We start from the raw sequence: 533,842 nt of genomic DNA on the forward strand, positions 1-533,842 counted from the left end.
GATGTCATCGTATATTCCAAGACGTATGAGGACCACCTGAAACACCTGGCGGAAGTGTTCGAAGCTCTGGCAAGCTACGGCCTAAAGGTGAAACCCTCCAAGTGTCACCTCCTGAAACCAAAGGTGCAGTACCTGGGACACGTGGTGAGCGCTGATGGAGTGGCTCCCGACCCTGATAAGATCACCACAATTAAGGAATGGCCAAGTCCCTCCAGTGTAAAGGAAGTGTGGCAGTTCCTCGGGTTGGTAGGCTATTACCGCAGATTCATCCCCGGTTTCACCAAAAAGGCAGCTCCTATGCAGGACCTCCTGATAGGCCAGTCCCGGAAGGCCAAGAACCAGAAGCCACCCTTCAGATGGGAGAAGTTAGAAGAAGAGTACTTCCGCCAGCTGAAGATGGCCCTCACGGGGGATGAAATCCTGGCGTACCCTGATTACAGCCAGCCCTTTATCCTCTACACCGACGCAAGTAACATCGGGCTAGGAGCCGTGCTGTCCCAGATCCAGCAGGGGAAAGAACGAGTAATCGCTTACGCCAGCCGAAAACTGCGACCCACCGAAAGAAACCCTGAGAATTACAGCTCATTTAAGCTAGAGTTCCTGGCAGTGGTGTGGGCAGTCACCGAACGCTTTAAGCACTACCTCGCTTCTTCCCGGTTCACCGTGTACACGGATAACAACCCGTTGACACACCTGGACACGGCAAGACTCGGTGCCCTAGAGCAGAGATGGATGGCCCGTCTGTGCAACTACGAGTTCACAATCAAATACCGGGCAGGACGCTCCAATACCAACGCGGACGCCCTGTCCAGGATGCCAAACCTACCGGACGTAGGAGAAGATCCAGAGGGACTGGAAGAAGTCGAACTCCCCGCGTTCCACCGTCATGGGACTATCCAGTATTCCCATCGGGTAAGGAGTAAGCAAGCCGCTACGTTTAACCCCTTGCCTCACTACAACTGGGAGGAAACGCAAGACAGTGACCCTGCCGTCCGGCTGGTGAAGGAGATGCTGACTCGGCCAGAGGCTCGCCTTGACCCAGACGCTCCGGAGGAAGCCAAGCAACTGTGGGCTGAGAAGAGTCGACTGTTCCTTTACAAGGGGAAGTTGTGCCGCAGAATGGTTAACTCCCGGACGCATGAACTAATCTGGCAAGTAGTGGTGCCACGGAGAGACGCAGCCATGGTGATGGAAGCATACCACGACGGGGCTGGACACTTCGGATGGAAGAAGCTGGAGTTCCTGCTGCGTGGGCGGTTCCACTGGGTAGGCATGAGGGGAACCATCGAGAGGTGGTGCAGAGACTGTGGCCCGTGCAACCTAAGAAGGAAGGACCGTGCCAGCCAGAAGACTCCCCTGCAGTCCATCGTCACCCGGCAGCCATTGGAACTGGTAGCCTTGGATCATGTAAAACTGACCCCAAGCAGAAGTGGCTACGTCTACGCGTTAACCATTGTGGATCATTACTCCCGGTTCTTGGTTGTCGTCCCCGTTAAGGACTTAACGGCTCAAACAGCAGCTAGAGCCTTCCAGCAGCACTTCTGCCGTCCACACGGGTACCCGGACCAAGTGCTGACGGACCAGGGACCTGCCTTTGAAGCGGAGGTCTTCCAGGAATTCTGCAATCTGTATGGCTGCCGGAAGATAAGGACGACACCCTATCATCCGCAAACTAATGGACTTTGTGAGAAAATGAACCAGGTGGTAATGGATCTCCTGAAAACGTTGCCCCTGGAAGAACGCAGTCTGTGGCCTGAGAAGCTGCCTGATCTGGTGGACCTATACAACCACATCCCGGTAGGTTCCACCAACTGTACCCCGGCTTACCTAATGAGGGCGAGACCTGGTAAGTTACCTGTTGACCTGGAAATGGGAGTCCTGACACCCGAGGACACTTCACCAGAAGCAGACTGGGACACAGCGAGGCAGCAGCAGTACCGGAAAGTACAGGAGAGCGTGGAGCGAAGTCTCTGTCAGGCTAGGGAAAGACAAGAGAAAACTTACAACCAGTATGCTCCTGCTGTTCCCCTGGTACCCGGAGAGCAGGTCTTGAAGAGGAAAAGACGGCTCCACAAGTTGGACGACCAGTGGGAGAAGGACCCGTACACCGTACTGCCCTCAAGCCACGAGAACCCGAAAGTCTGTACCATCAGTAAAGACGGAGGGGAGACCATAGCCATTGTATCCCGGAATCACCTGAAGAAGTGTCCTGAACAGCTACGGAACCCTGAAGAGGAACAAGAAGACCATCGACCCGTAGAGGAAAGGGAAGATATGGTTAGTACTGTGCTCGGAGACTTCCCTCAGTCCTGGACTCAAGTCAATGGTGCAGTTGTGGTACCCGTCCTCACGTTCCTCCAACCAGCATCCCAAGTGCCTACGGAGCAACAGGTAGAGCTGGAAGAGCAGCCGGTCCAGGAGGCAGAAGACTCCACACAAGCAGAACAGGAGGATCAACCCTCTGCTTATAGTGAGCCTGCCGTACCCCTAGTGAGCCAAAGAGCCGGTAGACAGCTGCCCAGTTTACCCTTGACAGCTCCTACACCCTGTAGTTCAGGGCCAGACAGTCAACTCCGTAGGTCCACTAGGGCCACTAGAGGCCAGTTACCCGCACGTTGGAGGATTTGAAGTGTTTAAATTGTTTTATTTGTGGTCACCTGTCTGTTACTTGTAAATAATTATGTGTTTCTAGTTATTTTTAGGAGTCCTTGGTGGATTTACCGGGAATCCTTGTACAATTGGTTGGAGCGTAACCCAGGAATGGACTAAAGACTGTTAAGGACTCGGGGCAGGACAGACCACTACCTGGTTACGTCTCCCTGTTTTGGTGAAATGGACACCTTTGTTTTCTTCAAAGACTGCACCCGGTTGCGGACACGCCGTAACCATCTTTATGTGTTTTTCTTATTGTATTATTATTGTTTATACCTTGTTATGTTTTTCTAAAAATATGTTTAGTCCCGGAGTACTAAATTTCACTAGGGGGGAATGTGGCACCCCAGGGGTCTGGTTTCCACAGTAACAGCAATGTTATGTCTGAGAGCAGGTGGGAGGTCTCTTGGTCAGGGATCCTGTGCATGCCACACCTCCTGCCCAGTCCTGGGAGGGGAAGAACTTCCCCTATATAAACCTGGGGCTGAGGCAGGGTTAGTGAGTAGAGAAGAAGTAGAGACAGAGAAGCAGATATAGGAAAAGAACATCAGGAGCTCTGTGGGAGCAGTGCTACAAGGAGTCAGGGGCTGGCAGCTGCAGAGCTCGCCCTGACTGAGAAGTTATCACCGGACCCGGAGTCCGAGGCTGTGGGGACTAACTCCTATCCAACAGCAGAAACCGACCGGCAGGGGATTGCAGGTCCTCTGGCCCAGAAACCCGAAGGCATGGTCACACGCGTGGGACCAGCACCGCCGTTGTGGAGCGGAAGCTACTAAAAGGCCCCGAGTCACCGGCCATACGGGTGAGCACCACACGGTACACTCAGGGACGTGGGCTACTTATACCCGCCTCTAGCAAGGTAGCCAGAAGAGTATCGTTAGTTTGGGAGGCCTACAACTCCGCCTGGCCAGGGGAGATCCCATCTGCTCAAGGACTGACCAGGCCCCAATCGCTAGCCAGTACTCCGGGAGGGTCTATCTTTGTCACCAGTAAAGACCCTGAACTACACCGTACCGTCTCCGAGTGGTTCCTGCTACCCCCATCATCCACGTCGGCTGCCCTGAGGCCATACCCCTCCCGTTGGGGGTTATACTATCACGCTGCATAATCCTACCACCGGCCTCAGCGGTCTGCCCTGCAGCAGCAGCTCCTTAGCTGTACTCAACGGGTGGCGTAGTCGTGCAACATCTACCGCTAATACAGCGCCACTCAGTCTGACTCCCTGGGCACGGACCGGATCACCGCCACGAGACTACAACCCTCAAAAGATCCGGCTCCGGGTAAGCTCCCGCGTGCGCAACGCAGCGCGACACAGGCCCAGGGGCGCGTCATGTGCATATATGTAGTGGTGTACCGCCAATGGCAGCAGGCCACACAACTGCTATGGGACCCGTGAGCCGCACCTCACTGGACCCTGCTTCCGCCTGTTAGCACCCGCACTGCTCAAGCGCTCTCCCACATAGAATAATGGGAATGGAAACGTCTTCTGATGCTCCCTCGTCCATCATCATTGCGCTGACAGCCGGCGGGGGGGCCCAGTGAGAGCAATGATGATAGAGAAGGGAGCGTCAGAAGACGTTTCCATTACCATCATTCTTACTTGACGTATGATGTCATTAAAGGGCGCTCGCTGCTCTGAGATGTCCGGCACTTCACACTGCACGCTGAGGGGACTGGAGCTTCGGCTGAAACCAGGAGAGGTGAATATTGTATTTATTTGACCGATGGCCTTAATACAGTTTGAGGACTGCATTATACTGCATGGAGGACCAGGGGGGTGCATTATACTGCATGGAGGACGAGGGGGGTGCATTATACTGTATGGAGGACAATGGGGAGTGCAGTATACTGTATGGAGGACTATGGGGAGTGCAGTATACTGTATGGAGCAGGGCTTCGGAGCCCATTTTGGTGGAGTCAAAGTAGGTATAAAATGGACCAACTCAGACTCCTAAAATATATAATAAATTGGGTACAGTAGTTCAATGCAGTTTGTGGGGAATATTTTTTTCATAAGAATTTGGGAAAGTTATGAAATGTCCTATAAATGTCTGTCCTATTCCTGATCTAAGGGTCTAGACTTTTAGCTGAGATGAATCTGTGTTACAGTAAATTTATCACTTAAACATGAGCCATGTATGAAAGAGTCGGAGTCGTGGAGTCGGAGTTGGAGTCAGTGTCATGGAAATTGAGGAGTCAGAGTCGGCTTACCGACTCCACAGCCCTGGTATGGAGGACTATAGGGAATGCCGTATACTGTATGGAGGACCATGGTGAGTGTCTTATACTGTGTGGAGGACCATGGCGAGTGCATTATACTGAGTGGAGGGCCATGGTGAGTGCATTATACTGAGTGGAGGACCATGGTGAGTCCATAATACTGTATGGAGGATCATGGCGAGTTCATTATACTGTACGGAGAATCATGGCAAGTGCCTTATACTGTATGGGGGACCATGGTGAGTGCATTATACTCTGTGGAGTGGGGAGAGGTGTGGGGCCATTATATTGTATGTAGGCCCATTATACTGCATGAAGGGCTGTGTGGGGGTCACAGTTAGGGGATCATACTGTGTTGGGGTCACCATACTCTGCCTTGGGAGTTGAGGTGGGGTACAATAGGGTCATTATACTGTGAATGTGGAGGAATTCACCATGGGGGTATCGTATTTGGGGGGAACTTTTGTTGGCATCACACTTTATGGGGCAATGAAAAAGGAATCTAGGACTTCAGCAGGTGGAAAACTACTATGTAAAGGCTGGAAAGTTGTGAGATCTGCTCTTCTGTGACCCCGACAATTATTTACTTTTTTTGGGGGGGGGGGGGCAATTAGAACTTCTGCTATGGGGCCCCCATGATTCCTATGTACGCCCCTGGTCAGGGACCTATGTAAGTATCTGTTCAATAAAGGTATTGCAATATAATAGGTTGCTGTAGATGATGATGGATCACTTTTCATAGAATCCATGTATTGTGAATTATCCATTAAACCTATTAGTATTAAAACCTAACCAAAGGACAATTTAGCAGGGACCAGAGTACCTCCTCCCAGCCATATTTCTCTCACCAATTTTTCTTGTCATTGATGGGGCTTTCTACTAATATCCATGGAACAATTACTCCCATTTAGCTCCTGATACCCCATTGTTCCTCAAGGAATTTCTATAATATTCTTTATCACCCTTCTTGCACAACCTGCTCTCCTGATACTCATGTTGCATTAGCTACAGGATAAGGCTGTATCACAAATTCATTTTACTCATCTGTTTACTCTCCTTTCTTAAAGGGGTTGTCCGGTCAAAAGTGATAAGTCTGTAGTCACTCTGTGTGACTGCAGACTTATGAATCCCCCAGCGCAGGCACAGTCAAGTAACAAACTGACCCACTCCCCCCCCCCCCAACAACACCACAGTCTCGGAATGCAGCAATTAGATTGGTTGCTGTGCATAAATCCACTTATCTCTCACACTAATTTTGATCAATTATGATTGATCAATTATTGCCAATAAAATTTTGTGGAACTATTCATAGTTATTAATATGTGCATTGTTAGAGTATGGAAGGGGTTAATCTCTTCAGGCCTGTCAGATTTCATAGGCTGTGGAAATTTTCATAGAACACACTGAGACAAAGACTTGCTGAGGGGCTTGACTAAACTGGGTATTCTGGTATTTGCTATCATGTAGGAAATGCCTAAATGTATGTACGATATGCCTATATTCATGAAGGGCATGAATAAATGGACACTTCAGATTCTCAAACACCTTGAGAAAGCTGACCACAAAACGCGCATCAGGGTTGGAATAGTCGTCATCTTTTGGTGACATTATGTCTCAGCTATGTGGGTGATTTATTTTTAAACTATTGATTTTGGATGCGCTTGCACTTTATTTCTTTGTCTATATATCTATCTACTTCATACATTACTGTTACCTGTTGATTGGAAATATATTGTACCCCATTAATTGCCTCCATTTGTACACTAAATTATATATACAAATTGTCTCTTCAGAGAGGAAGAGGACTAGAACTCTATAACGCCACCTGTTGGAAGCAGAAATCTTACAAGTCACTATCGACCCTTTAACGAGCCTTGCAATATGACTTGGGATAAAAGCCAAATCATTATCTCAATTTGCAGACACGGTGTTTCGGGGTATTGCCCCTCGTCAGTGCAAAGTATGAGATCTGATCTGGCTAGGTGAGAGGCTCTGGACTGAGGTCTAAGGGGTAATGTTATCTTTGTAGAGAGTAACACTCTTCACAAGGAGAAACGTTATCCCTTATTCTAAATTATGTATTTTTGCTGTGACCACCATTCCATTTGTTTTTAATTTATTTTATATTCAATCATCACCAATTGTATTTTTTGTCTTTATATGATTTAATAAACATAATTTATATTACTTTAGGCTCATATCTATTTTATGGGTATTTAAAAAAAAATCTGTTCTGCTTTAGTAGGTTATTTAATGTCTTCAGGCCTGCCAAATTTCATAGGGTGTTGTAATTGTCATGAGAACACGCTGAGACAAAGACTTGCTGAGGGGCATGACTAAACTGGGTGTTTTGCTATTTTCTATCATGTAAGAAACGCCTAAATGTATGCACGGTATGCCTATATTCATGAAGGGTGTAAATAAATAGACACTTCAGATTTTCTTTGGAAATCATAGGCTTGTGTATATAAAAGCCAAAACGGTTGGCCCATTCAGGGCCGCCATCAGGGCATTACTGCCCTTACTGCTGTATGGGGCACGGTGAATAGACTGGGTTCAGGCCCCTACTGTTGTGCTTCTGCTCACTGAGCCCCGGGGTTTCAGCCACCAGCGGTGCACATCTCGGCGCAGGGAACCTTGGAGCGCTCACGGCCATCAAAACTGAAAGGCCATGCAGCTCCAAGGGAGTACCTCCGTCTCTTCTGTGACGTCCTGGTGATGGCACACAAACGATGACGTCACTGCGTACGCGTGCCAGGATGCCAGTCCAGAAGTGGACTGCTTGAGAGGTAAGTATATAAACCTTTTTTTAAAAAATAGGATTAATTTAAATGTTCTTGGGGGACAGAAAATGACAAATTGGGAGTGGGGGATGGGGAGAGTAAATGACGAATTGGGAGTGGAGGAGTGGGGAGAGCAAATGACAAATTGGGGTGGGGAGAGGACATGATGAATTGGGAGTGGGGAGAGCAAATGATGAATTGAGGGTGGGGTACAGCAAATGAATTCAGGGAGGGGGACGGGGACAGCAAATGATCAATAGAAGGTGGGGGGTGAGGAGAGCAAATGATGACTTGAGGGTGGAGGAGGAGAGCAAATGATAATGAATTGAGGGTGGGGGACAGCAAATGATGTATAGAAGGTGAGGTGGGAGAGAGAGAGGACATAACATAATGAATTTGAGAGGAAGGGTGCATGTAAATATAATGAATCGGGAAAGCATGACTGGTAATGAATTGGGGAAAAAAAGTACAGGTTCTAAAATATATATTTATTGGGAGGGGAAAGTGGCTATTTATAGTTAGTGAAGGCGTAGTAGTGGATTACAATTTATATTTGGAATGTTGGGTTGCATAATAAGTAATTATATATTAATGGTGGGTGCATGTCTGTGTTCAGCTATGTAGTGTAGAAGTTGGGGCATGTGCTCTGTAAGCTGCTCTAGGTAACTGTGTTATTTTATGCAGAGACGAGTCCTGGCTGGAAGAAGTGATGGTGGTCTGCGCTGGATGAAAAAAAGTGAAGATGAAGGACTTCAACTAGAGACATCACCGGTGAGTCAGTGTGTTATCTGTACACTTACACTATACACTGTATACTATGTACAGAGATCTTGTGTATAATGTCACCGGTGATCACAGTATTACCTGTACACTATATGCTATATACAGAGCTCCTGTGTATAATGTCACCGGTGATCCCTGTATTACCTGTATGCTGACACTATACACAGAGCTCCTGTGTATAATGTCACTGGTGATCACTATATTACCTGTACACTGACACTATATACAGAACTCCTGTGTATAATGTCACTGGTGATCACTGTATTACCTGTACACTTTCACTATACACTGTATACTATATATAGAGATCCTGTGTATAATGTCACCGGTGATCACAGTATTACCTGTACACTATATGCTATATACAGAGCTCCTGTGTATAATGTCACCGGTGATCACTATATTACCTGTACATACAAGAGGGGTGTATCCAGCACCAGATCCGAAGAAAATAATCTTAAAAACAACCATTTATTGAAAAAATGTTAAAAGGAATTGTCTTGTATCTATTTTGCCCTGCTGCCCACACAGGCTTCCAGGGAGTATGCGCATTCAGCGGGTGAGCTGGATAAAACTTACTTGTACACTATACACTATATACAGAGCTCCTGTGTGTAATGTCACTGGTGATCTTTGTATTACCTGTACACTATACACTATATATAGAGCTCCTGTGTATAATATCACTGGTGATCCTTGTATTACCTGTACACTGACACTATATACAGATCTCCTGTTTATAATGTCACTGGTGATCATTGTATTACCTGTACAATTACACTATACACTGTATACTATGAACAGAGCTTGTGTGTATAATGGCACTTATGGTAATATTAGTACTGTGTTTTGTTTTGGTCTGGTCACGGTGTGGCGGTATTTGTTCCTTGTATGTGGTATTATTCGGTCACTATGTGGTGGTAATATGTGATCTCGTCATGGTGTGGTGGTATTTGTTCCTTGTATGTGGTATTATTCGGTCACTATGTGGTGGTAATATGTGGTCCAGCTATGTTGTGTGTGTTTAATAGGTTAGAGTAGAGTAAGGCCCTGCCAAAAGAGTCTACCTTGTCGTGGTAGTGGCTTAAAAAATCTTTTGGCGAAAACAAAAGCTGATGGCTATATATGATATGGTGTTCGATGGGAACTGTTAATCTGTGATTGGTGAGGACGTGGTGCAGAAGTGGAGTTTTTCCAAGAGTGGGCGGTGGGACTGTGGAAGGCTCAAGGGGTGGAGGCAGAGCTGGAGTGAAACCTGGGCACAGTCTCAAGGGGGCCCGAAAATTTTTCCACTATGAGGCCCTGAAATTCCTGGTGGCAGCCCTGGGCCCACTTACAAATCCCTTATTTTAGATCTTCCATAGATCACCATACAATCTACTGAAACATTATGAAAATGTAAAAAGGTTCTGGAATTAAATGACCCTCCTTATCTGCCGCCAAATGTGATATAAATTTTTTTGGGGGCCTGACATAATGTTGTTAAGGAACTAGGGCAACATATACAGTTATTTTTTTTAATGGATAATGTTGTATGGAGTAGTAATAATAATAATCTTTTTATTTATATAGCGCCAACATATTCCGCAGCGCTTTACAATTCAGACAATTTATGGGCACTGTCCCCATTGGGGCTCACAATCTAGATTCCCTATCAGTATGTCTTTGGAGTGTAGGAGGAAACCGGAGAACCCGGAGGAAACCCACACAAAGACGGGGAGAACATACAAACTCCTAGTGTAGTTGATGCTATACCTTTCTATCGTCTTGCAGTATCCTGATGTACAGTAGCCAAATTGAGGCCAAACAGTGTGCCCTTTGGGGATAATGTGACTCTATGAACTCTTTTTGTACACTGGGGGCTTTCTGGGCGGACATGCTAAATGTGCGTCACGAATGATGTGAATATAGTCCAATGCTAAGGAAACTATAGCCATATCATGTGTAAGCAATGTTAGATACAATAGTATCATCCGGCTCACCCATAATATTACCATACCACAAGTTCATACATAAACATAACCTTGCCTGTATATTTTTCTATGCGAAAACAATTATTCAATCAAAACAGTTTTCTTTTTAAGCGCTTGGCAATCACTTTACAATTATTTGGTATATGGACTAATATAGTAAAATATTCAGAAATGAAGGGATTCGTTTCTGCAACTGGAAAATGAGGCAAAACCTTTCAGGCATTCAAATGTAGGTTACAGTCATTATCTCCAGCCACTTGCTGCATAATATTCATATTGTCTGCATGCATTAATCTTGATTTACTATATCAAGGCAAAAGAGAAAAAAATTGTATTTTTCATGTCGAAATTTCCATCTCATTGTCGTCTTTTGCCCCTTTTCTCACATTGCACCCTCTTCAAAGTGCGGTGATTGGAGCGGCTCCCCCAGGTTTCCAAGGCAGCCTTAATTGACAAGCATGCATGAACGAAGAGACTGTTCCACTCATTAGAATCACATCATCCATGGTGGACATGGTTAGAAGATTAGAACAGGAGAGTACGGAAGTTGCAGGTGCGAGAGGTCTGAGGTGTTGGGAGGGGAAGTTATATTTTAGCAGGGGGAAGCTATTCTTTCCAAAGCTTTTATAGGCCATATTGTCAATGAAATGGGAAAAGAGCACATATGACATTTTTGGTGCATTGCCTTCTGTTCTCTCTGTTATCTTTCTTGTGCAGAGTTACATGCAGTGCCAGCTTTGTGCCCTTCCTGGCACGACGCCACTTATTCACATAGGCCAATGCAGTGTCTAATTCATTGTCCTAATAACCTCCACCCCCTCCTACATGTGACGAGCACTAGGCGCTAATGACCCCCCTCCTCCTTTTTCTTTGTCGCTCCGACAGATTCATTGCTAAAGAGACCTTCACAGAACAGAGCTAAATATATCCAAGGAGACCTACAGAAGAACATTGTATGTATACAGTATGCCACAGATCATCGCTTCCTTTCTTGTAAAAAGAAACACACCTCCGCTATTATTCCATGGCTGCTAGTACTGCAGAGCATCACTCAGAGCCATCAATCTGCAGGGCTTCCATGTTTTTAGCTGACCTGTATGGCTCATGGCTTATGTTTCAATGCAGCGATATGCTTCCATATGCCCTCCCACAATGTAGAGAGTCCCCCTCTCAAAACCCCATCCTGCTTTGGAAGCCCAGACCATATTTATTCTCCATCAAGGGCCATAAAGTTGATTGACCAGAAAGTAATCCTAATATATGGCCAATTAAATGAACAGTTTTTCCATGTTTAAAGAAAATCTGTCAACATAGAATGACTGTTCAAACCATGTACAGGTACCCTTGGTGTAGCCAAACATTTAGAGGGACTTTGTTAGCACAGAATGATTGTTCATACCAAGTACAGGAGCTCGGTGCACCATTAACGTGGCCAAATAATTAAATGCACCTTCACACCTGCTTGTTTTCCATCTATCTCCGTCCTTCTCTGGCTCTATGAAACAAGAGCTGTCAATCAAAGAAGGGGTAAGGGTGGACATAGAGGTAAAACAAGAAGGTGGGAAGGTGCACTTAAATGTTTGGCCATTCCACGATGCACCGAGCACCTGTACTTGGTTTGAACAGTCATTCTGTGCTGACAGAGTCCCTTTAAGTGCAGCTTCTCACTTACTTGTTGTCCCTCTTTCTTTACACGCCTCTTCTTTGATTAGCTTCAAAGAGCCAGAGAAGGGCAGAGATAGATGGAAAATTAGTTGGTGGGGGTGCACTTAAATGTTTGGGCCCACCAAGTGCGTGTACTTGGTTTGAACAGTCATTCTGTGCTGACAGAGTCCCTTTAAGCATACCGCTGCCAGTTCTGAGTATCATGTAGATCCCACCCCAATATTAATTTTGTACATTTAACAGCTTGACCTGCGGAGCATCCCTACCATGCTGTCCATTAGCAGATTTCTGCTTTACACTATATGTGATTCCTGTGGTTATGTGACATACGTATATAATCCCATGATAGCACACACCTCAACATGGGGCTGTATATTGACTTTGCAAGTGAAAACAGTTTTAGCCTTTAAGTGCTAATAGATGTGCAGAATATGTAACCTGCTGTGCAATGAGGAATGTGCATTTGTAGAAATACTAATGAGAATGGTTTGGGTTACTTACACTTTGCGTACAATACCTGAAACTGCTAATAGGTGCTATTCCATTTTTGGGATACTGAGAGGTTTTAGAATATTTGTCTGAAATTTGGTACTAGATGTATATTGCATTTCCTTCCGGCTCACAGTGCCATCTGTATTGTTCACTTATTAATGGATGACAGATTTTAAGAGAGAATCGCACCCTAGTTTTACAGGTATCGCCTAATTTTACACACCGCCAGGCAGCTGAGCATCTCCAGTGCTATAATGGGAAATTTCCACTGTGCATTACTCTCCTACTTTCTTAATAGAGTATAGACTTTTAAAATGACATTATTCTGCAGAAACTTATTTTACTGAGCTGTATCCAGAAGAAAGAATGAAGAAAGCAAATCTATTTAACACCACTCTCCACGACTGGCTAAAGAGCGGGTTAACTGTTTTATTTGCCATCATTTATACGGATGGGCAAAGCTGGGTACTATGAGTGGATTGATCAGCGGAGGATCGAGTTCAAGTGAAGTTTCATTCAATTTGTGGTTTCATGCGAATTTTAACACTTTGCCATTTGATTTGTGATTTAGGACCATCAAATAGTAAAAAAAAAACAACTAATACTAACCTCACCACTCACCTCTCTGGCACAGTGACCAGGTCAGAAGTCCTAGTCTAGATGAAGATGCGGCTCGTGACACCAGAAAGAAGAAGACCGGACGGTTAGTAGCAAGCAGTGAGAAATGGGGCGGTCGGAAAAGTGAGCGATGAGGTGAGTATTATTTTTTTTGTTGTTTTTTACACCTTACAATTATTATGCTCTGGGTTCTCGAAAGACCACAGAGAAAAATAAGGAAGATTCAGTTTTGGGAAAATTCGGCAAAGCTGGCAAATTTGAATTCCACCTGATTCGCTCATCGCTAGTGGGTACCACAACTATGTCTGCTATATCGTCTGAATGAGCGGTTTAATATGCATGCAGTAGCAGCATAGTTACTGGGGAAGCTGCCAGGACACGTACTCCAGGTCTTTGGTACAGGAGGTTACCGGCTAGCTACTTGCACTTCAAGAATAATCAAATATTAGTTGATTAGTCTCATGTTTTAGCCTGCTAGTCTGAAACATGCCTGCTCCAGTTTAGTAAATCCATCACCTACATCCTTTCATATAATCTGCTGCCAGATATGCCTAAAAAGACACAAGTCCATCAAAATTAACATTTTTTATATTTTGCAATTCAGTGCTGAGAAAGTAGATCCAAGATCCTAGTCAATTGAAAAAAACTAATATATACATATGACAAAATAAGGATGGTTGGATAATTCTGGGATCAAAAGAAATAGCCCCAATACCCTTAGTCTTTAACCCTGGTACAGTTTTAAGTGTTGTTCTTTTTGTCATTTAGACTTTTGACAGCATTCGAGAGTGTGACGACTTTTACTGTAAAGAACCCTTTCATGTACTGATATGAAAGTGAAGCACTTCTTGTCCTCTGTGTGTAAATTATGTAAAGATGGATACTATTAACCTACATAGAACAGAGCATTTTACAAAGCGTTATAATAAGATTGTATAGAAAATAGATGGTTCCTCTCCTTATTAAAGGCATGTAATATTTTAGAAAAGGGATGGAGAGCGCCAAACTAAATCTTTGGGCTTGGTAGCCTTGCTTGTATCTGCATAGAGTAGGCTTACAGAAGGCTATTGCACGCAGCCTGGTTAGCTCATACCTAGTCATTTAGATGTCATTTAGGGTCATCTCTCCAACCACAAACCCATGGTTAAAAGAACACAGGTCGGGCTGCCTATTACTTCAGTAAGGATTGCCCTCAGGATGATAATCAGACAAGGACCATCCATGAACTGAGGGGAGACTTTGCGTCAGACAGCACCGTTTCCTAAATATAGGTAGCAGCATTTTGGTAAATCATTCCCTTTGCTTGCAGTAATTCTTGGATTGCCCTAGCAGGAGTGAGCTTCGACACAGAGATGATGAGGGGATATTAGAATGCTTTTCATGAGGTGATATATTTATTATTCATCCCAGACCAATGTACACAGACAATATCTGATGTTTTGGCCAAATAGGATATTGTCAAGGTTATCTGTAATGGGCGACACTGGTGCGACAAGTGTGACACCACGCGGATAGTCCCGCACTCACCCTTATCACACCAGTCCGTCCATTACAAATAACCTTGACAAAGGCCTAATCGGCCAAAACGTTGGATATATGGGCTGCACGGTGGCTCAGTGGTTAGCACTGCAGCCTTGCAGCGCTGGGGTTCTGGGTTCAGATCCCACCAGGGACAACATCTGCAAGGAGTTTGTATGTTCTCCCTGTGTTTGCATGGGTTTCCTCCCACACTCCAAAGACATACTGATAGGGAATCTAGATTATGAGCCCCAATGGCGACAGTGATGATAATGTATGTAAAGTGCTGTGGAATATGTTGGCGCTATATAAAAAGAAAGATTATTATTATTATATTGTCTGTATATATTGGTCGGGAACGAATAATAAATATATCACCCTATGAAAGCATTCTATTATCTCCTCGTCATCTCTGTGCCGAAGTTATCTCTGTATATCTCTGATGTATGTTCTCTTCTGGACACGAATAATTTACAGCAGTGCAGACCATTTTCTACATAGGAGTGAGCAGTACTCAGCCACCACCAATCTCTAATTTCAGAGACTGGCACAAGTAAAGGTGGCTGCAAGCAGCAGTTGCTGATGGTACTTGCATGTAATATCCTGGGAACAGCATAGGGCCATGGCCTGCACAATTGGGCTGCAAGTAGTAAAATCAATATTGTCTTCTAGTGCTCAAGAGTGGTTTTGAAGATTTAAAGCACAACTCCAGTATTGTTTTTTTATTATTTCAGTGCTGGAGTGGTGCTAGTAACACAAGATCCCTGCACTTAATATTATACTCACCACCCACCATCTTCAGCTATTCCCAGTGCCATATTGTGACCCCAACTTTTGAGTGGCTGGAAGTCCGAAGTAACGCCTCAAACTCACAATGCAAATCTATCAGTGCCAGAACAAGGCTCTTAAAGTCTTGTATTAAAAAGTGACTTCCGGCCTGCTCCAGTGTCACAAACTACCAGAGCAGTGCAGATCAAAGATGAAGATGGCAACAGGTAATTATGAGAGTAGGGGCAGGGACCTTACCTTAGTAGCCCCACTGTGGTGCTTTAAAAATGGTATTGAAGAGTTGGACTTAACACCAAACTAATATGTCCCCCTAACCAATAGTTGAGAAGTAGCAACCTTTATTTTCCCATCTCAGGTAACAGAGACTATAGAATTGTCCTTATGTGCCAGTGAGACATTTTACCAAGCTGTGGTGCATTTTCCCTTGGGCATCCATGGCATAATTTACACACTGCTCACTTGCGGGTATATATAAAAACTTATGCAGAATGTTCTGGCTGCTATTAATAACAATAAAACGAAGTATAGTTTGCATTGTATCTGTTTTAGTAGCACCTTTCTCTGCAAAAGTGGCAGAGAGCCATAATTCCTCTCTCCAGGAAGAGATAAGAAGATGCTAATATCCTCTTCCTGACTGCCTGCCACCCAGATTGTACTCTGCTCCCCCTTCCCTGCAGTGATAAGGCGTAATAAAGAGGTTACCAGAACAATGTCTTCTTACTAAGAGGTTTATCTAGCTGCTCTCACTTGCAGGAAGAATCATGTTAACCTCTATTCCACTCTCTCCATATCTGCCTCTCTCATTTCTGTCTTGATGTACTTTTTATGTATCCTCCATCCTTATCTCTACCCCACACCTATCCCTACTCCCCCCATTATGTCTATCCTCTGATCTTTATGTCTATCTGCTGATATCTTTCATTATCTCCCACCTGTCTCTTGCTTTCTCCCGGCCCTGCTCTTATTCTCTCTCCTCACCACCCATCCTTTCTCCTCCGCTCCCAGTGAAGGATTCCCAATGTCTAGTTTAATTTATTTGGAAATGAAATTCCTTATTGATTCTGCATTTAGAAGAACAAATCACAAGACTGCTGGCGGTGACTGGAATAACTCCAACGTACTGGGGACTGCTCAGTGCCAAGAAAGAGTTAACTTTTTTTCAACTCTGTTCAATCCCACCAAAACTCAATGCTCCGTAGACTGTAAGCTCTGTTGACTCTTCATCATCGCCAAGTGCGCAATCATCCCAGAAGTCTCATTTCATATCTACACGTGGCTGTCTATTCTCTTCACCTTATTTCAGATGCCTCAATAATTCTCTATGTGTCTGTCAGCAGCTGTCCATCTCCAGCTAGATGTTTGCCAGACAAGAGACGTGTGTCTGTGAGCAATGCTCTCTCAGTCTGTCGGGGATGTCTATCTTTCTCCATGGCAGCTACAGTCTGGATGCCTGCTAGGAAATGTCTTCATCTATCCCTCTCTCACAACTGAGCTGATGTCCATTTTCCTTCTCTTGGTCATTATCTTCTCCATCTGTCAGTCAGGAGCTGTCCCAGCCTCAGTCTATCTCTTTTCTCCCAGTAGCTGTCCAAGGTGCTGAACTCCCAGTAATGAAGCACCAGTGGAGGACGCTCAGCAGGGAAAAGCTCTCAGAGCTGCTAATATATCAAGGGAATGATTTCATCTGTCAAAGAAAGGGCAAATCCTGCTGTGTGTGAACAGCTATGGAGGGTAAGGGGGGATAACAAAAAAACTGTACATCTAATGTATCAACAGTTAACAATTTGTTGGATATTGAAAGATGTGATTTAAAGAAGCCCTCCCACAAATATATTTTTTCATTAAATCTGTTGTAGGGATTCACGCTCTCAGGTAGGCATTAGGTAGCATTCACACAGGTCCAAAACAGGTGCAGTTTTATTGCTTTCATAAAACTCCAAGGGATTCAAAACCAAAAACAGCCTCTTCTGTTCCTAAAGGTATAACAGGAAATCAACAGTTCACTTAGCAGGGCACATATGTCAGTGCAGCTCACCCGAACAGATTACAGTCCTTTCTCCAAGAGCAACCTTCATACTCAGAAGAGGTACTGTCCTACCAGTCTCAGTATCCCCTTCAGCCTGAGCTCCAGCAGCTTCCAGTGCCAAACAGAAGTGTTCAACTCCGGGCACAGTTCACACTGATCAGGCTGCAGCTTCCACATGATTCTCTCCAGCTCCAACACACAGGCTGTTAAGCTTTCCTAGCTGACCCATGCAGTCTCCATTCAGAGAGAGACTCAGAACGTCTTTCAGCTATTTCTCACATCTTGGCTGGTAACTCACCAGCAGCACACCTACTGAACACAGACCATGGTTCTAGTAAAAAGCTAGTCAGGTGTATCTGATCAAATACTGCAGAGCTAGGACTTAACCCTATCGTACCTGGTTCTGCTACACTGTGTATATATGCATGCTTTGTAGTGTGAGTGTGTTAATATACTCACCTACCACCGCTTTCTCCAGGATCTAGCGCTGTTCTCCTTTTCTCAGTGACATCACCGTAATTGCGACTGCCAACTAGCCACTTCACTCTATGCCCTATGTGTGAGCCGTAAGTCTGTTTTATAATGTAAGCCAATGGTGCCTTGTTCTGATGCTCCATAGACTTACATTGTAAAAGCCACTACCGGGTCATGCAGAGTGCTCGGTAGAGTCTCCAGAGCGGTGATGTCACTGCGGAGAAGAATGGCTATGGATCCCGGAGAGAGCAGCGGTAGGTGGGTATATTAATACACTCACGCTACATTACTTGCACATATGTACACATTTAATGAACAGAATATTAATAGGACTGCTTCTTTAATATAAACACATCAGATTTTGACTCTTTTCAGCTTTAAATCCACAGAGAAACTAATAGGCATTTTCTTTTCAGGTAGTTAAAAAACTTGTTGGACCTGTCTCTGCACTGGATGCATTACTTGTCTTAGGTTATCAGAATTGGAGACATATTAATATTGCGACAATTAGCTAATTTTCTGCAACATCTTTTAAGAATTCAAACTTACAGGGATCAATAGGCTGAACAGATATATTCTCCCTTTAAATGAAAATTCTAGGGGGAAAAAGGACCTCTAAAGGGGTTGTCCGGTCCCCTGATAAAAATCTGGAGTCACTTTATGTGACTGCAGACCTCTGAATCCGTACAGCGTGCAGACCGCATGCTGTCAGGAATCTCTGGTGTTGCAGGTGAGAGTGGGCAGTCATGTAACCGTAAGTATGTGATTTGTCATGTACCGACTAGACATGCTCAGCCTTATTCAATACAAGTGAATGACTGAGGCCAAGCACGCCTAGTCGGTATGTGGCCGGAAATATGCAAATGACATAACCACTTGCTCTCACCGAGAATGCCGGAGTATCCTGACAGTGTTTGGTGCACACACTGTAAGGATTTAGAAGTCCGCAGTCAGAAAGAGTGACTGCATGACTGCTGATTGCTATTAGAAGGGCCGGGACAATCCCTCTAAGTATCTGATAAAACATCTCATAATGACAACCTCTGTTTATATATCCCATTAGTGCATATAGATGTCAGAAGGGAACCCATAAAGGCATTACACACACCTTCAGGGGAAATGCATAGTCAGACAAGTGCTTGCTAGGCGAAAGAGAAGTTGATCTCTGTGCCAGCTTATATTTGGAAAGGTTGTGAGTTGGAGAAAGACCTTTTGCTAAACACTTAATACCATGTATTTTGGACCTTATACCAAAAGTGATAGTCTTGTACAATGCTGCAATCTTTTGAAGTGCTGCTGTAAAAAGCCAGTGCATCAAAAAAAGTCCCTTAAACAGCAGCCAAAAACATTATATCTGATTGTTAAGGGTTTAAAGGAAGAATAAATAGAGTATCTTAGGGAATGTGTAGATTATGTCTTTTTAAGGCAGATTCCACCCCAAAACCGCTTGAAAAAGCACCAACTAAACACTCAAAAGAATATAAAAATGACTTGCTGTTCATATGCTCAGTCTGTTGAACGTTGTTGAACTGCAATAGGATTCCAAAGACACCGAGCAGTTAAAAGAAGTGAGCGGACCGCTCTTCATGTGTTGTCCATTCTGAAAACGCTCTATACTTTATAATAGAAGTCAATGGGAAGACTTAAAGGCTACCTGACATATGGCAGCCAGCTTTTTGAGCATTTGTCCTGGCATTTGCTTGAAAAACCGCTAGCAATGCCTTAATTTTTGAACGGAATTAAAACTTCAAAAAAGATATCAAAAAATGCTTGAAAATAGGCATCAGGAAAAAAACGCGACAATGTTTCCTGAAGTGTCTTCCTCTTGAAAAAAACGGTGGGTTTGCCTGTGTGGAAAAATGTTATGATCACATACCCTTACTGCAGTGAATGTAGCCTATTGTTACCTGCAAGCTACCATTGAAGGCTACAAGAAAGCCACCGCGCCAGCCTCACACAATAAACATGATAGATGTCTGGTGTACCATCAATTATTTCATTGACTAAATGGAAGTGTTCACTGGACCCTAAAATCTACAACGTTATCAGCTATTCAGACACAGCATCTAATGGACACATAAAGAAAGGCAGAGCCCAAGTTATCCAGTGGCACCATAGACAACTGATTAATCTTCCTTTCTGTTACACTGGCCTGCTATCTGTACACCATGTTTACCTACCTCGGGTAATGACTTCAGCAAAATACCTTACTGAGCAAATAAAGTAGCTCTAAGGGTAGGATCACACCAACGTATGTTCCCTCATCTGAGAGAATCTCGCCGATTATATCAATCACACTCTGATCAAACTCTGATCAGAGTGTGATCATAGTGTGCTCCGATTCTCTCGGATGAGGAGAAGATGGAAAAAAATGTCTCCATCTTCTCCATTGTGTCAGTCTGTGAAAATTGGACTGCTCTCTGATTTTATCCGATTTTTTTCCACGGACTCATTGACTTGCACGGCCGAGTGCGATCGAAAATAGGATTACATTTGGACTGACTCTCCTGAAAAAATCAGATATGCGCACGGCCCCATAGAATAGTATTGGTCCAAGTGCGTTCCGAAGTTTTGTCGGATCATAGACATGGATGGTGGTCATAGACATAAGAGTACTAAAATAAGCAGTATCTACCACAGCTCTGCAAATACGTCTCAATTGTAAATTATTACCATTATGATATATAGACTGCAGTTCGAAGATGAACTAAAGCTACACTTTGGGTAGATGTTGGACGAATGTTCGTTTGTATCCCTCCTGCCCTCTTTATACACATGCATGCTGGGCTTGGCCGATCATGCATGCTCTCTAAATGGGGAAAGAGGAGTAAGTTTAACTCCCTGGGAACCAAAGCTTCGGACATAATGAAATCCAACTGTTCGATCTTTCTCTTCTCCGTCTCCAGGGACCAGAGGAAAGTAAGGGCATCTTCATACACATTAGATAGCTAGCTGCCCCCTTGCCAATATTGACAATTTCAGTTGACTTCCTGCCATTGTGCATGGTTAGAAGATAAGCAACATTATTAAGAAGCACAATACAATCAGCGTCTCTATGGTCTCAAATGGCTGCTCCCAGAGAACAATAGATTCACTATAGATACAATAGAATTGAAAACATTGTTGCATGCATCATCAATAAATGTACAAATAAATGAAGGCACTGGTAGCTAAAGGTCTGCCCAGCTAATAATTCTGCTTGTGACTGAAGTGGCTCATAAGAGCAGGTAGCCTGGCGAGGTGGTTGTATGGTATGTTATTTGGATGGATCAGCCTCTGGGGACATTCACATTCCACTGCACTGCATTACAAAGAATTGGCTGCTCTGCTGATCTTGTATTGAGCTGTTAACATGTATTGAATTCACTAATGAGGACAAATGTCAGCACTGAGTGGAACCGAGCTATGTGGGACTGTGTCCCTGCTGAAATACAACATCATCCATTATCACCCATGGTATAAATGCATTAATGCTTCCTGGTATGGAATTAAATACCTCGCCAATTCCAGCAAGAAAGGTCTAAATAAAAGGGATAGATAAATCATGGTGCCAATTATACAGCTTAGGTCATTTAGGGCACATCCTCCACTCATGCACTACCGATATATAAAGCATGGATTTATTCTTTTGACGGTAAGACCGAAAGGTCCTTGTTTATCCATTGTAAAACTGCTACTGCTCTGTTCACAAGAGTGTCATGATGTCCAGATCGAATTCTGTCGAAATACTTGTGAATCTTGACAGACCTTATTGATGGGGTCCATCAAGTTTCTGTTGGGGTTTCAATATTTTACATGGCAAGAATAATGTATAAAAAAGCCACAAAGAACCACCTTAAAGAGGTTGTCCACAACTTTTACATTGATGGAGTATCCTTAAGATAGGTCACCAATGTCTGATTGTCCGGGGTCCGACACTTGGCATCCCCGCCAATCAGCTGTTATCGGTGTATTGGTGAGCTGGTTGTCTACTTGTAGTGTCCTGGGCTTGGTAGTGCACATCCGACTGCTATTCAAATCAATAGGAGGTGGATGTGTAGTACCCTGCGGAAGCCACTACAAGTTAGACAGCCAGCACCGCAAGTAAGTACTTCCGGCTGGAGGCCACCACCGACAACGATAACAGCTGATCAGTGGGGATGCTGGGTGTTAGACCCCGGCCAATCAGACATTGATGACCTATCCTTAGGATAGGTCATCAATGTAAGAGTAGTGGACAACCTCTTCAATGTTAATGTTCAAGGTGTTGTCCAACCTTCGGGTACAAGTCTGCAGTCACTCTATGCGACTGCAGACTTGTGAATCTGGAGGATTCACCAGTCCTGGTGCTGGGAGCAGGCAGTCATATAATAGCTAGTATACGATTTGCATACTTCCAGTCATAATCCGACTAGACGTGTCCAGCCTCTCTTAATACAGTTGCATTGTGCAAGGCGGTGCATGTCTAGTCAGCATGTGACACATGTAAGCAAATCACATACTTGCAGTCATGCTCCCAGCGCCGGCACCTGAGAATCCTCACATTGTACAAAATGTGATTTCACAGCTCCCCTGCTCCTCCTCCCTTCACAGTGACCTTTGCACACACTCATTAGATATTTCAACACATAAGATAAGGCTGCTAATGTACAGTACATGTGAATTTCTTGAAACACAAGTATGAGTCTAGAAAAGCACCAGTATAAAAATTGCAATATTTCTGATTTTTATTTTTAGTGCAGATTGTGAAAAGAAAGAAAAAAACATTTCCATTTTTTTTTAAATACATGGAAGACAAAAACCTGATGTAAACTGTAGGTAATTTTCTGCTGACCAGTTCTGCTGCCTTCAGAGCTGAATATCTACTTGTTCAGAGTCTGCACGCAGCTTGTGATTTGCATTCATTAGTCTAGTGTAGGCTTTACATTAGGCTCCATGTATTAATCTGATGTGCGATGAGCTAATTGTTCCACTTCATTAAAGGAGTTCACCTGTACTTTAATTGTTGACTGTTTCCAGTAGTAACCAGTCTTGAATTGACTGTACACTGTATGAATCAACCAAGCAAACACCATAAATCCAGTGCGGACCTGAGATTTCGGACCACATCAGTACACTTAGCATAAAAGATGGAGAGTGAGGCAGCACATCCAGTGAAATGAACTTCTGTTAACCCATGCCAGGTGTCAGCTCCAGTGAGTTTTTCTCAAGCATGACAACAAAGCAGCAGTAACCAGTAGCTATACCTGTGCTAACAATCAGTAGTTCCATCTTCATTGTGTCATTAAGGCCACGGCCCCACTATCAGTATTCGGTCAGTATTTTTTCTCAGGAGTGGGAGACAACACCAGGAGTGGGTGATAAATGCAGAATTGGTGACTTGTTTCTATTATACCTTTTCTCTGATTATTCCTCACCTGGTTTTGGCTCCCACTCCTGAGAAAAAATACTGACCGAATACTGACCAAATACTGATAGTGGGGCCGTGGCCTTAGCAGAAACAAAGGAAGAGGGTCAAACACAGCAATCAACATTTTATGTGTCATATATCATCAATATTGTGCAAAACAATTCAAGTGTCATTATATATAACAATATGTGACAAGGATATAGTCACCCAACAAATGTACAATTCAGAAGTGTGTTCAAACCCGCTAGTGACTCTATTCATGAAAAATAATATTACATGGTCAGTGATGTCATTCTATAAAATGACTCCAGACTAGTGTTGAGCGAGTATGTTCTGTCCGAGTATGCTCGGGCCGAGCTCCGAGTATTTACAGCTGCTCGGTGATAAGGTTAAATCTCTCCCGTGTGCATGATTTGCAACTGTTTGACAGCTTTATTACATGTGAGGAATGTGTAAGAAATAGACATTCCTCACATGTAATAAAGTTGCAAATCATGCACACGGGAGCGATTCAACCATATCACCGAGCAGCTGTAAATACTCGAAGCTCGGCCCGAGCATACTCGGCGAAAGGGTTAATAGAACATACTCGCTCAACACTACTCCAGACTGATCATTCATGGTGTCCACAGCGTCCTCACAATGGCGAATGTCCATCAGTGTTATCTATCCTCAGTTACTGCGAAGCAAAAAAGGGAAAAGAAGACCAAGCATCAACCTGCTGGGGAATTTCCCATCCATCATATCATTAGTGTATGCAAAAGACCAACAAATAAACATAAGGCTCCGTTCCCATGATGACTATTTGGTGAGATTTTGATAGTGCAGATTTTCTGTACCTATTAACTAAATTAGATGACTTGTGTTTTTTTAGTGCATTTTTTACATGTTTTTATTATGTTTTTGACACTGCATTTTTTTGTATCTTCTTGATATGTCATGTTTTAAATAAAGCGGCTTTGATTTGGATATTTCCTGGTATTTAGCTTTGCCAAAACTTTATTAATACTGTCATGCGCGGATTAAATGCGTTTTGATGTATTTCAGCTGTGTTGATGAACTAAAATTTAATGGTGGATTTTCAGCATTTTATACAACTGTATGGGAAAAATCTGCATATAAAACTAAGCGTACCCGCAAGAGAAACTGACATGTGTATGGGAAACATACTCCTCAGGCCAGTTTATGCAAAGTAAAAAAAAGCACAGTGGACATGAGATTTCTATAGATCCCATCCACTTTGCTGGAACTGTTAAACGCTGCGTTTTTGACATTGTACAAATACACTGTGTCAAAAACTCACCAAAAACTCGCAGCCTAAGGCCGGTTTCACACGTTTGTATATTTCACACGGACCGGCTCCTGGGAATCAATGTACAGTTAGCGCTGGTTCCCAAGTGCCGGGTGCTGAACGCTGCCCTCATCATCGTTCCCTGCCGGCGCTGCGATCAGCACCAGCAGGGACAATGATGAGGGCAGTAGTAGTCTGCTCCCGCTGTGTCCCTGTGTAAAAATAAGATTAAAATAATAAAATCCTTATACTCACCTGTCCTAGGTGTCCCCCGCTGTAATCCCCTGACCGCTGATGCCGAGGAGCTGGGGAGAATGAGCCGCTGCAGCGAGCAGCTCCGGAGCTGCGCTCAGTGAGTGACAGGACACTGCTTGCTGTGCGCAGCTCCAGGGCTGGCTCGCTGCAGTGGCTCATTTTCCCCGGCTCCTCTGCTGATTGGTCGCATGGAATACAGCGGGGGACACCTAGAAGAGGTGAGTATATGGATTTTGTATTTTAATTTTATTTTTACACAGGAACACAGCAGGAGCAGACACTACTACCCTCATCATTGTCCCTGCTGGTGCTGATCACAGCGTTCGCAAGGAACAATGATGAGGGCAGAGTTCAGCACCCAGCGCTTGGGAATAGTGCTAACTGTATGCTGATTCCCAGGGGCCGGTCCGTGTCACACTCATGACACATGCATGTCATCTGTGTGTCTTCAGCGTGAGACACTTTTGCGGACCGTGTATCTGCAAAAAAAAGGACATGTCAGCATGTGGAGAACACGGACACACAATCTGTGGAAACACAGTCACATATGCACAGACCCATAGATATGAATCGGTCTGCGTGTGTCAGTGTCTCCGGTACGTGTGGAAACTGTCACCACTTGTACTGGAAACACGGACAGGTGAAAAAGCCCTAAAAGTTTAATTTTACTGGATGTGCTGCCTCATTCTCCATATGGCCTCTTTCACACGTCCTGATATTTCCGGTACTGGAAAAACAGTACCGGAGTTGTCCGTGTGCACCTGTGTGCCGCGTCAGAATCACGCGTCCAGGCGCCTGGTAATCAGCTCTACAATTCGCGCTATTCCCAAGCGCTGGGTGCTGCAGGCATCTGTCATCATTGTCTCAGGCCGGCGCTGCGATCAGCGCGAGCAAGTGACGTCGAGAGTAGTAGTCTGCTCCCGCTGTCACGCCGAGAACATGCCCTCACCCATCATTGATGGAAAAATAAAAACATTCAGAAAATGACGACACAAAACTAGTCCTGAAGAATTCCAACTACTAAATATATATAAATATATATATATATATATATATATATATATATATATATATACACACACACACAGTACAGACCAAAAGTTTAGACACACCTTCTCATTTAAAGATTTTTCTGTATTTTCATGACTATGAAAATTGTACATTCACACTGAAGGCATCAAAACTATGAATTAACACATGTGGAATTATATACTTAACAAAAAAGTGTGAAACAACTGAAAATATGTCTTATATTCTAGGTTCTTCGAAGTAGCCACCTTTTGCTTTGATGACTGCTTTGCACACTCTTGGCATTCTCTTGATGAGCTTCAAGAGGTAGTAACCGGAAATGGTTTTCACTTCACAGGTGTGCCCTGTCAGGTTTAATAAGTGGGATTTCTTGCCTTATAAATGGGGTTGGGACCATCAGTTGTGTTGTGCAGAAGTCTGGTGGCTGCACAGCTGATAGTCCTACTGAATAGACTGTTAGCTGCTTTTTTCTTGCCATAATACAAATTCTAAGTAAAGAAAAATGAGTGGCCATCATTACTTTAAAAATAAAGGTCAGTCAGTGCGAAAAATTGGGAAAACTTTGAAAGTGTCCCCAAGTGCAGTTGCAAAAACCATCAAGCACTACAAAGAAACTGGCTCACATGAGGACCGCCCCAGGAAAGGAAGACCAAGAGTCACCTCTGCTTCTGAGGATAAGTTTATCTGAGTCACCAGCCTCAGAAATCGCAGGTTAACAGCAGCTCAGATTAGAGACCAGGTCAATGCCACACAGAGTTCTAGCAGCAGACACATCTCTACAACAACTGTTAAGAGGAGACTTTGTGCAGCAGGCCTTCATGGTAAAATAGCTGCTAGGAAACCACTGCTAAGGACATGCAACAAGCAGAAGAGACTTGTTTGGGCTAAAGAACACAAGGAATGGACATTAGACCAGTGGAAATCTGTGCTTTGGTCTGAGGAGTCCAAATTTGAGATCTTTGGTTCCAACCACCGTGTCTTTGTGCGACGCAGAAAAGGTGAACGGATGGACTCTACATGCCTGGTTCCCACCGTGAAGCATGGAGGAGGAGGTGTGATGGTGTGGGGGTGCTTTGCTGGTGACACTGTTGGGGATTTATTCAAAATTGAAGGCATACTGAACCAGCATGGCTACCACAGCATCTTGCAGCGGCATGCTTTTCCATCCGGTTTGCGTTTAGTTGGACCATCATTTATTTTTCAACAGGACAATGACCCCAAATACACCTCCAGGCTGTGTAAGGGCTATTTGACCAAGTGGGAGAGTGATGGGGTGCTACACCAGATGACCTGGCCTCCACAGTCACCAGACCTGAACCCAATCGAGATGGTTTGGGGTGGGCTGGACCGCTGAGTGAAGGCAAAGGGGCCAACAAGTGCTGAGCATCTCTGTGAACTCCTTCAAGATTGTTGGAAGACCATTTCCGGTGACTACCTCTTGAAGCTCATCAAGAGAATGCCAAGAGTGTGCAAAGCAGTCATCAAAGCAAAAGGTGGCTACTTTGATGAACCTAGAATATAAGACATATTTTCAGTTGTTTCACACTTTTTTGTTAAGTATATAATTCCACATGTGTTAATTCATAGTTTTGATGCCTTCAGTGTGAATGTACAATTTTCATAGTCATGAAAATACAGAAAAATCTTTAAGTGAGAAGGTGTGTCCAAACTTTTGGTCTGTACTGTGTATGTATATATATATATATATATATATATATATATATATATATATATATATATATATATATATATATATATATATATATATATATATATATATATATATATATATAAAAACAAGTACAAGTATGACAGAAATTGTCCTGGAAACATGATTGTCCAGGCTGCTACCATTACGCCGTGCATAAAAACAAAACCCAAAGAACTATGGTGGAATGGCTTTTTTTCACAATTTCGCCCCAATTGAGTTTTTCCCTGTTTTTTCTGTACATAATATGGTGTCATTCAAAACTGCAACTTGTCCCACAAAAATATGTCTTCATACAGCTCTGTAGATGCAAGAATAAGAAAGTTATGGATCTTGGAAGAAGAGGAGGATAAAAAAAAAGCAGAAAAAAAATGACCAAATTGGAAAGTGGTTCCATTAGAGGCACATTAGTTTGGCAGCAGGACTGTGAGGAGCAGGGCTGTGACGAGCCTGTGAGGTGTGTGGGGCAGGTGAGGAGCAGGACGGCGACGAGCCGGTGAGGAGCAGGACGGCGACGAGCCGGTGAGGAGCAGGACGGCGACGAGCCGGTGAGGAGCAGGACGGCGACGAGCCGGTGAGGAGCAGGACGGCGACGAGCCGGTGAGGAGGAGGACGGCGACGAGCCGGTGAGGAGGAGGACGGCGACGAGCCGGTGAGGAGGAGGACGGCGACGAGCCGGTGAGGAGCAGGACGGCGACGAGCCGGTGAGGAGCAGGACGGCGACGAGCCGGTGAGGAGCAGGACGGCGACGAGCCGGTGAGGAGCAGGACGGCGACGAGCCGGTGAGGAGCAGGACGGCGACGAGCCGGTGAGGTGTGCGGGGCAGGTGAGGAGCAGGGTTGTGACAAGCCAGTGAGGTGTGCGGGGCAGGTGAGGAGCAGGACTGTGACGAGCCTGTGAGGTGTGCGGGGCAGGTGAGGAGCAGGGCTGCGACGAGCCTGTGAGGTGTGTGGGGCAGGTGAGGAGCAGGGCTGTGACGAGCCTGTGAGGTGTGCGGGGCAGGTGAGGAGCAGAGCTGTGACGAGCCTGTGAGGTGTGCGGAGCAGGTGAGGAGCAGGACTGTGACGAGCCTGTGAGGTGTGCGGGGCAGGTGAGGAGCAGGGCTGTGACGAGCCTGTGAGGTGTGCGGGGCAGGTGAGGAGCAGGGCTGTGACGAGCCTGTGAGGTGCGTGGGGCAGGTGAGGAGCCTGTGAGGTGTGCGGGGCAGGTGAGGAGCAGGGCTGTCATGAGCCTGTGAGGTGTGCGGGGCAGGTGAGGAGCAGGGCTGTGACGAGCCTGTGAGGTGTGCGGGGCAGGTGAGGAGCAGGGCTGTGACGAGCCTGTGAGGTGCGTGGGGCAGGTGACGAGCCTGTGAGGTGTGTGGGGCAGGTGAGGAGCAGGGCTGTCATGAGCCTGTGAGGTGTGCGGGGCAGGTGAGGAGCAGGGCTGTCATGAGCCTGTGAGGTGTGCGGGGCAGGTGAGGAGCAGGGCTGTCATGAGCCTGTGAGGTGTGCGGGGCAGGTCAGGAGCAGGGCTGTGACGAGCCTGTGAGGTGTGCGGGGCAGGTGAGGAGCAGGGCTGTGACGAGTGTGAGGTGTGCGGGGCAGGTGAGGAGCAGGGCTGTGACGAGCCTGTGAGGTGTGCGGGGCAGGTGAGGAGCAGGGCTGTCAAGAGCCTGTGAGGTGTGCGGGGCAGGTGAGGAGCAGGGCTGTGACGAGCCTGTGAGGTGTGCGGGGCAGGTGAGGAGCAGGGCTGTGACGAGCCTGTGAGGTGTGCGGGGCAGGTGAGGAGCAGGGCTGTGACGAGCCTGTGAGGTGTGCGGGGCAGGTGAGGAGCAGGGCTGTGACGAGCCTGTGAGGTGTGCGGGGCAGGTGAGGAGCAGGGCTGTGACGAGCCTGTGAGGTGTGCGGGGCAGGTGAGGAGCAGGGCTGTGACGAGCCTGTGAGGTGTGCGGGGCAGGTGAGGAGCAGGGCTGTGACGAGCCTGTGAGGTGTGCGGGGCAGGTGAGGAGCAGGGCTGTGACGAGCCTGTGAGGTGCGTGGGGCAGGTGAGGAGCAGGGCTGTGACGAGCCTGTGAGGTGCGTGGGGCAGGTGAGGAGCAGGGCTGTGACGAGCCTGTGAGGTGCGTGGGGCAGGTGAGGAGCAGGGCTGTGACGAGCCTGTGAGGTGCGCGGGGCAGGTGAGGAGCAGGGCTGTGACGAGCCTGTGAGGTGTGCGGGGCAGGTGAGGAGCAGGATTGTGACGAGCCTGTGAGGTGTGCGGGGCAGGTGAGGAGCAGGGTTGTGACGAGCCTGTGAGGTGCGTGGGGCAGGTGAGGAGCAGGGCTGTGACGAGCCTGTGAGGTGTGCGGGGCAGGTGAGGAGCAGGGCGGTGACGAGCCGGTGAGGTGTGCGGGGCAGGTGAGGAGCAGGACGGTGACGAGCCGGTGAGGAGCAGGACGGTGACGAGCCGGTGAGGAGCAGGACGGTGACGAGCCGGTGAGGAGCAGGACGGTGACGAGCCGGTGAGGAGCAGGACGGTGACGAGCCGGTGAGGAGCAGGACGGTGACGAGCCGGTGAGGAGCAGGACGGTGACGAGCCGGTGAGGAGCAGGACGGTGACGAGCCGGTGAGGAGCAGGACGGTGACGAGCCGGTGAGGAGCAGGACGGTGACGAGCCGGTGAGGAGCAGGACGGTGACGAGCCGGTGAGGTGTGCGGGGCAGGTGAGGAGCAGGGTTGTGACAAGCCAGTGAGGTGTGCGGGGCAGGTGAGGAGCAGGGCTGTGACGAGCCTGTGAGGTGTGCGGGGCAGGTGAGGAGCAGGGCTGCGACGAGCCTGTGAGGTGTGTGGGGCAGGTGAGGAGCAGGGCTGTGACGAGCCTGTGAGGTGTGCGGGGCAGGTGAGGAGCAGGGCTGTGACGAGCCTGTGAGGTGTGCGGAGCAGGTGAGGAGCAGGACTGTGATGAGCCTGTGAGGTGTGTGGGGCAGGTGAGGAGCAGGGCTGTGACGAGCCTGTGAGGTGTGCGGGGCAGGTGAGGAGCAGGGCTGTGACGAGCCTGTGAGGTGCGTGGGGCAGGTGAGGAGCCTGTGAGGTGTGCGGGGCAGGTGAGGAGCAGGGCTGTCATGAGCCTGTGAGGTGTGCGGGGCAGGTGAGGAGCAGGGCTGTGACGAGCCTGTGAGGTGTGCGGGGCAGGTGAGGAGCAGGGCTGTCACGAGCCTGTGAGGTGCGTGGGGCAGGTGACGAGCCTGTGAGGTGCGTGGGGCAGGTAACGAGCCTGTGAGGTGTGTGGGGCAGGTGAGGAGCAGGGCTGTCATGAGCCTGTGAGGTGTGCGGGGCAGGTGAGGAGCAGGGCTGTCATGAGCCTGTGAGGTGTGCGGGGCAGGTGAGGAGCAGGGCTGTCATGAGCCTGTGAGGTGTGCGGGGCAGGTGAGGAGCAGGGCTGTGACGAGCCTGTGAGGTGTGCGGGGCAGGTGAGGAGCAGGGCTGTGACGAGTGTGAGGTGTGCGGGGCAGGTGAGGAGCAGGGCTGTGACGAGCCTGTGAGGTGTGCGGGGCAGGTGAGGAGCAGGGCTGTGACGAGCCTGTGAGGTGTGCGGGGCAGGTGAGGAGCAGGGCTGTGACGAGCCTGTGAGGTGTGCGGGGCAGGTGAGGAGCAGGGCTGTCATGAGCCTGTGAGGTGTGCGGGGCAGGTGAGGAGCAGGGCTGTGATGAGCCTGTGAGGTGCGTGGGGCAGGTGAGGAGCAGGGCTGTGACGAGCCTGTGAAGTGTGTGAGGCAGGTGAGGAGCAGGGCTGTGACGAGCCTGTGAGGTGCGTGGGGCAGGTGAGGAGCAGGGCTGTGACGAGCCTGTGAGGTGTGCGGGGCAGGTGAGGAGCAGGATTGTGACGAGCCTGTGAGGTGCGTGGGGCAGGTGAGGAGCAGGGCTGTGACGAGCCTGTGAGGTGCGTGGGGCAGGTGAGGAGCAGGGCTGTGACGAGCCTGTGAGATGCGTGGGGCAGGTGAGGAGCCAGGGCTGTGACGAGCCTGTGAGATGCGTGGGGCAGGTGAGGAGCAGGGCTGTGACGAGCCTGTGAGGTGCGTGGGGCAGGTGAGGAGCAGGGCTGTGACGAGCCTGTGAGGTGCGTGGGGCAGGTGAGGAGCAGGGCTGTGACGAGCCTGTGAGGTGCGTGGGGCAGGTGAGGAGCAGGGCTGTGACGAGCCTGTGAGGTGCGTGGGGCAGGTGAGGAGCAGGGCTGTGACGAGCCTGTGAGGTGCGTGGGGCAGGTGAGGAGCAGGGCTGTGACGAGCCTGTGAGGTGCGTGGGGCAGGTGAGGAGCAGGGCTGTGACGAGCCTGTGAGGTGCGTGGGGCAGGTGAGCAGCAGGGCTGTGACGAGCCTGTGAGGTGCGTGGGGCAGGTGAGCAGCAGGGCTGTGACGAGCCTGTGAGGTGCGTGGGGCAGGTGAGGAGCAGGGCTGTGACGAGCCTGTGAGGTGCGTGGGGCAGGTGAGGAGCAGGGCTGTGACGAGCCTGTGAGGTGCGTGGGGCAGGTGAGGAGCAGGGCTGTGACGAGCCTGTGAGGTGCGCGGGGCAGGTAAGGAGCAGGGCTGTGACGAGCCTGTGAGGTGCGCGGGGCAGGTGAGGAGCAGGGCTGTGACGAGCCTGTGAGGTGCGTGGGGCAGGTGAGGAGCAGGGCTGTGACGAGCCTGTGAGGTGTGCGGGGCAGGTGAGGAGCAGGGCTGTGACGAGCCTGTGAGGTGTGCGGGGCAGGTGAGGAGCAGGGCTGTGACGAGCCTGTGAGGTGTGCGGGGCAGGTGAGGAGCAGGGCTGTGACGAGCCTGTGAGGTGCGTGGGGCAGGTGAGGAGCAGGGCTGTGACGAGCCTGTGAGGTGCGTGGGGCAGGTGAGGAGCAGGGCTGTGACGAGCCTGTGAGGTGCGTGGGGCAGGTGAGGAGCAGGGCTGTGACGAGCCTGTGAGGTGCGTGGGGCAGGTGAGGAGCAGGGCTGTGACGAGCCTGTGAGGTGCGTGGGGCAGGTGAGGAGCAGGGCTGTGACGAGCCTGTGAGGTGTGCGGGGCAGGTGAGGAGCAGGGCTGTGACGAGCCTGTGAGGTGTGCGGGGCAGGTGAGGAGCAGGGCTGTGACGAGCCTGTGAGGTGCGTGGGGCAGGTGAGGAGCAGGGCTGTGACGAGCCTGTGAGGTGCGTGGGGCAGGTGAGGAGCAGGGCTGTGACGAGCCTGTGAGGTGCGCGGGGCAGGTGAGGAGCAGGGCTGTGACGAGCCTGTGAGGTGTGCGGGGCAGGTGAGGAGCAGGGCTGTGACGAGCCTGTGAGGTGTGCGGGGCAGGTGAGGAGCAGGGCTGTGACGAGCCTGTGAGGTGCGTGGGGCAGGTGAGGAGCAGGGCTGTGACGAGCCTGTGAGGTGCGCGGGGCAGGTGAGGAGCAGGGCTGTGACGAGCCTGTGAGGTGCGTGGGGCAGGTGAGGAGCAGGGCTGTGACGAGCCTGTGAGGTGCGTGGGGCAGGTGAGGAGCAGGGCTGTGACGAGCCTGTGAGGTGCGTGGGGCAGGTGAGGAGCAGGGCTGTGACGAGCCTGTGAGGTGCGCGGGGCAGGTGAGGAGCAGGGCTGTGACGAGCCTGTGAGGTGCGTGGGGCAGGTGAGGAGCAGGGCTGTGACGAGCCTGTGAGGTGCGTGGGGCAGTTGAGGAGCAGGGCTGTGACGAGCCTGTGAGGTGCGTGGGGCAGTTGAGGAGCAGGGCTGTGACGAGCCTGTGAGGTGCGTGGGGCAGGTGAGGAGCAGGGCTGTGACGAGCCTGTGAGGTGCGTGGGGCAGGTGAGGAGCAGGGCTGTGACGAGCCTGTGAGGTGCGTGGGGCAGGTGAGGAGCAGGGCTGTGACGAGCCTGTGAGGTGCGTGGGGCAGGTGAGGAGCAGGGCTGTGACGAGCCTGTGAGGTGCGTGGGGCAGGTGAGGAGCAGGGCTGTGACGAGCCTGTGAGGTGCGTGGGGCAGGTGAGGAGCAGGGCTGTGACGAGCCTGTGAGGTGCGTGGGGCAGGTGAGGAGCAGGGCTGTGACGAGCCTGTGAGGTGCGTGGGGCAGGTGAGGAGCAGGGCTGTGACGAGCCTGTGAGGTGCGCGGGGCAGGTGAGGAGCAGGGCTGTGACGAGCCTGTGAGGTGCGTGGGGCAGGTGAGGAGCAGGGCTGTGACGAGCCTGTGAGGTGTGCGGGGCAGGTGAGGAGCAGGGCTGTGACGAGCCTGTGAGGTGCGTGGGGCAGGTGAGGAGCAGGGCTGTGACGAGCCTGTGAGGTGTGCGGGGCAGGTGAGGAGCAGGGCTGTGACGAGCCTGTGAGGTGTGCGGGGCAGGTGAGGAGCAGGGCTGTGACGAGCCTGTGAGGTGCGTGGGGCAGGTGAGGAGCAGGGCTGTGACGAGCCTGTGAGGTGCGTGGGGCAGGTGAGGAGCAGGGCTGTGACGAGCCTGTGAGGTGTGCGGGGCAGGTGAGGAGCAGGGCTGTGACGAGCCTGTGAGGTGTGCGGGGCAGGTGAGGAGCAGGGCTGTGACGAGCCTGTGAGGTGTGCGGGGCAGGTGAGGAGCAGGGCTGTGACGAGCCTGTGAGGTGCGTGGGGCAGGTGAGGAGCCAGGGCTGTGACGAGCCTGTGAGGTGCGTGGGGCAGGTGAGGAGCAGGGCTGTGACGAGCCTGTGAGGTGCGTGGGGCAGGTGAGGAGCAGGGCTGTGACGAGCCTGTGAGGTGCGTGGGGCAGGTGAGGAGCAGGGCTGTGACGAGCCTGTGAGGTGCGTGGGGCAGGTGAGGAGCAGGGCTGTGACGAGCCTGTGAGGTGCGTGGGGCAGGTGAGGAGCAGGGCTGTGACGAGCCTGTGAGGTGCGTGGGGCAGGTGAGGAGCAGGGCTGTGACGAGCCTGTGAGGTGCGTGGGGCAGGTGAGGAGCAGGGCTGTGACGAGCCTGTGAGGTGCGTGGGGCAGGTGAGGAGCAGGGCTGTGACGAGCCTGTGAGGTGCGTGGGGCAGGTGAGGAGCAGGGCTGTGACGAGCCTGTGAGGTGCGTGGGGCAGGTGAGGAGCAGGGCTGTGACGAGCCTGTGAGGTGCGTGGGGCAGGTGAGGAGCAGGGCTGTGACGAGCCTGTGAGGTGCGTGGGGCAGGTGAGGAGCAGGGCTGTGACGAGCCTGTGAGGTGCGTGGGGCAGGTGAGGAGCAGGGCTGTGACGAGCCTGTGAGGTGCGCGGGGCAGGTGAGGAGCAGGGCTGTGACGAGCCTGTGAGGTGCGCGGGGCAGGTGAGGAGCAGGGCTGTGACGAGCCTGTGAGGTGCGTGGGGCAGGTGAGGAGCAGGGCTGTGACGAGCCTGTGAGGTGCGTGGGGCAGGTGAGGAGCAGGGCTGTGACGAGCCTGTGAGGTGCGTGGGGCAGGTGAGGAGCAGGGCTGTGACGAGCCTGTGAGGTGCGTGGGGCAGGTGAGGAGCAGGGCTGTGACGAGCCTGTGAGGTGCGTGGGGCAGGTGAGGAGCAGGGCTGTGACGAGCCTGTGAGGTGCGTGGGGCAGGTGAGGAGCAGGGCTGTGACGAGCCTGTGAGGTGCGTGGGGCAGGTGAGGAGCAGGGCTGTGACGAGCCTGTGAGGTGCGTGGGGCAGGTGAGGAGCAGGGCTGTGACGAGCCTGTGAGGTGTGCGGGGCAGGTGAGGAGCAGGGCTGTGACGAGCCTGTGAGGTGCGTGGGGCAGGTGAGGAGCAGGGCTGTGACGAGCCTGTGAGGTGTGCGGGGCAGGTGAGGAGCAGGGCTGTGACGAGCCTGTGAGGTGTGCGGGGCAGGTGAGGAGCAGGGCTGTGACGAGCCTGTGAGGTGTGCGGGGCAGGTGAGGAGCAGGGCTGTGACGAGCCTGTGAGGTGCGTGGGGCAGGTGAGGAGCAGGGCTGTGACGAGCCTGTGAGGTGCGTGGGGCAGGTGAGGAGCAGGGCTGTGACGAGCCTGTGAGGTGCGTGGGGCAGGTGAGGAGCAGGGCTGTGACGAGCCTGTGAGGTGCGCGGGGCAGGTGAGGAGCAGGGCTGTGACGAGCCTGTGAGGTGTGCGGGGCAGGTGAGGAGCAGGGCTGTGACGAGCCTGTGAGGTGTGCGGGGCAGGTGAGGAGCAGGGCTGTGACGAGCCTGTGAGGTGCGTGGGGCAGGTGAGGAGCAGGGCTGTGACGAGCCTGTGAGGTGCGCGGGGCAGGTGAGGAGCAGGGCTGTGACGAGCCTGTGAGGTGTGCGGGGCAGGTGAGGAGCAGGGCTGTGACGAGCCTGTGAGGTGTGCGGGGCAGGTGAGGAGCAGGGCTGTGACGAGCCTGTGAGGTGTGCGGGGCAGGTGAGGAGCAGGGCTGTGACGAGCCTGTGAGGTGTGCGGGGCAGGTGAGGAGCAGGGCTGTGACGAGCCTGTGAGGTGTGCGGGGCAGGTGAGGAGCAGGGCTGTGACGAGCCTGTGAGGTGCGTGGGGCAGGTGAGGAGCAGGGCTGTGACGAGCCTGTGAGGTGCGTGGGGCAGGTGAGGAGCAGGGCTGTGACGAGCCTGTGAGGTGCGTGGGGCAGGTGAGGAGCAGGGCTGTGACGAGCCTGTGAGGTGCGTGGGGCAGGTGAGGAGCAGGGCTGTGACGAGCCTGTGAGGTGCGCGGGGCAGGTGAGGAGCAGGGCTGTGACGAGCCTGTGAGGTGCGTGGGGCAGGTGAGGAGCAGGGCTGTGACGAGCCTGTGAGGTGTGCGGGGCAGGTGAGGAGCAGGGCTGTGACGAGCCTGTGAGGTGCGTGGGGCAGGTGAGGAGCAGGGCTGTGACGAGCCTGTGAGGTGTGTGGGGCAGGTGAGGAGCAGGGCTGTGACGAGCCTGTGAGGTGCGTGGGGCAGGTGAGGAGCAGGGCTGTGACGAGCCTGTGAGGTGCGTGGGGCAGGTGAGGAGCAGGGCTGTGACGAGCCTGTGAGGTGTGCGGGGCAGGTGAGGAGCAGGGCTGTGACGAGCCTGTGAGGTGTGCGGGGCAGGTGAGGAGCAGGGCTGTGACGAGCCTGTGAGGTGCGCGGGGCAGGTGAGGAGCAGGGCTGTGACGAGCCTGTGAGGTGCGCGGGGCAGGTGAGGAGCAGGGCTGTGACGAGCCTGTGAGGTGCGTGGGGCAGGTGAGGAGCAGGGCTGTGACGAGCCTGTGAGGTGCGTGGGGCAGGTGAGGAGCAGGGCTGTGACGAGCCTGTGAGGTGCGTGGGGCAGGTGAGGAGCAGGGCTGTGACGAGCCTGTGAGGTGCGCGGGGCAGGTGAGGAGCAGGGCTGTGACGAGCCTGTGAGGTGCGTGGGGCAGGTGAGGAGCAGGGCTGTGACGAGCCTGTGAGGTGCGTGGGGCAGGTGAGGAGCAGGGCTGTGACGAGCCTGTGAGGTGCGTGGGGCAGGTGAGGAGCAGGGCTGTGACGAGCCTGTGAGGTGCGTGGGGCAGGTGAGGAGCAGGGCTGTGACGAGCCTGTGAGGTGCGTGGGGCAGGTGAGGAGCAGGGCTGTGACGAGCCTGTGAGGTGCGTGGGGCAGGTGAGGAGCAGGGCTGTGACGAGCCTGTGAGGTGCGTGGGGCAGGTGAGGAGCAGGGCTGTGACGAGCCTGTGAGGTGCGTGGGGCAGGTGAGGAGCAGGGCTGTGACGAGCCTGTGAGGTGCGTGGGGCAGGTGAGGAGCAGGGCTGTGACGAGCCTGTGAGGTGCGCGGGGCAGGTGAGGAGCAGGGCTGTGACGAGCCTGTGAGGTGCGCGGGGCAGGTGAGGAGCAGGGCTGTGACGAGCCTGTGAGGTGCGTGGGGCAGGTGAGGAGCAGGGCTGTGACGAGCCTGTGAGGTGCGTGGGGCAGGTGAGGAGCAGGGCTGTGACGAGCCTGTGAGGTGCGTGGGGCAGGTGAGGAGCAGGGCTGTGACGAGCCTGTGAGGTGCGTGGGGCAGGTGAGGAGCAGGGCTGTGACGAGCCTGTGAGGTGCGTGGGGCAGGTGAGGAGCAGGGCTGTGACGAGCCTGTGAGGTGCGTGGGGCAGGTGAGGAGCAGGGCTGTGACGAGCCTGTGAGGTGCGTGGGGCAGGTGAGGAGCAGGGCTGTGACGAGCCTGTGAGGTGCGTGGGGCAGGTGAGGAGCAGGGCTGTGACGAGCCTGTGAGGTGTGCGGGGCAGGTGAGGAGCAGGGCTGTGACGAGCCTGTGAGGTGCGTGGGGCAGGTGAGGAGCAGGGCTGTGACGAGCCTGTGAGGTGTGCGGGGCAGGTGAGGAGCAGGGCTGTGACGAGCCTGTGAGGTGTGCGGGGCAGGTGAGGAGCAGGGCTGTGACGAGCCTGTGAGGTGTGCGGGGCAGGTGAGGAGCAGGGCTGTGACGAGCCTGTGAGGTGCGTGGGGCAGGTGAGGAGCAGGGCTGTGACGAGCCTGTGAGGTGCGTGGGGCAGGTGAGGAGCAGGGCTGTGACGAGCCTGTGAGGTGCGTGGGGCAGGTGAGGAGCAGGGCTGTGACGAGCCTGTGAGGTGCGTGGGGCAGGTGAGGAGCAGGGCTGTGACGAGCCTGTGAGGTGTGCGGGGCAGGTGAGGAGCAGGGCTGTGACGAGCCTGTGAGGTGTGCGGGGCAGGTGAGGAGCAGGGCTGTGACGAGCCTGTGAGGTGCGTGGGGCAGGTGAGGAGCAGGGCTGTGACGAGCCTGTGAGGTGCGTGGGGCAGGTGAGGAGCAGGGCTGTGACGAGCCTGTGAGGTGTGCGGGGCAGGTGAGGAGCAGGGCTGTGACGAGCCTGTGAGGTGTGCGGGGCAGGTGAGGAGCAGGGCTGTGACGAGCCTGTGAGGTGCGTGGGGCAGGTGAGGAGCAGGGCTGTGACGAGCCTGTGAGGTGCGTGGGGCAGGTGAGGAGCAGGGCTGTGACGAGCCTGTGAGGTGCGCGGGGCAGGTGAGGAGCAGGGCTGTGACGAGCCTGTGAGGTGTGCGGGGCAGGTGAGGAGCAGGGCTGTGACGAGCCTGTGAGGTGCGTGGGGCAGGTGAGGAGCAGGGCTGTGACGAGCCTGTGAGGTGTGCGGGGCAGGTGAGGAGCAGGGCTGTGACGAGCCTGTGAGGTGCGTGGGGCAGGTGAGGAGCAGGGCTGTGACGAGCCTGTGAGGTGCGTGGGGCAGGTGAGGAGCAGGGCTGTGACGAGCCTGTGAGGTGCGTGGGGCAGGTGAGGAGCAGGGCTGTGACGAGCCTGTGAGGTGCGTGGGGCAGGTGAGGAGCAGGGCTGTGACGAGCCTGTGAGGTGCGTGGGGCAGGTGAGGAGCAGGGCTGTGACGAGCCTGTGAGGTGCGTGGGGCAGGTGAGGAGCAGGGCTGTGACGAGCCTGTGAGGTGTGCGGGGCAGGTGAGGAGCAGGGCTGTGACGAGCCTGTGAGGTGCGTGGGGCAGGTGAGGAGCAGGGCTGTGACGAGCCTGTGAGGTGCGTGGGGCAGGTGAGGAGCAGGGCTGTGACGAGCCTGTGAGGTGCGCGGGGCAGGTGAGGAGCAGGGCTGTGACGAGCCTGTGAGGTGTGCGGGGCAGGTGAGGAGCAGGGCTGTGACGAGCCTGTGAGGTGCGCGGGGCAGGTGAGGAGCAGGGCTGTGACGAGCCTGTGAGGTGCGTGGGGCAGGTGAGGAGCAGGGCTGTGACGAGCCTGTGAGGTGCGCGGGGCAGGTGAGGAGCAGGGCTGTGACGAGCCTGTGAGGTGCGTGGGGCAGGTGAGGAGCAGGGCTGTGACGAGCCTGTGAGGTGCGTGGGGCAGGTGAGGAGCAGGGCTGTGACGAGCCTGTGAGGTGCGTGGGGCAGGTGAGGAGCAGGGCTGTGACGAGCCTGTGAGGTGCGCGGGGCAGGTGAGGAGCAGGGCTGTGACGAGCCTGTGAGGTGCGTGGGGCAGGTGAGGAGCAGGGCTGTGACGAGCCTGTGAGGTGCGTGGGGCAGGTGAGGAGCAGGGCTGTGACGAGCCTGTGAGGTGCGTGGGGCAGGTGAGGAGCAGGGCTGTGACGAGCCTGTGAGGTGCGTGGGGCAGGTGAGGAGCAGGGCTGTGACGAGCCTGTGAGGTGCGTGGGGCAGGTGAGGAGCAGGGCTGTGACGAGCCTGTGAGGTGCGTGGGGCAGGTGAGGAGCAGGGCTGTGACGAGCCTGTGAGGTGCGTGGGGCAGGTGAGGAGCAGGGCTGTGACGAGCCTGTGAGGTGCGTGGGGCAGGTGAGGAGCAGGGCTGTGACGAGCCTGTGAGGTGCGTGGGGCAGGTGAGGAGCAGGGCTGTGACGAGCCTGTGAGGTGCGTGGGGCAGGTGAGGAGCAGGGCTGTGACGAGCCTGTGAGGTGCGCGGGGCAGGTGAGGAGCAGGGCTGTGACGAGCCTGTGAGGTGCGCGGGGCAGGTGAGGAGCAGGGCTGTGACGAGCCTGTGAGGTGCGCGGGGCAGGTGAGGAGCAGGGCTGTGACGAGCCTGTGAGGTGCGTGGGGCAGGTGAGGAGCAGGGCTGTGACGAGCCTGTGAGGTGCGTGGGGCAGGTGAGGAGCAGGGCTGTGACGAGCCTGTGAGGTGCGTGGGGCAGGTGAGGAGCAGGGCTGTGACGAGCCTGTGAGGTGCGTGGGGCAGGTGAGGAGCAGGGCTGTGACGAGCCTGTGAGGTGCGTGGGGCAGGTGAGGAGCAGGGCTGTGACGAGCCTGTGAGGTGCGTGGGGCAGGTGAGGAGCAGGGCTGTGACGAGCCTGTGAGGTGCGTGGGGCAGGTGAGGAGCAGGGCTGTGACGAGCCTGTGAGGTGCGTGGGGCAGGTGAGGAGCAGGGCTGTGACGAGCCTGTGAGGTGCGCGGGGCAGGTGAGGAGCAGGGCTGTGACGAGCCTGTGAGGTGCGTGGGGCAGGTGAGGAGCAGGGCTGTGACGAGCCTGTGAGGTGTGCGGGGCAGGTGAGGAGCAGGGCTGTGACGAGCCTGTGAGGTGTGCGGGGCAGGTGAGGAGCAGGGCTGTGACGAGCCTGTGAGGTGTGCGGGGCAGGTGAGGAGCAGGGCTGTGACGAGCCTGTGAGGTGCGTGGGGCAGGTGAGGAGCAGGGCTGTGACGAGCCTGTGAGGTGCGTGGGGCAGGTGAGGAGCAGGGCTGTGACGAGCCTGTGAGGTGCGTGGGGCAGGTGAGGAGCAGGGCTGTGACGAGCCTGTGAGGTGCGTGGGGCAGGTGAGGAGCAGGGCTGTGACGAGCCTGTGAGGTGTGCGGGGCAGGTGAGGAGCAGGGCTGTGACGAGCCTGTGAGGTGTGCGGGGCAGGTGAGGAGCAGGGCTGTGACGAGCCTGTGAGGTGCGTGGGGCAGGTGAGGAGCAGGGCTGTGACGAGCCTGTGAGGTGCGTGGGGCAGGTGAGGAGCAGGGCTGTGACGAGCCTGTGAGGTGTGCGGGGCAGGTGAGGAGCAGGGCTGTGACGAGCCTGTGAGGTGTGCGGGGCAGGTGAGGAGCAGGGCTGTGACGAGCCTGTGAGGTGTGCGGGGCAGGTGAGGAGCAGGGCTGTGACGAGCCTGTGAGGTGTGCGGGGCAGGTGAGGAGCAGGGCTGTGACGAGCCTGTGAGGTGTGCGGGGCAGGTGAGGAGCAGGGCTGTGACGAGCCTGTGAGGTGCGTGGGGCAGGTGAGGAGCAGGGCTGTGACGAGCCTGTGAGGTGCGTGGGGCAGGTGAGGAGCAGGGCTGTGACGAGCCTGTGAGGTGCGTGGGGCAGGTGAGGAGCAGGGCTGTGACGAGCCTGTGAGGTGCGTGGGGCAGGTGAGGAGCAGGGCTGTGACGAGCCTGTGAGGTGCGTGGGGCAGGTGAGGAGCAGGGCTGTGACGAGCCTGTGAGGTGCGTGGGGCAGGTGAGGAGCAGGGCTGTGACGAGCCTGTGAGGTGCGTGGGGCAGGTGAGGAGCAGGGCTGTGACGAGCCTGTGAGGTGCGTGGGGCAGGTGAGGAGCAGGGCTGCTCAGCATCACTTCCAAGAAGCAAAGTTCCAGCTGCCTGTGCTTCTCCCTGTGGGGTCCAGGCACCAAGACGCCTCACTTATGGGCGGATAACCGGCTCTCTATAAGGCGCATTTCAGGATTTGCGGTCTCTTTAAACGCTGATTTTTTTTTTCAGTACTTAATTTGATCCCTCCGCCTGCGTCACATCACAGCACCAGCGTATCCCTCCGCAGCGATCGCATCCTGCAGTGGGAGAGCGGCCGGAGCCCCCCGGGTGACAGCACCATGGGAGCCTGGGGACTGAGCCTGGGGGTCCTGCACTGCCTGGGGGTCTACATTCATCTGAGCGTTGGAGACAAGCACAGCACAGCTGATGGTATTATTACTGATGGCTCTGCATTGTGGGGAGGGGGCTTTGAGTTTTGGGGGTCCCTTCTGTATGTGACCGAGTTATACATAATGTGAATGAAGGTTACTGATAAGGGGTGACATCTGCAGCACAGCACATGGGGTTTCCTACTCTGTAGGGCTGTGATTATAGGGGCTCTAGGTGGGTTTTGTGGGGGTCCTCGTTATAAATGGCTCATGTTAATTGAGTAATGCTCATATTTCCAGTTTAGAAGTGTTCTGTATAGTGCTGGAATAGGGATTGATGTGGGATCTGTAGGAGATATATGGCTGACTGTAATCTTAGGGGGCGGTATAGGGTTAATGGATGAATGTTGCTATTCTCTTGCCACATCAAATTGCATTTTGTTTTTAAAGGGGATGTTTTTGTTAAAGTAGCAATTGTGTTTGGGGAATGCGGTGGGGCGGCTGGCATCTGGGGTTTTGGAGATGTTATCCTTGTAGTAGTATCATATCCAATGTTAGGCATCGTAGTCATTTGGGGATTATTTGGTGGCCCAAATTGGGGCAGAACTAGGTGTAGTCAGGGCTGTGTGTTCGGGAGATGAATATTTTGGATTACCCTGGTATAACTCTTATTATAATTTTTAATACACTGACCCCCATCCTGTAGTGACCACATTATTCTGTATTCTGTAAATGCCAGCGCTGTGCCCTGTTAGGTCACACAATGGGATTATTGATTTATAAACCCCGAAGTTTGGCACATTGCTCGGAATATTTTACAGTGATTGGCAGCAGCGGCTTGATCTGACACTGACATGGATAACTGGTCAATATTTGCTCTGCTCCTACCATCATACAAATGAGACCTGGCAAATCAGGCTGCTGTATCGCTACAATGTGCGGCAACGTGTGGGCACAGGGCTCTGGTAGCATTGGCACAGAGGCATGTAGTGGGCATTAGTGCGGTGACACAGTGCCCAGGGACTGATCCTCACAGTGCTAAAGAGATTGGCAGATCACATTTTACTGTGAAGAATGGTGGTGACTGGCAGTGGCAGTGATAGATGCCTCCTCGGTAATGAGGACAATCATACTTGTATTGGTATTGTAGTTTGGGGTGAGGAAGATTAATACTGCCGGTGTGGGGAAAGTGTGGAGACCCATACTGATTGTGGGGGAGATTGTGCTGGGATATTGGGATGGAAGTGGTCTTGATTTCAGGACTGGCATTTACAAATGTTATCTATCTATTTATCTCTCCATCTTGCCATGTATTTATCTCATCTCTTGTTTATTCCTCCATTGATCTTGCATACGTCATGTTTATCTATTTTCAGTTGGTCTGTTATCTACATCTTCATTCGTATTTTCTTCTTTGTGTTTATTCGTCTGTCAAGGATATTTTTCTGTCTAACACTTGTCTATTCTTCTCTTGTCTTTCTCATATCGATCTATTTATTTATCTATCTATCTTTTTATCTTTCCTTCTGTTTTTCTATCTCATGTCTAACCTTCTGTTACATATCATTGCCCATTTTTTTCTTGCTTGCTTTTCTATCTGTCTCATTCTTTTTTTCCTTTGCTCTTTCTCTTTTCTTTTTTTATCTCTCAATCGATCACATCTGTCCTACTAATCTCACACTATCTATCTATCTATCTATCTATCTATCTATCTATCTATCTATCTGTCTCTTATTTCTATCTTTTGTCTATCTTTCTGTTGATCTTATATGGTATTACTTTTTTAGTTTATATTTCTTTCATCTTCCTCCATCTATTAGTCTTGATAATCTCACATCTATCCATCTAGAAAATAAAGCAGCACCAATATAGTGGTTGGTGTAAGTCCACCAGTTTTAACCTCAAAAAGGCATTTAGTAGATAATCCACAAAACGTAGGCAGCAGTCCAAGCATTTCAAATGTAAAAAATAGTAGTGGTTTATTGGCCCATTTGAATAATTGTCCATTAAGAGCCAATAAACCACTACTTTTTTGCATCTGAACTGTTTGAACTGCTGCCTACGTTTTGTGGATTATCTATCTATCCATCTATCCATCTATCCATCTATCTATCTATCTATCCATCTATCTATCTATCTATCTATCTGTCTATCTACTGTATCTATCTATCCATCTATCTATCTATGTCTATTTATCTATCTAATCTATTTTGGGGCTTATCTATTAAATGTTAATCATTATGTCAATGTATGTCTCTATGGTCTTAAAGGTAACCACTGGCATTACTTATCGTATCGTTGGCATTTACATGTGTGGTCCATCTGTCTTTAAAGCTATCCCATGTCTATCTATCTATCTATCTATCTATCTATCTATCTATCTATCCCATGTCTATTCATCTTATATATAAATCTTTCTGCCTATTTATCGTTCTACACATAAGCTCTTGAGTTGCTATGCGCTACATAAGTGCAAATGGATTACTGCACGCCATTGCAATTTGCATGAAGTGACTGTGGGTGTAATTGAAGCAATTGTGCAGAAGATAAAAATTGTAAGAGAAGGGGGGGTTACATTTTATCCATGTAGGCAAGGAGATGATAACACACACACAGTATATATATATATCTCCCATGTTTTCATTCAATTATTAGGATTTCAGCAGAGGTAACATATAGACAAGCACATTTCTGTATCATGTATACATGCAAAGATAGTGCCGACAGAATGCTATTAAAATGTACGTCTTAGAGAGTAACCATCGCTTTAGTTTTTCTTTTATCAATCAATAGTACACATGAATATAAGCATCTTTGTAATATATCTTATCAGATGAATCTGTTTCTTTCTCCTACTGGACTGATTTTTCATGCTCAATTCATGGGTAAAATCTCTATTCAGTTAAGATTTTCACATTACTGAGATAGGAGATGATAGTTGGTGCTTTTAAAATTCTATAGAGGGAGAAACTAGAGGAAGACACAAGTTTTATCAAATGACAGTTACAGTTTTCCATAGAACTCTGTGAGCACCAACTGTCATCTGCAATCTCAGTACTGGGAACGTCTGTATTCACTGAAGACAGATTTTACCAGAGAATTGAGTATTTTGAGAATTAATAATGAGTCCAGGAGGAGAAAGAAGCAGATTTCTCTCATAATATATTACAAAGTTTCTTATTTTCACATGTTTTATTGGTTTATGACGATTACTCCTTAGATACAGGCATATAATGTTTTCTGATTTAGTGAAGTTCTGTTCTATAGTGGGATTACTACTTTTGCATATCCAAGGCATTGTACAGTCTGTGATCCGCTCACAGAACTGACATATAACTGTTGATCACCTGTATTCTGCGGATGGATCCCTGCATGTTTCTTATAAAAAATCCTGTACTAGTGATTTGATAAAATTTAAAGAGACTCCTAACCAGAGCATCACCTAAGATTGGCGTTAGATATGGTTGCTTTAAACTGAGATTAACTGGTAATTGGAAAGTTAGAATAGTTGTATCTCATATTTAGTAAGAGGTTGGGTCTTTAGTAACATATAAAGGGTTAATAATAATGGCTACTTTATCAACACGCTCTCTGGGATGATATAGTAAATGGTAAAGGGGCTTGTTACCAGGATAGAGTGTTTTCATGTGGGGCATCTGATCCCTTTTGGAGTTTGGGCAAAGTGGGGCCATATTACTTGATCCACGACTCCAAAGAAGTCATCTGCTTTTTTCGGGGCTCTGAAAAATGTCACATGTTCACTTTCACTTAGTAGCTAGAAGGGAAATCAACTGAAGAAAGGGCATTCACTACAACTCTGTTGGGACATCCAACACTTAAAGGGAATGTATCGGCAAAAATAAACCTATTGCTCATATCACAATCTGTATTTAAGATTTTTTTTTTTTAGAAATCTTGCAGTTTCACACTGGCGCCTAGGACGATTTTAGACTCTTATTTCCTGTTCTTTTAGGAAGACTTTTCAAACGTCCTTGCCTTCACAGGCAGGATTACAATGACCGGTAAGGAAGGGTCACATCACTTTTTCTCCCTACATTGAATCTCTCCATCGGGGCTGACGTCCGAACCCCCACAGAACAGGACTCAGGCTTATCCACTAATGGAGCCATTGATGATAGTGATGTAGAAGGAGTCACAGTGTGCTCTGTCGTACATCACGTTCGGCCATATATGCCTAGTTGAGGTGGGTAGCATGACATAGTCCACTACGTCTCGGTGCCCCCCTCCCATAGGTGTTTAGGGCTGAAAAAGATGTACGACAGAGCACACTGTGACTCCTTCTGCATCGCTATTATCAATGCTCCATCAGTGGATAAGCCTGAGTCCTGTTCTGTGGGGGCTCAGACTTGAGCCCCGACGGAGACACTAAACGTACGGCAAAACATGATGTGAACATTGCCCAAGACCTCTGTACAAAACTGATAAAACTGGATCCACCAATCACAATAGGCGATGTCACAGCTGACCCTGCTCCCCGTCCCATCACAATGATCTTTGCACACGCTCATTAGATGCTTTAATATAAAATATAGGGTCTGAGTCAGTTTGTTGCTGCTAATGTACATGTGAATTTCCTGGAAGAACTGGTAGTGTGAGTCTAGATTAGCCACAGTGGCCAGTGGCAACATTTCATGGTTTCTCATATTTGTTTTATACATATTGTAATATGAAAAATAAAAAAAATGTTTAAATTCATATAACATTAACATTTCACCTGATTTATGCAGAACGGTTATTTTCTGATGACATTTTCCCTTTAAAACGGGTTACCCACTTTGGATGAAAACATTATCAGACCATCATCTATTATTGCTGGGGAAGGTGTCCGGTTAGTCCTAAGCATTAGTACGTGCCGTCCATGTAATGCTCAGATTCACTAGAGCTAGATAGCCGTCCTTGCAGAAGCCTTCTCAGGAAACATGGAGATTTATCAAGGCAATTATATCTATTTTCTAGTGTAAAAGCCGTGCAAAAATTGGCTCTCAGCAAATACTTCATGTTTATGAAGCTCCAACACCTATGACAAAATTTTATTCATCGTAAAATGTTTGTATAATTTATTATTATTAAGAGAGACCTCCTTCTGTAGCTGGCGTTGTTCAGTAGCGTACACTGCGTGCACTTTGGGGGGGATTACAGCGTGTAAATAATTTTTTGGGGGGCTTTTTGTTTTTCTCTCTCCCTCTTAATTAATAGAGGAATATCCTGAGTAATAGGTCGCCCTCTGTGATTTCTATATGCTCCCAATAGGATATTTGGAATGGGGCATTGTTATCATGGAGGGTCATTCCTATACTTTCTGGTTTAGGGATTGGCTCCATTCTTGTATCTGTCCTTTTATAAATCTGCTCATACACTTTATATATCAGTCAATTGAACTCTTCTGTATGCCAGATCTGTCGGCACTTTTAGCCAATAGCTCATGGCGTAGGATGATTTTTAACTTAGCCGGAGATGTTCCTGCTGTAAGTAATGGGCAGGCCCAGTGTCAGTAATGTCTGGGCACCGCATGGGTAAATGATGAGAGCCCCCTGCACTATAGATTTCTCAGGTCTATAGTACATATTTATTGGGTCCATTGGGCAGGGGACAGATCACTTATTGGTCTTATGCATTTACATTGATGTGACACAAGGGGCACTACGTGGAGAACAAGGTTTGCCCATCACTATCTCATGAAACGATCTCTTTCATTTTAGAATAAAGCGTTATCATATCTGGTAATTGTATAGTAGCGGGTGGATGATGGACCACCAGAGCCACCTTATGCGTCTGGGCCTCTGATAGCATTATCCTCTGTACTGCACTAATGGTGGTCCTGCGTATGGGTACTGATGTAGAACAGACCTCATTGTGGTCTATGGAGACTTGAGCATTGTTGCGGCCAATTGATGTAGACAATCTATTGGACAATAACCATAAAATATGATCACGAAATACTACAGTTATGTCATCATTGGCTGCAGTGATCTTGTGCTCTCGTCCTTTACATTGCATTAATGCTTGCATTGGTAATAGACATCCCATTTTCCAGTTTAATAATGTCACTTTTTGCTGACTAGGATCTATCATGATGATGTGTAACATCGGGCTTTAATTTGCTGTATATGCTGAAAGCTTAAGAAAATACAGCGATAATGAAATATTCCCTAATTGCCTATTTTCCTAAAACCATATTCAACAGATAATTAAGCTTGAAGTGTCCTTCTGAAGTGAAAATGTTTTCTAAAAGGGCAATCTTTTGAGGAATGTATTGATGTGTTCGTTAGAGGATGTCGATCAGTGGAATATGAGGATCTATCGGCCTAGTTGGCAAATGTGGCCTTCATAGTGTATAACACTCTACATATCTACGAGAGTTCTGCATTACAGACATGCTATAGCTGTATATTATACCTGATTCTGGGGTACTAGGTTCATGGTGGTCCATGCAGAGTCTACTCTACAGAGTTAAACCCTTTAAAGGGAATTTGTCGGTAGCATCTACCCTCCTAAGCCGTCTGTATGGTCATGTAGGTCATCAACTATTGATAAAGAGGTTCTCTCCTATCCAACAATATGGGAGCATGCCACTGGTCCTTTGCTTTCTTCACTTTGCACTTTAATACTCCGATATTACATGGATTGTCCAATGAAAACAAGATATCATCTATCCTCAAGATGGAAAACTTAGTGACCGTTGGGGTCTGAACACTGGGGCCTGCACCGATCGGCCGAACACAGAATTCTGTTTCAATATGGAGTAGCATTTCGGATGCCCGACTGCCTCTCCATTCATTCTTTATGGGATTGCCGGAAAAAGCCGGGCACAGCAGTTCGCATGGAGCTGTAGCAGAGAATGTGCACTGCTTCTTCATCCTAATGGGTATAGAATGCCCCCTTCTGGTGATCAGTGCAGGTCCCAGAGGTCGGTCCTCCACGATCAACAAGTTATCAACATGGATAGGTATAACTTGTTTTCACTGTACAACCCCTTTAAAGTACAAGGGGTAAAGATGCATTGAACAGTCTTGGCCTTACAGTGGCTTTGTCAGGTCTCATATTCACCCTTACTTAGGGCACTATAGATTAGGGAGGCTATGCTGAGCTTGGGATATAAAGGAGAAAGGTCTTGGCATAGGTCGATACATGGTGTAATGGTGGATCTATAATAAATCATTTGGTTTTAGGATGATACTGTTCAATATTTTTTACTTTTCATTGCTGTTATCTGGAAAGGAGAATTCAGATTTTTTTGGCATTTTGCACCAGAACACAAGTTCATGTGACTGAGATCCAGTGCTGTCTGAATATTGTTGGCTTGGATAGAAGAGGGTGGCAATGCTGAGCTTGGGATATAAAGCTTTTTAGGATTTGTTTCATTATTTCCATGGTTATAGATTTGAGGATTTGTAGGGAAAGCCTGGCCTATATGATTAGAAAGGTTACGGTTGGCACTGCGGGTGGTTGGTGTTGCTCAGGATGAATCTGTCAGCACGTCATATTCAGAGGTGTCACAATTTACAAGATGACCAACAGCCTATAGAAGCTAAAAAATCTAGCATGAAACACAAAAGTATCACATCACAAGAAGGGGAGTGGAGGGGAAGGGGAGATGGGTCTCTGTAGCATAACCGAGTAGGTGGATGAATAAATCTCAAAGCAAATGGAGCCCATAGTAATCAGGATTATGTATGACCGGGCTGATAGAGAGTCAATGCTAGATGATAATCTCTAAATTGTTACAATGACTTCAAAATGAAGGGATTATAAAGAAGCTTTTAGCCTGTGTAACTGACTGGGCTTTTCATAGGGGCTATGGATTTATTGCTACAGCAACATCAATTCTACCTAATAAGGATGGTGATCCAACTATATGGAGCAATTGATGCTGGACCCTTTAAAAGTGTACCTGTCCATTCAGGTGGCTGTTCATAATAATCTGTCATGTGTACATGAGGAATAACACTAATTCCCGCCATTCTATGACTTGTATCCTGCATTTTTCTTCTTTACATTCTCTGTCTCTAATTTTCTGAGATGGTAGGCAGAGTCTGCTCTGATGTCTGTAATACACAGCACAGCCAGGGATGGGCTTCTGCTGTTCTTTTCCTGTTGCACACAGAAGCAGCAGCACTGAAGGCATTATACAACAGTACTGAGCTGTGTGGATGTGAATCCAGCACTGAAGTAATATAGAAACTGCAGCATAATCTGCCTGTTATTGCTTGGTCTTTTGTGGTATGTGGATACAGAGCTTTTTGAAAAGGTTCAATCCAAAAAATGCTTTAAAAACCCTTTAAAGACTTTCTATTGATTTAAAACCACTTTGCTGCTCATACAAACCTTTCAGCATATTTCTCCCTGTTCAGATTTTGAAAAACTCCTGGTGGGAGAAAAGAACATAGTAACATAGTTTTTAAGGTTGAAGGAAGACTAGGTCCATCTAGTTCAACCCATAGCCTAACATGTTGATCCAGAGGAAGGCAAAAAAAAACATGTGGCAAACACTAAGCTCCACATTGGGGAAAAAAATTCCTTCCTGACTCCATATGACAATCAGACTAGTTCCCTGGATCAACGCCCTGTCAAGGAATCTAGTATATATAACCTGTAATATTATACTTTTCAAGAAAGGCATCCATGCCCTTCTTACATTTTAGTAGTGAATCGCTCATTACAACATCATGCGGCAAAGAGTTCCATAGTCTCACTGCTCTTACAGTAAAGAATCCGCGTCTGTGATTATGATTAAACCTTCTTTCCTCCAGATGTAGAAGATGCCCCCTTGTCTCCATCTCAGAGTAAAAAGATCAGTAGAAAGGTCTTTGTACTGTCCCCTCATTTACTTGTACATAGTAATAAGATCATCCCTAAGGCTGCGTGCACACGATGCGTTTTTCATGCGTTTATGCTGCGGAATTTCCGCAGCGGAAACGCATCAAAAACGCATGGTAATCCGCACCCCATGGTCCCCAATGGCATTCCGCAATGTCAATGCACATGCTGCGGATTTTTCCGCAGCGTTTCTGCAGCGCAAATAAATCCGCAGCATGTTCATTAATTTTGCGGAAGCGCAGCGGAAGCGCCGCCATTGACTTGCATTGAGACGCATAGAATCCGTGTCTGTACATTTGTACAAGCGGATTCTATGCGTCTCTATGTGTGGATGGTACCCAGTTCTGGAGGAGAGAAGACTCTCATCCAGACCTGGGTACCATTGTACCTGTAAAAAAAGAATAAAATAACAAATAAAGTTTATATTCACCTGTCCGGCGGCCCCTGCAGCGCTTCTCCTTCCAGGACCTGAGATGACGTCGCGGTCATGTGACCGCAGGCTGTCTCGCGAGATGCCGGCAAAGCGGAAGAAGCCAGGACGAGCGCGACAGCACACACGGCGGGGGATCGGGGGTAAGTATAGCTTTATTTTTTTATTTTTACGGTCACACTATATAAATCCATGCCGTTTGCATGGATTTATACAGTGTGACCTAGTTGTCAAGCACTTTCCAAGTGATGCTATCGCCTGGAAAGTGCTTGTCAGTCCGCATGCGGAAACACATGTGTTAACGCATGTGGGTACGCATGTGAATCCGCATGTATTCCACAAGTATTCTGCAGGAAAAATGCATGCACAATCAGCATGCGTTTTTTCTGCCAGGGAGATGCAGAAATGCTGCAGAAATTTTCTGCTTCATTTCTGCATCGTGGGCACATAGCCTTAGGCTATGTGCCCACGTTGCATTTATGAAGCAGAAAATTTCTGCTGCATAAATGCAAGTCCTCTCCCGGAAAAACGCATGCGGAATTCCGCATGCGTTTATCGCGCATTTTTCGCGCGTTTATCACGCGTTTTCCACATGCGGAATTGCCTTGCGTTTTTTATGCATTGGACAAAGGCAATTCCGCTTGCGGAAACGCAAAATTAAATGACATGCTGCGGATTTTTGAACGCGGCATAAACGCTGCGGAAAAATCCGCAGCATGTGCATAGAAGTTGCGGAATCCCATTGGGGACCATGGGGTGCGGATATACATGCGTTTTTCAAGCGTTTACGCTGCGGAAATTCCGCAGCATATACGCTTGAAAAATGCTACGTGGGCACACAGCCTTAGCCTTCGTTTTTCCAAAGTAAATAACCCCAAGTGTAATAACCTGTCTTGGTATTGCAGACCCCACCCCCCAGTCCTCTAATAACCTTGGTCGCTCTTCTCTGCACCCGCTCTAGTTCAGCTCTGTCTTTCTTATACACCGGAGACCAGAACTGTACACAGTATTCTAAGTGTGGTAGCACTAGACACTTGTATAGAGGTAAAATGATGTTCTCCTCATGAGCATCTATGCTTCTTTTAATGCATCCCATTATTTTATTTGCCTTTGCAGCAGCTGCCTGACACTGGTCACCAAACGTGAGCTTGTCATCCACCAATACACCCAGGTCTTTTTCAGTGACAGTTTTGCCCAGTGTTTTACAATTAAGCATATAATTATACATTTTATTTCCTCTGCCCAAGTGCGTTACCTTACATTTATCCCCATTAAAGCTCATTTGCCATTTATCAGCCCAAGCTTCTAGTTTACATAGATCTTCCTGTAATATAATTGTAATTGTCCTCCTCTGTATAGATTACCCTGAAGAGTTTAGTGTCATCTGAAAATATTGAAATATTACTCTGTATGCCCCCTACAAGGTCATTAATAAATATGTTAAAAAGAAGGGGGCCCAATACTGACCCCTGTGGCACCCCACTGTTAACTGAGACCCAGTCTGAGTATGTTCAATTAATAACCACCCTTTGTTTCCGATCACTGAGCCAGTTCTTAACCCACATACATATATTTTCCCCTATCCCCATTGTTCTCATTTTATGTATTAACCTTTTGAGTGGAACCGTATCAAAAGCTTTTGAAAAGTCCATATACACAACAACCACTGCATTTCCTTGGTCCAGTCCGGAACTTGCCTCATAAAAGCTGATCAGATTAGTTTGACAGGAACAGTGCCTCGTAAACCCATGTTGATATTGGGTCATGAGGTTATTCTTCTTCAGATACTCTATTATAGCATCTCTTAGGAAACCCTCCAGGATTTTACCCACAGTAGAGGTTAAGCTTACCGGCCTATAATTTCCAAGTTCGGCTTTTGTCCCATTTTTTAATATTGGCACCACATTTGCTATACGCCAGTCCTGTGGTACAGACCCTATTATTATGGAATCTTTAAAGATTAAAAATAATGGTCTATCTATGACGTTACTTAATTCCTGCAGTACTCGCGGGTGTATCCCATCCGAGCTCGGGGATTTGTCATCTTTAGTAATTTTTAGACGCCGCCGTACTTCCTGCTGGGTTAAGCAAGTGACATTTAATGGAGAATTTTTGTTATCACTGATCATGTTTTCTGTCATGCGATTTTCTTGTGTAAATACTGTTGAAAAAAAATCATTTAGCATATTGGCTTTTTCCTCATGCTCATCCACCATTTCACCCAGACTATTTTTAAGGGGGCCAACACTATCATTTTTTAGTTTTTTACTATTTATATAGTTAAAGAATATTTTGGGATTATTTTTACTTTCTCTGGCAATGAGTCTCTCTTTCTCAATCTTTGCTGCCTTGATTTGGTTTTTACAGAATTTATTTAATTTATTTAATTTTCTGTATTTATTTAATGCCTCATCACTACCTACTTGCTTTAGTTCTCTAAATGCTTTCTTTTTGTCACTTATTGCTCCCCCTACAGCTCTATTTAGCCATAGTGGTTTCCTCCTATTTCTATCATGTTTATTCCCATAGGGTATATATTGTGCACAGGTCCTATTCAGGATGCTAATAAATGTCTCCCATTTGCTTTTTGTAGTTTTATGTCTCAGGATATCGTCCCAGTTTATTGCACTAAGAAAGTGCATGTCACTTCTTTGATTAGGCGCCTGATGAAATCTGCTCTAAACTAAGGCACTGTCCAATCAGAAGGGTGAAAAAAAAACTCCAAACCTCTTCCAAAACCACTTTAGGAAATAAAAATGCCTCAAAGAAGAAGATCACGTCACGAAAACTCTGTGTGCACTTTTCATTATTGTGTGTTCACACTGAGTTTTCTTGCTGAGTTTTTGGAGCATACTGAGTGGAAACTCTTACGTTTTTGAAGAGGATTTTGGAGAGTTTCTGCTCAGTTTCTACTGCAAAAACTCAGCACAGAAAGGGTGTGTTCACACTGAGTCGTTAGGTTTAGTGATGAGCAGGCATGTTCTGTTAACCCTTTCGGCGAGCATGCTCGGGTGCCTGCCAAGTATCTTCGGCATGCTGGAATGTTATGTTTGAGTCACTCCGTGCGCATGATTTGCGACTGTTTGACAGCTTTAATATATGTGAGGAATGCATGTTTCTTAGGCATTCCTCAGATGTCTTAAAGCTGTCAAACAGTCGCAAATCATATGCACGGAGTGACTTAAACATAACATGCAAGCACGCTGAAGATACTCGGAAAACACCCGAGCGTAAATCTCGAGTAACGAACATGCTCGCTCATCACTAGTTAGGTTACTTCTCTTCCTTCACCTCTCCTTAGAGTTTAATAGGCTGTGTAACCTGACACCTCACTGTGCTGGTTGTCTGTCTTGCTGACTGATTCACGCTGTTCTTCAGAGTGAATGGTGATTTCCAGGGTAGGGAGTGGCTCATAAATGGAGAAAGAAGCAGACTTCTCTGATTACCTTTTCTTATATTCGCTTGTACTATTGATTTATGCTAAATTTATTGAAATGACAGTGACAACGTAAAGGGAACCTATCAGCTAATACATTCTGCCTGATCTACAGGCAGCATGTTTCAGGCGCTGGCTGCATGATTTCAGCCAGGTTTGTTGGACTCTGAAACACTGCATCATTTCAGAGAAAAACATAATTTAAAAGCCACTGGTGACCGAGGAGACTAGTTGGACAGACTGGTCACTGGCAGCTTCTTCCCACCCGCTCTTCTTGAATGACAGGTCTTTTCCTGCGTAAGTGTATGTAGAGAGACCTGTCACTCCAGGGGAGCGGACAGGGAGGAGCCATCGGGGACCCACCTCTCAGACTAGTCTCCTGTGCGGCTCGGTCCCCGCCTGCTATAAAGTATGTTTTTATCTGAAATGCTGCAGCGTTTCAGAGTCAAACACCTGGCTGAGATCATACAGACAGTGTCTAATACTGGATCAGGCAGCATGTATCAGCTGTCAGGTTCCCTTTAAATTCACTGGTATGCTAGTGACGTGGTGAAGCAAGTTTGCGGAGTAAAACCAAAGTATCAATCTGGTTAAAGTGCATCTGTCATCTTATTAAATCTTTCACAAGATTTGATGACCATTTGTGGGCGCACTTGCACCCTCTAAAGCTCACTTCATTAGTAAATCATTAGTATCATTTCATAGTTGTGAAACTAGGCGGACTGTTTGGAAACGTTCCCCGTAAATAACTCTCCTTGCACTCACACCAGCTTGGTGACATGTTGGTGTTATTTGAATACTGTGTATATACTTAAACACAGCTGAACGAGTGTTAAAAGTCTGTAAAAACCCAAAGGTAGTCTGGAACGCAGCCATAAACCGTCTTTGAAAATGCAAAAAACAGCATTTACCTACAAGACCCAGTAGCTTCTAGTTTCTGCTCTGTTGGCCCATTTAATTGCTGCAAAAGTGGTCAGATCACATCACCAGTTTACTGTATAGCGATCCTAATGTAATCTTTAAAAGCCCTTTTCCATGGTGTCGACTTAGAAATGATGAATGAGGTAGAAATATTTCTGTTGCACTTGGCTGTGCATAAATGATACGTTTCTGGATAAGGCTAGTAGGTTCACATACTGTCAGTTTATGTGTGATGTCCAACGGACTGTAGATGATCTAACAGTGATCTCCTGACAGTAGATAAGGGAAGGATCAGACGCTGCTGGGATCTATATAATGACCAGTGATCTCCTGACAGTAGACAAGGGAAGGATCAGACGCTGCTGGGATCTATATAATGTCCAGTGATTCCCTGACTGTAGATTATCAGGACAGGATCAGATGCTGCTGGGATCTATATAATATCCAGTGATTCCCTGACTGTAGATTATCAGGACTGGATCAGATGCTGCTGGCCGTCCAGCCAAACTGAGCAATCGTGGGAGAAGAGCCTTGGTGAGAGAGGTAAAGAAGAACCCCAAGATCACTGTGGCTGAGCTCCAGAAATGCAGTAGGGAGATGGGAGAAAGTTCCACAAAGTCAACTATCACTGCAGCCCTCCACCAGTCGGGCCTTCATGGCAGAGTGGCCCGACACGGAAGCCTCTCCTCAGTGCAAGACATATGAAAGCCTGCATAGAGTTTGCTCAAAAACACATTACGGACTCCCAGACTATGAGAAATAAGATTCTCTGGTCTGATGAGACGAAGATAGAACTTTTTGGTGATAATTCTAAGCGGTATGTGTGGAGAAAACCAGGCACTGCTCATCATCTGCCCAATACAATCCCAACAGTGAAACATAGTGATGGCAGCATCATTGTATAGGGGTGTTTTTCAGCTGCAGGGACAGGACGACTGGTTGCAATTGAAGGAAACATGAATGCGGCCAAGTACAGAGATATACTGGATAAAAACCTCTTCCAGAGTGCTCTGGACCTCAGACTTGGCCGAAGGTTCACCTTCCAACAAGACAATGACCCTAAGCACACAGCTAAAATAACAAAGGAGTGGCTTCTGAACAACTCTGTGACCATTCTTGACTGGCCCAGCCAGAGCCCTGACCTAAACCCAATTGAGCATCTCTGGAGAGACCTGAAAATGGCTGTCCACCAACGTTCACCATCCAACCTGACGGAACTGGAGAGGATCTGCAAGGAAGAATGGCAGAGGATCCCCAAATCCAGGTGTGAAAAACTTGCTGCATCATTCCCAAGAAGACTCATGGCTGTACTAGCGCAAAAGGGTGCTTCTACTCAATACTGAGCAAAGGGTCTGAACACTTATGACCATGTGATATTTCAGTTTTTCTTTTTTAATAAATTTGCAAAAATTTCTACATTTCTGTTTTTTTTCAGTCAAGATGGGGTGCAGAGTGTACTTTAATGAGAACAAAAATGAACATTTTAGAATTTACCAAATGGCTGTGTGGCGCCCTGCTGTGCATTGGTGCCACAGAGCCTTGAGGGGTGCATGGACGGATTCCTCCACAAGAGGCCCTCACAGCATACACACACCTCCACCTTCCACCTCAGACCACCAGAGGGAGCCCGGATAGGGATATAAATCGGGAAGGTGGAGCTAGGCAGTTCGGTTCCTGCAGTAGATGAGCCTGAGAGAGGTAAGCCTGCAGTGGAGCTCAGTCTAGAGAACAGTTTTCCTCAGGGGACAGAGGTAGTTCCAGTCCCTCTAGAGAGAGTTCAGACTCAAAAAGCTCTGTTAGTGAGCCCAAGGCGTGCCGACGCCATAAGAGCGGTGAAGAGTAGCGAGGCCTTCTGCCAGAGTGAAGCCTAGTGAGGGCCCCGAGCGGCCGAAGGCAAGTGGAGTAGCGAGCTACATAGGGGGCAGAGGAGCTTAACCAGCTCACCCCACAAGCATCTACCGGACACCGGGTCCGCATCTGCAGGGATCCCTAAGAACCAGCAGAAACTAACAGAACCCCTGGCGAACTATATGTCCCAGGAACACCAAAAGCTGACTAATATACCAGGGTCAGGAGTCACTGAGGCCCAAGAAACCAGGGAGTGTAATCTCCATCAGAAGGCCCTACCACCAGGTCAGCCGGTGCAAGACAGAGACCAAGTTAGGCCTAGCTCCAGGCAGGTCATAAACTTATCAGGAAAAGGCAAGAAACAGGAGGCCCCACACCCGCTCACTGGGGAGAGTCCTGAAATGCACCCTTCACCCTACAGTGCCCTGGATCGTGCCTGAAACACCACCAGTAAAGGTACTGAAGTGAACTGTCGTGTGTGTGCCTATTCTTCCTCCGACCCAGCTGGGTCCCCTCTGTCCTGCATCCCTTTTCCTACGCTGCCCTGAGGCCCTGCTCCACCTGTGGGGAGCCGCTCCACCTGTGGGGAGCCGCACCATCTAAGCTGCCTGATCACCGGCCTCAGAGGACTGTAGCAGCGCTGGTGATCCTCACCAGACACCACGGGTGGCGTCAAGAACTCTTTCCTATCCCATATACCTTTTCCCCATTCCTCCTTTATCCCCCTTTTTAAGAGTGACCCCAGGGTACGGGCCCAGGAGCCGGCCACCGCGGCATCCCCCAGCACCGTCAACTAGGCCCGGGCGCCGAGTCGCCCCCACCCCCTGGGCGCGTCAGCTGCAATGAAACAAAGAGTGAAACATTTAAAGGAGTCTGAATACTTTCTGTACCCACTGTATATAATGGCCAGTGATCTCTTGACTGTAGATTATCGGGACAGGATCAGATACTGCTGGTATCTATATAATATCCAGTGATCTCCTGACTGTAGATTATCAGGACAGGATCAGACAGTGCTGGGATCTATATAATGTGCTGCAATCTCTTGACTGTAGATTATTAGGACAGGATCAGACACTGCTGGGATCTATATAATGTCCGTGATCTCCTGACTGTAGATTATCAGGACAGGATCAGACAGTGCTGGGATCTATATAATGTGCTGCAATCTCTTGACTGTAGATTATTAGGACAGGATCAGACACTGCTGGGATCTATATAATGTCTAGTGATCTCCTGACTGTAGATTATCAGGACAGGATCAGACAGTGTTGGGATCTATATAATGTGCTGCAATCTCTTGACTGTAGATTATTAGGACAGGATCAGACACTGCTGGGATCTATATAATGTGCTGCAATCTCTTGACTGTAGATTATTAGGACATGATCAGACAGTACTGGATTTCAATATAATGTCCAGTGATCTCCTGATTTGCTATATTTCAGGAAAGGATCAGACATTGCTGGGTTTTTGTATAATGTCCAATGATTTTCTGAATACGGATTATCAGTACAGGATCAGACACTGCTGATTTCTTTATGAAGTCCAATGATTTCCTGACTGTAGATTATCTAGACATGATCAGACAGTATTGCATTTTTATATACTTCCCAGTGATCTCCAGACTGCAGGTTATCAGGAGACAGGATCAGACACGGCTGGGTTCTGCATAATGTCCTGTGATCTTCTGACTGTAGTTTATCAGGACAGATCAGACACTGCTGGATTTCTGTCTAATGTCCTATGATTTATTAAGTACAAATTATCAGGACAGAATTAGAAAACGCTGTATTTTTTCTTAATTATCTCTAAGGATCATGCAGATTATTGCACATGATATGACAGTGCAGGTTTTCTATATATAATGTCCAGTAATCTGACTGCAGACACTGATGAGGATCTATGTAGTGTGAGTGAAAGTGATCTCCTGGCTACAGATTATCAGGACAGGATCAGACCGTGCTGATGTCTATGGAATCTCCAGTGATCTCCTGACCACAGATTATTAGGACTGGATGAGACAGTACAAGGTTTCTGTATAATGTGACATAAGTGATCCCCTGGTTATTACAGGATAGGATCAGACCGTGCCGGATTTCTATATAATATAATATGACTCGTCTTCTGATTGTCTCCAACATGTAGCTGGTCTGGACAGGCTAAGACTCTGTTTAGGGTGCCATAATATTGGATGCTAGTGGGTTAATAGGAGAAAACCGAACAGCCTATCTACATCGGATCTGCGCTCATAATCAGATGCCTGTATGGGCTCCTGTAATGCTGCCAGCATGTTAATCAGACCCTCTGTGGGGTTTGCGTTTATTGTGCGAAGGATCTGCCTCTGCCGGGAGAAGTAGACACTCCGTGTACTGAAAATCCCCTATTAATATTTTATTACCGTGAATCTGCAACTGTGTACAGACAATGGGCAGGCAGGTGGGGGAAAGGAGAGGATCTAGGTGGGGGAATCATTTGCACAATATACAAGCTGTGCATCCTCAATGACATCTCTGGATAAAAATTGAAAATTGTATATACAGACTACCTGAGCTGAGCGTGTAAGTTTAACACAAAGGCTTGTTGTCTGTAGAGGATGTAATGTGATATAAAGGAGTAAGTGACACATCTGGGTGAGCAGGTAACCAAATAAGAATTTGTGAAAGGTAAGGACAAGTGTCCTTCAACATCTAGAGGCTGCAATGCAATATTGTAATTAACAAATTAGCAATATATATGTTTTAGCCATGTCAGGTCATCATGCTGTCATCTAGTTCACCATAGTGGGAGTTACAAATGCCAGAGGTAAATGATGATCTTTTTTCCTTTTCTTGGAACCTAGCAAGACCATACCGTATGCACTGACCTACGTCAAGTAGGCAACCCTATTCCATCAGTGTTCGCCATTAATATTGTCACCCCATTAACAGAGCCATCAGGGGGCCCCCTCAACAATGCTGTTGTAGTGCCGTCTGTTAACATTGCCATTTAAATGCCCCACTACCAATTATTATTATTATTATTTATTATTATATCTCCATTTATTCCATGGCACTTTACATGTGCAAAGGGATATACATAACAAAAACAATACAATAATGTTGGACAATAGAAGTTACTGACTGGTACAGGAGGAGAGAGGACCCTGCCCGCAAGGTCTCACAATCTACAAGGGATGGGTGAGGATACAGTAGGTGAGGGTAGAGCTGGTCATGCAGTGGTATGGTGGAGCGAGGGTTACTGCAGGTTGTAGGCTTGTCGAAAGAGGTGGGTCTTCAGGTTCCTTTTGAAGGTTTCCACGGTAGGTGAGAGTCTGATGTGTTGGGGTAGAGAGTTCCAGAGTAGGGGGGCTGCACGGTAGAAATAGTGTATGCGATTGTGGGAAGAGGAGATAAGATGGGAGTAGAGAAGGAGATCTTGTGAGGATCGGAGGTTGCGTGCAGGTATGTACCGGGAGACTAGGTCACAGATGTATGGATGATACAGGTTGTGGATGCCTTTGTATGCTGTGGTTAGGGTTTTGAACTTGAGTCTCTGGGCAATGGGAAGTCAGTGAAAGGGAATGACAGAGAGGAGAAGCCGGGGAATAGTGAGGGGACAGGTGGATTAGTCGGGCAATAGAGTTTAGGATAGATTGGAGGGGTGCGAGAGGGTTAGAAGGGAGGCCGCAGAGCAGGAGGTTTCAGTAATTGAGCGGGAGATGATAAGGGCATGGACTAGGGTTTTTGCAGAGTCTTTGCTGAGGAATGTGCAGATCTGGGAAATATTTTTGAGTTGGAGTCGGCAGGAAGTGGAAAGGGCTTGGATATGTGGTTTGAAGGAGAGATCACAGTCCAGGGTTACCCCGAGGCAGCGAGCTTGCGGGACTGGGGAGAGTGAGCAGCCATTTTAATACTACCACCCCATTAACAGTACCACCCCATTAACAGAGCCATCAGGGAGCTCCCCGCAATAGTGCCATTGTAGTGCCTTCCATTCACATTGCCATTTAAATGCCCACTATCTTCCAGATTAACCTGGACACATAGCTGGGATATATATTCATTAAAAGCTTGGCAAATTACGTAACAGCTAAGATTTGCTTAGTTTCAAATTCCTGTCTTCTGCCCCTTCCAAGGCTACCATATTAAGCTTCAATCATTTGGTGATATAAGTCCTAGAACACAGATAATCTTGTTTAAAGGGAACCTGTCACTCCAATCATTCTACCCAAACTACGGGCAGCATGAGTCAGAGCTGGGATTGTAGCCAGGTATGTTTCACTGTGAAACATTCCGACATTTCAGAGAAATCTTTGTTTGAAGAGCCGGCCAGGGACCATAGGGAAAGACGAGAGGGGTGCAATGCGGTTCCCAGCCGGACTCTTCCCGCCTCGCTCCAACTGAGTGACAGGTCTTCCTCGTGTGTACATATAGGCTCAAACCTGTCAGTTACCTGGAGTAGGGTTGAGAGAATCCTGTCGGGGACTGGACTGTATCTGGCTTACCTTGTCCCTATGGTCCCCAGCTGGCTTTACAAACTATGCTTTCTCTGAAATGCTGGGCTAGCAGGTTCCCTCTAATATAGAGACCACACATTGCATTATATGGCTCCTTTAGCATAATAAAAAAACAACAACTTTTTTTGCTGGAATTGAGATATACTGTGATGCAATTTTGTAGAGTACATCCCTAAAGACAATGAGGCTTACAAGGAAGAAGCAGTGTCAGGATGGTGTGTAAATTTGAAGGTGACAATTTGTCCTGATTCCAATCCCTGGTTAATATTTTAACATACAATATGCAATAAATAGGACTGTGTTTTCTCAAAGGTTTGTTCAATTTATTTTTGGCATATCTCGTCTGTATTGTGTTTTCTTTCTTTGCCAATGCTATAGTAGATGAGTCCATGTAATGATTAGATGCAGTTACACATTTTCCTTGCTTGCCTATTTTATTTGTGATTGCTATGTGCAGACTTTACATTATATCTCTATAAGACTCCGCTTTATACTGCTCTTCTGTTTGCAAGTGCTGACAGGGAGAAACTTGTTACAAGCAGGAGTCAGAGGAGACTGCTTGTTCTGCATCACATGGAATACACAGACTGCAGTGTGTCAGCAGATAGCAGTTCTATGTCCCTGATCTGTCTCTGCTATTGTCAAGCCTGTGGTAAAGTAAATATAGTCTGCATTAGGGTATGATATAGGAGGGAAAGAAGGAATCAGCTCGGCAAACAGAGTGTGGGAGGTCTCTCCTTTTTCAGTATTGGGGTTATGGGTTTGAATCTAGGGCAACAACTGCATTTAGTGTGTGGGTTAGCTCCCATTTTCCCAAAAACTGGCAACCAATCAAATCATATCTAGTATGGAGGTGTAGAGAATTTAGTGAGCTCCATTGGGGACAGAGACTGATATCACTGGTGGCAGCTCCTGTAAAGAACTGCAGAGTATGTAATTGTTATTTGAACAACAGGAAATAAATAAAAAGAACTAATAACAATAATACAAAATATCAGTGTAAACGTATGTACTAAATAACAGCCATATCTATGGTAGTACCTTCTAAAGTTCCCCTATCTGTTATCATGTGCGATGACATCTATTTTATAGACATAACCAATATTTAATAATAATGATAATAATTAATACATGTTAATTATGTGCAGAAAGATGCGTACTGAGAACCAGCTGTTGTCACCAAGCTGGAATTCTCCTTAGCTTTAGTGTTTCCTAGCTGTGTTGGTTTTTTCCCTATGCTCTATAAAGCAGGCATTGGTCCGACCAGCACAGGGGAGAAGTCATCCCCCATTATAAATCTCTCTCTCCTGACATTAAAACCTTCCAAGCATGTCCCACAACCTATACCTGCAGCTCACATTACAGTGAAATCTATGAGACTGTCAGCATGTAATGGGAGCTGAGGAAGGGCATGTATACCCTCTGATGGGCACCAATCTGCCATGCCTCAATTGTGCCTTACACGCTTAACCTCTTTTCTCCCTGGATTTTCAATCTACTATTGCAACAAATATATACACTACCGTTCAAAAGTTTGGGGTCACCGAGACAATTTTGTGTTTTCCATGAAAACTCATACTTTTATTTATCAAATGAGTTGCAAAATGATTAGAAAATATAGTCCAGACATTGACATTAGAAATAATGAATTTTATTAGAAAGAATAATTTTCTCCTTCAAACTTTGCTTTCATCAAAGAATGCTACATTTGCAGCAATTCCAGCATTGCAGACCTTTGGCATTTAAGCTGTTAATTTGCTGAGGTAATCTTGAGAAATTTCCCCCCATGCTTCAAGTTGGATTGGCTTGATGGGCACTTTTTGAGTACCATACGGTCAAGCTACTCCCACAACATCTCAATGGGGTTGAGATCTGGTGACTGCGCTGGCCACTCCATTACAGATAGAATACCAGCTGCCTGCTTCTTCCCTAAATAGTTCATGCATAATTTGGAGGTGTGCTTTGGGTCATTGTCCTGTTGTAGGATGAAATTGGCTCCAATCAAGCGCTGTCCATAGGGTATGGCATGGCGTTGCAAAATGGAGTGATATCCTTCCTTATTCAAAATCCCATTTACCTTGTACAAATCTCCCACGTTACCAGCACCAAAGCAAACCCAGCCCATCACATTACCTCCACCATGCTTGACAGATGACGTCAGGCACTCTTCCAGCATCTTTTCAGTTGTTCTGCATCTCACAAATGTTCTTCTGTGTGATCCAAACACCTCAAACTTTGATTCGTCTGTCCATAAAACTTTTTTCCAATCCTCCTCTGTCCAATGTCTGTGTTCTTTTGCCCATATTAATCTTTTCCTTTTATTAGCCAGTCTCAGATATGGCTTTTTCTTTGCCACTTTGCCCTGAAGGCCAGCATCCCGGAGTCACCTCTTCACTGTAGACGTTGACACTGGCGTTTTGCGTGTACTATTTAATGAAGCTGCCAGTCAATTTCTCAAACTAGAGACTCTAATGTCCTTGTCTTGTTGCTCAGTTGTGCAGCCGGGCCTCCCACTTCTCTTTCTACTCTGGTTAGAGCCTGTTTGTGCTCTCCTCTGAAGAGAGTAGTACACACCGTTGTAGGAAATCTTCAGTTTCTTGGCAATTTCTCGCATGGAATAGCCTTCATTTCTAAGAGCAAGAATAGACTGTCGAGTTTCACATGAAAGTTTTCTTTTTCTGGCCATTTTGAGAGTTTCATAGAACAAACAAATGTAATGCTCCAGATTCTCAACTAGCTCAAAGCAAGGTAAATTTTATAGCTTCTCAAATCAGCCAAACCATTTTGAGAGTTTCATAGAACAAACAAATGTAATGCTCCAGATTCTCAACTAGCTCAAAGCAAGGTAAATTTTATAGCTTCTCAAATCAGCCAAACCATTTTCAGCTGGGCTAACATACTTGTGCAAGGGTTTTCTTGGGTTTTCTAAACATCCATTAGCCTTCTTACACAGTTAGCAAACACAATGTACCATTAAAACACTGGAGTGGTGGTTGTTGGAAATGGGCCTCTATACACCTATGTAGATATTGCAATAAAAACAAGACGTTTGCAACTAGAATAGTCATTTACCACATTAACAATGTATAGAGTGTATTTCTGATTCATTTAATGTCAGCTTGATTGAAAAAAAATGTGCTTTTCTTTCAAAAATAATGAAATTTCTAAATGACCCCAAACTTTTGAACGGTAGTGTATATATATATATATATAATATATATACACAAAATTATCAGAAAAATCATTGATTATTTATCTTTTAATAATTATAGCAATTTTGTTCTAGTATACTAGATAAAATGCCCCATCACTCCCCCCAATAAAGAATCAAGAACCATATATTTGACATAGCCACTCTATGAGTAATTCTACTTTGTTTAAAGCGAACCTGTTTCAGGTGACTTCAAAATACTTTCATTGTTTTACCATCGGTTTTGTCCAGTAGATGCTTCTTCTGTAATTTTCATTTGTCTCTGAGCTAGTGGGGGAGACTAGCTACTATGACGTCTTCCACACACACACAGAAATATGAGGGATTCCTGCTCTTATATCTTTAAAGGCTTAATCCCACAATAGCTTTTTTTTCCAAAGCACATTTTCTGCATGACTGTATAGTTCCTGTTCAACATAAGACCTGCTAAAACTACTTTAGACCTGCTAAAACTACATTTCCCAGCAGCACACTGCTTCTTCTCAGTGCTGCAGGTCCCTCCCTCTATTCACCTGTGTGTTATCTGTTCGAGAAAGATAGATTTCTACATGTGCATTTTTTATTTCCATGGATGAGAAGACTATTGATAGTTTTTAATGTAGTGACAGCGACCCACTTTTAGACCAATCATAATACAAGGGCTATTGTAAAACATAATGTTGATTTTATTAAGATTGCGAGCCCCAATGGGGACAGTGATGCTGATATCCGTAAAACATATTAATGAGTAAAATAAATAAATATTGTGAGGTCTCAATTAGGTCTGAAGGTATGTTCATCAGGGGCAGATTAGCTGCGGATTTTACTGGTGATAAGTCCTGTGTGTTACAGTAGCAGCGAAGAGGATGAGATTTTACCTAATCTCATCCACTCACTCCAAAAAAAAATCAATGCAAAATAAGCATGAAAAATGACTTCTGGTTCAGATTTTAAATTCCCAGCATGTCAATTTATGTTGCCAACCTGTGATTTCACCCCTTTCATGATTAGTGTTACACATGTGGATTTTGCTGCTGACTCGCTGCTCATGAAAAGTGGTGAAATCAGCATTTAAAATTAGATGTAGTTGCAAATCTCACAACTCTATTCACAAAAGATATTTTTTCTATTGCAATCATGTGCTGTGTGGCGTTCCTTGTGACTTCCCGAATGCAAGAGAAAAGTGATATAGTATGGCTAAGTTCACACGACCATATAAAAAAATTCAACCCCCCCCCCCCCCCAAAAAAAAATGGCCGATGTTCCATCGGTATTGTCATTGGTACGCCATTTGTTTTTATTCTCCTCATTCATTGAGAAAGTGCGCGGTGGATACTGGGCCGTGACCCGCGGGGAAACCCCGCCCATAGCCCATCAATCAGGGGGGAACACATCACTGGGTCACACCTGGGTGAATGCAGAACTTGATATGACATCAGTGGATGCCGGAGCCGGCTGTATCCACATGATGCCTGATAGCGCTGCTCACAGGCAAGACTCACAACAGATGGTAATTACATTTTCCACCATTTAAATACATTCGGGCATTTTTGGTACCTCATCTGAGAGCAGCATGATGTAGAAAAGAGACCCTGATTACGATGATGTGTCCATTTACTGGGTGCAGCAGTTGTGATACGGAAAGCTGATCTGCTCACACCCGATTAGCAGCTCTCTGTGTCCACTGTATATTGACAGTAATCTGCTATTCAGTGCTGGGGGCATGGTTGGACCACTTGGCACACGGGAGCTAGTCTAGCAGCGATAATCTCCATTGTATTGAAGCAACAGCACACAGCCTAATTAGTGACACTTTACTGAAATCAGTGTCTCAGTCCCTACCTGTTGCTGTCATCAATTTACTTAGCAATAGCACGCCAACAGATTCTCTAAGAATTGTATAATATCTTTAAGGAGCTATCTATCCAGGAAGAATATATAAAAATGCCAATTTCCTCTGTTCTGTTTCCACTACACCCCTAGCACACTCTCTGCTCCAGATATGACTTATCAACCAGACATGTGAGCGCTGCAACCAATCATTGGCTGCAGTGGTCACATGTCCACATTGAAAGTAGTGGAGAAGAAGAAAAATAAATAAATGTCATACTCACTTTAACACTCGAGAAAGTTTCTGAATATCTTTTCCTGGCTAAACGAACACTTTAATTATTAATGGGGTGGTCGGTGAAACTGATTTTTTTTAAATCATACTGACCCTTTCCGATCCTCCACGGCTCCTGTTCTGATGTTCACCTGCTTCCTGCTGGTCTTTGCCCACCCAGCCATTGACTGGTTGAGCCAGGTCACCTCTGTGGCTAGTGATTAGCTAGGCTAGCATTCCTGTCAGAAACAGAACCAGAAAACAAAGACTTGCATGGACCCAGTCAGCACTGGAATGGGAGAAAATATTCTCTCCAATGCCTCTTTCACACATTCAGTATTTGGTGAGTTTTTTACCTCAGTATGTGTAAGCCAAAACCAGGAGTGGGTGATAAATACAGAAGTGGTGACGTGTTTCTATTATACTTTTCCTCTGATTGTTACACTCCTGGTTTTGGTTTACAAATACTGTGGTAAAAAACTGACCAAATACTGATAGTGTGAACGTGGCCAAACGCTGTTTTAAGGCTTAATCAAATATTTTAGACTTTGATGTCCACAAATCAGCCCAGATGACGGCTTCCCTTTAAATTGGCAAAGCATAATCCTTAACCAGTATAACCATTTATATCCTTAGTTGGGGTTAATTTCATAGATCCTTGAAGGAATAATAATGGATTATAGAAGACAGACATGTGAATGAAAGAATCATTATTGTGTAACTCGTGCTCACATCCAGAGCACCTTGTGTCTATAGTCTTGTCACTGGTCTGTCCTCAATAAAAAAAAAATCAATTCGGCGGTGAGAACAAGGCAGTTTCTAGACAATCTGACTCTTAATGAAAACATGAAAATGTCACTTAAAGGATAAGTTGACCTTTATAGATTTTTTAAAAATAAAATAGCAAGATAAACCCAAAGAGTAGCTTCAAACTACAAGACCCTTTATCACACGTTCCATTTGGTTGGATACGGATCCGAGCAGTCTCCTGTATGTGACGATCGTCATCGGTGATAAGTAGATTTTGTGCACTCCTTATAAGACGGTGGAGGTCTAGGACCCTGTCGTCATTTTGTGACATCCTCACTACTATAACACGCTGTGCACAGTAATGATTTCTGATACACTTTGTTCTGCCTTTTCATCTTTCTCCTCTGAGTGTGTAATTTATTCCTTTTCCATCTGCTTGGCACCTTTTCACCCGGTGCCGAGCAGACTACCTTTTCTCCCGGTGCCGAGCAGACTGCCTTTTCACCCGGTGCCGAGCAGACTGCCTTTTCACCCGGTGCCGAGCAGACTGCCTTTTCACCCGGTGCCGAGCAGACTGCCTTTTCACCCGGTGCCGAGCAGACTACCTTTTCACCCGGTGCCGGGCTCACTACCTTTTCACCCGGTGCCGGGCTCACTACCTTTTCACCCACTGCCGGGCTCACTACCTTTTCACCTGCTGCCGGGCTCACTACCTTTTCACTCGGTACCGAGTACACTACCTTTTCACCATTAACGTACCCGCATCACTGAAGAGGTGGTGGTTCCCGCCAATAGTCTTATACTTACTCGTAGCCGTCTTTAATTCCAATAATTCAGGGTTAATAAAATAAAGAGCTAAAACAAATATAACAAAAATGTATTAGGAGCCTATCAGGAGCATATCAGTGGATAGAATAGACTAATGATAGCTATCTGTCCTTAGTGGGGGGCAAGGGTATAGTAGATTTCAGCACAGTTAAGAGTTAATTTGGAATGGTAAGTCCAGGCTGTCTCTATAAAATACTCACATCTGGGCGCTGCAAGCTAATTAGACAGCTAAATATTAATTAGCAGGCTATTAAGGAGACGCTGCAACCTAATGAACTTGTGATGGCTCATTTGCGGAGCACTGATAGGAGGGTTATCAGACTCACGTTCCTGTAGGGGGTTCTCCATCACTCATGGGGGGATTCATTAGAAGGTGGCTTGAAGATAATGCCCTAACATGGGGTCATAACTGGTGAACACTGGGTGACAGAACAAAATTTCAGAAACAGGCTCTTATCCTGATGCAAGTCATGCTGGCAGTGAAGCGCAAGAAGCTTGTCTCATTATGTCTGTCTCAACCTTTATTCCTCATTCTTTTCTTTTCTGTCTCTTCCTTTTTCCTGCCTGTGTGACCATCATCAATCATTCCCCATCCACCTCCCTCCATGTCTGTTGCTCTTGGGTATATAGACAATGTTGATCTCTTATTAATGTGTGAGGATTTCGGTATTATGTTAATTACTTACCAGTGACTGAGACCCTGCATGTGGCACAAAAAATCCATCTCCCATAAGGGCAGCATTGGCTCCAAGCTCCATTATGGCACATTTAGTCAGTGTAATGATGTTTTAGCTCTTTTCCCAGATTCTGTCTAATATGTTTATCCTCCAACTTGTTTTTGCTTCCCATATATAGCTCCTAAGAGTCTATTTTATTTCTATTTTTTATTATAGTTTCTAAAATTCTTGAGGGTTCAGAATTAATCTAGATAAAAATTACTGACCTTTTTTAATAGGCTTATATTTTAATGTAATTGATTTCATTACTTATATTGTAGGAGGTGTGAAAATGCACACTGAGAAAGTCTGTGCAGGTTCTAGTGAGTTATCCTCAACGTCAGGCTGTGGGGCTGTTCACATGTTGGTGTTACTTGTAGATCATGTGTCCGTGGAGACGTCCATTTTTTTAAGGACAACACAGATAAAAAGTACCAATACAAGTCTATGGGTCTGTGACAATCACTGACAGCACATGGATGGCATCAAACAGCACATGCATTGCGATGAACAGGAGAAGCTTTGTAATGTATTATCCATACGTGAAAATCACTGATGAAACACTGATGGTAAAAACTGACACACAGACCAAATACTGATGAGACTTGGACCCAGAAAACTGATGACACACAAACTATTTTTTTGCATATGTGAAAGATGTGTGAATGATGCCTTATAGATATTGAGCACGGACCCACCCTTCCACAGGACCAACAAAGCCTAGGTTGCCTTAGTCCCAACAATGGAGCCCATAATGATTTGCCTACGCTGAGGCATAATTTTTTTTCTGGGGGCCATTTTTGACAAATCTTGATTGTCCAGGCATATAATATTGATGACCAATCTTTAGGATATGTCATCAATATCAGATTTCTGGGGGTCCAACACATGGCACCCTCACATATAAGCTGCTGTTATCTCTGTCATGGCCAGATGTATACACTGAATGAAGCTGATCTCTGGATAGCTCATGAATATTACATGCCCAGACAACCCCATTAATTACACCCCAAATCTTAGAGTCTGATTCCAGATCCATAAGGCAGCTTCATGACTTATGATTAGCTCTGTAGCCTTGGAGCACTAGGGACTTAAGCAGAATCCAACCTAAAGTTGACCATACACATTAGTTGGCTATCAGCCTTGTTTGGCCGACAGCCATCTCAGCTGGCTCTCCCATACACAGGATCGATCTTTCGGCCGAGCGCTTTTGTGTTTTCTATGAAAAAGCCACCGGCTGAAACGTTGACTGACAGCTTATCTCCGGCTGAACAATGCAATCGGCAGTCCGAAATTGGACATGCCCGATTGACATCTCCTCCGACCATCAGTCTGCCGGTACCCCCCTACACATTAGACCATTGATCAAACCCGTCCATATCGGTGGGTTCGTCCGACATTAATCTACCATAACATAAATAACGGCATCTTCATATTGAATACTCATCTTTCTTCTAATTTTTCATTACGTTTTCTGGTGTGTTTTTATTGGACACTGATGGCATAAGATGGCACAGATGGCATAAGAAGTCAAAAGAACTAATGTTGCACATTTTGTGCTTCTTATGAGAATGTGCGCATGTCTTTTTTTCTTATTCCTATAAATAACACACACCAGTTTTCTGTGTCTGAGATCACTTAATACTCAGAGAATTTACAGTTTCAGATTCAGATTTCATTAGTCTGTATGTACAAAATGTGCTGTGCCATAGGATCAAATTGTCCTCTTCTTCTGTCCATTATAATGTCAGTGATTCCATAGTTTGCAATGCACTTGGCCAATACATGAACCCCCGATTTCCTTCTAAATGCATCTGTCCTGACCTTGGGCTGTTTTCAGATGTCCCTCATTGCATTCATTAACATTTTACTCTATTCTCTATGTTTTGTTGGAATGTACATTGGTAAAAACATTTATTCACCAGAATACATGATACTGGCCACTGGGTTTATTCACAAATAGCCGACTCTGTCAGAACAAAATGACTGTTTAAACCAAGCAAAGACGCTTGGTGCACTCTTGAGATTTATGGAAACATGTAGGTGGAAAGGTGCTATCACGAGTTTACCACGACAGAGAGGGACCAGAAACCTGCTGCGTCTGATTTCACATACTCCTGCACTTCGCCTTCCTATTAAACGTTGAATGCTTCTGTTAGTGGTGCAGGGGTTAATCTGTTCAGCTTGGAGTTTCTGAAGCTTCCCAGCTTGGATGCTCTCAGCTGTTCAGTATTAGCCACTCCCTTCTCCTATATATACTGGCCCCTGGCAATCTGGATTGCCAGTATTAAGTCTTGTACTGCCTGGTCTGGAGTGGAGGAGTCGGTTGTTGGTAGAGGTGTTTTTGGAGTGTTTATCTTTGACTGTTGCTAGGTGTTTCGGCTGTGTGCAAATCCTCATGCTCTCCTATTTAGTTTCCCTTACTTTTCTCCTATGTGCTTCCCACTGTTGTCTGTGAGTGCCTATTTGTATAATTGGTATTTTCATTTATCCCTGTACGTCATTCCTTGTTTGTCTGGTTTGTGTATACGCATACACTATTCCTCCCCACTGGCTTTAAATTACATTTCTCCGTCCTCCTTCAGTCTAATTACTTGGTCTCCCTTTTGTATTTCTCCTTCCCTTGTTCTTGTGTTATATCGCTTTCTTCATCGCTCCTTTTTCTTATTCCATCCCTTCCTTTCATGAGCAGTCCCTCTCAGTAATAGGTTGTGAAGTCCCTGCATGGACCCGCTTCTGTCTCTGTTCTCCTGTCACATTGTTTTTTTCCTCTAAATCTCCCTGGATATGTAATTCCGTAGCTGTCTCTTCCAATCTTCCGGCTGCTGCTCTGAGGTGCGCTCTCCCCTCTCCTTCACCTTCCTTCTTTCTCTTTTCTCCTGTCTACCTTCCTTAATCTCCCCTCTGCCTTGCTAACCTTTACCGCTTCCCCCTTACTTCATCTTCTTCTCCATCTGCCTCACAATGCCTTCACCCTCAACCTCTGCCATTCTCTTCTGCTCATTACCTTTTTTTATGGCTTGTTTGCTGTTTTTGTCAAGCTTTCCTTTGCCTGTCTTGATGCATTATAGTAATATTCTAAAACTCCTTCAGGTTTCCCATTTCTATGTTTTTTTTCATTTACTATTAAGGTAGATTTCCATCTTTTCCCTTTTCATGACGCATTGCACTTCTATCAGGGACACACTGGCACAAAAATAGGGCGGGCAAACAATCACACGAGTTTTTATTCGGCTGTACATCAATGGGCACTGGCTAGCTCAAGTTATTAAAAGGACTAAAAGCTCATTGCCGCTGCAGACTCTACTTCAGCCTTGACTGAGAGCCTGGACGAGACCTTTACTACAAACCTTCACTACCCGCCATAACCCTCCCGGCAAGTGTCAATGCAATGTAACATTGTGGAGACAAGAAACAGATTCGTCTTGGAAAACATTGCATACATATAGAGCTCCAAGGCCATGAACCCTTGGATCTACAGGGAGCATATACATAGGTAAAATAACTGAGCACTAGATCTAATAGTTGCTGTTATTATGAGTGTGGTGGTGGGGGAGGAGAGCAGTATTCTTTACTTGTATAAATATATATCTATATAGATATCTATCTATCTATATCTATCTATCTATCTATATATTATATATATTATATATGTGTATATATAGATATATATTTATATATGCTTAAAAACCATGACTTAGTCCTAGTCCTCAAGTGCTCAATACTCAACCTTGACTAATCCCCTGGGATGGGGGGAGGCCCCTGCGGCAGCTAGTCATCTTAAAACCTTACACAGAATAGTGAGGAAGAGGAGAAGTGGATTTGGTTCCTGGGTCACAGAGAAAAGATTTTGTTACACGCACGCCGCTAGGTTCAGATAGGGTCAAGACAGGTTACATGAATTCTTTGGAGTCCTGGGGGAACCGTTACTCAGGGCGACCATAGACCATGTGCTGCAGCTTCTCTCAGGCACACAGGGGTATTGACCCTCAGGCACAGACACGTAGGTTGTTTCACTTGCTGACCAGACACACTTGACAAGAGTCCTCATAAACGGTAGAACAATAGCATTTAATAAGAAGCCTCACGGCCAGTTCAAGTTAAGTCTTATGAGCAACAGGCTCCAGTGACAAACAGTACAGTTTCCTTAGCAGCACAGCAGTTCACAGTCTTCCCAGTAGTACAGGACAGCACAGTTCTAATGCAAAGGCACATTAATGAACACAGCATTCTTTACAGCACAGTGAGATGGAGGAGGGGGGGGGGATTTGCTGAGGGAAATGATCCCTCTGACACCATTTCTTCCAGTCCTTATCTTTCTACCTGACAATACTCTGCACTGCTAGTTCAGGAAATATACCTGACCTGTGCTTAGCTTCACTCCTGACTTGAATCCTTTTCACTTGCAGGGGCGCTTCTGTGAGATACAGAACACACACACCACCTTTCTCTTGGGCTCCAGCCAGACAGTAAACAACTTCCCCACAATCCCCCTGGGGCTTTGCTAAAACACTCCTCTACTCCTGTGACTGTGTTAACCCCTCTAGTTGCTGGATGCTTCTGGAGCACAACACTTCCTGTCTCGTGCTTGTGTTATTTCTGATAGTTGCTGGATGGTTTTAAAGCAACAGCACTACTTCTGCATGTCATACTCTGCAACAGCACTACTTCTGCATGTCACACTCTGCAACAGCACTACTTCTGCATGTCACAATTTCTTTTATATATTTCTCCATTTTACTTGTAGTATAACATAGGATCAAATGTAAGGATGAGATCAATCAAGGATGCGCAGGAGTACTTTTATTATCTTTGAGCATTTTCTATGTTTTGTGCTACTCTAATGGTGGTGCTGCAGGGGAATTGAACACTTGTTATTGCGTCCTTATCCAGTTATAGCTGATCATTAGGGGTCGTCCTGCAATATGTTTATCATCAAAGAAGCCATCGAACAAATAAGGATGGTCCAAAGTGGACAACCCCTTTAGGGCAGGGAAGGATAAAGTACAGCACGCTTCAGAGCTGGCTATAGACATCAGATTTAAAGCAAGTTTGCAAATATTTGCAGCCATGTAGAAGCAAAAAGCGTTATATACATCTCTTAAATAAGTCTATTAATCTATATTTTGTACTATAAACTTGTATGGGGTGATGTTAAAGCTTGCAAAGGTATGCTCGCACTTAACTCTGCCTACAGGCCCATGTAGACGGGCTGATAATTGGGGAATGAGTGTTCATAGGAAGTCTCGTTCTCCATTATCAGCCTGTATAAACAGACTCGCAATCATCTGATGAACCAGCAAAACGTTTTACTTTCATTGGGTGTGGTGATTTTTATGCTTGATTAACAATCGTGGTTATCGGCAGCACATTGCCCGGTGTAAACAGGTGATGTGCTGCTGATATATGAAGACTGGATGATTGTATTAGCTATCATTCTGTCTCCATCATTTCTCATCAGCTGGTGTAAATGAGCGCCAGACAAATTTAATATCAGTAGTCATTAATGGCTTGGACCATTAGAGTACTCATTGTTCTCGGCAGCACATCTGTTACGTCTGTGAGAGGCCGTAGGCTCAAAATTACTACCTCTTACAGACGCAAGCCACTCCGTCTGCCAGATTCCAGAGGAACACCGGCCTTCACCGTTTAATCTCTGTACACGGATCTGGATTTAAAACGGGGTCCACTAGATTACTTCCATGGAATAGCTGCTATCCGGCGGAGCGAACCAAAGGCAAGAGAATAGTCGGGTAGCCAGTTCATTATTAGGAGGTCCAAGTAGGGACAAAATCATAAAAAATGAGAATAGTCAAAAAGCAAGCTGAGCTCAAAAGTCAGGACTGTCCAGAATATAACTTGTTGTTGACAGCAGGATTTCAGCATCTTAAATAGCTTGCAGCCCCACACAAACCACACAGTAGTTAACTCTATGTGTCCCAGTATGGATGGGACTGCAAGTCCGTGAGAATACAAAAGTAGAACTGACAACCTGTGTCATCTGCAACGAGAGTGTGGCGCCGCCTTGCGACAGAAGCAGACGCAGTAAGGGCAGGCACCAGTACAGATGTCACAATATCATTTTACAAAGACAGGACGATGTGCTGCCGAGAACGATAATTCATAAGCGAGCTTAAAATGAATTTCCCCAGATCACAGAGCATTTTGCACATTTGTCTGGAGAATGGCAGCACTTTCTCGTTAGGTTGATTATTAGGAAACGAGCGTAACTGCATCCTAGCAAATTGCCTGGATAGGATTTGAACCTAGGACCTCCGAATTGCAAGATGACAGTGTTTTACCTTCTTTCCATTACAAGCACTTTCTGTAAACTCTGTCCCCCCTATTCTTTACCTTAACCTTTTCCCTATATGCTGCAAACCATTAATCTGCCGCTGTCCCTCTACTTGGGATATGGCAGGGCATAATGTTTGATCTGTTGCTTTACTGCTCTGCAGACAGTTACACTTTGGTCTCCATCACTCCCGCTCTCTCCGTATCGCTCTCTCCATCTATCGCTCTCTCCATCCATCGCTCTCCCCCTTCTCCCCATGCTGCAGGCTGTTCCCCCTCTGCATGTATCAGCTTTTTACTGCTCTGTTGACAGATGGTGCGCTGCGGCCCTTGAAGGGAAGCTAAATACTACAGCTAAGGAGCCAGAGACAGGGGGGAATAACAGAGGGGAGAGGAGAAAATGGGAGGAAGGAGAAAGAAGGATGTGATGGAAGAAAGGTGGGAACAGGTGAATAGGAAAATGGGGGGGATTAAGACCAATATGCTTTATGGCTGACCGTTGTGGATAAACAGCATCATCCATATAATGATGAAATCAATACATTCTGGGCAAATCTGACAATAACACATTGTTATAGCAAACCGAATTGCTATTAGCATGCCATCTATTCATGCATGGGGACCCTGTGCTTACCATGAATGCGGTAGGGCAGGGTGGTGCGCAGCAGCAAATGTAAAATTAGTACAGCCGTAATGATATGCTTCTTGCAGCAGAAACACTTATACAGTTTGGACACAAATGCTACAGCAGCTAGAAGTGACTTACTAAAGATAAAAAGTGGCCATTAAGGTTTATAGTGAATCTTGTTGTGTCCCTTGCCTATAGCCGGCGGCAGTCATAACATTTTATGTTGCATTAATAGAAATGATCCAGTGTTGTTGGTCAGTCTATGATCATATTAAATTAGCAGATGCTACCGTTTCATATACAACCAGTATGTTTAATGGGCCTCAGAGTGAATTATCTTTCATGGCTCTCCAAATATATGTTAGAATTCTGTATGTTCAGCCGCAGCTCCCATAATAAACGCGGACATCGAAGAGAGATCTGAGAAGCCGTCAGACACCTCTGAACCTTTTATCTCTGGGGCTAACAATAGGATAAGGCAGGAAAATCCAACCGTGGTGTTGTTTCCTATTTTGATCAATGTTTCGAGGTTCAGCCCAATTTTCATGAGACTGACTGATGTTGCTGAAATTCTGAGATTCTGCCAACAGACATCTAATGTCTACACTGTCAATATCTTATTGTAATATTATGGTCACATGCAACATTAAATAATTTATATTCAGTAATTATATATATATAATATGGAGTATATATAAAATATTGTAGCAAGACAGCTACTGCATTGTGCAGCAGATACAAATACCTTGCGTGGAAAACTTGGATTAGGCTGGTTCCTGTAATGGGGAGAGGAGTGCGCTCCCACTCGATCTGGACAATCTTTAGCTCATTATGCTCATTTGGAGCTGACTGAGATAAGATGTGATTTATTTCACACTGGGATACCCATTTTGCGGAGCACAGGCATTGCCAGTCTGTGTGAGTGAAGACTGCCAAGGACCAGCTGTGTTGGTGGTGCTGGGCAGTAAGGATGCTGCACTGTTAATGGCCCGACGGCCTGGGTTGTCTTTTTTTTTTCACTGATGTAAATTGCTTTCCCTTGTATGAAAAAAATCAAGCTGGTAAAGGATAGTTTTAAACAAAAATCCACTTCTCTGTGTTGGAATAAAAAATCTTTGTCCGCTGAGCATCTAAGCCAGGAGATGGCGACCCTTGAGTAAATCTACCGCCAAGTTGTTACTATCAACAAAGTCCTGAAAACTGCTAGCATAGTTCTATTAGAGTCTGCATTAAAAAATGACCCTCATCTTTACCTAGTGCCAAACCTGTTCCCAGTGACTCCTGTTCATTCACATCTCTAGATAGATCTGGCTTTTCCATTTGTGGTCATCCCATGAGAGTATATACCATTGAGATATATTTTTTGGATGTTATGACCCTATGGCTTTAGTTGACCCCCATCTACATTCACATTATGAGATGTGACCTTGAACAGGGTTTCCCCTTCTTAGCACAAACTCTAATTGAAGTGAATTGTCATTTCACCCATTTCTCCTAGCCCAAAACACATTTTGTGCAAATTGAGATTTTGGTTTTAATCCTAAAACATGTGACAAGACTCGTTAGAGAGTCGATATTGAATTTTAGGATTGCTACTTGCTGTAGGTGGCACTAGAGTCCTCTTCCTCTCTGAAGAGACAATTTGCAAATAACCCAGAGTAGCATTGCAGCTTAAGTCTCCTCACCTCGGATCCCGGTCAGACTCCTCTCACCCATCCAAACTACAGTAGATCTCACACTTTGCACTGACAAGATGCCCAGAAACACAGTGTCTGCAAATTGAGATTTTGCTTTTGGCTTTAATCCTGGAGAGACATTTTCCTATAAGGAAGGACTCAGTATTATCTGTCCCATAAGCAGGACACCCTTACAATCCGCACCAGTTTCCTATTATACACTATAATCAGCATTGGCTAGGAGTAGGCTGTCATTTTTTGGCTGTACCTGTTTTGGTAATAACCTTTGTACACTGAATGTGTCCTCAACTGTTGTATATAAATTAGATACTCTACTTGTATATCTACAGATACTTGAGTATTAGGTAAAGTAAACTGCTTGTTGTACCTCATCTATGGAGATTTTAGCTTCTGACTTTAGTCTTTTATTAACATTATGTGGAGGTGTACTGTGACCTATGTTATTTAACTGGTTGAAGGCATTGCTGCCATTTTTTTTTTCATATTTCAGCTTTATTCACGGAAATCCCACAAGATGTTAGTGCACACCCTGGAGAAGATGTGGAGATGGCATGTTCCTTCCGTGGCAGTGGCGACATCCCGTACTCACTGGAAATCCAGTGGTGGTATATCCGCACCCACAAGGACTGGGCAAACAAGGAAACATGGGCTGACAGCCAGGTAAAGCAGAATTATTATAAATGATGGAAGGGCATATTCGGGGATGGTCTTAGGCTGAATGGTGCCCTGTGCTTTTTGGTTTCCTTACCCCATTGTTTTTTAATTTGGTTTCCCCAAAACACGTGTGAACACCAGGGTTGTGGAGTCGGAGTCGGTGTCCATTTTGGTGGAGGTCGGAGTTAGAGTCAGTATAAAATGACTGACTCCAACTCCTAAAATGTATAATAAATTGGGTACAGTAGTGCAATTCAGAACTAGCCAAAAGTCAGAAGTAACGGTCACAAGTAGGGATGAGCGGACCCGTGGAAGTTTGGGTTCTGGTAGCCAACTAAACTTTAGTCCAAAGTTCATTTTGGATACCAAAACTGTACCTGAACTTGAACCTGAACCTGAACCCCTTTGAAATCATGGGGACACGAAATTTGGAGCTGGAAAATCTCTCTTTCTCTCACTCCCGGACTGTAAAATGGACTTCCAGGAGAAGTCATGTTCAGAGTTCAGCACAGGACACTAGGTGTCTGATGTGAATCCCGAACTTTAAACTTTAGGTTTGCTCATCTCTAGTCACAAGCTTTCAATGTAAGTCTATGAGAGCCAGAACGAAATTATCATAGACTTGGTTTGATAAGTGACCTCCAGGTCACCAGCAAACACTGACTCGATCCGGCAGGTCACAATATGCTGGAGACCGACCAGGGCTGTGGAGTCGGAGTCGTAGTCGGTTTCCATTTTGGTGGAGTCGAAACTGGAGTTGGAGTCTATAAAATGGACCGACTCTGACTCCTAAAATATATAATAAATTGGGTACAGTAGTACAATGCAGGATGTGTTGTAAATGTTTCCATAACAATTTGGGAAAGTTATGAAATGTCCTATAAATATCTGTTCTGTTCCTGATCTAAGGATCTCGGCTTTAGTTGAGATGAATCTGTGCTGCACTTTATGTACACGCTCAGTAGTGGAGGCAGTGCTGTGGAGTCGGAGTCATGAGTCAGGGAAATTGAGGAGTCGGAGTCGGTGGTTTGGCTTACTGACTCCTTAGCCCTGGTGAGCAGATGGGTATCATTTATATGGTAGGAAAATTAATTTAGACTTCCTTCAAAGTTTTTTCCTGCCATTTCTAAAAACTGCTTTGAAATGTGTGTTGTTGTTTTTTTCTACAAGCATTTTTGGGTGGTATTTTTTGGTCTCACAACATTTGACTAGATTTTTTTTCTGCTGTTTTTTTCCTTTAGTAAAATCTATATACAGGTGCTTCTCACTAAATTAGAATATCATCAAAAAGTTAATTTATTTGAGTTCTTCAGTACAAAAAGTGAAACTCATATTATATAGAGTCATTACAGAGTGATCTATTTCAAGTGTTTATTTCTATTAATGTTGATGATTATGGCTTACAGACAATGAAAACACAAAAGTCATTATCTCAGTAAATTAGAATACTTTATAACAACAGCTTGAAAAATGTTTTTAAAATCTGAAATGTTGTCCTACTGAAATGTATGTTCAGTAAATGCACTCAATACTTGGGCGGGGCTCCTTTTGCACTAATTACTGCATCAATGCGGCGTGGCATGGAGGCGATCAGCCTGTGGCACTGCTGAGGTGTTATGGAAGCCAAGATTGCTTTGATAGCAGCCTTCAGCTTGTTGGGTCTGATGTCTCTCATCTTCCTCTTGACAATACCCCATAGATTCTCTATGGGGTTAAGGTCAGGCGAGTTTGCTGGCCAATCAAGCACAGTGATACTGTTGTTTATAAACCAGGCATTGGTACTTTTGGCAGTGTGGACAGGTGCCAAGTCCTGTGGAGAATAAAATTTCCATCTCCAAAAAACTTGTTAGTAGAGGGAAGCATGAAGTGCTCTAAAATTCCCTGGTAGATGGCTGCGCTGACTTTGGTCTTGATAAAACACAGTGGACCTACACCAGCAGATGACATGGCTCCCCAAGCCATCACTGATTGTGGAAACTTCACACTAGACCTCAAGCAGCTTGGATTGTGTGCCTCTCCACTCTTCCTCCAGACTCTGGGACCTTGATTTCCAAATGAAAATTGGAACTCTGGGACCTTGTGGAGTGTATCAATGACTGCCTTCTGGACATCTGTCAAGTCAGCAGTCTTCCCCATGATTGTGGAGCCTACTGAAACAGACTAAGAGACCTTTTTAAACACTTAAGAAGCCTTTGCAGGTGTTTTTTGTTAATTATTCCAATTTACTGAGATAATGACTTTTGTGTTTTCATTGTCTGTAAGCCATAATCATCAACATTAACAGAAATAAAGCCTTGAAATAGATCACTCTGTTTGTAATGACTCTATATAATATATGAGTTTCACTTTTTGTATTGAAGAACTGAAATAAATTAACTTTTTGAAGATATTCTAATTTAGTGAGATGCACCTGTACATAAACATCTGAAAAAAATGCAACCAAAGAATGCAGTGATCCCCCCCCCCCCCAAAAAAAAACACATTTGAGACAAAAGCGCCATCAAATTGTTTATAATGAGTTTCATTATTGTCTGTAGACTAACATGTAATGTATGGGCACAGCATTTTTTGCACCAAAAAAAGTGTCAAAAATCCCAACAAAAGCAACACGAGAAATGGCTTTTTTGAAGAAAAAAAATGTAAAAATCCAGTAAAAAATTCTATCTCCTTTTTGCTGGAAAATGAAGGTGGTTTTCCTTTGGGATCCGCATCTATGTTGAGTACAGGTGTTCCCCAATCCTGTGTCATGTGATGAGGTGCTCACCCTGCATGCGGGCAGAGAATTAGTGTTGAGCAAGCCACTCATGTGCGCACCTCTCACCATTCAGTTCTATGGGAATTTCCATGATGTGACACATTAATAGCATATATGCATTAAACCCATTATGGTTATTCTCTGCAAAACTAGCATTCTTCCATATTTGCTTAGTTTCATTTAGGCGCATTTAGCACCTCTGCCACCTTGGTGCCCATTTGCCATTTACTGCCTTTTTAGTATTCTTCTGTCACAGAAGAGTAATAATGTGGCAATGAATGAAAATTGGGCAAAAAATGGTGCTAGAAGGACACCAAAGGGGCAATGAATGGATATTGGACATAAAGGGGCCACTAACTAGAATGGAACTAAATAGGCAATAGATTTCAAATGGGCACTATGCCTATTTTCCATTTATAGCCCCATAGATGCCCTCATATAACTACTGACCTGCTACCTACTTACCTGGAAAAATGCCCACTACTCTGCCTCTCTGCTCACTTGCTGCAGGGTATTTGCAGAAGAAGAAGATAGAGAAATGCTCATAATTCCATCACTTTGTGCTGACTATAGCAATATCTAGTCGTCATCAAGACAGGAAGACACAAAACTAGGGGTCAGTGGCGAAAATGAGTGGCAGCAGTGGGGCAGCCACGATTCGCTGTCGCCCCCCTACTGCACCTACTGCAGTCTGGTGGCTGGCGCACTGTGTGATCAAACAGGTCGCACATAGCTAAGGCCGGTCACTGACATCGTGACTGAAATCCCGAAAAAATATCACGTTCTATTCAGTCTCTGAACTGAACAAACCAGTTGTAGAAAGGCACTTTATAAAAATTAATAATTTAGAGAATTCTCCTTGCAAAACTAAAACGTTTCTGCCTTGGTTGGCATCCAGCTTGCCTTTATTTGAAAGGATGTCTATATAAAGAGCTGCTCCATATTCTGGATCCTACAATATCTTGAACTAACACCTTGAGCTGGTTTACTATTTCACTTATAATGAATATGACTGCAGTGAGCAAAGATCAGAAAAACACTACCTGGGATATTAGATCTCAGTTTAAGAGGGCACATATACTATATATATATTCTTAAAATATTCATTTTTTATTGTTAATTCATATAAAATTCGAAAAATTAAAAATAAGCAAGGATTATCCAGTTGTAGCATCCAGATTTCATGCAGATGTTTAAATAGGAATATATACAGTAAATGACTGAAAAAATGCACAAATGTAAATCTCAGCGCAGAAATATCAATAATGTTGAAAGTAAATTGCTCAATGCAGAACTATATATGGTAATAAAATAACGTGCAAGTGCCTACGCACCCAAAGAAGGTTCTGCGTCTAGAGTTAATTTCCTTCAGTAATTCGCATTGCGATAGATAACATAATCTATTTAAAGTGCCACGTGTTACTACTTACAGCCATAAAGTATGGAGTCTACACATATCAGGGCTACCACACTGACAACGCCATTTTGCCACGCTTCTTCCAGTCCTCTAGACGCAGAACCTTCTTTGGGTACATAGGAACTTGCACTTTATTTTATTACCATATATAGTTCTGCATTGAGCACTTGAGCTTTACTTTCATCACCACTGATACTTCTGCACTGAGATTTATGTTTGTGCATTTTTTCAGTAATTTACTATATATATATTCATACTTAAACATCTGTATGATATCTGGATGCTACAACTGGGTAAACCTTGCTTGTTTTTAATTTTTCAAATTTTATATGAATTGACAATAAAGAATGAACATTTTAATAATATATATACCATATGTGAGAAAAGTAGGTAAAATACTAGCCTGTTTTTTTTTTTTAGGACAAGTCCAAGCATTCAAGGGCCTCTGTCCAGGAAAAAACCTACAAAGGAAACACAGTCCTACAGCAGCACTGTATGATGACATGTTCTAATAATGTGCTATCAATTTTTGTGATGAGAAAACCTTTTTAACAATGTCAGACAAGGGAAATAGTAACTGTCATTCATATAATGTTAGGTCTCTTTCACACGTCCAGATATTTCCGTTACTGGAAAAACTAGTACCAGAGATATCTGTGTCCTTGTGCACCTGTGTGGCACACGTGTGGCAATCGTGTGACATAAATGTGCCTCATCAGGAGCACACGTACCGGCGCCTGGAAATTAGCGGTACAGTTAGTGCTGGTCCCAAGTGCCGGGTGCTTAACGCTGCCTCATCATTGTCCTCTGCCGTCACTGCGATCAGCACCAGCTGCGATCAGTGTTGAGAGTAGTAGTCTGCTCCTGCTGTCTCTAACTGTAAAAATAAGAATAAAATAAAAAATAAAATAAAAAAATCAATAAACTCACCTGTCCTAAAATAAAAAAATCAATAAACTCACCTGTAATCCATGCTACCTCTCACGCCAAGTAGCCGGGGAGAATGCACCGTTCCAGCGAGCGGTGTCCTGTCACTCACTGAGCTCGCTCGCTGGAGCAAGTCATTCTCCCTGGCTCCTCTGCGTGAGCGGTCAGGCGGATTATAGCAGGGGACATCTTTGGACAAGTGAGTATATGGATTTTTTTATTTTATTCTTATTTTTACAGTTGGACACAGCGGGCGCAGACAACTACTCTCAACATTGTCCCCTGCTGGTGCTGATCGCAGCGTCGGCAGGGGATAATGATGAGGGCAGCGTTCAGCACCTGGCGCTTGGGAACAGCGCTAATTGTACCGCTGATTCCCAGGCGCCGGTACGTGTCACACGGATGACACACAGATATCATCCGTGTGTCATTAGTTTGCATATGTGTGGGAAATGTTGCGGCCCATGCTGCGAGAAAAAAACGGACATGTCAGCGTGCTTTGCCCATGGACACACGGTCCATGGAAACACACTGAAATGTGCACAGAGCCATTCATTTGAAATGGTCTGCGTGTGTCAGTGTCTCCAGTACATGTGGAAACTGTCACCACTCGTACCGGAGACACTGACGTGTGAAAGAGCCCTTAGGTGGGATAGCAGAGAAACAACAGAACAATGTGTAAGGTTTCATTCAGATGTCCCCTTTTTTGTGTATGAGAAAAAAACTGACACTTTTTTATCAGTGTGCTGGATCCAATTTTCATCTATTTTTGGTTCATATGTCCGTTTTTAGCATTAGTGTGTCATTCATTTTTCTTGTATGCAAAATAAAAAAAAAAAAAGTTCAAAGCTTCGCCTACCTATTAAACAGTAAAAAATGGACTTTACTCGGGTGTCACGCATGTCATCCGAGTGATATCTGTTTTTTTCATGAACTACATGAACTTGAAATTGGCGAGATCTTTTCACAAATTGGATAAAAAGTTTACTTGTTTCCATTTATATTTTTGCTGATTTATTGGTCTGTGAAAAAAGAACACAGATAGAACATGTACATGAAACACGGATATTTGAATGAGGCCTAACTATGCATAAAAGGGGTTGTCCGGTCTTAAGCTACAAGTCTGCAATCACTCTATGTAACTTCAGACATGTGAATCTTCTTATTGTGAGGATTCTCCGGTGCCGGGAGTTCAGCGGTTATGTGACCACAAGTATGCAATTTCCATACTTATGGCTAACTTCCAACTAGACTGTATCCGGCCTCACTTGATACACTTGCATTGAGTGAGGCCATGCCCATCTAGTCGGCATGTAACTTCATGCATACAAATCACTTTCTTGCGTTCACTTGCCCGCTGCTATCGTCGACGGTACCGGAGAATCCTCACAGTGCACAGTGCGCGCGATGTGAGGACTCACAAGTCTTTAGTCACATAATGACTGCAGACTTGTTGCCTAAGGCCAGCTGTAATCGAAAGGTTAACTGCATTTGTAATCTGCTTAGTCCTAGTGGTTCCTCCACTGAAAAAAATACCTGAAAATATGGACAAAGCCTAAAAAGCTGGAGCTTCTGAATTGCACCATTTTGCTGATATTCTTCATAGAGATATATGAATGAATTTACAACTGGGCGTTACTTTTCCACTTATCAGTACTGTGTGGCCCTATCCAATCAGTATTAATCGTAGAATACTATGTAGGGACACACCCTGTTGCAAGGAGAATGAGATCCCCTAATCCGGGAGGAACAAACTAGGAGAGGCACAAAGCAGAGCTCATCAAAAAGATGCTCAAAAATTACGGCAAATCTAAGCTAAATAGCCAGATAATAATACCGTCTTAGTTACGATATGCATCTGAAAATTAAAAAAAATAGTAAACTCCAATTGATTATGGGGTATGCTCTCAAAGCCACAGCTTCACTGTTGATGTCCCTTTAATGACTAAGCGATAAATATTAATTTTCTAATCTTCTTACAGCTCGGCTCCCTCTCCCTCCCCTGACTCTAACAATCTTTCCTTGTAGCCATGTGCTTGGATAAGAGGCAGTAATGCTAAAAATGTTCTGGGGATTTTAATGAGGGCTGTTGTCTGAGCAGAGTCCAGACACAATTCATTAACACAAACTGCAATTAATCTGAGAAGGATCGAGCATCAGAAGATGACAAGCCAGTATGAGCTGGTCACGGAGTGCTTTCCGATGCTCGCTGCGGACAGATCGCTCAACCTTAGCACTTTTTATGTTCTTTTTAATGATGGCTATGCTACATTGTATTAGGTCACAGTTCATCATTTGGTTTGCAAACTGATTCTTTAGAGCCTGAGCAATCATTTCATTTTCTATATAAACATCAAAAGCCCCCCATTCTTATTTGCATAGGAGAGGGCATATTCTCCTGGGTGGGCTCTCCGTTAATTTACCTGAAATGTGCATGGAAACTGCTGGGGATCAAACATCATTAGTATAGAGTGCGAGACTTCTGACGGGTCATCTGGGAGCTGCTCGCTCATTATAGTGGTTCTCCATCCTGGGCATCTTGCCCGAATAAAGGGTACAAGGCGCTGTGTACTGAAGTAAAAATGCCATTGAATATCTGGTGACAGATACGACAGATACTCTTTAAGTTGCTTGTTTTGCTTTTAGTTAATTGTCGCGTAAAGTTACAGTAGGATGTTGGGTGATCAATCTTTTAACCTAGCGTGTCTCGGCTGAAACCTGAAAACAGAGGTTGACTAGTCCTGGCTGTGCTGCCCCTTCCTCGATTCATGCTCATGGGGGTCCAAGAAACTGACATTTGTAGAGGACATGGTCATGATAATAGATAATATTTCATGCTAATGATTACCCATTTTTTAACCCTAAATATCCCTTATTTTATAAGTCAAGGAAAGGGAAACCAGCGGCTTTACCTCCCATGTAAAGACCCTGCCATAAATCTACGTATATCTCAGGTTCCTCTTCGAAATCTTGTGACAGTCTAGACATTTTCGATCAGAATAGATTTACTGCTTCTTTGCTAATACCTTGCTCACGTTGTAGCATACACCCCTTGGGTGTGACAGCCGCATACAGGTACATTTTTTGGCAACAGTTTTTTGCTTTCCATGCCCTGTGGGCATTATTCGAAAATACTGGAACTGGTAATGTCAAGTATTTTAACTAAAATGAATCGGGCAGTGTAGTGTTAGAAATACCGACTCAATGTCAATGCCGACGGAGCATGGTTTAGAGCGCTGAGTGGTAAGGGCAGGCTGCCAAGGTTTGTTGTAGTAAATGAGTCACAACTAGAAAGAATAGTGGTGAAAGCCGACTAGAGATTTGCTGTTTTTTTTTCCATTTTCTTGTTTTTTTTTTTCAATACATGTAAAAGATGAAAACTGGTATTCTTAGGCTGCTCCAGTGCTTTAGCCCTCTCAGGTGATGCCTAACCAAAATGTTACACCCTTTTGGATATGATAAGGTTTTCGCTTCTTACAGTGCTTGCCATTTAAAGTGGATGGCGCTACGGAGGCATTACTAGCAAACATGCGCTCATTCACCTCTCCCGTCGGCATGGTCTTTGGCTGCATGTGGCTGCCGCACCGTGGGACCCTACCTTCACAGATGCCGCAAAGCTCATCATATTGAGACAGATGGTGACAACGCCATCCTCTGTCATTCCCAAATGGATCTTTATGCAGGTAATGAACACATAGATTAGTCAGCAATGAAAGGGATGTTCTCATCGTCTTCTGCAGGAGCGCACTGCTTTTCTGCTTGCTGAAGGGCTGTACACTCCTACTTGACTGACAGTTTGGACCAGCGGCATCTTCAAGCCACTGGCCAGAACTGTGCTCTCTCCAGTGCTTATATAAAGCAGTCTTGTCTCTGCAGCAGCTGAGGAGCGCAGTGAATCATAGAATCATAGAATGGTAGAGTTGGAAGGGACCTCCTGGGTCATCTGGTCCAACCCCCTGCTCAAAGCAGGATTCACTAGATCATCTCAGACAGATGTCTGTCCAGCCTCTGTTTGAAGACGTCCATTGAAGGGGAACTCACCACCTCTCGTGGCAGCCTGTTCCACTCATTAATCACCCTAACTGTCAAAAAGTTTTTTCTAATATCTAATCTGTGTCTCCTCCCATTTAGTTTCATCCCATTGCTTCTAGTCTTTCCTTGTGCAAATGAGAATAAAGATGATCCTTCTACAATGTGACAGCCCTTGACATATTTGTAGACAGCTATTAAGTCTCCTCTCAGTCTTCTTTTTTGCAAGCTAAACATTCCCAAATCCTGCAACCGTTCCTCATAGGACATGGTTTGCAGACCAGTCACCATTCTGGTTGCTCTTCTCTGAACTTGCTTCAGTTTGTCTATGTCTTTTTTAAAATGTGGTGCCCAAAACTGTACACAGTATTCCAGATGAGGTCTGACTAAAGAGGAGTAAAGACCGATAATGACTTCACGTGATCTAGACTGTATGCTTCTGTTAATACATCCCAGAATTGTATTTGCCTTTTTTGCTGCTGCATCACACTGTTGACTCATGTTCAGTCTATGATCTATTAGTATACCTAAGTCTTTTTCACATGTACTGTTGCTTAGCTCTATTCCTCCCATTCTGTATATGCTTTTTTCATTTTTCTTGCCCAGATGTAGTACTTTGCATTTTTCCCTGTTAAAAACCATTCTGTTGGTTGCTGCCCACTGCTCCAGTTTATTTAGGTCTTTTTGAATCCTCTCTCTCTCTTCTCTAGTATTAGCTATCCCTCCTAGCTTTGTGTCATCAGCAAATTTAATCAGTTTACCCTCAATTCCTTCATCTAAATCATTGATAAAGATGTTGAACAATACAGGTCCCAGGACGGAGCCCTGTGGTACCCCACTTGAGACATTCATCCAGCTGGATGTGAAGCCATTTACAACCACCCTTTGAGTCCGATCACTAAGCCAGTTATGAATCCACCTAACAGTTGCCTGGTCCATTGCATACTTGGTCATTTTTTCAATAAGGATGATGTGAGATACTTTGTCAAATGACAAAGTATCAGTGACATTGAAGCTGGCTGAGATCTGGAGCAAATTATGCTCCAATGATCCGGCAAACTTCAAAGCAGAGCTTACAAACTCAATAGAAAACAGCTTGTAAGCACTGTATATGCTCATCCCCCCTTATTAGATTGCAGCAGTGGCTGGTAACCTAGGCAACCAGCAATCAACAATAGAATTTAAAACAGAATTCTTGAGAACACAGAGGATTTTTAATAACAAGTATATTGCAAAGTTGAGTGTTGTTACCCATTAAAATGCAACCTTGGTTAACTGGGAACTATAGTGTTTTAGTAATCAAAAGTGTATATTGATTCCACATGTTAAAAGAAGTATATATATTTTATATATATATTATTAAAGGGGTTGTCCTGGACTTTTACATTGTTGGCCTATCCTTGGAATAGGCCATCATTATCTGATCAGTGGAGATGCGATACCCGGCACCCCATCGATTAGCTATTCCTGATGTTGGTGGTGGCTCAGTTGCGGAGCTGCATAGCACAGCTCTGTCAATTGTATAGTGCCCATGGGTACTGCACATCCACCCCCTATTCAAATCAATAGGCGTAGTTGTACAGAACATGGCTGTGACCACTATACAGTTCACAAAGCTGGGCGTCTCTGCAACTGAGAACAGGGAATAGCCGTAGCTGGCCTATGGAACAGCGGATCGTCGGGAATGCCGGGTGTCCCACCCCCAATGATCAGATACTGATGACCTATCCTAGGGGGATAGACCATCAATGTAAAAGTCCCAGACAACCCCATTAAGGGAGTTAAAGTTATTCCTTTCTTTGGTCAAAACAGGTCTTAACAATAATCTGATCTCTTAGCAATCAGCTGTAGTCGATGGCGACAACTGCCAGTAAGTGTTAGGCTAAGTTCACACATTCAAGATTTGTTAAGTGCGATGTATTACCGTCTTTTTCATCTAGCCCAGACCAGCATAATAATGTCTTCCAGCCACGACTTGTCTGCAGAGTTTACAACACAATTAACTTGTCACATTTTCAGCACCGTCCTCCTCTATTCCCACTGTGCAAACTCCTCATCCTACTGTCACCCCAATGCTGAGCTGCTGCCGGCCGTATTTGTCTGCATTACTGCACCTGCTGTGTAGCACAGAAACAATAACAGTACTCCTTTTAGTGCCCCACATAGTAATATTGCCCATTACTTTCCCCCTTGCATAATATAATGTCCTCTTTTGTACCCTTTAGATTGTAAAATTATCCCCAAGAAAATATTAATACATTTTATGGGTACCCTAAAAAGTGCCCACATTTTGCCCCTAGAAATGAAACATGCCTCCATTGGGCTCTCTAGATGGTAACATTGCTCCCTAGAAAACATTAATGCCTTCTGTGAGTGCATTAGTATGTAATAATTCCTCCTGTGTTTCCCCTTTGATGGTTAGAAAACACTGAGTGTCCCTATAATGTAATAATGTCTCTTTAAGTGTCCTCTTAAAATTTTAAAATTTAATAACGTTCCCTTAGTCCCCCACCTAAAGTAATAATGGTCCCTGAGTTCCATCATATATAGTAATAATGTCTTCACACAGTATGATCCCCACAGAGTATGATAGCTCCTCAGCAATCCCTACAGAGTATGATGGACCCTCAGTAGTCCCCACGCAGTATGATGGCCACTCAATAGTCCCCATACAGTAAGATGGACCCTCGGAAGTCTTCCCACATTATAATGGCCCCCACAGTAGTCCCCTCAGTAGTCAACACACAGTATGATGGCCCCCACAGTATGATGGCCACACAGTAGTCCCCGCACAGCATGATGCGCCCCCTTAATAGTCCACACACAGTATGATGTCCCCTCAGTTGTCCTCACACAAAATTATGGTCCCCCAGTAGTTCCCATACAGTAGTTTGGCCTCCAGAGTAGACCGCTCAGTAGTCTCCACACAATATGAAAGTCCCCACACAATATGATGGCCCCCACAGTATGATGGTTCCTCAGTAGTCCCTACACAGTATGATGGTCCCTCAATAGACCCCACACATTATGATGTTTCTCAGAAGTCAAACAGTATAACAGCACACGCGGCGGGATCGGGGGTAAGTATAGCTTTATTTTTTTATTTTTACGGTCACACTATATAAATCCATGCCTTTTGCATGGATTTATACAGTGTGACCTAGTTGTCAAGCACTTTCCAAGTGATGCTATCGCCTGGAAAATACTTGTCAGTCCGCATGCAGAAACACATGCGTTAACGCATGTGAATCTGCATGTGAATCCGCATGTATTCCGCATGTATTCTGCAGGAAAAACGCATGCACAATCTGCATGCGTTTTTTCTGCCAGGGACATGCAGAAATGCTGCAGAAATTTTCTGCTTCATTTCTGCATCTTGGGCACATAGCCTTAAACTGAATTTTTTCAGCAGAAACTTGCCAAATCCTCCTTCTTATAATCTCAGATCTCTAAGTCTTGAGGACTTTATGGGTTGCTACATGTGTACAAGATCAGAATCACTGTTAGCATATATATGCGGCGCCAGAACCACAATCAGTACAAGTATGCAGCACCAAGCTTAGTACAGCAATCATTTTTAATGTCAGGCAGCCCCATATACCGTATAATTGTATTGGTTGAACCTACAATTCCCAGTATATCCTTAAAGAAGTATGCCTTTCAAAATGTCTACCCTCTTACTATATTGGAATAATCATATTACAGTGGGGAATAAAAGTATTTAGTCAGCCACCAATTGTGCAAGTTCTCCCACTTAAAAAGATGAGAGAGGCCTGTAATTGACATCATAGGTAGACCTCAACTATGAGAGACAAAATGAGAAAACAAATCCTGAAAATCACATTGTCTGATTTGGAAAGAAATTTTTATCAAATTTTGGTGGAAAATAAGTATTTGGTCAATTACAAACAAGCAAGATTTCTGGCTCTCATAGACCTGTAACTTCTTCTTTAAGAGGCAACTCTGTCCTCCACTCATTACCTGTAGTACTGGCACCTGTTTGAACTTTATATCAGTATAAAAGACACCTGTCCGCAACCTCAAACAGTCACACTCCAAGCTCCACTATGGTGAAGACCAAAGAGCTGTCGAAGGACACCAGAAACAAAATTGTAGCCCTGCACCAGGCTAGGAAGACTGAATCTGCAATAGGCTAGCAGCTTGGTGTGAAGAAATCAACTGTGGGAGCAATAATTAGAAAATGGAAGACATACAAGACCACTGATAATCTCCCTCGATCTGGGGCTCCACACAAGATCTCACCCCGTGGGGTCAAAATGATCTCAAGAACAGAGAGCAAAAAATCCCAGAACCACACGGGGGACCTAGTAAATGACCTGCAGAGAGCTGGGACCAACGTTACACAGGCTACCATCAGTAACACACTACGCCGCCAGGGACTCAGATCCTGCAGTGCCAGATGTGTCCCCCTGCCCGGGCCCGTCTGAAGTTAGCTGGAGAGCATTTGGATGATCCAGAAGAGTATTGGGAGAATGTCATATAGTCAGATGAAACCAAAGTAGAACTGTTTGGTAGAAACTCAACTCGTCATGTTTGAAGGAGAAAGAATGCTGAGTTGCATCCAAAGAACATCATACAGTTAGGTCCATATATATTTGGACAGAGACAACATTTTTCTAATTTTGGTTCTAGACATTACCACAATGAATTTTAAACAAAACAATTCAGATGCAGTTGAAGTTCAGACTTTCAGCTTTCATTTGAGAGAATCCACATTTAAATTGGATGAAGGATTTAGGAGTTTGAGCTCCTTAACATGTGCCACCCTGTTTTTAAAGGGACCAAAAGTAATTGGACAGATTAAATAATTGTAAATAAAATGTTCTTTTCAAGTACTTGGTTGAAAACCCTTTGTTGGCAATGACTGCCTGAAGTCTTGAACTCATGGACATCACCAGACGCTGTGTTTCCTCCTTTTTGATGCTCTGCCAGGCCTTCACTGCGGTGGTTTTCAGTTGCTGTTTGTTTGTGGGCCTTTCTGTCTGAAGTTTAGTCTTTAACAAGTGAAATGCATGCTCAATTGGGTTGAGATCAGGTGACTGACTTGGCCATTCAAGAATATTCCACTTCTTTGCTTTAATAAACTCCTGGGTTGCTTTGGCTTTATGTTTTGGGTCATTGTCCATCTGTAGTATGAAACGACGACCAATCAGTTTGGCTGCATTTGGCTGGATCTGAGCACACAGTATGGCTCTGAATACATCAGAATTCATTCGGCTGCTTCTGTCCTGTGCCACATCATCAATAAACACTAGTGACCCGGTGCCACTGGCAGCCATGCATGCCCAAGCCATCACACTGCCTCCGCTGTGTTTTACAGATGCTCTGGTATGCTTTGGATCATGAGCTGTACCACGCCTTCGCCATACTTTTCTCTTTCCATCATTCTGGTAGAGGTTGATCTTGGTTTCATCTGTCCAAAGAATGTTCTTCCAGAACTGTGCTGGCTTTTTTAGATGTTTTTTAGCAAAGTCCAGTCCTAGCCTTTTTCTTCTTGATGCTTATGAGTGGCTTGCATCGTGCAGTGAACCCTCTGTAGTTACTTTCATGCAGTCTTCTCTTTATGGTAGATTTGGATAATGACACGCCTACTTCCTGGAGAATCTTGTTCACTTGGTTGGCTGTTGTGAAGGGGTTTCTCTTCACCATGGAGATTATTCTGCGATCATCCACCACTGTTGTCTTCCGTGGGCGCCCAGGTCTTTTTGCATTGATGAGTTCACCAGTGCTTTCTTTCTTTCTCAGGATGTTGTAGCAATTTCTCGGATGGGTTTTTTCTGTTTTTGCAGCTTAAGGATGGCTTGTTTCACCTGCATGGAGAGCTCCTTTGACCGCATGTTTACTTCACAGCAAAACCTTCCAAATGCAAGCACCACACCTCAAATCAACTCCGGGCCTTTTATCTGCTTAATTGAGAATGACATAACGAAGGGATTGCCCACACCTGTCCATGAAATAGCCTTGGAGTCAATTGTCCAATTACTTTTGGTCCCTTTAAAAACAGGGTGGCATATGTTAAGGACCTGAAACTCCTAAACCCTTCATGCAATTTTAATATGGATACCCTCAAATGAAAGCTGAATGTCTGAACTTCAACTGCATCTGAATTGTTTTGTTTAAAATTCATTGTGGTAATGTCTAGAACCAAAATTAGAAAAATGTTGTCTCTGTCCAAATATATATGGACCTAACTGTACCTACTGTGAAGCATGGGAGTGGCAACATCATGCTTTGGGGCTGTTTCTCTGCCAAGGGACCAGGACGGCTGATCCGTGTACATGAAAGAATGAATGGGGCCATGTATTGTGAGATTTTGAGTGCAAACCTCCTTCCATCAGCAAGGGCATTGACGATGAAAGGTGGCTGGGTCTTTCAGCATGACAATGATCACAAGCACACCACCAGGGCAACGAAGGAGTGGCTTCGTAAGAAGCATTTCAAGGTCCATAGGTCTGCCTATGATGTCAATTACAGGCCTCTCTCATCTTTTTAAGTGGGAGAACTTGCACAATTGGTGGCTGACTAAATACTTTTTTCCCCACTGTATATGACACTGTATACTTACAGTTTCTCATTTAGCCTTCTACCCACTTAATTTTTCTGTTTTTCATTAGGTTTATGACATAATGTGATTAAAAACTGATTAGCTGAATCTTCTAAGCTCTATGTAGAAACAGAAGGTCAATTTTCCCTGTATGACTCATAAGTCACAGCAAAAGTTAATGGCAGCGGGGAAGGGTGGAACAGCTGGGTCAGGATTTGAAGAGAGGAGTGATTTTTGAAGAGACAAGATACTTCCTGTTTCTACATAGAGCAGAGAAAAGAGAAGAATTAGCTGGGTACAAAGGAAAAGGTATGGAGATGCTGGGATTTGTTGTTATCAGCCATCATCAGACTATGAACCATACAGGAACCATAGCACTAATGAGACGCAGGCAGTATCACAAATAAATATGTACATTCAGTTACTTGTACTGTAGGTGACATCTTCTCTGATTCAAGTCTTTCCCATCCATTTTATACGCATGTAGTACAGACGCCATGATGAGGCTTCATGCCCAGAGTTTGTTTCTGCAGACTTTCCCTTTCTCCGTCTCCGGCAGCACTTCCCGACATGGTGCCCTTAGAAATAAAAGTATCATCATACTGCCCCATAAATATAAATATCCCCCATACTGCGATCCTCAATAAAAAATTGCCCCTCACTGTGCTTCCTGCACAAAATATGCCTTTCACCCTGCCCCTCTCCATAGATTCTCCCCATACTACCCCTCTCCATAATGTCCCCAACTCACTGCACATCTCCATAATTTCCCCCACACTGCCCTTCTCCATAATGCCCCCTCCATACTGCCCCTCTCTGTAATGTCCCCTACACACTGAGCCTCTCCATAATATCTCCCCATACTACCCCTCTCCATTGTATCTCCCCCACACTGCCTCTCCATAATATCCCCCTCACAACCCCTCTTTATAATATCTCCCTCACACTGCCACTCTCCATAATGTCAAACCCACACACTGCCCCTTTCCATAATGTCTCCCCAAACTTCACCTTTCCATAATATCTCCCCCAAACTGCCTCTCTGCATAAAGTCCCCCCCACTAACACTATACTATGCCTCCTTTCACTATCCACCCCCTAATTGCAACATAATGTCTCCAGTGCCCCATAATGTCCTTCATGATGTCCCCCATTGCCCAATAATGATCCCCATTGCTCCATAATGTCCACCATAGTGTCCCCCATTATTATTATTACTATTATTATAGCGTCATTTATTCCATAGCACTTTACATGTGAAAAGGGGTATACATAAAAAAACAATTACAATAATCATGAACAATACAAGTCACTGATGAGTACCGGAGGAGAGAGGACCCTGCCCGTGAAGGTTCACAGTCTACAAGGGATGGGTGAGGATACAGTAGGTGAGGGTAGAGCTGGCCATGCAGGGTATAGTGGAACAAGGGTTACTGCAGGCTGTATGCTTGTCTGAAAAGGTAGGTCTTCAGGTTTCTATTGAAGGTTTCCACGATCCCCTTTGCCCCATAATGGTCCCCATAGCGTCGCCCATTGCTCTATAATGTCCCCTGGAAAGTAACGCCAAGCACAAAACAAACACATTTCATCCTATGCTGTACAGGCCTGTTGTAAACAGTCTTATATCTCCCGGCCGCTCCATGGAAAGTAAAACATGAGATAGTTACTGTTAGGGTCCGCACCCATGATGCGTTTTTCAAGCGTTTATGCTGCGGAATTTTTGCAGCGTAAACGCTTGGGGAACGCTTGGTAATCCTTCCCCCATGGTCCCCAATGAAATTCTGCACTTTCAATGCCCATGCTGTGGAATTTTCCGCAGCGTTTTTGATGCGCTCAAAAATCCGCAGCATGTCCATTATTTGTACGTTTACGCATGCGGAATTGCCATCTACAATGCATTCGAAAACGCATGGCAATTCCGCATGTGCAAAACGCGTGAAAAACGCGTGTCAAAATCCGCACGCGTTTTCCCAGGCAAGGAGATGCAGAAATGAAGAGGAAATTTTCTGCTTCATTTCTGCATCATGGGCACATAGCCTTAAAGCGATCTGTGTAATGCCGGTCAGGGTGGGCCCTTCTGGAGAGAGAGATAATCTGTTTAACCTTTTCTGACTATAAGATAAGGCTTTTTAAAAAGGGAGACCCCCTCTATTAACTCAGATTTCACTAATGAGGTATATAAAATTTGGAAATTAGACAGACTCTTTAAAGAAGTCAAAAGTGCCCAGTGTTGACTTTTATTTTATTACCACTGTTCTTCTGATTATATTGCTTTTTTCTTTTTTAAATCCTCCACACGGTTCCAGAGATAATTTAGTGCACCCAATATGGTAATTTGTATATTCTTAACCAAGTGGGCGTCATTCATAGGATATATATGCAGAACAGCCTGAAGACTCCTCCTCCATTGAATCTTCCAAGCTTCGCCCCCTTGGAAGACCATAAAAATTTACACATCGTGAGCACTAAATAAAAAGGACCATATATCTGGAGCTGTTGGTGGATTTAAGAAAAACAACAAAAAAAAGGAATACTCCGGAGAAGTGGGAATAAAAGCAAAAACTGGCCCCTTCTGACCTGGTGACAAGTCCTCCTTAAGCAGCAGCATGGCAGCCACTTATTTACTCATTTTCGATTGAACTTGACATGCTTGACGCTGCTCAGCCATAATATCTATATGTGCCTGATTGAAGTGGACTGAAGGCATCTTGTTTTACTGCTTGGGACTGTCCCTTTAAACCATATGAGGCAGGTATTGGAGAGTGTGGTGTGTATGTACGGTGACTGCTAATATATGGCATATTCCTCAAATAAGCACCCACTCACACTGAAATTGACTCAGAGCCAGTCTATGGTATAAGATCCTATTTCTCAAAGAGATTACACAGCTTTAGAATAAAAATATGGAAGACAAGGAGAAAAATGTGAAGAAACGAGACTTATTGTAAATTACAGTTATATGAAAAAGTTTGGGCACCCCTATTAATCTTAAGCTTAATGTTTTATAAAAATTGGTGTTGTTGCAACAGCTATTTCAGTTTGATATATGTAATAACTGTTGGACACAGTAATGTTTCTGCCTTGAAATGAGGTTTATTGTACTAACAGAAAATGTGCAATCTGCATTCAAACAAAATTTGACAGGTGCATAAGTATGGGCACCCTTATCATTTTCTTGTTTTAAATACTCCTACCTACTTTTTACTGACTTACTAAAGCACTTTTTTTGGTTTTGTAACCTCATTGAGCTTTGAACTTCATAGCCAGGTGTATGCAATCATGAGAAAAGCTACTTAAAGTGGCCACTTGCAAGTTGTTCTCCTGTTTGAATCTCCTCTGAAGAGTGGCATCATGGGCTCCTCAAAACAACTGACAAATGATCTGAAAACAAAAATTATTCAACATAGTTGTTCAGGGGAAGGATACAAAAAGCTGTCTCAGCGATTTAACCTGTCAGTTTCCACTGTGAGGAACATAGTAAGGAAATGGAAGAACACAGGGACAGTTCTTGTTAAGGCCAGAAGTGGCAGGCCAAGAAAAACATCAGAAAGGCAGAGAAGAAGAATGGTGAGATCAGTCAAGGACAATCCTCAGACCACCTCCAGAGAGCTGCAGCATCAACTTGCTGCAGATGGTGTCACTGTGCATCGGTCAACTATACAACGCACTTTGCACAAGGAGAAGCTGTATGGGAGAGTGATGCGAAAGAAGCCGTTTCTGCAAGCACGCCACAAATAGAGTCGGCTGAGGTATGCAAAAGCACATTTGGAGAAGCCAATTTCTTTTTGGAAGAAGGTCCTGTGGACTGATGAAACCAAGATTGAGTTGTTTGGTCATACAAAAAGGCGTTATGCATGGTGTCAAAAAAACACAGCGTTCCAAGAAAAACACTTGCTACCCACAGTAAAATTTGGTGGAGGTTCCATCATGCTTTGGGGCTGTGTGGCCAATGCCGGCACCGGGAATCTTGTTAAAGTTGAGGGACGCATGGATTCCACTCAGTATCAGCAGATTCTTAACAATAATGTTCAAGAATCAGTGACAAAGTTGAAGTTAAGCAGAGGATGGATCTTTCAGCAAAACAATGATCCAAAACACCGCTCCAAATCTACTCAGGCATTCATGCAGAGGAACAATTACAATGTTCTGGAATGGCCATCCCAGTCCCCAGACCTGAATATCATTGAACATCTGTGGGATCATTTGAAGAGGGCTGTCCATGCTCGGCGACCATCAAACTTAACTGAACTGAAATTGTTTTGTAAAGAGGAATGGTCAAAAATACCTTCATCCAGGATCCAGGAACTCATTAAAAGCTACAGGAAGCGACTAGAGGCTGTTATTTTTGCAAAAGGAGGATCTACTAAATATTAATGTCACTTTTCTGGTGAGGTGCCCATACTTATGCACCTGTCAAATTTTGTTTGAATGCAGATTGCACGTTTTCTGTTAGTACAATAAACCTCATTTCAAGGCAGAAACATTACTGTGTCCAACAGTTATTACATATATCAAACTGAAATAGCTGTTGCAAAAACACCAATTTTTATAAAACATTAAGCTTAAGATTAATAGGGGTGCCCAAACTTTTTCATATAACTGTATATTCTATCTGGAAGCTTGGAGAAGACAATGCTGCAGAATTATAAATAGTGTCTTATATCTACTTTATTGTGGATGGATGAGAAATTGATTTAATATATAATATTGTATATCCACTAAAATCCTTCATTAAATGGGTTGTCTCATTAATCATGTGTTTTCAGGAGCATACTGCTCCCCCTGCCTCCTGATTGCTGGGGAACTGTGTGCTTCTGATGATTGACAATATGACCAGTGAAAGGGACATGGTGTTGGCCAGAACTGTGTGCTCTTCAATGCTGTAAGCAGAGGCAGGGTCGCCTCCGCAGCATGGGAGGAGAACAGTGGCACTGAAGTTTGCTGGGTCCATCTAGCTGTAAAGAAAAGAGCTTGTAAAAGCTGTGCCCCTTGCCTAGGAAACAGGCCTCTGATAGACTGCAGAGGTGGAACATAAGCTAGGCAACGAGTTTAAACTATAAAATTAGAATTCCCACCGTTATTGAGAATGAAGAGGATTAGCGCTCACCTCTCCCACCTCTTTCCACAATGACTTTTGCCCAGACTACAGCATGCTCAAATAAAACTTCTATAGAAACAAATATGCTTCGATTCAGACAATTGTAGCTAAAAACCTTGTAAAAAAAAGGAAGTAAAAGTCCAATATTAGGCTTAGTAGCCATTGCGAAAATTGCCAATTTTTTGTTTAAAATAAATAGTGCAGTGGTGCACACAGAGAGAGAAGGGCTCCTGTGCAAGAACAGCATATGGGTCCTTTGCAGTCCAATAGTTCTTCAATGACAGAAGTTCCCTGCTGCTTTGAAGATAGAAATGGACCCCCTTACCTCTTGGGCCTTTGTGCAGCTGCACATGTTGCACCAGTGATATGTCCACCCCTGAAATAGTGATATGAAAAATAAAAAAAAAAAAAAAAAATACATATACTATAAAAAAAACTGTTTGAAATAGAGGACTTTCTGAGGACACATTACATTGATTTTATTAGGAATAATGTATCGCTTTATTTTGCCAGTGGTGGACCTGCAGGAGTATTGAATACTTGCTGCTGGATTCCACTAGAAATTACATCTGATTGCTGAAAAATATTACGATTTGAGAGTCCTCAGTGGTTGATACCTTTTAATGGCTAACTGAAAAGATGGTAACAAATTGCAAGCTTTCGAGACTACTCAGGTCTCTTCATCAGGCTAGTATACCACAAAATCTGAAGAGTCACATATTTATACACAACAAGACACAGAAATAATGCAATAGATGAGACAAGTGATGTAAAGCAGTACTATTAGTATGGGAGAGGGATAAACAGTTCTAGGTGTAAATATTGAAACAGTTCATAGATAAGGAGTGTGAAAGTTTTATTGTCCTGTGATTGAGGTCAGGTCCATGATTGTGATGCCCCCACATGGTCTGAGGAGCACATTCCTTAGTTGATATAGACTATATCAATTGCCCTTCAACCAATTGGTAGTGTACTACGCAACTTCTTTGTGGGAGCGGCCGTGTTTTGATTGTCCAGTGTCAGAGGAGAAAAAGCAAACGCCTGCAGAGAAGTGCAGTGGTACACGCCCAGTTGGTTGAAAGGAAAATATGCACTATTATTAAAGGGGGCATAACTTTGGAAAAGAGGGGCACAGAAAATTAAGAAAAAATGTTCAAGAATCAGTGGAAAAGCGTCATTCAGAGGAGGTACTGTATTTTTCGGACTATAAGATGCACTTTTTTCCAATTTGGGAGGAAGATGGGATGTGTCTTATAGTCAGAATGTAGCTTACCTGGGGGGGCGTTGCGGCGGAGCGGGGTCACAGGAGGCAGGTTCACCACCCAAGGAAGCTAGTGGTGGCAGGAGTGGGGCGATGCTGCGGGCCCTGGGTTGGGAGGATGGGGGTGTCCCGGTGGAGTACGGCAGGAGCCATTGATCTTCTGGTGGTGGGCTTCAGGAAAATGTCAGCGGTCCGAGGCAGGAGCGGAGTCCCTGCTCTGCACATCTATCTCCTTGTGGTGGGCTTCAGGAAAATGGCCGCCGGTGTTGACGCATGTGCAGATTGAGATCTCTGCTCAGTGATGAGCCGAGATCTCTGCTCCTGCCTCGCTCGGCCGACATTTTCCTGAAGCCCACCGCGGGGAGATCAATGGCTCCTGCCACCAGCTTCCTTCAGCGGCGACCCTGCCTCCTGTGACCTCGCTCCACCACCACCGCCCCTTGGTAAGTTAAATTCGGACTACAAGACAGACCACTATTTTCACATAATTTTTTTCCCTATTTTACTCCTCTAAATTTGGGGTGCGTCTTATGGTCAGTGGTGTCTTATAGTCCGACAAATACAGTACTCAGTTTAAATTAAAAATTTCAAGAGAAAGGTTGTCTTTAAAGAGTTAGGACTTTGTAGTAAAATGTGTCAGTAACAAATGTTTCAGCATGTATGATAGGTGTATACATTTTGTAGAAATACTCTCAAACCAACATCTAGAGTACTTATTTGGCCAGTGGGTTTTGCTACAATTGGACTCATTTTCCGTGTCATATGTAGGTCCATGCAGGAAAGTATAGGAAATCAAGGGCGGACATACCGTCGATGCAACCGGGGCCCGAAGGGTCAGGGGGGCCCTTGCCAGGCGCCTTATATTGAGGGCAATCTAGCCTGCTTCTCGGAGCCCGAGGCTCCGGAGGGCCCATGGCCAGATTGCCCTCTCATGGGAGCGATCCCTCCAGTTCGGCTCCTGACAGGAGGAAAATGGCAGCGGAGCTGGAGGGATCCGTCCTCTGCTTCCTCCTTGACACAGGCTCGCGCGGCTTGATGACGTCATCATGCAGCTCGCGCCTGGGTCAGAGAGAAAGTTGCCAGCAACAAGGATGCTGCAGGTGAACGAGCAGAGAGGTAAGTTGCTTTTTTTTTTTTTACTGATACACTGGGGAGAGGAACAGGAGAATGAGGGGAGGTGGGGGACAACAATGTTGGGGATGGGGAGAGCAATGGTGGGGATGGGGAGAGCAATGATGGGGATGGGGACGATGGGGAGAGCAATGATGGGGATGGTGGGGATGAGGAGAGCAATTATGGGGATGGTGGGGATGAGGAGAGCAATTATGGGGATGGTGGGGATGGGGAGAGCAATAATGAGGATGGTGGGGATGGGGAGAGCAATAATGAGGATGGTGGGGATGGGGAGAGCAATGGTGAGGATGGGGAGAGCAATGATGAGGATGGTGGGGATGTGGAGAGCAATGACGAGGATTGCTGGTAGAGAGGAATGATGGGGGAGCTGGGAGAGAGCAATGATGGGGGTGCTGGGAGAGAGCAATGATGGGGGGGCTGGGAGAGAGCAATGATGGGAGTGCTGGGAGAGAGTAATGATGGGGGTGCTGAGAGAGAGTAATGATGGGGGTGCTGGGAGAGAGTAATGATGGGGGTGCTGGGAGAGAGCAATGATGGGGGTGCTGGGAGAGAGCAATGATGGGGGTTTCACTTTGCTTGTACTGTAAAGCCTTGTATATTTTCCGTGTGCACATAGCCTTACAGTTAATTGCGGAGAGTCACAGAGACTGAATAATTTGTATTATTGGCCGGTGGAGATTATAGTTAATGGGGGGCACAGTGTTGGTTATCACTTTATATTTTGATTACTAAGTGGCTAATAGTATATTAATGGGGGGGGGGTACATATCGGTAGTCAGGGGCGCAGTGTGGGGGAGACACGTGTATATATTCAATATATGTGACCTTGTTATTTTTAGGGCTGCACTGATCATCGTGACAAGACGAGTCGTGGCTGGGAGATGTTGACATGAAGGTCTGACCAGATGGAGAAGAAACAGCAGAAACCGACTTTGATTAGATGAGATGTCAGCAGTAAGTGCCTGGATGTAAATATTATTCTGTATCTGCACTGTGTGACTTGGAGTGATAATGTTACATGTGAAATCCCTTATGTTGCATTCTCACATTTGTTTGAAATGTCCGCGTGCTCCCAGATTTTTCATTGGATGGTCCACGGACTCGTAGAGTTTTATAGATCCATTCACACATCCATGAAAATCACGGATCTGAGAATGAGATCTGTGAGGGTCAGAGAATGTCCTGTTGTGATCCGATTTTGAGGATCAGAATAGGACATGCTCAATGCATCTGTAAAAGCGGGCGGCACACCGACACTGTACACGGATACAGGAATGTAGCCTTATTATGTATAGTACAGTCCCTTAGTATATAGTGCACTCATTTATGTATAGCACAGTCCCTTAGTATATAGTGTACTCACTTATTATGTATAGCACAGTCCCTTAGTATATAGTGTACTCACTTATTGTATAGCGCCATCCTTAGTTATATAGTTTCATCTTTTATTATGTATAATACCGTCCTTTTACGTACCATTATCGCTAGTTATATATGGTGCCGTCTCTTATTCTATAGCTTCCTCTGCTGTTATGTACAGTGCTGTCCCTTACATAGCATATTCTTGTTATTTTTATCAGTCACAGCGCCCTCTCTTTATTACATAGTCGTCTCTTTTTAGATATAAAATGGCTGCTGATGGAGCAGCCGGTGACCAGAAGACCAGTCTGTCAGCTCCTCCATCAGAAAAGAAGCTTTCCCTTGCTCCATCAGCTGATTGCATTGCATTATATATCTAACAAGAGAGGATGGTATGTAATAAAGACCGGGAGCTATAGATAATCCATTATGTAACGTTATGTAAAAAAGGTGCTGTACATAACAAAAGAGGGCACTGTGTAATAAGGGACTGCAATGTACATATCAAAGGAGGCTATGTAAGAGGTATATATGTGTGTGTTGCTATATATACACATCTGTAGCTTTGCTGCCATAAAAGGTGGGGGGCCGGCCCAGACACATTTCTTGCACAGGGGCCCCAAGCAGTCAGTGTCTGCCCCTGTAGGAAATAGTATCCTGAACAGTATAACTAACCTTTAGGATTTCACTGGATATGGTCACAACCGTTAGAAAGCCAAGGAAAAAATCGCTAATATAAATGTTCTTTTAGCAACAAATTTAGAGATTCTATGTAAGTAGTAATTAGATATTGGAGATATTGAGATGAATGCAGATAAGCTCAGCCGTGGTTGATAAGTGCTTTGTAACGTTTGTTCATCTGCCTAGTGACCTTTAATGTGCGCTGATGCTGTGTGCGTTGCTATATATATATATATATATATATATATATATATATATATATATATATATATATATATATATATATATATATATATATATATATATATATATATATATATATATATATATATATTATACACTGCTCAAAAAAATAAAGGGAACGCTTGCTTAAACAATAGAATATAACTCCAAGTAAATCAAACTTCTGTGAAATCAAACTGTCCACTTAGGAAGCAACACTGATTGACAATCAATTTCACATGCTGTTGTGCAAATGGAATAGACAATAGATGGAAATTATTAGCAATTATCAAGGCACCCTCAATAAAGGTGTGGTTCTGCAGGTGGGGACCACAGACCACATCTCAGTACCAATGTTTTCTGGCTGATGTTTTGGTTACTTTTGAATGTTGGTTGTGCTTTCACGCTCGCGGTAGCATGAGACGGACTCTACAATTCACAGAAGTTGCTCAGGTAGTGCAGCTCATCCAGGATGGCACATCAATGCGAGCTGTGGCAAGAAGGTTTGCTGTGTTTGTTAGCGTAGTGTCCAGAGGCTGGAGACGCTACCAGGAGACAGGTCAGTACACCAGGAGACGTGGAGGGGGCCGTAGGAGGGCAGCAACCCAGCAGCAGGACCGCTACCTCCACCTTTGTGCAAGGAGAAACAGGAGGAGCACTGCCAGAACCCTGCAAAATGACCTCCAGCAGGCCACAAATGTGCATGTGTCTGCACAAATGGTTAGAAACAGACTCCATGAGGGTGGTATGAGGGCCCAACGTCCACAGATGGGGGTTGTGCTCACAGCCCAACACCGTGCAGGACGCTTGGCATTTGCCACAGAACACTAGGATTGGCAAAGTCGCCACTGGCGCCCTGTGCTCTTCACAGATGAAAGCAGGTTCACATTGAGCACATGTGACAGACGTGACAGAGTCTGGAGACGCCGTGGAGAGCGATCTGCTGCCCGCAAAATCCTTCAGCATGACCGGTTTGGCAGTGGGTCAGTAATGGTGTGGGGTGGCATTTCTTTGGAGGGCCGCACAGCCCTCCATGTGCTTGCCGGAGGTAGCCTGACTGCCATTAGGTACCGAGATGAGATCCTCAGACCCCTTGTGAGACCATATGGTGGTGCGGTTGGCCCTGGGTTCCTCCTAATGCAGGACAATGCCAGACCTCATGTGACTGGAGTGTGTCAGCAGTTCCTGCAAGATGAAGGCATTGAGGCTATGGACTGGCCCGCCCGTTCCCCAGACCTGAATCCGATTGAGCACATCTGGAACATCATGTCTCGCTCCATCCACCAACGTCACGTTGCACCACAGACTGTCCAGGAGTTGGCGGATGCTTTAGTCGAGGTCTGGGAGGAGATCCCACAGGAGACCATCCGCAACCTCATCAGGAGCATGCCCAGGCGTTGTGGGGAGGTCATACAGGCACGTGGAGGCCACACACAATACTGAGCCTCATTTTGACTTGTTTTAAGGACATTACATCAAAGTTGGATCAGCCTGTAGTGTGTTTTTCCACTTTAATTTTGGGGGTGATTCCAAATCCAGGCCTCCATTGGTTAATAAATTTGATTTCCATTGATTATTTTTGTGTGATTTTCTTGTCAGCACATTCAACTTTGTACAGAACAAAGTATTATTTGAGTGTTTCCTTTATTTTTTTGAGCAGTGTGTGTGTATGTATATATATATATACATATATATATATATGTATATATATACACAGACGTGAGAATCTACTGCAAAACATTTCTCTTGTACTGTGATTTTGCTTATGTACATCGTATAGCACTTAGAGGTAGAACTTGAAGCTCCTAGGCCCCAATTCATCACGGACCATGTTCTATTTATGATACTTGCATACCCTTATAAAGACAAAGGGACCTTTGGGCGTGCAACAATTATCTGTTCATCCCCAATAGATTAGCCTCAGATGACCCTTTAAAAAATAGGGTTAGACTGAAAGTGTATTAGGTCATATGTTGGAGACAGCAGCTGCTCATGGTGGTCAATTACATACTCTTGTTCATTTAGGCTGTTTTAGGGGTGTAATGCTTACATGTGTCTATATAACAAGCCCAAATGAATGTATCTATGTAATGACACAACTAACCCCTCTGACCTAAGTCCCTATAATTAATGACTAAATTGTAATTTCCACTCTTATGGGGCTATGCAGGAGTCTCAAAAACCGTGTGGAGACCTGAACCCTCATAGGGTTGGTTTTAGGACCATAATATGGGGTATATTTACTAGCTTTGATCCCTGTGGATCCAGTCCTGATCACTCCGATGCTTTGCGTTGGATCAGGAATTGATGACATCCTATTCTTTGGTCACCAAATTGGTGATGTGACTGGAACGGAACGTAATCAACTCCAGTCTTGATAAATTTTCCTCTATTGCCAGCTGAAAGGACAGCCATGTACAGCTTCCCTGTGGTATTAGATTTCTTCAGTGCTGTGAGCTATAGCAGGGAATTAGGGTGCCAGTGGTAAAGTATATGACTTCTTATTGACATTGCTTTATCTAACCTAATTTATTAATTTTATCTTGCAGGTAAAATCTCTATCGGGGACTCCGGAGAAAGGCGCCACTAAGATAAGTGTGAGTGTCAGACATAAAAAGGACAATTTGCTTTACATGTAGTAATTAACTTAGAATATAATTACCGTATATTCCGGCGTATAAGACGACTTTTGAAGACTGAAAAATCTTCTGTCTAGTCTGGGGTCGTCTTATACGCCGGTAATGCTTTTGAACTTTCAGAAATTGACATGCGGGGATACTCTGGGGGTGCTAATAAGCTGCCGTGGCCGTATCCCTGCCATGTCGGAGTTAATATAAGGTGGAGGGAGTTAAAATACGGCGGCGGTAGGTCCAGACAGTCAGCGCTTCTGTGCTGAAACTGACACATCGCTGCGTATTCCCAGCTCCGGACACAGCGCAGGGCTTCTGTGCCGACAGCTTTCACTTGTCACAGAAGCGCTGCGCTGTGTCCGGAGCAGGGAAGTTCGCATCGCTTCTGTGACAATATATGAAAAGCCAGCAATTCAGCAGCGGCATAAGCCGGCACCCGACAATTTAGAATAGAAAGAATAGAGCTTCACACATAGATTAGATAGATAGAAACATGTCAGTCACATATATATGAAGTACAGTGACAGTGTTGGTTACTGTACTTGTCATTTAGTGTAAAGGATTTATTAAAACAAATATTAGTGTTTTCATGCACTGTCTCTTTAAAAAAGCCGGCCGGCAATTCAGCATCTGTACCCGACAATTTATAACAGACAGAATAGAGCATCACACATAGATTAGATAGATAGAAACATGTCAGTCACATATATATGAAGTACAGTGACAGGGTTGGTTACTGTACTTGTCATCTAGTGTTAAAATAACGGATTTATTTAAAAAAAAATTGGCGTGGGGTTCCCCGTAATTTTAGTCTCTAGCGGAGGTGAAGCAGACAGCTGGGGCAGATGTTTGAAGCCTGGGAAGGGGGTAATACCCACGGAGCTCCCCAGGCTACTAATATCAGCCCCCAGCTGAATGCCTAGCCTTTACTAGCTATTAAAATGGGGGATCCCAAAAAAATGACGTGGGGTCCCCCCTATTTTAATAGCTAGCAAAGGCTAGGCAGACAGCTGGAGGCTGATATTAATAGCCCAGGAAGGGAGCCATGAATATTGGCCCCCTCCCAGGCTAGAAACACCAGCCGTCAGCCGCCCCAGAAATGGCGCATCCATAGGATGCGCCAATTCTGGCACTTAGTCTCGCTCTTCCACGCTGCCCTGGTGCGGTGGCAGGGGGTAATAGGGCTGGGGTTGATGTCAGCTTATAATGCCAGCTGACATCAAGCCCAGGTTAGTAATGGAGAGGCGTCTATAAGACACCCCCATTACTAACCCCATAGTCAAAGTTAAAAGAAAACACAAACACCCAGAATAAAGTCCTTTAATTGAAATAAAGACACAATTCTTTATTGTTCTAAATTAAACCATACCATCACGCCCATTCCAGCTGAAGCCAACGATCTCCTGCAATAAAAGTAAAATAATAAAGCAACCTCATCCTTACCTCTCCATGGTTCCCAGGACGGGTCCAGCTCTGCTACATCGAGATGACAGGCTGGACCGCAGCAGAAAGCTGCCATCCAGCCTGTCATCCCGCAGACACTGAGAAGCGCAGGCATGCTTGCGCTCCTCAGTGTCTCGCTGTGACGGCATCCAGATGAGCCGACAATGAACTCAGCTCACCTCCTGGACGTCCGTCACTGACAGCGTGGGAAACTTCTACTGCGCATGCGGGGAGCAGGAGAATTCTCCCACGCTGTCAGTGACGTGCATGAGGTGAGCCGAGTTCATTGTCGGCTCATCTGGATGCCGTCACAGTCAGACACTGAGGAGCACAAGCATGCCTGCGCTTCTCAGTGTCTGCGGGATGACAGGCTGGATGGCAGCGTTCTGCTGCGGTGCAGCCTGTCATCTCGATGTAGCAGAGCTGGACCGGTCCTGGGAACCATGGAGAGGTAAGGATGAGGTTGCTTTATTATTTTACTTTTATTGCAGGAGATCGTTGGCTTCAGCTGGAATGGGCGTGACGGTAAGTATGGTTTAATTTAGAACATTAAAAAATTGTGTGTTTATTTCAATTAAAGGACTTTATTCTGGGTGTTGTGTTTTTTTTAATTACTTTACTAGAAATTCATGGCGGTCATGTCTAATATTGGCGTGACCCCATGAATTTCAGGCTTAGGGCCAGCTGATGATGCCAAGCTGGCCCTAACCCCTTTATTACCCAGTGAGCCACCGCAACAGGGCCCTGGATGAGTTGGGTACAGCGCCAGAAGATGGCGCTTCTATGAACGCGCCATTTTCTGGGGTGGCTGCGGACTGCAATTTGCAGCGGGGGGGGGGGGGGGGGTATTGGCAGAAAGCTTGGGTCTCCCTGCGCTGCAGATTCCAGCCCCCAGCTGCCTAGTTGTACCTGGCTGGACACAAAAATAGGGCGAAGCCCCACGTCTTTTTTTTTTAATTATTTCATGAAATAATTAAAAAAAAAAAGGGCTTCCCTATATTGTTGTGTCCGGCCAGGTACAAATAGGCAGCTGGTGGTTGGGGGCAGCCCGTTCCTGCCTGCTGTACCTGGCTGGACACAAATATAGTGCGAAGCCCACGTCAACATTTTTGGGAAAAATTAATAATAATTTAGGGACTGCATCTTTATTAACCCCTCAATTGTCATTTAGTGTTAAAATAAAGGATTTTTTAAAAAGAAAATTGGCGTGGGATCCCCCATCATTATAGTCTCTAGCGGAGGTTAAGCAGACAGCTGGGGCAGATGTTTGAAGTCTGGGAAGAGGGTAATACCCACGGAGCTTCCCAGGCTACTAATATCAGCCCCCAGCTGAATACCTAGCCTTTACTAGCTATTAGAATGGGGGACCCCCCCAAAAAATGACGTGGGGTCCCCCCTATTTTAATATGTTTATGAGTGACAGTTTTCCTGCTATATACCTGCATGTCATAAGAATTTAAATTAAAAAAGGACCATGTTAAATTCAAATCTGTTTTTTTTTTATTTTTACCGGTGTTTGGTATGCGTTGGAAAAGGGGTAGTCTTATACGGTGAATATATCCTAAACTCTATATTTTAACAGGAAAGTAGGGGGGTCGTCTTATACACCAGGTCGTCTTATACGCCGGAATATACGGTAATAAAGTATTATACAGCGGCAATCTTGTTCGTGGGCTGTGACTAGTGAAAGGGCTGAGCTGCAGTACCAGAGACAACTGATATACAAGAGTGGCGCTGTTTCTTTGTGGAAATACAATCCGATTTGCAGAAGATAAAGAGCACATTTGTGGTACTCAACCATTTCAATAATTTATTGTAGACACACCAGTAGTAATACGATGCATATGAAGGTACTTAAAGCTAGCTCAACGGCTGGCGAGCTGGCTTAATGTATCCACATGTGTGAAAGGCTAAGATAGGCCAGTATCTGTACGGGCATGCATGTATGCAGAGTCACAACGAAAGCTGGCCATACTTGTACCATAGTTGACAGCTGATTCCCTTATAAACATGAACTAGCTATTGAGTCCGTTCTACGCCCAGGTGGCGAGCATTTTTATTGGTATATAGTCTCCCATGCTGGTATGTGCTGCCCCCATCCTGGTATTTGTGCTCCCCAATCCTGTTCCTCCATCCTGTTATGTGCTGCCCTCATCCCTATCCTGGTATGCATGGCACCCCTCACCCCCAATCCCGGTATGCATGGCACCCCTCACCCCCAATCCTGGTATGCCTGGCTCCCCTCACCCCCAATCCTGGTATGCATGGAACGCTTCATCCCCAATCCTGGTATGCATGGAACCCCTCATCCCCAATCCTGGTATGCATGGCACCCCTCATCCCCAATCCTGGCATGCATGGTGCCCATCATTCTGGTATGCATGGCTCCCTCATACCCAATCCTGGTATGCATGGTACCCCTCATCCCTATCCTGGTATGCATGGCACCCCTCATCCCAAATCCTGGTATGCATGGTACCCCTCATCCCCAATCCTGATATGCATGGCACCCCTCATGCCCAATTCTGGTATGCATGGCACCCCTCATCCCCAATCCTGGTATGCATGGCACCCCTCATCCCCAATCCTGGTATGCATGGCACCCCTCATCCCCAATCCTGGTATGCGAGGTACCCCTCATCCCTAATCTTGGTATGCATGGTACCCCTCATCCCTAATCTTGGTATGCATGGCACCCCTCATCCCTAATCCTGGTTTGCATGGCACTCCTCATCCCCAATTCTGGTTTGCATGGCACTCCTCATCCCCAATCCTGGTATGCATGGCACTCCTCTTCCCCAATCCTGGTATGCATGGCACTCCTCATCCCCAATCCTGGTATGCATGGCACCCCTCATCCCCAATCCTGGTATGCATGGCACTCCTCATCCCCAATCCTGGTATGCATGGCACCCCTCATCCCCAATCCTGGTATGCATGGCACCCCTCATCCCCAATCCTGGTATGCATGGCACCCCTCATCCGCAATCCTGGTTTGCATGGCACCCCTCATCCCCAATCCTGGTTTGCATGGCACCCCTCATCCCCAATCCTGGTTTGCATGGCTCCCCTCATCCCCAATCCTGGTTTGCATGGCACCCCTCATCCCCCATCCTGGTTTGCATGGCACCCCATCTCTCATCCTGGTATGCATGGCACCCCTCATCCCCAATCCTGGTTTGCATGGCACCCCTCATCCCCAATCCTGGTTTGCATGGCACCCCTCATCCCCAATCCTGGTTTGCATGGCTCCCCTCATCCCCAATCCTGGTTTGCATGGCACCCCTCATCCCCAATCCTGGTTTGCATGGCACCCCATCTCTCATCCTGGTATGCATGGCACTCCTCATCCCTATCCTGGTATGCATGGTGCCCTGCATCCTTATCCTGGTATGTATGGTACCCCTCATCCTGGTATGCATGGCACTCCATCCCTTATCCTGGTATGCATGGTACCTGCATCCCTATTCTGGTATGTATGGTACCCCTCATCCTGGTATACATGGCACCCCTCATCCCAATTCTGGTATGTATGGCCTCCTCATCCCTCAATCCTGGTATGCATTGCACTCCATCCCTCATCCTGGTATGCATGATACCCCGCATTCCTATCCTGGTATGCATGGTAACCCTCATCCCTATTCTAGTATGCATGGCACCCCTCATCCTGGTATGCATGGCACCCCATCCCTTATCCTGGTATGCATGGTACCTGCATCCCTATTCTGGTATGTATGGTACCCCTCATCCTGGTATGTATGGCATCCCTCATCCTAATTCTGGTATGTGTGGCACCTCTCATCCCCTAATCCTGGTATGTGTGGCCTCTTCATCCCCCAATCCTGATATGCATGGCACCCAACCCCTCATCCTGGTATGCATGGCTCCCTCACCCCCAATCCTGGTATGTATGGCCCCTTCATCCCTATCCTGGTATACTTGGCACTCCTCATCCTCCAATCCTGGTATGCATGGCACCACATATTCCTATTCTGGTATGCATGGTACCCCTCATCCCTATTCTGGTATGCATGGTACCGCGCATTCCTATCCTGGTATGCATGGTACTCCTCATCCCCAATGCAGGTATGCATGGCACCCCTCATCCCCAATCCTAGTATGCATGGTACCCCTCACCCCCCAATCCTGGTATGCATGGTACCCCTCACCCCCCAATCCTGGTATGCATGGTACCCCTCATCCTTCAATCCTGGTATGCATGGTCCCTTCACCCCCCAATCCTGGTATGCGTGGCCCCCTCATCCCCCAATCCTGGTATGCGTGGCCCCCTCATCCCCCAATCCTGGTATGCGTGGCCCCCTCATCCCCCAATCCTGGTATGCGTGGCCCCCTCATCCCCCAATCTTGGTATGTGTGGCCCCCCTCATCCCCCAATCCTGGTGTGTGTGGCCTTCTCATCCCCCAATCCTGGTATGTGTGGCCTTCTCATCCCCCAATCCTGATATGTGTGGCCTTCTCATCCCCCAATCCTGATATGTGTGGCCTTCTCATCCCCCAATCCTGATATGTGTGGCCCCCTCGTCCCCCAATCCTGGTATGTGTGGCCCCCTCATCCCCCAATCCTGGTATGTGTGGCCCCCTCATCCCCCAATCCTGGTATGTGCGGCCCCCTCATCCCCCAATCCTGGTATGTGTGGCCCCCTCATCCCTTTCACGCTGCACACATACAAAAAAAAACACTCATACTCACCTTTCTTCCATGTGCTCCAGCGCCGTGGTGTCCTGTTCTGCCGGAGGCTGCTGGAGGACTGTGGCGCCGGAGTACGCGTGTGCCCATACCGTGATCTCCGGCGCCATACACACTCCTCTTACCTGTAACAGCACCATGCATTCTTCTGTCTGGAGCCAGACTGCGCAGGCGTGTCGCGCTTGAGCAGTCTATAGAGGCTTCAGACAGAGGGACGCTTGTAGCGTTATATTATAGAAGTGTGACTCAGCTGAAGGTCCATGGGCTTTCAAAGGGGAGAGTGGAGAAAGCAGCTACCAAACTGGTCCGGCAGCGACTTATCTTCTGAAGAACAAAAGGTCCAGATGTTAAAATTTAAACTGACTGAATTTAGGAAGCCCCCATACACGTTAGACTATCGGCCGATATTGGCGGGTTTAGGCAACTTTAGTCTAATAGTCTAATGCGGGCCTTAACTTTCACTCAGATGGCTCACATTAGATGCAAGAAAAACTATCTTTATTGAATTTTCAGCACAGTTACCTGGCCACATGGGGAGGCAGGAAATCTTCGTTGTAAGTGGCATGCCTCCTATACTGTAAAGCCGCCATACTTATTAGACTAATGTTGGCCCCACTTGCCATTATGACTTGTTCGGCCGTCGCTCTAATGTTTATGGAAGTGGATGATCGTATGGGGAGATATTGATTAGGCGTGACTGATTTTGGACTGCCGATCGCGCTGTTCTCACGGAGATAAGTCGCCAGCAGAGATTTTGTCATAATGAACACAGAGCTGTTGTATATGGGAATGATGGCCGAGATGGCTGTTGGCCGAACAAAAAAATAAGTCCCATTAGAAGACCTATGGTGAGCAGGATAGAAGCAAGATAGGTACAGTGAAAGAAAACTATGTACCAGACTAAAATGTAGTCCTCCCACCTTACATCTACTTCATGTTGCTACTGGTGTATCTACAATGAATCACTGCTGAATCACTGAACTGGGTGAGTGTCACAACTGCGTTCTTTTACTTCTGTGAACTCTATCAGTATGTTCTTTATTGCTGAGAACCTCCGAGCACATCCTACTACTACAAAGGGTGGAAAAAAGCATGGTACACCCCCTCAAGGTATAGTAATGAATTTACCTTCACTCGGTGTTCAATAAACACATATAGCCTTAGTCCGTCATAGTAAGGTGATTTTCCTCTTTTCCAATGTTTTACAATAAAGCCCCATTGGTCCTTTTCTCTACTGCCCATTCTTGGCCTTTTGCCCTCAAGCATCTTGAAGAACACTAATGGGGATCTAGCTTGTCCAGCAGGAGCAGAACATTAATTTGATTTACACTACTTTTCTTCCGGAAGGGGTAAGCTTTACATTTCACAGAATGGCAAATACCAGAAGCAGATCAATTTGGAAGGAAAGCTAATTAGCCGCAGAGATTTTTCTATTGATCTTGTTCTGTGGGGGAGAGAGAGCTGTACTTGGCAGGGATGGGAGAGTTCGACTGAAGTGTTGTCTCATTGGGGGAATATATAAATTCATTTAGAAGTTAGCATTAAGGAGGCTTAAGCAAACAAAACAACCAGAAGTGTGGGGATTTAAGATAGTTTTGTTATATATTCCCCTATCTTTAGGATTGTTCTGTTACTGTATTTTACTGTCCACATTTATAGGATTACACTATTGCCTATTTATAATTAGTGGATATTACGGACTATCATTGCACTTGGGGAGTGTGTGAAGACCCATAGTAGCTGATGCTAGTGGACTGATTATTGCAGATTTAGGCTACACATAGTGCAGAGACTGAAGACCACGATGGCACAATGGGACATCAGATGAAATTACTGTTCATGGAGTTTCGTTGTAACCTGCGACACAACTATTGCAAAAAAAAAAGGTTGGGTTTTTGGCACATGACTTTAACCCAAATGACTTTAATTTAAGTCTAGTGCAGCAGCATGCTGTTCTTTGCAGCCAAATTGCAGGTCTAAAATAGTCACGTTTTGGTCACATAATGTTTTATGTTTATAGGTCTCTGTAGCCCTAGATTTAGAGTTGTCTATAAAACAGTATTTATCAGCTATCCACAGTATAGAACCCAATAAACCCCAGAACCAGGGAAGGGCAAAATTCCCTTTAGAAATGGAACAGTAGTGAGTTGTCCCATAAACATGGTGGATCACCTTTCTGTAGGAGATGTGAAAAATGTATGTCTTGGCTTCTGTCCACTGGTACCCGCATAAATCATGAGAACATGTGTCTAAAAGTCCCCTCTGTGATTGGAGTGATAGTGAGCATGTGTGGCCATTCACTGAGGGGGACTTTAGGATCCCCGTTCTCATGACTGGTGGGGGTCCTAGTAGTCGGAACCCCAATCATAATACATACATTACCTTTGTTGTAGATAGGTGATCTATGATGCTTATGAGACAACCCCTTTAAGCCTTTTTGCTCAGCAATGTTGGGTTATCCTTCCGTTAGTAGACGTACATCCTAAAGAGCCTTTCTAGGATGCCCCGATAGATTGCTGGACTATATAATTATCATACCACTGTTTTTCTTTATCAATCTTTACCATAAGTCCCTGCACTCAGGGCAAGACTATTTTACAAATCATCCTAATTTTCCTGGTTCAAGAATAGAATACCAGGACTAACCTAAAGATTGACAAAGAGTAATACGAGGGCAGCCGACTCCTACCAGTGATTTATAAGTCACCACAACACCTATGGGCATTGTAATTGCTGCCATTAGTAGTTGCCATCCGGCATCTGTAACTTGGCTAAGATAATAGCTAAAGAGGATATTAAAAGGCATCTCAAGGACATATATTTCCAGGAAATGTTTTGTTTATAAGGGACTATGCTCCTTAAATAACGTTGTAGGTAAAAGATACCTTAATAACCTGAAATAAGAACGATGCTTTATACATTGTATTTGAGATAGTCAACGGGGGGTTTGAGATTGACCACTGGAGACTGCAGACAATTATCTCAACTGAAGAATAATGCATTAGATCCACTCTAGTGCACACTCTAATACACTCTAGGTGTGGATATCCAGAGTTATTTACTGTTCCATCGGAACATTTTTCGACATTAGCGTTTGTAGATTACTTTATTAGCTTTCAATTAACGGACTACAATAGGATACTGAAACATTGGTGACAGGTAAGGGTGCCTAATGTGGGGAGATGAGTTTCTACAGTCCTCCTGCCACATTACCCCTTCTCCAATGGCAAAGAAGATTAGGTGATGGTAGTTCTACATCTTTTACTTAATTTACCATTATTGGATGTGACAGGTGACCTTTACATGACTTTACCCATTAATTTGAAATTTAGCGATAACATGACCTCACAGTATGAGAGGGCCTAATTTACCAGATCCATTTAAAAAAATGTAACGCAAGGACGCAAATGTTTTCTGGACCTAATGCCACATTGTCAAAATGAACAAATCCCAAGGGCGACAATTAGGCTTGTTACCTTCTGAGATAGTTATGACATATCTAAAGTGTAGTTTTCAGTTCCACTTCTAAGACCCCCACCTATTGGAAAAAATGGGGGTCTCCTTCTCCCCCATTCACACTCAGCAAATAAGGGATCAAGTGTGCATGTCTCTTTCTCCATTGTAGTGTATGTTTCTGTAACCGCAAACTGTTTGGCTAAACCACAATAAAGATAACCACAATCATTCATGGTCACCTCTCCACAAGATCTTTTCCTTATTGGAGATCGCCACATGGTTGAGGAGACCCCCTATTCTGATGACATGGGAGAACGAAGATGGCCCAACATTGCATCTTTAGTATTAACCTGTCCCTTCTCCTGTACTACTCCACAAATATGTCTATAAAGGTTAGGGGCCTCACAGAATAGTATTGCGGGATGCAGAGTGTCTTCCACTTATCTGATGTCTATTGGAATTAGTCTTGACTTCTTGCCGACATGTTACATTAGGGAAATCGACTGATATTTAACCTTTCACCCCCATTTTCCTTGAGATATGCTGTGTCAGATGTGTAAGGCAGCAGCTAAATCACTAACAATGGAAAACTAACATGTCCTAGACGCAGTTGGAGTTAGCCATCATTAATCTCTATTCAGGTTGAGGTACTTCAAGCTCCATCTATATGTTTGCATGTACATTACGTCCTGAGGCATTAGGAGGAATATTCTTCTTGGATGACTTTGCTCATAACTTAAACTCTGTCCTTTCTACATAGGTGGTAAAGGTCTTTGGCAGCAACATTTCACACAAGCTGCGCTTGTCTCATGTGAAGATCTCAGATGAAGGAACCTATGAATGTCGTGTGCTGGATTACAGTGATGGAAAAGGAAGGCAACATCGTGTCAAGGCCTTCCTTCGTGTGGAAACAGAATTAGGCCGCCGCAGTTCGATCCCTCACCGCCAACAGGACACCAGCACTCACCGCCATTTCCAAGTTAAAGAGCTGAGAAAGCGAGCGGCAGAGCCCTGTGACCAGTGCCAGGTGTAGATGGACTGTGGGTACTTTTCCCAACCACCAATGTACAGAGGAGTGCATGAGAGGCTTCCCACCCTTCTCCATCTGAAAATTGATGTCTACTTGCAGTCAGGGAAGAACAATGACTTTCTCACTTTACCCCATCACGTGACTTATTTATTTTCTCGGAGAAGGGCATTTGAAGGTGCTCAGACTGTTATCCATGTGGACAAAAATGGAGCTTCTTCTGCCATTGTCCACCGATCATAACTCTGTGCCCTGCTATTTCATTACTCTGACTATACAAGATTTTGAGTTCACATAAACCATAGGCATTATGGGAAGTATAGTTCCCAGGATGCCTTTAGGTAGATGATCTCAAAATAGATTAAAATTGGGGTAAAAGTTAAAAAGCCTTATTCGAAAGGCCTCTCATTGACTGGTCTGCTTTGCAATGTAATATTTTACACAGCTCGCCAACATTCTGTGATGGTCAAATTGCTAATAATATCTAATCAAGTGTTTATTTTCCTGTTATTATTCAAGAATATAGATGCCAATAATGGCATCATTGCTCTTATTCTACATGTGTGGCATCACCATTGACTATCTCAAGTTTATTGCCTTTCATCAAAGAAGATGTGGCTCTAACAAGCTCACTTCAGCTCAGAAGTGATGTTCCAGTGCTGAAAATTTACCAAACAGCGATCTATGTAATTATCATACACATATAGTAACTTATTTGATGTTGAATTTCATTGATTATCTCTATTTTAGGACAATTTCATATTATCTACTAAAACATTGAATGCCAAGAAAGAGTGTTTGGTCTATACATCTTGTTTCTTGCTTCCACTTTTGCAGAGGCCCATATGGTAAAATTCTACTGTAGTTGAGTAGTATGTAGGACAACCTTCCCTGTTCTTCATGGGGACGTACTAAGGCAACTTGGACATGATCTGGATCATTCATGGACAGCTGAACTACAGATATACAACATACATGTGAATGTTGACCCTTTAATATGAGGTGTCTCTAAATTTTTATGTTTTGAGGATGACCCTGTGAAACCATGTAATAATTGGTTACCAGGCAAGTATAAAAAGATTTATAGCCTATTGAGGAACAAGGTGTTGATTTGTTATGTACTATAAGACCTTGGCAATTCACCGGTCTCACATTTGTTCTGAGCTCAGCTCTTGAAATCCCATTGAAAACCAGTTTGAGTGTAATCTTTGTAAATGTGATCAGCAATGCTTCTATACTGCGATAGAGCCCTATTTAAGCCTTATGTTCTTCTCCAGTTGAGCTTCACTTCTTGATTCAAGTTGGTCAGCTTCATGGAACTGCATCTCCAGCCACCGGCTATGTTATATTGTATGATGTCAATTCCCTTAGCCATGCCAACAGAATGTGGTTTGCAGCTATCATTAGTTAGGTTGAGGAACGACTATGGTATCAAATCTAGATTCCTTTTATCCTGGGAAGATTTATTTAAAGGGTCGTTTGGAGAGGCCTATGTGAATAACTACTCCATATAGTGTTCGATATTGGCGCACTCGTATGATTTTGACCATCTAGCTAAAACTCAGGATTATCAATTTCTAAAACAAGCAACTTCCCAATTTACTTCGTATAGTTATTAGGGTAACAGTGCATAATTTTAATATTTTCTTATTGTTCACAGCAGTGCTTACAAGCTCTTTTCTATGGAGCTTGTAAGAACTGCGCTGGGAATTGTTAACGTGCACTGTTGGCTCCCAATTCGGTCCAGCTTTAGAGTCCCTCCGCTTCTCTTGCAGATGCAAAGCTGCTTCTTATAGTAGCATTGTAATGCACACAGTTCGGGCCAAAACCACAATGACGTCACTGGTCCGAACTGAGAATTAAACAGGAGTGCCTGCCCACCCTAAAGCAAGAAGGTTGTGCACTCCTGAAGAAGGGTGAAACATCCTCTTCAAAAAAAAAAAGGCTTAGCCTTGAAAAGAGCTGCAAATGATTTTCTGGAGGCCAATGAGCAATACGGTTTATGACGGGCTTAGAGGGAATAACTGTTTAAAGAGAAGCTTTTTGGTTTTGTTTAATACAGGCTGTATAGATGTGCTACACAGATACCATTAATATGCTGCTGTAATTGGCACCATGGAGTCGATATACTATGTGGGTGCTTTAACTGCTGCTTCCATACCGTACCTGTGATTCAGGTTACACGTGGCAGGCCTCTCTATAAATGCCTTTTTGTTTAGGTGTGATTGTAAGATCATTCAGTATGGGAGAGGGCTGTCATGTTCTCCGCTCTGGAGATGGAAGCGGTTCTGGTTTAGGACAATGGCACCCTCCATACATGTGACGCCTCCCTGGATATAAATAAAGCTGATTGTTAGCCCAAGAGCCACTAGTTGAATTCTTTGTCTTTGTGGTCTTTATGCATGGCTTATGGATCTGAAGAGGAGATTGACAATGATTGTATAACTCCACTATTTTATTTTTATTACAAAATTGCTTTATAAATATTAAAAATAGACATTTCCTGAATACAACAGTGAAACACAAAGAAAAGATCCGTGATAATGGGAATTCTGGAGGTAATAAATTCATCTGCCCTAGTTAGATGCTATATAACACTGTAGAACGATCGCTTGCACTGTGGATGAGAATAGAACCCATATATTCACTTTGAACCACACCGCAATATGGCAATTAACATTAAGGATTTGATAGAGCTGAAGAACCTTTCGATCAGTTTGTTTTTGTGAAGCGACTGTCTGATCACAAAATGTTCTTGTACTGAGAATCATATATATGTGCATCTGCTAAGTACTGTGTAATGGCTGTGTCTGACCATGAAAGAACATGGTCTGATCATACCACAGCATCAGTCCCAGGGAGGAAACAAGAGGATACATTCGGGACAGCACAGGATTGCAGCTGGTGCTTTCTGTTAGGCAAAACATTTCCTTGCCTGTTATCACAGGCAGGAGTGTTTCTGCCACGTCTCCAGCACTCTGGCATAAATCAAGTCAGTGACATATGAGCTCAGCTGCAGCCAGAGCTCCTACCTTATGGACTTGATCTATGCTGAGCTCAGGGGACTGGATATGTGGCAAAAATACTCCTGTGATAAAACAGGCAGTGAAGTATGATACCTCACAAAAAGCAGCAGGTGAAAACCACTGACAGGTCATCGGTATACTCCCTTATTCTTCCTCCCCTGGCCAGGAATTGTGCTATGTGTCAAACACAGCCATTACACAGTACATACCAGGGACACATTTTTAAGATCATCTCAACCCAGGAACATTTAATGATGGCCATACAAATGAGCTGATCATCAGTTGAATATTCGTTCGGCCAAAAGCTCTCTCTCCTGACCCACCCCATACACATTAGCTCTCGGGTCGGGTCAGCTTTCATGAGTCTTCATCAGGGAAAGCCACTACCTGATTTATTTTATGTTCCCTACAACCAAAAGGACCAGGTAATGAAATTTTAACTGCCAATCCTTCTCTACCCCAACTTAATCTGTCAGGGAAGAGTTGGGAGGCCGCCCCAGTCACATCAGATGGTTGGTGGGTCCTGTCGACTTCCATTTAATGTGTATGATGCCTTTTGGAGACAAAAAAAGGATAGGAGTGCCCTTCAAAAAAATACCAAAAACGTGATGCAAAAAGGCCCTAACCTGAGTAGTCTACAGTTGGATCAGAGTAGTGAATTTGAAGATCAATTGATAGGATAGGATTCAATACTCGCAGTGCTGTCAGCAGACTCATCGATTGTTGAGAAGACCACTTCAACAATAGACCAAACTTTTGTTAGTCAATGAAGTCCATTAAATTTATATAATGGCTTCATACCTGTAAATGTGTGTAAAAAAAAACCCAAAACAGCAGTTTAATGACGGTGGGAGATGTAAAACCTCCAACCTCTCTGATCCATGTTCCTGCATATAGTAGGTGGTTGCTTAGGTCAGTTACACTCATTTCCATTCAGACTATCACATTATCATTTTGGCTACCTCCAAGTTTCTAATTAGAAATCTTTATATTCGATTATTTAGCTCAAACCGCCTCATATCATACATATCATATTACAATGAATTTATTGATGGCAGCAAGTCACAACAGATGATGTTTAAGAGTGAATAATACCATACTGCACTCCTCCCATGGGGAGAAGATTCCTGGTGCACTGTAAGAAATATATGCATCTTAACAAGTTAGGCACAGAATGGGTTAAAGCTTGAAGAATCCAGGCCCATCTGCTCATGGGAGCAAAGACTGTTAGATGGTGACATCTTTGCATCCATGGAGGACATTGAGAGGATGCCAAGACCGATCAGTTGCTGATCTTTGTTGGGACTGCCTACAGTCCTTGCAGTTTTTGGAGGAGGTTGCAGACATTCTGTGTGTATTCATCGTGTGGTTTGGTGGTCCAACACAGTGGAACAAGAGAGGAGTGGGGGACTTCTGGCGGGTTTTGCCACTGGCATAGATGCAACCAAACAATGTCTGGATCCAGCTGTGAAAGATTAAGTAATGTTCTGCATGGAACGATCAAAACAGAGAAGTGAGTCAGTGTCCAGCTTGTAGACAGATTGCATCTCATCATTGCAGGGTATGAAATAAAGCTCCTAAATCTACACCCCAATATGTACATGGATATATGTACATGCCAACCACTTGCACAGGTTGAGGAGGTCACCTGTGACCAACTGGCCGCTCACGTGTTAGAACACGATGATTTAGGTGGTGTTCTGCAAATGCAGTCCTCAAGAGCCACCAACAGATCATGTTTTGGGATTTCCTTAGTATTGCTCAGGTGATGGAATTATTGCCTGTGCAGGTGATGGAATTATCAACTGGGCAATACTAAGGAAATCCTGAAAACATGACCTGTTGGTGGCTCTGGGGACTGGAGTTGGGCAACAGTGACCTAAGGTATAAGGAAGCATTAATGACATAGTTGGCTGGGTACTATAGAGGGCGTTGAGTTCTCTGAGGCAAGGGTGTTCGACTGACAATTATAAAAGTTAAATTAATAAACAGACATTACAATAACACATCCATGTTTAAAGGAGTATGCCCCTCTCCAAGATCCTATTCTAATACGTAGTAGGTGTAATAATAATATTAGCAAATACCTCAAATTAGAAATGCAGTATAGTTCTTCTGATTTGCTGTGTCTCTTTCCTCATGTGCAGGCATTGCAGGACCTTAGGTATCCATGGTTACAACCACTAGTACCTAGCTAACTTGCCACTATATCAGTGGTTGTAACCATGGATACCTAAGGTCCTGCAATGCCTGCACATGAGGAAAGAGACATCAGAAAAACTATACTACATTTCTAATTCGAGGTATTTCCTAATATTATTACACCTACTACATACTGGGATAGGATCTTGGAGATGAGAATATCCCTTTAAGGGTAACCGGTGTCTCACCTGACTGCAGCCTCCTGGAGCAGCTTGGGCTGTCTGGCACTGAGGTAGAGCGTGCAGGAATCAATTACCTCCAACAAATCACTGTCACCTACAACAAAAATGCAGAAGGACAGATTAACTATGAAAACTGACTTTTACACTTTACACCTCGATAGATGGTATTGAAAATTGTTGAGATTAAAAAAGACCAGGCTAAGTGGAGTCCGCAGGATAGGTGATAGCTTGTTGACCATGGGGGTCTGACCGCAGAGACCCACCACGATCAGCAGAATGGGGAACTTTTATCCCAATTAGGATGGATCGGCAGTACATTTGCTCTACTGCCGCTCCGTTCTTTCCCCATGGCCCTGCCCAGCGCTGCGGGTGGCTTTTTCCAATAGCTGCATAAGGGATGAATGGCAAGGTGGTCAGGTATTCTATCTGCCGCTCCAGTCTGCATCAGGGATAAAAGTCCCTAGTTCTCACGATTGATGCAAGTCCCAGAGGTCAGATCTCCACCGATCACTAAGTCATCAACCTATCCAGCGGATTGGTGATTAAGAGGTTGTCTGCTGAAAACAAGTTAACAGAAAACTGATTTTAAGGGGGGCCTTATGGGAGTTAATTTCATACAGCAATCCTTGCTGTCTCAGGGTCTGTTTAGAAATTGCAATAGTAGCTCACATTCTGGAAGGGTTAAAGCTCCCATGCACAATAGACTAGTGCTGGTAAATGGTGATACATTAAGCAGACCGTGTTTATGTATGGGGACCCCCACAGATAAAGATCGGGCACGGCCGATTTTGGATTGCCGATCCTTTCGTTCTCTAGCAGATAAGTCGCCGCCAGATATGACTGGCAGCAGCTCTCTCATAGAGAACTCTGGAGCGCACAGCAGAGCCTACTTTCTATGGGACAGATGGCAGAACCATCATTTGGCCAACAGCGATGTAATGTGTATGGGGGGGATTTAGTCTATAAAAACCAGTCCCTGTGACAGAAACCTTCCCACTGCATGTAAGACGTCAAGGTAAACTGTTAGGGGTATTTCTAGACAGAACTGATTGCGGTTTCAAACAGAAATCAGCAGAATTGTGAATGCAGCTCTGGACTATAACATAGGCTGTAATTTACGATCAGTACAAGGCCATGTACTTACACATTTACCCAACTTTTTATGCAGAACTGTACAAACTCTCTCAGTTTTGCCATCAGTGACTCACCCAATGACAAATCTACACAGAGTGTTCCCAAACCATCCAATAACGCTTTCTGCAACTTGAAGCTGAGAGTGTGGCTGTATACTGGCCCAGCATGACAGCTGACAAGAGCCTGGGAGCGGAGAGATGTGAGGAAGGCAGGGAGGGCATCCTTACACACACGCTGCCGGATGAAGTCTTTGCACGATGCAGCAAGTGACACAAGCATCTGAAACACAGGAGACAGTCTGTAAGAGAGAAACGACAACTTCCAAGAATGTTCAGTGACCATGACAAAACATCTGGAAAGAGAAACAATGCTGTGAGCTGCGTACACTATATAGTAAGTGGGCGACAAGAAAGCCAGGTATACCTGAAAGGCCCGCAGCAGAACCAGCGGCTCATCCTGCAACAGTCTTTTCACAAGACATGGCCAGATTTTGTGGGCAAGCGGTAGGAGAACATTTTCCTGAGAATGAAGGGGTATTAAAGCCAGACGCAGAGTGTCCAGTGCCTGCAGAAAAAGATCTTCATTAAAAAGTATGCCTGCTTTCTGCACAAGCTCAGAAATGCCATACATTGGAGTCTAACAGCAGAAGAAATGTAGAAACACTTTTGGGGTTACGTTAGGCACTTTGGAGGTAGGGCAAATTATGCGCTATGTTTAATGCATGCAAATAAACGCAACATCCAAAGCTTTCCAAGATGGAGGCGGCTGCAACTTTTACTCTGCAGATGCTAAAAGCACTCAACAAAGGCGGAGATACAAGCAACAGAATCTGTGTCTACGCCAGTGCTGAACACATAGCAGCTGCGCAGCAAAGTAGGCGGAGATACAAGCAACAGAATCTGTGTCTACGCCAGTGCTGAACACATAGCAGCTGCGCAGCAAAGTAGGCGGAGATACAAGCAACAGAATCTGTGTCTACGCCAGTGCTGAACACATAGCGGCTGCGCAGCAAAGTAGGCGGAGATATAAGCAACAGAATCTGTGTCTACACCACTGCTGAACACATAGCGGCTGCGCAGCAACGTAGGTGGAGATGCAAGCAACAGAATCTGTGCGTACGCCAGTGCTAAACACATAGCGGCTGCGCAGCAACGTAGGTGGAGATACAAGCAGCAGAATCTGTGTCTACGCCAGTGCTGAACACATAGCGACTGCCCAGCAACGTAGGCGGAGATGCAAGCAACAGAATCTGTGTCTACACCACTGCTGAACACATAGCGGCTGCGCAGCAACGAAGGTGGAGATGCAAGCAACAGAATCTGTGCGTACGCCAGTGCTAAACACATAGCGGCTGCGCAGCAACGTAGGCGGAGATGCAAGCAACAGAATCTGTGTCTACACCAGTGCTAAACACATAGCGGCTGTGCAGTAACGTAAGCGGAGATACAAGCAACAGAATCTGTGTCTACACCAGTGCTGAACACACAGTGGCTTCGCAGCAAAGTAGGCAGAGATACAAGCAACAGAATCTGTGTCTACACCACTGCTGAACACATAGCGGCTGCGCAGCAACGTAGGCGGAGATGCAAGCAACAGAATCTGTGCGTACGTCAGTGCTAAACACATAGCGGCTGCGCAGCAACGTAGGCGGAGATACAAGCAACAGAATCTGTGCCTACGCCAGTGCTAAACACATAGCGGTTGTGCAGTAACGTAAGCGGAGATACAAGCAACAGAATCTGTGTCTACACCAGTGCTAAACATATAGTGGCTGCCCCGTAATGTAGGCGGAGATACAAGCAACAGAATCTGTGCCTACGCCAGTGCTAAACACATAGCGGCTGTGCAGTAACGTAAGCGGAGATACAAGCAACAGAATCTGTGCCTACGCCAGTGTTAAACACATAGTGGCTGCGCAGCAAAGTAGGCGGAGATACAAGCAACAGAATCTGTGCCTACGCCAGTGCTAAACACATAGTGGCTGCGCAGCAACGTAGGCAGAGATACAAGCAACAGAATCTGTGTCTACGCCAGTGCTAAACACATAGTGGCTGCGCAGCAAAGTAGGCGGAGATACAAGCAACAGAATCTGTGTCTACACCACTGCTAAACACATAGCGGCTGCGCAGCAACGCAGGCGGAGATACAAGCAACAGAATCTGTGCCTACGCCAGTGCTAAACACATAGCGGCTGCGCAGCAACGTAGGCGGAGATACAAGCAACAGAATCTGTGTCTACACCAGTGCTAAACACATAGCGGCTGTGCAGTAACGTAAGCAGAGATACAAGCAACAGAATCTGTGCCTACGCCAGTGCTAAACACATAGCGGCTGTGCAGTAACGTAAGCGGAGATACAAGCAACAGAATCTGTGCCTACGCCAGTGCTAAACACATAGTGGCTGCGCAGCAACGTAAGCGGAGATACAAGCAACAGAATCTGTGCCTACGCCTGTGCTAAACACATAGTGGCTGCGCAGCAAAGTAGGCGGAGATACAAGCAACAGAATCTGTGCCTACGCCAGTGCTAAACACATAGTGGCTGCGCAGCAAAGTAGGCAGAGATACAAGCAACAGAATCTGTGCCTACGCTAGTGCCAAACACACAGCGGCTGCGCAGCAACGTAGGTGGAGATACAAGCAACAGAATCTGTGCCTACGCCAGTGCTGAATACATAGCGGCTGGCAAGTAACGCAGGCGGAGATACAAGTACAGATCTTGTACCTATGCCAGTGCTGAACACATAATGGCTGCCCAGTAACGCAGGTGGAGATACAAGCACAGATCCTGTACCTACGCCAGTGCTGAACACACAGCGGCTGCGCAGCAACATAAGCGGAGATACAAGCACAGATCCTGTACCTACACCAGTGCTGAACACACAGCGGCTGCGCAGCAACGTAAGCGGAGATACAAGCAACAGAATCTGTGCATCTGCTTCCTTGCTGAACACTTTTAAACAGCTGCGCAGCAGAGGACGCAGCTGCCGCCAACTTGAAAATGTACGATAGATGCGGGTCCCACCACTGGTACCCGCATCCATCTCAATAATGCATCTTTGTCGATGTTCCGCTGTCAGTGGAGAGATGGGTGTGCACGAGCAGCTCTCTCCACTGACCTGTATGGAAACTGTGTTTATACCACAAATGTAGGAGATAAGATTTCCCCTTTGGGTATAGGAGGTTTTACAAATGCAATGCGACCAACAGCAGTTAGTAGTTTGCAAATACCCTGCACATGCATGGTTGCACCACATTTCCCATTGTCCTGCTTTGTATTTGCTGCTCCAATATTCTTCAGAAACATATTAAAATAGGTGTTCTGCACTTTGTGACTCCGGACTGCGAAATCATGCCTGTATTCGAACCGCGAGTGCATTTATGTGATTTGTATACTTTCCATCATGTGCTGGCTAGAGTCACAGAAGCTTTTCTCAATGGTCTATTGAGAGAATCGGCTCAGATTGTAGTTGGCACGTGACTACAAGAACGCAATACATACATATAGTCATGTAATAGCCCTCTCCCAGTACGGACGCAGGGGAATCGCGATAGTGTGTGCACACTGTCAAAGTTCAGCATAGAGTGACCGTGGCACAAAGTGACTGCAGACTTTTCTTTTCAGCCTAGAAAACCTCTTTAGGGAATGTTCACACAGGTTGTTTTTTTTTTTCAGGAGTTATGAAATCCACGAGGACTTCAAAAACCACAAATTCTGAGTGAAGAGTTGGAGTTTCTAATGCAAAAATAAGAACCAACTCAGTGTGAACATGCACTTAAGCCATTATTGGTTAAGTAATTTCCCTATTTCTAGACATCTTGCTGTTACTCGTGTATTTGTCCAAATGTCCTAATTTGTGTTACTGTACCTGTATGCGAAGTTGTGTGTCACTGTGCGACAAGAAGTGCGTGCATTTTTCTGCCACCTCTTTGGTGATCTGGACATGGATGGGCAATGATGGCTTCTGGTCATCCTTTTCTTCTTCAGAAGGGGGTAATACGTCTAAACCTGTAAAGGTAAAATAAAATTGTTTTTACAGAACACTAAATGACAGCTGTCAAAAACTCATTTTGGGCTGTTTATTGGCAACACTGGGATACATTTACATTTTCTAATCACCTGTATGAAAAATAGAGTCACACATCTATCATCTATAAAAAAAAAACACTTATTAAACAGATATAGATAGATATGTTAAATAAGAAAGACTTACTAGGTTCATAATACTGGCATGGTAATACCCATATAATGACGGGGATGTTACGACCCACCAGTGAACCATCCCAAAATGCGTTTCACTTGTCTGCTTCCTCAGGGGGAGAGAGATCTTAGTGTCTGCTTTGAGATATTTTGTGCTTGCTTCCTCCATCACTACAAACTGGCAATCACTATTTGCGGAACATTCTTCTTAGGATCATACCATCCTTTAACATCACTGCCAGCTAACAAGACAGTGCAAGCTCAATGATGCATGACATCCTAGGCATGCGCAGACTAGCCAACTACACTTTCCAAGATACAGGGTACTAGGATCACCACAGGGCATGTGAACTACAGATCCAGAAGAAGGTTAACTGTATCTGTGGCGCCCCTGAGGGTTCGGTCGCCACAAGGGGGATACTGCAGCCTGTCAGCAGGTGTAGTGTCTCCTCACCCAGGTAAGGAAGGTGCACTGGTCAGAACCCTGAACCTACATTCAACACTACATACTCCTGACCTATGGGAGGCAAGTATGCACCATAGTGCTGCCTCAGCAGGATCACAAGTGAGGGGAACCAAAAGTTAGGGGAACCATGTAGTGGGTGAAGGGTAGAACACAGTTTTAGTTTGCACGCATAGTTTCATATATAATAGCCAGCCATCTTAAGCACAAGGTTCTTTGATTGTGGTCTTCACAGCTGACAGTGGCCTTGTGTAGGAGCCTGCAGTGTGCTGAAGATGCACGGTCCTCATGCTCTGACCTTGACACGAGGAGCGGGTATGAGTTAACAGTGTCTCTATCCCGGTCAAGTTTCCTTGCTTAAGAAGGTCGGGAGCTATAGTGACAGCTCCACAAGCAAAAGGATCCCAGGGAGCACGGACGAAGCGGCGTACGCCACCTGTACTCTCCATTCTGGCCCAGCTAGAGGGACTCCTGCTGCAAGAGGGGTACCGGCCCCCGATATCTGACTTTGCCACTTCACGTCTCTGCCAGAGAAGCCCGGTAGGCTAAAGTGGATCCCGTCGGGTGATGGGCGGAGCTGAATTGCCGCCTTACCCTATATCTGTGCATAGTCCAGAGGGAGTCCAGAGGGAGACCCAGCCTTCGCACGCACAAGGACAGGAGAGGTTGAGAGGGACAGTTTAGGAACACTCAGAGGGTCCTGATCGATGTGCCTAAATTTCCTGGGTGCGCTGAGCCCTCGTCTCTGGTAGCCGCAGAGCGCCGTGAGGAGCAGGGAGAAGCCTTGCCACTGCTTACCAAAACCGTGAGTAAAGATGTGGAAGACTATCCTTAAGGCCTCCGGACTCTTATTATTACACCGCACCGCACAGCACCAGAACTTTCTCACTACTACTACCTCCTCCATCTGTCTCCTCTGCCCTGAGGCCCAGCTCCGCCTGTGGGGAGTTATACCATCGCCTGCTGCCACAACATCCAGCCTCAGAGGACTGCTAGCAGCGCATCACCAGATACCACAGGTGGCGTAGTCGATAAATACCACTCAACCCTGAAAGCCCTTACATCCTTTTTAATGTGACGGCCCTGGGCACGGAACGGGTCCAGGCCACGACTGCCTCCCCAACATCTGACCCGGCTCAGAGTACCCCATTTCCCAGGGAGGGCTGTGAGCGTCACATATCTATGCAGGAATGGGAATACTTGACTCTCCGATTTCAGTGCAACTACTACATATTACAGCGCCTAAAGTGCTAGTGTCAAATATCGGTGCAATAGTTAATAAAGGGCATATGAGGAAAAAAGTGCTAATACATGCTTAAGTGCTTCATGAAGACAATAACTGAACCCACATCATTCTGGCATCTGCCTGCAGCAGCAACTGGAGCGACTTCTGATTGCTGCTGTATAACCATTTAAACGCCTGTCAATCACAGACAGCGGCACTTAAATGGATGGGCTTGCCACTTGGCCCCAGTGAGAGGTAATAGGCTGCCTTGTTGGTCATCCTATAAAGCAAAGCTTGTGGCTGTGCTTCATAGGAGAATAGCAGTTGTAATTGCTGAAATCAAATGATTGCAGGTTAAAGTTCACTAACAGAACTAAAAAATTAAAATGAGAGAAAAAAAAATTGAGATGTATTCACAGTTTTAAAAAAATAAAATAAATAAATCTATGAAAGGTTTTTTTTGCATATTTGGGATGTTTGTATTCGTAAAAGTTCGATATATCAAAATATTAAATAATTTAAACTGCAGTTAAACACCAAAAAGAAAAAAAGAGAATTGAATCATGATAACTGACATTTGTTAGTCGCAGCACTTCCCTTAGAAAATGCAATTAAAAACTATCAAAACATCATAATTAGTTCAACATTACGTTAATAAAAATGGCAGCTTGGAGCACAAAAAAAACAAAACAAGCTCTCATATAGGTCTGTTGAAAGAAAAATAAAAAAAGCTATGGGTCTCAAAACAGAGACACAAACCAAATGTTATTTTTTAAATCATTAAATATACACACCGCCACAATGATAATGACCTGAAGAATCATATTGTCAAGTCATTTTTACCGCACCATGAACGCCATAAAAACAGAATTCAAAAAGCAATGCCGAAATTTAGGTTTTTCCTTCAGCATTTCACCCCACGTGGAAGTTTTTTCTTGTTTCTCAGTACATATTATATTATTGTGAAGTGAATTGTAATTTGGAATGATGCCACTCGTTCCCACAAAAGAAGAAGAGAAAAAAAAGCCCTCAGATAGCAGAGATTTGTAATTTTACTGTTTACTGCTAAAAGCTTAGGTTACTCTCCTAGGCAAGGAATGCAGCGCTTGCCAGCTCCTTCCTATAGAAGTTGTAAGCACTGCTCTGAAGCTGGCTGGGGCCATAGCTCGTCCGAGGCAGAAGCTGCCTTTTCTTGCAGTATTGAGCGAGCACAGTTCTTGCCAGCAGCAACACGGCAACACCGGCCAGCAGTGTGCAAGCCCCGATGCTGTTAGCAAGGGCAGCATTGCTGATCCGGCCAGCTTCTGAGCAGTGCTTACAGGCTGTCAATCAAGAAGAACGCAGAGAGGCAGGGGTGCTCTGGAAGAATGTGGAGAATAATACGTTCAGTGAATGGAATTTTAAACATACATCTTTTTCCAGGACTTGCTATATTTTTTCCCGAACTGCACTACAGTGTATATGTGTTTTTCCCATTGCCATGTACAGATGCTAGAAATGCAGTTTTCTTTAAAGACCGTCCTATTACTATATCTTTGAAAAAAAATTGGGTCTGCCATATCGCCTCTGCAGGGAAAGGGAAGAATTACCCAGTGCTCAAGGAAATTAGTTGACTGCAGAATTTTAGACTCTGTTCACATCATTGCAAAACTTTTCTGTACACGTTGGGAGTGGGACAATATCTCATCAGAAGGTTGAGATGTAACCCACTATATAGTAATAAAAAAAACGCAACAGGCATACTGCATGGCGATGATTTTTTTATCTGTATACCTTCAATTCTAAAAAATACAAGTTATGCCAATACATACTGGCCTGCTGTTTGCCAGCCAAGTCTATGGGGGCTGATGGGTTAATTGGAGGGCGTTTAATCGCACAAACTAGAACAGGATTTGTAAAAGGACTGTGAATCTCTAAATTACACAATATTCTTCTGCCCTTTTGGATCATAAATGTAGTTTATAGTCACCTGCAGCCTCCTCTTCTTCTCCGACATCTCCCCTTGCTACACGAAGTTGCTCCATATGATCCTGGAGGAACTGTGCCATCTCCTGTGCCATGCTCTTACCAGTCAGCTGGGGCTGGACAGATGTGTTGGTTACTGGTTGAGTTGTAACTTCGGGTAAAGGAAACCATTTACCTGTAAAGAACGTCAGAAGTAAAACTACTAAAGGCAAGTCTTTCCTGCTGGATGCGAGAATGTTTCTGTGAAGGTGATGGAGAGATATAGTAATGCACTATAATAGATGCGGTATGGCAACCCTGGCTGTCATTATAAGGGAACCACAACATTCCCCAATATCAAGAGCTACACAGAACATCCATTTGAATAAAAAAAACATATATTACAAGCACATTTGCATTTTACCTCCATTCACCACCATTGCAATCCATCATGGGAGGCCAGTTTCCTAGGCAAGGACTTGCAAGCTCTTAGCTATGGAGCTTGTAAAGCGCTGCTCTGACAGAAGTCGGATGGTTGAATCCAGCCAGTTTCAGTGCACTGCACACCTCCAATGATGCCGAGGCAAAGCTACCTCTCCTACCAGCATTGGAAAGCACACAATTTAGACCAGCTGCACAATGATGCCCCTGGATCGAATGATAATTCATGCTGGAGCACATTAGTAAGCAGGGAGACAGGGGTCCTCAAAACCCATCATGAAACAACCCCTTTAACCCTGTCCTGAGTATCAGACCTAAGATGTCATCTTATCTTCTCAGCTGTCACACCAAATATGCAACTTCCTTGTCTAGTCCAATGGCTTCCCTTATGGAGTTTCTTGCCCCAAGAGTGCTAAGGTCTCCTACAGTGTTTCTTGCCCAGTGCATTGTCTCTTCCTAGTGTGCTGCCAGCAGCGACAGACTTCTCCAATGTGTTTTTACCACAATCCATCCCTTTCTCGTTCCAAGATGTTTCCTTCTTCTAATATGTCCTCTCTAGTGCAGTGCCCTTCCCCAAACTCAGTACCACCTCATGCTCTTATTCTTTCACCATGCACTTTCTTAACCTAAAGCTGCGCCCCCTCATGCTCTGTTTCCTACCCCGCTGTTCTGTATTCAGCATATTTCTTCTCCAGCTACTACAAAGGCCACCATACAATCACCAATGTTATATTTGCACATACACATTGTTATGGACTGATAATGACAGATTGCATATGTTCCATATTCTATAGAAGTCTGAATATACATTCTATTACAATTGGATTGGTTAGTTACCTATTCTTGTGACGAGAGAATTGAGCACAGGAAAGAGGATTATGGCTCCTTCGTTCTGTGACTTGTCCAATGCTGGAAGCAGATCCTGAACCAGTTCATATAGCACAGGCAGGAGACTGGGTCCACAATTCTCCAACATAGCATGCAATACACGTGCAGCTCCCCCATGGCGACGTCTGAGACGGCGGAGACCAACAGAGACTTCACTGGCTAAATAATCTACATTGAGTTCAATCAGCTGGTTGATATTTTTGTATCCACATGCCTGGCTGACATTGCCCAAGGCCACCACTGCTGCCCCACTGACCATTAATGAAGGATCTCCAGCTTTTTCAAGAAGCGGGTAAAGAGTAGATATAAGAAGTAGACGGAAATTATAGCCAAGAGACTGGGCAAAGCAGGAAATGCCCTCCAATTGCAGACAAAGCTTCCAAGCATTAGCAGTCATGTCACCAATTGCTGGTTTTGTCGGACCCCCAACACGAAGCACTTCTAACCGATCCACTAAGTCATCTCTGTCCTGACAAGTAAGAAGTTGCCAGTTGGCAGGGTCTGTGTACTCTTCCAAAAGTGGACGGATAGCATCTAAGAGTTCATTGGCTTCCAGTGCCTGGCAACCTCCATAAAGTGCTTCAATATTGATCCCAGCTGCCCCTACTACTAACTGATTGAGGACAATCACTGCCGGCAGCCTCTGTGCTCGATACAGACCCAAAAAGTGGTCCGTTAATAAATAGAAATCTCCATAATAACCCAACAGCCGACAGACACTCTGAATAGAAGAAAGAATACGAGAGTCCCTAAAAAAGCGGAACGACTTCTGCTGCATCCCAGCATGTGCCACGTCTTGCTCCTGGAGAGATCCAACGGAGGAGGGAAGTCTTTCTTCCACCACCTTAATGGAGCATAAGTCTAACTCAAGAGTCTGTAGGAGAGCAAATGAAAGGCGCTGAAGGTGAGCAGGAGAGTGCAGAGTAATGTTAAGTCTGGGACCAAGAAGCTGCAGATATCCCTGAAGAAGTGTCAATGTGTGCAGCTTTCCTTGGTCATCCTGAGAACTCAGCAGCCTAGGAAGAGTTACAGCTAGTGAATGGAGGCTCTCTGACAGCACCTCTCCAAGAGTCCTAGAAGCTGGCCCTTCCTTCGAAACCTCCAGAAGGACCGCACGAGTCCTAGCCTTGACCTCAGGTCTATCATCACTCATATGACCTACTAGTATCCGCAAGAAGTTCCCTGCCGCCTCCTCTAATGAATTCCAGCAACGGGTATGCAAGTTATAAGCAGAGTCCACCAGAGTCAGGCGCACTCTCCAGTGAGGGTCGGCAGTGCAATGCTCTATGATTTTTTCTAGATGTATCAGTAATCGGCTAGCAGAGTGTTTCACCCAAGTCCTGTCTCTGTGCACCATGAGTTCTGCAACACGGCCAGACAACTCGGGGTACACGGGTTTCGTCTCTGCAACTTGCGCCAGGCTTTCATCTGACATTACCGTGCTAACTATCCCGCACCACAGCCGGAGTGAACCAGTTGTTATTCTGTATCCTTGCTTGGGGTCGCCACAGATTATCCTTGTTAATACTGTACACACTCCAGGGAGGAAGGAGGCAAACAGATCGCCCAGATGGATCTTCTGCTTGAGCTGTGGGACTAGCAATCTCTCCAAACAGTTCAATGCTTCCAGTCGGATCTCACGAGACTTTTCTAGTTCTGCAAACCGTAGCAGCAGAGTAATGGTAAACCCCATCTCAGGAAGCATGGATGGCTTGTAGAGCACACACAGTATTTCATCACGGGAGGATCGGAGAAGAGATTGTACTGCTAACACCACCGCCAGCTTCAGCTCCTCGGGCACTGGCTGATGTGGATCTGGAGGAAGACAGCTACACACCTCACTAAACATGTCCTTTAAGGAGACAGCGTTTTTCATATGAGTGATAGAGAGAATATACGCAATGCACTCAAGAACTGCCTGCACCAATCCAGGATTTTTTGGGCCAGTTGCTGTCTTAAGGGAGAATCGCAGAGGGAACAGAACATAGTCCAGAAGATGCTGAAGAGTGGAGACATCTGTAGTAGAAATCTGGGTTCTCAAGTTTTTGACATTTTGCACAGTCTGCTCCACTGTCAGTTTAACACAAAACGGACGAAGACTTTCAAAAGCGCTGTGTGAATATGTCTTGGACGCCATGACTGCCCTTCTGTCTTGTGCTTTAGGCTTGTTCCAAGCAAGTATGGGAATGCCTATAAGGGGCGAACACATAATTATATGCATGCAATGGAACACAAAATCCATTAATAATCTAATGAAATATTCCCCAACTTATATACCTTGTATCTGTAAATGCAATCCTCTCGACATATGCACATCTGTATAAATCACTTTCCTGTTCTGCGGGTTTGTTGCAATGTATGAATGCTGTTAAGTATACAAAAGATCTGTCAGCAGGATTTTGGACTCAACTAAAGATATGGCTAAAAGGGCACTTTGAAGCTGATTAAAATGATACTTTAAGAAATGCGCTTTGTCGTTCTTCAGCCATGGAAGTTTTATGCTAATGAGGCACACGTGTAGCGGGGCAGGACGTTGCACTTGGTCTTTTCCTGCCAGTTTGGAAATTACACGCCCCGGTTGCTTCTGGTCTATGACTGCTTTTAGTGACCTGCCTCCTCTGGTGATAAAATGACGCAGGCTGGGGGGGGGTGGGCATGCACTGCAAGTTCCAAATGACATGATTGAGCGGAGAAATAGATCCGTGCATGTGCCGCTCCTGGTAATGCCAAAGCCTGAGAAAAATTCCGACCAGAGGGAGAAAAAAAAAAAAAAAAAAAAAAAAAAAAAAAAAAAAAGAAAAAAAGCAGTGACCAGTTAGTCATAGACTGGAGGCAGATAATACCCAGGGGAGGACAAAGAGCAACGTCCTGCCCCACTGCACTTGTGCCTCATTAACAGAACATTTCCAGTGCCGATTCCAGAAGAACGACAAAATGGATTTCTTAAAAAAAAAAAAAAAAAAAAAATAGAATTAGACTTACCGATAATTCGGTTTCTAAGACCCTCCATGACAGCACACCTGGAGGTAGCCTCCCCATCCTAATTAGGGACAGGAAAACAAGAGGTTAAATAGCCCCTCCCCGCTGCAATCCCCAGTGTTTTCAAAGGACCACACAGTATGAATGCTTTAAATATTTATTAACACTAAGGATTTTTCCAATCAAATAAGGAAAGTGCGGGAATTACCCGTGCTGTCGTGGAGGGTCTTAGAAACCGAATTACCGGTAAGTCTAATTCTATTTTCTCCAATCCCCTCCACGACAGCACACCTGGAGTAATACCAAAGAATGAATTTTAGGGAGGGACAACAGCCTGAAGGACTTTCCTTCCAAATGCTAAGTCTCTATTAGATATTACATGTAGTCTATAATGTTTAGCAAAGGTATGGACAGACGACCATGTAGCTGCCCTGCAAATCTGCTCGATGGATGCACTAGCTTTTTCCGCCCAGGAGACCGACATAGCTCTAGTAGAATGAGCTTTCAAGGATTCCAGAGGAGGCAAATCTTGAACTATGTATGCTTCACAAATTGCTTTCTTAATCCAATTTGCTAGCGTATTTTTTGCAATTTTCTTTCCTTTATTTGAGCCTCCATATTGGATAAATAGGTTCTGATCCTTCCTCCAGGTTTCAGTCTCCCTCAAATAGCGGATTATAGTCCTTCTTACATCCAACGTATGTAATACTTCTTCCTTGCTATTTGATGGATTTTAAAAGGAATGACGGAAGAATTATGGGCTGAGGAAAATTAGACGACACTTTGGGTAGAAAAGAAGGATCCAACTGGAGGATGATCCTGTCCTCCAAAATACGACAATAAGGCTCTCTGATAGACAGGGCTTGGATTTCACTCACTCTTCTGGCTGTAGTCAGAGCTATAAGCAATGCCACTTTCCATGACAATTTGTCTATGTGTGCCTCCGCTATTGGCTCGAAAGGATGCATAGTTAGGCCTCCAAGAACTACGTTGAGATCCCAAGGTGGAACTATTTTAGCTCTTGTTGGATTAATCCGAGAAGCAGCTATCATGAACCTCTTAATTCATCTGTTTTGGGCCAAATCAGCATCAAAATAGGAACTTAAAGCCGAGACTTGGACCTTCAGTGTGTTTGGTCTTAATCCTTTAGACAGCCTGTCCTGTAGGAAATCCAATATTCTGGCTACGTCAGGCTGAAAAGGATCTAATGGACGAGGCTCATACCACAGCTTGAAAGCTTTCCAGATTTTTCCATAGATGGCATTCATGACCGTTTTTTTGCTTTTCTGCAGTGTATGGATCACCTGTACTGAGAAGCCTCTGGCTTTTAAGAGGGCGGTCTCAGAAGCCAAGCTGCTAGAGACAAATTCTGAGGGGCCGGATGGAAAATCGGGCCCTGATGCAGTAGATTGCGGATTCGAGGAAGCATCAATGGATCCTCCATTCTTAGACTTCTTAATGTTCCGAACCATGCTCTTTTTGGCCACATTGGAGCTATTAGGATAGTTTTGACCCCTTCCGACCTGATTTATTGTAAAGTCCTTGGTATTAACGGAATCGGGGGAAAAGCAAAAGCGAGCCCGACTTTGCAAGGGTGAGCGAATGCATCTACCCCTGTTGCTGAATCCTCGGGGTCCAAAGAGAAAAAGGCTCTTACTTTTGCGTTCTTCTGGTTTGCAAACAGGTCCACATCTAGGTATCCCCACTTTTGAACAATCATCTGAAATATCTTTGAGTTCAGACTCCACTCCCCTGGATGAATGTCTTTTCTGCTCAGAAGATCTGCATGATAGTTGACGGAGCCCCTCAGGTGCAGAGCCGATAAGGACAGTAGATGCTGCTCCGCCCAGTGGAAGATTCTTTCTGAGATCATCTGTAACCTCCTGTTTCTTGTACTTCCCTGATGTCTCAAGTGGGCTACAGTTGTCATATTGTCCGAGTAGACTCTGACATGCGACGCCTGAAGCAGAGAATTGGCTGCCCATAGGGTTTCTTCCATCGCTTTCAGTTCTCTTAAGTTCGAGGACTGCTCTGCTATTTCTTGCGACCAGACCCTTTGGAAGGCCACGTGGGAGACTACTGCTCCCCATCCCCTTTTGCTTGCGTCTGTTTTGACGGATAACAAGGGAAGTTGAATCCAAGCTGAACCTTTCTCCAGATTTCCTGGATAGAGCCACCAATTTAAAGATGCTTTCACCTTCTCTGGCAGATGAATTCTGTTGGAGAGGGAACGTGGAGAGCTGTCCCAACAGGAAAGGATGTAGTTTTGAAGGACCCTTGAATGTGCCTGAGCCCAAGATACCGCCTGAATAGATGAGGTCATGGACCTGAGGACGGACATGGCGAATCTTAATGACACTCCGCTGCGGTTCTTTAGTGCATAGACTTTCGACCTCAACTGAATCAGGTTCTCTTTTGCCAAAAAAAGAGGCTTGTTGCTGAGAATCCAGGAGAATTCCCAAGAAGGTCTTCCTGGTGGAGGGAATCAGATCTGACTTTTTGTAGTTTATCAACCATCCCAAAGATTCCAGGATCTGGAGGGTCATCTGAAGGTCTCTTTCCAAAATTGAAACCGAGGGAGCCATCACCAAAAAAAAATTGTCTAAATATGGGACGATGCAGATATTAAGTTTCCTTAGATAAGCTACTACCTCTGCCATGATCTTTGTAAATAGGCGGGGTGCTGACGAAATGCAGAAGGGGAGTACATTGAATTGAAAGTGAAGTACCTCTCGGTTCTGAGTTACAGCAAATCTGAGAAATTTTCTGTAATCTGGATGAATTGGCACGTGGTAGTAAGCCTCTTGCAGGTCTACTGTTGCCATGACAAAGCCTTTCCCAATCAATGGAATCGTAGACTTTATCGACTCCATCTTGAACATTCTGTATTTCACATATTGGTTGAGATGTTTCAGATTGAGGATTATCCTGTAAGAACCTGAGACCTTCCTTAGAAGAAACAACCGAGAATAGTGTCCCTCTCCTTGTTCCATGTGAGGCACTGGTGAAATGACTCCAGAGTTTTGAAGCTTCTGAAGACCTAACATTAGGAGCCTGTGTAATCCGCCCATCAAGGACAGGAAACCCTCAGGTTAAAAAGGGTGGCACCTCTCTCCCGCCTCAGTTTAGGTTTCCTGTCCTTACCTGCAGGATGAAGATGGTCTCTTGCCCCAGATGGAATCGACAGGGTGCTTGGAGCGGTGAAGTTTCCCACCCTAAGTCGGTCCTGGACCTCTGGAGACGCCACGGCAGGGCTCATTGGGGCACCTCCATGTGCGTTGCGGCAGGCGTGACATCCCCTCTCGTGGAGGTAGATGTCCGCCATGTGTGGAGCCGCATGCGGGCATCCTCCCCCCGCTATACTACGCAAGAGATCCGGCCCTGAGACGTGTTTCCGGTGCTTCGGGGACTCCACCAGAAATGGGCGGAGCTCACGCGCAACCAGGAAGCCACGTGCGAGCATGATGACACCGGAGCAGGAGTCCAGGGGCGTTCCACTGGTACTGCTAACAGTGGCGATTAGCCCACCAAGGGGGGGGGGGGGGGGGGGGGGTAAATTCCTTCCAAAGCCCCTAAAAAAAAAAAAAAAAAAAAAAGACCCACACAGGTACCAGGTATGGCCAGTATAAAAGGTTCCTGGCAACATACGGAGGTGCTTCCCAGCCCATTGTTTTTTGCCTTGGTAAACATGGGAGATACACAGGAGCAGCTATCACCTCAGCAAGAACAACTGCTGCAAGAGCAGCCCTCTGGGGAGCCCTCACAACTGGCAGTGCAATGACGTTCCCGGTCTGGGTCCAATCGTTCAGCTAGAAAGTTCACCGCAAAAAGCAGGAAACAAGGTCCGGTTGTTCGGCGTGATTCTCTGCCGATTAATATGGATTCTTCTGCTTCTACGGTACCAAATATTCCAAGGGGTAAGTGGAATCTTCGTGAAAGTTCTACGAATTCTTCTTCCTCCTTCTCTATCTATAACTTTCTTTCAGAGCAAGAAATGTTCATTTAAGTCTAAACATAAGGAATGTGCCCTATGCAGCAATCCGCTCCCTGATGCATATGTTAAGAAATTGTACCAACCTTGTATTGACAAGGTAATGGCGGAAGAAACCCGGGGTTTTCCTTAGGCCTAAAGACTTTAATTAGAGAAGAAATAGGCAAGGCTTTGCAAGGGAATTCTGAGTCCAGGCATGTTCCTCGGGACCCTCAGCCAGGCTCGGACTCTGATATCTCAAACATTTCTTCCTCCTCTCTCTCTTCCTCTGATAGCGAGTCAGATAGACAGTTTTTTCCTCTGCAGGAGGTTGATGCCTTGGTGAAAGCTGTCCGGACTACCATGGGCATTGTAGACACGAGACCAGAAAAATCTGTAGAGGATGTAATGTTTCGGGGATTAGGTCAGAAGAAGAAGAGATGTTTCCCCATAAATACAAAAGTCAAAGATCTCATTGATAGAGAGTGGCAAAAGCCAGACAGGAAGGGCAGCATTCCTCCCTCTTTCAAAAGGAGGTATCCATTTGACGATGCCGCATGTACCTCTTGGTCAAAAGCACCAAGGTTAGATGTTGCCATTGATAAGGCATCAAAAAAGTCTTCTCTCCCATTTGAAAACATGGGCGCATTAAGAGACCCCCTGGACAGACGAGCCAATACCTTCCTGAAAGGTGCATGTGAGACAGCTGCAGGAGCCCTGAAACCAGCAGTGGCAGCCACCTGCACATCCAGAGCCCTGATGGTTTGGCTGGAACAGCTAGACAATTAACTAAAGGAGGGTGTCTCCAGGAAGGAGATTATTCCTTCCCTTCCCCTGGTCCAGGGTGCAGCGGCCTTTCTTGCTGATGCGTCTGCGGACTCGGTTAGATTGGCCGCAAAATCATCAGCTCTATCAAATGCTGCTCGGCAAGCCCTATGGATTAACTGCTGGCCTGGAGATGTACAAACGAAGTCTAGAGTTTGTACAATTCCTTGCGAGGGGGAATATCTTTTCGGCCAGACCATGGACGAACTGTTGGAAAAAGCCGGAGATGCTAAGAAGGGATTTCCATCTGTACCTCTACCCTCTTTTAAGAAATCGTTTCGGAAAAAGAAATTTGTCCGAAGAAGTTTTTTCAGAGAACAAGAGAAATTCAAAGAAAGAGGTCGCAAAGGTAGAGGCCTACGCTTTGGTTCTTCTTCCAAAAATGAGCAGAAGCCAGGGAAATCACAATCGGCCCAGGTGGGAGGGAGATTGTCGTTATTTTTCACAGCTTGGGAACGTATTTCACATAATAATTGGATTTTGAGCCTGATTAGATTTGGTCTTAAATTTCAATTTTAAACTCTTCCTTACAGAAGATTCATGATTGTTCCCTCTAGTTCCTCCCCAGAGCGGCAGACTGCCCTCGTATCGGAAATTCAAGTCCTAATAAAGAAAAACGTCCTGATTGAGGTTCCGGATTCAGAAGAGGGTCACGGATTCTACTCCCCGCTCTTCCTGGTCCCCAAACCAGATGGGTGTCTCAGGAGAATCATAAATTTAAGATCTTTAAATAGCTTTCTTAAAATAGACACCTTTAAAATGGAATCCTTAAAAACGATAATAAAATTACTTTTTCCCCACTGTTATATGGTAGTTCTGGATCTTAAAGACACATATTACCATGTTCCCATTCATAAGGACTATCAAAAGTATTTCAGGGTGGCCATTGAAATAAGTGGGGTGGTTAAACACTTTCAGTATACTGCACTTCCCTTTGGGTTAGCTATAGCCCTGCAAATTTTTACCAAACTAGTGGCAGAGGTTATGGCCCATATAAGAGAAAAAGACATCTTAATAATCCCTTACCTTGATGATTTCCTGATAGTGGGGAACTCCTTTGTTCAATGCGAGGCCCACCTTCAGGTAACTATTTCTGTCCTGGAAGAACTAGGTTGGTTTCTAAATCTGGAAAAATCTAGATGGACTCCACTAAAAGCTCAGTTTCTAGGGGTCATTTTAGATTCTGAAAGACAGTTATGCTATTTATCAGAAGAAAAGATTGCAAAAATCGAGGGCTTAGTAAGACATTGTATGGATAGACCCTCTATGTCACTCCGTAAAGCCATGTCATTATTAGGGACCTTGACCTCGAGTTTTACCGCGGTGCATTGGTCCCAATTTCACTCAAGGGCACTTCAATGGGATATATTGTATAACGACTCAATCCTAGATGGACCTCTAGACCGGGAGTTTACCTTGGCCCCTCGCTCCTTACAATCCCTTCGCTGGTGGTTGGTACACACTAATCTTTCTAGGGGAGTGCCTTGGGAATGTAAACCTACTGCAGTCTTGACTACAGATTCAAGTGCTACTGGTTGGGGAGCTCATTTTGAAGGTAACTTAATTCAGGGGACCTGGTCATAAAAGGAGGTATGGTTTTCCTCAAATGTTAAGGAACTTTTGGCGGTTGACTATGCGTTCAATAAGTTCCTTGTACATTTTACAGGGCCAGGATGTCCGTATACTCTCAGACAATCAAGTTTCAGTAGCATATATAAATCATCAAGTGAGAACCCGTTCAAAAGACTTAATGAGAGTAGCAGACAGACTTCTTCAGAATGCAGAAAATCATTGTCTCTCCCTTTCTGCTGTTCATCTAAGAGGGAAAGAAAACGTCACAGCAGATTTTCTCAGCCATACTTCCATAAAAGAAGGAGAATGGTCCTTGAACCCTCAGATATTCTCCAGGATTGTGGCAATGTGGGGTCTTCCAACAGTGGACTTGTTTGCGACAAAATCCAATCGAAAGGTGACAACGTTTTGTTCCCTAAACCCCAGGGAAAGACCCCTGGCAGTGGACGCCTTCATGGTTCCCTGGGAGTTCCCTTTGGCGTATGTATTTCCTCCCATGATCCTGCTTCCGTCAGTCATAAGGAAGATCAGGGCAGACAAAGCCAGAATAATCCTCATATGCCCCTTTTGGCCCAAGAGACCGTGGTTCCCTTGCCTCCGGAAAATGTCCATATCAGACCCCTGGGTTCTTCCGGAGATTCCGGACCTTCTCACTCAGGGTCCGGTTTCCCATCCTCCAGCCTCAAATCTCCATTTAACGGCATGGAATTTGAAAGGGCGCTGTTAACCAGCAAAGGTTTCTCAATAAATGTAGTAAACACTCTCTTATGTAGCAGAAAACCCGTTACTACACGCATCTATGCTAGGACTTGGAGGAAGTCTCTGTCCTTTTCGAAATTTAAACCAGAGGATGAGCCCCCTATTGGGAAAATACTAGAATTTCTGCAGCGGGGTTTAGAACAGGGCCTTACCACTAGTACATTGAAAGTACAAGTTTCAGCTTTGGGAGCTTTGTTTTCTTCCGATATAGCGGCTAATTATTGGGTAGCACGGTTTATAAAAGCTTCTTTTAGGTGTAGACCTATTATTAAAACTAAATCCTCTACCTGGGATTTAAATCTAGTCCTAGATGCCTTGACTAACCCTCCCTTCGAGCCCCTAGATTCAGCCTCCCATAAAGTTATTCTTCTTAAAACAGGCCTGTTAGTTGCCCTGACTTCAGCCAGAAGAGTAAGTGACATACAGGCTCTTTCTATATCCCCACCATTTACTCAAATTCTGGATGATAGAATTGTATTAAAACCTGACCCAGCCTTTCTTCCAAAGTTAGCCACTCGGTTCCATAGGACTCAGGAGATTAATCTTCCAACTTTTTGTTTTCCCCCTAAAAATCAGAAAGAGGAGAAACTACACACATTGGATGTTAGGAGGTGCGTACTTAAATACCTGGAGGTTTCACACAGTTTTAGGAAAGATAGTTCCCTATTCATATGCCATCAGGGGGCTAGGAAAGGTTGTAAAGCTTCAAAATCTACGATTGCGAGGTGGATTAGAGAGGCCATCTCCCTCACCTACTCCTCAGGGGATAAGGAAGTACCGGAGGGGTTGAGGGCTCATTCCACCAGAGCAGTAGCAACCTCCTGGGCGGAGAAGACAGGGTTTTCCATCGAAGACATATGTAAGGCTACCTGGTCTTCTCCCTCCACCTTCTATAGGCATTATAGATTGGATTTGGGTGTCTCTTCTAATCTCACCTTTGGGAGAAGGGTGCTTCAAGCTGTGGTCCCTCCCTAGTCTCCTTTCGTCTCTGTAATTCTCTCGTGGTGCTGTCATGGGAGTACGAATAAAGCCTTAGTTACTTACCGGTAACAGGATTTTTCGGAACCCATGACAGCACCCTTATATTCCCTCCCTACACTGGTGGTTTTTTTTTTTTTCGCACTCCCGTAGAGTTAATTCCCTTTTTTGCACCCTCGGGGGGAAGTTAGTTAAAGTAATTGGCTTAAAATGAATTTGTTTTGTTGTTATTAACCTTGGCGGTCCTCTCATGCTCTGTTAACTAAACTGAGGTGGGAGAGAGGTGCCGCCCTTTTTAACCTGTAGGTTTCCTGTCCTTGATGGGAGGATCCTCTCTCTCGTGGTGCTGTCATGGGCTCCGAAAAATCCCGTTAGCGGTAAGGAACTAAGGCTTTCTGCTCCTACCTTCACCATGTCCAGTATCTTCCTGTCTGAAGATATCAGCTGCCATTGAGGAAGGAAGCTTGTAATTCTGCCTCCTACCTTCTTGGCGTCATTGTTTGTCCCGCCTGGAACCTTGAAAGATATTCCTTCCTCTTCCCCCTTTTGGGTAACTTCAGCAACCAGTTTTACCCTTGCCTCTGTACTGAAATGTTTGCTGCTGTTATTGAGGCGGGAGAAATGGTCTCTTTCTGAAACTTCTTGGGTTCTTTGGCTCTGGCAGAGACTTCTTCTTGTCGGATGCTTTCTCCAACAACTCGTCTAGGACCGCCCCAAACATATACTCTCCTTTAAATGGAATGGAACAAAGCTTAGATTTTGATGCGTTGTCCCCACTCCACATCTTCAACCACAGGGCTCTTCTCTTAGAATTCGATAATGCTGCTGATCCTGCCGCAATCTTGACCGACTCCGCTGAGGCATCAGCTAGGAATCCAGTGGCCTTCTGCAGCAAAGGAAGAGATGCTAGGAGGTCTTCTCTAGGAGTACCTTTCCAGAGATGTTCCTCTAGTTGTTGGAGCCAGAGGAACATGGAACGAGCTACACAAGTTGAAGCAACATTAGTCTTCAGTGAAGCGGCAGATGTTTCCCATGCCTTCCTTAGCAGACTGTCCATCTTCCTATCCATAGGATCTTTGAGCTGTGACGAGTCTTCAAAGGGAAGGGTTGTTTTCTTCGCAACCCTTGCCACCTGTACATCAACCTTCGGGACTTCCATCCAAAGCTTAGCCGCCTTTTCATCTAGAGGGAATCTATCCTTCATTTCTCCTGCCGTACTAAGCCTTTTCTCAGGTGACTCCCATTCATCCAAAATAAGACTGCGAATGTTGTCATGCATGGGGAACACTAACTTCTTTTTGGATTTCAGACCCCCAAACATTTCATCCTGAACTGTACGGGTTTCCTTCTCCTCTTCCAACTGCATCGTGTCTCTCACATGCGACAACAATTCCTCCATATTCTCGGACGAAAAGTAATATTTTCTAACTTCCTCTTGATCTTCACTTAGGACCCCTTCTTCCAGTTCCTCCATAGACTCTAACCATATATTTTCTCATTTTGGGGGGAGATGGACCTTCAGCTCTGGCTTGTGAAAAGGTCTGTGAGAAGGAGGCTAGGGAAGATTGCATTTCCTGCCGAACCATTCCCCTGACTTCTTCCATAAGGGAAGGCTGTTCTTCCTTCATAATGTTGTCAGAGCATTTCCGGCATAGGGGTTTCTTATGCCCTGAAGCAAGCTTTTTTCTACAGATGGCACATTTGCGAACTGTAGTGCTTTCTCCCACTCTCGGTGCAGAATCCTTGTCTCCCTAAATTAAAATAAAAAGAGGGAGATTTAAAATATATTTAGGATCCTGCTCAAAAGAGAGTGGGGAATAACCTAGGACCTAGTACTTACTGGGGCCGGGTTAGCGCTGGGCTCTGCAGACGCAGGCTTTGGAACAGCACCCTCCATAGTAGCAGAATATTCTGTCCTACCTTAATGGAGTCTTCTCATCTGGGTCTTTTGTAGGGGAGACCGAGATCCAGCGCCAAATTTTCACCTATCCGGTGAAAGGATCCTCATTTTCGGGGCAAACCGCGGCTTCTCCATTTGAATTTCCCGCCACGGCCCCCATGCGTTCCACGGTGGAATGCACCGGAAGTGATGTCCCGCAGGCCGAAAGCCTGACTTCCGGCACATCCTGCATGCGCGCCGGAACGCCGCCATGGAGGACAGAGGAGACTCCGGCCGGGGAGCTACAGGAGGCCCCCCAAGACCCTACTCTGCTTTACCCGCAGGCGAGTGAGGGGGTCCCGCTCTCAAGGAGACACGGGAGCTGCCAAGGAAGGAAGGCCGGAGGCGATCGCTCCCTGCAGCCCGGCAGGTAAACTTAATAGGGCCCTGCTTGCCGGCCGCAAGCACCCCAGGTAACCTCTTCATCCCATAGGGACAGGAAAACACTGGGGATTGTAGCGGGGAGGGGCTATTTAACCTCTTGTTTTCCTGTCCCTAATTAGGATGGGGAGGCTACCTCCAGGTGTGCTGTCGTGGAGGGGATTGGAGAAAAAAAAAGTATTATTTTAATCAGCTTCAAGGCGCCTTTAGAGCCATGCATTTAGTTAAGAGACCAAAATCCTGCAGACACGTTCTCTTCAAGGGGGCTGGCCAGACATAAAATTTTTATTGCCTATCCTTAGGACGTATCATCTGTATCAAATCAGTGGGGGTCCGATACCCTCACTGATCAGCCGTTAATAGCTTTGGTGGTGACTAAAAGTTAAATGGAGCTAGAACTGCACAGTCAATTTGATGTGTAGTAGCAGCTGCTGGGTACTGAAGATCAGGAGCTAAAAGATGAGCAAATAAATTTACAGGACCATGGCCCAGCGGCCAAAATCAGTGATCTGTGGCCACCAGATGGGAGCTCTGAGAATCTCCCCACACTTGCCAACATCCTCAGTGTCTTTTCTGAGTAGTAGGCCCGGCACTACGTCATGCTTGCGTCACGCTGTAACAACGATGTCGTGCCAGGCATAGAAATTAGAAAAGGCACCACGAATGCCAGCAGTTAGGAGGATATTCATAGGGCTCCAATCCGGTGGCCATGGAATAATGACATAGTGGCTGGACCAGGGCCCTGAAAATTACCGTAACTCGCTTATCTCCATCTGGAGCTGATCTGCAGTTCTCAGCGGTGACTGCAACACATGAAAAGGAGTTGTGCAGTCTGGGCAACGGAGCTAATAACAGGTGATCGAAGGGGAGGCCAGAAATGTTCTATTCCTTTAAGGAATCACGGTGATGTGTTATTATCTATTCCCATTTAATGCTACTTGCACAGTAGTTCCTGTAACTGCTATACACTTCAATGAAAACTGAACAGGCAGTGGTCAGCAATCGACAAATGAGGGACACTAGATCAAAATTCTTACGATAAATAAGGGACCCTGCGGTTTTGCCTTAAAGTGAATCTGTCACAATATTTCACACAAAAAAACTACATAAATTGTTAAATCGATCTCCTAGACTTGTTGATGCCGGTGTACTTACTTTGAGAATCTAGGTCAGGATGGCTGTATAATCCTTTTTGAAAGTTTCTCTGCCTAATAAAAAATAAGCATTTTTGCAAGTCCATTTTAATTTCAGGATTGTACTGCTGTTCTGATATGAATTTTCAAAGTAAGTACATCAGCCTCCTCCGGTTGATCAAATTATTTAATAATGTATGCAGTTTTTATTGGGAAATACGTGTTTTATATCCCTAAGATAGGAAAATCCCTTTAATATAAGACCTGGACTTCAACGGTCCTACTGGATCACATGCAGTATTGCGACTGCCTACACTTTTGTCTAATAACAATGTGTGATCACCAGGGCTTAAACACAAGGTGACTTTCCAGGGCATATAATATCATCTCTGGGATCTGTCTCACTTTCCCCAAAGAAAATAACATCTATAAAACATAATGAAGCACATTTACTAACGCTGGCATAGTAAGCGCAAGAGAATGGCATCAGTACCAGCTGCCAGCACAGTAAGTGATCCATTCAGATATGCTATGCAACAGTCTAAATATATTTAGCAGCTTATTAGCCTACCCTGGGAGCATAAAATTAAAATGAAAGACTAAATAATTCCACTGAGATACTAATACTTTTTCTTTCACACCCCAAGATGTATTACTCCATCACGGGGTGAGTGCAGGCTCAGCCGCTGAGCCTGCTCCACACATAGTTCTGGTTGTGTTATGCAACTAGCACCTGCCTCTGACAGCAGTATTTAGAGTTAACTCTAATTGCTCCTCTTTAACCACATAAATGTCGCTGACAGCACCATTTAAAAGGGAATCTGTCACCAGGTTTTTGCTATGTAATCTGAGAGCAGCATGATGTAGGGGCCGTGTTTTGCCATTTCAATAAAATCAGTATTTTATCGTGCCTCCTGGTCCAAACCCCCACAACCACCACTGATTAGCAGCCTTCTGTCAATATACAGTGTACACAAAAAGCAGCTAATCAGTGGTGTGGACGGGGTTATACTTGGCTCAATATTCTGAACACTGCTAGATCTGCAGCAGAGAAAACTGTGACTATCACAGCCAGGGCCGGCGTTAAGGCAGGGCAGACTAGGCATCTGCCTAGGGCCCCCACTCTTAGGGGCCCCCAGCGGCTACAGCAGGAGCTTCACTGATATTAGCATTATCAGTAAAGCTTCCAATGTAGAGACTGGTTGAGGACCTGTAGTGACATCACGATCATGTGACCATGATGTCACTGCAGGCCTTGTAGTCTGAGCTTCAGGACCTTTGGTGTTGCATTGAAAGATGAGCGTGCAGTGAAGGACAGGAGCAGCGACCACTGAACCTCCCCCATCAGAGTGATAGAAGCACTCATTGGCCAGTGCTCCTGTCCTCCTGCACGGAGCCTGAGGGGAGGGAGAGCCAGAGACCGGCACCTACCAAGCTGAGCTGCCAGATAAGTTCTCCTGTGTCCACCTGTGTGCTGTGCTGATCCTGCCAGCAATCCCAGCAGAGGAGGGGGCAGGGAGGTGTCTGCTGTGAGCAGGAGAAGCTGCAGCTCATAGTGAGGAACATCTTCATTCCTTTCAGCATAAAGCAGTGTGTGTATGTGAGGTGTGTGCTGTCTGTGAGAGATTTGTATGTGTTTAATAGAACATTTGTTGTCCTGTATACATGTGGGATTTTTGCTCACCGTTCTTGAGATCATTTTGACCCCACGGGGTGAGATCTTGTGTGGAGCCCCAGATCGAGGGAGATTATCAGTGGTCTTGTATGTCTTCCATTTTCTAATTATTGCTCCCACAGTTGATTTCTTCACACCAAGCTGCTAGCCTATTGCAGATTCAGTCTTCCTAGCCTGGTGCAGGGCTACAATTTTGTTTCTGGTGTCCTTCGACAGCTCTTTGGTCTTCACCATAGTGGAGCTTGGAGTGTGACTGTTTGAGATTGCAGACAGGTGTCTTTTATACTGATAACAAGTTCAAACAGGTGCCAGTACTACAGGTAATGAGTGGAGGACAGAGTTGCCTCTTAAAGAAGAAGTTACAGGTCTGTGAGAGCCAGAAATCTTGCTTGTTTGTAATTCACCAAATACTTATTTTCCACCAAAATTTGAAAAAAAAAAAATGCTTTCCAAATCAGACAATGTGATTTTCAGGATTTGTTTTCTCATTTTGTCTCTCATAGTTGAGGTCTACCTATGATGTCAATTACAGGCCTCTCTCATCTTTTTAAGTGGGAGAACTTGCACAATTCGTGGCTGACTAAATACTTTTTACCCCCACTGTACGTAGATAGTCGGGTACAGACACAGTGTGTGTGTGTGTGTGTGTGTGTGTGTGTGTGTGTGTGTGTGTGTGTGTGTGTGTGTGTGTGTGTGTGTGTGTGTGTGTGTGTGTGTGTGTTCCACATTTATAAATCTCGGCAGTGTGCCAATCATTCTTCCTCAGCCTGTGTAAAGAGTCCGGGAAACAAGCGTCGAACGACTTCAATAACGTCAATCAAGCTCACTAAACGACCTGAACTCAGTGCATGTAAATACAACCAAAATGTTTGCGTGTGATGATGCAGAGTGTCAGTATTTAGGGCCCCACATTAAACTTTTGCCTAGGGGCCCACTTTGCCTAAAACTGGCCCTGTTCACAGCTGCTGCGCCTGGTAAACTAAGTGATATGTCAATGGAATCAGGGTCTCAGTCCCTAAATCATGCTGCTGTCAGATTACATAGCATAACACTGCTGACAGATTCCCTTTAATTAGACCAATCCTGGCAGCACATACGTTTGAGAGCCCATGTCCACCTTGCTCCCTTCTGATGCAATTACTGGGTGCCAATGGATAGCCATGGCAGCTGGGGTATACTGAGAGCTCCCATCGCTGTTGGGCTTCATAGTAGACCATGATGTTTGCTATGCACTGCAGTATATAGTACAAAAGACCAAATGATAGTAGAGCAAAGTTCAATTAATGCCCTAAACATGCAACCCTCAAAACAATGGCAGAATTGCATCTCACTTATAATTTTTCTCTCTCTCCAGTTTTCAGAAAATTGTATGATAAAATGAATGGTGACAATCAAACAGACAACTTTTCCTGCAAAGAACAAGCCCTCATATGCCTATATTGATAGAAACATTAAACAAAAAATATGGCTCTTGAAAGAAGGGAAGGAAAATACAAAAATGATTGCTGGCTATCTGACCACTGGACCCGCCCCAATCAGCAAAGTGGGGCACTTTTACCCCTGTTAGGCCATGGCCGCACTATCAGTATTCGGTCAGTATTTTTTCTTAGGAGTGGGAGCCTAAACCAGGTGAGGAACAATCAGAGAAAAGGTATAATAGAGACAAGACACCAATTCTGCATTTATCACCTGCTCCTGGTGTTGTCTCCCACTCCTGAGAAAAAAATACTGACCAAATACTGATAGTGGGGCCGTGGCCTTAGAATGGAGCGGCAGTTGGAAATAGACAAGTACATCACATAGCGGATGAATGGAGCGGCAGGGTGCATGTGCGATCACCACCCTATTTATTCTCTATGATACTGTCGGAAACAGGCAGGTGCCTCGCATCGGCAATGAATGGCGCGGCGGTGCACGTGTATGATCACCACCCCATGCCAGTTGTGTCCCCCATGAGACTAATACAGTGGCTGGACAGCTGCACTGCCGCAGCATCCAGTCCATGGGGCTCACAAAGATAGAGGCATTGCTATGTTACCTGCAGGTTGGGGAGCATTCACACTGCTGTCTTCCATATAATGAGCACATGGGGGTCACTCACATTATCTTCCTATTACTGACTCCATACATTAATGTATTCATTCCGTGCTTTCCCACTAGTGTGTTCCCCCTAGCTGACGCACCTCATCCCTGGCAGAAGGACACACATTGTGCACTCCTCTATGGTCAGCTGAACACAACATGCTGGCACTCACCTAAGCCATGGTACAGTAGATAGGGCGGTTTCACATGTCGGAAGTGACGTCATAAAGTCGGCGCCGCGCTTCTGGTATAGAACGCAGTAGTCAAGGAAACGCGTCCCTTAATTTCGAGACACGTGACTCGCAGCGGGGTGAGAGGTCAGGCGGCCATCTTGAGCTGGGCCAGGGGGGTCCCCCAACGGATAGTCATGGCGTCATTTACCGAGCCTGCCCTGGAGAAGAAACTCTCGGAGTTGAGCAACTCGCAGCAGAGCGTGCAGACATTGTCTCTGTGGCTGATCCATCATCGGAAACATGCGGCCACCATAGTCACTGTGTGGCAGCGGGAGCTGAAGAGAGGTAACCATCTGTCCATGTGATCAGGCTCCTGGCATGGGAGCTGCAGAGGATGCGCCCACCAGGCACAGGGAGGTTCTACCCCGTGATCTGCGGCTCTTAGGGCATGCTGGGCATTGTAGTCTCAGAGCAGGTGCAGAGCAGGGTGATGACCTCCATTATCCACAAGTCACATGGGAGGATGATCGGCGTCAGGTTGTGATCTGCTGTGTGGTGACAGATTGTTACGTGCACTCAGGTACATCGCTGTGTACGGAGGTGGAGATGTTAGATACACTGAGGTACAATGGATCTATAGGTGGGGGAGGGGGCAGAGATCTTATAGGGTTAAAGCACCCTGTGTGTGTATATAATATATATGTATATGTGTGTGTGTGTCTGTTTGTGGATCTTCTGCTTGGGTGGTCAGTGACATCTCTCCCCCACATTTTGTAGGATTGCGTTCGGTGTCTGCGCAGGGGGGGGCTCTGGTGACGCACGGACAATCTATTTCCATGCACTATAACAGAACAAGTGATCTGCTGCATCAGTTATGAAGAAATGGAATAAGGGGGCGCTGAGCATTGTGGGGCTTGTCAGGATTTCGGTTTTAAAAACAGGAAAATACGTTTTATGTGCAGGAATTTTTTTTTGTCTTCAAAATAAGACACCGAACAGACCCCATAATAATAGTGCGGACCCCTCTGCTTCCCTTTTTCTATAACTGATGCAGCAGATGACTTATTCCCTTCGTGTGTGTAACCCTAATGCTGGAGCGCACGTGACCAGGGCCTGATCGGAGGAAGCCCGAGCTAGCGGGAAGCGGTCTCCACCTTTTCTGCTCCTCTTGCTCTGCCTGTTTTACACTGTATAATAAATACACATAAAATGTTAGTTAGTGCCACAGACTCTCTCCCTAGCTCTTCTCAGGGCGAATATATCTGTATGTGTATATTCATTCACACATCTGTGTGTTGTGGTCTGAGTATGGATCATGATGTACAGACTGACCGCAGGTCTTGTGATCGAATATGACAGCTTCATATATGTCTATGGCTGTGACGTTCAGGCCTAGAGACCTGCGGACAGCTCAAACTGTGACACACGGATGTGAGCGTGCAGCTTTATAGAAGCCAGGGAAACCTATAGCCGTCCGCCACATACTGTACATTTTTTTTAAATTAAATTTTTCACCATTTTCAGGAGCTCTGCTTGCTGTCAGTGTATATTAAAACATATTGTTTGCATCAGAGGCTGAATGCCGCCCATGGTCTGACAAAGCTACTGCGCTCAATACAAGCTGTGATCCTTATTAGTGTTGAGCGAGTATGTTCTATTAACCCTTTCGCCCAGTATGCTTGGGCCGAGCTCCGAGTATTTACAGCTGCTCGGTGATATGGTTGAATCGCTCCCGGTGTGCATGATTTGCAACTGTTTGACTGCTTTATTACATGTGAGGAATGTGTAAGAAATAGACATTCCTCACATGTAGTAAAACTGTCAAACAGTCACAAATCATGCACACGGGAGCGATTCAACCATATCACAGAGCAGCTGTAAATACTCGGAGCTCGGCCCAAGCATACTGGGCGAAAGGGTTAATAGAACATACTCGCTCAACACTAATCCTTATCAGTCACCGCTCCTGACCTGTCTGTTTAGTGCCCTCCTGAAAGTTTTTCTTCCTTTTTTTTTTTTTTAGATAGGTTGATAGGTGTTACCATTCCCCTTGTCAGAGGGGTGTGTCCATATGCAGACTTCTATGGGGACTGCTGATTGGACAGTGTCAGGGTGTGTAAGCACACACCCCCCATTTGGTAAGGCCACGTTCACACGTTCAATGTTTGGTCAGGATTTCACATATGTATGTGTAAGCCAAAACCAGCAGTGGGTGATGAATACAGAAGTGGTGATGTGTTCCTATTATACTTTTTCTCTGATTGATCCACTCCTAGCTTTGGCTTACACATACTGAGGTAAAAAACTGACCAAATACTGAGTGTGTGAACATTGCCTAACATTTGGGGTGCTTTCACATTGCATTCAAACACCCGTTCCTTAGTTCCGTCGGGGCTTGGGCCCAAATCCCCCGCAAAATGGGATTCGGACATATGCGCCGATGGGGCCATAGATTATAATGGTGTCGTGCATGCCTACTGAAGACGGACACCCAGATGCAGTCTATTACGTCTGGGTATCTGCCTCCACTAGGCGTGTACGCCTGAAAATGATGCACGACAGAGCTCACCATCACTCTGCAGGCACCATTATAGACTGTGGCCCCGTTGGCGCACATGTCCATATCACGTTTTGCAGAGGGTTCAAACACAAGCCCTGACAAGGCCACTGAACGGGTGTCTGCCCTACACGCAGTGTGAAAGCCCCCTTAGTCTTCAGTTTATAATTTTCTAGGAGGAATACCAGTGGAACAGCACAACGCAGTTCTAGAAGTTGTTCCTGAATTTTCAACAGTATAACCTGATAGGACCCCCAGCTGTGTTACTAATCCTGACTACAAGAGTGCTTGGCCCCCTTTTTTGGCAGAGAAATGGGCTGCACATGTGTGCTCACTCATCTGCTTCTATATCACCCTTGACTTTAAGGCTGGGTTCAGACTGCTTTTTTTCTGTCCATGTCCACCACAGAGAGCACTCTGAAAGATGCAAGTCAAAAAGTGCTCATGCACCAAGATCACCGCGTGCTTCAATCTTGTCCAATTTGCAGTTGTGACAGAGCTAGTTGGAAAAGGTAATTCTTATGTTTAAAGAGTAATTGTCATTTTAATATTTTTTTACATGAATCAATAGTACAGGTAAATTAAGAAACTTTGTAATATACACTGCTCAAAAAAATAAAGGGAACACTCAAATAACACATCCTAGATCTGAATGAATGAAATATTCTCATTGAATACTTTGTTCTGTACAAAGTTGAATGTGCTGACAACAAAATTACACAAAAATCATCAATGGAAATCAAATTTATTAACCAATGGAGGCCTGGATTTGAAGTCGCCCCCAAAATTAAAGTGGAAAAACACACTACAGGCTGATCCAACTTTGATGTAATGTCCTTAAAACAAGTCAAAATGAAGCTCATTATTGTGTGTGGCCTCCACGTGCCTGTATGACCTCCCCACAACGCCTGGGCATGCTCCTGATGAGGTTGCGGATGGTCTCCTGTGGGATCTCCTCCCAGACCTGGTCTAAAGCATCCGCCAACTCCTGGACAGTCTGCGGTGCAACGTGACGTTGGTGGATGGAGCGAGACATGATGTCCCAGATGTGCTCGATCGGATTCAGGTCTGGGGAACGGGCTGCCAGTCCATAGCTTCAGTGCCTTCATCTTGCATGAACTGCTGACACACTTCAGCCACATGAGGTCTAGCATTGTCCTGCATTAGGAGGAACCCAGGGCCAACCGCACCAGCATATGGTCTCACAAGGGGCCTGAGGATCTCATCTCGGTACCTAATGGCAGTCAGGCTAACTCTGGCGAGCACATGGAGGGCTGTGCGGCCCTCCAAAGAAATGCCACCCCACACCACTACTGACCCACTGCCAAACTGGTCATGCTGAAGGATGTTGCAGGCAGCAGATCGCTCTCCACGGCATCTCCAGACTCTGTCACGTCTGTCACATGTGCTCAGTGTGAACCTGCTTTCATCTGTGAAGAGCACAATCCTCTTATTCTGTGGCAAATGCCAAGCGTCCTGCGCGGTGTTGGGCTGTGAGCACAACCCCCATATGGGCCCTCATACCACCCTCATGGGGTCGGTTTCTAACTGTTGGTGCAGACACATGCACATTTGTGGCCTGCTGGAGGTCATTTTGCAAGGCACTGGCAGTGCTCCTCCTGTTCCTCCTTGCACAAAGGCGGGGGTAGCGGTCCTGCTGCTGGGTTGTTGCCCTTCTACGGCCCCCTCAACGTCTCCTGGTGTACGGGCCTGTCTCCTGGTGTACGGGCCTGTCTCCTGGTGTACGGGCCTGTCTCCTGGTGTACGGGCCTGTCTCCTGGTAGCGCCTCCAGCCTCTGGACACTACGCTGACAGACACAGCCAACCTTCTTGCCACAGCTTGCATTGATGTGCCATCCTGGATGAGCTGCACTACCTGAGCAACTTCTGTGGGTTGTAGAGTCCGTCTCATGCTACCATGAGTGTGAAAGCACAACCAACATGCAAAAGTGACGAAAACATCAGCCAGAAAGCATTGGTACTGAGATGTGGTCTGTGGTCCCCACCTGCAGAACCACTCCTTTATTGAGTGTGTCTTGATAATTGCCAATAATTTTCTATCTATTGTCTATTCCATTTGCACAACAGCATGTGAAATTGATTGTCAATCAGTGTTGCTTCCTAAGTGGACAGTTTGATTTCACAGAAGTTTGATTTACTTGGAGTTATATTCTGTTGTTTAAGTGTTCCCTTTATTTTTTTGAGCAGTGTATTTTATGAGAGAAATCTGCTTCGTTTTCCTGGACTGATCATTCTCTAAACTCTCAATTCACGGGTAAAATCTTTCTTCAGTGAATGCAGACTTTCCCATTACTGAGATCGGAGGTGGCAGTTGGTGCTCACAGAGTTGTATGGAGAACTTGCAGCAGAATGTCTGTGTGCCTCTAGTTCCTCCTCCTCTCTCCATTCGAGATGACAGTTGGTGCTCATACGATTCCATCTCAGTAATAAGAAAGTTTGTCTTAACGGAATACAGATTTCATCCGTGAATTTAGAGTGAAAAGTCAGTCCTGGCGCAGAAAGAAGCAGATTTTTCTATGATCTATTATAAAATTGCTTAAAGCGCCCCCGTAAGCAGGAATGTGGTCCGTAAACTACATACACTGTCAGGTGGGTGACATTGCACTGATTAAAATGATACCTTGATTGATGAAATCCGTCCTGTGGTTCTTGTGTAACCTTTACTTTCAGTTTGGAGATAATGATATGCTCGTGCTCCGGTGCGGCCTGTGGGGTGGGGGGCGCTCTATCTGGTGCTCTGTTTATATATTCATCTGTATGCTCTTTTGACAGCTCACTGTGCCTTCACTGACCTGCCTCCTATTTTACATAATGCATCTAGTAGTGTGGGGCTAGGTAAAATAGGAGGCAGGTCAGTGAAGGCACAGTGAGCTGTCATAAGAGCATACAGATGAATATGTAAGCAGAGCACCAGATAGAGCGCCGCCCCGAAGCACAAGCATATCATTATCTCCAAACTGAAAGTAAGTAAATATTACACATGAACCACAGCACGGATTTCATCAACCAATGTATCATATTGATCAGTGTAATGTCGCCCACCTGACAGTGTATGTGGTTTACTGAGCACAATCCTGCTGACAGGTGCGCTTTAAAGAGGTTGTCCACGACTTATACACTGATGTCCTATTCGTAGGACAGGGCATCAATGTCTGATCAGCTGGGGTCCGGCACCCAGCACCCCGGCCGATCAGCTGTTATCGGTGTTGTCCGGAAGTATTTACTTGCTGATCTTGGCCGTCTAGACATCAGTGTATAATAGTGGACAACTTCTTTAGGTTTTTGTGCGCTATTAATTTCTGAAGTAAAAATTAAAACCATGACTACTCTTTAAAGATGAGTAGAAAAATGGTAGACAGCAATTTACTTGCTATTTCTGTCTGCTTCTCTTCTTACTTTTCATTTATTTCTCATTACTAAGGGGACCGGCCACCTCTCCTAGCACCTGCGCTCTGCTCACAAGCTCTTTTCTATTGCTTTTGTAAAGCGGCCTCATAAAGCAGCATTGGCGAGTTAACCTTACATAGTGCCGCCAGCGGCTCCACAATGCCCCTTGTCTGAACTGTCAATCAAATAAGAGCCCACCTCAGAAATCCGGAAGGCTGGGGATTGGTGCTCCTCTAAACAAGCCACTTGAAAATAACCCTTTAATGATCGCTCCTGCACGCAGTCAGTCATGGCCATGATTTACAGATGTGACTGGTCTGAGAAGTGCAGCCATCGTCTGAGCAGGCCTAATGGGGAGCAACTGTCTGTCCATACTCGTGCCATGGCAGTGCTGGTGGCTGTGATCTACTGTAATCACAACCAACAAGCCATGTTCTTACTAAATGACAGCAGCTGAGATCTAGAGAGCCACCAGGATCTGATAGAGACCGTGTGTTGGGAAGCCGCATAACTGTAGTGTACACAGAATTCAGTTTACCTGCTGATTACCCCTGGAAATAGATGCATGAAGCCATATTTAGCACCGTCTCCATTTTCTCATGTTTAGTGACTGTTAGGCCATGTGCATACATTGAGTATTTGGTGAGGTTTTACCTCAGTATTTGTAAGCCAAAACCAGGAGTGGGTGATAAATGCAGAATTGGTGACTTGTTTCTATTATACTTTTCCTCTGATTGTTCCTCACCTGGTTTTGGCTTACAAATACTGAGGTAAAAAACTCACCAAATACTCAATGTGTGAACGTGGTCACAAGATGTTTGTGGACTGGTAATTGCTAATAAAAAAAAAAATTCCTGATCCGCCCTGGTGGCAGATATAGACTGGCGCTAGGTTACGACACATGTCGCTTGGCCAAAGATCGCTCTGTGCCCTGCCACATTGCAGAGTAATCAGGTGATTGGGGGGGCACTGCAACAATCAAGTCCCAAAAATGCACAGCCCATTGGATATTTTAACAACTTTCTTACTTGGTATCCAAGGATTCATAATGCGACCCCCGGCCCCCAGTCGCCTACATAAAGCTGCGATGTAGCACTGGCATTTAGCAGTCTTTGCCCGTGCAATGTGTGTTGTGGCCAAAGTCACCGTTTAGACCCAGCGTTTTAAGGCTTTTTATTCGCCAGACTATTAAAGGTTTAAGTTAAAGTAAATTCCATCAAATTTTTGAAAAGGGCAAAAAATAAAATCTTCGCCCAGTATGAACCATTGCAGATTTGCACCACAATGTGCACAACTTACAATTTGAGGCTTAGTACATCTGTCTGAGTTGTTTATACTCACAAGGGGTTAACTAAGGGTAAGGGGTCATAATGAAGGGTTTATTAGGGGCAGCTGGTTGGGGCCTCCAGTCCTTTGGAAGTGCATTGAGCTGTAGGTTGGATTGCTGCTAAAGGGGAAAAAAAAAAAACCTCTTTAAGGCTGTGTGCCCACTATGCATTTTTTAAGCGTTTCCGCAGCTGCAATTCCGCTGCAGAAACACTTAAAAAAACGCTTGGTAGAAGGTCTGCCATGTTCCCCAATGATAATCCGCATGTGCTGTGCACATGCTGCGGAAATTTCCGCTGCGGATTATCATTGCGGAAAAATCCACAGCACTACCAATTATTTTACGGAATCGCGTCGTTTTCGCTGCCATTGACTTGCATTGGAACGCATGTAATCCGCATCACTGCATCTGCAGATGCGGATACCATGCTTTTCAATGTGCGGATGGTACCCGGGTTTGGAGAAGAGAAGACTCTCCTCCGGACCCCGGTACCATAGTACCTGTAAAAAAAGAATAAAATAAAAAATATACACTATAATTACCTTCTGATGGCCCCCGGTGTCCTTAGCGATGCGTCCTGACTTGCTGGCAGCTCGCGATGGTCTAAAGATTACCTGCCATGACGTAATTTAGTCATGTGACGGGTCACACGACCGCTGATGTCGGTGGTCGCGTGACCCGTCACATGACTAAATGACGTCATGGCAGGTCCTTTTAGTCCACCGCGAGCTGCCGGCAAGCCAAGACGCAGGACACTGGGGGCCATCAGAAGGTAAGTATAATATTTATTTTTTACCATTCTTTTACGGTCACACTATATAAATCCATGCCGGTTGCATGGATTTATATAGTGTGACCAAGTTGTCAAGCACTTTCCAAGTGACGCTAAAATCGCTTGGAAAGCGCTTAACAACCCGCATGCGGAAATGCATGCAAAAACGCTTCACTTCCGCTTGTCCCTGGCAGGAAAAATGCATGTACAATCCGCATGCGTTTTTTTCTGCCAGGGAGATGCAGAAACAATCAGGAAAAATCCGGAGCATTACTGCATCGTGGGCACATAGCCTAATAAAAGCTTCAACTCCATTCACAAAAAAAACAAGTCCCCACTCAGGTCCATCATGTATTAACGGAAATATAGGGGGCTTCCATGTTACTGGTAGCACAAAGGGTCTGGAAAAACGAAATGTCTCCTCACCCTCCAAAAGAAATCCAGCGACTTCTGCGTTCCCAAATCCAAATGTTCCTCTCCCTTCTGAGCTCCAGTGTGTGCCTAAACCGTAGTCCACATGTTTGGCATTTCTGTAGTGATGAGAGCCTGCCTAATTTATGGGTGCATGTCTCCAGAAGCATGAGCTGGGCATAACGTACTGGTCACTACAACGTTTTGGTCACTACGACTTCAGTTTGCAATTTTTACTCGGCAACATCCACTGCTGCTTGTTTCTGGAAAACACCCATGGAGTCGAAATCGTCACTATACCTGTAGATAAATTCACAAAGGGGTATAATTTCCAAATTGGGGTCACATGAGGGGGATTCTGCTCTTTTAGCACGTAAAGGCTCTGTATATGGAGTCCGTATATTCTAGAAAAATCTATGCTCCGTCCCTCCCGAGTCTCACCGTGTGCCTAAGCAGTACACAGCCACATAGGGGGAATTTCTAAATTCAGCAGAAATTGCGGGACACATTTTTGTGCCATTTTTATCCATTTCCCAATGTGAAAATGTAAAATCTGGGGCGAAAACAAAATTTTGGTGTTAAAAATGTAATTATTTTTTTTCTTCACTGCCCAATGGTATAAAATGCTGTGACTCCCCTAGATGAATTCATTGAAAGGTGTAGTTTGGAAAATGGGGTCACTTATGGGGGTTCGGCTGATCTGGCACCTCAGGGGCTCTGCCAATGTGACATGGCACCTGCAAACCATTCCAGCAAAATCTGAACTCCAATATGGCGCTTCTTCCCTTCTGAGCTTTGCACTATGCCTCAAAACTAGTTTTTGACCACATATGGAGTATCTGTGTACTCAGGAGAAATTGCACAACAAATTTTGGGGTCTGTTTTCTCCTGTTACCCTTGTGAAAATGCAAAATTTGGGGCTAAAAAATATTCTTGCTGGAAAATGTGATTTATTTTTTTTTTCTCTCCACGGCTCAACGTTCTAAACTTTTGTGAAGCACCTGGGGGTTCAAGATGCTCACTACTCCTCTATACAAGTTCCTTGAGGGGTCTAGTTTCCAGAATGGAATCACTTGTGGTGGGTTTCCACTGTTTAGGCACACCAGCGACTCTCCAAATGCGACATGGCGTCCTCTATTTATGCCATCAAATTTTACATTCAAAGTCAAATGGTGCTCGTTCCCTTCTGAGCCCTGCTGCGCGCTCAAACAGTGTTTTTATCCCCACATATTGGGTATCGATATGCTCAGGAGAAATTGCACAACACAATTTGGGGTCCATTTTCTCCTGTTACCCTTGTGGAAGTAAAAAAAAAATGGCTCTAAAGTAAAATTTTTGTAAAAAGATAAAGTTAAATGTTTATTTTTTCCTTCCACATTTCATTAATTCCTGTGAAGCACCTGAAGGGTTAATAAACTTCTTGAATGTGGTTTTGAGCACCTTGAGGGGTGCAGTATTAGAATGGTGTCACTTTTGGGTATTTTCTGTCATACAGACCCCTCAAAGTCACTTCAAATGTGATGTGGCCCCTAAAAAAAAAAAAAAAAAAAAGTTTTACATTTTTTTTTATGTAAAAATGAGAAATCGCTGATCAACTTTTAACCCTTCTAACTTTGTAACAAAAAAAATTATTTCCAAATTTGTGCTGATGTAAAGTAGACATGTGGGAAATGTTATTTATTAACTCTTTTGTGTGACATAACTCTCTGATTTAAGGGCATGAAAATTCAAAGTTTGAAAATTTTCACAATCTGAATTTTTTTTCACAAATAAACATAAGTGATATCTAATAAATTTTGCCACAATCATGAAGTACAATATGTCACAAAAAACAGCCTCAGAATCAGGGGGATCCGTTGAAGCGTTCCAGAGTTATTACCTCATAAAGTGACAGTGGTCAGAATTGTAAAAATTAGCCCGGTCACGAAGGTGAAAACAGGCTTCGGGAGTAAAAGGGTTAAAGGTGTACCCTCCTTAATCACCGGTGGGGTTATGCATAGATGGACTGGGTTTAGTAGAGCTAGAGCCACACTTTATAAATGATGGTATATTTGGAGGGTACAAAGTCTGTGACATGCCTAACATGGCATAAGTATAGAGGTTTTCTTTACAAAATAAGCAGTTTTACTTCGGAAATGCATCCAACATGAGAGAAGCCAATGTCCTTCTATTTCTTCTATTACACGGGCATATACCGTATGTGCTATAAATTAATGTTGCCGTTTAGCGCCCATAATAAATCATTAATAGTGTGGTTTAGTTGGCGTAATTTGACCACGGTGAATAGCGTAACATGAGAGAAGGCGGCTGAAGAGCCCGCGGGACAGTAATGTCTACACCGCGCTGTCAGCTTTGTAGAATCTTATTGTCAGATCACAATCCCTAATTACACAGAAGTGCTGCTGTTTACATGCCGGGGAGGTAATTAATTTCTTCCACTGAGGAAATATCCGCTCATTAGATTTCTTTTAATAAATAGGCCATGTCTGGTAGAGTAAGAATAATGTAGGCTTCAGTGAGACATTCAGGTCTAGGCCTTGCACTCTCTGCCAGGAGCACGTGCTGCAGAATACAATATATTTGCGTTACATGCACCTCAGGGGGACCCTTGGACCCCACTATGTCCTTAGTGCATACAGAAGACCATGGCTGATTTACGATTTAGGAAGTTGATCTGCGTTCATTTCCCATGCAGTTATTGCGAATGCTCAATCTGAATTGGGACGAATATACTTTGATATTTTGGTTTGCGTTCTATTTGGCAGCACATCCCTGTTTATATGAGCAGATTTGCTACCGACTGTCAGTGACTTATGCTCACGTAAAAATACCCATCAACTTCATTCTGACAATCAATACCCTGTTTAAAAAGGACTTTTAAATTGATTTTCTGTATTTTTTGGACATAAATGCACCTATATCATGTGGTTCTTGGGGTCTGTGACTTCAGATTTTATGATACTTTTTATACAGGTTGGAATCAGAGCTAAAGGCTACCAAAATCAGAAACTACCGTATAAATTGGGGTCTCTTTTTGCTGTCATTCATAACTGCCCCGTATTCTGGATCCTTTTCACGTTTAAAACTAAAACCTGGACTACTTTGGGCTCATTCTGGTCACAGCTTATCTTTCCTAGAAGAAAAGGATCGGGAGTTGAAATTCAGTATGCTCTATCCTTTCTTCCCCTGGTATCATCTGACAGGATATATATATATATTATATATATTAATTAAATTATACTGCTCAAAAAAATAAAGGGAACACTTAAACAACAGAATGTAACTCCAAGTAAATCAAACTTCTGTGAAATCAAACTGTCCACTTAGGAAGCAACACTGATTGACAATCAATTTCACATGCTGTTGTGCAAATGGAATAGACAATAGATGGAAATTATTGGCAATTATCAAGACACCCTCAATAAAGGAGTGGTTCTGCAGGTGGGGACCACTGACCACATCTCAGTACCAATGCTTCCTGGCTGATGTTTTGGTCACTTTTGAATGTTGGTTATGCTTTCACACTCGTGGTAGCATGAGACGGACTCTACAACACACAGAAGTTGCTCAGGTAGTGCAGCTCATCCAGGACGGCACATCAATGCGAGCTGTGGCAAGAAGGTTTGCTGTGTCTGTCAGCGTCGTGTCCAGAGGCTGGAGGCGCTACCAGGAGACAGGCCAGTACACCAGGAGACGTGGAGGGGGCCATGGGAGGGCAACAACCCAGCAGCAGGACCGCTACCTCCGCCTTTGTGCAAGGAGGAACAGGAGGAGCACTGCCAGAGCCCTGCAAAATGACTTCCAGCAGGCCACAAATGTGCAGGTGTTTGCACAAACGGTTAGAAACCGACTTCATGAGAGTGGTATGAGGGCCCGACGTCCATAGCTAGGGGTTGTGCTCACAGCCCAACACCGTGCAGGACGCTTGGCATTTGCCACAGAACACCAGGATTGGCAAAGTCGCCACTGGCGCCCTGTGCTCTTCACAGATGAAAGCAGGTTCACACTGAGCACATGTGACAGAGTCTGGAGATGCCATGGAGAGCGATCTGCTGCCTGCAACATCATTCAGCATGACCGGTTTGGCAGTGGGTCAGTAATGGTGTGGGGTGGCATTTCTTTGGAGGGACACACAGCCCTCCATGTGCTCTCCAGAGGTATCTTGACTGCCATTAGGTACCGAGATGAGCTCCTCAGACCCCTTGTGAGACCATATGCTGGTGCGGTTGGCCCTGGGTTCCTCCTAATGCAGGACAATGCCAGACCTCATGTGGCTGGAGTGTGTCAGCAGTTCCTGCAAGATGAAGGCATTGAAGCTATGGACTGGCCCTCCCGTTCCCCAGACCTGAATCCGATTGAGCACATCTGGGACATCATTTCTCACTCCATCCACCAACGTCACTGTCACGACGACTGTCCAGGAGTTGGCGGATGCTTTAGTCCAGGTCTGGGAGGAGATCCCACAGGAGACCATCTGCAACCTCATCAGGAGCATGCCCAGGCGTTGTAGGGAGGTCATACAGGCACCTGGAAGCCACACACAATACTGAGCCTCATTTTGACTTGTTTTAAGGACATTACATCAAAGTTGGATCAGCCTGTAGTGTGTTTTTCCACTTTAATTTTGGGGGCGACTCCAAATCCAGGCCTCCATTGGTTAATAAATTTGATTTCCATTGATGATTTTTGTTGTCAGCTCATTCAACTTTGTACAGAACAAAGTATTCAATGAGAATATTTCATTCATTCAGACCTAGGATGTGTTATTTGAGTGTTCCCTTTATTTTTTTGAGCAGTGTATATAATATATATTTGTGGCAAGACAACTCACTCGGCTGCAGTCGGAAGTAGACACAGGAACAGTTTTGTCTGCAGGTTTATTATGTCAGCATAAAGCACTGCAGACTTAAGCAAAAATAAACTCCGCTTTGCTGGCATAAAGGTAAAGCAAGAGACAAATGGTAATACAGTCCATATGTGTGCGGGTTCGCCCTGCACCAATTTGCAGCACCTTCAACTCCTCTCTGAGCTGAAGTTACACAGCCTGGAGACTTGTCTCTCCAGACTCACCAACAACAGAAAAAAAATAGGACTGAGCATTTAAACTTGCTCAGCCCCACCCTGAGGGGAGGTAGTGTAAATGGCTTCCCACCCTCTTTGCCATTCACAAAAAACACACCCTTTAAGTGAGTTAACCCCCATCATATAACATGCTGGCAGAAAGTTTGTAGGTAGGAATTCTGAAGAGGGCATCAGTGTTAGCGTGTAACTTCCCGGGTCTATGCTGCATGTGAAAATTAAAGTCTTGGAGACCTAAGAACCACCTAGTTACCCGGGCATTCTTACCCTTCTTTTCCCTCAACCATCTCAAAGGGGTATGGTCTGGCACCAATTTAAACTTTCGGCCAAGTAGGTAATATCTTAGCGTGTCTATGGCCCATTTTATGGTTAAGCATTCTTTCTCCACAATGGTATAGTTTTTCTCGCAGGATGAGAGCTTCCGGCTCATATACAGGATGGGATTCTCTTCCCCATTTATCTTCTGCAACAGCACAGCTCCTAGGCCAACTTCTGAGGCGTCTGTCTGGATCACAAATTCTTTAGTAAAGTCTGGTGCGACCAGGACCGGCTGATTACACAGTGCCAGCTTCAGCTGCTGAAACGCCATTTCCATTTCAACTGACTATTTCACCATCGTTGATTTGGTGCCTGCCAGATGGTGCGGCAATCATGGCAAAATTTGGGATAAACCGCCGGTAATATCGCACGATTCCAAGAAATGCTGTCACCTGCTTCTTGGAGAGTGGTTGCAGCCCTTTCTGAATTGATTCGATTTTATTGACCTGTGGCTTAATTTCACTTCTCCCGACGACATAGCCTAAGTACTTCACCTCCTCCTTCCCAATGGCACATTTTCTCGGATTTATCATAAATCCCGCCTTCCTTAGAGCATGCAGAATCGCCTGTACCTTTGGCAGATGACTAGCCCTGTCTGGGCTAAAGACGACAATGTCATCAAGGTAGGCTGCGGCATACTTCTAATGTGGGCTGAGGATCCGATCCATGGCCCTCTGGAAGGTGACTGGGGCCCTCTGCAGTCCGAAAGGCATTCGGGTGTATTGGAAGCACCCATCAGGTGTTGAGAAAGCTGTTTTCTCCTTGGCCCTCTTTGACGTGGGGATCTGCCAGTAGCCCTTCGTGAAGTCGAGGGTGGTAATATACCTCGCAGGTCCAAGCCTCTCGATGAGTTCATTGACACGGAGCATCGGTTATGCGTCACACTTGGATACCTCATTCAGCTGGTGGTAGTCGTTACAAAATCTCCACTCCCCCGTCGGGCTTTGTCACGAGAACGATGGGACTCGACCATACGCTCTTTGATTCCTCTATCACCCCAAGGTCCAGCATCCTCTACACCTCGGATTAGATTACCTCACGGCGGGCTTCAGGAATCCTATAGGGTTTAAGGTTTACCCTAACATGCGCTTCCGCAAGCATGTCATGCTCGACCACCTGCGTACGATCCAGCAACTCCGAGAACAGGTCACGGTTTCATTGCAGCAGCTCTCTACATTGTTGCTTCTGTGCCGGCAGTAGTCTCTATCGTGACATCCTCAACTTTGGCTTTGGGACTGGCTCCCAAAGTTTCCCGATCTCGCCATGGTTTGAGCAATTTCACATGGTACACTAGGTGCGGCTTTCTTCGGCCAGGCTGGTGAACTTTGTAGTTCACTTCACTGAGTTTCTCCACCACCTCTTACGGGCCTTGCCACTTGGCCAGGAACTTGCTCTCGACAGTAGAAATAAACACCAGAACGCGATCCCCAGGCTGTGGAACTGCTTCAGCCTCTCTGATCGGTTATAGACCCTTACCTGGGCCTCTTGTGCCTGGAGGAGATGCGCCTTCACGATAGGCATCACTTTCACCATTCTCTCCTGCATCTGGGAAACATGTTCCATGATGCTCCGGTTGGGCGTAACCTCAGCTTCCCAGCTTTCCTTGGCAATATCCAGGAGCCCTCTCAGATGCGTCCATACAGTAGCTCAGACGGGGAGAAACCCGTTGAGGCTTGTGGGACCTCTCTTACCGAGAAGAGCAGGAACGTTTGTAGGTAGTCCCAGTTACGACCATCCTTGTCTACGACCTTTTTGAGCATTGCTTTTAAGGTTTTATTAAAGCGCTCCACCAGGCCGTCTGTCTACGGATAGTAAATGGAGGTTCGCAGCTGGGTAATCCTGAAGGACTTTACACAGCTCCTTCATTACCTTGCTCATGAATTGGGTTTCTTGGTCCACCCTGAGGGGAGATAGTGTGAATGGCTTCCCACCCTCTTTGCCATTCACAAAAAAACATACCCTTTAAGTGAGTTAACCCCCAGCATATAACATGCTGGCAGAAAGTTTCAGTTCACACAGGCTTGCAGCCGGAGTGACACATACCTCCCCTCGTAAATAACACCAGTGACTCTCTCACAATATATACAAACATACATACACACACACACCTCACAAAAAGTTAGGAATAATTGTCTTTCAGGTGAAATTTATGAAAAATGTAAAGAGTCCACGCTACTGTGATATTTTATCATGAACATAGAAGCATGCAATGGTGATTTCCTTATCTCAAACAATTTATTGAAATAAGCCAACAACAGTGGTGGTGGTGGGTATACCTTAACATAAAATGTCAACATCTCAATAACTTGTCATGTGGCCTTTAGCATCAATTACAGCTTGACAACGACGTCTCATTCTGTTGACAAGTGTAGTTATTGTCTGCTGAGGCATGGCATCCCACTCTTCCTGAAGGGTGGCCCTCAGGTCATTGAGGTTCTGGGGTAAAAATTTACGAGACTCAGCGGATCCCATAGGTTTTCTATGGGATTCATGTTTGGAGAAAGTGCAGGCCACTCCATTTGAGGTACTCCAGTCTCTAGCAGCTGTTCCCTAATGATGTGACATCGATGATCTGGAGCATTATCGTCAATGAAGATGAAATTAGGCCTGTGTTGTTCGTGCAGAGGCACAATGACTGGATTAATGATGCTATTCAAGTAGTAGGGGCTTGTCACTGTACCATTCACAAAGCGTAGGGTAGTTCTGCATTGACTTAGACACATCTGCCCACACTGTAACACCACCACCAATGGCTCATCTGGTGACAACAGTGGTGCTCTCCTTGATGTCTCCAATATCGTTGGCGGACATCATTTCTGCTCAGCGTGATTTAACTTTCATTAGTGAACAGTTCTTAGGCCCACTGGTCCCTCATACAGCGTAGATGCTTTCTGGCCCATGTAAGACGATGCCTGTGCCTGGTGGTGTGGTCAGGTACCCTTGTGGGTCGTATAGCACACGACAACGCTGATTTAAACGGTTTTGAATGGTCTGACGTGGCACTTCGGTGCCTCTCACCTCCCTTAAATGTGCATGAGGTTGTGTACCATTCATCATCCAGTTCACAATAAAGCCAGTCACCAGTATGGGATGTGGCCAAAGAACGTCCACTTCTATACCTTTGTGACTCTTCCAATCTCTCTGTATCTCTGTTGCAACTTGCTGATGACACTCTAAGCTTAGTGGCCACTTCCGTCTGAGAACATCTTGCTAGAAGTCTCGCAATGGCGAGGTACTGGTGATCAATTGTTAGGTGTCGTCTTAGTCTCATGATGTGATAATGTGAACAGTATAATGAGGAGGACTGTTTAATACCATTTCAAATTGAACCCTGAAATGTATTGGCCGATTCATGGATCAAACACCTGTTGTGAATTTTGCCATTAAGCTCCTTGTTAGAGAACAGCAGGTTGTGCAAAAAGCACTGTAAGGCTATGTGCCCATGATGCAGAAATGAAGCGGAAAATTTCTGCTTCATTTCTGCATGTGCTTGCCCGGAAAAACGCATGCGGAATTTGACACGCGTTTTTGAAGTGTTTTGCACATGTGGAATTTCCTTGCTTTTTCTAATGCATTGATAAGGCAATTCCGCATGCGTAAAAATACAAATAATGGACATGCTGCGGATTTTTGAGCGCATCAAAAACGCTGCTGAAAATTCCGCAGCATGGGCATTGAAAGTGCGGATTTACATTGGGCACCATGGGGGAAGGATTACCAAGCGTTTTACAAGCGTTTACGCTGCAAAGATTCCACAGCAAAAACGCTTGAAAAACGCATCATGGGCACGGACCCTTAGGCTATGTGCCCACGATGCAGAAATGCTGCAGATTTTTTCCGCTTCTCCCTGGCAGGAAAAACGCATGCGTTTTTTACATGTGTTTTTCCCGCCAGGTAGAAGCGTTTGTCAAGCGTTCTTCACATGCATTTCCGCATGCGGGTTATCAAGCGCTTTTCCAGGCGATTTTAGCATCACTTGGAAAAGTGCTTGACAACTTGTTCACACTATATAAATCCATGCAACCGGCATGGATTTATAGTAGTGTGACCAAGTTAGTTAAAAGAAAAAGAATAAGAATGGTGAAAAATAAATGTTATACTTACCTTCCGATGTCCTCCCGGTGTTTTCTCCGCTGCGTCCGGTGTCTTGGGCGGCTCGCGGTGGTGTGAAGGACCTGCGGTGACGTCATTGAGTCATGTGTCAGGTCACATAACTCAATGACGTCATGGCAGGTCCTTCACAACACCACGACCCATAGAGCAGACCAGACGGAGGGGAGAAAACACCGGGAGGACATCGGAAGGTAAGTATAAGCTTTATTTTTTATTTTAATTTCTTATTTTAACAGGTTCTATGGTACCTGGGTCTGGAGGAGAGTCTCACCTTCTCCAAACCCGGGTACCATCCGCACATTGAAACGCATTACCATCTGCATGTATACATACGGATTGTATGCATTTCAATGCAAGTCAATGGCGGCGATTACGCTGCGTGTGCGCAAAAATAATGGACATGCTGCGTATTTTTCCGCAATGATAATCCGCAGCGGAAATTTCCACAGCATGTGCACAGCACATGCGGATTATCATTGGGGACCATGGGGCACGTATTACCAAGCGGTTTTTAAGCGTTTTCGCTGCGGAAATTCCGCGGCAAAAACGCTTGAAAAACGCATAGTGGGCACTCAGCCTAACAATTAACAATTGGACGTGTGCAATCAAAAGTTTAGAGACTGTCACATTAGGTTCACCTGAAAAGGTTAGAGTGCATTTTAGGATCACCCTGAAATTCCACCCGAAAAGCCAAATATTCCTAAGTGTGTGTGTGTGTGTGTGTGTAATATGATATACATATATACATTTTTTTTGTAACTATTTCTCTTATTTTTAGTTCCACTAGGGGACTTAATCCTGTGATTGCTTGACTACAGATGCAATACTACTAGAAACATGAAAGTCACTTCTGTTCTGAAAAGTCCTAATCATTTCCAGGCAAACACTTGGATGGATGAATCCCATTACCATTCCTAAAGGCGTTTTGTCACGGAGCTTCCTGTACACTAGACTAACGTTCTCTAGACCTCTGCACAACAGAAGTTGAAGCCAGAGACCAAGTCTCGCCAACATCAATCCCTATGGCTCTCGCCAACATCAATCCCTATGGCTCTCGCCAACATCAATCCCTATGGCTCTCGCCAACATCAATCCCTATGGCTCTCGCCAACATCAATCCCTATGGCTCTCGCCAACATCAATCCCTATGGCTCTCGCCAACATCAGTCCCTATGGCTCTCGCCAACATCAGTCCCTATGGCTCTCGCCAACATCAATCCCTATGGCTCTCGCCAACATCAATCCCTATGGCTCTCGCCAACATCAGTCCCTATGGCTCTCGCCAACATCAGTCCCTATGGCTCTCGCCAACATCAGTCCCTATGGCTCTCGCCAACATCAGTCCCTATGGCTCTCGCCAACATCAGTCCCTATGGCTCTCGCCAACATCAATCCCTATGGCTCTCGCCAACATCAATCCCTATGGCTCTCGCCAACATCAATCCCTATGGCTCTCGCCAACATCAATCCCTATGGCTCTCGCCAACATCAATCCCTATGGCTCTCGCTATAAGCTCGCTCAGGAATGGCTTGCAGGTGTGAGGGACTTTTCTGGCCAAAAACATTGGTATGTAAATCTGCTCGGTTTTATAACTGGAGTTTTGAATAAGACATTTCTTTGCTCCACATAATGTAAAAACACTTGTTCACCTTTTATTTTGGATAAGATGGAAGTTAAAATTTAAGAGTTGTCCAGCTGATGGAAAAACCTTGTAAGGCTATGTTCATCATTTGGTCAGTATTTGTAAGCTAAAACCAGGAGTGGGTGATAAATACAGAAGTGGTGACGTGTTTCTATTATACTTACCTCGTAATAGGTTGACCTTTTCTGTTCTTTAGAGATCACATCTCAGCAGTCATCTCATTATGATCAGAATAAATATTAACACATAGATAAGCCATTCACAACAAATATCATGGCTCACCTCCTCCTCCTCCCTGTACAGTGACCTCTGCACAGGTCACAGAGCATGTCTAGAAAACTGTCATGTAGAAGTCCATTAACATCTGAAGTCTACAGGTCCAGGTATATGCTGTAATCGGCATATTGCTGAATGTTGTTACCAAAATTCAGAAATTATTGCAGCCACCATCATACTGTAAAGAAAATGGAGTAAAAGAAATCTACAATCAGGAAAGAACAGACAAGAAAACAGGAATATGTATCGCTATCTGGTTTTCATTATTAACGTGAATTTGTCACTAGTTTTTGCTACCTCATCAGATAGCAGCATGATGTAGGGGCAGAGACCCTTATTACAGAGATGTATCACTTACTGGGCTTTCATTTTGATAATATCACAGTTTAATCATCTGCAGATTTGCCAGTTCTCTGAATGCGGAGCTCTGTATAACCCTGCCCACACCACTGATTGGCAGCTGTCTGTGTACACTGTGCATAGGCAGAAAATGGCCAATCAGCGGTGGTGGCGGGATTATACAGAGCTCATGAATATGCTGGACTACATAGCAGCAGATTTACTAGTCCTCTACTGATAAAATCACTGTATTATTGACAGAAGATTATCAAAACTGCAACAAGTAGGCCAGTAAGTGACACATTGCTGGAATCAGGGTCTCTGCTGTTTTCAGATTAAGTGGCAAAATCCTGGTGACTGATTTGATTTAAAAATATTTTACTGTTGTGACAAAAAAATAAGTTCACCCTGTTTGAATGCCGAGGTTTTACATATTGGGACATAAATAAAAATAAAATTTGTTCCTTAGAAGGTCGCACAATTGGGTAAATACAACAAGATGTGACAAATTACATTGTCGTCAGAATGCAGAAGCAGGGTGTGAAAAGTTCTGCACATACTATGAACCAATTCCTGGTTGCAGGGCCGGTGTTAGACAACATGTGGCCCCGGGCAAAAATTATAAGTGGAGCCCTAAAGGCCAACACATTGCACCATCACACAGAAACATTTAGGGAGCATTTAAAGGAGTCTATTTCAGACCATTAAAGGAGCGCAGATGCTTGTGTACCGGCCTCTTTTCTGATCAGTGATCCTTTAACCCCTTCACGACGGGGCCAATTTCCGGTTTTCGTTCTCCTCCCCCCTCTTCCAAGAGCCATAACTTAGTTTTATTGTTCTGTCCATATATACATATGTGAGGGCTTGTTGTTTTGCAGTTGTATTTTTGAATGACAGCATTCATTTTACCACATAGTGTCCTGGAAAATGGGCAAAAAATTCCAAGGGGGGCGAAATTGTGAAATCCCCCCCCCCCCCCCCAAAAAAAAAAAAAAACACAATTCTGACATTATCTTTTTGGGAATTTGTTTTTTTTTGTTGTTTTTTACATTTTCAGGTAAAAATTACATCACAATATTATTCGACTCATCAGTACGATTACGGCAATACGAAACATGTCCAGTTCAGTCACAGTCACTGTTCACAACACATTGAGCGCTGTGGAATCACTTCCTGACACTTTATATAGAGATAAAAAAAATTAAAGTAGCTTCCATTTTCATTATTGTTACATAAATCAGTAGTGCACATGAAAATAAGCCACTTTGTAATATATCTTATTAAAGAAATCTGCTTCTTTCTCCTCCCTTTGTCTCTCAAAACTCTCAACTCATGGTTAAATCTGTGCTATCTGTATTCAGTGAATGCAGATTTTCCCATTACTGAGATGGTTTAAAAATTTTATGAAGAAAGGATCGGGGAGGAGTGAGAGGGAGACACAGACATTTCACTGCAAGTTCTCCTGAAACGTCAGTTACAGTTCTCCATAGAACTCTGCGAGCACCAACTGTCATCTCCAATCTCAGTAATGGGAAAATCTGCATTCACTGAAGACATATTTTTAGCAGTGAATTAATTAAGTATTTTGAGAATAACTGATCAGTTCAGGAGGAAAAAGAAGCTAATTTCTCTAATAAAGATACATTACATAGTTGCTTATATTCACATGTACTATTGATTCATGGCAAAAAATTACAGCCACAGTTACCCTGAAAAGCCAGATGCCGACTCTGGCTCTTTTTAAATGGTTTTAATCTATTTTTATAAAGTTATTATCAATGGGACCAAGGTGGGTTAAAAAGGAAAAATCTTGTACTCTCCAACCCAATTGGCCCTTGACTGCTGCAGCCCATACGTGGTCGCTGATCGACTGCAGCATTTACATACCACCCAAACAGTTTCCCCCGTTTGGACAAAATGTAAGGGTGCTGGTGGGCATAAAACTTAAAAACTGATCGGCATTCATTTAATAACCACTTTAGTCAAGCAGACCTCAATTGTCATGTGCACAGAATGATCGGCAGTGTGCGCAGAAACATCATTGGCAGCACATTGCTGATTACAAAGGACGATGTGCTGCCGAGATTGATGATTCAAAGAGTTTACAAGCTTCCTTCCTGATTTTTAATATTCTGCAGACAATTTGAATTGCCTGCAGATCGGTGGGGGACCCAGGTTCTGAGACCCTACCGGTCGCGAAATAGACCCCTGACCAGAGTAGAGATTCAATAGAGCTCAAAGGCTTCATAGCTGTGCTCTCCTGTCAGCCTAGCTGCGCACTTATGGACTCTATTGTGTGATCGTTGTGGGGGGGTCTCAGGATCTGAACTCCCTCTGATTTGCTGGTAATTTAAGTGCCTGCTAAAAATGAAAAATCAGGAAGAAAGTTTTAATTACATTTAAATATAATCAATAACAATAATTTTATTTATATAGCGCCAACATATTCCGCAGCACTGTACAATTAAGCGTGGGCATGTACAGAGAATAAAGAGAAAACAAAGTAACACAGTTCAATAGTTACAGGAGGAGCGATGGGCATGCTCGCAAGCTTACGATCTATAAGGAATTAGGGGAGACACATTATGTTACAAGTGCTTGTCATGTATAGCCATTATAATGAAATGATTCCAAATAATGCATGAGCCGGTCATCAGCCAGTATCTCTAAAATATAGCCAAATGTTATTGGGTGCATGGATGATGTGGAGACATGAATGGAAGGGACCAGATTCTGAGGACAATTTAAAGAGGGAACTTGAAGAGTTAGATTAGTGAAATGAGGTGATGGGCTTGTCTAAAGAGATGTGTTTTTAAAGCACGTGTAAAAATTTTGGTGCTAGGTATTAGTCGGCTCGTCTTGGGTAGTGCATTCCAGAAAACTTGTTCAGTACAAGAGAAGTCTTGGTGACGAAGGTGCGAGGTTTGGATTATGGAGGATGTTGGTCTAAGATCAGTTGCAGAATGGAGAGAATGGGTAGGGTGATAGATAGAGATGAGGGAGGAGATGTACAGCGTGCAGACTGTGGAGAGCTTTGTGGGTGAGAGCGATGAGTTCATATTGTACTGTGAAGTAGATGGGTAACCAGTGCAATGACTGGCAAAGAGTGGAGGCATCGGTGTAGCGGCTGGTAAGAAATACGACCCTGGCTGCTCCATTCAGGACAGATTGGAGAGGAGAAAGTTTGGTCAGTAGAGAGTTCAAATAGTCCAGATGAGAGTGAATAAGGGAGACAGAGTTTTTCCAGTTTCATAGGTGAGAAAAGTTTGGATTCTGGAGATTTTTTTTTAAGTTGCAGGTAACATGAGCGACTGGAGATAGGAAATAAAGGAAAGTTCTGTGTCAAATATTACCCAAGACAGCGAGCGTGCTGCTTGGGAGTCTAACCTGGACCTCCTCTCCGTTCTCCAGCCACAGTATTGCTGGAGAGAACATCTGATTCCTCACTTGCCATACTAGAGGCAGGAGGAGCACTCTCCCCTGCATTGGGACTGCAGCCCTCTCGGAGAAGCGGCAGGTCGCTACTCATGGCAGATGAGGAGCTCGTCCTGCTATGATTCCAACCTCGAAAACTTCACTGATAATACAGGACTAACATTATCAGTGCAGTTTCTGACATGTAAAAGATGGCATCCCTTTTGGGGACGGTGCCCTGGGCATTTGGACTCGAAATTTTTTGAAAATGACCTTCTAATCCTTTTTAGATACATGGGCAGCAATAATTGCTTCTCGAAAATCATTGCTCATGCCTTTATTTCAGGGTATTGTGTTGGCACACTCCTGAATACTCCAGACCAACACACTGCTAAAACTTCTGCTTTTATAGGGCTGGTCACACTTTCTGATAAACAATTAATCTTAGATATTTTATCAGTGGCACCTGGCTGCTACTTACCTTTTTAATTCCTATGGCGGCTGTAAGGGTGTACTTAATTTTACACATACTGCTTCTGTATTTTGGCCTAGTTTAATGATAATGTGGTGTAATTTTTCATGTGTTTTTGTTCGTCTGAGGTTGTATTTACCTAATTTTAAGACCTTCTGAAAACTAGATATTATTTTTTTTTATTTCCCAGAACATATCCTATCACAGAGGGTGTACTTAGTTTTTCTTATGACTGTAGGCTTTATATTACTGTACAGGGCCTCTACTTCTTAGTATGTCCCAATTTTCAAAGATCTATACAGTTATCATTCTGGCAAAATTATGCCATGCTCCATCACATGCTACATGTAATACTGTGTCCCGAGGATAATGCATAACTAATCACAAACCAATTTTACAAAAGTGGAGACCTAATTGGGCCCCATCTGCACATGCGTCTTGTGATGGAGAATAATGAATTTGTATGTCCGAGTATGGAATATGAGGCATAAAAAAGAACAGTACATGCTTGATGGCTGCCTATAGAAGTGACTAGCAGACATTTATGCATTTGGTCTACTTAAAGGGAATCGATCAGCAGGTTTTTGCCTCCCTCGTCTGAGAGCAGAGTAATGTAGGGGCAGAGACCCTGATTCCAGTGATGTGTCACTTACTGGTCTACTTGCTGTCATTTTGATAATCAGTGTTTTATCTGCTGCAGATCTAGCAGTTCTCTGAATGCTGAGCCTTGATAATCCCGCCCACACCACTGATTGGCTGCTTTCTGCCAATGTACATTGTACATAGAAAGCTGCCAATCCGTAGTAGGGGCAGGGTTATACAGAGCTCATAAATATGGAGGACTACATGGCAGGATGTTTACTAGTCATCCTGATGATAAAACAGTGATTTTATTAAAACTACAGTTAGCAGCCCAATAAGTGACACATCGCTGGAATCAGGCTCTGTCTCTACATTATGCGGCTCTTAGATTAGTTGACAAAAAGCCTGATGACTGATTTCCCTTTAATGGTCAACCTTTTTGCTGATGTATTATGGTGCGCTGACTTCTATGGGTTCTCAAGTCAGCGCTTGTACACTGCCCTATGTGCTTGGGGCCTGAACACTGTATTAGATCAGTGCGTGTCTTTACAAAAGTCCTTTTCAACCTAAGATGTTGCAATTGTACCACAGTTCTTGCTGTATATCTAAAAACCATGGGACTCTACTACAAATTGCTGCGGTACTGCATGTGATCTTTGTCACGTGGATCTTGGCTGTACCGCACAGCCACAATGTCTGGTGACCCTATGTTACTTTTGTGTAGAACAGTATTCTCTATGTGTGCACCATCACTACCCTCCCTCATACAAGTCCAGTAATCATTGCCGGGAAGCGATGCATTATAAAGTTTAACTGTGTCCCAGTTGCTTACATTTATTTTTTGGCAGCTTTTTAATACAATACAGAGCACATCATAATGGTCTCCTCGGGGTCAGGATTGGGAATAAAGCATTTCCTATTCATTGCACTCCTCCTATCTTCTTGTGAGAATGGGTGAATAAATCAGAACGCTTCGGGAATACTTTTTCTGTATCCGACATCCTGACCTTTCTTGATGAATGCGCAATAATCCTCAATACACTTACGTATTCAGTGACCGCTCAGGCGAGGAATGCGCCAAACAGTGCGTATTATATGTATGATCTTCAATACACATAATTTTTCATTCTAATGGCCCTTAATATCTCTCAGTTGGGTAATTTGCTGGAGGTTGCCTTGGTAATGCAATCGCTCCAATCATTCTGTAATGTTTGATGAATCAAGTACTATTCATGACACTTGGACTCTATCTCTGTAAATGGCTGTATCCGGCATAATCACAATACAAATGGAGAGCTAATCGCAGTCAAAGAGCTCCGATGCCTTTGAGAACGGAATTGCAATTTCAGCTCTAAAGTCTGAAAGACATGCGTGTTAAAGGGACACTATATCTTTTTCATAGATGAAGCTGGTTAGTCATAAAGCAAGAAGGGAAGTCACTTTGCTATAACAACCTTAGTTCTATTGTGCGTCGTTCTCCAGTTTTGTGCGTGGAGACAGTGATGGAAACAATGGGTGTTTGCCGTAGGTGTGTCGAGGGAAGTGTGCACGTGTGTGGATGTATACACATGGAAAAATACACTTTCTCCTAGTCTGCCCCACCAATATTCCAGAGATCTGTGCGGGCTCTTATTGCTGGCTTACAGACGGGGATCATCCTGCAGATCGCCCATTATCTAATGGAAACATCTGTTTGTGTGCCGCATCCATATAGATTTCCCACTACAGCACATAGACTACAATAATGAGTTATCCAGAGAAGGACTATTATTGCTCTGCACTAAAGGGAAAAATGCCGCCTTCCCTTTATGCAAGCGTTTCCAAAAATCTCATGTAGGGGGAGCTGCAACTGTAGCGTAAAATGCTAAATGGAAGTTTGGAGGATTTTAATGGAGTACACGTATATGGTGGGTGTTTGACTATTTTATAAGATTTTGTTTATTCAGTCACTTAACCCTTTATTTTCCAGCAAAGGCAAGTCGAAAGCTGACGTTCCTGTATTTGGCCAATGATGTCATTCAGAACAGTAAACGCAAGGGGCCGGAGTTCACACGCGAATTTGAGAATGTTCTGCTGGATGCCTTCTCTCATGTGTCCAGGTACGGAGTAACAATTCCTGTCGGGCTGGTTGTCTTAATTCCCTTACCAGTTGAGTACCCTCCCCACTATCAAGTCAACACCGCACTGTATTCCCATCTATTCACATGGATGGGGTTTGAGCTGCAATACCAGGCAAAACCAGATAATGTTGGATGGCAGCGTTTTGATTACTGCCAGGGTATTCTAGTGGGCAACATGTTCTTGTCTTCTTACTGACCAGTTGGGGTATTCGTGGTTTCTGGGACTGTCTTAACCCATTACTTGCCAAATTAGCAATTTTCATTTTTTGTATTTTTGGACCTAATTAGAAAATCTTAGTTGCTAGAAGCAAAAAATTAGGCGTTCCAAAAAAAGGACATTGGTAGATAATGGGTTAATAGCTCCTTTATTGAGAATCTGTCAGCTGGGTTTTTCTATTTAATTTCAGAGCTGCATGATTTAGGGGCAGAGACCTTGATTTCAGTGATGTCACTTAGGCTATATTCACACACGTTGTGTTTTGCTGCGTATTTGCTGCAGATTTTTATGTAAATTTTCAGCTGCGGCTGGCAGTACCAGCAAAGTCTATGAGAAACCAGAATTCACTGTTCCCACATGTTGCTTTTTGTTTGCTGCATATTTTCAGTGATTAGAAAAATGCTGAAAGAAGTGACATGCCACTTCTTTTAGCGTTTTTTCACCCATAGGAAGTAATGTGGGGATGAAAAAACACTGCAAAAACGCACCTGCGTATTTTGCTGTGTATTTGCAGCGTTTTTGATGGCAAAATAGAATGGGAGGTTTTTTTTGACAAAACTTTGTGTGCATTACCAAATAGAGACAGAAAGACGGTGAAAGAAATGCTGCAAAAACACAACAAAAAACGCAGCTAAATCTGTGTTTTTGACGCAGCTAATCTCCTGCCAGAGAAAAGTTATCAGCAAATTTCATGCAGATTTTGGTGCAGAAAACGTGCAAAAAAAACACAACGTGTGTGCACATATCCTGGGCTGCTTGTTGCAGTTTCAATACAATAAGTGTTTTATCAGCAGCAGATTAACACATGTTATGGATTCCTCCAATTCTGTGTAACCCGCCCCCACCACTGATTGACAGCTTTCTGTCTATGCACAGTGTACAGAGAAAGCAGCCAATCAGTGTTGTGGGCGGGGTTATACAGAGCTCAGCATTCAGAGACCTGCTAGAACTGCAGCAGAGAAAACAGTGAGCAGCCCAGTAAGTGACACAGCGCTGGAATCAAGGTCTAGGTCTTTACATCATGCTGCACTCCGATTTCATAGCAAAAACCTGGTGAAAGATTCCCTTTAAAAAGCACCTCTTAGACTTCCTGATTTATTGTGCCCGATTTATTGTGGCATTAGCTCCGACATCTGTCAAGTTTTTAATGTTTTGCTCCTTTTTTTGCATTATAGTTATCTTTCCATTTGTGCCTTTTTTTTTTTTAATAAAGTCTCATTTTTCCCATTTTTATTTATTTTTTAGCTCACTGTTATGGGCGTAGATTAGGTATTCCAAATGTTTTCACCTGATTCAACATTTTCCACTTTTCAGAATGTGCTACTGTCCCTCCTTTGTATGTCTGGAGGGGTTTCTCGTATCTCCTGAGGAACCAGAGGGGAGGCCGCAACACACAAGTTTAAATCACCCCCCTTTCGCCCCATTCAAAATAAAATAATAAAAAAAAAACCACACATACGAAATATGTGTATCACCGCGTTCAGAATCACCCGATCTATCAATATAAAAAAATAATTAATCCGATCGGTAAACGGCGTAACGAGAAAAAAATTCTAAACGCCAGAATTACGTTTTTTTGGTCTCCACAACATTGCAATAAAATGCAATAACGGGCGATCAAAACATCGGATCTACCCCAAAGTGGTATCAATAAAAACGTCAGCTCGGCGCACAAAAAATAAGCTCTTACTGGCCCCAGATCACAAAAATTGGAGACGCTATGGGTCTCGGAAAATGGCGCCTTTTTTTTAATTTATTTATTTATTTATTTTTAGCAAACTTTGGATTTTTTTTTCACCACTTAAATAAAATAGAACCTATATATGTTTGGTGTCTACGAACTCGTAATGACTTGGAGAATAATAATGGCAGGTCAGTTTTAGCATTCAATGAACATGGTAAAGAAAAATCCCCAAAAACAACTGTCGAATTGCACTTTTTTGCAATTTCACTACACTTTGAATTTTTTTCCCGTTTTCCAGTACACAATATGGTAAAACCAGTGATGTCATTCAAAAGTACAACTCATCCTGTAAAAAATAAGCCCTCACATGGCCATATTGACCATAAAAAAAAAGTTATGGCTCTGGGAACAAGGGGAGCAAAAAACAAAAACTGAAAAACCCCTTAACGACCGCCGTAACGCATTTCCACTGCAACAGTTAAGGGTACTTATTCCTCAGCGCCGTGAAAATGCGACGCTGAGGAATAAGGCTGTAGTGCCCCCCAGAGTCAAATATTCTCTGGGGTCTCAGCTACCGGGGGTAGCTGAGACCCCGGAGAATATAATCAGAGCCAGTTTTTCTGGTCCCCTATCACGTGAGTGATCACCGAATAGCGGCGATCACAAAAAAAATGTGTGCCATTCATTTCTCTCCTCTGACATGATATACATGTCAAAGGAAGGAGAAATGAATCCCCCCGGTAACTCAGCTGTCCTCCGATCTCCCCGATGGTCCCCTGCCTCCCCGGCATCTTCCGGTAAAAAAAAAAATGGCGGGCTCACGCGCAATGCGCCTGCCGAGATCTGCCCGGCAACAACGGGGAATTTTCCCTATTGGTTCATTTTGATCTCTGTGATAAACCATATCACAGTGATCAAAAAAAAAAAATCAAACCCCCTCTTGTACCCCCCTTAGGTAAATAAAAATTATAAAATAAAAAAATATATTTTTGGTTAGGGTTAGCCCAGGTTTAGGGCTAGGGTTAGCCCAGGTTTAGGGTTGGGATTTTTTTCAAAAGTAAAGAAAAAAAAAAATGATGATCCTATGGCGACTAGTGTTGAGCGCAAGTGCTCGCTACTTGAGTTTGCATCGGGTGCTCGGGTATGCACTGAGTATCGCGGGTGCTCGAGTCTCCGCCCCATATGCTTCACGGCCAAAAAATCCTCACGGGGATTGCCTGCCATGCACGAGCGATCCCTGTATGTTTTTTTTTGGGGTGTCTGACAACCATAAAATGCCAGTGATATCGAAGAAATTTTATTACGGTCATGAAGTACAATATGTCGTGAAAAAACAGTTTCGGAATCGGGGATCCATTGAAACGTTCCAGAGTAATTACCTCATAAAGTGACAGTGGTCAGAATTGTAAAAATTGGCCTGGTCATTAAGTACATAATTGGCTCCGTCCTTAAGGGGTTAAAGGAGTGTTAGCATTGATTGGTCAGTGTCTGTCTGAGCAGGGGCACACCCCCAACTGTTACCACACAGTTGTCAATTTATTCACATATTTCTAGGAGAGAAACGGCACAATGCTGATTATATAGGAATAGAACTATTATGTCATGATGAATACACCTATTTACTAATTCACTTAACCAGAACACACACACATACACATACAGGTGCATCTCACAAAATTAGAATATCATCAAAAAGTTAATTTATTTCAGTAATTCAGTACAAAAAGTGAAACTCATATATTTTATATAGAGTCATTACAAACAGAGTGATCTATTTCAAGTGTTTATTTCTGTTAATGTTGATGATTATGGCTTGCAGCCAATGAAAACACTAAAATAATTATCTCAGTAAATTAGAATAATTAACAAAAAAACACCTGCAAAGGCTTCCTAAGCATTTAAAAAGGTCTGTTAGTCTGTTTCAGTAGGCTCCACAATCATGGGGAAGACTGCTGACCAGACAGATGTCCAGAAGGCAGTCATTGACGCACTCCACAAGGTCCCAGAGTTCCAATTTTCATTTGGAAATCAAGGTCCCGGAGTCTGGAGGAAGAGTGGAGAGGCCACAATCCAAGCTGCTTGAGGTCTAGTGTGGAGTTTCCACAATCAGTGATGGTTTGGGGAGCCATGTCATCTGCTGGTGTAGGTCCACTGTGTTTTATCAAGACCAAAGTCAGCGCAGTCGTCTACCAGGAAATGTTAGAGCACTTCATGCTTCCCTCTGCCGACAAGCTTTTTGGAGATGGAAATTTCATTCTCCAGCAGGACTTGGCACCTGTCCACACTGCCAAAAGTACCAATACCTGGTTTAAAAACAACAGTATCACTGTGCTTGTTTGGCAGCAAACTCGCCTGACCTTAACCCCATAGAGAATCTATGGGGTATTGTCAAGAGGAAGATGAGACACCAGGCCCAACAATGCAGACGAGCTGAAGGCTGCTATCAAAGCAACCTGGGCTTCCATAACACCTCAGCAGTGCCACAGGCTGATCGCCTCCATGCCACGCCGCATTGATGCAGTAATTGATGCAAAAGGAGCCTCGACCAAGTATTGAGTGCATTTACTGAACATACATTTCAGTAGGCCAACATTTCGGATTTTAAAATCATTTTTCAAGCTGTTGCTATAAAGTATTCTAATTTACTGAGATAATGATTTTTGTGCTTTCATTGGCTGTATGCCATAATCAACAACATGAACAGAAATAAACACTTGAAATAGATCACTCTGTTTGTAATGACTCTATATAATATGAGTTTCACTTTTTGTATCGAAGAACTGAAATAAATTAACTTTTTGATATTCCAATTTTGTGAGATGCACCTGTGTATGTATGTATGTGTGTGTATATATATATATATATATATATATATATATATATATATATATATATATATATATATATATATATATATATATATATATATATACACATAATACACTGCCCACTTAGGAAGCAACACTGATTGACAATCAATTTCACAAGCTGTTGTGCAAATGGAATAGACAATAGATGGAAATTATTGGCAATTATCAAGACACTCTCAATAAAGGAGTGGTTCTGCAGGTGGGGACCACAGACCACATCTCAATACCAATGCTTTCTGGCTGATGTTTTGGTCACTTGAATGTTGGTTGTGCTTTCACACTCGTAGTAGCATGAGACGGACTCTACAACCCACAGAAGTTGCTCAGGTAGTGCAGCTCATCCAGGATGGCACATTAATGTGAGCTGTGGCAAGAAGGTTTTCTGTGTTTGTCAGCGTAGTGTCCAGAGGCTGGAGACGCTACCAGGAGACAGGCCAGTACACCAGGAGACGTGGAGGGGGCCGTAGGAGGGCAACAACCCAGCAGCAGGATCGCTACCTCCGCCTTTGTGCAAGGAGGAACAGGAGGAGCACTGCCAGAGCCCACCAAAATGACCTCCAGCAGGTCACAAATGTGCATGTGTCTGCATAAACGGTTAGAAACCGACTCCATGAGGGTGGCATGAGGGCCTGACGTCCACAGACGGGCGTTTTGCTCACAGCCCAACACCGTGCAGGACGCTTGGCATTTGCCACAGAACACCAGGATTGGCAAAGTCGCCACTGGTGCCCTGTGCTCTTCACAGATGAAAGCAGGTTCACACTGAGCACATGTGACAGACGTGACAGAGTCTGGAGACGCCGTGGAGAGCGATCTGCTGCCTGCAACATCCTTCAGCATGACCGGTTTGGCAGTGGGTCAGTAATGGTGTGGGGTGGCATTTCTTTGGAGGGCCGCACAGCCCTCCATGTGCTCGCCAGAGGTAGCCTGACTGCCATTAGGTACTGAGATGAGATCCTCAGACCCCTTGTGAGACCATATGCTGGTGTGGTTGGCCCTGGGTTCCTCCTAATGCAGGACAATGCCAGACCTCATGTGGCTGGAGTGTGTCAGCAGTTCATGCAAGATGAAGGCATTGAAGCTATGGACTGGCCCGCCCGTTCCCCAGACCTGAATCCGATGGAGCACATCTGGGACATCATGTCTCGCTCCATCCACCAACGTCACGTTGCACCACAGACTGTCCAGGAGTTGGCGGATGCTTTAGTCCAGGTCTGGGAGGAGATCCCACTGGAGACCATCCACAACCTCATCAGGAGCATGCCCAGGCGTTGTAGGGAGGTCATACAGGCACGTGGAGACCACACACAATACTGAGCCTCATTTTGACTTGTTTTAAGGACATTACATCAAAGTTGGATCACCCTGTAGTGCGTTTTTCCACTTTAATTTTGGGGGTGACTCCAAATCCAGACCTCCATTGGTTAATAAATTTGATTTCCATTGATGATTTTTGTGTGATTTTCTTGTCAGCACATTCAACTTTGTACAGAACAAATTGTTCAATGAGAATATTTCATTCATTCAGATCTAGGATGTGTTATTTGAGTGTTCCCTTTATTTTTTTGAGCAGTATGTGTGTGTATATATATATATATATATAAAGCGCAGCAGCACTCCATTATGGCCAAGATACATAAAGACAATAAAACCATTTAATTTTAACCGTGTTATTACTCAATAAGCTTTCCTTACAAAAAATGGAGGTTCTTAGCGCATAAATTGGCCAATTCATGTGTGCCCATCAACCGCTGCAAGGTGACCTCCCATCTGATGGGTACTACTCTGCCTACATGCCTCTCTTGGGCTACAAGCCTATAACTCTGGACAGAACATGTCACTTCTGGGCTAAAACACCTACAATTTAAATGGGCTGGTAGAATAGAATATACATCACCTGCTGGTTAAATGGGGGGGAGTGCAAGGTCAAACAGGAACTGCCTCCTGTTTGACCTTGCACTCCCCCCCCCCCCCCCCCATTTAACCAGCAGGTGATGTATATTCTATTCTACCAGCCCATTTAAATTGTAGGTGTTTTAGCCCAGAAGTGACATGTTCTGTCCAGAGTTATAGGCTTGTAGCCCAAGAGAGGCATGTAGGCAGAGTAGTACCCATCAGATGGGAGGTCACCTTGCAGCGGTTGATGGGCACACATGAATTGGCCAATTTATGCGCTAAGAACCTCCATTTTTTGTAAGTAAAGCTTATTGAGTAATAACACGGTTTAAATTAAATGGTTTTATTGTCTTTTTGTATCTTGGCCATAATGGAGTGCTGCTGCGCTTTCTTTTTATATATCTTATGCAGTTTCTGCAGCTTGCACCTGTTCACATTTGGGATGTGCTGGTCAGTTTTTTTGACATATATATATATATAATGTACAGATCAAAAGTTTGGGCACACCTTCTCATTTAAAGATTTTTCTGTATTTTCATGACTATGAAAATTGTACATTCACACTGAAGGCATCAAAACTATGAATTAACATATGTGGAATTATATACTTAACAAAAAAGTGTGAAACAACTAAAATATGTCTTATATTCTAGGTTCTTCACAGTAGCCACCTTTTGCTTTGATGACTGCTTTGCACACTCTTGGCATTGTCTTGATGAGCTTCAAGCGGTAGTCACCGGAAATGGTTTTCACTTCACAGGTGTGCCCTATCAGGTTTAATAAGTGGGATTTCTTGCCTTATAAATGGGGTTGGGACCATCAGTTGTGTTGTGCAGAAGTCAGGTGGATACACAGCTGATAGTCCTACTGAATAGACTGTTAGCTTCTTTTTTCTTGCCATAATACAAATTCTAAGTAAAGAAAAATGAGTGGCCATCATTGAAATGAAGGTCAGTCAGTGCAAAAAACTGGGAAAACTTTGAAAGTGTCCCCAAGTGCAGTTGCAAAAACCATCAAGCGCTACAAAGAAACTGGCTCACATGAGGACCGGCCCATGAAAGCGAGACCAAGAGTCACCTCTGCTTCTGAGGATAAGTTTATCCGAGTCACCAGCCTCAGAAATCGCAGGTTAACAGCAGCTCAGATTAGAGACCAGGTCAATGCCACACAGAGTTCTAGCAGCAGACACATTTCTTCAACAACTGTTAAGAGGAGACTTTGTGCAGCAGGCCTTCATGGTAAAATAGCTGCTAGGAAACCACTGCTAAGGACAGGCAACAAGCAGAAGAGACTTGTTTGGGCTAAAGAACACAAGGAATGGACATTAGACCAGTGGAAATCTGTGCTTTGGTTTAATGAGTCAAAATTTAAGATCTTTGGTTCCAACCACGGTGTCTTTGTGCGACGCAGAAAAGGTGAACGCATGGACTGTACATGCCTGGTTCCTACCGTGAAGCATGGAGGAGGAGGTGTGGGGATGCTTTGCTGGTGACACTGTTGGGGATTTATTCAAAATTGAAGGCATACTGAACTAGCATGGCTACCACAGCATCTTGCAGCGGCATGCTATTCCATCCGGTTTGCGTTTAGTTGGACCATTGTTTATTTTTCAACAGGACAATGACCCCAAACACACCTCCAGGCTGTGTAAGGGCTATTTGACCAAGAAGGAGAGTGATGGGGTGCTACGCCAGATGACCTGGCCTCCACAGTCACCAGACCTGAACCCAATTGAGATGGTTTGGGGTGAGCTGGACCGCAGAGTGAAGGCAAAAGGGCCAACAAGTGCTAAGCATCTCTCGGAACTCCTTCAAGATTGTTGGAAGACCATTTCCGGTGACTACCTCTTGAAGCTCATCAAGAGAATGCCAAGAGTCTGCAAAGCAGTCATCAAAGGAAAAGGTGGCTACTTTGAAGAACCTAGAATATAAGACATATTTTCAGTTGTTTCACACTTTTTTGTTAAGTATATAATTCAACATGTATTAATTCATAGTTTTGATGCCTTCAGTGTGAATGTACAATTTTCATAGTCATGAAAATGCAGAAAAATCTTTAAATGAGAAGGTGCGTCCAAACTTTTGGTCTGTACTGTATATATATACTGTACATATACACATACTGCTCAAAAAAATAAAGGGAACACTTAGACTACAGAATATAGGTAACTCCAAGTAAATCAAACTTTTGTGAAATCAAACTGTCCACTTAGGAAGCCACAATGGTCACAGAAATAACTTTAATCAGACAAAAGTAATAATAAATTAAAAATCTATGAAAATGAACAAATGAAAGTCAGACATTGCTTTTCAACCCTGCTTCCACAGAATTTAAAAAAAAATTAAACTCCTGAAATAGGCAAGATTCAAGACACCCTGTGTCAGATGCAGCAAAGCAGCCCCAGAACACAACAGAGCCTCCACCATGTTTCACAGTAGGGACAGTGTTCTTTTCTTGATATGCTTCATTTTTCCGTCTGTGAAAATAGAGCTGATGTGCCTTGCCAAAAACTTCCATGTTTGTCTCATCTGTCCATAGGACATTCTCCCAGAAGCTTTGTGGCTTGTCAGCATGTAGTTTGGCAAATTCCAGTCTGGCTTTTTTATGTTTTTTTTCAACAATTGTGTTCTCCTTGGTCGTCTTCCATGAAGTCCTCTTTGGATCAAACACCGACGGATGGTGCGATCTGACACTGCTGTTCCTTGAGCTTGAAGTTCACCTTTAATCTCTTTAGAAGTTATCCTGGGCTCTTTTGTTACCATTCGTATTATTCGTCTTTGATTTTTCATCAATTTTCCTCCTGCGGCCACGTCCAGGGAGGTTGGCTACAGTCCCATGCATCATAAATTTCTGAATAATATGTGCAACTGTAGTCACGGGAACATCAAGCTGTTTGCAGATGATCTTATAACCTTTACCTTTAACATGCTTGTCTATAATTTTCTTTCTAATCTCCTGAGACAACTCTTTCCTTTGCTTCCTCTGGTCCATGTTGAGTGTGGTACACACCATGTCACCAAACCTCACAGTGAGTATCTGTAGCCCTATATACATGCCCACTGACTGATTATAAGATTGTAGACACCTGTGATGCTAATTAGTGGGCACAACTTGATTTTACATGTCCCTTTTGTCACATTATTTTCAGCGGTACCATCATTTCTGTCCAGGCCTATTTCATGAGTTTAATTTTTTTTTTAATTCTGTGGAAGCAGGGTTGAAAAGCAATGTCTGACTTTCATTTGTTCATTTTCATAGATTTTTAATTTATTATTACTTTTGTCAGATTCAAGTTATTTCTGTCACCATTGTGTGTGTGTGTGTGTGTGTGTATATATATATATATATATATATATATATATATATATATATATATATATATATATATATATATATATATATATATATATATATATAATATAATATATAATACACACACACACACACACATAACCTCACTCACTGTCCACAGGCAACAGCTGACATTCTCCTCTAGTCTGCACAGCTACCTCTGCACAGGTCACAGGTCGTGCCCACAACACTCCCATTGGAATCAGTGAGTCTGTGTCACTGGTGTAAGGCGGCTTCCTGGGCTGCTGTTCACAGCTTAGTAAAGTAGCTGTTTTCAGTCATTTAAAGAAAATAAAATGTACTGTATATAATTTCATAAAATAAAATCATATGAATAATATTTTAGCATGGTTTTTTAATGATCAAAATGCAATGCAGTCGGTACACACATAACATAAATACGTAGGTTTCCCTCTACATTTTCTCTGCAGTGTATTTTGCACCTGACTGATGCTCTGGCTACTACTGAATGGCCAGGAAGGCTGCGCTAGACGGATAGCCATACGGTAGGGTCGAGGCTATTTGTTCTGTGATATTAAATTAGGTTTTTATGCTGGATTATGATGCAGCGATCACACACTTGGTATTGAGGCGGAAGTGTAAGATAATAGATTGCCAACAGCATTTGGCAGCAAACAACTTTCACATAAATCACTAGATCCAGGTTTCAGCAAGCAAGGCTCATATTCAAGGCCATATATCAGCTCAGCGGGAGCTTTCATCTTAAAGCTGATATATAAAAAAGGGGAAAAAACGTTAACACTTAAATTCTATCTGGATATTCACCTTCTTTGTGGCCTTCATACATCTTTTAGTTTACTAAATCCATTCCCGTCTTTCTATGTACCACATACATGCATGCAATATACTGTATATATGCATGCCTCCTTCACTCCTCACAGCCAGTCTTAAAGGGAATGTATCACTCATATATATTTCCTAATTAAAACTGCAGACTTTTTAGTTTATTTTCTGATTGAAAATTTATTTTCCGTTGTTAATTAGGGTTACATCAATATAAGGGGTCCAAAATGGTAATCTATTCCATATAAGATATCACTTTGAAATATACAGCTTATAAGGTGAATATTCCAAATTAATTATAAAATATCAGAGTTTATTAGTTAAGTAAAATACACTACAGACATACAAAAGCCAAAGGTACCTCACAACTTGTGGGACACATAATATGTTAGAAACAATTCTATTTTTATGTAATGTCCAGGTTACAATATTATGCTGATAACTAATATGCTAAAAGCAACATAAGTTCTTGCTACCATCAAACCAGCGGAGTTCTATTTATTCAGATAGGAATATTTAAACATGTTATCAGTAGAATTTATTATTACCTGTGTATAGGTCCTGTCCTGGGTCACATACCGTGTGTACTGCAGGTCCAGTGTCCCTCTGCCCCGACGCGCGTTTCACCCTGCTTCTTCAGGGGTGGCCTTCTAACCTGTGCTCAGAGCTGTGGACGGCAGTTCAAAGATTTGCTTTACAGCAGCTACATAAACATAAGAAGCTTCAGTAGAAAACAACTGCAATTTATATGACTAAATCAGAGGAATGCAGCTCTACGGTACATTATTGCAGATCTAAATGTGCTCCAGATAAATTTGTCAGGTGTGGCATGATTGAGAAGAAATTCTTCTAAACCTGGCATATGCCACTTCTACAGAACGTCTGGGCAGTTAAGCCTTGAGGACTAGTCATATACTTCTAGTGTTAATTGATGTCACGGCCAGCATGTGAAACTCCACCAGGCAGGACGTAAACTAAGCCAGAGTTGTCATACTAGGAGACTGACTAGTCCCCAATATAGCACCGCCCAGATGACCATTCAGAGCCACAATATAGCAACAGTGCCCCCAGTTAAGATATATATGATAGTTACAGGTTGTCCTTAAGGACATCCATTGTCAGCATGCTCTGGAACATATATATACTAAAGTCACAGTTCACGGAAAAGACGAGGTCAGATTAAAGGAGCAACAGGTCGCGCAATCAAAATTGGCTGTATTCTGCAGCATAATGAAAGAGAATGGGGCTGCCTTGTGATCTGCAAGGTACAATGACAGTCAAGTCTTAAAAAAAATCCAATTGGTTCTGATTTTCTTTTTTGCCACTTGCTTGTTGAAATCATAGTACTTTGCAGGTTGTGATGCGGCCACAATTATTTGTAGTATGCTGTAATGTAGCAGCAGCATACAGTGGTCTTTAGCCACTTGACCAGTGTTACTGCCAAAGTTGCCTTGTAGCCCCAGCCCTAAAATAGAGAGATCTTTTACTATAATCCTATAATGTGATGAGGTGACTGATAGTGACCTCTACAGAATGAGGGGTGTCATCCTAGTGTAAGGGTTTGCGGCCAATCTGAAATCGGGAAAGTTGGCAGGGTCAAGCACCTAACACCTGCATCGTGTCCCTAGGCATATGTTTCTCATATTGTATGGTGATTTTTTTTTTTTTAAGAATGGAATACCCAGGAGAGCTGTGCCAATATAATAAATGCAAAAACGTTTTTACTTTTAAGCTGGTCCTCTCCTGGTCCTGTTGGTGATCTTTAACCTGAGGCTTTGTATCTCTGTACAACAAGTATAAGTTGAAAATCGAGTAACAAAGCATTAAGTGGGTCTTTCAGCTCAGCAGACATCTGCTTTAGTAAATGCATGTATTCTTAGTAAATATCATTTCTAGAGAAGCGTTAGATTTCTACATTTTTGGTGGGATTAACCCCTTAAGTTTACATATTTTGATCATAGTCTGGATACACGTGGAATTTTTCTCCTGGTATTTATTGTTCTTTATATTTGTAATATTTTTCTTGCTCATTTTGGACACTGTATTTCTGTCCTTCCAGTGAAGCCGACGATGGCTGCCGGAAGCCCTTGGAGAGGCTGCTACACATCTGGCAGGAGCGTAGCGTCTACACCTCTGAATTCGTCCAGCAGCTCAGACTGGCAATCGATGGAGATGAGAGCCCCAGGGAACCTCCAGGTACATCGCCACTGAGGGACCCCATGTGACATTGGTCCTCCCTGCTTTTGAGACATGGATGTGAGCGGCACTGCTTTCTAAGGAGCACATCTTATTAACCCTCCTCGTATACAGGTGCCCGCATCACATTCATATTGATATCACATAGTCATCAAAGTGATTGCATCTCTGTTGTGCTATATATATGTATGTTTGTACACACAGTGGGGCAGATTTATCAAAATTGGTGTGAAAGAAAAATGGTATAGTTGCCCATAGCAACAAATCAGATTGCACTTCTCATTTTCAAAGGCGTTTTTGGAAATCAAAGCTGCGACCACCACTTCAAATACCTTCACCCCATTGTAATTTTTCAGTTAATCACTTATTATTAGCAACTTTATAAAGATATCTACTGGATTGTGGCCTCATATTCTCAAGTTGCTCTTTCATATGATCTATGATGGGCAGAAGTCATCCCTAGCGACTTCTACCCAATTGTGTAGTTGTAGCTACTACTAGAGGGTATGCTTGGTTTTCCTAGGCTATGCCTTTGTCAGATTCCACAGATCCAGGCTACCCATGTAGTGGGTATAATGAATCAACCTGTTAATTTATATGGTAGTGCTACCATTTGGTTTTGTAATTTGGGCAGGTTAGGCCATTTTGCACCCGGCTATGCTTAGGAATTGATTGAGAGTACTAGCCTGTCCCTAAACGATAAAACCTTTGTTTCTGCTTTCCCCTCTTCTATATGCCCTTTTACCCTAATCAGGCGTTAAAAAAAAGCTATTTGTAACGAATTACAGATGAACAAATCGGCTGGCAGGCCTCTGGTCCAGCGGCCAAGCCTCCACTCATTGACCACCGCACTCGCGTGACACAACAATGTCGCGTCAACCATTGGGTACAGCAGCACGGACATCGCTGGAATGGCGCCTCTGCGGGAGGTGAGTATACATTGTTTTTATTTTCTGTGTGACAGTGATTTGATTAAGCGGGAGTTGTCCTGTAGTGGACAACCCCTTTAAAGCCTCATTTGCCTATGAATTAAGACAGCAAGCTTTTTCAGTCAGGGAGTAACAGATTGCATCAGTAATGGCGGGGGTGACATTATCTTTCAGAGAGCAACATGACCATATAAATAAGAAGGTTGGATCCTTCTGCCAAATTTTTCCTTAATGATATTTTTCGCAGGAGACTGATCTTAAACCGCTGTGACACGCCATTTTATTGTGGATTTGGTAGTAACCTAAAGATCAAACGGCTTTGTTACATCAGGTTTTCCTTATCTTCAGTGTTTTGTACTTGGGAGGAAATTTCTTAGCAGACGTCTATTGTGATTAAGACCTGCTTACTCATAAATGATAATGAGAAGAACATCCTTCTCTTGGCCTCCCTCATACTATATTGTCCTCACAGACCGAATTCCTGGACATATAGCATGTGAACATTTATGGGAATAGAGGAGAACCTTGTGACCAGCTAGAAGTTCTGCGATTTATGAAGTAATCCTATTCTTGCAAGTCCATGTGCCTGACTTCATATAATAAGGCTGAAGGTTGCTTGCTTATATCAGCAATGTTCCTCTAAGATGTGGGATGTGCAATCTGGAGATCTGCAATGGGAAACTGATACAGAATCTGTTTTCTTTTTTTCTTGCTACTTTATATCAGGAGAGAACCACCATGTACGGTCCGCTTTTGCCACTTAGCCTGAACACCAAGCTTTGGAAATTGCCCGAAGTATGGTCACATACAGCCAGTTGGGATGAAAGCTTTGTGGCACTTGGGTTGGCAGCCGCTCTGGCATCATGGTGTCCAGCAGTTAAATGGTTTTCTTTTGTTATTGATTCCCATAATTACCGTTTTTAGCAGATGAGCAGATGTACTGGCTCTTTTCAGATGGCACGTGTTGTGATATATGGCCATTTGCCCGGCATCCTTTTTCTGTGTAGTCTATATAAATATCTCGGACTATATGTGATCATGTAGCTTACACAGATGGTTGACTTGTTTGAAGCACCCTACAGTTTGTTGCCTTGTGAAAGTAGGTCATGTACCTGGCATCTGTACCCCTTATGAAACTGCCAAAAATAATTTGGGCTTTTTGAAGTTTGTGTAAAAAGTTGCCCACTGAACCGATAATTAGCCAGGAGTAGAGTGTGACATGGTTACCCTGGGTCTACTTGCTGGTATGAGGCATTCCTTGAGATCATGGAAGTCTTTCTGCTCTGCTAGAAGATGGTTCAGAGAGGTGGCTTTCATTAAACTCATTGGTTTGTGTCATTCTATTTCGTCTTTCTGCTTCTTCGCCGGCTGCGTTCACTTTGGAGCTTGTCCGGGGACGTTGCTCATTTTAGAGTGAATTCATATCCTTTAGATGCCCATTGAATGTTCATGAGTTTGTCCTAGTAACATGGGCCATTCAGTTGTATTGTTTGCTTCAATGTCTAGATATAATTGTTAGCAGAGTCGCCAATTATAGAAGGACTCCTATATTAAAGCTTAATTAGATCCTCCATATAGGAACAGCGCTGGTTACACATGCAATATTAATAAACTCTATGTGGATCCGTAAAGCTACCGGTTGTCCCTTATAGTTCGCATTACTGTTGGCAGCACATCCTTGTATACGAGCCTTTGCTCTTTTCTCAGTTAATCGCACATATTTTTACATAGGGCAACAATTGGGAGTAGGCATTCCTACCAACGTTATTACTGCCAATCACTACTCTTAAAAGTGGTCTTTTACCAAGTGTTTGATTATGTGTAGTCTGCATTCTCATACCTGCCATTCATACTAGAGGATAGCTGGCTTTGACTAATGATTCTGATCACCTGTCTATATTGTGTATTGGGAAGTCCTAACATTACCCTGGTGGCAGCACAGGGTAAAAAGCATTGGGCATATTGAAGTTCAATATGCCTACTCCTTTATTTCCATAAGGCCCACTGCAGTTAGATATCTCTCCCCATTTCAAACACTTTTTTGGAATTGGAATGAATAGTTGTCAGCTCAGGTGTTGGGCATCTGAACACTGATACCCAGAGCCGAAGTGAGAATTTTATTTTTGTATTAATTTTTTTTATTGAGATGGGTAAGAAGTGGCATGCAGGGGTCTTTCCGTGACAAAGAAAACTTGGTTGGGAAATTTCCTCTTCAGAGAGGAAATGGATGAGAACTTTAGTGCCACTTATTGGGTGTAGAAATCCTAAAAGTCAATATCGACCTTTTAACGAGCCGAGCCTCATGACTTTGGGATAAGAACTAGAAGTTAGCCAAATCAGACCTCCTGCATTGCACTGATGAGGTGCAAACACTCTAGTACATGTCTCTGCAAACGGAGTGTCTGGTTTGGCTTTTTATGCTAAGTCATGTGGCGAGGCTGGTTAAAGGGCCAATATTGACTTTTAGGATTGCTACATCCAATAGGTGGCACTAGAGTTCTAGTACTCTTCCTCTCTGAAGAGGATATTTGCATATTTAATTTCCCAGAGGAGCATTCATGGCCTATAAGTCTCTTTATGTCGGCTTGGCATTCTCCACAAGGAGAAATGTTCCCTCTTATACCCAAAGATCCTTAAATCCTTAATAACATGTTGTATTTCATATCATCTGTGTGTGGGAATAGGAAGAATAAAATAAAATGTGGCGTACCCATGTGTTGTACATCGCTGTGTAATGGGTTAACAAACATGCCTCTGTCCAAGGCTCAATGTGCTGAGGATTTCCATTTTGTAGCAGCAGAAAAACTGTCTAATACCCTTTGTCAGAGATTAGTGAAGAAGGTTGCTCACCTCAATTAATTACAGTCCATTGTGTGCCTTCTCACTTTCCAACTTCCTGATCATCTCTCAGAAGTCAGCCACCTCCTCCAGAAGGCGACCCATTTATTGGCATTGTTCCTCTGCACATCGAGGCTGACATTATAAACCGTTCTATAAATTCCTCTGTATGCATAGACTATTTGTAATCCTCGCATTGTGTCTTCCCTCCGTCCATGACTTGCCGATTTCAGGCGCATGAATAAAATCACTGAAGGAATAAGAGGTCACACCGCCGCCGAGTTATGGTCGCCTCCAGGGAGTAAGGGGGAAGTATTACAAATGTGATCCTGTTATTGTGCTTTTTGATGCAAAATGAAGGATATTGAAAGCATAGCCTAAAACGTAGGGGTGCCATGAGAGAGAGCAACGGAAGTAGAAAGCTTTGTATTTTGTTCAGTAGCTGTGGCCACATTAATAAAATAGGAAATCTCTGTGGTTGTAGAAAACACACATTCCTACTAATTCTTAAAAAAGGAACGATTTGTAATGGCATAGGAAACTGGGAATCATAGAGGTTGAAAGAAGAAACAAGTCCATTGAGTTTAATCTATAACCTAACATGTTAATCCAAAGGAAAGCAAAAAACCCATGAGCCGGATGCTAATTGTCCCGTATTAGGGGAAATATGATATCCATATAATTATACAGATCTCTGTACTGTCCATTCATATATTTGTGCATTGTAATAAGAGCGCCCTTAAGCTTTTCGCTTTTTCAAAACTAAATAACCCTAAGTTTGATAACCTATCTGTACTGCAGTTCATAATTGTACATTTTGTTTCTTCAACTCAAATGCATGACCTTACATTTACCTACATTAAAATTCAGTTGCCATTTCTTGGCCCAAGAAACTGTTTCCCAAAAATTCAACTATAATATTAAATCATCCTCCTTTGTGTTAATTTGCTTGCAGAGTTTAGTATCCTCTTCAAATATTGAAGTTCTACTCAGTGTGTCCTCTACAAAGTCATTAATAGATATACTTAAAAGAGGGCCCAGTACTGACACCTATTGTATTCCACTGTTAACTGTGCCCCAATGAGAGGGATAAGAACTACTATTTCCTATAACTGAGCCAGTTGTTAACCCAATTACATATATTTTTCCCTAGTCCCATTGTTCTCATTTTATTTACTAAACGTGTGTGCCACTGTATCAAATGGCTTTGACCAGTCCATATACACAGCATTCCAACAACCTAACCCTGGTTCAGTCTGGACCTTACCTTCTCATAAAAAATGATCAGATTTGTATTACTGGACTGATTCTTCATAATCAACATTAATGTGGGTTTATGAAGTTGTGGGGTTTTCTTTTTTTTAGAAACTCCAGAATAGAGTCTCTCCAAAAATTTGCCCACAATTGAGATAAAAATCACTGGTCTAATGGTCCCAGTAAAATGAGCGCATTGCTTCGCACAATCCTGGACCATGGTCCTGGTCAGTAGTCTCTTGCCGTGGATAGGAGTTGGGCAATTTTTCTTACTTTCGGTGATCCCAGGCTTTGCTTTTGATCAGTCGAGCTGTCAGACATCATTTGTGTGGGGGCTACCAGTTTTGCTGGTGACAGCTCTGCCAGTAGGTGATAGGGTAGACTGGGAGCTGCGGGAGAGCACAAGCCAGCATCTCCCTTAATAGCCTGGCCTATCACAACCTGTATTGTCACAACATGGGCACTTTGTTTCCAACACTACAGCACAATCTCATTCTGCAGAGCTGCCATAAAAACGTGACTCTGCAAAATATAGCCCACCAATCACTGGTTTAAAAAGGCATATTGGTGGTCAATAAGGGGTGTAAACGATCTGTGTAATATACTGTATGTAGAGATTTTTGGATATAAAAATAAAAATTTTAGACTTTGTATAGCAAGTTGTAGAACAACGCTGAATAAGCGCTGGGGCAGATTTATGAAAATTGTCTAAAGTTTAAACTGGTCTTTGTTTCCCACAGCAGCCAATCACTGTGCAGCCTTCATTTTGCCATGGCAGTTTAAAAAATGGGAACCGAGCTTATGGGCAACAAAGCGCTTTTCTTTTTGACACTTTTAATCATTTATGCCCAGCGTTTAGGCAATGACTACTGCAGTGGCTGCTGTTATGAATTCTGAGTTGCCAAGACCTAAGGTTGTAATAGTTGGGAATAAAAAAGGAAAGTTATGTGGAGGTCTCCTTTAAGACCCGCATTTGCTCTGCAGTGTGTAATATCTGCTTGTTCTGCCAATTTATGACCCACACAGAAGTATTCCACCTCCCCCTTAGGATCTTTCTTTCCTGGACACATTGCTGGTCGGTGTGGGGGAGCTGTCTGACCACTATATGTCTCCTGTATTTGAATGTCCTAGCCAGGAATGCGCTATCATGACTAAATTTAGCAGCTAGTCACTGCCTCCCGCTCACACCCCCGCACCGCGGCTACGAGTACCAGCTGCTTGGACAACTGGTCTGACTTGAGCAACGTCCTGTGACCTCCATGTTCTCCGGTCACATACTGAGACCAGAATGGACCACAGCAGAGCAGTTCTCGCTGATGAGCGATATATTCCTGCCCGTGCTAATCTGTGGCCAGTGCCTGGGGGATAGACACGTTAATCCATGACTTTTTTATATGTTTCATGGAAACGGCGGCCTTGTTATACCGGTACCAAACTATGAGTCTTTTAATTTTTCCAGTCCTACTCCTAGCACAGTAGTGGATATGTGGATCCTGTGGACACCTTTTTCATGCATAGGGCTCGGTAACATGTAGGGAGATTTCAGATAATAATGATGAAAAGCGAGAAGTGGTAACTTCAAGAATGTCAATTTGGAGAGTCCTTTTTCTGGCATATTTCTTAGAATAGCCTATCATGGGGGTCCGACTCCCAGGACCCCTGCAAGTCAGCACATTAAAGAGGACCTGTCAGAAGGGACCAGTTTTTACTCTTAATTTAATTCTTCCTGCTGCTCTTCTGAGTATTCCTGTTTTGTTTTTGTTTTTTTAATATTTCCATAGATATTGATCTTTTTATATATTACTAATTTTGATGGTCTTTACTAAAGGGACATGGCTAATAATTCAAAATAGCCCTAAAGTTACACCCCCAGAGAATCCTGTGAGCCATACCCCTATGGTGAAGACTATAAAAATAGCACGAAAAGGCCATTATCTCTGGAACCGAATGGTGGATTTAAAAAATGTCTATTCGGGAGCAGCAGGAATAAAATAAGAGCAAAAATTGGCCACTTCTGACCTGCTGACAGGTCCTCTTTAAAGGGACTACAGCACTTTGCCTTCATTTTTCACATTGACACTGAAGAGCATGGGACAAGCGGCAGTACTAGTCACTAGCGCGCATAATGACTTGATGGTGCGCCTGTGAAGGGGAAAGTAGTTTTTCACTTCCATTACCCATAGTAGATTCAAGTTTCCTTAGCAAAGTGTAAAGCACCATTTCAGCGGTAGTTTATTGATACCACTCCAGCAATAAAATGTAAAACTAAGTTCCCTGCCCCTTGTATTATGCTTACCAGCCGCCGCCTTCATCTTTAATCGGCGCCGCTCCGGTCGATCTCCAGTAGTTTGTGACCTGCTGGATCACTCCAGTGTTTGCTGGGCAATCTAGAAGTCACTACTCAATGAAGAGAGCGAGGCTCTCATAGACTTACATTGGGGAGCTTGTGAATGTTACCTCTGACTTCTAGTCAGTCACATGTTGCAGTTACAAGATGGCCGCACGGGACCGGAGCTGCGCCGAGAAGAGCTGAAGACTGTGACTGGTTAGTAGAGATGAGTGAACCTGAACTTAAAAGGTCGGGGTTTGTATCGGACAGTTAGTGTCTGGTGTTGAATGTCAAACATGTACTTCGAGAGAGAGTCGTGTACCAGAACCCAAACTTTCACAGGTCCACTCATCCCTACTGGTGAGTATAAGACTAGAATCAGGAAATGTAGATTAGTGCCACCACATTCATTGCTGAGTTTAAAAAAAAAAAATGCTGTAATGTTGCTCTCACCTAGCCAAACCAAATCTCACACTTTGCACTGATGAGGGGTGATACCCCGAAACACCGTGCGTGCAAATTGAGATTCTGATTTGGCCTTTATCCTAAGACATGTGACAAGACCCATTAGAGGGTCGATATTGACTTTTAGGAATGCTGCTTCCAACAGGTGGCACTAGAGTCCTCTTCCTCTCTGAAAAGGCAGTTTGCATATTTCCCAGAGGATCATTGCAAGGCTAGAAAGTCTCCTCACCTTGGCAGGTCACTCTCTGCATGGAGAAATGTTACCCCTTGGATCCAGATTCAGGAGAATAACTGCATTTATAACAGGTAAAAGAAAATGCCAAATATTTATGGCAAGTGACAGGTCTGTTCTAAGAGCCGTGTGTACATTTCTTCTGGTAGGTCTCCTTTAAGTAGTCTGTGAAGTCAGTTGTCATTATAAAGACTTTAGTTTTCTTTTTTTCTCTACATTTTGAAATCGAGGTCTCTGAGGAAGTGCGCATTGTACTTTCTCGGATCTCCCACCTGCCTCCCCGATTCCTTCATTGCCCCTAGCATTCTGTATGCATTTCCCACTGACTTGAAAAGAAAGCTGATTAAAAAAGCTTTTTTGAATGAGGGTGCCTGAATATCATATGGGTAACTTTCTACAACTTCACCAATATAGAAAATGGTAATTCTCACCTAGGCGTCCACTTTAATCATTCACTTGTGTTTTTTGGAAAATGGGCAGGCCACTAACATTTGTGCCTAAATCCCTATTCAGATTGTAGCTGCACTTTGAGGAAAAAGTATATATCCTCGAATTTACACTGGTTTAATTTCTTCTGTCAGGTCCTATCCACAGGGCAAAAGAAATAAATGCGTTGGCAGGTAGTGTGTGTATAAAGGCAGTGACTCGGGGGTTAGTCACGCATTGTGTTCCCTGCCGCTATTTTATAGCTTGTATAATTAGCGGGCTCATCGTTCAGGTAGGCCTCTGTGATGGAGAGCGCGCGTCGGCGTCCTGCTGGTACGGAGAAGGCCGCTCGGCTCTGGGAAGCGTTTAGCAGCTGATCTTGCTCTGTCCCATAATGATGAGAGCAGAATGACTGCCGAGGAGATTAATGGGGGCTCCCTCTCTTTATTCCTGTAAATGAGCTTAAAGGTGTACAGGGAAATTAGCGTCTGAGAAGCCATTTCTTCTAGGAATCTCTTCATATTAGGAAGCATTTCACTGAGTTCTCCAGGGACGCAATAATGTGAATTTAATCTCCTCTAAAACTCGGGCCGCTGTCCATGATATCGTCCTGCTGAATGATTTTTTTTAATTATACTTTTGTATTGGGAAATTATTGTTTTAATAAAAGCTATAAAAAGTGAATGTGTAATTTGATATAAAAAATCCAATAGAAATAGCACAATAGCGTTGTATCCATACTTCACTGCAATAAGACAGCGCTCATGTCTACAAAAAGCGCACTAAACCTCGAGTATAGCACAAATGTACATAACATGTATAAGAAATAGGACAAGTCAGTTCTGTAGATGTCCGGTAATCCAGAATAAGGCTATGTGCCCACGATGCAGAAATGCTCCAGATTTTTCCTGAGCTTTTCTGCATCTCCCTGGCAGAAAACGCATGCGGATTGTACATGCGGATTGTACATGCGTTTTTCCTGCCAGGGACATGCGGATGTGAAGCGTTCTTCACATGCATTTCCGCATGCGGGTTGACAAGCGATTTTAGCATCACTTGGAAAGTGCTTGACAACTTGGTCACACTATATAAATCCATGCAACCGGCATGGATTTATATAGTGTGACCGAAAGAATGGTAAAAAATAAATCTATACTTGCCTTCCAATGGCACACGCAGTCTTTATTCTCTCCGTCCTGGCTTGCTGGCAGCTCGTGGTACACTGAAGGACCTGCCGTCACATGACTAAATGACGTAAGCGCAGGTCCTTCAGTCCACCGTGATCAGCCGGCAAGGAAAGACAAGCGCACCGCGAGCCATCAGAAGGTAACTATAATATAATATATATTTTTTTTATTTTATTCTTTTTTTTTACAGGTTCTATGGTACCCGGGTCCGGAGGAGAGTCTCCTGTCCTCCACACCCGGGTACCATACGCACATAGAAACGCTTGGATTCCGCATGTAAAGATGCAGTGATGCGGATGTCATGCGGTCCAAGCAAGTCAATGGCGGCGAAAACGCCGCGCTTCCACAAAATAATTGGTAGTGCTGCGTTTTTTTCCACAATGATAACCCGCAGCGGAAATTTCCGCAGCATGTGCACAGCACATGCGGATTATCATTGGGGAACATGGCAGGCCTTCTACCATGCGTTTTTTAAGTGTTTCTGCAGCGTTTTTGCCGCTGCGGAAACGCTTCAAAAACGCATAGTGGTCACACAGCCTAAACCCAGAATCCAGCACTATTAGATCTAGTAAAGATCTAGAGCAGGGGTGGGGAACCTCAGGCCCATGTGCCATTTACGGCCCGCAATTACCTTTTCTCCGGCCCCCAGGCAGATTCCTGAGGACCGCAGTACTTGGGCCAGCTGCTGTTTTAATGGCCACTGGCCTTTCCATTTCTTCTTGCTCTATGAACACACACACACTGTTCACTACAGAACCCTGATGCAATGAAAGATTACGTCCTGACACCAGTGTCAGCATCAAGATGTACTTTGTGGGTGGAGTTGGTGCACAATTTGTACGGCCCCCGAAGGATGGTATCAATATCCAAATTGCCCTTGGCCGTAAAAATATTCCCCACCCCTGTTCTAGAGAAACTGAAAACCTCCTATTAAGTGAGTGCCAATTGACCCTTAAGGTGTGTGTTTCATCAAAACTATGAATTAACACATGTGGAATTATATAGTTAACAAAAAAGTGTGAAGCAGCTGAAAATAGGTCTTATATTCTAGGTTCTTCAAAGTAGCCACCTTTTGCTTTGATGACTGCTTTGCACACTCTTGGCATTCTCTTGATGAGCTTCCACATGTGTTAATTCATAGTTTTGATGCCTTCTAATATGGGTATACAGGCGATAGAAATGTAAATCTATACTTACCTGTATGCCTCATATTAGAGGTCTGGTTGCTGTGAAATGTCTTTTTATTCAATCAAGTTTCTGATGGGTTTCAGTCCCGGGACTGGAAGAAATCCTGCCTCCTATGTAAATTGTAATCTTTCCCCCCTCCCCTGCATGTCATAGTGTCCGGATTTGGCTGTGGCAACTGCACATCACAGGGCACTGTAACATACAGGGGAGGGGGGAATCATTATAATTACCACAGGAGTTAGGGATTTCTTCCAGGCTCCGGCTCCACAGCATCAGAAACTTGACTGAATAAAAAGACATTTCATAGCAACCAGACCTCCCTTTAATTATTTTGGCTTGGCCTTCTCTGCACCCATTTCATTTATATCCTCCTTATATACTGGAGCCCAAAAGTGGAACAATCTACACATCTACATGAATCTGGAGTGTCTGATGAGTGTAGTGCGCTATCGCGTGCCATGCCAGTAATCTTAATCCAGTCAGGGACTGGAGTGGGGAAAGACACTTCTCGTCATAAATTGGGCGAGCTGTGGCATCCCCTGCCCCAGTTCCAGCCATTTTGGCAGAGCTGGGAGAAACTGGCATGAAAACACCAAAAGTAGCAAGATTTTAGTGTAACTCCAAGTTGTTCCTAAATTTTGTGACTTTTCAACGCTTTTACGCCAGAATTCTAGTGTGACAGCTTTGATGAATCTGCCCATGACTCTTGATTTTTTTTGATATTGGCAATAATGAGCCCAAATCGTCATACTGGGCCGAGTGTGTAGAACCGGATGGCTTCCACTTGTGTCACGACTTACCAGACAATTCCGCAGTCTCGGTGGCTATGTCAGTGTTGTATGCGTGTGAAAGTAATGATTGGTAATTATTCATTTGTATTTTCATGAGAAAATGTCAACATTGTGTTACTGTGAAAATAATGAGCAATTATTATTTCGCTGCACGTCTGGGGTAGTTTTCACACCGAGATGAAGCAGATGGAATGGGTTTACTGGATGCGGATACACTTGATGATAAATACTGTCAACTTCCTTTTACTCGGCTATTAAAGGGCCAAGAAAAGTGCCAGACTATCAAGCTTGTAAATATTACATGGGTATAGAAATTGTAAGAGTAGAGATCTAACCCACAACATAAAGCCCCCCCTAAAGACATTCCCCCAAAGAGTCCTGTGAGTCTCAACCCCTTGGTAAAGACCATTTAAAACTGGAAAATTTTGCGAACTAAATAAAAAAAAAAAAAAAAAAAAAGTCTCTTGAACCTTATTGGGGGATTTAAAAAATTAATAAGAACAGAACACTCAGAGGAGAAGTGAGAATAAAATGAGCGCAAAAACTGGCAACTTTTGACCTGGTGACAAATCCTCTAGCGATAGCAGGTTTCCTGATTTTATCTTCTCCCAAAACTACTGCTGGGGGAGAAAATGGCTAGAAGGTTGGAGGAGTGTTTAAACTAGGGATTGGGGAGAGGGTATTCATTTTATAGGTGGGGAAGATAGTGCAGATAGTGACCTGGGCACAAATAAAGAAATTGGGGGTGGGGTTAGAACAGTCAATAAAGTAAGAAGGAATAGAGGTACAGAGAGATACATAAAATGCATGTACACTAATGCCAGAAGCCTCACCAACAAAATGGAGGAACTAGAATTAATTTTGTTGGAAAATAATTATGACATGGTAGGGATATCTGAGACGTGGCTGGACGAGAGCCATGACTGGGCAGTTAATTTACAGGGCTATAGTCTGTTCAGAAATGACCGTACAAACAAGTGAGGGGGGGGGTGTTTATATGTAAAATCATCCTTAAAACCTGTCTTGCGGGAGGATATATGTGAATCTAATGAAAATGTAGAGTCCCTGTGGGTGGAGATAAGGGGAGGGGGAAAAAATAATAAATTACTGATAGGGGTTTGTTATAAGTCTCCAAAAATAATGGAAGTAGCAGAGAATATCCTCGTAAAGCAAATAGATGAAGCAGTGACTCAAGGAGAAATCATTATTATGGGAGACTTCAACTACCCTGAAATACATTGGGGGACAGAAACATGTAGTTCAAGCAAAGGAAATAGGTTTTTGACTACTATGAGAGACAATTACCTTTCACAACTGGTTCAGGACCCAACAAGAAGGGGGTTCACTGCTAGACCTAATATTAACCAACAGGCCAGACCGCATATCAAATATACGTGTTGGGGGTCACTTGGGTAAGGCTGTGTGCCCACTATGCGTTTTTTTAAGCGTTTCCGCAGACGCAATTCCGCTGCAGAAACGCTTAAAAAACGCTTGGTAGTTTTAATGATAGATTATCATTATCCCCAATGATAATCCGCATGTGCTGTGCACATGCTGCGGAAATTTCCGCTGCGGATTATCATTGCGGAAAAATCCACAGCACTACCAATTATTTTGCGGAAGTGCTGTGTTTTCGCCGCCATTGACTTGCATTGGACCGCATGGAATCCACATCACTGCATCTGTACATGCGGAATCCATGCGTTTCAATGTGCGGACGGTACCCGGGTGTGGAGGACAGGAAACTCCTCCGGACCCGGGTACCATAGAACCTGTAAAAAAATAAATAAATAAATAAAATAAAAAATATTATACTTACCTTCTGATGGCCCCTGGTGTCTTTGTCTCGGCTTGCCGGCAGCTCGCGGTGGACTCAAGGACCTGCGGTGACGTCATTTAGTCATGTGACGGGTCACGCGACCTCTGACGTCGGCAGGTCCTTTAGTCTACCGCGAGCTGCCGGCAAGCCAAGACATATCGAATAAAGACTCCGGGGGCCATCGGAAGGTAAGTATAATATAATTTTTTTATTTTTTACCATTGTTTCGGTCACACTATATAAATCGATGCCGTTTGCATGGATTTATATAGTGTAACCAAGTTGTCAAATACTTTCCAAGTAATGCTAAAATCGCTTGGAAAGCGCTTGACAACCCGCATGCGTTTTTTCTGCCAGGGAGATGCAGAAACGCTCAAGAGAAAATCCGGAGCATTTCTGCATCGTGGGCACATAGCCTAATAGTGATCACAAAATAATAAGTTTTCATGTATCCTTTAATAAGATATGTAGTAGAGGGGTTACAAGGATACTAAACTTCAGAAAGGCAAATTTCCAACACTTGAGAGGTGATCTTCGTGCAATAAAGTGGGACAATATCCTGAGACACAAAACTACACAAAGCAAATGGGAGACATTTATTAGCATCCTGAATAGGACCTGTGCACAATATATACCCTATGGGAATAAGCATGCTAGAAATAGGAGGAAACCACTATGGCTAAATAGAGCTGTAATGGGCGCAATAAGTGACAAAAAGAAAGCATTTAGGCTGCGTGCCCATGATGCATTTTTGCTGCAGAATTTCTGCTGCGGAAACGCTTTTAAAACGCATGGTAATACGTGCCCCATGGTCCCCAATGACAACCCGCATGTTCTGTGCCCATGCTGCGGATTTTTCCGCATCGGATTTTATATGCGGAAAAATCCGCAGCATGTCCATTATTTGTGCGTTTATGCATACGGTTTTGCCTACTCAATGCATTTGAAAAACGCTTCAAAAACGCGTGTTAAAATCCGCATGCGTTTTCACTGGCAAGGACATGCAGAAATGAAGCAGAAATTTTCCGCTTCAATTCTGCATCGTGGGCACATAGCCTTAGAGAACTAAAGCAAGTAGGTAGTGATGAGGTATTAAATACAGAAAATTAAATAAATTCTGTAAAAACCAAATCAAGGCAGCAAAGATTGAGGCAGAGAGAATCATTGCCCGAGAAAGTAAAAATAACCCCAAAATATTCTTTAACACCATAAATTATAATAAACTAATAAATGATAGTGTTGGCCCCCTTAAAACTAGTATGGGTGAAATGGTGGATGAGGATGAGGAAAAAGCCAATATGCTAAATGATTTTTTTTCAACAGTATTTACACAAGAAAATCGCATGACAGAAAACATGATTAGTGCTAACAAAAATTCTCCAGTAAATGTCACTTGCTTAACCCAGCAGGAAGTACGGCGGAGTCTAAAAATCACTAAAGTTGACAAATCCCCGGGCCCGGATGGGATACACCCGCGAGCACTGCAGGAATTAAGTAACGTCATAGACCATTATTTTTAATCTTTAAAGATTCCATAATAACAGGGTCTGTACCACAGGACTGGCGTATAGCAAATGTGGTGCCAATATTCAAAAAAGGGGACAAAAACTGAACTTGGAAATTATAGGCCGGTAAGCTTAACCTCTACTGTGGGTAAAATCCTGGAGGGTTTCCTAAGAGATGCTATACTAGAGTATCTGAAGAAGAATAACCTCATGACCCAATATCAACATGGGTTTACGAGGGACTGTTCCTGTCAAACTAATCTGATCAGTTTTTATGAGGAGGCAAGTTCTGGACTGGACCAGGGAAATGGAGTGGATGTTGTGTATATGGACTTTTCAAAAGCTTTTGATACGGTTCCACTCAAGGTTGATACATAAAATGAGAACAATGGGGATAGAGGAAAATATATGTATGTGGGTTAAGAATTGGCTCAGTGATAGGAAACAAAGGGTGGTTATTAATGGAAAACACTCAGACTGGGTCTCAGTTAACAGTGGGGCACCACAGGGGTCAGTATTGGGCCCCCTTCTTTTTAACATATTTATTAATGACCTTGTAGGGGGCATACAGAGTAGTATTTCAATATTTGCAGATGACACTAAACTCTGCAGGGTAATCAATACAAAGGAGGACAATTTTATATTACAGGAGGATCTATGTAAACTAGAAGCTTGGGCTGATAAATGGCAAATGAGCTTTAATGGGGATAAATGTAAGGTATTGCACTTGGGCAGAGGAATAAAATGTATAATTATATGCTTAATTGTAAAACACTGCGCAAAACTGTAACTGAAAAAGACCTGGGTGTATTGGTGGATGACAAGCTCACGTTTGGTTGCCAGTGTCAGGCAGCTGCTGCAAAGGCAAATAAAATAATGGGATGCATTAAAAGAGGCATAGATGCTCATGAGGAGAACATAATTTTACCTCTATACAAGTCATTAGTGCGACCCCTTTAGAATACTGTGTACAGTTCTGGTCTCCGGTGTATAAGAAAGACATAGCTGAACTAGAGCGGGTGCAGAGAAGAGCGACCAAGGTTATTAGAGGACTGGGGGGTCTGCAATACCAAGACAGGTTATTACACTTGGGGTTATTTACTGTGGAAAAAAGAAGGCTTAGGGGTGATCTTATTACTATGTACAAGTATATGAGGGGACAGTACAAAGACCTTTCTACTGATCTTTTTACTCTGAGGCCTGAGACGGGGACAAGGGGGCATCTTCTACGTCTGGAGGAAAGAAGGTTTAATCATAATCACAGACGGGGATTCTTTACTGTAAGAGCAGTGAGACTATGGAACTCTCTGCCGCATGATGTTGTAATGAGTGATTCACTATTAAAATGTAAGAAGGGCATGGATGCCTTTCTTGAAAAGTATAATATTACAGGTTATAAATACTAGATTCCTTGATAGGACGTTGATCTAGGGAACTAGTCTGATTGTCGTATGGAGTCGGGAAGGAATTTTTTTCCCCAATGTGGAGCTTAGTGTTTGCCACATGTTTTTTTTTGCCTTTCTCTGGATCAACATGTTGGGCTATGGGTTGAACTAGATGGACTTAGTTTTTAAGGTTGAAGGAAGACTATGTTACTGTGTTACTGATGGTCTCGAAAGTTCATCTTTACCCAAAAAGTGCCACCATGCCTATTGGCATTAACTGATGGGTGTCAATTATTTTGAGGTGTTCTGTAAATAATCTAAACCTATATATTTTGTGTGTATGGTCGTTTTTTGCTAAGTGTTATATCTTTGCGATTCTAAATATGTAGATTTATGTGTATATATACAATGCCTTGAAAAAGTATTCATACTCCATGAACTTTTCCACATTTTTTCATGTTACACCAACAAACTTAAATGTATTTTATTAGGATTTTATGTGATACACCAACACAAAGTTGCAAGTATTTGTTATGTTTAAAGGAAATGATGCATGTTTTTCTAAATATTATAATCCCTTGGCATCATGGCCATTTTCCATTTTTTTCGTATTCTTTTTTTCCTCCCCTTCTTCCAAGACCTGTACCTTTTTTATTCTTCCGTCTGGATAAGGGTGGTCTTTTAGAGATCTTTACTGTAGTTTGCGGCCACTGTCCTTATTTGATTTTATTATTTTTTTTTTAGTGGTGGAAGAGAAGGTGTCATTGAAACGAGGTTTCCAGCAAATCCAAGAGGAGGAAGATGATTATCCTGGAAGCTACTCCCCAAGGGACTCTACAGCTGGTCCTTTGCTGGTATGTCCTCACATCTCTGCCAGCACCCTGTAGTGGATATGCAGGTCGGGCTCGTTAACCCCGCTTGCTCCCATATGTAGCTGTCCACTCTGTCAGCAGAGACATTAGTATGTGTGCCAAGTGTTTCTCCGGCGGATGCCGTTGCTGGGCCGTACAAGGACATGCTCTCCTCTGCCCTAATTAGAAGGAAGTCTCACAATCCAGTTTCTACATTAGCGTTAAATGAAGAACAGTCAGATCTTCTCCCAGGTCATTGTGCTAGGTTACATCCTGATGTGTGCAGTAAGGCCGGGGGAACTCTGTGTATTTTAATGCCCTTTTTTTCAGATACTAAAATCTGGAGTTACAGAATAAGTACGACGTATACCTCCTTAATTCATCATCAGTTTTGGCTATGTAAAGTATAGGGCTTTAGAAAACAAGCAAGTGTACACTTTTGGCGACTTCTTATGTCCTTTTCAAGTCTATTAGGAGGGACTGTATTTGTTCCTCCTTCTCTCCAGCCCACAACTGGGACCCTTTTACACGGCAGATGCGGGGCTCTCAGAGTTTGCCCCCTACCCTAGTTACTATTCTGATCTGATTGGAATCTTATACATGTAAAAGGGTTCACATTGAGCAGCCCCTATAGGACTACATTCAGATTTGTGATCCTGGACGAAGAATGGTTACAGCACATTGTGTGATCATCTTTCAGTATCTGTGTATTTAACCTATACTACCGTAGGAATAGTCACTTTTGTTGTGTAGCCTTATTCAATACATGGCAATGGGATTGTGCATTAAATGGCACTGGAAAGTAATAGCTATTGAAGAGCTGATGCCATGGGCCTCATGTAAAATGTATAGTTATTCAGTACATTGCAGGTTGTCCCCCTGTCTTAGACTACCTTCTGAAGAGTAAGCGTAAGAGGTGGTTGATCTTAAAGGGTTGTCTGAAATCGTGATGCGATCCAGCTGCTGTCAAGAGAAATTATTGTGAATGGCAGCAATTTCCAGATAAGTGAATAGTTGCAGTGGGGCCTAAACCTTACCATGACAATTTATACCCAATAATAAGCAAAATATGTAAAGGGATTGTCAAAACAGAAATTATTGCTGACCTATATATAGTAGAAGTCATCAATATGTGACCTGACACCCGGCATCCCCACCGATCAGGTAAAAACCCTCCAGCAGCAACCGGATTTAAACATGAACGGAGCTTCTCTGCGCAGTTCCATTAATTAATGTGTTGCTGCCGCTGTGGGGTGCTGCAGTAGCAGCTGCCACACATTGGATGGAGCCGCGCTGACTAGTTCAACGTACTTGCATCCAGCATCCGCCAAAGTTGTTTTCATCTGAATGCATGTCGAACCCCTACTGATATATTGATGACCTATCCTACGATTAAGTTATTAATCTCTTCCTGGTCAACCCCTTAGACAACCCCTTTAATGAAACATTATTTTACTGGTCACTTATCTTATGGCTCTAATAACCCTATCATTGATTATTTGTTAGATTGCTTTGTTGTTTTTTTTTTATTTACTGACCACTACCATTAGTAAGTAGTAGACTGAGCAGGGCAGTAGGGTTATAGTATTATACTGTATACAGTATACTTTTATCTTTTTTACTTGCATTTTAATCTTTTTGGTTTCTTACCCATTTTTTTTTCCTTAATAGCCTGTCTAAATTATTATTCCTCCCTTCCTCTTGTGTATATACAACCTTCTATGCCCCACGTATGTGTATATTACATGGTTAAGATTTTAACTTACTGGATACAAGATCTTGATAATTTTCTGTTTAAACAAATCTTTTTCAGCCATTAGAGCCGGAGCCAATAATATAAATATGTATTTTGGCTCTTTTAGTTGGAATTCCTTGTGGTGTAAACAGTGTGAAGAGCCTTCTTAGTGCGCCGGCCGCGCAGACAGCCTGTCATGTTAGATGTTGCTTCATGTTGAGATAAAGCAGCGTGTCAGTGTAGGAGGACTGCTGTACTCCATCACTTCTGCCTCAAAGCCTGTCCTGCCTCTCACCATACACGGCTCCCAGATAAGCCTTGGGATTACTCTCATGGCTTGTCATAAAGACATTGTATACAGTATGCAGAAAATAGATTTGTAGGAAAGAATGGGGAGCCATGGAGTGATAGAAGTATGAAAGTTAGGAGAAATGAGCGTAGGCAGTGTTACTAGTGTGCATGGGCTGAGCTAGGTCACCTGCGGGCAGTGTCACCAGTGTGCAGGGACTGAGTTCTATCACCTGCGGGCAGTGTTACTAGTGTGCATGGGCTAAGCTAGGTCACCTGCGGCCTGTGTCACCAGTGCGCATGGGCTGAGCTAGGTCACCTGCGGGCAGTGTCACCAGTGTGCAGGGACTGAGTTCTATCACCTGCGGGCTGTGTTACTAGTGTGCATGGGCTAAGCTAGGTCACCTGCGGCCTGTGTCACCAGTGCGCATGGGCTGAGCTAGGTCACCTGCGGACTGTGTCACCAGTGTGCAGGGACTGAGCAAGGGCACCTACTGGCAGTGACACTAGTGTGCATGGGCTGAGCTATGTCACCTGCGGGCAGTGTGCATGAGATGAGCTAGGTTAGGAGAAATGAGCGTAGGCAGTGTTACTAGTGTGCATGGGCTGAGCTAGGTCACCTGCGGGCAGTGTCACCAGTGTGCATGGGCTGAGCTATGTCCCCTTCGGGCAGTGTCACCAGTGTGCAGAGACTGAGCTGTGTCACCTGCAGATATTGTCACAAGTTTTCAGGGGCTGCGCTAGGTCTCCTGCAGGCTTTGTCATTAATGTGCAGGGTCTGAGCTATGGCACCTGCGGGTAGTGTCACTAGTGTGCATGGGCTGAGCTATGTTGCCTATGGGCAGTGTCACTAGTGTGCGGAGGCTGAGCATGGTCAGCAAGACTAAACTGGTGGTTACCCTTTTTACTGGAGAACTGCTCATTTCTTAATGTAGTTATCATTGGTTCCTGGTGTCCTGAGTTCAAATTCAACCATGGGTAACATCATTTTTTTATTTTTTTTTTATGTTTCCCCCACGTTGAAGATACGGATAAATTAATTGACTCCTATGAAGTTGGCCCATGTACAACAGAAGATGTTTGGCTGACAGTAGTCCTCTGCCCCCTTCCACATTTGTCCACCCAGATTCCCTGAGCGCTGTACATGGCTATCTTCAGTAGAGATTGAATGGAGTAAATTTGCGCATTCTCAACTTCCACTCCATTTAGATGGGGATTTGCAGAGCCCAGCTCTCAAGATTGGTGGAGGTCTCAGCCATGTTGTTGGCCTCCAGTACAGAGAAGGATCAGACTGGTGGATTTTAACATGCCCAATGCTTTTGTCTTCAAGGGAGATAAGCCACCACCAGATTATTGTCTGGCAATAACTTGCGGAGACATTTACACTGCAAGATAATCGTGAATGAGAAAAATTATCATTTCACAATTATTTTGCCATGTGAAAATGGTTGCCGATCACCCGATGAGCGAGCAAAACGCTCATCTATCACATGAAAAAATGCACAGTGTAAAAGATCATTGTTCTCGGCAGTGCAACATCCTGTGTAAACAGGACTCCTACTGGGAAGAAGCATGGCAGTCTATGCGCACTTAGCAATCTAGTATAGATCGCTCACTTCACATGGTTTGCTTTGGACTGTCTGTGTAAACGGAAATCAAATTGGTAGCATGTGGTTAGCAGAGGTCAAATCCCACCAAGGACAATATCTGCAAGGAGTTTGTATGTTCTCCCCGTGTTTACGTGGGTTTCCTCTGGGTTCTCCAGTTTCCTCCCACACTCCAAAGATATACTGATAGGGAATCTAGATTGTGAGCCCCAATGGGAACAGTGCCGTTAATGTCTATATAGTGTTATGGGATTAATGGTGTTTATATATCAAAGTAAAAATAAATAATGTCTTAGTTGTCTGCCAACCTTACCAGCTGATATAGGGGCTCCCAGCCGTCCTCTGGTGGATACATAAATTACATGAAACTTTGTCCAAACAGAAGAACCTTTTGTATTGGCTTAGTACAGTCATTCTTGGCAAACAGATTCCCGGCGTAAAAACAGAAGTAGGATGCAGAAAGCGGTGACTGCATTGGTGGAAGATGGCACCGCCGGCCCCTTCTTCCACCAGTCAGTGAATGAGACAGCTGACTTGATGACGTCATGTCATCGCGTCATCTCAGCTGAGCTGTGCACTGGATGCAGGAGCAGAGGCACAGCGCTGGGGCAACGGCGAGGTGAGTATGTGGTGTTTTTTTTTTTCATGGCTATAGGGTTCAGTTGCTGGACATGGGGAGGCTATGGGGTTCAGTTGCTGGACATGGGGAGGCTATGGGGTTCAGTTGCTGGACATGGGGAGGCTATGGGGTTCAGTTGCTGGACATGGGGAGGCTATGGGGTTCAGTTGCTGGACATGGGGAGGCTATGGGGTTCAGTTGCTGGACATGGGGAGGCTATGGGGGTCAGTTGCAGGACACATGGGGAGGCTATGGGGGGGTCAGTTGCAGGACACACGGGAAGGCTATGGGGGTCAGTTGCAGGACACACGGGGAGGCTATGGGGGTCAGTTGCAGGACACACGGGGAGGCTATGGGGGTCAGTTGCCGGACACACGGGGAGGCTATGGGGGTCAGTTGCAGGACACACGGGGAGGCTATGGGGGTCAGTTGCAGGACACACGGGGAGGCTATGGGGGTCAGTTGCAGGACACACGGGGAGGCTATGGGGGGGTCAGTTGCAGGACACACGGGAAGGCTATGGGGGTCAGTTGGAGGACACACGGGGAGGCGATGGGGGTCAGTTTCGGGACACACGGGGAGGCGATGGGGGTCAGTTGCAGGACACACTGGGAGGCTATGGGGGTCAGTTGCAGGACACACGGGGAGGCTATGGGGGTCAGTTGCAGGACACACGGGGAGGCTATGGGGGTCAGTTGCAGGACACACGGGGAGGCTATGGGGGTCAGTTGCAGGACACACGGGGAGGCTATGGGGGTCAGTTGCAGGACACACGGGGAGGCTATGGGGGTCAGTTGCAGGACACACGGGGAGGCTATGGGGGTCAGTTGCAGGACACACGGGGAGGCTATGGGGGTCAGTTGCAGGACACACGGGGAGGCTATGGGGGTCAGTTGCCGGACACACGGGGAGGCTATGGGGGTCAGTTGCAGGACACACGGGGAGGCTATGGGGGTCAGTTGCAGGACACACGGGGAGGCTATGGGGGTCAGTTGCAGGACACACGGGGAGGCTATGGGGGGGTCAGTTGCAGGACACACGGGAAGGCTATGGGGGTCAGTTGGAGGACACACGGGGAGGCGATGGGGGTCAGTTTCGGGACACACGGGGAGGCGATGGGGGTCAGTTGCAGGACACACTGGGAGGCTATGGGGGTCAGTTGCAGGACACACGGGGAGGCTATGGGGGTCAGTTGCAGGACACACGGGGAGGCTATGGGGGTCAGTTGCAGGACACACGGGGAGGCTATGGGGGTCAGTTGCAGGACACACGGGGAGGCTATGGGGGTCAGTTGCAGGACACACGGGGAGGCTATGGGGGTCAGTTGCAGGACACACGGGGAGGCTATGGGGGTCAGTTGCAGGACACACGGGGAGGCTATGGGGGTCAGTTGCAGGACACACGGGGAGGCTATGGGGGTCAGTTGCAGGACACACGGGGAGGCTATGGGGGTCAGTTGCAGGACACACGGGGAGGCTATGGGGGTCAGTTGCAGGACACACGGGGAGGCTATGGGGGTCAGTTGCAGGACACACGGGGAGGCTATGGGGGTCTCCTGCTGGACACGGGGACGCTGTGTGGAGAATCTTACGGTATATAGGGGGTTGTGTGTTTATTCAAACGGTATATAGGGGGTTGTCTGCATACTTAATTCTGCTCAATATTAAGTGATACAATTAATATTAATATAAAGTAATTATAATTAATATGTTAATATTAATATTGAGCAGAGTTAATTTTAGCCTATTTGTTCGGTGCCAAAGCCTGGACTCTGGGCTAAATGAAAGAAAAGGGAAGACCTATCGCTCAGGTATAGAAAATGTCAAAGGGTGTGAAAACAGAAGGCAAACTTCCCCCAGAAGAACGTGGGAGGCGGGAGCGTTACTCCATAAAGCGAGAATCTAACACTTTAGTGGGAACTAAACAGATGGAGTTTATGGAGCAGGAATGGATTGAATAGAAGTTTGTAAGTGTGAATGGCAACAGTCATAAAGTAGGACTATGTTGGAGTGGCATTTGAGACATCAAATTGATGCAGGGGAATAATTCTGAGGATCTATAACATAGGCAGCAATGCTTTAATGATGATGCCAAATCCTGCAACAACCCCCAGTGACAGGCGGAATACGGCTTGCATCTACATAATAGTACACTTGGTTTTTGGAGGAGCCAAGTGTAGAATTTTGAAGAGACCTTTGAAAGCTTGTGGTATATAAAATACTTGCCATTTTATGTCGCTTTAAAGTGAACTATATATATACAGTCGCATATAAAAGTTTGGGCACCCACGGTCAGAATTGCTGTTATTGTGAACAGTTAAGCAAGTTGAAGATGAAATGATCTCTAAAAGGCCTAAAGTTAAAGATGACACATTTCCTTTGTATTTTAGGCACAAAAAAATTATATTGTCATCTTTTACATTTTGAAAAATTACAGAAAGGAAAATAGACAGATGCAAAAGTTTTGGCATCCTACATGGTTAGGACGTAGTAGCACCCCCTTTTGAAAGTATCACAGCTTGTAAATGCTTTTTGTAGCCAGACAAGAGTCTTTCAATTCTTGTTTGAGGGATTTTCATCCATTCTTCCTTGGACAATTCTTCCAGTTTTGTTAGATTCCTGGGCCGTCTTGCATGCACTGCTATTGTGAGGTCTAGCCACAGATTTTCAATGATGTTCAGATCAGGGCCCTGTGAGGGCCATTGTAAAACCTTCAGCTTGTGCCTTTTGAGGTAGTGTATTGTGGATTTTGACGTGTGTTTAGGATCATTATCCATTTGTAGAAGCCATCCTCTTTTCAACTTCAGATTTTTTATCGATGGTGTTATGTTTGCATCAAGAATTTTTTGAAATATCATTAAATCCATTCTTCCCTCTACCCTTGAAATGTTCCCTGTGCCATTGGCTGCAGCACAACCCCAAAGCATGATTGATCCACCCCCATGCTTACCTGAAATTCTGTACCCTTTTTTCTCCACACATACCTTTGATCGTTGCGGCCAAAGAGTTCTATTTTAACCTCATCGGTCCACAGGACTTGTTTCGAAAATAGGCTTGTTTAGATGTTCTTTTGCATACTTCTGATGCTGAATTTTATGATGAAGACGCAGGAGATGCTTTCTTCTGATGACTCTTCCATAAAGGCCATATTTGTGCAGGTGTCTCTGAACAGTAGAACAATGTACCACAACTCCAGAGTCTGCTACATCTTTCTGAAGGAATTTTGCAGCGAAGCGGGGGTTCTGATTTGCCTCTCTAGCGATACTACAAGTAGCTCTCACTGAAATTTTCCTTGGTCTTCCAGACCTTATCTTGATCTCCATTGTTCCTGTTAACTGCCATTTCTTAATTACATTTCGAACTGTGGAAAGGGCAACTTGAAAACCCTTTGCTATCATCTTACTGCCTTCTTCTGCCTTGTGGGCCTCCACCATTTTCAGAGTGCTAGGCAGCTGATTAGAAGAACCCATGGCTGCTGTTTTTTGGCACAAGGTTAGAGGAGGCTGGGTTTTTATAAAGCTGGGAAATTTGCATCACCTGTCCTTTCCTAATGATGATGGTGAACAAGTCATAACCCTAACAGGCTAATTAAGGTCTGAAATCTGGGTCAAAGTTATCAGAGCACACATCTCCAAGGGTGCCCAAACATTTGCAGCGGCCCATTTTCCTTTTTGTAATTTTTAAAAATAGTCATAGAATGAATATATTCAGTATTCTGTGTCGAGCATAGACATGTGACTACCTGAGCTGATGATGATTTGTGGGGTACATTGGGACTAATAAAGTAAGATTAATTACCTGTCAAACAGTGAAATAAAAATGACTACATGCTGCATTGAACACAAAGCAGCTGGGTCCTATTCTCCTCCTTTCTGTACTGACCCTGTAGACATCGCTGTATTGTTTTACAAGTCTCCATTCTTTTGTTAACTCCATTTTCTGCTTTTTACTATCATGTTGTGTATTTTATCCCTCAATCCCGAAAGTTAATGCTATCTATAAACTAGGATTACATGGCCGTGTTGTAGAACTGCTTCTGTTCAGATGCTTCATTTATGTCCATTATTTGATCATTTGGATTTTTCATCATGTGAACAATTGAATATAGGTATTTTGATGGGTTATTTAGTGACTAAACTGTCTGAAGTATGGGGCAACCAAAATGAAGCCGTTGGCGGAGTATTTTAGTGTGTTTTTGACCATGACAAATGATTATTTGGTCCAGGAAGCTTAACTCTAAAGGCTCTCTTGTTGACAAGTGATTAGTAGATCAGCTTCAAACGCGTTGGCATTAAAACACATACCTTATCAAATTCATGATTGCCGTGTTTTAAGGTAGACAATACAAGTATAAGTGTATTGAGCGAGGCTGTTCACGTCTAGTCGGAATGTGACCAGGAATATGAATATCGCAAAATCCCAGTCATATGGAGCTCGGTTTCGCTGCTGGCACTTGTGAATGCATGAGATGGGAGGATTCACAAGTTTGCAAGACTTTTTGTGATAAGCCTGAGCAAGCCCTATTACTGGTGTTTTCTATGCCAGTTTTAATGAATGCAAAGTTGGAGTAAGTTGCACCTGATTCAGGAAGGCGTGCATGCCTTTTAACAAGTTTCGATAGAAAGCTCCATGCAGTAAGCACTGTTTTTTTTAATCCTCATTAATAGACCCCCATAGATCACATGGTGTCTATCTGATCCACCTACTTGACCCCAGTGGCTGGACCTTATTTAGGCTAGGAATACACCTTGACAGTAAATGTGCTCACATTGTGGAACACGTACCATGAGTCACAGAGTGTTAAGGGATCCCAAAACCCAGAAGTTCAGACCCAACTTTTGTTAAAAAGTCGGATCCTTTAGGGGTACATTAGAGACCCTTCTGTCCACTTTTGTTGATGAGTGTTATTTAGAAAAATCATTAGTCTTAGGCTGTATGATCCTTTCTTGAATAAATAAGGCACCACCAGAATGGTGATTGGTTTTCTTTAATAATAACACCAACATATTCCAAAGTGCTGCACAATTGAGAAAAGACATGCACAAACAATATCAGACATTAGAGTAATGCATAATTCAACAATTCAAAGAAACATATGTGTGATGGCCATGCTCTCAAGAGCTTTAATCTATGAGGGAATAGGGGAGACACCAGGTAAAAAGTGCTTGTAGTGTGTGGTCCTGCTATCTTCAAGATAAATAAGGGTATTCATCTAAATCTGCAGAAACCACTTATCAGCCATTATCTATATACTTTTCAGGTGAAATGTGTACAAAGAGATGATAGAAGGCACCAGATTCTTCAGAAAATGGATAACAGGAGAACTGAGAACAATTAGGTTAGTGAGGCGATGTGATAAGCCTGTCTAAAGAGACATGTTTTTAGGACACACTTAAAACTGTGGATACTGGGAATTAACCATGTTGTTTGGAGTAGTGCATTCCAGAGAATGAGTCAGCACAAGAAAAGGCTTGGAGATGGAAGTGGAAGGTCCTGATTATGGAGGATGCTAGTCTGGTTTTAGAACATTAGCAGAACATACAGCACAGATAAGGTGGTAGACAAAGATGAGGGAGGGGCTGTAGGTTAGTACAGAACTGTGGATTTTTATGTTGTATGCTGTAGCAGATGGGCAACCAGTGCAAAGACTGGCACAGGCCGAAAGCATCAGTGTAGAGGCTGGACAGAAATATGAGCTTTGCTGCTGCATTTAGGATAGATTGGAGAGATGTGCAGCATCTGAAACAACGGATACTGGAAGCCTGTGCTAGCTTTTCTTCTGCGGTGTTGCTATCAGTGTGTCAAGAGTGGGAGAAGAGGGTTGCATTGACAATCCAACACAATGGGCAGCACTTTGAACACATTTTATAAGTGGCCATAAACTTGTAAATAACTCATTAAAGAATAAAGTTTCGTTAAAAACAAGCACACCATTGTTTTTCTTATGAAATTCTCAATAAGTTTGATGTGTCACATGACCCTCTTCCCATTGAAAAAAATAAAGTTGGATCCAAAATGGCCTACTTCAAAATGGCTGCCATGGTCACCACCCATCTGGAAAAGTTTTCCCCCTCCCATATACTAATGTGCCACAAACTGGAAGTTGATATCACAAACCATTCCCATTTAATTTAGGTGTATCCATATAAATGGCCCACCCTGTAGATAGCAGACCATTTCTGGTCAAGCAAGGTTTCAGTAATGATGTCATTGTTGAAAGCGGTGGGAGAGATACCTGAAGGTAGTTAAATGTCCCTTTCTATAAGCTAACCCTATGATTTTTCTCCCCATTGTTCCATAACCCAAGTTGCTGTTAAAAATGTTTACAATATACTGGAAAATGGAATTACTTAAAGTACTTGTTTCATTCATCTGAAATAACTGAAAGCTTTGCTCTTTAAACCTTAGATCTGAGCCATGGGTTTCTCGCACAAATCCAGGTTTCGCGGCACAAGCCCCCTGCCACCATTTCGCACATAAATACATGTGTACACATTTCGTAGTTCACACATTTGCTCTGCTGCTCCAGTAAATTTGCCAGGCGCCAATTAAAACTCCTGACAGAAATCTGTGTCAAACCGGTGATGTATTTTCAGTGTAAGGTTTCCCGTTTCATCTTAAATGTGTTTGTAGATGTGTTGGAAAAATTGCTTGTAGATGTAAAATTATAAAAAAAAAATGTAAATGATCCATGGTGGTGACAAAACGCAAGTTTTGCTGGAGATAAAATGGTTTTACTGCTTAAATAATACATCATGGCTGTGAGCGAGGGTGCATAGATCTCATTAGTGGCTCCGTTTCAGGCAGTGAATTTTAGCCAGATTTAAATGCAATTCATTTTAGTCTTTTTATGAATAATTTACGTAGTTTGGAAACTTGGATACATGCTTCCTTCTACATCTTTTATCCAGTGCGCATTTTTTGTCCCTTGTAGACTGAAGATCTCATTAAAGCTCTGCAGGATCTGGAGAATGCTGCTTCTGGAGATGCCACTGTTAGACAGAAGATTGCATCCCTTCCTCAGGAAGTTCAGGATGTATCTTTACTGGAAAAGATCACAGGTAAGACCATCTGTCTGGCTTGCAACTCCGGAAGCTTGGTGTCCGCTAGTGCTGCATGGGACTGTTGGGCAGACGTCTGGCCTCCGTGATGCCGGAGCATAGGGCCACGCTGCCAGCACTAACATGGATATAGCAATATAGTCTCTAGATCGGAGGTAAACAACTTGGTAAATTTGTCTCTGTACTTTTCAGATAAAGAGGCAGCAGAGCGTCTTTCCAAGACTGTAGATGAGGCCTGTCTCTTGCTGGCAGAGTATAATGGGCGACTGGCAGCAGAATTAGATGATCGAAGGCAGCTGGCGCGAATGCTAATGGAGTACACACAGAGTCAAAAAGAAGCTCTGAGCAACAAGGAGAAGAAGCTGGAGGTAAGGATGCCCCTGTGAGCTCTGCTTTTCACAGGGAAATGTGTCAGGGAATTGGTCAGGTTAGCCTATGTTCCATCTTGCTGTTTCCATCAGGGTTTTCGGTATTTTGAAGAACTCTATTATAAGACAATGGCCTTCATCAGGATTCAAGAGTATCCTGCATAGCTGGCATGGTTCCTTTTCGATGGAAGCCGTGTCGCTAACATTACAAAGCCTTCCAACATTTACAAGTTTTCATAATTACAATTACACTTTTAGTTGTTATTATCTATTACAATAACTAACGTTTTGACCTAGTGACATTGTAGTAAATTACATAACTAATAAGGGGCCGGATAATAAATGACTTCAAAAATGTAAGTTGCAGCAAAAAAAGAAGTGGTAGCAAGTGGTAAAAGCTTTTTATGGTACATTTTCAGCTATGCCAAACAAAAACAGACATCACCTCTTTTCAAGTACCATAATACTCCCAAGTTTGGTCTTTTTTTTAAATTCATTTTGTCTTTAGTATTCAGTTTTTCCTTTCTGTCTGAAAAATCATTGTATGCTTATCTTCAGTTAGGTCATGTGATCTTGGTCACCCTCTCAGTAACTATACTTCTTGTATAATGAGGTGACCTACTTTTCACCACACACTTTCTCCACAGGGAGTGTCAAACTTCTATCACTGTTACTGATGATGATTACACAGCTTCTGTCAGAGTCCTAATGTAGGAGATCACATTTTACTGTTTATTACTGTATACTTATAATCTATTAGTTTATTGTTGGGAAAAAATGAAGGAATAAGGGTGTCCTCTCAGCAGGCAGAGATGCATTTATAGCGGAGCATAAAGGAATGCAGTGCAGGACGAGAGCTAGGAATTAAGATGGCGTCTGAAGAGAAGAAAACAGGAAGCTGAGCTAAAGGGATGTAAATACACTATATATGAGGAGAGCAGAGTATGATAATTAGGGCTCTTTTCCATGTCAGTATCTCAGGTACATGTGGTGACAGTTTCCACACGTACTGGAGATTCTGACACACAAAGACCCATTCAAATTAATGGGTCTGCCCACATGTCAGTGTGTTTCCACGGATCGTGTGTCCATGGGCAAAACACGCTGACATGTCAGTTTTTTTACGCGCTGCTCGGTCCGCAAAACATCCCACACTGAAGACCTAAGGATGACCTGCATGTGTCATCCATGTGACACATACCAGCGCCTGCGAATCAGTGGTACAGTTCGGGTGCTGAACGCTGACCTCATCATTGTTTCCTGCTGGCACTGCGATCAGCACCAGCAGGGACAATGATGAGAGTACTAGTAGTCTGCTCCCGCAATGTCTAACTGTAAAAATAAGAATAAAATAAAAAAAACCTTATACTCACATGTCCTTAGTATCCCCCGCTGTAATCCATGCGGGAGAATGACTCCTGCAGCGAGCAGGCCCCGAAGCTGCGCAGAGTTCAGTGAGTGACAGGACACCGCTCACTGAGTTCAGCTACGGGGCTGCTCTCTGTAGGAGTCATTTTCCCCGGCTCATCGGCGTAATTGGTCGAGTTGGGAACAGCGCTAACTATACCGCTGATTCCCAGGCGCTGGTACGTATGCTCTTGATGTGGCACACTTTTGTCATACGTGTGCCACACAGGTGGACACGGACACAGATCTCTCCAGTACCGGAAATATCAGGACGTGTGAAAGAGCCCTTAGGTGGGGTGCATGGATAAAGAAGCACTTTGCTGTTTTTTTTTCAAGTATGAATGTTGTAGCTGATGTTTAACATTTAATATAAAATGTAGACATTTGTAAACTAATGACAGCATTGAATATGTAAATAAAACCCCAAAACCCCGAAACAACAAAGTGTATATGTCACAATCCAATGTGCTCAGTGTTTACATGGAGCTGAATGACTGTGAAGAACGTCGCCGGAACATCGCCTTGCCCAGGGGACGTTGCTCAGCGGAGTCTGAGACTTCAGTTCCCGGCAGACACATACCACATTTATTGAGATGACAAGTGGTGGGAAAGAAGAGGGAAGTGGGGTTTGTTTGTTCTGGTCTGACTAATAAACTAGGCATCACAGAGGACACTGTGTAGACCAAGGAGCCCAGCTAACCCTTCACTAACTTCTGATTGTGGATGTGGGGTTGTCACAGGCTTACCAAAAACTACAAGTTGATAAGAGACCTCTACTTTTTATGGCAGTGTCTAGAAAATTAATTCTGGAGTAGATGTTCTTTAAAGGGAATGTCACCTCCTTGGACATGCCTAAGCTATTAATATGGGAATACAGGTTCTAGAATCCTTAAAATAGTCATACTTGTATGCCTCATATCCGCAGTCTTGTTCTGCAGAAATCATCTTTTAATCCTGCGTTCTTCCAGGCTCTGGGGCGTGCGGTGTCTTAAAGGAATCTCGTCCTCCAGTCTTCATTTGCGCGCCTGTCGCCTCCCATCAGCGTCACAGGGCCGCGCCTGCGTCCTGCACTTGTGATATTCCACGTAACTTTTCCTCCATTCTATGGGCATTGGCTTATGGTTTCTTCTGTGCAGGTGCCGGCAATAAAATACAATTAATTATTTTATATTAATATTAATTATATCACTTAATATTCAGCAGAATTAAAGTATGCTGACATTTCCCTCTATGTCTGAGCCCCCACGCACACAGCCCCTGTATATACTGTAAGAGCCCACACACAGCCCCCTACATACAGTATGAGTACCCCTCGTAGCCTCTCTATATACAATATGAGCCCCCACATGGCACGCTAAATATATGCAAACATCCCATACACATATAAAAAAAAAACAGCACATCCTCACCTCATTCCCGTTCTCCCCGGCACAATTTCACATAGATACAGACCGTTCAGAAGAGGTGACAGATCCTCTTGAAGATGTTGGTCGACAACTATCACCCAAGGCTATTCCACACCTCCAAAGTATTGGGCATGTTGAAATCCAACATGGCCAATCCTCCCCATAACATCTGCCATCAGAGCAGATGTGGGCAAAATGAAAATCTGCATGTTTTGCCATTGTGTGTAATGAGTATGGTCACCTTTCTGGCCAGTCCTAGTCACTATTGCATCTCTCCCTTTTCTCCTTTGCACTGAGATCATTATCTAATCAGAGGTATTCATGTACAGTGAACTCCGCTTCACCTCACCCTCTCTCCATCTGCAGCCCTGCCAGGCACATGTGTTTTGGCAGCCGCACAGCCACAGCAGACGCGAGGTATTCCAACCTGTGTTTCATCCATCAGCATCTCACCTGGAATTCACTGCTGTCATAATAATCCTCCTGCTGGCATGAAAATCTCCGAACCTAAAAAATTCTCCCCATCGAATTAGCGACAGGACTATTTTTTACAAGCAAATATACAATTTCCGACAGTCAGATATTTCATTTTAGGATGTTTTTGAAGGTTATTTAAAGTTCAGATGAGTGGCTTCATTATCTGGTAAAGGTTAGGGGGATTTAGCGAGGATACATCATCACTAAATGTTCACACTTGGAAAGCTATGGCTTTCAGACACAAAATTGAGTGATTTTCAGGCATATCCCTTAGGCTGGCTTCCTACTTCTTAGTACCTGACGTGAGTTAGTCCCGAATGTATCCGTCTTTAGTGGAGTGAACATTCAGATCTTTTACACGTCAGTAATTTTCTAGCTGATATTATAAACTGAAAGCTTTATAGGGAACCTGGTCTTTTATCTTTTATTTAAAGAAGAACTTCCATCAAAGTTTTTATCCTCTTAATATATTGCAGTCATCATATTATATAGCACTGTGTACTTACAATTGCTCATTTTACCTTTCTACCCAGCTAATTGTTCTCTTTTCTCGCTCTTTGTAGAAATAGGAAGTCTCTTGTCCCTGCATGACTCATTCCCCTCCTCAACTTCTGACTCAGCTGCTTTGCTGACTTCCCTGCCATAGATTTTTGCAGTGACTCATAACTTGTACAGAGAAAATTGACCTCCTGTTTCTACATAGAGCTTAGACAGATTCAGTTTTTAATCACGTGATGTCATATACATAACATAGACAGAGATGAAAGAGAAGAATTAGCTGGGTAGAAAGGCAAAATGAGCAATTGTAAATATACATTGCTATATAATATGATGATTGCAATATATTAAGAGGTTAAACATTTTGATGGGAGTGCTTCTTTAATATCTAGTACTCTTCCCAGCTGATCACTGGGGGTCCAGATTCCAAAACTCACACCTATTGCTAAAAAAAGGAAAAAAATGCTTTGCAGCGCACAGCTTCACATGCAGAAGCGCTAAGCTCCTGCCTGATTCCACAGGCACAGCTGTGTACAGGCTCAATAGGACTTCCATCAGCCCATGCTCCACTCTGTGGACAGGATCACAGAGCTTCTATGGAGCTTCTTTGCTGCTCTGGTTGCGTTCATGCAGGCGCCTGGTGCCACTACTGAGCAGCACTTTGCAAAGCATTTTCTTTTCAGCAATTCGGTCAGAGTCTCCATTCCTGGACCCCCAGTGATCTGCTGCACATATTAGGAAGGGATCTAATAAAAAAAAAATGACAGGTACCATTTAAACTTTAGCAAAAAAAGGTTTATTTCTTTAGGCCCTTTAATATTATTATTATTATTATTATTATTTTTATATAGCGCCAACATATTCCGCAGCACTTTGTCTATACATGTTCTAGATTAATTGTAAAGACATTACAGAGTAACATTTCAATAGTTACAGGAGGAGAGAAAGGGCCCTGCTTACAATCTATAAGGAAATAGGAGGGGGGGACAATAGGTAACAAGTTCTTGTCTTGTCATGTATGGACCAGCCATTATTATAATAGGGCATTTCAAATAAGCTGCATGATCCAGTCATCAGCCAGTATCTAAGTACAGTTACCAAGTTCTATTGGGTGCATGGAGGATGTGGAGACAGATGAATAGAAGGGAACAGGGGAGAGTTTAGGGTAGTGGTGATAGGCCTGTCTAAAGAGCTGTGTTTTTAAAGCACGCTTAGAAAAAGTGCGGGCTTGGTATTAATCCGATCGTTCAGGTTAGTCCATTTCAGAAAACTGGTGCAGCACAAGAGAAGTCTTGGAGACGGAAGTGGAAAGTTCAAATTATGAAGGATGTTAGTCTTAGATCAGTTACAGAACAGAGAGCACAGGTAGGGTGGTAGACCGAAATGGGGGAGGAGATGTATGGTGGTGCAGAACTGTGGAGAGCTTTGTGGGTAAGAGCGATGAGTTTATATTGGATTCTGTAGTGGATGGGTAACCAGTGCAATGACTGGCACAAAGTGGAGGCTTCGGTGAAGCGGCTGGACAGAAATTCGACCCTGGCTGCCGCATTCAGTAAGGATTGGATATGAGAAAGTTTGGCAAGAGGGAGACTGATTAGTAGTTACATTAGTACAAACAAGAATGAATAAGAGTGAACACATAACAAAAAACAAAAGTGACTTAATCGGACTCTGATTTTTTTCTTTTAAATCTGCACTCTGCTCTGTGGGATTTGTAGAATCCGACTTACTGCTAGAGCCCCAACACTTGCAGAAATCAGATTTCTAAGAAAAAGGCAAGTGGCATGAGTCAGGTACATGGGGTGTGGAAAAACTCATATCGAAGAAAAAGTTTTCCAGCGGAGTGGTATCCAATTTCCAAAATTTATTATGCAGAAAATAAAATCTTCAATCCAAACAGGGAATTACATAGTGCTTAAACCAACATGTTTCGACAGATCTGTCGAAACATGTTGGTTTAAGCACTATGTAACTCCCTGTTTGGATTGAAGATTTTATTTTCTGCATAATAAATTTTGGAAATTGGATACCACTCCGCTGGAAAACATTCTTCTATGTTGATTACTGGTCACAGGACGGTGTCCGTGCCAGTGAGTATCTAACGGGACAGATTTATACTACTGGCTGGGGAGCTGCTTCACCTCCTTTTACAAAAAAAATCATATCCACCCAGATTTGAGAGTAGAACAACGTTATATTAATAATTCTTTGCATTTTCAACGCATGTTGGGAATTCTGCAAATCCTAGACCATGCCGTATATGTGTAAAATGTATGCAATAAGCAGCTCCCCCTAGTGGTGCCTGCAGGCAGCAGGAATTTAATCCTAAGTGGGACGGCATGGTTTAAAATATAATAACCACCTTTAGACGTTAGGCATTGGTGTGTTTAATTTTTATAACTTCTCCACAATTAGAAAAGAGTTGCCGACCCCTCCATCGTTCAAAATGTTACAGTATATTGTAGGAATATTTAAGGCATTCTGTAGTGTCAGACTAATATTTTAAGACAAGTGATCCTTTTAGGTGGAGGGAAAACGAATGTGATGTGTATAATTTTTTTTTCTCCTTCACTTTGATCACTCTGTCTGGTTTTCTGTCTGGTTTTCTGTTTCTGCAGGAATACAAGCAAAAGCTAGCTCGTGTAACGCAGGTACGAAAAGAGCTGAAGTCCCACATACAGAGTCTACCTGACCTCTCGCTTCTTCCTAATGTCACCGGGGGTCTTGCACCTCTTCCTTCCGCCGGTGATCTCTTCTCTACAGATTAAGACCAACTAACTCCTATTTTGGACACTCCTTTGTCCACCTAAGTCTTCAGTAGTCACCAGCCTAGGAGAAGGAGTGGAGAGCCCCAACATTCAGAGAGACTGGAACATTCTCCTTCATGTGTAAGACGCAATGAGTTCACTGCAGGCGCAGTCTTAGCTGTGTATTGGTAGAGGCCACCTAGACCCCTCATCTAACTGAGTCCCGTGTAGAATCTGCTGCTGACGGACGGAGCCAAGAAGACAGCTTGGGGTTCATCATCTCACCCTTGTGATACATATATATATTTTTTTTTAATAGAGACATGTTTACGGAGCGTGTGCACAGATTCTGCTTCTTTATCAGCTTTCTCTGGCAGCTTTATCTTACGTGATCCAGTGGAAAGATTGGGGGATGAATTTGTGTTCGGAGGCAGCATGGGTAGATATTCTGTAATTTGCTGCTAGACGGGAGCAATACACAATATAGCGCGTGTCATTTCAGAAATCATCGTGTCCTAATAATTGTGTGGAAAGTGTTTATTGCTAACTTTACCCTTAAATGATGTGCACGGTGGGTCGACTGTGATCTGTCCTTAAAGGAGCACCCCGGTGAAGTTTTTCTTATTTCTCCCTTTGCTAACAATGATGTGTGTATGTTTGATGTCTGCAGTAACATGCTCGCCCTTCACCGTCCTCTGCCGTTTACAGCAGCTCTCCTGTGGTCTGCACTGATGTCACATGACTGCAATTATAACTTACCAAATCACACAGTGTCTGCCGTGTAGAGTTACTTTCTCAATGCAAATCTGTATAGTCTTATTCTAAGTCTCTTTTTAAGGCCACGCTCAGTATTTGGTCAGTATTTTACATCAGTATGTGTAAGCCAAAGCTAGGAGTGGAGCAATCAGAGGAAAAGTATAGAAACACGTCACCACTTCTGTATTTATCACCCACTCCTGGTTTTGGCTTACACATACTGATGGAAAATACGGAACGTGTGACGTTTACTGCGCTCATTACACACATAATTGCTACCAAAGGCAGAAATACAGTTTTTCATTGGAGAATGGTCCTCGTTAAAGGACCAATCTGTAGAAAGAACATTAGCCCTAAAAATTTCACAAAATAGAATTATTTAAAAAACATAAGCTGCACTCACCAGCTGTGTTTAAAACTTTTTTTTTTCCCTGTGCATATGAATGCAACAAATACAGGTGTGGGGAGTCAGCAGGGTGGCACTCATATCTGGTGAGTGCCACTACATTTTCTACTGGAAAGTATTGCACAGTGTTCGTGCTATGCAGCATGGCACCATTGTTACTGTGGCGGTGGAGTGAGGCGGCAGCCATATGTGGGTGTTATACACCAGTGCCTGCTGCTTTTCCTATACCATTTATAAGGGACTATAGAGGAGTTTTTACAAAGGGTGTTGAATTTGCAAATGGCAGAAGTTTAGTTCACACTTCCAATAGAGCAATCCCCATCCTGCCCGGTGGCACATAGCTATGAAAGCTGCTGTATATTACTAAAAAACAGTGATCTGTACAGTCTCCATACAGCAGCTGTCATTTTCACTCGCAGCCTTAAACTATATGCCTCCAGCCTTGATGGGAACTGCTCTATTGGATGTTCAGACACAACTCCTGCGGGTTAATGGATTATTATCATGTATAGCATGCACTTAAAACTCTTTATATATATAATTTTAAGATTTTTTTTTTTTGAGGGCTATTGATTTTTCTAATAAAATAGTCATGATAGATCATCCTTAAAGGGGTTAGCCTATATTGCTTATGTATAATTTATGTTAATGATGATTAGATCTTGTATGCATTTTTTTTTTTAAAGTCGGGTGCTATTTTCTAGATTTCTGAAATCATGTGCCATCTGGCCCTCCCGTCCATAAGGTGATTGCAGATACAGGGGCATGTGACCAGAAATATCCTTCATGCCTCATCTGTAATAACACAGGAAACTAGCAGAAGAGGAGGCCAATGAGGCTAAATAACATGGCTGGTCATATGCCTCTGCATCTGCAGCCATAATGTGGGTTGAAGCGCTCTCTGTAGGGCACAGAAATGTAGAAAATGGTGCACAACGTTATAAAAAAAGTATATATTATTAAGTAGTATAAAATCATCATGACCATGCATTGAGCAATAGGGTGGCTAAGCCCTTTAAGAGGTTGTCCACTTTTGTGAAATATGTGCGTTTACTAGAAGAGACACATTAGATCATGCGGGTGGATCCTACTGATCTCGGTGAGATCCGCCAATAGCCTAATGTATATGACTGCCCTCCAGACTGTTACTTTGGTAATGGAAAAAAAATTAGGATTTCAACGTTCCTGATACTACTTTTGGTGGCAGCGTCCTGTCTCCTTCTTTTTCGTATTGAATAAACAGTAGGATTCCATACAAAGTTTTATTTTTAGCCATCAGAATGGAATGTACCGAGATATTGGGAAGTATGGACGCCCTTCATTATTTGGGACGCAGCTCTATACATTTAATAATAGCTGTCCCTGATATTGCAGCTCAGTCCCATTCACTTGAATGAGACTCAACGCAGTTGTAATACCAGGCACAACCACTACCATATGTATGGCACTGTGTTAGCGAAGGGGTGCAGCACTGAAAAGGATGCATCAGGCCAAAGTGAGGCGGCCCCTTTATCAGCTGCTTGGTAAGGATCCTGGGTGTCTGATCTTGATGTACTTAGACTAGACCCTCATTATCAAACTCCCATAAAAAACTTTTAAGTAGGTGGCGCTGTCTTTATGGGATTTTACAGAAAAACTAAGGTTAATAAAGTGGCTTGCATGGCTAGATCGTACAGAATGAGCCCATAGAGCATGGGGTTTTTACCTTCTTTTGGATCAGCATAGTAAGCTATAGGTTGAACTCTATGGATTTATGTCTACCTTCAACCTTACAAACTATGAAATGTTACCAAAGGAGAACTCCCCCATGTAAGTTCTATAGGCTGTGGTCTGGCCAAACCAATGTGAAGATGATCAGGCTGTGGACAAAGCGCAGTAAATTCAGAAGATTTAAAGAAAAGTCTTACAATATCGAAATAACTATCTGACTGTTTTTTGAGTGTTGATTCTCTTGCCTTTCACAATATGTGGTTTATCAGGCTTTGAAGAATATATGAATTTTGTACTTCAAGGGAATGTCATCAGAAAATGACCTATTGTTTTTAATCAGGTTTTTGCATTCAATGAATTATTATTTTTTTAATTTAGGCAATGTTTTGTGTTTTTTTTTCCCCCAAAATCTCAATCTATATTAAAAATAAAAATTCAAAATCTTGCAATTTTCACACTGGCCACTGGGGCCTATTTTAGACTCAAACTTTCTGTTCTTTCAGGAAACACATGCACATTAGCAGCACGTTTTTTTCTTAATAAAGAATGTGATATGAAAAAAATATATGAAAAATCTAAACCTGATTTAAATAATAGGTCCTGTTCTGACTACCCATTCCAATTATGCAAGATAATAATTTTACAAAGCTGACTTCTGATAATGTCATAGTGATGATGATAACCTGGAAAGTGTCAAATGTTGGGGTGGTAAATAAGTGACAAAGCCTCACATACTATATAACACGCCATGCACTGAAATATGGTTAAAGGCCTCAACCTTTTATAGATGCCAAGGGCTGATACTACTGGAGCTTTATGTAATGGTGCTATATGTTGTCCTCTGAAAAAACTCCCACTTTATAATAGTGCAAGATGGGAACACAACATTGACGCTGGAATCATCACAGGGAGATTTTTTTTTACCTTGTTTTTATTAAATAGGAGACATTTAGATACTTAAGTCTCTACTGGTTTATATATTGAGCACCAATAACACACATATTGGGTATTGCTTGCTGTAAGTGAATGTCCAAGATGTAATTTAGCAGTTCCTTATTCTTTTTTCGGACATGGAGCTCCCCATGCCATGCTTTGATTTAATAGCAGGCATGCTGGTTAAAAGGAACCTGACAACTGATACGTGCTGCCCGATCCACAGGAAACATTTGTCAGACACCAGCTGCACAAGTTCAGCCATATATGTTTAACTCTGAAACTCCTCAGCATTAGACATAGATAAGAGCTGCCGGGGACCGAGTCACACAAGACACTAGTTGGACAGGTGGGGTCCTCCCTGCCCGCTGCCCTTGAGTGATGGGTTTCTCCCTATATACACATGCGGGGAGAGACCTGTCCCACTAGGGCAACGGGTTGGGAGGAGCCACCAGGGACCCGCCTGTGTAACTAGCATCCTGTGCGTTTCGGACCCCACAGGATATTAAACATACATGCTTCCCTTGGATGGAGCAGCCTGTACCTTCTGTCAGGTTCCCTTTAACTGTAACCGCCACTAGATGGAGCTAGGTGCATACTGTTACATATTGAACTCCCTCTAGTGGCGGTTACAGGTAACCAGCAAGTTCTTACATCCCACACAGGTGATTTGTGTCTCATATATTTGGATTATTTTCCTAAAACAACACTTTGATATGATATTCACTTTATGGATATCGGCCAGGAATTATTCTGTCCAGTGCAAATACAATACATTAGTGTACACCGTAATAATAAAAATGATGCTATATTTTTTGGGTTTGTTAAATTGTTTTATTTGGTGAGGGTAACCATCCAGTTCCACCATAGATGTTCCCCATTTTATTGCCAGATAGGATGGCCAATCTATGAGCTCCACTTTCTTCACTTATTGTTGAGCACATGTATTAATAGAAGTCCTAATAATTGCTGAAAGGATTGGTCTCTGTTGTAAGACCTCTGTCCCATCAGTCAGGTGCCTGCATGCGTCATAGAATATTGCATATGAAAATCACATCATGCTTGCTTTAATTTGAAATCCAATGTCATGTTCAGAACAACCAGCGTGACACCGCTACACCCATTTACTGTTTGGAGAAGTCTAGCCAAAAGTCTTTATGGAAGAGTTCATTGTCGGAGTGGGGTGCCAAGGGTCCACTAGTAACATGAACTCCAGGGCCCCACTTTTCAGCTACATGCAAATAGGACTTCATCCTCATTCACAAATTTTCTATAGCAATAAACCAGGTAGATTGTTAAAGGAATAAGATGCTGCCTTTGTCTGTATATAGCGATTCAAGTATATTGTGCCAAATACTGCTCATATAAGAGGGTGGTGGCCCACTCCTTCACAGGGGCCCACCGGAGGATTCTCCTGTCGGCCAGTCCGAGCCTGGAAGAATTGCAGTCAAAAAGCCATACCTTCGACATGGAAACAAGACCAGCGGACTCAACCGTGCACAAAAACATAGGAACTGGGGTGCAGAAAATGGCAGCAGATGCTTTGGACTTGATGGGTCAAAATTTGAGAAAATTTGCTGTAACAAAAGGTTGTTTGTCTGCTAAAGGGCTGAGAACAGCACAATGACTGTCTGCAGGCAACAGTTAAGCATGGTGGACGTTCCCTGAAAGTTTGAGGCTGTAATTCAGCAAATCAAGTTGGGAATTTTGTCAGGATTAATAGTGCCCCAATGCTGAGAAATACAAGCAGAAACTTACCCATCATGATTGGCTCAAATTTTTTTCTGCAGCAGGTCGACTACCACAAACTATAAGCCAATATCCTCAACAAATATCTTCAGCGTAAAGAACAAGGAGTCCTGGAAGTGATGATATGGCCCCCCATAGAGCCCTGATCTCAACATCATCAAGTCTGTCTGGAATTACATGAATAGACAGAAGGATTTGCAAAAGTCTACATCCACAAAAGATCTGTGGTTTGTTCTCCAAGATGTTTGGAACAACCTCCCTGCCGAGTACCTTTAAAGGGAAACAGCAGGATCAGCCCTCCTAAGCCGTATATATGGACATGCAGGTTATAGGAAGCTGAATGAGGTGATGCTTTGATGTCTATATCCAATGTCTTATTCCAGAGAAATCCACGTTTTTCTTATAGGTAAATGAGCTGTTCAGGACTATGGGACGGACACTGATCTGCATGAGAATCTGTCTCCAGAGATTATTTTAAATAGAAGGAGGTGTTACCAGTGTGATGTGTAATGGTCGCTCTCTGCTATTAATCCACAAGTAACATTTAGATTAGTTTCTTAATGGGAATCTGTCAGTAGGATCAACCCTAAGCCGTCTATATGAGCATGTAGGTCATAGGAAGCTGAATAAAATGATACCTTGATACCTGCGATCCCATGTCTTATTCCAAAGCAATCCATGTTTTTCCTATATGTAAATGAGCTGTTCCAGGCTATGGGCTGGACCCTGATCTGCATGAGAATCTGTCCCCAGAGATTATATTATATGAAAAGGGCCGTTATCAGTGTGATGTGTAATGGTTACCAGTGTGATGTGTAATGGTTACCAGTGTGATGTGTAATGGTTACCAGTGTGATGTGTAATGGTTACCAGTGTGATGTGTAATGGTTACCAGTGTGATAAGTAATGGTTACCAGTGTGATGTGTAATGGTTACCAGTGTGATAAGTAATGGTTACCAGTGTGATGTGTAATGGTTACCAGTGTAATATGTAATGGTTACCAGTGTGATGTGTAATGGCTGCTCTCTGTTCCCCTGATCTCACTGCAGAGCTTTCTGTGATTATACCTGACACATCTGCAGGTTCCTCTCAGCTTCCATCTCACAGAAAGCTACAGGGTTCAATTGCAGTACAGCAGAGCTGTGAGAGCTGCAGCAAATGTGTTTGTAAGGAGACAAAGTTCAGTTCTACAGTTCTGTGTTAGTTACATGTCTCACACTGGTAATGCCCTATTTTACTTATAATAATCTCTGGAGGCAGATTCTCATGGAGATCAGATTTCGGCCCATAGTCCTGAACAGTTCACTTACATATTTCCAGAGAAATCCATGTTTTTCTTATAAGACATTGGATCGCAAATATGATGGTGTCATTTTATTCAGCTTCCTATGACCTACATGTCCATATAGATGGCTTAGGAGGGTTAATCCTACTGACAGATTCCCTTCAAAAACTTTGTGCAAGAATTGATACTTTGATGGAATTTTTAAAGGCAATGGTGGGTCACGGCAAATGTTGATGTGATTTACATTTTGATCATTCACTTTGCATTTTGTTAATTGACAAAAATAAATAATTAAAGGGAATCTGTCGCCAGGTTTTTGCCGTTTAATCTGAGAGCAGCAGAATATTAATGTAGTGACAGTGACCCTGATCCTAACAATGTGTCACTTAATGGGCTGCTTAGTACAGTTTTCAAAAAATCAGTAAACCTGCTACCATGTAGTCCATCACCGCCTCCCCACTGACTGGCAGCTTTCTGCTTATGCACAGTGTACACAGAAATCAGTAATGTGGATGGGATTATACCGAGCTCAGTACTCAAAGAACTGGTAGATCTGCAGCAGATAAAATAGTTTTTAATCAAAACTGCAGCAAGAAGCTCAGTAAGTGATTCTTTGTTGGAATCAGGGTCTTTGCCTTTACGTTATTCTGCTCTCAGATGGGGTAACAAAAACCTGGTGAAAGATTCCTTTCCTGTACATTTAATCAAAAACACACAGAATTTGTGAGCAGAAAATGGCCATCTTCTCACCATGTTACAGAGATTCTCCCTCCATAGCGTACAGTCACTATGGGGAGTCGCTGTGCGCGGTGTTCACACAAGCCTTGCATGAGTCTATGGCTGATCCCGCACCCTCACCCCGCAGTGTCCTTCATTCGGGGGCTCTGTCCTGCTTTTGCGCAGATGACGATGGCAGTGTAGTAACCTGAGTCCCCCCTGATAGCAGGTGCAGGGTCTGGCTACTAAAATCTGTATATGAGATTAAAATTGTCCACCCCCTCTTACCAAAAAATACACTGATTGACAATTTCACATGCTGTTGTGCAAACGGTATAGACCAGGGGTCCTCAAACTTTTTAAACAGGGGGCCAGTTCACGGTCCCTCAGACCATTGGAGGGCCGGAATATAGTTTTTTAAAAAAACTATGAACAAATTCCTATGCACACTGCACATATCTTATTTTGTAGTAAAAAAAAACAATACAGGAACAAATACAATATTTAAAATGAAGAACAAGTAAGGTTAAATCAACCGGTATTTCAATAGGTAGGTAACTGTACCCAATAGGCAGCATAGGTCCTCAATAGGCAGGTAAATGTCCCCAATAGGCAGCATAGGTCCTCAATAGGCAGGTAAATGTCCCCAATAGGCAGCATAGGTCCCCAATAGGCAGCATAGGTCCTCAATAGGCAGGTAAATATCCCCAATAGGCAGGTAAATGTCCCCAATAGGCAGGTAAATGTCCCCAATAGGCAGCATAGGTCCCCAATAGGCAGGTAAATGTCCCCAATAGGCAGGTAAATATCCCCAATAGGCAGCATAGGTCCTCAATGGGCATGTAAATGTTCCCAATAGGCAGGCTGTTTCCCCCTTATAATGCCCCATGCAGGCTGTTCCACCCCTTATAATGCCCCATGCAGGCTGTTCCACCCCTTATAATGCCCCATGCTGGATGCCACCCCCCATATAATGCCCCATGCAGCATGTCACCCCCCCCATATAATGCCCCATGCAGCATGTCACCCCGCCCATATAATGCCCCATGCAGCATGTCCCCCCCCTCATATTATGCCCCATGGAGCATGTCACCCCCCCATATTATGCCCCATGCAGGATGTCCCTATGCCCCATGCAGGATGTCCCTTTCCCCCCCATATAATGCCCCATGCAGGATGTCACCCCCCATATAATGCCCCATGCAGGATATCACTCCCCTGTCTTTATAATGCCCCATGCAGCATGTACCCCCCATATAATGCCCCATGCAGCATGTCACCTCCCCCATATTATACCCCTTGCAGGATGTCACCCCCCCACATAATGACCTATGCCTCCATACATTAAAAAAAAAAAAAAAAATCCAATACTCCCCTCACTTCTCACTTGCTGCCGCTGCTCTACTCTGGTCTGGACTCCAGCGTCGTCGTCCCGCTCTGCGCTGCCTGTGACGGCACTCGGGAGGGCGCGGTGTAAAGACGTCACCGCACCCTCTGACCTGAGATGTCACAGGAAGCGCAGAGCAGGAAGACAGCGGATCTGCTTAGGCACGGGGAGAGGTAAGTATCCGCCTGCCGGGGCCCTGAGCAAGCGGGGGAGAAGGGCGGGCGCTGACACCGCTCTCCTCTCCTCCGCCCATAGCCCGGCGGGCCGGATAAAAGTCCTCCGCGGGCCGCATGTGGCCCGCGGGCCGTAGTTTGAGGACCCCTGGTATAGACAATAGATAGAAATTATTGGCAATTATCAAGACACCCTCAATAAAGGAGTGGTTCTGCAGGTGGGGACCACAGACCACATCTCCGTACCAATGCTTTCTGGCTGATGTTTTGGTCACTTTTGAATGTTGGTTGTGCTTTCACACTCGTGGTAGCATGAGACAGACTCTACAACCCACAGAAGTTGCTCAGGTAGTGCCGCTCATCCAGGATGGCACATCAATGCGAGCTGTGGCAAGAAGGTTTGCTGCGTCTGTTGCCGTAGAGTCCAGAGGCTGGAGGCGCTACCAGGAGACAGGCCAGTACACCAGGAGACGTGGAGGGGGCCGTAGGAGGGCAACAACCCAGCCGCAGGACCGCTATCTCCGCCTTTGTGCAAGGAGAAACAGGAGGAGCACTGCCAGAGCTCACCAAAATGACCGCCAGCAGGCCACAAATGTGCATGTGTCTGCACAAACGATTAGAAACCGACTCCATGAGGGTGGTATGAGGGCCCAACATCCACAGATGGGGGTTGTGCTCAGAGTCCAACACCGTGCAGGATGCTTGGCATTTGCCACAGAACACCAGGATTGGCAAAGTCGCCACTGGCGCCCTGTGCTGTTCACAGATGAAAGCAGGTTCACACTGAGCACATGTGACAGACGTGACAAGAGTCTGGAGACGCCGTGGAGAGCGATCTGCTGCTTGCAACATCCTTCAGCATGACCGTTTTGGCAGTGGGTCAGTAATGGTATGGGGTGGCATTTCTTTGGAGGGCCGCACAGCCCTCCATGTGCTCGCCAGAGGTAGCCTGACTGCCATTAGGTACCGAGATGAGATCCTCAGACCCCTTGTGAGACCATATACTGGTGCGGTTGGCCCTGGGTTCCTCCTAATGCAGGACAATGCCAGACCTCATGTGGCTGGAGTGTGTCAGCAGTTCCTGCAAGATGAAGGCATTGAAGCTATGGACTGGCCCGCCCATTCCCCAGACCTGAAGCCGATTGAGCACATCTGGGACATCATGTCTCGCTCCATCCACCAACGTCACGTTGCACCACAGACTGTCCAGGAGTTGGCGGATGCTTTAGTCCAGGTCTGGGAGGAGATCCCACAGGAGACCATTCGCAACCTCATCAGGAGCATGCCCAGGCGTTGTAGGGAGGTCATACAGGCACGTGGAGGCCACACACAATACTGAGCCTCATTTTGACTTGTTTTAAGGACATTACATCAAAGTTGGATCAGCCTGTAGTGTGTTTTTCCACTTTAATTTTGGGGGTGACTCCAAATCCAGACCTCCATTGGTTAATAAATTTGATTTCCATTGATGATTTTTTGTGTGATTTTGTTATCAGCACATTCAACTTTGTACAGAACAAAGTATTCAATGAGAATATTTCATTCATTCAGATCTAGGATGTGTTATTTGAGTGTTCCCTTTATTTTTTTGAGCAGTGTATAATCTCACATCCTAGAATATATTTCCAGGACTTTGTTCTCAGGCCTTGGCCTTCACTGCTCGCCCCTACAGATGGGATTTGGGTCTGTGCCAGGAAAATCCTTTTTCTTTTAATGCACGAAGCAGCTGAGTAACCGGATAAACATGAGGGCATAATAGAAAACCTAAGGGAACTGGATCTTCTTCCACTTATGAGAACTGAGGCAAGTGGCCGTGTGTCCAGCTGAAAACATGACAAACAAGATAGTGTGACAGTAAAGTTGTGTCTGTAATAAAGGGAACCTGTCAGGTCCCAAGACTGTTTCCACCTGCGACTGATCGTGTTCCTTATTCTAATAAGGTGTTTCGTGTGCTTAAAGGGAATCTGTCACCAGGTTTTTGCCACCTCATCTGCGTGCATTATAATGAAGAGACAGAGACCATGATTCCAGTGGTGTGCCGCTTACTAGGCTGCTTGCTGTAGTTTTATAAATTCACAGTTTTAACAGCAGGAGATTATCACTAGAGGACAAGTTGGTAAGCCTGCTTCCAGGTAGCCATCCATATTCATTTATTTTGTACAACCCCACCACCACTGATTGGCAGCTTTCTGTCTATACACAGTGTACACAGACAACTGCCAATCTGTGGTGTGGGTGGGGTTATACAGAGCTCAGCATTCAGAGAACTGCTATATCTACAGCAGATAAAAAGGATAAAACTACTGTAACCAGCCCAGTAAGAGATACATAGCTGGAATCAGGGACTCTACCTCTACATCACATGGCTCTCTGTTGGGGCCCCAAAACTTGGTGACAGACTCTCTTGAATTAGGCTTCAGGCTTTTAAAAATGTACTTTAACTTTGTGGTGTTGCATATGCTAATGAGGCAGGACCAGCACTACTGGGCCACTCTTTCCCCGGACTAGTCCTGCTGGGATTCTCTGATTACTGCTCCCTGGGTGTGAATGACAGCCTGTATATACTCCCTATTATGGTACGCAGACTGTCAACCAAAACATGCCCGGAGAGGTGATTAGAGGATCCAAGTAGTGCAACATGGTTTTTGTTTTCGAGATATGTACCACATCTACCAGGTATTTATGGCATCCTGTGGATAAGCCACAAAATGCCCTTTAAAGATAGAACAGTTGAGAAGAACATCCTTTCTTGAGTTTTCTATGGAGGTACATTCTGAATCCCATACTCTGAATTGCTTTAATGTAGTACTTTGCCTAAAGACATTGGTTATGATCCAACTCCTTAACCTTTACCTACTGCTGTGGTCAACAATATAGAAAATTCTCAGTGTGGAGAATCAACATTTTCCTTTCGATAAGGAAAGTCCCAAAGAAGAAATTTGTTTCCTGGACCAAGAATACTACAGGCGCATCATTATACTTAAAATGCAAGTGAATTTACAAATACAAATGCAGGAGTGGATCCTAAACACAAAAAATAAAATGTAAGCATTGATATATCTTGTTTTTAATCCTACAGGGCAACACGATGGCTCAGTGGTTAGCACTGCAGCCTTGCAGCACTGGGATCCTGGGTTCAAATCCCACCATGGACAATGTCTGCAAGGAGTTTGTATGTTCTCCCCGTGTTTGTGCAGTTCCCTCCCACACTCCAAAGACATACTGATAGGGAATCTAGATTGTGAGCCCCAATGGGGACAGCAATGATTATGTAGAGCAATGTGAAGTATGTTGGCGCTATATAAAGATTATTATAACTTTTAGGTTTATACTGTGTAATAGTAATGGGCATTGACCCACTGCACCTCGGGTTGGGCTTATCCTGGAGGGGCATCACTAAGTGTCTACTGGGTATACACAAGAGCCTCTGGTTGTGAGGATAGGCTCGGCTACCGGTAGACACCAGGTACCACTCCAGGACAGACCCCGAGGCAGCAGCAGACCAAGGGTCAGGACTCGGGTCCTGTGGGAGAGACAAAAGCATAGTCAGACAGTCTGAGAACGGCGCAGGCAGCACAGGTTCAGAATTTGTAGCCGAGGTCACGAGCGGAGAGATCAACTTCAATGAGAAGATTAGCTAAGTCGATAACAGGTGAGACAAAATAAGAATACGCCAGGTGATAGGCTGGGGAAGCAGATCTCTGCAGGACAAAATAGATACAAATGTGCGCCTCCCTATGACTCACAAACAGGAGAGCTGGAAGAAAAGCACGAGGCAGCTCAAAGGGATGGTCAGGTACTGGGTGGAGCAGAGCGAAACATGGTTAGTGGGTCGGCGCTTAGAAGGTGTTCGAGTGGCCTGTGTAAAATACTGTAGTGCTGTGGTGTAACTAGAGTCTGATGGACCTCCCCCATCCTGAATAAATTATTATATATGCACCCTCCATCCTGATATACCAGGATGAGGGACATATATATGTCCCTTATCCTATGCCCCATCCTGGTATACGTCACCTATTCTGCCGCTATTCTTTAATGCATTTAAAAAAATAAACCATTATACTCACCCGGGGTCTACATAGAAGTCATGGGGACCCATAGCAGAAGTATAATGCACTCGCCATAGTCCTCCATAGAGTATAACGCACATCCCATATTCCTCCCTATAGTATAATGCACCCCCATAGTCCTCCATATGGTATAATGCATCCCATAGTCCTCCATATAATATAATGCACAGCCCATAGTCCTCCATATAGTATAATGCACTCCCCATAGTCATCCATATAGTATAATGCACTCCCCATAGTCCTCCATATAAAATAATGTACAGCACATAGTTATCCATGAAATATAATGCACCTCAAAGTCATCCATAAAGTATCAAGCACAGCTCATAGTTATTCATGCGATATAATGCCCAGCCCATAGTCCTCCATAAAGTAATATGCACAGCCTATAGTCATCCATATAGTAGTATATTGCACAGCTCATAGTCATCTTGTAGTATAATGCACAGCCCATAGTCATCCATGTAGTATAAAGCACAGCCCATAGTAATCCATGCAGTTTAAAGCACAACCCATAATCATCCATGTAATATAATGCAGTCCATAGTCATCCATGTAATCTAATGCACAGTCCATAGTCATCCATGTAATCTAATGCACAGTCCTCAGTCATCTTGTAGTATAATGCACAGCCAATAGTCATCCATGTAGTATAATGCACAGCCCATAGTCATCCATAAAGTATAATGCACAGCCCATAGTCATCTATGTAGTATAATGCACAACCCATAATCATCCATGTAATATAATATGCAGTCCATAGTTATCCATGTAATATAATGCACAGCCCATAGTCATCTTGTAGTATAATGCGCAGCCCATAGTCATCTATGAAGTATAATTCACAGCCCATAGTCATCTATATAGTATAATGCACAGCCCATAGTCATCCCTGTAGTATAATGCACAGCCCATAGTCATCCATGTAGTATAATGCACAGCCCATAATCATCCATGTAGTATAAATCATAGCCCATAATCATCCCTGAAGTATAATGCACAGCCCATAGTCATCCATGTAGTATAAATCATAGCCCATAGTCATCCCCAGGGCCGGCGTCAGCACCCGGCGCACCCGGGCAAATGCCGGGGCCCTGAGCAGGCAGAGGGGCCCACTGGCGGTCGCGCACCCCGCTGGGCTATGGGCGGAGGAGAGCGGTGTCAGCGCCCGCCCTTCTCCGCCGCTTGCTCAGGGCCCCGGCAGGCGGATACTTACCTCTCCCCGTGCCTCCGCAGATCAGCTGTCTTCCTGCTCTGCGCTCCCTGTGACGTCTCAGGTCAGAGGGCGCGGTGGCGTCTTTACACCGCGCCCTCCCCTGAGCCGTCACAGGGAGCGCTGAGCGGGAAGACGCCGACAACGCTGGAGTTCGGACCCGAGCAGCGGGCAGCAGGCAGCAGGCAGCAGGTAGCAGGTAGCAGGTGAGGAGAAGGGAGGTGAGTATTTGATTTTTTTTTTTAATGTATGGAGGCATGGGGCAGTATAAAGAGAAGGGCGGGGGGCATCCTGCATGGAGCATTATAAAGAGAGGGGGGGGGCATCCTGCATGGGGCATTATAAAGAGAGGGGGGGACATCCTGCATGGGGCATTATAAAGAGAGGGGGGACATCCTGCATGGGGCATTATAAAGAGAGGGGGGGACATCCTGCATGGGGCATTATAAAGAGGAGGGGTGACAGCCTGCATGGGGCATTATAAGGTGGGGAACAGCCTGATGGGGCATTATAAAGAGGGGGGGGGACATCCTGCATGGGGCATTATAAAGAGGAGGGGTGATATCCTGCATGGGGCATTATATAGAGGAGGGGTGACAGCCTGCATGGGGCATTATAAGGTGGGGAACATCCTGCATGGGGCATTATAAAGAGGAGGGGTGACAGCCTGTATGGGGCATTATGTGGGGGGTAACAGCCTGCATGGAGCATTATGTGGGGGGTAACAGCCTGCATGGAGCATTATAAGGGGGGGACAGCCTGTATGGGGCATTATATGGGGACCGGTATCCTGTATGGAGCGTTATATGGGGGCCAGTATTCCGTATGGGGGCCAGTATTCCGTATGGAGCCTTATATGGGGGCCAGTATTCCGTATGGAGCCTTATATGGGGGCCAGTATTCCGTATGGGGGCCAGTATTCCGTATGGAGCCTTATATGGGGGCCAGTATTCCGTATGGAGCCTTATATGGGGGCCAGTATTCCGCATGGAGCCTTATATGGGGGTCAGTATTCCACATGGAACCTTATATGGGGGTCAGTATTCCGCATGGAGCCTTATATGGGGGCCAGTATTCCATATGGAGCCTTATATGGGGGCCAGTATTCCGTATGGAGCCTTATATGGGGGCCAGTATTCCGTATGGAGCCTTATATGGGGGCCAGTATTCCGTATGGAGCCTTATATGGGGGCCAGTATTCCGTATGGAGCCTTATATGGAGGCCAGTATTCCGCATGGAGCCTTATATGGGGGTCAGTATTCCGCATGGAACCTTATATGGGGGTCAGTATTCCGCATGGAGCCTTATATGGGGGCCAGTATTCCGTATGGGGGCCAGTATTCCTTATGGGGCCTTATATGGGGGCCAGTATTCCGTATGAAGCGTTATATGGGGGCCAGTATTCCGTATGGAGCCTTATATGGGGGCCACTATTCTGTGTGGAGCGATTCACCGGTTTCTGAGCTATTGTGGAATTTACAGTAGATATCACTCATGTAATGTAAGAAGTGAAATCTTTGCATTGTACTATATATATATATATATATATATATATATATATATATTTCTCTGCGGTATCTCTGCATCATGAATCGTGGTATGTGTTAAAGGGGCCCACTGAGACTCTTTCGCCCGGGGCCCAGAAAAACCTGGAGCCGGCCCTGGTCATCCCTGTAGTATAATGCACAGCCCATAGTCATCCCTGTAGTATAATGCACAGCCCATAATCATCCATGTAGTATAATGCACAGCCCATAGTCATCCCTGTAGTATAATGCACAGCCCATAGCCATCCCTGTAGTATAATGCAGTCCATAATCATCCACGTAGTATAAATCATAGCCCATAGTCATCCCTGTAGTATAATGCACAGCCCATAGTCATCCCTGTAGTATAATGCACAGCCCATAGTCATCCCTGTAGTATAATGCACAGCCCATAGTCATCCCTGTAGTATAATGCACAGCCCATAGTCATCCCTGTAGTATAATGCACAGCCCATAGTCATCCCTGTAGTATAATGCACAGCCCATAGTCATCCCTGTAGTATAATGCACAGTCCATAATCATCCACGTAGTATAAATCATAGCCCATAGTCATCCCTGTAGTATAATGCACAGACCATAGTCATCCCTGTAGTATAATGCACAGTCCATAATCATCCACGTAGTATAAATCATAGCCCATAGTCATCCCTGTAGTATAATGCACAGCCCATAGTCATCCCTGTAGTATAATGCACAGCCCATAGTCATCCATGTAGTATAATGCACAGCCCATAGTCATCCCTGTAGTATAATGCACAGCCCATAGTCATCCCTGTAGTATAATGCACAGTCCATAATCATCCACGTAGTATAAATCATAGCCCATAGTCATCCCTGTAGTATAATGCACAGCCCATAGTCATCCATGTAGTATAATGCACAGCCCATAGTCATCCCTGTAGTATAATGCACAGTCCATAATCATCCACGTAGTATAAATCATAGCCCATAGTCATCCCTGTAGTATAATGCACAGCCCATAGTCATCCCTGTAGTATAATGCACAGCCCATAGTCATCCCTGTAGTATAATGCACAGTCCATAATCATCCACGTAGTATAAATCATAGCCCATAGTCATCCCTGTAGTATAATGCACAGACCATAGTCATCCCTGTAGTATAATGCACAGTCCATAATCATCCACGTAGTATAAATCATAGCCCATAGTCATCCCTGTAGTATAATGCACAGCCCATAGTCATCCCTGTAGTATAATGCACAGCCCATAGTCATCCATGTAGTATAATGCACAGCCCATAGTCATCCCTGTAGTATAATGCACAGCCCATAGTCATCCCTGTAGTATAATGCACAGTCCATAATCATCCACGTAGTATAAATCATAGCCCATAGTCATCCCTGTAGTATAATGCACAGCCCATAGTCATCCATGTAGTATAATGCACAGCCCATAGTCATCCCTGTAGTATAATGCACAGTCCATAATCATCCACGTAGTATAAATCATAGCCCATAGTCATCCCTGTAGTATAATGCACAGCCCATAGTCATCCCTGTAGTATAATGCACAGCCCATAGTCATCCCTGTAGTATAATGCACAGTCCATAATCATCCACGTAGTATAAATCATAGCCCATAGTCATCCCTGTAGTATAATGCACAGCCCATAGTCATCCATGTAGTATAATGCACAGCCCATAGTCATCCATGTAGTATAATGCACAGCCCATAGTCATCCCTGTAGTATAATGCACAGCCCATAGTCATCCCTGTAGTATAATGCACAGCCCATAGTCATCCCTGTAGTATAATGCACAGCCCATAGTCATCCCTGTAGTATAATGCACAGTCCATAGTCATCCCTGTAGTATAATGCACAGCCCATAGTCATCCCTGTAGTATAATGCACAGCCCATAGTCATCCCTGTAGTATAATGCACAGCCCATAGTCATCCCTGTAGTATAATGCACAGTCCATAGTCATCCCTGTAGTATAATGCACAGTCCATAGTCATCCCTGTAGTATAATGCACAGCCCATAATCATCCATGTAGTATAAATCATAGCCCATAGTCATCCCTGTAGTATAATGCGCAGCCCATAGTCATCTATGAAGTATAATTCACAGCCCATAGTCATCTATATAGTATAATGCACAGCCCATAGTCATCCCTGTAGTATAATGCACAGCCCATAGTCATCCCTGTAGTATAATGCACAGCCCATAGTCATCCCTGTAGTATAATGCACAGTCCATAGTCATCCCTGTAGTATAATGCACAGCCCATAGTCATCCCTGTAGTATAATGCACAGCCCATAGTCATCCCTGTAGTATAATGCACAGCCCATAGTCATCCCTGTAGTATAATGCACAGTCCATAGTCATCCCTGTAGTATAATGCACAGCCCATAATCATCCATGTAGTATAAATCATAGCCCATAGTCATCCCTGTAGTATAATGCACAGCCCATAGTCATCCCTGTAGTATAATGCACAGCCCATAGTCATCCCTGTAGTATAATGCAGTCCATAATCATCCACGTAGTATAAATCATAGCCCATAGTCATCCCTGTAGTATAATGCACAGCCCATAGTCATCCCTGTAGTATAATGCACAGCCCATAGTCATCCCTGTAGTATAATGCACAGCCCATAGTCATCCCTGTAGTATAATGCACAGCCCATAGTCATCCCTGTAGTATAATGCACAGCCCATAGTCATCCCTGTAGTATAATGCACAGCCCATAGTCATCCCTGTAGTATAATGCACAGTCCATAATCATCCACGTAGTATAAATCATAGCCCATAGTCATCCCTGTAGTATAATGCACAGACCATAGTCATCCCTGTAGTATAATGCACAGTCCATAATCATCCACGTAGTATAAATCATAGCCCATAGTCATCCCTGTAGTATAATGCACAGCCCATAGTCATCCCTGTAGTATAATGCACAGCCCATAGTCATCCATGTAGTATAATGCACAGCCCATAGTCATCCCTGTAGTATAATGCACAGCCCATAGTCATCCCTGTAGTATAATGCACAGTCCATAATCATCCACGTAGTATAAATCATAGCCCATAGTCATCCCTGTAGTATAATGCACAGCCCATAGTCATCCATGTAGTATAATGCACAGCCCATAGTCATCCCTGTAGTATAATGCACAGTCCATAATCATCCACGTAGTATAAATCATAGCCCATAGTCATCCCTGTAGTATAATGCACAGTCCATAATCATCCATGTAGTATAAATCATAGCCCATAGTCATCCCTGTAGTATAATGCACAGCCCATAGTCATCCCTGTAGTATAATGCACAGCCCATAGTCATCCCTGTAGTATAATGCACAGCCCATAGTCATCCCTGTAGTATAATGCACAGTCCATAATCATCCACGTAGTATAAATCATAGCCCATAGTCATCCCTGTAGTATAATGCACAGACCATAGTCATCCCTGTAGTATAATGCACAGCCCATAGTCATCCATGTAGTATAATGCACAGCCCATAGTCATCCCTGTAGTATAATGCACAGCCCATAGTCATCCCTGTAGTATAATGCACAGTCCATAATCATCCACGTAGTATAAATCATAGCCCATAGTCATCCCTGTAGTATAATGCACAGCCCATAGTCATCCATGTAGTATAATGCACAGCCCATAGTCATCCCTGTAGTATAATGCACAGTCCATAATCATCCACGTAGTATAAATCATAGCCCATAGTCATCCCTGTAGTATAATGCACAGCCCATAGTCATCCCTGTAGTATAATGCACAGCCCATAGTCATCCCTGTAGTATAATGCACAGTCCATAATCATCCACGTAGTATAAATCATAGCCCATAGTCATCCCTGTAGTATAATGCACAGCCCATAGTCATCCCTGTAGTATAATGCACAGTCCATAGTCATCCATGTAGTATAATGCACAGCCCATAGTCATCCCTGTAGTATAATGCACAGCCCATAGTCATCCCTGTAGTATAATGCACAGTCCATAATCATCCACGTAGTATAAATCATAGCCCATAGTCATCCCTGTAGTATAATGCACAGCCCATAGTCATCCATGTAGTATAATGCACAGCCCATAGTCATCCCTGTAGTATAATGCACAGCCCATAGTCATCCCTGTAGTATAATGCACAGCCCATAGTCATCCCTGTAGTATAATGCACAGCCCATAGTCATCCCTGTAGTATAATGCACAGTCCATAGTCATCCCTGTAGTATAATGCACAGCCCATAGTCATCCCTGTAGTATAATGCACAGCCCATAGTCATCCCTGTAGTATAATGCACAGCCCATAGTCATCCCTGTAGTATAATGCACAGTCCATAGTCATCCCTGTAGTATAATGCACAGTCCATAGTCATCCCTGTAGTATAATGCACAGCCCATAGTCATCCCTGTAGTATAATGCACAGCCCATAGTCATCCCTGTAGTATAATGCACAGCCCATAGTCATCCCTGTAATGTAATTCACAGCCCATAATCATCCATGTAGTATGAATCATAGCCCATAGTCATCCTTGTAGTATAATGAACAGTCCATAGTCATACATGTACTATAGTGACCAGCCTATAGTCATACATGTACAATAATGCACAGCCCAGTCATTAATGTACAATAATGCACAGCTCATAGTCATCCTTGTAGTATAATGAACAGTCCATAGTGATACATGTAGTATAATGCACAGCCCAGTCATTAATGTACAATAATGCACAGCTCATAGTCATCCATATAGTATAATGCACAGCCCATAGTCATCCATGTAGTATAATGCACAGCCCATAGTCATACATGTAGTATAATGCACAGTCCATAATCATCCACGTAGTATAAATCATAGCCCATAGTCATCCCTGTAGTATAATGCACAGCCCATAGTCATCCCTGTAGTATAATGCACAGCCCATAGTCATCCATGTAGTATAATGCACAGCCCATAGTCATCCCTGTAGTATAATGCACAGCCCATAGTCATCCCTGTAGTATAATGCACAGTCCATAATCATCCACGTAGTATAAATCATAGCCCATAGTCATCCCTGTAGTATAATGCACAGCCCATAGTCATCCATGTAGTATAATGCACAGCCCATAGTCATCCCTGTAGTATAATGCACAGTCCATAATCATCCACGTAGTATAAATCATAGCCCATAGTCATCCCTGTAGTATAATGCACAGCCCATAGTCATCCCTGTAGTATAATGCACAGCCCATAGTCATCCCTGTAGTATAATGCACAGTCCATAATCATCCACGTAGTATAAATCATAGCCCATAGTCATCCCTGTAGTATAATGCACAGCCCATAGTCATCCCTGTAGTATAATGCACAGTCCATAGTCATCCATGTAGTATAATGCACAGCCCATAGTCATCCCTGTAGTATAATGCACAGCCCATAGTCATCCCTGTAGTATAATGCACAGTCCATAATCATCCACGTAGTATAAATCATAGCCCATAGTCATCCCTGTAGTATAATGCACAGCCCATAGTCATCCATGTAGTATAATGCACAGCCCATAGTCATCCCTGTAGTATAATGCACAGCCCATAGTCATCCCTGTAGTATAATGCACAGCCCATAGTCATCCCTGTAGTATAATGCACAGCCCATAGTCATCCCTGTAGTATAATGCACAGTCCATAGTCATCCCTGTAGTATAATGCACAGCCCATAGTCATCCCTGTAGTATAATGCACAGCCCATAGTCATCCCTGTAGTATAATGCACAGCCCATAGTCATCCCTGTAGTATAATGCACAGTCCATAGTCATCCCTGTAGTATAATGCACAGTCCATAGTCATCCCTGTAGTATAATGCACAGCCCATAGTCATCCCTGTAGTATAATGCACAGCCCATAGTCATCCCTGTAGTATAATGCACAGCCCATAGTCATCCCTGTAATGTAATTCACAGCCCATAATCATCCATGTAGTATGAATCATAGCCCATAGTCATCCTTGTAGTATAATGAACAGTCCATAGTCATACATGTACTATAGTGACCAGCCTATAGTCATACATGTACAATAATGCACAGCCCAGTCATTAATGTACAATAATGCACAGCTCATAGTCATCCTTGTAGTATAATGAACAGTCCATAGTGATACATGTAGTATAATGCACAGCCCAGTCATTAATGTACAATAATGCACAGCTCATAGTCATCCATATAGTATAATGCACAGCCCATAGTCATCCATGTAGTATAATGCACAGCCCATAGTCATACATGTAGTATAATGCACAGCCCATAGTCATACATGTAGTATAATGCACAGTCCATAGTCATCCCTGTAGTATAATGCACAGCCCATAGTCATCCCTGTAGTATAATGCACAGCCCATAGTCATCCCTGTAGTATAATGCACAGCCCATAGTCATCCCTGTAGTATAATGCACAGTCCATAGTCATCCCTGTAGTATAATGCACAGCCCATAGTCATCCCTGTAGTATAATGCACAGCCCATAGTCATCCCTGTAGTATAATGCACAGCCCATAGTCATCCCTGTAGTATAATGCACAGTCCATAGTCATCCCTGTAGTATAATGCACAGTCCATAGTCATCCCTGTAGTATAATGCACAGCCCATAGTCATCCCTGTAGTATAATGCACAGCCCATAGTCATCCCTGTAGTATAATGCACAGCCCATAGTCATCCCTGTAATGTAATTCACAGCCCATAATCATCCATGTAGTATGAATCATAGCCCATAGTCATCCTTGTAGTATAATGAACAGTCCATAGTCATACATGTACTATAGTGACCAGCCTATAGTCATACATGTACAATAATGCACAGCCCAGTCATTAATGTACAATAATGCACAGCTCATAGTCATCCTTGTAGTATAATGAACAGTCCATAGTGATACATGTAGTATAATGCACAGCCCAGTCATTAATGTACAATAATGCACAGCTCATAGTCATCCATATAGTATAATGCACAGCCCATAGTCATCCACGTAGTATAAATCATAGCCCATAGTCATCCCTGTAGTATAATTCACAGCCCATAGTCATCCCTGTAGTATAATGCACAGCTCATAGTCATCCATATAGTATAATGCACAGCCCATAGTCATCCATGTAGTATAATGCACAGCCCATAGTCATACATGTAGTATAATGCACAGCCCATAGTCCTCCATAAAGTATAATGTACAGCCCATAGTCATTGATGTAGTAGTATGGCTACTTATTTTAAAAAAAGAATACTCTCTGCGGCCACGTGGCGTCTCCTTCTGACGGCGGCAGCTGACTTCATCGTGCAAGCGACGGGAGCACACAACCTCGCTTTTATGCGCCCTCGGTCACTAACATGCTGACGTCAGCTGCTGGCCACTGATTGGCAGGCAACATGTATTGCCAGGCACGGACCCGATGTGTCTGTGCGGTGCAATAAACTTCAGTTGGATGTGTGTCCAAGGACACACATACAGTTGAAGTTTCTGCTGGCATCAGTGGGCCCCTGACCCACCGGGCATGGTCGCAGCGGAGACTGCTGCGACCATGGTCGTTACGCCCCTGAAGTAGTATGCATAGGGGTTTAGACATAAATATTTGAAACAACACTATTAAGGAAGTTATAGCCCTAATCTGTGATTAGTATACACTGTGTGCACAATTATTAGGCAATTTGTATTTTTGATGATTACTTTTATTATTAAACAACTCCAGTGCTGTCGGTCAATCCAAAAAGGTTAATAAACCTGAAACCTGAATATTTAAGAAAGTTAAAGTGTGATTTCTTAGGAGAATAGCTATGTGTGCATTTATTATGCAACTAAATGAAAAACGTAAATTTCCCCATGTCAGTTTTTTATTTTCATCTGTTAAAGTGAGAATAATATCCAAAGAGCTCAAAATGTACAAAAATACATTTCTGAGATTAAAAAAAAAAAATATTCGAGACCAACATAGCTGCCCTTTTCTTCAATAATAGTCAAAAGTCTTCCATCCCAGGAATCTGTCAGTTTCTTAATATTAATTAAGATGAACTTTTTGGGTAGCACCAACCACAGCATCCCAGACTGTTCAGAGAGGTGTAGTAGACGGAGTGTAGGAATTCACACCAAATGACATTTGGAGATGCTTCAGATTGGATATGAAATGCTGACAATAAATCCTATGGTTACACCGCGGTAAGTACAGTATTACATTTTGGGTGAAGACCCTTCATCAGACGTATAGGCTATGTTCAATGCCTATAGGTTAAAGGGGTCCAGACTGCAGGTGGGATTCCCCCAACCCAAACAGGGACAACCAGGATCCAGCTGTATCAAGGCCTGTATTAGAGAACACACAATTCGGGCCAGAAACTCCACCATGCCTTTGGCCATCACTGTCAATCATAACAAGCAGGAAGCGGTGCACTCATGTTCAACAAGGTGAGACAAAGAATTTAAATCTTAAATAATCTACAGAAAATAAAACCAATATACCTACTGCATGCTAACGTAGGTGGAAAATTGGAATTTTATTATTAAACAATTTTAATTAATTATATACCGAGCTATAATCTATATGTCACATTGTGCAAACTACTTGCATTGAAGGGAATCTGTCAGTAGGATGAACCCTCCTAAGCTGTCTATATGGGCATGTAGGTCATAGGAAGCTGAATAAAATGATACCTTGATATCTGTGATCTGATGTCTTATTCCAGAGAAATCCATGTTTTTCTTATATGTAAATGAGCTGTTCAGGACTATGGGCCGGACACTGATCTGTATGAGAATCTGTCTCCAGAGATTATTATATATGAAAAGGGGGTAATTACCAGTGTGAGACATGTAACTAACACAAAACTGTAGAACTGAACTCTGTCTCATAAGAAACATGTTAGTAGCTGCAGCTCTCACAGCTCTGCTGTATTGCAACGGTATTGATACACTACGTGTCTGGGAGCTGGGAGGAACCTGTAGATGTGTCAGGTATAATCATACACAGCTCTGCAGTGAGATCAGGAGAACAGAGAGCGGCCATTACACATCACACTGGTAACAATTACACATTACACCGGTAATTCCCTCCTTTCATATATAATAATCTCTGGAGACAGATTCTCCGGCAGATCAGTGTCCGGCCCATAGCCTGGAACAGCTCATTTACATATAAGAAAAACTTGGATTTCTCTGAAATAAGACATCACATCGCAGATATCAAGGTATCATTTTATTCAGCTTCCTATGACCTGCATACCCATATAGACGCCTTAGGGTTGATTCTACTGACAGATTTCCTTTAAGAAACTAATCTAAATGTTATTTGTGGGTTCCCCAGATTACCCTCATTTCTGATAATGCATGTTAAACAACGCTTTGTAACCAGTACTATTACACTTGTGCGCCTACATGCTTGTTGTAATCACCAGCGTTCTTCAGGGAGGAATAACTAATCCGTGTTCTCTGTAAGATATGTAATACAGAAATGTAGGTGCCCAGGTCACCTGCGGAAGAATTTCTCATGCTTAATTTTAGTTCAAAGCCACTTCAGCAATCTGCTAGATGCTGCGGTTTAGGTTTTTATTTTACACCCCTGGCAAATGGCTGATATTGTCAGGGGAACTTCCAGGGTTATACATTTGCCCCGCTGCAGCTGTCAGTTGAGTTGCTGTAGTAATTCTGTGTAGTTTTTATTAGACGAGACTCCATGGGTCCCAGTTACTATGTGTCTCATAGTTTTCTTTACCTTTCATATTCCTGGGTTGTCTTCATCTCAGTCAGCACACTGGTATCCTAAGGTCGTTCAGGTCCAGCGAATATTATGTGCCACATATACATCCTTCCAATACCGAATGGAGTACAGACCAAGTGGAACACTGCCTCAAGCTGAAAATGGACCCTGTCTGGAGCATAGGAAGAGTAAGACGTCTTGTCCCGGCGTGAGGGGGCAGTCAAGATATTTAAGTGGTCTGGATTAATTCTGGGATTTGCATTTTGGGATCAGAGTTGTGGGTCTGGATTCATTTGAGGGTCTACCCTTTATGGATATTTTGGTGTCTGGCGTTGGAATTCATTTGAGGGTCAGGACTTGGGTCTGGGGTTTGTATTTTGGGGTCTGTCTATAGTGTCTAGCATTATTAGAGGGTCTAGTCTGAGACTGGACTTTATTTGGAGGTCTGGATATTTGTTTGCGTCTTGAGTCTAAATTGTGAGGTTTGGATTTAATATGTAATCTGTGGTCAGATTTTATTTGGGCATCTGGCTTAAGGGCCAAGATATTTTGGGGTCTGAATTTCAGTGTCTAAATTTTGGAGTCTAGAATTAAGTGAAACCTATTGTTAAAAAATTGCACATTAGAATGGCAGATCTGGTACGTATAGCAGTGTATTACGGAGGTATTTTCTCTTAGAATACGTCCTTGGCATGCAATGGAGAAGCCATCGTTTCTGTAACTAATAAACCCTTATACATATGTTGCAAACATAAATTTATAGGATGACCTTTTACTTTTGTCATAGGTGGTGTGGGGATCAAGTTTAACTTTTGCACCACGGCTCTTTAAGTTGTTTGTCCAATAGTGACCTGAAAGAATTGTGCAAACCAGACAAACCCTTTAACCCCAAAATGCTAATAAAATGACTAAAGAATATAACTTTTACAAAATATTTGTCTAACTTGCTTAACATGCAAAGTACTTTTGGCAAAAGAATTACGAGGACAAGGAATTTATGAAGGGAAGGGACTAATATGTTATTCCAGGTTCACCTAGGACCATCGAGTTATTAAGCAGCGCTAACCTTTAGTTGACTGGAGCTATTCTCTCAGTGACTCACCTGTATCCTGTTTTCACACAGAAGGTCACATCCCTTTTTTTACCTTCCTAAATCTTTAATTCACATGTATATTTTTCATTATGAACGTGTTCTGTGCTAAAAATTAATGTGATAAATGAGGTTGTTAGGAATCGAATCTAGCAATTACTAGCAATTCATCACAGCTCACAAAAATACTTAACTGTCGATAATACCATAAAAGAACAAAACACAAACATAAAAGAACAGGTAGTCAGCATATTTTGGCATTTTGAAATGAAGGGAGAACAGATAGATTGCACTAAATTAAAGGGTGTTACGCTCACGCCCGGAATGTTTGGCATGAGCGTGGTTAGTAGTCCCACTGGGCCACGAACCGAGGAGTGCCTGGAGGAGAGTGACTAGGGGCCTCGCCAGATCCGACCACGGCTTAATCGACTCCGTGGTCTGAGGAGGGACGAGGGAGGTGGCCCAGGTGCTACTCCAAGTCAGAACCCGGTCACAGTTGTTGACCCACAACGGGGAATGCAGGAACTGGCAGGCACGGCTGGTATACAGGAGCAAAGTCGCAGGTGCGGAGGACAGGCCGAGCGGAGCAGAGCCGCAGGTGCAGAAGACAGGCCGAGCGGAGCAGAGCCGCAGGTGCGGAGGACAGGCCGAGCGGAGCAGAGCCGCAGGTGCGGAGGACAGGACAGGGCTCTGTTCACATAGAACAGACAGGGAAACACAGGAAGATAGCTAGAACACAGGAGGTAGATACGGAGGGAGGGAAATGGGACAAGCAGAACCAGATACACACAAGGTACTTGCTATGAAGTAGCTAGTGGACACAAAACTCACAAACAGAAGTACAGAGACAACGAGTAGGAGTTAGGTACTGGTTCAGACACTGCAGGAAAAGGAAAGGATCGGACATAGAGACAAACAGGAAACGGGATAGGACACAGTTCAGACAGGAACGAGCCTGGGCATTCAGCCACCAGGGTGGCGGAAATAGACTAGAAGTCACAGATACAGGTAACGGGCCTGGGTACTCAGCCCCCAGGATGGCGGAAACAGACAAGATACAGGACAGGACCTGGCAACTCAGTTGCACAGAACACACTGAAAGAAAGTGTTTCTCAGGCACCTCCCACTGGGTGGAGGAGGTTTAAGTATCCAGTGACACACAGCAATAGGCTGGGGACGCATTAGGACTTCGCACACTGTAACTTTAAGAATCAGGAAGTGCCAGCGCCGCCGCCCTAAGCCAGTAGACAAGAGACATGCACACAGCAGGTAAAGGAGCATAGTGTGCAGCCTGGACTGGTAGGTAAGTTGGCGGTCTTGCATGGAGGGAGATGGTAAGCCCTGCCAGCACGCTGCCAGGGATGTTACAAAGGGATTGTCCACACTGGATAATCCCTGTGTTAAGAGTCCTTGATGAATAAATCAATCAGATTTAATAATTTGCAAGGAAACCTGGAAGCAAGAGTTCATTTCTACTACAGTGTCACCACAGGGAAACTGAAACGTTACATGGCACACATCCACGGGCAGTCACAGTCATGTACGGGCATACCTTGTGATCATGACACTGGCATATGCATTGAAGTAGTGCATGAACACCACTCACGTGCCATAGAGGGGGATTCTGCTTCCCACTCACTAGTCCACACACCATCGTAATAGGCTAAGCGCACCGCACAGATAATCCCCCACATCTACGCCACACTTTACACTGCCACCACTCGCTGTTTTACCAGGCCAGCGAGAGGCCTGCGCTTGGCAACACACTGGTACATATACACACCCAGCTTTCCCAAGTTTCTGAACAGTTCACTATTTGCACTGTGGCTTCAAGGTAACACAACCAAGCTACTTTTGCCCCTCAACATCATGGGTATGTTAGAGCAACAAGTGAAAAAGTTGTAAAATTTTTGATTCTATATACAAAAAGTAGTAAAGTGCTTAATAAAGGGTTACAAAAGGTGAAATAATAAAAATACATACATAGAAGCAAAAACAGTATGAAATAAAAAGGAATAAAATACAGATACAATTCATAAAATGTATCAGTGAGAGGTTCTGGCAGAGGAAAACACTGTGTGAAATACGGACATCTGCATTACTCGTTGCTTCTCCTGGGGTCTGACACGGATAATCTTTAGATGATGTTATAAAAGAGTCTTGCCAGACCCCTTACTTCTCCCTTCGGCGAGGTAAGAAGGGGACAGCTGATTAGATTTGATTATAATCCAGTTTTAGCCCTCATTTCTGCTGTGGACCATATTTTCCCCCAGAAACCTCCTACAAAAACAATATGGCTGTCATCTTACTGAACATCCTTCAAGTATTCTAAACATACTACAGATGAATATGATTTATCAATAATTCAGGGAGATTTTGCACTCCTGTGGGTTGCTAACTACCAAAATTTTTGCAATTTCACCCACAGATGCAAATCGTCTCCATGATCATGGATATATTCATGGATTATGTAAAACAATAAATATAATTAGAAAAAACCTTGAAATATTGTTTTACTGTATCTTGTCTGTGGAGTACAGACAAAGTGGCTCCAGAAGGTGAAAGCATTGACACCCTAGCGTTTAGCACCTATGTGCCAGTGGGGACATACAGGGATATATCTACTGTGCAAAATCGCTATCCAACATTGACAGCTTAATTACTCTGTGTACACACTCCATGTCTGCTCTTCATCAGATAACCTGCATCATTTACCAGTTCACAGCAGGAGAGGCTGGCAGTGATCCAGTGCCCCCAGCCTTTGATCTGTATAACTCATAACTCCACTTTTGACAGCCAAGATAAAGCTCCTGTTTTCACAGGACCCCATAAATGAGACGAGGCCAAAAGACTGTCCTTTTGGCTTCTTTCTACATATTGTTTATTCAACTGAATGGAAAAGTGTTGCAGACTGCTTTTTCCTATACAAAAGGGCCACTATGAAAGAAAAAAAAATAGTATACTCCAAGTTTCCCTTTTTTTTTTTAAATCCGAGATTCACCTACAGTACATTACGTTCACTGCTGGTTGTACACCTTATAAACACATAGGCCCGACAGTAGGCACAACTGCTGCTTGCACTTAGCCTTATCCATGTAATAGACAAAGGTCCCAAATACTCCCAAATATGGGACTCCTCACTATTTACACAAAATGCCATAATAGTATGTTTGCAAAAAAGGTTTCCCGAACCCAAACCATCCAATTATTGTCAGACAGCACTCAGATGCCATTCATGTGCGGTCCATTTTTCACAGACTGTTTGATAGGAGAATATTGAGAAACTGTCTTTTTTTCCTCCATATGAGACAAGCTGATGAAACTGAAAATAAAAACTTGATAAAAAAAATTATAAAATTCGGACTGTTTTTTTTAGCACGTGAGAAAAATCACAGACGTCTGAATGAGCCCTAAAAACATTATGCATCTCTCAGTGGTTAGACTTGACCCTGTGCACTACCGATGAGCACTGCTGACGCTTTGTGGCTGTGGAGGATTTATTCTGGATCAACATCAAGGTTTCTAATAAACAAGGCCGTCCAAAACGCGCGCTTGTGTTTTACAGGAGCCAAGCTTTCTGGTAGCATGCGCGTCCAAGTGGACTGCGTCCCAGACCTGGCTCATATTATCACACATCTTCCAGGAACACTATAGCTAGAAAGAGCAATCAAAAGGTCAGGACTAGTGAAAACAAGACACGAGAAGATTCCTTGTCACTTCTGTATAAATGATCTTTTAATGTCTGGATACAAAGTGTTATTTACAATATCATAGTAACAAATCTCCCCCCTTCAATATAAAACAGAATATTCATAGAGCTTACAGATTACAAAAAGCGGCAGGAGCTTTAGACACTATATTTCCTTAAAACGCTGGATATCCTGACTCCTAGGCCAAACACTTTATAATGCACAGTGCACGTCTCAAGATTCAGAGCCGAAGTGTATACTTGTAAATATGGCTCCTTACGTAATAGGTTTTCTCACATTATAGGACTGGTATGTAACATGTGCTGTTGGTGAGGATTAGTCTCCTCGATTGTAAGGCTACGGCATCCTTCACTTTGGAAGAGGAGCTATGATGATATTCTTATAACCTTTCACCCCTTGTAGGCGGTCACTTTCAAAATTCACCGCTAGCTTGCGAAGTCCAGAGAGCTGGGGAATGAGTTCCACCCGTACTTTGGCATCTTGCCCTGGATCTATAGGACAGTCTCTGTAACCATAAAATTAAAGGTTTGTTGCAATATAATGTGTTTACGTTTAAAGGGGTTGGTCATAATTAGAAAAAAAAATACATATACCTTATATATACACACACATATACAGTATTGTGCAAAAGTTTTAGGCAGGTGTGGAAAAAATACTAAGAATGCTTTAAAAAATAAAAAGTGTTCACTGATAAAAATAAACTCAAAGTGCAAAATGAATGAGCAGAAGAGAAACCTAAATCAAAATCAGCCTTTGCCTTTAAAACAGCATAAAAAGCATCAATTCTTCTAGGTACATTTGCACAAAATTGGGGATTTTGCAGGATTATAGCCAGGTGTATGAGTAAGAAATTATACCAAACAAGTGATAATGATCATCATTTTCATATCTAGTCTAGTTTGAAACAGTCATTACCTTATCAGAAACTGATGTGTTGGAGGCTTAAAGCTGAGTAAGGATATGAAACTGAGCACAAAATCAAGACACAAGGTAGTCAGAAGCGTAATGTCCATAATAGCAGACCACGCGGCCACTATGGGACCCATGAGTAGGGTGAAGGGTCTAGTAATGAATGGCACAGGCCCCCCACCCGACCTCTGGATTTTAATGGTATCTGCATGCTCAGTTGGAGATGGTGGAGGAGAGGGCTGACCGCTCCCTTTTCCGCCATTCATTTTGTGTGTGTGAGGCCCGATGCAGCATTTTACAGGCACTATGACGTCACTATATCACGCCTTCTGTGCAGAGCCTCAGTCCACACTGAAAAGCATTGGTGGAACGTGGCTAGGTAAGTAGTTTTTTTTAAATTATTTTGTTGGTCATTATTTGTGAAGGCTATGAGGGCCTCACAATGTGTATAAGGAGGCTGTGGCCCATCATACTGTGTGTAGGCAGCTTTGGAGCCGTCATACGGTGTATAGGTTACTGATCACAGAGGGACAATGGGGATATCATCCTGCATTTAATGAGTGTGTGAGGGCATTATGCTGTGGGGAGCTGTGGGACCATCATACTGCATATAGAGGATACGTGGGAGCATTATACTGTGTCAGAAAGCGCTGTTGGGCAATCATACTGTGGACTGGGGATGTTATGGAGCCAGCATTCCATGTGTAGGGGGGCTGTGGGGCCAGCATTCCATGTGTAGGGGGGCTGTGGGGCCAGCATTCCATGTGTAGGAGGGCTGTGGGGCCAGCATACCATGTATTTGGGGGTTGTAGGGCCATCATACCATGTAAAGCTGGGCTGTGGGACCTTCATACTGGAAACGAGGCCAAGCGACTCAACTATGCACAAAAACATAGGAGAAGGTGCAGAAAAATGAGAGAAGGTGCTCTGGAGTAATGAGTGAAAATATGAAATATTTGGCTGTAACAGAAGGCAGTTTGCCAAAGGGCTGGAGTGCAGTGTAATAATGAGTGCCTGCAGGCAACAGTGAAGTATGGTGAAGGTTCATTGTGACTTTGGGGCTTCATTTAAGCAAATGATGTAGGTGATTTGGTCAAGATTACTTTGCCCACACTTGCCTAAAACTATTGTTAGCGCGGTTAGTAATTGTAACTTACTCTCCCTCACTTAAAACTCAGCTCATGGACAAGAATAATGTAGCGTTTGAGAACTAAAGTTAAAGCTTTCGGGTATAAACAGGTGCAATCCCATGAAATAGTCAATGGCTAAGTGTTCTAGATTCAGATGCCACACACGTTGCCATGACCAAACGCTTTGCCATACTTACAGTTCCTTAACTACAGGTCCATCAGTCAGACCGGCTCCCTCCACAGTGAAGCTACATCCAACCAGGGGTTCTGATAAAGGATTCTTCATGGAAATCTCAGCCACCAGCTTCCTCTGTTGTTTGGGCTCCCCCAGTACCTGGTAAAATAATGGAGGGTCCGTTTAGTCGAGTTACTTTCAATTTTCAGTTTTGGCGAACTTTACTAATATACATTTTCCAGCAAGTTAAGCCTAAAAAAGCGTTTTTTTGTGACAATAATTTGGATGGCGGTAGGGTTTTTTTTTGGATGAAACCACTATGTGCATTTAGCTACAGGGATAGAGCAGCCAACTTAATCTCTGTGCTGAGTGAAGAAAGCCTAACTAGAATTTCAGCTGTAAATGGAAAGTTTGGGAATACTGTACAAAATAACGAGCGCAATGGTTATGATAGACAATCTGTATCCTTGAATCACAGCTTCACATCAGTGCCCCGCACATGCTTATTCAATGTGGCTATAACTCTTTATTAAGAGATCTTCCAAGATGTTGCTACATAGAAATAGGTTGTTGATAGACAGTCTCAATGATGTGACCCTTAATGTTAGACATGGGTAAGAGCTAAAAAACGCAGTATAACAGAATTATGTCACTCTTCTAAGACTAGAGGGATCTGCCAAATTCAGTCATCAGAACATCTGAAGCTGCTCAGTTCAGTCCCTGCAGAGCAAATCCACAGCTTGATTTGGGTCATTACACGGATTAGTGACGTCATGAACCAGCAGGAAATTCTGATCTATAATGTAAGAAACATGTGTAAACATATCCACTACAAAAACACACTGTACGTGTCCTCCTGGGGATCTGATCGAGAGTTTATCCAGAACATCCCACCCAAACCAATGGTTGGTAAATGCTCTATGTCAAGATGACCGCACAGTTGCAGCAGCTGAGTCTGCCTGGTCACAAACAGTATATATATTTTTTTTTTTTTTCAGTGTAGGAAGGCAGCTGTCAATTGCTGCCACCTTACTGTTTGTGACCAGGCAGACTCAGCTGCTGCACCTTGACACACACACACACATAGATTATATATATATATATATATATATATATATATATATATATATATATATATATATATATATATATATATATATATAAATATATATATATATATATATATACACACAGTACAGACCAAAACTTTGGACACACCTTCTCATTTAAAATTTTCCTGTATTTTCATGACTATGAAAATTGTACATTCACACTGAAGGCATCAAAACTATGAATTAACACATGTGGAATTATATACTTAACAAAAAAGTGTGAAACAACTGAAAATATGTCTTATATTCTAGGTTCTTCAAAGTAGCCACCTTTTGCTTTGATGACTGCTTTGCACACTCTTGGCATTCTCTTGATGAGCTTCAAGAGGTAGTCACCGGAAAAGGTCTTCCAACAATCTTGAAGGAGTTCCCAGAGATGCTTAGCACTTGTTGGCCCTTTTGCCTTCACTCTGCGGTCCAGCTCACCCCAAACCATCTCGATTGGCTTCAGGTCTGGTGACTGTGCAGGCCAGGTCATCTGGCGTAGCACCCCATAACTCTCCTTCTTGGTCAAATAGCCCTTACACAGCCTGGAGGTGTGTTTGCGGTCATTGTCCTGTTGAAAAATAAATGATGGTCCAACTAAACACAAACCGGAATAGCATGCCGATGCAAGATGCTGTGGTAGCCATGCTGGTTCAGTATGCCTTCAATTTTGAATAAATCCCCAACAGTGTCACCAGCAAAGCACCCCCACACCATCACACCTCCTCCTCCATGCTTCACGGTGGGAACCAGGCATGTAGAGTCCATCTGTTCACCTTTTCTGCGTCGCACAAAGACACGGTGGTTGGAACCAAAGATCTCAAATTTGGACTCATCAAACCAAAGCACAGATTTCCACTGGTCTAATGTCCATTCCTTGTGTTCTTTAGCTTAAACAAGTCTCTTCTGCTTGTTGCCTGTCCTTAGCAGTGGTTTCCTAGCAGCTATTTTACCATGAAGGCCTGCTGCACAAAGTCTCCTCTTAACAGTTGTTGAAGAGATGTGTCTGCTGCTAGAACTCTGTGTGGCATTGACCTGGTCTCTAATCTGAGCTGCTGTTAACCTGCGATTTCTGAGGCTGGTGACTCGGATAAACTTATCCTCAGAAGCAGAGGTGACTCTTGGTCTTCCTTTCCTGGGGCGGTCCTCATGTGAGCCAGTTTCTTTGTAGCGCTTGATGGTTTTTGCAACTGCACTTGGGGACACATTCAAAGTTTGCCCAATTTTTCGTACTGACTGACCTTCATTTCTTAAAGTAATGATGGCCACTTATTTTTCTATACATAGCTGCTTTTTTCTTGCCATAATACAAATTCTACAGTCTATTCAGTAGGACTATCAGCTGACTTCTGCACAACACAACTGATGGTCCCAACCCCATTTATAAGGCAAGAAATCCCACTTATTAAACCTGACAGGGCACACCTGTGAAGTGAAAACCATTTCCGGTGACTACCTCTTGAAGCTCAACAAGAGAATGCCAAGAGTGTGCAAAGCCGTCATCAAAGCAAAAGGTGGCTACTTTGAAGAACCTAGAATATAAGACTTATTTTCAGTTGTTTCACACTTTTTTGTTAAGTATATAATTCCACATGTGTTAATTCATAGTTTTGATGCCTTCAGTGTGAACGTACAATTTTCAAAGTCATGAAAAGACAGACAAATCTTTAAATGAGGTGTGTCCAAACTTTTGGTCTGTACTATATATATATATATATGAGATATATATATATATATATATATATATATATATATATGAAAAAATAGTAGAAACAGCACTCCAAAAAATAGATGATTTATTAGCTCAGCAAGAGCTGTGGCAACGTTTCGGCTAGATACAGCCTTTTTCTTTGCTTGAAAAAGGCTGTATCTAGCCGAAACATTGCCACAGCTCTTGCTGAGCTAATAAATCATCTATTTTTTGGAGTGCTGTTTCTACTATTTTTTTCATATGTAAGAAGGTTTGGTATTTACCTGGAGGACGGGCACCCACCTATTTACAATTTGTTTGCTTGTGCTGCATTTTTCCTTCTTTTATTCCATATATATATGGACTATTTAATTCCTAAGGCATCATAATTATTGTTTTGGCTCCTTTTGTGAAATCTATGTCAACTTGACAAAGTGATTTTGTATGGAAAGCCCAGAGTCTAACAAAAGGATCCCATGCTTGTTCAGTATTGCACCTGATAGCTTAGGCTGAGGTACTATACAGAAGAGGGAGATGTATTCATCTGTTCCTAGCCCAAATATCATCACCATTTTAATACATTTGTGATTATTGCACAGTGGATCTGTATATTATACAAGCCAGGAGATATTTCTCCACAATACTGTGCACACTATAGCTCTGCCCCATCCTCATTAGAACCATATCATCATTAGTGCCATCATTGTACCATCTTCAGACAATTGTTGTATCCTGGGACCATTTGGGCACCTTCCAAAAACTCTTTATTCACCTATTTAAAAAGCCTACAATACAGGACTAATGGTTCCATGTTGTGCTCTCTAGGCTATGGCTAGCAGGCAGCCCACCATTGTATAGTCAGTTCTCCTTCAGTATCAAACTGGTCAATGGTGAGTGTGAAACACATAAATTGAACTTGTCACATGAAAAGTGCAGGGTAATCTGCAGGTTAAAAGCGTTTTGAACCAGCCCGGCACCCGCACTTAGAAGCCTGCTGCCGAGAGGAAATTAAGTTCATTCTTCCCGGCAGCGTTCCGCTTTCAGTCATGGGGGTCTACACGTGTAGCCCGGTCCATTTCCACCTCAGGCACAGGAAGCAACGATTTTCCTTTAACTCCAATTCTGCTTTAAGCAGCATTCCCAAACTGTGATGACCTTGAAAAAGACCGATCCAAAGGTCGAAACGTTGGTTTATATCAAGGGCTTATGTCCTGTTTTGTGAAACAAGGGGCACATGTGATTAATAAAAAAAAAATTCTGCATATTTCATATACTGGAGTGCCGAAGTTTATCACAGGAAACATGGTTGGCTGTAACATCAGATGTTGCATCATTGTGCTGATGTGGTGGTCCTGGAGGTTAGAAATCCACCAAACATTGATGACCTATCCTGAGGATAGATCATCATTATTAAAGGTAAAGGAATTGTCTTGTTAAAAAATAGTTAACACCTACAGTATGGGCAGGGTAGTTGATAACTTATTGATTGTTGGGGGTCTGCTAAGGACCCACACTGATCAGCAGAGTGAGGAATCTTTATCCCCGTAACAAAATGGAATGTCACTTTGGATGCCCGACTGCTGCTCCATTCAGTCTCTATGGGGCTGTGATCAATAAGTTGTCACTTATCCTGTGGATAGAAGTGTAGAACAGAAAACCAAGGCACTCCATACTCCAAACAAAATTAGAAATTTTATGTAATATCAGCAGAATATCTGTGTAGAACAATGGGGCAACATTTTGGCTACATGACCTTGTTCATGACCACATAGGGAATATAGATGTGAGCAGATTGATCCAGATAGCTTGTTTTCACTGCACATTGCCTAACACCGTTAAGTCCCAGCGTACCCCATTTATTGCCTTTCTATGGCTTCCTGCCACCAATGATGACAGCTTCTCTCGTGAGTAGATACACTCTGGGTGGAATAAGCTCACACTATAAAAACTATGAGTTACGGAATGTTAATAATAATTCATAATGGATCTTAATATTCTTACCAGGCTGAGTGTATAAATCAACAATGATACATGTGCTTTATTTCATTCAGACTTACCCTCACTTTGACGTCAGGGTTCTTCACATAAATGTCTCTCACAGCAAGAAGAATATCATTATTAGAATTGTCATGGAGAAGAGCCACCACTTTGATCGTGTTGTCCTGGGTCAGACTGCTGCCATAATCCTCATAGAGAATCTTCAGAGGCACGGTATTATCTGACAGTAAAGAACATAAATAGTCAGTGAACCAATGTAAATGTATAAAATTAAGAAAAAAAACATATTTAAAAGGAATTATACAAGAACATCTTGACAATTACATAACAGCAGTAGCATTGCAAGGGTCTTAAAAGATATGGGGCATTGGTCTTCCCAAAAACCTATGGGCCCAATTACTCAACACCAGCATTGTCCACGCCAGTCTTGATGAAGGGGCATGCTGGAAAAATTAGTTACAAAAAAACCCACCAAAACTCTGAATGAGTTAGACTGCACTGCTTCACGTGAGAAACCCTCTTAAGATTTTAGTCTATGGTCTAGTCATTTTTATGTGTACTGTACATTATAGATGATGCGAGGAGGATCCCTGTGTCATGCACATGACATCAGCAGATAAGAACCATTAATTGTTGTCACGTGACTAGTGTTGAGCATTCCGATACTGAAATATCGGGTATCGGCCGATATTCGCGGTATAGGAATTCCGATACTTAATTCCGATACTTTTGCAGTATCGTATACCGGAATCGGAAGTTCCCATAATGCAATGAGCCATTTTCATTTTATTCAGCCAATGAGGATCCTAAGAAGTGTGGGCACATCCTGTTAGGCATGTAGGCATGTTAACTAATGGCATGGCTGTGATTGGCTGCTGAAATGATGTCATGATGCACTATAAAAGCCGCCGCCGCCATTTTGAGCTCACTCTGCTGTGAATTCAGTTAGGGATAGGACGCTGTTGTTCTGAGGGACAGTTTTAGCTACCTATTTGGTCTATTCTGCTTTACCCAAGCTACTTTATAAATCGCTGTGCCTTGCAGCACTAGTGCACAGTTCTCTGTGCTGTTCACCGCTTTCTGCAAGGTCTGTGTGTGTGAGTGCAGCTCACCCTGTAGTGTGTGCTTCAGCCACGTCTGGTTGTAGTGCACTTAGTGTGTGTCACTGCCTCATACATTGTCCTTTTTTGCCAATTCATAATTTTTCCTGATATCTCCTATTAGTGTGGTGGTTCCATCCGTATTCAGCTAAATTGGTTCCAAACACACTATATAGGAGTAGATAGAGAAATTTTTTTGGTCTTGCAGCGCTAGTGCACAGTGCTCTGCATCTGCACTGTTCACCGCTGTCTGCAAGGTCTGGTGTGTGAGTGCAGCTCACCCTGTAGTGTGTGCTTCAACCACGTCTGGTTATAGTGCGCTCAGTGTGTGTCACTGCCTCATACATTGTCCTTTTTTGCCAATTCATAATTTTTCCTGATTTCTCCTATTAGTGTGGTGGTTCCATCCGTATTCAGCTAAACTGGTTCCAAACACACTATATAGGAGTAGTTAGAGGAGCCTTTCTGCAGCATTGGGCCCTGCAGCCCCAGCCAGATTAGTATTAGCCTATTTTTTGTAGCCTCATCTATTGCATTGTAGGTTACCTTCCTACATTGTAATAGCTACAAAAAGTTTGTGATACTATCGCTATTACATCTTTAGGCACATCCAGTGTCTTTTTGTGACAAAAAAAACCTAAATAAAGTTCACCAAACACTCCACTTTACAGTTGTGTAGGCCACATTAGCGCATATTAAAGTCTAGTCCACACTTTATAAAATTAGTGTTTCTTATACCTGTTAGCAGCTGTTCAGGAATAAGCACACTAAGCCCTTAGTACTTTTCTGCCTATCTTTATCAGTCTACCAAGATGAAGAAGGCAGGGAGTAAGGCATGTGGTCGTGGGCGTGGAGTTTCTGCAGGGAGAGGACATGAGGATTCTGTGCCTGCAGGGAGAGGACGTGGGGATTCTGTGCCTGCTGCGGGCACCACTGACTCAGCATCCCCCAGTTTTACCAGGGAACAGTACTTTATGCGCAGCTTTGTAGGAGCTAGCCGTACCCCACTGCTTCGGGAGGACCAAATTGAAGCCGTTGTCGGATGGATGGCAGCTAACGCATCGACTTCAATTAGTTCCAGATCCTCTCAGGTCCTGAGCACTGAAGAGCACCCATCTGTCTCTTCACCACCTGCCAAATTGCCCAGGCAGTCAGAGAGCCCCTGGACAGGAGCCATCTCTACTTCTGTTCTCTGAATCTCTTGGCTTGGAAAGAGGGGGCCAGCCAAGCAGAATTCGAGAATTTGAAGAAGAGGTAGTATGCAGTGATGCGCAACCGTTTTGTCTCTCTGAATCTGAAGAGGCGGGTGGGCCAGTGCCTATGGTCAGCAGCACACCTCAGTACGCATTTGATGATGAGACTCAGGTGCCACTTTCTGGTGCGTACTGTGCTGTCGAGACTACCCAGGAGAAGCAGTTGTTTGAAGAGGGTGGTGTAGATGATGAGGTCCTTGACCCATCATGGCGTGAGGGACAGGAAGGTGGTGGGAGCAGCTCTGAGGAAGAGATTCCCCGATCAGCCCAAAAAGGAGGGAGAGGGAGGGGGCAGACTTGGTTGCCTGTAGCCTCCACTTCGGCACCCATTAGGAGCAAGGCTCTTCCAAAATCCAAAGCGGGCACTCCCAAGACTTGCAGTGCCTGGTCCTTTTTTGACACAGTTGCAGATGACATTTGCTTTGTCAAATGCAAGCTGTGTAATTAGAAGGTGAAAAGAGGGAAAAGTGTCAGCAACCTCAATACCACAAATATGTGGAAACATGTGCGGACCAAGCACGTGGTGGAGTTACAAAAACACACTGAAGACCTAGGCCAACCTACAGCGCCACCTGCCACCTCTTCAGCTCGTGTTGTAGCCTCTTCCTCCAGCTCACACACAGCTGGTTCGGCTTCCTCACAGAATCGCCATGGAAGAACCTCTGGCACTGTTGTACAGAGACACAGTGTAATTCCACCCACAGCACCACTTTCCCAGTCATCCTCACACTCCCAGGCCAGTCTACAGCCATCGTTAGCACAGGCATGGGAGAAAAGGCGCCCATACTCGGCAAACCACCCCCGAGCACAGGCTCTGAATGCTGGCATTGCTAAACTACTGGCCCTTGAAATGCTATCATTCAGGCTGGTGGAGACTGACACATTCCGTAACTTTATGGCATTGGCAGTCCCACAATACAACGTGCCCAGCCGTTTTTATTTCAGCAGGCAAGCCGTCCCTGCCCTGCAACATCATGTGGAGGGAAAAATTAAACATGCGCTACAAAACGCCGTCAGTAGCAAGGTCCACCTGACCACCGATGAGTGGACCAGTAAGCATGGACAGGGACGATACCTTTCCCTCACTGCCCATTGGGTAAATGTTGTGGAGCCGGGTACAGATCTTGAGAGTGGCGCTGTACGTGTTCTGCCAACTCCAAGGATTGCAGGAATCCAGTCTGTACACATTGACTCCTCCTCATACTCCAGTTCCTCTGAATCAGCGCTGCAGGAGCCGTCACGGTCTACCTCCACATCGACCCGTGAACGGTTACCTGTTATGGTGACCAATATGAGCACAGCCGTGGCCAAACGTCAACAGGCCGTATTAAAATTAATTTCTTTGGGGAATCGAAGCCACACAGCGCAGGAGCTCTGGAATGCCATCAAGCAGCAGAGCGACGTGTGGTTTGTGCCAGCGAATCTCCAGCCAGGCATGGTAGTGTGTGACAATGGCCGAAATCTGGTGGCAGCTCTGGGCCTAGGCAACCTCACTCACATCCCATGTCTGGCACATGTGCTCAACTTGGTCGTGCAGAGTTTTTTGAGGGACTATCCGGATCTTGATGCACTGCTTCACAAGGTCCGCATAGAGTGCGCTCACTTGCGGCGTTCCAGCAATGCAAGATCACGCATTGCAGCTCTGCAGCGCCGATTACGTCTTCCGGAACATCGCATCATATGTGACCTACCCACCAGGTGGAATTCAACGTTACATATGTTGGAGAGGTTGTGTGAGCAGCAGGCAGCAGTAATGGAGTACCAGCTGCAGCAGGCGCAAACAAGTCGCAGTGCGCTCCGTTCTCACTTCACCACCACTGAGTGGGCCTCTATGAAGGACATTTGCCACGTTTTGCGTGCCTTCGATTATTCCACGCGGATGGCGAGTGCAGATGATGCACTAGTCAGCATGACTATCCCCCTTATCTGCCTGCTTGAAAAAACACTGCAAGCACTAAGGGACGAGGTTTTGGAAGAGGTGGAGGATGAGGAGTCACAAATGCCATCTGCTTCTCTACAGTCTGCGCAACGTGGTTCCTCACAAAGGCCTAGGCAGGGGACACTTTGTGAGGAGGATGTGGAGGAGTCAATGGATGAGGAAGACATCTGTCCAGAGGAGGGAGGTACACAATGCTCTAGTAGTCAGTATCTAGAGTGAGGGTGGGGTGATGCAGAGCAGGCAGAGATCACGCCTCAAGCAGGGGACAGCGTTTCTTGGCCAGTTGGCAGTCTGCAGCACATGGTTGATTTCATGCTGCAGTGCCTGAGAAACGACCGCCGCATCGCCCACATTCTCAACACGGCTGATTATTGGGTGTCCACCCTCCTAGATCCTCGCTACCGGGACAACTTACAAAGCCTCATAACACCGTTGAACCGGGAGCGTAAAATGCGGGAGTACCAAGACGCACTGGTGCATTCCATCATGTTCTCCATTCCAACCGAGAGCAGTGCTTCTAGTGCTTTACAAAGCAGCTCAGTGAGTCGAGGCAGTGGAGGAAGCTCTGCACAAAGAGTGAGCAGAAGCAGCGCCTCAGCACAAGGCAAGACCAGTATGGCCGAAATGTGGCAAAGTTTTGTGTCCCCGCCGCCACAAATGTCTACACCATCACAGACAGCTCCAGTCAGCAGGAGGCAACGTTTCCGTCAGATGGTGACAGACTACATGTCTTGCTCTCTTAGTGTACTCCCAGACGGCTCTTCTCCCTTCAAGTTTTGGGTCTGTAAGCTGGATACATGGCCAGAGCTTAGTCAGTATGCATTGGAGGTGCTAGCTTGCCCTGCTGCTAGTGTATTATCGGAACGCGTCTTTAGTGCCGCAGGTGGTGTACTAACAGACCGTCGCATGCGACTATCCTCCGATAACGATGACCGGCTTACTTTTCTCAAAATGAACAAGGCCTGGATCTCTCATGAATTTGCCAGTCCTCTTCCAGAATAAATAATTGGTTGGCAACAGTATCCAGGTCTCCTGTTCTGTTCATGTTTCTACCACCTGAACTGTAATCCCTGAGCTCCAACACCGCCAGTTGGCGCTCGGAAGTGCCGTCTGCACAGTCAACACTTGCTGCCGTATCATTGGGGTTCAGTAACGTCAGCTGTTCCCCGGCTGTGCGGACGGCAATTTCTCCTGCTCTGTCCACATCCACTGTACTACTGATTTAAAACCTCCTCCAAATACACCTCTGGCTTCTCTGTTTTCAGTATTATCCCTGAGCTCCAACACCGCCAGTTGGCGCTCGGAAGTGCCGTCTGCACAGTCAACACTTGCTGCCATATTATTGGGGTTCAGTAACGTCAGTTGTTCCCCTGCTGTGCGGACGGCAATTTCTCCTGCTCTGTCCACATTCTCACTACTACAGATTTTAAAGTTGCTCCAATTACACCTCTGGCTCCTCTGTTTTCAGTATTATCCCTGAGCTCCAACACCGCCAGTTGGCGCTGGGAAGTGCCGTCTGCACAGTCAACACTTGCTGCCGTGTTATTGGGGTTCAGTAATGTCAGCTGTTCCCCTGCTGTGCGGACGGCAATTTCTCCTGCTCTGTCCACATCCACTGTACTACTGATTTAAAACCTCCTCCAAATACACCTCTGGCTCCTCTGTTTTCAGTATTATCCCTGAGCTCCAACACCGCCAGTTGGCGCTCGGAAGTGCCGTCTGCACAGTCAACACTTGCTGCCATGTTATTGGGGTTCAGTAACGTCAGCTGTTCCCCTGCTGTGCGGACGACAATTTCTCCTGCTCTGTCCACATTCTCACTACTACAGATTTTAAAGTTGCTCCAATTACACGTCTGGCTCCTCTGTTTTCAGTATTATCGCTGAGCTCCAACACCGCCAGTTGGCGCTCGGAAGTGCCGTCTGCACAGTCAACACTTGCTGCCGTGTTATTGGGGTTCAGTAACGTCAGCTGTTCCCCTGCTGTGCGGACGGCAATTTCTCCTGCTCTGTCCACATCCACTGTACTACTGATTTAAAACCTCCTCCAAATACACCTCTGGCTCCTCTGTTTTCAGTATTATCCCTGAGCTCCAACACCGCCAGTTGGCGCTCGGAAGTGCCGTCTGCACAGTCAACACTTGCTGCCATGTTATTGGGGTTCGGTAACGTCAGCTGTTCCCCTGCTGTGCGGACGGCAATTTCTCCTGCTCTGTCCACATTCTCACTACTACAGATTTTAAAGTTGCTCCAATTACACCTCTGGCTCCTCTGTTTTCAGTATTATCCCTGAGCTCCAACACCGCCAGTTGGCGCTCGGAAGTGCCGTCTGCACAGTCAACACTTGCTGCCGTGTTATTGGGGTTCAGTAACGTCAGCTGTTCCCCTGCTGTGCGGACGGCAATTTCTCCTGCTCTGTCCACATCCACTGTACTACTGATTTAAAACCTCCTCCAAATACACCTCTGGCTCCTCTGTTTTCAGTATTATCCCTGAGCTCCAACACCGCCAGTTGGCGCTCGGAAGTGCCGTCTGCACAGTCAACACTTGCTGCCATGTTATTGGGGTTCAGTAACGTCAGCTGTTCCCCTGCTGTGCGGACGACAATTTCTCCTGCTCTGTCCACATTCTCACTACTACAGATTTTAAAGTTGCTCCAATTACACCTCTGGCTCCTCTGTTTTCAGTATTATCCCTGAGCTCCAACACCGCCAGTTGGCGCTCGGAAGTGCCGTCTGCACAGTCAACACTTGCTGCCGTGTTATTGGGGGTTCAGTAACGTCAGCTGTTCCCCTGCTGTGCGGATGGCAATTTCTCCTGCTCTGTCCACATTCTCACTACTACAGATTTTAAAGTTGCTCCAATTACACCTCTGGCTCCTCTGTTTTCAGTATTATCCCTGAGCTCCAACACCGCCAGTTGGCGCTCGGAAGTGCCGTCTGCACAGTCAACACTTGCTGCCGTGTTATTGGGGTTCAGTAATGTCAGCTGTTCCCCTGCTGTGCGGACGGCAATTTCTCCTGCTCTGTTCACATCCACTGTACTACTGATTTAAAACCTCCTCCAAATACACCTCTGGCTCCTCTTTTTTCAGTATTATCCCTGAGCTCCAACACCGCCAGTTGGCGCTCGGAAGTGCCGTCTGCACAGTCAACACTTGCTGCCATGTTATTGGGGTTCAGTAACGTCAGCTGTTCCCCTGCTGTGCGGACGGCAATTTCTCCTGCTCTGTCCACATCCACTGTACTACTGATTTAAAACCTCCTCCAAATACACCTCTGGCTCCTCTGTTTTCAGTATTATCCCTGAGCTCCAACACCGCCAGTTGGCGCTCGGAAGTGCCGTCTGCACAGTCAACACTTGCTGCCATGTTATTGGGGTTCAGTAACGTCAGCTGTTCCCCTGCTGTGCGGACGACAATTTCTCCTGCTCTGTCCACATTCTCACTACTACAGATTTTAAAGTTGCTTCAATTACACCTCTGGCTCCTCTGTTTTCAGTATTATCCCTGAGCTCCAACACCGCCAGTTGGCGCTCAGAAGTGCCGTCTGCACAGTCAACACTTGCTGCCGTGTTATTGGGGTTCAGTAACGTCAGCTGTTCCCCTGCTGTGCGGACGGCAATTTCTCCTGCTCTGTCCACATTCTCACTACTACAGATTTTAAAGTTGCTCCAATTACACCTCTGGCTCCTCTGTTTTCAGTATTATCCCTGAGCTCCAACACCGCCAGTTGGCGCTCGGAAGTGCCGTCTGCACAGTCAATACTTGCTGCCGTGTTATTGGGGTTCAGTAACGTCAGCTGTTCCCCTGCTGTGCGGACGGCAATTTCTCCTGCTCTGTCCACATCCACTGTACTACTGATTTAAAACCTCCTCCAAATACACCTCTGGCTCCTCTGTTTTCAGTATTATCCCTGAGCTCCAACACCGCCAGTTGGCGCTCGGAAGTGCCGTCTGCACAGTCAACACTTGCTGCCATGTTATTGGGGTTCAGTAACGTCAGCTGTTCCCCTGCTGTGCGGACGGCAATTTCTCCTGCTCTGTCCACATCCACTGTACTACTGATTTAAAACCTCCTCCAAATACACCTCTGGCTCCTCTGTTTTCAGTATTATCCCTGAGCTCCAACACCGCCAGTTGGTGCTCGGAAGTGCCGTCTGCACAGTCAACACTTGCTGCCATGTTATTGGGGTTCGGTAACGTCAGCTGTTCCCCTGCTGTGCGGACGGCAATTTCTCCTGCTCTGTCCACATTCTCACTACTACAGATTTTAAAGTTGCTCCAATTACACCTCTGGCTCCTCTGTTTTCAGTATTATCCCTGAGCTCCAACACCGCCAGTTGGTGCTCGGAAGTGCCATCTGCACAGTCAACACTTGCTGCCATGTTATTGGGGTTCAGTTACGTCAGCTGTTCCCCTGCTGTGCGGACGGCAATTTCTCCTGCTCTGTCCACATCCACTGTACTACTGATTTAAAACCTCCTCCAAATACACCTCTGGCTCCTCTGTTTTCAGTATTATCCCTGAGCTCCAACACCGCCAGTTGGCGCTCGGAAGTGCCGTCTGCACAGTCAACACTTGCTGCCGTGTTATTGGGGTTCGGTAACGTCAGCTGTTCCCCTGCTGTGCGGACGGCAATTTCTCCTGCTTTGTCCACATCCACTGTACTACTGATTTAAAACCTCCTCCAAATACACCTCTGGCTCCTCTGTTTTTAGTATTTACCCTGGGCTCCAATACCGCTAGTTGCTGCTCAGAAGTGCTGTCTGCACAGTCAACGCTTGCTCCAGTGTTATTGGGGTTCAGTAACGTCAGCTGTTCCCCTGCTGTGTGTCCGGCAAATTCTCCTGCTTTGTCCACATCCACTGTACTACTGATTTAAAACTTGCTCCAGTTACACCTCTGGCTCCACTCTGTTTTTAGTATTTACCCTGGGTTCCAGCACCGCCAGCTGGTTCTCGGTAGTTCCATTTGCTCTTGTACCTTCTACTACCCATCCGGGTTCCAGTACCGTCAGCTGGTTCTCGGCAGTGCCTTTGGATTAGGTGCCTCCCTCTCGGTATCCAAGTTCCACCAAATTCTGCTGGTTCTTGGTAGTGCTTTCTGGCACAGGTACCTCCTGCTTAGTAACAGAGTTCCAGTACCGTCAGCTGGTCTTCGGCAGTTCCATTGGCTCTTGTACCTTCTGCTACCCATCCGGGTTCCAGTACCGTCAGCTGGTCCTCGGTAGTTCCATTTGCTCTTGTACCTTCTACTACCCATCCGGGTTCCAGTACCGTCAGCTGGTTCTCGGCAGTGTCTTTGGCACGGGTACTCCCTCCTGCCCAGCCTGGTTCCAGTACGCCAGCTGTTTCCGGGTAGTGTCAACGTCACTTTGCCTCCAATGCGTTGTCCTGTCGTGTTGCGGTCGGGTTAGCCGACTCTATGGTGCCTGCAGTTTAGGTGACTCCTATGTGGGCTGCGGGATCTGGCAATGAAGGCTGGTTCCATAGTGCCAATAGGACAAGCACCCCCTGTAGGAATGTGGGTTTTGGTAACTGCGGCCGGCTCGCGGCCTTGAACTTTTTTTTACATGGGTACCTTCTGCTACCCATCCGGGTTCCAGTACCGTCAGCTGGTTCTCGGCAGTGCCTTTGGATTAGGTGCCTCCTTCTCGGTATCCAAGTTCCACCAACGTCTGCTGGTCCTTGGTAGTGCTTTCTGGCACAGGTACCTCCTGCTTAGTAACCGAGTTCCAGTACCGTCAGCTGGTCTTCGGCAGTTCCATTGGCTCTTGTACCTTCAGCTACCCATCCGGGTTCCAGTACCGTCAGCTGGTCCTCGGTAGTTCCTCAGCTTTCTTGTACCTTCTGCTACATTTCCAAGTTCAAGCTTTTTGAAATGGTTCTGGGTAATCACTCTGGATCTCCCTGACGAGGACCCTGAAGACGAGGACCCTGAAGACCAACCCTAAGAAGACGAGGACCCCGAAGACGACGACCCTGAAGACGAGGACCCTGAAGACCACCCCGAAGAAGACGAGGACCCTGAAGACCACCCCGAAGAAGACGAGGACCCTGAAGACCACCCCAAAGAAGACGAGGACCCCGAAGACGAGGACCCAGAAGACCAACCCGAAGAAGACGAGGACCCCGAAGACGAGGACCCCCGAAGACGACGACCCTGAAGACCACCCCGAAGAAGACCAAGAAGATGACCCTGAAGAAGTTGACCAAGAGGACAAAGAAGAGAAGACAAGCACCAAGATACAGAAGAACAAGAGACAGAAAACCAAGAAGCAGAAATACAAGAAGCTGCAGAACAAAAAGCGGAAGAACATTAAGCATAAGACTAAAAATCAGAGCAAAAGATAATATCTAAATTATAAGCAGAAGATGACTAAGCAGTGTATGGGGGTGAGTCCGTTCCTCCTCGTGGTGCCCCTGGAAAAGACCTGCTGCTGCAGGCCAAACTGAAAGCGGACAAATCCTGTTGTAAATCTTTTGTGACGGGCAGAACGAAAGGTGTAATGTCCAACCTTTTATAGATAACAACTACAGGAATGCCTGTCACAAATAAGAATATGATGAAGAAGAAGAATATGAAGAAGATGAAGAAGTAGAATATGAAGAATGTAAAAAAAAAGAATAATACGAAGAAGGTGAAGAAGAAGAAGATGAAGAAGGTGAAGAAGAAGTGGATGAAAAAGATGCCGAGGATGATGAAGGAGAAAGTGTGGGAGAAGTAAAAAAGAAGGTGAAGAGCATGGAAGTAGTGAAACATAAATATCTGACAAAATATAAAAATACTTAACATAGTCAATATTTCCGTAACTCAGAACGTCTTAAAAAAAATATTAATTCCTGCTATTCCATTTGATTGGGCTAAACCTCTATGCCTTTATTGTCTCCCCCACCTCCCCCAATACATTCTACATTATTCTTAGTTGTTTTCCTTCATGTAGAATTAACCTACAAGGAAAGAAAGGGTTTATTTTCATTCCGATATTTGTGTCCCATTGACTTGCATTGGTTTCCGGTATCGGAATCGGCGATATCCGATACTTTTTCGGTATCGGTCCGATCCAATCCGATCCGATATTTCCCGATATCGGAAGGTATCGCTCAACACTACACGTGACTGATCTCTCGCTGTTCAGCCTACATTTTTTTTCCTTATCTAAGGAAATAGTGCCATCATATTCCGTAGCACTTTACAGACATCATCATCACTGTCCCCGTCGGGGCTCACACTCTAAATACCCTAGCAATAGGTCTTTGGACTGTGGAAGGAAACTGGAGTACTAGGAATAAACCCACGCAAACACAGAAGAACATACAAACTCTTTGCAAATAGCTACAAGAAGCAAAATGAACATAAACCCTGCTGTAAATAAATAAAAAACAAAAGTGCATTTAAATAAAATAGGATTCTTAGTAACACTGTTTTTGATCAAAAATAGTATGAAAGCTATCCCACCACAACAAGGTGAACCTGTTCAGAATAGTCATCCTCTGTCTAATATTAAAAACATTACCATGTGTCAAAGTTCACCTTCGTATGAATAAGGGCAGACAAAGGACCGGGTCCCGAACTGTGGACACCAGCCAAGGGAAGCTTTTTAAATGTATTATCCAGCTTCACCTTGTTGTGGTGGGATAGCTTTCATACTATTTTTGATCAAAAACAGTGTTACTAAGAACCCTATTTTATTTAAATGCACTTTTGCTTTTTATTTATTTACAGCAGGGTTTATATTCATTTTGCTTCTTGTAGGTTTTCCTGATTCCTGGCCATTGTGAAACATGTACTTATGTGCTGCATGTATACCAACTTAAACCAAGCTCAAATTGTGTTTTTCTTTGCAAATGTTGTTCTTGGTGGAATTTGAACCCAGGACCCCAGACCACAGTGCTAACCACTGAGCCACCATGCTTGACTTTTTTTTATTCTAGACACAACACAGAAATGATCGTCCACACATTTCAATATGAATGTGAAATAATGAGATCATAGCTGAATGTGAAGGAAAGGTCCAAGTCTAGAGGTGATTTGTTCCTCCAGTACAAAAAAAATCTTGAATGAATGATGGCGGCAGATAATCATATATTACATAATAGGGTTCGCTCTTCTGTAGATTTACAATCAATATGGATGCAGCCTTGCAGAACCCTTACTGCCAGAAAGTGATATAATACGACCACACGGCCCATTTATTATTACCACAGAGAATGTAAAACAGCAATGAGGAATGAGAAGTCAGAAAGGACAACAGAAAACTGAACTTCAGATACAAGATGCTCGGTGGACAAGGTTTCCTGATAAATTCAACATCACGCTTCCTCTAATGAATCCATAAAATGTGGAAAAAATAGAAATATATACCCAGTAAAGAAGGCTGGTGAATGGCCTAAGAACGAATAGCAGTCTCCACTGTAATCCCATCATAAAAGTGATAGGCTCAGTTAATAATTGGCAATCTAATACATTGGGTACAGTGCGCCAACGCCATACTGGGACCACAAACAACCAGATGTGGACACATACATCAGTTTGCCACAAGCCACACTGCTGCACAAGTAGTTCAGGTAGGTCCGGCTCACTCACTTCTCACTATGGTACTATAAGTGGGTGCCACTGCCAGCCTGATGGATTCGGAACCTGAAGCTCGCATTGCTAATCTAATATTTTGTGCCTTATGTTATAGAAAAGCAGATGCATTATGGAGTATTCCCAAGCCTTACAGCAATGTTAGTTGGGCACTGTATTGTAACCCCTTTACCACCTTGAGTTTTTAAGTTTTTGCGTTTTCATTTTTTGCTCCCCTTCTTCCCAGACCCATAACTTTTTTATTTTTCTGTGAATATGGCTGTGTGAGGACTTATTCTTTTGCGGGACAAGTTGTACTTTTGGATGACACCATTGACTTTACCATATCGTGTACTGGAAAACAAGAAAAAAATTTCAGGTGCAGTGAAATTGTAATAAAAGTGCAATTCCACAATTGTTTCTTGTTTATTTTTATACCATGCTCACTGAATGCTAAAACTGACCTGTCATTATTATTCTCCAGGTCATTACGAGTTTGCAGATACCAAATATGTATAGGTTCTTTTTTATTTATATGATAAAAATCTAAAGTTTGTAAAGTAAAAAATAATGGCGCCATTTTCCGAGACCCGTAGCATCAACATTTTTCGTGATCTGGGGCTGGGTGGAGGCTTATTTTTTGTGCGCCGAGCTGACATTTTTTATTGATACCATTTTGGTATAGATACGATGTTTTGATTGCCCATTATTAAATTGTTAAGCAATGTTGCGGCGGCCAAAAAAAAGTGTAATACTGGCATTTTAATTTTCTCTTCTCATTACGCCGTTTACTGAACGGATTCATTCTTATTTTTATAATGACAGATCGGGCAATTCTTGATTTGGTGATACCAAACGTGTATTTTTGATTGGTTTTTAATGGTTTTATTTTGAATGGGGAGAAAAGGGGGTGATTTGAACATTTATATTTTTTTATATTTTTAAAAACATTTTTTTTTCACTTTTCACTTCCTTCAATACCCTCCATGGGAGACTAGAAGTTGTGATCTTGCGATCGCCTGTGTTACACATAGCAGGGCTTTGGCAGGTTAAATGCCACTGTCGGAGATTAACACCGTCATTTAACATGTTAACAGTCGCGGGGGGGATCGTGATTCCACCCATGGCTGTTAGCTGATCTGATCAGCTGTCATGTGCCTCTGTCATATCCCCAGAAGATGCGGACTCATCGCAGGAGCTCGCTCCAAAGAGGGGGAAGCGACCTTGGACATACTGATACGTCCAAGGTCGTAAAGGGCTTAAACAGTAATAAGGGGGTCATGTTAATGAAAGCTAATACACAGCAGGAGCAGACACAGACAGAAGAAGGCCCCTGTGCAAAAACAATATATGGGTCCTTTGCAGCCCAATAGCTCATCATAATGCACAATTCCACCTGCTTTGGGGATAGAAGTGGGCTTTCTTACATCTTGGGCCCCTGCGCTAACGGTATAGGTTGCACAAATGGGTTGTCTGATCCTGACATACAAGGCATCAGTCAATGTGCGACCAGTCCCAGAGTCAAGGCTAGGAAAGACTTTAGTTAACCGACTCTTTTTGGTTGTCCCTGGTTCAAAGTTTCCACTCAACCCCCCCAAAAAAAGCCCTGGGGGAATTTTACAGGTCCAGAAAAATGGATGGGATTTACAGATATCTTATGCGCACTGTGCTTCTTTTCCGTAACGTAAACTGACCTGCAGTGTGTTTTTTAAATGCACATGTCAATTTCTCTTCTGGGTACAATGAGTTTTATGTGCGATTTTCCTGATAGAATTACATTAGATCCGGAAAATCCGCAGGTAAAAAACGAATATGCATTTTCAGTGGGTCTCTGCTGCGGAAATGCACTAAAATGCATATAAAATACATACCAACAAGACACAAAAAAGCGCATATAAAAAAAAAAAAAACGTTTAAAAAATGCAAAGAAAAAACACAACCAAGTTTGTATTCTGCTACATTAAAAACTCACCAAAAGCTCACAGAGGAAACATAGTTTATTAATTCCAAACCTCTATAAAGTTCACAGTAAATCAGGGATAGCTCGTATGACACTTGGCTTATTTTACTTTGAAGAAAAGCTCTTTTATATAAATGAGCCCACATATTTACAGATTGTTATTATTCATTGTGAAAAACCTATCTTGGCGGGGTTAAGAGCCATCATATAAGGATGGAGAAACACTGATCTTGGTTGATTTAGATCTGTTATGTAATAAGTTACAATTTATCCTAATTGCTCTGAATACAATATTCATTTCCAATTACTTCACTTAAGTTTGTGACACAGAAAAGATAGAGATTGTAACCTGGAAGCTCTGAACGGAGCCCCGGGCACAAACAGCAATGTACAATCTGCATTGATTTTCATTTACAGTCAAGTTGGAAAATCTGAGCTGGAATAATCTATAGAAACAGCAATAAACTGTATAGATGCACCTAAGGGCACATGTATATTAAGTATCACTAGTACATTCGTTTTTTTTTGGGCACAGATCATATTGGTTGCATGCCAAAACTGGGAGAATGAAAAAAAAAATAGTTAAATACTAATTTTTAATTTATAGAGTTCTGTACATTTTGGGGTGTCCCTTAGCTGTAAATGGTGTAACATTAAATATGAGAGGTCTAAAAACGTGTCAAAGATATCATGCAGCTGTAAGGGATGACCGGGACGGTCACGCGCCTGTCTTCCTGTAAGACAACTGTTGCAGAGTGTTCGGACATGTGATTATATTTTATTTGCATAACTGTGCTTACCTTGTATGTTTTTATAGTAATGTGAAATATTGCATAGAATCTTATAGGCCCTAATGTTATGTGATTAATGTGCAAGGTTAATGTATCGGGAAAGATATTGTTGTGGGCAGAATAGGAAGCAGTGTTTTCACTAGAGATGGACAGTTACTGTAGTTACAGTAGACAAGGTACAGTTAATATGTTTGGGACCAGCCCAGCATGGGAGAGGTTTGGATCAGTTTAAAAGAAAAGGCATTTCCTGGATTGGGCAGTGAGAGTGAGAGTGAGTGTCTAAGACATTGAGAGGTCCAAACAGAAGTTCGTATACACTCTGCAGCGGGCCCCACAAGTACATATCGTTCTGGCAGCATGGGGACACACCAGAAGTCTTGTTGAGATACCTGTGAGGTCCGGGGACTGTGGCCCTTGGTGGGCACTGGAATGTGTATACCATTCTCTCCGATGCAGAAGAGGTCTGATGGGGAAAAGCGAGAGGGAACGATGTCGAGTCTCAGAGAAGCATGCGTTGTCGGATGGGGAGTCCCTAGGAGCAGCAGAATTTGTTGAGATAGGGACAGTCTGGATGGAACAAAGGCTGTGTCTCACGATATTGTGTGTGAACGGAACCACAATTGGAAGGTGCTGAGCCCGGAACTGCATATTGCATATTGCTGTATCTGAACTGTCCAGTAAAGTGAACTCTGTTGAAATGAACCAAGTGTCTCCTGATGTGTGTGACTGATCCTGGACCCATGGACATGGATGCAGTGGTGACCTCAGGCCTCACGTGAGTACACAGCACAATATGGATGGAAAAGGACACTGTTTAGTACTGGGGAGCCGGGGCGCGGATTAGCAGCAGCAGACCCACAGCACTGTCCCTGGGCCCCGCTTCACAGCATTACTACTGTATTCAATTTAGTACAGTCTAGTCTCACTTCATCTTGTTCCTATATTACACAAGATTATTCTTGTCATTCTTGGTCAAGGTGGGGGGTGTAAAAGGCGTATAATATATAGTTTGATGGACCATAAACATTACATTCTAGCTTAGTATAGTAATTTATGCTTCCCGAAATCTGTATGTGCCAACTGATTATCCGTGGATCTCCATAAACTTGGTGATACTATATTTTGGAAGTCAGACTATATGGTGGCATGCATAGTTTTTATTCTCTTGTACATCCACCAGACAACAGGGACCTCTTTATTGGTAATAGAAAGTTTAGCAGTCAATTCATTGCAAACAAAAATCAATTATTTTTTTTTTAATCTTTCTGGGAAATTATCCTTTGGAAAAAAACAAAAAAAAATAATTTAGCATCCATTGTGTAAGGCTATAAGAGCCAAGGAATACCATCTGCTTTACATATAGGTTGACGGAAACATCCCAAAACAATGAGCTCTGAAAAACAAAAATGTAGAATACAGCACTAAACTATAAATCTAATGTTGATGTAGTAAGTTTACACACATAGCGTAGTAGTAGTACATGTATCTGCATAAACTAGGTCTTTCTCATTCTCTTTGCTTGTAAGGATAAACCTATAGGTGTGCAAAAAAAGCAAGTCAAATCCAGGCCCTAATACCTGGATGGACCAAAAAAGGTCCCTCCTCTGTGTGACAGGAGGAGACCAGTAATGTAAAAGTCAGGTGAACATTTGGGGTTGGGGGTAAAGTTGCATCAGCACCCAGAAGCTTTAAGTGTGATTTTCATTTTCCTTATATCCAAAACATGTTAGCTGTCATCTTTCCGAAGACGGTCATTCTAGAAAACAATTTTTTCACGACAACTCTGCAATAAGTATTGGTCTTAGAAAATGTAAAATGTGAAATTTAAATGGCCATGCTTTCTTCGAATCAAAATGTCAAAATTAATGGAAGTGCAGATTTACGAGAATAGAAACTGTTAAAAATGACCCGAGTCCAGTTAATGTCTATATTCACATATTCACTATAATTGCTATATTCAGCCCTGACATTTTATTTTGATGATAATCTTGTTAGCAGCAAAAAACTTTACTGTGACTATATTGGAAGTCATGGTGATGACTTTAGGCCATTGCTGCGTCAAAGAACATAAAGGGATCCCGTTTCTCTCCGCAAATATCATAATAGTCCTCAAATTTTCTGTGTAGGAAATAGTGAGTGTCAGGTTGTTCATAAACGTGTGCAAGTTTTACAGTTATTCCTTATGATTAGTAAAGGGTACATCTTTCAGATCCCCGGGAGCCTCATCAAAATGGCGTGTCTACTACGTCTACAGTGTCCGCCTCCAGTAGGAGTATACAAGTGTCTACTACATCTACAGTGTCCGCCACCAGTAGGAGTATACGAGTGTCTACTACATCTACAGTGTCCGCCACCAGTAGGAGTATACGAGTGTCTACTACATCTACAGTGTCCGTATCCAGTAGGCATACAGTTGTGCTCAAAAGTTTACATACCCGGGCAGAATTTTTCCTTTCTTGGCCTTGTTTCAGAGAATATGAATGATAACAAAAAAACTTTTTCTCCACTCATGGTTATTGGTTGGGTGAAGCCATTTATTGGCAAACTACTGTGTTTTCTCTTTTTAAATCTTAATGACAACCAAAAACATCCAAATGACCCTGATCAAAAGTTCACATACCCCAGTTTTTAATACTGTGTACTACCCCCTTTAACATCAATGACAGCTTGAAGTCTTTTGTGGTAATTGTGTATGAGGTTCTTTATTTTCTCAGATGGTAAAGCTGCCCATTCTTCTTGGCAAAAAGCCTCCAGTTCCTGTAAATTCCTGGGCTGTCTAGCATGAACTGCGTGCTTCAGATCTCCCCAGAATGGCTCAATGATATTAAGGTCAGGAGACTGAGATGGCCACTCCAGAACCTTCACTTTGTTCTGCTGTAGCCAATGACAGGTCGACTTGGCCTTGCGTTTTGGATCGTTGTCATGTTTGAACGTCTAAGTACGTCCCATGGGCAGCTTCCGGGCTGATGAGTGCAAATTTGCCTCCAGTATTTGCTGATAACATGCTGCATTCATCTTTCCTTCAACTTTTAACAAGTTTCCTGTGCCTTTGTAGCTCACTCATCCCCAAAACATCAGCGATCCACCTCTGTGCTTTACAGTAGGAATGATGTTCCTTTCATTATAGGCCTTGTTGACCTCTATCCAACTGTAACGTTTTTGGTTGTGGCCAAGAAGTGCAATTTTGGTCTCATCACTCCAAATTACCTTGTTCCAGAAGTTTTGAGGCTTGTCTCTGTGCTGTTTGGCGTATTGTAGGTGAGATAATTTGTGGCATTTGCACAATAATGGCTTTCTTCTGGCGACTCGACCCTGCAGCCCATTTTTCTTCAAGTGTCTCCTTATTGTGCATCTTGAAACCGCCACACCGCTAGTTTTCAGAGAGTCCTGAATTTCAGCTGATGTTATTTGTGAGTTTTTCTTTGCATACCGAAAAATTTTCCTGGCAGTTGTGGCCGAAACCTTTGTTGGTCTACCTGACCGTGGTTTGGTTTTTACAGAGCCCCTGATTTTCCATTTGTTAATCACAGTTTGAATGCTGCTGACTGGCATTATCAGTTCCTTGGATTTTTTTTGTATCCCTTTCCTGTGTTATACAGTTCAACTACCTTTTCCCGTAGATTCGTTGACAATTCTTTTGCTTTCCCAATGACTCACAATCCAGAAATGTCAGTGGCTGGATGAAAGATGCAAGAGACTGTCTGTATCCCAGAAACTCACTCAGCTTTTATGCACATACACTGATTACAAGCAAACAGGTCACAAGTGAGGATGTTACCTTTAGTAGCCATTCAAACCCATTTGTGTCAAATTCTGTGCATGTTATCAGGCCAAAATCGCCAGAAAGAGGGAAAAGTCAGAACAGGGTGCAAGGGAAAGAGAAGAAGGGGGGTGAGGGGGTAATGGGGAAGGGAGAGTAGAGAGTAGGCCTCTCTCCTGAGGTGTCACAACTCTTGAGAATACACGTGACGAGTGGATATTGTGACAAGGTGATCATTATAAGGTATCGTAAGTTGAGGTTGATAAAGCTAAGTTGGTTAATTTAGCCAAGATTCCAAGTCTGTGGTTTCTCTAAATGCAATCCAAGGCGCCCAAGTACTGTAAATCTTATCCTGAGTTCCAGTAATCTGACCAATTTATTGTTCCATTCTGTATATGTTATTGAGTTCACATACGAATTCGGATCGTGATGGTATTTTTTCTTGTTTCCAGTATCGAGGAATTAGATTCCTGGCGGCTGTGAGGAAATGTCTCAGAAGACCCTTTTTGAATCTAGATATTGAGATGTCGCTTAGTGATAAAAGGGCTAACTCTACTGAAGGTTGCACCCTGTATATGGAAAGTCTATTGAATAGGTCAAATATTTTGAGCCAGTAACTCTGAATGGGTGGACAGGACCACAAGATGTGTGTGTATGAGCCTCTCTCTCAAGCATCTCCAACAAGTCTCCAGAACTATGGGGAAAATTGAGTGGATAACAGAGGGGCATCTATACCATCGGGTTTAACACCTTGTAGGTCCTCTTCTGTGATACTGAGCACAAAGACTATCTAAATGTGAATAAAAGGATTTTGGCACGGTCCTCTGGGAAAATAGGTCTTCCCAATTCCTTCTTCCATTTTGAAAAGAACAAAGGGGGACCCCGGAGCACTATTTGGCTCTCTTGAAATATCTATAATATAACGCTACAAGAGTCCCTCTGTCTGAAGCCTCTATAGACTGCGTAAGCGCGACAAGCCTGCGCAGTCTGGCTCCAGACAGAAGAAAATGTAGAGCCCCGAGGGTTCGGCCGCTACAGGGGTATTGCACTTCCGGGTAAGGATGGAGTGTGGACCAGGACTCGGTTAGATGCATGCATCACACACACCCCATTTCCGGGGGACAGCTCAACGGTGCTCCCATTAGTACAGTAATGCAGGCACGACAGACCATGTCCCTGGCTGGAGTGGGGAGGGGGTAGGAAAACCCAGTGATGTAGGAGCAGATAGGGGTTGGGTTTCTGGGCATAGGTAGGAGCCCATTGGTTGCAAGTCACCTGGGCTCATTCACAGAGAGGGAGGTATAAAAGGTGGGCACCATCTTAGTTCTGGAAGAGAGTTCAGTCAGGAGGAGAAGAGAAGAGGAGTTCAGCCAGGGAGGGCTGACAGGGAGCTGTGGCTCAGTCTGGGCCCAGCTCCACGAGGCAGGCCTGGAGTGAAGGCCAGAGCCAGCAGAAAGGAACAGAGACAGAAAGGAACAGAAACAGAAAGGAACAGCAAAGAAAGAGAAGTACCCAAAGTGTAGAAGGGCCCAGAGACATGGAAGCAGAAGGAACCCTAAGGACCCAGGAGATTGCAGGTGACGGGTTGGCAGAACAGGGTACCGGATCCCAAGTTGGTGGAGGTGACTAATCCTTAACCAAGAACTGGCGGTCGCGATCATTTACTGGTGCGACCCCTCACTACACCTACTAGAAAGGCACACCACATAGGGTCAGGGAAGTGGGCACCCAGCTTCCCAAGAGAAGACCCAAGGCAGCTGGACAGAAGTAGTGTCACTGTTGGGGCACGGCTGACGAAAGGATAGAAGGGAGTCCTGTGCCACACTCCGGAATTACCTGGGGGTTGGTCGAGCCCCCTGCCTGGTGGACGCAGCACGGCTCGGGCGGTCCTACCTGTGCACAAGTGACCTGGATGAGAACTGTGAGTAAAGAACCTGAACTGCAACACCTTGTTTATGTGCTTTCTCACCGCATACAGCACTACTAGTACTGGGACGCCCCGCACCATCACCCCCATCGTCTACTCTACTGCCCTGGGGCCGCACTCTTCCCGTGGGGAGTCACACTACCTCAGCTGCATACACCATCAGCCCCAGCGGTCTGCCTTGCAGCGGCGGTTCGCACTGACCGCAATGCACGGGTGGCGTAGTCGGACATTAAACCATAAAAACCCCTATAAAGGACTGCCATTTGTCTGACCACCCTGAGCCACGGGACAGGGTTGCCACTACTACTCCCAGCATTGCCCTGAAGCCCGATTCAGAGTGCCCCACGGCCCAGGGGGCGAGTCAAATGCATGGAGTCATTACAGGTAATAGGAGTGTATGGCGCCGGAGATCACGGTATGCGTAGACACTGAACGCATACCGCGATCTCCTGCGCCATACTTACCTGATCGGGAGGAGTGTTGCCGCGGCGCCTCTCTTCTCGCCGGAGACCGGGACAGGAGTGAAGGCGTCGGAGTCGGCGCATGCGCATAGCGCTATCCAGCGCCATTTTACTGAAGACACATTTGGAGTGTGTATTCAGCAAAATGGCTCCGGACAGCGCGGTATGGGAACGCGCTTACTCCGGCTCCACACTCCTCCCCCAGCCTCCGGCAGAACAGGACATGGCAGCGCTGGAGCACAGGGAAGAAAGGTGAGTATAAGTGGTTATTTTTTGTATGTGTGCAGCGTGAAAGCGATGAGGGGGCCACACATACCAGGACTGGGGGATTAGGGGGCCATACATACCAGGATTGGGGGATGAGGGGGCCACACATACCAGGATTGGGGGATGAGGGGGCCACACATACCAGGATTGGGGGATGAGGGGGCCACACATACCAGGATTGAGGGATGAGGGGTACCATACATACCAGGATAGGGATGAGGAGTGCCATGCATACCAGGATTGGGGGATGAGGGGTGCCATACATACCAGGATTGGTGTAAGGGGTGCCATGTATATCAAATTTGGGATGAGGGGGCCATGCATACCAGGATGAGAGATGGGGTGCCATGCATACCAGGATTAGGGATGAGGGGTGCCATGTAAACTAGGATTGGGGATGAGGGGTACCATGCATACCAGGATTGGGGTGAGGCGTGCCATGAATACCAGGATGAGGGGTGCCATGCATGCCAGGATTGGGGATTAGGGGTGCCATGCATACCAGGATTGGGGATTAGGGGTGCCATGCATTCCAGGATTGGGAGTGTGGGGTGCCATGCATACCAGGATTGGGGGTGATGGGTGCCATGCATACCAAGATTGGCCGTGAGGGGTGCCATGCATACCAGGATTGGGGGTGAGGGGTGCCATGCATACCAGGATTGGGGGTGAGGGGTGCCATGCATACCAGGATAGGGATGAGGGCAGCACATAACAGGATGGAGGAACAGGATTGGGGAGCACAAATACCAGGATGGGGGCAGCACATACCAGCATGGGAGACCATATACCAATAAAAATGCCCACCACCTGGGCGTAGAACGGGCTCAATAGCTAGTCTTATATAATAGGGAGACAGTGTGGTCCAGAGGGCTCCTCGTCAGACACTGATTTTCGAAGGGAGTAAGTGGTCTATAGATGTCAGCCTGTTTAGATGTTGCATTGATGAAGCTTTTTAGTTGCTCCTAGAAAAAACAGGAACCTATGGGAGGATCACTATCAGGAAAAATGTCTTGTAGTTGTTTCATTCCCGTTTGGTTTATATATAATCATATATAATATGGTGTTTGTCTTTGTGTTTTATCACAAATCTTTTAATGTGTTTATAAACCTGAGAAAGGTGTTATCCATAAGACCATTTAACTGCCAACTATTGCTGCCAACTCATCTCATAATAGAGCACACATTGCTCGAAGGATGGAGGCAGAAACTGGAGGATGGCGTTGCTTTAACAATTAGGAATGTAATAGTGAGAATATGGCAACCTTTTTTCTTTTTAGAGTTTAAAGGGTTTAAAGGGAACCTGCCATGTCCAAAATACGCTCTTAACTAGCAGTTATAGCGTTAATCTGCAGATTTATAGCGTTCCAAAACTGTCTGGCCACTATACTGAAATTGCGGCTACTGTGAGAAAATTAACTTTATTTCTCCGAGGAACCTCTGGCTTTCAGTCACAGGGTGTGGCATTTCTAAGAACGCTCTGACACTTTGACAGTTCACTCTGCAGCACTTCTGTGCAGAGCGATCTGTCAAAATGCCGCTCTGAGCACGTCTTCATGACTGAAAGATGGTGCCTACCCAAGGAATATAGTTCATTTTCTCCTGATAGCTGCACTTTCAGTAAGGCGGCCGGACAGCATTGGGATGCTATTAACCTGCAGATTAACTCTATATCTACAGGTTAACAGCATTTGGGGATATGACAGTTCCCTTTAAATCTTTTTCATTCTTTCAATGAAAGACATTTTAAGATTTATGTTATAAAAGTGATATTCTCATATTTCACATTTATGGCATATATAATGGATATACCATAAATGTCAGATGAATCCTTTCATTTTGAGAACTGGGCCCCATTGTAATGCTTCTGTGAGGGACGAGGCGAGAGGTCAGGCATGTTCAGCAGTTTTCAAGACTCCCACAGCAATGAATGGAAACATCTGCACAAGTGCAGCCACCTCTCCTCTTACAGAGGCATGAAACGGGGCTGCCATTGTTATATGTGGATATTGGTCAGCGAGTTTAGGTAGTGATGCAAGCCCTTATGCCTGCAAATATATGGCCCAGGTAAGAAAAGGGGGTGGCATGCCCTGTAACCAAAAACATAATGCTACAGTATAACAGTATAACACAGGCCACAAACAGACTATTAACACTGATTTGTTAGACGGATGTGATTTTCTAAAGGAATATTTTGAGAACACGGACCTTCTCTGATCGGCAGAGCCCCCATCAATTGCTCCATTAGAGTCTATTGCTCACTTCATGTCGGAGGCTCACAGTTCCACACTAAAATGCAGCACAACTGCAGTAAAAGCTTATTATTGATTTATTGACACTGCAACACAGGAGAAATACAATGTTCCCACAGCACTGACACTGACACAACGTGAGACTCCAATATTTGACATTAATATATTTTAGAGGCATCACTGAGCCAAATGCGGTCGCAAACAATTTATAACTGCAGCCACGGTCGTCTTGTCTTTTCTCCGGGTGATGTAATACTAGACTTGAACTATTAAAATTACAGTGTTTTTAAATAGTTAGGATAGTGCTTTGTATAGCTCCTGCTATCTGCCCATATTTTGAAAGGGGCAAATGAAATCCCTTGAAAAGTGACAACCACATTGTGGCCATATTTGGGATTAGTTGCATTGGATCAGCGCAGGTTTTAGCGTGCTGCAAACTGACCATTTGCCAACACCATCTGGTTACCAGGAGGACTGGAACCCTTGATGAAACCTGAGAGATTTATTGCATTGGATGAAAAATATATGGCAGTGTTACATTGAACCATATAGTAGTATTATTTAGACTTTGTATGGCGGTATTATTTGTATTATAATCATCTGTAACTGAGAGATTTTACTCCAGTTAGAGAACTTTAAGGGTATCCCTGTTTGATAATTGTGGAGTATATGAATGTGATAAATGCAGGTCCTACCACTGAACATGTAATGTACCTATATCAAGAACAGGGCCCAATCTCGTACTACTGTGAATGGAGAGCTGCCCATAAAATGCATGGAGGAACTTCTATAGAAGTGAATGGAGAGCTGCTCTTGTGTAGCCATCTCTCATTTGCAACAGCACTAGATAGGCCCCGTTCTGCCATAATTTTTTGAAATGGGAATATATCCCTTTAATATCCATACCATAACTATCCACAGATGATATTCACTGATGACTAAAGTTCAAACCAGTGAAGATGATGTGCCATAGAGGACTAGTGGACCTTATTTGTTGGATCATCATCTATTCCATTTTTTGTTGTAAAATCCCTTCTTGTTTCAAGTGTCCCTTAACAATAGACTAATTAGAAAGGAATCTCCATCGATCAGCTATAATCTATGGCAGCAAGTGTCAAATCGCGTCTTCTTGTGCAAAGTGGCTTCGGAGATAAGTGGCAGTTATTTCATGGACTAACACCCGTCTTCTTCTCTTTTCACACAGGCACAAGCTCTGCTCCTGCACAATTCCTCTGCTTGCTGTATAGGTCATCTATTGCTCTGCTTCCCTGCAACAACTTCATGGTACAATTCTTTGCTTGATATTTCTGCTTTGTTATCTGTTACATTCGATTCACTACTCACATATGTCTGTCCTTTCCCAACTGTAGACTTTATCCTGTGTTTAGAGGTGCTAAACTGCAGAGCCTACAGAGTCCTAGCTCTGTCTTTGATCACCCAGCCATCTCCTGGTGATCTGAGCACCTGCTAATTTAGCCACAAGCAACTCCCACAATGCCCCTCACCTGATGGTTTAGCGTGCCTTATATATTTAGAAGCTCCTTACGGGTGTGCACGTGCTGGGTTGTGCACACGTCTGCTTGTGCAAAGTGGCTTCGGAGATAAGTGGCAGTTAGTCAGGGCAGGAGTCAGGTAACCTACACTTTGACCGCTTACTCTCTTTTAACTACATTTTTGTTAGCTTTCACTTTTTCCCCCTATAGTCCTCCACTTTCTACTAACCCCCTTATTCCCTACACCTAGTAAGGAACTCTTGATCTCTCCCTCCATCCTCCCCATTCATCTCACCTCCTCCTCAGAACTATTCCTCAACATTCAATACTGTGTCTCCAAACACAGACAGCCACCCCATGCTCTCCTACTCCCACCTTCTAACACTTTCTCTGCTCCTCCTCACTGCCGATGACATGTCTCCAAATCCAGGTCCTCCTCGCTGTATCCCCACAGTCACTTCTACCTCATATCCACGACCTACCACAAACTCTCGCAACCTTTCTAACCTCATACCCATCCAACTAATCCCCACTTCCTCAGTTGCACTAACAGGAGCTCTATGGAACGCTCGCTTCGTCTGCAACAAACTTTCCTACATCCAGGACCCTTCCATTACTAACAAACTTTCCTTCCTCTCCATCACCGAAACCTGGCTCACCCCCTCTGATGCAGGCTCCTCAGCCGCACTTTTGTATGGCGGATTCCACCTTTCCCACCCCCCACCCCCAACGGCAAACATGGTGGAGGTGTATGTTTTCTCCTGTCAGATACCTGAGCCTTCACCCAAATCTCACTGCCGCCCTCCGTTACACTCCCCTCTTTTGAGGTGCACTGTGCGCGCATCTACTCCCCCTCCAACCTTCAGCTGTCCGTCATTTACCGACCCCCAGGGCCAGCCACCACTTTCTTAGCCCACTTCACCACCTGGCTGCTTTCACTTCCTTTCCGATGACATCCCCACTATCTTAATGGGTGACTTCAATATCCCCATTGACACTTCCTACTCATCTGTCTCTAAGCTCCTATCCCTCACTTCCTCCTTTGGCCTTGCTCAATGGTCTTCCGCAGCCACTCATAAAGATGGCCACACACTGGACCTCATCTTCACCTGCCTCTGTTCCCTATGTAACCTCTCTAACTCTCCTCTTCCTCTCTCTGACCACAACCTACTTACATTCTCTGCCCTCTCCTCTTCACGTCCACAATCCCCACTCCACAAACTTGCACTCCTTCGCAGAAACCTCAAACACCTTGACCTACACTCACTCTCTGAATCCCTCCTCCCTCTTACAGAAATAAATTACTTACACGACGCAGATGTTGCTGATGCTTTATATAACACCAAAACAGCTGCAGCTCTCGACTCATTCGCCCCCCTCACACATACCCAAAGCTCACACAATCAACAGGCAACGGGCCTCCAGGGTTGCTGAGCGGAGATGGAAAACGTCCCACTCCATTGAGCACTTCATCGCATTCAAACAATCCCTCACTATTTTCAAGTCCACACTCACCGCAGCAAAACAAACACACTTCTCATCTCTCATATCCTCCCTGTCTCACAACCCTAAACAGCTATTCAACACTTTCAATTCTCTCCTCCGTCCTCCAGTGCCTCCTCACTCTCCTCTCATCTCAGCTGAAGACTTTGCCTCATTCTTCAAGCTGACGATTGACACCATGAGACAAAGCTTTTGCCTAAAGTCCCCACAGCCCCTCCTCATATTCCTCCTCATACTCAACCTTCCTCCTCCAAACCCAACATCTCCACCATTACGGAAGATCAAGTCTCCTCTTTACTCTCCAAATCACACCTCACCACCTGCAAACTTGACCCAATCCCATCCCACCTCATCCCTAACCTTACCACAGTCTTCATCCCAACCCTAACCCACCTCTTCAACCTGTCACTAACAACCAGTGTCTTCACCTCATGTTTCAAACACACCTCAATCACACCGATCCTCAAAAAGCCCTCCCTTGACCCATCCTCTCTGGCTAGCCTATGCCTATCCCCTATGCCTCAAAACTACTGTAACAACATGTCCACCTTGAGCTGTCCTCTCACCTCTCCTCATGTTCCCTCTTCGACCGCTTACAATCTGGCTTCCGACCACATCACTCGACTGAAACTGCCCTGACCAAAGTCACCAATGACCTACTAACTGCCAAATCCAAGCGACACTACTCCGTCCTCCTCCTCCTGGACCTGTCATCTGCCTTCGACACAGTTGACCATTCCCTCTTACTACAGACTCTCATCTCTTGGCATCACGGACTTGGCCCTATCTTGTCCTGGGACAGCTCATAGAGTCTCATGGCTTTCAGTATCACCTCTATGCTGATGACACACAAATCTACCTCTCTGGACCCGATATCTCCTCCCTACTAACCAAAATCCCACAATGTCTGTCTGCTATCTCATCCTTCTTCTCTGCCAGATTTCTAAAACTTAACATGGATAAAACAGAATTCATCATCTTTCCACCTTCTCATTCATCCCCCCCATCTGACCTATCCATCAACATCAATGGCTGTTCTCTCTCCCCAGTCCCACAAGCTTGCTGCCTTGGGGTAACCCTGGACTCTGATCTCTCCTTCAAACCACATATCCAAGCCCTTTCCACTTCCTGCTGACTCCAACTCAAAAATATCTCCCGCATCCGCGCTTTCCTCAGCAAAGACTCAAAAAAAAGACTGCAAAAACACTAGTGCATGCCCTCATCATCTCCCGCCTCGACTACTGCAACCTCCTGCTCTGTGGCCTCCCTTCCAACACTCTCGCGCCCCTCCAATCTATCCTAAACTCTGCTGCCCGACTAAGCCACCTGTCCCCCCGCTATTCCCCGGCCTCTCCCCTCTGTCAATCCCCTCACTGGCTCCCCATTGCCCAGAGACTCAAGTTCAAAACCCTAACCTTGGCATACAAAGCCATCCACAACCTGTCTCCTCTATACATCTGTGATCTAGTCTCCCTGTACCTACCTGCATGCAACCTCTGATCTTCACAAGATCTCCTGCTCTGCTCCCCTCTTATCTCCTCCTCCCACAATCGTATACAAGATTTGTCCCGTGCATCCTCCCTACTCTGTAACTCTCTACCCCAACACATCAGACTCTCGCCTACCGTGGAAACCTTCAAAAGGAACCTCAAGACTCGCCTCTTCCGACAAGCCTACAACCTGCAGTAACCACCGCTCCACCACATTGCTGCATGACCAGCTCTACCCCCACCTACTGTATCCTCACCCATCCCTTGTAGAGTGTGAACCCTCGCGGGCAGGGTCCTCTCTCCTCCTGTACCAGTCGGTGACTCGTTTTGTTAAGATTATTGTAAGTGTTTTTGCTATGTATACCCCCTTTTTCACATGTAAAGCGCCATGGAGTAAATGGCGCTATAATAATAAATAATAATAATCATCTATCTACAGCGGCACTACATTGGAAATAAGGCATTACATAGGACACAGTCAAGTCAAGATGTGGGTGTAATCCAGGATCGCTTCTTCACAGAGAGACACAAGGACTATAACCTAACAAAGTGTAAGTAAATAGGTTTACTAAACTGGACAACCACTCTAATAGAGTACATGTTCTAGACATACAGTGTACATATGGTAGATATCATAGTCTTCTAAATTTCTGACCATAGAAGGGAGCAATCAGTGGACACAACCTGACCCTCATCTGACCAACACTAAAGTGTGTGAAGACGTGAGATAAACCATGCCAACGGCCTTTCTACACGGAAAGAAAAAATCTTCAGAAGAAAAAGATGGAAAATAAACAAAGAAAATCGACAAGACGAGAAATGAAGCTGGTATCTTAAGTCTTTAGAAACACAGCCATACAAGGAAAGAAGGCTTTGCTGTACTCATATTACAGTATGTGGGAATCTGAAAGTATGGAATTAGTATATATTAGCTCCACAAAGACCTGAACACTGATTCATTTGTGGAAATGTTTGGCCTACAATGAAGTACACTTAATACCTGGAGAATTTTTCCCTTGCACACCTCACATGTTGGGAATACACCCATTTATGATGTGAGCTTATATATGAACGTTGCTGAACAATTTCCATTTTATACACTATCTGGAGAAGAAAATATTTCATTCTCCACAGTTTGCTTGAGCGTAAACCATTCACCATGGAATAAACACCCAACATCCACAAATCTCCAACACCCAAACAGGAAAGGAAAGCTAGTGACATAACACTCACAAAATATACTTGGTGTATTTTAGTATTAGGTGTGGGAGGGGGTCCATTAATTATAGTTTCCATACATACTTTCCTGCCAAATCTAATGTATGCTTACCAGAGCAATTGTGTAAGTGTGTGACAGAGACTGTTGTATACCTGCCCCTGAAAACAAGAAGTGTAGTGTGAATATTGACTTGGGTTTTAGTGCATTTTATTGTATGATGTCACATGTGTAAAATGTAATGTAAAATGCATAGAGAGTTATAAGTACTGATCCTGCTCTGTAGGTACTGTATTGGTAATGCCTAAGGTAACCTGGTACACAAAGCGAAGGAGTAGGGACAGTGTAGAACATGGTTTAGTGTTTAGTTAATGATAGATAGGAACATTAGGACATGGAGCAGATTGGACAGTGATGGGGATTGTGGGTGTGATGTGCTTAGTGCATCTTGCTAGAACATAATGACTACAGTTAAGTAGGTGAAAAGTTAAGGTTGCCCATCAACAGATTGCTGGGGCAAACAGGTTATGATACAGTTAAAGGGGTTGTCCAATCCAAACCGATAAGTCTGCAGACTTATGAATCCCCTCAATGCACGCACTGTGCGCTGCGGGGATTTGCCGGTTTCAGACCCGGGAACGGAGGGCATACATGAGTTATACATACCCCCAGCCAGTGGACGTGGCCTCGCTCCATACACTTGTACTGAGCCGAAGCCGCGCCCTGTCTAGTAAGCCAGTGGGCGTTGCCGACTAGAGGGCATGGCCTCGAGGCAGCGCCTACTGGCCAGGAGTATGTATAACTCATATATACCCTCCATTCCTGGGTCTGAAACCGCATAGCACAGTGCGCGCGGTGGGGAGGATTCATAAGTCTGCAGTCACACAGAGTGACTGCAGTTATTCCTGTAACGTATGAGAGTGACTGCAGTTATTCCTGTAACGTATGGGGCCTACGGCACGAATTAGCCACTAAGAAGTGTGCTTTAATTCCTTCCATGCAGAGGAAGCCGGAAGGGGAAACGTGTGAGATGTAACAGATCTCGGGAGTGCTGTGGGGCCAGACTGGAAGTCCCTGGAATGAAAGGAGGATCAAGCGTAGGGATAGTCCAAGCTGAACGTGAGCAGGAGCTTGAAATGTGCTGTGTGAAACTGGAGGGTGCTGTGCCCAAAACTGCGTGTTAAAGACTGTTGTATCTGAACTGTCCAGTAAAGTTGAACTTGCTATAACAAACTGGATGTCCCCTGATCTGTGTGCGGCTGATCCTGGACTTAAGGACATGGATGCAGCGGAGGCCTCCGGTCTACAAGTGAGTACAATGCACTGTACACAGCATGACATTAATGGACTGGGACACTGTTTGTTTGTGGGGTGCCAGGGCATGGAGAAGCAGCAGCTAGCGCACGTCAACTGCCCTCGGCATCTTACAACTGTACTACCCTGCAGGCAGTAGCATCCCTCCACTCCCAATGTCAGAACAGGTAGGAGATTATGAATGATTTTCAGAAAATCATCTCCTTGGGTGCAGTTTGTTACCTCACCCTCCCTCGGTCCAGGGCTAAGTCTTTGATTAGTGAGCACAGTGGTTCTTCCCTTGTAATCAGAACTCAACTGAGCTCACTGATTGGCTGCCGTACTGTTGACGTGACGTCAGCACCACAGCCAATTTAGGAAACTGGGAACAATGGCAGAGACTCAGTCCTGGACCTGGGATGGTGAGTAAAGCTTGATTATATATATCAAACTCCACCCAGGGAGCAAGATATTCAGAAATGGGACAAACCCTTTAAAGCTTTTGTTAGCTAAGGATTGATTTTATTTCCTCTGGGCCAGGCTTAGGCTGAATGAAGCCTTGTGCAAAATTATCCATTGGTGTCTCCACCCCATTAATTTTTTTTACACAGTTTCCACAGGAAGCCATCTTGTATATCTTTGGATAGAATTGATTCAGGCTTCCTTCACAAGTTTTTTTCCTCCCATGAAATGACCCCACTCACTGACTAGTGTGTCCAACCCTCATGTGAATTTCAGCCTTTCCACACAATTATTGTCGCTCTTTCACCCCAAAAGCAGCATTATATATAGCATTAATCTGCATGTATAGCATTAAAGGAACTTTGTCATCACACAACGACATTTCAAACCAAGTACAGGCACTCGTTGCATAATTTTCCCCCTATCCCTTCTACCCTTTTATTTGATTTACAACCCTGGCTTGACAGAGCCAGATATGGGAAAAAAGAGCAGGTGGGAAGGTGTATGTAAATGATTGGCCATACCATGATGCACCCAGCATGACTACTTGGTTTGAACAGTCATTCTATGCTGACTGAGAAAAGTATTTATTCTATGCCTGCCTTTTTTACTGGAGCAGCGGCTAAAGGGACAAGATGTATTTATTTGTATTTTTTATTTTACTCACTTATGGCACCATTAATTCCACAGCGCTTTATAGACATTATGGGCACTGTCCCCATTGGGGCTCACAATTTACATTCCCTATCAGTATGTCTTTGGAATGTGGGAGGAAACCCAAGCAAACAAGGGGAGAACATACAAACTCCTTGCAGATGTTGTCCTTGGTGGGATTTGAACCCAGGACCCCAGTGCTGAAGTTATATTCTCTCTTTAGCCACTCGCTTTCAGTCATAGTAGCTGCTGGGAGTTGTAACAGTCACAGGTCATTACAAAGTAAGCATGGCTGTAATCACTTCCCAAGACACCAACAGCCTGCTCCGCAGCATGTGTGTGTGCAGTGCAGACTGTCATTCAAAGTTTCAAGGAGTGATTACTGCCAGGTAGTGATGAGCGAGGGATTGCCTGTTTGTTAGGGAATCCTCACATGTGTTGAGGCTGACTAACAGCCATAAATCATGCAGACGCAGGGACTCGAACTTAATATACGAGAACGCCGAAGATACTTGGAAAGCACCAAAGTGCGCTCGGCGAACGGGTTAAATAAACAGGCTCGCTCATCACTACTGCCATGCCTACTGTGTAGTGATCTGTGACCGCTCCCTACAACCACTTCTCTATGACTGGAAGCTAGCAGGGGAGAATAGAAGTTCATTTTCTCACTGTAGCAACTTCTTCAGTAAGGCAGGCAGGGTTTAACAACATTTACCTGCAGATTGACTCTACATCTGTGGGTAAATAGTGTTTTTGGACATGACGGTTCCCTTTACAAATCAGTTGACTATTTATGAAAAGATGGGATCTCCAGAGTGACAGATAGGCCACGTTCGCACGTTCATTATTTGGTCAGTATTTTACATCAGTATTTGTAAGCCAAAACCAGGAGTGGATGTCACTGGTGTGTCAGGTGTGACAGATAGTCGCTCTGGAGCCGGCTGTAGAAGGTCACTGCGCTTGGCATTGCAGAAGCCTTCTTGATTCCCTTATCTCTGTAGTATAGTCCTATCCTTCTTCCTTTAGGACCCAGCAACGACCTCCACTTTCTGGTGCTGATTGACAAACCCTTGCTGAGTAGTTGAATAGTCTTTTTCTGCAGAGAGTCGTCTGTGATAGTTCTGTGTACCTCTTTGTAGGCTTGGAGCACTAGCAGTTGGCTAGTTCCTTCTCTGGTGCCCTTGGAGGACAATTGGTGTTCTCTCTGGTGTCTGCGCAAGCTAAGTGTATCCCCTTAGTTTGTCTACCTTGTTGTCTTTAGTTTGTAGTGGGGCTTGACTAGTGCTCACCCTGTCCCCTCCCTATCTAGGGCCAAGCTCAAGGGACATTCAGGGCTTAGGTTCCTGCTCGGCAATAGGTGTGGAACCTATATAGGGATAATAGGGTAGGCAGGGTGAAATTAGATCTGCCTATGGGTCTCCACTCCCCCTTTCCCTAGTGTTTGGGCTTCCTCCCCCTCTTCCCTTCATGTTTCACTTAGTCTTTCCCTCCCCTTGCGTGACAGTGGAACAATCAGAGGAAAAGTGTAATAGAAACACGTCACAACTTCTGAATTTTTCACCCACTCCTGGTTTTGGCTTACAAATACTAATGTAAAATATTGACCAAATATTGAACGTGTGAACGCGGCCTTACAATTATTCATCCTAAACAGGGTATGCCTCTATAGCACACCTGCACAACATGTGGCCTGACAATGGACTTCTGGTGGCCCACTTGGAGAACTAATAGCCGGTTAACTTTCAACATTCAATTGAATTCATGAGCACTGGGACAGAGGCAGAAAAGCGTTCATCAGCTCCCCACCCTGACATTCAGCGGTGTGATGAGGTCATCACGCTGCTGACCTCATCACACTGATGCAGACACTTCTGTTGCAAAGAAATGACAAAAACAGACGGAAAGTTTAAAGCTCTGTGGAGCCGCAGTTTGTAGGGACTTTAATTATATAGATCGGCATGTTATTGTGAGTGCACAGTATGGTTGGGACAATGTTTAAAAGGGAGAAATGTGTGAGAAGGGGGCGCAGTATAGTGAGGGAGCAGCATGAGGATCCAGTATGAAGCAGTGGGAGCTTGGGGGATCAGTATGGGAAAAAGGGAGCATGGGATGGACACTATGGAGAGGTGTGAGTGTGGGGTAACACTGAAGATGGAAACAGCATGGGGTAGGACAGTGTAGAGGCCTTAGTTTGTAAGGAAGGACAGCATGGCAGTTATAGTTCATAAGGATGGACAGTGTGGTGGCAATGTTTCCTAAGTGGAACAGTCTTGGTGTTGCATTTATTTATTAATATTTGGTGTTGAAATTATTTATTCAGGGGCACAGCATAAGAGATATTTTTATTCATGGGGTGTTATAAAGAACACTAATTTTTAAGGGCATCGTGTCGGGATATACTACAAAGACCAGTGAAGAAGGAATTCTGTGGGCATGAAATCTCATCATAGCATCTGTACTACTTAGAGGTAAAAGAGATAAGAATGCTTGACTACAACCAGAGAAGATGTCACCTGTAAGGTACCTGGTCTAAGCAGTACTGGGGTGTCTACATAATCCACAATATTATGATGGCTGGTAACAATAACTTCTAGCATCTCATTACAATTGTTAAGGACATACTGTGAGTTGTGATACAAGTGTATATGGTGGGGACTGATCTGACATTTCAATCGAACAATGTACTAAGCTTGTTAATGTAGTCTTGTACTGATGATTGCTCTGGTGGTGTATTCATGCACTGGTGGTGGTTCTGGTATTGCATTCATGTACTGATGGTGGTTCTGGTGCTATATTAATGTAAGTTCTTCTTTGGCATTTTAGCGATAATTGGGATCTATCTGTTCAGTCTGACAGTGTGGCCCTTGCCCCCCCCCCCTGAAAAAAAAAATGTTGTGTACCCCTGCTCTGTAGAAAAAGTTTTATTTAAGATACGGCATCAACTTTAGAATATGATTATGGGGTTATCATTGTCACGTTTGTGTATATTTGCAGTATAAAAATTTTCAGATTACCACTATTTAAATGTATTAAATAAAAAAAAAAAATAGCGTTTACCTGCATTTGCCAGCAAATTGAGTTGGTCTAGTTCCTTCTTTCCACACACTGGTCCCACCTGACCAGTGTAGCTGGTAGGACGTGCACAAATCGTGAGTTTACACTCTTTGTCCTCCTCTGTGTTGTTGGTGATAACGGCAAACACATCAAAATCGCTACCCTTGTCCATCTTTTCGGATACTTTAATCTTTATGCTGACTGTAGATGGCGCTTCCTCCTTCTGATGTCGAGGAACTGTAGTGTGCTGATTTGCTTTTTCAAAGACCCGCCTTTCATCTTCAGAACCTAAGGAGCAGAGGACGCGGATACATGTTTATGATCAGTTGTTTGCTATTTTATATGTTTTTGTCGATGACATCTACAGTACTTATATTTTCATTCTTCTGTGTTTTGAATAGTTACAATACCAGACACAGTCTGTGCACAAGATGGAGCTGCTTCATGAAAAATAAGATGTAATGGTCTTCAGTTTACTCCCCGGAAAACGGTTGGAAACATATAGACAGGTAATATTCTGCTAACAGACTCAGCAGACAAATGAAGGGGTTTGATTTCTCCCAACACTGCCCTAAGCTTTTGCCAACACGCTCATGGTCATTAGGGAGTCATTTTAATATTTAGTGCAAAGGAAATTACATTTCAAAGATTAGAAAATTAAATTCGCCCCAAAACAGTGCCACGTCTGCCACAGGTTGGGTGTCATATTGCAGTTCAACCCTCTCAATACAGCCCAGCTGCTTCTTAAAGAAATCAGCTTTCTCTTTTATTTTTACTTGATCCTGACAGCCTGAATCTAATAATTCCACATCTCCTATAAATCACTCACATTGAATCACAGATTCTGCTTTTAATATATCAGATATTACAGATTTACTTTCAGGGAGATCTCTACGACTTCCAGTAGATCCATTGACTTATGAGTTCAGTTATATTTCTCAAGTCTTTTAGATCACGAATAGTGCTGTCAGATGAGCATATTTTTGCAGTCAAATGCACTGAAGCCCTGATACTGTGAGAACGCTTATTCTCAACTTTTTATCTGCATAAACATGCCAGCAATCACCCCAAAAAAAAAATTTTTTTTCTCTATTTTACACTCTTTTGCACTGTCCTGCTCTGCCCTTATTCACATTGATGTTGTATGATACATGTTAAGGTTTCAATACTAGACAGATTACGACCATCTCGATGGGTGCACCTTGTTGTGGTGGGATGGCTTTTATAGTTTATTTTGATAAAAAAAAAGTAAGTTAACTAAGTACCCTATATTTTTTTACATGTACTATTACTATTTACTTGCTGTAGGGTATATGCTCATATTGTTTTTTTTCTTGGCTTTTGTCTGTGAAATGGCCACAGTGTGAACGTGCTCTTTCACTTTGCACGTATACCATCTTATAGTCCAGCTCATTTATTTGGTTTTGCATTAGTCTCTTGTACTTTGTGCAAATAGGGTGCGTGGCCCACCTTTTTAGAGCTAAGTATTTAATCTGTATAGCTTCCCATGAATGGGTGTCTCAATTGAGGCCCTGTCCTGCTCTGCCCTTATTCACATTGACATTGTATGACACATGGTAAGGTTTCAATACTAGACAGGTTAGAAATAACAAAAGACTGACTGTCACTTCCAAACAGAAAACAGGTGCATACTAAGAGTAGCCATCTCCATATATAACTAACAAATAAAGTTGCACTCTGTAGCGCTACAGCATGCAAACATGAAATATATCAACTTTGAATTGCATTACTGCTCTAGAAAATAGAAAACAACGAGAATACTTAGCACATAAATTGGCCAATTCATGTCTACCCAGCAACCACAATAAGGCGATTCACTTTGCTGGGGCCTAACCTAATGTGATTCCTCTCCTTTTTAGGTCCCAGCAAAGAGAATCGCCTTATTGTGGGTGCTGGCTAGACATGAATTGGCCAATGCATAGACAGGTTAGGACCATCCCAATAGGTGCAGCTTTTTTTAATCAAAATAGAGTTAACTAAATACCCTATGTTAGTTACATGTACTATTACTATTTACTTGCTATAGGGTACATGTTCATTATTTTCTTGGGTTTTGACTGACTCATTTTTTATGTACTTATCACATCAACACATCAACTATTATAACAGTATAATAGATGCCATGCATATTTCTAAGCTTACCGCTAGCTACATATTTCAATAATTTCTATATCTATCCAAAAAGATCTCCTACATCATATAAAGGCCTGCATTGGCAAGAACAAACATGGAAACAATTCTCAGATGTGATCAGCAATACAAATTGTTTTCCACACATCATTTAGATAAAATAAAGTCTTCTTTCTAATCTACACCAGACAGGATATTAAAAAAAAATCAAATCTGATTTGGCTACAGCCATTTACCTTGAAGAGTAAATAATGAGTGACTGCTCGGACCCCCATCATAACAATATCCTATATGGCTGTTGGCACTTGGAAGCTTAGTCGTCCAAGAACTCAACGAGTTCCTTTGTAATGTTTTTTTTTTTCATAGAATAAAATCAAGGAACTGCCAAGAGTATAGTGATTGTCTGGCAATTGTACAATGTCAACAATAGTGTGATCTACTCTCAATCCGTTCTATTAAATATTGGGCTCCATTCACAAAACAAAGCCTTGTGCTGGTGGCACATGAACTTTCTACAGATCCGTACTTTTGAGCTGTGGACATTCTGTGTTCCATCATATGGTGCCATATGAGAGACAGTCTTCCCAAGAAGCATTGCAGAAATATGGCTTCTAATGGAGTCGGCTATGGAATCTGGCGGAAAAAAGACCTTAAAACTTCTACAGGTGTCACATTACAACTGCAGAAGTTTGTATGGAGCCTTCATATGGTTGTGTGCATGAGCCCTAAAAGTAACTATGAAAGCTTAAGAGAACAATTACTCTAGTAAAAATCCACCTGCCATTCTGAGAATTAGAATATGACATGGCATAACGTGGCACTGTAAATCTGCCATGCCAGTTGATATTGTTCGCAATAATGGTATTTAACGAATTGATCATGACTTTGTTATATCCTTAACTGGACCTGCTCCAGCGACATCTGCCTTAATCACCAAGCGCCATTTCATTGACTCTGCAGGCGGCGCTGATGATAGAAGAAGCCCGATATTGCTGGGTTTAGTCCATGAACTCTGGAGATATACTCATGTTATTTCGATTCTCTGGAGCTATACTACTGTTGTTTTGATCCTGACTAACTACATCTGTCTTTGTGATGCCTCCAAGTCTTGACTTTCGGTTGTCCGACTTTGCTTTTGACTAACTTCCTGTTATCTGACCCAGACTATTACTGACTATGATTTTGTCTCCTAATTCTGACCTCCGTTCTATCCCTGCAGTTACTGAGCTGGATACTTTGATTTCTGTTAGTTTACAATCCCTTCTCTGTCCAGTAATTACCCTGTGGACACAACCCAGTTGTCCCCATAATAAGTCCTTATTCCTGTAAAGGGTGAAGTCCGGTATTCTTCTCAGACCCACTCAATGTAGTGGCTAGCACCAAGTCATCCATGGTTGCCCTTTTAAGCAGCTTTAGATGGACTTTAAACACTTGATTGATAGGTATTACATTTTCCAATATTCAGAATAGCCACAATTGTCTTTGTTTTTTCAGTTTTTGTACTCACCCTCAGGGTACTTGTAGTTGTGTGTAATGTCTTCCCGATTGTCTTTTCCAACAGCTTTAGTGCTTATTTTCTGCCCAACCTGCCCAGTGTATTTGGTTTGTCTGACAGAACCATCTTTCTGCTCTATGAAGTGTATTACATCTGCATTCACCTCAGCAAACACAAAGGGGACATCATAGTCTAAAGCAAGGTCACCTTCCTTGACAGCAAGAACAGGAGCAGGACCACAGCAGAACACACCTACAAGACAAAAAAAAAAGGTCGAGATTTTAACAAATTGTATTGTTACAGTTAAAAAAGTATGAGACTCTACTCTAAGTTTCCTTAGAAGGGTTGTCTGGTCAAAAGTGATAAATCTGCAGGCACTCTGTGTGACGGCAGACTTATGAATCCCCCCAGCGCAGGCACTGTGCACTGCAGGGTTTCGCCAGTTTCAGACCCGGCAACAGACCCGGTATGGAGCCACCTACTCCATACAAGTGTATGGAACGAGGCCACGCCCCATCTAGTAACGCGGATGGCCAGTGGGCACGTCCGACTAGAAGGCGCAGCCTCGCTCCATACAAGTGTATGGAGAGCGAGGCCGCGCTCACTGGCCGGGGATATGTATACCCTCCCTTACCGGGTCTGCGCTGGGGGAATTCATAAGTCTGCAATCACTCACAGTGACTGCAGAGTTATCACTTTTGACCAGACAACGCCTTTAATTAAATATTCTAAGTCATAACAATTTGTTTACCTGAATCCTAAGTGTTATGGGAAAAGTGAAGAGAAGCAAACAAACATCATACCCCAAGGTGACAATATATGGTACCATACTACTATACTAGCAGCTCTATTTTAATCTTTACTGTTCTCTTTTATATGTAAACCACTGAGTACAACACACAGTGACTTCTATATAGTCATCTATAGGAAATTATGAAACTAAACATGGAAAGCTGCTCAGGGGGCATTTTAGGGAAGTGCAAGGTTGAGTTCTCCTGTCCAAGGATGGCTATGTGTTTTGGCATGAAATAGAAGAGTTCCTTTTTTGATAACCCGACTTCTATTTCACATTGTAAATCCAGATTTTTATTTAATTTTTTAAGAAAATGAATACATTAAAAATGTTATTGTAGACATATACTATAAACTATAGTGAGAGCATATAATAAGCCTATAGGTCAAAATAAAATTCTTACTACATGATATGGAAAAATCTATTACAAAGAAAACAGAAAAGAGAAGATTAGTTAAATTCCTACCATCACTTGTCTCTTGAGGAGTTGGATCAACCACCTGCCAGCCATCATATCCTTCAGGAAGATCAAGTCGATTCATCCAGGCTTCAACCCAACAGTGGAAGTTCCTTCATAGAAAAGTGACAAAAATCTCTTGTCAAGGGCACTAAACTCTTTTCTTTATACCAATCTTAAAACCACTAACTTTAAATATTAGGCATGTTCAGTTATAATGATAATCTTAACCACATAGCTGTAATAATTACTCTAGAGCAATTCTATATATGGCTTGCTAACTCATCATCTTACCAGATCATATCTTTTAGCTTATTCTGTTTCTTCCCTTCAGCATCCATGTACTGTTCAATCACCAAATTTTTGTTAGTATCATGTGCTGAATTGTAGTTGGTGATGACCCGAGCTGGGATACCCAGACACCTTAGCACTGAAATACAATAAAAATTAATTTAATTTAACACCCATGGAACGACTTTTCTTTCATCTTTTATTCTCATTCTTCTCACCTGAACAAGCAACTGCAGCAAAAACCCAACACTGCCCATATCGCACTGCCTGACACTGAAACTTTTTCCAACGTCGCAGGATGTCCACACTGCCGATCCAGAACATGGGGCTGACGCCATCTCCATAGCAGTTGTCCCAGCGCCCATACAGGACCCCTTTGTCATCATTACAATTCACCTAGAGGAATATGGGCAAATCTCAAAAGGTACCAAGATACTGAGAATGCCAAATAATGTCCTTTACTGTAAAAGGAGCAGCCAATTACAAGAGCCAAATGATATGGCCACATAGGCTCTGCTTTGAGGACTGTCCAAATTTCAGATATGTTGTAATTTCTTCCAGTTATTAAACTATGTATGTTAATTTCATAATTGCTGGAACTTATAAACTCACCATTGCACTAACGACACGGCTAATATATACAGGGTCATTGCGCTGGGTGCAGTCAGTGGTGGAATCTTTCACAAACTTGGGGTTGTTGTCTAAAACCTCAAGAGCAGCTTCCAGTATACCATCTTCAAACTAATAAGAACAAAAAAAGGACCAAATGAAGAAAGCGTGAGCATTATCAAAGATTTAAAGAAGCACTCTCATCAAAGGTTTTATCCTCTTAATATATTGCAGTCATCATATTACATAGCACTGTGTACTTACAATTGCTCATTTTACCTTTCTACCCAGCTAATTCTTCTATTTTCTCTACTCCATGTAGAAACAGGAAGTTTCTTGACCCTGTAGAAATCATTCCTCTCTTCAACTCCTGACCCAGCTGCTCTGCCCCTCCCCCTCCCATAGACTTTTGCAGTGACTTATGACACATATAGGCAAAATTGACCTCCTGTTTCCACATAGAGCTTGGAAGGATTCAGCTAGTCAGTTTTTAATCACATGATGTAATATACCTAATGCAAAACAGAAGAATTAGCTGGGCAGAAGGGAAAATGAGCAATTGTAAGTACACAGGGCTATATAATATGATGATTGCAATATATTAAGATGATAACATTTTCATCACAGTGCTTCTTTAACTAATATCTTTTGAAAGATTTGTCTCTAACATCATACAAGAGGGTTACAGAGACTAGAATGATTTTTACATAGTTTCAATCTTCAGAATGTATTCTTATTCAGACACCCTGATATGCAGTTTTCAGTATGATCCAAGTTTTAGATGTCATAAGCTCCTGTATAAGCACAGCTTCTATACTGCACTTATTTTCTGTTCATTTGTTTTCCTCCTTATTTTCAGTCTGCATACTCTGCCCTACCTGATGGTTTCCATTCTCTGAATTGTGGAGATCTGTGTACAAACCTCCCTCCTGCTATCTCTAACACTGTGAAAAGAAGGTGGGTGGGGGGTAGAGAGCTGTCCGAAGTGAGCAGGACGTATGACAGCATGGCGTGCTGATAATAGCACCAGACCATGTGGTGGCTCTGGGACCTTAATGGCATTGGACACCCCCACCCCGTATCACAATTTCAATGTTTTCTGTGTTCTCAGGATGCAGATAACGTTGAATATGATGGTGGAACAGAGAGCTGTGTAGACCATCAGACTTGCGCATGGGAACTGTGGGCACATCACAGTGTGCAGGAGGGTTGTGGTGACCATCACACTGTGTGGGGACGACCATCATGTATGTGGTTTGCGTGTACTAACTAATCTCATCACCTTCTCTCAATAAAACAGATTGGGAGAAGCAAGATGAGACTTGTTGGCACTCACGTACATGCGGTCACGTGACCGCCTACCCTCACGAGGAACTGTCACTATTCAGCAGTCTGCAGACACATAGCGTGACTGCAGACTTTTCTTTTTAGACCGGAAAACTCCTTTAAGTCAATGTGCCCTTGGAGATATGGCTGAGATGAGGGGGTGGGGGAGTTCCTGTAAATCTTAACCCAAAAAGGGGTCGTATGAGGTTACAAAACATGTCCTCTTTCTTCTAGAAGTTGTGCCATTCTTGTCTATAGTCTATGTCTGGTATTCCAGCTCAAAAAGCAAACACAACTTCCAGACAGCACCAGTTATATATGATTGGATAGGAAATAAACAATTCAACCAGACTTTACTTTAGAAAAAAACGAAAAAAGGATTTGGCAAGATCTGTGAAAGTAAATCTATATTTGTGCCAATCCATGTTACACCGCGAATAATCTCAAAGGAGTTCTTTTAAGCCCTTTGGAAACTTTTTTTCTCTTTTTTTTGGCATTGGAGCTCCATTTGAATAGAGTTGAACTGCATTATCATAGACCGCCTCTTGACAAAAGTGGCGCTGTTTCTAAGAGAAATCAACCATGTGTTTTTAATCTAACATATGAAAGTAGCCACAGTGTACACAGCTTAGTACAAGTCACTTCTCACAAGTGAGATTGATACAGCTATGTCCTTCTTTAAACTATGTCTTTCTTTGTACGGTAAACCGGAAACTGCATTCTTTGGATGTTTTTGGAAGAAATTTCAGGATAATAATGATTTGTTGTTTGGAGTGAACGTAGCCCACCAACATATATAGAAAATTGCATCATACATTCTCAAACTTAATATACATGCTTCATCTCAGAGAGGCAATATTATCAGAAGGAATAAACTCCATGTGGTTCCTCTGTTTGTCCAAGACCTTTTATGGAATAAAATAAAAGTTTTGTCTTAACATGGCAAGACACCAACGCTCGGTGCTCGTGCTGCTCTTGATACGTGTCCTGAAAAAACTGGAAGTACACAGAGAAGGGCAGTAATGGGAATGTGGCTGCATGTGTAGGGGAGATAAGAGGTCTAGGGAGGGGTACAGCTGAGGACCTAGTGATAAGTCACAGCTACACATAATATCTGCTTTGTGTCATTGTACAGGAGCGGCCATATTACACAAAGATCAGACTTGATGTCAATCTGTTGAGGGTACATGGGTATCATGAGACACTGGGTGACATTACGGGAACCTATTATTGCTCTATTTCTGTCCAAGGCATAGTGACATTCGCTGTTAAAGAAAGTTTGAGAAATCTTTGAGTTTTTTTAAAGCAAGGAAAAATCTGCTTCAGCATTTTCTTAAATATTCTCAAGGGAACCTGTCATCTGTTTCACACTGCTCAAACTTCGGGCAGCATGAATCAAAGCCTGACTGCAACCAGGTACATCCACCTCTGAGATGCTCCAGCATTTAAGAGAAAATATGGTTAGAAGATCCTCACAGATCAATATGAGAAAGACCTGTCAATCATCTGCAGAAGCTGGGAAAAGCAACACCAGACTAGTCTAGACTCCGGTAACGGTCCACGGACGGAGCTTCTACCTAAGAAAAACATACCTGGCTGCAATCGTGTAACCAGACTCTGATTCATGCTGCAGTTTGACCATCATGAATCTGGTGACAGGTTCCCTTTAAACAGAGACAATGGTTTCATCATCACAATGGAAAAACTGAACCATAGATTAAAAAAAAAACTTTGTACATGCTACACAATAAAGGGAATATCCAGGACAATTTTTTATTTTTACTGTGAGGTAAGAACTAACAGGCAGTTATTTGTTACCTACCTGCCTGTTGTGCACGGCGCCAATCTCTACTGACAGAGCGGTCATGACCGCTCCTGCCGGCTATTCAGCGGCTTCTGCTGACGTCACTTCAAAAGGGCAGTGACTTCTCTTCCGGTCTGCCTTGTTAACTCTACGTGACGACTGATGTCATGCTGACCGACAGCTGGCTCCCCGCTGCCAAACTGCGGGAAGCTGGCTGTCATTCAGCATGAAGTCACGCCCCGTCGACAGAGCAGCACGGAAGAAGAAGAGATGCTTTGTTGACTTGGAGCAGCTGAATCACCGACAGTAGTAGTCGGTGACCGCTCTGAGCCAGTGTCACGTAGGACAGGCAGATAGTTATTAAGTACCTGCCTGTAACTTTTTAGGCCCATAGTAAAAAAAAAAATTCTGAACAACCTCTTTGACTTTTTCATGTACCACTTTCAACTGGAAAGCTGCATCAGAATCCCATTCTAAACATGCAGATCTAGAATTGCAATGGAGGGCTGGGTCATGTGAAGGACTGACAGGCTAGTGCTGCAGTCACTTACTTCTAGGGGTCCTAGATGCTGAATCCTAACTAATCAAACAGTGTTAAACCTAATTTGGTGGCAGATCACTGATATGTGATGTCATAACTTAATAGGTTTGTGACAATTGTCCATACTTCCACCTTTTTTATTGTTTCAATTTAATCTATAATAGAAAATTATTAAGAACCATTGCATAGGGTCAAATAATTGTGTCTGCAGCTCCAGTCTAAATCTATGTGCCTCTATGGTTACAGATTGCATACAATCCTGATCTTGCCGCCATACTCCCTTCTATCTGTCCCTTACCTCTTACTAACGTAGGCAGGCAAAAGTAAGGGGCAAATGGAAGCATGTTTGTCTGTAGCATCGGACTACACAGGGCTTGTTTGAAACCTAATAAGAAAGAAACATATCTGCATAGGAGCTGTAGACACAAAATTTTGGTCCTAATTAAAAAAAAAAAAAAAAAACTCCATTGTGACATCAGAATATAAATGGTTGTGAAAGTGGACAAAGACTTATAATAAAGTCAGATAATAAAGAGATAAAGAAAAAAATGCACCTGTCCAAAGTTCCAAGGAACAGTCGTGATCAAGTCTTTGGTGCCCTGGAAGATGATCCCATGCTGTGTTACAACGTACTCTGTCCTCTCCTCCTCATTCTCCATGTACACAGAATCCTCTGGGAATAGGAGACAGTTACACACTTAATGGAGGTTCGTGCATTGGGACATTAGTCAGGGATTAATTATAATGCCAGGATTAAGATACTGAAAGGAAGTAGTAGATGTGTGGACCCTAGACAACATCCAGTCCTAATGTCTGTAGCGATATGCTCAGCGTACACACGGAAGGACACAGCTAAGATTTTCCTTCTTTGTTAGGACTTGTTGGATTGTGCAGGAGACTTCCATGTTATTTTAGGAGTCAGCTCTGCTGACAGTGTGAAAACATTGCAGAAAGGCCAAAGATTTTCCATTCTCATTTCGCATTTCTTTTCTATTCATCGTTTGTTTTTTGTATTTTTTTGTTTTTTTAAATCCGCCATATGGTTCCAGAGATAAGGGCCTTTTCCAGATAAAAAGGCCCAGATCTCTGAAACCATATGGCTGATATAAAAAAAAATCCCCCCCCCCCCCACCAAAAAAAAATCACAGTTTACTCAAGGGAACATCCGGAATAAAATAAGAACAAATACTGGCCACCTGGACCTGGTAAAAGGTCCTCTTTAAAAATAATAAGTATTCGAGCTGGTTCCGAGGGGCTCATATCTTTGGATTGACAAAGTCAGTATGAGCCGCTTTTGTTAACCACCTTCAGCTTGACAATCATAGAGCCATGGCTGTCCAAGCTTAAAGGGTCCATGCAGGTTATCCTGGTGCTGATGCCAGGAGTTAAAGAGGACCTGTCACTAGGTCACACGTGACCAGTTTTTGCCATTATTTTAATCCAGCTGCTCCCTTGAATATTTTATTCATTTTTTAAATCCACCCTATGGTTCCAGAGACATTAGTTCCAGAGGCATTGGTTCCAGAGGCATTGGTTCCAGAGACATTGGTTCCAGAGACATTGGTTCCAGAGACATTAGTTCCAGAGACATTGGTTCCAGAGACATTAGTTCCAGAGACATTGGTTCCAGAGACATTGGTTCCAGAGACATTGGTTCCAGAGACATTGGTTCCAGAGTGTGGCTCACAGATTCTTTGGGACATGTCTTTAGATTTACACTGTGAGCCATACCCCTTTGTCAAGGCCATAAAAATTAGGAATAATTAAAAATGCCCATATCTCTGAAACCATATGGTGGATTTACCAACAAAACCCCCAGAATACTCAGTGGGAATAACATAAGAGCAATATATGAATAAGAAGCTTTGTAAGCTCGGCCTTAAAGGAGCCATGTTAGTGAGATGGTGACTATCAAAAGGCTACATACTAAGTGTCAAGAATATCACTGGATAGTTATTTTTGGAAAGCAGCATGGCGAGCCACCAAAACAAGTGAGAACCTGCCATATTAAAGGGCTCCAACTGTGGCTTGCATTGGACAGGCATACATTTTAAGGATGGTGCAATAACTGTGCCCCTATCTTTTCAACCTAGAAATTGGTGCCACCAGCTTATTCATGATCCTGGCTCTCGTGTTCCAGCCTACATACACATTGTAAGCCTGTGGTTCCCAATGTGCATGTTTTGTGTTAATAATTATCATATGATTTATGAGCAATATTCTCATTCACATACCTGGACACCAAGGGTTAAATAGCAGGAAGAATTCCCCAAGGTTGCAACTGTTTTCCTCCATTCCAGTGGAAGTCTCCAGGGAGAGGGCATACTTTCCAATCCGGGCATCAGGAGGAGAGATGACAGACAGAAGAAGGTTTTCACCATCAACACTGCTTATTGTGGAGCTCCATTCACCTTCCTGCAAAGCGTCTGTCACTTTAAAGTGAGCTTCTGTGCCAAAGTCTTCAGAGGGACACGGACCTGAAGAGGGACAAAAATTGGTAATTTCAACGCCAATCATTAAGCTCAGTGTTCTTGTGCCATCTACATCGGCATCACTGCTCTGCTCAGTGATTGGCTGCAGCGGTCGTGGGCATTGTAGTAGTGATATCATCGCTGTAGCCCATCAACAAAGACTAGGAGCAGCAGTAGAGCGCTGGTGCAGGGAAATCTGAGTAATGCTCAGTTTATTGTTTTAACAATAGCAAGTCGATCAGCATTACAAAACATCAATATTTTTTTTTACTTTCCAGGACAACCCCTTTAATTCTAGTTCTATTAGCTATAGGACCAAGGGAGATTGTCTTATTTTTAACTTGCAATTTACACAGAATTAATGAACGCTAATAAAGATTAGATATGTCTTATCATTTCTATATTTGCTTATTTAGCGCCTATTCATTGGTTATTCTTTTATCACTATGAAAAATCAATAGAAAAAGTACAAAAGCGCTTACCCATGTGTGAACAGAGTCTAAATGTGGAGCAGCCCCCGGTAAAGTTAAAGATCTGAACTGCAGTTCTCAAATACAGTATTTAAGAGTGACTGTCACCTCTTAGGGCTTGTTCACATGTAGTGTTTTTGACACATTTTTTTCCAGTACTTTTTTTTTCCTTGGAAAAAAGCTGCATTTTTTGGTAACAGCAAACTGAATGACATTTCTAAAATCTCATTCACGCAGACGTTTTTTTCTCTGCTGTTCTTGACCCATGGTGCGGTTTTAAAAACTGCAGCATGTCAATTTTTTCAATGTTTTTTACTATTGAGGTCAAAATGACTTAGCACCAAAAAAAAATATCAAATATACTAACAATAAAGTATTATCAGCCTCCGCTTTTCAAAAGAAAAAAAAAAACGCATAAAAAACGTTACGGAGGATTCACCATTTTACATACGTGGTCAGATTTGAGGACTACATATATAGCAATAACGTCATCTATTATGATGGACTTCTTGGAACAGTAGCATTCGGATAATACAGAAAGGCAGGAGAATGCACGCCCCGAGGCTTCCCTGTCAATAAACAATCGACAGTCGGATGGAAGTCCATAGTCTAACGATGGACGGCAGAAAGGAAACTGAGGTTATGAAGAAAGCTGAAGTCTTCTCCTGCGTCTGACCCAGAGGACAGCACAATGTGTCTTTTCTATTTCCTGACATTGTATGAAGGCACTGGGAAGAGAACTATGCAATGGAAACAACAAGGTCATAAACCGCTCCCTCTCCTGGTCTTATGCACACATTCATTAAAACTTATGTACACAGATAAATCAGCTAAAACAGTCAGGAACCATAATGGGGTAACTCCCAAATGACCCGAATTCCACCTCCATGGACAGAGCAAAATCTTCTGCAATAGTTAACTCCCTACTTTTTCAGCCTAGCTGTATTCTCCTTTTTCATATCCAGCTAATATCTGAACTGAACGTGTTAATGTGTGATAAAATGCATTTAATTCATTCCAGCAAGGTTACGGCAGATGGTAAGTAAGTGGGCAGAAACAGATGCATAAAGCAACCAGGAATTCAGGTTCCCTAGTAACAAACCTCTCCATGTAATCACCGAAATAAAGATAGTCATGTTCTCTGTCACCAACAAATAATAGAAGGCTAAAAATGTCTGATAATTCAACACCTGACTTGTCATGGAGCGAGCCGAGTTATTAGTAGCAAAGTATCTATGATGGGTATGCATCTACCTGTTTGAGCAATAAGAGACAACTGATCCACTCCTTCTTCATAACCCCTTGGAGAAAACTGCAGCTTGATTTCAAAAGCCTGACCTCTCCGGACAATCAGTTTCGTACATCCAGCATCTCCTGTGTGATGGTTCCGGTTATTGGTGCTGCAGTCAAAGTCACAGTTCTCTAGTATCAAAGCTGCAAGAGAAGAAAACATGTTAAAACATTACATGGAGCTGAGAATGGGCACCAGCTTACGTCGTCAATGAGGCTCATTTCACTATCCAAAGTTTTGGGAAAATCTTCAGTACTTGGAGAAAACCCATGTTAAGGACATGGAAACTCCATTTGGATCTCAGTCATATTCATACCAATTCAACACTGCCCCAGATCTGCCCAATAATGTAGAACCATTGACGAAGAGAAGAGATGCAAAACTAAGCTTGTGGTTGCATGCTAACTTGAGAACACATATCAATAAGCTTTATTCTTCAAGGAATAGTAAAGTCTTCATGTTTCCAATGTGTTTCGAGACAGTACTGATCTCTCCACCAATGTGATTGCGAAATACATAAGTAAAGACTCTCTGTGAAAGATAAGTTGAGCAGGTAGGGGTATAGGGGTGTGGTTACTTTTTTGTGAGTATGCACCGTTAAACTCAGGGTTGCCCCATGAGGCACTTTTGACGTTTTTAGCTTGGCTCTAGTATTCTTCAATAATTTAGAATGTACTGCCCCATTTAATTGAAATGTGTACCCAATTGCAATTCATTAGATTCAGGAGATGTGAAAAATAGGAAAAATGTATCTGTGCACTGTGTTAGCCAGTAGATAGAGACAAAATCAAAATTGAGAGTCCTCAAGTTGAAGAACTGTATTGTGACAAGGGGGCATCCTATGCAAGTACAGCATTTAAAGTCACTGAACTCTGCATGGCTGTGAGTGAAATTTTATGTACCTGTTTGCACTGGGTGAGGCTGAAACACTTGAAGCCAGTAGCAGGGAGAGCAGTCTGCATGCTTTTGACAATGAAGTACAGAATAGAACATGAAGGATGGGCCATTTAGATGCCAGAACATCAATATTTTGGCGGGAGCAAGTGTAACGTGGCGTGGGGCGGTAGCCGTGGGCGAGGTACCCGTCTCTTCCGCCCCGTTACATGAAGGTAGGAGTCCTGGTTGAGTGTGTGGACATGTGCTATGGGGGTGATACACCATTGCAGGCCACATGATTCTGGTGACTTCAGCTCACTCGATCCTATATCTTCTCCGTTACCCAGCCCGGTACTATAGTCCAGTAAGTGAGAGTTGTATTCTCAACCCGCTGTTCTGTGTACTCTTTTCTCTTAAGGGAACTAGTTTGCCAATATGGCTGGTACTTAGCTTCTCTGCTTTTGAAACCTTGGAACTCCTACCCAGGGCACTCTCTTTATCTCACCTTCTCTGTTCCACCCTGGCTTGTTACCTCTCCAAGTTATAAACTCGGGGCCGTACTGCCTGGCATCCTGTCCCAGGACCCGTCTCCAGTACATCACTTCTCTCTTTCTCTATTTCTCCTCAGGATCATGCTATTCACTGCCTCGATTTCCACCCACGTCAGGGACACCCACATCACACGACTCTGCTCACTAGTCAGACCATAGATCCTCTTTTCACTGCATGCTGGGCCATATCTAACTTCCTGACAGGAAACTGTCTGTCCCTTCACCTTAGCCCCTCCCACTCTGGGCTAGTCCCACATAGTAACCCTAATTCTCCCGAATGTCGGGTAGAAATAAACACTCACATCACCAATAATGCATGTCACAATACACAGACATTACACATTAGAATATACTGCAACTGTGTCTTCAAGGGGGACCGTGGGCAGCATGTCCATCTCCTTTCACAAGCAGAAATATAAACAGCTTGAATGAAAACAGCCACGCTGTTTTTTTAGAACTATAGTTCAGTTTACCGCCATACGAACTAATTAAATAATATGGGTCGATCCCTTACCTTCAAATGGGGCTTTAAAAATTCCAGTTATGCCCCTGAACATTACGGTCATGCCAAGAAAAAGCTGATAGGTACAGCTTTAAAGGAGCAGTTCTACAAACTATTAAAAATCACTTTTCATATGGGATTTTCACCACTGAAGTAGAAAGGGGAAGAAACATGCCAATAATGCCCACTAGGTTAGTGTTTTCTTCAGTCTGTCCAGGAACTTCAGAGATTACTAAGCAATATGAAGACATTGTGGTGCCTACTTCTAGATAATCTTCAAGGGTTAAAGCAATCGATGCCAAGTTTATTACCCCCTTTGAAAACTATAATCCAGGTTTATGGACCTCTTTCTTTGAATACAGATGGTGTGTGTGAGGAGAGAGCCTTTGGAGCTGCCGCGGCAGTTACAAGCTCACTTACACTACCGTACACACCCATATTCCATACAGACTTGTACACAGAGTTTGGGATTAGTGTTACGGTAAAATACTTTTCCAATATGTCATCCCTCAGCAGGAGGATCAGAGCTAGAACTATACAGACATTATCTGAACTTTCTGCACCAAGTCACAATGCCTCCAAACTTTGCCATACCTAACGACCCTACACTACACTAGGGGTATAGCTTTAGGGGGTGCAGAATAAGCAGCTGCAGCTGGTCCCTGAAAGGACCCCAAACCTTCTCTGCCACATATGATGCCAATGGTATTATGAATGGCACGTAGCAGGTGGGGCCTGGAGGCTCCTGTTACTCCTCTATGTTCCTGTACAGCATTAGCATATAAATCCTGCAGTCAAACTTCGGCTTTATAGTTACCGTCTCTGAATTTACAGCACATAGTGTTCCTGTTTAAACCATACAATGCAGCTGCAGCACTTAGTATAATTATGTGAATTTATTGGTAATTTGGGCGTAATTATGTCTAGTATTTGAATGTTCTGCTAATTCAGACATGACAAAACCTTAAACACCAGGACATGAGATTTAACAGCATTCAGGTATCTGAGCTATTTCTGGCATTATCATTATTTATTGTCGATACATTTGACAAATGTCACAACTGTTTGGCTTTGACATTTGGAATCTATTCAATCATTTCCAAAATGTATCCGACTTTGCTGGCTGCTAGTCCAGATATTAGACGTGTAATACAGATGCTAGATTGCATCTTCTAATGGACAACCCATACAATTGCCATTTCAGTTCCCATAGAAGTTGTCACACAACTGTTACGTTCATTACCGACAAATGCCTGTAATCATGCATTGAGATTTGTCATTCGTGTCTATAAAGACTGAGTGACAACCACTGTGGAAGCTATAATGCCATGAGCAGTTGTCAAAGAGAGGGAGGAAGCAAATAAAACTAAGGTATGGTTCCAGGATATGAAGGATTTGCGCAAAGATACAAGTTATCACCTATTCTGATCATTGGGGTTCTGAGTGCCGGGACTCTGACAACAGTGTTCTGTAGGGGTCAAGCAAGATCATCTTATCTCTGTTCTTTGTTCTAGGGATAGTCAAGTACAGCACTTGGATATCTCCAAGAATATTGGGGTCTCCTGACTGTCACCTCAGAGGATTTTGGTTTTTGATATGCTCCATCCTCTAATAAGATAATCAGTCCCGCATGGTGTTATTTTGCCTTCCGTATCGAAAAACATGCACATTCAGCCGATGGGTGTAATCTGGGTGAACTACTGTAGGCTGACATATTTCATGTGTATGGTATGGCCATCTTTATGTTTTACATTTTAGGATAGTTTCTTTTTATATTGTGACCAGTTTTATTATTAATATTTGATCTATATCGTCAATTGTCTTTTGTTCCTCCATATTGCCCCAGTCCCCATTCAGAGACTGAGTGGTGCCTTTCTAGAGACTTTCCACAATGTAAACATTTGCACTCATGAAATGTTTGCTCGTTGGAAAAAACATTCATTACAACATTTATCACTGAGACAAACATCCAGTCCAGTTAATCAAACATGAACCGCTGCAATTTATGGTCTTGCTATGTAAACTATGAAGAAACGATGGCGTAGGCAAAGAGGAATGGCCTTGTACTGTGTGTGACAACCTGCTACATGTAACGCGCTTACTTGACCACGCTCACATGCCAGCCATGTGACGCGCCCCTGGGCCTGTGCTGAGTAGCGTTGCGCACGCGGGAGCCTACCCGGAGCCGGATCTGATAGGGGTAGTAGTCTCGTGGCGGTGACCCGGTCCGTGCCCAGGGAGTCAAGCTGAGTGGCAGTATATTAGCAGTAGATGTAGGACGACTACGCCACCCGTTGAATGCAGCTTTGGAGCTGCCGCTGCAGAGCAGACCGCTGAGGCCGGTGGAAGGATGGTGCAGCGGGGATGGTATAACCCCCAACGGGAGGGGTATGGCCTCAGGGCAGCCGACGTGGATGATGGGGGTAGCAGGAACCACTCGGAGACGGTACGGTGTAGTTCAGGGTCTTTACTGGTGACAAAGATAGACCCTCCCGGAGTACTGGCTAGCGATTGGGGCCTGGTCAGTCCTTGAGCAGATGGGATCTCCCCTGGCCAGGCGGAGTTGTAGGCCTCCCAAACTAACTGTACTCTTCTGGCTACCTTGCTAGAGGCGGGTATAAGTAGCCCACGTCCCTGAGTGTACCGTGTGGTGCTCACCCGTATGGCCGGTGACTCGGGGCCTTCTAGTAGCTTCCGCTCCACGACGGCGGTGCTGGTCCCATGCGTGTGACCCTGCCTTCGGGTTTCTTGGCCAGAGGACCTGAAATCCCCTGCCTGACGGATTCTGCTGCTGGGTAGGAGTTAGTCCCCACAGCCTCGGACTCCGGGTCCGGTAAGAAATCTTCTCAGTCAGGGCGAGCTCTGCAGCTGCCAGCCCCTGACTCCTTGTAACACTGCTCCCACAGAGCTCCTGTTGTTTCTTCCCATAGCTGCTTCTCTTCTCTGTCTCTACTTCTGGCATGGCCCAGGAGCTGGGCCCAGCCGGAGCCACAGCTCCCTGTCAGCCCTCCTGGCTGAACTCTCCCTCTGAACTCTCTAACCCTGCCTCAGCCCCAGGTTTATATAGGGGAAGTTCTTCCCCTCCCAAGACTGGGCAGGAGGTGTGGCATGCATAGGATTCCTGACCAAGAGACCTCCCACCTGCTCTCAGACATAACATTGCTGTTACTGTGGAAACCAGACCCCTGGGGTGCCACATTCCCCCCTAGTGAAATTTAGTACTCCGGGACTAAACATATTTTTAGAAAAACATAACAAGGTATAAACAATAATAATACAATAAGAAAAACACATAAAGATGGTTACGGCGTGTCCGCAACCGGGTGCAGTCTTTGAAGAAAAGTAAGGTGTCCATTTCACCAAAACAGGGAGACGTAACCAGGTAGGGGTCTGTCCTGCCCCGAGTCCTTAACAGTCTTTAGTCCATTCCTGGGTTACGCTCCAACCATGTACAAAGGATTCCCGGTAAATCCACCAAAGACTCCCATAAATTACTAGAAACACATAATTATTTACAGGATATGGCCGCTCTCAGTCCTCGGCCAGTGGGGATAAGGAATGGCTGCTCACAGTCCTCAGCCTGGTTTAAGATAGGGGCACATGGGGAACAATTCACTAATCCCAACGGGGACCATATTTTAATTAGCAGCAGTCCTTGTACCCTTACGGGTAACTATTTACAGCTCTTTATTCACGCTACTTCCCTTCAGTAGCTATGTCCTCTTTGTGCTCCCTCCTGAGGGTAGTCCTCAGACCCGTCCGGGTCCTCTTGGCTTTCCTCGTATTGGTAGTACTGCAGCTCCTCCTCGGTTAGCTGGGTTAGTATCTCTGCAACAGTCCTCCTCCCAGGTGGCCAGGACTTTACCTCCCTTTGGGCTGCCCCGGTTAATTGGGCCACCAGGATGCTCACTTTTTGCTCCTCTGTGAGGGGGTACACCTGGAAGAGGCTATCCAGCTTTTCTCTAAAGTCATGCAGGGTATGTGACTCCCCTGAGTACTGGGGTAGCCAGGCTGCCCCCGGGATATAGGGCATGGTGAAAGGCATGACCGCAACAGCGGTGGCGCTGGCGGGGGTTGAAGCGGTGAAGCTCTCCTCCGTATCCGGCATCCTTCTCCCCCCTAGTGGACCGTGGCCTACCTTGCGATGATCCTCTTCCGTAGGCCGCGGCTCCGCAGTGGATCGTCAGGGTTGAGGACCTTCCGTTGCACTCCTGTGACGTCGGCGTCTGCTGGGCTCCTTCCAGGACCTTACGCAACGTCCGGACGTGAGGCGGGGCTTCAGTTCTCGCGCGCTTTCGGAGTCCACGCCCCTCTTCTTCCCGCGCGGCGTCTTCAAGATGGCGTCCAACGGCGGGAAAACTCCACGGATGGCGGGAAGAAGGCAGAAGATGGCGCCGGATGGCGGGAAAACTTCGCGGATGGCGGGAAGAAGATAGAAGATGGCGCCGGATGGCGGGAATCTTCACCACTGGTAAGTTTGAACAGTCTTTTTCAGGCACGCAGTACCCAGTGGTTGCGGGCACGAGATCCTGCCGACTACGCCAAAAGCTGATGCGCCCCTGGGCCTGTGCTGAGTAGCGTTGCGCACGCGGGAGCCTACCCGGAGCCGGATCTGATAGGGGTAGTAGTCTCGTGGCGGTGACCCGGTCCGTGCCCAGGGAGTCAAGCTGAGTGGCAGTATATTAGCATTAGATGTAGGACGACTACGCCACCCGTTGAATGCAGCTTTGGAGCTGCCGCTGCAGAGCAGACCGCTGAGGCCGGTGGAAGGATGGTGCAGCGGGGATGGTATAACCCCCAACGGGAGGGGTATGGCCTCAGGGCAGCCGACGTGGATGATGGGGGTAGCAGGAACCACTCGGAGACGGTACGGTGTAGTTCAGGGTCTTTACTGGTGACAAAGATAGACCCTCCCGGAGTACTGGCTAGCGATTGGGGCCTGGTCAGTCCTTGAGCAGATGGGATCTCCCCTGGCCAGGCGGAGTTGTAGGCCTCCCAAACTAACTGTACTCTTCTGGCTACCTTGCTAGAGGCGGGTATAAGTAGCCCACGTCCCTGAGTGTACCGTGTGGTGCTCACCCGTATGGCCGGTGACTCGGGGCCTTCTAGTAGCTTCCGCTCCACGACGGCGGTGCTGGTCCCATGCGTGTGACCGTGCCTTCGGGTTTCTTGGCCAGAGGACCTGAAATCCCCTGCCTGACGGATTCTGCTGCTGGGTAGGAGTTAGTCCCCACAGCCTCGGACTCCGGGTCCGGTAAGAAATCTTCTCAGTCAGGGCGAGCTCTGCAGCTGCCAGCCCCTGACTCCTTGTAACACTGCTCCCACAGAGCTCCTGTTGTTTCTTCCCATAGCTGCTTCTCTTCTCTGTCTCTACTTCTGGCATGGCCCAGGAGCTGGGCCCAGCCGGAGCCACAGCTCCCTGTCAGCCCTCCTGGCTGAACTCTCCCTCTGAACTCTCTAACCCTGCCTCAGCCCCAGGTTTATATAGGGGAAGTTCTTCCCCTCCCAGGACTGGGCAGGAGGTGTGGCATGCATAGGATTCCTGACCAAGAGACCTCCCATCTGCTCTCAGACATAACATTGCTGTTACTGTGGAAACCAGACCCCTGGGGTGCCACACATGTCCTTAGTCCTGTCATTAGTCACCACTCTGTTCCCGTTAGCGGTTGACATGTGAGGCGGTGTGGTCAATGCCAGGTGGGGCTCTGCCGCCCCCATATTTTACTTGTGAATATACTGAAGGGGGGAGTCAAAGGAGAGTGCCGAGTGTCATGAATATTAATCTCTTTAGGGTTAGTCAGTGGACCAATGACAGGGCAGGTTCAGTGACCAATAGGGGAACATTGTGCGCTATTTAAATTTTCATAATTTCCCATCATAGTTATAGTATTGTATACAGCTATGGTGCACTGATGTACTATTTAACCCTTGGATAGCCTTCTAGATTTGATCTTAAGACTGTATGTTTACTCTTCTTGTCCAACGTCTCAGCCTAAACCTCCAGACTTGAGCCTAGCTATTTACCAAATTAATGATTTTGTCTTTGTCTCCATCTCTCTGAACCTGACTTGGCTTGCTGAATCTTTTTTTCTTCAACCAGCTTAAACTACCTTCACCTTATCCATTGCTCTAACCCAGGGGATTATTCAGTAAAGCCAAAAATCACTTTATAGGGGTGAAATGATGAAAACCAGAGTGCCCTTGGACCTACTAAGAGGAGTGGCTAGTGCTAAGACTGTCCATGGTAGTCCTTTTGAGTTGACTGATAACTAACACAGAAAAACTTAAGGCATCACGCGGCTACCCTCATGACATGTGAGTATTTGGAGGTCCTTAGACAAATTTGTGTTTAGATGTCATGTGTTTTAAAACGATGGGAATCCACCTTGGGAAAACCAAACAAAAAAATAAAAGATGAATATAACGCGGTTATAATATATTAAAATATTCCAAAACAATAGAGCAAACATAAAAATCTGTTATACATGCCACTACGATCATAATGCCCATGCTCAACTAGTAATACATCTGCCAACAATGCAGGTGGTTGTAGGGGAGGGGCGAGGGGAAGATTTTTAAAAGGATTGGTCACTGATCAACAAATTATTTAAGATTGATCTGTCCCTGCCTCACTGCCACTTAAGAGGTTTCTGCCATCCACACTGCAAGGCCCATGGTTTTCTTATATGGATGTTCGAACTGATAAAAACTGATGTCTGATACGAGGCTGGTCACTAGCACGTGGAGGGAAAGACTCTATAGACTTTTGGTTGTGACAAGAGCTTCCAAGTAACGGTGAGGAACACTTCACTATTAATGTGTTCCTTGCTTAACACTTTGGAGGCTTATTCTTCAACCATTTTTCAGTTACACATTACAAAAAAGTAATCTCACTAAATTAATGAATATATACTAAAGAGGAAAAGACAACAAGGAGCAGAGAGGAACTATGAGACTATCCCTTTAAGCAAAAGTCAATGTAGTATAGTATTCTACAGGTTCATGTGCTCTAACGTCGGCCTCCATTGCCAGAGTTATATGCTTTCTATAGGGCACCACAGGAAACAAGCAATAGTGAGAATTGCAATGGTTCTCCTCGCTTTGCCATTTGTGTAAACCACAACTGAACCCAGGCTTGCAAATCCGACCTCCTTGGCATTGCGCTATGCCATCTGTTATCTCTTTGGACTGGGTCCTATCTTGTGTCACATTCTTCTGTGGTGTGGAGATGGTTGAGAGGTTTTCCACTGTGGCCACTGTTGTTATTGTGTTTGCTGAAAGGAATTTTAATGCAAGGAGTTTCTCATATTTATTTTAAAGGGAACATCAAAGAAGCTTTTATACACATGTGTTCTATTCCCCAGGGCAAATCTGTAGCTGCATTCCCCAGATCTGTCATTGTTATTATGGAAAAGCTAATAAAGCTATATACTGTACATCTTGCTGGCAGGGTAAAAGCAAAAATAGCACACAGGTCATACAGAATCATAAAATCATGCATGAAGCTAGGTTTTATGGAACTCTGCAAAATACATATATTGCAGAGCTCTCTCTCTCTATATATATATATAAATGAAAAGGTTAAAGCTCCAGTGGTGTTTTTTTTGTTTATTGCAGCACTAGAGTTGTGCCACTGCATTTTGTCTCAGCCGCGGTCTTCATCTGTTATCAGCGCTGCTCCAATTTGCCTCCAGCAGTTTGTGACCTGCCGGATCACTCCAAAGTTTTCTGGGCGATCCGGAAGTCACAACTCAATGTAAGTCTGTGAGAGCCAGAACAAGAGCAAAACGAGGCTGTCATACACTTTCACTGAGAGCTTGTGACCGTTACCACTGATTTGCGGTCAGTCAGAAGTTGAGGTCACAAGATGGATGCATGGGACCAAAGCGGCGCTGGGAAGAGCTGAAGACGGCAAAGGGTTTGTATAATACTAGGATCAGGGAACCTAGATTAGTAGCACCACTCCAGCGCTGAAATTAATCCCTCTGGAGTGGTGATTTAAAGGAGTTGTTAAACAGAAAAATATACATATATATATTAGAGTATGGATTGGATTAAAAATAACACTTGGATCCAGTACAGGCCGCTTTGATGGTCTCTGTTGATTTTTGCCACTGTTCGGAAGTCACAGCACCAGGTAACAGAGGTCAACTGACTGGAAGAGCGAGTTATCGGCTCTTTCTCCCGATTATACAATCATCTAGTCACCTGACTTCTGCAGCCAATTACCTAGCGGCCTGCGCTGGATTAGCGGGGATCCTGGATGGCGCATGTGCCTCCATTTCTTATTTTTAGTCAATCCATGCACAAGAAAATAAATAAATAACCGTCGGACAACCCCTTTAATACTGGATAAAATTGAACCTTAAGAGAATGTGCTGATAACAGTAACAGTCACTAATAAAATGCTATCAATGAGTTTAGACTCCTGCCAATATCACAGGAGTATGAGCATTGACTTCCAGTGAGAGAACTATCTGACTAGCCATTTATTGTGGCCACAGGTGAAGTGGAGCACTCTACTCAGCTTTCTCCGGCACTCCTATAGATAATGAATGGAGTGGAGGTCAAGTATGTGCACCTTTGTTCCACTGAAGATGGGGCTCTGTAGAGCATAGTTCCCAGGATCTGTCCATTTCTCGGGATCACTGGTGGTCGCACTGGTCAGATCCCCTACGATCAGTAAGTTATCCCCTATCCAGAAGACAGTAAATATATTTTTTGATTCTGGATACAACCTTTTAATAACCCATCCTGGCTGAAGGACTTGTAAAATGTATCAATGTATGTAAGGTTCTTTTAAAATAATATCTCATCTATGGCCGCGATAAAATCAAATATTTCTGTTTCTCCAATTTTCTGGAGTAATTTTCTCCTTTTTAGTATTTGCACCATATTCTCTGTGCTTTTTGTACCATTTTTTAAGTTGTCTTTCTTCTTTTAAGTCTTTTTTTTTTAATTTGTCCTCAACAACTTTGCTTTTCCAGATGTTTTAGAAAGATTCGTGAAATGCAACTTTTTCACATGTTACATTATTTTGGCACATCTCATTCCAATTCCTGTCTGGAGTAAGGTTTCTGGTGGATTTTTTTTATTTTGACATAGTTGCCAAACTTGTGATATTTTAAAGGATAATGCAGTCTTTTGTACCTCAAAGTCTGAAAAATGTTTAAAGACAAAACTTACAGAGCTTTTTTTTTTATTTGGCGTCAAATTCATGAACTACGTGCACCATTTTAATGAAAAATATGGCAGTAAATGCCACAAAAATAAAAAAAATTGCAGATCATCCGGGCCCAATATGTTTGATTGCAAATGTGTCTGTGCACAAAACAACATATCCAAACACTGTAAAGTATACTACAAAAAAAAGTAGTACTCTATACATACATCTGTCTTCCATTGTATAACTGTATTGCTTTGTATATGGTATAGACCAACATTATATGTTTGGAACAGTCTTAAAGAAAACCAAGACATCTTTTGTTAAACCTCAAGTTCAAAAATTCCATTGGACAATAAAAAAAAATATATATATATATATATATATATATATATATTTCTGTATATAGATTGTCCAATTGTATAATATATATATGTATCAAGTATTTGCTTTCTGGGTGTATTGGTTAGACTGACAGCATCCCCCAAAGTGGAAATATTTGCTTAAAAAGACAAAAAAGGTATTCATCATATTCTTAGAACTCTTGCTTAAATCATCACGCTATGTTGTTTGTAGAGAACGTCAAAAATGTACAAATGTCCAACATGAATAGGAAAGTCATGAGCAAAAACAAAGGGAAATAAATCTAAGGAGTATGTAAAATAAATAAAGGTTTTTTTTTCTTTTGTGGGGGGCGTGGGGGTTGTAATAATAATAAAAAATCCTCTATTAATTAGTTGTCACCACATAGTCGCATTTGTACTTATATATAGTGCAGTACATCAATGTTTTATAGTGATCTGGCATTTATGATACTGATTCTGGGAAGAACGAGGGTCTCTTGGAGCTTTCTGTAACTTCCATAGACCATAATGGACTTCTATGTGAAAAGTGACAACCGACCACTATGAAGGGCACCTATCAGACAATTCTGCAATATCCTGTGTTTTTATAAGTAAATGCATTTGTTTTAAAATATATATTTTTTTTTTACTAATTTTGAGATATTATATCTTCTCCATGGGATGAAAAAATTAGCCAAAAGTTATATCTAAGGAAGAAGACTCCTCCGGGGTTAATAACTAATCGGTGACATAAATGGTGTCATTTGGTTAATAATTAACCCATGATTGCATGTAATATACACAACACACATTTGCGCCATTTGATATCCTTAGAGGTCACCAACAAGCCACAGAAACAGTTTATGGGAAATGACAAGCAGCTCTGCTCCTATGCTATCTGCATTAGTAAGGCTCCCATGCTCCATGCAGATCCCTGCCACTAAATGCTGAGACAGACAGACAGACAGGGAGAGAGAAGTCCTCAGACACACAGTACCTTCTGCCATGGTCCTGCACTGACCTCCCTCCAGTACTAAGAGTATACCCTAACTATAGCTAGGAGTTTTTATACAGCCCCTCCTGCACACACCCCTGGGGTGGGACTCCAAGGGAGAACTTTACTCACAGCCCAAGCTGTGGGTGACAGTTTGCAAAGGAGGGGGATAGCTATTAACCCATCCAGTGCCGAGAAGCGCAGCTTTCCTAAACTATAACCAGACTTACAAATTCAGGAGGATGAATATTTGTATAAACTATAACTGTGTTTGTATAACTTCAAAAGTTCTTTATTTCCACAGGATACTATAAGACAGATTGGCATGTACATCTAAGCTGGCATGACGAGAGGAAAAATGTCTTGGCAGAGACTGGCATCTATACAATGGTACTTTGTAATAGGATCCGGAGCCAAATTATGTGTCACTAGCGCTGTCATGCTTTGTATAGTCGGGCCATGATTTTTGTAAATTTTACTTCTGGGTAGATGAACTTTATTTTCTTATTTTTCCCTTCACATACATTAGAATTGCTTGTTCCTTTTGACATTTTTTTGTTTGAAGAGAGAATGGGGTACGGTACAGTAGTACGGTGTTAAATTCAAGTTTTGTGACTTTATTGCTTATTATAGTAGCACATTAATTATTACAAATATCCTTTTTTAGAGGTTTCATATTATATCTAAAAGTTTAGCTGTGAACGCATTTGGATATTCAAGTGATTTTAATAACTTTTTTTATGTATTTATTTTCTACACCATTCACACCAGAGTAAGGCCTCATTCAGACGTCCGTGATTTTTCACATTGGTAAAAACATGAATAGTTATGCATCAGAGAAATATCCCGTCCCCAGACAATACAGTGGCAGTACAGCTGAAGCTGCGACTACTTGCAGCTGGCCAGTGGCTGCCTGGTCGTGAAGAAAAATTGGCCATCGCGGTGGGCAGAGTTTCAGCCATAACTTCTCCCCCTCCCCTAAATTGCATCTTAGGCCGGGTCCGTACAGATCTCACAGTCCGTATAAGGACCGCATTTCCTGGACTGATCACCGGTCTCCTGATCCTCATATATGAGGCTGTAAATTCATGCACTATTCTCTTCTGTGTGTCAGATGAGACTAGCCCATTAAAGTCTATGAGTGAGAGATAAAAATTAGATCCAATACAGATCATTTGCGTAACATCGGATTTTTATGGCTACATTGCCATTATTAATCAAGAAAACTGTATTGGATCAAGTACATTTTAAACTGCTGATGCATAAAATTGGATGTTATATGTGTGGCACCCCAGGGGTCTGGTTTCCACAGTAACAGCAATGTTATGTCTGAGAGCAGGTGGGAGGTCTCTTGGTCAGGGATCCTGTGCATGCCACACCTCCTGCCCAGTCCTGGGAGGGGAAGAACTTCCCCTATATAAACCTAGGGCTGAGGCAGGGTTAGTGAGTAGAGAAGAAGTAGAGACAGAGAAGAGAAGCAGATATAGGAAAAGAACATCAGGAGCTCTGTGGGAGCAGTGTTACAAGGAGTCAGGGGCTGGCAGCTGCAGAGCTCGCCCTGACTGAGAAGCTATCACCGGACCCGGAGTCCGAGGCTGTGGGGACTAACTCCTACCCAGCAGCAGAATCCGTCAGGCAGGGGATTTCAGGTCCTCTGGCCAAGAAACCCGAAGGCACGGTCACACGCGTGGGACCAGCACCGCCGTCGTGGAGCGGACGCCACTAGAAGGCCCCGAGTCACCGGCCATACGGGTGAGCACCACACGATACACTCAGGGACGTGAGCTACTTATACCCGCCTCTAGCAAGGTAGCCAGAAGAGTACAGTCAGTTTGGGAGGCCTACAACTCCGCCTGGCCAGGGGAGATCCCATCTGCTCAAGGACTGACCAGGCCCCGATCGCTAGCCAGTACTCCGGGAGGGTCTATCTTTATCACCAGTAAAGACCCTGAATTACACCGCATCGTCTCTGAGTGATTCCTGCTACCCCAATCATCCACGTCGGCTGCCCTGAGGCCATACCCCTCCCGTTGGGGGTGATACTATCACGCTGCACAATCCTACCACCGGCCTCAGCGGTCTGCCCTGCGGCGGCAGCTCCTTTGCTGCATTCAACGGGTGGCGTAGTCGTCCAACATCTACCGATAATACAGCGCCACTTAGTCTGACTCCCTGGGCACGGACCGGGTCACCGCCACGAGACTACAACCCTCAAAAGATCCGGCTCCGGGTAAGCTCCCGCGTGCGCAACGCTGCGCGACACAGGCCCAGGGGTGCGTCAACTTTTGGCGTAGTCGGCAGGATCTCGTGCCCGCAACCACCGGGTACTGCGTGCCTGAAAAAGACTGTTCAAACTTACCAGTGGTGAAGATTCCCGCCATCCGGCGCCATCTTCTGTCTTCTTCCCGCCATCCGCGAAGTTTTCCCGCCATCCGGCGCCATCTTCTGCCTTCTTCCCGCCATCCGTGGAGTTTTCCCGCCGTTGGACGCCATCTTGAAGACGCCGCGCGGGAAGAAGAGGGGCGTGGACTCCGAAAGCGCGTGAGAACTGAAGCCCCGCCTCACGTCCGGACGTTGCGTAAGGTCCTGGAAGGAGCCCAGCAGACGCCGACGTCACCGGAGCGCGACGGAAGGTCCTCAACCCTGACGATCCACTGCGGAGCCGCGGCCTACGGAAGAGGATCATCGCAAGGTAGGCCACGGTCCACTAGGGGGGAGAAGGATGTCGGATACGGAGGAGAGCTTCACCGCTTCAACCCCCGCCAGCGCCACCGCTGTTGCGGTCATGCCTTTCACCATGCCCTATATCCCGGGGGCAGCCTGGCTACCCCAGTACTCAGGGGAGTCACATACCCTGCATGACTTTAGAGAAAAGCTGGATAGCCTCTTCCAGGTGTATCCCCTCACAGAGGAGCAAAAAGTGAGCATCCTGGTGGCCCAATTAACCGGGGCAGCCCAAAGGGAGGTAAAGTCCTGGCCACCTGGGAGGAGGACTGTCGCAGAGATACTAACCCGGCTGAGGGACACCTTTGATACCCGCACCTCAGCCGAGATCAAGCTTAGATTCTACGGGTGCAAACAGCGGGCACATGAGAGTATAAGGGACTATGCCCTGAATCTACAAGAGGCCCTGAGAGCCATTAAGCAGACCGACCCTGACGGCGTGGGAGACGAGGACAGGCTGTTGACTGAACAATTTATAGAGGGTTTATATTGCAATGCCCACCGAACCCAGTTGCGGGCAATGGCCTTACAGGACCCTCATCTGGGATTTGCACAGTTCAAGGACAGAGCCATCCGGGTGCTCCGAGAACCAGCACCAGGTGGCGTTGTGACCCACAGACGCCCCACTACCACTTACCACCAGGAGGCGGCGCCCTTGTCGGCAGGGCCCGTGGGAGCTGATGCGCAGGCTTTGAACAATGACCCGGCTCCAGACCTGCACCATCAGGTCCAAGAGCTAGCTAAAAGCGTTGCTGCGCTAACCCGAACTGTGCAGTCTTTACAGGTTTCCACTCCAGGGAAGATCCAGCTGGCATCCGGACCGGAGGACATCCTGTGGCGTCGACCAAGGGGGACCCCACCGGCCAGAGGAAGACCCAGCGACCGATACAACGAGGATGGACAACCCATCTGCCGCCGCTGCAATCAACCCGGACATATGGCAAGGTACTGTCCTTTAAACTGGCACAACCTGGGGTAGAGGGCCAACCCCCAGGAAAAAGATCATCAGGCCCATCGAACTGGCGCGACAAATATGTGGGAGGACGTCCAGTCTTGCCTGTGGTACTGGATGGCATCCCTATGAGTGCCCTATTGGACACCGGGTCACAGGTCACCACTATCCCGTACGTGCTCTTCAAGCAGTTCTGGAATGACTCGGATATCACCCGCTACCCTGACGACGACTTGAGTATCATCGCCAGCAATGGTCAGCCCGTGTCACAGATTGGATTTAAAGAGGTGACCATTAAAATCGGTAGAGTCGAACTGGCAGCACAGGGACTGATCATTGTAGACATTGACAAACACGAGAGTCACCCAAAGATAACTCTAGGAACTAATGTAATTGAAAATTGTCTTGCAGAGGTGATTTTCCTTTTACAACAGGTTGCCAAGAACGCCAGCTCCGGCCAGCAGCGAGTGCTCCAGAAAGAGATCCGGGCACTGATGCGACGGCAACAGATAGAACTCTCCGGTGGTGAGATTGGTAGCGTAAGAATGTGTGACCCTTTCCCTATTGCCATGCCCCCAAAAAGTGAAATGATGATTTGGTGCCGGGCAGCTATTGGTCTGAGAGGTAGCGATTACCAGGCAATGGTAGAACCAGTTTACTCAGACAGTAGGCCCACCATTTTGACAGCACGGGGGGTGGTCAATGTACGCCATGGGAGGGTGCCCGTTCGCATAATAAATATCAGGAAGAGGGAAGTGTACCTGCCCCGGTATGCCACGCTAGCCAAATTGTATACCATCAATCAAAATTCCATACAGTCCGTAGAACCCTTGCCTCAATCTTCCCCGGAGGAAGGTAACGGCTCTAAGGAAACAATGGAGGACTGGTGTCAGCAACTACATTTGGGTACTGACTCCACTCCCTCACACCAGAAACAGGGAGTCTATCGGGTGGTTCAAGAGTATGAGAGAGTGTTTAGTAAACACCCGTTAGACTTCGGGCGAGTCAAAGGGGTAGAACACCACATCCCCACGGGAGACCATCTTCCCATAAAAGAGAGGTATCGACCCGTACCCCCTGCACACTACCAACACGCCAAGGGGATGCTTAGGGACATGAAGGAGGCTGGGGTGATCAGGGATAGCTGTAGCCCCTGGGCAGCTCCACTAGTCTTAGTCAAAAAGAAAGACAACACCATGAGGATGTGTGTAGATTACCGGAAAATTAACCGTATCACACACAAGGATGCGTACCCCTTACCAAGGATAGAGGAGTCTTTGGCTGCTTTAAGATCTGCTAACTTCTTCTCTACCTTGGATCTCACTAGCGGGTACTGGCAGGTTCCTGTAGCAGAGGCGGACCGGGAGAAGACCGCATTCACCACCCCGATGGGACTTAGCGAGTTTACCTGCATGCCGTTCGGACTCTGCAACGCACCGGGAACCTTCCAACGATTAATGGAGTGCTGTCTGGGCCACAGAAACTTCGAGACGGTCCTGTTGTACCTGAACGATGTCATCGTATATTCCAAGACTTATGAGGACCACCTGAAACACCTGGCGGAAGTGTTCGAAGCTCTGGCAAGCTACGGCTTAAAGGTAAAACCCTCCAAGTGTCACCTCTTGAAACCAAAGGTGCAGTACCTGGGACACGTGGTGAGCGCTGACGGAGTGGCTCCCGACCCTGATAAGATCACCGCAATTAAGGAATGGCCAAGTCCCTCCAGTGTAAAGGAAGTGCGGCAGTTCCTCGGGTTGGTAGGCTATTACCGCAGATTCATCCCCGGTTTCACCAAAAAGGCAGCTCCTATGCAGGACCTCCTGATAGGCCAGTCCCGGAAGGCCAAGAACCAGAAGCCGCCCTTCAAATGGGAGAAGTTAGAAGAAGAGTCCTTCCGCCAGCTGAAGATGGCCCTCACGGGGGATGAAATCCTGGCGTACCCTGATTACAGCCAGCCCTTTATCCTCTACACCGACGCAAGTAACATCGGGCTAGGAGCCGTACTGTCCCAGATCCAGCAGGGGAAAGAACGAGTAATCGCTTACGCTAGCTGAAAACTGCGACCCACCGAAAGAAACCCTGAGAATTACAGCTCATTTAAGCTAGAGTTCCTGGCAGTGGTGTGGGCAGTCACCGAACGCTTTAAGCACTACCTCGCTTCTTCCCGGTTCACCGAGTACACGGATAACAACCCGTTGACACACCTGGACACGGCAAGACTCGGTGCCCTAGAGCAAAGATGGATGGCCCGTCTGTCCAACTACGAGTTCACAATCAAATACCGGGCAGGACGCTCCAATACCAACGCGGACGCCCTGTCCAGGATGCCAAACCTACCGGACGTAGGAGAAGATCCAGAGGGACTGGAAGAAGTCGAACTCCCCACGTTCCACCGTCATGGGACTATCCAGTATTCCCATCGGGTAAGGAGTAAGCAAGCCGCTACGTTTAACCCCTTGCCTCACTACAACTGGGAGGAAACGCAAGACAGTGACCCTGCCGTCCGGCTGGTAAAGGAGATGCTGACTCGGCCAGAGGCTCGCCTTGACCCAGACGCTCCGGAGGAAGCCAAGCAACTGTGGGCTGAGAAGAGTCGACTGTTCCTTTACAAGGGGAAGTTGTGCCGCAGAATGGTTAACTCCCGGACGCATGAACTAATCTGGCAAGTAGTGGTGCCACGGAGAGACGCAGCCATGGTGATGGAGGCATACCACGACGGGGCTGGACACTTCGGATGGAAGAAGCTGGAGTTCCTGCTGCGTGGGCGGTTCCACTGGGTAGGCATGAGGGGAACCATCGAGAGGTGGTGCAGAGACTGTGGCCCGTGCAACCTAAGAAGGAAGGACCGTGCCAGCCAGAAGACTCCCCTGCAGTCCATCGTCACCCGGCAGCCGTTGGAACTGGTAGCCTTGGATCATGTAAAACTGACCCCAAGCAGAAGTGGCTACGTCTACGCGTTAACCATTGTGGATCATTACTCCCGGTTCTTGGTTGTCGTCCCCGTTAAGGACTTAACGGCTCAAACAGCAGCTAGAGCCTTCCAGCAGCACTTCTGCCGTCCACACGGTTACCCGGACCAAGTGCTGACGGACCAGGGACCTGCCTTTGAAGCGGAGGTCTTCCAGGAATTCTGCAATCTGTATGGCTGCCGGAAGATAAGGACGACACCCTATCATCCGCAAACTAATGGACTTTGTGAGAAAATGAACCAGGTGGTAATGGATCTCCTGAAAACGTTGCCCCTGGAAGAACGCAGTCTGTGGCCTGAGAAGCTGCCCGATCTAGTGGACCTATACAACCACATCCCGGTAGGTTCCACCAACTGTACCCCGGCTTACCTAATGAGGGCGAGACCTGGTAAGTTACCTGTTGACCTGGAAATGGGAGTCCTGACACCCGAGGACACTTCACCAGAAGCAGACTGGGACACAGAGAGGCAGCAGCAGTACCGGAAAGTACAGGAGAGCGTGGAGCGAAGTCTCTGTCAGGCTAGGGAAAGACAAGAGAAAACTTACAACCAGTATGCTCCCGCTGTTCCCCTGGTACCCGGAGAGCAGGTCTTGAAGAGGAAAAGACGGCTCCACAAGTTGGACGACCAGTGGGAGAAGGACCCGTACACCGTACTGCCCTCAAGCCACGAGAACCCGAAAGTCTGTACCATCAGTAAAGACGGAGGGGAGACCATAGCCATTGTATCCCGGGATCACCTGAAGAAGTGTCCTGAACAGCTACGGAACCCTGAAGAGGAACAAGAAGACCATCGACCCGTAGAGGAAAGGGAAGATATGGTTAGTACTGTGCTCGGAGACTTCCCTCGGTCCTGGACTCAAGTCAATGGTGCAGTTGTGGTACCCGTCCTCACGTTCCTCCAACCAGCATCCCAAGTGCCTACGGAGCAACAGGTAGAGCTGAAAGAGCAGCCGGTCCAGGAGGCAGAAGACTCCACACAAGCAGAACAGGAGGATCAACCCTCTGCTTATAGTGAGCCTGCCGTACCCCTAGTGAGCCAAAGAGCCGGTAGACAGCTGCCCAGTTTACCCTTGACAGCTCCTACACCCTGTAGTTCAGGGCTAGACAGTCAGCTCCGTAGGTCCACTAGGGCCACTAGAGGCCAGTTACCCGCACGTTGGAGGATTTGAAGTGTATAAATTGTTTTATTTGTGGTTACCTGTTTTTCTTGTTGCTTGTGTATAATTATGTGTTTCTAGTTATTTATAGGAGTCCTTGGTGGATTTACCGGGAATCCTTGTACATGGTTGGAGCGTAACCTAGGAATGGACTAAAGACTGTTAAGGACTCGGGGCAGGACATACCCCTACCTGGTTACGTCTCCCTGTTTTGGTGAAATGGACACCTTGCTTTTCTTCAAAAACTGCACCCGGTTGCGGACACGCCGTAACCATCTTTATGTGTTTTTCTTATTGTATTATTATTGTTTATACCTTGTTATGTTTTTCTAAAAATATGTTTAGTCCCGGAGTACTAAATTTCACTAGGGGGGAATGTGGCACCCCAGGGGTCTGGTTTCCACAGTAACAGCAATGTTATGTCTGAGAGCAGGTGGGAGGTCTCTTGGTCAGGGATCCTGTGCATGCCACACCTCCTGCCCAGTCCTGGGAGGGGAAGAACTTCCCCTATATAAACCTAGGGCTGAGGCAGGGTTAGTGAGTAGAGAAGAAGTAGAGACAGAGAAGAGAAGCAGATATAGGAAAAGAACATCAGGAGCTCTGTGGGAGCAGTGTTACAAGGAGTCAGGGGCTGGCAGCTGCAGAGCTCGCCCTGACTGAGAAGCTATCACCGGACCCGGAGTCCGAGGCTGTGGGGACTAATCTTTACCCAGCAGCAGAAACCGCCCGGCAGGGGATTTCAGGTCCTCTGGCCAAGAAACCCGAAGGCACGGTCACACGCGTGGGACCAGCACCGCCGTCGTGGAGCGGACGCCACTAGAAGGCCCCGAGTCACCGGTCATACGGGTGAGCACCACACGGTACACTCAGGGACGTGGGCTACTTATACCCGCCTCTAGCAAGGTAGCCAGAAGAGTACAGTCAGTTTGGGAGGCCTACAACTCCGCCTGGCCAGGGGAGATCCCATCTGCTCAAGGACTGACCAGGCCCCGATCGCTAGCCAGTACTCCGGGAGGGTCTATCTTTATCACCAGTAAAGACCCTGAATTACACCGCATCGTCTCTGAGTGATTCCTGCTACCCCCATCATCCACGTCGGCTGCCCTGAGGCCATACCCCTCCCGTTGGGGGTGATACTATCACGCTGCACAATCCTACCACCGGCCTCAGCGGTCTGCCCTGCAGCGGCAGCTCCTTCGCTGCATTCAACGGGTGGCGTAGTCGTCCAACATCTACCGCTAATACAGCGCCACTTAGTCTGACTCCCTGGGCACGGACCGGGTCACCGCCACGAGACTACAACCCTCAACAGATCCGGCTCCGGGTAAGCTCCCGCGTGCGCAACGCTGCGCGACACAGGCCCAGGGGTGCGTCATATGGACATAAAAAGCAGTGGCACAGATGACAATATGAATGAAAATCATGAGTTTTCTGGATGAAACATTTTTTCATACAGTGGCTTGCGAAAGTATTCACCCCTTTGGCTTTTTACCTATTTTGTTATATTACAATCTGTGTTTAAATATTTTTTTTAATCCGATTTGTGTATGATGCATCAGCACTAAATAGTCTAATTTGGTGAAGTGAAGTGAGAAAAATACAGGCAAAAATTACATTTATCGGATCAAATAACTAAAAATTGGCATGTGCATATGTATTCACCCCACCCCAAAAAATTATGGTGTTCTGGGTCAAGCAATTCCCTTCATAAGTCACATGCTTAGTGAAAGGAAGTCCACCTGTGCGCAATCTAAGTGTCACATGGTCTGTCAGTATATACACACCTTTTCTGAAAGGCCATAAAGACTGCAACACCATTAAACAAGAGGAACAACTAACCAAACAACACTATGAAGACCAAGGAGATCTCCAAATAAGTCAGGGACAAATTACAAGCCAGGAATGGGTTATAAAAAAATATCCCAATCTCTGATGATCCTCCGAAGCACCATCAAATCCATTATCATCAAATGGAAAGAACATGGTACCACAACAAACCTGCTAAGAGAGGGCCGCCCACCAAAACTATCATCCCGTGCAAGGAGGGCAGCACAGAGACCAATGGTAACCCTGAAGGAGCTGCAGAGTTCCTAAGAAGAGACTGGAGTATCTGTCCGTACGACCACAATAAGCCGTACACTCCATGGAGGTGGCCTTTATGGAAGCGTAGCCAGAAAAAAGCCTTTACTTACATACAAAAATTGTAAGGTTCGTTTTAAGTTTGCCAAAAGGCAGATGGGATACTTCTCAAATGTATGGATGAAGGAGCTGTGGTCAGATAAGAACAAAATTTTAATTTTTGGCCACCAAGGTAAACACTACGTCTGGCGCCAAACCAACACAGCTCATCACCCCAAGCACACCATCCCCACAGTGAAACATGATGGTAGCAGCATCATAAGGGAAAATTGTTTGAGTTGAGGGGAAGATAGTGCGAAATACAGGGATATTCTTGAGTAAAAGCTGTTTCAGTCTGTCAGTGATTTGAGATTGGGACGGAGGTTCACCTTCCAACAAGACAATGACCCAAAGCATACTGTTAAAGCAACTCTCGAGTGGTTTAAGGGGAATCGTGTAAATGTTTTGGAGTGGCCTAGTCAAAGCCCAGACCTTAATCCAATTGAAAATCTTTGGTCAGACTTGAAGATTGCTGTTCACCAGAGGAAGCCAACTAACTTGAAGGAGCTGGAGAAGTTTTGCCTTGAGGAATGGGCAAAAATCGCAGTGGCAAGGTGTGGAAAGCTCATAAAGACTTATGCAAAGTGACTTGCAGCTGTAACTACTGTGAAAGGAGGCTCTACAAAGTACTGACTTTAGTTATGCAGACTGAAGTTTTCAGTTTTTTTGTCCTATTTGTTGTTTGCTTCACGAAAAAAAGAAAACCAAATGTTCACAGTCATAGGCATGATCTTTACATGAACTGATGCAAACCCTCAAAAAAACAGTGAAATTCCAGGTTGTGAGGTAGCGAAGCAAGAAAAATGCCAAGGGAGGTGAGAGTAGGGGTGGATGAATATTTTCGCAAGCCACTCATCTGATCTGAGCCAAAAGTGAATTCTGATGGGTGTTGTTAAAATTGGGCCAGTTGCATCTGCAAATTGAGGACTTTACTGCATTGTGGATAGGTGCACAAGTTGCTTGCTATTAGGCTTGGGTCACATGAGCGTATGTACTCTCGTGCGGCAGAATCGGGCTGATTATGAAAATGAAACTCGGCTCAAACTCTGCTGTAAGCGTGAGCCGAGTGTCAGTGCTCTGTGCTCCGATCCTCTCGCATGAGAGAATCACACCACAGGTGCGGAGGAGACGGAGAAAGTAATTTCTCCATCTTCTCCATTGTCTGAGCCCACGGATGACAGACTGCACTCGGATGACATCCAAATGCAGTCCGATGTTTCACACAGACCCATAGACTTATATGAGTGAGTGTGATCTGATTCTCGGATGCACTCGCAGCATGCTGCGATTATTTTCTCATGATGATCTGCATGAAAAAATAATCTCAGAGTCGAACTGCCCCATAGAGTAACATTAGGTAGAGTGATATCTGACAAAACATTAATAGATAAAAAACTGGAAAGACAATGAGTGCAATAGGGTCTTATCCAGGTTAAAAATTAAAGATAAAAGCAGAATGTGCTCACTTTGTGGGGTTGTGAATGTCACAACCCTTATATTAGCTGAAGAAGTTGGCTTTTGCAGATCCACAATATTAAGTAATATCCGAGACTGGAAGTCAGTGGATATAAATCTGTGCTGACGATGATCCAAGTTGTATTAGGACTCGGAGACCGAAAAGGTCTTCTAATTTATTGTGCTTTGTCTTGATGAAGAAATATGTGTACTTCAAAATGCGTTCACGAATAAAAACCGCATACAAACCTTTTCGGTCTCCAAATACAGGTGCATCTCACTAAATTAGAATATCATCAAAAAGTTTTATTTCAGTTCTTCAATACAAAAAGTGAAACTCATATATTATATAGAGTCATTACCAACAGAGTGATCTATTTCACGTGTTTATTTCCATGGCCCCATTATCAGTATTTGGTCAGTATTTTTTCTCAGGAGTGGGAGACAAAACCAGGAGTGGAACAATCAGAGAAAAGGTATAATAGAAACAAGTCACCAATTCTGCATTTATCACCCACTCCTGGATTTGGCTCCCACTCCTGAGAAAAAATACTGACCGAATACTGACCAAATACTGATAGTGGGGCCAATGTCTAACATGCACTATACTGGTGTGTAAAACAGAGCAGACCAGTGTGCATGCTGTCGTTTTTTCCATATATATGTCATCAGCACAGAAATGAACATTGGTCAGGCTGCTTTCCATTGCACACATGAACAAAACACTCACTGAAAATATGGCCAATAAGTCCTTATCATTACTTTATCATACGGTGCTTGGGGGGCACTTTTGTTGGCATCATACTTTATGGGGGCAATGACAGAGGAATCTAGGACTTCGGGGGATGAAAATTACTATGTAAAGGCTGAAAAGTTGTGAGGTCTGCTCTTTTGTGATCCTGACAATTATTTAATTTTTGGTTTTCTCTTTTTTTTGGTGGGGGGCCCAATTAGAACTTCTGCTATAGGGCCCTATAATTTTTATGTACGCCCCTGGTTTAACTGTAGCTCCAGGTATGCCACTCTGAGCGGGGGCCCGGCCAACTGTGCCCTCTACCCCCCCCCCCAGGTAGGTATGCTACTGATTGAACATAATGTACAGCAATGTATGAACGACATTGCTGTGCACATGTTCAGTCGTTTGTTACTTCTTTTAACAGCTTCAGGGTTTGGAAACTGTGAACAGGTTAAAAAAAAGCAGCAATATTAATTATTTGTCACTATAGTGGAAAGTACGGAGAAAAGATACCAGCAGTGGAGCAAAAAAAGCCGTGTCAGGGCACAGCCCGTCAGAAAAACTCTGATGTCAGAAAGAAAGATACTGTGAGCACATACCCTCACATCTCCAAACACCATCAATAAACCACATGGATTCTTGGCGTAGATTTCTCTTGAAAACCACTTTTGAATTCCTGCCTATAAAAGCCATGTGTGAACATGCTCCAAAGCTATGTGCACATGACGAACTTACTAAGTTTTCCCAGGCTGGTGTCGGTTTCTTGAAGCATCTTCACTGGTTTTGCCATCGTTCTTGAGACTCCTATGCCACCGGTGTCTTTTACTTGATACTTTAAACAGTAAGTAATTTGGTCTATGTTGGGGGGGAATAATATTTTTGTCTGTATTTGTTTTATTTGACAACTTTAATAAAAAAAAAATACTTAATAAAAAAAAAAAGAATAAGTACTTTCAAGAAGAATGAGCATGTCACTTCTAAATTCTCCAGGGTTTCTGAACCCTAAAGTGGTTGAAAGAAGTGACATAAGACATGTGTGCACCACGGTGTCGTTTTGAGATTGGTATCCACTATGTTCATTTTATGGGTCACTTTTGCGGTCCTTTTTCAGGCAGATTCTTGGCGGATCGCTGTGAAAAAAGACAAAGTGTGAACATACACTAACAAGGTATAAACTCCCTAAAATACCTTTACAAAGAGACCGTTATCTAGGATTGGACTACAGAATGTGCCGTTATATGCTATACTCTGTAACTTATTGACACGCAGCTTGTAGGATTTGCTTATTTATTTTGAGACGTCTTGAGGTGAATCATAACCACACCTTGGTCTATGCATGACTCTCACCTACAATCACCCAGTCATTTCGTCTATGCACGGATTTGTGTGTCATAGGGCGGTATTCCCATTCATCACACCACATTACAGACTATATGAAGTCTATTCCAGGCAGTGTCTATGTTTGTTAAAGGGCCGATAATTAAACATTTGTCTTGGGTCATTTTTTTTTTCCAGACATAAAAACTTCTTGTCACCGGGAATCAAAAATGGAACAAATAGAAAAGAGAATAAAAGTAAAAATCAGAGGGTAATGGAGAAGACTGGAGCTCGGTTTGTGCTGCACAGCGAGAATTTATCTCAGTCATTAATCTCCCGCATTCCAGATACAGTACAATGAAAACTGCTTGACATTAAACTTTGTGATAACTAATTGAATCCAGTGCATGGAATGATAAGAGGTGTTATGCGAAAAAATAACAGGTTTTATGTTGAAATAGAAAGATAGATATTATGGGAGAATTTTTGGATTATAGAGATGCACCTAGGTGCTAATATTTTTCCGTGTCGTGATAATTATCCTGTATGTTTTTCGTAAGATTGGAATATACAGTACAGACCAAAAGTTTGGACACACCTTCTCATTTAAAATTTTTTCTGTATTTTCATGACTATGAAAATTGTACATTCACACTGAAGGCATCAAAACTATGAATTAACACATATGGAATTATATACTTAACAAAAAAGTGTGAAACAACTGAAAATATGTCTTATATTCTAGGTTCTTCAAAGTAGCCACCTTTTGCTTTGATGACTGCTTTGCACACTCTTGGCATTCTCTTGATGAGCTTCACGAGGTAGTCACCGGAAATCATCTTCCAACAATCTTGAAGGAGTTCCCAGAGATGCTTAGCACTTGTTGGCCCTTTTGCCTTCACTCTGCGGTCCAGCTGACCTCAAACCATCTCGATTGGGTTCAGGTCTGGTGACTGTGGAGGCCAGGTCATCTGGCGTAGCACCCCATCACTCTCCTTCTTGGTCAAATAACCCTTACACAGCCTGGAGGTGTGTTTGGGGTCATTGTCCTGTTGAAAAATAAATGATGGTCCAACTAAACGCAAACCGGATGGAATAGCATGCCGCTGCAAGATGCTGTGGTAGCCATGCTGGTTCAGTATGCCTTCAATTTTGAATAAATCCCCAACAGTGTCACCAGCAAAGCACCCCCACACCATCACACCTCCTCCTCCATGCTTCACGGTGGGAACCAGGCATGTAGAGTCCATCCGTTCACCTTTTCTGCGTCGCACAAAGACACGGTGGTTGGAACCAAAGATCTCAAATTTGGACTCATCAGACCAAAGCACAGATTTCCACTGGTCTAATGTCCATTCCTTGTGTTCTTTAGCCCAAACAAGTCTCTTCTGCTTCTTGCCTGTCCTTAGCAGTGGTTTCCTAGCAGCTATTTTACCATGAAGGCCTCCTGCACAAAGTCTCCTCTTAACAGTTGTTGTAGAGATGTGTCTGCTGCTAGAACTCTGTGTGGCATTGACCTGGTCTCTAATCTGAGCTGCTGTTAACCTGCGATTTCTGAGGCTGGTGACTCGGATAAACTTATCCTCAGAAGCAGAGGTGACTCTTGTTCTTCCTTTCCTGGGGCGGTCCTCATGTGAGCCAGTTTCTTTGTAGCGCTTGATGGTTTTTGCAACTGCACTTGGGGACACTTTCAAAGTTTGCCCAATTTTTCGCACTGACTGACCTTTATTTCTTAAAGTAATGATGGCCACTCGTTTTTCTTTACTTAGCTGCTTTTTTCTTGCCATAATACAAATTCTAGCAGTCTATTCAGTAGGACTATCAGCTGTGTATCCACCAGACTTCTGCACAACACAACTGATGGTCCTAATCCCATTTATAAGGCAAGAAATCCCACTTATTAAACCTGACAGGGCACACCTGTGAAGTGAAAACCATTTCCGGTGACTACCTCTTGAAGCTCATCAAGAGAATGCCAAGAGTGTGCAAGCAGTCATCAAAGCAAAAGGTGGCTACTTTGAAGAATCTAGAATATAAGACATATTTTCAGTTGTTTCACACTTTTTTGTTATGTATATAATTCCACATGTGTTAATTCATAGTTTTGATGCCTTCAGTGTGAATGTACAATTTTCATAGTCATGAAAATACAGAAAAATCTTTAAATGAGAAGGTGTGTCCAAACTTTTGGTCTGTACTGTACATAAAAAAGAGATGGTGCAATGATGAAAATATAAATTTGACCAACCATGACCACCTGCCATTGTAGAAGTGGGCCATTGCTATTGGACATCCTGGTCGCAGTGTCTTTGGAAACGAGGAGTGACTTGCCTTGGGCTTTCACCTTCCAAAAACTTCAGCCTTTTGTTGAACTCTGTGGATCATGCTTACATATGTATTAGCGGAATAATTCTATGGGGTTAAATATGGTGGCTCAGTGGTTAGCTCTGTTGCTTTGTAGCACTGGGGACCTGGCTTCATATCCCAACAAGGACAACATTTATATGGAGTTTGTATGTTCCCACAGTGGTGAGAGGGCAGAGCAGGGGCGGACATATCACTGCTGCAACCTGTGCAGCCTGCCAGGGACCCAAAGGATAAGGGGGTCCATCTACATCTCCAAAGCAGTTGGAATTGCACATTACGATGAGCTATTGGACTGCAAAGGGCCCATATATTGTTCTTGCACAGGGGCCCTCTTCTGTCGGTGTCCGCCCCTATATAGGGAATATAGATTGTGAGCCCCAAAGTGACAGTGATGACATTGTTTGTGCAGCAACGGAATATGTAAGCATATAGAGTTATTTGCTGCCCATAGTCTCTCATTTTGAATAAGTGCATACAGCATATTTTGCTTCTAAATAGAATGGCGTATTTGATTACACTATTCTATGCAATAAAAATAACCAATCTGCCCTCTTTTTGCATATGAGTCAATGGAGCCCTATCAAAACACAGGAGCCTTGCTAGCACTTATACCAGACATTCACTGCACACGCACCTTGAATTCATCCTGACGAGAACTTGACTCTTCACCTTTGAATGAGGTAGTTCTCCTAATTGGCATGCAAGATAAAAATGTGCATGTTTTTTCATCCTCTAAAATTATCCCTTGGGATGATTACTTAAGATATTGGCTTATACTCAGTGAAATGATGGTGGCTTTCCATTGGAACTGTTTGGATGAGGATTAGCGCTTCTTATATGGAAAACAAAGACTCCCTATTCTTACAAAAACACCGCCGGGCCGAGATCCTACAGTCTCCCCTATAATGACTGTTTACTTGTAAAAGTATGCACCCCCTTTCATTGCTGGCTCCATGCACATGTCCGACTCCTTGTTAAGAGGAAATCTTTACAGAATAATGTTTTATTTGAAGGTTTTATTTACTTCACTATATGGGTTTGTTATCTTGTCTATAAACCCTTCTCGATGTAGGATGCACCAGTATATCATATGCTGGGTGCAGATGTGTGGACGGGCTCAGGATCTGAGTCCACTTCATGCAAGACGGGAGCTGGCTGTTGCTAACCTATGTAACCACTTCAATGCTGCTGTCAATTTCTGACAGTGGCATTTAAGTGGTGCGAGACCGGTGATGTCTGTTCTGGTGTCCTTTGGCTTCTCTCGATGCGATTACTGGTGCGACAAAGTCACTCTCAGAATACTGGAGAGGAGATATGTTTCATTGAGGCTGTTGGCTTCAGTGATGTGAAACATGGAAGTCTTCTCCTGCATAGCAGGTGCACAGAGGGTTAAGCAGCCATATTTAAAAGGGCATGTTTTATAGGTGGATGGCTAAAGTGCGGGCGGGAGGCCATCCACCATATCTCCACCCCAGGGAGTGGTCTGGGCTTTAAATAGCCATCCTTGGGACTCAGGTGTTGTTCAGTATCTGGAGAGACCTGCTCCAGAGAGGAGTTTGCATGTGTCATGCTGACCTGTGTGTGGATAACCCTTAGTGGCTGGATCCCCCGGCCAATATACGGACTGTGCTGAATCTTTGTATTTTGTTTTGCCGTTATGCTGAATGGGCTGTGTTTACTTTATGGACTCCAGGTTGGTTTATGATGTTTTAATAAATCAACCCGACAATTTAAAGATACAATATTCTTTGTCTACCTCAGCCAAGCAATCCGCTTTACCACACTGGGTATTCAAATGTTGTCATTCCAAACGCAAAAACTAGCCAATTTTTACCTGGTAATAGGTCCTCTTTAAAGTGATAGCATGGACAAAAAAAACTCTCTTCCAGCACAAGCCTTTGGGATTTGTCCCAAAAAACGTACCTCTGGTGGCATCTCAGATTGCAGCCTGCGATTCCATGGGAAATTACTGGCATTGTTGATGGGAAAATCCTAAAATACCTGCTTCCGACTAATCAATAATTTATTTTCATTAAAGCTTGTACCCCTGCCTAACTTGGCTTCTGTATTTTATTATTATTTATTATTATAGCACCATTAATTCCATGGCGCTTTACATGTGAAAAAGGGGGTATACATAGCAAACAACAGGTACAATAATTTGAACAAAAACGAGTCAGCGACTGGTAAAGGAGAAGAGAGGACCCTGCCCACGAGGGCTCACAATCTACAAGGGATGGGTGAGAATACAGAAGGTCGGGGTAGAGCTGGTCATACAGTGAATGGTGGAATGAGGATTACGAGAGATTTAGAAATCTCTGTTATACTACAACACCTCAACATCTTGTATGCCCTATTTCCCATATAGCTGATCTATAATAACTAAATCATGTAAATTTAACATAGCATCCTGACCATACTACGAAATATTGGTAACTTTTCATTCACCTTGGAATGTGTTGTGGACTCCCGCTCAAATAAAATAGTTGTCTTTCAGAAGCTATGGCCCCTATTACCCACAAATTGGCCAGAAATCTCCTAAACTTTGACTATTATATTGCTTAGGCCACAGCCCCATTATCAGTATTTGGTCAGTATTCGGTCAGTATTTTTTCTCAGGAGTGGGAGCCAAAACCAGGAGTGGGTGATAAATGCAGAATTGGTGACTTGTTTCTATTATATCTTTTCTCTGATTGTTCCTCACCTGGTTTTGGCTCCCACTCCTGAGAAGAAATACTGACCGAATACTGATCAAATACTGATAGTGGGGCCGTGGTCTTATCTTGAGCCTTGGACTCTGTTAATTAAAATCTGAAATGCTGTACACCCGGCTTTATATATTATACTCTACTTACTGCTGTCCTTTGTTCTTGTCCTTTGTTCTTATCTATACATCTAGCTTCTTTTCTAAATGCAGATTATTTTCATGTCTGAATAAACATAATAAAAAATTACTGTACTCCAGTCCTCTGCCGTCTAATCTCTGTAGTTCCTGTAAAGTTATTTTCTCTAATAAATCCAACTTTCAGACTTTTTGGGTTATCGGGGAGAATGATTGTCTGGAGAAGAAAATGTGAGCACCTCCGTGAGTCCTGTGTTGTGTCAATAGTGAAGCATCTCGAAACTAATCATGTGTGGGGTTGTTTTTCATCCACGGCAGTGGGCTTGCTCATAAGTTTGCCTAAGAACACTGCTAAGAATAAAGAATGGGATCTAAACATCCTCCAAAATCAACTTCTAATGATCCAGGAGCAATTTGGTGAAGAACAATGTTTTTTCCAGTATGATGGCCCATCAAATCAAAAGGCAAAAGTGATACCTAAGTGGTTTGGGCAAGAAAATATTGACATTTGAGTCCATGTCCTTCCCAAGATCTCAATCTCATTGAGAACTTGAACAGCTGAATTACAGCTCTGCTTTGTAAAGAGACATTATAGGGCAGCCATAGAGGTGAAGGCGCCTCCTGTGTCCTACCCTAATACACAAATGACGTATATTAGAAAGTACATAATGTTTCATCATCCAATGAATAAGCTTTATGTGTAGAAACCAGAAGACCCCTGAATGCAGAAGTCATTTTCCATAAACAATGTCAATAACTTTACTTCCTGAACTAGGACATTTGCAAGAAAAATTCATCATATATTTTGTTAACAAGTCATTACAGATGAGGTCATCGCTGTATCCTGTTTCTTTGCATAATTACCCAATCAGTCCTATTCTTCACTTAGCAGTCACCTATAACCGTGCCCTGGGATTTAATTAAATTGTCCTCTTGACTTCATGTATCTGTCAGATGTTATGTCAGAAATGAAAACAGCAAAAATCTGATTTTAAAGGGGTCTAGGAGATCTTAAAGGGGTTGTCCATTATGCTAAAGTAGAAATAGTCAATTAAAAAAACATACAATATTCACTTCTTGGACTGCGGCTGACCAGCTGCGTCTTCACTATTTCATCAGACATCTCCTCTAATGGAATGGTTAAAGGGAACCTGTCAGCTGATACACGCCGCCCAAACCCTGGCAGCATGTATCCGGCACTGGCCGTAATATCCCAGCAGTGTACATACTTTTAATAGCCGCCGGGGACCGAGCCGTGCTATGGATTAATTGTACAGTCAGGACCCCGGCAGCTTCTCCCCACCCGCTGACAGTGAATGACAAGCATCTGCCAATACGCAAGCATACATGGCTGGGATACTACATCAAGAACATAAGAAACCATAACATAAACGCTGAATGCTGAAAAGAGCGTTGAAAATAAATAATAATGGAATACAAACTCATACAAATGAAAACCTATTCAAAAAAGTGCACATACAATGAAATAAATAATCAATGTGAAATAACCGCTAATTGCACAGATAAAGCAAAAAAGTAATTGCTAATAAATGAAAAATAAATCGTTTTTAGAATTTATGCCATCTTATGTTTTTGATGATCTTTTATTTTGATATTACGTGTACTGATTAATTTGCCTTTATGTTTGCTTACTTCTGATAGGTCATACACAGTTATTTCTCGCAGACTATGTTTGTTACCATTGATGTTATTGGTCTCTTAACAATTAAAGCTAGATTCCCATGATTCTGTGCATATCCTATGACTTAGGGTGTTTTCTACATCTTAGTCCATGGCCCCACTATCAGTATTCGGTCATTATTTTTTTTTAGGAGTGGGAGCCAAAACCAGGAGTGGGTGATAAATGCAGAATTGGTGACTTGTTTCTATTATACCTTTTCTCTGATTGTTCCTCACCTGGTTTTGGCTCCCACTCCTGAGAAAAAATACTGACCGAATACTGACCAAACACTGATAGTGGGGCCGTGGCCCAAGAGTCAAAATTGACCCTTTAATGAGGCTTGCCATATGACTGTGGATTAGAAGCCAAACTAAAAACTCCATTTGCGGACCCCCTTGGCTACTGCCCAGAGACACAATACTGACATTGTTTGAATGGCGCCAGTCCAGTAAGTGGCCAAGAAACAAGAAGTCAGCTCACCATTTTCAATGCTCTGCACCTGGGTGGGAATGGAGTACTCGCACGAAGCCGCCCTGATACGGGTTAAGGCAAATACAAAATAAGAAAAATAGGAATGCTCCAGTGATGAAAAGGTAGATATAAAACTTTTATTGCAGTGATTTAAAAATTTGTGACTGACATATCACAGAGGTTAGGGCAGACCAACACGTTTCTGCATTCAAGCTGTAGTCCAGTAAGTGGTTGTGCCTCCCCATTATACTCACTTTTCCAATTTTACTGTAACATAGTCCATGTTTTACACAGTGATGGTGATAGTAAGGCCAGGGCCCCACTATCAGTATTTGGTCAGTATTTTTTCTCAGGAGTGGGAGCCAAAACCAGGTGAAGAACAATCAGAGAAAAGGTATAATAGAAACAAGTCACCAATTCTGCATTTATCACCCACTCCTGAGAAAAAATACTGACCAAATACTGATAGTGGGGCTGTAGCCTAATTCTGGTAATATTCCCAGCGGCCCAGAGTGGTTTAATACCTAATATCTCTGTTGTTCTAAAGAGTAGTTTTGGGTTATCCAGTGCAGTGGACTCTTGTGGTTTAGAGATTAACATCTAAAATTCCTGGTAGTATACGAAGATGAAGGGGGATAATGCTATTAGCGGAGGTCTTGTGTATACAATTGTATTTTAATTTGACAGAATTATTAGCTGGTAAACAAGTTAGCGACATGTGTCGGACATGTATATAAAAAAGTGTGCAAGGAATATGAAGTATGAAGGGGGGCTCAAGATTCCCTGTGGTGAATAGCATATGGCTATGCTGATGGAAAAATAAAAAAACATCTCTTGGAAAGTAGGGATGAAAATACTATAAAAACTGTCTGCAACGCCAAGGGATTTGAATTATATATTTGTAAAAATTCATAGCACCCTCTTATTCTCGTTCTTGCTTAATTTACACAAAATTAAAGGGGTTGCCTTTTTACAGACATCACTATTAGGGCTGGAACTTCTGCAGTGATCAGCACAAATCTGGATCCAAGGGGTAACGTTTCTCCTTATGGAGAGTGACATGTCAAGCATGCCATGGTGAGGAGACTTTTAAGCCGCAATGCTCCTCTGGGAAATATGCAATCCAGCCAACCACCCAGCCAAACTAGATTTCACACTTTACACTGATTAGGGGCAGTACCCCAAAACACAGTGCCTGCAAATTGAGATTCTGGTTCAGGCTTTTATCCTATGTCATATGGCAAGGCTTTTTAAAGGGTCGATATTGACTTTTAGGATTGCTACTTATTATAAGTGGTGCTAGAGTTCTAGTCTTCTTCCTCTCTGAAGAGACAATCAGCACAAATCTGTCACATGTCATACATGCCCTAACGGCATATACGTCGTATCTCTGGGACAAGCACTCTATGGGCTTGATTCATCAAGACTGGAGTTGTTCACAGGTGAGCACATATAAAAGATAAAAAAAATGCAAATACAATAATGAATTGGTTGCATTACACAATACTAAACAAAAAACAGGCACAAAGGCAATGATGAATTAGGGCCTACGTTTTTTTCCCCTTGAAATTAATGTTTCTGTATAAAGGATATTGCTATTTGGATGAATGGTGACCTGCCACCATCCATGCAACTAAAAGTAAAGAGCATTACACAACGATAAGCACACCTGTATAAAATATACAAATTTTATTGAGTCCAAAATATAAATACTAATATAAAAACAATTAAATCCAAGATAACCCCAAAATTGACATATACATTATAGAAACGATGATATGAAACCCACAAAAATATACTGTAAGGGTCAAAAAAATTATATGTATATAGCCCTAAATAAGATCAAGTATACGTGGGTATATTCCAAATGGTACCAGAGAAGGAACACCTATACAATATCATTAAAATATCATAAAAAACGTGCAAGCAAAAAGTGTATGGCATGCAGTGGATACGGAAAGTATTCAGACCCCTTTAAATTTTTCACTCTTTGTTTCATTGCTGCCATTTGGTAAATTCTAAAAAGTTCATTTTTTTTCTCATTAAAGTACACTCTGCACCCCATCTTGACTGAAAAAACAGAAATGTAGAAATTTTTGCAAATTTATTAAAAAAGAAAAACTGAAATATCACATGGTCATAAGTATTCAGACCCTTTGCTCAGTGTTGAGTAGAAGCACCCTTTTGAGCTAGTACAGCCATGAGTCTTCTTGGGAATGATGCAACAAGTTTATCACACCTGGATTTGGGGATCCTCTGCCATTCTTCCTTGCAGATCCTCTCCAGTTCCGTCAGGTTGGATGGTGAACGTTGGTGGACAGCCATTTTCAGGTCTCTCCAGAGATGCTCAGTTGGGTTTAAGTCAGGGCTCTGGCTGGGCCAGTCAAGAATGGTCACAGAGTTGTCCTGTAGCCACTCCTTTGTTATTTTAGCTGTGTGCTTAGGGTCATTGTCTTGTTGGAAGGTGAACCTCCGGCCAAGTCTGAGGGCAATCTGGAGGAAGTTTTCATCCAGGATATCTCTGTACTTGGCCGCATTCATGTTTCCTTCAATTGCAGCCAGTCGTCCTGATCCTGCAGCTGAAAAACACCCCCATAGCATGATGCTGACGGGGTGCAGAGTGTACTTTAATGAGAAAAAAAAAATTACATTTTAGAATTTACCAAACGGCGGCAATGAAAAAAAGAGTGAAAAATTTAAAGGGGTCTGAATACTTTCCGTACCCACTGTATATACATCAGATGGATAAAAGTATGAACAACAATCCAATCCAATAGATGAGAGAAGTATAACTAGATAAATACAACTATATACGGTAGATGAAAGGTCCACATACAGTATATGTAGAACGTAGCTATAGATAAGAAGCCAATACACCCAGCAGAAAATAATCAGATCAGGTCCAAAATATGGGATCCAAGAACCAAAGGTATACCATGAAACATGTCAGTGGGGTTAGGCCCCACGCGTATCGCTGCTGCTATGCAGCTTCATCAGGGGAAAGACCTGCCACCATCCACACTCATCTTATACACCGTAACCAATCTTCATAGCCGAGTATATACAGTACCATTTCAGTGCTTAAAGATGACAAATATGTAATTGTTTTATCTTCTATAAATGCAGTGGTTCTGAATACAGTGTTCATTTTATTCCCATGCCTCCATGTACCTGAGATTTGTACCTTCTTCCCTATATGTAAATCTTGTTTTGTTAGTCGAGTGGGTGAGGTCCTCAAGAAAACACCCACAGAGAAAAATTGGCTAAAAAAGTGACCTAAGATGAAACACTAGACTTACTGTATATACAAAGAGGAGCCCCTACATCTCAGGAATGGAGAAGAACGGGAGCAAAAGAATAAAGAAACCCCCAGATTCAAGAGAACGTCACAAGAGGAAAAAAAATGACGTATTTCTGGCATATATACATATTTACGGTCGTCTTTAGGGCACACCGATAAGGACTAGAATAAATGAAGACTCTCACTATGTACACCCACCTATAAGTGAATCATGTAATCGGATAATTGCCAGTTTACACTGTCAAGCTAGTTCGTGCTTAACTTTAATTAATCTTGCTACTTTCTTTATTGCATTTTTTTAGTGTCAGCGATTAGCAGTTGTACATTTTATTATATAAACTCAATCCAATTCCCCTGCCAAGAACCAGAAAGTGAAAGGAGAATATTTGGAAAGACAAGAATTAACCCTGTCATACCCCCTTCAGGTATTTGCACATTACAGAGAGGTGTCTGCGGAGCTCTATGTGATCTAACAATGGCCAGAGGCACAAACCTGGCCCCTTATGTGTAGATGCCATATTATTCCAAGTTTTTTTTTTGGCACAAACAATATTTATATCTTCTAGGAAAAGAAAGAAGTATTTTTATCCTTGGGCAGTAATAAGTGATAATTAGAGTATAATTATATCATTTTTCTTTTTTCATGTCATTAAGTACTAGGCACCTAACTCAGAATTTCTTAGTAAGCAATATGTAGCTGTCTGTTAGATTTGCTTCTTCTCCAGCTGTACAAGCTTCTGTTCAGTCTGGGCATCAACATATTGTAAATGTAGCTTTCCTCCTCATATACTGTACGTACTGTTTTCAACTTACTATTAATTTACCTTCTGAACAATGAAAAAAGGAAAATTGCTTAACAAAAATAAGCAACAAAAAACTTCTCGAGGACTAACGGGTAATTATACTTTAAAAGGGTATTCAGCAAATAAATATTATTCATTGTCTAATTAAAATATATATTATTTTCCAGCATACTTTCCAACTCAGCTTTCATCTGATTGAAGTCATTCAATACAAACCTTTGTTCCGGAGCAGACATATAGTACAGGGGCAGACATACCATTGGTGCATCATCTGCAGCTATATAGGGGCCTAATACTGTAGGTTATGGGGCCCACTGTCATATTAAGGCTAGGGTCACTCCTCCGAGAGAATAGGATCGAATATAGTAATGACACTCTGATAAAACTCAGATCCGAGTGTTAACTTAGTGTGATCCGCTTCTCTCAGATGAAAGAATTGTAGAACAGGTGAGGAGAAGATGGAGATCAACATTTCTCCATCTTCTCCATTGTGTGAGCCCTTGGAAATCGGACTGAACTCAGATGTCATCCGAGTGCAGCCTGATGTTTTCCACGCACCTATATAATTGAATGGGTGCATGCCCTCCAATTTGCAGAGCCAATCACAGTATGCCGCGATTTTTTTCTCATGCTGAATCGGTATTTGAAAAAAAAAACACTGATCACCACTGCCCCATGGTATAACATTGGTCTTAGTGCTATCCGATAAAACATCACATAGCACTCATCTGATGTATACACTACTATCCATTATATTGCACATAAGGCTGTATTCACATGCAGTGGCCGTGCTACGGCTGAAAACCACAACAGCCCTCTATAGCTGCGGTTTTTTCACTGTTTCCCTGCACAATCACTTACTCTTGCAGGTGAAACAGTCGGTTCAAATGGCTTTGTGGTTTTGCAGGGGAAACAGTTGTTTTCTTACAAGATTAAGTGATTGAGCAGGGAAACAGTGGAAAGACTGCATTGGTGCAGGGCTGTTGCGGTTTTTAGCTGCAGCTTGAAAGCTGCATGTGAATGCAGCCTTAGGAAATACATTAAAACTTCATAACTACCAACTACTGGGGCATTGTTACAGAAAATAATTAGGAGCTTCATGATGAGCTATGAGATAAGAGGGGGCCCATATACAGTTCTTGTACAGGGACCCTCTACAGCCTGTGTCCTCCCCAGAAACAATCTATGGCCATGGCCCCACTATCAGTATTTGGTCAGTATTCGGTCAGTATTTTTTCTCAGGAGTGGGAGCCAAAACCAGGAGTGAATGATAAATGCAGAATTGGTGACTTGTTTCTATTAATACCTTTTCTCTGATTGTTCCTCACCTGGTTTTGGCTCCCACTCCTGAGAAAAAATAGTGACCGAATACTGACCGAATACTGATAGTGGGGCCGTGGCCTATGGGAAAAAGTATCGGGACACAAGTCTTAATCATTGTATTTTTCAGGTTTTCATTCAATCCCATTTCCACAGATGTATAAAATCCATCCCCATCGCCTTGCACTTTGCATTTTTTTTACGCAATTTGTGAAACAATGGGTCTTTCTAAAGAGCTCCCTGACTAAAGCGAGGTCTTGTAATAGATTGTCACCATTATAATAAGTCAGCATGTGAAATTTCTTCCATCCTAAATATTCCACCATCTGGAATGATGTTATTTAAAATGGAAGAGTTTAGGGACCACAGAAACTCGGCCATGAAGTATCAGACCACGTACTGTTACAAAATGGGGTCACTAAGTGCCGAGGTGCATCGTCCATAAAAGTCGCCAACGCTCTGCTGACTCAATAACTGCAGAATCCAGACCTCCTCTGGCATTAATATCAGCACAAAAATTGTGCACCTCGTGTTTCATGGGATGAGTTTCCATGGCCGAAAATCACCAATCACAATGCTGAAGGAATGGTATAAAGCAGACCACCACTGGATTATGGAGCAATGGAGACATGTTCTGTGGAGTGACAAATCTCACTTCTCTATCTGGTAGTCTGATGGACAAGTGTGGGTTTGGTGAATGTCTTTTTAGTGGAGGGGGCATAATTCAATAGTTTTGTTTTTCAGGGGTTGCCATACCCCACCTAACTCCAGTGAAGGGAAATCTTAATGCTTCAGCAAGCTTTAGGCATTTTGAAAAATTGTATACTTCTAGGTTAGTGGGAACATTTTGGGGCAGAACCCTTTCTACTCCCCATGACTTTGGCCTAGGGCACAAAGCAATGCCCATAATGGTATCGTTGGGTCAGTTTGGTGTTGAAGAATATCACTGGCCTTACTGAGCCTTAACCTTAACCTGTTGAACATCTTCAGGATAAACTAGAATGGAGATTGTGAACAACGCCCAACATCTCCAACATCAGTGTCTGATCCCACAAATATTCTGCTGGATGCATGGGCAAACATTTCTACATTCAGACTCCAAAATCTTGCCAGAAAGGAGAACTAGCTACATATTAATAACAATGGATTTGGAATGGGATTTTATAAAAGCTCCTGTAGGTGTAAAGTGTAGGTGTCCCAAGACTTTTGTCCATATAGTGTACCATATGTTCAACCTCTGCAACTGCACAATCAATTTTTCACAGGTTCCCAATGTCACATTTAAATGGCAGTCTACGTCTGCAATTAGCAGCACCTCTTTGGCCTGGTCACTAGCTACCAAAAGACCCCTTTCGACCTCCCTCCAGACCTTAATTAATCAAGAAGAAAATCTCTCCTCCTCTGGCACAGATGACTGTACCCCTGAAAAGTTTCCAAACACTGGATGAAAACCCCCACAACAAAAAAAAAGTCGAGGTCACGATAGCTGTAGCGTAGGCGTAGGTGTAGGTACTGTTATTTAGAGCAAACTTGGCAAGAAACTCCACCCAGACTTCCTGCTTAGAGGAAACAAAACATCTCAAATACTGCTCTACCTCCTGGTTGATCCTTTCTGTTTGCCCATTAGTCTCGTTATGATAAGCTGAGGAAAAAGACAGCTTGATACCCAATCTGGAGCAAAAACTACATCAAATGCTAGCCAGAAAGTGAACCCCTCTATCAAAAATAATGTTTTTGGGAACACTATGCAATTTAACGATATGAGAAATGAACAAAGTTGCCAAGCTCTCAAATGAACCATTTTGCTAAAACAGTCCACCACCACCCACGCAACTCTATTATTATTGTTTATTTTTATAGCACCATTGATTTCATGATGCTGTACATGAAAAGGGGTTACATACAAAACACAAAGAGAAATTACAATGAACCAACTAATAGTGACAGACAGGTACAGAGGGGAGAGGACCTTACTCTCGCAGGCTTACAGTCTACAGGCTACCACCAGAGTTAGGCAAATTGGTGACAAAGTTCATGGACAAGTGGATCCAGGGCTGCGACGGAGCATCATTAAAAAAGAGATAACCCGCTGGGGTTGGGAGGACAATAGAAACTATCAGAATTTGGACAGGGAAGAAAGGGCAATCGCTCGGCAGACAGAGGAGCAGACCTCACAGCAACAGGTCACCAGATCGAATCCCTGAACCGAGCCATGACATTAAGGTTACAGATGGATTGCTGAAAAGACGTAAGTGGGTAATATATCATGAACTATTGGAGAGCATGGGGCCTATGTTGTCAAGTCCCACATCTTGGCAACCATACAGTATTGTAGTGTTCCTGTTACATTCCTATGCAATAAAGTTTACCCCTTTTAGAAGTTTGTCCTGTCTCTCTCCCTGTAGCCCAGCTCTGATGTGAGTAACCCCTCCCTTCTTCATCAGATAGTGTATGTCAGCCATGTTGCTAGTTCATATCTACGCAGCTCTGGTTCAGAATTGTTTTTTTACCTACCACAATTGTGCATAACTACAAGAACTCAGCTTGAAAATAACCCTTCCTCTGGAATCTTCATACATATCTCTGCAGTCTAGTTAAGCTATCTGATGAAATCACTTTGTGTGTGTACTGGCTAATACTGACATCCATAGAAACGCTGTCTCAAAAGCCCCACACTTACAGCCTAGTTATGGAGTCAGAATATATATACTCTTCCTTCACATGGGCTTCATGCTTTTGGTGCCTGTCCCTGTCTTCATTTTTTACTTCCAGATTAAAATCATGTCCTATCATGAGATGTTCACACAGTTGCATGTTATATGATACCACTCTGATAACTGCACTGTAATGAGCTGTGCACCCATGTGTCCAATTGTTACCTGAACTTCTCATGTGGTTCCCTATAAAAAGTAAAGGGTGTTGTCCTTGTGACTTGAACAGAGATTTGAGCAAGAAGATCACAGAAACTGCTCAGTGATTTATTAGCTATGGTCTCCCTTTATTGACATCTCCTTCATGTACTTAAAGAGCAATAAGCTGCAGTACCAGGCACAGGCACAACCAGTCGTCAGTTGATGGATGGGGTGACTGAAGTCAGATCTCTAGCAATCAGATATTTATGGCCTATCACTGGAGTGGATAAAGTCTGAAGAGGATAATATATGGGCAGACCAATAGCTCACCATAATAGCTCTGGAGGTGGTACTGGACCCGCTCCCCTCTTGGGCCATTGTGCGGCTACACCAGTTGCACTAATCGTATGTTCACCCTTGGCCTATCAAATGGATAGGCCATCAATATTATGGACCTGAACAATTTTCTTAAGGAGAACATGACAGCAAATATATCCTTCCAGATCCAGGGGCAGAATGTATCAGACAGTGACTGTATGATTTCAGTCATGTATGTCTGACTCGGAAATGCTGCAATGTTTCAGAGAAATACATACTTTAAAAGCTCCACTGGTGACGAGTCAGAAAGGCCAGTCCCCAGCGGCTTCTCCCCATCCGCTACCCTGTAGTGACAAAGCTACCCCTGCATGTGTGTATAGGGAGAGACCTGTCTGTCATTGGCAGTGGGCAGGTAGAAGCCGCCGGGAACCAGCCTGTCCGACTAGTTTCCCGGGCAGCTTGGACCCTGGTGGCTTTTAAAGTACGTTTTCCTTTGAAACCCTGCAGAATTTAAGAGTCAAGCATGCAGGGCTCAAATCACATAAGCCAGTGTCTGATACATTCTGCCTGTGGATCAAGCATGATTAATCAGCTGTCAGCTTCACTTTATGGATTCTGCACACTCCTATGTTCTCTCCAAGGTGCCATCCTGCAGGCCAGTGGTTCTCAACTCCAGTCCTCAAGACCCACCAACACATCGCGTTTTCAGGATTTCCTTAGTATTGCACAGGTGATGGAATTATTACCTGTGTAATACTAATGAATTGCTGAAAACATGATCTGTTGGTGGGTCTTGAGGACTGGAGTTGAGAACCACTGCTATAGGCAATCAAACTATGAGACAATTCAGATAGATTTTAGGGCCACTCCACTTCACTCACATTGACAGCAGGGCAACCTTCCCACCTTCACCCCCAAATTCAAGAGTTCCCACTGTACCAATCCTCTATTGACTACTTCACTCAGTCCTGAGTAGTTCAACACAGGACTAATAAAGCATATGTCTACCTCTAACTGCTCCCCAATGCCAGCAATTAGCTGTGGGTCTTGGTACCAACATATTGAACGTTGAAAGAAATACCTTCTATTAATGGTAAAAATGTTTGCATTGCCCAGCTGTTTAGTACCAGGCATCAGTGGCATGAATTCTTTATTCCACACCAGTGTTTTAATGTGGATTTCTCCTTTAAAAGTGTAACTCAGTAAAATAGAGCAGCACATAACCAAACTGTAAAATAATGGAATTTAGTCAGTCTGGCAGTAAAGAAGAGTGACAGTTGGAACTAAGACGTCCTCTGGCAATTACCTGTGTTCTTGATGCCAGAACTAAATGAAATTCTGGAGACACACCAGAACCATAAAATGTGCAAATACTTCTTATATGTACATGTAGTATGTAAATATAAAGGAGTACACTACACACTTATTTCACAGATCTGCTGGAGTAGATTGTAGACTTTACTGATACAAAACACAACCCAGAGGGACACCATAATAATCAATGGGATCACTCTGTTCCCATTTGCACATGAATTCTGTTTCCCTGTTCTTCTAAACTAAATTTACAAATTCAAAGGCTCATTCCGAGCGGGACAGTCTCATAAAAATACATGAAGCTGTCATGCCCAGATCAGGAGACCTGCGGGCAGTCCATGCATTAGCGGTCCGATCTCAGACTGATGTGAACAGACATCTGAACAGTGGTGTGTGGCGCCCTGCTGCGCATTGGTGCCACAGAACCCAGAAGGGTGCATGGATGGACTTCTCCACAAGAGGCCCTCACACATTCACACACCACCACCCTACCACCCCAGACCAGCAGAGGGAGCCCGTTAGGGATATATAAAGGGAGGGTGGATTTAGGCAGTTCAGTTAAGAGTTAGTGAGTCAGATGAGTCTCAGTCAGTGTTCAGAGAGGAACACAGCTCAGAGTGAGCAGAGAGCATGCCGACGCTCAGAGAGCGGTGAAGACGCAGCACGCCAGCTGCCGAGTAGTGAGGGCCCCGAGTGTGGTCGACAGCGAGGAGGAAAAGAGAGTGGAGCTAAGGCGGCAGAGGAGCCTAGTAAGCTCACCCCGTTATACAAACCGGACACCGGGTCCGAGCCTACAGGGACCCTTTACACCCAGTAGGGATAACCGGAATCCCAGGAGGACTACAAGTCCCTGGCAAACCTGAAGCTAGACACCTACAGGACCAGGAACCAAGAAAGGCCCCGACGTCCAGGGAAAGTGGTTACCAACCAGAGGCCCTATTTCTGAGCAACAGGTGAAGTAAAAGCAGGACACATAGTCTAGGCTCAGTTGCAGGCTGGCCAGGAACATACACCGAGACAGCAACGGATCAGGAGGCCCTATACCCGCTCACTGGGGATAGTCCAAAAGTGCGCCCTTCACCTGGAGTACCCTGGTCCATACCTAACAACAGCACCAGTAAAGGTAATGAAGCAAATCCCCTGTCTCTGTCCGTTACTTCTGCTGCGCCATCGCTCCCCCTGAACCACAATGCTCAGCGCAACCTGCATCGTTTCCACTGCCCTGAGGCCTGCTCCACCTGTGGGGAGCAGTTCCATCTCAAGCTGCCCTAACACCTGCCTCAGAGGACTGTCGCAGCGCTGGTGATCCTCACCAGACACCACAGGTGGCGTCACGACAAATCCCCTATAAATATCCCCTTTTTGCATTGACCGCCCTGGGTCACGGACCGGGCCAGCCACCGTGATCTCCCCCAAAAGCAGCCATAAGGCCCGGCTGCCGAGTACCCCACGGCCCTAGGGGCGAGTCAGCTCTTGGCGTCACAAACAGGATCCCGTGCCGGTTGCCATCGGGTACTGTGCGCCTTAAAAGACTGTGATACTCACTGTGGTGAAGTTTTCCCGCCATTCCTGAGGGGCGTAACTGCTGGAAGCGCGCGAAGCCCAGGACACGCCCCGCCCCTGACGTCGAATCAGGAAGCGTCAGGTCCTGGAAGGAGCCAGAGGACGCTCTGACGTCAGACGCGAGCGACGCAAGGTCCTGGAAGAAGACCGTCCCCCGCGGAGCTGCGGCCTACCTGGTAAAAGAAGGTAGGCTCCGGTTCACTAGGGGGGCGCAACCATGGCCGACAACCAGCAAGGCGCCGGAGCGCTCGTGAGGCCCAACCTGCGCCCGGCGCTGCACAGGCCGAAGCGGCCCCTCCACCAGCAGGGGTCGTAACTCCGTTGATACCTATGGCCCTGCCGTATATCCCTGGAGCGAAGTGGTTCCCCCAGTATAATGGTACGCCAGACACACTGTCCGGATTCAAGAGGAAAACATGCGGCATACTGGATATGCATTCTATGATTGGCAAGCAGAGAGCCGCTGTAGTGTTAGGACAATTGACTGGTGCCGCTGAGCGAGAAGTTGAAACCTGGCCAGCCGCAGACCAAGAATCAGTGTCCATCATCTTTAAAAGATTGCAAACAGCGTTTGAAAACCGCACTGAGACAGATCTCCGGATGAGGTTCTACCAGTGTGCCAGAAACCTGAGGACAGTATCCGGGACTATGCCTGGCGCTTACAGGAGGCCCTGCGGGCCCTGAAACAGGTTAGTCCAGCCAGCATCCATGAGGAAAATAAAATTCTGACGGAACAATTCATCCGGGGGTTGAAGTCCCAGGAAGAGAGCAGAACTGTACGGTGGTGGGCCTTAGACCATCCAGATGCCACCTTTGACACCCTTAAGGACATGGCTATAAAGGGCCTGCAGCCCCTGGAAACAACAGACACTGCTATCCAGCGTTACCAGGGTCGGGCCACCCCAGTGCCCGCAGCACCCACTGCTCCTCCATTGACGGCTGAAACAAGGATGCAAACAGTGCCCCCTAGCGAGCTGGACAGCTTACGCTCTGAAGTGCGCCAGTTAAGTAAAACCCTGGCCACTGTCATGTGTACCCTGCAGCTACAGATGGAGCCCGAGCCGGAAGGAAGGATACTACTCGCCGACAGCCCTGAGGATGTCCCCTGGATGAGAAGAAGGAGGACAACGCCACCCCGGAGGAGGATTCCACCCCGTGGGAAGACCAACGACCAACGGCGCCCTCCAGAAGACTTCATCTGCTACCGCTGCCATAAAGCAGGCCACACCACGCGGACCTGCCCTTTAAACGAGGAAACCCTGGGGCCGAGGGCCGACACCCAGGAGTAGACAAACCAGCCCATCAAACTGGTACCGCCGGTTCGTGGGAGTAAGACCTTTCCTGTCCATTGTGCTGGACGGCATCGCGACACCTGCCCTGTTGGACACAGGATCTCAGGTAACCATCATGCCTGATGTCCTCTACAAAAGGTTCTGGTCCATAGACGAACTTCACCGCCAGATCCAAACCTTTCCGTGTATGCCTCTAATGGCCTCCCCCTTAACCTAGTCGGGGTTAAGGATGTGGCAGCAAAGGTGGGAAGAGTGGAACTGAAGGACCAGGGACTAATTGTAGTAGAGACTAATCCTGATGATACAGACTTCTATATGGTACTTGGCACAAATATTGTTAGTAACTGTTCGGGAGAAATGTTGTTCTTGCTCCAACAGATGGCTGACACCGCCAGACCAGGGCAAAGAAGGGTGCTCCAGAAAGACATCCGAGCCCTTATGTACCAGCAACAGGTAAAGCTAACAGGTGGTGAAATTGGTAATGTACGGGTGACAGACCCGATACCCATTGTGATCCCCCCTGATGAGTGAGATGTTGATTTGGTGTAGAGCAGCAATAGGTCTCAAAGGACGGAGCTACCAGGCGGTAGTAGAGCCCCTTAGCTCGGAGCATAGACCTACGCTCTTGACTGCCAGAGGGGTGGAGGATGTACGCAATGGGAGGGTGCCCGTACGCCTCCTAAACTATGGGGAGGACGAGATTAGATTACCACGCTACGCCACTGTTGCCAAACTGTACACAGTAGATAACAACTCCATACACAAGGCGGAGTCCTTAACCTCACCAGACGAAGTGGAGGATAATGACCCGGGAACCCAGGTGGAGGATTAGTGTCAACAGCTCCATGTTGGGACAGACACCACTCCTGCCCATCAGAAGCAGGGTGTACATCGGGTGGTTCAGGAATAAAAGCAGGTATTCAGTAAACACCCACTTGACTTTGGGAGGATTAAAGGGGTACAACACCATATACCCACAGGTGACCATCCACCCATCAAAGAACTTTACAGGCCCATACCACCAGCACACTACCAAAAGGCGAAGGAGATGTTGCACGAAATGAAGAAGGCAGGGGTAGTAAGGGATAGCTGTAGTCCCTGGGCAGCTCCCCTCGTCCTAGTCAGGAAAAAGGATGGAAGCATGAGAATGTGTGTAGATTACAGACAGGTAAATCGCATAACACACAAAGATGCATACCCTTTGCCCCGTATAGAGGAATCCCTGGCTGCATTAAAGTCTGCAAATTGCTTCTCCACCCTTGACCTCACTAGTGGGTACTGGCAAGTAGCTGTTGCTGAGGAGGATCGGGAGAAGACGGCCTTTACTACCCCGATGGCACTCTGCGAGTTCAACAGTATGCCCTTAGGACTCTGCAACGCCCCCGGAACGTTCCAGAGATTGATGGAGTGCTGCCTGGGACACCGCAACTTCGAGACTGTGCTGCTATACCTGGATGATGTGATAGTGTACTCCAAAACGTACGAGGACCATTTGAAGCACCTGGCAGAGGTATTTGAGTCTCTGTCCCGTTATGGGATGAAGCGGAAACCCTCCAAGTGCCACCTGCTCAAGCGAAAGGTGCAGTACCTGGGGCACATCGTCAGTCCAGAAGGAGTAGCACGGGACCCGGAGAAGGTCACCGCCATCCAGAAATGGCCGGAACCGAAGAGCCTCAAGGAAGTACGTCAGTTCCTGGGACTAGTCGGGTATTACCGGAGGTTTGTGAAAGACTACACCAAGAAAGCGGCGCCTTTGCAAGATCTCCTGGTAGGACAGTCCGGGAGAGGCAGAAACCCCCCCTTCCAGCGGGGCAAGGAGCAAGCTGAATCCTTTGAGGTGATGAAGGGGATCCTGACCGACGAAGAGATCCTAGCCTACCCTGACTACAGCCAACCGTTCCTGCTGTACACTGATGCCAGCAACGAGGGATTAGGAGCTGTGTTAAGTCAGAAGCAGAATGGCCGAGAGAAGGTGATCGCCTATGCAAGCAGGAAGCTCCGCCAGACCAAAAGGAACCCAGAGAACTATAGCAGCTTCAAGTTGGAGTTCCTGGCCCGGGTCTAGGCCATCACCGAGCGGTTCAAGCACTACCTAGCCTCCAGTAAGTTCAATGCTTACACTGATAATAACCCCTTGACTCATCTGGAAACAGCCAAGTTAGGAGCCATGGAACAACGATGGATGGCTCGGCTGTCAAACTACCAGTTCACCATTAAGTACCGGGCAGGCCACAAGAATGCCAACGCCGATGCCCTGTCCAGGATGCCTCACCAGTCCGACACTGAAGAAGAAGTGGATGACCTGGAGGAGATTGAGCTACCGGCATTCCACCGTAATGGAGTGGTCCACGAGCAACGAGCCTCCAGGAGGGATCGCGGTAAGACGTTAAACCCTTTTCCTCACCACAGCTGGAATGAGACCCAGGACAGCGACCCGGTTGTCAGCCGTATCAAAGATCTGATAACCCAGGAAGGTTCCTCCCTTGAGAAGGACGCGTCTCCACAAGCCAAGCTACTGTGGAATGAGAGAAGCCGGCTGTTCATCTATAGGGAGAAGCTGTGCCGAAGGTACGTCAACCCGAGGACCCATGAGATGGTATGGCAGATCGTAGTGCCCAGGACGGACATCCAGATGGTGTTGGAGGCCTCCCACGATCAAGCAGGGCACTTTGGCTGGAAGAAGCTAGAAACCCAGCTGAAAGGTCGGTTTTATTGGGTTGGAATGCGCGGTTCCATAGAGAGATGGTGCCGGGATTGTGGACCCTGTAGCCTCAGAAGAAAAGACTACAGCAGCCAGAAGGCACCCCTGCAACCCATCAAGACAACTCGACCCTTGGAGATCGTGGCCCTGGATCATGTCAAGCTGTCACCCAGCAGGTCAGGATATTCCTATGCCCTGACCATGGTGGATCACTACTCCCGGTTCCTGGTGCTCGCCCCCGTCAAGGATCTGATGGCAGAAACTGCGGCGAAGAAGTTTCAGGCGTACTTCTGCAGGCCCCATGGATACTCGGAGCAGGTGCTGACAGATCAAGGCACTGCCTTCAAAGCCGAATTGTTCAAGGAGTTCTGCCATCTGTACGGGTGTAAGAAGATCCGGACTACACTGTGCCACCCCCAAACCAATGGGTTATGTGAAAAGATGAATAACATCGTCATCGACCTGTTGAAGACCTTACCGCTAGAAGAAAGAAACCAGTGGCCCGACAAGCTACCTGACCTGGTAGATTTGTACAACCACATACCTGTGAGTTCCACCAATTGTACCCAAGCATATCTCATGCGAGCAAGATCCGGAAAGTTGCCCATGGACCTGGAGCTTGGTGTAGTAGAACCCGAAGCAGATATGTCCACTGAGGACTGGGATACGACTCGACAGGAGCAGTACAGGAGAGTACAGGCCTGTGTCGAAGACAGTCTGAATAGGGTAAGAGACAAGCAGGAAGCACAGTACAACAAGAGTGCACCAGCAGAACCCTTTACACCTGGAGAAGTTGTGCTAAAGAGAAAAAGAAGAAACCACAAACTTGATGACCGGTGGGAGAGGGAACCCTACACTGTGTTAAATTCAAGATTTGATAACAGGAAGACCTGTTTAATTACCAAGGACGGAGGAAGAACGACTGCAACGGTATCTAGAGACCATCTGAAGTTGTGTCCAGGTCTGCTAAAGAACCCAGGAGGAAGTGCCTCTCACTGTACCGGAGGAGCCTAAAGAAGCAGTAATACATACTGAATTAGGAGATTTCCTGGCAGATTGGCCCCAACTAGGAGGAGCAGTGATAATACCTGTGATCCACTTCTTCCAACAACCAGAAGACCCTCCACAGCAAGTAGAACCTGTAAGTGCCCCAGAAGAGCCTGCTCAGGAAGAATCCCCGGAAGAAGGATCCCCGGTTGGAGCAGAGCAAGAAGGCCCAGCCAATGGTACACTTGCCAGTCCCGTAGGGAGGTTAAGGCAGCCTTGCAGCTCCTCCACACCTAGAACTGACAGAATGGGAGGTAGTACAAACACCAGTACCACACGCATCCCAGTACTACGTAGGTCAACACGTAGCACGCAAGGACAGACCCCTGTCAGATACAGAGAGTAAAAAAAAAGAAGAAACTCTGGTAGTATAAATAGTTGCACCTGGGGTATGTTGTTTTTGTGTAATTTTCATGTGTTTAATTATTGATGTGTTTTGCCTTACAATGGACAATTTAGGTGACATGGACACTTAGCATTGCATTTAGTTACCCGTAAGGGTATATATATATAAAAGACTCTGTGGCTGAGGACTGTGAGCAGCCCAAAAACTGTTCATGTACATAATTGCACTCCCTGAAGTGCCTTATAAGTAACCACTGAACAAAAACCCGTTTGGCGTGGCCGAAGACGTGCTCCACCACCTGGATCACTTATGCCCTGCAGCCACGCCCAGGGCCTACGTTGAGGGTTTTCGGACGGGTCCTTCATGCTACTCATCCACTTTCGGTGAAAAGGACACCAGGTTACGGGACTTGCTGTAACCATATTGTTATTATTGTAATTGTTATTATTATTGTTAACCTGTTTTTGAAAAAATGCTTCAGTCCAGAAGTACTGAGTTTTACTAGGGGGAAATGTGGCGCCCTGCTGCGCATTGGTGCCACAGAACCCAGAAGGGTGCATGGATGGACTTCTCCACAAGAGGCCCTCACACATTCACACACCTCCACCCTACCACCTCAGACCAGCAGAGGGAGCCCGTTAGGGATATATAAAGGGAGGGTTGAGTTAGGCAGTTCAGTTAAGAGTTAGTGAGTCAGATGAGTCTCAGTCAGTGTTCAGAGAGGAACACAGCTCAGAGTGAGCAGAGAGCATGCCGACGCTCAGAGAGCGGTGAAGACGCAGCACGCCAGCTGCCGAGTAGTGAGGGCCCCGAGTGTGGTCGACAGCGAGGAGGAAAAGAGAGTGGAGCTAAGGGGGCAGAGGAGCCTAGTAAGCTCACCCTGTTACACAAACAGGACACCGGATCCGAGCCTACAGGGACCCTTTACACCCAGTAGGGATAACCGGAATCCCAGGAGGACTACAAGTCCCTGGCAAACCTGAAGCAAGACACCTACAGGACCAGGAACCACGAAGGACCCGACGTCCAGGGAAAGTGGTTACCAACCAGAGGCCCTACTTCTGAGCAACAGGTGAAGTAAAAGCAGGACACATAGTCTAGGCTCAGTTGCAGGCTGGCCAGGAACATACACAGAGACAGCAACGGATCAGGAGGCCCTATACCCGCTCACTGGGGATAGTCCAAAAGTGCGCCCTTCACCTGGAGTACCCTGGACCGTACCTAACAACAGCACCAGTAAAGGTAATGAAGCAAATCCCCTGTCTCTGTCCGTTACTTCTGCTGCGCCATCGCTCCCCCTGCACCACAACGTCCAGCGCAACCTGCATCGTTTCCACTGCCCTGAGGCCTGCTCCACCTGTCGGGAGCCGTTCCATCTCAAGCTGCCCTAACACCTGCCTCAGAGGACTGTCGCAGCGCTGGTGATCCTCACCAGACACCACAGGTGGCGTCATGACAAATCCCCTATAAATATCCCCTTTTTGCATTGACCGCCCTGGGTCACGGACCCACCGTGATCTCCCCCAAAAGCAGCCATAAGGCCCGGCTGCCAAGTACCCCATGGCCCTGGGGGTGAGTCAGGTGCAACTAGAGTCCGATAAGCCCCGCTGCAGAATTTGGACCTGGGCTCCCTCCCCAACCCCGCATGTGGTCAGAGACATGGATAGGCTATTGGTAAACTTTACTTCTTGCAAACGGATACAGGTAAATCCAGATAGATGATTCAGTACAGATTCTATTTCAAAGCAGCAAGCACAGTTACTTTCCAGTATGATAATGCAGATACACAAACTGTGCAGTGATTCCTGAGTCCTAGCTTCTGCTTATCTGCACAGCCCTTATCACACAGCTGATTGCAGCTGCAACTGTGATCTCTCACACACCAGAGATCTGAGCTTCCATACCTGTTCCTCAGCTTATCACAGGCAAGACCAGACACCACACAATGTCTCCTTCTCTCTCTGAGCTCACACTGCACTAAGCTCAGGACCTTGGTCTGACCATGTGACCTTATTGCCATATATGGAAAGCAGGCTAATTCATTAACTCTTGGTAATCTAATAGCAGAACACAATAAGTACATCACTCTCTGCATATATAAACCATCCTCTACATTATCTGCAAAGGGAAATATAAACATTGTGCAAACATAATGAGGTAGCTTGTGGCTCTGCTACATCTTAAAGGTACATACACATACAACTTTGGGGTATTACATATTCACCCACTTTACAAATATGCATGTCCTCGTGCATCTGGAACGTCTTTCTGTGTTTTGGAACAATCTCTAAGGAGAAACACACATAAAAATGCAAACAGTAAAATAATATGAGTCCATGAGTCTCTGACTAAATGCCGTAACCTGGAACAAATATAACATCATTCAAAAGCCTTTGAAGGCACATAGCTTAAACGTTGCATAAAATGAAGGAAATGAGGAACATGGAGATGTAGTATAACAGTGTCTTGTAGTGGGCTATTTTTTCATTTAATAGTCCCAGTTAAAGTATATAAAGTAAAGCATTAACTCAGTCATTCAAAGTATCTTGCTGAGACAGACCTTTGGTCACTCTCTCTAACATTCTCAATGATTCACTTGTTATACCTGATGAGGGCTCATCCTCAAGGGGTTCAAAGTCAATACACTCAGTGGAGGGTAACTGAGAGTCAACAAGTTCATACTGTGGGCAGACAGGTTGTGGGATGGACCACTGCAAACAGGGACCAAATGGCCATCCAACAGGGAACATATTACCTTCTGGAGCTGTCACTGACCTCGTCAGGGGATACCTGATCTGGAACGGCATTTGACGCACCCCCTGGGCCGTGTGTGTGTGGGGATACCCGGAACCGGGCCTTTTTGTAGATGCCGGGGGTTGTAGTACTTGCGTGGCGGGGACCCGGTCCCGTGGCTCAGGGTGGTCAAACTAAATGGCAGTCTATATGCTGAATGTCCGACTACGCCACCCGTGGATTGCGGTCAGAGTGAACCGCCGCTGCAGGGCAGACCGCTGAGGCTGGTGTTGTGGGTGCAGCAGAGGATAGTAGAACTCCCCACGGGAGGAGTATAGCCTCAGGGCAGTAAATAGGGATGTTGGTGGTGATGGTGCACGGGAGCAGCAGTAACCACACGGAGTCTGTCAAGCGATTCAGGGTCTTTACTGTTGGTGGTATTAAGGGACCCGTCCGGAATACAGGTTAACAATGGAGGCCTGGTCAGTCTGAGAGCAACTGGGAAATCGCGCTGGTCAGGGGGAGTTTGTAGGCCTACTGTGCTGATTTCACTCTTTCTTGGCTATCCTGCTGTAGTGTAGTGGTAGCCCACGTCTCTGAGTGTACCGTGTTGTTCTCACCCGTATGACTGGCGACTCGGGCCTTCCGTGCTTCTCACCCCTCTGGGGCAGTAGTGGTCCCTATCGTGTGGCTGAGCCTCTGGGCTTCCTTGGGCCAGAGGACTTGAAGTCCCCTGCGTGGTGGTTTTCTGCTGCTGGGCTTATAACCCTCACAGCCTCGGACTCCAGTGTCCGGCTTTACAAGTCTCTGGCCAGGACGAACTCTGCTAGTTCCCCTCCTGGCCTCGTGTTCCTCCTCTGCCTACAGGGACTCCTCAGCCTGCTGCTGACCTGTCCCTGTCTCTGGAACTAAACTGGAACTTGTCTCTGGCTGGTCTCCCTAACCCCTCCCCAGATCCAGTTTATAAAGGGCAGGTTTCTCCCCTCTCTGGACTGAGGCAGGAGGTGCTGCATGCTAATTGTCCCCAACCAGGGAACCTCCCACCTGCTCTCAGACATGACATTGCTGCCAGTGTGGCGACCAGACCTGGGGTGCCACACATTCTCTGCAGGATTCTTCATGGAATCAGCTCTGTAGTCATCTGGGGGATGGTTGGCGATGTCATCTTCGCTGTCATCTTTGGAGAGATCTCGGACGTCATCTGTCAGGCAAAGCTTCAGCTGGCTACGGTGTGCCACCTTGGTTGTCTCTTCATTCTCTTTAGAGATATTGTAGATTTCTACTCCAGGCAAAGGGATAGTTCAAACAATGTATGGGCAAGTTTCCCACTTACTTCTCATCTAGTTTGCTGGTCCGGTGATTCTTCTTAAGCTAAACTCGATCTCCGACTGTCAGGGATTTTGCTTTGGCATTCGCATTGTAGTTCTCTTCTTGTCTCTGACGAACGACTTTCATCCTCTCTTCCACAATGGTATTTGCTTCTTCTAGTCTTCGCTGATGCTCTGTGACCCAATGAGTTTGTCGTAGAGGGTTGACTGTTTCTGGAACTTGCACTTCCAAGACAACATCAGCTGGTAGTCTTCCTTGACTACCAAACATCAGGTAATGAGGTGTGTACCCAGTGGAACAATGGACATTGTTAATGTATAGGTAGATCAATTCTGGCAGTAGATTTAGCCAATCAGTTCTCTGCTGAGCAGGTATTGTGCATAGCATGTCAATTAGAGTCTGGTTCATCCGCTGCTCACACAAACCGTTACACTGTGGATGATACGCAGTTGTTCTCAATTTCTTACAGCCATAGAGGGTACACAGTTCTTGGAACAGTTGAGATTCAAATGCAGCACCTCTATCAGTTAGGATCTTTTCTGGATATCCATAAAGTTGTACGAAAGTCTTCCAGAAGATTTTGTCTGTCGTTTTCGCTGTAAGGTCTTTTACTGGCACTGCCACAGCAAATTTGGTATAGTGGTTGATGATAGTCAAGGCGTAGGAGACTCCAGTTGCACTAGGCAGTAGTTTCACATGATCCAATGCAACCAACTCCAATGGCTTGTGAGTGACGAATGGATGCAAAGGTGCTTTTTGGGGAGAGCTTTCGCAAGGTACAAGCGGTACATTCACGACACTATTTCTCTATGTCAGTTCTCATTCCGACCCAATAGAATCTATTTCGGATGTTGGCCTCAGTTTTGTGGCAACCAAAATGTCCAGATTGGTTATGGCAGGCTTCTAAGAAAATGCTAGCATCTTGCCTTGGTACGTCGATCTGGATTACTCGCTCATGGGTAGCTGGATCAATGGTTCTTCGAACCAGCAGTCCTTTTTCACTGACCAGCCATTTCCACTGTTTCACAAGTCTATTCAACTCAAGGTCTCTGGAGTTGTAGCTGCCTTGGCATCTACGGAGTCCGTTCCTTGTACTTAGGATGTCTTTAGAGTATTCAGCACTCTTCTCTGTTCTTGGATTTGGATCCATTGGACTCTGTCAGTTTGCAACTGTTGCTGATGGGATAAAGGCTGAAGTTTTCATCTTAACACACGGGCTCTTTGCTTTACAGGCAGTTGGTGTAAATCTGGCATCTTCACTTCTTCCCAATCATCACCTTCAGGCTCTGTACAAGTAGGAAGCCGGGACAACGCGTCAGCATTTGCGTTAGATTTTCCTGCTTTGCATTTGATAGTGAATTGGTAATTTGCCAGTCATGATGCCCATCTTTGTTCTAGGGCTCCCAGTCAGGCCGCGTTCAGGTGTGCCAACGGATTGTTGTCTGTGAAGGCTATGAAAGGAGTAGCCACCAAGTAGTCTCTGAACTTCTCTGTCACTGCCCATACCCATGCGAGGAACTCAAGTTTGAAGGAACTATAGTTCTCTGGATTTCACTCTGTTTGTCTGAGGGAACGGCTCGCATAGGCAATTACCTTCTCCTTACCATCTTGAACTTGTGCAAGGACAGCACCTAATCCTTTCTTACTTGCATCAGTATAATGGTGACATGGAGAGTTGTAGTCAGGGTAGGCTAGGATAGGAGCTTCTGTCAACATTTTCTTCAGTTGATTGAAAGAAACATCTAGCTCTTCAGTCCAGGTGATCAATTGACTCTTTCTTGTCTGATGTGCGGACTGACCTCTCAATAGTTCTTGCAGGGGTGCAGCAATCTGCGCAAAATTTTTGATGAAGCGGCGGTAGTATCCTGCAAATCCTAAGAAACTTCTGACTTCTCCAGCAGTAGTAGGGAAGGGCCACTTCTGAACAACAACGATCTTTTCGGGATCAGGAACCACTCCTTCAGAACTCACTATGTGGCCTAGATACTGCACTCTTGGTTTCAATAGGTGGCACTTAGAGGGCTTGACTTTTAGACCATAGCTAGTGAGAGTCTTGAAAACATCTGACAGGTGCTTAAGGTGTTCTTCATACGTTCTGGAAAACACGATCACATTGTCTAAGTAAATCAGGACAGTCTCAAAGTTTTTGTGACCTAGACAGTATTCCATTAGCCTTTGGAAAGTTCCTTGGGCATTGCACAGCCCAAATGGCATAAAATTGAGTTCAAACAGACCCATAGGCGTCGTGAAGGCTGTTTTCTCTAGGTCTTCTGGGGCTATAGGTACTTGCCAATACCCACTGGTCAGGTCCAATGTTGACAAGAATGCAGCAGACTTTAAAGCTGTGAAGGATTCTTCAATACGTGGCATTGGGTAGGCGTCTTTGTCGGTGACACCATTCAGCTTTCTATAGTCCACACAGAAACGGATGTTCCCATCTTTCTTTCTCACAAGGACAAGTGGTGCTGCCCAGGGACTGTGACTGTCTCTGATAACATCTGTGCTTTTCATGTCCTGAAATAACATTTTCACTGGCTGGTACATCATTGGAGGGATGGGCCGATGTCCTTGCCGAATAGGTGGGTGGGGATGGTGTGCTGGATGACTTCCACTTTCCCAAAGTCCATGGGATTACAGAAGGCTTGATGGTGTTCTTTCACGACCTTTAGAACTCCACTCCTCCACTCGTCTGGGTTGTTCTGGTCTCCCACATGGATCTCTTTCCATCATGGGATTTCAGGGGTTTTCTCGTGACTAATCTCTGCCTGGGCACTTTGTTGGCAGTTCAGCGTCTCTTGACACTGGTCGGACACTTTTGACAGCTTGGCAACAGCGCGGTATTTTCTCAACTTCACCCGTTGATTACTAAGATTCAGCAAACGAATAGGGACTCTTCCGTCGGTTACTGTAACTATACTTCGGGCAGTCAGAATGGACACTTCACCATTCAGTGGGATCGGTTCCACCAGAACATCATAGTTTTGACCTCGCGGAATTATTCGTGCTTTGCACCAAACCACTGTCTCAGCACCTGCAGGCAAAAAGAAAGAACTCCCACCTGGGCCATAACGATAGTTTTATCAGGACCAGCAAACTTTTGATGCCCATGCAGTACGCGGATGGTCTTCTGAATCACCTCTGTTTCTGTGGGTGGGGCCAGAGTCATTTCATGCTCTAGAGCAGGGGTCTCAAACAAGTGGCCCGAGGTCCGCATGCGGCCCCTGAGGCTGCTTAATGCGGCCCGCATGCACTGGAGCCCCAGTAATGATTGCAGCCTGGTCCTGAGGGCCGCAGAAGTCAGTGATTCTTTTCCGTTGAATGTTGTACAAGTTAGGGACCACCATAAGCCATTACTACAAGATGGGGACCAGGATGTGCACATTACTACAAGATGGGGAGCAGGTTGGGCGCATTACTACAAGATGGGGCCGAGGATGGGCACATTACTACAAGATGGGGACCAGGATGGGCACATTACTACAAGATGGGGACCCGGATAGGCACATTACTACAAGATGGGGACCAGGATGGGCACATTACTACAAGATGGGGGCCAGAATGAGCACATTACTACAAGCTAGGGACCGGGATGGGCACATTTCTACAAGCTGGGGACATTACTACAAGCTGGGGACCGGTATGGGCACATTACTACAAGATGGGGATCAGAATGAGCACATTACTACAAGCTGGGGACCGGGATGGGCACATTACTACAAGCTGGGGACTGGGATGGGCACATTACTACAGGCTGGGGACATTACTACAAGCTGGGGACCGGGATGGGCACATTACTACAAGATGGGGATCCGAATGAGCAAATTACTACAAGCTGGGGACCGGGATGCGCACATTACTGCAAGCTGGGGACTGGGATGGGCACATTACTACAAGCTGGGGACCGGGATGAGCAAATTACTACAAGCTGGGGACTGGGATGCACACATTACTGCAAGCTGGGGACTGGGATGGGCACATTACTACAAGCTGGGGACCGGGATGGGCACATTACTACAAGATGGGGACCAGGATGGGCACATACTACAAGATGGGGACCAGGATGGGCACATTATTACAAGATGGGGACCGGGATGGGCACATTACTACAAGATGTGGACCAAGATGGGGGACATACGGATCACTTATAATTGCGCTGAAAATACTGCCATTTTTGGCCTCCATTGAAATTTTTTTTCAGTGTGTCAGCAAAGTTTTTGGCCCGGTTTGCTGTTCAAAATAGTTACCTACAGGCCAGGTATTTAAAACTGTGGTTTCTCCATCACACGGATTACATATAACTTCGCTCCAAATTCAGCCATTTGTAGTGAGCATGGAAGATATTGTTCTCCATTCAAAATGGGCAAGGCGCGTGGCAAGGGAAGGGGAACTTGATGTGATGGTGCATGCCGAGGCCGTGGGCAAGCTGAGATTGTGCCACAACAAACACCCACATCTTCTCGCCCGACCTTCCTGTCCCAATTCCTAGGGGACGCAGCACACCACTATTGAACCCAGAGCAGTGTCAAAAGGTTGTTGGTTGGATAGAGGATAATGTTTCCAGTCACTCAGCCACCACCACCACCCTGTCTTTCACACGGTCAAGTCTCAGTAGCCGTGAGTCTGGACTGCATATTCCTTACCCTGATCCTCCTTCCTCCCACCATGCCGAGTGCCCGGAGACCACTAATCCCACACTTGGACACTCTGAAGAGCTGTTCACTTTTCCATTTATAGATTAGGGCCTCTCGCCCGGTCCACTTGAAACGGGGCAAGAGGAGATCGCATATAGCGATGCCCAAATATTTGAGCAGCCACGGTCACACGAAGGCAACGGTGGGAAAGTGTCACAAGAGGTGGACGATGATAAGACACAATTGCCAGAAAGTCAGCAGAAGAACCAGGGTGCGGAAGTGGAAGATGAGGTGGTGCATGATATAGTAGCTGACCCAACCTGGCAGGAGAACATGCAGAGCGAGGACAGCAGCACACAGGGGGAGGGAGGCAGAGCACCCCAACAGGCAGGAAGAAGCAGTGTGGTGGCCGCAGACAGAAGGCAGGAAACCGTTCCCCGTAACACCAAGATGAGGAAGTTGCCAGTACAACTGTTAGGTCTTCCCGAGTCTGGTTGCTTTTTAAAGACTCTGCCGATAACCCCAAAAAGGCCATTTGCACCACCTGCCAGGCCAGCATCAGCAGGGGTGGCAAAACGACCAGCCTGACCACCACCAGCATGATCAGGCACATGGCAGCAAAGCCCGCGACTTTGTGGGCCAAGCCCCAGGGTCCAGGAACAATGTCTGCGGGTGGCACCAATGCTTCTTTCACTGTTGTGCATGCAAGCCAATCCCCTGTCCATGGTGCATGCGAAGATGCCTCCTGCCCTGCACCTGTCGTTGCACACTCTCAAGTAGCAGCATCAGGAAGCACGTCCATGTCCTTGTCTCAGCGCAGCGTTCAGTTGTCCATACCTCAGTCGTTGGAACGCAAGCACAAATACGCAACCAACGCCCCACAGGCCGCACTACTAAATTCCTACATTTCACGACTGCTTGCGCTCGACATGTTGCCTTTTAGGCTCATGGACACGGAAGAATTCTGCAACCTGATGGTGTCGGAAGTCCCTGGGTACTCGGTCCCCAGCCGCCACTATTTCTCCCGGTGTGCTGTCCCCGCATTACACAAGCACGTGTCCCAAAACATTAGCCGTGCCCTCAACAACGCAGTTACCGGGAAAGTCCACCTAACCACGGACACTTGGACAAGTGCTTGTGGGCAGGGATGGTACATCTCGCTGACGGCACACTGGGTTAACATAGTGGAAGCCGGGACCCAGTCGAACCTTGTGACGGAACATGTCCTCCCGATGCAAAGGATTGTGGGCCCTAGGTCAATCAGGGTTGCCCCTACAGTCTACAGCTCCTGAACCTCATCCTCCTCCTCCTCTTCAGCCTCCATCTCTGAAATGACTACATCAGTCACAAGCTGGAAGCACTGCAGCACTGCCTCAGCCAAGCGGCAACAGGCTGTGCTGAAGCTAATATGCTTAGGTGACAAACCGCACAATGCTGAAGAGTTGTGGACAGCTCTGAAAGAGCAGGCAGATCTGTGGCTCACACCACTGAACCTACAGCCAGGCATGGTCGTGTGTGACAATGGCCGGAACCTGGTGGCGGCTCTGAGACGAGGCGAGCTCACACACGTACCATGTCTGGCCCATGTGCTTAACCTCGTGGTTCAGCGGTTTCTCAAATCTTACCCGGAGCTGCCAGATCTGCTTGTTAAAGTACGCCGCCTGTGTGCCCATTTTAGAAAGTCACCTACAGCTTCCGCCACCATTGCCGTGTTTCAGCAGCGTTTGCAGTTTCCGGCTCACAGACTGGTGTGTGATGTCCCCACGTGTTGGAACTCTATACTGCAGATGTTGGGAAGGATTTGTGAGCAGAAGAGGGCAGTTGTTGAGTACCAGCATCAACAAGGCCGTTGGTATTCAGTTCAGACTCCACACATAAGACCTCAGGAATGGACATGGATGTCAGACATATGTACCATCCTCCAAAACTTTGAGGACTCCACCAAGATGGTGAGCGGCGATGACGCCATAATTAGCTTCACCATCCCGCTTCTCTGTCTTCTGAAATTCTCTCTGCTCACAATCAAAGAGGATGCATTGCAGGCGGAGCACGATGAGATGGAGCAAGGAACCATACAGGGTGATTACACATAGCCCAGCCTCATCTCATCCCAACGTGGATTGGGTGACAAAGAGGAGGAGGAGGAAGAACAGGAGCTAGTTTCATGCGCTATAGACGGTACTACCTGCACAACTGTCATGCCGTCTGTTCAGCGTGGATGGCCAGAGGACAGAGAGGAGGAGGAGGAGAGCATGGTCCTCTTGGTGAGGACACGGAAGTCTTGCCTGATAGCAGTCTTTACTGGTTGGTGACACTTCTAGACCCACGCTAGAAGGAGAACTTTATATCTTGTATTCCTGAGGCGGACAGGTCTACAAAAATGGGTGCTGAACCAGAAGGCCCTTGTTGCGGAACTATTAAAAAAATTCCCATCTGTAAACGCTGGCGGCAGAGGTCTCAGTTCGTTGGACAGCTAAGGCGTACAGGCGAGAGAGACAAAACTTCAATCCAGCAGAGGCAGGGGAACACTGTCAAAGTTCTGGGAGAATTTTCTCAGCTCCTCCCATCGCACAAGCCCTGAGGCGCGGGGTACTCTCACAAGGAGTGCAGAGTTTGGGAAGATGCTGAGGGAGTACCTTGCCGACCGTTCCAACGTCCTCCGTGATTCCTCTGTGCCTCATAATTATTGGGTATCCAAGCTGGATACATGGAATGAACTGGCTCTCTACGCGTTGGAGGTCCTGGCCTGCCCTGCCGACAGCGTTTTATTAGAGCGGGTTTTTAGTGCCTATGGTGGAATTATAACTGATAAGCGCTTCCGCCTATCAACTGAAAATGATGACAGGCTGACTCTTATAAAAATGAACAAGGGCTGGATTGGGCCAGACTTCTCAACAGCACCGAATGATAGTGACGCGCCCCCTGGGCCGTGGGGTACTCGGCAGCCGGGCCGGTCGGTGCTGGGGATGATACGGCGTCCTTATTTTCTTTCAGCCATACAAGTTACAGAATTCCTGGAACACTTCTGCTTCAAAGGCTGGACCTCGTTCAGGGTAACCGTGCGGGCGACAAAAGTGTTGTTGAAACGCTTTGGCTGCCGTCTGAGCCGTCTGATCTTTCACTGGCACTACTACCAAGAACTGGGAGTAGTGGTCTCCTAGGGTGAGAACGTAGACATAGCTTGACCGGCTTGGGGCTAGCTTCATGTGGTCCAAGGCTACCAGTTCAAGTGGTTGTTTGGTGATTATGGGCTGCAGGGGAGCCCTCTGGCTGTCACGGTCTTTCCATCTCAGGTTGCATGGACCACATTCTCGACACCATCTCTCGATTGCTTTCCTCATGCCAGCCCAGTAGAATCGCTCACGTAGCAGGGCTTCCAACATCTTCCACCCGAAGTGTCCTGCTCCATCGTGGTACGCTTCTAAGACCATTGACGCATCCCGCCTCGGGACTACCGCCTGCCAGACCAGTTTGTGTGTCCGGGAGTTGATGCTTCTTCGACACAGCTTTCCCTCGTAGATGAGCAGCTTGCCCTTCTCCTTCCACAACTGTTGGGTCTCCTGTGGAGCATCTGGATCAGGGTGCGAGTCAGCTTGTGTCAGCAACTCCTTTACTAGGTGGACAGCCGAGTCACTATCCTGCGTCTCTGCCCATCCATGGTTGGGCAATGGGTTAAACGTGGTCTCTCTGTTGGCGGAGTGCTTGTTCCTCACACAGTGGGAGCACTGGGTCACCCCATGACGATGGAAAGCTGGTATCTCTATCTCCTACAGCTCTTCCGGGTCTTTTCCCCAATCTGGCAAGTTGGGCATCATGGACAGCGCATCAGCATTAGTGTTTTTATGCCCCGCCCGATACTTGATGGTAAACTCATAGTTAAACAGTCGAGCCATCCATCGTTGTTCTAGGGCACCAAGCTTCGCAGTCTCCAGGTGCGTCAGCGGGTTGTTATCCGTGAAGACTGTAAATCTGGAGGAGGCTAGGTAATGTTTGAAGCGCTCTGTTACAGCCCAGACTGTAGCTAAAAACTCCAACTTGAAGGAACTATAGTTGTCGGGGTTCCTTTCCGTGAGCCGGAGCTTCCTGCTGGCGTAGGCAATCACTCTCTCTCTGCCTTGCTGTACCTGGGACAGCACCGCTCCCAATCCCACGTTGCTGGCATCCGTATGGAGTATAAAGGGTTGGCCATAGTCGGGGTAGGCCAGGACTTCGTCTCCCGTAAGAGCCACTTTCAGTCAAGTGAAGGATTCGTCTTCTGCTTTACCCCATTTGAAAGGAGGATTCGGGTTCTTGGCCTTCTTGGACTGGCCCACTAAGAGGTCCTGCATGGGTGCCGCTATCTTGGTAAAACCCTTGATGAATCTCCTGTAGTAGCCTACCAGCCCGAGGAACTGCCGCACTTCCTTGATAGTGGAGGGTCTTGGCCAGTCCGTGATCATGGTGACTTTTTCAGGGTTTGGTGCTACACCTTCGGCGCTTACCACATGACCTAGGTACTGCACCTTTGGCTTCAACAGGTGACACTTGGACGGCTTTACTTTCAGGCCATAACCAGATAGGGCTTCGAACACCTCAGCCAGGTGCTCCAGGTGGTCTTTATATGTTTTTGAATAGACGATTATGTCGTCTAGGTACAGCAGGACGTTTTGTTTCAAAGTTTTTGTGTCCCAGGCAACACTCCATTAACCGCTGGAAAGTTGCTGGAGTGTTGCAGAGCCCTAATGGCATGCAGTTGAACTCGCTGAGGCCCATTGGTGTTGTAAACACGGTCTTTTATCTGTCCGCCTCTGCCACGGGAACCTGCCAATACCCACTGGTGAGATCTAAAGTGGAGAAATAATTAGCAGATTTTAGTGCAGCTAATGATTCCTCAATTCTGGGTAAAGGGTAGGCCATATTTCCTTATGTGTAATGCGGTTAATCTGCGTGTAATCAACACACATCCTCATTGTACCATCTTTCTAACGAGAACTAATGGAGCTGCCCAGGGGCTACAACTATCTCTGATCACCCCAGCCTCCTTCATCTCCCATAACATTCTTTTGGCACATTGATAGTGAGCTGGGGGGTACAGGTCGGTACCTCTCTTTAATAGGCGGATGATCTCCTGTGGGGATATGATGTTGGACCCCTATTACCTGCCCAAAGTCTAGTGGGTGTTTGTTAAAGACTCGCTCATATTCTTGGACCACCCGGTACACTCCATGCTTTTGGTGCAAAGGGGTGGAGTCAGTGCCCACTTGTAGCTTCTGACACCAATCCTCCATCTGCCCCTTGGAGCCATTATCCTCCGCTGGTTTGGACGGAGGCAAGGGTTCCACTGCCTTTATTGCATTGTTACTGACAGTGAACAGCTTAGCAAGGGTAGCATACCGGGGTAAGTGGACCCCTTTCTCCCCACAATTCCGAATGCGTATCGGTACTCTCCCCTTGCGGACATCGACTACACCCCTGGCTGTCAAGATGGTGGGCCTACTATCAGAGTACACAGGCTCTACCAGGGCCTGATAATCTTGACCCCTGGGACCTATTGCTGCCCGACACCATATTATCATTTTACTCCTCGGAGGCATTGCAATGGGGAATGGATCACTCATTCTCACACTGCCGACTTCTCCTCCAGACAGCTCTACCTGCTGTCTTTGCATCAGGGCTCTGATCTCCTTCTGCAGAACTCGCTGCTGACTGGAACTGGCAGTCTCTGCGACCTGTTGCAACAAAACAATAATTTCTCCAATACAATTTTCTATCACACTGGTGCCTATAGTTAACATAGGATGACTTTCTCTGCAATCAATATCAACAATAATCATCCCTTGTGATGGCAATTCTACTCGGACAACTTTTATGGTCACCTCTTTATACCCCACCTGAGGCAAGGGCTGACCATTGCTGGCATAGATGCTAAGATGTTCATCTGGACTGCGGGTTATATCTGAGTCAGTCCAGTATCGTGACCCAGGGCGGTCAATAAAAGAGAAAAGTAAAAGTGGAATAAAGTTTTTCTAGAGATAATGTTCATGATGCCACCTGTCATATGCGGCTATTTGGGGCCGCCGCTGCGCTGCAGATCCTCTGGAGCTGATGGTGACGCAGCAGAGTTGGTACAGCTCTCCACAGGCATAGCTAAGCCCCAGGGCAGGAAATAGTGATGTTATGAGGTAGATGTTGCTGGTGCTGTGTAGTGCAGGGCTGGTGATGGCGCAGCAATAATTCTAGGACACAGTGGGGTGCAGTCTTCAAGGTTTTACTCACAGTTGTTCAAGACTCCAGGTTACCAGCGCCAGTGTGTAACCTCCCACGTCGTCCTGCGTTCACCAAGGAAGGCGTTCAGCAATCTCTCAAGTATCTCAGGAGTACTTAAACGGGACCCCATTCTATGTGCCTTCCTCGGTCATCTTCCTGCGCTGGCTCTCACCCTCCTGCCCTACGCCTCACAATCAGTGTCCCAAGCCAGTAGCCTCGGATCTTGTCGGGAGACGTGTAGTCCCCTGAATCCTATGCGGCCACCTTTTCGGCGATATAATTGTGGTTTTGGGCAGCTGCACCTTGAAAGTACAGTAGCCTCCGGTTATCTAGCTGAGCCTTGTAGATCTCCACTAGTTAGGGGCCGGTCCCCTCTGCGGCCTGATCCCTCCGCGTCTGTGTAGATTCGGGCGCATGGGTGGCTTCCGCACTCGCTGTGCCCCTGGGATCCCCTCTGTTCCTCTTGGAGCCTTCCCTCTGCTCCCGTCCTCTCTCTCAGTCTGTTCTCCTGGGCCTCCCAGACTAGGCCCACTCCTTCTGAGCAGAGCTCCTACTGAGCCCCTGCTCCCAACACTCTCTTCTCAGACTGAACTCTACTCCTACAAGATGGTTCCCTTTTTATACTCCTTCTGAAGGTGCTCCCCTGTACTGCTTCCTCCATCCACACCCACTACATGGTTCCCCCTCTCTCGGTTCCCCCCACTTCCAACCAGGGACAGAGCTCAGCATTAAGCCAGTGCATCTTGCCCCGCCTGCTGGTCTGGAATGGTGTAGTGTTGGATGCAGGTGGGTGGGTCCCGGGTAGTACTCCCTTCTTACCTGAGAGTGGGATACCACACCTCTGGGTGAGATGCAGTACCTCTGTGGCGACTGAACCCACAGGTGCACTACAATAGCAGCGTAACATAAACTCAAATCCAGTGTCTTTTTTTGGGAGGTATATTCCCATGCACCTCTTCACACCCACACATGGGTATATGCTTCTTGATTTTGGCTATTTGCTCTTGTCCTCCTCCTTCTCCTCATCCTCCACCACCATATCACCAGAGTGACCGTGGTCCGTGATGCAACTCCCACATAATTTTTTTAAAGGGTGTTTATGATGTCCGTAAAAAAATTTGTTTATGCAGTATGTTCATGTATACCCCCCAGGGGTAAATGTTTGTCAGCCCATACACTTAGTGCATGGGCATTACAAGTATAGGAGACCCGCTCCTTTCTAATAGGAACATTTTTTTATGAGGCCTTCCTCCACGTCTCTTCCAAGGGGCATTGGAGTGCCTCCCAATTTTTGGCAGCCCTTGCATTTACTGCATAGGCAAACACAATGGGAGACCCTGTACTAATAATGGGAACATTTTTTTTCAGTAGGCCCTCCTCTACGTCTCTTCCAAGGGGCATTGGAGTGGCTCCAAATTTTTGGTAACCCTTGCATTCAGTGCATAGGCAAACACAAAGGGAGACCCACTTCCTAATAATGGGAACATTGTTTTCAGGAGGCCCTCTGACCTCCACATCACTTCTAAGGGGCATTGGAGTGCCTCCAAATTTTTGGCAACCCTTGCATTCACTGCATAGGCAAACACAATGGGAGACCCACTTCGTAATAATGGGAACATTGTTTTCAGAAGGCCCTCTGACATCCACGTCTCTTCCAAGGGGCATTGGAGTGCCTCCAAATTTTTGGCAACCCTTGCATTCACTGCATAGGCAAACACAATGGGAGACCTACTTCCTAATAATGGGAACATTGTTTTCAGGAGGCCCTCCTCTAAGTCTCTTCAAAGGGGTATTGGGGTGCGTCCACGTCCAAATTTTCAAAGTGGTATTGGGGTGCGTCCAAATTTTGGGCAGCCCTGCCGCTCACTGCATACGCAATAACAGTATAGGAGACCCACTCTTTAGTAATGGGAACAATAAAACATAGCCAGCTGATGGCTCTCTAAGAATAGTGAGGGCCGACTGCTGGCCCTTTAAGAATAGTAAAGGCCGCCTGATGGCCCTATAAAAATAGACTTTGTGACTTTCAGAGTCCCTCCTTCATAAATGAAACAGGATGTGTCTGATGATGTGTCACACACCACATGGACAGATAAGGTTGTAAAATGTTAAAATGACATTTCCTGGTGAATGCATTTGTCACGGTTGAAAGCAATGCAAAAGTGCAAAAATGCATCAAAAACGCTATGTGTGAACATAGCCCAAGGTGTGGAGGAGCATTTTTGTTTTTAGTAATTTACTTTGCTTTATATACAAGTCATTATCCTGGAAAGGATGTTCCTTAACATATTTCCCAAGAAAATGCATTTTGGTTTCGTTTCTGTATGTTTTATTGTGAGTCCGTAAAAGTGGCATAATACCTCTGACAATGTTGTTGACAGAAGTGACCTGGGAGTCAGAAATGCTTCCAGGGGTCTTCCCCATGTTGTTCCCATGCCATTTGAGAACTGTTCCCATCGATTTAGACAATTTTTAGGCCCTCTGCAGACCGCCGGTGGGAGCCGCCTGAAAAATGCTCGAGTTTCCCATAGACTTACATTGGGCTCGCTGCTCGGGTCGAGCACCCGAGTATTCCAATGTGCTCGACCCGAGCATCGAGCACCCGAGTATTCCAATGTGCTCGACCCGAGCATCGAGCACCCGAGTATTCCAATGTGCTCGACCCGAGCATCGAGCACCCGAGTATTCCAATGTGCTCAACCCGAGCATCGAGCACCCGAGTATTCCAATGTGCCCGGCCCGAGCATTTTAGTGCTCGCTCATGACTACCAGACACCACAAGATGCCTCCTTCTCTCTCTGAGCTCACACTGCACTAAGCTCAGGACCTTGGTCTGACCATGTGACCTTATTGCCATATATGGAAAGCAGGCTAATTCATTAACTCTTGGTAATCTAACAGCAGAACACAATAAGTACATCACTCTCTGCATATATAAACCATCCTCTACATTATCTGCAAAGGGAAATATAAACATTGTGCAGACATAATGAGGTAGCTGCTGGCTCTGCTACATCTTAAAGGTACATACACATACAACTTTGGGGCATTACATATGGGCCCTTGTAGCATTCTAAATCCTATAAGAACATACATGTTGTCCCCCCACCCCCAATATGTAGTAATGTCCTCCATCCTGTACTAATGTCCCCCATCCTGGTATACTGTATATGTCTCCCATCCTGGTATACTGTATATGTCTCCCATCCTGCTTTATATGTCCTCCATCCTGGTCCCTTTCTGTTATTTATGTCCCCATCCTGTTATATATGTTTCCCATTCTGGGCCATCCTGAAATATATGCCCCTATCTTGGTTTATACGTCCCCCATCTTGGACCCATTCTGTATATATGTCCCATTCTGCCGTTGCTCTTTAATGCATAAAAAATAAACAATCATGTTTGCGTATGTTTGTTACCTGCCACAACATTCTAAAATATAGAATTTACAAAAAAATACAAAATAAAAAAATAAAATGAACAATTCTACTCACCTTCCTCTGCTCCCACGTGGCGTTCTCTTTTGCAGACGGTGCAGAAGCTGGCAGCTGACTTCAGCGTGCAAGCGACGGGCAGCGCATGTCATCACTGCCTTGCGCCGCCAGTGACTTGCACGCCTACGAAGGTGCCAGCTTATGATTGGCTGGTGGCGTGTATTGCAGTGCAGGGACCTTGCGGGTTTCTGGGAAAAATTGCATTTCAGCTGAATGTGTGAAATCAGACTCACATCCATATGAAAAAGGCGCCGGTGTCGATGGGCCCCTTCCTGCACAAGCCCGGTCATGGTCGCACCCTCTGCGACTGCGATCGTTACTCCCCTGCTTCTGAATGAGCCTCTAGACTGATTATTTGACCATAATATTTAAAAATAAGACTGGTAAAGTGAATAGCACTTGCTGTGCATGAGGCTTCGTAACCGTAGATGAGTTTAAGTATCCATTCTGACCCGCAGGGAAGAGGCAAGGGGTAGGCACCTGCCTAGGAAGCCACATTGCATGAGATGGGGGCCAGGTGTCCCTTATAAATTGAAAATGAAGAAAAAGAATGTCCTCTCACAATGTTCAATAACTTCCTTATCACTGAGGGTCCAACCGATGGGACCAATCCCAAGAACCATGTCTCTGAAGACCCCGCGTGAATGGAGCGGTGGCCAATTATGTGCACAAACACCTCCTTTTATTCTAAATGGGAATTCCAAAGATAGTCGAATGCTGCGTCTGGATATCTTCGGCCCCATTAAGATTGAATGACCTATTTCAACCACCATTTCATTCACATGGGGCTTTTCAGAGCCTCAGGTCTTGGCATTAGCGGAGTTCCTTGTGGTAAGACCAGGGATAGGGGATAACTTCCAAACTTAAGACAACCCCATTAACCCCTTTAAAGGGGTTGTCCACTAGTTGGACAACCTCTTCTCAATCCATATGTTTCCCCCTTGTAAAATAACACTCATACTCCTCTCCGATGCCGGCTCCATTCCATTGTTATGTCCTGCGATCCCTGCGGCCAATCAGCACTCCCTTCACTCTGCCCGCCTTCAGACAAATCACACACTGTACATCTAGAGGAAGTAAGAGCTATTCCTGATATGTATGCGATATGTTTGTAGGAGAGCAGAGTGAAACCAGTGCTGATTGTTATGTCACGCGATCCACAGGAGAGCAAGTGACGACACCGCTGGAACGGCGCTGGAATCAGAGGTGAGTTTAAGTGTTATTATTTTACACGGGGGAAACATATGGATTGAGCAGGGGTTGTCTGAGTAGTGGAGAAGTCCTTTAAGTTAGGTAAGGAAAGATGAGCCTTACTACTTGCAAGAATCCTAGTTGCAGTGGATATAAAAAGTCTACACACTCCCTTGTTAAAATACCAGGTTTTAGTTATTTGATAAAAATCATACCAATAGTCATTTCAGAACTTTTTCAACCTTTAAAGTCATACATAATCTGTACAGTTCCATTGAAAAATAAACTGAAATCTTTTTGGGTGAAAATTAAAGAACTAAAATAATGTGGTTGTATAAATAAGCATACCCTTAAACTAATACTTTGTTGAAGTACTCTGAGTTTATGACAGCATTCACTGATTTTGGATAGAAGTTTATCAACATGGCACACTTTTCCTTCTAGTAACGCTCAAATCTGTCAGACTGTGAGGGCATCTCCTGTGTAGCGCCCTCTTCAGGTCAACCCACAGATTTTCAATTGTACTCAGGTCTGGGTTCTACCTGGGCCATTCCAAAACTTTGATCTTTTTCTGACGCAGCCATTTTTTTTGTTGATATGCAGGAATGCTTAGGGTCGTTGTCGTGCTAAAAGGTGAAATTCCTCTCTATCTTCGCCTGTTGGGAATTTAAGATTTTATTGAAACCACTCCCCCACATTGACTTACAGCTGGCTCACTATGTATTGAGCAGTGACTGAAGGCACGCTGGCTGCACCCCTATGACTGAGAGCCAGAGACTGCCAGGAAGAATAAAGGTAATTTCCTTCTGGCAATGGGGTGCTCAGTGCGGGTGCCGTGCAGCTGCTCCAGAACACTATTAACCTGAAGATTGACCCCATATCTACAGTTTAATAACATTTTTTTACATGACAGTACATGACAGGTTCCCTTTAAAGAAGCACTCACATCTAAATTTTTATCCTCTTAATATATTCCATCATACTATATGTCACTGTGTACTTACAATTGCTCATTTTGCCTTTCTTCCTGGCTAATTTTTCTGTTTTCCATTAGGTCTATGACATCACATGATTAAAAACTGACTAGCTAAATACTTCAAAGCTCTATATAGAAACATTAGGTACATTTTTCTTGTATGAGTCATAAGTCACTGCAAAAGTCCCTGACTGGGAGGAGTGGAGCAGCTGGGTCAGAAGTTGAAGAAGGGAATGATTTCTGCAGAGACAAGGGACTTCCTGTTTCTACATAGAGAAAAGAGAAGAATTAGCTGGGTAGAAGGGCAAATGAGCAATTGTAAGTACACAGTGCTATGTAATATGATGACTGCAATATATTGAAGATAAAAACTTTGATGGGAGTGCTTCTTTAAGTTTGGGTGCACATCATGTTTTTGGCACACCTCAGTGGTTCCATCGGGGATTCAGTCACAAGCCCTGAGAAACTAGATTTAAGCAGATCCCTGACAGGGCCATTGACTTTAATGAAGCAAACAGATTCACATTGTGCTCTGTCTGACCTAATGTTGACCAGTATCCACCTTTCTCAAGTAGGCTAAAAAATGCAGTTGACTTTATTTTTGTACCTACCTGAAAAAGGCTTATACAGCCAAAACTGAGGCCAGAGCACAAAGTGAGTCTGTCTGCTTGATTAAAGTCAGTGACCTCTTCAGAAGATCTGCCTAAAACCCGTTTTTCAGCACTTCATATGGAAGACACTACACAGCCACTGATATGTGTCAAAAACGTGATGTGAGCCCGGATTTGCATTGAACTTTCATATTATTATAAATTATCTGAGAGGAGCTCAGAAGAAGGAACAAAAGATACATTTCATGAAAAAAAAACTGAAGTTGTCGGTGTCCTTGAAGGATAGACCATCAATCTCATGGTCCTGGAGAGAGAAAACAGATAAAGAAAAACACAAAATACAGGAGAAAATTTATTAACTTTGTGTAAAAGTTAGAACATTTAAACAAGGCAGTTTTGACATTCACCTGATTTAAAGTGAACTTGTCAGCTAGATTTTGCTAAGTAAGCTACAGGCAGTGTCATGTTGGGGCTGCTGCACTGATTAATATGATACCTGAGGTGAAGAAATCCGTCTTGTGGTTTTTGTGTAATCAGTGTTTGCAGTTTTGAGTTAATGATATGCCATTGCTCCGGGGCCGGACTGTAGGCAAGGTCTTTCCTTGGTGCCCTTAAAACCCACAACTATACTGCTTTTTTCAGATGCACTCCACACGTTTTTAATCTGCAAAAGTCCACCTATTTTCACACATTCTCTCCCACCCCTAATGTCTCACGTGCCTCAAGACTGGGGGAGGTGGGGTAGCGAGGATAACTAATTAATGAACAAACGAGCAGCGGTCCTCTTGCTTCCCAGTCTGTAGGCTCCCTGCAGACTGAAGCTGGCTGCTGTTGAGACCTCCCCACAGGCCCGCCCCATCTGTCTCTCTGTCTGGCTATCTCTATGATGAGGAACATACTTGTGCTTAAAGGGAATCTGTCACCCCCCTGGGCGATATCAGACCTCTACTATGGCCATACAGGGTATAGAAAAGTAAATCTATACATACCTGTATGAGGTCTGATTGCATAGAAAAGCACTTTAATCAATTCTTTTTTCCACACGCTTGGCGTCCGGGGGACGCTAAGCAAACCCCTCCTATCTGCTTACTATTCCCCTAAATCCCCGCCTCTCTGCTTAATTATCATATCCCACCTCCCTTGCATGTCAAAGGGCCCTGTGACAGGCTCTGTGACGTGCACTGTGCTCCCTGACTTCTGGGCATGCGCAAAGCGCTGCTCACATAGAGTGCGCTTTGCTTCATCCCGGCCCCGTCTATCAATGCTCTGCGCCGCAAGTTTCTATATTGCAGGCGCCAGGGGGTCACTATCACTTTCCGGCGCCTGCGCAATAGAAACCTGCAGCGCAGAGCATAGGTAGATGGGGCCGGGATGAAGTAAAGCGCACTCTATGTGAGCGGCGCTTTGCGCATGCCCGGTAGTCAGGGAGCACAGTGCAAGTGCAAGTCACAGGGCCCCGTGACGTGCAGGGGGGGAGGAGGGGGATATGATAATTAAGCAGAGAGGCGGGGATTTAGGGGACTAGTAAGCAGATAGGAGGGGTTTGCTTGGCGTCCCCTGGATGCCAAGCGTGTGGAAAAAAAAATTGACTAAAGTGCTTTTTACTGCAATCAGACCTCTGCTATGGGCCATACAGGTATGTATAGATTTACTTTTCTATACCCTGTATGGTCATAGTAGGGGTCTGATATCGCCCAGGGGGGTGACAGATTCCCTTTAAGGGTGGGCCTGTGAGCAGGTTTTATCTTGCTGATCTGGCCTAGAGCACTAGGATAAGACGCTGCCTACAATCCCACCCCAGAGCATGAGCATATCATTAACTCAAAACTGCAAACACTGATTACGCATGAACCACAAGACGGATTTACTCCCCTCAGGTATGATATTAATCAATGCAGCAGCCCCAACATGACCCTGCCTATAGTTTACTTACCAAAATCCTGCTGCCAGGTTTGCTTTAACACAACTAGCTCATGCTAATAAATTGGGTGCATTTTTTACACTGTTTAGCCTAAGGGCGAAGGTTATTACGAGGAAACTGTTTACTCTTAGTTTTGCTTGTTCCGGTGTTGCCGCCAAATTTATCAAAGTGTCTAAGAGGAGCACCTAGCCAGATAGCTGCGTCTGTTTTGTCTCCTGAGATATAGGTTTGTTTTTTTTGGTTTGAATATTTATAAAATAGCTAGACTTCACCTGAATGGTTTCGCTTGTGTATGAAGGACGCCCAAACCATCTTTATCGCATTTGTGATCACAATGTGGCACCCCAGGGGTCTGGTTTCCACAGTAATAGCAATATTATGTCTGAGAGCAGGTGGGAGGTCTCTTGGTCAGGAATCCTATGCATGCCACACCTCCTGCCCAGTCCTGGGAGGGGAAGAACTTCCCCTATATAAAACTGGGGCTGAGGCAGGGTTAGGGGGTTAAGAAGAGGAGAAGCAGCTATAGGAAAGAGAGATCAGGAGCTCTGGGGAAGTCGTGCTAAAAGGAATCAGGGGCTGGCAGCTGTAGAGCTCGCCCTGATTGAAGAGTTACCACCGGACCCGGAGTCCGAGGCTGTGGGGACTAATCCTTACCCAGCAGCAGAAACCGACCGGCAGGGGATTTCAGGTCCTCTGGCCAAAAAACCCGAAGGCACGGTCACACGCGTGGGACCAGCACCGCCGTCGTGGAGCGGAAGCCACTAGACGGCCCCGAGTCACCGGCCATACGGGTGAGCACCACACGGTACACTCAGGGACGTGGGCTACTTTTACCCGCCTCTAGCAAGGTAGCCAGTAGAGTACAATTAGTTGGGGAGGCCTACAACTCCGCCTGGCCAGGGGAGATCCCATCTGTTCAAGGACTGACCAGGCCCCGACCGCTAGCCAGTACTCCGGGAGGGTCTATTTTTGTCACCAGTAAAGACCCTGAACTACACCGCATCGTCTCTGAGTGGTTCCTGCTACCCCCATCATCCACGTCGGCTGCCCTGAGGCCATACCCCTCCCGTTGGGGGTTATACCATCCACGCTGCACAATCCTTCCACCGGCCTCAGCGGTCTGCCCTGCAGCGGCAGCTCCATAGCTGCATTCAACGGGTGGCGTAGTCGTCCAACATCTACTGCTAATACTCAGCCACACAGTTTGACTCCCTGGGCACGGACCGGGTCACCGCCACGAGACTACTACCCCCAACAGGCCCGGCTCCGGGTAGTCCCCGCGTGCGCAACGCTACACCAAGTAGGCCCAGGGGCGCGTCAACTTTTGGCGTAGTCGGCAGGATTTCGTGCCCGCAACCACCGGGTACTGCGTGCCTGAAAAAGACTGTTCAAACTTACCAGTGGTGAAGATTCCCGCCATCCGGCGCCATCTTCTGCCTTCTTCCCGCCATCCGTGGAGTTTTCCCGCCGTTGGACGCCATCTTGAAGACGCCGCGCGGGAAGAAGAGGGGCGTGGACTCCGAAAGCGCGCGAGAACTGAAGCCCCGCCTCACGTCCGGACGTTGCGTAAGGTCCTGGAAGGAGCCCAGCACACGCCGACGTCACAGGAGCGCGACGGAAGGTCCTCAACCCTGACGATCCGCTGCGGAGCCGCGGCCTACGGAAGAGGATCATCGCAAGGTAGGCCACGGTCCACTAGGGGGGGAGAAAGATGTCGGATACGGAGGAGAGCTTCACTGCCTCAACCCCCGCCAGCACCACCGCTGCTGCAGTCATGCCTTTCACCATGCCCTATATCCCGGGAGCAGCCTGGCTACCCCAGTACTCAGGGGAGTCACATACCCTGAATGACTTTAAAGAAAAGCTGGATAGCCTCTTCCAGGTGTACCCCTCACAGAAGAGCAAAAAGTGAGCATCTTGGTGGCCCAACTAACCGGGGCAGCCCAAAGGGAGGTAAAGTCCTGGCCACCTGGGAGGAGGACTGTCGCAGGGATACTAACCCGGCTGAGGGACACCTTTGATACCCGCACCTCAGCCGAGATTAAGCTTAGATTCTATGGGTGCAAGCAGCGAGCACATGAGAGTATAAGGGACTATGCACTAAACCTACAAGAGGCCCTGAGAGCCATTAAGCAGACCGACCCTGACAGCGTGGGAAACGAGGACAGGCTGTTGACCGAGCAATTTATAGAGGGACTATATTGCAATGTCCACCGAACCCAGTTGCGGGCCATAGCCTTACAGGATCCTCATCTGGACTTTGCACAGTTCAAGGACAGAGCCATCCGGGTGCTCCGAGAACCGACACCGGGTGGCGTTGTGACCCACAGGCGCCCAGCTATCACTTACCACCAGGAGGCGGCGCCCTTGTCGGCAGGGCCTGTGGGGGCTGATGCGCAGGCTTTGAACAATGACCCGGCTCCGGACCTGCACCATCAGGTCCAAGAGCTAGCTAAAAGCGTTGCTGCGCTAACCCGAACTGTGCAGTCTTTACAGGTTTCCACTCCAGGGAAGATCCAGCTGGCATCCGGACCGGAGGACATCCCGTGGCGTCGACCAAGGAGGACCCCACCGGCCAGAGGAAGACCCAGCGACCGGTACAACGAGGACGGACAACCTATCTGCCGCCGCTGCAATCAACCCGGACATATGGCAAGGTACTGTCCTTTAAACTGGCACAACCTGGGGTAGAGGGCCAACCCCCAGGAAAAAGATCACCAGGCCCATCGAACTGGCGCGACAAATATGTGGGAGGACGTCCAGTCTTGCCTGTGGTACTGGATGGCATCCCTATGAGTGCCCTACTGGACACCGGGTCACAGGTCACCACCATCCCGTACGTGCTCTTTAAGCAGTACTGGAATGACTCGGATATAACCCGCCATCCAGACGACGACTTGAGTATCATCGCCAGTAATGGTCAGCCCGTGCCACAGATCGGATTTAAAGAAATGACCATTAAAATCGGTAGAGTCGAACTGGCAGCACAGGGACTGATCATTGTAGACATTGACAAGCGCGAGAGTCACCCAAAGATAACTCTAGGAACTAATGTGATTGAAAATTGTCTTGCAGAGGTGATTTTCATTTTACAGCAGGTTGCCAAGAACGCCAGCTCCGGCCAGCAGCGAGTGCTCCAGAAAGAGATCCGGGCACTGATGCGACGGCAACAGGTGGAACTCTCCGGTGGTGAGATTGGTAGCGTAAGAATGTGTGACCCTTTCCCTATTGCCATGCCCCCGAAAAGTGAAATGATGATTTGGTGCCGGGCAGCTATTGGTCTGAGAGGTAGAGATTACCAGGCTATGGTAGAACCAGTCTACTCAGACAGTAGGCCCACCATTTTGACAGCACGGGGGGTAGTTGATGTACGCCATGGGAGGGTGCCCGTTCGTATAATAAATATCGGGAAAAGGGAAGTATACCTGCCCCGGTATGCTACGCTAGCCAAATTATATACTATCAACCAAAATTCTATACAGTCTGTGGAACCCTTGCCTCCATCTCACCCGGAGGAAGGTAACGGCTCTACGAAAATAATGGAGGATTGGTGTCAGCAACTACATTTGGGTACTGACTCCACTCCCTCCCACCAGAAACAGGGAGTCTACCGGGTGGTTCCAGAGTACGAGAGAGTGTTTAGTAAACACCCGTTGGACTTCGGGCGAGTCAATGGGGTAGAACACCACATCCCCACGGGAGACCATCCTCCCATAAAAGAGAGGTATCGACCCGTACCCCCTGCACACTACCAACACGCCAAGGGGATGCTTAGAGACATGAAGGAGGCTGGGGTAATCAGGGATAGCTGTAGCCCCTGGGCAGCTCCACTAGTCTTGGTCAAAAAGAAAGACAACACCATGAGAATGTGTGTAGATTACCGGAAAATTAACCGTATCACACACAAAGATGCGTACCCCTTACCAAGAATAGAGGAGTCTTTGGCTGCTTTAAAATCTGCTAACTTCTTCTCCACCTTGGATCTCACTAGCGGGTACTGGCAGGTTCCTGTAGCAGAGGCGGACCGGGAGAAGACCGCATTCACCACCCCGATGGGACTTAGCGAGTTTACCTGCATGCCGTTCGGACTCTGCAACGCACCAGGAACCTTCCAGCGATTGATGGAATGCTGTCTGGGACACCGAAACTTTGAGACGGTCCTGTTATACCTGGACGATGTCATCGTCTATTCCAAGACCTACGAGGACCACCTGAAACACCTGGCGGAAGTGTTCGAAGCTCTGGCAAGTTACGGCCTAAAGGTGAAACCCTCCAAGTGTCACCTCCTGAAGCCAAAGGTGCAGTACCTGGGACACGTGGTGAGTGCTGACGGAGTGGCTCCCGACCCTGATAAGATCACCGCAATTAAGGAATGGCCAAGCCCCTCCAGCGTAAAGGAAGTGAGGCAGTTCCTCGGGTTGGTAGGCTACTACCGAAGGTTCATTCCCGGTTTCACCAAAAAGGCAGCTCCTATGCAGGACCTCCTGATAGGCCAGTCCAGGAAGGCCAAGAACCAGAAGCCACCCTTCAGATGGGAGAAGCTGGAAGAAGAGTCCTTCCGCCAGCTGAAGATGGCCCTCACGGGGGATGAAATCCTGGCGTACCCTGATTATAGCCAGCCCTTTATCCTCTACACCGACGCCAGTAACATCGGGCTAGGAGCCGTACTGTCCCAGATCCAGCAGGGGAAGGAACGGGTAATTGCTTACGCCAGCCGAAAACTGCGACCCACCGAAAGAAACCCTGAGAATTACAGCTCATTTAAGCTAGAGTTCCTGGCAGTGGTGTGGGCAGTCACCGAACGCTTTAAGCACTACCTCGCTGCTTCCCGGTTCACCGTGTACACGGATAACAACCCGTTGACACACCTGGACACTGCAAGACTCGGTGCCCTAGAGCAGAGATGGATGGCCCGCTTGTCCAACTATGAGTTTACAATCAAATACCGGGCAGGACGCTCCAATACCAACGCGGACGCCCTGTCCAGGATGCCGAACCTACCGGACGTAGGGGAAGATTCAGAGGAACTAGAAGAAGTTGAACTCCCCGCGTTCCACCGTCATGGGACTATCCAGTATTCCCACCGTGTAAGGAGTAAGCAATCCGCTACGTTCAACCCATTACCTCATTACAACTGGGCGGAGACGCAAGACAGTGACCCTGCCGTCCGACTGGTAAAGGAGATGCTGACTCGGCCAGATGCACGCCTTGACCCAGACGCTCCGGAGGAAGCCAAGCAACTGTGGGCTGAGAAGAGTCGACTGTTCCTTTACAAGGGGAAGTTGTGCCGCAGAATGGTTAACTCCCGGACGCATGAACTAATCTGGAAAGTAGTGGTGCCAAGAAGAGACGCAGCTACGGTGATGGAGGCATACCACGACGGAGCTGGGCACTTCGGATGGAAGAAGCTGGAGTTCCTGCTGCGCGGGCGGTTCCATTGGGTAGGCATGAGAGGAACCATCGAGAGGTGGTGCAGAGACTGTGGCCCATGCAACCTAAGAAGGAGGGACCGTGCCAGCCAGAAGACTCCCCTGCAGTCCATCATTACCAGACAGCCGTTGGAACTGGTAGCCTTGGATCATGTAAAACTGACCCCAAGCAGAAGTGGCTACGTCTACGCGTTAACCATCGTGGATCACTACTCCCGGTTCTTGGTTGTCGTCCCCGTCAAGGACTTAACGGCTCAAACAGCAGCTAGAGCCTTCCAGCAGCACTTCTGCCGTCCGCACGGATACCCGGAGCAGGTGCTGACGGACCAGGGGCCTGCCTTTGAAGCGGAAGTCTTCCAGGAGTTCTGCACCCTGTATGGCTGCCGGAAGATAAGAACAACACCCTATCACCCGCAAACTAATGGACTTTGTGAGAAAATGAACCAGGTGGTGATAGATCTTCTGAAAACATTGCCCCTGGAAGAACGTAGTCTGTGGCCTGAAAAGCTGCCCGACCTGGTGGACCTATACAACCACATCCCTGTAGGTTCCACCAACTGTACCCCGGCTTACCTAATGAGGGCAAGACCTGGTAAGCTTCCTGTTGATCTGGAGATGGGAGTCCTGACACCCGAGGACACTTCACCAGAAGCAGACTGGGACACAGAGAGGCAGCAGCAGTACCGAAAAGTACAGGAGAGCGTGGAGCGAAGTCTCTGTCAAGCTAGGGAAAGACAAGAGAAAACTTACAACCAGTATGCTCCCGCTGTTCCCCTGGTGCCCGGAGAGCAGGTCTTGAAGAGGAAAAGACGGCTCCACAAGTTGGACGACCAGTGGGAGAAGGACCCGTACACCGTACTGCCCTCAAGCCACGACAACCCAAAGATCTGTACAATCAGTAAAGACGGAGGGGAAACCACAGCCATTGTATCCCGGGATCACCTGAAGAAGTGTCCCGAACAGCTACGGAACCCTGAAGAGGAACAAGAAGACCCTCGACCCGTAGAGGAAAGGGAAGATATGGTTAGTACTGTGCTCGGAGACTTCCCTCGGTCTTGGACTCAAGTCAATGGTGCTGTTGTGGTACCCGTCCTCACGTTCCTCCAACCAGCATCCCAAGTGCCTACGGAGACACAGGTAGAGCTGGAAGAACAGCCGGTCCAGGAGGCAGAAGACCCCACACAAGCAGACCGGGAGAATCAACCCTCTGCTTATAGTGAGCCTGCCATACCCCTAGTGAGCCAAAGAGTCCGTAGACGGCTGCCCAGTTTACCCTTGACAGCTCCTATACCCTGTAGCTCAGGACCAGTCAGCCAGCTCCGTAGGTGCACTAGGGTCACTAGAGGCCAGTTGCCCATACGGTCGAGGATCTAAATGTTCAAGCTATTTTATTAATGTTTACCTGTTTATTGTTGCTTGTGTATAATTATGTGTTTCTAGTTATTTGTAGGAGTCTTTGGTGGATTTACCGGGAATCCTTTGTGCATATAGTTGGAGCGTAACCCAGGACGGACTAAAAGACTGATAAGGACTCGGGGCAGGACAGACCCCTACCTGGTTACGTCTCCCTGTTTTGGTGAAATGGACACCTTTGTTTTCCTCAAAAGTTACACCCGGTTGCGGACACGCCGTGACCACCTTATGTGTTGCCTCTACCAGAACGTTATTGTTTATACCTTGTTATGTTTACAAAAGTATGTTTAGTCCCGGAGTACTAAATTTCACTAGGGGGGAATGTGGCACCCCAGGGGTCTGGTTTCCACAGTAATAGCAATATTATGTCTGAGAGCAGGTGGGAGGTCTCTTGGTCAGGAATCCTATGCATGCCACACCTCCTGCCCAGTCCTGGGAGGGGAAGAACTTCCCCTATATAAAACTGGGGCTGAGGCAGGGTTAGGGGGTTAAGAAGAGGAGAAGCAGCTATAGGAAAGAGAGATCAGGAGCTCTGGGGAAGTCGTGCTAAAAGGAATCAGGGGCTGGCAGCTGTAGAGCTCGCCCTGATTGAAGAGTTACCACCGGACCCGGAGTCCGAGGCTGTGGGGACTAATCCTTACCCAGCAGCAGAAACCGACCGGCAGGGGATTTCAGGTCCTCTGGCCAAGAAACCCGAAGGCACGGTCACACGCGTGGGACCAGCACCGCCGTCGTGGAGCGGAAGCCACTAGAAGGCCCCGAGTCACCGGCCATACGGGTGAGCACCACACGGTACACTCAGGGACGTGGGCTACTTTTACCCGCCTCTAGCAAGGTAGCCAGTAGAGTACAATTAGTTGGGGAGGCCTACAACTCCGCCTGGCCAGGGGAGATCCCATCTGTTCAAGGACTGACCAGGCCCCGACCGCTAGCCAGTACTCCGAGAGGGTCTATTTTTGTCACCAGTAAAGACCCTGAACTACACCGCATCGTCTCTGAGTGGTTCCTGCTACCCCCATCATCCACGTCGGCTGCCCTGAGGCCATACCCCTCCCGTTGGGGGTTATACCATCCACGCTGCACAATCCTTCCACCGGCCTCAGCGGTCTGCCCTGCAGCGGCAGCTCCATAGCTGCATTCAACGGGTGGCGTAGTCGTCCAACATCTACTGCTAATACTCAGCCACACAGTTTGACTCCCTGGGCACGGACCGGGTCACCGCCACGAGACTACTACCCCCAACAGGCCCGGCTCCGGGTAGTCCCCGCGTGCGCAACGCTACACCAAGTAGGCCCAGGGGCGCGTCAACAACATGTCCACGTTCTACAATATGCTTTTGCGAGAAGTTTTCAGTGTTATGGATTTCTGTTTATACACTGATCTATGGCCATACTGAATATTTTTCTTACATTGACCCGGAGAGATCATCCACTAATGCTCAACGGTTGTGTATTGTATAGGAAATAGCAGAAAGCTTTCAAAGAGACAAAATGGATCCCTGCAGGCAGGGATTCAAAAGCAATAAAGTTGCTCATGAACAGCATAGGTCTGGCGCTTTTATTTGCTTTAACATTGAACATTGTGACACGACAATGCGTTTCAAGGCTCATTAAACAAAAACAATGTTTCTATGATATATTCTTTTTAACGACGCTGTTTAGAATGGGAAACTATTTTGCTAAAGAGCCAGATAGGGACAATTACAGCTTGTTCTATTTCCAAACCTACACCTTGTTCTTCATTTAGCATTTACTGTACTGCTCTCTTACATATTATATTACTATATGATAGAAATGAGGAATGGAAATCACTTATCAAATTGCATTGTACTGAGTAAGGCTATGTGCCCACGATGCAGAAATGAAGCAGAAAATTTCTGCAGCGTTTCTGCATCTCCCTTGCCAGAAAAAACGCATGCAGATTGTGCATGCGTTTTTCCTGCAGAATACACGCGTATTCACATGCGTATTCACATGCGTTTATGCATGCGTTTCCGCATGCGGACTGACAAGCACTTTCCAGGCGATTAGCATCACTTGGAAAGTGCTTGACAACTAGGTCACACTATATAAATCCATGCAAATGGCATCGATTTATATAGTGTGACCGTAAAAATAAAGCTATACTTACCGATCCCCCGCCGCGTGTGCTGCCGCGTGTGTTGTCGCGCTCCTTCTGGGTTGCCGGCATATCGCGAGACAGCCTGCGGTCACATGACCGCGACGTCATCTCAGGTCCTGGAAGGAGAAGCGCTGCAGGGGCCGCCGGACAGGTGAATATAAACTTTATTTTTTATTTTATTATTTTTTTTACAGGTACAATGGTACCCAGGTCTGGATGAGAGTCTCCTCTCCTCCAGAACTGGGTACCATCCGCACATTGAAACGCATATTATCCGCGTGTACAAATGTACAGACAAGGATATTATGCGTCTCAATGCAAGTCAATGGCGGCCATTCCGATGTGCTTCCGCAAAATTAATGAACATGCTGCGGATTTATGAGCGCTGCAGAAACGCTGTGGAAAAATCCGCAGCATGGGCATTGACATTGCGGAATGCCATTGGGGACCATGGGGTGCAGATTACCATGCGTTTTTGATGCGTTTCCGCTGCGGAAATTCCGCAGCGGAAACGCATGAAAAACGCATCGTGGGCACACAGCCTAAATATTTCAAAGCGAGGCCGACTAATATATTGTGGGCCCTTGGGTAATAGTCACAGTGACCCCTTATGCCTGAACATCATTCACTGTATACTATACACCAATATAGTGATTTTTTTTTTATCATGGCTTTTACTGCTTTTTGTGTTCAAACTCATAAAACAACATCATTTGTCAACATGTGAACTCTAAGGATATGTTCTCACAACGTCTTTATAAGGCTGGTCCGCGCTCAAATCTGCCTGAAAAAGCGCCCAGAAATGAGCATCGGCATTTCTAAGTAATAAAATGCGACTTGCTGTACATATGTTCAGACTTTTGGATTTTTTTTAACTACTTCAGGTTTCCAAAGATTCCAAAAGAATTGATCAGTTTATGGCTCACTATTAGTGTTTCTGCCTCTGAGAAGCAAGTTCTAGATGTGGCAGATGCAAGTTATAGGATGCCAGTGTCCTATATTGGAGGAGAATCTTCAGAGGACATGAAACACAATATAGGGCAGGGAGTCGTAGGAGACCCTGACCTTGTCACATCGTGGTTATGGCTGAAATACTACTGTTTTATATTATAGATATCAATGGGAATTTGCTTTTACACTCTTAATTGGACTGGACCTGTGGAAGAGCGAATTAGATTCCCTGGTGCACAAGTGGTATGTCCAAAGCTTAATGGCCTTCTTAGAAAACTTAAAATTGTCTTGTTTTTGTCACTAGCTCTAACTATTGCCTGTAATTAGATATATGTAATGTTATAGGAACAAAACATGTCATTCTATCGCTACACTGTATTCTATTACAGAGGTTATCCAAGCTTATGATATTGATGACCAATTTGTAAGATAGGTCATCAATATCAGATTGGTGGGGGTCTGACACCTAGCACCCCCACTGATCAGCTGTTTTCAGCTCTGGTTGTGGCCGGATGTAAATTGAATGGAGCCGAACAGAGCGGCTCCATTAAAGGGGTTTTCCCACGAACAAAAATTCATTGTAATCAATAGTTGTGTCTGACCATGTGGGTAACATGGTCTGATCATACCACAGCTCCTGGGCAGGGGAGGAAGCAAAAGAGTATACAGACAGGACAGCAGGGGATCGCAGAGGATTCATTTTGTGAGGTAAAATATTGTTTAAAAACAGGCAGTGAAATGTTTTGCCTCACAAAATGAATCATCTGTGATCTCCTGTTGTAATGTCTGTATACTCTTTTGTGTCCTCCCCTGCCCAGGAGCTGTGGTATGATCAGACCATGTCCCGTACACGGTCAGACACAGCTATACATAAACTTGCTACATGTTGTCATACTAGTGTAAAACTCTGACAAGGGCTGGATGCTTTTCCACAACAAATGGCATTGTGGGTAATATATAATCTAGTCATAAAAAATGTATAACTGGTGGAGAAAGGTTGAACTAGATGTGTTTTTTCCACCTATACTGTATAACTATATAACTATGTTTGGGAAAAGGCAGGAAATGCTTTAAATTAGAATAGGAAAAAAACAGTACTCCCTTGTTTAAATTCCTGCACCCCAAGTTGGTACTCTCCAGACTCTGTGATTCCCCGCAGGGAAGGGAACACACCACTAACCCACTGACCACTCAGGGCAATCACTCGCGTCAGCCGTCTCCTGCAATACATACAGATTTAACTCCATAAGCAGGTGAGTGTTTCCAATGGTCGCTCGGGTAGATGGCACGTAATAAGCTGCTTGGAAGTAAACAGACCCCAGTAGGGTCCTCCAGGGTTGTAAATTTGCAGCTTTTTTGCAATATTGCTGCTTTCACAATGTTCCTATGGTTGTGTGTTATGGAGCTATAGTCACTTTGAGTGCAACTGTATATTGCTCTATGGGGCACCAAATTCCCCATCAGAAGCAATTCATGAACGTACAGTATGGGGCTTCTGCAGCCCCACTGGGTGTGTAAACAATATTTTTATGGGAATTGCATGTAACCTAGTAGAATTTGTACATTTATTCATGATGAATATACAGGTGCATCTCACAAAATTAGAATATCATCAAAAAGTTAACTTATTTCAGTTCTTCAATACAAAAAGTGAAACTCATATATTATATAGAGTCATTACAGAGTGATCTATTTCAAGTGTTTATTTCTGTTAATGTTGATGATTATGGCTTACAGCCAATGAAAGCACAAAAATCATTATCTCAGTAAATTAGAATACTTTATAACAACAGCTTAAAAATGTTTTTAAAATCCGAAATGTTGGCCTAGTGAAATGTATGTTCAGTAAATGCACGCAATACTTGGTCGAGGCTCCTTTTGCATCAATTACTGCATCAATGGGGCGTGGCATGGAGGCGATCAGCCTGTGGCACTGCTGAAGTGTTATGGAAGTCCAGGTTGCTTTGATAGCAGCCTTCAGCTCGTCTGCATTGTTGGGTCTGGTGTCTCTCATCTTCCTCTTGACAATACCCCATAGATTCTCTATGGGGTTAAGGTCAGGCGAGTTTGCTGGCCAATCAAGCACAGTGATGATGTTGTTTTTAAACCAGGTATTGGTACTTTTGGCAGTGTGGACAGGTGCCAAGTCCTGCTGGAGAATGAAATTTCCATCTCCAAAAAGCTTGTCGGCAGAGGGAAGCATGAAGTGCTCTAAAATTTCCTGGTAGACGGCTGCGCTGACTTTGGTTCTGATAAAACACAGTGGACCTACACCAGCAGATGACATGGCTCCCCAAACCATCACTGATTGTGGAAACTTCACACTAGACCTCAAGCAGGTTGGATTGTGTGCCTCTCCATTCCTCCTCCAGACTCTGGGACCTTGATTTCCAAATGAAAATTGGAACTCTGGGACCTTGTGGAGTGTGTCAATGACTGCCTTCTGGACATCTGTCAAGTCAGCATTCTTCCCCATGATTATGGAGCCTACTGAAACTGACTAAGGGACCTTTCTAAACGCTTAGGAAGCCTTTGCAGGTGTTTTTTGTTAATTATTTTAATTTACTGAGATAATGACTTTTGTGTTTTCATTGGCTGTAAGCCATAATCATCAACATTAGCAGAAATAAACTATATAATATTTGAGTTTCACTTTTTGTATTGAAGAACTGAAATAAATTAACTTTTTGATGATATACAGGTGTATCTCACTAAATTACAATATTTTGAACCCAGACTACAAGTCAATTAATACTGACAAGTTTATTGCACCTGTAAACTACAAATTTCTTCAGATCACCACCCTCAGGTAAAACCACATGTGAAGAACGATGACCTCCAAGTAGATGGTGCATGGCAAAAGACTGTTCTGCCCAGTAGGGATAACTGTACAAGGGAAAGATGGTTTAGAGTTTATGCTGTAAGAACCAGTTTGGTTGAAAACATGTAAAAGAGAATCCCTGAGATTTTATAATCTTTGGATAAGCTCTGGACCAGTGGCGTACTGTCAATAGGGGCAGCCAGGCCGGCGTCAGCATCCGACGCACCCGAGCAAGTGCCGGGGCCCTGAGCAGGCAGGGGGGCCCACTCACCATCGGGCACCCTGGCATTCTATGGGACCCTTCAGCGGTGCGGTGTAGTGCCAACGCCCGCCACCCCCCGCTTGCTCAGGGTCCCGGCAGCTGGCACAATACTTACCTCTCCCCATGCCTCTGCAGCAGCTCCGCTGTCTTCCGCGGCTGCTCTACTGTGACGTCTCAGGTCAGAGGGCGCGGTGACGTCTCTACACCACGTTCTCTCCTGAGCCGTCACAGCGCAGAGCGGGATGACGCCGGCACGGGTGAGGAGTCCGGCGCAGCGGCAGCAGGTGAGAAGTAAGGCGAGTATTTGATTTTTTTTTTATATGGATGGAGGCATGGGGCAGTATATGGGGGGGGACAAGTGACTTCCTGCATGGGGCATTATATGGGGGGGGGACAAGTGACATCCTGCATGGGGCATTATACGGGGGGAACGAGTGACATCCTGCATGGGGCATTATATGGGGGGGTGACATCCTGCATGGGGCATTATATGGGGGGGACAAGTGACTTCCTGCATGGGGCATTATATGGGGGGGGCAAGTGACATCCTGCATATGGCATTATATGGGGGGGTGAACAAGTGACATCCTGCATGGGGCATTATATGGGGGGACGACAAATGACATCCTGCATGGGGCATTATATGGGGGGTGACATCCTGCATGGGGCATTATATGGGGGGTGACATACTGCATGGGGCATTATACGGGGGGGTGACATACTGCATGGGACATTATAATACGGGGGGGAGCAAGTGACATCCTGCATGGGGCATTATATGAGGGGGGGAACAAGTGACATCCTGCATGGGGCATTATATGGAGGGGAACAAGTGACATCTTGCATGGGGCATTATATGGGGGGGGAACAAGTGACATCCTGAGTGGGGCATTATATGGGGGGGGAACAAGTGACATCCTGTATGGGGCATTATATGGGGGGGAGTGACATCCTGCATGGGGCAATATATGGGGGGGGGAGTGACATCCTGCATGGGGAATTATATGGGGGGAGAGGTGACATCCTGCATGGGGCATTGTATGGGGGCACGTGACATCCTGCATGGGGCATTATTTGGGGGGGGAGTGGTGTGACGGTCTCAGCCCCCACCCTGGAAAGTGGGGGGTTACTCGGAGCCGGGTCAGATGTTGGGGGGGGGTTGCAGTCGTGGCTCAGACCCGGTCCGTGCCCAGGGCGGTCACATAAAAGATTGAATGGGCTATCAGGGTTGAGTGGTAATTTTCCGACTACGCCACCTACGGTTTCCGGTGATGGACACCAGCGCTGTCTCAGTCCACTGAGGCCGGTGTTGTGGACAGCTAAGATGGGACGGCTCCCCGCAGGCGGAGCAGGCCTCAGGGCAGTGTGAGGAAGGATGGTGAGTGCAGTGCCGCGCAGTAACTAACAGGCTGAAGTGGGGTGTGAAGTCATCCAGGGTTTTTACTCACATTAAGTTGAACTTTAGCCGCAAAGCTTCCCTCTGCTCCTCGCGGCGTGTTGCGGCCACCAGGAAGAGGGTCCAGCACTTTCCAGCTAGATCAGGAGCACCTGTCAAGACCCCGTTGGTGTGTTCCTCTCCTTCTCCCTCACTTTCTCCTTCTCCTCCTGTTTGTGTCCCCCTCCGGGATCCACTAAGCCGCCGGGCTTTCCAACAGTGACGTGAAGTACACAGTCAGATATCGGGGGCTGGTCACTCCTCTTGCAGCAGGAGTCCCTCTGGCCTGGCCAGAGTGAAGAAATACAGGTGGCGTATGCCACTCCGTCCGTATCCCCCAGGGATCCTTTTGCCTGTGGATCTTGTTTCCTCTACTCCCCTCCAGGCCTTCTTAGGTAGGGACCTTGACCGGGTAGAGACAGCGGTTAACTCAGACCCGCTCCTCGTCTCAAGGCCAGAGCACGAGGACCGTGTATCTCCAATCAGCTGCAGGTTCTAACAGAAAGCCACATTCAGTGATGAAGATCACAATCAAAGGACCTTGAACCTAAGATGGCTGAAGATTAAATATGATGCTATTAGTGCATCCTAAAAGTGTGTCCTCCACCCTCACCCACTACATGGGTCCCCCTATCTTTGGTTCCCCCCCATCTCCTCTATCCCGGTAAGCTCGGACCCGGTGTCCGGTATATGTTTCGGGGTGAGCTGGGTAAGCTCCTCTGCCCCCACTGCTACTCACTTTCCACTCGCCTTCGGCCGTGCTTGGGCGCTCACTAGGCTACTCACACTAACGGCAGCTTGCTGCTCTTCACCGCTCTTACAGGCGTCGGCACGACTTGGGCTCACTTACTTGAGCTCCTGAGTCTAGACTGGGCTTCAGGACTGCTGGAGGCCTAGCTTGCCTACACAGCAACCCGCGTGCTTCTCCGCACACACAGCTCTTCACTCTCTGTGCACTTCAGACTGACTGCTAGGCTCTAGACTCCCGACTGACTAACTGCCTAGCTCCACCTTCCCTATTTATATCCCTAACACGCTCCCTCTGGTGGTCTGAGGTGGAAGGTGGAGGTGTGTGAATGCTTTTGGGGGCCTCTTGTGGAGGATTCCATTAATGCACACTTCTAGGATCTGTGATACCAAGTGCAGCTGGGCTCCACAGTGGCATCCTGCATGGGGCATTATATGGGGGGGGTGACATTCTGCATGGGGCATTGTATGGGGGGGGAACAAGTGACATCCTGCATGGTGCATTATATAGGGGAGTTAACAAGTGACATCCTGCATGGGGCATTATATGGGGGGGTGACATACTGCATGGGGCATTATAATAGGGGGTGAACAAGTGACACCCTGCATGGGGCATTATATGGGAGGAGAGCAAGTGACATCCTGCGTGGGGCATTATATGGGGGGGGGAGTGACATCCTGCATGGGGCAATATATGGGAGGGGAGTGACATCCTGCATGAGGCATTATATGGGGGGAGAGGTGACATCCTGTATGGGGCATTATATGGGGGGGGAGGTGACATCCTGCATGGGGCATTATATGGGGGGGGGGAGTGACATCCTGCATGGGGCATTATATGGGGGGGAAAGTGACATCATTCATGGGGCATTATGTGGGGGCACAGCCTGCATGGGGCATTATGTGGGGGCCAGTATTCTGTATGGAGCATTATAAGGGGGCCAGTATCCTTTATGGAGCGTTATATGGGGGTCTGTATCCTGTATAGAGCGTTATATGGGGGCCAGTATTCTGTATGGAGCATTATATGGGGGCCAGTATTCTGTATGGAGCGTTATATGGGGGCCAGTATTCCGTATGGAGCGTTATATGGGGGGCCAGTATCCTGTATAGAGCGTTATATGGGGGCCAGTATTCTGTGTGGCACGATTCGCTGGTTTCTGAGCTATTGTAGAATTTACAATAGATATCGCTCATGTAATGTAAGACGTGAAATCTTTGGCCTTGTACTATAGATATATATTTCTCTGCGGTATCTGTGCATCATGAATCGTGGCATGTGTTAAAGGGGCCCACTGAGACTCTTTCGTCCAGGGCCCACAAAAACCTGGAGCCGGCCCTGGCGGCAACCCACGCAACTGCTATGGGGCCCGTGAGACAGGGGCGCCAGATCATGTGAAACAGCATCGGATCCCTCAGGATGCAGATACAATTGAAAACAACTAGGCTCCGTCAGGACTTCCAGAGGATTTGGTGGGCCGGAGTTGGGAGAAGGACCCACCTCTTCACCTCTGTCTGCACTGTGTCCTGTGCGCAGAGGATGACTCAATGTTTGCTCTGTAAGTGCAGGAGAGAAGGCTCCGCCCACTAGCTTCAGCAGAGGGGCTGCTCACTGCATGGCCCCTACTCTATCTGCCTCCCCTTATCTGTATTGTACAGCTCCGCTCTCCCCCTCCTGCCTTCAGCCCTGCAATTTGCAAGAAAGCTCTGCAGTCGGGCCCTGGGAAATGGGAGACTGCACCAGAGAGACATGCATCATGTGGAATCATCTGCAGAGAGGGTAAGTCCATGTGTAATGCGTGTGTATATATGTGTATGTATATGTGTGTGTATATATGTGTGTGCGCTCATATGTGTGTTTGTGCATATATGTGTATGCTTATGTGTGTATATATATATATGTGGGTGAGCATATGTGCAGTGGTGTACCGCCAATGGCGGCAGGCCACGCCACTGCTATGGGATCCGTGAGCCGGGGGGAACCGAAGCGGGCCTTCACTGCAGGGGGCCCTCACTGCACCGGCCCTGCCTCCGCCCGTTAGCACCCGCACTGCCCGTCCACTTGCCCGCACAGAATGATGGAAATGGAAATTTCTTCTGATGCTTCCTCCTCCATCATCATTGCTCGCGCTGATGGCCGGAGGGGAGGCCCAGTGAGAGCAATTATGATGGAGGAGGGAGCGTCAGGAGACGTTTCCATTACCATCATTCTTCCTCGACGTATGACGTCATTACTGGGCGATCGCTGCTCTGAGATGTCCAGCGCTTCACACTGCACGCTGAGGGGACTGGAGCATCGGCTGGAACCAGGAGAGGTGAGTACTGTATTTATTTTTTTTAAATCAGTGACCGGTGGCCATAATACAGTATGAGGGGTGCATTATACTGTGTGAAGGACCATGGGGGAGCATTATATTGTATGGAGGACCATGGGGGTACCCAGGATCAAAACTAGGGGGGGGCAAGCCATGGTCACAGATACCGAAGAGAAATATATATATAGTACAATGCAAAGATTTCACTTCTTACATTACATGAGATATATCTATTGTAAATTCCACAATAGCTCCGAAACCGGCGAATCGCTCCACACAGTATACTGGCCCCCATAAAATGCTCCATACAGAATACTGGTCCCCATATAACGCTCCATACAGGATACTGGCCCCCATATAACGCTCCATACAGAATACTGGCCCCCATATAACGCTCCATACAGAATACTGGCCCCCATATAACGCTCCATACAGGATACTGGCCCCCATATAATGCTCCATAAAGAATACTGGCCCCCATATGATGCTCCATACAGGATACTGGCCCCCATATAATGCTCCATACAGAATACTGGCCCCCATATAACGCTCCATACAGAATACTGGCTCCCATATAACGCTCCATACAGGATACTGGTTCCCATATAATGCTCCATACAGAATACTGGCCCCCATATAACGCTCCATACAGAATACTGGTCCCCATATAACGCTCCATACAGGATACTGACCCCCATATAATGCTCCATACAGAATACTGGCCCCCATAAAATGCTCCATACAGAATACTGGCCCCCATATAACGCTCCATACGGAATACTGGCCCCCATACAACATTCCATACAGGATACTGGCCCCCATATAACGCTCCATACGGAATACTGGCCCCCATATAACGCTCCATACAGGATACTGGCACCCATATAACGCTCCATACGGAATACTGGCCCCCATATAACGCTCCATGCAGGATACTTGCCCCCATATAATGCTCCATGCAGGATACTGGCCCCCATATAGCGCTCCATGCAGGATACTGGCCCCCATATAACGCTCCATGCAGGCTGTTCTCCACACATAATTCCTCATGCAGGCTGTTCCCCCCACATAATGCCCCACGCAGGCTGTTCCCCCCACATAATGCCCCATGCAGGCTGTCCCCCCCCCATATAATGCCCCATGTAGGATGTCACCCACCCTTATAATGTCCCATGCAGGATGTCACCCCCCCTCCCTTATAATGCAGGATGTCACACCCCCCCTCCCTTATAATGCCCCATGCAGGATGTTTCGCCCCCCCTCCCTTATAATGCCCCATGCAGGATGTCATCCCCCCTTATAATACCCCATGCAGGATGTCACCCCCGCTCCCTTATAATGCCCCATGCAGGATGTCACACAACCCCCTCCCTTATAATGCCCCATGCAGGATGTCACCCCCCTCCCTTATAATGCCCCATGCAGGATGTCACACACCCCTGCCTTATAATGCCCCATGCAGGATGTCACCCCCCCGCCCCCCCTTATAATGCCCCATGTAGGATGTCACACACCCCCACCTCACCCCCCTCCCTTATACTGCCACAGGCCTTCATATAATAAAAAAAAAATCAAATACTCACTTCATGTCTCACCTGCTGCCGCTGCTCCGGACTTCAGCGTCGCCGGCCTCATCCCGCTCTGCGCTGTGACTGCTCAGGAGAGAGCGCGGTGTAAAGACGTCACCGCGCCCTCGGACCTGAGACGTCACAGTGCAGCAGTCGCGGAGGATGCAGGAGCTGCTGCGGAGGCACGGGGAGGGGTAAGTATTGCGCCGGGTGCCGGGGCCCTGAGCAAGCAGGGGGGAGCGGGCGCTGACACCGCTCTCCTCCGCTCACGGGTCCCATAGCACGCCGGGTGCTGACGCCGGCCCTGATGTGCGGCGTGCGGCCCTGCTTCTAGGGGGGGGGAGCTGCCCCCCCTGCCCCACGGTGGGTACGCCCATGTGGAGGACCATGGGGAGTGCATTATGCTGCATGGATGACCATGTGGGGTGTATTATATTGTATGGAGGACCATGGGGGTGCACTATACTGTATGCAGGACCATGGGGGTGCATTATACTGTGTGGAGGACCATGGGGGTGCATTTTGCTGTATGGAGGTGCAAGGGGGTGCATTATACTGTATGGAGGACTAAGGGGGTGCATTATGCTATATGGAGGACCATGTGGGTGCGTTATGTTGCATGGGGAACCATGGGGTGCATTATGCTACATGGAGGACCATGTGGGTGCATTATGCTGCATGGAGGACAATGAGGGTGCACTATACTGTATGCAGGACCATGGGGGGTGCATTATACTGTGTGGAGGACCATGGTGGTGCATTATGCTGTATGGAGGACCATGGGGGGTGCATTATACTGTATGGAGAGCCATGGGGTGCATTATACTGTGTGGCGGACCATGGGGGGTGCATTATGCTGCATGGTGGACCCTGGGGTTGCATTATACCATATGGAGGACCATGGTGGGCACATTATACTGTGTGGAGGACAATGGGGGTGCATTATACTGTATGAAAGATCATGGTGGGTGCATTATATTGTGTGGATGACCATGGGGGTGGATTATACTTGTATAGAGGACCATGGAGATGTATTAAGCTGCATGGAGGTCCATGGGGGTGCATTATACTGCATGGAGGACCATGGGGGGTGCATTATACTGTATGGAGGACCATGGGGGTGCATTATACTCTATGGAGGACCATGGGAGTGCATTATACTGTTTGGAGGATCATGGTGGGCACATTATACTGTGTGGAGGACCATGAGGGTGTATTATATTGTATGGAGGATCATGGTGGGTGCATTATATTGTGTGGAGGACCATGGGGAGTGCACTATATTCTATGGAGGACCATGGGGAATGCATTATACTATATGGAGGATTATGGGGGTGCATTATGCTGTATGGAGGTGCAAGGGGGTGCATTATGCAGTATGGAGGACTAAGGGGGTGCATTATGCTATATGGAGGACCATGTGGGTGCATTATGTTGTATGGAGGACTATGGGGTGCATTATGCTACATGGAGGACCATGTGGGTGCATTATGCTGCATGGAGGACAATAAGGGTGCACTATACTGTTTGCAGGACCATGGGGGATGCATTATACTGTGTGGAGGACCATGGGGGTGCATTATGCTGTAAGGAGGACCATGGGGGTGCATTATACTGTATAGAGAGCCGTGGGGGTGCATTATACTGCGTGAAGGACCATGGGGGTGCATTATACTGTGTGGAGGACCATGGGGGTGCATTATACTGTATGGAGGACCATGGGGGTGCATTGTACTGTGTGGAGGACCATGGGGGTGCATTATGCTGTATGGAGGACCATGGTGGTGCATTATATTGTATGGAGGACCATGGGGGGTGCATTATACTGTATGTAGGACCATGGGGGGTGCATTATACTGTATGGCGGACCATGGGGGGTGCATTATACCGTATGGAGGACCATGGTGGGCACATTATACTGTGTGGAGGACAATGGGGGTGCATTATACTTGTATAGAGGACCATGGGGATGCATTAAGCTGCATGGAGGTACATTATACTGCATGGAGGAAAATGGGGGGTGCATTATACTGTATGGAGGACCATGGGGGTGCATTATACTCTATGGAGGACTATGGGGGTGCATTATACTGTTTGGAGGATCATGGTGGGCACATTATACTGTGTGGAGGACCATGAGGGTGTATTATATTGTATGGAGGATCATGGTGGGTGCATTATATTGTGTGGAGGACCATGGGGAGTGCATTATATTGTATGAAGGACCATGGGGAATGCATTATACTATATGGAGGATTATGGGGGTGCATTATACCATATGGAAGGCTATGTGGGGCCATTATAATATGTGGGGGTCCATTATACTGTATGCAAGCAATTATACAGTGTAAAGGTTGTTATGGGGTCCTTCATACTGTGTGGGGCCATTATACTGTTTGGGGGGATAGTACGGGCCATTATACTGTATGAAGGCGCTCATTATACTGCATGGAGAGCTGTGTGGGGGTCACAGTTGGAGGATCATACTGTGTTGGGGTCACCATACTTTGCCTTGGGAGTTGAGGTGAGGTAAAGTAGGGTCATCATACTGTGCATGTAGAGGCTAATGTGGAGGAATTCACCATGGGGGTATCATACTGTGTTTGGGGAGCACTTTTGTTTGCATAATACCTTATGGGGGCAATGAAAGAGGAATCTAGGACTTCAGTAGGAGGAAAATTACTATGTAAAGGCTGGAGTGTCGTGAGATCTGCTCTTGAGATCTGATCCCGACAATTATTTAATTTTTTTTGAGGGGAGTGGTCCAATTTGAACTTCTGCTATGGGCCCCCATAATTTCTATTTATGCCCCTGATCTGGACCCTTCCTTATTGCATTGAGGTTTTAGGGGATAAGCCATGTGCCCATCAATTTGACCGAATGGCACTTGTGGTCTCAGAGACTGGCAACAATTGCCTTAGATATTTCTCAGTAGCACAGGTAGTCTACCATACTGTTTGTACTATTCTACATTTTAATGGCGTTGGCAGACTATGTGATATACAGTATGTTTCATTTATATTAATATTCATCTAGTGGAGCCTCCTGTAGAGCTGTCATGTAGATTGGTAGAAACATATTTTCTAGAAAATTATCACAAAATTGTCAATGTTTATGGAACGAATGTACCGGCAGCAGAATATCACATTGTACCATGTAAAAATTCTGTGTTAGAATCATTGCCTGGAGTAAACTAATAATGTAAACTCAAGGATGAGATTAAACCTTTGCATAATCAAGAAGAATATTCCGAGGAGCAGGAACTTTCATTATAATTCGCCATCCTTGGCCTTGCTTGCTAGGCAGCACAATTCTCATTGTTAAAACTGTGATATAAATCTTCCTTTACCAAATGACTGAAGAGGAACGTCATGGAATGGAACAGAGGACATGGCAGAGATAGATTGTCTTAAAGGGGTTTGAATTTGTAAATCACATATCCTGAGCATTGTTTAGCAAAAAGTTCTGCAACTTTATAATTCACTTTGTGTTTCTGCTCCTCACCATCGTTAAGGTCTCAGCGTTCTGCCATTGAATAAGACTTCATATTTACATTTAGAGACTGAAAACCAGTGCAGACCTAATAATTCTCATGGTTGAACGTGTGCTTCATTTGTGTCCAGTCTAGCTAATCCTCTCTGATGTAAATAGCCCAGACTCCATAATGATATATTTTGCCTACACTGATAAACCGTGGAAACTTAGTGGTAATTTGTGCAATTGATGGATTGTTCCCATAAACAACCCACACATATTACTAGAAAGGAGTTCCCCAAGATCCATGTGTGAACGGAGCACATGCATGACAACATACTGGGTGCTTGGCTATCTCTGTTAGTTCCATAGACAGACGACTCCAGTTTTTTGTGGTCGGATCCCCGCAATTGGGCTAATGGGGAACTTATACCTAATTTGTAGATCTTTATATGTAACAAAAAAAGTTCCTACTCATTGTGTTTTCTAGCATTGCACCACTGCAATAGGTAGCCCTACACAAATTCCTACCTCTCATAGGAGATACCACCAAACTGAGCTAGGTTCCCTCAGCTTGGGAAATTGCCCGTATGGATGGTAATACAGCCTTGAATACAATTATTACAGAATTACTTTCTGGAAGTTTTATGAAAGTCTTTATAAAATGCAGCTTGAAAGTTTGTGAACCCTTCAAAATTTCCATAATTCTGCATAACTTTAACCTAAAACTACATCAGATTTTCACACAAATCCTCAAAGTAGATAAAGAGAATCAAATAACAACAAGTCAACAATATTAGACTTTGTCATTTTTTTTAAGTGAGAAAAATTATCCAGTATCACATGTCTGAATGTGGCAAAAATGAGTGAACTTTTAGGATTAACAGATAATTTGAAGGGAAATTAGTTTGGTGTTTTCAATCAATGAGATGACATTCAAGTGTGAGTGGGTGACCTGTTTTGTTTACTTTTTTTTTTAATTGAATTTTTCAAAGTGAAAAAATTATAAACATAACTACTATTTACTACAGTGATACATAAAAGAAAGGAACATGGGAAAGGAGGAAATCTAGCTTATGCATTTAAAACAAAGTAATCCAGTACAGGAGCTTAATTAGATAACGTTGTCTGACAATAGTAACTTTTAAACAAAGCTGAATAATAAACAATTAAAATAACATATTAAAATAATTGTGTATTTAAAATATAGGAAAAAAAAGATTTAAATTAACAGTTTCTAGTGGTATAATTAGCAAAGATAATATATTCAAACAATATACAGGGTGCACCATTTATATGGATACACCTAAATTAAATGGGAATGGTTGGTGATATCAACTTCCTATTTGTGGCACATTAGTATATGGGAGGGGGAAAGCTTTTCCAGATGGGTGGTGACCATGGTGGCCATTTTGAAGTTGGCCATTTTGGATCTAACTTTATTTTTTTTCAATGGGAAGAGGGTCATGTGAGACATCAAACTTATTGAGAATTTCATAAGAAAAACAATGGTGTGCTTGGTTTTAACGAAACGTTATTCTTTCATGAGTTTTTTACACGTTTATGACCACTTATAAAATGTGTTCAAAGTGCTGCCCATTGTGTTGGATTGTCAATGCAACCCTCTTCTCCCACACCATTGTTTTTATTATGAAATTCTCAATAAGTTTGATGTGTCACATGACCCTCTTCCCATTGAAAAAAATAAAGCTGGATCCAAAATGGCCAACTTCAAAATGGCCGCCATGGTCACCACCCATCTGGAAAAGTTTTCCCCCTCCCATATACTAATGTGCCACAAACAGGAAGTTGATATCACCAACCATTCCCATTTAATTTAGGTGTATCCATATAAATGGCACACCCTGTATTTAACAGTTGTGTCAGAATTCCTATTGGACGGGAAATTGTTCATTCCAAAAGTTCCATTTATTATAATATTTGTGTAAAGAATTGTTTATTTTGGCATTAATATATTGGTATAAATTGTGTAGGGATACTTTATCTATAACTTCGGAGATCGAAGGGATAGTGGAAGTTCTCCAGTTAGACGCGATTACATTTTGGACAACTAAGAAAATGTGTATGTCTCAAATTTTTTGGAATGAACTCTGGGCCTAAAGATAGAAGTGCGAGATTTGGGGTGATTATCATTTTATGGTGAGTGATTCCATAAATCAATAAGGAGATATTTTTCCACATATTATCTTGAATTGGACAGTTCCAAAAATGTGAAGCACATCCCATTTAAGCCCACAACCGTGCCAACACATAGGGGATTGAGCTTTATAGGCTTTGGATAATTTATTGGGAGTTAGATACCGTCTTGTAATGATTTTAAAATGGCATTCATGTAAGTTCGAACAAAGATTAGATGAATAGGTAAGACTAAGACTGTATTTCCATTGTTCAAGAGTAGTTGTAAGTTTAAGGTCCTTCTCCCAAACATTTATGTTTTTGTTTTGGCCATAACTATATCCTCATTAAAGAGCTCATAAATGTTACGTGTTGACGAAATCACTTTGTTGTTTAAGTTGGTGAGTAAAATGCAAATTGCCTCTGTGATTATGTTTTTAGTATTGCACATGTCCACAATCCCTTTGTCGGGAAGATTAAATTTAGTTTTCATTTGTTGGAAAGGGATGAAGTCTATACCATTATGTAAGTGTTTTATTTTAGTAATACCTAGATCTTTCCAAATGTGAGGAATGGAAAAGTTATTAAAAAGTTCTAAAATAGAAAGGTTGATGTTTTTTTTTTAAATGGTCATATTTGCTTGGTTTCAGTTGATTATGCAAATTAGCTAAATTTTTCCATGCCATCAGAGTAGATTTAATAGTTGGGTATACTGGAATTTTCAAACGAGGATTTTTTATGTATTTTAGCAATAATAATTTAAGAGACATGTTATTATTAAGAGAGGTTTCAATTCCCACCCAGCTATTATTTTAATTATTAATTAACCAGTTCTGAGGTTGTTTAAGTAATATGTTAGGGAGTCCAAAACCTTCTCGTTTTTTATTTTTCATTAGGGTAGCTTTAGAAACTCTCAGTTTCTTGTTGTTCCATACAAACTTATTTATTAACAGTTGTATTTTGGTAAACCATATTTGTTGAATAAATAAAGGGATAGTTCTAAATATATACAAAATTTTAGGTAAGGTTACCATTTTAAAAGTAAGGATTTTTCCTAGCCATGTTAAGTCTATTTTATTATAATGATTGATATCTTCTTGGATAATTTTATATATATTTCCTAAGTTTGCCTCAATAATGTTAGTAATGGGTTTTACTTGCGATATACCTAAGTATGTTACCTCCTCGTTTTGCCATTTATAACTGTATTCATTTTTTATTAGCTCTTGAAGTTGGTTGTCTATATTATAATGAAGGATATTAGACTTTTCTGAATTTATTTTATAAAATGACACATCTGCAAATTATTCTAAAATGCTGTTTGCTTCCCTAATAGAATTTAGTGGGTCTGACAGAGATAAAATAATATCGTCTGCAAATAGACAAATATTGTATTGACGAGAATTAACCCCTTTCTGACATGGTCAGTAATAGTACGTCCTTGTGCCCTGGGCCTCCTGGGCCAAGGACGTATTATTATGTGGAATGTGATCGGGCCCGTACACAAGCTGTGCGGGGCGATCGCCGCCGGGTGTCAGCTAATTCTCACAGCTGACACCTGATGCTATGTGCTAGGAGCAGTTCCGCATCACTCCCAGCACATTAACCCCCGAAATGCTGTGATCTAAGTCGATTGCAGCATTCCGGGAGCAAGGGGAGGTAAGCGTCGTTACTTACCTCCTCTCCGCCGTCCAGCGCTGCCTCTGCCGGGTCTTGGTGGTTGTCATGGTGACCCAATGTCGTCATGACAACATCCGGATCACCAGACAGCAGGAAGTTAGGTAGATCGTGCTCAGTGCATGGTCTAACTAACTTGTGTGCTCAGGGCTGCAGCCTGCATAGCATAGAGATGCTGCTGCAGCATTTCTATGCTATGCAAGCGATCTGGGTTAAAAAATTGAAAGTCCCATAGTGGGACAAAAAGTGTCAGAAAGTGAAAAAAACAAAAAAATTGTAAAAATATAAAAAAAAATGATCCCCAAAAAATAAAAATATGTTGTACCCATGAATAAATATTATTCTGAAAAAACAAACAAACAAAAAAAGCAATAAAAGTTCACATTTCGCCGTGTCCGGAACGACCTGACTTATAAAATTGTCCCACTAGTTGACCCCTTTAGTGAACACGGTAAAAAAAAAAAAACGAAGCAAAAAACGATGCTTTATCATCATACCGCCAAACAAAAAATGGAATACGCGATCAAAAAGACGAATGTAAATAAAAATGGTACCGCTGAAAAAGTCATCTTGTCCTGCAAAAAACAAGCCACCATACAGCTCCATCAGCTGAAAAATAAAAAAATTATAGCTCTCAGAATAAAGCGATGCAAAACAAAATATTTTTTCTATAAAATAGCTTTTATTGTGTAAAAGCGCTAACAGCAAAGCCACACTAAGAAGAATTAAAATTCCCCCAAAAATTAAAAAAAAAACAGCAAAAAAGGGCAGCAGTGTTTATCTGCCCAGATCTTCAAAGCCAAATGCACTACCAGGATGCAGCAGACCCACATAAAGATGGCGGCTACACAGGTGCAAAATACTGATGAGACAATCACTCACAACCTACTATTCCAGGGTGCAGCCAGGCCCATCAGTGCGGGCATTGTAAACTAGGGTGTCTGTTTCCAGGGGGTGCACTTGGATAGTACCGGGCAGACCGCCTAGTCTAATCGTATGGGCGTAACTAATAGGCTGTAAGCCGGATACTGTGCACTACCCTAGTGTGAACAGCACCCTATAAAAGCCTTTTTTTGTGCAATTCAAATACTAAGCCGTCACCCCCTCTATGAAATGGTAGGTTGTGAGTGATTGTCTCATCAGTATTTTGCACCTGTGTAGCCGCCATCTTTATGTGGGTCTGCTGCATCCTGGTAGTGCATTTGGCTTTGAAGATCTGGGCAGGTAAACATTGCTGCCCTTTTTTGCTGTTTTTTGTGTAAAAGCGCCAACACATAAAAATATAAATGTGATACTGCTGTAAACGTACTGACCCGAAGAATAAAGCTGTCTTATCAATCTTAACACACGCAGAACGGCATAAAAAAACAACCAAAAATAATTTCTGAATTGTTGGTTTTTGTTTATTCTGCCTCCCAAAAATCGGAATAGAAAGCGATCAAAAAATGTCACGTGCCTGAAAATGGTACCAATAAAAACGTCAACTCGTCCCACAAAAAACAAGCCATCACATGACTCTGTGTTATGGGTGTGTCAGAGGTGAAAGACAAGTTCGCCCTGCAGTTGGTTGCAGGAGATCTCTACGTTTGGTATTACAGACATCTTCTTAGAGGCTGTCTCTAGGACCCAGCGGGTACCTCCCTCTGGCTAATTAACTCCCTGGCCTGGGTGTATAAATACCTGGTGTGTTCTAGAGGGAGGTGCCGGTGATATTCATTATTCCTTGTGAAGGCTTAGCAAGAGCAGTACCTTTTCCTCTCTGGAGCTTGAGGACGTGTTTGTGCATTTGTCTGGAGTCATCTTAAGCTAAGCACTTTTCCTCGTTTGTCCTTCCTTGTTGTCTATAGTATTTAGTGGAGATCGACTAGTGCTCATCTCCTCCCTTCCCTAGCTTGAGCCAAATGCCAGGGAAAGACAGGGCGAGGTACGCGTGTGGCAATTAGTTAAGAGCCAATACAGGGACATTAGGGGGGACAGGGTGACGCTAGATCGATCTAGAAGGTCTCCACTTTCCCCCCTTTCCCTAGAGTCTGGGCTCCTTTTCCCTCTTCCCTTTGTGTTGCACTAAGTCTTTCCCACACCTTGCGTGACAGTTGGCCGAAATATGGAAAAATTATAGCTCTAAAAAAAAAGTGGGGATGCAAAAACTAGTCTTTGCAAAAAAAAGCGTCTTTTAGTGTTTGACAGCTGTCAATCATAAAATCCCGATATGAATCTGGCATCGCTATAATCGCACTGATCCGAAGAATATAGTCGTCTAATCACTTCTACCATTCGAGGAAAGGCATAAAAAATAATCTCTAGGGTTAGTGTTGTGCTAAGGTTAGGGTTACGGTTGTTATTAGGGTTAGGGTTGTACTAGGTTTAGGGATAGGGTTGTGTTAGGGTTAGGGTTGTGCTAGAGTTATGGTTGTGCTAGGGTTCGGGTTGTGCTAAGGTTAGGGTTGTGCTGGGGTTAGGGTTGTGCTATGGTTAGGGTTGTGCTAGGGTTAGGGTTACAGTTGTGCTAGGGTCAGGGTTACAGTTGTGCTAGGGTTAGGGTTGGGATTTTTTCAAAAGTAAAGAAAAAATAATGATGACGATATGGCGACTAGTGTTGAGCGCAAGTGCACGCTACTTGAGCTTGCATCAGGTGCTCGGGTATGCACCGAGTATCGCAGGTGCTGGAGTGACATGCTCGAGTCTCCGCCCCACATGATTTGCAGCCAAAAAAATTGCCTGCCTTGCACGAGCGATCCCCACATGTTTTTTTTGAGTGTCCAACAACCGTGAAACATGCGGGGCGGGGACTCGAGCATGTCACTGGAGCACCCGCGATACTTGAGTACCCGATGCAAACTCAAGTAGTGAGCACTTGCGCTCAAGACTAATGACAACTTATTCAATATGATGACCTAATGTTATCAATTTGTGTGTCGTACCTCTGGTTTCAAAATGTTCACTATACCCCTTGATAAAATCCTTGATAGATTTAGTTTCCAAAATGGGGTCATTGGGGGGGGGGGTTCCACTATTTAGGTGCATCAGGGGCTCTCCAAACGCGACATGGCGTCAGCTCTCAATTCCAGCCAATTTTGCGTTTAAAAAGTCACACAGTGCTCCTTCCCTTCTGAACCCTAATGTGCACCCATACAGTGTATGCGGAGGATGGGGGTGATGGTGCAGGGCATCACCCCCATCCTCCGCATACACTGCCCTGAGGCTATACTCCTCCCGTGGGGAGTTATGCTACGCTCTGCTGCACCCACAACACCAGCCTCAGCGGTCTGCCCTGCAGCGGCGGTTCACTCTGACCGCAATCCACGGGTGGCGTAGTCGGACATTTAAACATCAAAACCACATAAATAGTTCCACCACTGGTTTGACCACCCTGAGCCACGGAACCGGGTCGCCGCCACGAAGACTACAACCACCAGCATCCACCAAAAAGGGTCCGGCTCCGGGTGTCCCAAGGCCCAGGGGGTGCATCAGAACATTTTCATCACCTTTCACAATCACCAATGGGACAAGGCAGGGATGTCCTCTGTCCCCTCTCTTATACATCCTAGTGACGGAGCACCTGCTCTCATCAATTCGCCGTAACCCCAATATTAGGTGGATTGAGGTGGGAGGCACCGAGTACAAGTGCTCTCTATTTGCTGATGATGTCCTAGTATATATCACTCAATCACATATATCCATCCATGCTGTTATGGCTGAAATAGATCACTTTGTTACATGGTCAAATTTTAAAATCAATGCAGCGAAGTCTGAGGACCTCGATGTCTCCCTCCCCAAATCCATATAGGATTCCATCCAGTCCAACTTTCCCTTTGCCTGGCCCTCACAGGGTATCAAATACTTAGGAATTCCTATTCATAGAGACCTCTCCCATCTATGTTATCTTAATTTTGGGCCCTTTATTGAACAACTCCATACAGACCACGGTTGGCAAGTTAGAACTGTAAGATTCACTACGTGAACCACTGGTGTTTTGTGGAAAAGCACATGTACACTGTGTTCCAAATTATTATGCAAAAAGTATTTAGGAGTGATAAGGGAAGAATTTGTTTGTTTGTCAGTTAAACTCGTTGATGGTGATGTGTGTCAGGGCTCTTTATATCACTGTAAGCAATTGCAGACACCTGTGCTAATTAGTTTGGCAGGTGTGTCCAATGAAAGGCAAGACTACTTAAGAAGGCTGTCTCACATTATTAAGCAGCCTACATTTTCTGCCAAAATGGGAAAGAAAAAGGATGTGTCGGCTGCTGAGAAGCAACAAATTGTGGAGTGTTTAGGTCAAGGCATGACTACAATCAACATTGTGCGATGATCAGGATGAAGTGTCTTGGCAATCAAGAAGTATGTAGCTGATTCACAGTACACACGTGTGCGTGCTGATAAGGGCAAATTGAGGACTCTTTCCTACAGGCAATTACGTCAGGTTAAAAGAGCAGCGGCAAAAAAGCCTTGTCATAGCAGCAGACAAGTTTTTGAAGCTGCTGGTGCCTCCAACGTCCCCCGAACAACAAGATGCAGGGTCCTTCAGAGGTTTGCAGCTGTGCATACGCCATCCTGTCGACCTCCTCTATCCACTTCACACAAGCAGAAACGGCTCCAGTGGGCTAAACATTACATGAAGACTGATTTCAAAACTGTTTTGTTCACGGATGAGTGCCGTGCAGCGCTCGATGGTCCAGATGGATGGAGTGGAGGATGGCTGGTTGATGGACACCCCACGCAAACACGGCTACAGCGCCAACAAGGAGGAGGTGGAGTAATGTTTTGGGCTGGAATCATGGGGAGAGAGATTGTCGGCCCCTTTAGGATCCCTGAAGGCGCTAAAGATGAACTCCATAATGTATGTGGATTTTCTCAAACAGCACTTCCTGCCATGGTTCAAGAAGAAGAACCGTGTATTTCACAGCAAGATCATTTTTTTGCATGATAATGCACCATCTCATGCTGCACATTAAACATCTGCATCTCTGGCTGATATGGGCATAAAAGGGGACAAACTTATGGTGTGACCCCCATGCTCTCCTGACCTCTACCCCATTCAGAACCTCTGGAGCATCATCAAAAGGAGTGTCTATGATGGCGGGAGGCAGTTCACATCTAAGCAACACCTCTGGGAGGGTATTCTGTCCTCATGCAAAACAATTGAAGCAGAAACCATCCAAAACCTGACAAATTCAATGGACGAGAGAGTTCAGAAGCTCCTTTCGAACAAGGGGTCCTATGTGAACATGTAACATCACCTAGAATAAAGTTTTGAGTTGAAAACTGTTTGATTTCAGTTTCTAATAACCTGCTAATGCTTATAATTTCAAAAATGACCATTTTTTTGGTCTTTATTAAAATGAAAAGGTTGATCGAAAAGTTTGGGGGATCTAAGAGTGTGGCAACCCAGTAGTCATGATTACTTCTAATTCTGACAATATGAGGGTCATGTTGCAGGTAGTGCAGCAAGAAGGCACTTATGTGTCTTGCGCATCTCGGAGCCCCAAAATTATTTTCCGGGCTAGATGCAGCTAAAAATTATTATTAATTTTAAATCTGGTGGAGCTTAGTATAGATGGCCTAATAGGATCAGTGCTGCACACTGCTACAAAGCCCAAATTATTTTCCAGCCAAGATACAGATAAACATGATTAGTAATTTTAAATCTGGTGGAGCTTATTATAGATGGCCTAATAGAATCAGTGCTGCACATTGCTACAAAGCCCAAATTATTTTCCAGCCAAGATACAGATAAACATGATTAGTAATTTGAAAGCTTAAAACGGTTGGTAGGGTGATTTTAACCAATCATCAAGCTTTTACTCTCCCCAGGATGACACAGGGGTAGAAAAGTCGCTTCGGATCCATGATTTGTTCATCTTTATGAACGTGAGTCTGTCTACATTATCAGTGGAGAGCCGCGTGCGCTTATCTGTCAGCACACCACCAGCAGCGCTGAACACACGTTCAGACAGAACGCTGGCTGCGGGGCATGACAAGATCTCCAAGGCGTAAGTGGCTAGCTCCGGCCATTTATCCAGATTGGAAGCCCAAAAAGAGCAAGGGTCCAGTGACACAGTCATGGCTTCAATGTTTACTTGGAGATACTCCTGTACCATCGTCTCTAGGCGTTGACTATGTGTCAGACTTCTTGTCTCCTGTGGCCTTGCAAAGGATGGGCTAAAAAAGTGGTGAAATGATTCCGCAAAATTGATGTTACCAGCAGATACTGTGGTTCTGTTACGGTTTGAGTGCTGAACACTTGACGGTCCCACGGTTGGCAAGTTGGATCTGTGAGATTCACTACTTGCACCACTGGTGTTTTGTGGAAAAGCACATGTAAGATTCTGCAACAGTCTCTGCTGATACTCCTGCATGCGTGCATCCCTTTCTATGGCAGGAATAATTTCGGCAAATTTACTTTTGTACCGGGGATCTAACAGTGTGGCAACCCAGTAGTCAGGATTATTTCTAATTCTCACAATTCGAGGGTCATGTTGCAGGTAGTGCAGCAAGAAGGCACTCATGTGTGTTGCGCATCCAGGAGCACCAAGTCCCTGTTGTGTTGGTGGCGAGGTAACAATCATGCTTCCTTCCTCTGTCCTCTCCCCCCATCCTCGCACAACAGAAATGTGATCAAGGTCTCCCTCATCTGATGAGTCTTCCATCAGTTCGTCCTCCACTTCTTCCTGGGCTCCTGCACCTTCCTCACTAGTTTGGCTGCTACCATGCGCCCTGGTAAAACCATCTCCCCCACCCTCACATGCCTGCCGCCTTGGTGCTGCCGACCGTCTGGACCTTGCAGATGTTAGCCCTTCCGCATACAACTCCTCCTCCTCTACTTCCTCCACCTCCTCTTGTGCCACCACCTGACTCCGAATTCTGTTTAACATGTGCTCCAGCATGTAAATCACCGGAATAGTCATGCTGATAATGGCATCGTCAGCACTAAACATCTTCGTCGCCATTTCAAAACTGTGCAGAAGGGTGCATAGGTCCCTGATCTGAGACCACTCCTCCAGCGTGATTTGCCCCACCTCTGGATCTCGTTGGCCCAGGCTATACGTCAGAACGTATTGCAGCAGGGCTTGTCGGTGCTGCCACAGTCGCTGCAACATGTGCAGAGTTGAATTCCACCGGGTAGGCACATCGCATTTTAGCCGGTGAAATGGCAGGCCCAACGACTTCTGTAGAGATGTAAGTCGCTGAGCTGCGGGATGCGAACGGCGGAAGTGAGCACACAGCGACCGTGCCCTCTGCAGAAGGCCATCTAGTCTGGGATAGTGGGCTAAAAATTGCTGGACAACCAGGTTCAACACGTGAGCCATACAAGGCACGTGTGTGACATTGCCCCGGCGAAGGGCCGCACCCAGGTTTGCAGCATTGTTGCACACGGCCTTCCCTGGTTTCAGGTCCAGTGGAGACAACCATTCATGAAATTGGTTCTCCAGAGCTGACCACAACTCCTCAGCTGTGTGACTCACATTTCCCAGACATTTCAAAGTAAAAACCGCCTGATGACGTTGAGCCCTACTGCCAGCATAGTAAGGAGGTGTGCAGGATCCCTTCTGCGCAGTTAGAAAGCTTGTGGCATGACCAGACAGGCTTTGGGTGCAGGTGGAAGACCGAGAGGAGGTTGAGGAGGCAGAAGCAGTGGAGGAACTTTGACATAAAGAGGATTGACGCACAACTCGTGGGGACGGCAAGACTTGGACAGCAGCCCCTTGTCCTGCTGTCACCATAGTTAACCAGTGCCCAGTCAGCGACATGTAACGCCCCTGTCCATGCCTACTCGTCCAAGTGTCTGTGGTGAAATGCACCCTGTCACACACAGAGTTTCTCAAAGAAGCGGTGATGTTGTGTGCGACATGCTGGTGGAGCGCAGGCACACCTTTCTTTGAGAAGTAGTGCCGACTGGGCATCTGGTACTGGGGCACTGCGACGGACATAAGGTCTCGAAAATCCTCTGTGTCCACCAGGCGGAAAGGCAGCATTTCTGTAGCCAAAAGCTTGCAGATGGTGAAATTCAACCTCTTAGCTTTCTCATGGCTAGGAGGAAATGGTCTTTTACTTGTCCACATCTGAGGGACCGAGGGCTGGCTATTGTGCTTAGACGGGTTTGATAAGGGTGTCCCCGGCAAACTGCCGGTCTGTGAGGAAGATGCAGGCGGACATGTTAGGTTGCCTTGATCCAAAGGTGGTGCTATCGATGTCGGACAGCGCTCAACACCAGCTGGTGTTACCACCTCCAAAGAAAATGATGACCTGCCAATCACGCTGGCTGTTGCGGGTAAAGAGGTGGCAGGTCTGCGCCCCAAAACAGGTGTAACTGCTGTCCCCCCAGTCACAGAGGATGAAGAGGCCGCGGATGCACAAGATATGGCAGACGGTGGTTGGCCCGGCCGGCTAGGCCGCATTGTAGCACACTGAGCTTCCCACTGCAACTTATGCTTCATGTCCATGTGCCGGTTCATGCATGAAGTACTCAAACTATGTATTTTTTGGCCTCTACTTAGCTTTTGCTGACAAATGTTACAGATAACACGAGTTGGGTCATCTTTATCGATCTGAAAAAATGCCCAGGCTATGCCAGGCTTAGCACCCATGCGACCTGAAGAGCCACCACGACTTGTGGTGAGAGGCAGAGTTGTGTTTGAGGATGCAGTTGTTGACGTGCTTCCAGTACTACGTCTCTGTCCAGGAAGGCGCAACCTGACCTCGTCGTCACTAGCATCTTCCTCCACCTCCTCTGCTGACCTCATCTCTTGGCTGACTGTGGGTTGACAGTAAGTGGGATCTCCAACCTCATCATCATCACCCTGTGCGTTATCACACCTGTCGTCCTCAGAGCCAACCTGTTCCTGCCCTGACAAAAAACTAAAGTTGTCGCTCCAATCAGGTATTTGAGTCTCACCATCGTCTTCCTCATTGTCTCCACCAACAGGAGTTACAGTTTGGGAATGAGGGTCTACATTATGGTCAGAACCTTCTGCGTCTGGTCCTGGATCCGACTCATAAAGGTTCTGGGCATCAGTGCAGATCATTTCCTCGTCTGGATTCACAGAAGCGCTGGAGTCGACCTCTGATTCCCAGGCTATAGTATGAGTAAACAGCTCTGCAGACTCAACCATCTGTTCTACCTCATACTCAGACGGGCAGCTGGAGATTTGGGAGCTGTGAGGAAGCAAGTGCGATTGGGGTGACACCTTTGAGGACTGGAGTATTTGTGATGTTGAAGTTGATGTGGAGGAGAGCCCACTTAAAGGAGCACTTGATATCCGTTGAAGCACCTGCTGTTTTTGTGCCTCATCTGGAATTTGTAGCGATTGGCGTGGCCGTAAGAAAGGGATCTTATCACATTGTCCGCTAAAAGAAGTAGACATTTTAGTTTGGCTGGAAGATGGTCTTTCTTCTGCAGATGTTACTGCTGCTTTAACACCTACCCCACGGACACAACCTTTTTTCCCCTTCCCAACACGCCTATTCCCCTTTCCACCAGCAGCAGGCCTTTTTCCACTCATTTTGGTGGTTAACTAATTCACAACTCTGGAGTTGTTTGCACAAAAAAACAATGGATGGGAACCGAGCAGAGCTGAGTGGCCAAACTGTGGTATTAGGCCAAAACTATTGGCTGGGTTAGATGGAGAAAAAAAATATATTCGATTTGCAACCTGATGGAGGTCAGTATAGATGGACTAATAGAACAAGTCCCACACACAGCTAGAAGCCCAAATATTTTTTCAGAGGTAGATGCAGAAAAAAAATATATTCAGTTTGCAACCTGATGGAGGTCAGTATAGATGAACTAATAGAGAAAGTCCCACACACTGCTAGAAGGCCAAATAATTTTTCAGAGCTAGATGCAGACAAAAAATTATTTTGAATTTGCAACCTGATGGAGGTCAGTATAGGTGGACTAATAGAACAAGTCCCACACACTGCTAGAAGGCCAAATATTTTTTCAGAGCTAGATGCAGAAAAAAATTATATTCAGTTTGCAACCTGATGGAGGTCAGTATAAATGGACTAATAGAACAAGTCCCACACACAGCTAGAAGCCCAATATTTTTTCAGAGGTAGATGCAGAAAAAAAATTATTTTTAATTTGCAACCTGATGGAGGTCAGTATAGATGGACTAATAGAGAAAGTCCCACACACTGCTAGAAGGCCAAATATTTTTTCAGAGCTAGATGCAGAAAAAAATTATATTCAGTTTGCAACCTGATGGAGGTCAGTATAGATGGACTAATAGAACAAGTCCCACACACAGCTAGAAGCCCAAATATTTTTTCAGAGGTAGATGCAGATAAAAATTATTTTTAATTTGCAACCTGATGGAGGTCAGTATAGATGGACTAATAGAGAAAGTCCCACACACTGCTAGAAGGCCAAATATTTTTTCAGAGCTAGATGCAGATAAAAATTATTTTTAATTTGCAACCTGATGGAGGTCAGTATAGATGGACTAATAGAGAAAGTCCCACACACTGCTAGAAGGCCAAATATTTTTTCAGAGCTAGATGCAGATAAAAATTATTTTTAATTTGCAACTTGATGGAGGTCAGTATAGATGGACTAATAGAGAAAGTCCCACACACTGCTAGAAGGCCAAATATTTTTTCAGAGCTCGATGCAGAAAAAAATTATATTCAGTTTGCAACCTGATGGAGGTCAGTATAGATGGACTAATAGAAGAAGACCCACACACAGCTAGAAGCCCAAATATTTTTTCAGAGGTAGATGCAGATAAAAATTATTTTTAATTTGCAACCTGATGGAGGTCAGTATAGATGGACTAATAGAGAAAGTCCCACACACTGCTAGAAGGCCAAATATTTTTTCAGAGCTAGATGCAGATAAAAATTATTTTTAATTTGCAACCTGATGGAGGTCAGTATAGATGGACTAATAGAGAAAGTCCCACACACAGCTAGAAGGCCAACTATTTTTTCAGAGCTAGATGCAGATAAAAATTATATTCAGTTTGCAACCTGATGAAGGTCTGTATAGATGGATTAATAGAACAAGTCCCACACACAGCTAGAAGCCCAATATTTTTTCAGAGGTAGATGCAGAAAAAAAATATATTCAGTTTGCAACCTGATGGAGGTCTGTATAGATGGATTAATAAAACAAGTCCCACACACAGCTAGAAGCCCAATATTTTTTCAGAGGTAGATGCAGAAAAAAAATATATTCAGTTTGCAACCTGATGGAGTTCAGTATAGATGGACTAATAGAGAAAGTCCCACACACTGCTAGAAGGCCAAATGTTTTTTCAGAGCTAGATGCAGAAAAAAATTATATTCAGTTTGCAACCTGATGGAGGTCAGTATAGATGGACTAATAGAACAAGTCCCACACACAGCTAGAAGCCCAAATATTTTTTCAGAGGTAGATGCAGATAAAAATTATTTTTAATTTGCAACCTGATGGAGGTCAGTATAGATGGACTAATAGAGAAAGTCCCACACACTGCTAGAAGGCCAAATATTTTTTCAGATCTAGATGCAGATAAAAATTATTTTTAATTTGCAACCTGATGGAGGTCAGTATAGATGGACTAATAGAGAAAGTCCCACACACTGCAAGAAGGCCAAATATTTTTTCAGAGCTAGATGCAGAAAAAAATTATATTCAGTTTGCAACCTGATGGAGGTCAGTATAGATGGACTAATAGAACAAGTCCCACACACTGCTAGAAGCCCAAATATTTTTTCAGAGCTAGATGCAGAAAAAAATTATATTCAATTTGCAACCTGATGGAGGTCAGTATAGATGGACTAATAGAATGATGCTATGCCCAAAAGATTTTACTTCACTAGGTGCAGTAAAAAATTGGTATTCTATACACAGGTGGTATATCTTGCAACACAGATAGGCTACTCCACTGACTAACACACTCTGCAATAGGCCAAAAAGGATTAGCTTTGCTAGATTCAGCCAAATGCTGTGAAAGAAACTTGCACAGCACTGGCACAGACCTGCCTGGCAAAAACTGATAGGAACTGATGTAACCTAGTCCTGAAAAGGACTGCAATTACAATTAGTCTTTACTCCCACAATCTATCTATTTAAGAGCACAGACCTGCCTGATAAAAGTCGTAGGAAATGCTGTAACCTAGTCCTTAAAAGGACTGCAATCACAACTATTCCCTACTCCCAAGCTATCTGTAGATTTGTGCGAAAATTGGCTCAAAATTAACAAGGTATAGCGCACACAGCAACAGCGGTGCCATCTAACACGCAGCTGCAGCAGTGAGAAAATGGTGGCGACGGGGAAAATGGCTTGGTCTTATAAGGCCAAATATTTTTTCAGATCTAGATGCAGATAAAAATTATTTTTAATTTGCAACCTGATGGAGGTCAGTATAGATGGACTAATAGAGAAAGTCCCACACACTGCTAGAAGGCCAAATATTTTTTCAGAGCTAGATGCAGAAAAAAATTATATTCAATTTGCAACCTGATGGAGGTCAGTATAGATGGACTAATAGAACAAGTCCCACACACTGCTAGAAGCCCAAATATTTTTTCAGAGCTAGATGCAGAAAAAAATTATATTCAATTTGCAACCTGATGGAGGTCAGTATAGATGGACTAATAGAACAAGTCCCACACACTGCTAGAAGCCCAAATATTTTTTCAGAGCTAGATGCAGAAAAAAATTATATTCAATTTGCAACCTGATGGAGGTCAGTATAGATGGACTAATAGAATGATGCTATGCCCAAAAGATTTTACTTCACTAGGTGCAGTAAAAAAATTGGTATTCTATACACAGGTGGTATATCTTGCAACACAGATAGGCTACTCCACTGACTAACACACTCTGCAATAGGCCAAAAAGGATTAGCTTTGCTAGATTCAGCCAAATGCTGTGAAAAAAACTTGCACAGCACTGGCACAGACCTGCCTGGCAAAAACTGATAGGAACTGATGTAACCTAGTCCTGAAAAGGACTGCAATTACAATTAGTCTTTACTCCCACAATCTATCTATTTAAGAGCACAGACCTGCCTGATAAAAGTCGTAGGAAATGCTGTAACCTAGTCCTTAAAAGGACTGCAATCACAACTATTCCCTACTCCCAAGCTATCTGTAGATTTGTGCGAAAATTGGCTCAAAATTAACAAGGTATAGCGCACACAGCAACAGCGGTGCCATCTAACACGCAGCTGCAGCAGTGAGAAAATGGTGGCGACGGGGAAAATGGCTTGGTCTTATAGGGCAAGGACATGTGACATACACTGCCAATGACACATGCCCTTGCTTGTGTGAAAAACAGCAGTTCGCTCCGTGTGTGCGCTGCTGATAGGCTGACAGACTACACCTCCCCACTGCAAATGCGGGAAAGAGAAAAAAAATGGAGATCTTCATTATTCCTGCAGAGATCCATCCCCTGCCCCTCCCCCCACCCCGCTGTACACTCAAACTGCGTATTAACATTAATTTTCATCATTACTGAGAAAAAATCCAGTTATGATTTTGGTGCACGAACAGTTATCGAACATAACCTCGAACAGCCGAATTTTTCTCAAATCGTTCGTGTTCGCCGAACGGCTCGAACACCGCCCAAAACAGCTCGAATTTGAGATTGGCGAACAGTTCGAGTAGAACAACGCTCATCTCTAATTATTACCCTCCCCAGGAGTGGTTGATCAACAAAGATCTCTCCAAGAATAAGGCATATTACCATCCAAAAGGACACAAAGAAACCCAAGGTAGCCACTAAGTAACAAAAGGCCTCTCTCCCATTAGCTAAGGTTAATATTCATGAGTTCACCATCAGGAGGATACCTGACAACAATGGTGTACAAGGTGTGATTGCAAAGAGAAAGCCACCACTGTTAAAAAAAAACTTCTTGCTGTCTGCAGCTTGCTAAAGATCACCTGGACAAGCCAGAAGGCTAGCGGAACAATGTTTTGTGGACAGATGAGACCAAAATAAAGCTTTGTGGTTTAAATGAGTAATGTTATGTTTAGAGAAAGAAAAACAGTGTTTTACAATATAAAAATCATATGTGAAACTAGGATTTTCAAACAAATTGTAATCGGAAGAAAGAAAAAAACAAAGGAAGTTAGAGTAAAGAAGAAAGGGTTGGGGAGGTTTAATCGAAGTGCATTAGAAAAGTTATTTGATTATTACATCAAATAGTTAGACATATAGGCCTTGACTCATCACAGCAATTTTGCCAGAGTTCTGGCATAAATTGCTTTGAAAAGTCGTAACATTTTTGTGCAGTTCGGAGTAGCACAAAAATGTTGTGACTTTTGGCATTTTTACGCCAGTTTCAGATGGGAAGGGGGTGTGATGCCACAGCTCATCTAATTCATTACAAGCTCTGGCGTTCCTTACGCCAGAAATCTTACTCAAGTCTGTGACTGGAGTAAGATTTATGGCGAAATTCCCATCACTTGTCAAACGTTCCTAATTCATTAAGATGCTTCTTAATGAATCAGGAATGTCTGACTCCAGAATGCCCCCTCATCAAGACCAGTATAAAACTCGCCAGCCTTAGTGAATTGGGGAGGGATATAGAATGAAATTCACTGTTAATTTTGAACAACGGTTTTAATCCAATAAAACTGTCATGAAAGAACCTAAAATAAGCAGTTCATTTGAGAAAACCCACCAACATAACAGGGTTGAAGTTATTTTGTCTTTTGGCACTCATAGACATGTGGTATTGGTTCATTTTGCTCAATAAAGAATGTCAAAGTCTATTATTTTTGACTCGATTGATTTGGTTCTCTTTATCTACTTTTAGGACTTGAGAAAATCTTATGTAGATTTGGGCCAAATTTATGCAGAAATATGGAAAAATCAAAATTGTTCACAAACTTTCAAGCACCACTATAAGGTACCAAAACACATCATGCTTGTAGTTTTCAGTACGAATGCTGAATGCCTTTCTCTTAGCACAGGTTTGCTGACTAACAATATAATACAACCTTTGCTATTCTTTCCCACAATATGTTATACATTTAATTTCCTAACTGAACAGAGTTAAAAGTTGACTTATGTTGGGTGCAATGAAGTCACTGACTGACACCATATTGTAGACATCTGGTTCTTTTATTCCTTTTAATTGGAAAAATGATTCAAAATACGTCCATTTACTTTTCGTCATTAAAAGCTTCCTCGAGAATTGAAACAAGATGTCATTGAAAAACGTTTCATGTTTACGATCAGATGGATTCAAGAACATACCAAAGATTTCTTGTAAGTGTATTGTATTTTTATCATCGGTCGTGCTGTATGACAAGTATTATACTAAGACACATGCATACACGGCATATTGGCACCCCCTGAGGCTATTGAGCTCTCGAAGCCCAATTTGCTTCTTCATGAGCAGTGTGTTTGCACAGGGTTCAATGTCTCAATTAATTGTCTCATCAGAACATTAACAAACATAGTGGGGGGTAACTGTCCCCAGGATCTCACAAAGCCCTCCTGTCAAATGATAAGAGGTAGGAATTAACCTTATGAGAGATGTGATTTCAAGGGATAATATGAGGCCATGGTAATGGTCAAGAGTTTAGTTCACAGGCTTACTGTATATTGGGATCGTCACCTTTAAAAGGATTCCATATTATAAAAGATGTATTCCACACAATATTCTATTTTATTTTTATTGGATGCATCTGTATAGAATTGTGTAATCAACAATACTATGCTGTACAGTTAAAAAAAGAAGTTTTACCAACATACAGCAGCAAGATAAATCGCAAAAGGACACCTTTTAGACTTTTTGGGTGAATGAGGGGATGGGACCCAAGGAAAACCTTTTGCTTATGGCAGGGGCGGACATAGCATTGAAGCCATACAGGGACCTAAGAGGTAAGGGGGTCCATTCTACCTCAAAAGCAGCAAGCAGCTTCTGTCACAGAAATATAAAGGGGTGCACTATGATATTGGACTGCAAAGGGCCCATATAATGTTCTTGCACAGGAGCCCTCTTCTGCCTGTGTCCACCCCGGCTCATGGGCTAGGAGCTTTTACAGTACATACACCAAAACACACTGTAACTAGACCCTTATGGTCATTAGTTTCACTACTAACAGATCTTCATGTTATGTGGAGACCAGCATAGACATCTTACATTCTGCCAACACTTCTGATCTTACTTTTTGCACAGGAACATAGCCTCTGGCCCCAATGTTGAAGTGTGCAGTTGATACATGGAAACATGGATCCCAATATATAACATTGCATGCCTCTATTCTCTTGGGACTGAACCAGTGATATACATAATACAGAGATGGTGCTCTGCTGGTGCTGCTCCATCCAATCACACCGAAGCATTGGCGTACCGGGGGGCTTAGAGGTTGTTACCCCTAAGCTCATTGCCACAACTTGTAAGAGAAGAGGGTGTTGTATTTTTTGATTGGTTCACAAGCATTTCCTAGTTGAGCTGTGCCTGTGCCCCTTAATGGGATCCATTGAAATTCCATGGTCTCTCAGACATCAGTTTTTGCATACGAGTTTTACCCTTGGTTTTCACAGATAGAACTTGAACCTAGTCTACGAGACTGTTCACATATGTGTGGACCAAAATCACAGAGACATGTCCTATTTTCATCAGAATGTCTGATCAAACTTGCCAATGCAAGTTTATCGGTCTGTGAAAAAATTGGGCATAACTCGGCTGACATCTGTGTGCTGTCTTTTTCTCATAGACTTTAATTGGAGAAACTGGAAAAATATTCATCATTGTTTTTTAGCATCTGAGAAAATCTGATGAAACTCTGATGGTAAAAACTGAAGCACTGACCAAACTCTGATCAGTGTGTCAATTTTCCCCAGCAGAGTTTGGTCAGTGTGTCAGTTTTACTATCTGAGGGCTCGCTCACACTAGCGCATACAAACTCAGTCCCATTCACATCCAGGAGATTAGGACGATTTTCTCTCACTTGTCCGTTTTTTCACTCAGCAACTACAAATCATTTACAGGACCATTCACAGTTTTCTATGCTACAGAATTGCAATGTATCCATAATGTAACGGGTCTGGGAGGTGGAACCTCTGAGCAACTATACAAGGGGGCGGTCCTTGTAAGGAAGCGGGTGGCTCCCAGGGAAGACGGGCAGGTAGTCACGGCAAGTGGCAGGGACAGTCTCTGGGTAGACTGGCAGGTAGTCACGGCAAGTGACAGGGACAGTCTCTGGGTAGAAGGGCAGGTAGTCACGGCAAGTGACAGGGACAGTCTCTGGGTAGAAGGACAGCAGGCAGGTGGCTGGTGAGCGCTCCCAGGTGAGCGGGCGAGAGTCTCTGGACAGGCAGGTGGTCACGGCAAGTGACGGCAGAACCTCCAGGTAGATTAGCAGACAGGTAGCAGGTGGACGCTCCCAGGTGAGCGGGCAAGAGTCTCTGGACAGGCAGGTGGTCACAGCAAGTGACGGCAGAGCCTCCAGGTAGGCTAGCAGGCAGGTAGCAGGTAAGCGCTCCCAGGTGAGCGGGCAAGAGTCTCTGGACGGGCAGGTGGTCACGGCAAGTGACGGCAGAGCCTCCAGGTAGGCTAGCAGGCAGGTAGCAGGTGAGCGCTCCCAGGTGAGCGGGCAGGCTGGTCCATAGACAGACTGACAGGTGTCGGAAGGCAGACCGTCGGACCGCAGGCTTGCAAGCAGGTGAGCAGATATCAGGCAGGTATCAAGCAGGAATCTGGCAGGTGACTGGCAGGTAACAGGCAGGAATCTGGCAGGTGACTGGCAGGTAACTGGTAATGGGACCTGAGGACTGAAGCAGAGTGAAGGCTTTGCAACAGCATTGCTCGGGCACCTCCATTTTGGAGGAGGTGCCTTATATATGGTGAGGTCCTCCGGCCATTGGCCGGGGACTCCTTAGGACGGCGCGCGCGGCCCCTTTAAGAGAGGGGGAGCGCGCGCGCGTGCGCCCTAAGCACCGTGGTCGGGAAGCAGCGCGCGCTGCCAGCAGAGCGGGAGGAAGACGCCGGGCACGGAGAGGAGAGGTGAGGGGAACAGCGTCCCTGCCTAGCAGGAGGCAGGGACGCCGACGCTACAGTACCCCCCCCTTTAGGTCCCCCCTTTTTTAGGCCAGAGAGAAATTTATCAAGGATGAGAGGGGCATGGATGTTCTCCCAGGGCTCCCACGTTCTCTCCTCAGGACCAAACCCCTTCCAATCTACCAGAAAAAAGGTTTTTCCTCTTACCCTTTTGGTGGCCAGAATGTTCTCTACCTCAAACTCGTTCTCAGCGGAAACCGGAGCAGGAGGCGTACCTGTAGACTTGGAAAAAGAGTTAAGTACCACGGGTTTGAGGAGAGATACATGGAAGGAGTTAGGGATCCGTAAGTTGGCCGGGAGTTTCAATTTATAGGCCACCGGGTTGATCTGTTTGATAACTTCCAGTGGGCCGATGAACCGAGGCCCTAACTTGTAGGAAGGAATCTTGAGCCGGACATATTTGGACGAGAGCCAGACTTTATCTCCAGGACGGAATTGTGGAGGATCCAGGCGTTTCTTGTCAGCGTGTTTTTTCATCCGCTCGGACGACTGAAGGAGTGCGGATCGGGTACTCTCCCAAATGGAGGAGAATTCGCTAACGAGAGATTCCGCAGCCGAATTGTCCACCGAGGTGGAGACGGGAAATGGGATCCGAGGATGCTGACCGAAGACTACAAAAAACGGGGATTTGGAGGAAGATTCGCTCTCGTGATTATTGTAAGAGAACTCGGCCCATGGTAGGAGATCCACCCAGTCCGAATGGTGGGCATTAACGAAGTGCCGGAGGTAACTGGTCAGGTTCTGATTGATCCGCTCCACTTGACCATTGGACTGTGGATGGTAAGCGGAGGAGAAGTCCAGAGTGACGTCAAGCAACTTACATGTGGCTCTCCAGAAGCGTGAGGTGAACTGAACCCCACGATCTGACACGATGTGGAGGGGCAGGCCATGGAGACGGAAGATGTGGCGGATAAAGTTTTTAGCCAGTTCGGGTGCAGACGGGAGACCCGGCAGGGGAATGAAGTGCGCCATCTTGGAAAAGCGATCAGCGACCACCCAAATGACCGTACAACCGGCAGAGACAGGAAGATACGTTATAAAGTCCATAGCAATATGCTGCCACGGGGCAGCAGGTACTGGAAGAGGAAGAAGGCGACCGGCTGGCAGGTGTCTCAGAACTTTGTTGCGGGCGCAGGACACACAGGCAGAAACAAAGTCTATTACATCCTTGTGCAGGGTAGGCCACCAGTAATGCCGGGTAATGAGCTGGAGGGTCTTTTTCTGACCGGCGTGGCCAGCTAGCTTAGACGAGTGACCCCAGTGTAGGACCTTCTTCCGATCAGGTACTGTTACGAACGTCTTACCGGGAGGGAGACGATTTAAATTCACGGGAGCCACTTGCATTACTCTGGCGGGATCAATGATGTGCTTAGGTTCCTCCTCTAGATCAGATACCAGGAAGGATCGGGACAAGGCGTCAGCTTTGATGTTTTTGTCTGCCGGGCGAAAATGAAGAACAAAATCAAAGCGGGCAAAAAACAAGGACCACCGGGCTTGGCGCGGGTTAAGTCTCTGGGCACTCTGAAGGTAAGCCAAGTTCTTGTGGTCCGTGTAAATTATTACCGGGTGAAGAGCCCCCTCGAGCAGGTAACGCCACTCCTCCAGTGCCAGCTTAATGGCTAACAATTCTCGGTCTCCAATAGAATAATTGCGCTCAGAAGAGGAGAAGAGTTTGGAGAAAAAAACGCAGGTTACCATTCTTCCGGAAGATGACTTTTGGGTAAGTACCGCCCCGGCTCCGGAGGAGGAAGCGTCAACTTCTAGGAAGAATTGTTTGTTGCTGTCCGGACGATGCAGCACCGGGGCGGAGGAGAAGGCCTGTTTTAAGGAAAGAAAGGCCTCCTCAGCTTCGGGCGGCCGTCTTCTGGGATTAGTACCCTTACGGGTGAGCGCAGAGATAGGGGCAGTCCGGGAAGAGAAGTGCGGTATGAAGAGGCGGTAATAGTTGGCGAAGCCCAGGAACCGCTGAATAGCCTTCAACCCCTCTGGTCGGGGCCACTTCTGGATGGCAGACAGTTTCTCAGGATCCATTTGTAGGCCGGTCTGAGAGATTATGTAGCCCAGAAATGGAAGAGAGGTCTGCTCAAAGATGCACTTCTCATATTTAGCGTAGAGGTGGTTCTGCCTGAGCCTGAGCAGGACCTGACGAACATCCCTCCGGTGAGTAGGAAGGTCCGGAGAGAAGACCAAGATGTCGTCCAGGTACACCACCACGCAGGAGTAGAGAAGGTCACGGAAGATGTCATTGACCAACTCTTGAAAGACGGCAGGAGCGTTACAGAGACCTAAGGGCATTACAAGGTACTCATAGTGGCCGTCCCGGGTGTTGAATGCCGTCTTCCACTCATCCCCCTGACGGATACGGACCAGGTTATACGCCCCACGGAGATCCAGTTTGGTGAAGATTCTAGCCCCCCTCAGGCGGTCAAATAATTCAGGAATGAGCGGGAGGGGGTATTTATTCTTCACTGTAATCTGGTTAAGGCCTCTATAATCTATACATGGACGGAGTGAGCCGTCCTTCTTTTTGACGAAGAAGAAGCCTGCTCCCGCCGGGGAGGTAGATTTCCGGATAAATCCCCGGGCCAGATTCTCCTCAATATATTCTGACATGGACCGGGTCTCTGCTGCGGACAAAGGGTAGATACGCCCACGGGGAGGAGTAGAGCCGGGTATCAGGTCGATAGGAGAGTCATATGGTGTATGAGGGGGTAATGTCTCTGCTTCTTTTTTATTGAAGACATCCGCATAAGACCAATAGGGAACCGGTAGACCGGGTAGATTGACTGGGGTAGGAGAAGGACGAGCAGGATGAACGGGAACTAGACAAGTCTTATGGCAGTCCTGTCCCCAGCGAAGGACTTCTCCGGTCTGCCAGTCAAGCACGGGTGCATGTTTCTGGAGCCAAGGTAGGCCTAACAAGAGTGCGTGAGAGAGTCCAGGCAGAACATGAAAGGAGATGCTCTCAGAATGCAGCATTCCCACCTGCAGAGTTAAGGATTCGGTGATGAGTTGGATGGGATGTGGTAAGAGGCCCCCATCCACGGCGGCGACAGATAAAGGTACGGCCAGAGGTTTGGTGGGAATGCGGTACTTCTCTACCAGGGATTGAGAGATGAGATTTCCAGCAGCTCCTGAGTCAAGTTGAGCCAGTTCGAAATAGCGGTTCTCTCCGCAGGTGATAGAGACTGACAGCATCAGGGATGGAGAGGGTTTACTTTTGTCTAGGGCAACCTCTCTGAGCGATCCTAGACACAGGCGTTTCCCGACCTCTCTGGGCAGGAACGGATCCGGTGCTCCTTACTGCCACAGTAGAAGCAGCTCCCCTCGGCACGGCGTAAGTCTTGACGGGTTTTGACCATCTTGGTCTGGTCGACCTGCATAGGCTCAGGTGAGTGTGCCTGGGGAGTAACGGAGGGAGTGACTGGTTTCTGGAAGGTGGGGGCTAGACGTGGAAACCTCCTCTCACGGGTGACCTCTTTGGCGCGCTCCTGGAATCGGATGTCAATCCGGGTGGCAAAAGTTATTAAGTCATCAAGAGTAGTAGGAATGTCCCGACCGGCGAGTTCATCTTTAATACGGCCGGACAGACCCTCCCAGAAGACAGACACCAGAGCGTCGTTATCCCAGGCCAGCTCCGAAGCAAGGGTACGGAACCGTATGGCATATTGGCCCACGGTGAGATCTCCTTGACGGAGGCGTAGCAGAGACGATGCGGATGAGGTCTTCCGTCCGGGTTCGTCGAAGACTTTCCGGAAAGCCGTGAGAAAGGCTGGCAGGTCGGACACCAGGGGATCTCCTCTCTCCCACAGAGGATTTAGCCAAGCCAGAGCCTCCCCCGTGAGGTGGGACATGATAAAGGCTACTTTGGACCTGTCGGAGATAAACTGGTGGGACAAGAGTTCAAAGTGCAGGGTGCACTGGTTTATGAAGCCCCGAGCTTGAGCGGAGTCACCTCCGAAGCGAGGAGGTGCAGAAAACCGGGGTCCGGGACAGGATACCATGGTATTGGTGGGCAGCGGCGCTGCCGGGTTGCGAGTCATGACACTAGCGGTGGTTGCTGGTGGAGCAGTCAGAGTGTCCAGGCGAGAGTTGACACTCCGCAGGTGACTCAGGATGGACTCCTGTTGGGACCTCTGACGGGACAGTTCATGACATAGGTCCGAGAGCGAGGGAGCTTGGGTGCCACCGGATTCCATGGCCCGAGCAAACTGTAACGGGTCTGGGAGGTGGAACCTCTGAGCAACTATACAAGGGGGCGGTCCTTGTAAGGAAGCGGGTGGCTCCCAGGGAAGACGGGCAGGTAGTCACGGCAAGTGGCAGGGACAGTCTCTGGGTAGAGGGGCAGGTAGTCACGGCAAGTGACAGGGACAGTCTCTGGGTAGAAGGGCAGGTAGTCACGGCAAGTGACAGGGACAGTCTCTGGGTAGAAGGGCAGGTAGTCACGGCAAGTGACAGGGACAGTCTCTGGGTAGAAGGACAGCAGGCAGGTGGCTGGTGAGCGCTCCCAGGTGAGCGGGCGAGAGTCTCTGGACAGGCAGGTGGTCACGGCAAGTGACGGCAGAACCTCCAGGTAGATTAGCAGACAGGTAGCAGGTGGACGCTCCCAGGTGAGCGGGCAAGAGTCTCTGGACGGGCAGGTGGTCACAGCAAGTGACGGCAGAGCCTCCAGGTAGGCTAGCAGGCAGGTAGCAGGTAAGCGCTCCCAGGTGAGCGGGCAAGAGTCTCTGGACGGGCAGGTGGTCACGGCAAGTGACGGCAGAGCCTCCAGGTAGGCTAGCAGGCAGGTAGCAGGTGAGTGCTCCCAGGTGAGCGGGCAAGAGTCTCTGGACAGGCAGGTGGTCACGGCAAGTGACGGCAGAGCCTCCAGGTAGGCTAGCAGGCAGGTAGCAGGTGAGCGCTCCCAGGTGAGCGGGCAGGCTGGTCCATAGACAGACTGACAGGTGTCGGAAGGCAGACCGTCGGACCGCAGGCTTGCAGGTAGGTGAGCAGATATCAGGCAGGTATCAAGCAGGAATCTGGCAGGTGACTGGCAGGTAACAGGCAGGAATCTGGCAGGTGACTGGCAGGTAACTGGTAACGGGACCTGAGGACTGAAGCAGAGTGAAGGCTTTGCAACAGCATTGTTCGGGCACCTCCATTTTGGAGGAGGTGCCTTATATATGGTGAAGTCCTCCGGCCATTGGCCGGGGACTCCTTAGGACGGCGCGCGCGGCCCCTTTAAGAGAGGGGGAGCGCGCGCGTGCGCGCCCTAAGCACCGTGGCCGGGAAGCAGCACGCGCTGCCAGCAGAGCGGGAGGAAGACGCTGGGCACAGAGCGGAGAGGTGAGGGGAACAGCGTCCCTGCCTAGCAGGAGGCAGGGACGCCGACGCTACACATAACAACTGGATGCTATACTGATGGTCCGTATGGCATGCCATTTCTTCTCACACCAATCCAATTTCGGAGTGAAACGCAGCATGCTGATTCCAGCTGAGAAAAAATCCGCAGATCTGCACTGCCTCAGAAAATAACATTGCTCCGAGTGCAATCTGATTTATACGTTAGTGTGAGCGAGCCTAAACTCTGATAAAAAGCACTGATTAAACTCAGACTGATTTTCTCGTACGAACGTCTGAATGAGACCTTCGGCAAACACTTTTAACCATATAACCATATGTATTCAGGTGAACAACAATTTTCTACTAGTTTTATACATTTAACAACCAGAAGCAAGAATGTTTGGAAAGTCTTTAACCTTCTAATAAGACATATTATAGAACAAGCTTTTCCTATGCATTTTTCTAGTATTTCGTAGGGTGTGTGTATGAGCTTTAAGCATATACACATCCTACAAAATGACAGCGTGTTTTTTCATTTTTACACATTTGTGTTTTCCTCCTCTTCCTCCAACAGCGATAAGGGCTTGTTTTTTGTAGGACAAGTTGCAGTTTTGAATTATCCTTTTTTTTTCATTTTACCATACAATTTACGGAAAAACGGGAAAAGAATTGCAAGTATGGCGAAATGGTGAAAAAAAATCAGATCCACCAAGCTTTAATCGGTAACATTTTAGGGCAACTATGACAATTTTTATCATTTATTCAATTTTTTAGTGAGGCGTGGTGACCAAAAAAAAAAGCAATTCCGTACTTTTGTTCATTTTTTTCTTTTTCGTGTAGATTGTATGTTTTAAATAATTTTATATTTTTATGGATCGGACTTTTACAGACATGACAATACCAAATAAGTGGTCTTTTATTTCTGAAATGGGAAAAGGGGGTGATTTAAACTTTTAGTTTATTTTTAATTTTTTTAATAACTTAAAACATTTTTTGTTTTTACTTTATTTTTTTAGTCCCTATAGGAAATATGAACTGCTTAAACTATGTACTACAATATTACAGTGCTAAAGTGCATCAGCAACCAAGCAATTTAAATGCTGCTGTCAGTGTTTTACAGGTAAATGAACAGCATCTACCCAGCATAGAGCGGGATCAGCTCCTGAGCCCGCTCCATACACGAGCACTCTGACACAGTTACGTCCTGGTGCACAAAGGGGTTAATTAGCACTACCACCAAATTTGTAAGTAAATTACTTTATGGCAATTAAAGATGCAGTGCCCTAAGATACAAGAACTTCTAGTGATGACAAATATGTAAATTAGCTCTCTCGGCCCATGGAGTATTGTATGTAGGATTCCATACTCAACTGGATTCTTTAAGGAGAACCAGTACTTCTCCCATGTAAATAACTTTGAACATATTATCTCCTATTTTTCAAAAGAAAGCAAAGATTAATGTAGCCTGTGTTTGCTATTGAATCTGTCTCCCACTCTGTGCGCTCAGGGAGAAGCTGTGTATTGTTCAGGGGTCTATTATGCAATCGGTGGGGTTTTCATTACTCAGACCCAACCGCTCTGCGAGCAATTAAAGTGCCTGGCAAATAGAAAAAAACATGTTCAAAGTTTAGTATTTAAGGAGATCGCACTCAGCTACCCATCATATATTTACCTCCCGGTCCCGCACCGTTCCAGCAATGATGGCGCCGTGTCTCCACTTGGTCATGTGACATTGCTATGTAACGTAAGCGCTGCAGTCTATCATCAGAAACTGATGGGCTTTATTCTTCACAGTTCTGTGACATGGAGGGATGCAGCCCTTTAAAGGGTCAGATATTGACTGACAGGTTGTTCCTACGAGAGAGTTTCTTTCATTCTGTGAGCGAGCTAATTTGCATACCATTGTCCCATGAAGCATTGCCTGTTAGATTCCATACTCTGGCCTGTTTGTTTTCTCATTTTGTCTCTCATAGTTGAGGTCTACCTATGATGTCAATTACAGGCCTCTCTCATCTTTTTAAGTGGGAGAACTAGCACAATTGGTGGCTGACTAAATACTTTTTTTCCTCACTGTATATGTCTCCACATATATGCTAATGAGCACAGGTACGTGCGGCGTTAGTGACACATATTGACAAGGGACTGTGGGCACCTACACGATCCCTCGAACTAGAGGCACCCTAGGTTATCTCTGTCCCCAGATTACCCCAGATGGTGGAGACGCCAGGGTCTCGTACCTTGGTATGCTCCTATCTTAACTCTTATCTGTTCCCTCCCCCACCCAGGGAGGTGTGAGGCCGAAGTGTATTGGAAAAAACTAAGCAGACATACAGGAGTTAACAAACAGGGATAAAAGAAAACTACAATCAATACACTCACAAAACAACAGAGTGGGAAACATGGGAGCAAAAGGAGGCACAAACCAAATGGGAGAGGATAAGGATAAACACGCAAACCATCTCCACGCAGCAATCTCCTGAAAAACTCTCCAACTGACTACTCCACACACTGAACTTCTCCTTCAACTCCAAACCAGGAAATAGAACCACTTTCACTGGCAACTCCCAAGTGCCAGTGGTGAGCAAATATACCAGAGGGAAGTGGCCAACACAGAACAGCTGAGACAATTCAGGATGGAGAGCTCCAGGAGATCAACTGAACTGATTAATCCTTGCAATGAAAACCTGCACTGTTTAATAGGGTAGTGAAGCAGTTCTAATTATTGCAGGAGTTTGTTTAACCAGATACCGCGATCTTCTGGCTCCTCGCTGTCATGGTATCCCCTTGACAGTTAGTCTCCACCACTAGCCTCTAAAACGTTTGACTAGCTACAGTGGTGTACAACGGCTCGCGCTTACATAGCCAAATCATCAGATCTCACTCTCTAGGGTCCACCCCTTAGAGGAGATAATATATTAATAAACCTTCAAAACTGATCAATGTCAATAGGTATGAAGTGGAACCCCTCCTTGTTACCAAGGACCAACCACAGTGTACAACTCTTAACCGCTCTATGTAACATTAATGCCAGCGCCCCTGCATAGTTTCGCTTCTACCTCCATGCAGGGACGCCGACATACCGCTCCGGCCGTGCTGCTTGGTCATTGGCATGCTCCCTGTCTCCAGTTTCTGTGCATTTCCCGATTTGCACACCTAGTGTACACTAGCCCCATTGTTCTTAAAGGGGCAGCGCGCATTGTTCCAATGATGTGTCCTTGGGAACTTCCCTGCATTGTCTTCCCGGAGACCAGTCTCTAGATTAAACCAGAGAAGGTATCTTCAGCTTTTAGATAGTTGAACGTTGAGAGTGTGTAGGCGGTGGCATCTTCCAAGTCTCTGCTGTCTACCAACCAGGCGGAAGAACTCCAGTTGGTCCTTGAATCCTCCAGGGTGGTAGCTAGTCTCACCGGAGAGAGAGACTTCGCAATGCAAGATTCCTGGTACTACGTTCGCTTCGTCCCACTCTGAAGATGGCTTGATGGAGAGAAGTATCCTAGTCGTGAAAAAGGTGAGAGATGTCACTTTTCTTCTAGTGGATTGGAGTGAACATGGTCCTGAAGAGAAGTCGTGGAAGTCCATGAAAAAGAGTCTGGAGCAACTTCTGCAGAGAGTCCTCATGGTCTTGAGAAAAAGAGGGCATTAGGGGGGTAATGTAACACTAATGTCAGCACCCTTGCATGGTTCCCCTTCCCCCTCCATGCAGAGACACCGACATACTCACTGCCCTGGCCATGCTGTGTCCCCGACGTGCTCCCTGCCTCCTGTCTCCTATGTCTGTGCACTTCCCAGCAGCGCGCCTAGTGCTCGCTCCCTCCTTTTCTTAAAGGGGCAGCATGAACACCTGCTAAGATGCCCCCAGCCAATAGCTGGGAGGCATCTTATTTAAAAGGCACTCTCCCAAATATGGAGGGTCCTAAGCAACATTGATTCATTAATTAGTTAGTTTGGAACTAATAACTTGTTAGGTCCCCTGGTCATTGTGTGGCCAGGTCCTGAATCTGCCTCCACTGGTCCGTGTGTGGCCTGTGCCTGAACCTTCTGCTCTGGTCTGTGTTTGGCCAGAGCGTGAACCTGCTCCCCTGCTCCATATCCAGCCAGTGCCTGAACCTTCTCCACTGGTCCGTGCGTGGCCAGTGTCCGAATCCTGAAACCGCATCCGGCGATACCTGAAATCTGAAGCTGCATTAGCGGCACCTGAACCCTGAAGCCACCTTGACGGTACCAGATTGTCTGAACGTGTACCTATCCCTGCATTCCACGTTGTCCAGACTGTTATACCAGCCTCCGAATCCAGGCCTGCCTGTGACTCTGTGTCAGTAACTGCTCTGCCTGACTCCACAAACAAGCCTGACTCTTATCATCAGGAGCTCCAGTGAACACCAGGTAGCCGCTTACCAATGCCACTCCTAGGCAAGCCCAGTCCCGTGGCACAGTGGATCCATGAACCATGTGTGCCACCTGCGCGCGTTATGCTTAATAATGAAATGCCTAAACCCTACTACTGCTAACTCCTATAATGCCCGTTATTCCCCCGACCGGACCTAAAAACATTTTACTAGCATACGACAGAGAAGGCGGGTGGGACACCAATAGTCCTCACTGTAAAATGGTGTCTTAACACGCCAAATTCATGCATATAAACCCCTTATCTATTAGCCACACCCACAAACATTATCTTACTCCCCCAACTTCCTTTCTTGTCTTTTCCTCGCACAAAATCTAAGCTCTCTCAACCTCCCATTCAGAAACAAAATGAACCCCTTCCTGCCCTATCCTGTCATGAGTGCCCCGAGGTTATCCTGCGTCAGCTCCAGGCTGACAGGATCGCCCCTTGTTTCCGTTATTTTGTATTCTATGTATAGAGCCATTGGCTGTGTCAAGTCGTATAAGTCAAAATATCATAAGAGTTACAGTAGGATAGACAGACCACCAAACTTCTTTATTTGCAGACTATGTCATAGTAATGACTACAAAACCCGCTGTTGGCAGTTGCATTTCACTCTCAAACAGAATTTGGAAAACTTTTCTTTTACAAAATTAATCAAACCAAATGTCACGTTCTGCCAATTTGTATTCTATAGACCCAGATGCATGACCTTAAATTATAATTGAAGGTACTTTGGCAGGCTTCACAAATTACATTCTTGAGCATTAATCTAAATAGTCCCACATCTGATCTTTATCAAAAGAATTTTCCCCCACCTTCCTATGGAAGGATAGCAACCTTTAAAATGCTTCTCCTTCCAAAATGACTATGCTTATTTCATATAATGCAAGTTATCATGATTAAATCCTTCTTTACTCCAGCTAAAATATTAACATCAAAGATCTTTTGAAATTAAAAATCACTGTCACCAACCAGGCAAAACACAGGAGAGCAGGAGTGTTGAGTTTACGGATCCTGACATATTATTTCCATTCTTGTATTTTATGTCAACTATCATAGTGGTGAATAAACAACTTGGACAAATATTGGACTGAAAAAGAAAGTTGTTTGAGTGGAAGCTCCTCTCTTAAGTTCAGAATGCTAACTTCCCTAAAAGACCTTCTAAACGTTCTTACTTAAGGTCAATTAAAGCTTCTGATGCAGCATGCAATGAAATCGATAACTACTGCCATCTGCTGCTTAACACTTTCCCTTTGGAGTTCCTGGAGGAGAACATTCCTCACTTAGATTTGAGAAACTGGAAACCTATCAGTGTTAAAAATCCTTCAGGATGTACACAACCCAGCCAACTCACTTCACTTTTTTTATATAAATGACAAACACGGTCTTTGCCAACGCAGATTTCTATAAAGTTTTACAGATTCGAGAATTTCTCCGCACTAATGCCACAACTTCATCAGATGTAAATATCTTCTTGTTAGATCATCTCAACTAACAGAGTAAAAAGATGAACGTCATCTCTTTCTACAGTGTGTGAGGTAAACTCTCAATGCTAAAAAACTGCACTTCACACCACTTTTACTTTCCCACCACTTTTATTGTTGAACAGTGGAAAATTGCATGCATATTGATCAACAAAACATTTAATTGCAAATCTCATCAAGAATCAGTAACCAAATCTCACCTTAGGTGTTACTACACTGCTTCCAGGCTCCAACATATGTCCCCTACCTGTTCAAATCTGTGCTCAAGGAATTTGGGTTAAGTAGGCTCTTTCTTCCATATCTTATGAAACAGTCACAAAATACATCCTTTGTATAGGGCCACAAATTATATTGACACTCATCTTACGAGTTTACATATCTTGCTTTCTCCCGAAATGGCCCTATTACTAATTGCAGTAGACACATTGCCCACTCCCTAACTGGTTGCTGCTCATTTTGTAATGTCCACTAGTCATCGTTAGAAGTTGGAAAAGATCTGAACAACCACCTACCACCAGGGTCGGATTGGAGCACCGAGACACCAGACAATTCTCCGATGTGCCCAGGTCCTCAGCGTGACCCCAAGCAGGACGTAGAGGAGGTTTCAACATAATGTGCGTCTGAGGATGCACATTAAATTAAAATTTATTGCAGGGCAGAAAGTCTGCACCGTAATAGTTAACATGGCTGCCGACGAGCGCACTGACGTCAGCCGCATGACGATGTGCGCCGGATCTGTAGGAAGAGTATGCTGTGCGACGCCAGGAGCGCAGGCAGGTAAGAATAATCTTTCTTTTTTTTTCCTTCTTTGTGCATGCAGGGACACAGAGGGGCTTGGCACCAGGGACATAGGGGGGCCCGGCACCAGGGACATAGGTGGGCCCGGCACCAGGGACATAGGGGGCCTGGCACCAGGTGCATAGGGGGGCCCGGCACCAGGGACATAGGGGGGCCCGGCACCAGGGACTTAGATGGGCCCGGCACCAGGGACATAGGTGGGCTCAGCTCTAGAGACATAGGGGCCCAAGATGGATGAACATAGGGTCCCAGGATGGGGGGACATTATTAATTAAAGGGGCCAAGTTGAGCGACTTAATTACTGTATGGAGGCCAAAATGAGGAACATACATTATTAGTTTATGGTGGCAAGTGGGGGACATAATTACTGTAGGGGCCAATTACTGTGCATGCAACATGATATCGGGCCAGGGACATAGGGGGCTTGGCACCAGGGACATAGGGGGGCCCGGCACCAGGGATGTACAGGGGCTCGGCACCAGGGACATTGCGGGGCTCGGCACCAGGGACATAGCGGGGCTCGGCACCAGGGATTTAGGGGGGCTCAGCACCAGGGACATAGGGGAGCTCAGCACCAGGGACATAGGTGGGGCTCAGCACCAGGGACATAGGGGCCCAAAATGGGTGAACATAGGGTCCCAGGATGGGAGACATTATTAATTAAAGGGGCCAAGTTTAGGGACTTAATTAGTATATGGAGGCCAAAATGAGGAACATACATTATTAGTTTATAGTGGCAAGTGGGGGACATAATTACTGTAGGGGCCAATTAGGGGACATTATTACTGCTATAATATAATTTACTTTTTAGACTACTGTTTTCCATGGGGGAACAAAAGGGAGGTCCTGTTATTGTGCAGGGCGGCACTGTGTCACTTTTTTTCTTCATCTGGCCTAGTGTATAAGTCGGGAAATGTGCTCTAGAAGCGATCAGCTATTGATAATTGTGTGTTATTTTCTGCAGAGACGAGTCCCGGCTGGAAGAAGTGATAGTGGTCTGTGCTGGATTAAGAAAAAAAGCGAAGATGAGGGACTTCACCTAGAGATGTCACTGGTAAGTTAGTGTGTTACCTGTACACTTACACTATCAGTATATAGTGATAGTGTAAGTGTACAGGTAACACACTGATATACAGAGCTCCTGTGTATAATGTCACTGGTGATCACTGTATTACTTGTACACTGACACTATATACAGAGCTCCTGTGCATAATGTCACTGGTGGTCACTGTATTACCTCTACACTGACACCATACACAGAGCTCCTATGCATAATGTCACTGGTGATCACTGTATTACCTGTACACTATATACAGAGCTCCTGTGTATAATGTCACTGGTGATCACAGTATTACCTGTACACTATACACTATATACAGAGCTCCTGTGTATAATGTCACTGGTGATCACTGTATTACTTGTACACTGACACTATGTACAGAGCTCCTGTGTAAATGTCACTGGTGATCACTGTATTACCTGTACACTATATATAGTATATACAGAGCTCCTGTGTATAATGTCACTGGTGATCACTGTATTACCTGTACACTATATAGAGTATATACAGAGCTCCTGTGTATAATGTCACCGGTGATCCCTGTATTACCTGTACACTGACACTATATACAGAGCTCCTGTGTATAATGTCACTAGTGAGCACTGCATTACCCGTACACTGACACTTTATACAGAGCTCCTGTGTATAATGTCACTGGTGATCCCTGTATTACCTGTACACCATATATAGTATTTACAGAGCTCCTGTGTATATTGTCATTAGTAAGTCACTGTACACTTACACTGTACACTATATACAAAGCTCCTGTGTATAGAGTAACCAGTGGTAATAAAAGTGTTGTTAGTATTGTGTTTTTTTTATTAATGATCAGTATTGTAATATTCGGTCACTATCATAATATGTGGTCCGGTCATGTTGTGGCGGTATTTATCCCTGTATGTGGTATTATTTGGTCACTCTGTGGTGGTAATATGTGGTCCGATCATGATGTGACAGTATTTATCCCTGTATATGGTATTATTCGGTCACTATGTGGTCTGCTCACGGTGTGGAGCTGTTTGTTCCTTGTATGTGGTATTATTCAGTCACTATGTGGTCTGGTCATGGTGTAGCGGTATTTCTCCCTTGTATGTGGAATTAATTTGGTTGCTATATATGCTAATATATGGTCTGGTCACAGTGTGGCGGTAGCACAGTGGCTCAGTGGTTAGCACTGCAGCCTTGCAGCGCTGGGGTCCTGGGTTCAAATCCCAACAAGGACAACATCTGCAAGGAGTTTGTATGTTCTCCCCGTGTTTGCGTGGGTTTCCTCCAGGTTCTCCAGTTTCCTCCTACACTCCAAAGACATACTGATAGGGAATCTAGATTGTGAGCCCCAATGGGGACAGTGCCCATAATGTCTGTAAATTGTCTGAATTGTAAAGTGCTGCAGAATATGTTGGCACTATATAAATAAAAAGATTATTATTATTATTATTTCTCCTTTGTACAGTATGTGGTATTTCTCCCTTGTATGTGGTATTGTTGGTCTTGGTACAGTGGATTGTGTTGTATATCGCGGTCATTTGTTCTCTCTGATATTAATTAGGAAAAGATTCTTTATTTACATTAGTGATTAAATACTTGGAACAAGATGCATTTACAAAAGTTCTCTGGTGAAAACAAATAATCACCTCTTCACAGGATAAGTAATAACTTATTGATTGGTGGGGGTCTGACTGCTGGGACCCGCACAGATCGGCAAAATGTGGTGCTTTTATCCCCATTAGACTGGAGCGGCATGTGCAACTCGACTACTGATTCATTTATTCCCTCATTGGCTGCGAGCATTGCGCTTGTTTTTTTCTGGAAGCCCCTAAAAGAATGAATGGAGCTGTGGTCAGACATTCCACCTGCCTCTCCATTTTAAAATAAGGATAAGTGTCCTGTCAGGGATAAAAGTTCCCCATTCTTCCAATCAGTGCGGTTTCCAATGGTCGGACCCAAACGATCAATAAGTATACTGGCCCCCATAAAATGCTTCATACAGGATACTGGTCCCCATATAACGCTCCATACAGGATACTGGCCCCCATATAACGCTCCATACAGAATACTGGCTCCCATATAACGCTCTATACAGGATACTGGCTCCTATATAACGCTCCATACAGGTACTGGCCCCCATATAATGCTCCATACGGAATACTGGCCCCCATATAACGCTCCATACAGAATACTGGCCCCCATATAGCGCTCCATACAGGATACTGGCCCCCATATAATGCTCCATACAGAATACTGGCCCCCATATAACGCTCCATACGGAATACTGGCCCCCATATAACACTCCATACAGAATACTGGCCCCCATATAACGCTCCATGCAGGCTGTTCCCCACACATAATGTCCCACACAGGCTGTCCCCCCCCACATAATGCCCCACGCAGGCTGTTCCCCCCACATAATGACCCATGCAGGCTGTTCCCCCCCTTATAATGCCCCATGCGGGATGACACCCCCCCTTTCTTATAATGCCCCATGCAGGATGTCACACACCCCTCTCCCTTATAATGCCCTATGCAGGATGTCACCCCCCCTCCCTTATAACGCCCCATGCAGGATGTCACCCCCCCCTTATAATGCCCCATACAGGTTGTCACACCCCCCTCCCTTATACTGCCCCATGCAGGATGTCACACAACCACCCCATATAATGCCCTATGCAGGATGTCACCCCCCCTCCCTTATAATGCCCCATGCAGGATGTCACCCCCCCTTATAATGCCCCATGCAGGATGTCACACCCCCCCTCCCTTATAATGCCCCATGCCGGATGTCACCCCCCCCCTTATAATGCCCCATGCAGGATTTCACCCCTCCCCCTTATAATGCCCCATGCAGGAGGTCACACCCCAACTCCCTTATACTGCCCCATGCAGGATGTCACACAACCACCCCATATAATGCCCCATGCAGGATGTCACACCCCCCCTCCCTTATAATGCCCCATGCAGGATGTCACACACCCCTCCCTTATAATGCCCCATGCAGGATGTCACCCCCCCCTTATAATGCCCCATACAGGATGTCACACCTCCCTCCCTTATAATGCCCCATGCAGGATGTCACCCCCCCCTTATAATGCCCCATACAGGATGTCACATCCCCCCCTCCCTTATAATGCCCCATGCAGGATGTCACCCCCCCCTTATAATGCCCCATGCAGGATGTCACACACCCCCTCCCTTATAATGCCCCATGCAAGATGTCACACACCTCCACCTCACCCCCTCCATTATACTGCCACAGGCCTCCATACAATAAAAAAAAAAAATCAAATACTCACCTCAGGTCTCACCTGCAGCCGCTGCTCCGGACTCCAGCTTTGCAGGCCTCATCCCGCTCTGCGCTGTGACTGCTCATGAGAGAGCGCGGTGTAAAGACGTCACCATGCCCTCTGACCTAGAAGAAAAAAGGATGGCATATAATAGAGAGGGAGCACACCGAATTATGTATGCAAAAAAGTACAAATTTATTTATTTACAAGCATGTAGACAAAAACAGGATAAAATCATTTAAAAAAACACACACAAGGGACCTCAAGTAGTCAGATACAAAATACCAAGATCATGGGAAACACAATTATGGCAATAGGATGATCATGAATAAGTTAATTCATCAATAGTGCGTGATAAATTCTTAGTAGGTCATGATTATAATAAAATATATGAGCACACACTATTAACCCCAGAAGATATGTATCTAAAGTTCATGACAATACAGTTGGCGGCCAATAAATTGATCAAAATGTGTCACAGAAAATGCACAGAGCAGATATAGGCATTATATACAGAGATGTTCATACGCATATGGTTGGAATATATCCATATAATCTCCAAAAGGACAGTATAAAATCCTAAGTGGGAAGTTACATCCTATGATGTCTATAAATACCATACACTACCCTCTGAAATAGCTTATAAAAAAGCCTATATATGCAAACAAATACCTCATGCAGTTCTATAGGTCTGGATAAAAATCCATGAATATGGCATAATCTAAATGACCATAAAAGAAAGCATGGGTTTTGATGCAATAGCCTGCCACAATATTACCAGCACCAAATAGGGATATGAGGTCCCCGTGGCCCACGCGTTCCGCTGCCTAGGGCTGCAGCTTCATCAGGGGATAAACCACATGCTTCTAAAAGGGTTTATATATGTTTATAATTACCGCTCAGTGTTCTCAGCGGTGTTCGTCAAACCGGAAATGCGTCATAATTGTGTGACGCGGTTACCAAGGAGACGCTATTGTGCATCGTCAAACAGGAAGTATGTGATGGTCACATGATACGTTGGTTAGCAACCAGATATACAGACAGGGTAGATCGACTCAGACAGCAACGCTGTATATAAGCAGGTATACACAGCCATGTAGTAAAATAATGTCACTCAGACCTCAAGTCCATACATCGGATTGTTGACAGAACACTGTTCCATGGCAATTATTAATCACAAAAGTGATTAGTAAAGTGTTAATTATATATCAAATATGACAGCCATAAGTATGATATAAACAATATCGCACGTAGATTTTTACACACAGCACAGCATAAATAAATATGCTGTGCTATGCTTAGAGATGCATCTCAAATGGGGGAAAGGCGTTATATCAGATCTCAATACAATTCAGAGCCCACAAATATGTATCACTCATAAGTATGTCCCTAAACACAACAATAGGTGCATATGCTTAATTTTACTTAAATAACTCAGACATAGACTTTGTGCATAGCACACATCTATATCAAACAAATGCATATACCAAGTAACTGTGTGTGTTCAGTAGGCACAGACAGCATCGAACCAAATATTACAACATACTCCCCCATAAGAATTCACGATGCAAATATAAGGTCCAATTATGCGTAAGATATTTTTAGAGTATCAATAGTATGCCCTCTGATCTGAGACGTCACAGTGCAGCAGCCGCGGAGTATGCAGGACCTGCTGCGGAGGCACGGGGAGGGGTAAGTATTGTGCCGGGTGCCGGGGCCCTGAGCAAGCGGGGGGGAGCGGGCGCTGACACCGCTCTCCTCCGCTCACGGGTCCCATAGCGCGTGGGGTGCCCGACGGTGAGGGGCCCCCCCCGCCTGTTCAGGGCCCCGGCATTTGCCCGGGTGCGCCGGCTGCCGACGCCGGCCCTGTAACCTAAAACTGAGAAAATTGTTGGCTTTACAACCCCATGCCTTTTCAAAATTCAAAAATACTTGGAAGGCACAGCCGAAGAGCCCCTTTTACCCTGAAAATCTATTCTATTTTCCCAGTTCTGTGTTTTGTACTGTTTATTGCAGTTATGTGTCTAAATGTTATTATGTCATTCTTTCACCAATTATTATTATTGTAAAGTGCCATAATTTTTATACTTTTGAAAACCCTTACGAATTAAAAAAATAATGGAAAGGGCTTTTTATCTAAGCAGAAAACTACATTAAGTGTTATCTGGTGTTGCTTTAAAGCTATGCATTGTATCCTGCCTAAGAGTTTAATGCATTCTGCATTGGTGACACTGGATACTTGTCAGAGCTGGCATTAAGTGTGGGAGCAAATGGGCAATTTCCCAGCGCTCCCATGCCCCAATGGGCCCCTGTGAGACCATATACTGATGAAGGTTTGGTGGGCTGGTTAGTCTTTGGGCAGCCTGCCTTAGAAAAACACAATTGCTCTTATAATGGCAGTCCTGCATCCAGTGCAATTTCCCAGGTTAAAAGGGTATAGGACACTTTCTGATATCATAGTAACATGACCAAAGACCCTTCACTCTGCAGGAATCTGGAAGAACTGAAGATGATATATCATTTCTGATGTTGTGCACACAGTGCAACACCGTAAGGTGAAAATGCATAACGCACCTGTTTTAGTGTCATCCAATATAGAGGATATTACACCAAGAACCAGTTCTTGGTGAGATATCTTTATTTTTTATTGGAAGAACTGAAGAGGAGGAGACAGTCTGGTGAGTTCTCTACACTGTCCCTGTGTATTTAGTATAGATTGTCTGTATAACATAGATTGTATAAACTGTATATACAATATAGATTGTACATACACTATAGTATAGTTTGTATATACGATATAGATGTTTATAGATCCTATATACATTATAATTTGTATACATAGTATAGACTATATATACAGTATATAATTAATGCAGTTCAAATTTCATATATTCAATGTTTCCATTAGTGTTGAGCGAGCATGCTCGACACTGCTCGGTACTCGCCCGAGCATCTCACTACTCGGGATGTTCGTCGAGCACCGAGCATTTTCGGGTTACTTGGGCGGGAGCTCGGGTCTCCGCCCTGCATGTTTGGCGCTCTTTACAGAGCCAATGAACATGCAGGGATTGCCAGCCAGTCACTGTAATGCCGCAGCCATGTTGGTTGTGGGCATTACAGTGATTGGCTGGCCGCACAATGTCACCTCGAGAATTTAAAACCGGGCGCCGCCATCTTGGACACAGTCGCTCCGGATCAGACAGTGTAGGGAGAGTGCTGCTGAGCTAGGGAGAGATTTATACTGCGAAATAGGTAGTGTAGGGTCTCTAAAGCCTGCAAAATCAAACAAACAGTCCTTCTGAGGACTAATATCCATCCCAGATATCAGGCAGGCAGGCTGTATAGGAGACGCAGTGGTTATACCAACAAACACTGCATTACAGTCCTGTGTGCTGCTGCTGCTCAAATTGCTAGACTTAGCCCCAGGTCTCAGGGCCAGGAAAAAATCCTTTTTTTTTCATCAAAATCCTCTTTTTTTTTTTCTTCCTCAGCCAGACTGTACAAATACCCGTCTTATTAACCTTTTGGTATTCCCCCCCCCAAAAAAAATTGAGTGTGTCTATGAGTGTTCATACACAAATATATCTGTTTAAAGGAGTCTGGTTTCGGCCAGATAACTAGAACTGTGGTTTTGCAGTTCCGCGGTTCAAATCTCTGTATTATCCACTTTTTTGCCTTTTTTCCATGAAAAAAAAAACAGTTTGAGTGTCTCGCTGACTGTTCAGACACAAATATATCTATTTAAAAAAGTCTGGTTTACACCAGAAAGCTAGAACTGTGGTTTTCCTCTTCCATGGTTCAAATCTGGGTGTGATCCACCTTTTTGCCTTTTTTCCATAAAAAAAAAACAGTTTGAGTGTCTCGGTGACTGTTCAGACACAAATATATCTATTTAAAAAAGTCTGGTATACGCCAGGAAATTAGAACTGTGGTTTTCCTCTTCCACGGTTCAAATCTGGGTGTGATCCACCTTTTTGCCTTTTTTACATAAAAAAAACAGTTTCAGTGTCTCGGTGACTGTTCAGACACAAATATATCTATTTAAAAAAGTCTGGTATACGCCAGGAAATTAGAACTGTGGTTTTCCTCTTCCACGGTTCAAATCTAGGTGTTATCCACGTTTTTGCCTTTTTTGCATAAAAAAAAACAGTTTGAGTGTCTCGCTGACTGTTCAGACACAAATATATCTGTTTAAAAGATTCTGGTGTAGGCCAGAGAAATAGAACTGTGGTTTTCCTCTTCCACAGTTCAAATCTGGGTGTAATCCACCTTTTTGCCTTTTTTACATAAAAAAAACAGTTTGAGTGTCTCGGTGACTGTTCAGACACAAATATATCTATTTAAAAAAGTCTGGTATACGCCAGGAAATTAGAACTGTGGTTTTCCTCTTCCATGGTTCAAATCTGGGTGTTATCCACCTTTTTGCCTTTTTTCCATAAAAAGAACAGTTTGAGTGTCTCGCTGACTGTTCAGACACAAATATATCTGTTTAAAAGATTCTGGTGTAGGCCAGAGAACTAGAACTGTGGTTTTCCTCTTCCACGGTTCAAATCTGGGTGTAATCCACCTTTTTGCCTTTTTTCCATAAAAAAAAACAGTTTGAGTTTCTCGCTGACTGTTCAGACACAAATATATCTGTTTAAATGATTCTGGTGTAGGCCAGAGAACTAGAACTGTGGTTTTCCTCTTCCACCGTTCAAATCTGGGTGTGATCCACCTTTTTGCCTTTTTTACATAAAAAAAGCAGTTTCAGTGTCTCGGTGACTGTTCAGACACAAATATATCTATTTAAAAAAGTCTGGTATACGCCTGGAAATTAGAACTGTGGTTTTCCTCTTCCATGGTTCAAATCTGGGTGTTATCCACCTTTTTGCCTTTTTTCCATAAAAATAAACAGTTTGAGTGTCTCGCTGACTGTTCAGACACAAATATATCTGTTTAAAAGATTCTGGTGTAGGCCAGAGAACTAGAACTGTGGTTTTCCTCTTCCACGGTTCAAATCTGGGTGTAATCCACCTTTTTTACATAAAAAAAAACAGTTTGAGTGTCTCGCTGACTGTTCACACACAAATATATCTGTTTAAAAGATTCTGTTGTAGGCCAGAGAAATAGAACTGTGGTTTTGCAGTTCCACGGTTCAAATCTGGGTGTTATTCACCTTTTTGACTTTTTTCCATAAAAAAAAAACAGTTTGAGTGTCTCGTTGACTGTTCAGACACAAATATATCTGTTTTAAAGATTCTGGTGTAGGCCAGAGAACTAGAACTGTGGTTTTCCTCTTCCACGGTTCAAATCTGGGTGTAATCCACCTTTTTGCCTTTTTTACATAAAAAAAAACAGTTTGAGTGTCTCGCTGACTGTTCAAACACAAATATATCTGTTTAAAAGATTCTGGGGTACGGCAGAGAAATAGAACTGTGGTTTTCCTCTTCCACGGTTCAAATCTGAGTGTTATCCAACTTTTTGCCTTTTTTACATAAAAAAAAACAGTTTGAGTGTCTCGCTGACTGTTCAGACACAAATATATCTATTTAAAAGATTCTGGTGTAGGCCAGAGAACTAGAACTGTGGTTTTCCTCTTCCACGGTTCTAATCTCCTTTTTATTACCCTTTTGCCATTGATAGTGCGAGTGTAAGCTATTTTACTTAATTTACAATGGGCAAGGCGCGTGGCAAGGGACGTGCAACTGGACTTTCTGGTGATGGTGCGTGCAGAGGACGGGGCCGTGGCCAAGGTGAAAATGTGCCACAACCAACAGCCACATCTTCTCGCTCCCAGTTCTTGACCAAATTACTATGGGAGCACACAACAACACCACTATTGCGAACTGATCAGTGTGAACAGGTTATTAATGGGATAGCAGATAATACTTCCAGTCACCTGGACAACGCCACCTCCGGTCTGTCTTCCACACGGTCAAGTTTTAGTAGCCGTGAGTCTCGACCGCATACTCCTCCTCACCCTGATGCTCCTTCCTCCCACCATGCCGAGTGTCGTCAGACAACAACTGATCCCACAGTTGGACACTCTGAAGAGCTGTTCACTGGTCCATTTCCATATTTGGGCCCCTCGCCTGCTCCGCTTGACGTGGTGGAAGAAGAGATCCCATGTAGCGATGACCAAATATTTGAACAGCCACGGCCACAGGAAGGCGACGCTGGCAATTTGTCACAAGAGGTGGACGATGACGAGACACAATTGCCACGAAGTGAGGAGGAGGACCGTGGTGCGGAAGTGGAAGAGGAGGAGGTGGTGGATGATCTAGTAACTGACCCAACGTGGCAGGAGGACACGCAGAGTGAGGCCAGCAGCACACAGGGGGAGGGAGGCAGAGTACCCCAACAGGCAGGAAGAAGCAGTGTGGTGGCCGCAGACAGAAGGCGGGCAACCGTTCCCCGTATCACCAACACGAGGGACGTTGCCAGTACAACCGGTAGGTCTTCCAGAGTCTGGAATTTTTTTAAAGACGCTGCTGATAACCCCAAAAAGGCCATTTGTACCACCTGCCAGGCCAGCATCAGCAGGGGTGACAAAACTACCAGCCTGACCACGACCAGCATGATCAGGCACATGTCAGCAAAGCATCCGACTTTGTGGGGCGAACCCCAGGGACCACGACCAGTGTCAGCGGGTGTCACCACTGCTTCTTCCGCTGTTGTGTGTGTAAGAGAACCCCCTGTTGTGCGTGCAAGGCAATCCCCTGTCCATACTGCATACAAAGATGCCCCCTCCTCTCAGTCTTCACTTGTTATGGCAGTTTCTCAAGAAACAGCATCAACGTCCACGTCCCACCGCAGCGTTCAATTGTCCATATCCCAGACTTTTGAAAGAAAGCGCAAATTCTCAGCCAACGCCCTGCAGGCCAGAGTCCTAAATTCGCAAATTTCACGACTGCTTGCGTTCGAAATGCTGCCTTTTAGGCTGGTGGAGACGGAATCCTTCCACAACCTTATGGCGGTGGCCGTCCCTCGGTACTCGGTCCCCAGCCGACACTATTTTGCCCGGTGTGCCATCCCCGCACTACACAAGCACGTGTCCCAAAACATCTGCCGTGCCCTCAACAACGCAGTTACTGGGAGAGTCCACCTGACAACAGACACGTGGACAAGTGCTTGTGGCCCGGGACAGTACATCTCCCTGACGGCACACTGGGTAAACATAGTGGAAGCCGGGACCCAGTCGGACCTTAGGACGGAACACATCCTCCCCACACCGAGGATTGCGGGCCCTATGTCAGTCAGAGTTACCCCCACAGTGTACAGCTCCTGCGCATCATCCTCCTCCTCCTCCTCATGTTCAGCCTCCATCTCAGATATCACCACATCAGTTACAAGCTGGAAGCACTGCAGTACTGCCTCAGCCATGCGGCAACAGGCTGTGCTGAAACTCATAAGCTTAGGTGATAAACCTCACACTGCTTGTGAGTTGTGGACAGCTGTGGAAGAGCAGGCAGATCTGTGGCTGAGACCGCTGAACCTACATCCAGGCATGGTCGTGTGTGATAATGACCGTAACCTGGTGGCGGCTCTGAGGCGAGGCGAGATCACACACGTACCATGCCTGGCTCATGTGTTTAACCTCGTGGTTCAGCGGTTTATTAAATCGTACCCCGAGTTGCTAGATCTACTCGTCAAAGTACGCCGCCTGTCAGCTCATTTTCGGAAGTCGGCTACAGCTTCTGCCGCCCTTGCTGTGTTGCAGCAGCGTTTGCAGCTTCCGGCACACTGACTGGTGTGTGATGTCCCTACACGTTGGAACAATACCCTCCACATGTTGCAAAGGATTTGTGAGCAGAAGAGAGCAGTTGTGGAGTGCCAGCTGCAACAAGGCCGTCGATATTCAGGTCAGACTCCACACATAAGACCTCAGGAGTGGACCTGGATGTCTGACATATATACCATCCTGACAAACTTTGAGGAGTCCACCAAGATGGTGAGTGGTGATGACGCCATCATTAGCGTCAGCATCCCACTTGTCTGTCTTTTGCAACGCTCTCTGCAGAGAATTAAAGAGGAGGCATTGCAGCCAGAGTATGATGAGATGGATCAAGAAGCCGTAGCGGGCAATTACACACAGCCCAGCCTCATCTCATCCCAACGTGCATTGGGGGACAATGAGGGAGAGGAGGAGGAGGAGGAGGAGGAAGAACAGGAGCTGGTATCATGCGCTGTAGACGGTAGTACCTGTACAACTGTCATACCGTCGGTTCAGCGTGGGTGGCCTGAGGACAGGGGGGAGGAGGAGGAGGAGGAGAGCATGGTCAGTCGTCATCTTGGTGAGGACACGGAAGTCTTGCCCGTTACCAGTCTGGCACGCATGGCTGACTTCATGTTACGCTGCCTTAACCGTGACCCTTGCGTTGTCAAAATGTTGGGTGACAGTCATTACTGGTTGTTGACACTTTTAGACCCCCGCTACAAGGAGAACTTTCACTCTCTTATTCCTGAGGTGGGGAGGTCTACAAAAATGGGGCAGTACCAGAAGGCCCTTGCTGCAGAACTGTTAAAAAAATTCCCATCTGAACACGCTAGCGGCAGAGGTCACAGTTCGTTGCCCAACCAAGGCGTACAGGCGAGAGAGACGCAACTCCAATCCAGCAGAGGCAGGGGAACACTGTCAACGTTCTGGGACAGTTTTCTGAGACCCGCCCAGCTTACAGGCCCTGAGGCGCGGGGTACCCTCACAAGGAGTGGAAAGTTTCAAAAGATGGTGAGGGAGTACCTTGCTGACCGTACCAGCATCCTCCGTGATTCCTCTGTGCCTTTTAATTATTGGGTATCCAAGATGGACACTTGGAATGAACTCGCTCTGTACGCCTTGGAGGTCCTGGCCTGCCCTGCCGCTAGTTTGTTATCGGAGCGTGTTTTTAGTGCCGCTGGGGGAATTATAACTGATAAGCGCACTCGCCTGTCAACTGACAATGCTGACAAGCTGACCCTTGTCAAAATGAACAAGGGCTGGATTGGGCCAGACTTCTCATCACCACCAAATGACAGCAGAGTAACATAAAGTCAAATCCACTGTGTTATTTCGGGAGGTGTATTCCCATGCACTGCTTCACACCCACACATGGGTATACGCTTACTCATTTCGGCTGTTTTTTGCTCTTCTCCTTATCCTCAGCCTCCACCACCACTATACCACCAGGGTGACCGTGGTCCATGTTGCCAGCATTGCAAGTTCCTCCGTCCTAATTTTTGGCAGCTTTTGCTTGGAAGGCATAGGCAAAGACTATGGGAGACCCACTCCCCAATAATGGGAATAATGTTTTTAATATGCTGTACTGCATGGCTCTTGTAAGGGGCATTGCAAGTTCCTCCGTCCTAATTTTTGGCAGCTTTTGCTTGGAAGGCATAGGCAAAGACTATGGGAGACCCACTCCCCAATAATGGGAATAATGTTTTTAATATGCTGTACTGCATGGCTCTTGTAAGGGGCATTGAAAGTTCCTCCGTCCTAATTTTTGGCAACTTTTGCTTGGAAGGCATAGGCAAAGACTATGGGAGACCCACTCCCCAATAATGGGAATAATGTTTTTAATATGCTGTACTGCATGGCTCTTGTAAGGGGCATTGCAAGTTCCTCCATCCTATTTTTTGGCTGCTTTTGCTTGGAAGGCATAGGCAAAGACTATGGGAGACCCACTCCCCAATAATGGGAATAATGTTTTTAATATGCTGTACTGCATGGCTCTTGTAACGGGCATTGCAAGTTCCTCCGTCCTAATTTTTGGCAGCTTTTGCTTGTAAGGCATAGGCAAAGACTATGGGAGACCCACTCCCCAATAATGGGAATAATGTTTTTAATATGCTGTACTGCATGGCTCTTGTAAGGGGCATTGCAAGTTCCTCCGTCCTAATTTTTGGCAGCTTTTGCTTGGAAGACATAGGCAAAGACTATGGGAGACCCACTCCCCAATAATGGGAATAATGTTTTTAATATGCTGTACTGCATGGCTCTTGTAAGGGGCATTGCAAGTTCCTCCGTCCTAATTTTTGGCAGCTTTTGCTTGGAAGGCATAGGCAAAGACTATGGGAGACCCACTCCCCAATAATCGGAATAATGTTTTTAATATGCTGTACTGCATGGCTTTTGTAAGGGGCATTAAAATCGTCTTGATAAGCTACTGTGACCTCCACGTCTCTTCCAAGGGTCATTAATATTGTCTTTTTATTCCACTGGGACCCCCACGTCTCTTCCAAGGGGCATTGATATTGTCTTTTTATTCCACTGCGACCTCCACCACTCTACCAAGGGGCATTAAAACCGTCTTGTTAAGCTACTGTGACATCCACTTCTCTTCCATGGGGCATTGATAATTTATTTTTATTCCACTGTAACCTCCACCACTTTTCCAACGGGCATTGCATTTACTCCTAATTTTAGTCAGCTTTTCAATGCATAGGCGAAAACTAAGGGAGACCCACTCCCCATTAATAGGTAGAAGGTTTTTAGTACGCTGTAATCCACGTCTGTTTCAAGGGGCTTTGCAGTTCCTCATAATTTTTGGAAAGCCTTCCATTCACTGTTTAGGCCAACAGTGTACAGGAGACCCAGTTGCTATAAATGGAAAAAACGGTTTAGTTAAGGCCCTCTGACCTCCATGTCACTTCCAAGGGGCATTGGAGTGCCTCGAAATTTTTGGTAGGCATTGCACTCACTGTATGCCCTATAACTGTGTAGCCGAACCGCTCCTTTTGGTACAGAAACATATCCTACAAGACATGTGTGGTTGACTGGCCTGATATTGATGTGAATGGTCCCTGTTCCTCCTGCTCTTTCTCCTTTGCCACCACCTCATCCATCATTCATCACCTAAAGCTTTGTTTTAACGGGAGTCATAGAACTGGGATAGTAGCAGCAAAACATCCAGCAATCCTCGGAGGAGGTAGGATATGCGCCAAAACGCTGACCACCTCAGGCCTAGCCGCTACTACATACATGCGCTTGCATTCCAAGGAACAGAAAGCTAAGGAGATGGATGGCCTCATGATCATGAATAATTTACTCATTGTGTAGGAGGCCGACCACTGCTGCTGTCTACCTTCTGAACTTTGTGTTGAAGCCTGATTGACCCAGGACCCACAATCCTCTATGTCTGGAGGACGTGTTGCATCCCAGTGTCCAACTGTGTCCCGGCTTCCACAATATTAACCCAGTGTGAAGGCGTCAGTGAGATGGACCATCCCTGGCCACATTCACTTGTCCACGTGTTTGTGGTTAGGCTGTCCTTCACACTAAATGCACTGGGGAGGGCACAGGTAATGTTTTGGTATGCGCGCTTGTGTATAAGGCGCACCGGGACAAATAGGGGCGGCTGGGGACTGAGTATGGACACCCGGCCACCCCCTGGCGGCTGGGGACCAAGCGTGGACACCCGTGGGGACTGAGTATGGATACCAGGCTGCCGACGCAGCGATGACGTGGTGGCCATATTCCGCCTCCACATGCCTAAAAGGCCCAATTTCAAGTGCAAGAAAGCAAACAGTATGGTATTGCAGCCTGGGGATGGGTGGCAGGCTGCATACTTGCACTTGCATTGCAAGGAATGGGGGAGGTACAATTGAACACTGCCCTGGGACAAGGACTTGCACGGGGATAGTTGCAAGTCTGCATCTTCTGATGCGGCAAGGATCACTTCTGATGGGCACACTTTTAGGCAGTGACCTGGGTGTCAGAGATGCTTCCAGGGGTCTTCCCCATGCTGTTCCCATGTCTTTTCAGCACTGTATGCATGTGTCACACAGCACATGGCCAGATAAGGTTGTAAAATGTTAAAATTACATTTCCCGGTGAATGCATTTGTCACGGTTGAAAGCAATACAAAAGTGCAAAAATGCATAAAAAATGCTACTTGTGAACATAGCCCAAGGTGTGGAGGAGTATTTTTGTTTTTGGTTATTTATTTTACCTTATACACAAGTCTTTACCCTGGAAAGGATGTTCCTTAACATATTTCACAGGAAAGCAGTTTCAGTTTAGTTTAGGAACGTTTTATTGTGAGCCCGTAAAAGTGGCTTAATACCTCTGACCACGTTGTTGACAGCAGTGACCTGGGGGTCAGAAATACTTCCTGGGGCGATCCCCATGCTGTCCCCATGTCATTTGAGCACTGTCACTATCGTTTTGGGCACTTGTTAGGCTTTTAAAAGACTGCCGGAGGTGCCGCCGCAAAAATGCTCGGGTCTCCCATAGACTAAGATTGGGCTCGTTGCTCGAGTTGAGCACCCGAGTATCACGTTGAGCTCGGCCCGAGCTTCGAGCACCCGAGCATTTTAGTGTAGTGCAGTCATAGCAGCTTTCACTTGTTCTCACTTGCTTTATTCTATTTGGAAGTGCTGGTCAGATTATTTTTTTTTCGTACTATATTATTGGAGGTTTTGACTGATTCCCTTATTGACTGATCACTCAGCCTAAGGCTGTTTTTAATTAATGAAGAATCCTTTAAATTTGTAGGCCAGGAGAGGCATGTTTGATAAATATTAGGCTAAGGGTCCCATCAAAGAAGGACACCTTGTTATGGCTAAAGGGCTCTGCTCAAATGGCCAATTTATGCCCTAAGTACCTTCATTTTTATAAGTATATTCTATATAGCAGTAATGCAACTCAAATTTCATATATTCAGTGTTTGCATAGATCTTAGTGCTCACAGAGTGCTGCTGTATTCTTTTGTTTGTATATTATGCAGTCATAGGCAGCCTGCACCTGTTCACACTTGCTTTATTCTGTTTGGAGGTGCTTGTCAGATTTTTGTTTTCTTTGTAGTATTTATTGATAGATAGATAGATAGATAGATAGATAGATAGTAAAGGGTTTCAGCTCCCTGGTAACCGTTTGCATATGCACTGGCACAGTTTTTTTTTATATATCACATCAGGTTAAAGTTTATTGTCCATCTTAAACTTTACTGCTCCAAAAATGAAAACAGCTTTTCTCAAGGACAAATTAATAACATAAACAGTCCTTTCTTCAGGTACAATGGAACACAGTAAATATAGCAGCCTCGCCAATCTCGGTATTCCAGGCAGTGTCAGCTCAAGCAATTTAAACGTATTCACCAAACAAGCACACCTCTTTTCAGCTCCGGCCCAAACTCCACACTACTGTGCTAACCTTGCTGCTGTCATTAGGTCTGTAAACCCTGGGCTGGATTATGACATTTTTCACCTAGACAGTATTGGTTACTCCGAAATCCCAGACCCAAAATCCAGTCAAATTAACCAGCTCAGTAACCTAGTGTTACTGGTACATATCTGCCATCCATGACTTTACCTCCTAGTTTCTTACAATATATATATATGCTGTATACACACACAGTATATACAATCTTTAGCTTTGTAAAAGTAGAGGTGAGGGGCCCAGACACATTTCTTGCACAGGGGCCCCAAGCTGTCAGTGTCTGCCCCTGGAATGATACGATATAACACGTGATGACATAGGATGATAGAATGTATCACATAGGGTGATAGAATATAATGGTAATGACATAGGATGATAGGATATAATGGTGGTGACAATAGGATAATAGGATATAACCGTGATGACCTAGCGTGACAAAGTATATTGGGGTGACATAGGGTGATAGGATATTTGTCTTATAATGTGTACCTTTGACTGAAATCAACAGTGTAGATGCACTCTAAATGTTTGTGTATGGTGCAATACCTTAGCATTTGAGGCATATGTATCATAGAGGCAGATCATTAAGTGGTTATTTCCACAATCGCATTATTATTTATAATGATTACAAGCATGAAACTTAGAGAAAGTAAGCATGCAGACACATGATGATATCTGCACATGCTCGACCATTGCAACTGGAACTGCTGGATGATGGTTCTAACAGCAACGGAGGATAAATAGAATGGGAGGAGGGGTGCATTATTTTGGGGTAATATGTCAAAAGGTAGACAGATTTGAAAATTATCTGTATTGACACAATTGAATAAAACTGCAGAAAGATTATTATTGACCATCATTTTGGGAATATCCTTTTTAAGATACTATGGGGCCCTAGGAGAGATGAGATTCTGCCCTGGTTGGAAACATCCCCTTTTCTAAATTCCACTTATCGGTATAGGGGATGTTTCCCCTCCTTACATTCGCACCGCTAACACCTAAACAGATGGGGAAGTAGCCTAAAGGTCATGGAAAGGGATTAGTGAGGGAAATAAATAACAGGACCTCCTGTTCTTGGCATCATGAAACAATTATGTTATTCATTTTTTTTACACTTTTTAAACTTATTTTGACAGTTTTAAAAACTCATAAACTGTGCCATTGGTTTACACTTGTATGTTAGCAATAAGATGGAGTAAGAAAGAAAAATGTCATGTCTAGCGAGTTCGGTGATTACTTTGGTTAAAAAGGTATTTTAGTAACTGTCCAGGAAATATTACAATGTAGCTACATGTTTGACTCCAAAAAGTATGTTGAGCAGGAAATGGAAGGTGAAGCACCACTTGATCCCCACTAACTCGCTTTTGTTCATGAAGAAATACAGTAAAATAAGCAATGTTGTCAGATGAACCATCACTTTAAGTCGGTAAGTCATCAAGGTTTTCATTAAATTCTTGATATTTTATTCACAGCTGGATACAGAAACCCTCCAACCAGTCTGATGCAATCACAGTCTCTCTCTGAACCATGACTAATTTATCCATGGATTTGTGGTTAATCTCACTCCCTATATTCATACTGTGGTACAGGTGAAGAATGATTGTTTTCATCATGATCACCTCCAGCTAATATTTTAACTTATCTCTTTAAAATATGTGGTTTTGAGAAAAAGATATAAAAGGTAGATATTTATTTCTCCAGGAAACAGACTACAATCTAAACACATAATGGCAAAAGGGTTTTACAATACATTGAGGTAAAGAATAAATGATTTGCTCTCCACTAAGGCTTCCGTCACAGTTTTTTTTTCATTTTTTTTTGTTTGTTAGAAACTGGATTTTTACGAGGTTTTAAATTTTTTTTGTGTAGAATTCTTTATTGATAAAATTAGCTTTTTATGCATTTTTTTCCTATAAAGAGGTTTAGGGAAAAACACTTAACCCTAGAAAGCATACCTGGGGCCTCCAGGCCCGCCCTGTTAATTGTTTTCTATTTTCTGCAAGATTACTTTAGTTAGAATTTTGAAACTCTAGGTATTCCTCAGGAATATAGTTGTTTGTCATTTTTGGTTGAGTTATTCCATGTTATTTGCACAGGGGCCTAAAAGGCCCCAGGTATGTGAAAATGTAGATTTTTATGGTCATCCGTTCTAGGGTTAAAATAAACACAATACCTTCAGCATATTTCAGCAGACTTTAAGATTAAAAAAAAATCAAATAAAGGTTATAAGATGCTTATAGAACACAATTATTATTGTTACAAAAAAGTGACTAAAATGTCTGCAAAAATGCTGCAAATAATGAAAATTGGTCCAAGAATCATGGCCACAGTGAGGAGAGAAAAACAAAAGGTCCTCTGTCCTGTGTGGCAAAACTTCATCATGAAGCGCCTGTCTTGATATTTGATATAAGACCCTCTCTCTTTCATTTATTCCCATATGTCCAGAGCCAAAGAGAAATCAAATGTTAGACAATTCAGCATGTCTCTTTCATGTATACTGGCAGGAACTGTTCATTTCACTTGCACCAACCTCAAAAAGGAAAGTCCTAATTTGTTGGTTCCTCCAGATAGAGAGGTTCTGTGTAGATGCTCTTGTAATCAATGGATAATTAATGGCAATTATACATGAGGAACCTCGTCTATTAACTCAGAATGCCCATGTAAGATACTGTGTTTCAAAATGGGTTTTGTAAAAATACAACCCTTTAAATATTTAGAATTTCTTGTCTTTCTGTATGTACAAATAGCCTCTTCAGAGAGGAAGAGGACTGGACTAAAATTCAATGTCAACTCTTTAACGAGCCTGCTCAAAGACTTAGGAGCCAAAGAAAAGCCAAACCAGAAAATCCACTTGCAGACACGTTTTGAGGCATTTGCGCCTCATCAGTGCAAAGCTGCCGGTCTGATATGGCTGGGTGAGAGGTCTCTGTCAGGAGATCTAAAGGTTAACTCATCCCTTTGTGGTGAGTGCCAAGTCAGCATAAGGAGACATATATGCCATATAATGCTCCTTTGGGAATCTAAATATGTATGAACATTTACAGATTTTAGCTCCACATAAGATATCAGTTATGGGAAATCCTTCTTGGGTGTACAATCATACAATGGACAGGCTAAAATCTAAACTATGCACAATGGCTTTTAAGTTCTAGCAATCTTGACACCGAAAGGTTTCCTATAAATATTTTGTATGTGTAAGCTACCCACAAGGGGGGAAGAATTCAAGATCAAATTAAATAAAATCAAATTAAATAAAATCAAAAAGTAGAAAAAAATATTTTCAAAAAGTTTTTACAGCTCTACATTCTATCTTGCAGCCTGTTGTTTTTTTGCAACCCCTTCCCCCTAAAAAAATATTGTGAATCTTTAGTTGTCCATGCGCTACAATTTGGACCAATTCCTTGCAAAAACATTTGCTAATTTCTCAGGCTGATTAAATTATAAGTAACCCCTCTTGGTAAACTCCACTACCTTTTGAAAAATTTCGAGATGGGAGAAAAGTAAGAAAATATGGCATAGGTATAACCTGCGCCATAATTTATACATTTATACAGCCAGAATAATGACAGAAAATGTAAAATACGTTGCTCCTTTCATTGTAATCACGGATAACCCATTTAGACAACTTTCAACTCATGTTTCTTCCTATCTTCTAAAAAAGATACATTAGTATTTATTGAGTGATTCTTATGAGCCATAATGTTTTGATCGCTTGTTCTGCACACATAGATACGTTGTATTTGTCGGATCGTCAAATAAAGACAAATCCTTATCCAATTACAAGGTGTCAGCAGGGAAATAAGCAGTAAGATAATAATTACCGATGATAATTATAGAGCTAGAACTTGTGAGACACCCCACCTCTGGCAGAAGAATCTTGGCCCCAAGAGTAAAATATGTTTCTGCTATTTGACTAGTGACTCTCATGTTCCGCCTTTGCACATTTTTAATTGAATTGAGTGGGCAGTTTTAGCTGATAAATGTGTATTATTTCTGGCACATTGAGGAGATTCCATTGAAGACGGAGAGTTGCGTAGTTTCCTTGTATGTTGACCGTTCACCACCACCTTTGGATCTCCGCTGGATTACAGACATTCGCATGCTGATTTGATTCCCTTAGAGCTAGTGTTTTGCATATTAGTCTTCATTGACTTTACTCTTTGCTCAGATATTGCTGCTTAAATAAAAAGAACTAAAAATGTTTAAAAATGTCCTGAGAGAATGGAAACTTCTACACTTGTTCTTCATTTCTTGGAGCGTTTACAAAAACCTGAAGTGAATATATGAGGTATTTTACATGGTTCATGTGTGGTATGTTCGGGCATGTGGAGGCTTTTGTATTACAAGCTGAGCTCACTGTTTGCATTAGTTTGTCATTCAACCACAGTGTGAATATTTCTTCATGAACATTTTTGTCCTGTCTCTCACCTGCCGTCTTTTCACAATGTTTCTGTGTTTATTTTGGGAGGAGTGTTGTCCGGTTATAGTGCTTCCCTTCCGCTTGCTGCTTCCTGTGTTTTTTGTTTTTTTTTCACGAGGAAGCATGTCAAACCAAATGACATCTGGCAAACAGTTAGAAGTTCAAAGGAAAGTGAAATTTAGGATAGTCAGCTTATAGGAGTTCTATGGTCATTCATATGATATGACCGATCTGGCGACCAGGTCATCAACATCAGATCAGTAAGGGTCCAACAACCAGTACCTTGTCAATCAACCGTAATTAACTCCGGAAACGGCTGGATGTAAAAACTGAAAAGAGCTGCACTGCACAGTTCTGTTCAATGTGTAGCAGCCACCACCGAGTGTTACAGATCAGCTATTATTCAGGAAAATAGGACTGTTCTGCAGTACTCGGCAGCTGCTGCTACACATTGAAAGGAGCTGTTCAGTGCAGTTCCATTGAATGTTTACATTTGACCACTGCCACCAGAGCTAATACAAGCTGACCCCTACCAATCTGATATATTATCACCAGACATGGCCTTTAAATTAAGAGCTAATATAAGTTAGACATACAGTACTGTGTGTATATAAGGGTTTCTGGAGGTTCTTAGGACCTGGTATATTATGATGTAGTAGATAAGGGCAAATATTTTTCTTTACAATCTGAAACTAATCCGACCGAAGAACATCTCAGCTTCTCCTCAGCCTGCCCATCAAGGCCATGCTGGGTCCTCTAGTGCAAGAGACACTCTTTGAAGCTATTATGTGTTTTGACTAATAGATGTGGGTTTTTAGAAAGAGGCCCGCATGTATTAATGAGACGTGAGATGCTTTTTTGTTGAAACAGCTCTACCAATTCATAGTTTTCTTTTAAAGTATTTGAAAAAGGGTTTTTCAAACCAGATAACTCAATCAAAGATTAATTGAAGCTATGATCTTGATTATTACATAATACTTCAGAAATGTAATTTATTCTAGTTGCTTCTTTATCACATTATTAGCCACCGATTAATTTCTTAGTTTTTTTGGTGAGAAAATATTCTAATACCAGCTCCACACAGAAGACACAATTTGAACGTATTTCATCCCCTTGAAAGCCTGTTTGATTTTTACGTGTACCAACAAACACCACTCCCCTTGTAGATATTGTGCCACTAAATTAACATTTAGTTTCCTAACTTAGTACGTTACAAAATTAGTGCACTATTTGTTTTTGTGTTTTTTTCTATACATATTTAATTGTTTCATATCTAGAGTAAACTTAATGAATCTACCTATGTAGCCCTGTCTGTTCTGGAGATGCTATTTCTATCAACATTGTGTATTAGCAAACCTGAAACATGACTTATGCCTTTAAGCGTAAGTGCTCTCAGGATGAGCTGCATACCATGAGATCAATGACACATCTTATCCTAAAAGACTAATACCAAGATTTGACCATGTAAACAAATGTATTCCCAGTCATAGTCCTTGAGATCTGTTCTCATCATCGCTTTAAGTGTTCTGGGAAAACTGAAATTTACTGTTAATTCGAAGTAATTCATGTCAGAGTTAAATATAAGAACATTCATTTCAGTGCTTTTGCACCCCACTTGTCTGGGATTAATTAGTGAGAAACTTTGATTATATCATGGGATGATGTGTCTTGTTTGTCATTGAAAAGGAAAACATTCACAGCCTTTGCTCCTGTGCCATGATACATAAAGTATCCCTTTACAGAAGGGTGTTTTATGATCCTATAACTGACGCTTATTTGCTAATGCCTGCACATTGAAGAAAGAAGGTGCAACCACCAGTAAAGGACTAGGATTCCTCTGGTGCAGCAAAGGACATGGTAACAGAAGGCCCCCTCCATCCGTATTGAACATGAACATGTTTGCTTTTAGGAGCATCAACATTTTTTGTTGTGATTATTGTACAAATATTGTATTTGTTGGTCAACCCATTAAAAATAATTGTGTTCAAAATTGGGTTTTCTGCTGGAGTCTTGGGCAAAACGTTTGTGCCCGAGCTTCATCCAACTTGAAGGTCTTCTGGCCTGTCCCTATTGGGCAGTCTGACTTAGCAGTCCACCTATATCTAGGAATCTTTCTCATTAAAGAGGCTGCCCAGATCGACCAAACCCTTGTTATTAGAAAGCTCCATGAGAAAGTATTCAACTGCTAGAACTTCCATCAATCAGCTATAAGTGTTTAATTCTCCTGCAGCCCAGTCACAGGTGAAAGTGTGTATTATGGTCACATATTGTAGTTGTGATTTCTCTAAGGGCACATGCAGCTGCCAGTGGATCTTGGTCTGACCTCGGCTGCAATGCAGGGACTGGCCACCAGACTCCTGACTGGAGCATGACAGCTTCATATATTCTATGAGGTTGACCTATGGCCAGTCAGTGCATGCGTTTCGAGATCAAACCGAGATCCACAAACGTCTCCAAGAGCCCTAAGCCATTTTCTGTTTGGCTTCCTCAAGACTTTGTGAGGAATTTTTGGGATCTCCTGGTCTTAATCAATAAAGAGGACATTTCACCAATTTTTTATATTGAGCTGGACACATGATGTAATTGCAGAGCTGAATAAAACTTTTGTTTTTAAATGCACCTCTCTGTTACAGAAATATTAGCAATCAAAGTATTTGGCACCTAATGAGTTAACTTTAGTTAAGTCCAAGTGGGTGTTGTTAGACACTTGTAACATTCCCGTCTTGGGTATCTGGGGCTTCGCTCCTTTCACGGCCCACTGGCCTCTATTGTGCTCCACGTTAGCTTTTGCAGGTAACCTGATGTTGCTCGGTTATGTTATCTCTATGATCCTATTTAAGGACCATTAGGACACACACCTTTGAGTTCGGATTGTGTTTCAAGACTCTTGCTCAGTGTTTTCCACCTGCTGTGCACATGGTGCTTAACCTGCTTCTATTAATCCACTTCACTTCATCCGTCCTGCTGCTCCTAAGACTCCTGTGAGTGCCTCGTCCTCACGTGCCATCCTGTCAGCTGTACCCACCCGGACCTGGGGTTTAGCCTGTCCACTTCACAAAGTGAGCCTAAGAATGCTTTTCACTGTGGGGTTGACTCGCCCCCTGGGCCGTGGGGCACGCGGATCCGGGCGATAGGGGAACGATGGGGGTAGTAGTAGTGGCGGCCCGGTCCCGCGGCTCAGGGTGGTCAGGCCAATGGTAGCCTGCTACGTGCTTCAGATAATGTCCGACTATTCCACCCGTGGATTGCGGTTATTAGGAACCGCCGCTGCAAGGCAGTCCGCTGGGGCTGATGATGAATGCAGCTGGGATGGTGTGACTCCCCACGGGAAGAGTGCGGCCCCAGGACAGTGTAGTGGATGGTGGGAGTGATGGTGGTGAAGGTCCCAGTACCGGTAGTGCCGGAGGAGCGAAGGAGCACACGGACAACAAGTTACAGTCCAGGGTCTTTACTCACAGTTCGTTTGTTCCGGGTCACTTCCGTCGGCAGTGACCGCCCGAGCCGTGCTGCGTCCACCAGGTGAGGGGCTCGGTCAACTCCCAGGCAGTTCAGGAGCATGGCACAGGACCCCCTTTAATCCTTTCTCTGGCCTGCCTCACCAGTGACCCACTTTTGCCCAGCTGCCGTGGACTTGTGCGGTTAAACGTGGGCCCCGTCCTCCGCTGTCCTATATGGTGCCTTCCTAGCAGGTTTGATGAGGTGTCGCACCAATAAATGATCACGACGACCTGTCTTTGGCTGAGGGTAGTTTCTCCTCCACCAACTTGGGATCCGGTACCCTTAATCTGCCTGACCCTTCACCCTGGATTCTCGTGGGTTCTTAGGGTCCCTTCCACCTTCTTGTTCCTGAGCCCTTCTGTTTCTCTCTCTCTTCTCCTTCTTTCCTGTTCTGTCTTCTCCTCCTTCCCTTGGCCTCTTCTCCAGGCCCACTTCTCCTTCTCCTCTCAGGCTCCGGCCTCTTCTCTAGGCCTGCCTCTAGAGCAGCACTCAGCCTGAGCTGCTGCTCCCTGTCAGCTCTCCTCTCCTCACAGACTGAACACTGTTCTAAGATGGCTCCTCCCTTTTATACTTCCCTCTAGCCATGAGCCCAGGTGACCAGCAACCAATGAGCTCCTTCCTACGCTCAGGAACCAACCCCTATCTGCCCCTACAGCACTGGGTGTTCCACCCCCCCCCCACTCCAGACAGGGACATAGTCGGTCGTGCCTGCACTTCTGTCTAGTGGGAGCACCGTTGAGCTGTCCCTCGGAAATGGGGTGTGTGTGCTAACTGAGCCCTGGTCCATACTCCATCCTTACCTGGGAGTGGAATACCACACCTCTGGCAGAGGTGCAATACCCCTGTAGCGGCCGAGCCCTCGGGGCGCTACATTCCCCCCTGGTAAAGCACAGCACGTCCTCGGGCTGGAAAAGAGCAAAAACAGGTAATTACAGGACATGCAAAACTTTTTAAAACTTTTCACATCAGAAAACAGGCAACATAGTTCAATTCCCTTTATGGGAAACACTTTTCTTGTCACACTATTATAAAACGCTTACTAATACTTCTGGAACTCTTTTGACATATAAACACTATTAGAAATCATTCACATTACTATCTAGCAGCTTATAAAAACTTTTCATATAAAACATTTGCAGGAAAACATTTTTACAACACATTCTTGGATCCTGGCGGCGGTGCAACTTGCGACCAGGTGTGCACTCTTCTTGTAAGTGCAGGAACTTTGGCAAACTTGTAAACACGAGGGACTTGCTGTCCCGAGGTAGACGTGGTAGTCTTTTTATAAAACCAGTAGGGGGCGCTTTAGGAAGCGCAACTATTTACAGGGGGTGGCCGCTCTCAGTCCTCGGCCAGTTTTGGGAAGGGGAATGGCTGCTCACAGTCCTCAGCCTGATTAGGGGATGTAGGGGGTTAACTTGCACACAGGAAACAGTTCTATAACAGCAATCAGTTCTCTGTACCCTGACGGGTAACTATTTACACAGGTACGTGGCTACTTACTAGTAGCGGTGTCCTCCATATGCTCCTTCTTCCTCCTCAGTGAGCCGATGAACATGTAGGGCGTACGGTCCTTTTGCGCCTACGTGGCGGGTGAAGGTGACCACATCACCAGGGTATAGGTCACGGCCACGGTGTCCCTCAGGTAGATGACTCTCAATGTCCCTGCGGGTCACAAAGACGTTGCCTGCGGTTTCTGGGCCCCTGATGAAACCCCAGCCGTTTTCCATGTGGAATTTGACTATGGTCCCGGTGATTCGGGGACCACGGGCTGCTTGGGGGTCTTGGCGGGCCTTACGTTTTTGTTCAGCACTCTGGGCTTGGAGCCGTTCCTCTCTGACACGCCTCTCTCGTCGCTCCCGCTCAAAGGTCGCCAGTTGCTGATGACAGGCCTCCAGACGACGGACCGCGTCTGCCCGGGTCTCTTGAGAGAACCCCATCAAGTTCTCGCTGTTGGGGTCCCACGCAAATTGGACGTCCTCCAGTGGGGGTAGGGTGACCTCGACGGGTTCAGGAGCCGGTATCAGAGGCTCGCGCGGGGGCTGGGCCTTCCATGGCTGATTGCCGGTCACTTCAGCCGGCCACTCCAGCGGCAGTCCATCCGGACTGGTGTGTTGGGCGAAGAGATCTGCTCCCAGCGGTGGTACTGCAGCAGCAGGGGGCGCAAGCGGGTTGGCGGCGCCCGGGGGCTTGTGGCCTTGCGACCAGGCCCGTGCTGGTCGTTTCCTTGTTGCTCCCAAGGGTGGTACAGCAGGTGCAGGGGGTTCCGTCGGGGCAGCGGCGCCCGGGGGCGCTGGGCCTTGCGGCCGGGCCTGCGATGGCGGTTGGCTGAGCACGCCCGGGGTCAGAGGGCACAGCGTGGGGCGGGGCTCACTGGCAGCGTCGACGGCCTGGGGGCCGGTTGATGGCGGTGGAGGCATGGTGTCGACGGCGGGTCCAGGTGCGTTGGGCTCCGCAACAGGGTGCAGGGGCAGGTCGGCGGCCCTAGGGTTCGGGGCAGGGGCGTCTCCGTTACCTGCCTCTGCTGTTGCGGCCTCCTCCGCGGCGTCGTCTTCAGCCTCCGCTCTGCCTTCACTGCCCTCGGTGGCTGGTGTGCTGCTGGACGTCGATGGCGCCTCCTGCTGCAGGGTCACAGCCCGCCGGGCCACTTCCTCCTTCCACCCGGCGATCACGTCCTGCTGCGCCCGGACCATCCTCCGGTCCAGCTCTTCCAACGCCGCCCGCGTATACTCGGGGTCCTCCTTGGGGAGATGGGCTAGCAGCTCGGTGAGGCTGCATGGTGGTGTAGCTTGCAGCAGGCCCCTCGCCAAAGTACTGGAGCTGATTTATTTCTCCAGCTCCGGGTGCGGCCTGGCCAAACTGATCCAGACCACCCCCTGCCCCGCAGTTTTCTTCTCTTTCCGCCCCCATGGGGGGTGGTCCTGGGGCGTTCTGCTGACAATCACTCTCAGGGGCAGCCCCCCCACGTTGACGGACATTTCTACCGCCGTGCTCATGGTTGTCGGGGGCGGGCTTCCTCTTTGGCGCCATTCTGGGACCTGGCCCACGATGGGAGGCGGCCTCCTGTGGTCTTTTGGCGCGCACATTATGGCGCTCATTCTTCTGGGGCGGGCGCCATCTTTGGTACAATGAAACAGTCTCTTTTCAGGCGCGCAGTACCCGTTGTTAGCGGGCACGAAATCCTGCCGACTACGCCAAAGCTGACTCGCCCCCTGGGCCGTGGGGTACTCGGAACCGGGCGATGGGGAGACGATGGGGGTAGTAGTGGCAACCTGGTTCCGTGGCTCAGGGTGGTCAGGCCAATAGTAGTCTGCTACGTGCTTCAGATAATGTCCGACTACGCCACCCGTGGATTGCGGTTATTAGGAACCGCCGCTGCATGCAGACCGCTGGGGCTGATGAGGTGTGCAGCTAGGGTAGTGTGACTCCCCACGGGAAGAGTGCGGCCCCAGGGCAGTGTAGTGGATGGTGGGAGTGATGGTGGTGAAGGTCCCAGTACCGGTAGTGCCGGAGGAGTGAAGGAGCACACGGACAACAAGTTACAGTCCAGGGTCTTTACTCACAGTTCGTTTGTTCCGGGTCACTTCCGTCGGCAGTGACCGCCCGAGCCGTGCTGCGTCCACCAGGTGAGGGGCTCGGTCAACTCCCAGGCAGTTCAGGAGCATGGCACAGGACCCCCTTTAATCCTTTCTCTGGCCTGCCTCACCAGTGACCCACTTTTGCCCAGCTGCCGTGGACTTGTGCGGTTAAACGTGGGCCCCGTCCTCCGCTGTCCTATATGGTGCCTTCCTAACAGGTTTGATGAGGTGTCGCACCAATAAATGATCACGACGACCGGTCTTTGGCTGAGGGTAGTTTCTCCTCCACCAACTTGGGATCCGGTACCCTTAATCTGCCTGACCCTTCACCCTGGATTCTTGTGGGTTCTTAGGGTCCCTTCCACCTTCTTGTTCCTGAGCCCTTCTGTTTCTCTCTCTCTTCTCCTTCTTTCCTGTTCTGTCTACTCCTCCTTCCCTTGGCCTCTTCTCCAGGCCCACTTCTCCTTCTCCTCTCAGGCTCCGGCCTCTTCTCTAGGCCTGCCTCCAGAGCAGCACTCAGCCTGAGCTGCTGCTCCCTGTCAGCTCTCCTCTCCTCACAGACTGAACACTGTTCTAAGATGGCTCCTCCCTTTTATACTTCCCTCTAGCCATGAGCCCAGGTGACCAGCAACCAATGAGCTCCTTCCTACGCTCAGGAACCAACCCCTATCTGCCCCTACAGCACTGGGTGTTCCACCCCCCCCCCCACTCCAGACAGGGACATAGTCGGTCGTGCCTGCACTACTGTCTAGTGGGAGCACCGTTGAGCTGTCCCTCGGAAATGGGGTGTGTGTGCTGTATGCAGCTAACTGAGCCCTGGTCCATACTCCATCCTTACCTGGGAGTGGAATACCACACCTCTGGCAGAGGTGCAATACCTCTGTAGCGGCCGAGCCCTCGGGGCGCTACAGGGTGAGTACATTTTCTCCATGTATGAGTTAGTATTTGATAACATCCACTTGGACATAAAAAAGCTAACTCATTAGGTGCCACATACTTTGATTACTAATATATCCACAAAGGAGAGGCAGAATGAAAATAACAAAAACGTTTTATTCCACTCTGCAGACACTATTATGTCATGTATCCAGCTCAACATAAAACTTTGGTGGAAGGTACTCTTTAATCTTCAGGAGGAGGTTCTGTATGAACATTACTAGAGGCTAATGCCAAAGCAGTGGTTCCCAGAATTATTGGAAGAAGTGAAGCTGATGGAGTAATAATGTAGTCAAGAATTGAGCAAACCACCAGTCATCACCAGAAGAGTGGACAGGAAATGAATCACAGTCATCAGGAAAGGCATGGCATAATGGTTCTCCTATAAGTTGCCATATCAGACATCATCTAAAGGCCCTAGTTGTCTCAGAAGTTGAGTAGCCAGTGCAAGAGAGCCATAACCTGGTCCAACATACAGTGGGAAAAATAAAATATACTGCCAATTTTGCAAGTTTTCCCACCTACAAAGAATGGAGAGGTCTGTAATTTTTATAGTGAGAGACAGAATCTTGAAAAAAATCCAGAGAACTACATGGTATGATTTTTACATAATTAATTTGCATTTTATTGCATGAAATAATCATTTGATACAATAGAAAAACAGAACTTAATATTTGATACAGAAACCTTTGTTTGCATTTACAGAGGTCAGATGTTTCCTGCAGTTCTAGATCATGTTTGCACACACTGCAGCAGGAATGTTGGCCCACTCCTTCACATAGATCTTCACCAGATCTTTCAGGTTTCGGGGCTGTCGCTGAGCAACATTGAGTTTCAGCTCCCTCCAAAGATTTTCTATTGAGTTCAGGTTCAGGACCTTTAAATGCTTCTCATGGAGCAACTCCTTAGTTGCCCTGGCTGTGCAGATCTATAATTTTCTCCCTGGTGTCCTTAGACAGCTCTTTGGTCTTGGCCATGGTGGAGAGGTTGGAGTCTGACTGATTGTGTTGACAGGGGTCTTTCATACAGGTAATGAGTTCAAACAGGTGCAATTAATGCAGGTAATGAGTGCAGAGTAGGAGGGCTTCTTAAAGAAAAACTAACAGGTCTATGAAAGACAGAATTCTTGCTGGTTGGTAGGTGATCAAATACTTATTTCATGAAAAAAAATGCAATTTAATTATTTAAAAATCATACAATGTGATTTTCTGGTTTTTATTTTTAGATTCTGTCTTTCACAGGTGAAGTGTACCTACGCTAAAAATTACAGACATCTCTATTCTTTGTAGGTGGGAAAACTTGCAAAATCGGCAGTGTATCAAATACTTATCTTCCCCACTGAAGATGGCTATTAGAGAAGAAGAGAGCTGGAGCAGGAGAGAAGGAAACATCTTATTATCAAGCAACCAGGTGCATACGTTGACAAGGGCTGCTCGTGAGGAGGTGCTACCGAAAACAGGAAGGTAAGTACTACACAGTTAGTATTGAAATCACTGTGTGCCGCTTGATGCATGGATGTAATGGGTCTTGCAGAAAGAGAGCAAGACGTGAGAATGACTCTTTTTGTAGCCACTCTTCACTCTAAAAGTGGGGCTTAACTCCATTAAACGGGTTGTCCGCTACTAGGACAACCCCTTCTCAATTTGAATGTTTGCCCCCGTTAAAATAAAAAAGCTTATACTCATTTCCCGTCCGGCGCTGTTCCAGTGTGTAGCATTGGCGTCTCTGCCTCCTGCCGGGAAGAGACGCCGTTCCCCTCACTGCCGCGGCCCCAGTCCGGCGTCTTCCTGCTCCCCTCCTGCTGCTGCTGTGGCACGCACCATGCACATTTTCCCGGGCACTGTGCTTATGGCACGCTCTCCCTCCCTCTTAAAGGGGCAGCATGCGCCATCCTAAAGAGTCCCCGGACAATGGCCGGAAGACTTCCCCTTTATAAGACACCTCCTCCAAAATTGAGGTGCCTGTGCAAGGTTGTTGTTCCATGTGCTAACACTTGCTTCAGCCCTCAGGTCCCGCTGCCTGTCAGTCCAACCCGCCAGTCCGTCTAACAGTCCAGCCCGCCAGTCTGTCTTCAGTCCAGTTCGCCAGTCTGTCTAATAGTTCTGCCTGCCAGTTTCCTGCCAGTTACCTGCCGTGCCCACCAGCCTGTCTACCTGGAGCACCTGCCAGTGACCTGCCGTGCCCGCAAGCCTGTCTACCTGGAGCACCTGCCAAGTGACCTGTCGTGCCCGCCTGCTTGCCTACCCAGAGCGCCTTTCTGGCTATCAGCCGTACTTGCCTGCTTATCTACCCGGACCACCCGCCAGCCTGCCTGCCGTGCTCATCCGCTGTACCGGTCAGCTCCTGTCATCTGACCCGTGGGAGTCGCCTGCTCTCACACAAGGTCGGTCCCAGAGTGGCACCTGGTTCGCCTGCCCGATCCCTCCCTGGTTCACGGAGTCGACTAAGCCGCCGTGTGACCTGGGTCAGGCCGAGTAGGCACTTAGTCACGCCCCTCTGGTCCCTGCTTGCACCGAAGCACAGGGGTTCCACCACCCGGACCCGTAACAGTTTGCACAGGCCATGGAACCCAGTGGCTCCCAGGCTCCTTCGCTCTCTGACCTGTACCAGGAGGTCTCACGTCAGAGATCCCAACAGGAAACCATCCTGTCCTATCTGCAGACTGTGAACTCCCACCTGAACACGCTGTCCACCCCGTCTGTGTCCATCTCTAGCCGAGCGGCACCCTCTCCAGCGGCACCTCAACCCAGTGGCGCTATGGCACCCGGCTTTGGACCCCGGCTCTCTGCGCCTCCACGTTTTGGTGGTGACCTCGTCTTATGTCGGGGCTTCATAAATCAGTGCACGCTGCACTTTGAACTCCTGGCACACCCGTTCACCTCCGACCGGGTCAAGGTGGCATTCATCATGTCTCACCTCACCGGGGAGGCATTGGCATGGCTAAACCTTCTGTGGGAAAGAGGGGATCTCCTGGTGTCCAATCTTCTGACTCTCCTCGTTGCCTTCCGGAAGGTCTTCGATGAGCCCGGACGAAAATCTTCTACTGCCTCCTCACTTCTCCATCTCCGTCAAGGGAGTCTCACTGTAGGCCAATATGCCATATGTTTCCGAATCCTCGCATCTGAACTTGCCTGGAACAACGAGGCTCTGGTGTCCACCTTTTGGGAGGGTCTTTTCAGATGGATCAAGGATGACCTAGCCGGTCGTGACATCCCTTCCACCCTTGACGACCTAGTGCCATTACCTACCCGGATTGACATCCGTTTTCTGGAACGTGCTAAGGAGACTACCCGTGGGAGAAGATTTCTGCTTCTCGCTCCAACATTCCAAAGGCCAGCCTCGCAACCAGCAATTCCCCAGGCGTGTTCGCCTGAGCCTATGCAAATTGAACAAACCAAGATGGTCAAGTCTCGCCTGGAGACGCGCCGAGCCAAGGGGAGTTGCTTCTACTGTGGCAGTATAGAGCATCCGATCCGCTCCTGCCCGGTGAGGCCAGGAAACTCCAGTGTCTGGGACCGCTTGGAGAGGTCGTCCTAGGCAAGAGTAAATCCTCTCCGACCTTGACACTGTCTGTTTCTATTTCTAGTGGTGAGACCCGCTTCTTCGAGACTGCCCATCTGGATTCCGGAGCCGCTGGGAATCTCATTCAACAGGCTGTTGTGGAGCGGTATCAGATTCCCACCATACGTCTGGCTGAACCATTGGTGGTTTTTCTCCGTGGATGGGAGGCTTCTTCCGGAGACCATCTTGCTCGTCACAGAGCCTGTAACCCTTCAGGTGGGAGTGCTGCACTTGGAGAAGATCTCCTTTCATGTGCTGTCCGGTCTCTCTCACCCCCTCTTGCTTGGTGTACCCTGGTTACAAAGACATGAGCCCGTCCTGAATTGAAGATCTGGTGAAGTGCTCCGTTGGGGTCAGGAATACCATGAGTCCGGTCTGGTTCCGGTTCATCCTACTCGACCCCCGTTTACTCCGGCTAATCTACCTGGTCTGCCGGCACCCTACTGGACCTTTGCGGACGTCTTTGACAAAAAGGAAGCGGAGACACTACCACCTCATAGGCCGTATGATTGCCCCATCGACCTGGTACCTGGTGCTTCTCCTCCCCGCGGACGAATCTACCCCGTGTCGCTGGCTGAGACCCGGGCCATGTCTGAGTTCATAGAAGAGAATCTTGCTAGGAGATTTATCCAGAAATCCACCTCTCCGGCTGGAGTAGGATTCTTCTTCGTCAAGAAAAAAGATGGCTCTCTACGTCCCTGTATCAATTACAGGGGCCTTAACCAGATTACCATAAAAAATAAGTACCCCCTGCCTCTCATCTCGGAGCTGTTTGATCGCCTTAAAGGCGCGAAGATCTTCACCAAGCTTGATCTTCATGGGCGTACAATTTAGTCCGGATCCGCCAGGGAGACGAGTGGAAGACGGCATTCAACACCCGGGACGGTCACTACGAATACTGTGTGATGCCCTTTGGTCTCTGTAATGCTCCAGCCATCTTCCAGGAGCTGGTTAATGACATCTTCCGTGATCTCCTGCATTCTTGCGTGGTGGTGTTCCTGGACGATATCTTGGTTTTCTCTCCGGATCTGCCCTCACACCGGAGGGATGTTCGTCAGGTTCTGCTAAGGCTCTGGAAGAATAGCCTATACGCTAAATTCGAGAAATACCTCTTTGAGCAGACCTCCCTACCATTCCTGGGCTATATTATCTCCGAGACTGGTCTGCGGATGGATCCCGAGAAGGTGTCTGCCGTCTTAAAGTGGCCCCGACCGGAGGGGTTGAAGGCGATTCAGCGATTCCTGGGCTTTGCAAACTATTACCGCCTCTTCATTCCTCTTTTCTCCTTCCGGACTGCTCCCATCTCCGCGTTCACCCGTAAAGGAGCAAATCCCAGGGAATGGACTTCCGAAGCGGAGAAGGCCTTTGTCTCCCTTAAACAAGCCTTCTCTTCCGCTCCTGTGCTGCACCGTACGGATTGCAACAAGCAGTTATTCCTGGAGGTTGATGCATCCTCCTCCGGAGCGGTGCTCACCCAGAAATCCTCGTCCGGGAGAATGGTAACCTGCGGCTTCTTCTCCAAGCTCTTCTCTTCGTCCAAGCGCAACTACTCCATAGGACATTGTGAGCTGCTGGCCATCAAATTAGCGCTGGAGGAATGGCGCTACTTGCTGGAGGGGGCTCTGCACCCGGTGGTCATCTACACTGACCACAAAAACCTCGCTTATTTGCAGAACGCCCAAAGACTAAATCTGTGTCAGGCCAGGTGGTCTCTATTCTTTTCCCGATTCTACTTCACTCTGCATTACCGCCCAGCGGACAAGAACATTAAAGCTGACGCTCTATCCCGCTCATTTCTGTCTTCCGACCAAGAGGAGGAGCCTCTACATTGACCCCTCCAAAATGATAACTGTTGCTCCATTGGACCTGTCTCATCTTCGACCCATTAAGACCTTTGTAGCGTTTCCGGATCGAAAGAAGGTTCTACTCTGGGGCCATTCATCCAAACTAGCCGGTCATGCTGGCCAGAGGAAGACCTTTCTGCTCATCGCTGACATTACTGGTGGCCTTCCCTGCGCAAGGATGTTGCGGACTTTGACGCAGCTTGTTCCTCTTGTGCTTGTAACAAGGTTCCCACGCACCTTCCAGCTGGCCATCTCCTTCCTCTTCCCGTGCCTTCCTCTCCGTGGCAACACATTGCAATGGACTTCATCACGGATCTCCCTGTTTCTGCCGGTTGTACTGTCATTTGGGTGGTCACTGACCGCTTTTCTACAATGGCCCACTTCATCCCTGTGCCTGGTCTTCCATCTGCATCTGTGCTGGCTAAGGACTTCATCCATCACATCTTCCGTCTTCATGGCCTACCCCTCCACATTGTGTCTGATCGCGGGGTTCAGTTCACTTTGCGCTTCTGGAGAGCTACGTGCAAGCTGCTGGATGTCTCTTTAGATTTCTCTTCTGCTTATCATCCTCAGTCCAATGGTCAAGTGGAACGTATCAACCAGATCCTTACCAGCTTTCTTCGGCACTTAGTCAACGCTCACATAACGACTGGGTTGAGCTCCTGCCCTGGGCTGAGTTCTCCTATAACAACCATGAGAGTGAGTCTTCTTCTAAATCCGCGTTTTTTGTGCTCTATGGTCGACACCCCCGGATTCCGTTTCCCGTCTCCTCTTCAGTGGACAATCCTGCCCCGGAGTCTCTTGTCAGTGAATTTTCAGCTATTTGGGAAGACACTAGATCTGCACTTCTTCAGTCCTCTGAGTGGATGAAGAGACATGCTGATAAGAGACGTCTGGATGCGCCTCAATTCCGTCCGGGAGACAAGATCTGGCTTTCCTCCAAATATGTCCGTCTCGAGATACCTTCTTATAAGTTGGGTCCGCGGTTCATCAGTCCGTTCGAGGTTCTGAACCAAATCAATCCCGTGGCTTACAAGCTGAAACTCCCGGTCACCTTACAGATTCCCTACTCCTTTCATGTATCTCTCTTCAAACCAGTTGTCCTTAATTCCTTCTCTGACGATCCAGGTACCACCCCAGGGGTTTGACCCGCAGGAGAGGTCTTGGGAGCCCAGGGAGAACATTCATGCCCCTCATCTTCTTAAAAAATTTCTCGCGGGCATAAAGAAGAGGGGGCATAAAGGAGGGGTACTGTAGTATCGGCGTCTCTGCCTCCTGCTGGGCAGAGACGCCGTTCCCGTCACCGCCACGGTCCCAGTCCAGCGTCTTCCTGCTCTCCTCCTGCTGCTGCTGTGGAGTGCACTGTGCGCAGCTTCCTGGGCACTGTGCTAAGGGCGCGCGCGCCCTCCCTCTTAAAGGGGCTGCGCGTGCCTTCCTGAAGGGTCCTCGGCCAATGGCCGGAGGACTTCCCCTTTATAAGGCACCTCCTCCAAAATGGAGGTGCCTGTGCAAGGTTGTTGTTCCGTGTGCTTCAGCCCTCAGGTCCCGCTGCCTGTCAGTCCTGCCCGCCAGTCAGTCTAACAGTCCAGCCTGCCATTCTGTCTTCAGTCCAGCCCGTCAGTCTGTCTAATAGTTCTTCCTGCCAGTTTCCTGCCAGTTACTGCCGTGCCCGCAAGCTTGTCTACCTGGAGCACCTGCCAAGTGACCTGTCGTGCCCGCCCGCTTGCCTACCCGGAGCGCCTGTCTGGCTATCAGCCGTACCTGCCTGCTTATCTACCCGGACCACCCGCCAGCCTGCCTGCCGTGCTCATCCGCTGTACCGGTCAGCTCCTGTCATCTGACCCGTGGGAGTCACCTGCTCTCACACAAGATCGGTCCCAGAGTGGCGCCTGGTTCACCTGCCCGATCCCTCCCTGGTTCACAGAGTCGACTAAGCTGCCGTGTGACCTGGGTCAGGCCGAGTAGGCACTTAGTCACACCCCTCTGGTCCCTCCTTGCACCGAAGCACAGAGGTTCCACAACCTGGACCCGTAACACAGTGGTGTCGGCATTCGCATTCCCGGGGCTCACGTGAGATTATTATGTCACACGAACCCTGCGCCCAATCAGCGCTGGCATCACTGTCCCCACTTTCGGACATATAATAAATCTACAGAAAGTGAGAGCTTTGATTGGCCACTCACTTACTCTTGATTACTTATACATCCGAATGCGAGACAGTGACACAAGCAATGATTGGGCACAGGGCTTCTGTGACATAATAATCTCATGTGAGCCCCGGGAACCTGAATGCCAACACCGCTGAAACAGCGCCAACACGGGAGGTGAGTATAAGCTTTTTTAATTTAACAGGGGCAAAACATTCAGATTGAGAAGGGGTTGTCCTAGTAGTGGACAACCTATTTAACAAACAATTTGCTATTTGGGTATTTGAAAATGGATTTTCTAAGCCAAATAGCGTCTTTAAGCTTTGACTTGAACTGTATGTTAAGAGCTAATCATTTAGATTTTTTTTTAGTTATACCGGTGAATATCTCCACTTTGATTTATGTCTCATTCGTGAATGGCACAAGAATGTGGTTTTGGCAGCCTAATAGCTCATGAATCACTCTGGAATATCACATATTGTTACCTTGACCCCTTAGAATGTATCCCCACCCAAAGAAAAATGTAGGAGTAGATACCAGGTTATAATAAAAAAGATTGCCTTCTCTACTGTAGAAGTAATAATTGCATTTGAGTCCAAAGAATGTATAGTATATAAGGTAAATAAACAAGTTGTTACATGATTAGAAATAAAAACAAAGTGTGCTTTGGGGGGATGGCAGCAATCGCTATAGACTTCCATCTTGAAATTTTGTGGCTACTGTGTAAACTTTTCCTCAGAAGACGAATCTTACTAGAAATTGCATCTCAAAACTTTTAGCTGTGTATGATTGTGCAAGTGGTTATTACGAAAGTTATTTTAGGCTGAACTTTATCTACGTCTGTATTTAGATGATTCAGTTTAGAGCTGTTCCGTTTTACACGTTCAGGCTAGGGTCACAAAACCATATGTTCTCTCTTCCAAGAAAGTTGGTTCAATTATGGCAATCGCAATCTGATCAGAGTTTTGTCAGAGTGTGTTCATAGTGTGATGCAATTTTCTCGGATGAGGAAAAAATGGGAAAAAAAAAGAAAATCTTCTCCATTCTGTCAGTCTATGAAAATCGGACCGCACTCAGATGTCACCCTAGTGCGGTTTGATTTGTTCCACAATCTCATTGACTTGCATGGCTGAGTGCGATCCAAATATCGGAAGCAAATTGTTCATGCTGTGATTTCAGCCTGTGCGTGCTCTTAGGTTTCAGATAGTTGTGTGACTTAAAAACGGCATGTTATTTGCTGTAGAGTTATACATCCTAAGTTCTACATTATCCATATAATCATAATGTGAAGGGTTTAATTCCATTCTACAGCCATGATGATCTTGTGGCTACAGCCACTGTACCTGCAAAATCAGCATCAGGAGCCTGGACAATAACTATTCACAGTGGCATCTAAGTGGATAGACAGCTCCTTCTGTCTATAGCCTATCGACTGCCAGTCACAGGGTCTAGTAGGATGCCTGTCAGCTGACAGGCATTATGGACTGCAATACAGAAGTGTTGTACACTGTAAAAAAAAAAAAAGAAAAAAAGTAAAATAATGCCCATAGTAAAATAATCAATAAAAGTTTTTTTGTTAACACATTACATGCCCACCAAAATTGGGCCATTAAGAAGCATAAGTCTTCTGCTAAAAAAATAAATCTTCATATGGCCACGTGGATGGAAATGTAAACTGCTATGGCTTCAGAAACAATAATAAAAAACTAAAAGAATAGCAAAAGGGAGAAAAAAGCTGCATCTCAAGGAGATAATATTCTCACTTGCCTGGGGAGCAATGAGAATGACGTTGACACTTGTCATTCTTACTCAGGGGAGCAGTGGGAATAAAATGAGAGCAAAAACTGATCAATTTAGACTCAGCGATATGTCTTCTTTAAAGATTACTGATTAGTTGGGTTTAACGTTTGTATTTTGCATATTTCTAACATTTCAAGCTAATGTAACCGCAGTATTTAACTATACGCGCTTAACTCTAGAATATTAGAAGATGATGTCTTCAATGCGGAACTTCATTGTTGGTTGGATAGATTACTACATGCAACTTAAATTAGAACCTGGAGCCAAGACTCAAAGTAGTGGTGGCATTTCTGGCTGTAAATAATGGCTAACACTTGTTACCCTCTTGTCCTTGATAAGGATAAGTTGATATCTGCTTCATTCGATTTGCCAACCTCTATGCACCCCTGGCACCTCCTAAGGATCCTGGTCAAGCAGTGAGAATTTAATGATAAGTTTACATTTCGTTGGGTATTGAAATGAATTACAATTTAATTTTAAATTACCAATTTCTCTACAGGGTTTACATCTCTGAGTTTGAGCATTATTACTTCTATTCTTACCTACCGCATAAAAAAAATCACAGCCAACAGCAAATTTGTACCATGAGCAATGCCGGGGTTGGTTACACATATGAGACAATGTCTAACGACATGAAGCCACCGGTGCATGATACACACACTTTCAGAAATGACATTGATTTTGAAGATGTGCCAAAGGGCAAATTGTACGAATTTGTTCACTCCACCGCTACCAGACTGACATAACCACACAGCAAGATTATAATAAAGGAGACAGCTGCTGAGATGACAGTAAAGTGAGAGTATCAGAGTCTAGAGCTGTCATTGTGTGTGCTCTTATAGAACATTGACCCTCTACATCTGTCAGCACCTCCTCGGTCATGTCATGACTGAGCCAATATTGTAATCTCTGTTCTCCTCCTTTATAACAGACAGGCTGAAAAGACACATCCATTTGTTAAAAAGCCTGCGATTATAGCAAACACCTCAAAGATTCCAGCTCCGGGGTTTAAAGGTAGGCCATCTCATTAGCACAATGATTGACAGGCTGAAATGACAATAGGAACGTGACAAATTTAGGTTAAGATATACACACAAGTATTTTGCAAAAACACTCTTGGTTCCTCTGTAACTGGTATAGTGTCTGCTCTGGGCTACGTTTTTGCCATGCAGCAAAGCCATATCTATGTTTCCCCCAAGCAGGAGAAACAGTACAGGATACAAGAAGTGTCTCTTTCCATTCAATGCAAAAGAAACCCTACACGACCCTATACATTTTCATTATAAACATGTCACTCAGACATTAGACATGTGCCACACATACCACACACATTCGACACAACCGCCTCATACTGCACTGGCATTCACATGACACAAACAGGACATATGTCACATTATCACCACACAATCCTTAAAGAGAATCTATCAGCTGGATATCATCCCCCAAAACTATTTATATGCTCATGTAGCTCTTTCAAAGACAAGTCCAGTAATACCTTTAAATGTACAATAGGTTCCTCCACTTACGAGAAATCAACATTTTAATTGATATGCAAATGAGGCTGAATAACTAACTATTTGTAGATCTGAAGCCTCAGTCACTCCAGATCTATTCCAAGCTCTGAGTTGCCTTCTGCTTGATTGACGGCCTCTTTGATTGAAGTTATACAGCATATAGGCTGTCAGTTAAGCATCAGATGGTGGCGCTGGGAGGGGAATGGAGTTGAGTGACAGATCTTCAGTCTCATTTGTATATCGATTAAAATGCTGATTTCTCAGAAACGGAGGAATGGACTGGCCATGTAAATGTAGCACCCCGAGGACTCGGCTGCTACAGGGGTATTGCACCTCGAACCAGAGGTGTGGTATTCCACTCCCGGGTAAGGATGGAGTGTAGGACAGAGCTCAGATAGCTGCATGCACTACACTCACCCCATTTCCGGGGGACAGAACAACGGTACTCCCACTAGGTAGATGTGCAGGTACGACAGCGTCTGTCCCCGGCTGGAGTGGGGAGGGGGGAGGAATATCCCTGTAGTGTAGGGGCAGATAGGGGAGGGACTCTGGGTATAGCTAGGAGCCCATTGGGTGCTAGTCACCTGGGCTCACACATAGAGGGAGTATATAAGGTGGGCACCATCTAGAGACAGGGTCTGTCTGTTCAGGGAGGAGTTCAGCCAGAGGGGGCTGACAGGGAGCTGTGGCTCCGGCTGGGCCCAGCTCCAGGGCCAGGCCTGAAGCAGAGAGAAAGAGACAGAAAGGCCCAGAGACGCAAGGAGAGAGGGAACCCTGAGATCCCCCAGGAGAACGAAGAGGGTGAAGGGTTGGCAGAGAAGGGTACCGGATCCCAAACTGGCAGAGGCTAATCATCCTTAGCCAGGAACCGGAGGTCGTGGTCAAGCTTTGGCACGACCCTCACCATATCCACCAGGAAGGCATACCACGTGTAGGGCCAGGGAAGCCAGGAAAGGTTTCACCACCAAGAGGCCCGAGGGAGCCGGACATAGGTGGGTCCCTGGTGAGAACGGCCAGCAGAAAGGAAGAGAGGGGAGCTCTGGACCACGCTCTGGAACTACCTGGGAGCTGGCCGAGTCCCTGCCCTGGTGGACGCAGCATGACTCGGGTGGTCCTTACTGTGCACAAGCGACCGGATAAAGAACAGTGAGTAAAGTCTTTGAAACTGCACTTCAAGCCTCCGTGTTTCGTTGTATCACCTGCACCCTCAGTACTGGGACACCTGCACCATCACTCCCCTCATCCAACTCACAATAGCTGCCCTGAGGCCATACCCCTCCCGTTGGGGGTTATATCATCTACGCTGCACCATCCTACCACCGGCCTCAGCGGTCTGCCCTGCAGCGGCAGCTCCATAGCTGCATTCAACGGGTGGCATAGTCGAACCATACAGCATTATCTGCCAAACACTGCCTCCTAGTTTGACACCATGGGCACGGACCGGGTCACCGCCACAAGGACTACTACCCCTATCCAGATCCGGCTCCGGGTATCCCCTGAACATGGCCCAGGGGGCGCGTCATAAAGACATTGCTGAACTTGTCTTTGAAAGTGCTATGTGCACATATAAATAATTTTGGGGTGAAATCTTGCTGACAGATTTCCTTGAACACATACCACACACATTACTCAAACACACCACTTATACATTGGTAAAATCTTAAATACTGGTAAATTATGCACTTAACACTTGGTAATCCGAATTATCGTGTGGTGAAAATAGGCATCTCCCATATGTCACCATTAAGTCATGCACATCCAGTTATGCCCACCTTACCATAGCTGATACCACTTTGTTAGCAACTTCCCTTTAACAGTTCCCTACTATGCCCCCAATTCTTACTCTGTGACCGTGACAGACATCCCCTGGATGTACAGGCACCATCTCCATCCTTAAATGCCCCGCTATAAGATGACATCTTACCAGTAGCTTAACATGATGAGCAATGTTAATGTTCGCCAAGATTGGCAAAAGACCTGGTCCATTCATACAACAGTTATTTTTTAAAAGAACTGGTAGAGCTCATGAGTTCAGGACTCATTGGAAAACTCATAATAGATGTTTACTACTTTAGTCATACCACATAATATAAGAATGTGTCATCTCAGCATGTTGAGTTTGAGTATAGAAGAACTCAACACAGGTTAGTTTTTACAGCAGACATTTATATTGTGTTCTCAAGACCAAATAATCATGTGAACTAGAGGAAAGTTACCAAGCAGAAATGTTCATGCTTATTTTTGGATCAAAGAGGAGACTTTGAATAAGTGGCATGAATAGTCAGGCTTTTAGATTGAGGGTCGATAAACTGCATTAACACTCCATACTAAATATATGAACTGTTTTATACCAAGTGCAAAGCTAAGCTGCAAAGCTAGACTCAGCCTATGGACGGAAGGGACAATACCAATATACTATCCTACCCTTCCCACAATAACACAGTGACCATGTAACTCCAAAAGGATTGCCACTTTGGGTAATACCTACTTGGAGCTTCAGCCATCAGCTGTAATCTGTAAAGAAACCTGGCAGTGAGTTTTCAGTTTATTTGCAGCTTAACCACAGGGAAAATTAAAGGATTTGCCCAAGACTTGACCTGTCACCCATTGGGATAGGTCATCAATATGACATCAACAAGAGTTCGACATCCAGCACCTCCACCGTTTAGCTGAAATCTGCTTTGGGGATAGCTGGATACATACAATGTACGGGCAGGAACACAGCAGCCTTGCACATTGTTTAATGGCCGCTGTTGGGTACTGCTCCTTACCTTTTATTGAACTAGAACAGCGGATCGGTGGGAGTATCAGGTGTCAGATCTTCAACAATTTCATACTGATCACCTATCCTACTGGTAGGAATCATTCACGAACACTGATGATTCAATTTTGAATTTCTATTAATTTCAAAACTATATCATAAATTCTCTCCATTGGAAACAAATACAGATATAGATTTATAATATTCACCACAACATGCCCAGTAAAAAGATCATGAATAGCATATGAGAGGATTGAAGCATGGAACAACACAAGAGGACATTTCGGGGGCATGACTCCTTCCTTAAAATTGAGAAAAATATTTCACAATTGAATCATCAGTGTCTAAGATTTTTAGTTCATGGATTGGAGCTGAATTTGGGGTTTCCCAGTGGACATGACTGAATACCCTTGCCTGAAGTAAGCTTGGACTATATGTTTGTAAGGACTATCTTACGGATAGGCCATCAATTGTTCAGTCCCAGATAACCCCTTTAAACGTAACATTATGTCTGTTGAAATTAATGGATTATCGGCGTAATGAGGACAAAACAGGTCCTCTAGAGTGAAATATGCTTTGTGGCTACTCTAGCCAGGAGGTGAGGATAAAAAAACAAAGGACCCCCCTCTTTTAACATGGAATTCTCCAATATAGTAGATGAAAATGGGTTTTCTAATTTAGACATTTAGACTAATTTAGATATTCACTGAGATACAGATTCCTTATGATACATGGTATAAAAACAAATGGTAACCAACCGTTAATCAATAAACACATGTGTTAACAATCAATCACATTAGAGAATAATTAACATAATCACAAGGCTAAATCACAAGGAAAACCAGGAGAGAAAAAAAAACAAAATACACCTGCATTCAAATCCTTACAATTTAATATAGGTAATGAGTATCATTCCTATGGTTCATGCCGTTGGGGTATTTTGTATCAAGCTTAATGATCCAAAATAATTCTTTTAGGAGGAGCTTTTTCCTCCAATCCCATCCTCTAATGGGAATATCCACTTTTTCTAGCCCATAGATTGAAAAATTGTTTAATTCCCCTTTATGTCCCTCTACAAAATGCTTGCATGCTCCTAATGTACGATGTGCCAGTATACATTGCAAACTCAAAAAATTGATGCGGCCAATGATATTAAAAGATTTTTTAATTGCAATAGAAATTATGTTGTATATTGCATATTTGCAAAGAATGTAAAATAAAATACATTGGCTGCACAATATGTAAATTAAAGAAAAGGATGGAAGAACATGTTACCAACATCAAAAATAAAAACACATCCTATTCAGGAGCATTAAGCATTTTGTAGGGAGACATAAAGGGGAATTAAACAATTTTTCACTCTATGTGCTAGAAAAAGTGGATATTCCCATTAGAGGAGGGGATTGAAGGAAAAAATCCTCCTAAGAGAATTATTTTGGATCATTAAACTTGATACAAAATACCCCAACGGCATGAACCATAGGAATGATACTCTTTACCTATATTAAATTTTAGGGATTTGAATGCAGGTGGTTTTTTTTTCGTTTTTTTTCTGTGTTTTTTTTATTTTTTATTTTTTTCTCCTTCTGGTTTTCCTTGTGATTTAGCCTTGTGATTATGCTAATTATTCTCAAGTGTGATTGATTGCTAACATATGTGTTTATTGATCAACGGTTGGTTACCATTTGTTTTTATACCATGTATCATAAGGAATCTGTATCTCAGTGAATAAGGGATTTTTGCCAGAAACGCGTTGAGATATATTCTCAACCTGTATGATCTTTTAAATTATTTTGTAATAAATTGAGGATTTTAATTATTTTTGGGACTCACCAAAATTATTTTCTTAAGAGAAAGATTACCTAATGTACAAGAATAGCTGAACCTGATGATGCTGTAGATACCGTTTTTTAGTGGTTCTCTACCTACATTCAAGAGAAAATTAAAAATCTCCTCATAAACCATCATGTAATAGATAACTACCACAGTTATATTAAAATGTAACTTATTATTAAAAAGAAGGTAAAAATCTTCAGTAGGTCAACGTCTCTCTATGTTCACCACTTTTCCGTTCCACGCAGTCTGCTAATGAATACAGTCCTTTTTGCATTTCTTCCTTTTTGCCTTTGATGTAAGTTACAATAGCTTTGATTTGAAAGAAATGAATTGGTAAAGTGTATTTATTTAAAATCATTTTCATGCTTCCAGTTTCCTTTTGTATTTTTGCTTAAGAAAACTTCAACACAATTTATGTGTTGAATTGCTGACCTTTAACATGGTGAAAATCGCTTTCTTAAGTGTTTTTTTGTCAAGCTGACTTGCAATATTTTCTTACCACTTAAATTAAAGGGAATCATCAGAGCTGACAATATGATCACAATTCCCCATGTTTTCCTACTTCTAAGTAACTGTGGTGCAGAATTGATTGATGACACAAGACACAACGTGACATCTCTTACTGCTGGGGCACATAATGACTGGTTTATGAATTGTCCTGTTGGAAACCTAAAATAGTTTCCCCTTTATTTTATGATAATTGCCTAGTATAAATGATCATTCATTCTTACAATTTGTATTCCTAAAGGTCCCATACACATAACAGTAAATGTATCCAAACCCATCAATTTTGCTGGGACTGGCTTACCATCTAATATAAATATAGGTGTCCTGAGTTTTGTATTTTTATTCTTTTGGTCTCTCGTGAAAAGATAATGAGGTTGTAATAGAAGTCACAGTGCTGTCAGCTCTCACCCTCCCCCACACAGATTGCTATGAGATGAGATCTGGAAGTGTTTGTAATGATACATAACTTAGCTCTACTGTTTTTCTACACAGTAGTGACAGAGATCAGTGAGGTTAGGAGGGAGTGTTCTTTTTCCCCTGTGTGTTGCTGCTTGCTTATGACTGGTCAACCTCATGCTGGTGAAAAATAACACACATCATGCAGGGGAAAAAGTACATGTCTGCAGTGACAAATATCTGGTCACACTCAGGTAAGCTTTACATAAATTATAACCTAAACTTCACAAGCTAATATCTCCTCAATAGAGAGGAGAAATTAAAAAATAAAAACTGTGTTTTATTCAGCTCTGCAGCCAGTTTAAAGGGAATCTGTCAATAGGATCAACCCTCCTAAGCTGTCTATTTGGGCATGTAGGTCATAGGAAGCTGAATAAAATGATACATTGATATCTGTGATCTGATTTCGTATTCCAGAGAAATCCATGTTTTTCTTATATGTGAATGAGCTGTTCAGGACTATGGGCCGGACACTGATCTGCAGGAGAATCTGTCTCCAGAGATTATCATAAATAAAAGGGGGAGTTACCAATGTGATGTGTAATGGCCGCTCTCTGCTCTCCTGATCTCACTGCAGAGCTGTGTGTGATTATACCTGACACATCTGCAGGTGTCCTCTCGGTGCTTCAGCTTCCATCTCACTGGCAGCTAATAATACTTGTCTCACACTGGTAACTCCTCTTTTCAAGTTCTGGAGGCAGATTCTCATGCAGATTAGTGTTCTGCCCATAATCTTTAAAGAGAGATCAGGTCAGGAATATTTTGTAATGTAAAGTATGTAAGGTAAAGACATGGCTGTAATGGCAGTATAATATACAGTAGAATAAATTTATTCCTTTGCTGAAGAAATCCACTTTGTGGTTCATGTTTAATCTCCACTTGAAGTTTTATGTTCATTAGATTTTGGTGCACAGGGGCTGGACTGTGCTCTGAGTCTTCTCCTCCCTTCCTGTAATTCACTGGCCCCTCTACCTGCCTCCGGTCTGTGACTGACCTATTTGAAATTTCAGCAGTGACCTGTCATTCAAAGTCTGGAGGCAGGCTGAGAGGCAAGGGAAACACCAGCCCCTGTGCACCAAAATCTAATTAGCAGAAAACTTCAAATGGTAATTAAAGAACCACAAAGAGGATTTCTTCACAAAAGTTATCAATTTAATATTGATTACAGTGCCATTAAAGCCATGTCTTTACTTTACATTACAAAATTATGCTGACAGGTTCTGTTTAATAACTCATTTACGTAGATTTCTCTGGACTAAGACATCAGATTGCAGATATAAAGGTTGATTCTACCAACAGACTCCCTTTAACACGCTAAAACCAGTGAAGGGTGCTTTTTCAGTTATGGGAATGGTACATATGATGTTCCCTGTACACCACTAAGTCTAAATATTATGTAATTAAAATTGCACAAAATTAAAATAACTTGGATTTCTATTGCAATCTCATTACCTTTTGAGAGTCTATTCGGATAACTCAATTGCTACAACTGCTGTCTAGGGTCATGTGGGTTCACATCCAACCATGGAAACATCTCAAGGACTGCATGTTTTCCACTTATTTGCTCTCTGTAAATTAATTATTCTTTTTTTAAACTGTAATTTATATTGAGGTTAATAAATGGTTAACAAACGTCAAGCAAAGAAAATATTCACATAGGTACATTGGTAAGGTAGAATAATATAGAGGTATACATGCGAAACATGTTGAGGAATCCATAGGACTCTACAACTGAGTTCCAAGCAGACTGAAAATAAAGTGGTAGTGGTCCTAAAGGAGACCAAGAAAATACACCCATGATGATTGCAATGAGAAATATCCTATACTTAACTTATACCACTATAACCAACAAAAATTTGAGACAAGACAGGGAACAGACTACGGACAGAGAGCATGGACACACAAGGAAGGTAAAGGGGAAAAAGGATTATGAAGGAGTTAGATATTATGTTGAGCCCAGAAATAGCCAAAGGGGCCCAAATCGTCTCAAACAGATCCACACCTGCATTTAGGATAGCCGTCATATATTCCATCCGACGTATATTGGAAATTCTATCTAGCAAGTCCTGGTAGGAGGGAGGGTTGATCCGTTTCCAGTGGAAAGCTATCAAGCACTTGGCAACAGTTAATAAGTGTAGGATCAGTTTTGAAAAGGTTTTTCCTATCCCTTTAATGGTAATGTTAAGGAGGTAAATCGAGGGGTCTAATGGAACCTCTCTCTATAACACACTCTGTATCAAGGATTTGATTGATTCCCAAAAATCCTAGCTAATTTGGACCTGGCCAGAAGATACGAGTCAGATTGCCCGACGAGTAGCTGCAGCACCAACAGACATCCGGAAACTGGGGATTAAGTTTGTGAAAGAGTTCTGGGGTATGGTACCAGAGCATCAGAATCTTAGATTGATTCTCCTTTTATAAAGTGCATATTGATGTTTTCACCACATTATTCCAGATTGTCTGACAGGTCTGAGTCGATAATTCTTTCTCCAGAAAAGACTCCCATTTAACCAAATAAGAATGCTTTATCGAAGGATCCACATGTGGGGAGTTTATTATGTTATAGACATCAGAAATCAGCCCTTTAGCAGATGGACCTCTTCTACCTAGCCTTTTAAACTCAGTTGGTTGAGAGTTGTAGAACCAAAAAGAGATAATGATAAATGTTTAATCTGCATGAATTGGAAAAATTCATGACCGGATAAGGAATAGTTAGATTTAATATAGTCAAACAAGTGAAATTCCAATGAGTTTCTGTCAACCAAGTAAGCAAATCTAAACAATCCAGATGAGATCCATGGATGAACCATCAAAGATTATAGACTATTTGGAATTAAACATTGGCTCAGTGGTTAGCACTGCTGCCTTGCCAAGCTGGGGTCCTGGGTTCAAATCCCACCAAGGACAACATCTGCAAGGAGTTTGTATGTTCTCCCCGTGTTTGTGTGGGTTTCCTTCGGGTTCTCCAGTTTCCTCCCACATTCCAAAGACATACTGATAGGGAATCTAGAGTGTGAGCCCCAATGGGGACAGTGCCCATAATGTCTGTAAAAGCGCTGTGGAATTAATGGCGCTATATAAGGCAGTAAAAATAAAATAAATGAAAAAGATCATTGGTGAGTTTGGGTATGCAAGACCAAATGATCTCATGCAAGAAAGCCAGATGTCTTTAGAACATTGAATAGGGCCTAGAAGAGGAGTTGACAACTTAATGGGTCGGACAGACCACAAAAGGGTATTCGGGTGAATGGGAGCCAACCACAGCTTCTCTATCTCTGTACATTTGTTGTTATCCTATAACGAAGCCCAGGATGGGATCCTTCTTAGGTGGGTGGCCGAGTAGTGCTTAGTAATGTCTGGGACTGTAAGGCCTCCCTGCAGTTTGTGAGCAGTGAGGATTTGCTTAGAGATTCTGTGGCATCATTCCAGATGAATTTCAATGTACCAGTTTGAAGGGATTTAAGTAGTGTTGAGCATTCCGATACTGAAATATCGGGTATCGGCCAATATTCGCAGTATCGGAATTCCGATACTTAATTCCGATGCTTTTACAATATCGTATACCGGAATCGGAAGTTCCCATAATGCAATGAGCCAGTTTCATTTTATTCAGCCAATGAGGATCCTAAGAAGTGTGGGCACATCCTGTTAGGCATGTAGGCATCTTAACTAATGGCATGGCTGTGATTGGCTGCTGAAATGATGTCATGATGCACTATAAAAGCCGCCGCCGCCATTTTGAGCTCACTCTGCTGTGAATTCAGTTAGGGGTAGGACGCTGTTGTTCTGAGGGACAGTTTTAGCTACCTATTTGGTCTATTCTGCTTTACCCAAGCTACTTTATAAATCGCTGTGCCTTGCAGCGCTAGTGCACAGTTCTCTGTGCTGTTCACCGCTGTCTGCAAGGTCTCTGTTTGTGAGTGCAGCTCACCCTGTAGTGTGTGCTTCAGCCACGTCTGGTTATAGTGCACTCAGTGTGTGTCACTGCCTCATACATTGTCCTTTTTTGCTAATTCATAATTTTTCCTGATATCTCCTATTAGTGTGGTGGTTCCATCCGTATTCAGCTAAATTGGTTCCAAACACACTATATAGGAGTAGATAGAGAATTTTTTTTTGTCTTGCAGCGCTAGTGCACAGTGCTCTGCATCTGCACTGTTCACCGCTGTCTGCAAGGTCTGGTGTGTGAGTGCAGCTCACGCTGTAGTGTGTGCTTCAGCCACGTCTGGTTGTAGTGCGCTCAGCATGCGTCACTGCCTCATACATTGTCCTTTTTTGCTAATTGAACATTTTTCCTGATTTCTCCTATTAGTGTGGTGGTTCCATCCGTATTCAGCTACATTGGTTCCAAACACACTATATAGGAGTAGATAGAGGAGCCTTTCTGCAGCATTGTGCCCTGCAGCCCCATCCAGATTAGTATTAGCCTATTTTTTGTCGCCTCATCTATTGCATTGTAGGTTACCTTCCTACATTGTAATAGCTACAAAAAGTTTGTGATACTATCGGTATTACATCTTTGGGCACATCCAGTGTCTTTTTGTGACAAAAAAAACCTAAATAAAGTTCACCAAACACTCCACTTAACAGTTGTGTAGGCCACATTAGCTCACATTAAAGTCTAGTCCACACTTTATAAAATTAGTGTTTCTTATACCTGTTAGCAGCTGTTCAGGAATAAGCACACTAAGCCCTAAGTACTTTTCTGCCTATCTTTATCAGTCTACCAAGATGAAGAAGGCAGGGAGTAAGGCATGTGGTCGTGGGTGTGGGCGTCGAGTTTCTGCAGGGAGAGGACGTGAGGATTCTGTGCCTGCAGGGAGAGGACGTGGGGATTCTGTGCCTGCTGCGGGCACCAGTGACTCAGCATCCCACAGTTTTACCAGGGAACAGTCCTTTATGCGCAGCTTTGTAGGAGCTAGCCGTACCCCACTGCTGGGGGAGGACCAAATTGAAGCCGTTGTCGGATGGATGGCAGCTAACGCATCGACTTCAATTAGTTCCAGATCCTCTCAGGTCCTGAGCACTGAAGAGCACCCATCTGTCTCTTCACCACCTGCCAAATTGCCCAGGCAGTCAGAGAGCCCTGGACAGGAGCCATCTCTACTTCTGTTCTCTGAATCTCTTGGCTTGGAAAGAGGGGGCCAGCCAAGCAGAATTCGAGAATTTGAAGAAGAGGTAGTATGCAGTGATGCGCAACCATTTTGTCTCTCTGAATCTGAAGAGGCGGGTGGGCCAGTGCCTATGGTCAGCAGTACACCTCAGTACGCATCTGATGAGACTCAGGTGACACTTTCTGGTGCATACTGTGCTGTCGAGACTACCCAGGAGAAGCAGTTGTTTGAAGAGGGTGGTGTAGATGATGAGGTCCTTGACCCATCATGGCGTGAGGGACAGGAAGGTGGTGGGAGCAGCTCTGAGGAAGAGATTCCCCGAACGGCCCAAAAAGGAGGGAGAGGGAGGGGGCAGACTTGGTTGCCTGTAGCCTCCACTTCAGCACCCATTAGGAGCATGGCTCTTCCAAAATCCAAAGCGGGCGCTCCCAAGACTTGCAGTGCCTGGTCCTTTTTTGACACAGTTGCAGATGACATTTGCTTTGTCAAATGCAAGCTGTGTAATCAGAAGGTAAAAAGAGGGAAAAGTGTCAGCAACCTCAATACCACAAATATGTGGAAACATGTGCGGACCAAGCACGTGGTGGAGTTACAAAAACACACTGAAGACCTAGGCCAACCTACAGCGCCACCTACCACCTCTTCAGCTCGTGTTGTAGCCTCTTCCTCCAGCTCTCACACAGCTGGTTCGGCTTCCTCACAGGATCGCCATGAAAGAATCTCTGGCACTGTTGTACAGAGACACAGTGTAATTCCACCCACAGCACCACTTTCCCTGTCATCCTCACACTCTCAGGCCAGTCTACAGCCATCGTTAGCACAGGCATGGGAGAAAAGTCGCCCATACTCGGCAAACCACCCCCGAGCACAGACTCTGAATGCTGGCATTGCTAAACTACTGGCCCTTGAAATGCTATCATTCAGGCTGGTGGAGACTGACACCTTCCATAACTTTATGGCATTGGCAGTCCCACAATACAACGTGCCCAGCCGCTTTTATTTCAGCAGGCAAGCCGTCCCTGCCCTGCAACAGCATGTGGAGGGAAAAATTAAACATGCGCTACAAAACGCCATCAGTAGCAAGGTCCACCTGACCACTGATGCGTGGACCAGTAAGCATGGACAGGGACGATACCTTTCCCTCACTGCCCATTGGGTAAATGTTGTGGAGCCGGGTACAGATCTTGAGAGTGGCGCTGTACGTGTTCTGCCAACTCCAAGGATTGCAGGAATCCAGTCTGTACACATTGACTCATACTCCAGTTCCTCTGAATCAGTGCTGCAGGAGCCGTCACGGTCTACCTCCACATCGACCCGTGAACGGTTACCTGTTATGATGACCGATATGAGCACAGCCGTGGCCAAACGTCAACAGGCCGTATTAAAATTAATTTCTTTGGGGAATCGAAGCCGCACAGCGCAGGAGCTCTGGAATGCCATCAAGCAGCAGAGCGACGTGTGGTTTGTGCCAGCGAATCTCTAGCCAGGCATGGTAGTGTGTGACAATGGCCGAAATCTGGTGGCAGCTCTGGGCCTAGGCAACCTCACTCACATCCCATGTCTGGCACATGTGCTCAACTTGGTCGTGCAGAGTTTTTTGAGGGACTATCCGGATCTTGATGCACTGCTTCACAAGGTCCGCATAGAGTGCGCTCACTTGCTGCGTTCCAGCAACGCAAGATCGCGCATTGCAGCTCTGCAGCGCCGATTGCGTCTTCCGGAACATCGCATCATATGTGACCTACCCACCAGATGGAATTCAACGTTACATATGTTGGAGAGGTTGTGTGAGCAGCAGGCAGCAGTAATGGAGTACCAGCTGCAGCAGGCGCAAACAAGTCGCAGTGCGCGCCATTCACACTTCACCACCAGTGAGTGGGCCTCTATGAAGGACATTTGCCACGTTTTGCGTGCCTTCGATTATTCAACGCGGATGGCGAGTGCAGATGATGCACTAGTCAGCAGGACTATCCCCCTTTTCTGCCTGCTTGAAAAAACACTGCAAGCACTAAGGGAGGAGGTTTTGGAAGAGGTGGAGGATGAGGAGTCACAAATGCCATCTGCTTCTGTACAGTCTGCGCAACGTGGTTCCTCCCAAAGGCCTAGGCAGGGGACACTTTGTGAGGAGGGTGAGGAGGAGTCACTGGAGGAGGAAGACATCTGTCCAGAGGAGGGAGGTACACAATGCTCTAGTAGTCAGTATCTAGAGCGAGGGTGGGGTGATGCAGAGCAGGCAGAGATCACGCCTCAAGCAGGGGACAGCGTTTCTTGGCCAGTTGGCAGTCTGCAGCACATGGTTGATATCATGCTGCAGTGCCTGAGAAACGACCGCCGCATCGCCCACACTCTCAACACGGCTGATTATTGGGTGTCCACCCTCCTAGATCCTCGCTACCGGGACAACTTACAAAGCCTCATAACACTGTTGAGCCGGGAGCGTAAAATACGGGAGTACCAAGACGCACTGGTGCATTCCATCATGTTCTCCATTCCAACCGAGAGCAGTGCTGCTAGTGCTTTACAAAGCAGCTCAGTGCGTCGAGGCAGTGGAGGAAGCTCTGCACAAAGAGGGAGCAGAAGCAGCACCTCAGCACAAGGCAAGACCAGTATGGCCCAAATGTGGCAAAGTTTTGTGTCCCCGCCGCCACAAATGTCTACACCATCACAGACGGCTCCAGTCAGCAGGAGGCAACGTTTCCGTCAGATGGTGACAGACTACATGTCTTGCCCTCTCAGTGTACTCCCAGACGGCTCTTCTCCCTTCAAGTTTTGGGTCTGTAAGCTGGATACATGGCCAGAGCTTAGCCAGTATGCATTGGAGGTGCTAGCTTGCCCTGCTGCTAGTGTATTATCGGAACGCGTCTTTAGTGCCGCAGGTGGTGTACTAACAGACCGTCGCATGCGACTATCCTCTGATAACGTTGACCGGCTTACTTTTCTCAAAATGAACAAGGTCTGGATCTCTCATGAATTTGCCAGTCCTCTTCCAGAATAAATAATTGGTTGGCAACAGTATCCAGGTCTCCTGTTGTGTTCATGTTTCTACCACCTGAACTGTAATCCCTGAGCTCCAACACCGCCAGTTGGCGCTCAGAAGTGCCGTCTGCACAGTCAACACTTGCTGCCGTGTTATTGGGGTTCAGTAACGTCAGCTGTTCCCCTGCTGTGCGGACGGCAATTTCTCCTGCTCTGTCCACATTCTCTCTACTACAGATTTTAAAGTTGCTCCAATTAGACCTCTGGCTCCTCTGTGTTCAGTATTATCCCTGAGCTCCAACACCGCCAGTTGGCGCTCAGAAGTGCCGTCTGCACAGTCAACGCTTGCTGCCGTGTTATTGGGGTTCAGTAACGTCAGCTGTTCCCCTGCTGTGCGGACGGCAATTTCTCCTGCTCTGTCCACATTCTTACTACTACAGATTTTAAAGTTGCTCCAATTACACCTCTGGCTCCTCTGTTTTCAGTATTATCCCTGAGCTCCAACACCGCCAGTTGGCACTCAGAAGTGCCATCTGCACAGTCAACGCTTGCTGCCGTGTTATTGGGGTTCAGTAACGTCAGCTGATCCCCAGCTGTGTGTCCTGCAAATCCTCCTGCTTTGTCCACATCCACTGTACTACTGATTTAAAACTTGCTCCAATTACACCTCTGGCTCCTCTGCTTTTAGTATTTACCCTGGGCTCCAATACCGCTAGTTGCTATCAGAAGTGCCGTATGCACAGTCAACGCTTGCTGCCGTGTTATTGGGGTTCAGTAACGTCAGCTGTTCCCCTGCTGTGTGTCCGGCAAATTCTCCTGCTCTATCCACATTCACACTACTATTGATTTTAAACTTGCTCCAATTAGGCCTCTGGCTCCACTCTGTTTTTAGTATTTACCCTGGGTTCCAGCACCGCCAGCTGTTTCCCAGCAGTGTCTTTGGCACGGGTACTCCCTCCTGCCCAGCCTGGTTCCAGCACGTCATCTGTTTCTGGGTAGTGTCAACGTCACTTTGCCTCCAATGCGTTGTCCTGTTGTGTTGCGGTCGGATTAGCCGACTCTATGGTGCCTGCAGTTTAGGTGACTCCTATGTGGGCTGCGGGATCTGGCAATGAAGGCTGGTTCCATAGTGCCAATAAGACAAGCACCCCCTGTAGGACTGTGGGTTTCGGTAACTGCGGCCGGCTCGCGGCCTTGCAACTTTTTTTAACATGGGTACCTTCTGCTACCCATCCGGGTTCCAGTACCGTCAGCTGGTTCTCGGCAGTGCCTTTGGCTTAAGTGCCTCCTTCTCGGTATCCAAGTTCCACCAACGTCTGCTGGTCCTTGGTAGTGCTTTCTGGCACAGGTACCTCCTGCTTAGTAACCGAGTTCCAGTACCGTCAGCTGGTCCTCGGTAGTTCCATTGGCTCTTGTACCTTCTGCTACCCATCCGGGTTCCAGTACCGTCAGCTGGTCCTCGATAATTCCATTTGCTCTTGTACCTTCTGCTACCCATCTGGGTTCCAGTACCGTCAGCTGGTTCTCGGCAGTGCCTTTGGCTTAGGTGTCTCCTTCTCGGTATCCAAGTTCCACCAATGTCTGCTGGTCCTTGGTAGTGCTTTCTGGCACAGGTACCTCCTGCTTAGTAACCGAGTTCCAGTACCGTCAGCTGGTCCTCGGTAGTTCCATTGGCTCTTGTACCTTCTGCTACCCATCCGGGTTCCAGTACCGTCAGCTGGTTCTCGGCAGTGCCTTTGGCTTAGGTGCCTCCTTCTCGGTATCCAAGTTCCACCAACGTCTGCTGGTCCTTGGTAGTGCTTTCTGGCACAGGTACCTCCTGCTTAGTAACCGAGTTCCAGTACCGTCAGCTGGTCCTCGGTAGTTCCATTGGCTTTTGTACCTTCTGCTACCCATCCGGGTTCCAGTACCGTCAGCTGGTTCTCGGCAGTGTCTTTGGCACGGGTACTCCCTCCTGCCCAGCCTGATTCCAGCACGCCAGCTGTTTCCGGGTAGTGTCATCGTCACTTTGCCTCCAATGCGTTGTCCTGTCGTGTTGCGGTCGGGTTAGCCGACTCTATGGTGCCTGCAGTTTAGGTGACTCCTATGTGGGCTGCGGGATCTGGCAATGAAGGCTGGTTCCATAGTGCCAATAAGACAAGCACCCCCTGTAGGACTGTGGGTTTCGGTAACTGCGGCCGGCTCGCGGCCTTGCAACTTTCTTTTACATGGGTACCTTCTGCTATCCATCCGGGTTCCAGTACCATCAGCTGGTTCTCGGCAGTGCCTTTGGCTTAGGTGCCTCCTTCTCGGTATCCAAGTTCCACCAACGTCTGCTGGTCCTTGGTAGTGCTTTCTGGCACAGGTACCTCCTGCTTAGTAACCGAGTTCCAGTACCGTCAGCTGGTCCTCGGTAGTTCCATTGGCTCTTGTACCTTCTGCTACCCATCCGGGTTCCAGTACCGTCAGCTGGTTCTCGACAGTGTCTTTGGCATGGGTACTCCCTCCTGCCAAGCCTGGTTCCAGCACGCCAGCTGTTTCCGGGTAGTGTCAACGTCACTTTGCCTCCAGTGCGTTGTCCCGTCGTGTTGCGGTCTGGTTAGCCGACTCTATGGTGCCTGCAGTTTAGGTGACTCCTATGTGGGCTGTGGGATCTGGCATTGAAGGCTGGTTCCTTAGAGCCAGTAAGACAAGCACCCCCTGTAGGACTGTGGGTTTCGGTAACTGCGGCCGGCTCGCGGCCTTGCAACTTTTTTTTTACATGGGTACCTTCTGCTACCCATCCGGGTTCCAGTACCGTCAGCTGGTTCTCGGCAGTGCCTTTGGCTTAGGTGCCTTCTTCTCGGTATCCAAGTTCCACCAACGTCTGCTGGTCCTTGGTAGTGCTTTCTGACACAGGTACCTCCTGCTTAGTAACCGAGTTCCAGTACCATCAGCTGGTCCTCGGTAGTTCCATTGGCTCTTGTACCTTCTGCTACCCATCCGGGTTCCAGTACCATCAGCTGGTCCTCGGTAATTCCATTTGGTCTTGTACCTTCTGCTACCCATCCGGGTTCCAGTACCGTCAGCTGGTTCTCGGCAGTGCCTTTGGCTTAGGTGCCTCCTTCTCGGTATCCAAGTTCCTCCAACGTCTGCTGGTCCTTGGTAGTGCTTTCTGGCACAGGTACCTCCTGCTTAGTAACCGAGTTCCAGTACCGTCAGCTGGTCCTCAGTAGTTCCATTGGCTCTTGTACCTTCTGCTACCCATCCGGGTTCCAGTACCATTTGCTGGTTCTCGGCAATTCCTCTGCCTTCTTGTACCTTCTGCTACATTTCCAAGTTCAAGCTTTTGAAATGGTTCTTGGTAATCACTCTGGATCTCACTGACGAGGACCCTGAAGACCACCCCGAAGAAGACGAGGACCCCGAAGATGAGGACCCTGAAGACCAACCCGAAGAAGACGAGGACCCCGAAGATGAGGACCCTGAAGACGAGGACCCTGAAGACCAACCCGAAGAAGACGAGGACCCCGAAGACGACGACCCTGAAGACGAGGACCCTGAAGACCACCCCGAAGAAGACGAGGACCCCGAAGACGAGGACCCTGAACACGAGGACCCTGAAGACCACCCCGAAGAAGACGAGGACCCCGAAGACGAGGACCCCGAAGACGATGACCCTGAAGACGACGACCCTGAAGACCACCCCGAAGAAGACCAAGAAGATGACCCTGAAGAAGTTGACCAAGAGGACAAAGAAGAAGAAGACAACCACCAAGATACAGAAGAACAAGAGACAGAAAACCAAGAAGCAGAAGTACAAGAAGCTGCAGAACAAAAAGCGGAAGAACATTAAGCATAAGACTAAAAATCAGAGCAAAAGATAATATCTAAATTATAAGCAGAAGATGACTAAGCAGTGTATGGGGGTGAGTCCGTTCCTCCTCGTGGTGCCCCTGGAAAAGACCTGCAGCTGCAGGCCAAATTGAATGCAGACAAATCCTGTTGTAAATATTTTGTGACGGGCAGAACGAAAGGTGCAATGTTCAAACTTTTATAGATAACAACTACAGGAATGCCTGTCACAAATAAGAATATGATGAAGAAGAAGAATATGAAGAAGATGAAGAAGGAGAATATGAAGAAGAATAATAGTTGAATAAGAAGAATATGAAGAATGTAAAAAAAAAGAATAATACGAAGAAGGTGAAGAAGAAGAAGATGAAGAAGGTGAAGAAGAAGTTGATGAAAAAGATGCTGATGCTGAGAATGATGAAGGAGAAAGTGTGGGAGAAGTAAAAAAGAAGGTGAAGAGCATGGAAGTAGTGAAACATAAATATCTGACAAAATATAAAAAAAATTAACATAGTCAATATTTCTGTAACTCAGAACGTCTTAAAAAAAATATTAATTCCTGCTATTCCATTTGATTGGGCTAAACCTCTATGCCTTTATTGTCTCCCCCACCTCCCCCAATACATTCTACATTATTCTTAGTTGTTTCCTTCATGTAGAATTAACCTACAAGGAAAGAAAGGGTTTATTTTTATTCCGATATTTCTGTCCCATTGACTTGCATTGGTTTCCCGTATCGGAATCGGCGATATCCGATACTTTTTGGGTATCGGTTCGATCCAATCCGGTTCGATCGGGGGCACCCCTGTCTTGTTCCATGTGAGATTTTAAAACTGAGAGAAATGTAGTCGTAGTTTAATGGAAGCCAAAGTGAACTTGTAGAGTGCTCTTAAGGCTGTAAGAATGGAGCCTGATATTCTGAATGCCTTGACTGTCTCAAACAGAAAGGACCAGTTAAGGCAGTAAAGAGCCTTCTCCGCATCCAGACTTAAGAGAACAGGGCCTGGTTTTTATGTCTATTTACCACTTCTATCAAGTCCACCACGCTCCTGGTATTGTCCCCACCCTGACAGAAAGGAACAAAGCCCACCTGATCCTTGTGAATTAACCCCAGTAGCCAGTGCAGCTGCGGTGGTGCCAGCGGTTGCAGGGGTCTTGTTCATCCAGGGACCCTAGAAGGTAGATCTGCTGGCCAGTGCTTTAGTGGGAAAGCCTTATTTTAGCAGCGCCTGGCGGGAGCTCCTCTCACATGCGTCCTTTCAGGTCGGCATCCTGTACATGCCCCAATGAAATGTTATTAACATGTCAACCACAACAGAATTTCACTGCCTCTTTACTGGTCATGGTAAACTGAGAAGTGCCAGAAAATATGGCATTGGCAACAACTTGTTCTAGGCAGGATTAGTTTTCTGCCTGACACATCCTCATTGGATATCACAGCAGCTTATATCTATTTCTTCTACTTGTATACTCTCTTTTTGATATATTTTTCCAAAATACAGCACTCTCAGATTATTGTTATCATGGGCGACATGAATTTCTGGGAAAGCAACTGATTTGTAGAAAACTATCTCAATTTTATTCAGGACTGTATGTGAACTCCATGCGTTCAATGATCACATTGTGTGAACTTGTGAGCAATGTGTCTGAATTTCAACATCTTAGAGAAAAGATCAATGGCTCCTTCCCCTTTTTATACATATTTAAATATTTTTTTCACAGTTATATGGAGACAGAAAACATGAAAAAAGTAGAACTGAACATTAGAACAGCTCTGATTTTGCATATTACATTTCTATAACTTAGTAAAACATTCTATAAAGTTACTTTTGTAATGTTTTTGCTAAAGCAAATCTACCTCTTTCCTTTTGTATATGGGGGACAGATATAAAATCTGGAATGTTTTTCCGTGTTGAAAATATTATGAAGCCATCAACCATCTTGAAAGGATTACCTTCTGTTAACAGATCCTTTTACTAACTCTTTGTATATGCATGGCTCTTTGAGTATGCATTAACACATGACTATAATCTGTATAGATTGGATAACTTATGAATAGACGATTTAAAAAGAACCTGTCATCAAATTCATGCTGTTTTGAAACCATTGACAACATAAATCAGAGCTGGGCTGTGTGATTGCAGTCAGTTATGTTTTACTCTAAAACGCTGAGGCCTTTAAAAGAAAACATAGTTTTCTACACACTGTGACAAAGTCCCTGGCAGAATACTTGAGGGGAGAGATGTTTCACTGAGGCTATTAGCTTCAGTGATGTGAAACGTGGAAGTCTTCTCATTCATGGTAGGTGCAGAGAGGGTTAATCAGCCATATTTAAAAGGGAATGTTTGATGTGAATGGCTATAGTGTGGGTGGGAGACCATTCACCATATCTCCACCTCAGGGTGTGGTCTGCACTGTAAATAGCCAGCCTTGTGACTCAGGTGTGGTTCAGTATCTGGAGAGGCTTGCTCCAGAGAGGAGCTTGCATGTGTTGGGCTACAACTGAACCGTGTGTGGTTAACCCTGAGTGGCCGGATCCCGGCCGATATATGGACTGTGCTGTATCTTTTTATTTTGCTTTGACGTTATGCCTAATGTGCGGTGTTTACTTTATGAACTCTAGGTTGGTTTATGATGTTTTTAATAAACCAACCCGAAACTTAAAGAGACAGTGTTCCGTGTCTACTTCCGTGTACAGCCGAGCAAGCTGCTTTACCACAACACATGGCAGAGACTGTCAATCAAATGGAGGGGACAAAACTCAGGCCCTGATTCATCAAAGTGTTTTCACTAGAAATCTGGCATAATATACTTTGGTAAGTTGCAAAATTTTTACGCAACTCGAGGTTGCGACTTTTCGTGTTTTCACTCTAGTTTCACCTAACTCTGCCAATATAGGTGGACCTCGGGCAGGACAGGGGTGGGAAGGGGGCATGATGCCACAGCTGATCTAATTTACAAGGAGCTGTAGTATACCTTATGCAAAAATCTTACTCCAGTCTCTAACTGGAGTAAGATTTGTGGTTAGGTGGATACAAAGGCATATGTCACTTTTCAGACCTTTCTGATTCATTAGGACGCATGTGTTTCTTAATGAATCAGAAGCATCTGACTCCAACATGCCAACTCATCAAAATCAGCGTTGCTCCCTTTAACTTATATCAGTCAGGTCTTCCTGGATAGTAAAGTGTTAAAGGGTTATTTCCATCTTGTACACTTATGGAATATCCACAGGCTATGCCATAAATATAGAGTAGATGTGAGTAACACTAATGGAACATGCATCTATCTCGAGATTGAGGCTTTGATGCATGACACATGTCAGTGGAGAAGTGGTCTGAATTTCCATTCATTTTTATTTGTGGGACCTTCATGAACTACACATTTATGGCATATTCTATGGATATTAGCCTGCCTCTTGGACTAATCACCCAAGTCTCATTATCCTCAGACAGCTTTTAAATTTATATTTTCTCTGAAATGCTGCAGTGTTTCAAAGAAAAAAATAAATGTGGTTGAAATGAAGGAGCTGGACTTTAATTCATGCTGCTCGCAGTTGGGCAGCATGAATTAACTGTCAGGTTAGCTTTAAGCAGTGAAAGGCCTGTAAATCCTGGGGATTGCTTAGTTCATCAACCCTAACCACAGTAATTACAAAAGGTAGTCCTATTGCTAAACTGTACCTTATGCTTAATTCCTTCCTTGGGTATCTAAGGAAAAAGACTACATACACTATAGGGCCATGGCCCCACTATCAGTGTTTGGTCAGTATTTTTTCTCAGGAGTGGCCTAGCCACTACGATACAAATTACAGACTCCATACTCCATTCTTTGCAGGTGGGAAAACTTGTAAAATCAGCAGAGTGTGAAATACTTATTTTCCCCACTGTATATATCAGGATGGGGAATATATATAACAGGAAGGAGGGACATATATACTGTGAAGGAGCCAAGATGGAGAACATATATACCAGGATGGGATATATATTTGGCACCCCTGCGGGTCCAGTTGCCACAGAGGTGCTGCATCTCATCCAGAGGTGTGGTACCCCACTCTCAGGTAAGGAGGAAGCACTACCCGGGACCCACCCACCTACATCCAACACTACACCACTCCAGACCAGCAGGCGGGGCAAGATGCACTTGGTCACTGCTGAGCCCTGTCCCTGGCTGGAAGGGGGGGAACCAGAAGAGAGGGAACCATGTAGTGGGTGTGGGTGGAGGAAGTGGTTCAGGGGAGCACTGAAGTGGGAGTATAAAAGGAAGGTAGAAAGTTCTAGAAGAGGCCAGTCTCCTGTTCCAGTCCTTGGAGCAGGAAGTCAGTTCTGCTCAGGAGAGCAGTGCAGAAGGGCCCAGTGAGGAGAGAAGACAGGAGCAGGGAGGAGGGTCCAGAGAGACAGAAGGGATCCCAGGGGCACGGCGAGTGCGGAGGCCACCCGTGCGCCCGAATTCACGCTGACGTGGAGGGATCAGGCCGCAGTAGGGGACCGGCCCCAGCCTAGTGGAGTACTTTAGAGCTCTGCTAGCAAACCGGAGGTTGCAGCATTTCAGGTGCTGTGACCACACTCCACACTTAATCGCTGAAAAGGTGGACATATAGGGCCAAGGGGACAGTCTGGACGTCGCCCGACAATGCCCGCGGTCACTGGCTTGGGACACTGGGTGTGAGGCGGAGGGCGAGAGCCAGCGCAGAGGGACGAACTGGAGAGGTACATAAGAAAGGGGTCCCGTTCAAGTGCTTTGAAGATACCTGAGAGTTGGCTGGATCACTTCCCTGAAAGACACAGGACGACGTGGGCGGTTATAACCTGGCCATTGTAACTTGGAGCAGCTTAACACCTGTACTCTAAGTAAAGCCTGAAGACTGCACCCCACTGTGTCTTTGACTAAATACTGCGTCATCAGCCCTGCATTACACTGTCCCTGCCGGCAACATCTACCTCATAAAATCATCTACACTGCCATGGGGCTTAGCTCTACCTGTGGAGAGCTGAACCAACTCTGCTGCATCACCATCAGCCCCAGTGGATCTGCACTGCAGCGGCGGCCCCATATAGCCGCATACCACGGTGGCGTCACGAACATTATCCCAAAAACTTTATTCCCCTTTTCTTTAATTATTGACCGCCCGGGGCCACGGACCAGGTCACTGCTGCTGTGACTACCCCAATACAGGACCGGCCCAGCTACTGAGTACCCCACGGCACCAGGGGGCGCGTCATATATATACCAGGATATGGTCAGGATAAGAGACATATATACCAGGACGAGGGATATGTATACCAGGATGGGGGACATATATACTGTGACGGTCCCAGGATGGGGAACATATATATCAAGATGGGGAACAAAAATACCAGGATGGGGGACATATATACCAGGATGGGTGGCATATATACCACAATGGGCCCAGGATAGGGAACATATGTACCAGGAAGGGGAATATATATTCCAGGATGGAGCCCAGGATAAAGGGCATATATAATAGAATAGGGGATATACTGTATATACCAGGATGGGGACATATATACCACGATGGGCCCAGGATGGGGAACATATCTACCAGGATGGGGGATATATATACCAGGATGGGATGGGGCCCAGTATAAGGGACATATATACCAGGATGGGGGATATATATACCAGGATGTACCAATGATGGGGGATATACTGTATATATATATACCAAGATGGGCCCAGTATGGGGAACATATATACCAGGATGGAGAAAATATTTACTAGGATGGGGAACATATATACCAAGATGTGGAACATATATACCCGGATGGGGAACATATATACCAGGATGGGGCCCAGGATAAAGGACATAGATACCAGGATGGGTGATATATAAACCAGGATGGGATGTGGCCCAGTATAAGGGACATATATACCACAATTGGGGATATATGTATGCCAAGATGGGGCCTAGGATAAGGGACATATATACCTGGATAGGGAACGTATATACCAGGATGTGCCCAGGATAGGGGACATATACAGTGAAGGAAATAATTATTTGATCACTTGCTGTTTTTGTAAGTTTGCTCACTGACAAAGACATGAACAGTCTATAATTTTAAGGGTAGGTTAATTTTAACTTTGAGAGATAGAATATCCAAAAAAAAATCAAGAAAATCACATTGTATAAATTAGATAAATTTATTTGCATTTTGCAGTGAGAAATAAGTATTTGATGCCTCTGGCAAACAACACTTAATACTTGGTGGCAAAACCCTTGTTGGCAAGCACAGCAGTCCGACGGTTTTTGTAGTTGATGACGAGGTTTGCGCACATGTTAGGAGGAATTTTGGTCCACTCCCCTTTGCAGATCATCTCTAAATCATTCAGATTTTGAGGCTGTCACTTGGCAACTCGGAGCTTCAACTCCCTCAATAAGTTTTCTATGGGATTAAGGTCTGGAGACTGGCTAGGCCACTCCATGACCTTAATGTACTTCTCTTTGAGCCACTCCTTTGTTGCCTTGGCTGTATGTTTTGGGTCATTGTCTTGCTGGAAGACCCAGCCACGACCCATTTTTAATGTCCTGGCGGAGGGAAGGAGGTTGTCACTCATTTTACGGTACATGGCTCCATCCATTCTCCCATTGATGCAGTGAAGTAGTCCTGTGCCCTTAGCAGAGAAATGCCCCCAAAACATAATGTTTCCACCTCCATGCTTGACAGTGGGGATGGTGTTCTTTGGGTCATAGGCTGCATTTCTCTTCCTCCAAACACGGCAAGTTGAGTTAATGCCAAAGAGCTAAATTTTTGTCTCATCTGACCACAGCACCTTTTCCCAATAACTCACAGAATCATCCAGGTGTTCATTGGCAAACTTCAGACAGGCATTCACATGTGCCTTCTTGAGCAGGGGGACCTTGCGGGCACTGCATGATTTTAAACCTTTAAGGCGTAATGTGTTACCAATGGTTTTCTTGGTGACTGTGGTCCAGCTGCCTTGAAATCATTAACAAGTTCCCCCCGTGTAGTTTTAGGCTGATCTCTCACCTTCCTTATGACCAAGGATACCCCACGAGGTGTGATTTTGCATGGTGCCCCAGATAGATGTCGATTGGCAGTCATTTTGTATTTCTTCCATTTTCTTACTATTGCACCAACAGTTTTCTCCTTCTCACCCAGCGTCATACTTATGGTTTTGTAACCCATTCCAGCTTTGTGCAGATCTATGATCTTGTCCCTCACATCCTTAGAAAGCTCTTTGGTCTTGCCCATGTTGTAGAGGTTAGAGTCTGACTGATTAATTGAGTCTGTGGACAGGAGTCTTTTATACAGGTGACTATGTAAGACAGCTGTCTTTAATGCAGGCAACGAGTTGATTAGGAGCGTCTAACTGGTCTGTAGGAGCCAGAACTCATAATGGTTTGTAGGGGATCAAATACTTATTTCTCACTGCAAAATGCAAATAAATTTATCTAATTTATACAATGCAATTTTCTTGATTTTTTTTTGGATATTCTATCCCTCAATGTTAAAATTAACCTACCTTATAGACTGTTCATGTCTTTGTCAGTGGGCAAACTTACAAAAACAGCAAGGGATCAAATAATTATTTCCTTCACTGTACAGTCATGGCCAAAAGTTTTGAGAATGACACCAAAATTATATTTTCACATGATCTGCTGGCCTCTGGTTTTTATTAGTGTTTGTCTGATGCTTATATCACATACAGAAATATAATTGCAATCATATTATGAGTACCAATAGGTTATATTGACAGTTAGAATGAGTTAATGCAGCAAGTTAATATTTGCAGTGTTGCCCCTTCTTCTTCAAGACCTCTGTAATTCTCCCTGGCATGCTCTCAATCAACTTTTGGACCAAATCCTGACTGATAGCAGTCCATTCTTGCATAATCAAGGCTTGCATTTTGCCAGAATTTGTTGGTTTTTGTTTGTCCACCCGTCTCTTGATGATTGACCACAAGTTCTCAATGGGATTAAGATCTGGGGAGTTTCCAGGCCATGGACCCAAAATCTCTATGTTTTGTTCCATGAGCCATTTAGTTATCACCTTTGCTTTATGGCAAGGTGCTCCATCATGCTGGAAAAGGCATTGTTGGGCGCCAAACTGCTCTTGGACGGTTGGGAGAAGTTGCTCTTGGAGGACATTCTGGTACCATTCTTTATTCATGGCTGTGTTTTTAGGCAAGACTGTGAGTGAGCCGATTCCCTTGGCTGAGAAGCAACCCCACACATGAATGGTTTCAGGATGCTTTACAGTTGGCATGAGACAAGACTGGTGGTAGCGCTCACCTCTTCTTCTCCGAATAAGCTGTTTTCCAGATGTCCCAAACAATCGAAAAAGGGATTCATCAGAGAAAATGACTTTGCCCCAGTCCTCAGCAGTCCACTCCCTGTACCTTTTGCAGAATATCAGTTGGTCCCTGATGTTTTTTCTGGAGAGAAGTGGCTTCTTTGCTGCCCTCCTTGAAACCAGCCCTTGCTCAAAGAGTCTCCGCCTCACAGTGCGTGCAGAAGCACTCACACCAGCCTGCTGCCATTCCTGAGCAAGCTCGGCACTGCTGGTAGTCCGATCCCGCAGCTGAAACAGTTTTAAGATACGGTCCTGGCGCTTGCTGGTCTTTCTTGGGCGCCCTGGAGCCTTTTTGACAACAATGGAAGCTCTCTCCTTGAAGTTCTTGATGATGTGATAGATTGTTGACTGAGGTGCAATCTTTGTAGCTGCGATACTCTTCCCTGTTAGGCCACTTTTATGCAGTGCAATGATGGCTGCACGTGTTTCTTTAGAGATAACCATGGTTAACTGAAGAGAAACAATGATACCAAGAACCAGCCTCCTTTTAAAGTGTCCAGTGATGTCATTCTTACTTAATCATGACTGATTGATCGCCAGCCCTGTCCTCATCAACACCCACACCTGTGTTAATGGATCAATCACTAAAACGATGTTAGCTGCTCCTTTTAAGGCAGGACTGCAATGATGTTGAAATGTGTTTTGGGGGTTTGAGTTCATTTTCTGGCAAATATTGACTTTGCAAGTACAGTAATTGCTGTTAAGCTGATCACTCTTTGACATTCAGGAGTATATGCAAATTGCCATTACAAAAAATGAAGCAGTAAACTTTGGAAAAATTACTATTTGTCTCATTCTCAATACTTTTGGCCATGACTGTATATATACAAGATGGGCCCAGGATGGGGAACATACATACCAGGATGGAGAACATATATACTAGGATGGTGAACATATATACCAGGATGTGGAACATATATACCAGGATGGGGAACATACAGTATATACCAGGATGGAGTTCATATATACCAGGATAGGGCAAGGATGGGGAACATATATACCAGGATGGAGGATATGTATACTAGGATTGGTCCAGGACATATATACCAGGAAGGATCCCAAGATGGGGAACATAACTACATAATGGAGGAGGGGGGGCAACTTGTATGTCCTTATAGGATTTAGAACACTACAAGGGCATATACACCTGACCAACATGCAGGGGCGGACAGATAAGGGGCCCAGGTCCAAATTTTGCAGCGAGGCCCATCGGACCCTAGAGGTTGTCTATACTGCTATACATAATGCCCCCATCAATTTAAACAGTGGAAAGAAGCATTTTTGTAAATACCTTCTTTTGTGAGTCTTACCTGTGAGCGGCGCTATCACTGGCCGCTCACAGGCATCACGTGACCCCCGGCTGCTGCCGGCTCTGACATCCGCTGATGTCACGTCAAGTTCTGGCTGCAGCCAGGTGTGAACCAGTGACATGCACTTCCTTGATTGATGGGCTGTGGGGGGGGTTTCACCACTCGTCACAGCCCAGCATCCGGCACGTGCTTTCTCTCTCCTGCATTCAATGGGAAAGCACACGGTGGATACTGGACTGTGACAAGCGATGAAACCCTGCCCATAGTGCATCAAACATGCACACATACTGTGGGAACTTGACGTGACATCGGCGGATATTGGAGCCGGCTGCAGCCGGGGGTCACGTGATGCCTGGTGAGTGGTCAGCGATAGCGTCGCTCACAGTAAACAATGACAACGGAAGGTAATTACAAAAACACTTCTTTCCACTGTTTAAATCGATGGGGGCATTATAAATACAACACCTGGCAAAAATTATGGAATCACCGGGCTCAGAGGATGGTCATTCAGTTGTTTAATGTTGTTGAAGAAAAGCAGATCACAGACATGGCACAAAACTAAAGTCATTTCAAATGGCAACTTTAGGGCTTTAAAAAACACTAAAAGAAATCAAGATAAAAAATGCGGTACTCAGTAAGGGTAATTTTTTTTCAGACCAAGCAGAGGGAAAAAATTATGGAATCACTCAATTCTGAGGAAAACATTATGGAATCACCCTGTAAATATTCATTTCCAAAACTAACACCTGCATCAAATTAGATCTGCTCGTTAGTCTGCATCTAAAAAGGAGTGATCACACCTTGGAGAGCTGTTGCACCAAGTGGACTGACATGAATCATGGCTCCAACACGAGAGATGTCAATTGAAACAAAAGAGAGGATTAACAAACTCTTTAAAGAAGGTAAATCATCAAGCAATGTTGCAAAAGATGTTGGTTGTACACAGTCAGCTGTGTCTAAAATCTGGACCAAATACAAACAACATGAGAAGGTTGTTAAAGGCAAACATACTGGTAGACCAAGGAAAACATCAAAGCGTCAAGACCGGAAACTTAAAGCAATATGTCTCCAAAACAGGAAATGCACAACAAAACAAATGAGGAATGAATAGGAGGAAACTGGAGTCAATGTCTGTGACCGAACTGTAAGAAACCGCCTAAAGGAAATGGCATTTACATACAGAAAAGCTAAACATGAGCCATCATTAACACCTAAACAGAAAAAAACAAGGATACAATGGGCTAAGATAAAGCAATCGTGGACTGTGGATGACTGGATGAAAGTCATATTCAGTGATGAATCGCGAATCTGCATTGGGCAAGGTGATGATGCTGGAACTTTTGTTTGGTGCCGTTCCAATGAGATTTATGAAGATGACTGCATGAAGAGAACATGCAAATTTCCACAGTCATTGATGATATGGGGCTGCATGTCAGGTAAAGGCACTGGGGAGAGGGCTGTCATTACATCTTCAATAAATGCCCAAGATTACATTGATATTTTGGACAGTTTTCTTATCCCATCAATTGAAAGGATGTTTGGGGATGATGACATCATTTTTCAAGATGATAATGCATCCTGCCACAGAGCAAAAACTGTGAAAACATTCCTTGAAAGAAGACACATAAGGTCAATGTCATGGCCTGCAAATAGTCCGGATCTCAATCCAATTGAAAATCTTTGGTGGAAGTTGAAGAAAATGGTCCATGACAAGGCTCCAACCTGCAAAGCTGATCTAGCAACAGCAATCAGAGAAAGTTGGAGCCAGATTGATGAAGCGTACTGTTTGTCACTCATTAAGTCCATGCCTCAGAGACTGCAAGCTGTTATTATGCCAGAGGTGGTGCAACAAAATACTAGTGATGTATTGAAGTGTTATTTTGTGTGTTTGTTTTACATGATTCCATAATTTTTTCCTCAGAATTGAGTGATTCCATAATTTTTTCCCTCTGCTTGGTCTTAAAAAAATTACCCTTACTGAGTACCACATTTTTTATCTTGATTTCTTTTACTGTTTCTTAAAGCCCTAAAGTTGCCATTTGAAATGACTTTAGTTTTGTGCCATGCCTGTGATCTGCTTTTTTTCAACAACATTAAACAACTGAATGAACATCCTCCGAACCCGGTGACTCCAAAATTTTTGCCAGGGTTTGTAGTAGTGGACAACCTCTTTAAAGTGTAATTTCAGGGGAAAAAATCACCTCCACCACCAAAACTTTACCGGGAACCCTACGTTTTAAAAGTTATTGGTGTCCTCTCTAAAATGGTTGTCCAACTTAAAACAAAAAAGTGTAGATAGGCATTTTCGTTCATGAGGGTGCTACATTCGCAGATGGATATTCTGTTTCTCGCAAATGTTATCAAGGCGTCACTGCACAAGCGCAGCCTCCAGAATGATGGCGCCTGCCCTATATGTCGGTCAGTGGAGCAGGTCACAGAGAAGAGTAACCTGTCAATCACTGGCAGGAGGCCGGCACTGGGAGGACAAAAAAGACCATAGAAGCCAGACAGCTGTAAGTGCAGATCAAGCCCTTGCACTTGTGAGCTCATTTGAATTTGAATTTGTCGATGATTTCAAGACAAGAGATATGTATTTGTAATATAAAGGTATGGAAGTAATCATCATTACAGTTACTTTACTGTGATGACTTACAATGGGTTCTCAAAACCTACTGACAGGTTCCCTTTAAGATGCCTGGAGCACCATGGACAATGGCATAAGGGAGGAAACGGGAAGACTACGAAGCACTTGGTAAAATAACTAGGATCTGGTTTAAACTAGATGGAATTAAAGAATGTATTGTATACTTATTGATTATTGTTTTTAACACCTTCCTGACATAGGATGTATTGGAGCGTCCTATGTGAGGTGTGGGTGTATGGAGCGGGCTCAGGAGAGATCGCATCACACATTCGTTACTCCACCATTATGAATTTGCAGGGTGCCGATGGGTTGACATGGCAGTGTTTCATAAAATATCAGAATTTCTTCTATTTATTGCATTACTTCAGTAGATCAAACAATCCCAAGTTCAAGTCCACTGAGGGGACTAAAAAATAAAGTTAAAATGAAGCAAAAAAAAAAAAAAGTTTAAACACCTGCGTCACCTCTCTTGTATTAATTTAAAAATAAAGAAATAAAATAGTAATAAAAAAAAAATTTGGTATTGCTGCGCCCATAAAAGTCCAGACTCTAAAAGTATAAAATCAATTAACCCACATGCTTGACATGACAAAGAAAAAACCCACCAAAATTGCTGTTTTTTTATCATATTTCCATGAAAAATGTTATAAAAATGAAATATGAAATATCATATGTTGGTAACAGCTCAACGCTCAAAAAACACCCTCATACGGATCCATCTATGGAAAAGTAAAAAAGTTACCTATCTCCAAGAATGTTGAGATAAACCAAAACTACTTGATTTTGACAAGGTTATACTACTAAAATATAAAAAAGAATACTATACACATTTGGTATTGTCGGAATTATACTGACGTGAAAACAAAACTCAAAAAACCATGTCGGAATAGAATTTTTTGACCAGTTCATACTACTTGGAATTTTTTTTCCTGTTTTTTTTTCAGGGTATTATATAGTAAAGCAAATGGCGTCATTCAGCTCTACAAGTTGTCCCACAAAAACAAGTCCTCGTGTGCTTGTGGAAAAATAAAAAACGTATTGCTCTAGAAAGAGAAAGGTAGAAAAAAAATAAATGCGAGCATTAAAAATTGCCTGATAATGAAGGGGTTAATATATAAGAAGAATTTGACAGTGCCTAAGCTCCCCCTTGTGGTGGCTACAGGCAGCAAGGTTTTTTTTTATAATTAGACTGTACTGTTTAGGGAATTTGGAGGTTTTAAAGGGTAGAGCAAAGAATTTAGGCTGCCAAGCCAATGCCAACACAAGATGCATGACTTCTGATTTTTCTTGATATTACCATTTTGTCAAAACTACAAAAACCTTTTTAGTTTTCACCAATAACCTTCACAGTAAAACTGCAAAAAAGTGTAAATCATATTAATAGTGATATTAATAAGCAATAAAATAAAAGTACAAGTATTTCTTATATTACAAAATTCTACTTCCTTGTCGCATATGAAAAGTGAATTTTGTAAAAAAATAACTAAAAATAAATTGCATCTGTAGGAAAATAACAGACAATGCATTGATATTCTGGAGTAATAATACACGTAACTGCTTTCTGTCCTCATAAATAATGGATTGTTTAGTACATTCCCTTAGGATGTATCATCTGAAATGCATTGATGTTATGTAGCAGATAAAATACTTTGATGTTTTAAAAGTGGCAACGTGGCACTTAACACAACTGGCGAGTTTCTGTAAATATCTTCTTTTCTGTTTTTTTTTTCATTTCATCCTAGAAACAAACCTAAATGATGAAGACAATGGCTGGAAATTAGGAATATTGCTGTTACCATGCAGATCAAATATGAAGATTTGCAGAGAATGATAGATGAGGTCATGGTTTATGAGAACAGTAGAAATAATGTATATATAGTAATTTGAAATCCTCTGTACAAAGTCTATTTGCCTGTAAGAGGCGTTCACAATAGTGGAATTTCAATCTAATTCACAATATTTTATACAGAGCCGACATATTCCGCAGTGATGTACACAGCATGCATTCGCTGACAGTCCTTGTTCTTGCTACAGCGCAGCTGTTTCTAGTTACATTGTATGGTATTATCTAAGGACAATATGTACTAACGGTACTTGATTGCACGACTTTTCTTACAAATAGGAGGAACAATTGAGCCACTGTATGGTAGCATTATATTTACGTGACACTAAGTACTATTGTTTAGTGCATTGTTGTGCATTATCTGGGCATTGAATGTACTGTTTGCCTTGGTATACTATTTTTCTGGGTTGAGGGGCACTGTTTTGGCTCTATGTTGCACTAATTAACTATTACTGTCTATCTAAAGAGTAATTAAACTTTTTTTTTTAATTTCATTATTGATCAGCTTTTTCAAAGTTATAAATATTTTTAATATACATCCATACCTTTTTTGTCTCATTCTCTCCCAAATACCATGTTGCAGGTTAACAGTGTTCTGACACCGTACAGCGCCGAAACAGCAGCCAAGAGGAAATTAACTTTATTGCTCCTGGCAGCATTCAGGTTTCAGTCACAGGGCACCGGCACAGTTTTAGTCACCGCTCTATGTGGCTGTAACTGAGCCCCCAGCAGTGACTGACAGCAGGTACAGCAGTAGAGCTGACTTTCAGTCAGTGCCGGGGCCGCAGTTACAGCTCCACCCTCTATACATAAAGCGGTGACTCAAACCATGCCAGTGTCACCCTTATAACTGGAAGCTGCTAACTGCTATTTTAAGGTCTAGTCACAGATTTTCAATGATGTTCAGATCAGGAGACTGTGAGGGCCATTGTAAAACCTTCAGCTTGCACCTTTTGAGGTAGTCTGTTGTGGATTTTGATGTGTTTTTAGGATCATTATCCATTTGTAGAAGCCATCCTCTTTTCAACTTCAGCTTTTTTACAGATGGTGTTATGTTTGCATCAAGAATTTGTTGAAATTTCATTGAATCCATTCTTCTTCTACCTGTGAAATGTTCCCCATGCCATTGGCAGCAACACAACCCCAAAACATGATTGATCTACCCTCATTCTTAATGGTTGACGAGATGTTCTTTTCCTGAAATTCTGTGCCCTGTTTTCTCCACATACCTTTGATCATTGTGGCCAAAGAATTCTATTTTAACCTCATTAGTCCACAGAACTTGTTTCCAAAATGCATCAGGATTGTTTAGATGTTCTTTTGCATACTTCTGGTGCTGAATTTTATGGTGAGGATGCAGGAGAGGTTTTCTTCTGATGACTCTTCCATGAAGGCCATATTTGTGCAGGTGTGTATGAACAGTTGAACAATGTACCACAACTCCAGAGTCTGCTGAATCCTTCTGAAGGTCTTTTGCAGTCAAGTGGGGATTCTGATTTGCCTCTCTAGAAATCCTACGAGCAGCTCTCACTGAGATTTTGCTTGGTCTTCCAGACCTTATCTTGACCTCCAGAGTTCCTGTTAACTTCCATTTCTTAACTACATTTCGAACTGTGGAAAGGGCAACTTGAAAATGCTTTGCTATCTTCTTATAGCCTTCTCCTCCTTTGTGGGACTCCACCATTTTCATTTTCAGAGTGCTAAGCAGCTGCTTGGAAGAACCCATGGCTGCTGTGTTTTGGCACAAGATTAGAGGAGGCTGGGTTTTTATAAAACTGGGAAATTTGCATCACCTGGCCTTTCCTAATGATGATAGTGAACAAGTCATAACCCTAACAGGCTAATTAAGGTCTGAAACCTTGGTCAAAGTTATCTGAGCACAAAAATCTCCAAGGGTGCCCAAACTTTTGCATCAGCCCATTTTCCTTTTTGTAATTTTTAAAGTGTAAAAAATGACAATATATATAAATTTCTGTCTTAACTTTAGTCCCTTTAGAGATCATTTCATCTTCAAGTTGCTTAAGTGTTCAGAGTAATTTTGACCAGGGGTGCCAGTGGCGTACCGCCAATGGTGGCAGACCACACAACTGCTATGGGGACTGTGAGCCAGGGGGGCCCCATAGCAGTCGCCTGCACCGTGTACCTGCATAGGGGTTCCCGCCGCCCCTGCATCGGTCCCCCCTCCTGCTCCTGCCACCCCGCTCTGGCAGCACTGCAGGCTGCAGCTAGATTGTCGGCACTTCCCCAGACATCCTCTACACAGTATAAGACACACGCCATGGTCCTCCACACAGTATAAGACACTCGCCATGGTCCTCCACACAGTATAAGACACTCGCCATGGTCCTCCACACAGTATGAAATACTTGCCATGCTCCTCCGCTCAGTATAAGACACTCGCCATGGTCCTCCACACAGTATAAGACACTTTCCATGGTCCTCCATACAGTATAATGCACTCCCCATGGTCCTCCACACAATGTAAGACACTCGCCATGATCCTCCACACAGTATAAGACACTCACCATGGTCCTCCAAACAGTATAATGCACTCGTCATGGTCCTCCACACAGTATAATGCAGCCCCACATGGTCCTCCACACAGTGTACTGCACTCGCCATGGTTCTCCACACAGTATAAGACGCTCGCCATATAAGACACTAGCCATGGTCCTCCACACAGTATAAGACTGCGTGGAGGACCATGGCGAGTGTCTTATACTGTGTGGAGGACCATGGCGAGTTGTTTATACTGTGTGGAGGACCATGGCGAGTGTCTTATACTGTGTGGAGGACCATGGCGAGTGTCTTATACTGTGTGGAGGACCATGGCGAGTGTCTTATACTGTGTGGAGGATCATGGTGAGTGTCTTATACTGTGTGGACGACCATGGCGAGTGTCTTGTACTGTGTGGAGGACCATGGCGAGTGTCTTATACTGTGTGGAGGATCACGGTGAGTGTCTTATACTGTGTGGAGGACCATGGCGAGTGCAGTATACTGTGTGGAGGACCATGGGGGGCTGCATTATACTGTGTGGAGGACCATGGCGAGTGTCTTATACTGTGTGGAGGACCATGGCGAGTGTCTTGTACTGTGTGGAGGACCATGGCGAGTGTCTTATACTGTGTGGAGGATCACGGTGAGTGTCTTATACTGTGTGGAGGACCATGGCGAGTGCAGTATACTGTGTGGAGGACCATGGGGGGCTGCATTATACTGTGTGGAGGACCATGGCGAGTGCATTATACTGCTTGGAGGACCATGGCGAGTGTCTTATGCTGTCTGGAGGACCATGGCGAGTGTCTTATACTGTGTGGAGGACCATGACGAGTGCATTATACTGTGTGGAGTGTGGAGAGTTGTGGGGCCATTATGCTGTATGGAGAACTGTGTGGGGGTCACAGTTGGGGGATCATACTGTGCTGGGTTCACCATACTTTGCCTTGGGAGTTGAGGTGGGGTACAGTAGGGTCATTATACTGTGCATGTGGAGGCTACTATGGAGGAATTCACCATGGAGTTATCATACTGTGTTTGGCAGGTGTGGCACCCCAGGGGTCTGGTTGCCAAAGTAATAGAAATATTATGTCTGAGAGCAAGTGTGAGGTTTCTCTGGTCAGGAGCCCTAAGCATGCAACACGGCCCACCCAGACCTGGGAGGGGAGGAATCTGCCCTTATAAACTGGGTCGGGGGCGGGATTAGGACGGTCAGAGTGAAGTCCCAGACAGAGACGCAGTCTGGTCTGGAGGACAGCAGACACAGGGAAAGGAAGAACTAGGAGCTCTGTAGGAGCAGGAGCAGAAGACCAGGGGCTGGAAGCAGAGATATAGCTCGCCCTGGCAGAGCAACTTAGTAACCGGACACCGGAGTCCGAGGCTGTGGGGACTGATATACACCCAGCAGCAGAAACCTGCCGGCAGGGGATTCCAGGTCCTCTGGCCATAGAAGCCCGGAGGCTCAGTTACAAAGAAGGGACCAGCGCCGCCATCCAGGAGCGGAGGCTAACAGAAGGCCCCAAGTCACCAGCCATACGGGTGAGCACCACATGGTATACTCAGGGACGTGGGCTACTTGTAACCGCTGACAGCAAGGTAGCCAGGAAGAGTGCAGATAAACAGGGAGGCCTACAACTCCACCTGGCCAGGGGAGATCCTGCTTGCTCACAGACTGACCAGGCCCCTTATACTAGCCAGTACTCCCGGGAGGGTCTGCCTTATAACATCAGTAAAGACCCTGAACTGCAACCACACGTCTCTGTGTTTCATCGCCGCACCAGCACCATTAGTACTGGGACGCTCCCACTATCACTACCATCATTCACTCTAGCTGCCCTGAGGCAATACTTCTCCCGTGGGGAGTCATCCCATTCTTGGCTGCGCATATAACATCAGCCTCAGCGGTCTGCAGCGCAGCGGCGGTCCCCACTGACCGCAATCCACGGGTGGCGTAGTTGGACAATTGCAATACCAATAGACTGCCACTGGTTTGACCACCCTGAGCCACGGACCGGGTCACCGCCACGCGGAGACTACAACCCCCAGCATCCTACAACAGGCCCGGTTCCCGGTTCCCAGCACAGGCCCAGGGGGCGAGTCACAGGCACTTTTCTGGAGAGGAATCTAGGACTTCCGCAGAAGGAAAATTACTATGTAAAGGCTGGAAAGTTGTGAGATCTGCTCTTCTGTGACCCCGACAATTATTTACTTTTTTTTTGGGGGGGGGGGCCCCAATTAGAGCTTCTGCTATGGGGTCCCATGATTGCTATGTGCCTGAGGGGTGCCCAAACTTTTACAAGCCACTGTATATGGTGTTGAATTATATTAACAGACAGATCAGACTTTATCCAGATAATTCATTCTATATAGAGTAAAGTGGATCCGGAGACTCTGAGCAGTAGCACAAAGCAGTATCTAGCCATCTACTCTTTCACCATTAAAAGTCAAAACATTACAAAGGAAGCGCAGGTAGCACTTTTCAGCTCAAATCCTTTACACCTAACATTGTAGTACTTATAAAGTCCTTCATCTTTATGGGTATTTAAGTTGGCAAGGATTTAGTACTGATGAGTGGGTGTTTGAAATAACCACATTACATGTAAAATGCACATCATGCCCTAACATGAAACCATTCTTGGCTATGTGCCCACGTTGCATTTATGAAGCAGAAAATTTCTGCTGCATAAATGCAAGTCCTCTCCCGGAAAAACGCATGCGGAATTCCGCACGCGTTTATCGCGCATTTTTCGCGCGTTTATCACGCGTTTTCCACATGCGGAATTGCCTTGCGTTTTTTATGCATTGGACAAAGGCAATTCCGCTTGCGGAAACGCAAAATTAAATGACATGCTGCGGATTTTTGAACGCGGCATAAACGCTGCGGAAAAATCCGCAGCATGTGCATAGAACTTGCGGAATCCCATTGGGGACCATGGGGTGCGGATATACATGCGTTTTTCAAGCGTTTACGCTGCGGAAATTCCGCAGCATATACGCTTGAAAAATGCTACGTGGGCACACAGCCTTACAGGTTCCTATAGTTACACAAGTCTTTTAGAAATGGTGTACATCATAATGTTATCACAGTGGCAATGAAAAGTGCAAGTTAGCACTTCACTGTAGTTATTATTGCATTCAACTAAAGAATTTTTAAATTATGTGATACATTTTCAGGCAAATGTTTAACCCCTTTCCATAGAGGCCAATTTTATTTTTTTTCCTAGAGCCATCATTTTTTTATTTTTCCATTTCGATAGCTGTATGATGGCTTGTTTTCTGCTGGTCAAATTGTTCTCTTTTACCATGGAAAGTGGTGAAAAAATCAAAGTATGTTAAAACTGCAAAAAAAAAAGTGCAATTCCACAAGTGCTTTTTTTTTAAATTTAAAATGTTCACTATATGGTAAGATTGACCTATCAATATGATCTGCACCAAAAACGGATCAAATAAGGGGGAGCATATTGTTATTGTCTAATCTGGGGCGGACATCTGTAGAAAACAAAAAACACAGTATTTCTGCAACGTGTGAATATGGCCTTACAGACATCAAAAAATCCAGATGTATACTGAAGCTACATAAAGACGAGAAAGTTCTGGCGGCTCCGACTGTGAATGAGGGAACAAAAAATAATCCACAAGTCCCAACTGGAGATGAGCTGGATGCACAGATGACGTCCTGCCAGCCCTGGGTGCTCGGAGCCGCTCTGGGGACGCCGGAAGGTAAGAGAATCACGGTCTCCTGTCAAGATGGCCAGGTACGACTGACCTGGGCTCTGGACCAGAGACCCATGAATCCATCGATGGCGATGTCTCTGTGAAGGCGCCCCCGGCTATGTGGATGATGCAGGAAGTATCATCCATGCCAATCAGAGCAGGAGGACAGTAACTAGAAACCGGGATAGACGCCTCAGCAAGGATGCCTATTGGACCGGTCCGTTAGGATTTACATAGAGCGCGGGAGAGTTTTAAAAGGTTTTTGGGGTGTATACAGGGGGTTATACACCCTTTTATGGAATTCAGAACAGGCTATGATTAAGGTGCTAGCAGTCTTAGTTTAGACATGAAAAAACTGGTGACAGGTTCCTTTTAAGGGAAAATGAGACTTGATAAAAATACAGTTTAGTTGTAAGGGAATAAAACAGTAGTCCTAAAGTAACAGCAGAAAGTAAAATGTGTATTTTTTGTCCTACGGGCACAGAAGTTTGTGTGTCTCAGCCTTTTATTCGTACTACAGGAGCCTGGAGCCAACAAACCGGGCAATGTCATGTGAAGTATAGATCTGGTTGGACAATTAGATGCAGAATTTGTGGACTATGGGCAGGGCGTCTATTTGTTCTCACTTTACCAATGGACTTGATGGAAAGGTACAAATTAAATAAAATGGTTAGGGATTTTATGGCTAAGAGATTGCTCCTGAATGTTTCAACATTATTACATTTGGGAAACTATGGAAATTTGTATGTTTTATACATGACTGCTATAAGAGTTCCGCAAAACTAGCAAGCCCAAGGAAACTCAACTAAACTGTTCAGAAAATCCAGTATATTACCTAGTGGATCCAGTTATGTGCAAAATGCCTCCATGTGTTGTGTATCTTGGCTACGTAATAGGAAAAGGGCTCATACGCCAAGACTTGAAGCAAGCAATAACCTTTTTCAAACAAATAAGGTATTTCCAAAATAGAGAACGATAAATATCTGCAAGATTTGGAGATTTTCCCTAAAACACGGGCACAATATCAAGTATGTGGCTGGTTCCTGTTTTATATTCTTCCCTGTATTATTTATTATATTTCAACTTGGAAATCTTTATTTAGGGCCAAGATAAACATCAATTGATGTAATCCTGATCATAATGTGAATCAGATTTCTCTGGGTGTCTCATGTACAAAATGTAGATTTTATAGCTCTTCGACTGTAGTAGACATATGTTCAGAAATGTTCAGACTCCATGATACACATGGGATGCTCTGAGTTTCTTTGTAGGATTTCTTATCTGTCCCCAGATGATCACAATCTTGTAGTCGACACTTGTTTAGAAGTAAACTTCTGTTCAAAAACAGCCCCATCACATGCTTTTCCTATTGGGGCCATTTTCAAGATAGAGTATAGGATTGGTAAACCTGGCAATATATTTATCAATTAAAATGTATAAAAAAAACAGTTCAAATGACCCAAAGCTAACTCTGAAACAAAAGATTTTTATTTTATTAACCATTACTCATATAGCACCAACCTTAATTTTTAGATGAATTCGCCCTTGGTCAGATTTGAACCCATGACCATGGTACTATCCCTACAGCTGAGGCTCTATCCAACACTGCATATTTGTTAGGTGTCCCTTGCCATCAGGGCCGGCTCCAGGTTTTCATGAGCCCCGGGCGAAAGAGTCTCAGTGGGCCCCTTTAACACAAGCTGTCCCCTCTTCCTTCATATATGCAGACATGCACGCACACACACAGTACGCAGATATGCACGCACACACAGTACGCAGATATGCACGCACACACACAGTATGCAGATATGCACGCACACACACAGTACGCAGATATGCATGCACACACACAGTACGCAGATATGCACGCACACACACAGTACGCAGATATGCACGCACACACACAGTACGCAGATATGCATGCACACACACAGTACGCAGATATGCACGCACACACACAGTACACAGATATGCACGCACACACACAGTATGCAGATATGCACGCACACACACAGTAAGCAGATATGCACGCACACACACAGTACGCAGATATGCACACACACAGTATGCTGATATGCACGCACACACACAGTATGCAGATATGCACGCACACACACAGTACGCAGATATGCACGCACACACACAGTATGCAGATATGCACGCACACACACAGTACGCAGATATGCACACACACACACACAGTATGTTGATATGCACGCACACACACAGTACGCAGATATGCACGCACACACACAGTATGCAGATATGCACGCACACACACAGTACGCAGATATGCACGCACACACACAGTACGCAGATATGCACACACACACACACAGTATGTTGATATGCACGCACACACACAGTACGCAGATATGCACGCACACACACAGTACGCAGATATGCACTCACACACACATGCACATGGTACACAGATATGCGCACATACAATACGTAGACACACACATACACAAACATATACACATACAGACATACATACATATTTGAAAACAAATTCTTAAAAACATATATAAAACAGACATAAATATATATACACAGTCATACATACTGACATACACAGACATTTACATCATACACACGCACATTAGAAATATTTTTAATATGGGGATTGGGAAAGCTGGCAACAAGCCTTGCTCACCTGCCCCCGGTCCTGTCCCCAGTTGAGCTCCTCTGCCATGTGGCTGTGCAGGGCCGCCATGTCACAGACATAGGGCTCTGGACCATCAGAGGGGCCTACCCACTGTCAGGACCTGGGCTGCTCCCCCTCATCTGTGCAGGGCCGCCGGCGTATCACAGATATAGGGCTCTGGACCATCAGAGGGGCCCACTCGCTGTTGGGGCCCAGGCTGCTCCCCCTCATCTGTGCAGGGCCGCCAGCATGTCACAGACATGGGGCTCTGGACCATCACAGGGGCCCACTCACTGTCAGGGCCCGGGCTGCTCCCCCTCATCTGTGCAGGGCCGCTGGCGTGTCACAGACATGGGGTCCTGGATGATCAGGGGGGCCCACTCGCCGTTGGGGTCCAGGCTGCTCCCCCCGCATCTGTTCAGGACCTCCGGCAGTGTTTGATTGCCGGTACTTCAGACATGGCGGTGCGCTGTGAGGCTGTGTCTGCTACCAATGACGCGACTGGGGCGACACACAAGCAAAATTAAAGGGGCAGTGTCGCCCCTGCCGTGTCATTAGTACCAGACACAGCCGCACAGCGCACTGCGCGCAGCCATGTTTGGTAAAGTGCCGGCAATCAAGCGGTCCTGGCTGCACAGATGCCAGGGGAGCAGCCCGGGCCCCAACAGCAAGTTGGCCCCTCTGATGGTCCAGGGCCCCGGCACTTGCCCGGGTACGCCGGGTGCTGACGCCGGCCCTGCTTGCCATCATGAATAGAGCTGGGTTAGAGCAGTTGTGGCTTTCTCCCTGGCATTCTGTCTTGGCAAGTCTACCCACAAACATTGACAAATCTTCTGCTTGCAGAACCAGAAATATTATATTCTTGAAACTAAAGGTCCATGAGCAGCATGTATCAGACACTGGCTATATAATTTCAGCCATGTATGTTTGACTTTGAAACCACGCAGCGTTTCAGAGAACATACCTTTAAACCGCCGGTAACCAAGCTGCACTGATGACTAGTTGAAAAGGTTGCTCCCTAGCGGCTTCTCCCCACCTGCTGCCCTTGAGTGATGGGTCTCTCTCTGCATGCATGTACAGGGAGAGACGTGTCCGTCATAGGCAGCAAGCGGAGAGAAACCGCCGGGGATCGGACTTTTTGATGAATCATCCTTGAAGTCACTGCATGGTCCCCTGTGGCTTCTAAAGTATTTTCTGCTGTTTGATCAAAATAGTGTAAACTAAGTCCCCTATGTTATTTTCATGTGCTATCACTATTTACTTACTAAAGGGTATTTACTCATTGTTTTTACCCTAGATTATGTTTGTTAATAGCCACAGTGTGAATGTGCACCTACACAGTGCACTTATATCAACATGAGTTCTGGCTCATTTCTTTGTTTTTTCTTTAGTTTTTTGTACAATGTATATACTGTACAGGGGTGTGGCTTTTCACCTGTGCATTTAGTCTATATAGTCCTGACCAAACCGATGTCCGGCTTCACTCTGGCACTTTACAGACAAGGGGTGTCCCAGTCTCAGTGTGCTGTAGGGTATGGGGTGCATCACACTCACTTGTAGGCTGTTGGTCTCTGCTGCCTCTAGGCCTCTGTCCTCAGGAGCCGCCGCACACAATGCATGAGACACCAGGTTCTTTGTAACAGTCAAACTTTTACTCAACTATCCAAGTTCAACAGGTGGGCACAAGTGGGACAGGGCACAGCAATTCAAATTTCCTTCTTCCTTATTACAACTCCTATTTTGTCTTGCCACCCATTCGTTCTGGACTACCCCTAGGCCTGCTGTCTCCATCAGCCTCAGGAATTTGTTGTCCACTCCGGTAGTGCACCCGGGACCGGCCACCTACCCCCCACGTTACTCCACGTCCACCGACTTCATAATGTTAGAAGACCAGGCCCACTCCGTGGTACCTGGCCTGAGCCCTAGGCTCCGGACACTATTGGAAAGTCCATCAGGGATCTCCATTTGCCCTCCCAGTGTATCAAACATTTCGCCCATGATGTCCCTAGCAACCCACCTCACCCAAACTTCACTATACACTTCCCTAACTGACACTGAACTCCCTCTAACCAGGAAGTGACCCCCTTCATGTCAGCATTAGTGCACACCCACTGGGCTAACCCTATCCTTAACTATTTCCTATCTACACTTTATATACTGTACATCAGGGTGATACATGACATTACATTACATTAGACACACATTACTTTTACATATAAAACCGCAGGACGGTATTCACATAGTGCATCTGTTGGGCAGGAACAGAGTAAAACAGTTAACATCCCTACATTTCCATGGGCAGGTGCAAAACAGTCAGGTCTGGTTCCTGCTCTGCCCCCACCTATTGAGGCCTGCTGGCACATAGAGAGGTGAAATACCAACATGTGCTCCAGCTCATTTCTTTGGTTTGCCTTGTAAACTATGTTTTCTGTGAAACACCGCAGCATTGCAGAGTCAAACATACATGGCTGACATTATACAACCAGTGCTCCTTGTGATTCGGACAACATGTATCCACTATCAGGTTCCCTTTAAGTACTCATTTCTCAACAAATGTCATTGGTTTTGGTAATATAAACTGTAGTAAATACTTTATATAAGGATTCTATTGCTATATAATATACAGAGCCTCGAAGCATCTTTCACGCTAGGTATGGAGAGAACCTAGCGCATGGGAAAAGGGAAACCCTACCACTAGGGAAAGGGAGAGTGGAGACCCCTAAACAGATCTAAACAACAAACCCTAACTCCCCTATAGACCCTAAATAGGTTCTGCACCTATTTCCGAGCAGGAAACTTGGCCCTTGCTGACCCTAAGGCTAGGCCCTAGGTAGGGAGTGGGAGGGGTGAGCACTAGTCAGCCCCACTACAAGCTAAAGTACACACAGGGGAAACAAACAGGGGAATACACTTCGCTCCAAGATGACACCGGAGAAAGCACGGCAACAATCCATGAAGGAACTCCAAGGTAATTTTAGTTGACTACTAGAATCTCAAGCCTGACTAGGTATACATGCTATCACGAGCAACTCTGAGCATCTGAGTGTATTTAAGGACATAGCAAGGAAGTGCTGATTAACAGCAGAAAGGTGAGGATACCTCAGTATCCGAAAGGAAAAGGTATAATCCCCAAGCAAGGTGAGGATCACCGCTGGGTCCTAAAGAGAGAGGAATCATAAAAGGATCAGGGAGCTGTTTATAAGGCCAAATGCAGCGACCTTCTACAGTCGGACACCGTATGACTGTCTGTCAACCCTGACACACCCGTGACAGCGTCTCTACCTGCCATGTGCCATTTTTTAATTCTAGTGTTTTCCTATATAGCAGAGAAAAATGTGGGTGTCCTAACACATCAGAGTCTGGGTGTGTGTGTTGTCTCTGCTTCACTGTCATACATAAAAGATACAGATCATAATATATAGGATTATGTTTGACAGCATAATCACTTCTCCATCAGGAAAAGAGGTTGAAGCAATAAAATAACTGATGTATACAATCTTGGTTTTGTTCTTCCTGCAATTCATTATATTATGTCCTTCATGTCATTGTTAAATGTCCATACAGACTAAAGTCGTGGATCAGCCTCTAAACTGCCGGAGAAAAAAATGTTAACATTGGTCTAAAGGCAGCTACTCTGTCTGTCAGAATACAGAGTGGTAATGTATAGATTGCCTCCTTGTGGAATTTTATAGATGACGCAAAAGCAAAACAATCTACCGTTCAAGGGAATAGTGGAGAATAAAGATTATTAAGATAATGGGGAAGAATGGAAATTATTCAGAGTAATGTGAAGAGTGGAGATTATTCAAATTATTGTGAAGAATGTAGATTAATCAGGGTAATGGTGAAGAATGGAGATTAGTAAATTTAATAGTGAGGAATGGAAATTACTCAGGGTAATGGTGAATAATGGAGATTTTTCAATAGAAAATGGGGATTATTCAAAAGAATTGTGAAGAAGGGAGAATTCTCAGACTAATTGGAAAGAGAGAGTTTTCAAGATAATGGTGGAGAATGGAAATAATATAGGAGAATGATGGAGAAATTGAGATAATAAAAGATAATGGTGGAGAAATGGGGATTATTCAAGGTAATGGAAGAGAATAGGGAATATTTATAATAATGGTGAAGAAAGTAGTAAAGTAGAGAATATATGTATAATTCCCAGGAATGGTGAAGGAAGAAGATTATTCAGACTAATCAGAAAGAATGGAGATTAGTCAGGATAATGGTGGAGAATGGAGATTAGTCAGGATAATGGTGGAGAATGGAGATTAGTCAAGATAATGGTGAAGAATGGAAATTATTTAGGATAATGGTGGAGAATGTAGATTATTCAGTGGAGAATGAGTATTATTCATGTTAATGGTGGAGAATGGAGATTAGTCAGGGTACCTGTGAAGAATGAGGATTATATAAAAGAATAGAGATTATTAAAGGGAATCTGTCACCACTTTGGAGTTATCAGACCTCTACTATGGGCCATACAGGGTATAGAAAAGTAAATCTATACATACCTGTATGGTCCATGGTAGAAGTCTGATTGCAGAGAAAAGCGCTTTAGTCATTTCTATTTTGTACAGGCTTGGCGTCCGGGGAACGCCAAGCAATCCCTGCCTATGTGCTTATTATTCCCCACCTATATGCTTAATTCCCCCCTCCCCTGCACGTCACAGAGCACCTCTAAGCTCAATGATGTGGTTCACAGGAACTTCTGAGACTGTCAATTTAATATTTTTTTCTGTGCAAAAGAAAAACCATGATGAATTATAAGATTCTAAGTGTCTGTAAATGTCTATCATTATTTAGCAGCTCAGAATAAATGCTGGTAATGTCTTCAAGATTAATATTCTGGGCTAGAATTACTGTAATAACCTGTAGAAACTCTTCTAACTTCGAACAAATCAATTAATATTTTTATGCCCCATTTTTATGGACTGTCCAGGAATTTCTAAATGGCCAGCAATATTGGGTCCTACAATGAGGATTTGGGGAATGTAAAGATGGTATTCAAAAATTCTGAATGTAGAGCAAACAAGCCCATTTTTAATTTTTTACTTTGCTATGTGATTAACCCATATTATTCACACACATCTTTGGGATTTGGTGGATTTTCTTTTAATAGTGTTTTGTGATTAATTTATTTTTTCCTGTTCTGCAAAATACCCTTGGACTATGTTCCCACAATGAGTATTTGGTGAGTTTTTAATGTTGCATATTTTCTGCAGCATTTCTGCAGTTATTAGGTTACTTTCTTTTGTATTGTGTCTTTGAGTGCATATTTTTTACATGTGTTTTTATCACGTTTTTGACGCTGCAGTTTTTGTCTCTTTGGTGTGTCATGTTTTGCTACTTTGATTTTGATACTTCCTAGCATTTGGCTTTGAAAAAACGTTATTGATACAGTCATGTGCAGACTATGTGCGTTTTAAAGCCATTTTTGCTGTAGAAACACATAAAAAATTCATATTTGTTTTTTACCTGTGGATTTTCTGCATCTAATGTAAGTCTATGGGTAAAATCCACAAATAAAAGTCAGCGTACCCACAAGAGAAATTAACATGTTGTGGATTTAAAAGACACACTACAAATCAGTTAACATATCGCAAAAAAAACAAAAACACAATGGCTATGAGATTTCCATAAATCCACTTTGCTGGAACTATAAAACGCTGCATTTCTTGAGCAACGAAAATACGTAGTGTCAAAAACTCACCAGAAACTTATCATGAGAACTTAATTTTAATGGCCATTACATTTAGAAATTAAACTAAATTACTATACATGGTTTTGAAAATAAGTGCCACCCAACTGTACTAGCTAAGTCTACACAGAGATGATAGTACTTTACACTTGTGCAATAAAATCACATAAAGTTGCACCTAAATGGCACACTTAAATTTTGTTATACAATATCTATGTCAGTCTTCATCTAACCTAAGTCTTAAAGTAACTTATGGTATATACCTTGTAATAACAATCTAAAAAAGGTTGATTGTTAGTATTGTTGGGAAATCAATCTGAGCAGCAAAGCAGATACATTTTCTTTAGTGAACTATGCCAAATTTCAGTCTTTGACCTTGCATTACAAGGTTTCTGGATATTTTGGCCGATTTAAAGAGGACTTGTTGCCAGGTAGAAAGTAGACAGTTTTTGGTCTTACTTTATTTCCACTGCTCTCCTGAGTATTCCATTATTTTTTTTTAAATCCACCACATGGTTCTAGAGATATGAGCCTATTTATTTGGTGCATTTTTTTCTGGTTTGTTATCAAGGGAGCGTGGTTAACAGGATTCTCTGGGGTGTGGCTCACAGGATACTCTGGGGCGTGGCTCACAGGATTCTCTGGGAAGTGGCTCACAGGATTCTCTGGGGCGTGGCTGGCTCACAGGATTCTCTGTGGCATGGCTGGCTCACAGGATACTCTGGGGCATGGCTCACAGGATTCTCTGGGGCGTGGCTGACTCACAGGATTCTCTGGGGCGTGGCTGACTCACAGGATTCTCTGGGGCGTGGCTCACAGGATTCTCTGGGGCGTGGCTCACAGGATTCTCTGTGGAATGGCTGGCTCACAGGATTCTCTGGGGCGTGGCTGGCTCACAGGATTCTCTGGGGCATGGCTCACAGAATTCTCTGGGGTGTGGCTGGCTCACAGGATTCTCTGGGGCGTGGCTCACAGGATTCTCTGGGGCGTGGCTGACTCACAGGATTCTCTGGGGCGTGGCTCACAGGATTCTCTGGGGCGTGGCTCACAGGATTTTCTGGGGCGTGGCTCACAGGATTTTCTGGGGCGTGGCTCACAGGATTCTCTGGGGCGTGGCTGGCTCACAGGATTCTCTGGGGCGTGGCTGGCTCACAGGATTCTCTGGGGCGTGACTGGCTCACAGGATTCTCTGGGGCATGGCTCACAGGATTCTCTGGGGCGTGGCTCACAGGATTCTCTGGGGCGTGGCTCACAGGATTCTCTGGGGCGTGGCTGGCTCACAGGATTCTCTGGGGCGTGGCTCACATGATTCTCTGGGGCATGGCTCACATGATTCTCTGTGGAATGGCTGGCTCACAGGATTCTCTGGGGCGTGGCTGGCTCACAGGATTCTCTGGGGCATGGCTCACAGAATTCTCTGGGGTGTGGCTGGCTCACAGGATTCTCTGGGGCATGGCTCACAGGATACTCTGGGGCGTGGCTCACAGGATTCTCTGGGGCGTGGCTGGCTCACAGGATTCTCTGGGGCGTGGCTCACAGGATTCTCTGGGGCGTGGATCACAGGATTCTCTGTGGAATGGCTGGCTCACAGGATTCTCTGGGGCATGGCTGGCTCACAGGATTCTCTGGGGCATGGCTCACAGAATTCTCTGGGGCGTGGCTGACTCACAGGATTCTCTGGGGCGTGGCTGACTCACAGGATTCTCTGGGGCGTGGCTGACTCACAGGATTCTCTGGGGCGTGGCTGACTCACAGGATTCTCTGGGGCGTGGCTGACTCACAGGATTCTCTGGGGCGTGGCTGACTCACAGGATTCTCTTGGGTGTGGCTCACAGGATTCTCTGGGGCGTCGCTAACAGGATTCTCTGGGGCGTGGCTCACAGGATTCTCTGGGGCGTGGCTCACAGGATTCTCTGGGGCATGGCTGGCTCACAGGATTCTCTGGGGCATGTCTCACAGGATTCTCTGGGGCAGGGCTCACAGGATTCTCTGGGGCAGGGCTCACAGGATTCTCTGTGGCATGGCTGGCACACAGGATTCTCTGGGGCGTGGCTCACGGGATTCTCTGGGGGTGGCTCACGGGATTCTCTTGGGTGTGGCTCACAGGATTTTCTAGGGTGCAGGTACAGGATTATCTGGGGCATGGCTCACAGGATTCTCTGGGGAGTGGCTCACAGGATTCTCTGGGGAGTGGCTCACAGGATTCTCTGGGGCGTGGGTCACGGGATTCTCTGGGGCGTGACTGGCTCACAGGATTCTCTGGGGCGTGGCTCACAGGATTCTCTGGGGCATGGCTCACAGAATTCTCTGGGGCATGGCTCACAGAATTCTCTGGGGCATGGCTCACAGAATTCTCTGGGGCGTGGCTCACAGGATTCTCTGGGGCGTGGCTGGCTCAAAGGATTCTCTGGGGCATGGCTGGCTCACAGGATTCTCTGGGGTGTGGCTCTCAGGATTCTCTGGGGCGTGGCTCACAGGATTCTCTGGGGCGTGGCTCACAGGATTCTCTGGGGCGTGGCTCACAGCATTCTCTGGGGCGTGGCTCACAGCATTCTCTGGGGCGTGGCTCACAGCATTCTCTGGGGCGTGGCTCACAGCATTCTCTGGGGCGTGGCTCACAGAATTCTCTGGGGTGTGGCTCACAGAATTCTCTGGGGTGTGGCTCACAGGATTCTCTGGGGCGTGGCTCACAGGATTCTCTGGGACGTGGCTCACAGGATTCTCTGGGACGTGGCTCACAGAATTCTCTGGGGTGTGGCTCACAGGATTCTCCAGGGCTTGGCTCACAGGATTCTCCGGGGCGTGGCTCACAGGATTCTCTGGGGCGCGGCTCACAGGATTCTCTGGGGTGTGTTCTTTGGCTGCTCTGTATTACTACCCTGTGAGCCACACCCCTTTGTAAAGACCATAAAAATTTCTACTAAATAAAAAGGTCCATATCTGGCTCACAGAATTCTCTGGGGTGTGGCTCACAGGATTCTCCAGGGCTTGGCTCACAGGATTCTCCGGGGCGTGGCTCACAGGATTCTCTAGGGCATGGCTGGCTCACAGGATTCTCTGGGGTGTGGCTCACAGGATTCTCTGGGGTGTGGCTCACAGGATTCTCTGGGGTGTGGCTCACAGGATTCTCTGGGGCATGGCTGGCTCACAAGATTCTCTGGGGCATGGCTGTCTCACAGGATTCTCTGGGGCATGGCTGGCTCACAGGATTCTCTGGGGCATGGCTCACAGGATTCTCTGGGGAGTGGCTCACAGGATTCTCTGGGGTGTGGCTCACAGGATTCTCTGAGGCGTGGCTCACAGGATTCTCTGAGGCGTGGCTCACAGGATTCTCTGGGGCGTGGCTCACAGGATTCTCTGGGGTGTGGCTCACAGGATTCTCCAGGGCTTGGCTCACAGGATTCTCTGGGACGTGGCTCACAGAATTCTCTGGGGTGTGGCTCACAGGATTCTCCAGGGCTTGGCTCACAGGATTCTCCGGGGCGTGGCTCACAGGATTCTCTGGGGCGTGGCTCACAGAATTCTCTGGGGTGTGGCTCACAGGATTCTCCAGGGCTTGGCTCACAGGATTCTCTGGGACGTGGCTCACAGAATTCTCTGGGGTGTGGCTCACAGGATTCTCCAGGGCTTGGCTCACAGGATTCTCTGGGACGTGGCTCACAGAATTCTCTGGGGTGTGGCTCACAGGATTCTCCAGGGCTTGGCTCACAGGATTCTCCGGGGCGTGGCTCACAGGATTCTCTGGGGCGCGGCTCACAGGATTCTCTGGGGTGTGTTCTTTGGCTGCTCTGTATTACTACCCTGTGAGCCACACCCCTTTGTAAAGACCATAAAAATTTCTACTAAATAAAAAGGTCCATATCTGGCTCACAGAATTCTCTGGGGTGTGGCTCACAGGATTCTCCAGGGCTTGGCTCACAGGATTCTCCGGGGCGTGGCTCACA

At 45.3% G+C, this 533,842-nt stretch overlaps 4 protein-coding genes and 1 long non-coding RNA gene across 5 annotated transcripts; 3 read left to right on the plus strand and 2 right to left on the minus strand.

The window, feature by feature from the left end:
- The first annotated feature begins 41,640 nt into the window (after positions 1–41,640).
- Positions 41,641–119,698, plus strand: VSTM2L (V-set and transmembrane domain containing 2 like). The gene is made up of 4 exons (XM_073683851.1): positions 41,641–41,851; positions 78,459–78,628; positions 106,620–106,667; positions 117,068–119,698. Exons 1-4 carry the CDS (start codon positions 41,761–41,763, stop codon positions 117,338–117,340), a joined length of 582 nt encoding a protein of 193 aa, XP_073539952.1. The 5' UTR covers positions 41,641–41,760; the 3' UTR covers positions 117,341–119,698.
- Positions 119,699–121,387: 1,689 nt separating this feature from the next.
- TTI1 (TELO2 interacting protein 1) lies at positions 121,388–151,602 on the minus strand. Its single transcript, XM_073683849.1, has 8 exons — positions 151,506–151,602; positions 132,989–135,229; positions 131,736–131,906; positions 127,747–127,886; positions 124,302–124,442; positions 123,953–124,157; positions 122,751–122,838; positions 121,388–121,847 (listed from the first exon to the last, which is right to left on the minus strand). Exons 2-8 carry the CDS (start codon positions 135,174–135,176, stop codon positions 121,670–121,672), a joined length of 3,111 nt encoding a protein of 1,036 aa, XP_073539950.1. The 5' UTR covers positions 135,177–135,229; positions 151,506–151,602; the 3' UTR covers positions 121,388–121,669.
- RPRD1B (regulation of nuclear pre-mRNA domain containing 1B) lies at positions 151,600–230,046 on the plus strand. The gene is made up of 7 exons (XM_073683850.1): positions 151,600–151,850; positions 178,186–178,315; positions 191,218–191,354; positions 208,447–208,556; positions 219,736–219,862; positions 220,055–220,230; positions 226,637–230,046. Exons 1-7 carry the CDS (start codon positions 151,700–151,702, stop codon positions 226,784–226,786), a joined length of 981 nt encoding a protein of 326 aa, XP_073539951.1. The 5' UTR covers positions 151,600–151,699; the 3' UTR covers positions 226,787–230,046.
- A 27,179-nt stretch (positions 230,047–257,225) lies between these two features.
- Positions 257,226–325,901, minus strand: TGM2 (transglutaminase 2). Its single transcript, XM_073683852.1, has 13 exons — positions 325,792–325,901; positions 313,322–313,501; positions 311,361–311,603; positions 309,681–309,799; positions 305,459–305,587; positions 305,065–305,242; positions 304,850–304,985; positions 304,565–304,668; positions 303,318–303,557; positions 299,663–299,947; positions 264,277–264,437; positions 259,455–259,591; positions 257,226–257,723 (listed from the first exon to the last, which is right to left on the minus strand). Exons 1-13 carry the CDS (start codon positions 325,799–325,801, stop codon positions 257,567–257,569), a joined length of 2,079 nt encoding a protein of 692 aa, XP_073539953.1. The 5' UTR covers positions 325,802–325,901; the 3' UTR covers positions 257,226–257,566.
- A 57,121-nt stretch (positions 325,902–383,022) lies between these two features.
- On the plus strand, positions 383,023–474,303 carry LOC141271065 (uncharacterized). Its single transcript, XR_012321817.1, has 3 exons — positions 383,023–383,134; positions 396,704–396,784; positions 474,159–474,303. It is a non-coding gene; the product is annotated as an uncharacterized lncRNA (long non-coding RNA).
- Positions 474,304–533,842: the final 59,539 nt, after the last annotated feature.

The sequence above is a fragment of the Phyllobates terribilis genome, unplaced genomic scaffold (genome assembly GCF_046119375.1).
Source record: "Phyllobates terribilis strain yellow unplaced genomic scaffold, ASM4611937v1 Scaffold_5__5_contigs__length_657084704, whole genome shotgun sequence".
In the NCBI taxonomy this organism is placed as follows: domain Eukaryota; kingdom Metazoa; phylum Chordata; class Amphibia; order Anura; family Dendrobatidae; genus Phyllobates; species Phyllobates terribilis.

Excerpts from the sequence above, each read along its gene's own strand:
- VSTM2L (XM_073683851.1), top strand. The coding sequence starts at position 41,761 with ATGGGAGCCTGGGGACTGAGCCTGGGGGTCCTGCACTGCCTGGGGGTC. Across the intron at positions 78,629-106,619 it reads AAACATGGGCTGACAGCCAG|GTAAAATCTCTATCGGGGAC; the intron begins GTAAAGCAGAAT and ends TTTATCTTGCAG. Across the intron at positions 106,668-117,067 it reads AAGGCGCCACTAAGATAAGT|GTGGTAAAGGTCTTTGGCAG; the intron begins GTGAGTGTCAGA and ends CTTTCTACATAG.
- TTI1 (XM_073683849.1), bottom strand. The coding sequence starts at position 135,176 with ATGGCGTCCAAGACATATTCACACAGCGCTTTTGAAAGTCTTCGTCCG. Across the intron at positions 131,907-132,988 it reads TTCTCTCGTCACAAGAATAG|GTAAATGGTTTCCTTTACCC; the intron begins GTAACTAACCAA and ends CGTTCTTTACAG. Across the intron at positions 121,848-122,750 it reads CTCCAGGAGGCTGCAGTCAG|AACATTACTTAATCTTTCAC; the intron begins GTGAGACACCGG and ends CGTTCCATGCAG.
- RPRD1B (XM_073683850.1), top strand. The coding sequence starts at position 151,700 with ATGGCGTCATTTACCGAGCCTGCCCTGGAGAAGAAACTCTCGGAGTTG. Across the intron at positions 151,851-178,185 it reads GCAGCGGGAGCTGAAGAGAG|CAAAGGCAAGTCGAAAGCTG; the intron begins GTAACCATCTGT and ends TTTATTTTCCAG. Across the intron at positions 219,863-220,054 it reads TTTACTGGAAAAGATCACAG|ATAAAGAGGCAGCAGAGCGT; the intron begins GTAAGACCATCT and ends TGTACTTTTCAG.
- TGM2 (XM_073683852.1), bottom strand. Across the intron at positions 309,800-311,360 it reads ATTTAACCCTTGGTGTCCAG|AGGATTCTGTGTACATGGAG; the intron begins GTATGTGAATGA and ends TCCTATTCCCAG. Across the intron at positions 305,588-309,680 it reads TTCCTTGGAACTTTGGACAG|TTTGAAGATGGTATACTGGA; the intron begins GTGCATTTTTTT and ends TGTTCTTATTAG.